General features: G+C 48.7%; 3 protein-coding genes and 1 non-coding gene across 4 annotated transcripts; 1 reads left to right on the top strand and 3 right to left on the bottom strand.

Annotated features, from left to right (window-relative positions):
* Positions 1-158,358: 158,358 nt before the first annotated feature.
* MAFA (MAF bZIP transcription factor A) lies at positions 158,359-161,814 on the bottom strand. The gene has a single exon (XM_054018989.1). The coding sequence runs from the start codon at positions 161,219-161,221 to the stop codon at positions 160,334-160,336; it is 888 nt and encodes a 295-aa protein (XP_053874964.1). The 5' UTR covers positions 161,222-161,814; the 3' UTR covers positions 158,359-160,333.
* Positions 161,815-198,055: 36,241 nt separating this feature from the next.
* ZC3H3 (zinc finger CCCH-type containing 3) lies at positions 198,056-539,159 on the bottom strand. The gene is made up of 12 exons (XM_054018877.1): positions 539,086-539,159; positions 535,463-536,882; positions 532,331-532,524; positions 411,296-411,452; positions 332,530-332,723; positions 311,297-311,381; positions 307,079-307,234; positions 300,864-300,933; positions 288,057-288,188; positions 246,438-246,622; positions 239,886-240,088; positions 198,056-203,957 (listed from the first exon to the last, which is right to left on the bottom strand). Exons 1-12 carry the CDS (start codon positions 539,129-539,131, stop codon positions 203,926-203,928), a joined length of 2,874 nt encoding a protein of 957 aa, XP_053874852.1. The 5' UTR covers positions 539,132-539,159; the 3' UTR covers positions 198,056-203,925.
* On the top strand, positions 249,832-249,925 carry TRNAI-UAU (transfer RNA isoleucine (anticodon UAU)). The gene is made up of 2 exons: positions 249,832-249,869; positions 249,890-249,925. It is a non-coding gene; the product is annotated as a tRNA-Ile (tRNA).
* Positions 539,160-552,316: 13,157 nt separating the features above from the next.
* On the bottom strand, positions 552,317-576,118 carry MROH6 (maestro heat like repeat family member 6; the record flags this gene model as incomplete). The annotated part of the gene is made up of 14 exons (XM_054020626.1): positions 552,317-552,804; positions 553,102-553,167; positions 554,345-554,447; positions 555,583-555,702; positions 556,296-556,451; positions 557,831-558,010; positions 558,636-558,779; positions 559,502-559,616; positions 559,944-560,081; positions 565,160-565,347; positions 572,310-572,460; positions 573,431-573,585; positions 574,396-574,545; positions 575,345-576,118. Coding segments are annotated over 14 exons (2,670 nt in total), but the record flags the coding sequence as incomplete, so codon positions are not given.
* Positions 576,119-576,716: the final 598 nt, after the last annotated feature.

Here is a 576,716-nt window from a genome sequence, read left to right as displayed (position 1 = left end):
ATCTAGACGCGATAAATCGACCCCTGAGCGCTCTCCCGTTGACTCCTGTACGCCGCAAGAGGCACGCGGGAACTGAGACCGAATGAGGGAACAGCAGATTCACAGCTAAAAAAAAATTAAATTAAATTAATGGAGATATCCCATCTCCTAGAACTGGAAGGGAGCCTGAAAGGTCATCAAGTCCAGCCCCCTGCCTTCACTAGCAGAACCAAATACTGATTTTGCCTCAGATCCCTAAGTGGGCCCCTCAAGGATTGAACTCACAACCCTGGGCTTAGCAGGCCAATGCTCAAACCACTGAGCTATCCCTCCCATCTCCCAGCTCATACTCACTCCGTGAGTATTGTGTCCAGTTCTGGCCACCACGCTTTGGGAAAGATGTGGACAAATTTGAGAAAGTCCAGAGGAGAGCAACAAAAATGACTGAAGGTCTAAAAAACATGACGTATGAGGAAAGGTTGAAAAAAAACCTGGGTTTGTTTAGTCTGGAAAAGAAAAGACTGAGAGGGGACATGATAACAGTTTTCAAGTACGTAGAAGGTTGTTATAAAGAGGAATGTGATACACCAGGGGTAGGCAACCTATGGCACGTGTGCCGAAGCCGGCACGCGAGCTCATTATCAGTGGCACTCACACTGCCCGGGTCCTGGCCACCGGTCCGGGGAGCTCTGCATTTTAATTTAATTTTAAATGAAGTTTCTTAAACATTTCAAAATCTTATTTACTTTACATACAACAACAGTTTAGTTCTATATTATAGACTTATAGAAAGAGAGCTTCTAAAAAGGTTAGCATGTATGACTGGCACTCGAAACCTTAAATTAGAGTGAATAAATGAAGACTCAGCACACCACTTCTGAAAGGTTGCCGACCCCTGTGATACACTATTCTCCTTATCCACTGAGGACAAGATAAGAAGTAATGGCCTTAAATTGCAGCAAGGGAGATGTAGGTTAGACATTAGGAAACACTTCCTAACTATATGGGTAGTTAAAAAATGGAACAAATTATCAAGGGAGGTTGTGGAATCTCCATCACTGTTGGTTTTTAAGAACAGGTTAGAGAAACATCTGTCAGGGATGGTCTAGATAATACTTAATCCTGCCTCTGTGCAGGACACTAGACTAGATGACCTATCGAGGTCCCTTCCAGTCATACATTTCTATCATTCTATAATTCTATTCCAGGGTGGCCCACAGACAATGGAGACAATTTTAAATACATATGGAGATGGGTGCCTCAAAGGAAAGCTGCAACTGGAAGAAGACCCCACAGTGGAAGTTGTGTGCTTACCGTGAAGGAAAATTCCAGTGGCACTATGTAATCCAGTATGCCAGAAACTCAAAAGTCTGCAGAGCAGGGATATCACAGCATCTGAAGAGACCAGTACAACCTGGGCAAGCATCATCTTGATGGTAAAGAACCTTTAGGCAAATGATGCATCTGCACAGACCCAAAGTAACTGACAAAGGCATTTAAAAGATGCCACTATCCACTGCCTACAATTGATGACATCGTGCCAGAACTTTCCAAAGCCAGAATCGTTATGGTCTGTGATGTGAGGAATAGGTTTTGGCGCATAAGCCTGGATAAAGAGTCCAGCATGCTGACAACCTTTGCAACAGCATTTGGTGGCTACAGATGGCTGTGCATGCAGTGGGCATAAGACCAGCACCAGAGCTGTTCCAGAGAAAACTCACCCAAGCACTAGGAGGACTGCCTGGGTCAGGGATCAGGGCCTGCAGCGGAGCTAGTCTCCAGATAGCCTCATCACGGCAGCAGCTGCCCGATTAGCCATGCAACCTGAGTAGCTGCCAAGGCCAGCAGGCTGGCTCTTAAGCCAGTAGCAGCAGCATCTTGCTGGCTTCTCAACCTTCACTGTGCTTGCTCCAGCGCTACCTTGTTCCTGTTGCACCTGCCTTGCACCCAGCCTTGCCTCTGTCCTGCCCCTGCCTTGAGCCCCTCCTTGCCTGCTGCCCTGCTCGGTCTAGTTCCTGACCTCCGGCTTTGACCCCTGGCTCTGGCTTCTGACCGTGGCTTGACCCTCTGGTTCTGGTATTCAGTTCCTGATCCCTGGTTTTGACCCCTGGCTCTGGTGACTGTCCACAGCTCTGACTCTCACCACTAGGCCTGCTGCCCTCATCCCTGTCGGCTGGCAGCCTGGGATGAAAATAACAGCAGATGATATCCTCACTGTAGCTGAAGGGAGCAATGATACAGATGCTGAATGAGACTATGACAGAAAACTACATGCTGTTCTACAGTGATGTAGGGAAACGAACATAAAACTCAACCCAGAAAAAAAATACGACTCAAAGAGTGCGAATTGACAGACATTGGACAGCTGCTTGCAATAGAGGGACAGAAAGCAGATCCCAACAAGACCAAGGCAATCAGAGACATGCCTGCTCCAGGGGATGTGAAAGGGGTACAGCGATACATTGTCTGTCCACACCTGGCTGCAGTTGGGGAACCCATATGGCAGCTCACAAGGTAGGACGTTGGGTGGAACTGGCCAGGTTCCCAACAGCAACCATTGGACACACTGACACAAATCATAATGGATGCCCCTGTCCTGGAGCACCAACAGCCAGCAGAACCAGTGTGATGCAGCGGAGAGACAATTGGGCAGCTAGTGGCTTCTGCCAGGAGAGCCCTGTCAGAGACTGAACGAGGTCGCCCAAACAGAAAAGGACCTTTGGCTGTGGTATTTGGAGTGGGGGGATTCATCAGTGAAACTAGGCTTACCCACTAAGGTCTGGTCTATGCTACAGACCTAAATCGGTATCTCTACATCATTCAGGGGTGTGAAAAATCCACACTCCTGAGCGACGTAGTTATATTGACTAACCCCCCGTGTAGACAGCGCTGTGTCAACAGGAGAGCTTCTCCTGTCAACATAGCTCCACCTCTCAGGAAGCTGGATTAACTACACCGATGGGGGAGCTCTCTCCCATCAGCTTAGAGCGTCTTCATTAAAGCGCCGTGGCATCGCAGCTCCATGCCAAAGCAGCGTTTTAAGTGTTGACCTGCCCACAGTCATGGCAAAGCCCCTTCGTAAGCACTGTCTACACAAACATTTAGCTCGCAGCTGGGTTGTGAAACTACCCTGCTGTCCCTGTCCACCTGCTGACACCTATTAACGTTCCGTTAATGTGCTTTGATCTAGTCTTCTCAGAACTTCTTCTGTTTCCTTGTCACACCCCAGCTTGGCATGAACCAATTGTTTGGGTAGACAAGCCTGTAGTTCTCCAAAGATTGCAGGGCATGTTGATCCCCCTAAGCACTACCAGACAGAGATCAGATATTCTCCTGGATGATTGCTAGTGTTAGCTGACACCTAAGCTGGACATATATATCCAGCATCAGCAAGTTGGGGGAAGAAGATCAGGACACGGAATCCATTAACATGTTGCACTGTCTCCTAGTTTCAACAGCGAAGCTGATGGATATCAAAGAGGCTGGGGGAAAGTACATCCAGCTCTAGGCTGTCAAGAGATCAATCTTACCAGGGTGGCCAGAAGACAAAAGCCAAGGACGGGTAGGAGCAGAGCCATATGTTCAAATTAAAGATGAACTGAGCGTGCAAGAATGGAATCATATTTCCAGGCCAGGGAGCTGTTGTCCCCACCTCGTTACGTAAGAATGTCATGCCAAAAAGACATGCCTCACACCTGGGCATTGACAGCTATCTGACACCTGCCAGCCGTGTGAAAACCACCAGCAAAAAGAGACACTGTTTTCACATGAGCTGCCTACCCGACCATACAACAAGGTGGGAGTGGACTTATTTACCTTCAAGGAAAAGCAGTACTTGACCACAGTGGACGACTATTCACATTTTTGGGAGGTTTATGCCCTGCGCGTATCAAGAAGCAAGTGAGTGATTGGCAAACTGAAGGCCATTTTGCAAGATACAGCATTCCAGGCACTGTATTCATTGATAAGGCTACGCTTTAGTCACAGGTATTTTTAATAAATGTCATGGACAGTCCACGGGCAGTAAACAAAAATTCATGGCCCGTGACCTGTCCATGACCTGTACTATAAACCCCTGACTGAATCTTGTGCAGGAGGCAGCCCAGGGATGCTGTGGGTGCTCTCGGGGGAGCAGGTGGTGGCACACGGACCGGAACCCCCCTGGTGCTGGGGGCAGGGGGTTGGTGGGGCTGGCAGGCTCCCTACCCACTCCTAGAAGCGGTGACATGTCCATCCCTCAGCTCCTAGACGGAGGCACGTCCAGACGGCTTTGCGGGCTGCCTCTGCCCCAAGCGCCAGCTCTGCAGCTCCCATTGGCCAGGAACCAGGTTTTTGTATATTGCCATTCCTGATATCTGACTTGTGTCCATTTATCCTCTTGAATGATTCACCTGCATGTCCACCAATGTAATATATGCCATCATGTGCCAGCAATGCCCCTCTGCTATGTACATTGGCCAAACTGGACAGTCTCTACGCAAGAGGATAAATGGACACAAGTCAGATATCAGGAATGGCAATATACAAAAACCTGTAGGAGAACACTTCAACCTCCCTGGCCACACAATAGCAGATGTCAAGGTAGCCATCTTACAGCAAAAAAACTTCAGGACCAGACTCCAAAGAGAAACTGCTGAGCTTCAGTTCATTTGCAAATTTGACACCATCAGATCAGGATTAAACAAAGACTGTGAATGGCTAGCCAACTACAGAAGCAGTTTCTCCTCCCTTGGTGTTCACACCTCAACTGCTAGCAGAGCTCCTCACCCTCCCTGATTGAACTAACCTCGTTATCGCCACACTGATTTATACCTGCCTCTGGAAATTTCCATTACTTGCATCTGAAGAAGTGAGGTTCTTACCCACGAAAGCTTATGCTCCCAATACTTCTGTTAGTCTCAAAGGTGCCACAGGACCCTCTGTTGCTTCTTGAAGCAGCTGAGGATCACGTGCTCTGTTCTGTTTCCTCCTGCCACTAGAACGTCTTACTCCTCCCTCCTACGTTGGTGGGGAGAAATGTGTGGCAGGGGACAGGCTACACCAGCTTGCGGGGGAGTCTAACGCAACCCCTCTTGGGCAGCTTTCCAGCCCCTGAAGCAGCTCCAAGTGGCCGGCATCAGGGCTCACCCAAGTTAGCGCTGGTGTTGCCAGGGGTAAAATTTGGCCGGTGGGTTTGGAAGCCAGTTAGCAATGCTGTTAGTGATGCGTGGGCCAGAATGAACCTCAGCTCCCTTCCCCAGAGCTCCTGGAGAGCAGTAAAAGCCAGGTGACACCGAACAGGTCCCCGAAGAGAGACGCACCCCCTCTGAATAGCAGGGCCACTGAGCGAGAAGCAGCCACAACATGCCCAAAACCATCGAAAGGGGCGAGGTTTGGTTCTGCCTTTTCCCTGCAAAACTAGCAGAAAAGTGGCTTTTTGGTCAGGTCCGTGCAATCCAGGAGCGCCTCGAGGCCGCAGCTGAGATCAAGGCCCCCAGGTGCTAGGCCCTGTACATCACATGCTAAGAGACCCGCTCCTTAAAGAGCTTATGCCCTAAATAGGAGAACCAGAGGTGACTTGACCCAGGGTGCCCGGAAGGGCTGAGAAGGAACCCAAGGAGTCCCCTGCCTCCCCATAGCTCAGCGACTGCACCCCACTTTCCTCACCCCTTCCTTCCGTGTCTGCTTCCTCTCTCTAGTGCCCGGTCTCAATCCCGCCTTTTCTCTGGTTATTTAAACAAAATGAGGAGTTTCCCAACCTCGGGGTTTTGTCTGGGACAGTCAAAAATTGAATCCCTCCCCACCAAAGGCATCCCCGAGGAGCTCAGCCCGGCACCCATAGGGGGTGGGGGGGGGGTGAATTCTCATTGTTTGCTTTCCTGTGTCTCTCTCCTGCAAAAACAAGCAGAGGGGAGGGTGAGAGAAGCCAACGAATAGAGACAAGGGAGATGTTTAAATTCCTCCCCTAGCTTCATTTGACAACCCGGGGCCCAGATCCTCCAGACCAGTGGTTCTCAACCTGTGGTCCATGGGCCACTCGCAGCCCAATCAGCACACAGCTGCGGCCCGTGTGAGATCCTCAGGGTCATACACGTAGTATTGGATGCGGCCCACATAACACCTTGTGGGCTGCAACAGTAAATAGGTTGAGAACCACTGCTCCAGACACTCAACACATGCCCAGTGTTAATGGCAAGACTAGCCCCTTAAAATCGGTGGCACTGCGCACGTGCTAAAGGTCATAGATGCAGACTTTTACTTTTCCCCAGGGGTGCTGCACCCCGAGTCCCTGCCCTAGCTCTGCCCTCCTCCCCGAGGTCCTGCCCCCTGCTCCACCCCACCCACGAGGCCCCACCCCCACAAGGCCCCCTCCCACAAGGCCCTGCCCTCGCTCCGCCTCTTCCTGCCCCCACTCCGCCCCCCTCCCCGAGCACCCAGCCCCAGAGCACCCACGGAGTCGGCGCCTATGCTGAAGGCTCCGCACAGGTGCGCTGGCATGAGTCTGAAGCAGCCACAGGTGCGACAGCATTAGCCACCCACCCAGCTGCCGTCTTACTTCTTTCTTTCAGGCTATTGCTGCTAGAAGGAATAAAGCCCAGCTCCGGAGAGAGGCTGGGGAAAGGCAGGGGAGAAACACAGAGGAAGGGAGAGGGCCCTATTTCGGAACGCCCACTGAAGCCAGTGGGTGCTCTGCACGCCCCGCAGGCTAGTCCTCAATGCCCGCCGGTAAGCACGATTCCAGACAGCTGCGCGAGCTCAGGCACCTGCTTATTGCGAGGTCATTTGCTTGCTTTGCTGTTCTCTCATCTCCCTCGCCACGTGTCTCGTCGGCTCCTGGAGCGTGAGTCTCCATCGCCTCGTGCACTTGCTTACGTTGCTGCCGCACGGGGGTTAAAGCGCCACTGCTGGGTAGCAGTTTGCACCCGGTTTGATGCAGCGCGGCGAGTGGTTGCAATGAATTATTGGGCCCATTGTGTTTTATCACAACCCAGATTATGAGCCGTCGAGGGCAGGGAGTGGAATTCTCCCGCATGACTGTACAGCGTCCGGTGCCCCGATTGGTGCCCCGGGGGGCTATTGTCGTACAAACAATACAAGAGCAATCATAATTCTGCCGCTTGTCGGCACGCAGCTCTCACCGAATTCAATGGGCTGGCTGCTCCATGGGCCTGCCCCTTTCACCATCGCAAAGGGAGGCTCAACTGTTCCCTTGCTGGGGGTTAGACTATCTGACTTTGTGGTCCCTTCTAACCCAGTTTGCACCGGGTTTGCACTAGTGTAAATGACAGTGCAGGACAATGGAGCCTTGTGCCCAGTAAGGAATCGTTTGCACGTCCAGGAGGGCAGAATTTGGCCGTGTGTAAGACAGAGAGGAGGCTCCGGGGAGGGGGGCGTTAGATGGGTAGGGTAGAACGAACAGGCTTAGAGAGGAAGAGACATTGAGCCAAATTCCGCCGAGGCCTGGGAGCTGCGTAAGTGGGAGAAGAAAGAATTTGATCTACTGAATGTTGGAGAGGGGAGAGGGAGCTGGGACATTGTTTCACTGTCTGTCTCTCTCTTTGTCACACTTCCTCTCGCTCGCCGGCTCCCGCGGCCCCCCTCTCAGACAATGGAGCGCATTACGTTGGCAGAGTTGCGACGGCGGCATTGGGTGTCCGATACAATTACTCACCCGCTGCATCATAATTACAGCAAATGGCCCATTAAAGGAAAATTATCATCACTATGATATTATCAGACAGCGGGTAAATGAATAAAGGAAAGTGCTTAGTCTTCCATTGTCCTGTTAATAGAGACGTCTGAGATTGATAAAGTGAAGCGCGCCACTATCGCCGGGGTCAGCGCTGACATGCAGGGCAGCTGGGGTGATGACACCTAAGGGGGCTCTTCTGAGGAAGGGAGGAGGGGCTATGTGCACAGTCGTCCATCTGACAGAGGGTGCAAAGGTGCACCCTATGCACCCAATGCACCCTCGCTCTGCCCTGCAGCCCTGCTTCCATTCCACTCCCTCCCCCAAGGCCCCGCCCTCGCTCCGCCTCTTCCCGCCCCTGCTCTGCCCCCTCCCCCAAGGCCCCGCCCTCACTCCGCCTCTTCCCACCCCTGCTCTGCCCCCTCCCCCAAGGCCCCGCCCTCACTCCGTCTCTTCCCACCCCTGCTCTGCCCCCTTCCCCAAGGCCCCATCCTCACTCCGCCTCTTCCCACCCCTGCTCTGCCCCCTCCCCCAAGGCCCCGCCCTCACTCCGTCTCTTCCCACCCCTGCTCTGCCCCCTTCCCCAAGGCCCCGCCCTCACTCCGCCTCTTCCCACCCCTGCTCTGCCCCCTCCCCCAAGGCCCCGCCCTCACTCCGTCTCTTCCCGCCCCTGCTCTGCCCCCTCCCCCAAGGCCCCGCCCTCACTCCGCCTCTTCCCACCCCTGCTCTGCCCCCTCCCCCAAGGCCCCGCCCTCACTCCGTCTCTTCCCACCCCTGCTCTGCCCCCTTCCCCAAGGCCCCATCCTCACTCCGCCTCTTCCCACCCCTGCTCTGCCCCCTCCCCCAAGGCCCCGCCCTCGCTCCGCCTCTTCCCGCCCCTGCTCTGCCCCCTCCCCCAAGGCCCCGCCCTCACTCCGCCTCTTCCCACCCCTGCTCTGCCCCCTCCCCCAAGGCCCCGCCCTCGCTCCGCCTCTTCCCGCCCCTGCTCTGCCCCCTCCCCCAAGGCCCCGCCCTCACTCCGTCTCTTCCCACCCCTGCTCTGCCCCCTTCCCCAAGGCCCCATCCTCACTCCGCCTCTTCCCACCCCTGCTCTGCCCCCTCCCCCAAGGCCCTGCCCCCTCCCCGAGGCCCCCCCCCTGCGTGTTGCTCTCCACCCTCCCCCAAACCCCTCAGTCCCAGCTGCCAAATAGCTGTTTGGCGGCGCCTCTAACTAGCTAATGGGGGTGCCGCCAAACAGCTGCGGCTGGTGGGTGCTGAGCACTCACTATTTTTTTTTCCCATGGGTGCTTCAGCCCCAGAGCATTCTGGGAGTCGGCGCCTGTGAACCGAAGCCTTGCGCATCACGCCAACCTCCCGTTTCTGCAGCGCGCTGGGCTCTCACACCGTGACGCACTCACCCGGCGCAGGGGTGACTCTTTCATCATGCCTGGTTCTCGCCTAGCTGCGGACGTGGCTTCGCATGTCAAGCAAGCCTGACGCCGAATGGCCGCAAGGTCAGCAGCTATCTGTGCAAACCTGGGCTCCGATTCAACCCAACCCGCTTGTGGCACAATTTGGCTTAAGCTGGAGGGTAGCTACCAAGGTGTTCAAATATTAAGATGAGGACAGGAGGACCATATGAAAGCCTAGGTAGATACGGATGGGTGCATTGGGGATAGATGGATGGAGAGAGAGAGAGAGAATGAAAGTGGGTGAGTAAAGGGCTGTTACATCCACCAAGTAGGGACAGGATGGGGAGCAGAGAAAGTTTCCTCCACCATTCCCAGCCTTTGTGCCTCAAACCCTGAGCTGGAAGGGATGCAACTTGCAGGTCCAGCCTCAATGGCTCCCGTCCTTGAGGCACCGGACTGAGATACAACCACTCTCTGAAGGCAACAATGCTACAGACCTGGGCTAGGCCAGTCCTGTATAAGGGAGGGGGTGTGACAACCTCATGTGCATTCGTTGCCATACCTCCTGCACGGGTTCCCAGAGGGGTGACGCTGCTTTCACTGAGATGCTACACGCGTGCAAGGGGGAATGAGCCGACGAAACCGAGCCAAGGCAAAGGGAATCCCCAGGCGCAACTTCCTCTTGGCGTGATCAGTTCTATGGTGGCCCAGTCTCTTGAAGAGAGGTGGTGGAAGCCCCATGGCAAAGAGGACCTCCAGTAATAGCTCTTTCTCTGACCTGTAGGTGGCCAGATGCCGTGGTGATGGGCACCCATGTAAGATTGCAACGAGATTGCCCAGTTCCAATGGGACCCAGCATTCCTCTCCAGATCCCGGGTCTCCTCTGAGAGCCTCGTTTCTTCGGGAGGCCTGGGACAGGAAGTCTTCTGCGAGGAACGAGCTTCGGAATTCAGGAGGAATAAGCCCCGGTGGGCCAGGTCTGGCATCGGTCTCAAGTGTAAAATAGGCAGTTAGGGGAGTAAAGAGGATCTGCTGCTATTCATTTCACAGCTGTAGTGGGATTAGTGGAGCGAGCGCGCGGGGGTAAGCTGCCCCTTTTATCTCATTCAAACATGCTGCTAATTCAGCAGAGCACCGCGGCCAGAGCGGCTCCCAGCCTAATGGCTGTGTCATTCTCACCCAGCGTGAAGAAACGAGAATTTTAATCCGCTCTCCCCCCCTCCCCCCGCCGCCCGCCCAATCAGCTACTCCAGCAGGGCTCCTCCTGGCCTAACCATGCCGAGGGACCCTGGCGCACCGGGCACTGCCTCGCCCGGTCCCTCCGTTTGCGGGACCTTCAGTAGCCAGGAGAGGAAAAGACCAACTCCTCCTGTCCCTGCCCAGTGTCTCGAATGGGTCTTTGCTTTGTCCCATCTGATCCCTGGCTACTTGGCCGTCAGCACGAGGCTCAACTGGCGAAAGCTTTACTGTTGGCAATAAAGTTTTGCTGATTTACAGCAGCGGGGAATCTGGCCCAGCCTGAGATCGGTGGGGCTCTTCAGTGATTTTAAACGGGACGGGACAAAGCAGTGGGGAACCGTCCTGCCGTGGTGACCACAGCAGGGACCAAATAGGACCTAACTCCTCTGGGTAGATATATGAGCCATTAAAGGAAGCAGATAAGAAAGGGGAGGAGAATTTGAAAGGGGCATCTCGGAGTCGCTGTGATACCCTGCAGGTCTCATGGCTCCCTGTGGATGTGTTCTAGCTACACTTTGATACTAAGGTTAAGAAGCCTGACTCAGGGCTTAATTGGTGCCACCTCTAGACTTGGCAGTTCCTAGCCCCGGCATCTCTGGGCCTGGCAGTTCCTAGCCCCGGCATCTCTGGGCCTGGCAGTTCAGAGCCCCGGCATCTCTAGGCCTGGCAGTTACTAGCCCCGGCACCTCCGGGCCTGGCAGTTCAGAGCCCCGGCACCTCCGGGCCTGGCAGTTCAGAGCCCCGGCACCTCCGGGCCTGGCAGTTCAGAGCCCCGGCACCTCCGGGCCTGGCAGTTCAGAGCCCCCGCACCTCCGGGCCTGGCAGTTCAGAGCCCCGGCACCTCCGGGCCTGGCAGTTCAGAGCCTTGGCACCTCCGGGCCTGGCAGTTCAGAGCCCGGCGCCTCCGGGCTTGGCAGTTCAGAGCCCCGGCGCCTCCGGGCTTGGCAGTTCAGAGCCCCGGCGCCTCCGGGCTTGGCAGTTCAGAGCCCCGGCGCCTCCGGGCTTGGCAGTTCAGAGCCCCCGCACCTCCGGGCCTGGCAGTTCAGAGCCCCCGCACCTCCGGGCCTGGCAGTTCAGAGCCCCCGCACCTCCGGGCCTGGCAGTTCAGAGCCCCCGCACCTCCGGGCCTGGCAGTTCAGAGCCCCCGCACCTCCGGGCCTGGCAGTTCAGAGCCCCCGCACCTCCGGGCCTGGCAGTTCAGAGCCCCCGCACCTCCGGGCCTGGCAGTTCAGAGCCCCGGCGCCTCTGGGCTTGGCAGTTCAGAGCCCCGGCGCCTCTGGGCTTGGCAGTTCAGAGCCCCGGCGCCTCTGGGCTTGGCAGTTCAGAGCCCCGGCGCCTCTGGGCTTGGCAGTTCAGAGCCCCGGCGCCTCTGGGCTTGGCAGTTCAGAGCCCCGGCGCCTCTGGGCTTGGTAGTTCAGAGCCCCGGCGCCTCTGGGCTTGGCAGTTCCTAGCTCTGGCATCTCTGGGCTTGGCAGTTCCTAGCTCTGGCATCTCCGGGCCTGGCAGTTCCTAGCCCCGGCACCTCTGGGTTTGCTGCATCAGTTATGAATGTAAAAAGACTGCTTGAGTCCCAGCACCTAATTGCTTGAGCCCTGGCATCTCCTTCATTACAAATTAAGCACTGGCCTGACTTATCCTCTAGCAAGGATTGCACAACGCGCAGTTAGCCCCTGATTTTCAGAAGGTCCCGAGCGCATCCTTCGACCTGGCACGCACTTCTGTGTGCCCCAGGGCACAGGGGGAGGGATAGCCCAGTGGTTTGAGCATTAGCCTGCTATAAACCCGAGGTTGTGAATTCAATCCTTGAGGGGGCCACTTAGGGATCTGGGGCAAAAATCAGTACTTGGTCCTGCTAGTGAAGGCAGGGGGCTGGACTTGATGACCTTTCAGGGTCCCTTCCAATTCTAGGAGATAGGATATTTCCATTAATTTAAAAAAAATTAAATTTATTCAAAAATTTATATTCAGACACTAACAGGATCACCGTGTCCATTGTAACCTGACCTCTAACTCAGAGCAAGGGCTCGTCCCTGCCGTGCCCAGCCTGGACTCGCAGCAGACAATACACCAGACACAAACGTACGTACGTACCTGTGCGTACACACGGCACACCCAGTCAGATGACTGGCTGCCCAAGTACTGCAAAATGGACCCTCGATGATTTGCAATCACAATTTTTTGTGGGTGCAAAAATGAGGGTGGAAACTCAGAGGTTGCCTCTGAAAACGAGGTCTTTAAAGGTGTGTGGAACACCGTACAAAAGAAGATTAAGTATCCCCATTTTACAGATGAGTAAACTGAGGCACAAAGCAGGGCCAGGACTTGCCCAAGGTCACAGAGTTGAGCCCCTGGCAGAGCTGGGAGTGGTATAAAACCCTAGGAGAAGATAGAACCCAGGAATCCTGATTCTCAATCCTATGGCGAACGTCTACTCAAACGTGATTAGCAAATTCTACTGTAGACCCTACGCAAACATTTGCTCCAGGACACAAATGTTTGTTCCTACTTGTGTTTAACCCTAAACAGCAGGAATTCAGCTAGAAGCAAATGTGTCTTTGCTACACTGGCGTGGGCATGTATTAATTAACCTGTGATTAAACCATGGCTCCAATCTACAATATAGACATAGCCACATTCTTGCAATGACTGCTTCCCTAGGTGTGGCGCTCCCCCCAAGTGAGAGCTGTACACGCAGCTCAATAAAACTGAGTCCAGCTGGGGCTAGTGATGTGGGAATAACATCATAAGAAGGACCCTTTGCTGCTATCAGTCAGAAACAGGACTGAAGGGAAGCTGCTGCAAGTCTAAGGGTCAGATTTTTTAAAGGTATGCCAGGGTCTAACTCCCATTGACTTCAGTGGGTGTTGGCAGGGACGGATTAGCCATTGGGCCAATGGGGCCCATGCCCAGGGACCCTGGCCAATTGGGGGACACCTGGAAAGATGGGTGTCCCCGTGCCCCAACCCGCTCCACCCACCAAGCGCTCCTGCCAGGGAGCGGAGGAAGCCGCTGTACTCCGACCCTGCTCCTCGGCAGGAATGCCGGGTGAGGGGGTGGGCCAAGCCCCAGTGCCCTGACCCCATTTCCCTGGCAGGAGCACCTGAGGGGGGGGGTACGGGAGGCTGCAGACGGAAAGAGTTGGGGGCGGCCCTCACTTGCTGTGGCCCAGGGCCTCACAAACCCCTAATCCGTCTGTGGGTGTTGGGTGCCTAAATACCTTTAAAAAATCTGACCGTAAATAAGTTAGATTAGGTGCCACCCACCTACCAATGGGTGACCTGCACAACATGCTCCACTAATCCCCATGGCCCAATTCAGAGGTAACAGTAAATGTAAACACACTGCCAACCCCGAGCATCCAAACGTCACAGGTCAGACCCACAAAGGATGGCTTGAAAATCACGGGACTTTTTTTAACATCGTATAGTTGGAGATCTTTTATTTACCTTTCAGTTTTGGAGCCTTCAGAGTGCGATCGCGTCACGTTTTCTATGCCAGCAGGAAGGCTGGAAACATACTTTTCATTTTCTTAATGAACGCTGAGATTCTTATGTAATCAGAGGATTCTGAGAGCTGGGGCTTTAAGCGGAAACCAGGATTCTGGTTCTGCCATAGGCCTGCTGGGTGACCTTGGGCAAGTCACCTTTCCATGTGCTTCTGCTTCTCCATCTGTGAAATGGGTATATTTGCCTCCTTTGTGAATTTCTTAGAGAGCTACTGATAAAAATTACTAGATAACAGGTTTTTTATTATCATCTTCTCTAAGATTTAACAGAAAATGATCACTTTGTATAGATTTTATGGACCATTCCTTATTGAGCAATAGAAAATTCTCTCCCCATTACAAAATTATATGGTTGTTTCTAGAAACCTATGGAAAGGATCCTTGTTCTCTGTTAAAGTCTATAGGCTTCTAAAGCAAGGTTGGTACAGTTTTATTAAACATCTATAGAATGCTATTGGTTTAATCCAGTAATTCTACAGGGCTTTTCCATATGAGCTTCCAAGATGGGCAGATTAATTCATCTTCATTATTCACCTCACTTTCCTGACACACAACAGGACCAAGTTTCACTGTAAAGTCACTGGTTCGTTTCTAGGGTAAGTTTACATCAGTCACTTCCAGCCTCTCCCTTGGGAAAAGCGTTGGGTGAGTGTGTTGTCACTTCTCCCAAGGTCGCCTGCTCAGTGGCTTGTGACGCTGCCCTTCCCCAGGATTGCGGTTTCACATCAAGACCTTATTGCACGTCCTCCAGTGGGCGGCTCTCACCCGACAGCGCCCACGCCTAATCCAGTGCTGAGGCAGCAAAGCCTCTCGCCGCGTGCCCGTGAGTTAATTCGTTCAGACAGATGTGGGAAATTATGTCAGATCTTCTGAGCGTTAAAGTTTGGACTGGATTATTGCCTCTTCGGGAGAGATGGGAGCTACTGTGAAATGGGCACAACATACAGTGGCCTGGGGCTTGTCTAGACTAGGGAAATTTGACCTGATGTTAAGTGCATCCATATAACCCAAGGCCAAATGTAGACACATTGCGCCCGTACAAAACGGGAACCATGCCATTTACCAGAGCAGGCCCTGTCTCCCGCTACCCACACCTCCACCCTGGAGGCCTGCACTACACCAATGCAGGAAACACCAGTGTGGACAGGACCCTGATCCACATTTTCATGCAGCATGTTCCTGTAGGATCAATCACGGAGCGGGACGTGTGACACACACGGACCAGCAGGTCGCCTCCATCTTGAACACAGGTGCTAGGTGGCAACATCTTGCGTGTGGCACAGATGCAGTGTGATTCCTGGAGCTGTGCATTCCAGCTGCCAGCCGTACTGCTCCGTTCACCGTTGTTCCCCAGCACGGTCCCACCTGCTGAGAGACGCGGTGTGTTTCACCTCCCACGTTGTGCCCGCAGCGGGGAGTTCTGCCTGGCTCTCCAAGCGAAAGCCTGCTGTGCGTCTCCGGGATCCTCTGCAGCACCACAAAGCCGTCTCCATAGGGCGCCATGCAGGCTTGCTTGAGCACGCACACTCCGAAGCGAACCAATAGCCTCGGACGAGCCCGGGCCCTTATGTTACTCAATCAAGAAGGGGAGTGGGAGGCAGCTGGACCCTCCCTGCTCCCAAGTGAGCCCCCATCTCAGGACACTCCCCACTGCAAGCCAGTGGGGCAGGGGTTGGAGAGAGGTCGGGAGTTCCAGTCCCAGTCTCCAGCCCCCGTCGGCGTCACACTCCAGTCCCAGTCTCCACCCTTGGCTCCCTATCCCAGTCCCCCCAGCCCTAAACACACACTCCCTTTGGTTACTCATCCCACTTCCCTGCACCCCGGCTCTTCACCCCAGTCTCCGGTCCACTCTCTTTGTCCCTGTCTCTCCCCCCAGGCCCAGCTCCTCACCCTTCTGCAGGAGAAGTCCACCTCAGGCCCTGCATCCCTGGGACACAGCATGCTCAGTGTGAGTAGACCCTGCTGGGACTTTAGCAGCCAAACTCTAACAACTCTCTACTGAGAGAGTGCAAACTACGATTTTCAGAGGCTCCTAACTTGGATACATTTGGGCGATTTTTTCCGGGAACAGCCAAATGCACCTGCCTGCCACTAAGGCACCCGCCTGCCACATTTCAGTTCCCCGCTTCCAAGCACGGCGGCACCAGAGCGTCTCACCAAAACGGTTGTAAGAGTTTTTAACAGGGGCAGAACAATCTCTTTTTTCCCTGCCCTCGTTCTGAACCGCTTTTGAGGAAACTTTCCAGAGCAATTCAGCGTGCGGCAGACACCCAGCAGGGGAAATTTCAGTCTCAGTGGTTTAAGCTTGGCAAAGTTATACACAAAGGAAAAGAAGGTCTTATAAATGGAAAGTTTCACGAAACCTTAACTAGGACATTGCTACCTGGGCTGCCTGGCATGAGAGCCAAGAGGTAACTCTTGGTGCTGGGGGATCAGCAGTAGACACATAACCAGTTAACCTGTGGAATTCCTTGCCAGAGGATGTTGTGAAGGCCAAGACTATAACAGGGCTCAAAAAAAGAACTAGATAAGTTCTTAGAGGATAGCTCCATCCAGCTGATTGCCGGGCCAGAGGTGTGAGGCGGGAGGGGGAGGCATTGATCAGCGGGGCCTGCAGGCAGCCGGCAAACACTGAGGGCAGGGGAGGAGCTGATGGGGGGCTGCCGGTGGGTGCTCAGCACCCACCATTTTTCCCCTGTGGGTGCTTCAGCCCCGGAGCACCCACAGAGTCGGCGCCTGTGCACTCAGCCGTCTCACACACAAGGCCAAGTGGAATTTTATTGCACTTCTCTCCTCCCCCTAAAAAAACTTTATAAACGCTTCAGGACAGGGGCTAAGGAGGAAATGCTTCCTCCTTGGCCATGACAGCACCATCAACTGCTATCATACCCAAGGGCCTGCTCTAGTGTGTACCTACGCCGAGGGAAAGACTCCCCGGACATTAATGGGGGTTGGAGCTGGCCTATAGGGAGGACATACTGATGGGGTGGTGGGTGATGGACCTGTTGCATAGCTGGCCCAGGTGGAAGGGTGTGGACAACATCCCATGCAGCTAGAATCTGGAGCTTAGTTGAGGCACAGCGCGGTCACTCCGGAGAGCGCAGGTCTCTTCCCCTCTCCGCCACCATCTCACTGTGTGAGCTGGGCAAGTCAACGCCCCTCCTCCCTGTGCCTCACTCTCACCTACCTGTGTCCTGTCGTGTGGGTGCAGCCGATCAAAACACTTATGGGCGCCGATGCGTTTTCCTCTCACCTTGGGCTGAAACTTCCCCAGCGTGGCTTCTTTCAAGAGGGTCCAGCTGCGTCTGAGCCAAATGGAGGAGCAGGCCCGGGTCCCGTTCAGATCCGAGCACCTCCCTGGCCCAAAAACGTCAATTGACCAACTCCTAACCACATAGAAGTCAGCAGAGAAACCTGCCCCTGGGCTGGGGGTAAGTTACAGAAAGCACCAACACCTCCAGGGCCTGTAACTTCCTACCTGACAGACGGGCATTGATAATACAGTAACGGGGACATGCTCGCAACTCTAGTGCCCAATCTAGGCGCTTATCAGAGAGAAGGCCCTGGGCTGGGACTCAGGAGATCTGGGTTCAGTTCCCAGCTCAGCACAACCTCCCTGTGTGACCCTGGGCAAGTCACTTAGTTCCTCCGTGCCTCAGTTTCCCCATCTGTCAAATGGGGATAATGATACTTCCTTTGTCATGGTGAGTAATGTGGGCTATAAGCAATTCCCAGCTGGGCTTTTGTTGTTATCCATCCTTGTTAAATGATTCGTATTGTCGTAGCACCTAGGGGTCCTAGTCATGGGCAGGACCCTGCCGCGCTAGGTGACATACAAACACAGAACAAAAGGACAGTGTGTACAGCGCAATGGAGCCCCAATCTTGGCCGGGGCCTGCTGGCATTTCTGCAGTAGAAATCAACACTAACCATCATATCTCGAGCCTCAGCGAGATGCACCACTCAGGCAGTAAATCCGGATCTTCCATCTCATTCACTAGCTCTGCTGCAGGGAAGATTCCCAGCATAAAGCAGCATTTGCCCAGCAGCTCCATAGATACAGTCTGGGTCCTTCAGTGTCACCGGATGGCATGCAAGGAGCAATAGGCCATGTTCAGTTCTGTTGGGTCTCCACTGACTTCCATCAGGGATGAATTTGGCCCAACCCACAGGAGCCTCTATTGGATTCAGAAGTCACAAGCCATCTTTCCAGAGAAAGCATCCGTGGCCCCAGATGTGCTCAGCAGATAGGCCAGTGCCCCCCGTGGGGAAGTTGTCAAAGCCCCGAGGAACTCGCTGGAAGAGTTTTTGGCTCCATTGCCTGCCAGCACCAGGCCAGATCCTCACGTGCACGGAGCCACACCGAGTTACTCCAGCTGCAGATCTGGTCCAGCAGGACTGAGCTGCAAGGAGGATGCTTCCATCTGATTGCAACACCCCAGTGCAGCCCGGAGCCTTAGAATCATAGACTATCAGGGTTGGGGGAAGGGACCTCAGGAGGTCATCTAGTCCCACCCCCTGCTCAAAGCAGGACCAATCCCCAGACAGATTTTTACCCTAGTTCCCTAAATGGTCCCCTCCAGGATTGATCTCACAAGCCTGGGATTAGAAGGCCAATGCTCAAACCACTGAGCTATCCCTCCCCCCTTCTCAGGTGGATTGCTGGGATGCAACAGGGTGAGTGCAGGGCCACCCGACGCCCGTTCCCCCCCCCACGTCCCCCCCAGCGCGGCAGGGGAGGGCGCCGAGCCCGGCCGCGGGCCCGCAATCCCTGACCGGCCGGAGTGCCGGGGGGAGGGCGGCGAGCCCGCCGCAGCTCCGCTCTCCTCGGCGGCCAGAGTGCCAGGAGGAGGGCGGCGAGCCCGGCCAAGACTCTCCGCTCTCCCTGGCGGCGAGCCCGCCGCGGCCCCGCTCTCCCCGACCGGCCAGAGCGCCAGGGGGAGGGTGATGAGCCCGGCCAGGGCCCCGCTCTCCCCGACTGGCCGGAGCGCCCGGGGGAGGGCGGCGAGCCCGCCGCAGCCCCGCTCTCCCCAACCGGCTGGAGCACCGGGGGGAGGGCGACAAGCCCGGCTGGGACCCCGTTCTCCCCGACCGGCTGGAGCACCGGGGGGAGGGCGGCAAGTCCGGCCGGGGCCCCACTCTCCCCGACCGGAGCACCACGGGGAGGGCGGCGAGCCCAGTCGCGGCCCCGCTCTCGGGCCAGAGCGCCCCGCCGCACCACCCCCCTCCAGGCGCCGCCCCAAGCACATGCTTGGTGGGCTGGTGCTTGGAGCCGGCCCTGGGTGAGTGCCAACCAGCCAGAGAGAGGCACGGCTCTCAACCCCAGGCAGGGGGGAAGCACCTGGCAGATTTATACTCGGATGGATTTATCTGTCTCAGGGAGGCAGAGGCGGATTAAGATTTCCTGGGGCCTTGAGCCAGAGCAAGGGGTGGGGCCCTCCCCACACCTTCTGCCTGCGGTCCTGCCACCGTTCCACCCCTTCCGCATGCAGTCCCGCTCGCAACCCCACCCACGGCCCCACCCCTGTTCCACCCAAGGTCCCGCCCCATTCCACCCCCACAAGGAGGGCTCGCAACCCATTTGCCTCTTTTCTCCCCCCAAGCCTGGAGAAGATCTGTCCCCCCTGCCAGGGCCCCAGGGCTGCAGTGGGGAGTGGGACATCCCCCAGTCCCGGGACCACAGCAGGTGTCTGGGTGCTGGGGCTTCCCCGGTCCACCCTGCCCGGCGCTTCTGCCAGGGACTGGGGTCGGGGCATGGGGACTCCCCCTGCCACCCCACTTCTTCTGACAGGGACAGGGAACCGGGGCTTCCCCCACCCCTGACTTCTGCCAGGGTCCAGGCTTCCACCACCCAGCAGCGGATTTCCGCTGGGATGCCCATTTTTCCGGGGGGCCCCAATTGGCTGGGGAGCCCTGGGCACGGGCCCGTTATATAATCCGCCACTGCTTGGAGGCATGGCTTGTACTGCAGTGCCCAGCCGGCCAGCCCCACCGAGCTGAGAAACATTCTTCTTCTCCCAATCTGCCCAATGATCCTTTGCTTGCAGACCCCCATCCCCACCCCACACTGGATGGGATCAAGCTCTCTCTGGCATTGATAAACACACACCCAGCATGCAGCCCAAACAAACCCATGCAGACATTGCCCTTACACACACACACACACACACACACACACACACACACAGAGTACCCCCGCCTCATGCAAACAACACTGACCTGGTGACCTGTCCCACCCAGTCTAACGCATGCCCGCTGTCTCTGTCTATTCCCAACGGGCGCCTCCCCTCCCCCTGGAGCCCGCAGCTTTGGCATCGAGAACATTATGGGCTGGGGCCGGGGTGCCTGGCACCCCGGGGGCCTGGTCGAAGCCCGTTTCCGGCGGTGTTTTCCTTCCCTCAAATCCCCTGAAACTACTTCAATTGCACACCAATAAAAAGTGCATTATTAATACCCCTCTGTCTCCCGCTCCCTCGCGCTCTCTGATGGGCAATGAAATCTCTCTGAATTATGCCACTCGGCACTCTTACAATTTAATTACATTTAAAGTCAATCAGGAGCTCCTGGAGCTGAGAGATGCTATTAAGGGGGTGGGCGGTGGAGGGGTTGGAAAAGGCCCTATTAGCTGCCTTGCTGGGTTCACTAAACCAGTCCCTGGCCTTTGTCTCCTACCTGCCTGGGACGTGGGGAGAGGAAGGAGAAGGGACAATGGGGTCTGCCCTGATGATAAATCCACAGCATGACCGCCCCCCATCCATTCAGCAGCCCCACCCCCACATCCATTTCCCTCCCATGGTGCCCCCTGCAGCATCACCACCACATTGGCACGAGGCTATTCCGCAAACCGCCCCCCACCCTCCAGCCTGCCCCTTTGGGTGGCGGCATCCCCCTAATCAAACCATGGCAAGGGAGAATCCTCCAGCAAGAACTGGGGGGGCTGCTGCTTGCAGGGCGGGGGAGCCCTGATGGTGGGGCCGGGCAGCCAGCGAACCTTCCCTCCCCCCTTGTCATTGAGGGATGGCGCGCGTCTCGGTTTTAATTAGATGGAGGTAATTGCCTCGGTGGAGAATAACATTGTTCATGCCAGTGGGAACCAACGGGGCGTCAGGCTTGGCTGCCCCGCGGAGCCGGAGGAGGGCTGGGCCCTGCTCCCGGGGGAGTACGGCCTTCACTGAGCGATCATATTCATTCATTACTCCAGGAGGGCAAGGGCAACCTGGCGAGCGCTTAACCCTTTCACCCCCAGCCCACACAGAGCCCGCTCATCTCACTGCAGAGAGGGACGGAGCCCAAGGGAACTGGGTGAGGGAGGTTTGCAGCCTCAGTAGCCAGCGAGTAGAGTCTCTGGGGTCCCTCTTTAAGAGCAGAGGACGTGCCTCACCGGATCAGCACGATGCCCCTAGAGTCCTCATGTTCTACCCTTACCTGCAGCTTTAGAGGATGGGTGTGGGAGGGCCCCATTCGGTGAGCCAGCCCCCGATGGCCTAGGCACCGTCCAGACAAATAACACAGAGTCCCTGCCACAGAGAGACCTAGCTAAGCCAACTGTTTGCATCCCCATGGTATAAAGGGGGAATGGGGATACAGAGTGGGCATGGAACTTACCTAAATTCATGTAGGGAACCGGTGGCTGCAGTGAGACTAGAAGCCAGATGTCCCGAGTGCCTTAACCTCCAGGCCAGCCTTCCTCTCTTCCTGTACATGGGGGTACATTCCTTCCTGACCCCTGCAGGGAAGCAGGGTGTGCCCTGAAGCCTCATATTCGATGACCCTTGTCTTTGTCTGTGTAACAGCAAGAACACCTAGGGCTAAATTCTGCTCTCACTTACACCCAGGTAACAGCATGAAAGCCAAGAGCATTAGTCCAGATTTACACTGCTGTAACCAAGAGTAGAGTCTGGCCCTTGTACAGCAGCACTTGATGTAGCTTCAGTGAGCAGTGCTGTCATTAATGAATCAACCCTCACAGCGTTTCATGGGGTCGGCTTATTAGCCCCATTTTGCAGGCAGGGAAACCGGTGCACAGAGAGACAGACCCAGAGCCGTCCGCTGGGTCGGTGGCAGAACCCCAAGCGTGACTTGCCGGCTCAGGTTCCCATGTGCATTGCCACTCCCGAATGACCTGAAATGGGGGATGTTATAGTGACAGATTTTAGAACTGATAAAAGAGAAACGCTTGTCTACAATGTATGGTTAGCCTGGGAGACTCACTGCCACTAGATATCACTGAGGCCAAGAGTTTAGTGGGATGGCAATAAAAATATCGTCGGCAGCTCCACTAGCTGGATAAATATTTATAAGGAATCTCAGCCCTTCTGCTTCAGGATACAAGCCAAGCACTAACCTTCTGGGGTTGGGAAGAAACAGACCCTCCCTCCCCCCGGCATGTTATCGGCTAAGTGTCCATTACAGGGTTTTTATACTACTCTCAGAGACAAGATATTGGACAAGATGCCGTTGGTCTGAGACACTGGGGTGATTCCTGTGGTCCTGTATCATTGCTCATAAAATTATCCATCCCTTTGAAAAAAATCCATCGACTGTATTTAACTCTATCCTGCCCTGCTGTGCTGGTGCATTTCTCAGGCAGCGTCACTGGCTGGCAGTAACTGGTTCTGATCATGGTTTTCTTGTTGCTACACTGCACTCTCTCCAGCAGTGCAGCCTAGGGACAGAGCACTAGACTGGGACTCCAAAGATGTGGGTTCTGCTCCCGGTCCTCCCATTGGCCTCCTAGGTGACCTTGGGCAAGTCATGTCCCCTCCTGGTGCTTCAATTTCCCCAACTGTAAAGTTGGGATAATGAAACTGAGCTCCTTTGTAAAGTGGTTGGCGAGCCACTGGTAAGAGCTAGCCAGGGTGGGTATTGTCTCATGTCTTGCACTGTAAGCGCTTTGAAGCAGGGATCAGTTTTTCATCCCGTATTTGTACAGCCCCTAGCACAACAGGCCAGGGGGTTTCTAGGCACTGATCCAATACAAATAACAATGCAAGACATGAGACAATACACACGAATATTAAGAACAACATGAAGATTCTCAGATGAACTGGCTAATTTCACCTGTCATATCTGATCAGTTTCATGGTCCAGCTGCCTATGGTGCAGGTGTGTTGCGGTCACATTTCTAACAGGGCAGCAAATGTTTTATGTCCAGAGGAATGCTTTCAGTGGGGGCTCGGCCCACAAGAACAAGGGGACGGTCATTGAAATCGAACAGCGGCAAATTCAACAGTGATCAAAAGAAATGTTTTTTTCACAGCACAATAAGCCCGTGGAACTCATTGCCACTGGATATCTCCCAGGCTAAGAACTGCATGGGATCCATAAAAAGGTCTTTTTACACCTTCCTCTGAAGTAGACAGTACAGGCTGCTGTCAGAGACAGGACACTGGCATAGCTGGACCCTTGGTCCGATCAGCTTGGCAATAACTTCTATTCATACTACGTTTTGGAACAGCTCATCTTGTACCCGGTCATTTGCTTCAGGCTCCAAGGCTGGCACTAGCCTGACGGGCTCATCGTTAAAGTGATGGTCTAGGAGTCAAATTATCCAGGGCCAGTCCCAGGCTCCATCACTAACCTGCTGTGTGTCCTGGAGCCACGCGCTCTGGAACTCAGTTCCTTCACCTGTAAAGCTGAAGCTGGCAATGCCCACTTCCAAAGCGGGGGAGGAAGAGGCTCATGTCATTAAGGTGTGTGATGGTGCCACAGGACAAAAGCCAGATATTAGGAGGGGGATTAGTCTCTCTCCAGCTGCTCCCCTGGCGACGAAGGTGACCGAAGCCAAAAGCCGTTCTCTGATTTATCTCACGCACTCGCTGAGCAAGGGAGAAAGTTTGCAAGTACTTGCAAACCTTGTTCTGTGCCAGTGCCCAGGGCCAGCCATCTGGGATACATACCGGATTGGGTGACCGGGGACGGGGGCATCGCTGCAGACATGAGGGAACTTGTAATAATCACCTCCTGGCTATTCCCAGCTGTTGGTAATAAATGGGGGCAGAGGGACACAGTTAAACCTGCATGAGAATTTCACTACCTTCCAGCCCAGGTTCTGGGTGCATCTTCCATCTCAAAGCGCTTTAATGGCCATAAGAAGGGGTCATTTTCCCATTGTACAGAGGGGGAAACTGAGGCACGGAGTGGGCGAGTGACTGGGCCAAAGCTACAAGGGACTCAGCCGCAGAGCTCTGACTGCACCCTCTTCCCCCACCCAGGCCGGGGAGAGCTAAGAAGCGGGGCAGGTGCACAGTCAGGGGGCACGCGGCGGAAGGGGAGCGGCTGTGTTTAAACAAGAGTCAGAAAACAGGATCCGAGGCAGGAGCCTCCCTGAGCCCAGGATTAAAACAGACGCAGCTAAACTTACTTGCTCTTTCATCCTCCCCCTGCCAGGGGAGGGGGCAAAATGTCCCCTCCGATGGCATCCAACGGGGCTCCGCCCACGAGCGGCCCCCTGCCACCCGATGCCTACCGTCCCCTGCCTCCTGGCTGCTGGCAGAGTCGTGCCGCTGAAGGCTTGCAGGTGTTAAAGATCCGAGTGCTGCTGTGGCCTGTTTACCCCAGAGGCGGCTGCATTCCCACTGGACTCCCATACACACACTTGGCAAAGCCTTTGTGATCCCTTTAGGGTGAAAAGTGCAAAGAGGGGAGTGTGGCCTACTGGTTACAACAGGGAACTGGCTGTCAGGACTCCTGGGTTCTATGTCTGCTTTGCCACGGCTGTAATCGCAAATAGTAATACCTGTTGTAATACGTGATCATGTCACCCTCCAGTGGTCAGACCCAGAGAGGCTAAGATCCTGTTACTTACCAACAGCCTACTGCTGCCAGCTACGGGAGGGGTTCCTTTATCTCAACTATGAAATCAGAAATCACCTACTACAGGACAGGCCCAACAAGGAAAATAACAGAACACCACAGCCCTCAGCTAAAACCTCTCCAGCACATTATCAACGACCTACAACCTATCCTGGAAAACGATCCCTCACTCTCACAGACCTTGGGAGACAGGCCAGTCCTCGTTTACAGACAACCCCCCAACCTGAAGCAAATACTCACCAGCAACTACACACCAAACCACAGAAACACCAACCCAGGAACCAATCTCTGTAGCAAACCTTGTTGCGTACTCTGTCCCCATACCTACTCTGGCGACACCATCAGAGGACCCAACCACATCAGCCACACCATCAAGGGCTCATTCATCTGCACGTCTACTAACGTGATATATGCCATCATGTGCCAGCAATGCCCCTCTGCCTTGTACATTGGCCAAACCAGACAGTCCTTACGTAAAAGAGTAAATGGACACAAATCGGACATCAGGAATGGTAACATACATAAGCCAGTAAGTGAACACTTCAATCTCCCTGGTCATTCTATAACAGATTTAAAAGTCACTATCATTGAACAAAAAAACTTCAGAAACAGACTTCAAAGAGAAACAGCAGAACTAAAATTCATTTGCAAATGTAACACCATTAATCTGGGCTTGAATAGGGACTGGGAGTGGCTGGCTCACTACAGAAGCAGCTTTGCCTCTCCTGGAATTGACACCTCCTCATCTATTATTGGGAGTGGACTACATCCACCCTGATTGAATTGGCTCTGTCAACACTGGTTCTCCACTTGCGAAGTAACTCCCTGCTCTCCATGTGTCAGTATATAATGCCTGCATCTGTAACTTTCACTCCATGCATCTGAAGAAGTGGGTTTTTACCCACAAAAGCTTATGCCCAAATAAATCTGTTGGTCTTTAAGGTGCCATCAGACTCCTTGTTGTTTTTGTGGATACAGACTAACACGGCTACCCCCTGATACTATGAAGGGCTTGTAATTTTGGTGCTGAAGGTTCAATCTCCACTAACAACTATGGTGTCTGTCTGGATGTGACCCCCAGTTAATTACACAGGCATTTGAGACAGAGCGATAGCACGGCCTGGATGGTGCAAAACTTACCCCAAACCTCCCTGGTATTCAGAATAAGGTCAGGTCGCTCGTACTGTAGTGCTTGGAGCATGAAACTGTTTCAGAGGGGTTAAGATGGGGGAGTTTTACATAGAACGGTTAACTAAAATTTAACATTAACTAACGTCCCTTTGTCCTGCCGGGATGGACAGCTGGCCATAAATGATGGATCTAGCCAGCAGGCTTTGAAGTCTGTGTGTAACAACACCCCTTATGGATTGACACCAGGTTGTGCATCCAGGCTCCCAAAACCTAGCTTTCTACCACTTGAGCTAAAGAAGTAACTCCAGTCGTAGTAGACTATTAACCTCTATATCAGTGGTCCCCAAACTGTGGGATGTGCTGCCTTGGGGGGGGGGGGGGCACGGAGGAATGTTCAGGGGCATGTGGCAGGGCCTGGACCAGTTTCCACAGGGGGTAGGGAGGGAACGCCACCCATCCCCACTGTCCTCAGCTCTGCTCCAGCCCTACCCCCAGCCACGGCCCCAGTTCCTGGCCGCAGCTCTGCTCCCGGCTCCACCCCCAGCTCTGGCCCTGGCCTTGGCCCCTGGTTTCTGGCTGCAGCCCTGGCTACCAGCCCTAACCCTGGCCCAGCCATGATCCCCAGCCACAGCTCCGCTCCCGGCCCCAGACCCACCCCCAGCTGCGGCCACTGGCTCCCAGCCTAGCCGCAGCTCCGGCTCCAGCCTCAGCCCAGGGTTGCCAGGCGTCTGGTTTTCGACCAGAATACCCAGTTGAAAAGGGACCCGGGAGGCTCTGGTCGGCACCGCCCACCGGGCTGTTAAAAGTCCAGTTGGCGGCACAGCAGGGACCCGGGGCTAAGGCAGGCTCCCGGCCTGCCCTAGCTCCACACAGCTCCCGGAAACAGCAGCTGGGTCCTTGGTGGCCAGGGACTGGGAGGCTCTGCGCACTGCCCCTGCCCCAAGTACCGGCTCTGCAGCTCCCATTGGCCAAGAACCTTAGTCCCCTCCTGCACCCCAAATCCCTCATCCCCTGCCCCACCCCAGAGCCCACACCCCCAGCCAGAGCCCCCACCCCCTCCCGCACCCCAAACTCCTCATCCATATCCCCACACCCATCCAGAGCCCTCACCCCCCCACACGCCCCAACCCCCTGGCCCAGCCTGGAGCCCCCTTCTGCACACCCAACCCCTCATCCCCAGTCCCACCCCAGAGCCTGCACCCCCAGCCCAAAGCCCATACCCCCTCCTGCACCCCAACCCCCCGCCCCAGCCGAGTGAAAGTGAGTGAGGGTGGGGAAGAGTGAGTGACAGAAGGAGGGGGGGGATGAAGCCAGTGGGGGCGTGGCCTCAGAGAAGGGGCAGGGCAGGGGTGTTCGGTTTTGTATGATTAGGAAGTTGGCAACCCTACCTCAGCCTCTGGTCCTGACTGCCGCTCTGCTTCCAGCGTGGCCCCACTCCTGGCCCCGGCTCCCAACCGCGGCTCCGGGGGGCGGGGGCGGACCGGGGTAAGGGAAGACAGCGACGTCAAAAGTTTGGGGACCGCTGCTCAAGATGGACTAGCCCCCCGAAGGGACATGATACAAGCTTCACAAGAGCATTACGTGTGCAGGCAGTCATGTGTGTGCCTGGTATCTTGCAGACATATTATGGTGCCTCCCTCAAGGCATTTGCAGTCTAAAAATGCCCAGAGAGCTACCTTATGATGGTGGATGGGTGGGGGGGCGGAAAGTGGGGGGAGGTGGGGAGATGCCAGAAGACTCAGGGTGGAAGTGCTGTCCTCAGGAGATGAGGTGAAGGTGTAGGGAGCAGATAACTTTAGGGAAAGCTTTGGTTTGTATGTGTCGGGCTTGTTATGATTTTAATAGTCTTGAGGGGCTTACGGGGCCGTTCCCTGTCACTGATTGCAGGGCCGGCTCTAGGCACCAGCAAAACAAGCTGGTGCTTGGGACGGCACATTTTTAGGGGCGGCATGGCCGGCGCCAGAATGCCGCCCCTGACGCCCCGAAAAATGTGCCCCGGCCGCCCTAGCTCACCTCCACTGCTGCTACCGCTCGTGCACCATGGCGCGAGAAACAGCTGATTCGCTCGCCACTGCTCGTCCTCCCTCCCAGGCTCTCAAACCCGGGAGGGAGGGGGAGATCCCGAGTGGCTGCGGCGCGCGAAACAGCTGATTCGCGCGCTGCTGCTCCCCCTCCCTCCCAGGTTGGAGAGCCTGGGAGGGAGGGGGAGACTCTGAGCGGCCGCGGCACGCACGCCGCTTCTCCCCGTCCCTCCCTCCTAGGCTTGAGAGCCTGCGGGAAGGAGGCAGGGTTGGAGATTCGGGGAAGGGGTGGAGTTGAGGCGGGGCCGGGGGTGGGGTAAGAAAAAAACAGGGGGTGGGGGGCACGGCCAAAATTGTTTTTGCTTGGGGCGGCAAAAATCCTAGAGCCGGCCCTGACTGATTGAAATGTCTTCCCTTAGCGGATTGTCAGCAGCGGCTCATAGATATACAACCAGCGATTCATTGATAATGATACAAAATTGTGCAACTTGGCTGCTCCAGCCATCCCTGTAGCAGCAGAGAGGCATCAATTGGCACTCCAGAAATGGATGGCTGGCAGGGCCGGTGCAAGGAAGTTTTGCACCCTAGGCAAAACTTCCACCTTGCGCGCCCCCCCTCAGCCCTGCGGCAGCTCTCCGCCCTGAGGCGCGCCCCCCCTCAGCCTAGGGAGTCGTGCAGCAGCTCCCCACCCCAGCTCACCTCTGCTCCACCTCCTCCCCGAGCACGCCGCCCCCGCTGATTGGGGCCGCAAGCCTGGGAGGCAGGAGAAGTGGAGCGGCGACTGCGTGCTCGGGGAGGGGGCGTAGAAACGCTGTAAAAAAAATTGGGGGCACCGCTTTTTGGCGCCCCCAAATCTTGGCGCCCTAGGCAACCGCCTCGTTTGCCTAAACGGTAGCACCGGCCCTGATGGCTGGATAAATGGAGAGAGAGACTGGGTCCAGTGCTACCTGCCTGCCCTCTACCTGTCCAGCTTACTGGCTGGGAACTACACCTAGGCTGCCTTCGAACCGGAACTCTAGTGGCTCCCATAAGATGATGTCAGATGCCTCTAAAGGACATAACTCCTCCAGTTCTCCTTGGGGACCCACGTGTAGCCAGCATTGTAAGGAACCATTAAGATACATTAGTGCTGTGCCTTAAGCAGCAACTGCCTAAGTGAAGCGTCAGTCAAGAGCTCTGATCGCTGAGCGGAGCAGACACGCGCAGCACTTACAGACATCCACTCACTGTCTAGTTAGATTGCAAACTCTCGGAGACAGGGACTGGCTCCTGCGCTGGGTCTATGCGGCACCTGGCACAACGGAGCCTGGTCCTGCCCGGGTCCCCGCCATACAAGGAATAAGGAGCAGTGGTTATTAAATAAAGGATTTCTCGGCTGTAAAGAGCCTGAACTGTCCGTTTCACTCATCCGCTGTCAATCAGGGGAAGCCGCGCAGCTGGGATCAGACTTAGCTATTCGTCCCCTTGCAGTACAGCTCACCTGGGCATCAACTGAAGCTAGGAACAAGCTTGTACATCTTCCATGGAGATGTCATCTTACACTTACAATGCAGCTCATCCCAAAGCACTTTACATGCGATGCGATACAGGAATCACTTTCCCGCCCTCTGAAATGCAGCCATCTCTGGGGTAGATCGCAGCAGCTGTTTAACAGCACACAGTAATGCCACCCAGCACCTAAGAACAGGATGCAAACACTGTATCCTGTAGGGGAGCCACAGGAAACTGGCATTTGGAGGAAAATACTGGCATTTACAGCCCTGTGCTCTAGGAATTATTTGGGGGAAGTTTGATGGGCTGTGTTATATAGGAGGTTAGGTTGATCACAATGGTCCCATATGGCCTTGGAATCTCTGAAGCTATTCTTGAGATATTTAACTTGCCTAAGAGAAAGAAGGATCTAGTGATTTGATCAGTGTCTGGAGACTAAGTTCATTTCCTGTCACTGACTCGCTGGGTGACCTTGGGCAAGTCACTTAATTATTGTGTGACTTAGTTTCCCCATTGTAAAATGAAGATAAATGTGATCTATGTACTATGCAGAGGGCTAGAGTAGAAGCATGGTCTTGTGGGTAAGGCACTAAAGTGAGATGCTGGGGCTCTGGATTCAGACATCCCTGCATGACCTTGGGAGAATCACATCCTCTCAGTTCCCCATCTGTACAATGGGGCTAATAACATGTTCTTTGTCGGCCTTGCCTATTGCGATCGAAAGCTCTTTGGGACATGTCTGTGCAGCGCCCGGCCCAATGGAGTCTGATGTCAGTCGGAACCTCTAGGTGCTGCTGCAACACAAGTCACAAACAGCTGGGAAGCGCTTTGAGATCCCCAGGAGGAAGGTGCTATCAGCTTTCGCATCCCGTGTACCTGGACAGCACTGCCGAGCAGCTGGCGCTGGGCTCCGTCCCCTGCATCCGCCCGCGGCTGTAATATCGTAAGTGCTGTTTCATGTTGTGTTTCTCCGGCTTTCCGGGATCCGAGGGGGGACTCTGACACGCAGCATTTATCTCAAACGGTTATTGATCCCCAGCTCTATAAAAATGATTACACTTGACCCCGGCCTGCACTCCCTTCACTGTCTCTCCGACTGATAGAGAGCAGCACACAGTCCGTGTGCGGGTGTGAGCCGTGGGGGAGGGCATGAGAGCCAACAAGACACTGGGTGATTTATCCACAGATGAAAGGCTAAACGCTGCTGGATTCCCCTCCCTTCTCCTCCTCCCCCAGGCCATATGCTCACCTGATAGAGCCCATCTCCTCTGAAGCTCCAGGAGCCTGTGGATTTGCCCTGACGGCTCATATTCGACTACATCCAAAGAGCTATGTGGAAAGAACCTTCGGGTTTCTAAGTCAGGAATGCACCCGTAAGAAAATGCCAGGATTCAGGTGGCCCAGGCAGCCCCTGATACACTATGATCCAGTCGTTAATTCCATGCTCACAGCCTATATTTTCTTTCCTGCAGGACTCTTGCCTTATTCAGCAGACGGGTTCAATACTTCTCCTCCTCCTCATTCGACATGAAGCCGTGGCTTCGTTTACCCCACACTGGGCAAACCTTGCACTGACTCCAGAATTCTTCATTTCCTCCCAATAGGGGCAATGGAGAATTCCGAATAGTGGGGGGAGGGGAACGATGCCCCACCTCCTCTGTGGCCCCGCCCTGCCCCACCTCATCCCCGAGGCCCCGCCCCCTGGAAGCTAGAGCCGAGTGGGGTAAGAGCCATGCGGGCAGCTGTGGGGAGCCACAGACCCTTCACCTACCGTGGGCACCTGCCCAGGGACATGAGCCGGGGGCTGCTCTCAAGTCCCCCCACCCCGGGCAGGTGGAGTGTCTGCAGCTCCCCACAGCTGCCTGGGATCCCCGCACTAGACTCCAGCTTCCAGCCTGGCCAGGGGGTGGGGTTTGGCGGGAAGAGGAGGGGCAGGGGACCGGGCCCATGGTGAAAAGTGGATGGGCCAGGCCCATCCACTTTCAAAAGTAGGAGGGCCGTGGCCCCCTTGCCCTCCCCTGTTCCAGCGCCCCTGCCTCCTGGGCATTTCTATGGTGCTCTCCTCCTCGGATCGGAGGGTTTCCTGACCATTAATGAATTTAGCCTCACAACAGACCTGCAGCATCTTTAGCGCAAGGCATCCGTTCAACGCACAGCTCCCCCTGTCTTCTGCTGTCCCCGGGAGTGCTCAGCCCGTCTGCAAATCTGGCAACAGGTGTCTCCCGGTGGTTACCAAAGAAAATGAGGAACTAGGAGCTGCAGAAGTGCCCTAAAAGTTGGGGGGCTACTAGCACCCAAACCACGGCTCCATCCCTTCTCCATGCCACGCTGCCCCCCACAAAGCCTCAACCTCGCACCACTCAATCCCCCCAACACGCCAACCCCTGCTCGCTCCTCTCCCCCCCCCTCCCAGTGCTCACCCTGACCCCCCCCATTCCAACATCCCTGCAAGGAACACCCCTGCCCCAGGTCAGAACCCCCTCCTGCACCCAAACTCCCTCCCAGAACCTGCACCCCACACCCCCTCTTACACCCCAACCCCCTGCCCCAGCTCTGAGCCCCCTCCTGCACCCCAAACCCTTCATCCCCGGTCCCATCCCAGAGCCCGCACCCCCAGCCAGAGCCCTCATCCCCTCCTGCACCTCAGCCCCGCCTCATCCCAGTGAAAGTAAGTGAGGGTGGGGGAGAGTGTGTGATAGAGGGAGAAGGATTGGAGCGAGTGGGGGCGGGGCCTTGGGGAAGGGGTGGGGCTTCAGGGAAAGGGCAAGGGTGTTCAGTTTTGTGCGATTGGAAAGTTGGCAACCCTGCACCCCAGTGTTCTTTTAACATAGGAATTTTTATGTAATTTCCTAATTTTTTAAAACACAAACTGGAAAACAGAAATTCCATCATGTGGAAACATATTGACCCCCAGCCTGGGTCATTAGCAGCGTCTGGACCTTTAGATCCATCGCACAGACCTTTACCGCTTGAGCTAGTAGCAGTAGAAGGCTATTACAGTGTGGATCAGCTATGGGAGGAGGATGAGACATGGAGTGTTCTCTAGTGGTTATAGACTCTCCTGCACCTGTGTCCCCAGGCTCTTCCTGTCCCCCTCTGCTCCTATCCACCCACTATCCTGTCCTAGCCCTCCAGCTCCTATCCACCTCCTTCCATCCACACCCGCCCGCCCCACACCTATCAGCCCCCTCAATCCCTGGCTTTTCCCCCTGCCCCCAACATTCTTGGAATTTCTCAATATTAGCGAAGACAATTTCCTAACTCACAAACTGTTGCATCCAACATGGGGGAATTTGATATCAGACTTTCTCTTCACAGATAAAGAGGAACTGATCACAGAACCAACAATTAATGGTAGCTTAGGCACAAGTGATCACGACTTGGTCGCATTTATAATGTGAAAACAGAATAAAGTCCAGACCAGTAATATATATAGCTGGTGCTTTAAAAGAGCCAGTGACACAAAGCTGAAAACAATTATGAGCCAGATTTGCTGGGAAGAAGAATTTAATCAGAAAAAGGGGAATGATAATTGGGAATTGTTTAAGAACACTTTACTAGATGCCCAAAAAGCCACAATCCAACAATTGAATAAGAAAGCCATATAGGTTAAAAAACCAACCTGATTTAGAAATGAAGCGAAGACAGCTATAAAAAAATAAAAATATATAAGAAATGGAAGAAAGGGGAAGTTGACCGTAATGAATGTAAATCAGAAGCTAGGAATTGTAGAAAATTGATAAGGGAAGTAAAGGTACACAAAGACAAATCTATGGCTAGCAGAATTTAGGGCAATGAGGAGGAGTTCTTTAGGTATATTAATTAAAAACGGAATCCTAACAATGGTATTGGTCCATTACTAGATGGAAATGGTAGAATTATCAATAATAATGCAGAAAAGGCAAAAGTGTTCAATAAATATTTCTGTTCTGTATTTGGAGAAAAAACAGATGAGGTAGTCTTATCATAACAAGACTCTTTCCATTCCGTTAGTATTGCAAGAGGATGTTAAACAGCAGCTTCTAAAGTTAGACATTTTTAAATCAGCAGGTCCAGATAATTTATATCCAAGAGTTTTAGAAGAGCTGACTGAGGAGTTCGCTGGACTGTTAACGTTGATTTTCAATAAGTCTTGGAACACTAGGAAAGTTCTAGAAGACTGGAAGAAAGCGAATGTTGTGCCAATATTTAAAAGGGCTAAATGGGGTGACCTGGGTAATTTTAGACCTGTCAGCCTGGCATTGATCCGGGGCAAGACAATGGACCGGCTGATATGGGACTCGATTAATAAAGAATGAAAGGAGGGTAATATAATTAATTCCACTCAACATGGGTTTATGGAAAATAGATCCTATCAAACTAACTTAATATCTTTTTTGATGAGATTACAAATTTGGTTGATAAAGGTTATAGTGTTGATATAGTAAGACTTTCGATTTACAAGCATTTGACAACATTTTGATTAGAAAACTAGAATGATATAAAATTAACATGGCTCATGTTGATAAACTGGAGAAGGTTCAAAGAAGAGCTATGAGAATAATTAAAGGATTAGAAAACCTGCCTTATAGATAGACTCAAGGAGTTCAATTTATTTTGCTTAACAAAGGGAAGATTAAGGGGTGACTTGATTACACTCTAGAAGTATCTACACAAGGAACACAATTTTAATAATGGCCTTTTCAGTCTAGCAGAGGAAGGTCTAACATGATCCAATGGCCAGAAGTTGAAGCTAAATACATTCAGACTGGAAATAAGGTGTAAATTGTTATCAGTGAGTAGTTAACTATTGGAACAATTTACCAAAGATCATGGTGGATTCTCCATCACTGGCAACTTTTAAATCCAGATTGGATGTTTTTCTAAAAGGAATTATTGGGGGGCAGTTCTCTGGCCTATGCCACACAGGAGGTCAGACTGGATGATCACAATGGTCCCTTCTGGCCTTGGAATCTCTGAAAAGCCCCACAGAACCGGCAAAGCCACCAGCTCCACACTGAAAGTGAGTGATATGGAGTTTCCACTTTTCAGAAGAAGCAGGAGGCGCTGAGAGAGCCCAAGGAACCAACTCCAACATCTCTGTCAAAGCCCCACCTCCAGGTAGCTCCATAGTGACGTCTGCAGCCTTTCCATTCCTGTATGCCAAGCAGAGAGGGAGACAGTGACTCCTCATGGCAGCTCATGCTCACTGACCTGGCCCAGTCAAGGCGCAGCACAGGTTTCCCCAGGGCATTGCAGGCCGTATCTCCCAACCTGCCCGTGAGAGTCGGGGTTGGGGTGGCTACAAATAGTGCCATGCCCCGGGTCCCTGAGCCATGGAACCGGCAAGCTGTGCTTTAGAAACAGGAGCCATTTCTGCCTCACTAACTCCCGGTGAGCTGAATAACTGTTATCACCCACATTTCACAAAGGGGGAAACTGAGGCTCGGAAAGGGGGGAGGGACTGGCCTGAGAGCAACACAATTAGCTCCGCCCCCTCCGGCCCTGACCCAAGCCTCTCGTCTGCACTCCCAGGCACCAGGCAGGGATGATCAGGAATTGAACGGTACCTGCAGAGAAGAGACGTGCAGACCAGCCGCCTGGGGTTCTGGGGCCGGCAGGCGTCCGCTCCGCAGCCCCTCAGCAGGAAGCTCCCTCTGAACCAAAACTATCCCAGAGCTTTTAGGAAAACATCCCATCTGGATTTAAAAATCGCTGCCGATCCCAGTGGTCCCTGCTGGCTTTATAATCATTGAACCTATAACCTACGTTGTGGACCAGAGGGCGTCCAATTGAATGGGAAGCAGAGAGCACGGGCTGGATCTGGGAAGCTGGATCAGGTGTGAAACAGTGACCTAGACCAAGACCAAGTCTGCCAATATACCCAGCCCCTCTCATGTTAACGGGCCCCATCCAGTAAGGTAGGGTTACCATATTTTGAGTGTCCAAAAGGAGGACACTCCACGGGGCCCCGGCCCCGCCCCCAGCCCCACCCATGCCCCCGCCCCAACTCCACCCCTCCCCCAAGTCCCCGCCCCAACTCATCCCCCTCCCCTGCTTCCCGCGAACATTTGATTCGCGGGCTGCCTGAAGCAGGCAGCAGGTAAGCTGGGGGGCGTGGGGGGAGGAGGCGCGGCCCAGTCTGGCCCCCCCAACCGAGCGGCTCCCTCCGGCGGCCGGCCCCGGCGTCTCCAGCCTGGCTCGGCTCCTGGGGTGCCGGCCCCGGGCCAGCCCCCAGCCGAGCACCCCCGGCCCAGCACTGCCGGCCCCGGCCTGGCCCTGGCCCCCAGCCCAGCACCCCCAGCCGAGCACCCCCGGCGCTCGGCCCAGCACCCCCGGCCCCCGGCCCAGCACCGCTGGCCCCGCACGCCCGGGCCAGCCCCCAGCCAAGCACCCCCGGCCTGGGCCCCGGCCCAGCACCCCCAGCCCCGGCCCAGCACTGCCAGCCCCCGGCCCAGCACCCCCGGGCCAGCCCCTGGCCGAGCACCCCCGGCGCAGCACTGCCAGCCCAGGCCCGGCCCCCGGCCCAGCACCCAGCGGCGCCGGCCCCTCCCTATTTTCCCGGACATGTTCGGCTTTTTGGGATTTCCCCCCGGACGGGGATTTGAGGCCCAAAAAGCCAGACATGTCCGGGAAAATCCGGACGTATGGTAACCCTAAGTAAGGTGCTGAGCCCTGTCAACGCCCCCTGACTGCACTGGGAGCTGAGAGCACTCAGCATCCCACAGAATCAGGCCCACTGTCTGGTACGGGCCTAGGGAACCTCATTTCCCCATCGCTCGGCTGCTTCTCGGCAAGGCAGAGACCAACCCCCTCGGGGCTCCGGGCTGGAGAGGCCACGGCCAGGCTTGAGGCGGGGTGGGGGACGAGGAGGTGTCACTCCAGGGGACAGGCCTGTCTCTGTCTGGGACACCCCGGCTTCCCTCACAGGGAGAAGCTCCCTGCACCCCCCCCAGGCTGGGTGAAAAAGGATCTTGTCCTTGGTGGCTCTTTGACATTTCTCAGCGCTAGGCCACCTGCTCCGGTTCCCCAGGGCAGCGACCCTCCCCGTCCCCCGCACACCCGCTGGTCATGGAGCACTAGGCTCGGCCCTGCGTAGGGTTACCACACGGCCGGATTATCCCGGACACGTCTGGATTTGGGGGGGTGGGGGGGGGTTAAATAGCCGTGGGGGAGGACACTGTAAAAATCTCAAAAGGGCCAGGATTTCCCTCCCAATGCAGAGCGCAGCGCGGCTGACAGAGCGGCCGGGTCGGATTGAGCCGCTCACATCAGGGCCTCCAGCAGCCAGAGCCCCTCCCCTGTTTCCCCTCCCCCGCAGCCAGAGCCCCTCCCCTGTTTCCCCTCCCCCGCAGCCAGAGCCCCGCCCCTGCTCCCCCTCCCCTGCAGCCAGAGCCCCGCCCCTGCTCCCCCTCCCCTGCAGCCAGAGCCCCGCCCCTGCTTCCCCCTCCCCCGCAGCCAGAGCCCCGCCCCTGCTTCCCCCTCCCCTGCAGCCAGAGCCCCGCCCCTGCTTCCCCTCCCCAGCAGCCAGAGCCCCTCCCCTGCTCCCCCCTCCCCCGCAGCCAGAGCCCTGCCCCTGCTTCCCCCTCCCCCGCAGCCAGAGCCACGCCCCTGCTTCCCCCTCCCCCGCAGCCAGAGCCACGCCCCTGCTTCCCCCTCCCCCGCAGCCAGAGCCACGCCCCTGCTTCCCCCTCCCCCGCAGCCAGAGCCACATCCCTGCTCCCCCCTCCCCCGCAGCCAGTGCCCCGCCCCTGCTCCCCACTCCCCCGCAGTCAGAGCCCCGCCCCTGCTTCCCCCTCCACTGCAGCCAGAGCCACGCCCCTGCCCCCCCTTCCCCGCAGCCTCAGCGCGCTGCGCTGGCAGCACTCTGGGGGGGCAGGGCTGTGTGCTCCATGGGGGGGGGGGGCGCGGCACTGTGTCGGGCTCCATGTGGAACCTGACACGCTGGTCTGAGCGGCACGGTAAGGGGCTGGGGAGTCCTGGGGGCAGTCAGGGGACAGGGAGCGGGGGGGGTTGGATGGGTTGGGGGTTCTGGGGGGGCTGTCAGGGGGCGAGGGTGTGGAGAGGGGTCAGGGCAGTCAGGGGACAGGTAGGGTGTGGGATCCAAGGGGGGCAGTTAGGGTGGGGGGGGTCTCAGGAGGGGGCAGTCAGAGACAAGGAGAAGGGAGGCTTAGATAGGGGGTGGGGTTCCAGGGGGTGGTTAGGGGCAGTGGTCCCGGAGGGGGCGATCAGGGGACAAGGAGCAGGGGGGGTTGGATGGGTTAGGTGTTCTGTGGGGGGCAGTCAGGGGGCGGGAAGTGGGAGGGAGTGGATAGGGGGCAGGGCTTACCCCCCCCCCCCATGGAGTGTCCTCTTTTTTGAAAGTTCAAATATGCTAACCCTAGCCCTGCGGCTACAGGCCTCCAGCACATGCTCATGTGCGCACACACACCCACACACACACCCCACAGGTACACACCGAGTGCACACACACGTACACCACAGATACACAATGCGCACACACATACATCATAAACACCAGACACAACACCTCACACACCAGACACACACACAACATTTGCACAGAGCGCAGACACACACCATAGACCCCACACACAAACATAACATGCAGCCCCATAAATACAGACACAAACGCCACAGGCTGACACACAGACAGCCCCCTGGCATGCACACATGCACACTACTCTCAGGCACAGAGACCCACACAAGTAGTTCCTATGCACACCCTCATCATACAGACACACCCATACAGCTAAAATACACACGGTCTCACACCCAAAGAGTCCCCACTGTGCACACAATAGGATGCAGCCAATCACACCCCACAAACAATACAAATGTGGTGACATATACACACCCACAAGCACCTCCATCTACAAACACAACCAGTCACATACACAGAAACATCACACCCAGTAACACACACAAACACTTCCCACCCATAACATCCACTACTCTCACAGACATATCCGTGTCCCCGAATACACACGAAATCACACTCGATTTCAAACAGCCCTCTGCACACCGCACATGCCCAAACACACACCCTTGCACAGACAGACCCATGAATATCAATAGGCCCCCCACACACACAACCCCCCCCCCACACACACACACAGACAGAGCCTCCTAGCAGATAACTTGTGAGACTTTTACGTTCTCTCCCTTAGAAAACTTGCTCTCCCAGACCAACGTTCAGCCATGTCCCCTTTAGTTCGTGTGGATGTTTGACCCCATCATGCATTTCTCCTTTGCTCTGTCGCTTTAAGGGAGTCCCCTCTGCTCTGGAATTGAAATCACAGGGGAAAGTGTCACCACCTCAAACCACTTTTGCGAAGGCAAGACTTCATCTGGAAGGTTGCCAGACTTTGGCAAGTTTCCCTAACCCTGCATTAGAGTATTTGCAGCCCAGGGCAAAGCATGCTCATTCTAGGAACAAAGGGGCTAATTTTGCAAACCTTACTCATGCAAGTAAATCTCCCTATTCCTGGGAATAGCCCCTTCAGAATCAATGGGACCCGTCCTAGGAGGCAGGACTGCTTGTGAGCAAGCAAAGGGCAGGATTGGGCCCCGCATAAGCAGCTAGAATAATAGAAAGGCAGTGTGGTTTACTGGTTAGAGCAGCCAACTGGGAGTTGAGAGACCTGGGTTCTATTCTGGACACTGACACTAGCTCACTTTAGGATCTTTGGGCAAGTCACTTCCTGGCTCTGTGCCTCGGTTTCCCCATCTCTGCAAGAGGGATAAGCACCTTCGCAAAGCCCTGAGGATGCTCAGGGAAAGGTTGTGTTGGAGAAGTGCCCAGTAGGGGGCAGGAGAAGAAAGATGCTCTGCCAACCCAGTGCGGGACAGCTGGGGGGAAGAGGGCACGTCTTACCCCTAACATCATGGCTCTGTGCAGTTAGTGCTGGCGAAAGGTGCCAGGTTGCCATACGCGGGGGGCCGGTGGCACCATTTGGGCAAGCTCACAGCCTTTAACAAAGGGCTAGCCAGCGCCAAACGGCGTCACCTGAATGCTTGGGGCAGCCGGAGGCAGTGAGAAGCTGCTGTCCACCAGCCCTGCAAGGGCACTGGTCATATACGTCCAGCTCTGCTTGGCTTTATATCCCCTTCGTGTCACTGCAGCCAAGCCAGGAAATCACAGGCTGGTGAGAGCCAGCGCTAGGGGCCCTGAGCTGCCAGGGTGGTTTGGGGGTGTCCGTTAGCACCAGGGCCGGCTCCAGGGTTTTTGCCGCCCCAAGCGGCGGAAAAAAAAAAAAAGAGCCACGATCGCGATCTGCAGCGGCAATTCGGTGGGAGGTCCTTCGCTCCGAGCGGGAGTGAGGGACCGTCCGCCGAATTGCCGCCCCTCTCCGGAGTGGCCGCCCCAAGCACCTGCTTGGCAAGCTAGTGCCTGGAGCCGGGCCTGATTAGCACACAGTGTCCAAGAGAAGAGGGGTATGCACAGTACAGACACACAATACACAGTAGGGTGACCAGATGTCCCGATTTTATAGGGCCAGTCCCGATTTTTGGGTCTTTTTCTTATATAGGCTCCTATTACCCCCCACCCCCGTCCCGATTTTTCACACTTGCTGTCTGGTCACCCTAATACACAGCCCCGGCCGCTCTCTTCTCAATCTCCACAGGGGGCATGTGACTCCCCCCCCCCCGCCCATCACAACTGGACTCAATATGGTTCTGCTCCTCACTTCTGTTTCTTTGGCAATGGTGGGCAAGTCCTTTATTCCTCAAAAACAACCACTTTGGTGCGGGTCAGAAAACAAGTCTCGCACCTGTGAGCGACCCTGCCACAACCACCCAACTGGTTCTCAGAGCAACCCTCCCCCAACAAACCTCCTTCCCCCTATAACACCCTCCCACAGCAAAGCAGCCGGCACTGGGAGCCTGCCACCTGGCCAACACAAAGCCCCCAGCATCCAGGCCAGAACAACCCAGACGATGCTCAAGCGCAGCCTTCAGCAACAAGCGCCTAGGGGGAGCCCGACTCTCACAAGCCAGCCCCGCAGTCATAAATCAGGGCATACAGCTCAGCGTTCATGGACGACCTGACAAGCGTGTGCTGCCCAGGCCTCTGGAGCAGCCCTGCAATAACAAACCGGTGTCTTCTGTGCACGCCGCAGGCAGGAAAAACATTCCAGTGTCGCCTCTCCACAGGGCTTTTGCTGTAGGTTTTATCGGCTGAGTGCTACGTAAAACGCCTTGGCCGCGTCCTGTCTGTCTGAACCGGCTTCTATACAATATACAGGGGAAACACCGATCTTTTTGCTCCCGAGAGCTCCCCCCCACCCCGATGGGCTGTCTCCATCTCCAAATTCCTGGAGGTACAGGGTGCCCAGCACGCACGGTGCTAGGAAAGGTCAAAAGCAACAGGGAGCAGAGATCCATTTACACTGCCCGGAGTGGGACACTCATGGCAGGGAGCTGGGGACAGCTGCAGCAGGTACCGGTTCATTAGGGGACAAAGGGTATCAGACTCCAACTTGGTATGAACGGGCCTGCCCCACCAGAGGGGGAGCATGTGCCAAAGTAACAGGTGGATCAGGTGCTGGAGTGTCCGCTAGCCCAGTCATCGTGGGAGGGAGATCAGTAATATACGGACAACTGAGGAGCAGTCCCATGGGCTGTCCTTTGGGAATCGGGAGGTGGATCGATCTATGCTCCACTGCAACACTGTATGTCCCCACTGCAAGGTGCTGTTCCTTTACCCTGCCCCAGTGAGACGTCGCACAGGCCAGTTGCAGTGCACGCCGCGCTGCGTGGCCCTGCCGTGACGTGATGGCGCAAGGTTGTGGTGTATGGGCTCCCTGGAATGCAGCATCCCTGGGCCTGCTGCAATGCGGATTCACGTCGAGAGCAGGGCTGGTGTAACCACTAGGCAAACTAGGCGGCCGCCTAGGGCGCCAAGATTTGGGGGCGCCAAAAAGCGGTGTCCGGCGTCACGGGAGTCAACTGAGCGGGGCAAGGCGGGGAGCAAGGCCTCCATAACAAACCTGCCCCCGCAGCGAGGGGCGCCGCGCAGGACGGTCAGTGGGAGCCTGCGGCGGAGCAAGGAGGAGACAGCCGGCCGGGTGCAGCGACCAGCGCGGCTGAGGGACGGAGCCGTTGGGGGAGGTAGGACGCGGTCCTGAGCTCAGGTGAGCTTCGCCCTCCAACGCGCCACGCCTGGGCCGGGCCCAGCCCTCTCCTGGAGCGAGGGAAAGTGAAACTAAACCCCACAGCATGACGAAGGGGAAAGCACTGGCACAGGTGCCGCTTCCAAACACCGACCCTCCCCGTGGCACTGTGCCAATGTGGGGAGCCGGCCCTGATCCCCAGGGAGATCCTCACCTGCTCCCTGGGAGAGCCTGGCTCTGCCCTCCTTGCCTCTGGGTCCCGCCCGGAGGGCGAAGTACTGTACTCAGAGCCTGGGAACGTTTAGAGACCCTGCAAGCTGGGGGCATTCTCAGCCTCCTCGTTGCTCATTGGTTCCCCCGGGGCCAGAAGGGACCGTTGTGATCATCTCCTCTGACCCCCTTGTATTAATTCTAATGAACAATGCCACATTACGCAGTATTAATTTATAATAAGCGATGCTCCGGAGTGGGGGAGGGTGCGCAAGGTGGAAGTTTCGCCTAGGGCGCAAAATATCCTTGCACCGGCCCTGGTCGCGAGCCATGGCAATGCACTGCACTGCAGCACGGTCCCATCGCGCTGCACTGTCCCATCTGCACTGCAGTGTTAAAAAAAAAAAAAAAAAAAAAAAAAAAATAATGGAGATATCCCATCTCCTAGAACTGGAAGGGACCTTGAAAGGTCATCAAGTCCAGCCCCCTGCCTTCACTAGCAGGACCAAGTACTGATTTTGCCCCAGATTCCCAAGTGGCCCCCTCAAGGATTGAACTCACAACCCTGGGTTTAGCAGGCCAATGCTCACACCACTGAGCTATCCCTCCCCCCCAGCTGTGACGTGACGCTCCACCCTCACGCCGGGACATGGAGCGGCCTTGCCGGAATCAGGACTGGCCCGTGAAAGCAGGGGGCAACCCCACAGCTGGGACCGAATGTCCTGGAACTACCCCCTCCCCAGCTCGGTTTTCCCCGCAGCTGCAAACGGAGGCAGGGAGGTGGCTACCGTTAATGTGCTCAGATCCACCGCCGGCTCTGCCACTTAATGGAGTCCAATTGTCTATTTTTCATTATTGAACAATTTCCTTTATTGGGCTTTTTGGCTCGTCCAGGAAATTAAATCAATAGAGTTCTCAGAGGGAAGTGAGCGAGAGAGAGAGAGGCGTGCGGCTCGTAATGGGCTCCTGAGACAAAGGCTTGTATTATCATTCCTGTCCCCACTAACGTAATGACTCAAGTGCCTTTTCTGCCCCCCGTATGACACAGGCTGGGTGCTGCCCGGCAGACCAGGCCTTCCCCAGAACCAGCCGCAGCTCCAGCAAGGAGGGGAAGTGTCCGGCTTGCACTGGCTGGAGGGCAGCATTGAGATGCAGTGGGTGGGAAGAGCTGGGCTAGATCTCCTGACTCCAGCTGGGACAACCCCTGCTGTCCCATCCCGCTGCATCCGAGATTCGCCCTCACTCAGTGGCGTAGGCTTAGACCACCTCTACCCTGGGCATGAGGCTCTGCCGCCCACATCCCCCACCACACCCTGCTGGTGACACTCCCTGGCCTAGCTGACCTCTGGCGATGGGAGGGCGGGCCCCAAAATGGCTTTCCCCCCCCAGGAACGACAATGGCCGCCCTCACAAAAAAGAAACCAAGGTCAGCCAAATGTGGGGGACAAACGGATGGGGCCACAGGTGGAATGGGGACATTGAGCAGAGAACCCCTGTCAGTGCCCACCGCTCTGAGAAGGGGGGAGGGCTCATCGGCCGACCCCCCACAGACCTGGATGCGTGAGTGAGGGCAAAGGGACCAGCCCTGTGGTCACAGTGACAGTTGCTGGTGACAGGACCACGGTGCGTTGTGGGAGAGCTAGCTGAACGGTCTTGGCTAGTCCGCACGGAAAGGCCTGAGGCTGGGACAACTGAGACGCCATCACAGTTAGCCCATGCTGTGGGGAGACGTGAAGAGGGCCCAGCTGGTCACAAAGGGGACACAGGCTATGGGGCATAGTACATTTTTCCAGTGTGGACAAGGACAGGATGGGAAGTAGTGTTAAGAAAGGACTAGAGCAGTGGTCCCCAAACTTTTCAGGGTCACGCCCCCCGTTAACTCTGTCTGCACCCCCCTCCTTCTGGAGCCAGGAATACAGACAGAGGTAAGGGGGCCAAGGCTGGGGCCACAGATGGGGGCAGATCTGGGACCAGGAGCAGGTCCAGGACTGGGTGCAGAGCTGCAGCTGGACCACAGTCAGGAGCCGAGGCTGGGAACGGGGCCAGAGCACAGCTGGGAGCAGAGTTTGTAGATGATACTAAACCGCAAACCAAACTCAACTAAACTGCAAACCAAAGTTTGCAGATGATACTAAACTGCTCACGATAGTTAAGACCAAAGCAGACTGTGAAGAACTTCTAAAAGATCTCACAAAACTAAGTGATTGGGCAACAAAACGGCAAATGAAATTTAATGTGGATAAATGCAAAATAATGCACATTGGAAAAAATTACCGCAACTATACATACAATATGATGGGGACTAATTTAGCTACAACTAATCAGGAAAGAGATCTTGGAGTCATCGTGGATAGTTCTCTGAAGATGTCCAGGCAATGTGCAGCGGCAGTCAAAAAAGCAAACAGGATGTTAGGAATCATTCAAAAAGAGATAGAGAATAAGATGGAGAATATCTTGTTGCCCTTACATAAATCCATGAAACACCCACATCTTGAATACTGCCTACAGATGTGGTTTCCTCGTCTCAAAAAAGATATACTGGCATTAGAAAAGGTTCAGAGAAGGGCAACCAAAATGATTAGGGGTTTGGAACGGATCCCATATGAGTAGAGATTAAAGAAGCTAGGAGTTTTCAGCTTGGAAAGAGGAGACTAAGGGGGGATATGATAGAGGTATATAAAAGAACGAGTGGTGTGGAGAAAGTGAATAAGGAAAAGTTATTTACTTGTTCCCATAATATAAGAACTAGGGGTCACCAAATGAAATTAATGGCCAGCAGGTTTAAAACAAATAAAAGGAAGTTCTTCTTCACAAAGCGCACAGTCAACCTGTGGAACTCCTTGCCTGAGGAGGTTGTGAAGGCTAGGACTATAACAAGGTTTAAAAGAGAACTGGATAAATTCATGGAGGTTAAGTCCATTAATGGCTATTAGCCAGGATGGGTAAGGAATGGTGTCCCTAGCCTCTGTTTGTCAGAGGGTGGAGATGGATGGCAGGAGAGAGATCACTTGATAATTACCTCTTAGGTTCACTCTCTCTGGGGCACCTGGCATTGGCCACTGTTAGTAGACAGGATACTGGGTTGGATGGACCTTTGGTCTGACCAGTATGACCGTTCTTATGTTCTTATAGCAGGACTGGGTGGTGCTCCCTCCCCGCACCTCCGTGGGAGCCAGGCCCCGCCACGCCCCCTCAAACGTTCTTCCGTACCCCCTAAGAGGGCGCATCTCACAGTTTGGGGACCTCTGGACTAGAGGTTAATATTGAATAGCTGACACCACCATTATAGACACAGACGATACTCCCTGCCCCATACTGTATTTGGGTGTCTGTATGCTGGGAGCGTGTGTGCGTCCTGTCCAGTTCTGGCCAATGGAGAGGCAGAAAGAGGTGGCAAAATTTGCAGATGATACAAAATTACTCAAGATACTTAAGTCCCAGGCAGACTGCAAAGAGCTACAAAAGGATCTCACAAAACTGGGTGACTGGGCAACAAAATGGCAGATGAAATTGAATGTTGATAAATGCAAAGTAATGCACATTGGAAAACATAATCCCAACTATACATATAAAATGATGCGGTCTAAATTAGCTGTTACCACTCAAGAGAGAGATCTTGGAGTCATTGTAGATAGTTCTCTGAAAACATCCACTCAATGTGCAGCGGCAGTCAAAAAAAGTGAACAGAATGTTGGGAATCATTAAGAAAGGGATAGAGAATAAGACAGAAAATATCCTATTGCCTCTATACAAATCCATGGTACGCCCACATCTTGAATACTGTGTGCAGATGTGGTCTCCTCATCTCAAAAAAGATTTATTGGAATTGGAAAAGGTTCAGAAAAGAGCAACAAAAATTATTAGGGGTATGGAACAGCTTCCGTATGAGGAGAGATTAATAAGATTGGGACTTTTCAGTTCAGAAAAGAGACAACTAAGGGGGATATATATGATAGAGGTGTGGAGAAAGTAAATAAGGAAATGTTATTTACTCTCTCTCATAACACAAGAACTAGGGGTCACTAAATGAAATTAATAGGCAGCAGGTTTAAAACAAACAAAAGGAAGTATTTCTTCACACAACGCACAGTCAACCTGTGGAACTCTCTATCAAAGGACTTTGTGAAGGCCAAGACTATAACAGGGTTCAAAAAAGAACTAGATAAGTTCATGGAGGATAGGTCCATCAATGGCTATGAGCCAGGATGGGCAGGGATGGTGTCCCTAGCTTATGTTTGCTGGGGGAAGGATAGCTCAGTGGTTTGAGCATTGGCCTGCTAAACTCAGGGTTGTGAGTTCAATCCTTGAGGGGGGCCACTTAGGGATCTAGGGCAAAATCAGTACTTGGTCCTGCTAGTGAAGGCAGGGGGCTGGACTCGATGACCTTTCAAGGTCCCTTCCAGTTCTAGGAGAGAGGATATCTCCATTTAAAGAAAAGAAGCTGGGAATGAGCGAGAGGGGATGGATCACTCGATGATTACCTGTTCCGTTCATTCCCTCTGAGGCACCTGGCATTGGCCACTGTTGGAAGACAGGATACTGGGCTAGATGGACCTTTGGTCTGACCCAGTATGGCCCTTCTCATGTTCTTCAATGGTCAGCAGCTTGGAAATACTTTTGGATTGGAAAGATCATTAGGACCCGGTTGTTAGGGTACTGTACATTATTAGGACCTCATGTGGCGCTCACTGGGGATTTTATCACAAGTCTCCTGATTGTGGGTGGTTTTCTTAAAGCCCCCATGCCAGGAGTCAGGTGATGACACGAGAACTGAAGCCGATGATGTGCCATGATTTTGACGCCATTCATAATTTTTCAGCGCCCGACTCGTGATTTTTGAATGCTTGCGGGTGGCGACGCTGGCACGCTTTAATGTCCATCCGAGTTCAGAATGTGCCCACGTGAGCGAAGCATATGCCTCTCTGAGTTTGTGTGTGTGTTTGGGGATGGGGTGATACCATCCCGCATACGGGGGTAGTGGTGAGTGAGAGGTGCAGGTACACACCTGTCAGAGGCTGGGGGTCAGTGTGCATGTCCTGGAGAGTGTCTGGCTGGTTGTTGTGAGACTGCGTATACACTGAGCATTTGCCTGTGCGGGGAGGCTTCCGCTGGTTTGGGAAACAGGCGTGTGTGTGTGTGTGTGTGTGTGTGTGTGTGTGTGTGTGTGTGTGTGTGTGTGTGCTGTACAGTGCTTGTGGGGGTTGAGGTGAGTGGACATACTGCACAGGAGTTGGGTGGGTGTACACTATAGCACTGTACAATGGGGGTGTTTGGACTGTATAACATGGGGGGGTACTGCACGGTGTTTGGGGGGGGTGTTGAGCACAGCACTAGAATGTGGGGGTGTATACTGTACAATATCTGAATAGGGGCTTTGGGGGATTTACAGTGTTTGCAGGGAGGGTGTGTACTGTACCATGTCTGGATGGGAGTGTACTTTACAATGCCTGAAAGGAGGCATTGAGGGATGTTCAGTGTTTGCGTGAGGGGGTGTATGCTGTGCAGTGTCTGGATGGGAGTGTATTGTACGATGTCTGGATGGGATGTTGGGGTGTACCGTACAGTGTGTGGGTGTGAGGGTGTTTACTGTACAACGTCCAGCTGAGGATTGTACTGTGCAGTGTCTGGATGGGAGTGTATTGTACGATGTCTGGATGGGGATGTTGGGGTGTACCGTACAGTGTGTGGGTGCGGGGGTGTATACAGTACGATGTCTGGATGGGGATGTTGGGGTGTACCGTACAGTGTGTGGGTGCGGGGGTGTATACAGTACGATGTCTGGATGGGGATGTTGGGGTGTACCGTACAGTGTGTGGGTGCGGGGGTGTATACAGTACAATGTCTGGATGGGGATGTTGGGGTGTACCGTACAGTGTGTGGGTGCGGGGGTGTATACAGTACAATGTCTGGATGGGGATGTTGGGGTGTACCGTACAGTGTGTGGGTGCGGGGGTGTATACAGTACAATGTCTGGATGGGGATGTTGGGGTGTACCGTACAGGGTTTGGGTGCGGGGGTGTATACAGTACGATGTCTGGATGGGATGTTGGGGTGTACCGTACAGGGTGTGGGTGCGGGGGTGTATACAGTACAATGTCTGGATGGGGATGTTGGGGTGTACCGTACAGGGTGTGGGTGCGGGGGTGTATACAGTACGATGTCTGGATGGGGATGTTGGGGTGTACCGTACAGGGTGTGGGTGCGGGGGTGTATACAGTACAATGTCTGGATGGGATGTTGGGGTGTACCGTACAGGGTGTGGGTGCGGGGGTGTATACAGTACAATGTCTGGATGGGGATGTTGGGGTGTACCGTACAGGGTGTGGGTGCGGGGGTGTATACAGTACAATGTCTGGATGGGGATGTTGGGGTGTACCGTACAGGGTGTGGGTGCGGGGGTGTATACAGTACGATGTCTGGATGGGGATGTTGGGGTGTACCGTACAGGGTGTGGGTGCGGGGGTGTATACAGTACGATGTCTGGATGGGATGTTGGGGTGTACCGTACAGGGTGTGGGTGCGGGGGTGTATACAGTACAATGTCTGGATGGGGATGTTGGGGTGTACCGTACAGGGTTTGGGTGCGGGGGTGTATACAGTACAATGTCTGGATGGGGATGTTGGGGTGTACCGTACAGTGTGTGGGTGCGGGGGTGTATACAGTACAATGTCTGGATGGGGATGTTGGGGTGTACCGTACAGTGTGTGGGTGCGGGGGTGTATACAGTACAATGTCTGGATGGGATGTTGGGGTGTACCGTACAGTGTGTGGGTGCGGGGGTGTATACAGTACAATGTCTGGATGGGGATGTTGGGGTGTACCGTACAGGGTGTGGGTGCGGGGGTGTATACAGTACAATGTCTGGATGGGGATGTTGGGGTGTACCGTACAGTGTGTGGGTGCGAGGGTGTATACAGTACAATGTCTGGATGGGATGTTGGGGTGTACCGTACAGGGTGTGGGTGCGGGGGTGTATACAGTACGATGTCTGGATGGGGATGTTGGGGTGTACCGTACAGTGTGTGGGTGCGAGGGTGTATACAGTACAATGTCTGGATGGGGATGTTGGGGTGTACCGTACAGGGTTTGGGTGCGGGGGTGTATACAGTACAATGTCTGGATGGGGATGTTGGGGTGTACCGTACAGGGTTTGGGTGCGGGGGTGTATACAGTACGATGTCTGGATGGGATGTTGGGGTGTACCGTACAGGGTTTGGGTGCGGGGGTGTATACAGTACGATGTCTGGATGGGATGTTGGGGTGTACCGTACAGTGTGTGGGTGCGGGGGTGTATACAGTACGATGTCTGGATGGGGATGTTGGGGTGTACCGTACAGTGTGTGGGTGCGGGGGTGTATACAGTACGATGTCTGGATGGGGATGTTGGGGTGTACCGTACAGGGTTTGGGTGCGGGGGTGTATACAGTACGATGTCTGGATGGGATGTTGGGGTGTACCGTACAGTGTGTGGGTGCGGGGGTGTATACAGTACAATGTCTGGATGGGGATGTTGGGGTGTACCGTACAGTGTGTGGGTGTGGGGGTGTATACAGTACAATGTCTGGATGGGGATGTTGGGGTGTACCGTACAGTGTGTGGGTGCGGGGGTGTATACAGTACGATGTCTGGATGGGGATGTTGGGGTGTACCGTACAGTGTGTGGGTGCGGGGGTGTATACAGTACGATGTCTGGATGGGATGCTGGGGTGTACCGTACAGTGTGTGGGTGCGGGGGTGTATACAGTACAATGTCTGGATGGGGATGTTGGGGTGTACCGTACAGGGTGTGGGTGCGGGGGTGTATACAGTACAATGTCTGGATGGGGATGTTGGGGTGTACCGTACAGGGTGTGGGTGCGGGGGTGTATACAGTACAATGTCTGGATGGGGATGTTGGGGTGTACCGTACAGGGTGTGGGTGCGGGGGTGTATACAGTACAATGTCTGGATGGGATGCTGGGGTGTACCGTACAGGGTGTGGGTGCGGGGGTGTATACAGTACAATGTCTGGATGGGGATGTTGGGGTGTACCGTACAGTGTGTGGGTGCGGGGGTGTATACAGTACGATGTCTGGATGGGGATGTTGGGGTGTACCGTACAGTGTGTGGGTGCGGGGGTGTATACAGTACGATGTCTGGATGGGGATGTTGGGGTGTACCGTACAGTGTGTGGGTGCGGGGGTGTATACAGTACGATGTCTGGATGGGGATGCTGGGGTGTACCGTACAGTGTGTGGGTGCGGGGGTGTATACAGTACAATGTCTGGATGGGGATGTTGGGGTGTACCGTACAGGGTGTGGGTGCGGGGGTGTATACAGTACAATGTCTGGATGGGGATGTTGGGGTGTACCGTACAGTGTGTGGGTGCGGGGGTGTATACAGTACAATGTCTGGATGGGATGTTGGGGTGTACCGTACAGTGTGTGGGTGCGGGGGTGTATACAGTACAATGTCTGGATGGGGATGTTGGGGTGTACCGTACAGGGTATGGGTGCGGGGGTGTATACAGTACAATGTCTGGATGGGGATGTTGGGGTGTACCGTACAGGGTGTGGGTGCGGGGGTGTATACAGTACAATGTCTGGATGGGATGTTGGGGTGTACCGTACAGTGTGTGGGTGCGGGGGTGTATACAGTACAATGTCTGGATGGGGATTCATAGATTCATAGATTCATAGATTCTAGGACTGGAAGGGACCTCGAGAGGTCATCGAGTCCAGTCCCCTGCCCGCATGGCAGGACCAAATACTGCCTAGACCATCCCTAGTAGACATTTATCTAACCTACCCTTAAATATCTCCAGAGACGGAGATTCCACAACCTCCCTAGGCAATTTGTTCCAGTGTTTAACCACCCTGACAGTTAGGAACTTTTTCCTAATGTCCAATCTAGACCTCCCTTGCTGCAGTTTAAACCCATTGTTTCTGGTTCTATCCTTAGAGGCTAAGGTGAACAAGTTCTCTCCCTCCTCCTTATGACACCCTTTTATATACCTGAAAACTGCTATCATGTCCCCTCTCAGTCTTCTCTTTTCCAAACTAAACAAACCCAATTCTTTCAGCCTTCCTTCATAGGTCATGTTCTCAAGACCTTTAATCATTCTTGTTGCTCTTCTTTGGACCCTTTCCAGTTTCTCCACATCTTTTTTAAAATGCGGCGCCCAGAACTGGACACAATACTCCAGCTGAGGCCTAACCAGAGCAGAGTAGAGCGGAAGAATGACTTCTCGTGTCTTGCTCACAACACACCTGTTAATGCATCCCAGAATCATGTTTGCTTTTTTTGCAACAGCATCACACTGTTGACTCATATTTAGCTTGTGGTCCACTATAACCCCTAGATCCCTTTCTGCCGTACTCCTTCCTAGACAGTCTTTTCCCATTCTGTATGTGTGAAATTGATTTTTCCTTCCTAAGTGGAGCACTTTGCATTTATCTTTGTTAAACTTCATCCTGTTTAACTCAGACCATTTCTCCAATTTGTCCAGATCATTTTGAATTATGACCCTGTCCTCCAAAGTAGTTGCAATCCCTCCCAGTTTGGTATCATCCGCAAACTTAATAAGCGTACTTTCTATGCCAATATCTAAGTCGTTGATGAAGATATTGAACAGAGCCGGTCCCAAAACAGACCCCTGCGGTACCCCACTCGTTACGCCTTTCCAGCAGGATTGGGAACCATTAATAACAACTCTCTGAGTACGATTATCCAGCCAGTTATGCACCCACCTTATAGTAGCCCCATCTAATTTGTATTTGCCTAGTTTATCGATAAGAATATCATGCGAGACCGTATCAAATGCCTTACTAAAGTCTAGGTATACCACATCCACAGCTTCACCCTTATCCACAAGGCTCGTTATCCTATCAAAGAAAGCTATCAGATTGGTTTGACATGATTTGTTCTTCACAAATCCATGCTGGCTATTCCCTATCACCTTACCACCTTCCAAGTGTTGGCAGATGATTTCCTTAATTACTTGCTCCATTATCTTCCCTGGCACAGAAGTTAAACTAACTGGTCTGTAGTTACCTGGGTTGTTTTTAGTTCCCTTTTTATAGATGGGCACTATATTTGCCCTTTTCCAGTCTTCTGGAATCTCTCCCGTCTCCCATGACTTTCCAAAGATAATAGCTAGAGGCTCAGATACCTCCTCTATTAGCTCCTTGAGTATTCTAGGATGCATTTCATCAGGCCCGGGTGACTTGCAGGCATCTAACTTTTCTAAGTGATTTTTAACTTGTTCTTTTTTTATTTTATCCGCTAAACCTACCCCCTTCCCATTAGCATTCACTATGTTAGGCATTCCTTCAGACTTCTCGGTGAAGACCGAAACAAAGAAGTCATTAAGCATCTCTGCCATTTCCAAGTTTCCTGTTACTGTTTCTCCCTCTTCACTAAGCAGTGGGCCTACCCTGTCTTTGGTCTTCCTCTTGCTTCTAATGTATTGATAAAAAGTCTTCTTGTTTCCTTTTATTCCCGTAGCTAGTTTGAGCTCATTTTGTGCCTTTGCCTTTCTAATCTTGCCCCTGCATTCCTGTGTTGTTTGCCTATATATCATCCTTTGTAATCTGTCCTAGTTTCCATTTTTTATATGACTCCTTTTTATTTTTTAGATCGTGCAAGATCTCGTGGTTAAGCCAAGGTGGTCTTTTGCCACATTTTCTATCTTTCCTAACCAGCGGAATAGCTTGCTTTTGGGCCCTTAATAGTGTCCCTTTGAAAAACTGCCAACTCTCCTCAGTTGTTTTTCCCCTCAGTCTTGATTCCCATGGGACCTTACCTATCAGCTCTCTGAGCTTCCCAAAATCTGCCTTCCTGAAATCCATTGTCTCTATTTTGCTGTTCTCCCTTCTACCCTTCCTTAGAATTGCAAAGTCTATGATTTCATGATCACTTTCACCCAGGCTGCCTTCTACTTTCACATTCTCAACGAGTTCCTCCCTATTTGTTAAAATCAAGTCTAGAACAGCTTCCCCCCTAGTAGCTTTTTCAACCTTCTGAAATAAAAAGTTGTCTCCAATGCAGTCCAAGAATTTGTTGGATAGTCTGTTCCCCGCTGTGTTATTTTCCCAACATATGTTGGGGTGTACCGTACAGTGTGTGGGTGCGGGGGTGTATACAGTACGATGTCTGGATGGGGATGCTGGGGTGTACCGTACAGTGTGTGGGTGCGGGGGTGTATACAGTACAATGTCTGGATGGGGATGCTGGGGTGTACCGTACAGGGTGTGGGTGCGGGGGTGTATACAGTACGATGTCTGGATGGGGGTGGAATGTACAGTCTCTGGGTGATGTATACTGTACCTGGGTGGGTGTTCAGGGGCTGTGTATACGCTGTGCTTTGCCTGTGCACGGCGGCTGGCGCCAGTCCCCCCCGCCCGTTGCTGAACGGGAGTCTTCTGCCTAATGAGTTGTGCGTGTGTTTTGTTTTGCAGGCAGCATGGCAGAAGCGTGTGACGCTGCGAAGCTGCCACATAACGAGGTCCCTGTCACCGGCTCACTCCTGACAGGGCTTCGTAATTACCGTACAGGCCTCTGCGCTGTGCTGGCAAACGTGTGTCGAGCTGTCAGCCTCCCCCGTCGCCCTCTCTCTGCCTTGGCTTCCCCTCCCATTGCTTCCCCGCTGCCCAGACCCACCACCCAGCGTTGCCTGGGGGAGCAGGGCAGGGGAAGGGAGCCAACCCTGCCTGGGTCTCCGCTGCTTCTCCCCCTGCACACCCCTTTGGCAAAAGGCATTTCCCCATGCACAGGGCGCAGCATTCACAGCCGGCACTGGTCACAAACAACGGCACTTCAACGAGACGTGGTGTTGTCATCATCAAACACCCTGACTTCCAGCACCTTCCGCAGAGACCGCCCTCCCACCTGGGTTTGGGATACACACGCACACACGCACGCACACACACACAGCAGCTCAAGTTCTCACACAAATATCTGCACACACACACAGAGCAGCGCACGTTCTCACACAAACATCTGCACACACACACACACACACGTTCTCACACAAACATCTACACACACACACACACACAGAGCAGCGCACGTTCTCACACAAACATCTGCACACACACAGAGCAGCGCACGTTCTCACACAAACATCTGCACACACACAGCAGCGCACGTTCTCACACAAACATCTACACACACACACAGAGCAGCGCACGTTCTCACACAAACATCTACACACACACACAGAGCAGCGCACGTTCTCACACAAACATCTACACACACACACAGAGCAGCGCACGTTCTCACACAAACATCTACACACACACACAGCAGCGCACGTTCTCACACAAACATCTACACACACACACAGCAGCGCACGTTCTCACACAAACATCTACACACACACCCCTCGCAAACACTCTCCCACGCAGCCTGACACAACCAAACACAGCATCACCCCAAATCCACCCCACCGCCTCCCACCCAAAAATACAAACGCACCATCTCACAAACTCCCTCACCCACAGTCTCACACCCACAGATGAGGTGAAAGGCAGTAGCTACCGTACATAAATGTAAGCTATTAGCGCTGCGTGCTGCTCCGAGCGACACCAATGCAACACCGTCGATACCGAGGGGACTGGATTAGGGGAGCAAGAGCAAAATTTGGCCGTGTGTTGAAAATGCTCTAACATGAAGTGCTAAAGCAGAGAGTGATTATTTACCAGCCACACACGGTTTCACCCCAGCTGGCAGGCAATGATATCACAGCATCCATGCTACTCCTATCGCAGGGAGCCATTCCATGTAGAACACCCCCCCCACACACACAGAGGCACCCTATTCAAATGTTAATACTTTTCCATCTGAGACTATCAAAGCACTTTACAAACACTAACGAATTAAGCCTCACCACTTCCTTTCAGGTATCACTATCCCCATTTTAATGAGGGGAAACTGAGTCACGGAACGAGGGTAGTGACTTGGCCAAAGTCACACAGCAAGTCAGTGGCAGAGCTGGGAATAGAAACCCCACCACCACCCCCACCCATCTGCCAGGCCTCTACCCCCAGAGCGCAGCTGTCTCTCGCAAGAATTCACCACTCAAAATGGGTTTGTCAGCTTTGTTTGGACTCCTAGGGCATACGGGACTTTTTCAGTTCCATGATTGGATGAATATAACTCTTAGAATCAAGATTTCCCAATGCAAATACATGAATTTCTGACCACAAAAATTCTTGCAAAACTTTCTAATGCCCTTGCATTTAGAGCATTTAACCGTTTAAAAAGGATACAGAAAACAGAGGGGAAATGGAATAAAAGAAAAAGGACAAACAAGCAGGGAGGTGGCTTACATTTGTGGACCAAAATGATGCTCTTACCGATATGTTCTAGGTTCCTAAACACCCTGGTGATGGGCGTATTGTAAATGCCTTGTGTTAGCAGTTGCCTTCCCCCCCTGCCCTGAACAGAATCAGCACACGCTGTCTTTAGTTCCAATTCACCCCCTTTCCCACGGGTTGGTTAGTGGTAACTCAATTAAAATACTAACCTCAAACTAAGCATGGCTATCCCTGCAGAGACCTCCCTGTGCCAAACCCTGCTTCCGAGTGACCAAAGAGCCAGGCCCAACTCCCTTATATACATGGTGGAGTTAACAGGCCCCGCCCAATGCCTACCACAGCCAATCAGCAGGAGTCAGTTCCCCCTCTGTAAGACTCCAGCAAAGGGGGGAGAGTCAACACAAGAGCTTTATAGCCAGGTTCCCCTTGAGTGGGTCTGACACAGGAGGTTGCCTGGGGTCTCTCTCTTTCTTCTCCAGACCTGGCTTGATCAGCCTCTGTCACCCTCGGCCCTCTATTTCCTTCCCTTCCAGAAGAGAGTCCTTGTCTGAACAGCACGGTCACGTTCTCCTCACCTCCCCAAATGAACGCTGTCACGAGGCACTGAGGGGATGAAGCAGGCCGTGCAGTAGCCCTGAGAAAGGGCATTGTGGGGACACACACCACAGGTCAGCAGAGGCCCGCCATGAGTGTCAGCAAGACAGCCCTGTCCGGTGTCCTCCCTTTGCATGGAATTTCCTCCCAGCTGGTTCTCGACTCCGAAGGAGGTGGCATTTCTGCTGCTGCTTGTCTGGGTGCTAAGGCATCCAAGTCTGCTCTGGCTGGGGACGCGGCTGATAAACCCTGTGGGAAAGCAGAGCAAAAAACCAGACACCTACAACCTTCTGGCTAGAACCAACACATAGCCCAATAAACCCAGTCTGAGCTGTAGCCTTGGAACTGAGGAAAAGATGACAGCCCATGGTAGTCACAGCTTGGCCTGCCTTCATGTTCTGGGACTGACAACAGAGTCTTTCCTGTTTAGGGGCTTAGTGCCATCTTTTCCCAATCAGTTCCGGGTGCCTCAGGGTTTGGAGGCCCACCTTTAAGACCCCTGGAGCCCCACAATCTGAAGTGCTGAGAACCCACACCTCCCATTAACTGTCACTACAGTTATAGACGTGCAAGGCCCCTGAGGATCAGGCCCAAAGTGTCTCCCAACTGGACACCTGAAAACACAAGGCACCTCACACTGGAGGCTGCATTTGACAAGTCACTCTTTGTCCTTAACTGGGCCCTTTATGGCCCATTCGCCAGAGCGGACTGGGATTTTGCATCTGACCTCTTCAAAGACTAGTGCTGCTGGCCCCACGGCCAGGATCCCGGCTGTCAGCCCTGCACCCAGAGCTCCACTCTCGGCCACAGCTGCTGACTCCCCACCCAGGGTCCTGGCTGCTGGCCTTGGCCCCCAGCTTCCGCTGTGCTCCTACCTCCACCCCCAGCTCTGGCCCCAGCCTCGGCCCCCTTACCTCTGTCCCTGTCCTCCCCCTCCCGGAGCCACAGCCCCACTCCAAGTCTGGGGGGGGGGGTGAGGAGCACGGACAGGGGTAAGAGGGGGCGTGAGGTAAAAAGTTTGGGGACGACTGGGTGTACTGCCACAAAATGCTCCATCCCACCTGCCCAGTGAGTCTCGTGAGGATACCCCAGGATTTCCTTTCCTTTCCACCATCACCAGCAGACTCCCGATCGGCCTGTCAAATTCTCCTCCTTCAGGAGGAGACGACAGCTCTAGTAGCAACAAGGAGACCCGTGCCAACATCTCTGCTGCTCAGCGCTTCCACCAACCCTGACACCTGTCAGACACACCTTTGGAGGCCAGCAGAGAGGAGGAAGAGAGGGTAACAAGTCAGGAGAAGGGTGGTTTCATTGCAGAGCTGTTCTGAGTCCCAGCCAGACACTCCAAGTGAAAAATTGCAGTGGGTTTCAGTCAGCCAGCTAGATTCTAGACAGCAGAGGTCCACCGGTTTGGGCAGAGCAATGGTGCAGTCATCTATCGGTTCCTGAGCGTTCTGGACCGCCAGTGACATCAGAGCTGCTATGGACATGACGGGCCTGCCAAACGATTCCAATGGAGTCGACTGGGGTTTCCACTAGGGAGGCATTAGTGCATCTTAGACCTTCCATCCTGTGCTTGACACTTACCCTGATCTAGAGGCGCCCAAACAGTGACCAGTGTGGTTGCTAGGAGCCTAAGTGTCATGCTAATTTGCATTTTTTTAAAAAGCACAAATTGCAGCCACTCTCCTTTTGAATAAGAACATAAGAACGGCCCTACTGGGTCAGACCAAAGGTCCATCTAGCCCAGTATCCTGTCTGCCGACAGTGGCCAGTGCCAGGTGCCCCAGAGGGAATGAACAGAACAGGTAACATCCAGTGATCCATCCCCTGTCGCCCATTCCCAGCTTCTGGCAAACAGAGCCTAGGGACACCAAACCTGCTCATCCTGGCTAATAGCCATTGATGGACCTATCTTCCATGAATTTATCTAGTTCTTTTTTGAACTCTGTTAGTCTTGGCCTTCACAACATCCTCTGGCAATGAGTTCCACAGGTCGACTGTGCGTTGTGTGAAGAAATACTTCCTTTTGTTTGTTTTAAACCTGATGCCTATTCATTTCATTGGGTGACCCCTAGTTCTTGTGTGATGAAAAGTAGTAAGCAACACTTCCTTATCTACTTTCTCTACACCAGTCATGATTTTATAGACCTCCTCATATCATATCATAATAAGAAGGTGCAGTCCTCTGGGACTACAGCTCCCAGCAAGCAATGCTCCACCTTGATCTGACATGGAGTGACCTGCAAACAGAACTGGCTGGAGCATTGCATGCTGGGACCTGTAGTCTCTGCAGACACCGCCTCCTCCATATCGAACCTCGTGATAGTGGCTGTGCCAGAGGAGCCGATGGAAGCATTTTAACCATCCCTCTTGTAACGAGTTGCTGTGGTTTTCAGGCCACGTTGCCATTCCAGGTAATTATGCTGTTTATTCGTAGACAACCTACCCTGCTGGATTGCCTGGGTTAGATGCGCTGTGCCAGTGAACTGCAACAATTTTTCCCAACAACCAACCTGGGGGGAAAATCCCCCAGGAAATTAACGGTCCCCATAGAAAAGATGCGACGCACAGGTGGGCTGGGACTGTTACGTTAGGGGACGGCAGCACCAGCTCTGGAGAAGAAACCTCTTGCACCAACAGGGCGAGATCCCGGGAAGGAACAAAGCGGAAGCTGAACAGGACAGACCCTTCCCTCTGGAGCTACCCTTCGCTGGAGCATCAATAGGGCCGGACACAATTCAGCAGCCCCCCCAGGCCCTGCTCACATCTGCCCCCACTCCTCCACACGCAGGGCCGCCCAGAGGATTCAGGGGGCCTGGGGCAAAGCGGGGGACCTGCGGCACTTGTACTCACCGGCGGCGGTCCGGGTCTTCGGCGGCATTTCGGCGGCGAAATGCCTTCAGTCGCTCCGCGTCTTTGGCAGCACTGAAGGGCCCCCGCCGCCGAAATGCCGCCGAAGACCCGGACCGCCGCTGGGCCAGGGCTCACGGGGCCCCTGCGGGGTCCAGGGCCTGGGGCAAATTGCCCCACTTGCCCCCCCCCCCCCGGGCGGCCCTGCCCACACACACACACACACACACACACACACACACTCTCTCCCCCTCCCCAGGAGATGGGAAGGCCCCGCAGTTCAATCTATTTATTTGTGTCTCTGAAAGGAATTGCTACTTACGGCTGATGCACGGCTTGTGTCTGAGCCAGGGGCTGGCAGGAGAAGGGCCCAGGCACTTTGAGGATTAAATACACTCAGGTTTATTGCATGGAGGAGGGGAAGGAGAGGCAGGGAGAGGGCCACTGACTTCCTGCATATCAGCGCTGTCTATAGGTGGTGTTTCTGCCCCTGCGCCTTGGGAATGGGGGTGGCCCTACTGTAACACGTCTCTTGCCTCTTGACGCTTCACTTTCCGGTCACGTGCCAGAATGGGTCCTGGCCTCCGGGTGTCTGGAAATGGGCAGCATTTCCTACAGGGACAGGAAGCCCCTGGAGGGTTAGACTTCGTTGAATGTGGTATTATTCACAGGGGGAATGGGAGCAGCTTTCCCAACCCCAAGCGGTCAAAAAACCCTCAAACCACGGCCACAAAAATCACGGGACTGGCTTAGCAATCCTGAGGGGTTTTTCTTTAAAAATGTGTTTGTCCAGCACTTAGAGCCACAGGGCCCTGGTCCATGACTGGGCTCCCAGGTGTGACTGCAATACCCATGATAATAAATAATGATCCATCTTGGGTTCTTTTTATTTTTCTTCTAGTTTCGGAGCCTTTTTGGGGCCACTCGGGTCCCATTTTCAAGCTTCTCTCTGCAGCATATCTCACTTACTCAGTTCCCGGTCACTGCAGGGGCCTCATGCATCGGTGCACCTTGTGCTCTGCCAGCAGCACACAATAGGTCAGTCTCCCGAGGGTGTAATACTTTGGTCTAATTCTGGTCATTGGGTTTGGTGAGTGGGTGCCGGGTGGGGTTGGTGGCCTGTGATATACAGGAGGTCAAGCTAGATGACTTGGCCTAAAAATCCAGGGATCTAACCAGGAATGCTAGAAAGTTGCTCTGTTTAAATTACATTCTCCCCATATGACATGACTCCAGCTACTGGGGCTTCTAGAAAGACACCAAACTTTACGAGGCTGGTGCAAAAACCTGCGCGGTGGCAACACGAACCAGATTGCATTAGCTAGCTTGAGTGAGCGGACGCTTTCCAGAATGCTAGATAAGGTAATTTGTACTTCAGCACCTGCTAAGCTGAGCCGTTTGAAAGCATAGGGGTACCCACTAACTCAACCAGCGTTGCACCTGGTACAACTTTCCTTGTCTAGAACATGGGACAGCGTTAGATCAAGCTAGCTAATGCAATCCCCAAAGGCACCTTTAAATCCTAGTCTAGACAATGCCTTTGGGAGGACATTTTCCCTGCGATGCCTTTAAAATGATCAGAACATAGAGAGCTAGTTTAGAAACAAGGCAACAATAAACATCCTACTCCACCTGCCGGAAAATATAAACTCTCAGCAACAAGGGCAACTGTTTATTTACGACTTACACAGAAACACTGGGCTAGTTCTCCTCTCTCTCATGCCTGTGTCAAGCGGGGGCTAAATGCTACTAGCCCACAATTCACCATTCACACCACTTGTGCCATTTACTGACTCCCAGTTCCCTCCTCTAACCATTAGACCACACTCCTAACCGGGCAGCTGCTGCATTCAATATCAGTCCCCCTGGGCAGGCAGCAATTTTAGGGACACGTGTTCAAAGGTAGGTGCTCCAAGCTGTGGATGTACAACCCACATTTGCACACACACACACACACACACACACACACACACACACTGAGAGGGTTAGGGCATGGCAAGGAGGTGTTTCTAACCTGTCCTAATTCATTTTAAATGTGGCTCTAAGGTGGGGGCTCTCAAACTTCACTGCACTGCGATCCCCTTCTGATAACAAAAATTACTACCCCAGGAGGGGGGACCAAGGCCTGAGCCTGCCCAAATGCTGCCACCCCGGGTGGGGGTCCAAAACTGAAGCCCAAGGGCTTCATCCCTGGGCGTGGGGCCTGTAACCTGAGCCCTACCGCCCCCGTCTGAAACCAAAGCCTGAGCCCCAAGTGGTGGGGGTCGGGCTTGGGCTTTGGCCTTGGCCCCGGGCTCTAGCCAGTCTAAGGCCTGGTCTACACTACGAGTTGAGGTCGATTTTAGCAGCGTTAAATCGAATTAAGCCTGGACACGTTCACACGACGAAGCCCTTTCTTTCGACGTAAAGGACCCTTTAAACTGGTTTCTTTACTCCACCTCCGACAAGGGGATTAGCGCTAAAATCGGCCTTTGCGGGTCGGATTTGGGGTAGTGTGGCTGGAATTCGACGTTATTGGCCTCCGGGAGCTATCCCACAGTGCTTCATTGTGACCGCTCTGGACAGCGCTCTCAACTCAGATGCACTGACCAGGTAGACAGGAAAAGCCCCACGAACTTTTGAATTTCATTTTCTGTTTGCCCAGCGTGGAGAGCACAGGTGACCACGCAGAGCTCATCAGCACAGGTAAACATGATGGAATTCCAGGATCGCAAAAGAGCTCCAGCATGGACTGAACGGGAGGTACGGGATCTGCCCACCATATGGGGAGACGAATCAGTGCTAGCTGAACTCCATAGCAGTAAACGAAATGGCAAAATATTAGAAAAAGTCTCAAAAGCCATGAAGGACAGAGGCCATAACAGGGACGCACAGCAGTGCCGCATGAAAATTAAGGAGCTAAGGCAAGCCTACCACAAAGCCAGAGAGGCAAACGGAAGGTCTGGGGCAGAGCTGCAAACATGCCGCTTCTACACGGAGCTGCATGCCATGCTAGGGGGTGCAGCCACCACTACCCCAACCGTGTGCTTTGACTCCATCAATGGAGAATCACGCAACAGGGAAGCGGGTTCAGGGTACGCGGAAGATGATGATGATGATGAAGACAACGAAGATAGCTCACAGCAAGGAAGCGAAGAAACTGGTTTCCCCAACAGCCAAGATATGTTTATCACCCTGGATCTGGAACCAGTAACCCCCGAACTCACCCAAGGCGTGCTCCCAGACCTTGAGGGCACACAGGAGACCTCTGGTGAGTGTACCTTTGTAAATATTACACATGGTTTAAAAGCAAGCGTGTTTAATGATTAATAATTAATTTGCCCTGGCAATCGCGGCCAGTATAGCTACTGGAAAAGTCTGTTAACGTGTAGGGGGATGGAGCGGAAATCCTCCAGGGACATCTCCAGAAAGCTCTCCTTCATGTACTCCCAAAACCTTTGCAAAAGGTTTCTGGGGAGGGCTGCCTTATCCCGTCCGCCATGGTAGGACACTTTACCATGCCAGGCCAGTAGCACGTAGTCTGGAATCATTGCATAACAAAGCATGGCAGCCAGGGCCGGCTTTAGGCCGATTCGGCTGAATTGGGCCCCGCGCCAAGAGGGCCCCGCGCCGCAGCTCTCCACCCAGCCCCGCCCCCAGCTCACTTCCCCGGCCCCTCCTCCCCTCCCCTGAACGCCCCGCCCCCTCCCCTGCGTCTGAGACGAAGCAGGGGCGGGCCGGCCGGCAGCACGAGGTAAGCTGGGGTGGGGGCAAGCTGGGGTGGGGGCGGGAGAAGGGCTCCGGGGAGGCGCGGCCCGTTCCCTCTGGCCCGGCTTGGCTCCAGCCCGGCCCCCAGGGCCCGGCTCCGGCCCGGTCCCCGCGGCTCGGATTCCCCCCCCCCGCGCAGCCCCCACGGCGCGGCTCCCCCTCCCCCGGCCCCGCGGCGCGGCTCGGCTCCCCCCCCGCCCCCCCGGCCCCGCGGCGCGGCTCCCCCCCGGCCCCGTCCTCCTCGCGGCGCGGCTCGGCTCCCCCGTCCCCCTCGTGGCGCGGCGGGGCTCGGGTCGTCCCCGTCCCGTCCCCCCCCCGCGGCGCGGTGGGGCTCGGGTCCCCCCCGTCCCCCCCCCCCGCGGCGTGGCTCGGGTTCCCCCGTCCCGCCCCCCCCGGCGCGGCTCGGGTCCTGGGGGCGGGGCTTGCAGCAAGCCCCGCCCCCAGGAATCGGGCCCCGCTCTTGGTAAAGCCGACCCTGATGGCAGCGTATGGTCCCGGTGTTTGCTGGCATGCAGACAACATCCATTCCTTATCTCTCTTTGTTATCCTCAGGAGAGTGATATCATTCACGGTCACCTGGTTGAAATGAGGTGATTTTATTAAGGGGACATTCAGAGGTGCCCGTTCCTGCTCGGCTGAACAGAAATGTTCCCCGCTGTTAGCCACGCGGTGGGGGGAGGGGTGAAGTGATCATCCCAGAGAATTGGGTGGGGTGGAGGGTAGTTGGGTTTGTGCTGCATGTTAACCCGGAAACCGCAGCCCCTCCTTTTACATTGCAAACCCATTTTAAATGGCCAACCCAACGGGTCCTTGGTATGGGAAATGAGGGAGCTGCTGTTTGAAACCATTCCCACATGTTAAGAAGGTGAAAAAAGCCAAAAGACTGTGGCTTACCATGGCTGCCTGCAAGCCGAATTCTGTTGCCTGGCACTGTGTGAGTGATCTCTCACACCAAACCAGCAGGCCCTCAATATAAGAGGAAAAATGCGACCTTGTAACGAAAGCACATGTGCTGTGTAATGTGAACAGCAAAATTTAACATGAAAGAGTGTACCCATTGTTCTCTAAAATGTGTCTTTTTTAACCACCTCTCCCTTCTCCTCCACCAGCTGCAAATGTTTCTCCTTCACAGAGGCTAGTGAAGATTAGAAGGAGAAAATGGTGGACTCGGGATTATATGTTCTCGGAGCTCCAGATGTCCTCCCACACTGACAGAGCACAGCAGAATGCATGGAGGCAGTCAATGTCAGAGTGCAAAAAAGCACAATATGAACGAGAGGAGAGGTGGCGGGCTGAATCGCGGGATAAACAGAGCAAGTGGCGGGCTGAAGATGATAGGTGGCGCCAGCTTGCAGACAGAAGGCAAGAGTCAATGCTCCGGCTGCTGGAGCATCAAACTGATATGCTCCAGCGTATGGTTGAGCTGCAGGAAAGGCAACAGGAGCAGAGACTGCCGCTACAGCCCCTGTGTAACCAACAGCCCTCCTTCCCAAGTTCCATAGCCTCCTCACCCAGACGCCCAAGAACATGCGGGGGGGGGCCTCCAGCCACCCAGCCACTCCACCCCAGATGATTGCCCAAGCATCAGAAGGGTGGCCTTCTATAAGAGTTAAAGTTTTAAAGTTTAACTGCAGTGTGTCCTTGTCCTTCCTCCTCCCCCACCCCACCCAGCGCTTCCCTCCTCCCCCACCCCTCCCGGGCTACCTTGGCAGTTATCCCCCTAGTTGTGTGATGAATTAATAAAGAATGCATGAATGTGAAGTAACAATGACTTTATTGCCTCTGCAAGCGGTGCTCGAAGGGGGGAGGGGAGGGTGGTTAGCTTACAGGGAAGTAGAGTGAACGGGGTGGGGGAGTGGGAGGGTTCATCAAGGAGAAACAAACAGAAGTTTCACACCGTAGCCTGGCCAGTCACAAAACTCGTTTTCAAAGCTTCTCTGATGCGCACTGCACCCTGCTGTACTCTTCTAACTGCCCTGGTTTCTGGCTTTGCGTAATCAGCAGCCAGGCGATTTACCTCAACCTCCCACCCCACCATAAATGTCTCCCCCTTACTCTCACAGATATTGTGGATCGCACAGCAAGCAGCAATAACAATTGGAATATTGGCTTCGCTGAGGTCTATCCGAGTCAGTAAACTGCATCAGCGCGCTTTTAAACGTCCAAATGCACATTCCACCACCATTCGGCACTTGCTCAGCCTGTAGTTGAACAGATCCTGACTCCTGTCCAGGCTGCCTGTGTACGGCTTCATGAGCCATGGCATTAAGGGGTAGGCTGGGTCCCCAAGGATCACGATAGGCATTTCAACATCCCCAACGGTTACTTTCTGGTCCGGGAAGAAAGTCCCTTCCTCCAGCTTTTGAAACAGACCAGAGTTCCTGAAGACGCGAGCATCATATACCTTTCCCGGCCATCCCACGTTGATGTTAGTGAAACGTCCCTTGTGATTCACCAGGGCTTGCAGCAGCATTGAAAAGTACCCCTTGCGGTTTATGTACTCGGTGGCTTGGTGCTCCGGTGACAAGATAGGGATATGGGTTCTGTCTATCGTCCCACCACAGTTTGGGAATCCCATTGCAGCAAAGCCATCCACTATGACCTGCACGTTTCTCAGAGTCACTACCCTTGATATCAGCAGGTCTTTGATTGCGTTGGCTACTTGGATCACAGCAGCCCCCACAGTAGATTTGCCCACTCCAAATTGATTCCTGACTGACCGGTAGCTGTCTGGCGTTGCAAGCTTCCACAGGGCTATCGCCACTCGCTTCTCAACTGTGAGGGCTGCTCTCATCTTGGTATTCTGGCGCTTCAGGGCAGGGGAAAGCAAGTCACAAAGTTCCATGAAAGTGCCCTTACGCATGCAAAAGTTTTGCAGCCACTGGGAATCATCCCACACCTGCAACACGATGAGGTCCCACCAGTCTGTGCTTGTTTCCCGGGCCCAGAATCGGTGTTCCACACCATGAACCTGCCCCGGTAACACCATGATTTGCACATTGCTGGGGCCTGTACTTTGTGAGAGGTCTATGTCCATGTCAATTTCCTCATCACTCTCGTCGCCGCGCTGCAATCGCTGCAATCGCCTCCTTGCCTGGTTTTGTTTTGGCAAGTTCTGGCTCTGCATATACTCCAGGACAATGCACATGGTGTTCATAGTGCTCATAATTGCCGCGGTGATCTGAGCGGGCTCCATGATCCCAGTGCTATGGCGTCTGGGCTGAAAAAAGGCGCGAAACTATTGTCTGACGGAGGGACGGGTGAGTGACGACATGGCTTACAGGTACAGGGAATTAAAATCAACAAAGGTGGCTGTGCATCAGGGAGAAACACAAACAACTGTCACACAGAATGGCCCCCACAAAGATTGAACTCAAAACCCTGGGTTTAGCAGGCCGTTGATTTCACGGAGGGAGGGGGAAGCAAATGAATACAAAACAAATCTGGTCCATCTATTTTTTACATCTTAAGCTGGCAGCAGACAGTGCAGCATGACTGATCGCCATCGGCATCTCCTGGGTGCTTGGCAGAAAATGATGCACTATGACTGCTAGCCATCATCGTCAAGACGGTTCAACAGGCCAGGAGACAAAACATGTCTGCCCTGGTGCCTCTGATTGAACTCACTGAGTACGACGATGACGGATACCAGTCGTAATACACCATCCACTGCCAAAAGGCAAGGAGCTGCTGCTGTGTAGCAATGCAGTACCACGTCTGCCGGCACCCAGATCGCCGATGACGGCTACCAGTCATACTGCACCGTCTACCGCCAAAAGGCAATTCGCTGCTGCTGTGTAGCAATGCAGTACCACGTCTGCCGGCACCCAGATGACATATGGTGATGGTGAGCTGAGCTGAGCAGGCTCCATGCTTGCCGTGGTATGTTGTCTGCACAGGTAACCCAGGTAAAAAGGCGCAAATCGATTGTCTGCCGTTGCTCCGACGGAGGGGGAGGGGCCTGACGACATGTACCCAGAACCCCCCGCGACACTGTTTTTGCATCATCAAGCATTGGGATCTCAACCCAGAATTCCAATGGGCGGCGGAGACTGCGGGAACTGTGGGATAGCTACCCACAGTGCAACGCTCCGGAAGTCGACGCTAGCCTCGGCACTGTGGACGCGGTCCGCCGACTTAATGCACTTAGAGCATTTTATGTGGGGACACACACAATCGACTGTATAAAACCGATTTCTATAAAACCGGCTTCTATAAATTCGACCTAATTTCGTAGTGTAGACATACCCTAACACCAGCCCTGGCGACTCCATTAAAACGGGGTCGCGACCCACTTTGGGGTCCCAAACCTCAGTTTGAGAACCGCTGCTCTAAGGCAAACACCAGCTCCTGGGAACTCAATGCCTTATGGGGCAGGATACGGCGCTCGAGCTGTTTAACTTAACAAAGAGACGGTTAAGGGGTGATTTGATCACAGTCTATAAGCACCTGCATGGAGTCATTCAATAAAAGGGCTCCTCAGTCTTTTAGACAAAGGCTTAACAAGCTCCAACGGCTGGAAGTTGAAGCTAGACCAATTCAGACTAGAAATAAGGCAAACATTTTTAACAGTGAGGGTCATTAACCATTGGAACAAGGTCATGGTGGATTCTCCATCACTGGTAGTGTGACCAGACAGCAAATGTGAAAAATTGGGACAGGGGTGGAGGGTAATAGGAGCCTATATAAGAAAAAGACCCAAAAATCAGGACTGTCCCTGTAAAATCAGGACATCTGGTCACCGTAATCACTGGCCATGTTTAAATCAAGGTGGGATGTTTTTCTGAACGCTCTGCTCTACTGCATGCAGGAATGAATTCAGAGACATCCGGTGGCCTGCTTTGGGAAGGAGATCAGATGAGACAATCACAATGGACCTTCTGGCTTTAGAATCTCTGAATAGATCTGTCCCCGGTGTTTACTTAGGGCGAAACTGACTTGGACTACGTGACTCCCCATTCCCTACATGCCCCTAGGCCGACCACATGGGATCCAGGCACATAAAAAGCAGAGCTGTGACCCCTAGCCCACATCCTCAAAAGTATTTCTACCTTTGAAGATCCAAGAAGGATCTGAGCCCCTTCCTCAGGTGAACCGACCACTCACCAGTCACCCGGTGGAGCCCTGTACAGACTGACAGACTCGTGGGTGGGCAAACGGACTGAAAAACAGAAGGTCAGGCAGACAGACGAGGCGGTAGACAGAAGCGTGGGCTGGGAGATAGGTCGGGAGATAGCAAGAAGGCTGAGCAAATATAAGATAGATACCATCGTTGGATGATTGATAGCTAGCTACATACAGCCGGCAAATGGATGCAACAGAGAGATAGTGTACAGCAAAAGAAACGTGTCAGATGAACAGGCAAATAGATACATGTTGTAGGTGGATAGAGGAGTGATAGATACATGTTGTAGGTGGATAGAGGAGTGATAGATACATGCTGTAGACAGGCGAATGATAGATCCTGTAGGTAGAGGGATACTGTACATAGATGGAAATGTGTGTCAACCGCAGGAGTGGTGTATAATCGCCTTTCCTGTGTGCACTTCACTTTCAGATTCACTTGCCTGCAGTACCCTAGGGTCCTCTTTAAAAGAGCACTTCCAGAAGCTGCTTCATAAACAGAACTGAGGGGGTTCATTCCCAACGTGCCAGGTTGTCTTCAACAGAAAATGATCCTTAAACAAATCAAGTGCAGTTTATCTGGGCTTCAAACGCATACGACAAAAAAAAAAAAAAAAAAAATCCTAAAAACAAAAAATCAAAAGTAAAAAGAAGAAGGGGGGAAAAAAGCCCCACATTTCAGAGTCAGCTGAGAAGTGACAAAGTAATTTGCTCTTGGCAGTCTATCACGGCTGTCTAATTCCCAGTGACACCATTCAGCTGCTGACTGCACTAACTGTCAGAGTCAATTAGCCGGGAGCCAGCAGCGCAAACTGTTTACGGGTGCTAAAATTCACTCCACACGCTGTGCGGAAGTGAGAAAAAATTACTTTGAGGGAAGGGGGGAAATTCAAGCGGCTGGTTTAATGGTACAGCTGCCTCTGCCGAGCCCGGAGAAAACAACGGGGACGCGAGGAAACAATGAAAGCAACTCAGAAGCGCCCCAGCCATGGCGAAGAAGAAGGGGTAAGAGCTGGGGGGGGGGGGGGGAAGTTTGGTTGGTTTCATTAATGCAATGTATAAATTAACCTGCAGAACTCACCGCCACTGCATAGGAAAAGACCTCAGGCCCGGCTGAGCCCCCTGAGATCAAGTATGGGGGGACAGCCTGTCTGAAGAAGGGAGTGGTCTTATGGCCCTGTGGCAACTCTGCTCCCTTTCTTAGACTGTGTGAACATGGCGTAAGCAGGTGGGCGCCAGGTAGACCATAAGAGAAACAGGTATCACCCCACAGCGGCCCTCAGAGATGTCCTACCCCTAGAGCTCTCCTCTCTGTGGTGAGGAAGGACCTGCCCTTCTGGTCTCTGCCTGTGACACACAACAGCTCGGTCTCCTGAGGACCGTGATACTTTGGTCTAATTCTGGTAGTTGGGCTTGGTGTGCGGGCACTGAGTGGTGTTGATGGCCTGTGATCTACAGGGAACAGACTAGATCTGGTGGTTCCTTCCGACCTTAAACGCTGACTCTTTAAGGGCGGGGCACGTGGCAGCTACTGGCCGCAGGAGCCCCGATCGGTACAGATCCGCCACGGCGGTGCCAGCCAGGGAATGGGTGTCAGACACAGAGCTGGCACGGGGGTAGGTGCTGGGCGCAGGTGCAGGCAGGGGAGGCAACTGGGCAGCCTGTTCCTTGGGAGGGGGAGAAGTCTGAGATTTCTCCTCCATCGCTGCTTTTCCTTGGGGTGGGGCAGGCAATCATGGCGCCACAGAAACCACCAGATTGGTCATACATGCAGTTCCAAGGGCACTTGTATGAATGAGAGGAGCATCTGCTGTGACTCCAGAGAAAAAGGCCCGTCAACCTGTAGGCTCCAGGGCACTGATGAGAAACTGGGGTCAGGAAGATCCTCCATGACATAACCCAGCACAACAAGGAACCCTTGGCAGCAGGAGACGGGATGGGTACCCCACTCTCTGACGCACCCAGCACTGGCCACCGTTGGAGACGGAAGCCCAAACTCACGGACCATTGGTCTTTCCGCAGTTCCTACATTCTTAAAAGGAAAAGTCAGTTATGGCCGGGGGCAGAGGGGTGGCGGGGCTGAGGTGGGGCTGCACTGGGTCAGTGAGGAGAGCCACAGTGCAGTATGGTACATCGGGCTGGCACAAAACTGGAATTTCACTAAGGAGACTGGAGTCAGTTCCGGCAATAGGACCCAGCCCTGTCACTTGGCAGCTCTGCATACAGCATCACCATGCAGGCAGGAGCTGATACGGTCCCAGGGCAGATCACTGCAGCCCTAGCTGGGGCAGTGAGGAGACCATGGGCTCATGCCCTACAGAGGGGATGGCTCAGGCCAGAGCCACAAGACTACAAGCAGAAGAGATATGGGAGCTCCCCTGAACTTTCCCTTCCTTCTTCCACCCACCCCCGCAATAAAACAACATTGAAACAATACAGTGACCATTACCCTGTCAATCTTAAAGCTGAGGTCCCTCCCACCTGTGTGTGGCCATTAAAGAGATCGCAAGCCTATCCCAACAGCCCCAGTGTCTTGACACCATTACATTGGAGGCACAGTACGTATATTCCACCATCTTAAACTGCCCACTGCAGGTTTGGCTGGATACCGGGTTCTTCCTCACTCCCCATCCTAAACTGCGACATGGTGTTGCTGTGTGCCGTTCGACAGCTGCTGCCTTCCACCCCAGAGGCAGCTGCCTTTGGGTGATTGGTGGAGCTGAATATTAGAGCTGAGCAGGCAATGGTTTTCTAAGCTGAAAATGTGAAATGTGAACGCACACAGGAAAATGATGAAAGACAAAAACACCACATGACATCACCTGTCGGGGAGCACTTTTTCCAAAGCGATCCCCCTATATCTGACCTATCCGTCCTCATCCTCAAAGGAAACCTGCACAACACTTTCAAAAGATGAGCCCAGGAGCTTAAATTCATAACTTTGCTAGACACTAAAAATCATGGACTGAACAGAGACACTGGATTTATGGCTCTATAACCCACTCGTAGCCACCCCCAGCCACCTCCTTTTTCCCCTCTCTCCTTCTTTTCCTCCCTTCCTTCCTTTTCTTCCCCTTCCTTTCCTCCCTATGACTGGAGGGGTGTTAATGGGCCATTTCACCCTTGAAATATGTTAACCCTTATGCTAAAGAATCTGTTCCATCTTGTATTTAGCAGTGACGCTCTGAGTACGTTTCCCAGATCTGACGAGCTCTGTGCGGCTCGGAATCTTGTCTCTCTCACCACTAGATAAGGATCTGACCTCACCCACCTTGTCTCTCTAATATCCTGGGACCCACACGGCTACCCCAACACTACAAACAACTTATTTCGGTTTTGACCTTTTAAAACTGTTTTAAATTTTTTTTCTAAAAATGACTTCCATTTCGAAATAAAACTCTATTTTGAACAAAATACCCCTGAATTTTTTTCATTTTGAAAATGTCAAACTGGGACATTGCAGCCATTTCAAAACGAGAAATGCATCAGAACTGACCTTTTGCCACAAAAAGTTTCCATTTAAAAAAATCTGCCTTTTTTTGAGAGAGAAAGAGAGAAAAACATGTTGTCAAAAAAACGCTGACCAGCTCTGCTGTATATATATTTGGCGGCCCCACAGAAAAATAGTGTTATTAATCCTCGACCTTCCCCCTTTGAGCGGAGGATCTCAAATCAAGACTGGCTGTTTTTTCTATAAGATATGGGCTAAGAATGATTTGGGGGCTGTTCTCTGGGCTGTGTTATGCAGGAGGTCTGACTAGTTGACCACAGTGGTCCCTTCTGGCCTTGGGATCTAAGAAATCACCTGCAGCTATTAAGGAATCTAAACCAGAAAACTAGGTCAGAGCAAATCATTGCTTCTCCAGTTTCACCCGTTTGTCACGCTGAGAATCACCCGCTAACAGTTTGCAACGTTCTGAAATATTCCGAATGGGGCCAGAAAGCATGAGGACGGTTAAGATTTTGTCATGGTTATTTTTAGTAAAAGTCACAGACAGGTCACGGGCAATAAACAAAAATTCATGGAAGCTCATGATCTGTCCCGGACTTTTACTAAAAATAACCCTGACAAAAATGAAGAGGGGAGGTTCCAGCACGGATCCCATGTCCCCCCACTGCTCACCATGGCTGAGAGTGCCGGGGTGCCCCCCACCACCCATGGCAGCTCAGAGCTGTAGGGGCCCCCTGCCACGGCTTGGAGTTCTGGGGCCAACAGCTGGGAGCTGCGGGGTCCCCCCATCAGCCGTGATGGCTGAGAGCTCTGGGGCCTTGCCAGCTGACAGTTCCAGCCCCATCGCCCCGGGGACTGAAGTGGAAAATGTCACAGAGGTCTCTGGAAGTCACTGAATCTGTGACTTCTGTGACATAATCTTAGCCTTAAGCCTGAGTGAGCCCCGAGCTGATGGGTAATACAAAGAAACTTTCCCAGGGCAGGTTATCCCCTAACTGCAGGGTTTAATGTGCTTTCCTCTGATGTCTCTGGTGCCGGTCACTGCCAGAGACAGGACACTCGACTACATGGACCCGGGGTTTGATCCAGTCTGGCAGTTCCTATGTTCCTAACTTCTGCAAATGAATGTTGGCCTGGGGCTTGCTGAGTGCCCTATTCAAAATTAGAGAACAGTTTGTTCTGCCTGGATGTGGAGCTCACGTGAGTATTTGCCCTGCTCTGCTCATAAAACCCCTGTGTCATAGGAAAGTATAAACCAGGGTAGGCAACCTATGGCACTGGTGCCAAAGGCGGCACGCAAGCTGATTTTCAGTGGCACTCACACTGCCCGGGTCCTGGCCGCCAGTCCGGGGGGCTCTGCATTTTAATTGAATTTTAAATGAAGCTTCTTAAACATTTTAAAAACCTTGTTTACTTTGTGACAAACTGGGACTGTTCTTACTGTGGTCTTTGAATGCTGACAGGGGAGTGTGGCTAGGATAGTCTGCATTGGGGGATGGGAGACTGACCCACGGAGAATACCTGAGCAGGTAACATGAGAACCCAGGAAGGGGTTAGAGGCCAGGTGACACCTTTGCCCGGGAAACTGAACAAAGGCTGTGGGAGGGGTCGCTGAAGAGAGGGTTTTCAGGAGCTGCCTGGAGAGATGGCTGGGAGGCAGACAGGGCTCTGACCTCCCAAGAGGGCTGGGGTGCCCAGGGACCCCAAGATGGACCTAACTGAGGGGGATCCTGTTGTCTGTGCCTGCAAGACCTGTCTTGGACTGTGTCCCTGTCATCTAAATAAACCTTCTGCTTTACTGGCTGGCTGAGAGTCATGGTTAGGGTTACCATATCTAATAAATAAAAAAAGAGGATCCTCCATGGGCCCTGGCCCCGCCCATTTCCCCACCCCTAGTCCCGCCCCAACTCCACCCCTTCCCCGCCCTAACTCCGCCCTCTCCTCCCTCCCACTCCCAGCCAGGGGGAAAGGGCTGCCCCAGCACTACCGGCTTCAGGGTTTGCCGGGCAGCCCCCAGACCCTGCGCCCCCGGCCGGCGCTTCCCCAGCACAGCTGGAGCCCGGGAGGGGAAGCGTCCAGCTGGGGGCACAGGGTCTGGAGGCTGCCCGGCAAACCGTGAAGCCGGTAGCGCTCGGGCTTCGGGCAGCCCCTATGCCTCCGGACCCTGCGCCGCCGGAGCCCGGGAGGGGAAGTGCCCGGCTGGGGGTGCAGGGTCCGGAGGCACAGGGGCTGCCCAAAGCCGATAGCGCTCGGGCAGCTCGGCTCTTAAACAGAACCAAAGAGACGGGGAGGAGCAGAGCCGCCATTTTCCCGGACATGTTCGGCTTTTTGGCAATTCCCCCCGGACGGGGGTTTGACTGCCGAAAAGCCGGACATGTCCGGGAAAAGGAGGACGTATGGTAACCCTAATCATGGTGAATCGCAGGAAGCCGGGGGTACAGGGCCCTGAGTCCCCCACACTCCGTGACATACTTTTCATACAACCATAGTTTAGTTATATATTATAGACTTATAGAAAGAGACCTTCTAAAAATGTTAACATGTATTACTGGCACGCGAAACCTTCAGTTACAGTGAATAAATGAAGACTCGGCACACCGCTTCTGAAAGGTTGCCGACCCCTGGAATAAACCATCCCCGGGATCCACAAAGTAGCCAATTTACCACCCCCCTGCCGGAGCTGATCAGGTGTAGACGAGCCATTCCACAGGTCCAGCCCACAGACCTGGCCCTGTAAAACTGCACCTTTCCTATGGGCAGTTTCCGGGTCCAGCTGGGTGAATTGCATTGAACAGTGCTGAGTTCCTAGAATAAAAGAGAGATTTCCCCCTTCCCGCAGGAGGCATTTTAACAAGCCAGGACTGCAGTACCACTTTGTAATGTACACGGCACTGTTCACCCCAAGATCGTAAATCACCTTACTACTGCTGCTTTAGTAGGCTTCCCAGCCCACCTGGGAATATCCCCATTTTACAGATGGGCAAAGTGCAGCGCGGGGAAGGGAAATGACCTGACACAAGGAGTTGAGCAGCAAGGCAGGGCTAGAATCCCAGCTTCCAGTCCAGTCCCCTGCTGCAATGCCCGCTCGGGAACAAAGCCGTGCATTGTACCAACTCAACCCTGCTCTACATCTAGGGGACGAGGTGTCCTGATTTTAGGGACAGTCCTGATATTTGGGGCTTTTTCCTATATAGGCTCCTATTACCCCCCCCCCACCCGCTGTCCTGATTTTTCACACTTGCTGTCTGGTCACCCTATCTACGTCACAGACGGGAGACTGGCAACAAGGGAGCACATGCCGAGCAGACTCGGGTGTTTGGGGGGAAAATCTGAATGTTTATAGATTCATAGAGTTTAAGACCAGAAGGGGGAATTAGCTCTAGGCCAACCTCCAGTGTATCACAGGCTGTTTTTAAAAGCTCAGGTTCCCATTTGTTCCCATTCCTCTCGTTAAACCTTTATTTTATCTTTTTATTCATTTCAGAAAGCAAAGAGCAAATGCTCCCCACAGACAAGGGCAGTCAAATACCAACTCACCAAAGATCCTTATCTGGCCCCCTCATCATCACCCCGGAGCCCCTCACCATCTTGAACAGAGAGCTGGTACCAAGTTTGTTTGTTTTCCTCGGCAGAAATTTTTTGAATGAAAACCAAAAGTTTTTGTCCAAAAAGCAATATATTTCAGTTACCGACGTTCTGTGTTCAGCCAGATTGACAAAAAACCTGACATTTTTCACAAAGAGCAGACACTTTTCACCAAAAAAACACGTTGATTTGAAAACCCAATTTTCCATCGAAGAAGAGTTTTGACAGAGTTTCTTCAACCAGCCCTACTTTGATGTCTGTCTCCTCACAACCGCCCGGTCAGGTACGGTATTGTACAGATGGGGAGCTGAGGTAGAGAGGCAAAGTGACTTGCCCATGTTCAAACAGGATGTCTGTGGCAGAGCAGCAACTCCAAGTCCTAGGACAATGCCCTGTCCATGGGCCCATCCTCCTCTCTTACCCATACGCACAACATACCAAGAACCAGAGCCAAGTGAATAATTTCGAGTCAATAATCCACCTGGCAAAGCATGTCCTGGTTCTGCTCATAGAACCTCTACCAGCCGATTGACCCCCATGGCCTCAAATTTATTCCTTTGGTTATTTAATGATTTGGGACGGGAAGAGGACTTTGCAGTTGACATTATTTAAGCGGCCTTGGTTAGCAGTGATTGGTCAGTTATGCGGCACAGTCCTGTTTCTGTTCCCTGATTGGGCAAGCCTGCAGCATTTGTAGTCATGTATACCAATCGAACGCTTGGTCCGGGTGAATCCTCACACATGGGCCTGTGGAATTCACTTTCCACCAGCCTCCAGGCCAGGGCAACTCAGCCGCGGGGAGATGGGAGGGGACAGAATTTGTATCAGCATAGCACTGCAAAGCCCCGGCTGAGATCAGGGCCTCATTGTGCGGGGCGCTGCGCGCATGCATCGTGCGAGACAGCCCCGGCATGAACAGCTCATGACTGATGTTCACAAAGAGCCACCGCCGACGTGGCTCACTGCCAGCACCCATCCATGTAAAGCCCCAGGGCAGCAAGGAGTGGAGTTCTGGCCCCATTGACATCAGTGGCCAATTGGATTGGGATTTCACCTGTCGCTTTTACAGCCACATCCCCCTGCTCTGTCAATAAATGGGCCAGTAAACACCACCTAACCTGCAGCAGTGACGCACTGAGACCCCCAGTTAGGGGGACTAGAGAGCAGGTGTGAAAATTCAGGACAGGGGTGGGGGGAAATAGACATCTGTATAAGACAAAGCCCTGAATATTGAGACTGTCCCTATCAAATCGGGACATCTGGTCACCCTACCCCCAGTGAACAGCAGGCAGGGAGGAAGGGAATTGGAACAGCCAGCAAACCCCACCGCTCCACAGACCCAGTGACAATGGTGTCATCCAGACCTTGGTGCACATCAGAAGGAAAACTCAGACCCAGGCGCTGCTTGCCTGGAGCAGATCCCCTCCTCCTGTTGTTTTCTGCTGTCTCGGTGCCCTCCATCTGTTTATGATTCGCTGTCTTGCTAGCTAGGAAGTTAGTGTACTTAGATTTCCAGAAAGCTTTTGACAAGATCCCTCACCAAAGGCTCTTCCATAAATTAAGCTGTCATGGGATAAAAGGGAAGGTCCTTTCATGGATTGAGAACTGGTTAAAAGACAGGGAACAAAGGATAGGAATAAATGGTAAATTTTCAAAATGGAGAGGGGTAACTAGTGGTGTTCCCCAAGGGTCAGTCCTTGGACCGATCCTATTCAATTTATTCATAAATGATCTGGAGAAAGGGGTAAACAGTGAAGTGGCAAAGTTTGCAGACAATACTAAACCGCTCAAGACAGTTAAAACCAAAGCAGACTGTGAAGAACTTCAAAAAGATCTCACAAAACTAAGTGATTGGGCAACAAAATGGCAAATTTAATTTAATGTGGATAAATGTAAAGTAATGCACATTGGAAAAAATAACCCCAACTATACATACAATATGATGGGGGCTAATTTAGCTACAACTAATCAGGAAAGAAATCTTGGAGTCATCATGGATAGTTCTCTGAAGACGTCCAGGCAATGTGCAGCGGCAGTCAAAAAAGCAAACAGGATGTTAGGAATCATTAAAAAGGGGATAGAGAATAAGACGGAGAATATCTTATTGCCCTTATATAAATCCCTGGTACGCCCACATCTCGAATACTGCGTACAGATGTGGTCTCATCTCAAAAAAGCTATACTGGCATTAGAAAAGGTTCAGAGAAGGGCAACTAAAATGATTAGGGGTTTGGAACGGGTCCCATATGAGGAGAGATTAAAGAGGCTAGGACTCTTCAGCTTGGAAAAGAGGAGACTAAGGGGGGATATGATAGAAGTATATAAAATCATGAGTGATGTGGAGAAAGTGAATAAGGAAAAGTTATTTACTTGTTCCCATAATATAAGAACTGGGGTCACCAAATGAAATCAATGGGCAGCATGTTTAAAACAAATAAAAGGAAGTTCTAAATCACATAGCGCACAGTCAACCTGTGGAACTCCTTGCCTGAGGAGGTTGTGAAGGCTAGGACTATAACAAGGTTTAAAAGAGAACTGAATAAATTCATGGAGGTTAAGTCCATTAATGGCTATTAGCCAGGATGGGTAAGGAATGGTGTCCCTAGCCTCTGTTTGTCAGAGGGTGGAGATGGATGGCAGAAGAGAGATCACTTGATCATTGCCTGTTAGGTTCACTCCCTCTGGGGCACCTGGCATTGGCCACTGTCGGTAGACAGGATACTGGGCTGGATGGATCTTTGGTCTGACCCAGTATGGCCATTCTTATGTTCTTATGAAGTTCCTTGGGGCAGGGCCCTGTTCTCTGTATTGTACCACGCTCACCGACGGTGCTATCTAAATAATACATCATAACCACAGCACCACGTCACATCTGAGCCAGATGGAAACCGTCCTCTTGGAGAACAACGTTTCCGCTGCTTTATTCGGCACGGAGGTGCTGGGTTCCAAACGAACAGGCGGGTGTTCGCCAGGGACACTTTCCCTGTCTGCCTATGAATGCACCTCGAGCTACATCTGCAGCCCTCCCTCACCTGCGGTCCCAGCCCGAGGCTCACCATACAGTCCCAACGCACAGGCCTGGGCTTCCCATACACACAGCTCTGCTGATGCCCCTCAATCCTGACCCGCAGTCCCCTCTGCTACTCTGACCCCGGCTTTCTAAGCAATGCTCTGCCCACGCGCAGCACTCTTAACCTGCTACAGCCACGCACCGTCTCAGCTTCCATGCAGCTGCCCCTCACAGCTGACTTTCAATCCCCCCCTCCCCGCCCCCATTTCCAGTCCTGCCTTCCCACCCCACAATTTTCCCAGCCACCACAAGCTCTAACCTGCCCTTCCCTTTCCAGACCTCCTCTGGCTCCAGGTCTCGGGTGGTGTTATAAAACAGGTCCACGAGAACAGGGGTCAGCCCCTTGTCTTCACACTGAGCCCAGATTTAAACTCAGGTGTAGACAGGAGACTGGACACCCACATCGCCGCTCCCGCCCCGTGCATTCAACCCCACCAGCTGTACACCCCTGGCATTGCCCAGCCCCATCCCGGTGACATCCTCCGACCGCACGGGAGCCTCATCCAGCCCCTGGCCCCCCTCAGGCAGCATGGCCATGACTGCGTGGCAGGGACAGGAAAGCGACGCATCCTGGGGGGGGGAAACCAGTGAGGACAGGTGGGCAGAGAGAACAGAGTCGCCGGTCGCCCCCTGCGTGATCCTGGACCCTTCACCGCTGGCTGGGTCTTTGGGGCACCAAGTATTTATTGCACTTGGGTGATTTCTCCTCCTGAGGACATCGGCCTGCTGGGTCCACCTCCCTTTTCGGGGCTCTGGGCCACGTTTTGGGGGTCCCCGGGCCATGGGGGTATTAGGCTGCTGGGTAGATACACTTTTGGATCCCCTCCCCTTAGATAACTGCATCCTTCCCTGGCTTTGGGGTGAACGGGGGCTGGTACCAAGACCCCTGCGGCGGGCATGTGCAAAGGGGGCTGGGGCAGTGCAGGCAGGGGCATCCTGCCCCCCAGGAGAGCTGCAGCATAGGGCTCTGTGCCAGGTCCTAAAGGCACATGCAGGAGGGAGTCAGAAGGGACGAACTACAGGGTCACAGATCCAGCGGCTCAAAATCCCCACATGGGGGGCCATGGCGGGACAGCAGCAGCTATCTCCGCCCCTAAGCTGTAATCGTGTCTGTGGATAGGATGGATTGCAATCCCTGGCTTGCCCACAGGCTGGGGAGTAGATTCCATCCCCCCCACTCCCTCCGAATTTCCTATGCAATGTTCTGGAAGGTAGCATAGGTATAGCGCACGGGGCTGGGATTCAGGAGACTTGCGTTCTATTTCTGACTGCCACTGACCTGGTGTGTGACCTTGGGCAAGTGACTTTGCCTCTCTGTGCCTCAGTTTCCCCTCCCAGCCTTTGCCTGTCTTGTTTCCCTGGACTGCGAGTTCTTCAGGGCAGGGACAGTCTCTTACTATGTCTATGTACCGCACCTAGCACAATAGGGCAGTGATCTTCAAAATGCTACCATAATAAAAACAAGAGTATTGTGATGCAGTTTGGTGTGTGTTACACAACCCCCTCTAGTGCCTGGTCCACAGAATATAAGCGCCCCCAACCCAGCTTTTGAAAACAGCATTAAAGGGCAGTACTCTGTTAGGCCTATGATATTATAATGATCTGCCTGATCTAGCCATCCTTGCATGTCTGTCTCCATTGCTGGGTGCAGGTCCACAATTCTGATTTTTATTATTCATTTTGTAGGAGTGTTTAGAAGCACCAACCAAGCTCTGGGCCCCATTGTGCCAGGCTCTGCTCAAACACATGGCGAGAGACAGCGCCTGCCCTGAAGAGCGTCCAATTTAATAGACAAGACAAAGGAAGGATCATTATCCCCATTTTACAGATGGGGAAACTGAGGCATCGAGAGACTATGTGATCAAGGTCACACAGACAGTGTGTGATAGAGCTGGGACTTGAACCCAGATCTCCTGAATCCCTGCCCGGTGCCGTCACATAGGGCTATGGCCACATGGCACCGTCTCATATAAAGGACATTTAAAAGTCCTCAAACATGTTCAGATTGGCTAAGAATCAACATGAGACATAAACAAATGTGATAAATTATTGTACTGGACCCGAAAGGGACCTTCCCCAGGGACTGCACTTGACATGGGCGGCCGTCTTGCCTGTTCCCATGAGCCCGAGGGCTATGCTGGCAGCAGTATAAGTGATAGGGCCACCCGTGCCAGACAGCTCGAAGGGTAAGAGTCAGATTAAAGGCAATCCACTGGTCTTCCTCATACGGGGTTAGGAGGGTGCCAACAACCCGCTCCTTTAAAAAACAAAGTGGTTATGGAAACCTACCGTACTGCTCAGAGGAACACACTGAGCTCAGCGCGGTTGGCCGTCGAAGAGAGATGATGACATGACGTGGCCGAACTCGCAAAGAAGCTGTTCCCCTGAAGAATTTGCTCTCTCCTCAACGCTGTAACTAAACCCGGCACACGGATGGTGCAGACACAAGTCTGGTACAATGGTCCCAGTAACACCAACGTGCACTAGGCAACTCACAGGACAGCTAAACCGCACATGGGCCTTGCCTTGTGGAGCTCACAGGCTGGGATCTCTCAGAGAGGAATGAGTAATGACAGCTTTTCACAACCATGCTGGGTCCCACAGGCAAGCCAACAGCACCATAACCTCATGGCTGCCCACCGACCCCAGCAATACCAGCAAGGATGACTAACCCTTTTCCATAGCCCTGTGGAGATCATCCATCGGCTCAACTATTCACATTTCTGCACCTTATCCAGGTCTGAGCCAGGGTCTAAGATGCTGAATCGTAGAGTTAAAAGAGACCACAAGGGTCATCTCGTCTAACCCCCTGCCAAGATGCAGGATTTGTTGCATCTAAACCAACAGACAGGTTGGCCTAACGTCACCTTCTTAAGAAGGAGACATTTCAGACAGGGCAGTAGTTGGAAAAGCCATTGCTCGGTGGCATTGGCCAGTACTTTCCTGAGTGCCGACCAGATGCGGAGAGTATCTGACGACACAGACTTTCAGGAGCTCTTCCAGCAAGAATGGCCCAAATTCCACCCACGTGGAAGTTTATTTATTAACTTTTTTGGACACAAAACCCTTTTTGAACCATACAAAAATGTTCACGTTGTTCAAGGTTTTTTAATTTCTGCCATAGCAACATTTTTCATTTCGATTCAGTGCGAAAATTTTCATTTCAAATCAGTATGAAATGAACAAATTAATTTCTATTGGAATTAAAATGAACATTTTGTTGTTTAGAGATTGGAGGGTGAAGTTCCCCTTTACCATTTCTTGTTCCTTTCCCACCCCAACTCCTTTTCTGATGGAAAAAGAGGGTAAAAAGGGAGAGCAGGATGGGGAGGAGAAACAAACCAAACAAGAAAGATTCATGTTGACAATATATATAGGCTTGGAAAGATTCAAGTTTTATTGGTAAACAGCGGTAAACGTAGACTTCACCGGACACACACGAATCAATGAAAAAATATTTACATCGATAATAAAAATTTACAGATGGGCGACATAAGAAAAATGCTGCTTGAGAACTTGTTAGAGTTTGATGTAAGGACATTTACTTTGTATATTTTGACATGGGTTGTTGACAGTTTGTGTTTTAATGGTTATAAAGCTTTAACTTTCTGAATCTCCGCTTCTCCCGTCATTAGATAATGATTGTCTGGTCCCCCCATTAGCTGGTCCCCCCATAATTTCCTGCAGTTGTGAAAATGTAGATCAATAAAAAAATTAAAATGCTTAAAAATAAACATTGATATTTTCCATCGAAATTATAAAAAAAAATAAAAATTGAGCTCTGCCAAGCCTAGATATGAATAAATCAGTAGAAAGTTTCAAATGAAAGAAAATTTCTCTCTCTTTTTCCCGCTCCAAACATACTTCTTTTTTTTAACCCAAGCCCATCCTCATAGAGTTTGGGTTGGCTTCTTGCTTCAATCCCGCCTCTGAATCCTTCGCTCTGGACAGAACGCCCTGGATTCAACTGCCCTTTTCCACAAAGTCAAATGCTACCTGCTTAGAACAGGAGGCAATCAGGGGGCATTGACTGGCCCCACTATCCCAAAATAGGCCTTTTGGACTAGACTTCACAGAGGTGGTGGCAGGAGAGAAGGACCCCTTGGTACATTGCACTCGGGTAGCATAGCATTGCCACCTGCTTGGTTCTCATGCCCTCCTGTTTAAGTTGTCAGAGCTCACCAGTGAACCTGTGGGCAAGAGGGCATCCATGTCTACAGACATAAGAACCGGTGCATTCTCACCAGCCCCGGAGGGGTCAGCAGACGATCACGAAGGTGACTTGACCCTCCAAATCCCACAGCTCCAAATATCACCAAGCTATTGCCTGGTGGGGAAGGATGACCTGACCACCACGGGAAGGGGGGTGGGCACCAGAGGGAATTATAAAAGGGGTGTAGCAGTGTTCAGTTTATCAACACCCCACGTTTTTATTCCCTTTTCCCTGTAAACTCTCTGATCTCTCAGACAAGTCTACGGATCATCCCCAACCAGGGCTGGCTCCAGGCACCAGCTTACTAAGCAGGTGCTTGGGGCGGCCACTCCAGAGAGGGGCGGCACGTCCAGCTGTTCGGCGGATGGTCCCGCACTCCTGCTCGGAGCGAAGGACCTTCCACCGAATTGCCGCCGCAGATCGCGATCGCGGGTTTTTTGTTTGTTTGTTTGTTTGTTTGGCTGCTTGGGGCAGCCAAAACCCTGGAGCCGGCCCTGCCCCCAACTCTGCCCAAACTCGGAACCTTTCCCCCCAAGGTGATTGTCTCTCCTTCTGCCCGTTTCTGGAACTGGTTTTCCCCTTGGCACTCCTTCAGCATGCAGTTTTCTTGGGTCTGAGTATTGCTCCCGTTTAGGGTGACCAGATGTCCCGATTTTATAGGGACAGTCCCGATATTTGGAGCTTTTTCTTACAATAGGCACCTATTACCCCCCCCACACACACACACACACACACCCCACACCCGTCCCGATTTTTCACAGTTGCTATCTGGTCACCCTACTCCTGTTCCTCCCTGGAATGAGCTGGGTCTGGTGTATATAGACCCCAGTCCCGTTCCACTCCCAGCAGCCTCTGAGAGGATTGGTTACTTGGAGTCAGCTGCTGCTTGGGATTCTTTCCCCCCATGCGACAGTTCACATTGTCACAGCTCAGTATCTCGTTGTATAGTCCGACAATCTACTACCAGCCCGGTCCAGGGCATGGCAGAGAATTTTGGGGAACCAATAGGATTTATTCATCTCATCTGGCCAATTAGCAAGGGAACATTTAACTACTAATTGGGATCTTTGACATGCTAGCATTTGCAAGCATAGGCAACATAAGGGCGGTTTTCTCTTTTTAAAAAAACAAGGAAATGAAATGCAAAAAACCGATGTCAATGCAGCATTAAGAGTAGACAGTTAAAAGAAGTCAGAAATGCAAAATTTAAAGTTCCTACAGGAACGTGGCTATGTTGCACATGCTGTATATTTTATGGTGTTCATTTTATAGACGACAAAGTCCTAACAAGAGCCATGTCTGGAAGCTGAAGCTGGACGAATTCAAACCAGGAATAAGGAGCAAAATGTTAACAGCAAGGACAATTAATCACTGGGATGACGTGCCTAGGGATGTGGCACTTGGAGGCTTTACATCAAGGCTATATCCCTTTCTAAACCATGCATCCTAGCTCAGCTAGCACATATAGGCTTGATGCAGGAATCACTGGGTGAGGTTTTTCTGCCTGCGTTATGCAGGTCAGATTAGATTATCATAATGGCCCCTTCTTGGCCTTAAGAATGATGCATAATATATTGAACAACAAGAAAAATAGGAAAAGGAAAAACTGCATAAAGTAGACGCGTGAAATTCACCCCAGTGCAGGGGGCAGCGCAAGGCCCAGGAAGCACTGAATTCTCCCAGGGTGTAAGTGGGGCCCACGCTTGGTGCCTGCCCTCGGCACTGGGGTGAGGTTCACGAAAAGCCATCAGCTGAGTTCTGGGAGCACAAATTATTCATCAAACAGTGACAGACAAACGTGTCAAAGTCACCGACTGTTCCCAGGTGATTTGTAAGCTGAAATAAAGGGGCAGGGTCCTGAGATAAATTAGCTGCAACTAATAACTCAGTCAGCTCTGCCCAAGGGAAATACTTTAGCCACAAATGGAAATCGTTTCATTATTACACATGCTTGAGTTCTCTTGTGATGGGGAGGGAGCAGGCGACTGGATTCTATTCCCTGCTTTGCGACCTTGGGCGAGTCACTTGACCACTTTGTGCCTCAGTTTCCCCGCTGTGAAATGGCAGTGATAATGCCTCACCGGGGACTGTGAGGATTGGTCAGCAAATGCTTGGGATTGTTACATGTATGGTGCCGTACAGTGCAAAGAATCCACAGCGCCGTAGGGCCTCACAGCCGTCACTGTGTTGCTTGCCACAGCTACTCACAACTTCGTGGTGGCAGGGGGATTAGAACTCAGACCCTCATGATGCAAAATGCTCTTACCACTTCAGGTAAAGGAGAATCTCTGTTAGCAGTACGGGGCTTATGAGGCCCAACTGAGCAGTTCTAATTGCATCCAGTAGAGGGCAGTGGAGACAAGTTACATACCAGCCAGCTCATTAGGGTGGAGCGGGAAGCGACATACTATTCTCAGATACCAAAGTGGTGGGCCTGGGAGAGGATGGACGGAGAGATGGATGGGCGGACGGATGGACAAATGGGTGGATGGATGGCCAGACAACTTGATCCTGCAAGATCATACTCACATGGATAGTCTCATTGAAGCCAGAGAGTAAATGACCCAGGTGAAAGGGCAGGAGGGAGCAATGTTTTGGAACAAGAAGTAGCTTGTCCCATGGAGGAAACCCGCTCACATCCACCCTCCCAGGAAAACAAAGAGCAAAGCATTTGGTGGGCTGCCTAGCCAGCCACACCCAGCTGCTTCCGTGTACCTCATCCATCTCCAGTTTGCGCTGCTGATGGCCACCTGTGCATCTAAACGAGGAGACCCCCCCAGAACGTTGTGCCGCGTGAGTCCTGGTCTCCTGCCCGCCGTAGGGAGCTGGGGAGGAAAGCCTCCCCTGCCACTGCCGACAGCAACAGGGGACGAGATTCAAACAGCAGCTCTTCATGGCTGCCTGAACTGTCCAGCAACAGTGCCCAGAGAGCTGAGTCCCTGGGGTCTGGCGGCCACGGGCCCTCGGCTGATGCATTAACTTCCACTGAAATGATGGAGTCTGCCAGGTGGAAAATGAACATGACGCTGACCCGGCTGCTGATCTGACATGGGCTGCCCCCTCCACACACACACACACAAGCCTAGTTAAACATGGTGGCCCCTCCGACATGGGATGGGAATGAGGTGGTGAAGATCAGGGGCTGTCCCGAGGGGGCCCTGTTGGTACATTGCCAGGTTCCTGATTTGTGTCAAATGGAGCAGATTGCAGACATCCTCGCTATTAATAGAGAGGTGAGGCCCAGGGAGATGACCACTCCCAGCATGCAACACTCCATCTCGATCCCGGCAGCTAAGGATGTAACATGCCATCTGGATCCGCTCAGCTCCCATGGCGGCACCGCTGGACACACTGGAAAGTTATCCAGGTGCCCGAGTGGCAGCTGAGCCCTGAAGAAAACCTGGCCGCGCTGGCAGGTGAGGAGTTGTTTTCAACATCTGGCCCCACCTGCACAGGAATAGGAGAATTGCACGTTCCGAAAAACACACCAGCAGGTATCACGTCTGCATTCTCACAGAAGAGTTTCACAACTTGCACGTTCCCCAGAGCCGCAGCCCCAATCAACGTCATCCTCGCTGCTGTTTTACAGTCACACGGTTTCCTTTGCCATCCCAAGTTGGAACAGGTCTGGCTTGGCTGAAAGCCCCAGCTCCCACAGAACAGGTCATGATGCCACCCCAGAGAAGGCTTCACAACCCTCCCCGGGAACACTGATCAAGTGGTTGGAGCACAGGCAGGAGGCGAGTTGCCAGTGGTCTGTCACCGACTCACTGTTCAACCTTGGGCAAGTCACTGCCCCATTCTGTGTCTCGGTTTCCCTTTCTGTGAATGGGGATAATGATGCAGATTCACCGTGCAGGTGTCCCGTCATCCGTCAGCTAGAGCGGGTATGTCTACCTGAGCTGGCAGTTACACTTCCAGCTCCAGTGTGTAGCCATACCCTAAACGACATGCCCAAGATCACGCAGAGGAATCCACAGCAGAACAAGAAGCGGGACCCAGAGCTGCCCAGTCCCGCTCCCGTGCCCTGACTATGCACCCGCCCGTCTGCTCTTTAATGCTAATAAGACAAGAGACGGTGGCAGAACCAGCCCGGGTGACAGCGGGCGAGAACGCTCCCAGAATGATTCCCGACTAGGCCCGTGACGGGGGTTAAGAGGAGGAGGGGGAGGTAAGGCGAGAAAACACACACGACAAGCTTGTCAGTTGACTTCTTAAGTAAAAGCCAGCAAGCCAGGCAGGCAGACGCCGAGTCGGGTTTCTCCCAATTAAATTTAACAAGAGACGCCCCTGAATCTTTCATGAGCGTTCAGAAATTTTAGTCCATCTGGCTTCCTCTCCCCCCTCACTCTTCTAAACGGCACAACACTTTGTCTATCAGCCGTGGCTTTTTGTAGCAGCATAAATAATTTCCGAGGGATTTTAAGCCTCTAGAAGACAAGAGGAGGTGGGCCCGGAGGTAGGAATATGATGGGCTCTGGTCCTCTCACTCCACCCAGCAGCCTGGACAGGCAGCCCCCTTCTGGGCTGTTTTGACTTCATCATCAGCGTTACCGTCATCTTCATCCTCCTCTTCCTCCTCCTCTTTTCCCCCCTCGGTTCCTGCCTGATCGATTGTCACTTTAATTATCTATCGGCCCCTCAACGTGCCGGCAGGTAACCCAGCCCTAGTCAAGCTTCAAAGTGGCTCCTGGGTCTCTGTGTGTTTGTGTGCAGTTTACGCACAGCATCAGTTGCTTTCAATTAGGCTCTGAGCAAACCTGAAAGAGAATACGGGGCTGCTGCCAGAGACAAGCAGAGCCGGTGGGGGAGCGGGAGGAAGGGAGGAGCATGTCATTGGGTTAACATTTTAGGACTACAGCAGAGAGTGGTTGGCTTAAAGAGGGTGAAAGAGCTGATGGAGGCATCCTACCCACACAGGGCAGACGCCTCCAGGTGGTGCGGTGTGTTACATCCACGTCATACACACAGAGACGTTAGATAAAAACATCAAATACACTTGCTGGAAGGTTGCAACATGACACTATTTGATTTGTTAGAATTCAGAGAGACCCCAAAACAGAGAGAGACAAAGCAGGCTGCTCCTTGAAACAGAGTGGCACAACCCACCACCCATCTTACTCTAGACGGTTTCTCTGCAGACTGATTGCTGAAAGACCCAGATTGCATGTTGGCCTACAGAGCCCCCTAGCCTACAGGCAGGGCCAGGAACCTCTGAGGTTTTGAAGTGGCAACCCTGCAAATCCATCACACCACATCATACACTTGGACAGGTGGCCCCCTTCCGGACTTTAGAAAAAAAGGTGCATCCTGCGATTCTTCTAGCGCTGCCTTCCAAGGTGCTAAGAGTGGACAGGCGGTCACTCACATGCTCAGCCTGAACATACCCTCTTGGGGGCATCAATCACCATCAGTAAGGCTAGCTGCCTTGCTCTCAGTGGGTGAAAGAGAACCAGCACGTGGCTAAGTACCACCTCAGCCCTTTGGCTGATACTGTGAGGGATTTTACAGTGAGGCTGCTGCCACAATGCAAGCCACTAATGTCAACATGCTGCACTCAGGTAGCAAAGCCGGGCACGTTGTACACGTCTAGGGGTTTGCACACTGGTGTAACTACCCTGATGCGAAGATCCCCAGCGGAAAGAAGCCCTTGATCCCTCAATCTGTCACCTCAGTGGGTTATGAGCCATCAGCTGCTAGAGTTAGGTGAGAATGGACGTAAGGTGGTAATCAGAATGACGTGATTTTTTAAGGTCTTCTGTCTTGTGACCTGCCAGGACTAGGGTAACTTTGATGGATCAGTAAACTCTTCCAACCACTGGTCCTGGATCAGTGATCAGAGCTAAAAATGCTGATTTCCCTGAGGGATGGATGAGAAAATCAGTTTGGAAGTGTGATACAGGAGGGCCAGGGAGCAGTGAGAAGTGTTAGAAGGGAAGTAGATAAACCTGAGGTTAATTAAGGCGTGGTTCCCTGTAGACTAGGGAGGGTTGCTACAGGTTAATTGGAGCACCTGTAATTAAGGCCCTGTTAGAAACCTAATAAAACCCCCGGCTTCAGGCAGTCAGGGGGAAGGAGAGAGGACTGGAGCTTGGAGGTGTGCTGTGAGACTTGGAGGAACAGAAAACCGGAGTAAGGGAGACCCTGCCCCAGCAGGGGAGGGACATTCCCTCCCCCAGCGTTTAAGGACTGAAGGTACCCCACCCAAGGGGGAAGAACCTGCAAGGGTTGAGAGAGTGAGGAGCAAACCCAGACCCCTCCCCCGCTTCCCTCCTTTACCACTTCCTGGGCTGCTAGTGGGGACCTCGGTGCCCCAAGAGCAGGGGTAAGGGGTGATATTTTAGCCCCCCCCCCAAGAAAAGCGCAGGACCCACCATACTATATCAACCATCTTATCACAGAAGAAATAACAAGTCTACCCAGAGCTAAAACAGAACCTTATTTCTCGTGGAAGAAGTTTGTCGCTCTTGCCTTTAGTTTGTTTATTTCTTGCTGCAATGCAGGCACCCCTCTGCATTTCATGTTCCACCAGGAACAGGAGCCGAAGCACTGAAAGATTTTGAGCAAGGCCATTGTAGCTGCTTTCCTGCCCCAAACAAGACCTGTCTAGGAATTACCAGGAAAATTGGACCCTATGAGGCTCCCGGACAAATGAAGCTCAGAAAAACTGGAGATGAATTCCTGACGCTTTGCCCGTCGCTCTGGACAGCAAAGTACGCTGACTCAGCCTTTTCCTTCCTTCCTAACCACACCCCCACGCACTCGAAGGAGGCTGGAATCACCAACATTAGGGATAGAAAACCGCTATCTACTGCGTCGTTTAGTCCATCCCTTGCGATCATCTGCAACATGCTTTGCAATCATGATGCTAGATGTCAGCCACTCCTGGGAGCCACTGCTAGATCCGTTGCCACCGTTCTTTGGACAGTCTAGTTGCAAAGGTCTCTTTCCTAAGCCGCCCGCTCCACAGTCCAGGAGATCTTCCCCGCAGGAAGTTTTTCCCAGTATCGGGTCCGCTCCTCAGATCAGCATTAGCTGCATGGAAGTTAATGGAGAGACACTGATACCAGCAGAGAGTCTGCTTCATTCAGACAAAATGTCCCTTTTCTTAATTCCATCCCACTCGCCCTAGTAGCAGCCTGTCCTACTAGCCTAAACCATCCCTCTCGGAAGCGAGGACAATCCAGATCTCTCGGGTTGTACTTTCACAGCTCTGCTGCTGTCTTGGGCAAGTCACGTCCACTCCTTGGGCGTCTGCTCTGCCCCGTGGGTCCGTCAAAGTGATCGCAATTCGCAGCGGCTCCATTGTCGGGTGGCAAATTTCACTTATTTTTCTGCTGGAGAACAGACCATAAAATTCGCAACTCTTCTTTACAAGCATTCAAGTAGCACTGGGAGGCCTTCACTGCAATCCAGGCCCCACTGTGCTGGGTGCGGTACAAACAGGGCCGGCTCCAGGCACCAGCCTGGCAAGCAGGTGCTTGGGGCAGCCCCTTCAGAGAGGGGCGGCACGTCCAGCTATTCGGCGGCAATTCGGCGGACGGTCCCTCACTCCCGCTCGGAGCGAAGGACCTCCCGCCGAATTGCCACCACAGATAGCGATTGCAGCTTTTTTTTTTTTTTTTTTTTTTGGCTGCTTGGGGCGGCCAAAACCCTGGAGCCGGCCCTGGGTACAAATGCATAGTAAGAAACAGTCCCTGCCCCTGGCGCTTACAATCTAAGTAGAAATCTACAGGCTTTACAATCCAAATAGACCTAAGGCTCTTCCCTCCTTACTCATAATGAATGGCTCACAAACTCTTCAGAGCTCGGAGACTGAAATCTACACTGCGCTGGCTAGCTGGATGAATCACATGGCTTTATTTCCATTCTCCGATTGGGCAGCTTATGTGACTAATCAAAATAGGGAAAATTGCAAATGTTGAATATTGCAGGCAAGTGCACAGTGCGGCTAATTTTTGAGCATTTGAATTCAAGCCTTCCCTGTCGCCCTTGAGGCAGGTCAGTATTATCCCCATTTCATAGATGAGGAAACTGGGACACAGGGATTTCATAAACATCGATAACAGAGCTTGGATCAGAACCCAGATGGCTTGTCTCTGTATGATCTAACCACCAGTGAAACTGCCCCCACCTCAACATACCACTTGAAACAAGTTGCAACCCAGGAGGAAACGTCCATTTTGCATACCAGAAAACAGACACAAAATTGAACATACCCATAGAGAAAACAGAAAGGATAGGGCAAGATTTCTTCATTAATACCTATGCTAAGTAGTCTTAGCAGCGAATTAGCCAACGATTCATAAGAAGCCAAGAGAAATTTGGAGCTGAATATCGGGAATAACTTTTCAATAGCAAGATCTACTGACATTAGACATTTTTAAATCAGAAAGTCCAGATAACTGGCATCCAAGAGTTTTAAAAGAGCTGCCCAAGGAGCTGACTGGACTGTTAATGTTGGTTTTCAATAAATCTTGGAACACTGGGGAAGTTCCAGAAGAATGGAAGAAAACCTAATGCTATGCCAACATTTTAAAAGGATAAACAGGAATACCTGGATAATTATAGGCTTGTCAGTTTCACATCGATCCCGGGCAAGATAATGGAGCATCTGACACAGGACTAGATTAATAAAGAATTAAATTAAGATAATCCAATTAATGCCAATAACCATGGGTTCACGGAAAATAGATCCTGACAAACTAACAACATATTTTTTGCTGAGATTGCAATTTGATTGATAAAGGTAATAACAGCGACATAATAAACTAAAATTTCTGTAAGGTGTTCAGCTTGGCACTGCATGCCATTGTGATTAAAAAACTAGAAAGATATAAGGTCAACATGGCACCCAATTAATGGATTAAAAACTGGCTAACTGATAGATCTCAAAATGTAATTGTAAACAGGGAATGATCATTGAGTGCATGTTTCTCTAGTGGAGTCCTGCAGGGATCAGTGCCTGGCCCTGTACTATTCAATTTTTTTTATCAATGTCCTTGAAGAAACCATAAAACCATGACTGATAAAGATTGAAGATGACACAAAAATTGGGAGAGTGGTAAACGAGGAGGAGGACAGGTCACTGATATGGAGCAATCTGGATCGCGTGGTAAGCTTGGCAAAAACAAACAATATGCGTTTTAATACAGCTCACTGGAAATATATACAGCTAGGAACAAAGAATGGAGGCTGTACTCACAGCACGGGGGGCTCCACCCTGGGAAGCAGCGACTGAAAAAGCTTTGCGGGTTGGGGTGGATAATCAGCTGAACATGATCTCCCACTGCAACGCTCTGCCCCAAAGAGCTAATGCCATCCTGGGACGCAAAAACAGGAATCTCGAGTATAGCAGAGAGGCTTTTTACCTCTGTTTCTGGCACTGGTGCGACGGTGGCTGGAATCCTGTTCCGGTGTCCACAATTAAGGAAGGAGGTTGATACATTGCAGAGGGTTCTCAGAAGAGCCACAAGAATGATTAAAGGATTAAAAAACCTGCCTTATAGTCATAGGCACCAACTTGCTCCAGCGCCGGTGGGTGCTCGCGCCCCCCCACGCCTGGCCCCGCCCCAACTCCACCCTTTCCCCGCCACTGGCCCCTCCCCCATTCCAACCCCTTCCCCAAAGTCCCTGCCCCAACTCCGCCCCCTCCCTGCCCCTATTGGATCCCTTCCCCAAATCCCCGCCCCAGCCCTGCCTCTTCCCCCAGCACGCCGCGTTCCCCCTCCTCCCACGCCCTCCCTGCCCTGAGAAACAGCTGTTTCGCGGCGCAAGCGCTGGGAGGGAGGCGGAAGAAGCAGGACGTGGCGGCGCGCTCGTGGAGGAGGCGGAGGCGAGCTGGAACAGGGGGGCGGGGCCACAGGGAGCTGCTGGTGGGTGCTCAGCACCCACTAATGTTTCTCCGTGGGTGCTCCAGCCCGTCGGCGCCTATGCTTATAGGGACAGACTCAGGGAGCACAATCTATTTAGCTCAGCAAAGAGAAGGCTTAAGGGGTGACTTGATTGCAGTCTATTGGTACAAACATTTGAAAATGGGCTCTTCAATCTAGCAGAGAAAGGTAAAGTACGAGCCAATGGCTGGAAGTTGACGCCAAACAGATTCAGACTGGAAAGAAGGTGTAACACTTTACCAGGGAGGCTCATTAACCACTGGTCCTGGTGGAGTCTCCATCACTGGCAATGTCTAAATCAAAACTGGCTGGTTTTTCTAAGAGCGCTGCCCGAGGAATGACTCGGGGGCAGATCTCTGGGGTGTGCTATCCAGGAGGTCAGTCCAGATAACAACAGCGCTCCCTTCCGGCCCTGGAATCTCTGACCTAGCCGGCTGTGGAATAGTTTCCCTAGCAAAGAGGTAGAAGCCCCATCTCTTGGGCCCTTTGAAAAATGATGAGAGTCCAACTTATTGCACGGTTCACCGAGCTGGAGGCATTTGGTAATGGGGGGGTGGTTCTTCCACGGTGAATCGTAGGCTTGGCTCCAAAGCCTATGGAAGCCAATGGAAAGATTCTCATTGACTCCACCAAGCTTTGGATGGGGCCCTTAGTGAATGTATTCAAAGCACTAAGGAGCCTAGGACATAGAGCGGGCTAATTAATACAGCTCCACCATGATAAGGTCAGTGGACTAATTGGATGAGGCCATGCAACAGAAAATTGTAGTGTAGATAATTCTGCTTCTCTTCACTCTTCCGGTTCTGCTCGGCTGCCAAAGCCCTGCCCTTCAGCGCAGAGCAGCACCTACCACACAGCCAAGGGCGTCCCTGACCTGGGGCCTCACCCCAGTCTGCTTGGTTCTTCTGGGTTAGTGCACGAGTAATTCGGCTTCCTCTTTTCTCCCATGTATCCCCTTTTCCTTTGTGCCCTCAAATGCCAAATCCACGGTCCAGTTAACAGAGACTGTCACCGGTTTGTCACGGGTGACCGTTCGCTACCACCTCCGCCTCGCCCACAGTCAGGTCCTCGTTTCCTAGAAGCAACGCCAAGGCATTTTTCAAAACTAAAGGCCCCAAAGATCCCAACGGGGAGAGGAAGGGAGTAAGAGTTTAGCCTGGTCCTAGCCTGCTGCAAATCCCAACAGGAGCTGATCTCTCAGTAGTGGAAAAAGGAAACTGCATGATACATTTCCAGCATGGGAATTCCTCAGCTCTGCAAAGCTGCTGTGGGTGCCAATTCCTCCCTCTCTCTCTTTCTAACCACCCTCCCCTCTCTACCTGTTCTCCCTCCCCTCCCATCATCCGGGGCCGGAGGGACTAATTTCTGGTGAGAAAGACACAACCTACCTTGGCTAAGCAATAGCTGAGTGTGGCCAGTCACTTCTGTGAGAACGGATGGACTGACAGACCAAAAGGAAGGAAGAGCAGCCTACAAGCATCTCCGGGGTGTAAATGTCAAGGAATTATTGAGCGTGTGCCGAGCTGTTGGAACTCGGAACTTTAGGATGATATTAAAAAGGTTAAATACAGAGGAAATCTTCCCACCAGGGAGCTGTGTCGAGTCACGGGACAGTCCTCCCAAGGGATGCAATGCACGGACCGCATTTCAAACTCAGCCGCCGTGGGCTTGCCTTAACAGAATGGGTTCTTTAATAAGGTCGCCATCTCCGTTTTCACTTTGCATCCGAGAGAATGTAACTTCAGCCGTAAGGTGCCCCCTGGTGCCACGCCTTAGAATTGGCTCCAGACCGTCCCCTAAGGAGATACTGGCCCCACTTTCAGACTGAAATGCGTTACTTGTGTACTGTGCTGGAGGGGGTGGACTTAAACACTTGCTTGAAGTGAACCTTGCGCTTTGGTGTTTGGCTGAATCAGCGGCGCCTAGATCATTAATGTTTGTAAAGAAGTGCAAGGCCCTATTATGAATTCACTCCTTCCTCCCCATCATTCACAAATACACCGAGTGGCAGCTGCCCTCCAGCAGATCTCGGGCGCATCCCACTCGTCCCACAGTGAGTACCGGTTGTTTGGTCTGCCTCGGCTGCTTCTCTCTTCACCAGCTTTTAACCCAGGAATGTACATCTACACTCCAGAGCTACCACGTTTCCTTCACCGCCCCTTGGGAGGGACTCGATCCAAACCCTTTTGAAAGGCTACAGGAACGGCACCCGCTTTTTCTCTTCTAGCCTCTAATTCCTTGGAATTCCTGGCCTTGGCATGCAAATGGCCTCTCTAAAGAAATCTCTCCCCAAACATTTCAGGGGGTCAGAGGTCCAAGGCTGGGGCTGCAGCTGGGGACGAGTCTGGGTCAGGAACAGAGCTGCAGCCAGGGGCTGAGGTTGCGGGCCGGACCAGGAGCAAAACCCCGGTCGGGGCTCAAGGCAGGGCTGGGAGCTGGGCCTGGAGCGGGGGCCACGGCTGGACCAGAGCTGGGGGCGTAGCGGGGCAGGGTGGCGTTCCCTCCCTACTGCCCGGGGGTGCTGGCACAGGTGCACTGCACTCCCCCCCAGAGGTTCCTCCACTCCCTCCTCAGGGTGCATGCCCCACAGTTTGGGGACCACTGCTGTTGAGAGATGATATTCAAACATGGCCTATTGGCTTCCTTTCAAGCATTTGACCTTGACATAAGCAAAGCCTGAAGGGTCAGCAGCTACTGATACACTCATGAGGATAGACAAGAGGTCAGAAAAATGGACCAGAGTGCAAGAGCAGTCTCAAGAGAACATGTGAAAGGACGGACGGGAGACCAGACAGGTCAAGGAATTGTCAAGAGAAGGCAGAAGCTCTTGCCACTGGTTCAAGTCCAGCCCCAGTTTGGTGCTAGGGAGTGTGACGAACTGGGCCTGTTCTCACGGTGGTCTGTGAATGCTGACAGGGGAGTGTGCTGGGATAGTCTGCATTGCAGGATGGGATCTGCCCGAGGGCGCATACCTGAGTGTGTAACATGAGAACCCAGGAAGGGGTTGAAGGCGAGGCGACTCCTTAGCCCGGGAAACTGAACAAAGGCTGTGGGAGGGGTCGCAAAAGGAGAGTGCTGGAAGCAGGGAGGGAGAGAGGGCTGGGGGGCAGAGATGGCTCTGACCTCCCAAGGGGGGCTGGGCTGGGATGCCCGGGGACCCCAAGATGGACCTAACTGAGGGGGTCCCTGTTGTCTGTGCCTGCAAGACCTGTCTTGGACTGTATTCCTGTCATCCAAATAAACCTTCTGCTTTACTGGCTGGCTGAGAGTCATGGTGAATCGCAGGAAGCCGGGGGTGCAGGGCCCTGAGTCCCCCAATACTCCGTGACAGGGAGCAAAGGCCAATATCAGCGGGTGCGCAGTGACCACGTGGGACGAATTGGCAGGGTCTCCATTCAGTTCCGAGGCAAAGCGCGTGGGAGTCTTTCCATCCATGTTTGGCTCAGGCCATGGAGCAAACATCAGCATCTCAAAACCAACTGCCAGCGGAGCGGCCAGGGGCTGGATGAGAACAGAGTTGGACCTAGTCCCCTCTTGGCCCTACATATGCTCCCTCCAAGCCCTCAGCATGTTTGTGGGGAAGCTCGCACCTCCCAGTGCCTGGGCTGTATCTCCTGCGTGAATGGCTAGAGAGGTCCTGCCTCCACCGACTGTCAATCTGGCACCTTTCACCCACGCTCCGTTCACTTACATTCCCTCCCGGCTGCCTCTGCAAACCCAGCGCTGGCTTGAAACAAAATAATAAAGAATTAATCAAGACAAAGCTCTTAGCAGCGTCCCTGCTTCCCAGCTCCGTAGCCACCCTGCGGAAGCATTTTGAATGCCTGCTCGTTTGCATCGCCTGATGAAATAATCAGGATGGAGCGGCAGCTCGCATGGACGCCTCATCCTCGCACGCTGCAGCGGTCGTGCCTTTGAGTGTGCTCCTGCACGGGGCTTTCAAAGACATCACTCCATCATTTCATCAGCAAACAGCTCATGGTGCTCCCCCGACCCTCCCAAATCTTCCTTTCCCCCTCCTCCATGTCACGGCTGGTAAGACGCCATCTGGGAATGGCCCATTCTTTACCTGCCTTAGCACATGACCTTGACGTCCTCGCCTGCCGAAAGCCTGATCACCCCCAGACCAGGCTCCAGCTACATGACACTAGTTATTCTGGTGTTCTCCTCGTGTAGATTATATGTCACCCAGCAGGACAGACTGCAGCTGTCTTGCTGACTGTCACTTTATGTCCCCAGGAAGCGTGCTGGAGAGCACGAAATCTTGTCTCTTGCACCTTGCAATAAAAGATATTACACCTCCCCCATCTTGTCCATGTAGTCCCAGACATTGTGACATTTCCATAATGTCACAGCTGAAGAACTGCTAACAGTGATCAACCACAGGGCAATACGACCTGCAGGCAGACCCCAAGTGTCATTAACATCGATGGAGCATCAAACAACCTATCGTCAAAATGGCAACCATGGAACTTTAGCCTCAGAAGTCGCCCGTGGAGATCTCAGCTGGCCTGTTCTGCACATCTATCTGACCAAAGAACATCTACAGCAGAGGTTAACTCTCTATCCAGCCATCCATCCTAGCATTTATATGGCCCCATTGCCACAGTATCAGAGAATCTCCCCATCTTTAATGAATCCCTGGAGGAGTGCAACTCAGAGGAAAACATGCCTGATTTAACAAGCTGGGCCATAGATGTACCATAGTACGCTACAAAATTCAGAACTGATAAAAAAAAATCTTTTTCATACAACATGTAACGGGGGGAGGGATAGCTCAGTGGTTTGAGCATTGGCCTGCTAAACCCAGGGTTGTGAGTTCAATCCTTGAGGGGGCCACTTGGGAATCTGGGGCAAAATCAGTACTTGGTCCTGCTAGTGAAGGCAGGGGGCTGGACTTGATGACCTTTCAAGGTCCCTTCCAGTTCTAGGAGATGGGATATCTCCATTATTTTTTTTTTTTTTTTTTAGACTGTGGAACTCACTGCCAGAGGATGTTGTTGAGGCCAAGAATTTAGCAGGATTCAAACGGGAACTGGACATTTCTATGGATAACAAGGATACCTGGAGTTATCAGAGTCAATGCTAACACACATTTTGGAAAGGATTAAACCTCCTGTTTCAGGGTTTAAGCCAATCTCTACCTCTTAGAGACCAGATGGAGACCCAGCACTGGGGGCATCAGCTACTGCGGGATTCTGACACCTTCCTCTGAAGCATTTGGTGCCGATCACTGACAGGGACAGGATACTGGATTAGCTGGACCTGAGTTGTGATCCAGTCTGGCAACTCCTATGTGGACACACATGGGTGTCCACCATATGGACAAACACAGTGATCTACATATATGACCGAGGCACAGGGCAATGTATATTACCACCCTATGGACATGTAGCCTGGGCTTTGCAAGGGAATACAAAGGATCTTAGATATGCAGATCTCACTGAGAGTCCATGGGAGTTGGGCACCTCCATCGCCCCAGACAGCATATAAGGCTATTACGTCTTTTGGGGGTTGAAACACACGGGCTACACAGGAAGTTGTTGTATCCAATGAGGCTCTTCACAGTCCAGCTAGACAGAGCTACGTCATCAGAAACTAGCCCATGCAGAAGGGAAGTATATTCTGATTGGGACCAACCCCCTGTATAGGGGGAGGGATAGCTCAGTGGTTTGAGCATTGGCCTGCTAAACCCAGGGTTGTGAGTTCAATCCTTGAGGGGGCCACTTAGGACTCTGGGGCAAAATCAATACTTGGTCCTGCTAGTGAAGGCAAGGGGCTGGACTTGCTGACCTTTCGGGGTCCCTTCTAGCTCTATGAGATAGATAGGGCCAGTTTCTGATTCGACCCCTCCAGGCTCAGGAAGGAAAGAGGGCAAATCCATGGGAGATTTTATTTCTCACTTTAAAAAAAAAAAAGGAGCAAATATTCTTCCCCTAAAAGAGGCTCCGACCGGCTCTGCCTACGAGATGTTCAGTGATCATAAACACTCCGCTTCCAGAGAGAGAACTCTAAGTAGACAGCTGACCAGACAGGACTGGGAAAACCTCCATTTGGATAAGCTTTCCTAAGAGGACACTGATGAGGGATCTTCCATAAGGTTTACAGTCACTTTGTCCTCTCTGGGTACATCTGCACTGCGAAAAACAAAAAAAACCCCACATAACCCTTCTGGCAGGTGGAGCCGGCAACAACCAAGGGATTCCATCGATACAACACAGAACCGGCTCGATCCCCCACCCAGCACCCCTGGGCGCCTCGGAGAGGCAATACTTCCCCCTCACAAGCACAGAGTCTGAGTGTAGAAAAGAAACTTTTAATAGAAGGAGGGAAGTAACTGGGCGTTAATTCGGGAACACACCGCAAACAGGGCTCATAAACATAAACCGTGAGTAAAAGACCCACCCACAAGTAAGCTGGGCAGTGCCCTTTTCCACTCAGGGTCTTAAGTCCATGAACCCACAAGTCTCTTTCATGTGCCCATCCCTTCTCTGCACCCCACTCTCAGTTGCTGCCCTTGGTCAGCACAGCCCCAGAGTTCAGAAGTGCATCTGAAGAGTTCACCTCTCCCCTGGGTGGGATAAAGACCTACCTTACTTGCTCCGCTGCTCGGGCACTTGCTCACACCCCGCTCTGCCGGCCACCCTGCTGGCCGCTTACCGGCAGCCTGCTCACCGCTCGCGCCACACCTCTCCACCAGCCGCCCTGCTGGCCACTCATCACGCCTCTCCGCCCCACAGCCACTCGTTCACCAGCTGATTGTCAGTCGCCTTGGGATCTCCGCACCTCAGTCTCTTAGTAAATTTCAGCTCTTTGCAGGTTGGGCTGAAACACTGCCCCATCTCAGGTGACTGCAGCTCTCAGTGACTTTTAGCTCTTAGCAGGCAGGGCAGAAGCACAGTCCTACCACAACTGATTTCAGCTTTGATTGGGCATTTACATAACAAAGAGGTTCCTAATAAAGCCTAGTTAGCTTTATTCTTTGAACAGCAGAGAAGAACAGGTTACACTCATCTAGAGAGAACCCTGAAATCTCCAGGCTGAGGCTATCACTCCCCACGCCTTTTATTTTCACAGGCCTCTGACATTCGAGCCCCTACTTAACATTACCACTACAAACAGTTCTTTTTCTCTCCTGCTGATAATAGTTCACCTTAACTGATCACTCTCCTTATAGTGTGTATGGTAACACCCATTGTTTCACGTTCTCCATGTATATATATATCTTCCTACTGTATTTTCCACTACATGCATCCGATGAAGTGGGCTGTAGCCCACGAAAGCTTATGCTCTAATAAATTTGTTAGTCTCTAAGGTGCCACAAGTACTCCTGTTCTTTTTGCGGATACAGACTAACACGGCTGCTACTCTGATACTTAACAAGGTTCTTTCAACTGAGGGTGGCCCCCCTCATTTGGGCCAGGTTAAGCACAGTCCTGCTTTCCTGTATTCCTACAATAATTACAACATTGGGAACCATATTTCACGACCCCTGCATTCAGTACTAAGGTCATTTGTACCCAACACCAGCCAAAGTTGATCCTTGGCCACAGCTGTATCTGATGAATATGTAAACAGAGCAGGAACAAACTGTATTTACATAAACACACCCCTAGTCTCTTCCCCTCCTGGCTAGCTGTCAGGGAACCTGCTTACAAACAAAAAAACCTGCAGCAATGAATCTCAGAGCCAAGGTCTACAGACTCGGGTTCCCACTACAGCCACGTAGACGACCCTGCTCAGGCTCTGAGACGCATCGCTCTCACCGGGTACCAGCACCCAAGAGCTCCAGCCCGAGAGGGAATGTCAACGCTGCTCTTTTGAGTGCCGTAGCATGAGCGCCCTCTGAGGCCGGGCTCTGAGATTGGCTGCCCCGGGTCTGTTTTTGCAATGTCGACGTACCCTCTGTTCCTTATCGGTTCCCTTGGAATACTTGAAATTAAGGTGTGTTCACTTGCTGAAATTTGTTTCCCTTCATTGCACACTGCTTTCTTACTGCTGCGTGGAACACGCGGGTCTGTTCATGAAGGCTAGGCCTGCACGCGCCAGATTGTTACTGTAGGGTTGCGGAGGCTTCTATTCTGCTGACTGGGACAACTTTCAAGTGCATCAGAGAATTACATTCTCTTTAAAAAGAACCTGCAAAAACATTGCACGGACTTTGCAATGGGATCTAAGGAGCAGGGAAAAGGCAGGTTAGAGTCCGGGGCCTTCGCTTCCGGCAGCTCAGCGTTTATTGTCCCTTGAAAGCAAGCTGGGTTTGGAAAGGCAAGAAAGTTTGGCTCGTCAGGCTCCTCCATTTAATTTCTGTTTGGTTTGGTTTGTTTGCCTCCAGATTGTCAGCCGGTGTGTGCGTGTCACTGGAAATAAGAGAAAGACCCCTGAAGCCTTCTGGAGACGATAATGCAGACAGATTGTTTTCAAGTCTCGCTCCCTCTCTATAGGAGATACCGTCTCTGTCGCCTGCTTCATGAAATAACCTGTATGAAGATGCAACCCTGTTACAATAAGCAGCTTCCCGATGGATTTTAATAGAGCTCACTGACTAGGGCTCTTTCATTTCTAAACGCCTCACTCTTAACAGCTGGTGAGAGCCTTGACAGGGCTTCATTTGGGCGAGGGAAGGGGGAGGCTGTGAAGCGGCAGATAAGGGGGCTTGGAGAAAACATCAAGAACAATGTTAATTATTTGATGGAGGCGGGCGAGGAACAATACTGCAGCCGGAGATTGACATGCTGCTGCGCTGTCGCACCTACCCCCAGAGACACTCCTTGGAAACCTCCTTCCAAGAGTCCTGCAGGAGCTGGGGGCTATGCGGTGCGCTGCTGGGGGCCAATCAAGCACTCTCGAGTTAAGCCTTGTCTACACACACACACACACACTTGCACCCTCCAGGCAGAAGATCCTTTTCTGGGAATGAGGGGTGCTGGGCTTCCAGAAGGAGTCACTCAGTCCCACCCAGGATCGGGCCCATGGTTTTGCCACAGGAACGCTCCACTAGCCACTCCCAAAGCGGCTCCGGTATCACCCAGCAGCCGAGATCTGATGCCGAAAGCAGGCGCCAGAAACGGACCCCAGCCAGGCAGTTTTGATCTGGATCCAAGTCCAATCATCCCCGAGGTTTGCGTGCATTCGATCCAGGGCTTCGGCTCAGCCTTGCGTGGATCTAATAGAGGACCCTGCCACGTAGCTGGGTGAGGGGGGCCAAAACCCACCAAACTTTGCCCCCAAAATCCACCCAGTAGCATCCACTGCACATGAACCAGACTCTGCATTTCCCGGACGTCAGTTTCCTCAGCTGTTAAGTGGCAATTAGGAGGGGGACAGAAAACAACAGGGAAACTTGCTACGTAAGTCATTTTCTACACCAGCGCAGCATCTGTCTAGCTTAGGTACTTGTCTGGCCTCCATTAGCACAGAACCATGAGCACGTCACAATCTTTAACGTATTCATCCTCACAACGCCCCTGCGAGGCAGGACAGTGCTTTTAGCCCCACCATCCAGGCACAGAGAGACTAAAGGACTGGCCCAAGTTCACGCAGGAAGTCTCTGGCAGAGCAGAGAATTGTATCTGCATCTCCCAACACCATGCTAATGCCCCCACCACTGGACCATCCTTCCTCTCCATGCCTACAGTTGGGGGTTGTTCCCATGCAGCTCCATCAGTGCAAAAAACAATTACAAATGGCTAAATTTGGGTAAACCCCGAGCTGAAGCACTGTATATCCCCCAGCGGAGCGCTATTACGAAATGTTCACCGTGACGTGAAATTGGCCTGATTTGAGTTTCCAAAACGGGCTCCACAAAAGAGGGGCATGTAACAAAACTAGACCTACTCCTGGACGCTGGGCATGGTACACGAATAGGAGTTGCATCAAGTTCATTTCAAAGAAATCTTGACAGGCAACAGATTTGACCTCCCTTGACAGTTGCCCCATTTGCTTAGCTCTTCGCTTTATGGACCCAGGCCAATTTTTGCTTTGTTTGCTTAAATAGCTCTTTTCTTAAAGTGAATTTAGAGCTGGCGAAAGATGCCTGATTGACAGTCCTGGAGACACTTTAGCCACATATAAGCAGATGCTTCATGGACAGGATGGGGTGACCCTAGCGCTGAAATAGAAGGCTGTGTTTGAAAACACAGGCTGCGATGGGTCGTAAGAACCGGTCTCCGCCTTTAGTTGCGTCTTTATTATGTATAAAATAGCCTGAAAGATTTGCTGTTGTTGTTGCTGATGGGTTTTTTTTCAAACGATTATTTCTTCTGTTTGTTTATTACATCAAATGTTCAGGCCTTCTCTACACAGATCTTCCTGGACGATTCTATGGTTGACTGGAGAACTGGCCCGGTAATAGCATCTGAGTTGCTAAGCCATGGAAACCTTATTGAAAGGGGCAATGATTTTTATTCACTCCATTTCAGAGTCTTTTTTGTTGTTGTTTTTGGTCAACCCCTATTTAACACAAACACCCAACAGACAGCTGGGAGAAAAAATCTCACAGTTAAAGATTCAAAACGCTCACCCCTTCCGTTCAGAGTCAATTCACTTTTCTGGGACCTTCAATGAGTTCTCCAGAAAAATCAGGAAGGGCCAGATTTGACACTCCTGACAGTCATGCAGCCACCTAGAGCTAGCTAGTGCTGAGAGCCTGGATCTCATTGTCATCGGGGGAGTGAGTGCATCAGCGGAGGAAGCTCTTGTGGCGCGAAGATCTGTTTGTGGACATGGCAAAGCAGATGTCCACGAGGGGTCATGACCCAGAGGGCGAGCAGAGTCAAAGACCAAGCAGGATCTATAATAAAATGAGGGATGCAAGGGAAACAGCCAGCAGGGGACATGTGACCTGTCCATTTTTTGAGGAACTGCACAGCATTTTGCACAAGTACATAACCCAGAAAGCTTGTGTAATCTGCTGTCCGCTCTCTTCCCTCACCGCCCCCTAAAATATCTGGCAAGACCCATCAGAGGATGAGCAGGACAAAGCCGGAGAAGAACTGTCCCCTGACAACCAGGATCTCTTTGGGTCTCAGGACCTAGAACTGGCCAGGATGAAATCCAGCCCGATTCCTGGCCTGCAACTATGGTGCCCGATTCCTGCCCTGCATCAGCCAAGCCCAAGTCCCAGCCATCAACCCCTGCTGGGACCAAAAGGGCAGATCCTCTGATGGATGTAAGTACCTGTCTCCATTCCTCCCTTGGCCCACACTGTCTGCTCGGCCCACACTGTCCATTCCCAAGATGGCCCACACCCTGGAGAGCTCATGCCCATCCACGTATTTTCCTTTCCCCTTCCCTAATCTGTCCTACCCAGTAAACAACCCTCCCTCCATCCCAGCACCCGTTTGCCAGCTCCAATTGGTGGCCAGCAGCCCAGCTCTTGCGGCAGATTTGACTGATGAAAACATCCATTTGTGCAAAATTCAGCAGTTTATCGAGACAGCGGTTGCAGGCAAAAGAGTTTGGTTAGCAGCATGGCATGTCCATAGAGGTACAACCACTACTGCTCCCCACTGGGGTGAAAATGCCCCGTAACACACAGTCTTACAGGAAAAGAGCTGACAATCACCGCAGAAGCCGACAATCACTCTGCCTTTTCACCGCGTCTGCAGGGGAGATAAGGCAGAACTGAAGACCAAGAAATGGCTCGATTTTGCTTCACACATTACAGGACATGACGGTGTGGTCATTGCCCCTGGAACGGCTCGCACTCCTGCAGCACTCCGAGGAGACCACCCTGGAAATTGATTCACAGAGTATCTCTGTCCTTTGCCTTTTTGAATAAGGCCGTTCTCTGCCTCCTGGGCACACCGAGAGTCAGGACAGCCAGAAGGGGGTGGAGATGGGATTACTAACCAGCTCCCCCCCACCTCCCCGATATCCCCCTTACTCCTCCAACTGACAGCACAGAAGTGCCTCAGGGAATACCAGGAACATAATTCCACCTCCCACGGCACAGCAGGAAGACCGGTCTCCTCCCTGCTCTAACAGTGCTCCCTGATACTATCCCCTTGCAGAGCCAACCTCGGGGCACAAACAAAATTTGCACCAGGAGCCCAGCTCTTTTTGTGCCCACCGTGATCCTAAGGGCAGAAAGTCCCTTCTCCATTAATGCAAATACAACTGAGCTCTGAAAAATCTTAGCGTCGTGAACCCTGCCAGAGCGCCCTGCAGTGAACTGATCCCGGTGGTTAGCCAGCCCTTGGAGCACCATGGAGAAATACCCCTTTGTGTTTTCAAATCCTGCATCTTACTGGGGTGGGAGCCGATGATAGGCACATGGGTTCCAGCAGGTGGCCCAGTACAGTCTAAGAACCCCCCCAGTGTGCAAAGACATTTGAGCCCTGATACATTCAAGCCGCGCCACTCAGCCCCAGAAGCCCCGCAAACAAAAAGAGACAGAGCCAAGCTGTATCCTGGCCCCCCACCCAACACCCTGCACGCTTGCACTGTAAGTAAAACATCAGTGAAGCCAAAACGGAAAGGTTTCTTTTACAGCTCTTACTTAATAGGCTTTTTTTCCCCAATGTATTTCCCAATAAACTATTCTTGGTTTAGCGTTGGCTCACATAAACCTTTATTTTTGGTTTGTTACTTAAGTGATGGCTGTTTCCTAATAAAACCCCCCCCGGCGAGGCCTCAAACCGGCATTTCATGCAGAAAAAATCCGTCGGGCTAGTCTAGGCGACTGGGTTGCCTCGGCACTGCTGCCCCAGTGAAGACTGCGCTATGCCCACGGGAGAGCGTCTCCTGCCGACATAACGCAGTGTGGACACCACTTCAAGTCGATGTAACTTGTGTTGCTCGGGGGAGGGGGGCTTTTTCACACCCTTGAGCGACGTGCGTTGCATCGACGTAAGCAGTAGCGTAGACAAGCCCTCTAATCCCAAGGAAATAACTCATGGGGTTTTAGCGTCCCATCGCCACGGCCCTCCCAGCCCCTTCTCCATGCACATTCGCAGGCAGGAGACACCCTCAGAACAGGAAGCAGCCCTGAGACTCCTCCCTCAGCTGTTTCCGTTTCCTTTGCGACACCTTCCCAGCTGCTCAAACCACTGAGCAAGTCTACACCTCAGCCTTCCGCCCAGCGGCGCGGTTTTCTCCCTTACCCACACAAGGAGAATGGTTGAAGTTTCCTCCTGCTGCTGCCAACCTAGTCCGCAAACAGCACCGCCTTCCTTTGAAATGGCCCAACGCACATGCCACTGCCGCTCTGCCCCAGCCGAGGCGGGAGTTAAAGAATTCCTGTCTTCTGTCCAAGTGGCCTGTGAATGGCTGCATTAGCCAGGGAAGCAGGGCACAAGCCGGGTCCTCCCAGAATAACCAGAGCAATCTTCACACACCATTAGTGTCCACCCCATCCCGGGGACAGAAAGTCCCTTCTCCAGTAATGCAACTACAACTGAGCTCTGAAAGATCATAGCACTGTGAACTCTTCCAGAGCATTCTCCAGTGAACTGATCCCGGTAGTCAGTCTGCCCTCGGAGCACCATGGAGAAATACCCCTTTGTTTTTATAAATCCTGCATCTGGCACTCTGGGGTTGGGGGCACTGGGATCACCTGGGGCTGGGGGGGTGGTGTGGCAACCATGGAGGGGGGTGCTCTGGTCTCCGGCGGTGGCGGGAGGACAGAAGGGGAGGGAGAGGAAAGGGGCCTCGAGCAGAAGGGGAGGGGCTGGGGCTAGCCTCCTTCAATGACCGGTTCACCCACCGCCCATGCCAGTAAGATAGTGTCTGCTCCATGGCATCACACACCAGTATGGCAATGACCCCAACAGTTGGCCTCCCGCTGCTGAATCAGTTGTCTGTGGACCGGTAGCTTGCCGGGGTGGCCAGTGTGGGGACCTGCTTCTCCAATGGGCATGGGGCACCACACGTTGGTACGTTGCCGCTGCAGCTCCAGGGTCAGTTCAGCACATATCTCCAAAAAGGCAGCCCCCTGTGCTAAATTTCTCTCCGCTGGCCCAGGTCCAGAGAATGACCCTTTCCCGTCAGTCCATGCTGCTCTGCCGAACCCAGAAACGGCGCTGCACCTTGGAAGTTGCTCCCGGAACCGGCCCTCTAAAACCAACTGGTCAGTGCCCTCCTCTTCTTCATTGTCCTCGTTCTGCTTCCATCACCGCTGAATCTCTGCCGGCTGCTGATGCCGCACCATCTGCTCGGTGATGTGACAGGCAAAGTCGAAAGCCGAATTTGTCCGGATCTGAGTGCTGAAATACAGCCTAAGCAGCCTTTGTGTCTTGGTGGGTATGGAGCGGAGCATTGCTGGTAGGGTGACCAGACAGCAAATGTGAAAAATCAGGACGGGGGTGGGGGGGTAATAGAAACCTATATAAGAAAAAGACGCAAAAATCGGGACTGGCCCTATAAAATCGGGACATCTGGTCACTCTAATTGCTGGCCAATAGCAATTCGAAAATAGCACTGTCTCCACCCACAAATGAAGCGTGGGGCGGAGCGAGAGGGAACATGGGATTTTTTTTTTTTAAGCTTGAACCTGACTGGTTTCTGCTTTGCATCCCACAACTCCTAGTAAAAAAAAAAAATCCCAGGATGCACCCTGCTCAGCACGGAAGCAAAGGACCATGGGACACCCTCCAAGAACGCCGCATGCCTAGCACGCAGCAAGGCACTGCTATATATACACACAGCGCACACTGAAAGACAGAACAGGCGCGGCGTGTGCACGCTATGGGTGCGGTTCGCGTGCTGCACATTACCCGATGCATGTCAAAAAGCTTCGCAATAAATCCCCCATGTAGACAAGCCCTAAAGTGAAAAATAAGGGGGGAGGGACCTTAAACATTATTGGAAGAACATTCAGACTTTCTTTAGTGTCATTACATTTCTTTTCTTTTGCAAGGCCACCTCAATATCCCACTGGAGTTCTATACATTCAAGCGGTTTCACAACGGCCTAGCCCTTATTAATATTACTATTTGATTCCCAGTCCAGTGCCCTGCCCACTCGCTCACACTGCCTCTCCGCTTAACTGGGCAGGGGCTCTTCTAACAGGTCTAGCCTGGTCTGCCACTCTGCATTTCTTAGAGGGGCCCAAGTCCCCCGGATAGCAGGTTGAGAGCTCTCCCCGATTCCTTTCTCCTCTCCCCTTCAGCTTTATCCCGCCTGCTGTCTCTCACCACGCAGCATCCCGCTGCCTCTTCACTGTTAATACCAGGGAGCTGGAGCTGAATAATCGCAGGGGGGTGAGAGAAATCAACACAGTGCTGCCAACACTTGCAACGTTGTTGTGATTTCAGGTGGCTCTCGCAAGCCAACAGGCATCTTGGGACTACTGCTTCAACCCCCTGCAGTTTTCCCCTCTGGCCCCAGAGACAGGCAGCGGGCAGGAGACCAGAGACAGCCCCCTCCCCTGCACGCTGGGGACAGCTGCAGGAGCCTTAAATACCAGGGGACTGGAGGCTGGGGGAGCCTGCTAGGAAGAGTGGAGAGCTGGGGAGCGCTCTGGGCAGCGCGAGGGAGCAGCCGCCGAGGAGGCTGGGGCCCATCGGTGTGTGCACATCTTGTGTTTATTTTGGTTGTAATTTACACACACACAGAGGGGGTGCCGGGGAAGTTCATAAACCAGAAGACAAACCCAAACCACCTGATTCCTTTCCCCCCCCATAGCTCACCATTTTTTAGCCAGTCTCGTGATTACTGGGGTCCCGGCCCAGGGTTTGTGGAGGAGGACAGAGGAATGTGCCTGCTGAGATCTGGAATACGAGGGAGGCTCCATGCGGCCAGGAAAAGCTGATCCAGACAGCGGGAGCTGCAGAGGAGAAGGCTCCCGCACCAACCCCTGGTGTAGAGGGGCAGAGAGGGGACGGGGGCTAGAAGAGCAGAGGGAGTGGGGATGACAACAGAGGGAAAAGAGGACAGGCTTTTCTCGCTCCACATTCTGGTCATATCCCCACTGACTCCAGGGGCGGAGTGTCAGTATTCGGGATGAACGCCTGGCCCCATTGAGGTCAATGGCAACACTCTGGAGGCCTGATCCAAAGCCCCATTGATTGAAAGGCCCCATATGCCCTGTACAAGTCAAAGAAAGCACAGTGCGAACCCAGCCTCTGCAATGGCCTATAGCTGCATTTGATTAAATGACCAGCAATTCCGTACACCCCCACCCACTCTGCCTGAGCGACTACAGCCCGACACTGGGAGCCAGGACTCCTGGGTTCTCTTCTAGACTCTGCCAGTGTCTTGGTCACTTAGGCCCACTGAGCCAGTCACTTAGGCCCAGTTCCTCAAAGAGGTTAGGTGCCTAACTCCTGTTGGGCCTAACCCAAGGTCTCCTCTCTAAAATGAGGACAATAAAAATCCTCTGCCTCATAGTGGGGAATTAATGCACTAAGGCTTGTGAAACTCTCTCCTAGGGCGACCAGATAGCAAGTGTAAAAAATCGGAATGAGGGTGGGGGGTAATAGGTGCCTATATAAGAAAAAGCCCCCAAAATCGGGACTGTCCCTATAAAATGGGGACATCTGGTCACCCTACCCTCTCCCCAAGATGACTGGATTGGAAGGTGCCACAGAAATGGAATGGGTCGTCATTGGGAGACTGGTCAGAAAAGCTAAGTGCTGACCTGTCAAAAAGATGAAGCTGCCACGAGCCGGTATCCCATTTCCAGAGGGGACAGACGGCTGCTTCTCTCATCTAGCTGTACAAACACTGGAACAAGAGCAGAAGATGTAGCAGGACCCATCCCTCCGGCGCACCACCCTGTGCACTATCAGGAGATGGCACAACACAGGTTTTACACTTTATAGTAACAAGGCTGGGCAAGGGCACAACTAGAGTCTGTGCTAGACATGATCCCCAGCAGAAGGGAAAACAGTAGTATTCCCCTCAGGAATGCCGCCAGCTTTTCTGTTGCCCTAGACGGCGGAAGGTCCCGCCCCGAAATGACGCCCCCCACAGAGGCGGCGGAAGGTCCCGCCGCCGAAATACCGCCACGGCCCCGCCCTCCCAAATTGTAGCGCTCGAGGCAACCGCCTAGGTTGCCTAATTGGTTGCGCCGGCCCTGCACCCACTGCAGTGATAGAACCAAGATGGAGATTTCCCCCAAACCTCCTCCCAGAATGCCACAGTGCTCGGAATTCTGCCCCCAACCCACTCCCAGAATGCCGCAGTGCTCAGAATTCTATCCCCAACTTCCTCCCAGAATGCCGCAGTGCTCAGAATTCTATCCCCAACTTCCTTCCAGAATGCCGCAGTGCTCCGAATTCTGCCCCAACCCACTTCCAGAATACCGCAGTGCTCAGAATTCTGCCCCCAACCCACTCCCAGAATGCCACAGTGCTCAGAATTCTATCCCCAACTTCCTTCCAGAATGCCACAGTGCTCCAAATTCTGCCCCCAACCCACTCCCAGAATGCCACAGTGCTCCGAATTCTGCCCCCAACCCACTCCCAGAATGCCACAGTGCTCCAAATTACACACACCGCCTGCCTCAGAAATGCCAGAATTCCCTTAGTCCCTTGCCTGCCATTTAGAAGCAAGCCCCAGGCCCCCAGAGGTTGGTTGTCCATCCTTTGCCTTTACGCGGAGGGATTTAAAAATAATGAATTTACAAAAGCAAGGGGGCAGCGCAGGGGGGAGAGGGGGGGGTTATACGTTGTTCAGAATGGAGCCCAGGAACGTCCCAAGCCCATTGCTAGCAAGGCCAGTGTGTGTGTGTGTGTTGAGGGGTCGCTGCGGGAAGAGGGGACAGTTAATAACTCTGCGTTAGTCTCTGGAGGATGCCACAGAGCAGGCGGCTGGAGGGAACGACCCACCAAAGGTCCTTTGCAACCCAAACGATTCCTGGTTTCAGGTTGCTATTGTAACGCAAGGGGAGGGGGGGGGCATGAGAAAACTGCCGACACTGGGGAAACATGAAAAATAGCAACAACAAAAAAAGCAAAATCAAAGAGAATAAGTGAGTGCTGCTTACTCCACAACACAGCGCGGGCCTGGGAGCGAGCGGCAGCCTGCTCCGAGGAACCGCTCCCCCCGCCCTCACCTCGTCCTCGGCCCCCCTGCACGAGCCAGTGTCCACAGGGAAAGGCACAACACAAAACCAAAACACCACAGTCCTGCCGGGCCACAATAGCACAGGGATTAGAACAACAGAGAGGTCTAGACAGCCTTATGAGGCAATGCCAGGCCTCAGGCAGGATACCTCCCTCCTACTATCGCCCCATGCTGTATCAGCCACGCCTGCCCCTGACCCAATACCAGAGCCATTCCTCCTGTGCATCACCCTGCACTGTATCAGTCACCCCCACCCCCTGGCAGGCTCCATCCTTCCTGCGCATCTTCGCTGCGTGTTGTATCCTGACCCATTTTCAGTGACCCACACACCGAGGCGTGCGCTATTTCACTCAGGAGACTATTCCGCGGCCCCACAGATCCCACTACTGGGATGCTCGTTTGCGGATAGGAGGCCGGAGGTCTGGGTTATGACTGTTATTGCTGTAAACCCCCTAGGAGACTCAAACAGGGACAGGGGGCCTCCTTGTGCTAGCTCCCCCTCACACACACACACACACAGTGGTTCCTGCCCCCAACAAGCCCTTTAGTAAGATTCAGCTGTCAAGACATTGCGGGGGGGGGGAGGGGGGTTACCCCATGGCTCTCAAAGCACTTTACAGAGGTTGGGCTGTGCTATCATCCTCATATTACAGCTAGGGAAACTGAGGCACAGAGCGGGGAAATATCTTATGCAGAATCCCATGCTGAGCCAGTGACAGAGCTGGGACTAGAAACCAGATCTCCCATGCACGGGTCCTGGCCCTGGCCCCCCGCTGCCTCTGCCAGGAATACTGCCTCCCCCTGCAGGGCTCTTGTGAGGCGAACTACTTCAGTGCTTGTAAAGAGCGCGGTGATGGTGCTGTCTTAGCACAGTGGGTTATTGTAATTATTTACTCTGTGCACTGGCCACATCCAGCTTCCAACTAATTCCTTCACTCGCCTGCTGCAGCCTTGGCCGAGGGTGGCGGCCACCCTAAGGATGAACAATAAATCAGCATCAACCAGAGACCCCCCAGGGCCACGTGTGAGCCCCACACCCACTTAATGAGGGCAGCAGCCAGAGGACAGACTCGTGCAGTGACCGGTGCTCGCCTGGTTCAGCAGCACGTCCTGCGCCGCCCGCTTGCTTGGCGCCCAATTTCCTGCTCCTGCTAATACAGGTTGGGGAAGGGCTTTGTGCCCCTGGCTCTGCCAACCACTCAGTCAGCTCATGCAATAACAGGGAATCTCTCCTGGCATCATTCAGTGAATCCCCAAAGCAGAGGACGCCATCTCCATCAGTGTCGGGGTCTGGGCCCCCCTGAACCTCAGATTCAACAGAGTCCAGCTCCGCTGAGATTTCTCCGCACCCACCAGGAGCTGGGTCAACAGAAGCCCCTGAATGGGGAATTCACTGAGGCACACCTGTACCCCACATCCCCCCCGCTGGCGCACTGAAGCTGGGGGCTCCCCGGGATAGGACACAGCAGCCTGACCACTGGAGAGGGTACTGCTTAGCCCAGTGGGGCTGCACTCAGTCTCCCGGCTTAGCAAGGCTCTCCCAGAGCTGCAGCCGTGGCAATGGGCGACCCTAGGGGTCTTGCCACTGGGGATTAAGCTAGTTTAAGCCACTGGATCAGTTTCAGGGTAGAGCCACCAATGACCTCCGGAGTGGCGATCAATGCCAGGAGGTGCTAGAGTGGATGGAAAGCAGGGCACGGGGGAGAGACACAACAAGCAAAGTTCTTCTCTACAGATTCAGCCTGCTTGCAAATCGGGGGTGCTGGGAACAGCTGGGAGTCTGCAATGCGCCTGCAGTTTTTTTTGGGGGGGGGGAGGTGTAGAGATTAGGGACGGAGGGGGTGGAGTTTGCTGACTGCACTGCTGGAGTTTATTTCCCAGGATGCAGTCACAGCTGCGAGCATCGGGAGCCTGCCAAAGTCGGATAGAAAAACACTGATTAATATCATCGTACCATGGATCCTTCGCTGCAGATGTGCGGGCTGCTGACTCTGCAACTCCCGGCCTCTCCTCGCAACAAGGCGACCTCGAGCCAACAATGCCTCTGTGTGTGTGTGTCAGAGAGGTGCCTGGACCAGAACCCCACACCCCAACACCACCCAGAGTTGGAGGGATGTGAAATCTAACTGTAACTCTGAGTCCACAGCCTTTCTCTAGCATGTGTGTCTGTGTATGGCGGGGGGGGCAGGGCCAGTGTAACCACTAGGCAAACTAGGCGGCCGCCTAGGGCGCCAAGATTTGGAGGCACCAAAAAGCGGTGTCTGGTGTCACGGGAGTCAGCTGAGCGGGGCAGGGCAGGGAGCAAGGCCTCCATAACAAACCTGCCCCCGCAGCGAGGGGTGCCCGCAGGATGGTCAGTGGGAGCCTGCGGCGGAGCAAGGAGGAGACGGCCGGGCGCGGCGACCAGCGCGGCCAAGGGACGGAGCCGTTGGGGGAGGTAGGACGCGGTCCTGAGCTCAGGTGAGCTTCGCCCTCTAACGCGCCGCGCCTGGGGCCGGGCGCAGCCACCTCCTGGGGCGAGGGAAAGTGAAACTAAACCCCGTAGCGCGACAGAGGGGAAAGGGCTGGCGCGGGTGCCACTTCCAAACATCGACACCCCCCTCCTGGTGGCACTGAACCAATGCAGGGAGCCGGCCCTGAATCCCCAGGGAGATCCTCACCTGCTCCCTGGGAGAGCCCGGCTCTGCCCTCCTTGCCCCTCGGTCCCCCCCGGAGGGCGAAGTACTCAGAGCCTGGGAACGTTTAGAGACCCTGCGAGCTGGGGGCATTCTCAGCCTCCTCCTTGCTCATAGGTTCCCCCAGGCCAGAAGGGACCGTTGTGATCATCTCCTCTGACCCCCTTGTATTAATTCTAATGAACAATGCCACATTATTCAGTATTCATTTTTGAAAGTTTATAATAAGCGATGCTCCGGAAGGAGGGGAGGGGGGAGGGGGTGCAAGGTGGAAGTTTCGCCTAGGGCACAAAATATCCTTGTACCGGCCCGGGGGCGGGGGCAGTATGCCCACGTGTGTTTGGGTTTGTAAGCATGCATCCATGTCTACAGGCTGTGTGCATGCAGAAATACCTGTCCATAAGGCTGACACGTGTGTGTGCACCCACATGGCTATCGCATGTGCGTGCATGTGTTTTGTGCATATGTGCACACTTGCATTCTTGTGTCTATAACATGTGAGTGCAGGTATATACGAATCCATGACTATGGTGGGTGCAGCCATGTATGTCCATCGTGTGTGTTCATGTCCGTGTATGTACCCGTGCTGTGTGGGCGTGTGCATGGATGCATGTCTTTAGTGTGTGCGTCAGCATGCGTGTGCATGTATACAGCGTATACGGTTGTTTACACTAGCTTGTCCTGCCCATTGTTTCACTGGATTTGTGTTTGCGTTGCATTTCTATGGCTGCAAGTATGTCATATGCATTTGCGTTTGTGCATGCCGCTCTGTAATGTGCGGGGGGCACGAGCAAAGTCCCTCGGGTGCCACGAGCAAGCTGGAGGTGCATCAAACTTCAAAGGCGAAGCAGATGCCGCCACAAGTTGGCTAGGCAGCTGGCCTGTCGCAACTGGTGCGTATTACACTAGTCGGCTCACGTCTACTGTGGGCTCCCTGCTTCTGTTTGCCGCAGACCCCTGGTTGTTGTGTACAGCACTAGTGGAACGAGGGGCCTCGGTCTGGGATCAGGGCCCAAGTGCTACTGTCACACAAACAAAAAAGAAGAGCAACATCGTAGAATAGGGCAAAGGACTGGCTTAAAATCAGCAACACATTCTGCTTTCCACTGTCCCCAGAGACGTGGGCTCAGCCTAGCGAATCATCCACATGATAGCGACGGTTCTTTCGCAAAAGTCAGAGCACCACGCGGCTTAGCAAAGTGTGACTTGATCACAGGCTACGAGTACCTACGTGGGGAACAAAAGCATGATACCAGACGGTTCTTCAGTCTAGCACACCAAGTATAATGCGAACCAATGGCTAAACACATTCAGACGGGAAGTAAGGTGCACTTCTTTAACAGTAAGGGTACCTGACCACTGGAACAATGTACCAAGGGTCGTGGTGGAGGCGCCATCACTGGAAAGTTTTAAATCAAGCTTGGCTGTTTTTCTAAAAGATCTGCTGTAGGTCAAACAGGAATTAATTCATGGAAATCCCACGGCCTGTGTTATACAGGAGGTCGGACTAGATGACCACAATGGCCCCGTCTTGCCTTATACTATATTCAAGTGTAGTCATTATGATTCAGAGTTAACATCGCATTGAGCTGGATGGGGCTATCAGAGAGGGCGGCAGGCTCAGGCACGTGACACTTTTCATTCAGTTCACGTTTTGGCGGCACTATTTGTAACCACAAAGACTGGAGACTTCTTTTTTTAAAGGAAAGCCGGGATCCCAGAGCACTATTCTGAGACAATTTAAAAATAATCCACCATTGTGCATCCTTATAATAACAAGCATCATTATTATTATTCCATTCTAATTAAATCAGAGAGACACCCCTCTCCTCCCCACCCCCAACGAAATAACCAACTGGAAATTCATCAGCTGTGAACAACACCAGAATGAAAATGAGAGAAAAAAGTTTCCATCCGCTGAACCCTGGTCCGATTAGCCCTGAAAATAAAGTTGCCTGGCAAAGAAAAAATTGCCTCCCTTCCTTTTGACCTAGAGTAAATTGATTTCGGAATGATAATTAGCTCATACACAAGACGAAGGGAAATCATTTGCATAGGAAAATACAAGGAGCTGTCCTCATCAGCTCATTATCTTGATGAAGAGCTGGTTTTTAATATACACCATCTGTGAAAGCCCGTCACTAAGGAGGTCTTCTCCTCTTCGTCGTCCCTGGGGAAGGAGGGATTCCCATCAACCAGGAAGGACACACACAACCCAGTTCCTTCCACCCAGGGGATTTGAACACAGCTAGCAAAGATCTGAGCTCACCCAGCCCACTTCCACGACCACAGCGGGACTGGTCCTAGCTGTACGTTCTCCAGTGTGCCAGAACACCCTCTGGGGAAACCACTGTACATCCTAACACATCTCTCTGGCAGAAAGCTTGCCCCGGTTGCCTTACATTTCCTCCTTTCCGAATCCTCTCCCCAGAGCTGTAACGAAGTATTTTAGTGCCCCGGGGCGAGCAATCCTCTTTGCACCCCCTAGAGGCAATGAATGGAAGGGACGCACTGGGTCACGTGTCCCCCCAGATTTCTGCCTCCCATTCAACACAGAGCTTTTCAAACTGTGAGGCACGCCTCCCTAGGGCACGGTGAGAGCCAGGGTGCTGCTTGGCTGCCTGGCAGCCCCCCCGCCCTGCTCCCCGAGCCACCTGCCTCTGCATGGCCAGGCGCTCCCCACGCAGGGCAGGCAGTTCAGCTCCAAGCTGTGCCTCGATGCGCTCTTGCCTGTGCTCCAAAGGAGCTCAGTGCCAGCCGGCGACACCCCCGCCCCCCGGGAGCCAGCACCTGCCCATGGAGCCTGGCTGCCATGAGATGCTCCCCGAGGTGCTCCCTGGGCTCCTGCCTCTCAGGGGACCTGCTATTGCAGCGGGGTCGCTCTCCCCACCCTCAGAGGGGAACCGCCCCTTGCTCCGCTTGCCTGCCCTGCTCCAGCCCCGTGGCTGCCGGGCTTGCGGTCACACAGCCCGAGCTCTAAGCTCGGCGCCCAGCCCAGGCACTGGGGGCAGGAGGCTGCTGGCAGGGCGGACTCGCTCCCGCCAGCTCCAGAAACCAAGGCTGTCAGAACGGAGCAAAGCCCTAGGGTTACCGTATTTCAAGCTCCCAAATAGAGGACACTGCCGGGGGGATGGGAAAGGGGAGCTGAACGGTTTGCTGGATGGGGTGTCTGGGTACTGGGAGTGATATTTGGGGGGCGCTGGAGGGGGTGTCTGTGTACTGGGAGTGATATTTGGGGGGCGCTGGAGGGGGTATTAGGAGTGCACTGGAGGGGGTACCTGTGTCAGGGTCAGGGGTAGCCACTGGAGGTGGGCTGCCAGTGCTGGCAGGGAATGGGCCAGCTTAATGGGACAGCCCCAGCTGCTGCTGCCAAGGGGATGCTGCATGTGGGGCTCCCACTTCCCCCGTCCCATTCCCTTCTCTTCCCCATCGTCCCCTCCCCCTCTTCCTTCCCCACCATCTCTTCCCCCCACCTCATCCCCCTTCCCCCATAACCCACCCCAGCCCCTACCCCCCGACCAGCACTCACCGTTGTACAGACAACAGGATGCTGACCAGGCACAACCCTAATCAACTTCACTGGATAACTTTGCCCAAAATGTGCACAACACATAACGGCTTTCCATCAATGGGCCAAATTCCCCAGAAGTCAGCCAGGAGCTCCGACTGACTGTTTCTCATGGAGCTAAAGCTAGAGAACCCCTGGTGAAATTTGAGGACAGCACCATTCAAGATAAATGAAGAAAATCCATCGTTGTTTTTTTAAACCCAAACATCATTGGCCTGTGGAACTCTCTGCCACATGATATTGTCAAGGCCAAGAGCTTAGCAGAATTCCGAAAAAGAGCAGACATTTATATGCATGATGAGATCATCAAGGGTTACCTTTAGACAGGATACCAATGGAGAAGGGATTTAAATTCTCATGCTTCAGGGCAAAAGACAAGCACTAACGGATGGGGTTTAGGCAGAAAGCTCCCCCGTGAGTTGGTGACTCCATTATTGTCCATGATGGGGCTGCCTGCAGCTTCCATTGAAGCACCTGGCACTAGAGTTAGGTGGACAAAGGTCATTTGGATTCCTGGAGGATTTTGATATTTCCAAATTTGGTTTTGCTCCAAGTCAGAATGAAAAACCAAACATTTCAAAATTCTCGGTGAAAGGGAATGGAGCCCCAGCTCTGGCACAGTCTGCCTAGTGGGCTGACCTGATGCCATGGACCCAGGGGTCCGCCGTGACCCCAGGGCAGTCCTCGTGGCAGACTGCCAAGGAGGCGGGGCGGGGGGTGGGGACTGTGAACTGGCAGGAAACCTGCCTGTCTTCTATGGGAACTTTGTCACGATCATCTCTGCAAAACACGCCCATTTCAATTAATCGCCAGAGTCAGACAAAAACGTGTTTCATTGGGATGCTCCCAACCAGCCCCTCTCACCTGGAGGAGGTCGTACCCGCGAGCTGGACCACCGGCCGTTCCCCTCATCCTGTCAGTCACACCCATCAAACCCGTTGACTTCGATGGAGGAGGTCACACGAGGGGGGATTCGGTCACAGCTGAGCAGTGGCATCTCTGCAAGCTACGAAACGTCCCCCCAGCTCCCCTGCAGGTTTCGACGGGGAGAGAGATGCGGCGACAGATGGATCTGGGTGTTACAAAAATAGGATCATGCATCTTTAACTACAGCCCCAACTTTGTCAGCCTGTGCATTTTTGATGGCCGGGGGAGCTCGAGTGCTGTGCCGGGGAGGTGCTGGCTCACCAGGGCCCCCACACTTGCCTTCCAGAGCGGCAGCAGCATGACGGGGATGAATATTTCATGCCTGCCCTTGTGTTTTTGGCAGCCTTTGGCTTGTTTATTGTAGCAGCTTTCGCTCTTTCCCCTCTGCTGCCTGTCCAGTGCTACTTCAGCCTGAGCTAATGCCCCGTCCCCCAGAGACGAGCCACTTCAACTCCTGAAATATTGATGGGGCAAGCAGGCAACACAGGCACTGGCCTGGTGGGCTTCGGGAAGAATGTGACACAGGGTGGTCCCGCTGGAGGTGCATGCCCACACCCGACTCTGCCGGGGGGGCTCATGTGGAGGGGAGAGGGAAATAGGGCAGGAAGGGAAGCAGAGAGGTAAGGTAAGGAGGGTATGAGAAAAGGTAAATGGAGGAATAGCCTGGAAGGAAGGAAGGAAGGAAGGAAGAAAGAGCTCAGTGATTTGAGCATTGGCCTGCTAAACCCAGGGTTGTGAGTTCAATCCTTGAGAGGGCCACTGCAGACTTCTCCTCCTCCTCCGCTGCTCAGAAGCCAGGGAGAAAGGAGAGCTCTTGCTACAGAGCAGGGCACCATGTACCAGGCAAAGGAGGACCTTGTGGCCCCGCAGCTGGCCAGGCCCCTCGCTCTCATGAGAGGTTGTTGCTTCACCTCAGCGCAAGGCCAGCTTCAGGTCTCGTACTTCTCCCGAGTCGGAGGCATGCTGTGGGTCACAGTGCTGAGAGCTTGCTCTGGCACCCTTTAAAGGGGCTATCTCGGATTTTATATGGCCGCTCACCACCGTGGTAGCTGGGCACCTAGATCCCACTTTTTGAATGGATAACAGGAAGCGCGCCACACAGCTAACCCGTGGAACTCACTGCTGCAGGAAAACAGCTCAGCAAGTTTCCAACAAAAGACTAGCTATTTCTGTGACAAACAACAACATCTACAATAATACCAGCTAGGGTAATAAAATACCATCCTCCTCCGCCGCCTCCTTTGTCATTCACTGGCAACCTGTATGCAGGGAGCTCAAGGCATGTCACATACAACAACAAAAATCAAGACTTGAGCCTCACAACAGCCTTGGGAGGCAAGGAGATGTTCCCCATGTGGGGAAACCGAGGCACAGAGCGAGGAGGTGACTTGCCCAAGACAGCATCGGGGGCAAGAATAGAATCCAGGAGTCCTGGCTCCCAGTCTTGTGAATTAGGACAGAAAGGATGAGCTTGTGCACAAGACTGGGTGCAATTTAGGGACAAGTCCTGTTCCCCATCTCTTCCCCTGGGGCATTCCCAATTGGCTTGTTCCAGCCCCTGGGCTGAATGTGGCGACCCCTGCTGGCAGGAAGCAGGCTTTGCAAAGTGTCAATCCCAGTTTCCCAAAGGAGCTCCGTGGGGCCCAGCCATGTCCCTTCTTCAATTGCCTGACTAGCCACAGGCCACGTTGCAGGCAGCAGCCTACTCCCTAGCATCACTTAATATGCCCCTTACTCCACACCACACAAGGCCCCTTCCTTCCAGGCCTCACCCCTTCCCCGCCCCCTTCCCTGAGGCCCCACCCCTGCCCCACCTCTTCTCCTGAGAACACGCCCCTTCCCTCCAGGCCTCGCCCCTTCCCTGAGGCCCAGCCCCTGTTCCACCCCTTCTCCTGAGAACACACCCCTTCCCCCAGGCCTCACCCCTTCCCCGCCCCCTCCCCCTCCCCTGAGTCCCCACCCCTGCCCTGCCCCTTCTCCTGAGAATACGCCCCTTTCCCCAGGCCTCACCCCTTCCCCTCCCTTTCCCCGAGACCCCAGCCCCTGTCCCGCCCCTTCTCCTGAGAACACACCCCTTCCCCCAGGCCTCACCCCTTTCCCGCCTCTTCCCCCGAGGCCCCGCTCCTGCCCCGCCCCTTCCCCTGGAGGCCCTGACCTCCTTTCGCTCCTCTACCCCTTCCCCCCATAGCTCGCTGCTCTTTCCCTGCGTAGGTTGGGAGGGACTTGCCTGCGGCGCTGGGGCTGGGCGCTGCAGCCCCCCGATGCAGGGAGGAGGCGGCCCCAGCTGATTAGGGGCTGCCGCGGGTGATGACTCAGCACCTCCCGGCCTGCCCCACCTGCAGTAATCAGACTTCGGGGGTCCGGTCAGTAGTTCTGTCAGGTCCCCGTTTTGACCGGAAAGTCCAGTTGAAAACCGGGCAGCTGGTCACCCTGGAGGCGAGGGAGTGCCCGACCAGCCAGGAGCTCAGTACCTCGCCGGATCGGGGCCATAGGCCACCGGGGTTTTTAATTGTCATGGAGACCACCACCCTCACCTGTGACTGAGCTACTGCGGCATGCCTGACCTCCGGAGCAGCACTGTGAAAGGACCAGCCGCTCTGCCACGCTACCATCTGGCCTCTTAACTCCAGCCCAGGCACTCGGTAAAACCCCGGGCTATGGATCTCAACTGCCTGCTGTCCCTGCTGAAACTTTTCCCCTGGACCGTCCTTTCCTTCCTGCTCTGAGCAGCGAGACTTGCAAACCCCCACGACTCCCCCAGGGTCAGATCCCCGCCGGTTCAGAGGCACAGGCCACTCTCATCCCGCGGTGTGATGCTCTCTCCAAGGGGAACGGCAGCCTTGCCCCTTCTGCATGGACCATGGCAAGCCAGTGGCACTTTTGGTAAGAAGCGGGGCATTCACCCCCACTTTGGAGCACGTCTTTGTATAAGCCCTTCGCACAACGGGGCTTCGCTCCTGCGTGGGGCCGCTGGGCGCTATCGCCCTCTCAATATTAAATCATAATAATCGCACTGATATTAGGAAGACAGACAGTGCTGCAAGAAGCAATAAGAGCTCCTTAATCGCTCATTTGCTGCATTGCAGGGCAGTGGGCTGGGTCTTTTCCTCACTGATGCAAAGATCAATCCCAGGCTGCCAGGCAAAGAGGAAATGTTTCAAAAGTGCCCTAAGTCCCACTTGAGGTGCTTGTCACTGGGACCCGGGCCAGTGGTCTTTAGGTGCCTAATGACTATTGAAAGCAAATCAGTCATTGGCTGTGGAGGCCTACGGAGCTCTGAGAATGCGGCCCTGGGGCACTTTTGAAAATTGTGTGACTTTTATTCTATACTGAACAAGACTTGTGATGGGAAAAAGAACCGAGGTTGGGTCATTTTTGGACTGTGTGGTGGGTGAATTAAAGGGTTGCAAGGTAGGGTTGTCAGTTTTGGTTGGACGTATTCCTGGAGGTTTCATCACATGACAGAATCGTTAATTCAAGATTAACTTTAATTCCGGGAGACTGCAGGACAATCCTGGAGAGTTGGCAACCCTATTGGGGGGGCTTTCACGCTGCTTGTTTTTTCACATCAGCAATTCAGGTCTTGTCTACCCTCCTCCTGAGAAACTCTCTGGAGCACGGGAGATCGGCTGAGATAGAGGCCTAGCGTTTAAGGCCTGAAGATCCCCAATTATCTGGTCTGACCTCCTGTGTAGCACAGGCCACTAACTTACACCCAGCCCAACAACCAGAATTAGACCAACGTATTACAGTGCTCACGAGGCAGAATTGTTGGGTGTCGCAGGCAGAGCACATCACCGGCACCCGAGCGAGTGACCCACGGCAGCGTGACAGGGCTGGCGATCGTTAGTCAGATTGTTTGAGGGGGTTTTGTCCCATTAACCCCTATTTCACGTAAATGCCTGAGCAGCACTTGCCAGTAAAGCTTTCTCGTTTCAGGCTTCAGCACCCTCCTCTCCTTGCTGAGCCACCAGCGAGTCCGCCCCAAAACCAGAGCTGACCACAATCGACCTTCCCCATAGGGCCAAGATCGCAAACCACCAACTGCAAAACCAGGCTCTCTCTACGCACCAGGACAGAGCTAGAGAGGCGGGGCACAGGCCCGTGTTCCCATCCTCAGCGTCTCACCTGCGAGAGTGCCCGGTGGCAGAGCCAGAAACAGCCCTGCGCCCAGTCCCTTCCCTCCGCTCGCTCGCTCCCCTGGCAGGCTGTGACCCCGGCTGGCGGAATTAGCAGCCAGGGTCAGGCCATGGCTTGGTGGTAGCAGAAGCTGCCTGGAGACATGCCAGAGTGTTTGTTCCCGACAATCTAAGCAGGTCGAGGAGGGACGGATGGAAACACCCCCTCAACCAGCACGGAGATGGGACTCGAGTCTATAAACTTGAGGGTGCAGCAGCCTACCCAATATCCCCTGCATTGGACTCCAGGGGGGCTTACAGCAGAAGGGGAGGTGGGGGGGTCAGACGTGACGGGGAGAGACTCCATGTGCCATCTCTTCCCTAGCAGCTGGAGCCCAGCAGCACACCTGGATGGCTGGACCCTTACTTAAAACTTAATCAGCAGCCAATGAATATTTCACAAAGACAAACAGGCCAGGTACATAAGGCGAATCTTTTATTTATGACCCTCCGGCGGGAGGGCGAGAGACACACACAGAGGGCACCAGACGAACACAGGCTCCACAGGCCCGAGCGTGCTTCACTACCAGAGCTGGCAAAGCCAACTGACTGGGACTAACGGGCCCGACTCCCCCCTCGCTTACGCTGGTTTCACACTGGCCTCAGGGGAGCGATTCCTGATCAACATCAGCGGGAGCCAGCGAAGAATCGCACCGAGGGTCTGTTAGAAGCACCCATCCACTGGAGCTCACCCTTGGCTTTAGGAACAGAGACCCTGACTCAATGTAATAAACAGCAGGGGCTGCACCACAGTTCTTAGGGAGATTCCCAGTCCCCGCAGCCCATGGGACGTACGTACACATACACACATGTGTCGTATTTGGGAATTGCTGCTTATGAGGTGTGGCTCCTTTAAGAAACCAGGAAGTGGAGCCAGGAGGGGGGGCCCCGGTGGCAGTCATAAGAACAGAAGAACGGCCATACTGGGTCAGACAATGGTCCATCTACCTGGTATCCTGTCTTCCGAATGTGGTCAGTGCCAGGTGCCCCAGAGGGAATGAACAGAACAGGCCATCGTGAGTGATGCGTGTCATCCACTCCCAGCGTCTGGCAATCAGGGGTTGCATCTCTGAGCATCCTGGCTAATAGCCATTGATGGATCTATCCTCCATGAACTTAGCTAGTTCTTTTTTGAACCCTGCATTAGTCTTGGCCTTCACAACTTCCTCTGGCAATGAGTTCCACAGGCCGATTGTGTTTTGCGTGAAGAAATACTCCCTTGTGTTTGTTTTAAACCTGCTGCCTATTCATTTAATTAAGTGACCCCTAGTTCTTGTGTTATGTGAAGGGGTAAATAACACTTCCTTGGTCAATTTTTCCAGCAGCATTCATGATTTTACAGACCTCTGTCATATCCCCCCTTACATCCCTGGAATAAAGTTTGTTCTTCTTTGCATGTAAACCTAAGCGGTCTTCAAGTTATTGGGATACCACAGTGGCGAGAGGATGTCGGACCCACGTGTGCCACTGCCTGCCGTGCAATTCCCAGCTTCTGTGCCTGCATCTGCCCCATTCCTGATGCTACCACAGGACCCACCCTTGCCATGGACCGGATGGATCGCAGCATTCGATGTGTCCTTGATGGCAGCTGGTCTGGAAGTGGCACCTGAAGCGTGCCGACGCACGCCACATGCTAGGTACCAAAGGCATTTGCATCTTCTCCACTCTGGAGACAGGCGCAGCATACCAGGGGCGGTAAGGGCACTAGCAGGACACTTTCACCCCACACCCAAGGCTGCACTCAAACATCTTACGTTTCGGTGGCAAGTGCAACTCCCTGGGGAATCAGTTGGTCAGTTTGTAGCCAGCCTCTGGGAACTGGCAGTTATGTGAAAATTTGCAACCCTGACTGATGAGATGACTCAGGATCAGTTTCTGGAGTGGATTTCGTCCCCTTTCCCTCCCACCCCACCCCGCCCCCGCTTGCAGGAGCGCCTCCTGCTGGAACCAGATTCCCAGATGCTCCACAGGGCGGTGGAGATGGGCTGTCAATTTGAACATGTGTAACCCTTCTGCCAGGCCAAGTTGATAGCAGCAAGGGCCGGGTTCAATACATAGGGATCCCCTCCCAACAATGTAACGCAAAACCAGCTCGAGCCCCCACCCAGTGACCTGGGAAAATCTTACACACAACGCTGGGCGCCTCGAAGAGGCAATACTTCCCCTCTCGCAAGCACGGAGTCTCAGTGTAGCAGAAAATGTTTAACATGAGGTAAACGACATAACATTAAATTGGGAAAACGCCACTACTAGAGTTTATAGACCAAACCATGAGCGAAGACCCACCCCAGCAAATTGGGCCGTGTCCTTTCCCTTTGGTTCTGGAATCCAGCAACCCAAAAATCACCCAAAGTCCAACAACCCAAAAGTCTCTGTCCCTGGTCAGTGCAGCCCCAGAGTTCAAAAGTTTATCTACAGGGTTTTACCCCCCAGCCTGGGTGGAAATGGAGGGGGAAAGAGGGGCACACAGAGTGTTAAGGGGCACCTTATGTGGTCCGAGGCCGACTGCCCGCTCTCTCCGTGGGGTTCTGCTGCAGCCTTCACCACGAGCCATTCCACTCCACCAGCCGTCCCACAAACCACTCCACTCTACTAGCCGCTCCACTCCACTCTACTCCTCCAGCCGTCCCCGCAACGCTCTCCGCTCACCATTCCATGGGCCCCTCCAACTGTCCCACAAACTGCTCCGCTCTGCCAGCCGCCCCGCAAACTGCTCCACTCTGCTCCGCCAGCCACTTAGCAATAGAGCTTCAGGCTCCCCCACTAGTTAATACAGCCTCAGTGATCTCAGCTCTTAGTAACCTTAGCTCTTTAGTGATTTCAGCTTGTAGTAGGGGAGCCCCAGTGCTGGTGCACCATTGGCCCAAAGTGAATTCAACTCAGCAGCCTATAACTAGTCTCCTAATGGAATCAAAATTAGCTCTGACATTCAACAGTGGAGAGAGGCAGAGGTACAATTGGTGTTGCAGGCTCACAAAGGGGCAGGGGAAGCAAACCACCAGATACAAATACCTGCCCCCAGCCTCTCTCTCAATTCACTGGGTTTTGGAACCCATGTCCCTTGTCTAGCGAGTGCTACTTAGTTGATGGTGAGACCCTCTGTCATAGAACAGTTTCATTGTCCTTGATTCACACAATCAGGGTAACAACACTTTATTCCTCCTGTCCCAATAACAGAGAAACTGGGGATCCCACAGCAGCCAAAGTGACCATTTTGGGCTGCTCTGGGTTCATGGTAGGCAGGGTGGGTGTGCCTAAGTAAACATGACCACCCCCTGAAGTTCTTTTCCACACTCGCCACAACTCACCACCAGAGGTCAGGGTAGAGCTCATCCTGACTCTGCTTACACATGCAACCTAAGAGCCAGACCCCCACAGGTTCTTCTTCTTCAGGGGCGTCCATCCACTACCGCAGCCACTCCAGTTCAGCATAGTGACTGAGTTCAGATACCCAAGTGGGTGACAGAGGGGATCGTCCCAATCAGCAGCTGCGGCAACTCTGGCTGAGCCCCTCACCATCAGGGGCTCCAGGAGTGTCCAGTCCAGGGACAAATGCACCAGCAATGTGGAAAACTTCACCATTTTGCCAGACAGTGGATAGAAAGCTGGCTAGATCATCAGGCTCAATGGGTAGTGATCAACGGCTCGATGTCTAGTTGGCAGCCGGTATCAAGCGGAGTGCCCCAGGGGTCGGTTCTGGAGCTGGTTTTGTTCAACATCTTTATTAATGATCAGGATGATGGGATGGATTGCACCCTCAGCAAGTTCGCAGATGACTCTAAGCTGGGGAGAGAGGTAGAAATGCTGGAGGGTAGGGGTAGGGTCCAGAGTGACCTAGACAAATTGGAGGATTGGGCCAAAAGAAATCTGATGAGGTTCAAGAAGGACAAGTGCAGAATCCTGCACTTAGGACCGAAGAATCCCATGCACCGCTACAGGCTGGGGACCGACTGGCTAAGCAGCAGTTTTGCAGAAAAGGATCTGGGGATTACAATGGATGAGAAGCTGGATATGAGTCAACAGTGTGCCCGTGTTGCCAAGAAGGCTAATGGCATATTGGGCTGCATTAGTAGGAGCATTGCCAGCAGATCGAGGGAAGTGATTATTCCCCTCTATTTGGCACTGGTGAGGCCACATCTGGAGTATTGCATCCAGTTTTGGGCCCCGCACTACAGAAAGGATGTGGACAAATTGGAAAGAGTCCAGCGGAGGACAACGAAAATGATCAGGGGGTGGGGCACATGACTTATGAGGAGAGGCTGAGGGAACTGGGCTTGTTTAGTCTGCAGAAGAGAAGAGTGAGGGGAGGATTTGATAGCAGCCTTCAACTACCTGAATGGGGCTTCCAAAGAGGATGGAGCTCGGCTGTTCTCAGTGGTGGCAGATGACAGAACAAGGAGCAAAGGTCTCAAGTTGCAGTGGGGGAGATCTAGGTTGGATATTAGGAAACACTATTTCACTAGGAGGGTGGTGAAGCACTGGAATGGGTTACCTAGGGAGATGGTGGAATCTCCATCCATAGAGGTTTTTAAGGCCCGCCTTGACAAAGCCCTGGCTGGGATGTTTTAGCTGGTGTTGGTCCTGCTTTGAGCAGGGGGTTGGACTAGTTGACCTCCTGAGGTCTCTTCCAACCCTAATCTTCTATGATTCTATGGTGCCACTCTGCCCCAGCCGTCACCTACCCGAAAGACCAGGGGATGGAGGAAGATTCCATGCCTGAGGGGATCAACTCGGTGACACGGCACCAGGAGAGTTTTAAAATCTGCCCATGCCATATAGCAGGTGTGGAGATACCACTGCTGGTGGACACTGGAGCACAAGTCTCACTCATAAACTAGACCGAATACCATAGATATTTTGCCTATTTCACCTTGCGGCCAGTGCAGTCCAACCGATCCAGATATGGCAATGCCAACTTCGCTTTGCTGGGGATGGTGGATCTCCCCATGACGTATCATCAACAAGACGTGGGAGCGTTCCCATTTTACGTGGCCCATTCTGGGGCCAACCTTCTTGGGCAGGATCTGTTCCAGGCACTGGGCTTTAAAGTATTAGGCTCACAGAATACAGAAATCCACCTTGTGGGGAATGATTGGAGAGACATACTCCCCGAGGACTCCTCTGGACTCAACTGTTGCCGTCGCTATAAGCATCATCCATGGGTGGATTCACTGGCCAGCCCAATTATACAGCCATTCTGCAGCCCTGCCCTGGCATTCAAGTATGCCATAGTCTCACAGAGATTTCTTGCTTGCTCAAGGAGGACATGATAGAAACGACTGACTCCCCACCATGGGTGGCAAACCTTGTTGTTGCAAAAAAGATAGAAGGGGAACTACGCTTTTGTGTGGGCTTGCGCCAAGTGAACAAGGCCATCAGATCCGACTTCTATCCTCTACCGATTGTGGAAGAACCGGCAGCACAATGTCTTGGTTCAGCTGTGTTCACTAAATTGGGTCTACACCAGGGATATCTCCAGATATCGTTAGTCCCTTACTCATAGAACCTCATGACTTTTCTCAGCCACATGGGCTCTTTCAGTTTCAAAGGATGCCTTTTGGTTTATCTTTGGCCCCTGGCTGTTTCCAAAAAGTCTTCACTTCACTGTTAGCAGGCATTCCTGGGGTGGCCATCTAGCCAGATGACATTTGGTTCACAGGTCATCTTCTTCTGACCACGATGCTTCCCCCCATGCAGGACTAACCCGATTTAAGGACCATCATCTCAGCTGAACATGGAGACGTATGTTTTTCATCTGGATTTTGTGGGTCATCATTGATTGATGTTTCCTTCCTGACCCTTTACTGATGAGCACATTACACCTTGATGCATGCGATCTGGTTGCGGTCATGGTCTTAGCAGGGTGGCAGCAGCTGCCTAAGGGGCTAAACAAAAATAAAGAAATGAATCATTTCCAAGGATTGCTGTTTGGGTTCTGCAGGAAGCCGGAACACACCTGGACACCTCAGTGTTTGAACCTGCGTTTCGATTTATGCCATGGGAGGCTATTTCTGGGCCTGAAATAATCTCTAAACTAACGGTGTGGTGAGGCCAGAGAGGTCAGAAACACGGGCAAGGAAGAGACGCGCCTGGGGGAAGCACAGCTATGGGATGGGGAGGGGAAAGCTGGGGCACAGTCATGGTGAAAGATTAAACAAACTAAGGTCCTGCTCCAATGCCCATCCAAGTAAGTGAGTCTTTCCATTGGCTTCCAGGGGGTCTGGTTCAGGCCCTAAGCTGCACAGTGCAGCTAACACAACGACTAGCTGTGCGACATGAGAGCCCATCTCCAAACAGCGGGATGGTCCAGAGACAGAGGGATCATTTAGGCAGGAGGAACGGGATGAATAACGGGGGCGTCCTTTGGCTGTCAGACCTCTGCCTGGGAAGGGAAGTGATGGAATCCCAGCTCTGGGAGCACTGGGAACAAGACACACTCTAGGTCATATACTGGCAGTCCTGTGTGCGCTGGCCGTGGCAGGATGGGCCAGCCAGGGGCCACACAGGGACTTTGCCTGAGGCCGGAGAAGAGGATTGAGATGGGGATTTGTCCTGCCTCTAATTCCTGTGGGGCTGATCCTGAGAGGTGCTGAACCCCACAGCTCCCAGTCAAATTCGTTTCTACGCATCGCTATTAATGTGACAAAACCGAATTAACTTAAACAAATCATTTGAATAGTCAGAAAAGATGATGTTGTGGTTAAAGCGCGGACTGGGTTTCAGGTCTGTGTTCTAGTCCCAGACTTCCTGGGCGAGACTCTTAATCTACCCCTTGTCCCAGGGCAGGTCTACACTTAAAACACTGCACAGCTGTTTCAGTGAAGATGCTACTACATCAGCATCGTTAATCCACCTCCGCGAAAGGGGGGCGCTACGTGGACGGGAGACGCCCTCCTTGTCATCCAGGATTGGCCTGGAGTCTCCAGGAATTAAAGCTTTATCTTTAATTCCTGATTATGTCATGAGCAGAAACCTCCAGGAATACGTCCGACCAAAATCGGTAACGCTACCTACGACCAGGGGTTAGGTCGGCATAACTGCATCACTCAGGGCTGTGGATTTTCACACCCCTGAGCAACGGAGTTATACCGCTGGAGGTCTGTGGTGTAGACCTGCCCCATCTGTAAAATAGGGATAATAAATCTGGATTGCCTGTTTAGATTGTAAACTCTTCAGGGTGCCAGCTGCCTCGTCGGTCTGATCTACATGACAGACCTCTATCGGAATAACTACGTCGCTCAGCGGTGTGAAAAGTCCACACCCCTGAGCGATGCAGTTGCACCGACCAAACCCCGCATGTAGACAGCTTCTCCCACCGACATAGCTACTGCCTCTCGGGGAAGTGACTTAACTACGCCAACAGGAGAGCTCTCCCATCGGCATAGAGCGTCTTCATTAAGAGCTTTGTAGCAGTGCAGCTACGCCGATGCCGCGATTTCAGTGCTAGCATGCCCTTAGTATGCGTAAGTACAATGCCTAGCACAATGGCGCCCTGGCTGTAGCAGGGCATCTAGGCATTCTTAAATAATACCCTGGATGCTTTTATTACACCAAAACCTACGCAGAACATATATCGAGGCTTATTTACCTGCTGCTGAAATGCAGCCCCCTGTAAGAGGGCTTTTATTACACCAAAACCTATGCAGAACATATATCGAGGCTTATTCACCTGCTGCTGAAATGCAGCCCCCTGTGAGAGGAAACATGGCAACTGTTTCTAAAGAGATCATGCACCTAGCACTGAAATGCAGCCACCTCTGAGATGGAGCATGGCAGCTGTTTATACAGGGATCACTCAGGTATGACAAGCCTGTGAATGTAGTTATCATGTAACAAACAAATCCATCTGTAATACACATGTAATTAAAGCCAGCATGGACCCAAAGACAGGGCCGACATTTAACTGGCATCAGGGAAGATGCTAACTAGAAAGACGTTAATTACCCAGCTTATCAGATGTCCGCATTGTTAACATAACCCTGACGTAATTAACCTGATACAAACTAGCCCACAAATATTAATTGCCTAAAACTTCCTTGTAACTCGACTGTATTAATAAGACCGTCATTATGTATGGATTGCATAGCTGGGGCAATTTGATTTGTCTCGCAGAAACACGATAAACCCAAGGAAGTGTTCTCCGAACAATCAATTGATATTTAATGAACGGACACAACCTGTCGGAGTAAATCTAAATTAAACGCCCGCAACATCTCATTTAAAGTGTTATGACAAAGGCTTCCGAGCGCGTGGCATGCGGCGCCCAGACCTGGGCGATGGGAGGCTGCAGAGAGAGACAGCAGGGGAGGAGGCACAACAATTGCTGCTCGCTCTTCAGTGATCACAGGAAAAATCCGTTCAGTGACCTCCCGAGGCAGCGCCAAGAAGATTCCACTTTTTCCAGGGGTGAAAGGCAAAGGCTAAGGGAAGCTAAGAAATCCAAGTTCCCCGCTGTGCAAACTCACCTGCTCCCATCACCTCTTCCCCCCACCCCACACTTCCGCTTCTCATGTTCATTCATCAGCCCACTGTACCTCAAATTTTAGGCCCCATTGCAGGACCGAGACCTTTGCTCGTAGGGATCTGTCTCAAAGTGAGCTATATGTACAGCTCCTAGCACCCCGGGGCACTGATCGCAGCGGGGGCCTTGGGGAGCTACAGCCAAAGTTACAGTAGTAATACGCTTCCTTCTGGTGCGATGGTCCAGTCCCCTCCCCCATCACCGATGCTGATGAATGGCACCAAACGGCCCTATTAGTACTTGGCAGCCTGGGCTCCTGGAGCAATGGCCATTGGCTCCAGCTCCGCATTAGGCTGAGCTCCAAAGCCTTCTGCAAATCCACTAATACGCTTGCTGGCCGGTAGCTGGCTGGGGAGTGGGGGAGCGATGGCTGCGGAGAGGGGGAGGGGGCCGGCGAGGTGAGGACGGGACAAGCTTCGGAGGGGATTTTCCTTCAACAGGCCCAGGGAATCAGTCTCGCCCTGAGGTGCTGGGCTCGGCCCCAGCCTCACAGCTGAGGGATGCTACGCCAGCGGCCGTGGGGGGCAGGAATACAGCATGGCCTCGCCCCGAAGCACAGAGCGGGGCGGGAAGTGCGTCCCCCTGGCGAGCTCTCCCAGTGTCCTGCGAGCTATCATGAGTGGGTAGGTGCCCCTGGCAGCGAGGCCATGGGCAAGGAAGGGGTTCCCGGGCATAGGAGCCCTGGAGATACCAGAGGCCAGCAGGGGGCGCCCTGCCTCCCTCATTGTGGCTGGTGCCGCTGCCGCCGGGTGTCTGTAGGCAGTTGTTTCGGGGCCCATCTTGCCAAGGGGGCCCTGAGCAGCCCCAGGGACCCTGAGCAGCCCCTTTCCAAGAAGGAGGGAGGAATTGTAGAGGCCCCAGAGCAAGTCACTGGAGAGCGGAAAAAGGGCTAGCCACCCTTTAGACACCCCAGCACCCCTCCTCCTGCCACTTCCCCATGGCCGGCCCAGCCCCCCCAGCCCCGCCAGGAGCATGATCCCAGAGCACCCTTGGTGCCCATTCTGCATCCCCCTGCCCTCCCACCCACTCCCACTGCAGAGTCTGCCCCCGCCTGCCTCAGGCTCGCACCCCTACTTCACCTTCTGACGTTCCTGTCGGTGAATCCTGCCACTCGGTCCCAGCCCCAGCGGGGCTGGAGAGACGCTGCCCATCCACTGCCAGCAGCAGGCCAATAAATGGCCATGAATAGACTGACGCAGCCTGCCCAGTGTCCGGGGCGTAGGGATCCAGGGAGGTTGGTCAGCGCCGGATCCCGGTTTGACAGGTCGGTGCTCACCAGCGACGCAGTCAATCGACAAGAATGTCCATGGCTGGCTGTGCCCTTCGCCAAGCTGCCATTGCAGGCCTCAGGCACCGAGGAAAGTCGCAGATCACTGGGCCAGACTGTCCATTGTTATGGCCCCATCACCAGGCACCTCCCAAGCAATTAAAACAAGAAACAACCATGACAATTTCCCTCTGTCTTGTCCAAAAAACATTGGCTTGGTTAATGGCGTGCAAGAGGGTGGGCATGTGTCTACAGGGGGGCGGGTGAGAGGTGGACGTGGATAGCACGTCTACGGGGAGGAGGGCAGCACATGTCTCTGGATGGGCATCAGGGCCGGCTTTAGGCTGATTTGCCGGATTCCCCGAAATTGGGCCCCGCGCCTAAGAGGGCCCCGCACCTTAGGCGCCTTTTTAATGTTTTTTTTTTACTTACCCGGCAGCGATCCACTCTGGGGCTTCAGCAGCATTTCAGCAGCGGGGGGGTGGGGGAGTTCCACTCCGGGGCTTCAGCAGCATTTCGGCAGCTGGGGGGGGGGGGTTCCACTCCGGGGCTTTGGCAGCATTTCGGCAACTGGGGGGGGGGGTTCCACTCCGGGGCTTTGGCAGCATTTCGGCAGCTGGGGAGGGTTCCACTCCGGGGCTTCAGCAGCATTTCGGCAGCTGGGGGGGGGTTCCACTCCGGGGCTTTGGCAGCATTTCGGCAGCGGGGGGGGGGTCCTTCAGTGCCTCAGAAGTCCCGGGGCGGACCCCCCACCACTGAAGTGCCACCGAAGCCCTGGACGGCCACCGGGTATTCGAATCGGGCCCCGCAGTTAATAAAGCCGGCCCTGATGGCATGCAAGAGGGTGAACATACAGAGCGCAAAGCAGGAGTGCAAGACAGTGAGCACGTAGCATGAAGAACTCAGAGCTGGGTTTTGCATTTGGTCCTGACTGCAGCGAGGCCCGTGGTCTCTTGTGCCCATGAGTTCCTCAGTCTCCTTGGAAAGTTCTTTCTCCTGCACTCAGCCCCTCCCCATGGGCCGATGGTTCCACTGTCCCAGGGGAGTGTAGCTGTACAGGGAACTCATGGTCATGAAGGGAAGGAGACAGGGTCACTAGGACCAGTCCACAGAGGGCTTTGAATGCAGTACTGAGACCTGGAACTGTTCTCTGTCCAGTGGGGATCCAAAGGGCAGAGCCCTGGGTGACGGATTCATGGGCCCCTGTATGCCTGAGCTTTGCACCACTTGGAGTTGTGATTTGCATCAGGGCCTGTGGCTTCGTTCCTAACTCTGATGTGAGCTGCAGCCTGGAGGCCACGGACACGTGGTGCGCCGTGGCCAGGTCTGAGGCGGATAGGACGGGTTCAGCTGTCTCACAGACAGACAGGGAACAGCATTGCAGCGCTGTGGGGCAAAGAACATTGGGATCCCATGGAGGAAAGAGGCCGTGTAAATCCTCAACTAACTTGGGGCCTTCTACGGCCCCCATCAGGCATTTGGGGCACAGAGCCACTAAGTGACTTGCCCAAGGAGTCTTTGATGAAGCTGAGAATTGAATCGGGGTCTCTTAAGTGCTAGGCTAGCCACCAAACGACTGGGCCGATCTGTCTCTTGCTGAGCTAAACGCCGTTCTCCTGCTACCAGTGGATTTAAACCGGCTTGCAGAGAACCGAACAGGGTATTCGGTATCTGCTCATAGCCAGGAGCTTTCGATAGTAACTATTTGCTACCGTCGCTGTGACACCCGGCTGGCTTCCTGCTCCACACAGCTCTGCCAATCTCTGGGCCAGATCCTCCCATCTGAACGCTGTCTGGGCCGGGCTCCCGTGCCTTGATTTCTGTTTGGGTTTGCTTGGATTCAGTGCGGGTCCGAAGCTGCTCCTCACACAGCAGTTGGAACACAAGGGAATCTCTCAAACCCATCTCCGGTAGGCAAGCTGGGCCTGGCTTTGCTCTATGATGTCATTATTGATGTCTTCTTTGGGGGGGGGGGGGGGGGAGATCTGTCCATTTGATTCTGTCGAATGCATGGCGGATGGCTAGCTATCCACCAGCCACTGGATTCAACAGCCGGAAATATATTTTAAAGGCAGGTGGGGGGATCAAAATACAAATCTATTCCGGCTTTTCCTCCCCAATTCCTTATTTCCTGATGCGAGCTGACGGGATTTGCTGGGGTTGGGTTTCCCCCCGCCCTCCACATCTCATTTCTTTTCCATTAAAGGTTTTTTGCCTCAATTTGAATCCCTATCAATAACATTTAATTGTTGGCCACAATTAAATCTATCAATACGGAATAAGCCAAAAAGCTGACGTGCTGCTTCCTGCCTTCGTTCGCTGGGAATAAAGAGTTGGGGGGGTTAAGTGAAATGCTAATAAAAGGACTGATCCGATTCTTTGTCAAAGCGTATTGAACTGCTAGCACAAACAGAGCCCTGAGACGATAGACAGACGCCCCCCGCCCGGCCGGCTTACGTCAGTCTTAATGTACCCGGAGTATCAGATTGGTAATTGCTTCTGCTGTTGTCCCCTTCCCTGGCGGATCTCAAAGCACTTCACAGACATTGGGTCAGACTCCCAGCGTGACAAGGCAGTGTAGCGTTTTAGGGGGTGGGACTGGCCCTCAGAGACCCAGGTTCCTGGATTCCTAGGGATCATTCTGATCAGCTAGTCTGGCCGCCGGCATAAACACGGGTCCCAGCGTTCTGTTTCTGGCTCTGCCACTGACCTGCTGTGTGACCCTGGGAAAGTCTTACGTCTGCGTCCCCTCTCATCCTGCACCTGCCTGGCCTACTTAGACTGTAAGCTCCCCGGGGTCGGGGGTGTCTCTCACTCCGTGTCTGTACAGCACCTAGAACAATGGGGACCTGGTCTTCAGATGCTACTGGAACACCAATAAAACAGCAGCCGCATCCCTGGGAAGGGGCTCAGTGCTGTTATCCCCATTATCTAGACAGGGAAACTGAGGTATGGAACAAAGCCAGGAAGAGAACCCAGGAGTCTTGGCTCCTACTCCCCTAAATGTGGGAGGCCTTCTCTACAAATTCTCACAGCTCTCTGCTTAGCATGTGGGAAGATGAAGTTGAATGTAAACCTTATTATTCATTCAGCACCATGTGCTCACAGTGCCTCAGTATGTGAGCCCCTCTCTCCGCCCCAGGGAGGTGCTGTTATCCCCATATTACAGATGAGGAAACTGAGAATATGTGATTCACCCAAGCCCATGCAGCAAACCTGTGGCAGAGCCAGGAACCAAGCCCAGATCTTCTGAGCCAGTGCTCCCACCACAAAGCCTTCCTTCCTCCCTCCACCCTGTAGAAGACCCTGTAGGCCTTGTCTACATGAGACAGTTTTACCAGTTACACTGCTTTAACTGTACTGGTTAACACCTGGGTGGGCACTTTTATTCCAGTATAAGAGTGTCCACACTGGGGCAATACCAGTGTACCTACGCTGGTTTAAATTCCTAGCCAGGCTTCCGCACAAGATATGGTCCCCATGTGACCTAGAGACCGGTTGGTGCCAACTGGCAGAGGGCACAGGGCGTGCACAGGGATTTACAGGGCTCTCCTGGTTTGGACGCATGCATGATAGTTCACCAAAAGGTGGCATGTGAGGTCTCTACTGAGACAGGTAGTCTCTACCATGGGTCGATATAATCATTGCCAAATGTACATGTGGATACTATATAAGGAGTCCTGTGTCTATACCAAAAATTATGTTCTTAAGGTCTTGGAATTAAAGCCGGTCACCAGGAGGGGACATACCTGGGAACTGTTCCTTTCAGGTGGGAGGCAGCCACCACCCAGCCCCCGGCCTGGCAGCTGATTGCACGCTGAGGCAGCTACCGATTAAGAGATTGCCAAATTGAGGGCGAGCAAATCTACTGGAAGCAAGTCAGCAGGGTGGTGCCCTGCGCATGAATAAAGACAGAGGATTGTTCTGGGAGAACAAAGTGACACACTAGATCTTTCATCTAGCAGCATGTGTGTCTCATGAAAGGAGGATCGCAGCCCCGGCTGGCTGTAAACCGCTGCAGGGATCTTGGGTGAGCGATACGTTATTAGACATGAGAGCATCTTGTTAAGCAAGTCTAGGCTCTAGCATGCAGGTTATGATTTTATTTTATATGGAACCGTTTGTTTCCAACACTTGCACTTGCTACTGCTTGAATCTCTTGTGCTTTGTTAAATAAACGTATGTGTGATTTCACTATAAACATACCTAAGTGCTGCGTGGTAAGAAGCGCGAGGAGCTGAGCTGGAACTGGTAGGCTGGGCAGCCCCGTTTCTTTGGAAGCAGCAGAGCTGTGAATGCCCAGTGCACCGGAGCCAGACACTCCAGGCCGACGTTCAGAGGGGCCGAGGGTGGGAGCGTGCCTATCGCTGACCTGCGAAGTAACAGCACGGCCTGTGAGTGCTTGTATTGCCCGTGGCCAGAGGAGTCAGGGAGCTGTGCGGCAGGAAGAGAGCAGGCCAAAGCTGCCCTGGTGGAAAGGGAGAAGATGGGGGAAGGGATTGCACTGCTACAGACTAGGGACCGAATGGCTAGGCAGCAGTTCTGCAGAAAAGGACCTAGGGGTTACAGTGGACTTGAAGCTGGATATGAGTCAACAGTGTGCCCTTGTTGCCAAGAAGGCTAACGGTATATTGGGCTGTATAAGTAGGGGCATTGCCAGCAGATCGAGGGACATGATCATTCCCCTCTATTCGACATTGGTGAGGCCTCATCTGGAGTACTGTGTCCAGTTTTGGGCCCCATGCTACAAGGATGTGGCAAAATTGGAAAGAGTCCAGTGGAGGGCAACGAAAATGATTAAGGGGCTGGAGCACATGACTTATGAGGAGAGGCTGAGGGAACTGGGATTGTTTAGTCTGCAGAAGAGAAGAATGAGGGGGGATTTGATAGCTGCTTTCAACTACCTGAAAGGGGGTTCCAAAGAGGATGGATCTAGACTGTTCTCAGTGGTACCAGGTGACAGAACAAGGAGTAATGGTCTCAAGTTGCAGTGAGGGAGGTTTAGGTTGGATATTAGGAAACACTATTTCAGTTGGAGGGTGGTGAAGCACTGGAATGGGTTACCTAGGGAGGTGGTGGGCTCTCCATCCTTAGAGGTTTTTAAGGTCAGGCTTGACAAAGCCCTGGCTGGGATGATTTAGTTGGGGATTGGTCCTGCTTTGAGCAGTGGGTTGGACTAGATGACCTCCTGAGGTCCCTTCCAACCCTGAGATTCTATGATTCTATGATTGGGGCAGGAGAAGGTGGATCTCAGGCTGCATTGGTTGGGATCCAGATCAATGGAGTGGGGCCTGCGGTGATAGGGGAGCAGGAGGGCAAAGCTCAGAGAGGCTGCAGGGGACTCCGAGCTCCCAGGAGGACACCCTATGGGATCTAGACTGACCAGCGCTCTAATGGCCAAACCAGTCGCTAACTGTGACCCTCTGAACACAGAGGGGATTGCTGTGGATGTGAGCACACGCTAGCTGTGAGCCCCCCAGTTGCAGCGGCAGGGAAGAGAAGCAGCAAACCTCTCCTCTGCCCCGTGGTACATGCCAACACCCGCGCAGGCACGCCTGACTTTGCAAAGCTAGGACCCAGCGAGCTAATTCCCTGATCTGCTGTTTCTGGACGCTAGGGCTGTGAAATGAGTTTTCAGGTCTCAGCCTAGTCCCTATGAGATGTTGGCTCCCATCCCAGAAGTCTGCGCCCAGTGCAATATGCTGAGCTGTCTCTGTTCACCAGAAGCCCCAGGCTGGAGAAGCCCAGTGCTGGAAGGGCAGGGGGATTGTGAGTCAGGGCTGAGGTGCATCAGCAGAACTATCTATGGGAGGAGAGAGGAGGAGAGAAGATTACAGAGGGCCTGCCTGACGCTAGCCTGCACCATCCACCCCCTTCCAACCTTTCGTGAGCACTCAGTCCAGGTTGGAAGCCAAACCCTTGGTCCTTGGACAGGAAGCCACCACTCCCAAAGCATCTGTCAGAAAGGAGGCACCATTGTCTAGTGGTTACAGCAAGAGATGTAGCTTCTAACCCTGGTTCTATAAGTGACACCCCTCCGTGCCTCAGTTTCCCCCTCTGCAAAAGAGGGAGTGAGTTTATCTCCCTCCAGCTGGGGGAGGCTGTGAAGTGCTCAGAGCTGCGTATTAACGCCAGGATCTCGCTAGGCACACGCCACCGGTTTGTTAACAGTCTATTAAACAGGGCTTGTGCATTAAAACTCCGCCCTTAACCCCTCATGCTGTTCAGTCTATTGCATATTGTCTCGGGGCGGGGGAGAAGGGTAGCCAGGCCATTAGCACTGGGGAGGGCGGGAGGAGCAGGTGGTGCTCAGGGTGGGTTTATTTATATTATTCGCCTCTCAAGGACTGACAGCCATGCTGGGCTTTTTTTCTTTTATGTAAATTGAACATGACAATTAGTTTATTTTTGTTTGTGTAAATTACAACTGGCTGCTACTGAATATGCTACTTCTCGCTGAATAAACCGGGGGGAGGGGAAATGCGACAGACCCCCCCCCTTTTCCCAACTCCCTCCCCCTTGGGGATCAACAACAGCGCACAGCTCCTGCTGGGAGCAGTGACCACCGGGCACGGAGGGCATCCGAGGTGCTCAGATACCTCGGTAATGGACAGTACAACAAACCCCAAGAGATTCAGAGATTTTTAAGGCCAGGAGAGAGCATTCCATCCTCTGCTCTGACCTCCTGTATCACACCGGCCCCTACACTCCACCCAGCTGCCCCTGTATGGAGGCCAATACAAACCAGTTATGTGATGCTCAGGTCCATTCCAAGGACAGCCGCCGGAAGGTTTTTCCCCTAGCGGTCCCCGTCAGGCCAATCCAGGCACCCCCTGGGGTCGTGCCTTTATGGCGGTGCTTATAGGACCCTGCCAATCCACCACCTCTTCAGTTCCTTCTTACCGGCTTTGTTGTGACAGAGGGGGAGGTGGGTGGGTCTTGGAATGGACATGAGCAACACATCTCGAAGAACCACAGTTACGAGAGGTAGGTAACCGGTTTTTCTTCTTCGAGTGATTGCTCGTGTCCATTCCAAGTAAGTGACTCCCAAGCAGTTCCCAAGAAGAGGGGTCAGAGCGCCCGGATTCGTGGATTGACGCACCGCTCTGCCGAATGCATCCTCCTGGAGTATGCTGTCAGCGCGGGGGCTGGCACCTTTACCAAGTCAGAGCAAGTTTGGATGCAAGACGTGATCCACAAAGAAATTCTTTAGGTGACACCGGAGGTCCCTTCAGTCTGGTTTGTTGGGTTTTTAATAGATTTCTGGCAAACCCCACCCAGCTTAAACCCTTGAGACCGAGGCATGCCCCGGTCTCAGGGAAAAGAAGGGGAACGGGGTAGGGAACCCCGGGATGGGGACTGTAATTAAGAACTAGACTACCATTTAAAAACTACTGACAACCGTTTGAACTATTTACAGATTAAAACTAAGAGTTCACTAGGGGATCGCTCGAGAGAGAGAGAGCGCCAACGATCGTCATGGGCAGTAAGAAGGAACTGAAGAGGCAGGGGGTCGGCAGAGCCCTATATGCAGCGCCATGAAGGTGCAACCCCAGGGGACGCCTGGACTGACCCAAATGGTACCACTAAGGGAAAACTTTCAGCAACTGTGCACGCAGGGTACACACGCCTCCTTGGAATGGACCTGAGCAAGCACCCAAAGAAGAACTTGTGTTTGGCTAACGCATCACTTCCAGAAAGGCAGCCATTGGGGTCTGAAGACACCAAGAGAAAGACAATCCACCACTGCCCTCGGGGGTTTGTTCCAACAGTGAATCACCTGCATTGGTAAAACACTGGGCCTTATTTCTAATGGGATTTGCCTGGCTGCCACTCATGGTTCTCGTTATGCCTTTCTCCACTAGACTGAAGAGTGCTTTGGTACCCAGTTTTTTCTGCCCAAGAAGGGACTCATACGCCATAATCGAGGCACTTCTCTAGCCTTTCGATAAGTTCAACATCTTTAAGTCTCTCACTGTCACTCGTTTTCTCCAGCCCTCAAATCATTTTTGTGGCTCTTCTCTGCACCCTCTCCAATTGCCCGTCCTCCTTTTTCAGAGGCAGACATGATGATAAGGTTGCGAGGAGCTAGCTAGGGTGCATCACTGCCCTCTCCTGGATGGAATCAGAACTGCTCAACTGTGTGTCATAGGCCCTACAGTGCTAGTGCCAAATGGAGATGGTTCCTCTAGCTCCGGGAGAAGGGAGCTGTTCTTTTGACTCAGGGGAGTTGAGTTCTAGTCCTGCTGATGCCATGTAGGGGAAGGTGAGGGGTTTAGGTGACTAAGGGCAGGCTAGTGTAGTACACAAAAGGTCCCGTTTATGTAAGGGGAGCACCCGGTATGTACCTTTCTATAGTGTCTTGCATCCGGAAAGATCCTGCCTGGGCTTTGTTATCTATCCATATATGTCATATCGTCCATCCTTAGGGTGGGATGGGGCAGCTGCTTATCCGGGCTACCCAGCCCTTTAGGACAGGAAGTGAAGGTCAGGTGATCCAATGGAGGACAGTCACCAGAGCTAACACTGAACACTTGCCAAAGGCCCATGGGATCCTTACTACTCACCACCGGTCTAGACCTGGCCTTTCCATCTTACCTCAACCCCTCCAGCACCGCAGCCCCCCTTGTGCCATGCCTGGGCAATGGGTCCAGGCCTGGATGCGAGCAGAGCAGAGGAAACACCTGGAGCTGCAGCAGGGGTCACTCCAGAGCCGGCCCTAGCGGGGAAATGCCATTAGCTTTCAAACCACCTCACCCCAAGAACCGGCTGAGGAACACTCCGCTCATTTACCGCTCCCCTACAGAGACCCCGATTTCTGTCATTCCCAGAACTGTCCGAATGGAGCTGGGGCTGACGGGAGGGAATGAGCAACGGGAAACATGGGCTGAATGGTAGGGGAAAGCTCTTGCCGGGAAGACGTTGATGCTCCCAGATTCTCGTGGTGAGCGAGGTTGCCCGAGACCCAACCTAAATTCCCCTTTGTTCATTCTCACCCCCTTGCTCCTGGTCCTGCCTTCTCCCCTTGCCGATGCTGGGCCCAGCCAGCCCAACCGCGCTCTCTCTCTCTCCCCTGCAGCCAGGCCCTCCGGCCCCTGCATCGGCGTGGATCATCTTCCCCCCGTTCCCGCTGGATCTCTGGCCCCCGGGCAGGTGGAGGCTCTTCCACAGATGGCACTGCAGGGAGGCAACATCATGGGTCAGCAGTATCAGCAGCAAACCCCCAGAGATTGAGAGAGACACCCCCCCATCCCTGCCCTGCCCTCACCCGACCAGCAGCTCCTCCTCTGTTTTGCAAAGCACAGACCTCACATGCCTTTTCCTGCAGCCACCATCAGCACCTTGAGGCAGGTGCAACCTTCCCCGCTGCTGCCCGTGAACCTGGCTCCCCTCTCAGGGTCTGCAGGGACGGGGGCCCTGGATCTGAGCAGGCACGTGCGTGGGGGAGGATCATGTGACCAAGCCTGGGCAGGGGGTGAGCCTTGTGATGCCCATGACCTCAGCCAGCTGGTGGGAGTTTCAGCACCTCAGCTGGGTGGAGGCTACTTGGGGGGGGTGTCTCTGAGAATGGGCAGTTGAACACCACCCCCAACCCCCTTAGCAGGAGCCACTGGCATGGGGCAGCTGAACGCCAGCAATGTACCTGGCATTCCACCCCGCTCCCCTGGCCCCACGGTGGAAATCACAGAAAATAAAGCTCCCCCATGGGGAATGCGCCAGGAGAGCGACACAGCCGCTGGAATCCAAGCCCCAGTTCTTTTGACTTGTGCTCTAGTCATCCTGGATCCAGGCCTGGAACAAGCTGCTGCGTAATAGGCAGACTGGGCATAGGAGAGAAATCGGTTTGCCTATAAAACCACCAGCAAAGTATTGCCTGGTTTGTAGGAAAGCCTCAGGGAACCATTGGCGCCTGGCTGGCGTGTTCCAATTCTCCCCTCCCAGCTCACCCCAGCAGCAGTCGCACCTTGCAGCAGCTGCAGCTTGCGTGTGTGCAGCACTCACCCCCCGGCACTAAGAACCTTTTAGCCTTTGTAACGTGCATCATCCCAGGAGTCAAACACAGACCGTGATCAGCAGGAGGGAGGCCCAGGCCCCTCCCCTGAGCTGGCACAAATACAGGTGGTTTGCGGTTACCTTCAGCCCTTCCAGAGACTCACCTTCCCAGAGCAGTGGGGCAGGTTCTGTCCAAAGTTACGCTGGTGTAAATCGGGCAGATCCTACTAAAGTCGACCTGGTTCCTGTGGATTTACACCAGTGCACCAAGATTGGGCTCCGGGGTCAGCATCTCAGCCTTTTCCGTCACTGGAGATCCTGGTGCAGCTCCCTCCCTCCCCTAATCGCCCAGACGCAAAGCCACACCTATCTTGCGGCCAAGGTGCCACATGAGAAACAGACACCAGAGGAGAATGGATGTGGGGCAGCAGCCTCGTTAAGTCCCTCCCATCAGTGTCTGGGCTGTTGATTTCCTCTTAGTGGAGTGGAGGGTTTTACATGTCTAGGTACTGAGTTTCCCCTTGCTGATCTCAGCTCTCCAGGTCACTTTGATCCCCTTGGAGGAGAGGCTGGAAATCCTAAGAGAGAGTACGGGGCAGGGCTACAACAACCACGTTACCAACCCCATACATTCAGAAATCATGAGACAGGCCCCCAAAATTGTGAGATTGGCTTCAAAATCATGAGATTTGTAAAAGAATAATAAATGTCGGGGTCTTTTTTTGGACCTTCCAGGGGCACCGGTGTCACAGTTTCAAGCTCTCCTCTGCAACAATGGCTTGAAACAGACTTCGTTTTTTCCCCAGTGAAAGCCCAGATTCTCATTCCTCCAGGAGCTGGGGCTTTAAGAAAGACACCGGATCTCATGAGAGAAACGATAAAGTCGCGAGAGCTGGTGACGCTGCAGTGACATGCCAGTGGGATAGGCGCCAGGTTGGATTAGATCACGTGGGTCTTGCACCCAGCATCAGACAGATGCTGCCCTGTGGAGTGCCAGGACTTGGGTGCTTAGGGGAGCTGTAACAATAGATGCCTCCTAGCAAGCTGCTGTTGCCCCTGGAGAGTACAAAGCCCCATGGCAGAGCATCCACATCAGCAGCCTGTCCTGTTCCACTCTGCCTCAGCCACACTGCCCGGGGAACCTTGCATCTCCCGAGATCACATGCAGGTTTCTTGGGTCCCCTTGACCCACCAGCTCAGTAGAGATTCAAGCAAGGTTCTGCCACAGGGACACTTGTTGGTTTGGAGCTCAGCAAATCCCACGGCCGTAGTCAGGGGGAACGTAGGGCAGGAAACAGCCGCGAGCTTTTAAAGCAGTTGGTGGGAATGTGAAAAACGGCCCCTTACCCATGGCAAGATAAACTGAGCCCAGAAAGCAGGCTGAAAACTACGCCAAAAGGAAGAGACGAATCCTTTGTCTGGATGTTTGTTTAGACTTTCAGCTGGGCTTTTATTACCCCGGAAAGGGATCATCCATTTTAGTCTCTGTGACATGGCCGGAGGACTGAGCCACTGAAGACCCATCTAGTAAGGTCAAGAACCTACCGGGGGTGCGTGAGGCAGGACAGACTGCAGCACCACACCCAGACTCCAGGAGGCACTCACAAGAGGCGAGTGTCCCGTCACACGTAATTTACATTTTTTCCTCTGACATGCATTACTTTGCCTTTCCCAACATTGAATTTCCTTTGCCGGCATGTTGCTAAGGTCTCTCTGCAGTTCTCTCAGGTCCTGACCTAAATAACTTTGTATCATCTCCAGATTTTGCTACCTCGCCACAGACGCCCCCTTTCCAGATCATTACTAAATACATTAACCAACACCGGACCACCTGGAGGCCTCTGCTGTTAACCTTTTGCCATGATAAAAACTGACCATTTAATCCTACTCTTTATTTTCTGTCTCTTAACCAGTTCTTCATCCAGGACAATACTTTGCCTCTCACCCCATGACTACTTAGGATACTTCTTTAGTAGTCTCTTCCCTGGGACCTTCTCAAAGGTGTTTTGGAGGGCTAAATAAATTACTTCATCCAGTTTGCCTTTATCCACCATTTTATTGAGATGTTCAAGGAATTCTAAGAAATCAGTGAGACATGATTCTCTTCGCAGAAACTATCCTGGTTAGGCCCTATCATTCCATGATCTTCCAGGTGTTTTGTTATTCTGAATTTTATTATAGTTTCAACCAGTTTGCCAGGTATAGCTGTAATGCTTACTGGTCTAGAATTCCCTAGCCTTTTTTCCCCCAATATGGGTACAACAGACACTACTCTCCAGAAGAGAAGAGTGAGGTGGGATTTGATAGCTGCTTTCAATTACCTGAAGGGGGGATCCAAAGAGGATGGAGCTTGGCTGTTCTCAGTGGTGGCAGATGACAGAACAAGGAGCAATGGTCTCAAGTTGCGGTGGGGAAGGTCTAGATTGGATATTAGGAAACACTATTTCACGAGGAGGGTGGTGAAGCACTGGAATGGGTTCCCTAGGGAGGTGGTGGAATCTCCTTCCTTGGAGGTTTTTAAGGTCCGGCTTGACAAAGCCCTGGCTGGGATGATTTAGTTGGGAATTGGCCCTGCTTTGAGCAGGGGGTTGGACTAGATGACCTCCTGAGGTCCCTTCCCACCCTGAGATTCTCTGATTCTCTGACTCTCCACGCTTCAGGAACAGTGGCTGTTTTTAAGGCGTGGGTGCATATTTTTGTTAGCAGCTCAGCGGCTTCATATTTAAGCTCCCTCAGAACTCTTGAGCAGACCATGTGGGCCTGGTGACTTACTGGTTTTTAAATTATAAATTTGCTCCAGCAAATTCTTTTGCTTCTGATACCTCCATCTCTGAGAGGCTCTCATGTTTCTTATCAGGAAAGAGCAAATCTGGGTAGATATCTCCCGCACATCCTCTGCAGTGAAGCCTGATGCAAAGAAATCATTGACTTTCTCAGCTATGTCCCTATTTTTCTTAATTGGTCCCTTTGACCCCAATGATGTAATGGACCCACGGATTCTTTCACAGGCTTCCTGGTTTTGATATACCTAAAGCATTGCTTGTTTGTTTTTACATCTTTAGCTATTAGCTCTTCGAAATCCATTTTCAACCCTTCTAATTTCCCTCTAATACACCGGCTTATTGACTTCGACAGGGTCACATGTAGTTGAGCAGTTGTGATTCCATCCAGGAGTGGGCGGTAGCATGCACATACACAAGATCATTCAATAAAGCATTTTTATTTTTTTACATTAGCTGGGATGGGGCCAGAGAGATCATTTTAAATGACTGGTGTGATAATATTCTGCTCGTGTAGGATTTGGGAAGTTTTTCTTTGTTTTCTAAGGAAAGGGAGAGCCCTTAAAGTTTGCTACTAAAAAGTAACCAGTTTTATTCCTCTCAGCTGCAAATATACACCCCCTCCCCGGATCTTTCCACCATGGATTCCAGATAAATAAGTTATAAAAGGCCATTTCCTATACCGAGAAATGTATAATTAATATTACCACTAGAGGGCATTCAAAACACCATGTGCATGTGTCGCATACTGGAGTCACGCAGGACAAACGCAAACTCGGATTCCCTCTGTTAAAAATACCAGATTACTTTTCAAGAGCTGCCTAGCAAGATTTTATACTATTTAAAGACAAACCCCTACCTACATTGGGGCATTTTAGGAAACAGAAAATAGACTTGCAAGGCCTTCAGGGCAGGGACCTTGTATTCATGGTCAGTAAAGCATCTCACTTGCTTTGGGCGATATATTAATAGCAGCTCTGAACACACAGTTATCAAATGTAGATGGCTAACGTTAGGCACGGAAATTCGTCCTCAGGCACATTAGTCATGATTTGTATCGCAGCCGTGCCTAGAAGCCACGACCCAGAGCGCGACCCCGTTACACTGAGCACTGCACACATAGAGGAAGACTACGTCTACCCCACACACCACTTCCAGTGGCGTGTAGGATACGTGTAGCTACACACGGCAGTGAAAAGCAGGCTGCATCCACGCTGCGGTGTGTTCTAACGTGTCAGCGACAGGCTCTTCCCCATTGCTGAAGCCTGTCCTTGCTGCCGGAGGCTTTTTCTGCAGCAGGACACCAACCAGCTAAAAACAGCAGTGTAGATGGGAAGTGGGCTGGTAGAGCCTGTTCTCTACTCAGCCAGGCCTCACCATCCACAGAGCTACTTAAACCTCTACTGGGGGGGCCACCCGAGCACGTACTCTTCTGCCCGCTGCCGAAAGAGCCAGTCCTTGCAATCTAAACAGAGGAAGGAAGTCATTCCAGGCACTTACCTTTGAAAATTTTGGTCTCCACATTTATCTTCCATTTTCATGTGTGGCCTCTTCTTCCTTGTTCAGGATCACCCAACTGGACAAGATGCTGAAATATTGTACCACGACAATGGGTGCAGAATAGATTGGACAGATAGATTATTATAAACAAATGGAACCATTACAGTGCTGCAAGCCCCAGCTGCTGGAGTCATGGGAATATATGGGAGTTTCATTTTTTAAGGAAGGGAAAATGTGACTCAAGTGCTTCCTAAGGGTTTCAAAACAAGAAGGTAAATGAAAACAACTCAGAATGTGAGCTTTTTAATTTCATGCTTTTTTAGCCAATGCCGTGATTTTGCAGGGCCAGGCGCATGATTGTTTAGTGTCTGGGGTTGGAAACAGTGCACTTATTTGTGTTTATTGTGTGCATAAAGCAACAATAAAATAAAAAGGCTTTCCAGGAAAATTCCCTATTGGTTACTAAACTCAGCTGAGATTATTAAAACAGAAAGAATCTTACAAAAAAGCCCATCAGAGTTGTATTTTGTTCGCCCTTTGTTCTTCACTCAGTATGGACAGAAAAGCTAGCCTGGCCAACTTCATGGTCAGTTTCTGGTCAGTTTCACGTTCTGATTCACATGACACCTGGGTCCAAGGGATGATCCAGGTTACAGGACAGCTAAAGAAGGCTCAGTTCTTGCCCCATCTACAAATAACTTCACTTACTCTCAAACAACCATTTTTTTTAAAAAGTCAAGAGGTTTTTTATTCTTTAAAAACTGTTTAGGTGTCAAACTTTTGTTTTCATTTAGGCTCCTTAAGAGTTTCCCTCGAAAGCTGATGAAAAAAAAAAAAAAAAAAAAAAAAAAAAAAACTTTGGACCAAATATCTTCTACCATTTGCATTTACTTTATGGTCCCTTTTCTCCATAAATAGCTTTCTTGAAGGGGGGTTGCCTGTTTGTGGATTTACAACTTATTGGGTTAGTCCAGCAGAACTGGTCCTAACTGCAAGTCTGCTTGATGCCCTCCTCCTTGGACACACAGTGGTGCGCTTTGCTAAACATTGATTTGCACATAATGAGAGAGAAAGAGACACACAGACCGACCTGCAGACTGCCACAGGTCCATTTGAAAACTGATGAAACGAACACCTCTCAAACCCACGATCAATCAAAATCAAATTAACTCTGTTTCTTGACAGGCCACAAAGCAACATGTCTCACGTGTCAGACAGTTTGTTTTTTTTAGGGATAAATAATGGGGGCGGAGGGTAGGAGGCAGGCATGCGGGAGGTGTAAAAACAATATCTAAACAAAAACAGAATGCAAAGAACTGGAGAAAATTAAAAAAGTGTGTAGGGCAAAATACGTAATCAAAACAGCATCTCAGGGTTATATACACAAATACATACTCTCTCATTGGCCAGCTCCTGGTCTCAGTTATGCTGGTTTAAATCCAGAGTAACTCCACTGAAGCCAATGGAGTTATACTCCAGATTTACATCAGTATAACTCAGTTCGTAAACAACCCCATCACCGTTAGCAGTTAAAATAATTTTATACTATACGATCAAACTTCATTCAGTCTTCTCGAGTTCACAAGTTCCATAATCCACGTATCCCAAACAGCCTCCTCACCCTGCTTCTCGGCAACAATTTAATAGCCGAGTGTCGTAGGATGCTCTCATTTTACTAAGACGTCATGACTTCTGCAAAATACACTGCAGTACATTCAGTCGTATAACTAGGGAATATTAGTATCAATAATTAAAACTGAAGCTACGCTTGGCAAATGAACGAGCAAAGTGTATTTTGTGGTGCATCATCGATTGTTTTATCTTGGTTGTCCGCTTATTTGCAAAATCTGGGTATCTACAATGATTTGTCTAATCATGCGTGCAAGATGACGTGTTTTGCACACAGAGAACAATATATTTAGCGCACACTCACGATGCACCGGCTAAGAGCATCACGGACATTTGAGATGGGAAAGCTCAGTTAGGTCATTTAGTCAGATCCAATAGGCAAGGCTGGGTTGGTCTTGTGGTTAAAGTACGGGAGTGGGAATCATAAGAGCTGGGTCTACTCCTCGCTCTATCACTGACCTACCTACAGCCTGACCTTGGAGACGTCACTTCACCTCTCCAAGTCGCAGTTCCTCCATGTGCAACAATTTAATTTTGTACTACAATCTAAGACCAGCCCAAAGATTTCCACACCTCAGCACAGATCTGAAAGCAGTTGTTTAAACCAATAAACTGCAGGACTCCCAACCAGAACGTGAAACTGATCGTAAACCAGCGTGAAACTGACGTCACTGCTCTCCCTTGTCCAAAGGCGGAGACGTGCAAAGGGCAGACACAGTGAAAAATAAAACTGAACGTTTAGAGTCTTTTCCACTTCAGTAATACAAGGTGATGCCCGTTACGCAGGGGAAACAATCCATTTATTCACAGTCTGGGGGGCCAGATCCGTAGCTGGCGTGAGGGAGCATCACTGGATTGACTTTGGTAGAGCTATGTCCCTTTACGCCAGCTGGGAATCTGGCCTGTGATTTTAAGCTGACAGTGGCCCTTTAAAATTGCTCTCCACACCTCTGGTGAGGCTTAATGAAAGCTTGGAAAGCCCTAGAAAAGCCTCCCATGGAAGAAGCCACATTCGTCATCAGTCATCTGCAGGGGAGTTCCCTACGGCACTTTCTCCGGTGCTTCGTCCATCCTAGTTTGAAATGACCCAGCCGCTGGGCTGAGTCTCTAAGGCCTGATCTCGCTCCCATTGACGCCAGGTGTTCAAAGCCCTAAGGAGCAACCTTCAGAGTTGCAGCCCGAGGGAGGATGAAAACAGGCCCGGCCTACACAACAGCCTGATGCAAACATACAGAGAAAGCTGGAGAGCGCTCCTGTCAGCTGTAAGACGTCTTAATCCTCCACGCTGACTCCAACATGCGGAGGGGCTAATGTCCTAGCCTCAGGCCACTCGAGTCCTCAGCTCAACGAGGGAGCGTGGCTGCCAGTGGGAATGACTTATGGGGCCACCCCATCTGGGCCCCAGGGGATTTTTGGCCAGCCCCTAAGAGACACCATCAAGTCACCGTGCCTGGCAGGCTCTCTCCAACAAAGCCTCCAGGACTGGAGGAGCAGGGGGTGGGCTGCAGAGTTGGGGGAGCCCTGGGCTGGTATAGCAGGGGATGGTGCAGGGTAGGTTCAGGAAGTATTGGCAGAGTAGGGAGGGGAGCCCGGGACTGGAAGGGCAGGCTGGCTACGCTGGAAGAATTTGCACAGGCCCCGTCTGCGTGTGGCCCTCTAGTTCACCAGTTTCAGGGTGCCTTGTCCACTGTGCACATTTTACTCTTCAACTGAGGTACCCGGGTTGAGGGGCCTGAGGCCCTGAGAGTTTCCTGTGCTGTGTTCAATGCCCAATAAACCCTCCTGTTTTACACTGGCTGAGAGTCACTCCGGGCTAGAGAACAGGGTTGCATCAACCCCTTTGGGGTGTGGAGGCCCTGGGGGTCCAGAGCACGTGGACTCCCTGAGGGGGCCCACGGCGAGAGAGAGACGTGCTACGGCTCAGAGAGGTGCAGCTCCAGGAGGTGGAGGGGCCTGATCCTGAGAGAGAGTGGACCCCCTCACTGAAAAGGGCACCCCCCCACGGACCGCACGGGGCCAAGAGTGGGCATGATCTGTGAGTCCGTGACAGGTGTCTCCTGCATTATCATCACAGCCACGGTGTGCTCACTCCACTCTCTCCGCAACAAGACAGAGCCACATTCACAGGGTCCAGGTCAGAGAGATGCCCCCAACTCATTGCTCCACCAACACCACTCACCCCGTGCTCCGCCTGCGCCCCGGCAGACGGACGTGCAACGCACAAGAACGCTGCAAACTCCAAAGTCCCCTAGGGCTCTTCCAAAGCGAAGCACGAGATGAAGGGAAACCCTGAGGGGCTACCGCCCCTTCCGCATGACGGCTTCGCTCGGGGGAAACTGAGGCCCCCTTTGGCAGGGTTGACATTGCAGGTGATGCTGTTCCTGCAGCACTACCCCTGTGCGGACAGTGGCGGGGGCTAGTGATTAGCTAGGGAGGGCGAGGGAAGAGCTGGGGAAGAAGACACTGCCCAAGGCGGGGTTAGGTGGCAGGAGGCACGTGATTCAGGGCAATGAGGAAGGTCACAGCTCCTCTTAGCCCTGCCAAAAGCATGGACACGACAGGCTAATATCCAGCGAGAGGGTTCCCGAGGGAACTTACAAGCCAGCAGCAAGGAGTCCTTGGGAACCGAGCTCTGAAGGGCGACTGCTGCTCGCAGCCCCTCGCTCAGACCCAGCCTGGGGAGAGCGACCTGATGGGAACCTCACACGCCGGCCTGGAATTGGGCTCAAACTCAGGGCATTGTCATTCACCCGCCCCATCCCCGCCCGAAGCGGATAAAGGCCCCGGGAGCATCCTAAACGTTTGCCTTCCCGCCGGCGCTCAGAGCCAGGGATCAACGTGGCCTCTGTGAATCGCGCCCACTCTGGCCGTCGCTTCTACAGTGCCTTTCCGCCTGCAGCCATGGGCTGGGAAACGCAGCCACCCCGCGTGCGGCATGGAGCAGCCAGGGGGCCAGCATTCTGAGCGGGAGAGGAAATCCAGGCCAGGACACAGGGGAAAGCCCTCGAACGCCCACACTCAGAGCCATAGATCCCCAGGACGCTGGTTTTGAAGGTCTCGTCTGACCGATCCAGACAGTGGCGCACCAAGGGTTAAACGGAGTGCTTCCCCTCCCCACCCCCAACGGGGCCCAGAATCTGCTCTCTGCGTGGGGCGAGTGCACGGAGAGCAGGATCCCAGCCTCGCTTGTTCAGGCCAGAAGAATTCCCCCGGCCCGTCAGGACTCCAGCAGCTGCCAAAGGCTGTGTGGCCTGCCAAGGAGGCTGCAAATCTCACCCAGCCTGTCCCCCTCCACGGAGGGGGCGGGGGACACAGACAGCAGGAGAATTCTCTGCAAACTGGAGCGCAGCCTGCCCTGTATTGGGGCTGAGCCAGGCCAGGATCTTGGCTGGCCCCTGTCGACAGCCAGGAGAGCTTAAAATAATATTGTTCCATTCCAAGGGCCGGACTCAGGGCTGGATTATTAAGGGGGCTATTTTCAACGGGGAGGCTGGCCAAACCCCCAGGAGCTGACTCGGGCAGGATTTCGAGGGGGAAGAAGGAAGCGAAGCCGGGTGCACGGCCAGAGGAAGGGAGGGGCTGGTAACTCGCTGCAGCCTGTTCCACGACTGGACCACATCAGGGTAGTTCCACACAATCTATAGGGGAGGATAAATCACACTCCGCGCGCGGCCTGCACCACACTCCCAGGCAGCGGCACTCTGGGGAACCAGCGGCTGTTGGTGGATTAAGCAGGAGGCGCTCAAACCAATTCCCCTCTGCTCCGGGTGGACAGATGTGTGCGCACCAGCTCGCTAGCCGCTCTCGAGCTTGTGGGCATGTGTGCTCGGGGAGGGCGGGACACCCAGGCCTAGGGGAGCAAGCTGAGAATGCACATACCGTTGTTTGCCTGGAAAAATCGCTCACATAGTTGGGGTGTTTTCCAAGGACAATTTGCACAAGCAGTTTTGTGCATTGAACACAAGGCTCTTTTTACACATGGAAAACTTGGCGATAGCTTGGGGGGGGAGGGGGGAGAAGAGAAGAAAGCCTAATGACCCAAGAGACTTCTTCCAGCATATTGTCTGTGTGCAGGTGTATACAATACTGTACAATAGTCATAATATTGTAGCTAGGGAGAAAATGCTGAAGGGGGATGATCTTACAGGCAAAATACACAACTAATAGCGGGGGTGGGGGGGGGGGGAAGCTCAGCAGATTTCAGCAAGGGAGGGGGAGAACTAGCACAGTGCCTTTAGTTGCGGGGGGAGAGAATTGGAGAAGGCAGCGGAAACCCCTGCATTTTTCTAACCCCCAAATGAGATTTACATCCCTTAAGAGAGGCATCCAGTGTGGTTTGGGACTTTCTAGCTTGTCTTGAGAGGGAGGGGGACACACACTTTATAGATGTGATTTCACCCTCACCTCCATTTATTATTGGCATTACACAGCGGAGGAAAGAGGAATCTGTTGTCTACGAAGGAGAGAGAAACTGAAGAGGTGGATCCGAATCTGCCACCTGTAATACACTGACCCAACTCAGGCAAAAAGAATTTTTAGCTGAACTGTTCCACTCCCGGGGGTTAGGGTGGGGGAAGTGGTGGCTATTCATTCTACTGGGTCATTTGTTAGCGTCGCTCCACGCATTGGGAGATTCAAACCTGTCAAACTGTTGTTCGCAATTTCAAATAAAAGACATTAAATAGTCTTGGGCCAGCCCCAAACCACCTCCCTGTGGTTAAAATCAACAAAACTGTACGGACAGCGGAGGGGTTTGAATTTTGGAAGCACCATGTTTCAGACACAACCACTCGCCCCTGTGCCAAAGCATATCGGCACTAGGTTCATTAAACAGGGCTTAATTTGTGCCAGGTCATGCCTGGGCTGAGCCCCGGCACCTCTAGGCTTGGAAGTTCATAGCCCCGGCACCTCTAGGCTTGCCGTCAGTTATGAAAGTCAATAAATTGCTTTATCCCCGGCACCTTTCATTACAAATTAAGCCCTGTCCTTAAGCCATTAGCATGGAAGCCCCTCTATTTCTATGGGAAAAAGTCTCAGTTCCCGGCCTCACCCTAAGACTCCTAAGGAAACCGGCGACCCGAGAGACTGGCCCATGCGCCAGCCTGCTGAAGTGTAACGGGGGGGAAAAAGTGGCGTAATTTTTCTTTATGCTGTATGCAAAGGCATCACATTAACCCAGGACCGAAACAGGCAGGTCTAAAGCTGCGGCAGCATTGAGGGGTGACGCTCGTCTACGCACAACCAGGCAGTTGTTTGTGATTGTGCTGACGCTTGTGACTGGTTTTGAATTGCAGCCTGGAGGGTGCTTTCTAATGCGAGGCCAGGGGACAGCCTGGTAGCGAGAGAGGGGTAGGGCTGGGCAAAATGGGTTGGAGAAAACGTAGCCGGGGTGTTGTCTTGTTTTCAGCGACTCAAGCGAGACTACAGCGTAGGGCCCCATCCCGGACTGCTAGGGAAGGTGGTGGTGACGAGCAGGCTTCCTTCCATCTCCGTAGGAGCGGCGTCTGGTTAGGCCTGGCCGGAACCTTTGCCTCAAACTCCCTTTGAATCCGTCTGAGGCAGCTATTGCCGGCAAGGCAACTCCGAACCAGCCCGGCGCGAACAACGCGACTCCTGCTACAAGGTCATGCTTGGGATGCAAGGCCAGAGAGGAATCCACAGGGCACCCGCCCTGCCCCACACATGGGCACACCACACAGTCACAGCCCTTTCCTTTTTTGGAGGCAAGTTTCAGGGACAACATTGGGAAAAAAATAAACCAGAGACCGAAAAGGCACAGCTGCTGCTGCCAGGGGACTGGGCATCTCCCCTAACGCCTCCTCTCCCCTCCCCTCCCCCCGCTCCAGGCCTGCCCCTGGAACCTGCCCGGAACTCAGTCGTGGGGGTCTTGGATACATGGACAAGCCTCCCAGCCTCTCGCCCGCCAGCCAAAAAAGGAGTGTGACTTAAAGAGCAGCTTAGACGCCGTTGGGAAAGGGGGTTCCTGGGTAGGTGAAAACCAAGGGCTGTTTCTAGCAGAGAGTGGGGTTATTCGCCACTGGAGCACGGTGGATTGCTTGGCTGTTTTCCTAGAAGACCTGCTCTAGGAATGACTGGGAGCCGTTCTCGGGCCTGTGGTACACAGGGGGTCAGACAACACCATCACCTTTGGCCATGGAAGCTAGGATTCACTTTTGTCAACACGTTCTCGGCAGTCGGGTGGGTCGGCAAAGTGGGGGGCAAGCCCCAGGGACCTGGCGTACCACGGCACCCCCTCTAGGGCCACCGAGAGAACGTCACGGTAAAGCAGCCGAAAGGCCGATTGCACTGGGTGGGAGCGGATACGTTCCCGTTCCATTTCCGCAGGGAGTCAGGAGGCCTTGCTTCTATTCCTGGCTTGGCCACCGACTTGCCGCGTTGCCTTAGGCAACTCACTTCATCTTCTCTTCCCTGTTTCACCATCTGTAAAATGGGACAGCGGTGGGTACCCGCCCCTGTGAAGTGGTCTGAGATCTAGGGGTGGAAATTGCTAAAAATTATTAGACACATTCCCCCCTCCCCACCCAGCGGAGCTGCAAGAATCAGACCCCCACAAAAGGCTCCTGCGTTCGTTAGTTGGGTGCTGGTGAATAAACAGGCATCAACATAGGGGCAGAAACATTTCAGCCCTGACGCCGTGGTTCCCAGCGTCTGAAGCAGGAGGCCGGTGCCCATTCCCCAGCACTGAGAGCTCAGGCCATGCACAGAGAAGGCCCAGAAAGGAGAAATCACTGGGTATTTCTCCAATCTCTTGGGCTGCTCAGGAAATGCACCTGGGCTCCGCTCCGATCAGAATCAATGGCAAAACGCCCATTGATTTCAACAGGAGCAGAATCGGGCCCACTCCCACGGGATATTTTGTCAGTGTGCTGAGAAAAGCAGCAACAATCGCGCAGGCCAAGTGACGATGGGAGCACTTAGAGCCAGGAAGCCTAACCATGAGCTAAAACCCAGAAGTTTCTGCCCTGCGAATGAATGCATTGCGCATTGCACGGGGCTGTCCTGTACCCCGGGGTGACCGGCGAGCTGGGTTTCTGACCTGACTCGACGCAGTTCCTATTTCACGGGGCCGTGTCCCGATTTGCTCCATTCCCTCGAGCTTTATTCCTGTTACTTCCTCACAGCGGGTTTGGCCACAAATTACCCAGTTCAAAAACAAAGCAAGTGAACGGGGGCACTCCAGAGGAGAGCTAAAGATTCAAAGAGAGAGGGAGAGGGACCACAACTCTCAAGGACGGGGGGGGGGGCAAGGTTTGCCCCTTACTAATAAGAAATAAATAGAGCGCACGAATATACACAGAGAGACGGGATGGAAAATGCCACTGTTTATGTAACTGCCTCTCTTTTGTGTGCCAGTAACGAGGCAGGAACTGTTCGACATACTCCCCGTGCCCTGTGCCAGGCAGAGCTGGACTCTGAAAATTAAACCGGAAGATTTCGGTAATTGACTAGCGTACCAGTCCGCTTGGCGTGTGTCTATAAATATATGGGGCATATACACACATATATAGGCAAGTTGTGTCGCTACCGTGCCCTGCGTAGGCATGACCCACGCTGACGCTGTGTCTGGATCAGACCTCGATTTTCGGAACGTCTTTTCTCTGAAACCCCATTCTCTGAAATGAGGCCAATCGCCTTACACAAATCATTTACATTCCCCCCCCCCCCCCCCCCACACACACACTCCGCTGAGATCAATTAACTTCATGTCCCGCAGTTCCTTGGATAGCATATTATGGTAAGCTGAGGGCTAAGACCAACCGCCATTGTCACAGAGAACGCACTACAGCAGGGAGACCGCCACCAATGTCCATTGGACTTGGGGGCACGGAAAAGGGAGTTGTCACACTTTAACCCAGAAGGTATAATGGAGTCACTGTGTAAGTCAAGATTTCCGCTCACTCAGAAGCTCTAAAGGGCTTGTGGCTTCATTGGGTGATCTGGGAAGCATGCTCCCAGCTCAGCCCAGAGACGAAGCGCAAGCAAGTCCGGATTGAATCCTATTAAATTGTATTTGGTCTTTTATTCTGCTCCTGTGGGCCATGCACTTGAGCAGGGGTATGATGGGGGAGTGAAGACAGTCATGTTAATACTAAATCGCATGTAATAGAAGGGAGAAATATTCACCGATAGATTTCAAGCTAAAAAACAGCCAAAAAGCAACTCAACTATTCCTTCTGCGGAAGAAGTAGTCACAGTTCCTGGGCCTATCCGAGCACAAGATATTCTCACTCAATAGGCAACTAGACTAACTCCTGACTGGTCTATAGACAGCTGAATGACCGGTACTCTACTTAAAAAAGACTTGATTGTAATGGGGAATCCATGGAGTTAATTAATGCTTGAATATCATATGCGCACACGCACCCACAGTAAAATTGCCAAATGTGAAGTTAACTGTTCTCAGTGGAGTGCAAGGGGGTAAGTGTACGTGATTCACGGAGGACCATACACACACACACACACACACACAGAGAAAGCAGATAGATCACATGGGACACAATCCAAACAGAGAGTCGGATCCACAATGGAGCCAACCTAATTTTCACCAGAAGACGATCTAGCCCAGAGACGGGCATTACAAAACCCTTCTTTGTGGGTGTGAAAACTTTCCTAGCCTTTGTTTTCAGAGACACACTTTTAAAGTCCTAACAACTCCAATCGGGCTGTCACGCAGCTTCATTTTCAGTCGCTCACCTAAAGAGTTATTGCTTCGGAGCTAATGAGTCTCAAGTCATTATGGTGGGGGAGGGGGAAGCCCCTCTCCTAGAGGGGAACCCCTTTCCCTCACCAACTTTTCTGCTCTCCTTATTTAGTAACACCCACGGGCTTGGGCCGGGACTGCTGGCTGAAAACGCAGAGGTGGGGGTTAAGGGTGGAAAGATGCAGGGGAATTACGAGGGTCTTCTACTGCAGGGGCTTGGGACCCAGCCTAGACTAAGAAAACATTGGGGATCGGACAACCCACAGTCACCGTCTCACAATGAAATGGGGAAATTAAACTAGAATTGAATAAAAACTAAAAAAAAAAAAAAAAGGCTTCAGGTCACCACCACCAGGGAAGGGCCCTGAAATAAAACAAAACAAAAAAAAAAATAGGCAGAACAGCAAGTGGTGCAATTTACAAGACGAAATTCGCTGATCAAAGATGGTATCCGTCCCCTTGCTTTAAAAGAAACAGCGCCAGTTTCCTTCCCAAAAGGCTTCCTCCTTGTTAACACTTACGGCCGTTCATCAAATCCGAACGACTGACCCAAGTCCAGCACAAATTACACCTACCCAGGCCCTGCCCTGTCCATTTGAGAGAAATCATGCCATTAACACTGTCCGAATCCCCGTGGGGTGTGTGTGGGGGGGGGGGGGGGGAACTTCCATATGGCAAAAAGACACCAAGAAGATAGAAAACAATTCTGGGATGGACGGACTGATGCGTTTCCCCCCCATCTTTGCCAGGAACACTCGCGAGCTCAACCTGCACAGGCAGGTTTTGCAGGAATCTTACATTTTTACTTTCCTAGAGAGCGTCTTTCTATATGTTCAGGGCCCAATCCTGCTCCCACTGAAGTCAGTAGCAAAATTCACCAGGATGTCGGAACAGAATCAGGATCAGGCCCTTATCTATACAGCATAGGGATCTCTCTCTCTCTCTGTGGATATTAAACCTCTGGATTTCGAGATTCCAATCTAGTCTGTAGCGGACACACAACAATCTCTCTCTCTCTCTCACACACACACACACAGCCTGCAAATCCACAAAAAAGTGGACTTTGTCAGGAATCTCGCTGTCCATATCATGAGGCAACAAATATTTGCCTAAAAAGGAGCTGAACGATTCGGGGAGAGAAATGCCAACAATATTTAGGACGGTGGGAGGGGATCGAACTCGAAGGGAAATTAACAAGGGGAGAAATTTAGGCTGAGTATTCAGGGTGGATGCCGCCTCGCTTGGGTTAGATAAACTAGGCTGGATAAAGCACTAGGGAAAAGAACAATACAGACCAAGCCTGTCCTGGCCAAGAGAACAAACTGGATGAGCTAATCAGTCTTTCCCATCTTTAACTTCTGTGACTGATCTATAAAAGGTGCCAGACAGGCAGTTGCACCAGCAGCATTGCCACGCTCCCATTCACCCTCCATCCTCAGTCCCAACGTCACATTTATTGCCATTTTCCCCTCCCATTAAATAAAACTGGTGCGATGCTGAACAGATGCCAAGCGTCCATTTCAGCTTCCCTCAAGCAAAAAAACCCTTCTTCCTCCAGGCCAAGGAGACTCTCCTCGGGGAACGGCTTTCCAACTCTGCACCCTGAAATGGAACCAAAGCCTCCAGCCAGCGATCCACTTCGCATCTGCAAAGTGAGAGCAGCACAAAGTCTAAAGCAAGCCCGTCAGACTCAGAGAAACTGGGGAACAATTCAAAATCAGACTCTGAAAAAGGGACCGGGGAAGGACGGGGGAGAGGAGTTTGGGCCAAAGCAGAAGCCTTCTGGTTTATTTTTTAAAATATTTAAAACACTCAGATTTTTTCCCATTTGTTTAGCACAAAAAAAAAAAAAAAAAATCAATTAGTACTGGGGATTTTAATTGGCACCCAAAAGATTCCCTCCCGTGAGGATCGCCACTACAGGCATGTTTAACAAACAAATTAAATCCACTATATTTCTGGTCATTTTATAGTAATTTAAAGCCATTCACTGCTAGTTCTTCTATTTTTAAAGTGCAGTTTAAAATATTAGTTCGGGGAGGATTTTTATTTTTTTAATTAAAAATTCTTAAGCAATATCCAAAAGGGGAAATTAAACCATTTATTGCCATTTAAAATAAAAGTCAGTCAATGGACTGATTTGGGTATGAGAGAGACAGACAGCATTAAACACTATTGAGAGCATTCGTTTGGTGTGGAAATAATTCTTTGTTTCAAAAGAAAATGATTTCACTGGTAAGTGCGGAAAAAATGCTCCGATTTCTGATCAAATCCTTTATCATTCTAAATCTCAGGACTCTGAAAATTAAAATGGAGATGTAAAACATGCACTTAAAAAATGTTCAATTTAATAGTCCTTTTTAAAAACAAACTTTTTAAATAAAGCATATCCCATCTATTGAATGATTCAGATAAAGTGTTTCTGATTTTTTTTTCTTTCAAAGTGTAAAACCACCACTTAATTCCAACGAATCTCTCTCAAAATTTAAATTTTCAGCATTTAAACAAAAAATAAATCAGGCTAATAAACTGTGAGGTTTTAAAATGATTTCACACCAAATCTTTGGAAATGAAAAAGTACCAGAAATAGCACTAAAATGTTTTCAACATTTTTCCCTCAGAGGAAAACTTGGGAAGAAAAATTATGAGCCTAAACGTATTTTTTTTACTATTAATATCTTGCTTCTCCAAATACACCAACTGTATTTTTAAAGTGCTGCCCTTTAAACTAAACTAGAAAGCTAAACATCACGCAGAAGAATAAGAAAGTGCATCTTTAAAAATGGACAAAATATTGATGCATTTGTTAAAAAAAAGTGTCAATTTTTACCATGCTTTCCAAATATATCAATTTCTTTGGTTAATTTTTTAAACTGGAAAACGAATTTTTAATGTGGGAGTTTACACTGTTTCATCTATAGCCACCAAAACAAAGTTAAAATAATTTCCTAACTATTCATTCAGTCCAAGGTTTGCAGTTGCAAATATTTCCCTGCCTTTGTATTTAAACTCAAACTCACATTTGGATTAATCCATCACATTTCATTCTGGTACACAAAACAAAGAAACGAGTGTGCTTTCATTTCCCCCAAACATCTAATCCGAAAAAGACAAATCACCACTGTCACCAGTGCAAAAATTTCAAATGATGTCCCCTCCCTACAAAAACTAGGAAGGCAAAAAAAGATAGGTATGTCTAAAGAGATTTATTTTTCGTTCGTCCGTAGCAAATGAAAGCTAAAATGAATTTTTGCATTGATGCCTGAACACAAAGGAAACAATTCAAAGAACAAACAAAAAAAAGATATAGGTGTTTTTGAGGTTGCAATAGCCCACAAGGCTCAACAGCAGTTTATATAAAAAGACTTAACTGAAGCTCTAGATGAATACAAGTTCTATCTTGATGCAACACAGTTAAAACCATCAGAAATCGAAACAAACTGGTTATTTAAAATGCTTTGCACAAGCAGCACCTAAAATGCACCAGTTGCCAAAGTTCACACGTGGTTTGTTTGTTTTTAAGACTTTTACAGTTTTCCCTAAGAGTTCCTTTTTTAAAATAAGTAACTTGTTAAAAACCCTAACGGCTACGCATTTTTCTTTTTTTACTTTCACACAAAGCGTAATTGCAAGATTATTTCTTGCAAAAAAAGAAAAGCCATGTGCATTTTCTTTTCTTTTTTAAAATCATCAAGGTTAAAATAATATTGTTTCCCAGGGGTTAATAAATAAATCTGGTGCATAGTGATATAGCAGCCAACTGATTGCAGTCCATATATTACTATATTGCCTTTCAGGTCATCTTAGAATGTTAACTTTTTTCCAATATTTTTAACAGCATAGATAATTTTAAATCTCTATAAAACAGCATTATTTAATCCAATTGATTCCTGTATATAGTGCATTCGGCTTTTTCAACATAATTAAATTAATTAATTAATTCTTATATTATTTGCATGCTATTACATACAAACTTTCATTAAGACTTGTGATTTTTTTTAAGCTTTTTTTTTTTTCTTAAATCACCAAGCAAAATATAGGCTCAGAAAAAAAAAGGGCAAAAAACTAACTAAATTCTACATATGTACAAGTGGACACCTTTAAATAAGTTACGTCTGGCTCAGGTTTCCTTTTTAAAACAACAACAAGAATTATTAGTAAGAAAAGGAAGGAGATAAAAAGCAGGTAAACTCAACTCTTTTTTGGAGTCTGAAGTCCCAAGATATATATTCCAGTCCCTTTTGTGAGTGTTTTGCTGCACTGTTCCACTGAGAGAGAAAACATCACTTTGCAAACATGTTAAGACTATTTGTTATTTAAGATGCACCCAAAAAAGAGTGCTGCAAACTAAAAACTGACCGTTGGGAAAAAAACAAACAAAAATATTACCAAGAAAAAAAAAAACTGGATCATGCGTTTTCTTCATCTGTTCTAGTAGAAAAGAAGGGGAGATTATTGAAATACCATACATGTCCTGCATGCAGGATTGCTTAAAAAGTCTTCTAAGAACCACAGCTAAGTTGCAGAGTTCCTTGGATGCTGCTTTATGAATGAGTACGATTATTAAGAAGAGGATATAGGAGGATTTCATTATGATGCACTTTTTCTCCCCAAACGATTTTGGTTGGTTACCCAGTTTTCCAGGAGAAAAAAAAAATTTCAGAGGTTTGCTCATTTTTCCCCTATTGCTTCAAGTCTTTGAAAGTTCAGTTTGTCTTTCCCACCAGCCAAAGCTTTGTCTGGTCTGGGGGAGGGGGTTGTTTTTTTTTTTAAGTTTTCGGGATCACAATGTTTTAAGACTCAGGAGTGAGCGTGTGACGGTGTTTGGAGGCGGCTCGCACCTTGCTGGGGTCCAAGTCCCAGCTCGGGCTCGCTCTTTACCTAGAGACGCACAACTGCCGGAGGATGCGCTGGGGGAAGTCGCGGGGCTCTTGCAAGGGGCAGGACCCCGGGGCTCCGGCTGGCACGGAGGCGTTGGTGGGCAGCCCCGGCGGGGAGGGAAGGAGACGCAAGCGGGGGGGGGGACCTGGCCCTGCACGGGGTGCGCGCCTGCTTGGGGAGTTTGTGGGCAGCCCGGAGACACACACACAAACACGAGTCTATGTACAGCAGCCAGCCCCTCTATGTACACGGCGGGCGAGTCCCGGGGGGAGCTGGGGAGGGCGAGGACCCCCCCGTTCCCCGTTCACATGAAGAACTCGGCCGAGGCTTTGGGGGCGGCCTGGGGGGGCGGCTCCCGGGGGAAGCCGCGGCCGGCCAGCTTCTCGTACTTCTCTTTGTACAGGTCCCGCTCCTTGGCCAGCCGGGACACCTCCTGCTTGAGCTGCTCCACCTGGCCCTGCAGCTGGCACTTCTCGTTCTCCAGGATGTGCCGCTGCTGGACCCGCTTGTAGCGGCAGGACTGGGCGTAGCCCCGGTTCTTCAGCGTGCGCCGCTTCTGCTTGAGGCGGATCACCTCCTCCTTGCTGAAGCCCCGCAGCTGGCGGTTCAGCTCCCGCACCGACATGCTGACCAGCTGCTCGTCCGAGAAGCGCTCCTCCAGCCGCAGGTGGTGGTGCGGGTGCGCCGCGTGCGGGTGGTGCGGGTGCGCCGCGTGGTGGTGGTGGTGGTGCGGGTGGTGGTGGTGCCCGGCCGGGGCCGCCTCCTCGCCGGGGAAGCCCTGGCCGCGGAAGCCCTCGTAGCCGTGCAGCGGGTGCGGGTTGCCGATCAGCGCCTCCACCGCGTCCTCCGGGGTGAGGTTCAGCGCCTCCGGGTTGAGCGGGTGCTGGTAGCCCGACATCCAGTAGAGATCCTCCAGCGGCGCCTTGCCGGCGCTGCCCGGGTGCGGGGCGGCTCCGGGGCCCGGCTGCCCGCCGGGGCTGGGCGCGCAGAAGCTGGGCGAGGAAGGCACCGAGGAGCAGGGGGTGCTGAGCGGGGTGGAGGAGAGCGAGCCCGCGGGCAGGCGGTGGCAGAAGCGCTCGGCCTCGGGCGGCTCCTTCTTCACCTCGAACTTCATCAGGTCGAAGTCGTTGACGTACTCGATGGCCAGCGGGCTGGTGGGCAGCTCGCCGCTCATGGCCAGCTCCGAGGCCATCTCAGTCCATGCACCGGCGGCGCGGGGCTGGCCCTGCCCGGCGGGGGCTCGGCTGCGCCCGCCCGAGGGGCCCGGGATCTCCCCGGCGCAGCCCGCCTGCAAAGCGGGGAGCCGCTCGCTCGCCTCCGGCGGGAGCTGGGACGGGGCCGGGTTACTAAAGAGATCGAGTTGGTTGTGCCCTTCAAAGGCTCAGCGGGGAAAGTTGCACCCGGCGCATGGGGGGAGCCGCAGGCAGAAAGCGACAGACCCGAGCTCGGGGGGCGGCTTCGGAGAAAAGTTGCGCTGCCGGGGAATCCGGATCGGAGCGGGGCCGCGCCTGGTCCCCGCACCGTGGGCAACTGCTCTTGCACCGGGGGCTTTCTGGTGCCCGCCTCGCTCTTCTCGCCTCCGGCTTGGCTTTGCAGACAGGAGCCCCCCGCTCTGTGCCTTGCCACCCCCCGCTCCCCCGGCTCTGCAGGCAAGGGGCAGCAGCCCTCTTCCCCCCGAGGCTGACTGCTCAGTGCAATGCCCCCCCGCCAGGACACAACGCTGGGCAATCGCCACCGAGGGGGGTCTCTGCCTGTGGCCCCCGTCCCCTGCGCCCCACGCTCAGCTGCGGCACCGCCCACGGGCGCCGCTCCCGCTTTGCCAGTACTGAAGTGCTGAATGGAGCACTCTGCCTTTTATAGGGAGCAATGCCTGGCCCCGCCTCCCCGGGCGGGGGCAGCCGCCTCCCCACCTATAACAGCCAGTGCAATTTGCCTATCCCTATAGCAACCCTGGGGCCAGCTGTCAGTCTCCTGCGGGAACAGCTGTAAGGGAGGGGAAAGGGAGGGCAGGGAAAAGGTCCCTCCAGTGGCCATGCACAGGAATAGCCTAAATGGAGCTAGGGCTCTACTCTAGTGCAAGGGGCTGCTTCCCAGCCCCCCCACTTCCCACAGCAAATCCAGAGCCCAGGGCTCCTGGCACACGGAGATTCTCTGAACAATTAGTTTAGCCTTAAATGCGTGCCACAAGCCCAGGCATTTTTATGTTACTGTATGCAAAGTCTCCCTTTGAATTCATCAGCCCCAGGGGCAACGGGAAGAAATAAGTTTGACAATAAAGACAGATTTTGGGCCCTTCAGAGCCAGCTCTGCTCCTTTACCAGGACAGTAAAACTGGGTTTTCACTTTTTAACCTTGCTGTGCACCCGCAGGAAAGGTCAATGCAACTCTTCCTCCCACCCCCCCACAAACCCATCCTCACACCACTCCCCCCTCCCGCCCCCCAACACAAATCCATAAGCAGGCAGGCACACCCCAAGTGTGTCCACGTTTGTGATGCTGTTACCCATAATAATTATAACCCAAAAGACACCTGCTCCGATACGCCCCACAGTTCTCCCAACGCATCTATGGGGATGTAAAAATGACTTGCAAACCACACACCACAACACAGGTGCACATGGCAGGGCAATGCATCCTCCCCCCACACACACACACACTGTCTCTCTCTCTCTCTCACACACACACACACACACACACACACACACACACACACACACACACACACACACACACACACACACACACACACACACACACACACACACACCCCCCTCTGCATTCCTGGAGCTCTGTACAATAAAAACACAAACTTCAATACACATATTGCATCTAGCTCCATAGGTGTACTGGGAGATATCACATACATCTTAATACCCACAAATTGCACACATCCAAGACACATTTCAATACACACTAGGTGTCACACCAATTGACACACACCCCGACACGGTATTTTTTCCCAGTACCCCAAAGGACAGCAAGCAGCCCAGGGATACATATAGGCCCTGCCTACACACACACACACAGGTCCAGTCCACCTGCCTCAAATCCCACAACCAGTACATACAGGCTGACAAACTGCAATAACCAAAGGCTTCCCCCTCTGAGGGTAGGCAGTTCCCATGTCATACGTGTTGGCAGGGGGGTTCATTGGGGTTGTCGTAAGATGGTTAAAATGCCCTGCCTTTGCTCTCAGCAAATTGTAACTTTCCTACCAGGCCTCGGCCAAGCAAAAGGAAAAACCCTCCCTCAAAAAAGAAGGGAAAAACCCAGAACGTGGCTTATTGATTTCAAATATCTGCAGTGTCAGATTTCGCATGAATTAGAGTCTAACAACCCAGCCCGCTGCAGGGCTCGTTGTCTCTCCATCAATCCCACGTTCCCTGGGCCAGGACCAAACCCGCTCCCCTGGTGCGGCTGGCTGGCACGCCCCCCAAATCCCGTGCCAAAAATCCTCTAGCCACTGGCCAAAATCCCACAGCCCCAGATTTAGCCAGGGGGGAAAATAACACAGCCACGCAGTTCCCATTCCCCTCACCAGTGTCAGTTCACAGAGATAACGGCAGGATTTCCAAGTGGGGCGATTCACTGTTCGTTTCACACTGCTGCCCCGGCGAGGTCGGGATTCATCTCTTTTTGCCCACACCACACAGCTGAGTCAGGATCAGGGGCCGAACCCCAGCGTGAAGGCCCAGAGACCTTGTCCGTTGCTGCTCCAGGAAGAGTGCCCGTTCGTTCCATGCATGTGCCCAGTCCACACTGCAGGCTGGGCAGAACAAGCAACGGGGTGGGGTCCTGGTGTCAGAAAGGCCAATCAGGAGCGTACCTGGACTCTGCTCCCAGCAACCATGCTTGGGGAGGGAGCCCTTGGCCTGCACTGAGGGTTTGGGGCTGGAAGCGCGTCCATGGGAAGATGACCAGAAGCTCCCAGGTCTGACCTTACTATAGAGTTTCTCCACAATTTAGGGAAAGGATCCCACCCTGAGGGAGGAAAATTATCCCAGCACAGTGTGTCCCAAGCCAGGTTATAGTCATGGCATGAACACTGCAGATGGCATGATTTAGTTGGGGATTAGTCCTGCTTTGAGCAGGGGGTTGGACTAGATGACCTCCTGAGGTCCCTTCCAACCCTGATATTCTATGATTCTATGATCACTACTCGAAGGTGCAGGGTCCTCTGGACTGTTTATGTAGCTTATCTATTCTCCAGCCATGATCCATGCTGCACAGGTGAGCTTCAGAGCTCACCATGGTGGTCCATGAACAAAACATATTGAAAACCATAGAGCAGGGGATTGTGGGAGGGGGGGCTGATGGTCCCTTGAGGGCTCTTAAACTTGCAAAGTTGTCCACACGGTGAAAGAGCTGGGTAGTTTCTGCTCTGCCATATACTGCGGTGCACTGAGGAGAACCAGGGGGACAGAATGACTGGCAAGGAGAGGAGAACTGGGAGTCAGGAGAACTGGCTGCTACATCCAGTTCTGCTGCCCAATGGCTGTGTGACCCTGTGAGAGTCACTGCACTGCTGTGCCTCGGTTTCCCCTCCTATGCAATGGGAATAATGAGATACCCACTTTTATAAAGTGCTTTGAGATCTACAGATGGAAGAACACTAAAGTATTAATAGATTAAAGGAATTGAAGATTAAAAGGGATTGAAAAAATGGGGACAGATTAGTTTAGAGGGAGACAAATAAGAAGGGGCACAATGGAGGTTTGGAAAACAAAGAATGAGAGAAAAGTGGTGAATTGGGCGCGCCTCCTGTTTAGTCTCTCGTATGCAAGAGCAAGGGGATGTCCAATGACACTGAAGACAGAAAATTTAAAATGGCTAAAAGGAAACACTTTCATTCAGTTCCTGGTTAACCAATGGAACTCACTGCACCATGATATCACCAAGGTCAGGAGCCAAACAGGATCCAAAAAAGGACTGGAGAGTAGTCACATGAGGTCAGATTAAACATAAAGGAATGATATCTGCAAGCTTTAGGATATAACACCAATCACTAACTGATGAGAATCAGGAGGGAAATTCCTTTAGGTTAGAATCACAGGGTTAGAAGGGACCACAAGGATCACCTAGTCTAACCCCTGCCAAGCTGCAGGATTTGTTGTCTCTAAACCACCCAGACAGACAGCTCTCCAGCCTCCTTTTGAAAACCTCCAGTGAAGGAGTTTCCACGACCTCCCTGTTCCACTGTCCATAGCTGTCCACTGTGGCATTTCTAGTACATCCCTCTGATGCATCTAGTGCTGGGCAGTGTCAGAGACAAGATACTGGACTAGATGAACTACGTTCCTAAGGCTCACTGGGATATGAAAGCCCAGCCACAGTCCGTCCGATCCGTGCAGAGTCTAACGATGCAGCCACTCCAGTAACCTTGCAAGATCCCAGCTCAGCAGTATTCCTTTAAAACAATACTCCGCTATCCTACCTTAGCGGCCCCAAGACAGCCCGACAGTAGCGCTGCTGCAGGCTGCGTTGTTTAGAAGCGTTCCTGAAGAACACTCAAATGGCTTTTAAAAATGGCTCTCTGTCCTAAGCCCACCCGACGGGCTGGCCTGGATTCAGAGAGGAAGAAGCGCCCCCGCCTCGCGGTCGTCACTCGCCCCTTGATACGGAGTGAGATATCTGCAAAGCAAAGGCCTGCAGCTCAGACAGGCTCTGCACGGCTCCTGCTGGCTCAGCAAAGGAGGACGCAGCGCTTGGTTGGCTCCGTGAGCCAGAGCTGCGATCCTGCAAGAAGCCTCTTTGTTCTCTCTTCTCCTCGGATTCCTGGGATTTGTTCCAAAAAACCCAACCTCTCCTTGTCTTTAGCAACTGCAATGGAGGGTGGGCGCAGGGATGGGTTTTCTTCAATTAATGCTACAAGCTGCTGTATTATGGGGATGTATTATTTGTTTAACCATAGCAGCTAGGAGCCCCAGTCATGGAGCAGGACCCCATTATGCTAGGCGCTGTACAAACACAGAACAAAAAGACAAGCCCTAGTTTACAAAGTACAAGATCTTCTGGCAGATGGGCAGGGCCGGTGCAAGGAAGTTTGTCGCAAAACTTCCACCTTGCGCCCCCCCCCTGCAACCCTGTGGCAGCTCCCCACCCCCCCCTCCGCCCTGAGGCGCCCCCCCCACGGCAGCTCCCCCCCGTCTGCCCTGAGGCACCCCCTGCGGCAGCTCTACCCCCCACCGGGGAGCCATGCAGCAGCTCCCCACCCCAGCTCACCTCTGCTCCGCCTCCTCCCCGAGCACGCCGCCCCCGCTCTAATTCTCCTCCCTTCCCAGGCTTGCGGCCCAAACAGCTGATTGACACTGCAAGCCTGGGAGGCGGGAGAAGTGGAGCGCCGATCGTGCGCTCGGGGAGGAGGCGGCATAGGAACGCTGTAAAAAACAAATTGGGGGCACCGCTTTTTGGCGCCCCCAAATCTTGGCGCCCTAGGCAACCGCCTAGTTTGCCTAAATGATAGCACCGGCCCTGCAGCTGGGGTGCAGCAAAGTCCCAGAAAGGCCTGCCTCCTTCCCCAGAAATCCACTCTCCGGAGCTGCCCAGTCTGTGCCGTTCCGCCCACACAAATTACAAATCAGAACAGCTCTCAAAAGCCATTTCAAATGGACAATTCTAGGGTAGTTCGGCACAACACTGAGCACGCCCTGCTCCAATTGAAGCATTATTCATTGGAGCTTTGGAACATTAGCTACAGTATTTGGGCACGTAAAGAGACAGCAGGAGAAATCAGAATCAAGAGTACCGCATAAGCTATTAATCCCTTCATTAAATGGATTAAAAGCTGACTAACTGATAGGTCTCAAAATGTAATTTTACGTGGTTCATCATCATCGGCTCTTGGCCCTCTGCTATTTAACATTTTTGTTAATGACCTGAAAGAAACCACAAAATCATCCCCGATAAAGTTTGCAGATGACACAAAAATTGAGGGAGAGGTAAATAATGAAGAGCTCAGGTCACTGACGCTTGGTAAGCTGGGGCCAAGCAAACAATATGCACTTTAATCTGGGTAAATGTAAATATATATGTCTAGGAACAAAGAACATAGGCCATGGTTTCAGGATGGAGGACTTTATCTTGGGAAGCAGGGACTCTAAAAAAAGATTTGGGGATTGTGGTGAATAATCAGGTGAACATGAGCTCCCAGTGTGACGCTGTGGCCAACGAAGCTAATGCGATCCTTGGATGTGGAAACGGGAATCTTGAGTAGGAGCAGAGAGGTTATTTTACCTCTTTATTTGGTATTGGAGTGACCGCTGCTGGAATCCCGTGTCCAGTTCTGGTGCCCACAATTGACGGAGGAGATTGATAAATTGGAATGGGTTCAGAGAAGAGCCACGAAAAGGATTCCAGGATTAAAAATCTGCCTTATAGTGATAGACCCAACAAGGAGCTCAATCTATGTACTTTAACAAAGAGAAGGTTAAGGGGTGACTTGATCACAGTCTGTAAGTACCTACGCAGGGAACAGATATTTGATAATGGGCTGTTCAATCTAGCAGAGAAAAGGTCTATCATGATCCAACGTCTGGAAGATGAAGCGAGACAACTTGAGACTGGAAATAAGATGTACATTTTTAACAGTGAGGGTAATTAAGCATTGGAACAATGTACCAAGCGTGATGGTGGATTCTCCATCACTGACCATTTTAAAATCCAGACTGGCTGTTTTTCTAAAAGACCTGCCATAGGAATGACTTGGGGGCAGTTCTCTGGGCTGTCACACAGGGGGTCAGACGAGCTGATCACAATGGTCCCTTCTGGCCTGGTAATCTACGAAGTCCAGAGAAACTGGCAGTGCTCAGCACGTCTGAAAATTCATTCCACAGAAAGTGTCACTTTCATCTAGCACTGAACAAGGAACTTTATTAGAACAAGGAAAACTGTGTCATTCCTTCAGCCCCCCGACGCCACTTCCCTGTAGTGCTTCTGCCTAGGGCTCACCCCACAGCCCTTCCTGCCCAGCCCCGCTGGCACAGATTTAAAGAAACAGCGCATGCATCCTCCCACCCATCGCTGGAGCCTCTAAGCACTGAACCCAGCCAGTGGATCGGCAAGACTAGAAGCTCTAGTGAAAGCGATCATTGCTACAGGACGTGTGAAAGGCAAAGAAAGAAATAAAATAAAGCACAGGTGGCAAAAAAGGGAATTTGATTTTTAAAGTGCCTTCAAGTTTAAATAAGTCTGAGGCCTAAGGAAATTTGTTTTGTTTCGAAGGGAATGGGCTAGATTTTCGTACCCACACACACCATTACGAATACCCAGCCCCACGTTTTTAATGTGCCGGTGATCTATAAGAGCATAGGCCATGCCACAAGTAAATCGCTGTTTTCAACAGCCCTGCGCTGGAGAGGCAATGCTCTTCCAGGATACAGCTGTAAAACACCAGCTGTGAGAGTAAACTGTATGAACCCCTCTAAGGCACTGCTTCCGTTGCAGAGCAGCAATGCGTGTTCTAGGTCTCTGCAACAGCCCGAGAAGTGACCGCCCCAGAGAATCCCTCCTGGCGTTTTCCGGAGCCCAGTGCATCCTGGGACATGACTTTGGGAGTTGAGCGAGCGCTGTGTGAATACCCAGGCAGTGCAGGGACAACTGGCACATATCTCACCAGCGAGGAGCTGCCGGTAACTTGAGACATAACAGGGTGGACAGGGCCTTCCAGAATGAAGGGTAGAGAGGGTCAGTTTTGCTCTGAGCTGCACCGTCAATGCAACTTCAGCGGACTGGCGATTTCCACTGGCATAATGAGAGCAGCATTTGGCCCCCCGAGTTCGGATCCAAGCTTAGCTGTCTCACCCAGCCACCTGAAGCAAGTGGCCCTGCAGACCCCCCAGCCGCTCTGCCCTACAGCTCGCTTTGGCCCGAGCAGATCTGCAGAGGCCTTTGAAAGGAGTCATGCTGGCCCCACTAACGGGGAGCCAGTCTGCTGGTCACCTGAAGCAGCCCGTGGCCAAGGTCTAATTAGTTCCCAGCTACGCCAGGGGAAGCCTCACCAAAAACCAATCTCCCCACGTCAACGGTTCCACCCGGAAATCGGAGACTCCTTTCTACACTGCCTGGAGACCCAGAGCCCAAGAGAGATGTCCATAGCCCCCCTCCACCTCAGAGACTGCCCATACTACTTCATTCCCAGCTAAACCTCTGGCTATTAAATTAACCCTTCGCGAGCTGCAGTCCAAGGACAAGTGCCAGCTTCAAGGGGGAGAAGGGAACAAAGGATTGTGGGAAATGTGGGAGAGAGTCTCCGCCGAATCGAAGTCAATGGGACTGAAGAGCATTCAGCACCGTGTAGGATTGGCCTTTGACGTGGCCGGAGCGGCTGGAGCACTGCCATCTTGTGACTGTTTAGAGATGTAGCATTCTGCCAGGATGGACCCTGCTTTGCCTCCGGCAGCCCCAAAACTGCTGCTTCGGTGAAGCTCCTGGAACAGCAGCAGGTAGCCAGGTGCCTGCACCAAAGTCCATATAACCCTTCTGCCAGGTGGAGCCAGCAGCAACCAGGGCCGGGTTCAATTCCTAGGGGTTCCTTTCCATCAATACAACACAGAACTGGCTCAAGCCCCCACCTGGGACAATTACACACCAGTCCTGGGCGCCTCTGAGGGGCAATACTTCCCCTCTCGCAAGCACAGAGTCTGAGTGTAGAAAGGAAACGTTTAATGAAAGGAGGGAAGTCACCCAACACTAATTAGGGAAAATGCCACAAGCAGGATTCATAAACCTAAAACTGTGAGCAGGACGCCCGCCGCAGAGTGCGTGGGGCAGAGCCTTCTGCCTCGTGTTCTTGAGTTCTACAACCAACAGTTCCTTTTCTGTGCCCCGTCTGCTCCCTCACCACACCCCACTCACAGGGGTTGTCCTGGGTCAGTGAGGACCCAGGGTTCAGAGGTGCATCTGGGTGAGTTCCCCTCCCACCCAGGCAGGGCCGGCCTTAGCAAGAGCGGGGCCCAATTCCTGGGGGCGGGGCTTGCCGGCAGCAAGCCCCGCCCCCAGGAATCGGGCCCCGCTTGGGCTGGGGTTGCGGGGCCCGAGTCCGAGCTGCCCGAGCCGCCAGGGCCTGAGCAGGGCTGGCTTTAGAAAGTGCGGGGCCCGATTCAAATAGTTTCGACGGGGCCCCAGCAGGGTTGACTTAAAAAAAACAAACACAAAAAACATAAAAAAACCACATGGGGCTTGTACTCACTGGGCCGCGCTCCTAGTCTTTGGCGGCGGGTCCTTCACTCGCTACGGGTCTTCGGTGGCACTGAAGGACCTGCTGCCAAAGATACAGAGCGCCGTCGGGTGAGTAAAAATTAAAAAGGCGCCTCTAGCCAGGGAAGGGATTCTCTGCCACTTGCCTCCCACTCAGCGCGGGGCCCTCTTAGGCGCGGGGCCCGATTCGGGGGAATTGGTGGAATTGGCCTAAAGCCGGCCCTGCACCCAGGGAAGAAGGCACCTTGCTCGCTCTGTCCTCTGAGTACTTGATCTGGCTGGTCACCCCGCCAGCCACGATTCCTCGCCACCCGGCCACCCCGCCAGCCACGATTCCTCGCCGCCTGACCGCCCCGCCAGCCGCTGTTCCTCACTGCCTGGCATCCCCGCCAGCCGCGGGTCCTCACTGCCTGGCATCCCCGCCAGCCGGGGGTCCTCTCCACTGACTGCCCCGCCAGCCGCTCATTCTGCTCGCGCCTTCTGCCACCCGCCTCCCTGCTGTGAAGTCCGCAGGTCAGTTTCTTGAGAGTCCACCCAACTCTTAGTGACTGTCAGCTCTTAGTGATGCAGGCTGGGCAGAAACACTGTTTTCAGCCCTAGTGAGCACTTTACATAACAAAAGACTCCTAATGGAGCCTCTTTAGCTCCATCTTGGAACAGTGGGGGAAAAACAGGTTAAACCAGACCAGGAACCCTTATGGAGAGTCCACACGGCCTAGCTGGGACACCTGTCCCCACCCCTCTTCCCTTCACAGGGGTCTGGCATTCGAGCCCCTGGCTTAGCGAGTCCCTTTCACCTGAGGGTGACCCCTCAATTGAGACAGGCTCAGCACAGTTCTGCTCCCCTTTACTCATACAATAAAGATAACAATACTGATAACGTTTCACTGCCCCTGCATTCCACACTACCGTGATTTGTAACCCAACACCAGAGTCGGTGTGTTCATGTAAATACAGTTTGCTCCTGAGGTCTCTTCCCCTCCCCAACTAGCTGTCAGGGGACAGTTCATTCAGACCCTGCTTACACCCGCATATTTGCACAGGAACACGGGGCCTTCCCATGCAGAACCCTCGTGCACACCAATCCCATGTACACAAACGTTTGTGGACAAGAGGGGTGAACACAGGCAAGTGCAACAACGATCCAGAATACAAGGAAACCATCGTGAGGAAGGGTTCCTGGGCCAGCAGTAGCTCTTGATCTCCAAGTGTGTTCGGCTTCATCGGCGCACACGCCAGTTCCGCTCTCTAAGGGTACGTCTACACTGCACACTAAGCACGGGCTGTAACTCAGCTTGGAGCACAAGCCCCTGTTCCATCCACACACCAATCAGTCTGACTCTGGTCAGCAAGCGCTAGGACCCTGCTGCGGGGGGGCCACTGGGGCAGAGCCCGAATCCTGCTGTGACTCGGGTCCAAGCCCCGCCACTTTGCAGGGTGGACGCAGGCCAAGATGCAGCCCCGAGTCAGAAGGGCTGCGTGGCGCAGTATGAACATGATGGCACAGCTGTGGGACCCAGGTCCAGCAACTGTAACCCCAGGTCTCTAATGCAGTGTTGGTGCAGACATATCCATAGGGCTCAGCCCTCGTGAGTTGTGAAGCAGCTTTCAGGGTCTGGCTTGTACAGCTCCGGCTCCTCGGGACAGCCTTCGAGTGTCAGCAATGCAGACTGACCACAATGGTCAGGACTCTGAGGGGACACCCGACTACCACACTGCCCCAGCCCCCCTTAGCAAGGATCGGCTTGGGCCCCAAAGCTCGTTGCCAGGGATCTCCTCCCATCAAATCTCCAGGGTCTTTTGGGGCCCTCCTCACTGCAGCCTCGGAGCATCTCACAAGCATGAATGAATTTATCCGCCCTGGTCCCCTGTGAGGGAGGGATGGATTTTACAATGAGGCACAGAAAGATGAAGCAACTTGCCCAAGGTCACAGAGGAAGCCAGTGGCAGGGCCAGGAATCCAACCCAGATCTCTCAAGCCTCAGTCCCAGGCCTTAAACCGAAGACCAGACTTGTTTCTGAGTAAATAAAACAACCCTAGTGAGTCAGGGTCTCTCCCTCCTTTGCCTAAATCCCGTTTGCTTTGGGCCTTGCACTCATCCGAAGGATGAATTGGAAGAAGATTTCAGTCACTTCGCACCTGGGGCAATTTGTAACAAAAACTGGCATTTCTTCCTCATTTAAAGGAGAAAACCAGCCAGTTATTGACATGCCAAATGCTGTGTATCAGAATTCATCGGGGGTCGTCCATACAGAGGGAGGATCTGAGATGGCTTTTGGGGGTTAGGAAATTAGTACCAGTTTATAGAAATTCACTGATCCTCATTAGATCTGAGGGTAATTTCTTGTCTCTATCCCCTGTTCTTATTTTTAGTGCTACAAAGCTCTCAGCTGGCTACCTGCTGCCTGTGTCACTTCCAGGCACAACGCTTCGGGGCGGCCTGTCAACACCAGTCTGGATGAGTGGACTACGCACAGGATGGATTAAGCAACAGCTGGGTTCTAATCCTAGCTCTGACACTGACTCCCTATCGTGACCTTATTCAAGTCACTCAGCCTTTCTGCCTCAGTTTACCCATCTGGAAGGTGGGTGTTAAAGCACTGAGCTTTCGCCCAGGATGACTGAGTTTGAGGGAAGGGATACCATTCATCAGAAGGTGCCCCAAACTCTACCAGCCCCAAGACCCTAATTCATTTGGGGCATCAGCAGAGCCAGGGATGGGAGAATAGGATGGCAGCTGCTGGGAGAATTGGGTGCAGACAGACCCCAAACCTTGCTGCTGTAGTGACAGACAGCCCTGAGAGTAATGCCCAGTCCAGAGCACCCCCAATCTGCTCCACTTTTCTTTCCACCAGCAACATGATCCGAAGGGCTCGGATCCCTGCCGCAGATGCAGCATCACCACCCATCTCCAGGCTTCCCTGGGCGTCTCCAGCCAACAGCGCAGGTTCCCTCTCCTGGCCATGGAGAACGAGAGGCTGATGAGACACCGAAGGCAGCCAGAACCAGGAAATGTTTCTAACAGAGGAGAGGAAAGGCGAAGGACCCCAGCCCGGCTCTGGCACGTGAGTATGGCCACACACCCACGTGCAATCTGCAGCACTTGGCGTGCACACCCATGTGCGATGGAGACAGCCACCATCTGGGCCGACTCACTGGGGACTTCATAGGGATAAAAGCGGGCACCTCCAGAGACCACGCTGCAGAGTCAGGCTCTGTAGCTGAGGGTTTTAACAGACCCACGTCCTCTATGGATTCAGTGGCAGCACGTAACGCACGCTGGCCAGTGGGTTGCACAACTTCCCTCATGCTTATACAGACCCGTGTGTGTGTGTGCACATCCCCCACATCCCCCTACCTCTGCACACCCAAGCAGGCCCACAATCGGAACGCAGCCCTGTGGGGCAGAGATGCACCTGCGCACATCCACCCCCCCGCACGCCCCCACGCAGGGGACACGCTACCCGGCCTGCAGCACTCTCCAATGCTCAGGAAATCGCATGACAGATCCTGTGACACTTCTCAGTAACAGAGTGGGCACCCAGCCCAAACCCCAGGAGTCCTGCTGCCTTCCCCAGGAGCTGGGGGGCTGGAGCATTACCTGACAGTCACTCAGGGGCTTTCTCCTTGGAGAACATTAACCCTCTACAGCCCAGCCACCACCTCTCTCCCTCCTCTTCTCCCCTTTCTCCTGGGAGCCTTTTACCTTCGACTGCCTGTGTCAGCTGCCGGAGAGCTCAGCCCTTAGAGCGTGTAATGACTGTGCTGCCAGCAGAGACCAGGGCAGTCCCGCTGAGCGCGGCTCTTTGATAAAGGCACCGGCCCTCCGCTGGGAAGGTCACGGGGGGCCAGGTCGTTACCTGGCTAGCGGGCTGCATAGAGGTACAGCGGGACAATAGTAGGAGGGTTCTCAGCGTCACCGCTCCTTTGCGCTCCTGGCGGGTGACTGAGCAGGGCCTACTTTCCAAAGACACTCAGCGGTGACCGAATAAAGCAGCCCCCTGGAGCTTTGAGATCAAGCCGGTTTTGTAAGACGACTTTACACACACACACACACACACACACACCTCTGCAAGCTAGGAAAACATTACAGAAACCGAGCAGCTCCGATTTTTCAAGGGTTAACCCCATACCCAGCTGCCCCCAAAACTCCCAGTCAACAAAAGACCAGGCACAGAAGGCCTGGTCCTGCTGAGCTCCCACTGATATCAGGGGAGTTTTGCCCAATTAAAGACTCAGAATCAGGGCCACGACCTATCACCGTCCTTGGTCCTGTTGGAAAAGTCTCATTCTGTGGTTATTCCAGCAATGGCTTTGCAGACTCACCCAGGAAAAGCCAGAAAGGATCACCAAGGTCAGCAGAACGTACCAGGCCCTTGATCAAATTTCCCAGTTTGGCCCCATGATTCTCCTCCACTTCTTGTCCCAACCTGTGCCGACGCCGGGCTCTTCGAAAATGGCTATCACGTTCCACCCCCGAGGTGGCTGCACTTGGGTGGTGGGGAAGGCGATTACTCTACGTGTAAAGGTGAGCAAGCGATTAGGGATTCTTTGGGCTGAGGAGAAGCCACGTAAATGAAAGTTATTATAGACCGGTAACGTGGCTATTAGGGTTTATGTTCTCCTCCGCCACTGGAGGGCGACAAGTCACGTACATGTGCACGGAGCAGGCAATGGAGACACCTGGACGTGTTGACAGATTGTTACGTCGCCACCGACATTCTCACTCTGCAGTGTCACACCCACTACTGATGATTCTACCAGTGCAACAGCGGGGAAAGCTGGCAAGTAGAAAACATCAGCCAGGAGTACCCCAGATACACCACAGCGTCAGGAGCTCAAAGACTCCCAGCCAATTTGCTCCTCAGAAGGAATGCGGAGCTGGAATCCATCCAGCCTCACTTCACTTCACCCATGCACCAAGTACACAGAAGGGTCTTTGCTAAGGATGTCTGGACCTCAGAGCACTAGCTAGAGGTAGGCATGGTGCAGGCTGGTGCGGAGCAAAGTTCTCCCCACGGTTCTGCTGATGCCCCTCGACCCTGAGCCAGACCCACCTGCTATTCCAGTGCTGAGCTCCCCATACCCCGCTGCGCTGACGCCTCTCGACCCTGATCCCACGTGCACCCCCGTTATTGCGGTCCTAACCACCCCGCACCCCACACGCAGCTCTACTGAGGCACCTCAGTCCCGATGTCCCAACCCCCTGCTTCTGCAGCCCGAACCCACCGGCCCACAGCTCTGCCAATGCACCTCAGTCCTGCCTGCAACACCCCATGTCTAGGGTGACGAATCACAAGAGTCCTTCGGCACCTTATAGACTAACAGACGTATTGGAGCATGAGCTTTCGTGGGTGAATGCCCACTTCGTCGGACGCGTGCAGGAGAAACTGTCTATCTCTAAATCTATAGCTGGAATCTGGGCAGGCGGTTGGCTGGAGAAGGTTCTAGGTAGACGTTGTACAGAGACGTAGTTTTACTTAGTCTAATGAAGTTCCTTGGCTAAAGAAACAGGTCACATATCCTCATGGAACCGTAGGGTTAGAAGGGACCGCCAGGGTCACCTAGTCTAACCCCTGCCAAGATGCAGGATTCTGTGTGTCTAAACCATCCCAGACAGACGGCTCTCCAGCCTCCACACCCTCCCTAGGCGTCTGTTCCACTTTCCTACTGGTCTTTCAGTTAGGAGATTTTTCCTGAGATTTACTCTAAATCTGCTCTGCTGTAGTTTGAACCCATGGCCTCTTGTCCTGCTCTTTTCAAGAGAGAACAACTTTTCTCCATCTTTTTTATGGCAGCCTTTCAAGTATTTGAAAACCACTATCATGTCCCCCCGCAATCTCCTCTCTTCCAAACTAAACATACCCAGTTCCTTCAGGCTTTGCTCATCTGGCCGGCATTCCATCCCTTTGATCATCTTTGTTGCTCACCTCTGGAGCCTCTCCAGTTTCTCTACATCCTTTCTATAAATTAGTGACCACAATTGGACACAGTTCTCCAGCTAAGGCCGAGTAGAGCGGTACTGTCACCTCCCATGATGTGCATGCTATGCCTCTGTTAATGCAACCCAGAATTTCATTTGCTTTTTTTTGCAACAGCATCTCATTGCTGACTCATGTTGCGGTTGTGATCTACCACCACTCCCAGATCCTTCCCAGCAGTGCTGCTGCCACGTTATCCCCCATTCTGTATTTGTGCATTTGGTTTTTCTTCCATGAGTGTAGCACCTTACATTTGTCTTTGTTGAATTTCATTTTGTTGTCTATAGCCCAGTTCTCCACTTTATCAAGATCCGTTTGAATTTTAGCTCCGTCCTCCAAAGTGTTTGCAACCCTGCCCCTGCCAGCTTTGTGTCATCTGCTCTCTGTTCCTACATCCAGGTCATTAATAAAGATGTTCAACAGCACCAGACCCAGAACAGATCCCTGTGGAACCCCACGAGATGACCTTACAATCCGACATTATTCCATTCATAGTTACTCTATGTGGTTGTTTAACCAGTTTAACTTAATGGTAGTTCGGCCAAGCCGGCATTTCTCCCCCTAGGTGTTCCAGTATCAGCCTCTAAAAACCACCACAAACCTCATCACCTTTCGTTCCAAGTACCAAGCAGACCTGTTCCACCTGCCTTTGCTAATGACAACACAGAGCAGAGTTTACATGTCATTTTAAATCTCATGCAATTTCCCCCAGAGAAAGGAAGGAAGGACAGACGACAAACCACACGTGACAGAGGCTAGTCACATCACTTAATGTGCTTCTGGAAGGTGCTCAGACAGGAGGGGATGAGGGTTGTATAAGGGATGGGACGGGATATAGGACGAGATGGGGTTGGATAGTTTTAGGATAAGATGGGACTGGCCAGTCCTGCCGCACTGTGCGAGTGTTTTGTGACGCAGACAAATGGGAACGTGTCAAAGACTCGCCAGGCTCATTGCACGATTTGAGTCCACGTCTAACGTCCACACTCAGAAGTGAGCAGCTGGGGGATGAACCCAGTGCACCAGCTTCCCTCCTCCCTCACACACAACCCCCAAGGCCTCGTCCGCGGACCTTCTGAATGGGGGAACTCTGCCGTGGAGACTCGGAGGGAGGCAGATGGCGTGAGGAGGAGGAGATGGCTGGGAAGAGCTGTGCAGTGAACACCCAGCCTGGGGATAAGGGCACATGAGGGGTGGCTTTATCCCTACACCCTAAACACGTGGCTTGAAGTTGCTCCAGCATGGTGGCCTAGGGGCCTCAGATGTTTTAGCATCCTCCCCCCTCTCCCCCCGTCTGAAAGCCTCTGACTTAATGCACCTCGTCCACCCACCACCATGTGCTAGAACCAATAGTCGCTCCCTTGAGTATTACATAAACACGAGATCAGCCCTTCCCGGGAGACACGTCAGGGGCTCGGAGGAGCTGGTTTCCACGCTCAGACCTTCAGCTGAGGACAGAAAGAGCAACACTGACTGGAGCCAGGCAGTGACCTGGGACCAAACCCCTCACACTGGTCCCTGAGTCCCCACAGACTGTGTGCGCGTCACCCTCTATCCCAACACGTTTACTGCCCGTCTCACACCCACTCTGCAGGGTGCTCTGATGGACGGTCCCCGCATGCCCACCCGAAACGTGGAGCGCCCCAGCTGAGGTCAGAGGCACTTCCTCTCCGGGGGGCGCTCCAGCAGCCTGGCACGCTCTCTGCGGGCACAGGCAGGGGCAGGGGGCGGGTTCCTTGACAGACGTAGATCTGAGAACCTTGGCAGGGCACAGGGCTCAATGGGGGAAGAAAATCTGGGCACCTCCACAGGTTACAAAGGTGGATGGGATCTCAAGATGGGTAGAAGGCGGCTCAAGGCTTGTCCTGATCCCCCTTCCCCAGCCTGCCCCAGCCCCAAGGAGCCGCCAGCCCAACCCAGCCTGTCCCCGCTTCCCTCCCGGTCTGCCTGAGCCAGCCTGCAGCTGGCAACCCACGCCTCCATCCCTGCCTGGCCCCGTAGTGGCCGGGGAACCTCAGCCCCATCCCAGCCCACTGCAGGATGGGTGCGAGCGATGGGGGGCAGGCTCACAGATGGTCCCAGGAAGCCAGTCACGTGGGCTCATTTTCAGCTGCCCTTCCCGCCCCCCCGTCGGCTCCTGCCCCAGCCCCCCAGGCAGAGTCCCCGCCCCAGGCACTGATGGCATCTGGGTGCCCACGCTGCCCCGGCCAGGGAAGTCCTAGCAGCGCCAGGGCAATGGGGGCTGCTCTAGAGTTAAACTCCCAAGTTCCTCCCACAGCTCTGCCACTGCCTCTTCTGTGGCCTTGGGTGCACCCCGAGGGAGCGTGCACGCCGGGGAGGGGAGCGCTTACAACCCTTTCAGTTCTGCAGTGAATACCATGGTCACTCAAGGCCTAATGTGCCCTCAGGCAAAACGCTACCCCAGCCCCCCATTGGGGGGCATGCTGCACCCACTGCCCCCCCAAGAGAGGGGACCGATGCAAGGCCCAACAGCCAAAGAGCCCCTAGGGCCAGAGACCCTCCACCAGGATGGCTCCATTGTCATGGCAACCCCTCTCCAACAGCAAGGTGGGCGGCCCCTGGTTTGCATTACTCACGCCCTGCACCCCACAAGCATCCACCTCTTCCGCTCGCTGACCGCCCCTTGGAACAGAGCGTCGGCAAGACGTCCCCTCCAGGCCTGCGACTGGCCCACGCACACGACCCATCAATCCCGGAGCACTGTGCCAGGGCGGGACACGGACACCGTCCTCCAGGGAATACAGCCCCAAACCGTTTCCCCTCAGCGCATCACCCTGCCAGAGCCCAGGACGCAACACGACGTCCGGCAGAGGCAGTGGGCACCTCGAGGAACAACGCCTGACATGGCTGCCCCGTATTCCTCACAGGCTGGGATCTCTCCACATGGGAGTGAGCTCACAACGCCAAGCAAACGACGCGCCGTGCAGCTGGAAAGCACTCGTCAGCCCTGGGCTTTCACTTCACTGGCCTCCTGTTGGAAGGGGGCACGGGGCACGGAGGCAGAGCTCACCGAATGACACTGCGGAAAGAAACCGGCTTCTCCTATTGCGAGAGAGGCCAACAAACGCTTCCAACCTGGCAAAAAAGCTAGCGCCCGGCCAACCCCCACATCGACTCTTGCCCAGGCTGAGTCACGGTTTGCATGGGAGACTTCCAGGGAAACCCAGGGACTGAAGGACAGGGAACTCTTCTCCGAGTCAGCCGTTAGCTCAGGCCCTGGCCTGTGATCAGAGGACACTGAGGTGCTGGATGAGATATGAAACCAGATGGTCATTAGAGACCCCTAGATTCACGGACTCCATGGACGGAGTCGCCTACACGGCTCTTCACACTGTGACCATGCGGCCTTCAAGGCAAACGGCAGAGAGAGAAATCAGAGCCTTCCGTTCCCCACACACAGGCCCTCACCCCTGGAACTGAGGGAGAAACTCATCCCGGGTTAGTTCCCCTGGAGGACAACCCAGTAATTCTTTGCCCTTCACTAGAGCTGCCCAGCAAACAGATCTCAAAGGGCTTTGCAAACCATAATGAATTCGTCCCTCCCAAATGCCCCCCTGCTCCCGGGAGGTGGATATTGTTAATCCCATTATAAAGATGAGGAGACTGAGGCCCTGAGTGACTTGTCCAGGGTCACGAATTGAGTCAGCATCAGAGCCAGGGCTAGAAGCCAGGTGTCTTGGAGAGAGAGCGCGAGCATTGTCTGGGGAACGAAAACGAAGACATAGGACCTCTGGACCCCAAACCTGAGGTCTTGCTATTACCCTGAGATAGCCACGCCTGCCCAAGCAGGTCTGCCATTCTATCCAGCAGAGGGCAGCGGTGCCACACACACACCCCCCATGTGGCACAGCACAGCCCGTTTCTCAGGAGTTGGGGTGTGAGCTCTGGTGACTTGGGCAAACGCGCAGGCTGGGTATCAGTTTGCCACGCTTTGCTCTCTCCATTACAGGGAGGAGAGAAAGGTGGGGGAGATTTCTAAGCATGCAGGATCAGCTGGCAGGGCGTCTCCGGGCACTCCTTAACTAGCTCACACAGCTAGAGCCCTTAGTGCTCTTTGACCAGCTTAAACCAATCAAAGGCTTCATTCGATCAGATTCAAGAGGCTTCCTTAAGCTGCTTTCAGCCTTTAGATCGTTGTAAATTTCAATTAAAAAAAATTTCCATCACACTCAGCGGCTCCAACCTCTTGTAATTTGGCCGTTTGTCTCCTAACTCCATCTTTCTGGTACCGATGAGCGCAGGGCTTCGGCATTCAAGGTGGGCCTGGGAAAGAGAGAAGCTCTCCTGTCCGTGTGGCAGCAGCTGCAATCCGAGCGCACCTGTTGCAGGGCTGAGGTCAGCAGGCCCTGTTTGGCTGACTCACAGAAGCATCCAAGTTTTGGGGGACTGATGACCCCAAATAACCCAAGCAGGAGACACCAGAATCTAGTTAAGAAAAACCCAAGCTTCAGATTCCAGCAGCGATTCACGCAGAGGCTTCCTGGAGGGAGGGAAACTCGGAGAAGCTAACGGGCAACCCAGAAGCGTGCTAGTGGCAGCTACAGGAAGAGATCTAAACAGGGGCTAGAGGAGAAACGGCAGGCAGTAGGAGTAGCCAGCCTGGTGACTGGCCCATCAGCCAGGGGGAGGGCTAGCTCAGTGGTTTGAGCATTGGCCTGCTAAACCCAGGGTTGTGAGTTCAATACTTGAGGGGGCCACTTAGGGAGTTGGGACAAAAAATCAGTACTTGGTCCTGCTAGTGAAGGCAGGGGGCTGGACTCAATGACCTTCCAAGATCCCTTCCAGTTCTAGGAAATAGGATATCTCCATTAATTTAATTTAAGACTCGTGAACTCAGGCCTTTCGGAGCCAAACTAAGGTGACCAGATGTCCCGATTTTATAGGGACAGTCCCGATTTTGGGGTCTTTTTCTTATATAGGCTCCTATTACCCCCACCCTCTGTTCCGATTTTTCACCTTTGCTGTCTGGTCCCCCTAATCCAAACACACACAGGTGTGCGAGCTAAAGGAGCAGCTCGGCCACCAGAGGGCGCCACGGCACAGGATGGGGACGATCCTGAGCCGGTTGAAAATGCTTCGAACAATAACTGGCTTGTCAAAGGAAACGAACATTCCCTGTGAAAATCAAGATTGGGGGCGCGGGGTTGCCAACAGAATGAAATGAAAAATGGAGGGGGTTTCGAAACTAAAACATTTTTAGTTACGTTTTCCCCTCCACCCCCCTCCGCCAGGGGAAAATGAGCACAAAACTTTGTTTTTAAATTTGAGCTGAACATTTCCAGGGACTCTTTGAAAGGGAACAAAACTGCCTCCCCTGCCCAGTCTGCTCCCTGGCGCACGGCGATTTGCTCTCAGGTCTGCTTCCTCTGCTGGGGATGGAGATCAGGCCAGCCCAGGAATGACATGGATATGCAGCCCCCCACTGTGCCGTCTCTCAGTCCTGGCCCTGAGCAGTGTCATGCCCAGAGACTCCCTGCCAGGCAGAGGCAGCAAGCCATGTGCTTCATGTGAGGAGCTGGCAGGGTTAGCCTCGGGCCTGCTCCTCTGTCTTCCCAAGCAGGGAGCATGGGGCCAGGCCAGGATGCTGCACCTGACCTGGTCACGTAGCTGCCTGTTTCCATCAGCAGCCAATGCTCCCGGGCTGCATCAGTGTCCATCACACGCAAGGCTGGGGGAGCTGAGCGAGACATGAGTGGGCCGGTGGGGCTCAAACTCAGCAGCTACCTTTTGGGAGGGGGAGAGGGATGCAATGGGGGCGGCAGGGGGAACAGCTGGATGTCAACGGGAGTTGTTGCCAAGAAGGCTAAGGGCATTTTGGGCTGTATAAGTAGGGGCATTGCCAGCAAATCGAGGGACGTGATCATTCCCTTCTATTCGACATTGGTGAGGCCTCATCTGGAATACTGTGTCCAGTTTTGGGCCGCACACTACAAGAAGGATGTGGAAAAATTGGAAAAAGTCCAGTGGAGGGCAACAAAAATGATTAGGGGGCTGGAGCACATGACTTATGAGGAGAGGCTGAGGGAACTGGGATTGTTTAGTCTGCAGAAGAGAAGAATGAGGGGGGATTTGATAGCTGCTTTCAACTACCTGAAAGGGGGTTCCAAAGAGGATGGATCTAGACTGTTCTCAGTGGTAGCAGATGACAGAACAAGAAGCAATGGTCTCAAGTTGCAGTGGGGGAGGTCTAGATTGGATATTAGGAAACAGTATTTCACTAGGAGGGTGGTGAAGCACTGGAATGGGTTCCCTAGGGAGGTGGTGGAATCTCCATCCTTAGAGGTTTTTAAGGCCTGGCTTGACAAAGCCCTGGCTGGGATGATTTAGTTGGGAATTGGTCCTGCTTTGAGCAGGGGGTGGGACTAGATGATCTCCTGAGGTCCCTTCCAACCCTGATATTCTATGATTCTATGGGTGTGGGGGGAGGGCTGGCTGCTCAGGCTAGAAATAGGTTTAGCTGGACCATGTCAATGGGGCTAGAGCAGGGAAAAATAACGGGTCCACACTGATCACTGGGCCCCTCCAATGGAGCTGTTTGAAACCACTTCACGGGACACGGTTCAGTCCACGGGCAGACAGGGCATCCGCCCTCTGGATTGCAATGATCCATCACCCCAAAGTGCAGCTCATCTGGCAGGCCAGGGCAAGACTGCAACAGAGATCTGCAAGGAAGGATGCTCCAGAGATTACGGTGCTGGCCTGGGACTTGGTAAACCTGGGTTCAAGCACCTGCTCCTCTACAGACTTCCTGTGTGACCTTGGGCAAATCATTTAGCTGCTCTGTGCCTCAGTTTCCCCTTCTAAAATGCAGCTGATGGAGCAGTGCTACCACACAAGGGTGTTATGAGGATAAGCACATTAAAGAATATGAGGTGCTCGGACACTACAGCAGGGGGGGCCAGAGACGTATCTAAGATAGATCGGTTTGCACCAATCGAACTACATTGACCTTATATTGGTGCAAGCTTCCCTGGTCTACACAAGCCCAAAGTCATCCAATTCCTTGAACCCGGAAACACTGTGGGCCGAGGGCTGGCTCCTGACCACTCATTTCCTCCCAGCACATTATGCAACGATGGCTCCCGAATGTCTTCCCAGCTGGGCCAATGCCACTGGCCGACGCACATGCCCGGCCAAAGCCTGGTGAATCCTGTCTGTGCTGGAAACAGCAACTCCCATGGGACACCGGCAACGAAGCTGTCTTCCCGGGGATGAGCTGGAAGACACCTGGTGTCACGGCTGGACCTCCGCCTGCAGCCCCCACTGGGCAGGCTTGGATGGGAGACTGCCAAGGTGCTGCACGTCTTGGCACTGGTGATTCCGTAGATCGGGGAGCTCTTTTCACAGAGGTCAGGCAGAAACAACACCTCCACGTGGTACTCGGTTGTGGTGCTTTTGGACAAGATCTAGCTAGGCAGTCCTATGGCCCCGCTACCACCAGAGCACCTGAGATGCAACACCAACAACATAGGCCTTACGGTGCTTAAACAGAGGGTGTCCTTCCGAGCAAGTAACATCTCACTCCACCCAAAGTCCTCCTGCTGTTTCAAGTGGCTACACTTTTCGTCTTCGCATTGTGTGCTGTTGAACAGCTGCTGCATCCCCCCCCAGAGGTGGCTGCATTCCAGTAGCGATCAAAAGTGCCTCGTGTGCCAGTGCCAGTTTAAATGCCTCAGGCTGTTTGGGATCCTTTGCAGGGCCGGCTCCAGGCACCAGCCTGGCAAGCAGGTGCTTGGGGCGGCCGCTCCGGAAAGGGGCATCAGGTCCAGCTATTCGGCGGATGGTCCCTCACTCCCGCTCGGAGCGAAGGACCTCCTGCCGAATTGCCGCCGCAGATCGCGGCTTTTTTTTTTTTTTTTTTTGGCTGCTTGGGGCGGCCAAAACCCTGGAGCCGGCCCCGATCCTTTGGCACGAAAGGCTCTAATGGAAGGTGAGCTCCCCTGGGTGGAATATCGTAGACGGGGGCTGGATTCTGATTTGCACTTTGCCTTCCCTGTGGTGGCCAGGCCCCAGAGGGGTTGAGAGAAGAGGCTCCCGGGGATGGGTTAATTCTCTTTCCCTGGGATGTGGGGTCCAGGGATAAGGAAGGACCGGCAGGGAGGGAAGGGGAATCGAGTCAGAGTAACACCTCCCTCCACTCCTCCCCAAGTGTCCAGGATGTTGGGACTCTTGGCCTGGAATCCCCTTCCTTGTGCTGCAGTAACACAAGGAGATTAGCAGCTCCTTTCCCTGGGACAGGAACACACGTCAGCACCTTCCCCAGAGCTGTATTAACAGCTGCCTCCCTGGATGGAAATGAGACATTAAAGGATTAGGGCTGGGCCGGGCTCCAAGGAGCTCTGTCACTCTAGGCCCAGGGAGTGGGAGTGTATTTATAGGCGCTTTGCTGCGGAGCCAGTGGCATCTCCCCTCTTCCCCCGCCCCGGACCAGGAGCCAAGCGGTTATCTAAGTTTGCGCACAGGAGGGAGAGTGACATAACCAGTTGGAGGCCCGGAGATGGCAGAGCGCTTGCATCATCCCCTCGCTTTTAGAGGGGCGAACAAGTGCGCGGATTTAACTCTTGGAGCCCTTCTGCGCTGAGGACCCGCTGTGTGCCAGGATGCCTGGGTTCTTTTGTTGGCTGTGCCACTGACTCGCTCGGTCTCCCCAGGCAAAATGCACCGTGCCTCAGTTTCCCCATCTGGGATTGTAACACAACAAGTCCAGACCCTCACAACTATCACTACACCCACTCAGACCTTCCCAGCAGTGCAGAAGTCAGAGCCTTCTGCTTCAAAAGCGCCAGCAGGTGCCACCCTAGGCTCTGTGTTTGGGGTAACCTGACCATGGCACTACCATCAGATTAAATACAATAAAGGACTTTCCTCGAGCAGTATGGGGCTTATGACACACAGCTGAGCAGTTCAGCGGCCAGGCGCTAGCCGGCAGCAGTACTGACATGCTAACTCATGGGCGGTGGTATTTGCTATCCAGTGGCAAGAGCATGTTCTGTCCTGTGTTGACATGAACAGAGCGTGTGTCCCGGCCCGAGAGCTCAAGCGCAGCTCAGACACACGTGGTCCATCCGACGCGGAGGGGGCTATTTCTTCTTCCCACCCATCCCCTGGGAAATCACAAGCTGTCCAGCCTGGCACGCCCACCTTAACCTCTTACCTGGGTTTTCCAGCCCCAGTGACATCCACGGGACATTGCTACGAGTGAGTCTCTCTCCACTCATCCCCCAGGCCCACGCCCTTCGTCCGCCCACCGGGTCTGTCCCGGCTTATTCAGCTCATGAGATCACGACGTCCCCAGTCATGAGATGATCAGTCAGGGGCTTTCATCACTGCGTTGGAATACAATTAATAACCATCAGAATGAATGGCAGCCGAAGAACTATGACTCCATACCCTGGCCTAACTGGAAGGAGGGGCTAGGTTCCCAAGCCTGAACCCTCCGCCCCAGCTCCCAGCCCAGCCCCCACTCTTCTGCCCCCGTGTGAACCAGTGCTCCCCCCAGATTTACAGATGTCTCCCTCCAGGAAACCCAGCGCTGAAGTCAAACAGCTGGGGGATTTTTTCTTTAACTGTTTCCCCCACAATTTCTCTCCAAAGCTCCCCAGGCAACATGGGGGAACTTCAGCCAAACAATGAGCGCCTTTCAATCTCTGGCCAGCTGCCTTAACATCTGGAACAGGTCACCAGTGACACGAGTTTGGGAGGCTGCGTGTAATTCTCCCCACCTCCGAAGATATTCCCCCAGCTCACGAACCCACCACACAATTTGGCTCGCTGGACCGTGGCTGCCCAAGAGAGAGGTGTCCGGATTTGGAAGAGCTGGAGGAGCTGCTGTTCTCTCACACACACACACCGGTGCCAGCTGGATAGGGGTCCATGCACAGTAGGGAATAACCCACGTGTCTCAAACCCAGGGATAAAATTCCAGCCTGCACCTCCTGCTGCATCTGCGAGGGTCCCACAAGTGCCCCTTTCCACAGCAGCCTATCCGCAGGTTAACAGCAGGACAGTCATCACCCCCCTCCTGGAGTTGGCTCGATCTGGGTCACACCTGGGATTTCCATCTGCCCCTTTCATCAAAGTGCTCTACGGGCCATAACGCAACGCGCTCAGGACATGGGCAAGTGTTACCCTCATTCTACAGCGGAGGAAACTGAGGCACGGAGAAGGGATAGAACTTGTCCCGCGTCACTCACATCCCACGTTGGCAGCAGGAGCTGGGCACAGACTCCAGAAGTATCGACTATCCTAGCCCCACCCCTTATGGCCCCGGGCAGGAGGGATGGCTCACCCCCCTCCCCCAGGCACATCGAGAGCAGACTGGCAGATGGGAGAAAAGTGACCCAGGTACTTACAGGATTCCTCAGCGCCTCCCATGCCAAGAAATGGAGCCAGCCAAAAGAAGGGGGAACGATGGGATGGCGTCTCGTTACATCGGTCTTCAACGAAGTCAGCCCCGGCACCTCACTCACCACGATACCTGCCGTGGGCAGCCCAGCCAGCTTCTCTGGAGCATGGGGATGCGCCAGCCACGCCCTGCATCACTGAGACCGGGCGGGAGCTGGGTCAGGCCCAGCCCACTTTGGGCTGCGGTTCCCATCCCAGCTCACAAGGCTGGGGTCAGTGTTTGGATGGGAGACCCAGTGGGGTGCCAGGGAGCGGTAACGGGGTACAGCAGGTGGCGCTCTTTTCTCCAAGTCTGTGCCTATGAAACTAATACTTAGCCTTTCCAGAACCTTCTCCACGTGCCTCCCAGATACTAATGAGTTTAGCCTCAGAACCGTCCTTCAGACTAGGGTAGCGAGTGTGAAAAATCGGGACGGGGTGGGGGGTAATAGGCCTCTATAAGAAAAAGCCCCAAATATCAGGACTGTCCCTATCAAATCAGAACATTTGGTCACCCTACTTCAGACGGGCCCGTTCCCCATGACGCAGCTGGTGAAACTGAGGCCCAGAGAAATTCAGAGACCTGCTTAGCAGATGGGTGGAAAACTTTTTCACTAGGAGGGTGGTGAAGCACTGGAATGGGTTCCCTAGGGAGGTGGTGGAATCTCCATCCTTAGAGGTTTTTAAGGCCCGGCTTGACGAAGTCCTGGCTGGGATGATTTAGTTGGGGTTGGTCCTGCTTTGAGCAGGGGGTTGGACTAGAACCTAGATACCTCCTGAGGTCTCTTCCAACCCTGATATTCTATGATCTGTGGTAGAGCTGGGACTGAAAGCCAGGAATTCATCACAAGTTTTGCTTCCCTGCAGAGCCACTGTCTCGGCCTGGTGCTTGAGGGCCCCGTGTTCCGGAGCCGAGACCCTCACCCCTCAGACACTCACTGTCCCATGGAACTTTCGGCAAAAGCGAGACCCCCGGTTTCCTGGCTACATCCCACCTACCTAACTCCCAACCTGAAGTTCCCGCTGGATGCAGGGCTCTCCTTCACTTCCTGTCCTGAATGCTCGTGCAGAGACGCTGCAAGCCCGCTGCTCGCTTCCACCCCAGCAGCAGCTGCATCATACTGCGACCGCTAGAAAAAGCAGAGAAACGGTTTCCATTCTAATTCCCTCCACAGTCAATTCCTTTGGGCCTGAAAATGCCCACCCAGGGCCGTATCTCAAAGGGAAATTGCTCAGGCCTGCGCTAAAACAGCCGAGGAGCTTGGGAGTTCTGCTGTCTTATTTGCCAAGTGCCTGGGGATGCTGTAGAAAGCTGGAGAATGCTGCAGGGGGCGGTAGTGTGCTCCACCCCATAAACACCACGGTCCTACAAAAAAACACCCAGGCCCTTGCCTTTCAGTTCATGCTAACCCCAGGAACTAGGTCTCCTCTCTAGCGGAGATGCATTAAGCTCCCTCCATGCTCACCTCACGGCCAGGTCTCCCAGTCATCGTTAGCCAAACTGGCTGGTCTTCAGCATATTTGAGGCATTTTGCCGGCTGCAGGCTGAGCTGGCGTCGGGCTTAGTGCCGGGACCGTGGGAATGCCAGCGCTGCTACAGGGCAGCCAGCCCCCAGCCCACTGCTGTGCCTCACCTCTAAGAGCAAGATCCCAGCTGACACTAAACCCCCAAATTGCCCTTGCCACAGCACGGGTGGGCGGGTGTGCACATCCGAGTGGTCTGGGGTGCGGCTTGGAACGAAACCCAGGGTTGTGAGTTCAATCCTTAAGGGGGCCACTTAGGGATCAGGGGCAAAATCAGTACTTGGTCCTGCTAGTGAAGGCAGGGGGCTGGACTCAATGACCTTTTGGGGTCTCTTCCAGCTCTATGAGATATATCTATTTTAGCAGGTGTTTCCCCTGCCAGGATGTCCCGGAAAGGGGGAATCTCAGTGTAACTAGTCCAGGGCTCGGCAGCTCCTCGAATTGTCTGGAAAAGCCCAGGCAGGCCTCATCTCTACCCAGGTTCGTGCACTCCACCCAGCGCCAGGAACAAGGCTCCCCGAAGAAGTTAACTGGTTGGGAACAGAAATGAGTCAGTTGTCGTTTCTCCGCCTGCGAGGGGAGACTGGAGGGAGGGTGCAGGGGTGTGCGCATGAGGGCTCGCCCTGCATCTTCCAGGCTCACTGCAACCTCCTGGGGTCCATCACTCCCCCATCTCCCCGCCCTGGGAAGCTCCCCCTACTTATCCGATCTCGTCTCACCACAGCGTGACCCGCCCCCTGCTCGGCAGCTTCTCCCTCTATGTAAACGGGCTCCCCAATCCCAGATCCACTGGATCAGCCACCACCCTGCCCCCCTTCCGATCTTCAGAGCCACCTCGCCCCTGTGCTGGGCCTAAGGCGGATGGGGGCCCCAAACTGTGAAGCTTCTAAATGGGGCCCTTGGCTGAGAATCGCTGCAGCCACAGGTCCCCAGCAGTCACCTTCATCTTCCCCCTCTCTGTTTACACCTCCTGTTGCGTCTTGACCCTGTTTCAGTTGTACGTTCTTTGGTGCGAGGACTGTCTTTGGGTATGTCTGTCCAGCACTCTGGGGTGTCCCAAACGGGCCTCTAGGCCCCCCTCTAATGCAAACAATAAATAAGGATGATGTGAGGGACCTGGAGACCCTTGACCCCGGCACAATCCCCCAACACCAGGCAACCAGAGGCTGCGGAAGTATGTAAAGTAGCAGCCAGGGCAACTGGAGAAGACAATTATAACCAGAGAAAGGATGTGACCCCAAAGGCCCGAGAAACCTCCCTGGAGCTTGGGGGGAGGGGGGGAGAGAGGTGCTGGATTTCACAGCTTCAAGATCCTGCCTGCTGGCGTCACAGATAGCTCAGATGCTCAAAGCAAGGTGGAGAGGCCTCTCCTGGGCTCCCTGGACACAAAGGCCTTCTGATTCGGGCTGTAGCCCCAGAGCTGGGTGAAGAAACACCCCAGAACTGCCCTGGGACCCCACCCCAGAGCCAGCTGCAAGCAGCTAACTCCTGCCCAGGGCTGGCAAGGACACCACAAGAGCATCAGCAACTCTCAGTCTCTTCCCAGACTCCCAGAGAGGCAGCCCAACGCCGGACGGGTAAGCGATGTCCTGTAAGTCATAGAGCCATCCCTGCCACGCTGGCCGGGGATGGGCCTGGGGCACAGGCTCCGCTGGGCAACTGGTGCAAGACGACTGCACCAACGCGACCCTCAGGACACAGCGTTAGATCCGCAGGACCTGAACTCACAGCGGCCCCGCTGGGCACATCCCAGCACAGACTGTCCCAGCCTTTATTCCTCGCTCTAAACAGCTTGGAGACACTCTGGAGATTCAGTAGGTGGCGCCCTTCCAGCTGACGTCCTGTTCTGTGACTGAGGGGACCCCGTGCAGCGGTGTGGGTGGGTGACTGGATAAGGGAAGTTCTCTGAACCATGGAATATCAGGTTTGGAAGGGACCTCAGGAGGTCATCTAGTCCAACCCCCTGCTCAAAGCCCCAGATTTTTTTGCCCCAGATCCCTAAATGGCCCCCTCAAGGATTGAACTCACAACCCTGGGTTTAGCAGGCCAATGCTCAAACCACTGAGCTATCCTTCCTCCCAGGACTGGCCCAACACCTCTGCATCACACTAGGGGACGCTGTGCTGCAGGTGTGGCCGCACCGGGCTTCAAGCCAAGGTCCTGACTGCTAAGTGTCGTTAATGAACTCCTAGCTCCCCCCCTTTTTTTTTTAATATGTGGAGGGTTATTGTCCCTCATGTCCTAGCCCAGTTCTGGGTGATTCCGTTCTGCCTCCCTAAAACCTCCTCCCCACAGCCCAGTTTCAACTGGTTACAAAATCCTTTGTTTGCATCCCAAACTGTTGTGCAGCGTTGCTGTGGGGTACCAAAGAACGGTTGTGTTCCACCCCAGAGATGGCTGCACTCCATTGGTAGAGAATTCCTGTTCACAGATGCTGACAGGCGAGGACATGAATATGAACAATCATGACTGGTACGAAGAGGAGGAAACCTAAGATCCACCTACCCATAATACTGACCCAACTCCCAGGCACTGTCGTATCAGAACTTCTCCCAATCTTTAATGCATTTATCTTCTCTACTCCTCTGTGATGCAGGGCAGTGCTGCAATCTCTATTTCACAGGTGGGGAACTGAGGCACAGAGAGGCTAAGTGACCCGCCCACAGGGACATTAGCAGGATTGACACACAGATGGGAGGGAAGAGGGGGCCTGACGACCAGGGCCGGCTGCCTATTGCCTTTGCTTCTCCACCCAGGCCTGCCTGAGGGGCGTGGGATCACTCGCCTCCTCCCAGCAATGGCCTGCCACTGCCAGCTTGTAAGGCTGCTGAGAGCACCAGCGCCTCCTTCAGCCTGCGCCACGCCTCTCCTTTCGCCTGGTGGGGAGAGCTTGCTGTGCAGGGAACGTGTCCAACAGCTGCAGCTAGTACTTTGGCTGGCAAGCCCATGCGCCCAAACTTGTTTATATGCCTGAAATCCATCTCCCAGCCCGAGGGGCGGCATCGGGTTACCACGGGGCCTCTAGGAAGGTGGGATCCATCCCAAGGCAGCATTGCCCACAGGGCATCTCTAGATGACTGCAAGGTGTCAGGAAGCTCCCGAAATGTCATCCTGGCTTGTGCCGGACACCTAACACCCTCCCTGGAAAGCAGCTCTCCCGAACCTCATCTCTTGCACCAGCAGAGGTTGGGCCAATGAAAAGTCTGACCTCACCCGCCATCGGCTGGAGCCTGGGGAACCTGCCTGCACTGCGCGGGCTGCATGAGAGCAGGGGCGGGGATCTGGCTCGCTGATCGAGAGGTGGCAGGGATCTCCTAAGATGACCTTTCACTTCTAGGAAAGGGAGGAGGGGGCTGGTGGGTTTCCCTGGATGGCTTCAAGAGCCAGGAATGTTCTTACCCTGACTTCAGCACTGGGTGAAGGGGCTGGCTTGACAGGCAGGAGATTGACGGCCTCCACCTCTCCCGGGCAGGTTCTCATCCTGCCCGCGTCACCATGGCATCTGAGCACCTTCCAGTCATGCGGTAACAGTAGTGACTGAGATCTGTCACATGTGGTTCGTTCTCTCTCCTCCTCTCCCTGGGACATGTCCTAGAGCAGCCCCGACTGGAGCGCCCCCTTGCTGCAGCACGACAAGGGCATCTGCCTCAGTTTGCTTCCTTCAGAGTCCCCCAGTAACTCCCCGCTAGCTTTCCTGACTCATGCCCTCCTTGGGACTGGCTTATTACCAAAACATAGTTGAAAAACTCCATATCAAAAGTCCTAAACAATTCATTTCTCACCCAGCGAACACAGTCCTTAAAATCCTCTAATCCATTGACGTGGCCCGTACCCTGCTCCAGCATCTTCCACCACACCTGGGCTCCTCTCCAGTCCTCTCCTGGCCTTTCATTAGGACAGCCCTTCCAGCTTGGATACAAACCCGCTCTTCCCCCTGGAAACCCCCACAGCTTCTCTGCTGGGAGTTCCTCCTCACCAGGTGAGCATCCTCCCTCTCCGGCCCTCTGGCTGCAGCTCTCCTGTGTGAACGCACCAGAGGGTAGCTCTCTTCCAGGCCCTCCGCCCACTCCAGTTCTCCAAGTCAGCGGGCAGCTCCCTCTGCCGCTCCCTGGTCTTCATCCCTCCGGCCCTGGCTCTCGGAGGTGTGATGGGGGGGTTCACCCCCGCCCCACCAGAGGGAAGGAAGCGCCAAGGGGGCCAATTAGTGAGATAGGCCCCACGTGAGGGATTTAGGCTGGAGAAGCAACTCGACTGGAAGATGGGGCTCTGGTGCGCAGGCAAAGCCAGGAAATGGACAACAGAAATGGCAGCGGAAAGTCTGTGCATTGGAGAGGGAAGGAGGGAACCCAGGGCAAGACTAAGACCCTGGTCCTGAGGGAAGGGCATACCCAGAAGAGAAGAGGGAGGAGAGGAAAGCCTGGGGGAGACTCTGTACCCCCCAGCAAAGCCATGACGGGGTACGTCAGGAAGAGGAAGCTGCAACTCCCGGAGTCCAAGAGGGGCTGCAGCGTGAGAGAGAGGACGTGAGAGGGGAGATGTGGCGCCTGGAAGAGAGCTAATCCCTAGAGCAGCCAGGAGGCCACCTGTAGCAAGCAGAGCAACCGGTGATGGTGGTCGGCCGGCAAATCCGTCTTGTTGCTTTCTTGCCTTCAGCTTTTCCCCAGGAACATCCTGCAGCTCTCACCTGCCGACCTGTCACCCCCAGACAGAGCTCACCTTCCCCTTCCCTGGCTGAGTCCTTTACAGGGCCATGGGGCCTTCTCTTCAAACCCAGCTGGCGAGTCACGGGTGCGCTGGCCTCTTCCTTCTCCAAGGCCACTGCCACCCCGTGATGGGGGAAGAGTGGGTGCAGCGGAGAGTTTTGTTTGGGGAGGGTTTTTACATGGCCAGACAGAGCACGGGCCAGAGAAATGCACCGTGCGCTTGGAGTGGAAGGGAGGGGAAGGGGAGGTTTTTGTGAGGAGCCTGGTTCCTGGGGAAGTTCATTCCAGTGTCTCGGACCAGCTTCCCGCAAAGACCAGTTTTACCCGTATGGCAGAAAGTCCCAGTGGGCCTGAGGAGCAGAGCTGCCCAGCATGGTCTTCGTCCTGGAACTTTAGATATGCTGGGCCCAGTGCCTTGAAGAGAAGGATGGAGGCTCGTTAGTCCATGGGAAGCCAGTGTAGAGAGGGCAGGACGGGTGTGATCTGCTCACAGTAGCCCTTGGTTGCTGTGGAATACTCTGCAGAGCTCAGTACCAGCTGCATTGTCCTAAGAGCTGATGGCTTCATGCCAGCTGCACTGCACTGAGGCAGGCCAGATGCGACGCACAAAGGCATCTCGCTGAGGCCAGGCGTTTGTCCACCAGGATGGGGTGGAGTCTCCCAATCAACCAGACGGGGTAGGAAGTGTTATTTGTGGATGCTGCTAGGTGAGTGACGATGGCCACGTTGTTAGGATTGGTCGCCCCCCATTCTGGGGGTGGGGGTGGGGGGTTAATGGAGGACGTCAGGCTCTCGATAGGTCCCTGTTTACCCAACCTCTAATTCATTGTGCTGCTAGAAGCTGCTGTGTGAGAGCTCAGCGTCAGCGAGGAATCCAGTGCTACGTGACTACGGACGGAATTGACCAATTTCTGGGTGTGTCCCTTCAACCCCAAGAGACCATGGCTGCAAACGCCTCCGAGTGCTTTCCTCTGCCCACCAGCATCACCTCGGTCTCGCTCGGGGTCAGTGTCAGCCAGTAGTTCTTCATCCACAGGCTGATCTCATCCAAGCACTGGGCCATCTTGCTGGCAGGGGTGTGGCTGTCGGCGGTGAAGGACAGGTGGAGCGGTGTCTCATCTGCAGATCGGTGGCACTGGAGCCCAGGTCATCTCACCAGGTCACCTGGGGGCTGCATGCAGATGCTGACTAGGACTGAGGAGGCATTGATCTTTGTGGGACTCCACAGTAGGGGGGGTCTAATTGTGGAGGTGCCGTTTCCCATCACTACTCATTGGGGGCGTCTCTCCAGGAAGGACTCAGGCCAATTTAGTGCATTACCCTAGATCCCAGCCACCTCTCTTAGGCAAGACAACCATGTCTCATGCTGAATGGTGCTGAATACCGCTGAGGTGCCCAGGAGGAGGAGAACGGGGGTCTGCCCTCCATCCATCAACAGCAGCTCATGCATCCATGCTGTTTTGTGTATTCCTAGAGCAGAGGTAGCTGCAATGCAAACTTCCCAGGCACACCTCCTCCAGCCAACGGGCTCCCTGCCTGCACTTAAGGACCGCCTCCCCACCACCAGCCAGGGGTGTACAGTCCCCATGGTCCACCCATCCTGGTGGGCAGCAGCAGTACAGATGTCCCCACAAGGGCAGGGTAATCACACACCTTACCTTAGCAAAGAGCAGTTCCTCCGGAAGGGAAGTTCTAGGAGTCCTGGCCATGGTCGCTAATGAGAAGCTCCTGGATGGTATTTTCCCAGTAACACACACACGCACTTTGCTCTGTAACACACTAGGTGAACATCCTGCAGACAGGCTCGGGGTTAAGGCCCAGCACTGTAGCTGGGAGACATTCCCAGCTCTGCCACAGAACTTTGGTTGGCCTTGGACACATCACTTACTCTTGAGTTTCACCCATCCATGTTTGTGAAGCGCTTGCATGCTACGGCGGGGAGTACCACAGAAATGCCTCTATAGAAGAGATGATTGTGCAGCGACTGCTGCTTGGACCTTGTCTTTCCACATCCCCCTCCCCCATCTTTGATGGAGTCTCTTGTGGTCTCGTCAAGAACGTTAACTCCTTGCGGGAGGGACCTTCTTTTTGTTACATGAGTGTACAGCGTCTTGCACCATGGGGCTCTGACCGAGGCCTCTCGAGGCTACCTTGATAACAGCGATCCTTATTACAGTAGATCCCTGAATTAGTTCGGTTCCTTGTGCCTCTATTTCCTCATCTTTAAAATGGGGACAGGGATACCAGCCGTATAGGGGGGTGCAAGGCTTAAATGTGTGAAGTGCTTTGGGATCCTTGGAGGCAAGGTGCTGTGGAAACGTTAAGCATTATGGTTAATAGAAGCGCACTCATACTACCTACCTTTCCCTGTGATGACTGGTTCAGTTGCAGTGAGATATCTGTATTTTGGGGGGGGTCCACACAACCATTCCCATTGCAACCACCTCCTCTGGCTCTGCGTCAGCATCTCCATCATAAACACCAATTTCAACGGCGTGGGACACATCACCGCCACCACCCCAGGACAAGCTCCCGTGGAAATATCACAACAGAAACCTTCTTCGCAGCTTCTGCTGCTCTCTCGGCCTCATGAACTTCACCTCTGTCCAAACCTGGGTCTCCCTGGCCAGTTCAGTTCTGGGTCGCCCGGCTACCTCGGTGATGGGCTTGGTCTAACCTGAATAGATAGACACTGAATCTTTAACCTGGTCGCTGTGTTTAGCTCCACTAAGGGCTCTGAAGTAGTTTATAAGCCACCCAAAATAAAAGCTCCTTGCACTAGACAAGGGCTGTAGGCCACAGGGTCATCTCCACATGCGGACACCTAGCAAGTGGGGCTGTATCCATTTGGAACGGGACAAGGATTTTCAGTGGGGGAAACGTGGGAAGAAACATCCAGTAACTGGTATCCTCTGGGCCCAGCCACAGCCCGAAGGAGGACTTCGCCTGCTCTCGCACTGAAATTAATCACCTCCAAGCATCTCTTTAATGGCAGCCGGCAATAAATTACACCGGTCCTTGGGAAAGGAGTGGAGGCACTGGGGGCGGTAGAACGGCAGCACTAAATGAGTGAGTAATTTCCTAGCTTAATTATTTCAGCATGATTCTTAATCCCCATTACTCTGCTCCTTAAGGAGCCTTCACTGCTGCTCCCAGCGGTGCCTTCTGCTCACGCTGCCTCTGAGCTGTGTTTATAGATCCAGCCGGGCCAATCCAAGCCTCCCAGCTGCACTCCGCAGGGTGACACAGAGGTAGGAATCTCCGCTCACGAGCCATCCATGACACAATACCGCAAAATTCCCCGGGGCCTTACAGAATCCGTCCATGAAAGGCCCAGTCCTAGAGGGTGCCGAGCAGCTAATTTAACATCCAAAGGAATTGGAAGGGTCTCAGCTCCACACAGGATCCAACCCAAGAGATGACGACTTTGCCCTTAGCGTGAACGAGGGCAGTTGTGTTTAAAAACGTTGAAGCTGGTGGTGGCGCTGAGACGTAGGGTCAAATGTGGTAGCTGGTAGGTTAACCATGACCTGCTAATTATGTTTTTAACACAACTGTTGTCCCCTAAAAGGACAAATCGTGATGTGATCTGGCAGACAGACATAACACGGCCCGAGGGCGGGAAGCAGAAGCTAGACACATCCAGACTAGAAAGGAGGTACACATTTGTAAAAGTTTGGGTGATTAACTTATCCAGGGGGGTGGTGGATTTGTGGATTCCCCCCCCCCCCCCCCCCCCCGCCCACGTGGGAGCCTTTAACCCAGACTTGACATCTTTCTAAAAGATCTGCTCCAGCTTAAACAGAAATGACGGGCTTGATGCAGGAGTCACTGGGCAAGAGATGATCCCAATGGTCTCTTCTGGCCCTGACATCTGTGAATCCAAGAACCATTGAAAACTGGCTTTTATGCTGTGCTGATTCCGATGGTTTAATTAATGTTTCCTAACCCAGGATTTCCCCCAATACAAAATAATGCCTAAATCAGAGCGGTAAGTAGAACTAAGGCGTTCTAGACTCTCAGTCCTGTGTTTGGACCACATCACCATGCTGCCATTTAACAATTCCCTCGCAATTTTGCAGGAGACAAAACTAAACCAGAATCAGTCGGGAAGTGGAGAGGAGGCGGCAGAGAGGGAGCCCAATGAAATATAAATGGTGTCAGTAAGTTCAGAACAACAAAATGTAAAGGGCAACAGAGGGTCCTGTGGCACCTTTGAGACTAACAGAAGTATTGGGAGCATAAGCTTTCGTGGGTAAGAACCTCACTTCTTCAGATGCAAGTCTTGCATCTGAAGAAGTGAGGTTCTTACCCAGGAAAGCTTATGCTCCCAATACTTCTGTTAGTCTCAAAGGTGCCACAGGACCCTCTGTTGCTTTTTACAGATTCAGACTAACACGGCTACCCCTCTGAAAATGTAAAGGGAATCTTTTTGGAGGGAGAAGGATTTACTTACCATGTACACATCATCTCCCCAGGAAAATGCCTTCTGTGTGTTGGGTAATTTCAAGACATTTCTATAATCTCTACATACAGCATGTGTACATTACTTCTCCTAGACAAATGTACAATCCAGTCCTCTGCACTCTGCGCATGCATTCCTTTCCTAAACACTCATGGACATTAAAGAATCTGGTGGCACCTTAAAGACTAACAGATTTATTTGGGCATAAGCTTTCGTGAGTAAAAACCTCACTTCTTCGGATGCATCCGAAGAAGTGAGGTTTTTACTCACGAAAGCTTATGCCCAAATAAATCTGTTAGTCTTTAAGGTGCCACCAGATTCTTTGTTGTTTTTGTAGATACAGACTAACACGGCTACCCCCTGATACTTGACTCATGGACATTAATATTTAGACACCATTAACTAGAGCTGTGCAAGTGACTATATTTTATTTTCTGCTAAAAATGTACAAAACTGAAATGTTTGTCAAACAATGTTCACGGAACGCTGGTTTTTATCAAAAACTCCCCCAAAACTGAACATTTTGGGATTTCAGTTGTCAAAAGCCACACGTTTTTCAGGTTTTTGGTCAGTCAATAAAAACCTGACAAATTTCAACAATGGAATGGTTTTGACAAAAATGTCTGCTTCATCCCCTGCCCAAAAATAGGGTTTTGATGAAAAATTTTCAGCCAGGCACTACCTTGGTAACGCTGGGAATAAGGAGAAACTTTTGATCATACATCAGAGAAAGAACAAAGCCACAAAGCAGCAATTTGTTGCACAAACTGTTCATTCACTTTTATTTAAATATCAAAAAGCATCAATTAACAAAAGCCATTTAGTATCAACAGTGACTACAGAATTCTTTATTCAAAATAGCTTCCTTTAAAACACAGCTAAGAGTTTCACAGCAAACGAAGCCCAGCACAAGCATAGAGACCACAAAGTGAAAGGTAGTTTTGAACAGACTCCGTTTCATGGCTCTTCCAAGGAACGTCACCCCAGTGGGGATGGACACTGATTCTCAGGCTTCAGAAGCCTGTTCCTACTGCCTTAAACCCTATGCTGCCCAAGTCAGTGCTGTGGGTCCTGTCCTCTTGATTTTGCAAGCGGGTAGGACAGCATATTGACATCAAGGGCAAACCCTTCCCACTGAGTGGCACTACGTTCCCATGCCTGCTAGTTCAGTTAGACGTAATTGCTTCTCTAGTAGGGGCCTGGCCTAACTTCCTCCACTCCCTTGAAACAAGGCAGTACGATAAGGCTGGGCTGCTTAAAACACACTAAGAGCAAAATTAACACTGGATCCCCAGCTGGCGTCCACACGTCGAGCTGTGGCAGGGAGTTGACTGCGGCCTTCAGAGCTTACATCTGAGGTTTGCTCCCATTCATTTACCCACGCACCAGGGAGCAGCCCTCCCCCTCCCCACAACCAGACTGGGTGGAAGGGGAGAGCGGGCAGCCTCAAAGTCAGTTTGGCTGTAATTTAGCCTTTTTAAGGTGCCTTCGCCCCTCCGAAATCCACCAGCTCTCCCCTGTTTGCTAAAGATCTTCCGGACTAGCCCTCCCCCCAACCTTGGCGCTCCTTAGCAATTCACAAAGGTGTGTAACACCACAATGAGGCAACTGAGGTGTCACGTGCCCAAGTTGGAAGTGGGAATAGAACCCAGGTCTCTGGACTCCCAGTCACCTGCCCTAACCACTGGACCATGCTCCCTTCCCTGCCGCTACAGAGCACAGAGCGAGCCCACAAAGCTAGCAGCGATATGTGCCAAAGCGTTCAGGTTTGGAAATTAGTTACATGGCAGCTTTGGTTGTACTTTGTGCCAGTGAATGTACACAACCCGAGAGCTGATACGCTGGGCAGTTGAGCGACACACTATCTGTCAGTCCCTCCTGGAACAAATCCTGCGATGTAACTCACACCCTATAAACAACCAGCCTCAGCCCCCTTAAAGAGACGCTTCTTCCTGGAAGTTTCAGAGTGGCAGCTGGTACTTGGAAAAGTCAGAAGCTCTCTGGGCTACTACAGTTTTCCAAGCCTCTGCATATTTCACTTCCCCCCTCCAGGAATCTCAGTCCTGCCCCGGCAGTAAATACAGTGACGTTAACATCAAGTGCCAAATCAGAACGATACGCTTACAGCATAGCAACTCCATCCCAAGCCAGTCCCCACCCCAACACCTGAACTGAATTGATCCCCAAAGAATCTAACAGGCCCACAATTCCCACTGCCGTGGATGAGGGCAGGGAGCTAGAGCAGAACATGGGCCTGGTGCGGAAGGTGGGGAGCACCACATGTGAAGGCCATCACCAGGAGTCGAGGGTGCCCAGAACGTGGCAGGATCAAGCCCATTGTCTCTAAAGAGCATCGTTAAACGTACATCATCCTACCCTGGAGCAGAGCAAATGAATGGATGAGATAGCCAGGGGCCCTGAGTGTTCACTCAGCCTCGACGGTGCACCAGCGGGGTCAAACCTTTCTAGACACACGTCTCAGCGACGCTGACTCACGGGTAACGTGTGGCGTGGCTGTAACACAGGCAGGCATGGACAGACCAGGACAGCCATGATCTCTACCTGATAGTCAAGGAAGGAGAACACCACAGAGCAGAGTCCAGGCAGGGGCCTGTAACACAAGGAGAGCCAAGGAAATCTCTGCGGTACAGAACACACAACAGCTTGGCTATAAAATATACATCAAGGCAAGAAACTTCCCTGGATCTAACCTCAACCAGCTACTGACTTACTACGTGCCCTCAGTTTCACTCGGCCTCCTAGCATCTCTGTCGCCCCTGCAAGAAAATGGGGTAAAAAGCAGTTGAAACCTTAGTGGCAAGACACATAGACATTACAGACCCCTCTGCAACCACTGCAAACCTGCGGGCGACGCATCTGGCGGCTGCCTGTCCCCAAGAGAATACATTACAGGCCCTTCTCCCGTCACTGTGACCCTGAAGATGCTGCACCTGAGAGCTCGCCTCCCCCAGGGAAATATGTTGCCAAAAGACCTTGAAAATAAAAAGTGCCTGGCTATTGGATTTCAGAGTTCACACGCTACCTCGGATTTCTTCCCTTTCGCTGAGAAACACGCAGACCTCGCAATCCAGGGGCTTCGACGGGGGGCATGCTGGCAATGCCGGGGCAGCCCAGTTTGCTCCCTGGATATGAGGTAAGTTAGGCAGCACTCGGCCGGCACGTATGCGCATCTGTATTTTACTGACACACAGCAGTCCATAGGCTTTAGGCAGGCGCAAGGGTGAGAGATTTCGCTAACCTCCCATTGCGGGTGTCACTGGCTGCTGCCCGTCTGAGGAATGAGAACCGAACCAGCTACGTGATGCGAAACCATCATCACCACCTGCCCCAGACTTCCATTTAATGATACCAGGCTACTAACTATGCCATGCTACTAGAAGAGGGAGGAGTTTGGAAGGAGACAGGGCCTCGTGGTGCTTTCCTGGGACCTCTCAGTTCAAGATTTTTCTTTGCCCTGGACCCTCTGTATCTCCCCACATCAGGAAGGTCTAATGGGGAAACTGAGGCTGGTTCCTGGCCATAAGGTGAATTAGCCTTGATAATATTTACTTCTCCAGCCTCTATCTCCCGAGCAACAATGATGGCCAAAGTTTGCCTTCAGATACTCCCATTCAGCCCCCATTGTCTTGCATAGGAGTGACCAAGAGACAAATCCGGCCCTAAGGTTCACTATCACCGAATGCTTAGACTATCCTCTGACCTAACTCCAGGGAACCTCACCGAAGCAACGTTCTCACAGACCATTCCCTGCATCTGACGTCTTACTGGGGATCTCCCTGGCTGCTGTAGATGCTTTTGATCTTGAGGTCCTAGCGCTCCCATGATGTGACGTGTCCTGTATGGACCTCCTTGGCTTCACTGCAGAGTACATTATGTCACCGGGATTCCTTATGGGGTTCTCCGTGGTTTTTGCAAGCTGGATCTGATGGGAATTGCTGGATCTGATGGGAATGTCTGGATCTGATGGGAATGTCTGGAGCTATCCTTGGAAACTTAGTGACACCCATTAAAAATCACCTCCACCCCCTAAAGTTTAAAATGATGGAGACAAAAAAAGAGAAAACCTTCCCCTGCAGTTCTCCACGTGCAGCGCCCTCGGGAAGTTGCCCGGCCAGCACTCCTCAGCTCAGTGGGAACACGCAGCGACAGGATGCTAAATCACAGAGATAAAGAAACGGAGTGGGGGAAATAAAAACAGCCCAATCAACTGGGTGTTTGCTAACGACCCCCCTCATGCTCCCTCCGTCCCTCAGTGCAGCGAGGAGCCGGGGAGGAAATGCCAACCTCGGCAGATTGCAATTATAGTTACAATCAATCTTTTATTAGCTTGTTGCTCTGTGGTGAAGGGAGGAGATGAGCCAGGCAGATTCACAGAAGGGGGGAAATTTCACCGCTCACCGCAAAAATTTCAATCAAACTCTACGGCAGCTGACTTGATATGCAAAGTGACCGAGAGATGCTACTGTGGTGAGTAACTAACACCCTCCACGAGGGTGCTGCTGGAGCAACTTTGGACGATCAGACCTCGTGAGAGAGAAAGGCATCGACATGTGATAACCGTGCCCTTATCCCAGCTCCAGGGCATCTCCTTGGGGGCGGGAGGGATACGTGACATAAAATGTGTCAGCGTCAAGCGATTTAGTTCCCACATGCTGAGAAATTGCGAACTGGTTTAGCAAATGTGTCTGGTTTTAACTAGAGACGGGTGGAGGCTGCTAAGTCTGGATCCTGATTCTGAATGCTCCAAAGCTGGGCGTAAAGAGAGGGAAAGTCAGACCCAGATCACGCTCTGGGTTTGGAATGTTCCCAAGTTTGGGGTATCTGGATCCAGGGGTCCTGGTTCGGGCCAATATCAGAATAGGAGCCGTATGTAAAAGGCAGAGCTGGTGCAAAGGTGTTCAGCTCTGGGGGTTTGGTTTGGGTCAGCTCTAGATTTAAACCAAACGCTTGTTGTGTTTATATCATCACTGGGGCTCCATTTCAGTAGTGTCTGACCCACAGTAAACACACCAGTTAAAAATAAGGAAACCCAGGAATTGTGAATATGACAAGCTCCTCTCGGGGGTGCAGGTGGATTGATCCAGGTGGGCATTTGGCCTGTACATTTGGGAACTAAGCAGACAGTATCTCTGATGCACTAAACAATCATGGTATGAACCTGTCAGATCACTAGAGAACGCTGGCTTCTAAACCAAGAAAACAGGTGATTTTCCCTGGCCCTGAACTGAACGAGCTGGAATTCAGCCCACGCTGAGAAGGGCACTACATCCTAGGTGGGAGCCGACATTCCATATAGACGTGTCTCCTTGCACCCTGCTATCACCACAGTGGAGAAATCACCATTAACAAAGGTCTAATTCGGAGTCCTCGGATCCTCTCTCTTTCTTGACTCTGTCATCCTTGGCTTTTACAAGCCTAGTGGTTTTCCCTGGAATACTGAACCAGACTGCTTTCCTCGGCTCTTTGCATGAACCAGATACAGACGGGAAAAGCAGCGGGATCACAAGGCACTGCTCAGCATGGAACCCACTGCGCTGACTACAGACTTCACCTTCTGTCCTCGGTCTCACTGCAGCTCCTTGTGGTCTCCTCTCCTCTCGGAGGGGAAGATGATCACCCTGCAAAGCCCCACCGCACACTGCGGGATCACAAGATCTTCTTAGCCCCCTCAGCTGCAGACAAATCACTAGCAAACAGATTCCTCTGCGTGCATTAGATATTAGGGAGCTTGCTTTTCAATTCAGAAATGCTTCCTTCCCCACTCCCCCCCCCGCCCCCACAATTTCCTGGCACAAGGGCATAACTGTTTCTCTGAAATGGCTTCAGAGCTCACCTCATGTGGCTGTTCTGTTTGGGTCACGCATTTCCCTTAAGCACCTGGCTACCGAAAGCCACAGCCCCCTTGCACACCACTCACCCCCAAAACAAATTCCTATCCTGATGCTTGTAAGAAGCTCACATCCTCATTTCTAGGCAATTGCTGCACTTCTTGGCTGGCTGAAGTTCTCCAGCCTCTCATCATGCGGTATAATTTCCCACTCACAGACAGTGCTGTTGAAATATACCCAACTGGGCAATGCGGCTTCCCGGCACTGAAGAGAAACAGAGTTAGGTTTCTTTAACTCCTGTCCCTTCCTCAAATCTCTGTGAGGAGTCCAAAGACGGCACCAAGAACCCGGGTGCAAAGGGCTGCAGGTCTGATCAATGGGCCCCGTTTAGCCTAATCTGATCACAACAGTTCATTCTTGCTAACTCAAGAACGACCGGGGAAGCTGAAGTTAAACAGGGGCTTCGGAAGGGGTTTGTTTTAAATAAACCAGATTAAAAGATCATTTATTCCAAAATTAAAACGCTTACAAAGCTGCCTCTCTGCACGACGGGGCTGGGGGAACCTGAGTAATTTACTGTTACCAGATTCCAGGCCAAATGAACGTATCGAAACGGAACACAAATCAGGAGGAGGCCTCTTCCCGTCTTGCTGTCCTGAGGTAGGTGCCGGGCCCGGCCTGGCCGCTGTGTTTCCTGAGGCGTTCGGCTGCTGGACTGTTGAATGGACCAGTGCATGAGGCGGGCGGGAGAGATGCTGAATCCAGGGAGCTGACCTCACAGCCTGGGCTTGATCTGCAGCGGCTTCCCTGGAAAGAGAAGGAGAAAGCGGAAGGTGAGGAGTGTGGTGACGGTAGTAGCTGGCAGTTGGGGAATATAAATCTATGGCAGAGGAAGTGGTTAGAGATGAGCCCCAGATGCATTGTGGGAAGGGCAGAGGGGCCACAGCGCTGGAGAAGATAGCTATGCACATGCTAGATTTATAATTTGGGTTTAGAGGGGCAAACTCTGCTCCCTTTTCTATGGCCAGGCCAGGGCCCTGCCTGCACAGGGGAATAGGATTCGGAGATCACCACCTGGACACCGTGCGGGAGCACAGCCACTGGCCATGATCTCCACACCCCCCCCCCCCCAATGGAGCTGTGATAAGAACAGAGGTTAGCCTAGATCTAAGGACAGCGAGAGCTCCCTGTCCTCATCTTCAAATCCTCCGCTGGGCCAGGAAGCTGCTAGCTCAGGGGCCATCTCCCCTTCCGAGCACACTGCAATGTGCACCTGGCTGAACAAGCCACCTCGCAGCGACGCCCAGCACAGAAGGAAGCGGCCACCAGACCCCCACCACTAGCCAACCCTACAATTTGTTTGCCAGGGAACCGAACCACAGCTTCCAAAACAGGGGTGGGGGGGTCTAATGTGAGCTATGAAGAGTGCCTACGGATCCTCTGGGCAGAGCAGAGCATAAAAGTATGTAAGTGGGAAGCTAAACTCTGAGCAAACTGCGTCCACGTGGGCTGTGCCAATGCAGGGTGCATTTTAGACAGTCTAGTGGGTAAGACGAGGGGTAACAGCTCAGGGGTCTGTTGTTGGCTCTGCTACTCATTGGCCGTATGAGCTTGGGCACGTCACTTAACACAATACCATTCTTTCCTCAGAGCCTCAGTTTTCTCATCAATACACTGGAAATGCTCTTTCCATCCCTTGCCAGCGTTAGTGATTGCAAAGCGCTTTGCGATCCTTAAATGGAAGGTCGCCTAGATGAGCATGAGTTACAGCTCTGACTAGGGATTGTGTATGTATTTCTCTCTCTCTCACACACACACCACTAGCCCATATTTCTTGGCAGCTGTGAACCACTGGAGAATTCCAACCCTTGGGCAGATGCCATCCGGTTGACTCCCAAAACAAATTAGTGGCATTTAGTGGGGCAGCAGCTGCTGCTAAGCCAGTGTGACTAACCCTCTTTCACTGAGCTGGAGGTGGGGGTAGGCAGGCAGTGTTACTGGGGAAGGGGCACGGAGGGAGAGTTCACATCCATTCGCACTCTCGGCCCAGCCCCCAGGGTCCCGCTCAGTCCCACCTGGGCCTAGAGCTCATCTTTTGGGCTCCCCTTGCTCTGCTGCTCATACCCCTTGGTTTCCTTCTACTCCCATCGTCATGCCTTCCTCCACGCTGTCTCCATCCATGAGCCACCTCCCAAACCGGGCCCGCTGGGTTCCCAGCCTCTCCTCATGCAAACCTTCCCTAAAGGCTCGCTTCTAACACCATCCCCTGGCAAACCTCTTCCCCACCCAGCTTCAAATCACAGGAGAAAGGGAGATTGGAAAACCGAAATAACCCTAAACGTGGCTCTCCCAATGTGTCTAGTCTTACCCGGCAGGGCCTTAACCTGTAAGCAGCTAGGGGCAGGGATTGGCTTGGCAGTGCCAAGCTCACGATCATTAAATGAGATTCTCCATAATAGGGAGCCTCTGCTAACGAGGCTAGTGAGAGAACAGGGCTTGGGCCAGTGGTGTGAACACAGGGGTTCTAATCCTGCTTCGGTCCCTGGAACAGACACCTGGAAGGGACCTGCTGGGTCGCTGAATCCAGTCCCCTGCTATTGCAGGCAACCCTGTCAGATCATCCTGGTCAGAAATTTGCCAAGCTCCATCTTACAACCAGTTCAGTTATTTGCCCCCCGCTGCTTGTGTTGGGAGACTGCTCCACACCCTCACTCTGAGGGGTAGACGCTTCCTTCTAATTTCCAGCCTCAACGTATTGATGCTCAGTTTATTTGCATTTGCTCTTGTGCGGGGGTGGGACTAGATGACCTCCTGAGGTCCCTTCCAACCCTGATATTCTATGATTGATTCTATGACATTGTCCTTCATCTTAACTAGCTCTTCTTCCTCCTCAGAACCCCTCCCCCCCAATGTATTTATAGAGAGCAATCAGGTCTCCTCTCAGCCTCCCTTTTGCTACATTTCAGCCAAGCTCTTTAAGTCTCCTCTCATTGGATATGTTCTCTGTTCCCCGGAGCATCCTCGCAACCCTCCTTCTCTGCAACTCCCCTGTGCCCTTGGGCTAGCTGCACAAGCTACGCGGGTGCTGCAAAAATCCAACAAACGCAGGAATGTTTTGTGGGGGGTATTTCCCCATTTCAGTTTGAAAACAATATTTGCTCTCACTGCTAGGAAGCTAACCTAACTAGAAAGCAAGTTATCATACTTCTTAATGGGGAGGCAGTGTTGCCCAGGGGATAGAGCACTTGATGGGGACTCAGGACACCTGGATTCTATTCCTATCTCTGCCACCGACCTGCAAAGTGACCTCCCCCTCTCTGTGCCTCAATTTCCCCTCCCATCTTTTGTCTCCCTCGTCTATTTAGACGAAAACATCGTCCTTCCCAAACTGCCCTGGATTTACACACCTCCTGGTAACAGGATCCTTCACGGGAGGGCTAAGCTGCAGGAAACAGCACAGCTGAGAAATGCTGGTTTCTGGTTCTTTCCCAATGGGCTGGAAGATACTGTTCTTCTTATGTGGCATCTCCATTTCTGGAAGTTTGCAATAATGGTAACCCATTCTGTACAGTTCTCTGCTAATCTCTTTGTGGATGAATAATCCTTTTGATCCACTTGGGACATCCCGCCCCCCACATCCATGGTCTTCTTTTTCTGCCTGGTGTTGTTCTGCCACCAACTTTCCCTTCCAGTGCCCAGAAACATGCATCGTCCGGGGACCTCTTAAAAGTATCCTGAAAATCAAATCTTTCTTTACGTAAGATTGCTCACTACTGTTTGCCTAGTTCCAGTCATCTCCAAAACCTTGTCACTGGTTCCATGGTGTATCCAAGATATTTTCAGAATTCTTCTGTAACACCATAATTTGAAGGATTGTAGTTAGTGTATTATGGGTTTGAATGTCTACGTTTCACAGCCGTAATTTAACGCCAGCCACATGTAAGTTTTTAAGAGTTGGAATTTAGTCTTCAGATTTATGACACTTCTCATCAGATGTTTATTCTTCAATGATGTCTCTTCCAGCCTTGCTATTCCGGTGCTAACTTCAGGATCTGATCTTCCATCTTCTGGAAGATACCGTTCCCAAACCCCGCTTTGGCTGGCTCCACAGAGAAGATGTGATGTTTACAGAAACCAGGCTTGGATGATTCATTTTCATTACAGTGATGATTCTGCCTTAGTTCCTTACCTGCTTATACCAATGAGCCAATCTATGTATATAGGTACCTCTGACCTTCACAGCTCTGTGATACTCAGAGTCCCCGAGCGGCTACGTTAACAGCTGTGGTTTCCTGATGCAGCGAATTTATCAATTAAGGGTTCAAAAAGTTGCAGCTAGTTTGCTAGGCCTGCTCTATTGTGAAAGTACAGGATGAAAAGAGTTGCTCCTTGCGCCGAAACTACGAATTGCCTGCGGGGATAGAGCATGTGTCTAAAACTGAGAGCTCCCTGCTCTCAGCCACACAGGGACTTCCCCAGGACTTCAATCACTACTTTAATATCATTGGAGATTAAACATTCCCATATTCAAGAGTTAACTTTATCCAGCTGCAAACACCAGCCGTGGAGAGGGACGGAAAGTGGCAATAGCACTTTGTGCTGCTATCACCCCTTTCACGTGAGGATCTCAGAGTGCTTTAGAGACCTGCATTCACCTGCGCGGCACACAGGACGAGACAGGCCATTTCGGAGAGTTCAAAGCCCTTCTCGGACTCCGGGGGAGACAAGTTCTCTGCTTTCGAGAGCCCATTTCACCGAGAAGCCATCACATGGATACTGATTGTAGCTAGTCCCACTTCTTCCATGCCCTCCTCCCCTTCCAGCTCTTCACCATATCATCACTGCACAGGGCCAGTATACCCAGACTTTAGGTACAAGACAATCAACCTCATCAGACGGCACCACCTCATCTCAAATCATCTGCTGCTACATCAAACAACTGACGCTCACCTTTGCCAAGAGGCAGGCTGACATGACACGGCCAAGTATCTATTAACAACTCAATAAGGACATTATAAGAGTGACTTCATGGGGCCCTCATTCAGTGTGTAAATCCTCCAGCTTCCAAGAAGCAACTGCCGTCAGTTCTGTGCTATTACTGCTGGGGAGGGGGAAGATGGAACAGCTTGAATGCAAATGACAGCACTTGCTAGCCCCAGGACTAAGCCTGCTAGCCCAGGTGAAAGAACAGGTCCCCACCTTTGCAATGTTGAACGGTGCATTACCAGTCCACTTGCCGGTTCATACACTTGGCAAACAGAGATGGGCTTTTCTTTCTGTTTTTCTCCACATTGTCACGCCCGTGTCATTTTCTGCAGTGTCTGAACATGTGTTCTTCCCTCTTTTCCTTATCTACCGCGCCTGCTTCCCGCCTTTCTGCTCTTTATATACAGGTTAGGTGAAGTCCTGGGCTTAGGGGACAGACACCCTCCCTAAGTACTCCAGCATGCAGGGAGCTAACAATGGTTTCTTTATTTGCTCTGCTGTATTTCCTGTCCCTCCTGCTTTCCCCCCCGCAAAGATCCCTCTCTCTGCACTCTGAACTACTTATTAAATGTGTCCTCCCTCACCCCCAGTCAAATACCTATCTATGTCCTCTCACATGTACGAACCCCCCCACACCTCTCTACACCCACTCACATGTATGCAGACCCCCACACCTCTCTGCACTCACTCACACCCGCCCACACCTCTCTGCACCACTCACATGTATGCACACCCCACACCTCTCTGCACCCACTCACACCTCTCTGCACCCACACCTCTCTGCACCCACTCACATGTAGGCACACCCCCACACCTCTCTGCACCCACTCACATGTACGCACCCCCCCACCTCGCTGCACCCACTCACATGTATGCACACACCCACAGCTCTCTGCACCCACTCACACCCCGCCACACCTCTCTGCGTCCACTCACACCCCGCCACACCTCCCTGGCCCTACTCAGCCCGGACAAGAGGGTCAATGGGTTCGCCAAGCCCTGACAAGCAGGCAGCAAAGCATTTGCCAGTTCCAGCTCCCCCAGGGATCTGTGTCCCCAAGAAGTTGCCATGGGCAGTAGGTCGGGGACACGCCCAGTCCCCAGCAGGGGAGAAATGCTCCAAAGAGGAATTAAAGGGGGGGACTAACATTGTCTGAGTGCTCTGAGAATGCTGTAGTGGCAGGGGCTGGAAGCTGCATGTGAGCACCAGCGAGCAAAGAGTTAACGCCGGTGTTCTGGGTGGTGTAAAAAGGAGGCTTGGGGCAGGGACAGTTCTCCCCCCGGCTGCAGTGAACTCGCAATGCAGTGCAGACAACCGGGCCTTAGCGGGACAGAGACCTGGGGAAAATCCTGCTGCTCTGCTCCCAGCCACGCACTGCCACCGAAAGCCAGCGCCCTGGTGAAGGAGGGAACCCCAGAAACACCCAGCAGGAAGCCGATCCCTTAAACGCACACCACGGCTGCGCAGCAAAGGGGAGCACAGCTCAGCACACAAGAGCGCACTGTAGAAAGAGCTGGAGGAGGCGGCGCTTCAGGGATTTTGGGGCCATGCATCTGATCTATTTTACTGCCTAGCAATGACAGCTCAGCGATAAAACCCCAACGCCCCTAGAACATCGGGCTGACGCTTCGGATGCAATACAGGGGCTGGGGATTTTGTTTGTGCACATCAGGCAGTGCTATTACGTATCTAGATCGGTGGTTCTCCAACTGTGGGTCGGGACTCCGTTCTAATGAGATCACCAGGGCTGGAGTTAAACTTGCTGGGGCCCAGGGCCGAAGCCCAAACCCCACCGCCTGGGGCCGAAGCCCAAGCTCGAGGGCTTCAGCCCTGGGTGGTGAGGCTCAGGTTACAGGCCCCCTGCCTGGGGCTGAAGCCCTTGGTCTCTGGTCTCCCCTGCCCGGGGTAGAGGGTCTCGGGCTTGGGCGGGCTCAGGCTTCGGTTCCCCTCCTGGGGTCGTGGAGTAATTTTTGTTGTCAGAAGGGGGTCACGATGAAGTTTGAGAAACCCCGATCTAGATTGATTCCTTCCAATTGATCCATATGATGTGTCCTGCTCCATCCAGAACCGTGTCTCTCAATGACCGGTCCATGGACTGGCGCCGGTCCCTTTGATCTCCCTGACGCAGTTTAGGAAGGCAGCCAGCCAGTCCCTGGTATCCGGTTGAGAACCACTGGGTTAGAAGACATGAATCAACCACTGCCCTGGGCTGTGAGAGATGAGTTTGGTCCCGAGGCATCACAGGTGCTGGACCCTTTGCTCTTCATCAGCTCTGCTGGGTATTCACAGATTGTAAGGCCAGTAAGGACCATTAGATCAGCTCATCTGATCTCCTGGATAACACAGGCCCAGAACTTCACCCCATACTGAGCCCATTAACTTGTATTTGGCTAAAGCATCTCTTCCAGAAAGGCAGCCAGTCCTGCCTTAAAAGACACCAGGAGATTATTTATCATCATTTGTACTGTCATAGCACCTAGGAGTCACGGTCTTGACCCAGGACATCATTGTGCCAGGCACTGTACAAACACAGAACAAAAGGACAGCCCCTGCTCCACAGAGCTGACAATCTAAGTATGAGACAAGAGACAACAGATGGAGACAGACAGAGGAGTACAAGGAAACCATGACCCAATATTGGCCAGCATGCGAGACAGTGGGCTCTGGACGCCGGCAGCCTAATTGTTGTCCTGATTCTTGGTGGCATCACAGCAAAGGAGAGTTTTAAGGAGGGATGTGAACAGTGAAGGGGCTTTGCAGAAGTTTACGGAAGTTCCTCACAGGTGTCAGGGACAACATGGGAGAAAGGTCTAGGGGCTTGTTTGCCAAGTTAGCAATTGGGAAATAGATGCGGGTGTGCTACTGACTGAGATGGTAGGTATGGTGGGCACAGGCCAAGAAGTGAAAGTGAGGACAAGCCACTTATGTTTCAAGCGCTAGAGAAGGGGGGAGTCACCAGTGGAGGGAGGCAAAGAGAAGGCTCAAGGATGGTCCAAGCGATGGGCTAGGAGAATGGATATTCTCAATCGATAGGAGTGGGGCAAGGTTGTCTTCATCAAAGCCAGAGAAGAGGATGTTGCAGTAACTGAGACTCAAGACAATGAGAGCTTGGACAAGAACTTTCTCTGTGTGGATGGATAGGAAAGGCAGGACCTTACAGATGTTATGCAGAAGGAATCTGCAAGGCTTAGACACAGAGTGGATGTTTGGACCTACACAGGGGTCGGAATCAAAGATGATGCCCAGGTTCCGGGCCTGAGTGACAGGCAAGATGGTGCTGTTGACCACAGTGGTCAAGAAAGGAGGTAGCAGGAAGGATGTAGGCAGGGGACGGGGGACAGACACAGATTAGGAGCTCTGCTTTAGCCACATTGAGCTTCAACTCAGGTCTCGACATCTACAAGATGGACAAAGACAGGCTGAGACTAGTTTGTACAGAAGGTGGCAGGCCTGGAGCAGAGAAGTAGATCTGAGTCATCCGCATCGAGAGAGTAGTTGAATTTGTGTTTGCAGATGAAATTACCCAGAGACAAGGTATAGAGGGAGAAGGGGACTAAGGACAGAGCCCAGAGATAGAAAATCCACCGCTTCCCTTGGTGGTTCGTTCCAATGGTTAATCACCCTTGCTGTTCAAATTTGTGTTTTATTTCCAACTTAATCTGTCTGGCTTCACCTTCCAGCTGCTGGTTCTCTCTCTCAAAGATTAAAGAGCCCTTTAGTACCTGGTATTTTCTCCCCGTGTAATCAGATCACCTCTTGATCTTCTTTTTGATCAGCTGAACAGATTATTCTCCAAGTCTCCCACTGTAAAGCATTTTTCCAACCCTTGAGTCCTTTTTGTGGCTCTTCCCTGCACCCTTTCCAATTTTTCATCACCCTTCTTAAAATGTGGACACCAGAACTGGATGCAGTCTCCAGCATCAGTCTTCCCAGTGCTGGTCACAAACTCCTGCTCCCTGGTCCATACATCCCAGGATCGCATTAGCTCTCTCTGCCACAGCATTGCATTGGGAGCTCGTGGTCAGTTCTTTGTCCACCATGACCCTTCAAATCCTCTCCAGAGTCACTGCTGGCCAGGATATAGGCCGCAATTCGCAGGCACCCCTACAAGAGGCCATTTCCCTGCTCTGGGGCCTCTTCTTGGTCTGGTGCCAGCACCCCTGGCGAGGCAGCCAGATGCGAGAGACCACAGCTGTTGAGCTGGGAGAGATCAGGGACAGGAATGGAGAATGATATTCTGTGCTGGGCCAAATTTCCAGCTTCCGGATGTCAGGGGCTGGGCACAGTCCTCTGCATTTTGTACGGAGTCTATTACCCTGCATCTGTGCACTGGGGATAGTTCGGCTCTGCCACTCAACACTTCCTGGACCGCTTGGGAAGTGACAGAAGAGCCAAATGTCTGATGCCTGGAGTGAGTTACTGCCTAAAAGCATTTGGCCGCCCCTCCTGATCAGCTGAAATCTTCCAAAGTACCTCTCAGCGCCTGCATTAGCAATGGAAACAAGACTGCCGTGTGGCCCTAGTGCATCACTCTACAGCAGAGAACTTTTCCATGGGGGGACAGAGCCTCTCAGCCAGCTAGCCCAGGAAACGCTTAGACAGCTGCAAAGCGTACTAGGTAACAGACCCGCCCCCCAGGGAGAAGGAGGGCCAGTCCCATTGGTGGCTCCTGCTGGAAAGTCCCCTCTTCACCCTGCCCTTGGAACCAGAGAGATGGGACCATTTGAGACCAAACTGGATATCGGCCATCCCCAGAGACAGGGAGTATTAGATCAAAGCCAACGCCCAGGCAAGCGCTGCACCTAATGGGCACATAATGGAGTAGGCTGCAGCTGTCCTGCCTTCCATGTGTGGGTGCAGCTCAGAGAAACCACAGTCCTGCTGGGCAACGCTCCATCCGGAGCTGAACCCTGTTTATTAAAGAGAAGGGCAGGGGCAGGCTGCATTTAGGTTGCAGGCCACGCTCCTGGAGTCCCTGCTTTAGTGCTAAGCTTAACCTGTCGCAGCAGCGTTTCCACAGCGAAGGACTCCCAGGCCCCCCTGACCTCATTTTCCTTGTAGCCCTCCCCACTCCCTTCCCGGCCCCCAAGAGCTCTTCAGATGGGACACGAAGTTGCAACGCTTCAGCTCTGCACACACCAGCTCCAGCCTGCTGGCTGGAATTCCGCAGTCCTAGGAATCCCGAGGAATGCGGCTCCTCTCACCGGCCTCTCTGCTGGAAGCCAGTAGGATTCAGTTACCCTGTTCCCAAGCACGATGGGTGCTGGGCTGTACGGCTGGCCATTCCTGCTGACGGCGTCCGCATATGGCACGAGGCCTAGACCCAGAGGCCACAGGCGAGCGCTCAGGACGCCGATTAAAAACGCATTACAGCTTGCACGCCAGCGAGCCGAGGGGCAAATGAGAGAACTAAAAGGTTTTGAAAGTGTAGAAACTAATGATTCTCCCGCAGGAACACAGTCAGGGATGGACGTTGTCAAGGGAGTCTCTGGGGCGATCAGGAATTTGCTGCTTCGTTAGACAAATGCACAGTTGGAAAGGGCTGGTTGGGTTTGTGTGGGCCTGCAGGTTGCACCGGTTCAGACTGCAGGAGACTGGCGAGCCAGGAACCCCATAGGCAAGGGGAGCAGATGGCTCCAGGTCCTGGAGCGCATCCCCTGGAAGGTTCTTGGCCTGCCGATGCTACAGGGGTTCAGGTCTCCATGCCCCAAGGGCAGGAGACCCCGGACTATTTACACAACCTGAGCCCAGGTTGTCACGGCCCCTGGAGGAACGTCCACTAAAACGTTGCCTTGCATTCGGGGGGTTCCTCCCTCGGACTCTGCTGGGATTTCGTGTGATGGGGGGAGATGATTACCGGTCACGTCAGGTGCCTCAGCCCACTTGGCCCTCCAGTGACTCATGTGGCCAGGGCTGAGGAAGTCTTATTTGTCTTCCCTGTTAAACTTGGAAACCAAACGTCCTCACTGTCAGTGGCATTGATTCATGACTTTTGAGCTAATTTATGTAAAACAAAGAGGGCTCATTAGGCACCTTTCCACCCTTAACATAACACCCATACATCAGAGGGACGCACGGCCGTCACTGGGGACTCAGCAATTAGTCACCTGTGACATGGACTAAGAGCTTTAAAGGCACAGTGGCAGAGAAACAACCAACCCCACGGGCCTCCCCCCACAAAGGGCAGTATCATATACCGGGGCATTTACCTGTCTGCGTAGGGGCACCTTTTCCAGTCTATCCCTTCTGCAGAAAGGCCCTAGAAGCACTTGACTAAAATGATAATACTTGGGTGCTTATGTAGCGTCTTCCATCTAAGGATCTCAGTGTGGTTCTCTCTGGGAGACAGACGATTATCCCTGCTTCACGGGTACAGGGAGGGGAAGTGACTTGCCCGAGGTCACACACGGAGTCATCGATAGCGCTGCGAATAGAACCCAGAAGTCCTGATTCCAGGAGTTTGATTTACCAGATCAAACTTCTTGCCCACACTTTATTGGGCTCTTCACCATCCGTTCCTGAGCTATGAACATCCACACCACGAAGTCTGCTCTCTCCTGGCTGGAAGACAAGCCACCAGAAGCCTCCTTGCCAATACTTTAGAGAACCCAAATAAAACTGGACTGGTCAGGGCACGGAGACAAAAGGATGGTCGGGGAGGGAGGGAGCGAAGAGGAGAATGGCATGTAGGTTGCACAGTCCGCATTTCCAATGCTTGAATAAGAAAGAACAATTAACATACAGCGTTGATTGAATGGAAACCCATCTGTGAAACTCACAAGCACTGCACTTACTGGGGGGAAGAAAGGTGGAGGCAAGCAACATCCGATGGCAAAAGCAGAGTCTGCAAGAACTCAACGAATCTGCACCACTAAGGACTAAAATCGGGAGCCTCCAACTAGAACTGCAGTCAAGCCATCCGACTCAATCCACTTCAGATGGACTAATTAGTGGTGGAGAGGGAACTGGGGAGGGGGGATGGAGGGGAAAAGAGCAGAGGCAACCCGCCCTCCCCCCCCCCAATCCAAGGCTTGACATTATATATATATATATATATATATATATATATATATATATATATATATATATATATATATAAGTAAATAAATAAACAAACAAAGATTTATTGCTGCAAAACTAGCCTGGCAATATTTCTGAACGATGGTATTGGCAGGTTAGTTTATGCCGGAAGATGGTGTAGAATAAAATAAACTGAGTGAAGACCACATGATTCGAGAGAGTCCGTCCATAGAGGATAGTTACCTTAAGAGAATGTATTTACCATTCTTGTCAGCTGTGTTTTCTTAGCCATCAGCGGGGGGATATTTAATCATGCTGTATGTTTCCTTCCTCCGCTGAAGGACAGCACCCAGCGTCAGACCCCCAGCCACAAATTCACGCGCGGGGGGAAGGGGGGTATTTATTTATTTTTTATGAGGAGCTATGAAATTCTTAGAGGCATTTGTAAAATCGCCTGTCACTTCCCCCCAAGAGGCTCTGATGGGATGTTAATCGCTAAAATTCTTATCTACGTGCGGCTTGATCTTAATTATGAATCTCAGACAGAGGAGAGGTAATTGAAAACCAAAAAACCACCAGGAAAAACCATTTGTCATCTTGGAGGGACAAAAACATTCATAAGATTTGTAGTGATCTGCTATCCTATCTTCCCCAAGAGAGGCTCTGTGTCGTCCCCTTGAACACACTTTTCACACTTTCAAAAGCACTGCAGGAACCATCCAAGAGTCAGGGAAGCTTTGACCTCGGACAAACTTTTTTGTTTGTTTGTTTTAAACTAAGGACACAGTTGAGAATGTAAATAGCTCCCACTAGCCCAGCATGGGCAGGTACCAGGTGATCCCAACAAAGAGCAGGTGGCTTCCAGTCTTAACACTTCAGATGATTGCTAAATCACGATTACACCGCTGCACTTAGTAGTAGTCGGATCAGAGAAACCACTGCGACGAGAGAAATTATTTCCTCGTCTCCCCAGGCAGCAGGGGGACTGAAGAGGAACATGGTGAGGGAAGTGATCTTTACTGCTACTGAAATTCCAAAAGTCAAAGGGGTGAAAGCTTTAATCCAGTCTCTGGCTCCACTTGCCCTGCAATCCAGTGGCCCGTCTCTTCCCGATGCGTCACGGAACGCCCTGGCAGTTATAAAGCACCTGATTATCCCAACAGCGCCTTGGTGACAGCAAACCAATGGCTCTGGAGAGAGTAGTGGTAACGTGTGCTCTGCCCAACGCTAACCCAGCAAGGAACTTTGCCCCAGTACTGTCTGAACCCACTCTAGGAGGCAGAGGGGAGTTCAGTCTCCATGACCCATTCAGCCTTTGAACGAAGGACCAGCAAGGCCACTCCAAATGTGCATCGTAATGGTGGTTTCCGTCACGTGGATGCCGATCCGCCAGAAATTGCGCGCAGTCCTGGCAATCGATTTTGGTCAGAACTGACCACAGCTGGATTTGAACCTACAACCTCGAGGTTAAAGGCTTAATTCCCAATCCCCCGCAGGTAGGGTCTCCTGTCTCATACAGTGGTGAGTTTCGTTCACTGTATTTTTGAGCCAATCATGGCATTTTTTACATACTGCACACAAGGCACGGAGAGTAAAGGTTGTTTTCCTGAATGAGCAACCTGGGACCTAAAGGAGGAAGACATGAGACCAGGGTATCCAGTACTACGCATCATCCCACCAACATGTCTGCAAGCCTTCCATGGATTTCCTAATACCCTCTTTGTTGGCTTTTATTTGTCTAATTCACTCTTCCTTTCTTCTTCTCTTCTCCATCCCTTTCCCCACCTGTTTAGGGCTCTTTTCCAATCTTCACCTTCATTTCTTAGATTCATAGATTCTAGGACTGGAAGGGACCTCGAGAGGTCATCGAGTCCAGTCCCCTGCCCGCATGGCAGGACCAAATACTGTCTAGACCATCCCTGATAGACATTTATCTAACCTACTCTTAAATATCTCCAGAGATGGAGATTCCACAACCTCCCTAGGCAATTTATTCCAGTGTTTAACCACCCTGACAGTTAGGAACTTTTTCCTAATGTCCAACCTAGACCTCCCTTGCTGCAGTTTAAACCCATTGCTTCTTGTTCTATCCTTAGAGGCTAAGGTGAACAAGTTTTCTCCCTCCTCCTCATGACACCCTTTTAAATACCTGAAAACTGCTATCATGTCCCCTCTCAGTCTTCTCTTTTCCAAACTAAACAAACCCAATTCTTTCAGTCTTCCTTCATAGGTCATGTTCTCAAGACCTTTAATCATTCTTGCTGCTCTTCTCTGGACCCTTTCCAATTTCTCCACATCTTTTTTAAAATGCGGTGCCCAGAACTGGACACAATACTCCAGCTGAGGCCTAACCAGAGCAGAGTAGAGCGGAAGAATGACTTCTCGTGTCTTGCTCACAACACACCTGTTAATACATCCCAGAATCATGTTTGCTTTTTTTGCAACAGCATCACACTGTTGACTCAGATTTAGCTTGTGATCCACTATCATCATCTTCTTCATTTCTTCTTCTGTTGTATTTTCCTCAGCACCCATTTGAATGGAACATGACTTTAATATCTTGTGGCAGTGAGTGCTACTAGTTAACAATGTGCTGTGCATACAAGTTTTTCCTTTTATCGGTTTCAAAGGAAAACAGGGATAATATCAAACAGCCCAGTTACCTCAGAGCAGGGCTGTGAGACGTTGTTAGCTACTAGCAGTACGGTACTTTGAACTTGCAAAGAGCTATCTAAATGATACATATAATGGACGGAGAAATTGAGAGATTTTTTTTTAAAACATCTTTACGAAACTTTTGTTGACTACATTTAGCTTCCAGATCTTTGTGCACATTTTTAAATAGTTTGGTTGGATTGATTGTCGGTTCTATATTGTATACACTTGGTTTTAAAGATTACTTGGTGCTTTCCTGTGTGAATTTTATTATAGAATTAACTTAGCATCCACAAGTGCCTCAACTAGTGCTTCAAAATACACAAAATTCAGAACAAGTGAGAAGCTGTTTTTATGTTTAAACCAGTTTCTCAATTCTTACACTGACTCCAGCCATTGCCTTGAGAAAAAACCCGCAATCTCTCTGCCTCAGTTTACCCAGCTACAAGAAGCAGGAGGGGAGATAATATTTGCTTCCCTCAAAGGGGCTCGGTGAGGGTTCAATCGCGGCACGATGCTTTGAAGAAGACGCCCACTGACTTTAGCGTGACTTGGACCAGGCACCGTAGGTCCACGACTGCTGAGTGAATGGCAAGTCCAGTCATTTCTAGCATATCCCCATTCGGCTAAACTAGCTGCATCGCCTCCATCCTCAGGTGTTGAGTTAGCATCGGAACGGGCAATCTACCACTTTTCAAACACACTGTCAGGCCCTGAGGGGTGTACTTTGGTGGCTCACTTCACCGCAGCATCTGAGCATCTTGCAGTCATGAATGGATTTGACCCTCACAACAGCGCTATTATCCCCATTATACAGATGGGGAACTGAGGCATAGAGAAGTTCCGGAACTTGCCCAACGTCACCCAGCAAATCTGTGGCAGAGCAGAAAACTGATCCCCAGTCTTTTGAGTCCCCAGCTAGTGCCCTAACTACTGGGCCATCCTTCCTACCCCCCGATCCTGCAATCCAATCCATGCAGGTGGACCTGTAACACCTCCATGGCGTCCCACTGAAACCTACAGGCAAGTTCCCCTTAGGACACAGGTGCTCTCTTTAGAGCTTCTGGGGTATCTGCGCTCCTTTGCCCCATTCATTGCTTAGGTCGGTCCTTGCACTAATACATTTCAGACCTCCCCAGGACCATAGGGGAGAGGGTTTTCTCTTACATGTACCAGCCCTGGCCTCCCCTCAAGCCTGTATGTGAATCAGTGTCAGACAGGCTTAAAATCTGTCAGGGGATAAATTACACAATAATCCCTCCCTCTTCTATGGAGCTTTTCACCAGCAGATCTCAAAGCAATTCATAATCTTTCATGTTTTTCCCCTCCGTACGCCCCTGGGAGACAGGGCAGTGCTGTTATCCCTAGTGTGCACATGGGAAGCTGATTGGAAGTTCAGCGTCCAAACACCAGTCTTCCCCATGGTCACACAGACAGTCTGTGGCACAGCAGGGACTTGGACCCGGGTCTCCCAGTTCCTCCCCAGGAGACACATGGGGCCATTGAAAAAGTTTTGCTTCCACCTTGAGAAACCCCAAGTATATTAATTATCTCCAAAGCAATAAAAAGTTTTTAAAAACCCTAACCCATCTAAATGAACAATTGCTTTTAAATACAATGTAATCTAATGCACACGGGGAATTCAGCCAAATGAGGGAACATCCAGAGGATGGAAAGCCTGCACTGACTGGAACAACAGGCTCCACAGTCATTCTTTTAATAAACAGTTGACAGGGTTGGAATTAATTTCTGTGTGATCCTACAACACATTGGTCAAAACTTGACAAAGGGGGCTGAATTTTACCTCTGCCCTCTCCCATATCTTTGCCCAGAGACAGAGAGGCCCGACAACTGCAAACAAAAATATATTCTCTTTTTTTGTGCATGGTAGATTCTGCAAATTGTGTGATCAATCTTGTGCCGCATTGTGCGTGCCTTCACTCTATACCACCCTCTGTATTTCGGGAGCAATGCAATCTATCTTCCGGGAACCAGGTATATAATTTCTAGTTAGCGAAACCTAGGATAAGAAGCCCCTTTTTCATTATGATGATTGAACTGCTTCCAAAGAGAAGAGCGGGGCTGGATCGCCAGCCCTTTGTGGAAACCTGAGCAGCTTTTGCTGAGCTTGTCAGCATCACTGGAGAATTAGTACTTCCAATGCTCTTACTTTTGATGAAAATCAACATTTATTTTGCCTAAGCCTAAGAAGGTGTCAGGCAGACAGAGAAACTTGCCACTCTTAAAGGGAAAGAGAGCAAAAGAAAGAAATCGAATAGAAATATATTATCCAGTCCGAGAAGTGGGCCCTGCAGTAAATCACACTTCAGGTGGCACCGTTATATTTTTCAATAAAAAAGTACTTTCTTCAGACACATCCACAAGGGCTTCTTCATCTGCAGCCAAAGGGAAAGTTAAACAAAATTTGCTTCAAACAGACACTGCGAGATGGGGGGGGAGGGGACGGGACACAGATTTACAGGGACACTGCCAACGGGAAAGCTAGTCAATTTATAAATAAAAATAAACCCAAGTGGGCAGCAGCTTTGGATCCCACACCTGCTACTGAATCCCCTGGCCAATTTCTGTAAGTGCATCGTCCTGGGTTTTCAAACACTAGTCTCTCCCCTCCTGCTCTGTGAAAGACTCAGACTCTCAGTCTTTAAGGCCAGAAGGGACCATCCTGATCATCGTCTGACCTCCTGCACATCGCAGGCCACGGACCCTCACCCACCCACTCCTGCAATAGATCCCTAACTTCTGGCTGAGCTACCGACGCCCTCAATGCTAGACTTAAAGACCCTGATGAGCAGGGACACCTGACAGACCGAAGTGCTGCCATAGGCCACCCAACAGGGAGAAGCACCAAAGCCTCCATGAAGTCCACTAGGGACTTCATTGTTGCTAATGATTTTACGTGGAAGGTGCCCAGAGGCTAAGGTGATGGGAGGCAGCATAAAACAGAGAGAGAGAAAGAGAGAGAGAGAGAGAGAGAGACGCAGTGAAAAAGAAGCCCTCCTGCTAATCTCTTTCAGTCCCTGCAACGTTCCAGACAGAAACACGGCTTCTCCATTGATGCATCATTCCCTTTAGGCCTTCCTGGTCAATCTTGAGCCAGAGAGAAGATCTTTGCAATCTTCTTAACAACTCCCCCTCCCTGAAGGAGAAGTTGGCTAATGAGATGGCTTTAATTAACAGTCAGAGCTGAGAGTAAGACAAACAAGGCTCACATTATGATTGTAGTGAGAGCAGCACTGAACTCGGTAAGGTAGCAGAAGGTGACATACTTGATCCTCTATTCGCAGTCACTCAGCACTTCTTGAAAGTTTCCAGGATCGGGCTCTGCCTTAAAAGGGGCATTTCCTGTGTGCGTGTGAAGTGTGAATGAAAACCATTTTTGAATGTGAGGAAAATAATCCCTTCCCCCCACATTTTTCCCATTATAGAAACATCTTTTTCAAACCACCCTGTGGGCTAACTTGCAGGAAGTTGCAAGGTGAAATTTGGCAAGGCACGAACCTTTACTTTCTCAGGGGAATCACACAGCCAAATCAGCTGAGGAAAAGTTTCCATCAGAGAGGGCTTGGGGCCCTTTTAAAAGGAAGAGCAAAGAGAGGCGGAAGGGTGAAAATTAAGAGTTTTCTGCACAATCTTTTCCATAAAAGCATACGAACGGCCATATTGGGTCAGACTAAAGGTCCATCTAGCCCAGTATCCTGTCTGCCGACAGTGGCCAATGCCAGGTGCCCCAGAGGGAATGAACAGAACAGGGAATCATCAAGAGATCCATCCCGTTGCCCATTCCCAGCTTCTGGCAAACAGAGGCTAAGGACACCATCCCTGCCCACCCTGGCTAATAGCCATTGATGGATCTATCCTCTATGAATGTTACGGTTTTTCTTACTGGTGTTGTCGTACTTTCTCTCCTATTTCCCCTTCCCCCTCAATTTTTCTTTTTGCCACTGGAAAAGGGGGTGCGGGAAGAAGGGGAACTCCCTCCCCCCCATACTCATAACCCCAATGTAGAAAAGTAAATGATTTTACACTGAATGATGAGACAGAGTTGCATCAAAGCGCTAGAAGGCGTCAGGAGCAATTTCACATGCTGTTGTATATAGTTAAGGCAGGCAGAGGATTATAAATCATCGCACACAAACAGGAACGGACTCAATACCCCGAACGTGGAGATAATAAATACACAGGTGGCAGTCCCAGCGTTCGCGGGGAGCAAACGATATTATTGACAGAGTTCTGCGTTCCGATCTCACTTGCCATTTTCAGTTGCTTTTAAAACTCTCTCATACAAATTGCTTTTGGGTCAAATGCTTCCATCCCTGGGGTCAGCGCAAAGGTGGACTTTGTTCTGGAAGATCTGAGCTAAATCAATTCAGCCATTTCTGAATTACACACTTGTTAAATACCATAAAGTAAAATACCCTGTTAGGATTAAAACTTCTGCTCCTCTGTAATTCCAACATCTCATGCCAGAAACGTCAAAGCTGGCTTGTTTCAGAATCCTCATTCAGGAAGGGAAAAAGCTCAAATGTGAAGAAAACCTGTTCAATATTTTAAAAGTTAGGGAGGTTTAAAATTGGTTTATTTGTTAGAATATTTTCTACTAGCTTTTATGCTACTGTCGTTCAGAGGTGGGTGTGTGCAGGACATCTGCACTTTATGTGTCGGCCACTTTTCCGCTGATCTTTAATCCTCCTTTCGTTTCTTTGTCAAAAGTAGGTAGATTAAATGACAATAAAACCCACTGTTAATGCAACACTGCGAAGTCAGAAATTATAAGTTTGATTTTCCTAAGGCAACCCCAATTTAGCCACACGGCACGTGGGAAGAGTTTCCTTTTGATGGTTTCATTGTTAAATATAAACAGTGTATTATTTTGTGACATTAAACATCTGCCACAAAAACCAAGTCAGCACAATAGACATCTGTCTGACTTGTGCACTTGATTTCTCAACTTTAATGTGCCATTCACTTCAGATTTTTGCATTTGATCCCCAAGCAGGGGAGTAAATACCATGGAAAGTGAAGAGCTATTTAAGGTAAAGGACAAAGTCGGCACAAAAACAAATGGGGATAAACTGGCCATGAACAAAATCAGGCTTGAAATTAGAAGGTGGTTTCTAACCATCAGAGGAGGGAGGTTCTGGAGCAGGCCCCCAATAGGAGTTATGGGGGCAAACAACTTATTTAGTGTTAAGAGAAAGCTGGACAAATTTATGAGTGTGATTGTATGACGGGTTTGCTTGGCAGCTTTGTGGCTCACTTCCAGTTTATGTCTTCTGTTCCCAAAAGCTCATGCTTCAGGGTTTCAGCTGGCCAATTTATGGGGGTCAGGAAGGGATGCCCTCACCCCTTTGTATTCTGTTGGGTTTTATATAATCTCCTCCCACTGAAGCATCAGGGATGGCCACAGCTGAAGACAGGACACTGAGTGGAGTTCGGTCAGTGCTCTGAGGTGGCACTGAACATGCACTTTCTCAGGTGCTTGGCTGGCTGATTTTCGCTCATATGCTCAGGGTTCTAGCTAATTACCATAGCTGGGGGGGGGGGTGTTCGCCATCCTCTGCAGCATGTGGGTGGGGGTCACTCGCCAGGATTATCTGGGTATATCTCACTTAATCATTGCCCTGCCATTGTGGGGACCTTGAGCACTGGTGCACCTCGGTCCCTCCTGTAGGACAGAGAAGTCCAGTCTCCTGGGGGCTGGGATACGTTGGTTTGATATTGGTTGTTGGGTTTAGTGTGGGTGTGCTGGGTGCTATCGGTGGCCTGTGAGATACAAGAGGTCAGACTGGATGACCTGGTGGGCCCTTCTGGCCTTATACTCTAGGGCTCTATAAACAGAGTGTAACATCTAACGCACAAGAGAAACAATTTGTTTAAGTTGCAGTTTTTTAAAAACATCCCCCACAGATTAAGCTGGAGCCCCGAACTCGGGGCACTCCAACCCGAGATGGGACCACTCTGCTGGGTCAGGATTCATTGTCACGAACACAGCTTTCTTCGCATGGCAGTCACACCAAGCACAGAGGGTAATCCCTAGCAGAATGACTGTATCCTAAAAATATTTCCTGGGTGGGGAGGGAGAGGAGCACGTCTGCTGCAGAACTGGCTGAATGCTTCACAGCCTCTCAATTCTAGTTGTCAACTCTTTCACAAACACAATGGTTCCGTTTTGCGACTCAGTGACCAGAAAAGCTGGCAGATGAGCACCCTGTCTTATCTCCCTGTTATCTGACAAAAAGCATCCACAGAGCAAACACCCAGGAGCGATCGATTACTTGGGAAGGTAGTCTATTTCACTCAACCTCCTGCGCCATATGAAGCGGAGACCTGTCTGTCCAGTTCCAGAGCTTTGCTTCCCCAACCCCACGCACTAAACTGATTTCGCCAACAATTTGATTCAGATTCACGCAAGAGGCTTTAATCCAGAGCAAATGAGTTTTGAGCCTGTCTACAAATACAGTTTTGTGGGTTATGGTAGCACAAAAGTACACTGATCATCCGTCTGTTCAAATAAGTTCTCAAAAGCTGCAGTGTTGCACCAGATTTATCAGTGATGAAATATGACGCTTACAAGCTACAGGTGAGACTTCCTTGTACCACATCTAAGGCCTGGTCTACACTGGGGGGAAGGGAGGGGAAAATCGATTTAAGTTACGCAGCGTACTTAGACCGCCTCACCGCGGTGTCTTCACTGCAATGAGTCAACTGCTGCCGCTCCCCCGTAGACTCTGCTTGCGCATCTCGCGGCGATGGAGTACAGGAGTCGACGGGAGAGCGCTCGGGGGTCGATTTATCGCGTCTAAGATAAATCAACCCCCGCTGGATCGATCGCTGCCCGCTGATCCAGCGGGTAATGTAGACATACCCTAAGAAAGAACACAATACTGGGGGTATTTTTATGTTCTGTTTGACACAGTACACAGCAAGTCACTTTAATTCTTCTTGTCTAGGATCGAGCATAGTATTAATTTCATATCAGACATACATATCATATCTACCAGGGGGTGATAGTTTATCCTAACAGGGGAGTGGATTTGATGATCTCAGAGATCCTTTCCATCTCTAATTACTAGGAGACTAAATAACTCAGGTGGGGAAATCGCAGGGCTGTCAAGCTGTAAGAATCCGAGCGAGAGCGATTTCCAAAGCGCCCAGGTAAGTTTTTCAAAGGTCTCATCGCCAGGCCCTCCACCACAAGAGAAAATGGCTTTTAAACACATGTGGAAGATTAATCCGGAAGGAGTGAGTCTCAATCCCAGCAAATAAGCGAGACTTGGCAGGTCTGAAACTTGTCTGCAAATCAATAAGGCCAGAGGACTGGAAAACTGCAGACAATTAGATCCCTGCAAAAAAATAAATCAGCAAGCGTATTTGCAAATGTCTTGCTGTGGGATAAGAAATGAAGGCTCTGGTTCAGACCAGTACGGAATCAAAATGCCCTTCACATTTAGTTTATGACTGGAAGTTTCATTTAAAGTGAGCGACTCAGTGCCCCTTGCAACAACAAAATCAAATGTGAGCGCAGTTGTTTGCTTCTGGACTTTCCCAGAACTGCAAAGGTGCAGTGAGTGTACGACAGTAGCCCAGTCGAGATCCGGGCCTATCAGCACTGCGCACTGCACAGACAGTCCCTTGGGTTGGGGAGCTCACCATCTAAAAGGCAAGACAAATGCTGGGAGAAATGCCATATTGCTCTTCTCACTTCACAGCTGGGGGACGCAGGCACGGGTCGAGGAAGTGACTTGTCCAAGGTCACAAGGAGTCCGTAGCAGAACCGGGAATCCCGCTCTCCTGAGTCCTAGCCCAGTGTGCTAGCCATCCGGCCTTATACGTCTCTCTCCAACAGAGGGGAGCCCCCATTACCCAGCTCTTTTCACAAAGTTAGCATCCAGAACCAAAGGAACCAAGAAAATCACTCAGAGCAGCTAAACCCCTAAAGCTTTGGGGAACACTGGCAGGCACCCCCAAAACCACTTCATCCACCTGCCGATGACAGGACTAAAGGCTGCAATCACTAATGACCTGAACAAACCCAGCGTGCCGAACAGAAACCAATTAGACTGACACGCAGTGCCCGGCCGTAGGAAGGAGCGTGTGCGCACTACCTGCAACCCGATAGGTTTTGCATTAGAAAAGCAATTATATTAGAGGTTTGTTAATTCAATTATGAAAGGAGTTTTGATGCTTTCCAATTAGCTTGTTCTGAATGCTTGATGGAACACGTATTTCCTGGGTTCCCTGGGACTTGCCTGCAGAAGCCAGATGAGACATCCGATGGGAGTTCATTCCCTAGAGTGCAATTGGGGTAAGCAAAACCGGGGGGCACCCACGAGCATCCCACCATCACCTCGTGGGCAGTTAACTGGATAGACTTGTTCAATTGCAAGAGAAATCTGCTATGGTCAACTAACCACCGCTGGCTCAGCTAAGGCCTTTGCAAAGGTGGCTGTCCAGAAGTGCACACGCTAAGGGGGACAGCGAGATCAGCGACTACTCAAGGGTCCTCCGCAGTGGAATTTGCTTGTAACCAGAAAGATACTGAAGAAGGTTCTCAGGTGGGGATAGTGGGCCCCAAGATTGGGGTGGTTCCCTTGATAAGCTCAGTCCCTGCCTCTGGATGCCGCTAAACCATCCTGGCCAGTCAGGCGACCTCTGGAGAAGGCAGGAAATCAGCTGGCTGTAATACTTTGGTTGTTGGTTTAATGGATGGGCGCTGGTGGTGCTGGTGGCCGGTGATGTACAGGAGGTCGGACCAGATGATTGACGGTCCCTTCTGGCCTTAAGCTTTGTGACTCCGTGACCCCAGTGGAGACTCCAGATGAAGCAGTGATGCACCTAACTCCCTTTTCTGAAAGCAGAAAAGACCATCCCCAGGGGCCCACACTGGTCCCTAGAGATGCTAGAGTGCAGTTACACCCTGGGCCACCATTGCCCTCAATGACCCCTTTGCTCTGCCCTCTCTGGACTCCCTCCCCAGCACCATGCTCGCTTCCCCTCCTTACAGAACAGCTGCACGGTAGGCAGAGCCCCCGACTTCTCCAGGAAGTGAAGCAGCTGTCTGGGTCCAAAGTGCACACCGAGCTCTCAGCACTTGGAGCTTCCCCTTGCCGGGGAAGAAACAAACTGGTCCAATCTGCTGCCACTTTGACCAGCTGTTTTAGTCTCTGACTCAAACTTTCTACTCAGGAGCAAACTTGGCAAATGTTACTGCGTTGCCATTGAAATTCCCTGTGCAGCAGGCCAGCCTGGCACTGTCTGGCCCAGTGACTTGTGATGCTAATGGGGAGACCTCAATTTCTGATGGTCTGGGTACTTATAGGGCCCTCCGTTACCACAGTACCTCACAATTGGATGCATTTATCCAGTGTCTCCTCATTAGAGACGGGCTCTTGAGGGCACAGACCACCTGTGTTCTGGGTTTGTACAGTGCCTTCACGGTCTTGGTCCGTAACTCAGGGTCTCAGGCTCTATTGAAATAAGAAATAACCAGTTCCCTCAGAACATCTTGCAGGTGCAGAGCACATTCTATGCAAAAACCTTATTGTGCTTTGCAGAAAGCCTCACAACCGCCCCACGAGGTAGGGGAGTATTAGCCCAATTTTACAGGTGGGGAAACAGAGGCAGGGAGGGTGAGTGACAACAGCAAGTGAGCGGCCATGCTGGGAATAGAACCCAGGTTTATGCAAAGGGTTGAGGCACCAGACTGTCCGTCCTTCCTTCCTTCCAACGGGGGGGAGTGACTGGAAGTGTCACAGCTGCTAAAGAGGGGAGTCGGCTGGGTCCAAAGCCGGCCACGCCCATATCCTCTGCACTGATGGGAAGAGATGGCTACAGTACTGGAGTGGCGGATGTGAGTACAGACAATAAGCTCTCAGACCACACAGGGACAGGCCCTTACCCTAGCTTTCCTCCGCCCAGCGTGGCGTCTTCTCAGCAGGTTGTGCCCCTCTGGGCGCTGGGCTGCAGATGTTGTTCAGCCCGCCAGAGGAGAATGAACGTCCCTGCGTCCCTGCGGGGGTAGGGGCTGGCATGGCACAGCAACTCGCCCACCTGGTTGCAGAGCAGTGCTGAGCTGCAGACAGAGCTGCCCCTCAGCAAGTGCAAGGGTGGGGAACTAGAGGCGGTTCATTGTACGCACATCTGCCGGCGTGACTGAGGGCTTACGGCAGGGGCCACGAATGGACGTCGCATTTTTTCCCATCCCTTTACACTCGGGATCTGATCCTGTTCAACTTCACGTCAGCAGCAAGATTCCTATTGCCTTCAATGGGTGGAGGACAGGGTCCCTAAGGGATGCTGGGTGGTTTTTTTCCCTTTCCCCCTTCTCTATTTTATGGCCCTTCGCAGCATCTGCTGCAGCAGATCTGTCGTGGGAGCCCCCGGGGCACCAGCTTGCTCCTCTGCCAGCACCTACGCTGCTCCAGGAGGCAGATGGCACAAGGGATGCAACAGCGTTAGTGTGGTGAGTAAACGCAGGGCGCTGGCAGCCTGCCCAGTGGCTCTCGCTGCCAGAGACCCCAGACAACTCCTGAAGTGGGACACACTCCTGCTAGGGCCTGGAAGGCTCCCGGCAAAGTTAGATCCCACTGCAAACTGGGGATCGGGAGACACCTAACGAAAGCCACGTACTTAGAATGAGGTAAGAGAAATAGGTTTCTGTGCAAAGACTCCAGCCCTGCCAGTGAGCTCAGAAGCCCAGACTCGGGGGGAAGGCACAAGTCAAGGGCAGCAGCAGCCCCCTGCAAGGAGGGGACATGCCCAAGGGCACGTGGTGACTGGCAAGCAGCAAATTAATGCGCCTACCTGAGATACAGACAACAACATGTGCTCCTCTAACCAAGGTCTCTAAGCACACTGCACCCACAGAATTAAGCCTTAATATTTCTGCCACGTAGGCAAGTACTCCTTCCACTTTACAAAGGGGAAACTGAGTCACAGAGCGGCTACAGAGTCACTTATGTTAAAAGCCACCCTTCCATCTGAACATTGGCACTTGTTACTGTTGACGGCACTGGCAGAGGTGAGGGCAGCTATCGCTCTGACCTGGTAGTGTGATTATTCAGTAAATGTGACTGCACTCTACGTACAGTCAGGGTCGCTCTTCCCCCGGCATAGTCAGTTCATCTCACGCATCCGCCCGCCCCAATTTGTGTGGGTTTCACGCAGCAACAGGCAAAAACCCGCTCTTCTTAACAACAACAACAGAAGGGTCACAAAATGCAAAAAGTGGCAAAGTGATTCAGGGACAGGCGCTCAGGTGCCAGTGATGGGTAGTGGGACAAAGCCCCAAGTTAGGACTCAAAACCACTCTGAGCTCATTTTTTTTAAACGAATTAGATTTGAAGTCCATGGTATCCCTGTGGCGTGTCCGAGGTCGCAAGAGAAGCTCGCAATAGCGTGGAGAGAGCTCAGATCTTGGACTCTCAGGCCTGGTCTGCACTACACAGGTCGCCAGCTTACATCAACCTAATTATGTCAGCGCACACACGACAGCCTTGTCCCGCTGATGTAAGTGCCCTACTACGCCGACATAACTACTCCGCTCCCACGAGAGGTGCAGGGCTTATGCTGGTGTAGTTAGGACGACGCAGTGTCTGTGTAGACGCTGCATTAGGTACATCGGCTGTCAGCTGTCTTAGCAATTTCATGGCTCCACGGTGGAGCTGTGAAATTGACAAGAAAGCGGGACAGGTCGACTTAGGGCTGTAGTGTAGACATGCCCTGAGTCATGTGCTTTACCCATTGGCCAATGCTTCCTTGCTGCTGACATTCGAAAACTACGATATAACTACCTTGGTTTAGAAACTGATTGTGTTACACTGGGGCCACTCCTCGAGTGTGAACACTTTTGTTCTGGTTCAAGGGAGTCGTATCAGTTTAGCTTAAGCCTGTTGTTATTTATTCCTTGTATTACTGTAGTGCCTAGGAACTGCCGTCACGGACCAGGACCCATTGCGCTTAGCGCTGTAAGCAAATTGGGGTAACTCTTACCTGCCTCCCGGGGCTGCTGGGAAGTTAGAAGTGCTTGGGAGATGAGAAGCGCTAAATGCCACATTCTTGGGAGGTAAAGATATTCCAAAGTGGCATTAGAGAGACTCCCAAATGCTATTTCCTACCTTGGCCTGGGAGGGTCATTAGAGGAGAACACAGGTGAGATCCTTCCCCAGGGTGTAAGCACTGGCTCCACAATGTGCCCAGGCCTTGTCTAGCAGAAAACAGGAGACCGAGGCCCGGGTCTCAATGCTGATCCTCTGCTACCACGGCCTCACCCAGCCGGCCTGTCCCACCCAGTGCCGAGCAAACTGCGAGAGCACCAGACGTCCAAGCCCAGCTGAGAGGAGAGTCACTGCGGGCTATGGCATTCAGGAACGCCGGCAGGCAGAGGGAATCCTGATTAACATTTCTACATGACCAACGAGAGGGCGCCAGGAGCACCCAGACTAATGGCGATTTGCTTGCCTGGAGCTGTACGTGCAGCATGGCCTTAGGGTTAGGAGGTGTGTGGTCTTTTAAATAATCACATTATTTCTTGTGCAAGATGAGGGGGGGGGAGAGAGAGAGATAGTGTGAAGGAAGAAATAAAAAATAGCCACTGAACTGAACAATAGATAGTGGCTTTGAGAGAAAAAGATTTTTGCGGTCTTAAAATTTTATACTCCATCATGATGTGGGGCTTGATGAATACAATGAGAGATGGGCATAGTCCCCTCCTATACCCTGCTTGATTCAGGGCTACTGATCTCTGGCAGGTCTAGAAAGTTTTGGGGAGAGACTGCACTTGCTACTGCCTGGCTGCTCGTGCTTTCACCACTGCAACCCCTCACCTGTGGCAGCAGGTGAAGGGAACACGGGGCTGGTCCAGTGAGAAATGGGAACATTTAACCCAGGAAGGCAGCGCCCGTGTGTGTAATCCTGGGAGCCGGGGGAGCCAGGAACGATGAACTGGGTTTGGAAATATGAACATGGCAGGGAGGTGTGCGCGTGGAGGGGATTCAAAGTTATTCCTCCAGAAGTGAAAGCTGTAAACAAAAACAGAAGCACTGCACCTCAATGAATTTTCCAAAGCAAAAGTGTTTGAGCGTGCTCAGCGGAGCCATTAAAAAAGACTGTAGCGAGCATCTTCCATTAACGTTACGACCGTGAAATATGACAATAAAATGATAGCCGTATGGTCGCAAATTTGCAGCCCGCCGAGTTGCTAGGGGTTTATCGTCACTCAAACGTGCAGAGAGCTGTAAAATGTTTACAGAAAGGGTCGTTTGCAGCTATAAAATCCTCTTTTCTCTCCTAAACAAGGCTGAGTGGAGCCATTTACAAACCCCTGAATGTTCATCGGGGGAAAGGGGAACATCTGTTCTCTCCAGGAGTTTTCAGTGATCTTCTCGAACAAATTAACTAAAATGGGTGCTTTCTAATTAAATTAGCACTCGATTGGAATGGTTTGCATTGGTGCGCTTGGTTACAATTATCGCAGGGAGGACAGTTAGCTCCAGTGCAGGCTATTTAACTGGAAGGTGAAATATGGAAAAGCACATTACCTGGAAACACTTCCAGGAGGGTAGGGTGGCTAAGTGTATCCCCCCTCCGGAAACACTTCCAGGAGGGGAGGGTGGAATAGATTTACACCCCCCAACCCCACACAGATGCTTCCCCAGTTTTGTAAGAACAAAACAAGGTGAAGGACACGAATGTTGCAGCTAATTCCAGGGGGCAGCTGCTCTCCCTGTGTCCCCTGCGCCTGCTGGAAAGGAGCTTTCTCCCTGCCGCACACAGGAAGGGAAGGCTGCCCAATGAGCAGAGCTAGTCACACAAAGGCGGCGCTGAGGAAGCGCTGCCCCGCTCTAATCTGCTGCCGCGTCGGCACAGCCGGGGGAGGAAGGAGTGCTGTGCCTGTACGTAACGCTACACGATGCCCCATAACTGGGCACAGCTTACAGCCAGCGTCCAGGGCAGCGGAGCAGGAGGCCCGCTTCCTGGAGTCACAGAGCCCTGAAGGTCTAATCATGGGAACTTCACGCCGCTGAAGATGGGAAGCTATAAATTGGCCTTTAACACGTTTAGGCTCAAAATTAGGCAAAGGTTTCCAACCATCAGAGAAGTGAAATTCTGGAACAGCCTCCAAGAGGAGCAGTGGGGGGCAAAAAAAATCTAAATGGCTTCAAGATTGAGCTTGATAAATGTCTGGAGGGGATGGTCTGATTGGACTGCCTACAATGGCGTGTAGCCGATCTGTGACTGCCGTAGCAAAAATCCCTAACTGCTGGACCCGGGACACTAGATGGGGAGGGCTCTGAGTTACTACAGAGAATTCTTTCCTAGGTATCTGCCTGGCGGGTCGTGCCCACAAGCTCAGGGTCTAACTAATCGCCATATTTGGGGTTGGGAAGGAATTTCCCCCCGGGTTAGATTGGCAGAGACCCTGGGTTTTTTTTGTCTTTCTGTGCAGCATGGGGCATGGGTCACTTGCTGGTTTAAACTACTGTAACTGTTGGATTCTCTGTAACTTGAAGTCTTTAAACCAGGATTTGAAGACGTCAGTAACTCAGCCACAGGTTCTGGGCCTATTACAGGAGTGGGTGGGTGAGGTTCTGTGACCTGCAATGTACAAGGAGGTCAGACTGGATGATCATGATGGTCCCTTCTGATCTTAAAGTCTCTGAGATTCTCAGCTGTCCAGTGGGATACTCAGCTCTTGCTTGTGGCCCTTGCAGGTCCCCAGAGATAAAGCCAGGACATTTTTGTGTACAGGAAATTATTTCAGGCCATTTGTAAAGGAGCTTTAACCTTGTTAGTTTCTATCTTCCTGGTGACTTACCAGTAGAGGGCTATAAGAAAAAGAGAGAGAGAGAGAGAGAGAGAGAGAGAGAGAGTGTGTGTGTGTGTGTGTGTGTGTGTGTGTGTGTGTGTGTGTGTGTGTGTGTGTGTGTGTGTGTGTGTGTGTGTGTGTGTGTGTGTGTGTGTGTGTGTGTGTGTGTGTGTGTGTGTGTGTGTGTGTGTGTGTGTGTGTGTGTGTGTGTGTGTGTGTGTGTAATAGCTGGCCTGTGTGGCATACATGGGGTGAGGAGACTCAGACAGATGTGATTGGTATGAATTCGGGATGGCTGCTCATTTGTAATGCAACGGTCTCGAACATGGGCTGATAAGATCTTTATCACACCACACAATCAGAGGTTCTCTATTAAATGTGTGTGCATATATATGTGTGTGCGCGCATCATTTGGTGCACGCGCTTTAAAAACTCTTCCAGCTGGAAAGATCGTAATGGAATTCCCCATTTTAAAGATTTTGAAGCTGCCACAGGAAACATTTCTGAAACCAGCATCATTTTTCAAACTAGGAGAACTGCTTAAGCACATCCCCTGTGTGTGGAAGATCTGTCGGCCTAAGCAGTGTACAAGAAAATTAAAGCATTTGTGCCTCTGCAGAAGCGAGTAGAGTTGGGAACACGTATACCACTCTACGTTCAGCCCAGCTGGCCTCTGTTGTGAGCATGCAGTTAACTTCCCAGCAGACGCTGAACACCCAGATAAGTCATGTGTGTATTGGGCGTTTTAAGAGAGAGGACTGAAGGCTCATGTGGTTTATGACCTGAGCCCCAATCAATTTAATAGGACGTGCATGCTCCAGGGTGGACAATATTATGCTTGTACTAAAAATCAGGACTGTAAGAAAAATGTTATCGTATTTATTTTCAGTGCAGGGCCTTGGGCCATCAGATTGCAGGCTCTCTTCTCCTCTGTCTCAGTTTTGCAGCTTAGGCTGGTAATGACCCTTTGCACTTCTATACAGACCTCCAATCAAGAATTTGGAAGTGCTTTACAAACGTCCATTCGGGCACGTGCTCCCCTGTTCTGAGGCAGGTCAGCTTTGCTGTCCCTATCTCCCGATCCCTAGCTGGGAAGCCTAGGCACTGAGAGTTATCAAGCTCAATCTTGAAGCCATTTAGATTTTTTTTTGCCCCTCACTGCTCCCCTTGGAGGCTGTTCCAGAATTTCACTTCTCTGATGGTTGGAAACCTTTGCCTAATTTTGAGCCTAAACGTGTTAAAGGCCAATTTATAGCTTCCCGTCTTCAGCGGCGTGAAGTTCCCATGATTAGACCTTCAGGGCTGAGAGATACTGGACCTTTAATCAGTAACTACTGCCATTCCTGCCTCCCAGACCAGTCGAACCGGGGGGCTGTTGGTGTCGGATGGCTGTCTGCAGTTCCTCAAGGCTGTAGGGATGTTAGAACAAGGCTCAGGGAATCATAGAATATCAGGGTTGGAAGGGACCTCAGGAGGTCATCTAGTCCAACCCCCTGCTCAAAGCAGGACCAATTCCCAACTAAATCATCCCAGCCAGGGCTTTGTCAAGCTGGGCCTTCAAAACCTCTAAGGAAGGAGATTCCACCACCTCCCTAGGTAACGCATTCCAGTGCTTCACCACCCTCCTAATGAAAAAGCTTTTCCTAATATAGTGAGTAAAGAGAAGGGAAGGTGGCCAAAACGGCATGACAAATGCAGTTCACCGCTTATCTACCCGTGGAATTGACCACCCTACTGGGCAACTTCTTATCTTCAGGGATAAGCTGAGGTGGTTTCATAAGTGTGGACAGAGCACAGGTCTGCTCCCCCGTGACAAGACAACCATCCACCATGAAACATGGGAGTTTTTGGTCTCTTGAGTGGTTGCTGAGGACACACCCACCGTGAATGAACAGAAGCAATGACAAAAGTTGCGATTCTCCATTGTAACTGGCTGAGGACCCTTACTGTGCCCAGATCGCCTTTGAAATGCGGTTCTCACTGCAGGATGCATGCTCCGGCAGCGCAGGGATAGGGCAGCAAATATGGAGGGGAGTCCCCCCCGCCAAGTCCCTTGGTGACAACCACAACCAGAGGACAGCCCCACCCCACCTCCCCCAGCCCATATGCCAAGCAAGGCCTGTGTGTTTTATGGATCAACGGCCTGGCAATCACTTCATCTCTGGCAGGAGAACACACTCCCCCTCAAAATGGTTTCTATACAGCTGCAATTCCGTTCGCCCCAACACCCACACTTTCTCCGAGGAGTCTCCAGCCGCCCCACTTCCAGCAAGGGACTGCCCCCCTGAAACCGGAGGAGGGGTGGATGTCTGCCTCAGAAGGAAGGGAGAGGGAAAGGAATGCAGAGAGGGGACTACCAGTCACATCCTATTGCACTTGGATCTCCGCCCCTCGCATCCTGTCTCCACCAGCTCTGGCAACTCCCCCCGTCTGGCTCTCTAGCACAGCCCCATCTCCGAACGCAGGCGATGCTGATTTCCCACCGTGCTACGAAAGCCGTTCCCTCGTCTCCAGAGAAGGTGAGCAGGAGACGATCCCTAAGGCACTCTGTGGCGCATCACAGCCAGTGCTTTCGCTAACGTAGGGGGAAGACAGGGAAAGAGGAGGAAGGAGCCAGGTGCTTCCATTAGACAAGACAAGACAAGCTATAGCACCAACTACTTTCTCTGCATGCGCTTCTCCTCCTACGATGACCAAAAACAGGAGTTAGAAAAAAATGCTTCTTTCCCCTCCCAGATGTCCATTCTGCTCCTGCATCTTTATCCTCCATCTGACACCCATTCCCTTGACCCATTAGAGGCTGAGTTACTCCAGGCTGACAAGTGCAATTCATGGCATTTCAACAGCTTTCTTTCTGCGGATTAATTGCTCCATCTTCACGGCAGAGATAAAAAAGCCAGATTAACTCACTGGTTCAAGAACACTTCCCACAGCAGACAGCAGCCGCCCTGCCACTGAGATCAAAAGGAGTTGAAACGGGGCCAAGAGGAGGAAGGAGGGGGAAGAAATCACTGTGATTCAAAAGGGAAGCCAAGCGCTCCTCTCCATGTTGCGTCAAAAAGCCTTTATAGCAGCACTGATCCTTGCTGAAAGGGCACCGGCTGCCCTGCGCGCCCATTGCTTAGCGTTCACTCGCATGCAGCCAAGCAGCCATTCTTCCGAACACACATGCTCACCAGTGACCTAAGGAATATGTTGCTAATCCCGGGAATTCTTTTCCCCCAGACATCAAGATGCCTTGAAACTTTCCAGCCTTGAAGTGGTTTTACACTTCACTGCCAGGCTGATCACAGCTCCAAAGTTCCATTAAGCAGAAGAGATGTTTCTCTCCAGCACGAGAGGCTGGACGGGGGCTCACGTGCGCTTTCAGCTGGCCCTCATTGCAGGGTGATCTCACCGCCATTAGACAGGAGATATAGAAGGCACTGCAGAAACAAGACATGGAGCTGAGAGGAAAAGTTAAAGAAATGGATTTGTGCTCCTGGCAAGGCTTGTTTCCCTGTGTCCCTTCTCTTTGTACAGACCCAAGCCATGGGCCATCCAGTCCAGCAGCCGCATTTGGCATGACTGGCTCCATAAATCCTTCCGGCTGTGTCTTGTTTTAGGCAGGTCTGATTGGGTGACCTCCAGAGGGCTTTCTCCATCAGCAGCTGACGGGTGGAGTTCTCCAGCATTCTCGGGAGGCAACTCAATACTCAGTTCCCTTGTGGGTGTTTGACTGAACTGGGTGAGTTCGCTGCGTGTCGCTGGGACTTCTCAGGCTGTCCCCACTCTGGGATCTAACTGGGGCATGTGGCCAGTTTGTTATAACCGACTGACTTAACGGGAGACTGCGGGGCTCAGCGCCTCTGAACATCAGGATACCGCTGTATGGGGACTTGGATACCTAATTTTAAGCACCCGCTTTGGAAAATGTTAGTTTCATTCCCTAGATCAGATACTACAGAAAAGGGTGCAAGGTGCAAGAGCGAGGGACAGAAGCAGCCAACGTGGCAGAACACTATTTACACCCGTGCCTCCTCCTAGATCAAAGGACGTCTGAGTTAGGTATGTCCCACCCACCCCCCCAGACGGCATGCCAAAGGGGGCCCTCAGCACCCTGACACAGCGGCCAAGTAATTCTAGGCAGGCTGAATTGGTATTGGCATTGCACGAGCACCCAGAGCCCCATTGCGCTAGGGGCTGTACAAACACACACCGTCTCAAAGAACTTGCAATCTAAGTAGATTAAAAGGTGCCTCCTGGGTTTTGTCCTATGCTGCATTCTGGGCCCCTTCTCATTATCCTCCCCCCACCCCCTCCACACACACACACACACACACACACACACACAACATGTGCTAGGGACCCTCACAGAGCTCTAGAAAACCGAGGGACCTTCTTGGAGACAATGTCCATAGCCCTGGAGTTAGCAATGTCATCCCTGGCTGTTTTCAAACCTGGGCGCTTACAGGTAAGTGCCATCGTTAGGCAGCCCATTCCCATTTTGGGTAGAGATGGTCAAAAAAATTCCATTTTATTACCACCAGAAAGTTTATCTCCAGATTTTTCTTGAGAAAACTTTTAATTTTTGAGGAAAATGTTCAAAATTAAAACAAAAATCGTGTTTTCGATTTTAGTTCAACATGAATATTTTTACTTGATTTTTTTTTCTCAAAAAAACCCCCAAACATTTCACTGAAATCAGCCTGTCTTTGCAAAACAGTTTGATGTTGACGAAACGACATTTTTCATCGAAAAAAATTTTCAGTTAAAAACTGTTTGGACGAGCTCTAATTTTAGGGTCCTAAATGGACATTTGAATATTTGGCCCCCGTGCCCTCCCCAACACCTCTCTTCTTCTAAAGTACTGCACTGTAACACACCGAAAGAAGAAGAATTAGTTCCTCTCTCTAGAGGAGCTGGGCGCTAAGTAGGAGTAAGGAATCGCTACAAATCTCCAAATGACTTACTGGAGACAAAATGAGAATTAAAAAAAACAAACAAAGGCAAAATCCCCTGCCTGACTTGGGGAGATTTTGCCAGTCCCGGGGAGCTGGCTGCTCTGCTGTTTCCAAGACATCACACCCCAGCCAGGGGAACGGGCTGAACACATTCGGAATGGAGGGATCCCACACAGATGGCTTTCTGTGCATTTAATGGGGATCTCGTTCAACCTAGCGTTCTCCCCATCATCTTTCACTCCGAGGAAAGTCTGATTCTCTTTTGAGTCTCTCCGCCTCCCTTAACCTGCCACGTACCTGATCTCACAGCACAACAGACCAGTTGTGGCAACAGGGGCCGGAACTACCAGTGCTGTTGCTCTCCCCGGCTTGAAATGGTTTCCATTATATACAGCAGGGGCCGGCAACCTTTGGCACATGGCCCATCACGGTAATCCGCTCGCAGGCCGCGAGACGTTTTGTTTACGTCGACCGTCCGCAGGCATGGCCCCCTGCAGCTCACAGCACATCCCTGCGGCCCGCGCCACTTCCCGCAGCTCCCATTGGCCGGGAACGGCGAACCTCGGCCACTGGGACCTGCAGTCGATCAACGTAAACAAAACGTCTCGCCGCCAGTGGATTACTGTGATGGGCCATGTGCCAAAGGCTGCCGACCCTGATATCCGGGGTTAACAGTTTGGTCAATGACTCTCAGCACCCCCACTATAAAAATTGTTCCAGCCCCCCATGTCTAAATAAAGAAGCTTTCAGTGAAGAGGTTCAGACTATGTAGAAATTAGTCCAAGAGAAATGTGTGTGTTCCTCCCTTTTCCAGGGAAAATACTGTAACCCCACTGCCAACCTTGAATCTCCATGCCATGACAGCCGGGCTTCTAGCAGAGGAGAAATGGACAGGATTCACTGCGGAGCAAGCCAAACATTGCTCCCATATCAGCAGCTGGGTGACCCTTAACTCTCACTCCCCTTCGCCTCGGGGCTGCCTCGTCTTAGTCAGCAAGTTGATTTTGGCATTTGAACCAATTGCTGCTGAAAGCCCCACCCATCACCATGTTTATTCTCAAGTGTCTTCGTCAATTTCACACTGCTGAAAGGTGCATGATGGACAGCCCCAGAGCCTGGAGTCGTGTGTTTATCTAAAGGTGAGGGACAGCATGGGGCAGCCGTATAGCACTCTGCCCTGTCCTCACCTCTGAAAGTGCCCCTCAAACCCTCATGGGTAGTCCCCATGATCCATTCAGTCCTTGACCGAGAAGGGGGGAGGTGAGGGCAGCAAGAGGTGGTGCTAGTCTTTGTGCTATGCATGCTGTTCCACATGGAACTGGACTGAGACCCTGGTCATTTCATACAGGCCTAGGAACACCAGAAGAGACTCCGTTTGTTCACCTCCTGTTTTACTGCTTGGCTTCACACCGAACAAGTGGCTGTTTCTCTTTCACAAAGCAGGCACTGGCCCCAATAGTAAATGCTGAGAGATTTGTAAAGGACAGCGAAGGGCTAAGTAACTTTCTGAACTACCGGATCTCTAATCCTAATTCTGGAGAGAATATACCCTGGTCTCTCCTTCTCACACACACTGGAAGCTGATGAGTTATAAACAGAAGGGTGCTTGATTGGAGTTTATTATGGTGTGACCACAGATGGGACTGCAGTTTGGAGATGTTCTTCAAGGTAACCTACGGGACTAGATTTTGGGAGGGAGGGGCCTAAGAAAAGCAGTCATGCTGCAAACGCAGCTGTAAGCTCAGTGCATGCCGTTCGAGGGAATGTGGTGGTAGAATGGGTTACAGGTGTCTTTCATCTCTGGACACATGGGTTCTAACCCCAGCTCAGGCTTCAAGTGAAATTTATTTGTTGGTGCCCAATGGACTCTTGGTCCCATCAAAACACTAGCACGCAATTCTCCAGCTGATAGTATCTTCTCCCCAAGGCCTGGGTTTAGAATAGCATGGGTGTTGCTGCAGGTCAGGACTGCAGCGCACTGGCAGAGCTGTGTGTGTCCCAGGAGTGGACAAGCAGGAGGTGCCAAAGCCGGGATTAAGGTGCACTGACAGAGCTGGAGAATACCAGCAGAGCTGTGTAGGGATGCATGGCTGCACCATCCCAATTCTACTCCAGTTCTCCCCTTTGTGGAGCCCAGAATTCACACAGCCGGGCTGTCCCTTGTCCTGAAGGGCGTACTGCGCCCAGGGCAGGCGCAGCTAGAGAAGTGACAACCGGGACATGGCTCTCACTCGGCTTTGGCTGATGAACCACAGGGAGCCCCAGAGCTTGTGAGAATGCAACACAAAACAACAGCCTTGTACCTGTATCCTCCCCTGTCTTGTCTCTGTCAGCTGTGCATGCCACCTCGCTTGGAGAGGTAGGTGACTGGAGAGAGATGAAAGACGGGAGCTTCTGAAGTCTGCTGCATGCTGGGGTGTCTGTGTCACTCCAAAACTTTACCCCCTGCTCTGCGCTGGAGGGTCCAGGAATCTCCCCATCATCCTGGAGGTGGGCGGCATCCCTCCTAAAAAACACATCCATATAAGTATGAAAACAACAGCAAATCCCATGTGAATTAGCAAGCGACGTCAGCACAGAATATTAAAATAGGTTATAAGACTCAGAGGATAGAGACGAAGAGACTCATTAGCTCTTCTAGCTACCAGGCAAGGATTGTTCCCGATGGTCTACTTCCCAAGGCTTTGCCTTCTCCGGTTTGAAATGCCCCGAGCGATGCCATGCCTGCCCCGTCACCTGGAGGATGATCCCACAGCCCGATCCATCCCACTGCTAGTTTCGCTCTGGCTGGCCAGATCCCCTTACTCCTATCTACATCCCAGAAAATCCCCATTCTCCCCTGAAGGAAGTTTCTGCCCTTCAGATACGCGCTGCTGAGCTTGTGGCCAGAATCACCTACGTTTGTTTGGGTCACAGATCCGAGCCAAACCAGAAGGGAGTGGGGAGTGGGTTTAAGGTAGCAGGGCTGGAGCATTAGGCATGGGGGTCAGCCAGGTGCGTAAGGGACTGAGCCGTCTCCAGTTCCAGGTCTGGCTGCGTCAGTGTTCTTGGCTCACTCCTCAGTGCACAGATGGCTAATGGGACATTTTATCTAGCTTGACATCTACATTGATGACGCTAATAAAGGGAAAAAAGCTGGAGCAGTTTAAAGCTTCTCTGAACCCAGCGTCTTCTCTCTCTCGGGCAGAGGCTGCTGCCAGCCTTTCCAGGAAAAGGGGATGGAAAGAGCCGTGCATAGCTCTCCTCCCCGCTGGCCAGCTCTGCACTTCACATTCCCACCTAAAAGGAGCAAGGAAATATTTTACACCTCACTCATCCAGGGGCCAGGAGCTGGATGTCATTCCAAGCTTACTGTGTCACCCTAGATAGCTTCGCAGAACCCGCTGCACATTCACTCCCCGGTGCTACCATACAAGGGCGGGCCTTGGACTGCTGGGACGTGTCTTGGGGCCGGATACAGAGAGAGCTGGTGCTTCAGCTCTGCCCGTCTCCAGCCAGGTGACGAGGACTGATTTGGGGGGGGGGGGGGAGAATGAGCATGGCATAAAAACCTGTATAGAACAGAGATGGCTGAATTCCGGCTCTCACGGAACGACAGGGGCAAACAACCAAATACATCTAGTCCCTTCCCCAGGATTCAGCGCGGGGTTGTGCCGTATGGTTCACTTCCTAGTGCGTTCCCCATCTAGCGTTCGTGTCCGTAAGCAGTGAGCTTCCGTCACCTGCAGAGCAGACTAGTCAGTGACCTGCGGCCGAGAACCACTACGGAGGAGGCCGCACTGCCTAGGCCCAGGATACCGATGAGGGGAGTGCAGGGGAAATGCTGCTGGAGGGACAGGAGGAGGGAGGCAGGGTTCCCTGCCCAGGCTCTGCGTGTTGGGCTGATCCTCATTTGTCTCTTTCCCTGCTTAGCTACCTCGTGGGGTTTGTGCGTATGAAGATTCCCCCCACCGGCTCCCAGGTACCCACTGGAGGGTGTTAACAAAACAGTCCAGAGAAGTGACGCAATCGGCAATAGACAAATACAAACGGAGATGGAGCCAGGAAGTGTTTGGAGCCACTGCAATGCTGGAGCCAGATGACAGGCTGCTGACAGTGATGGATAAAGCGAGTCCTGCCAACAGGGCTGTAGCCGTCTCCTTCTATTCTAGTCAGGTCTATTAGCTCTGCTTTAAAACGATGATTTATGCAGGGCTAGGCAGCCCCGGGGTCGAGTCCTTTATCCTAAGCCCCGGATGCAATCGCAGACTCAGTAGTGGCCTATGGAGACAGATATTCCTAATACAAAAGGCACCATTCAGTTTGGGTATGGAAGGGCACCATTGCAGGCAGTGCTAGCCGAGAGACTAAGGCCTGACTGAGTCTGAACACTGCCCGGTCCCCACTAGAAGCTGGACTCTCCAGACAGCTACACAGAGAAGCCTGCAAGGCTACTACCCCTTCTGTCCTGAGGGGTCAGCATCCTGGGTCGGCATCTTCACCAGCGCTACCTTCATTGATAAAAAGCCGCCGCCCAGGGCTGTTTCTGGAATCACTCTTCAGCTTCCTCGCTCCCTAGAATTCACCGCAAACACTACAGGCAAGAACAACCCTCTCTGATCACTTGCCTGGCACTGGCTGGGCACGCTTTGCGGCCAGGGCTTGTGCCGGCACCTTCCCAGAAACACTGGGAGAATGAGTAAGGCCATCCCATGGCTGAGACGATGATGGGGGGAGGCCAAAAATATAACTGGGTTCAAAAAAGAACTAGATAAGTTCAGGGAGGTTAGATTCATCAATGACTATTGGCCAAGATGGTCAGGGACGCAACCCCACGTTCAGGGTGTCCTTAAACATCTGACTGCCAGAAGCTGAGACTGGACGATGGGATGGATCACTTGATAAACTGGCCTGTTCTGTTCATTCCCTCTGTACCATCTGGCACCGGACACTGTGGGAAGACAGGACACTGGGCTAGATGGACCTTTGGTGTGACCCAGTGTGGCCGTTCTTATACGAGTCACACACACGTCTGCCCGTACACAGCCTGACTGAACCAGCCTCCCCTTTGCCCCACACTGCAGATGCAGCTAGGCAGCTGTAACACATTGTGTAGATATTGTGGTATCTAAGTGTAACCCACAGACCTCCTGGATGTGGTGTTCTGTCCCATCTATGGGCACTGAGATCACTTGGAGAGAGAGAGAAAATGAGTCTGCTCTACACCCTTAGCTAACCGCCAGTTGACTTTTAGCTGATGCTGTAGAGGCTCGTGCACTAAGCTCCAGAAGTCCCCGGTTCGATCCTGCCTGCCGACGACCGGGGTCTGTCAGTGTTATAGAAGCACCTCGTAGCAATTAATCAGCGCTGAGTTTGCCTTAGAGGCAATATTCTCATAGCTTCCTTTGTTCCTGGCATGACTGGTTTCTTGTGTTTGCTTCTTGCCCTGCCCTCTACTTTCCTGGCCCAGGTCCCTAAGTGTGTGTCAGTCCTAGGAAGATGCCATTGCTTCGGGAAGAGGGGCAGCTCCTGCACTTAGCCCTGAACACGATCAGGGACGGCTCCATCTGGGAAGGTATTCCACTGCTGGGGTCCCACTGCCGATCATCCTCCGACCTAGATGACCTCCTGAGGTCCCTTCCAACCCTGATATTCTATGATTCTATGATTCCTTCTTTGTATTACCACAGCGCCGAGGAGCCCACCGTGCCAGGCGCTGTGCAGACACAGACTAGAAAGACTGACCCTCTTACAGTCTAAACATGACACCAGAGATCAATACAGACGGCTCGAAGAAGGAGCGCAAGGAAACAATATTGTCCCTTGCACCATAGGCCCATATAAGCTTCCTCAGACTGGCCTACAGCTGACCTCAGTTCTGGTCCGACGAGACCATTTCCCATAGAGGTAGGAAGCTCATTCTTCACATTGTGTCAATCTCTTGAGCGGAGGCTGCTAACCCGTGCCCAACTGTGGGATGGGTATTGTGATGTGGATTCATGTCCAATGATGGTGCAGAGACAAGCCCCCCCCAAACTCATATGCCCTCAATCTCAACACAAACCTTTTCCCCTGAAAGGAAAGGAAAGTTCTTTAGCCACCACACCTGCCTACTAGCCAGCCAACTCCCGGCATCTGAGCAATTCAAAAACAAGGCCAGCTTCCTGGCTGTGACCGATACTGGAGCTCCTGCATTGGGGTGGAGGTGTTCAGCATCGTACCGATTGCCCAGTCCCCGGCTGACAAAGTGTTAACAATTCTCCTCTCTATTACAATGCAGGGAGTTAATAACACTGGAGATACCTCTGGGTGCCAGGCTTGGTGGATTGCCCAGTTAGGTAGCTTGCAGCCACACAGCATTATTAAAATTGAATAATCAATAGACCCCCAAGGGCACATAGGACAATGACCTCTACAAGAATCAGATAGTCATTTTATGCTGATAGTTGCTGATGTGATTAACAAAGTACCCAGCACAACAGCAAAGACATTCTGCACACCTATTATATTTCCACGTCCTTCTCCACCTCGGCCTCCCCTAACGGCTGCCTCTGCATGGGTGGGAGGAAGGCAGGCAGTTGCCCCAGATCTCTGATTGTTCTCTTTTCCTTGCCTTAACTTAGAACGTGGAGTGATCAGGATCTAGCACTCATGTTCTGCACTCGCACGCAGGAGAGCTGGCTACGAGACACAGTCCTACCACTTCCCAAGCAGGCAGGAGTGCCAAACGAGCCTCGGAGAGGAAGGATAATCTTGTAGTTATGAGAACTGAGAGTTCTGAGGTCAGTTCCCAGCTCTGCCACAGATTTCCTGCATGACCCTAGGTAAGTCACTTCCCCTTTCTGCGACTCAGTTTCTCCATCTGTATAATAATACTTCCCTGCCTCCCAGGAGGAAGTCAATACATCTATTCATTTTTGGGAGGTGCTCAAGTACTAATGTGGCGAGAACCAAAGAAAGGCCTGAGATCCCACAAACCTTCGGCTCCTATGGCAGGGGATGGGGTGCTGCCTGTCACTCCAGATCCCCACTTGTAGACTACGGAGATAGCTGATGAGCTCCAGCAGGGACACATCAACTCGTTCCCACTCCAGATCAGAGAGGTCAAACTGCTCTTCTTTTGGCAAGTTCTTTCATCCAGGCCCAGGCGGTGGGGTGCTGTCATTTTTTATTTTTTTTACATGGCGTGAATTAAGTGCATTTGAAACCAGGGGACTACAAGCACCGGACAGAGCCAGACGGCGCATGGCTCCAGCCCATACAGCCCTGCAGCTGCATTTCAGCCCTGGCCTACAATAACCCGCTGGAACGCCCCGGAGCGGGGCCTGCCAACGCTGCCAAACTTGGACAGCTCTGTGATAGGACCAACGTGTCCGAGGGACAGGGAACAGGCTGTGGGGGTCGTTGGTGGCAGTGGGTTTGGTCTGACAGCGTGAGATTTCCCACAGGGAGAGAAGAGGCCTCCAAACACTGGTGCAAATGAGCCCAGATGTGAGAACGCACCAGAGCTAGATTCAGAGGGCACAGCTGTCCTGCTGCCCCCAAGACAGGGGATCTTGCTTGACAGGGGAGAGATGCCATCAGCACCGAGTTGGCGTTTGACACCTTCACAGCAGGAGCAGGGATTTCTGGACACCCACGTGCATTGGACACACTGGCGACAAGAGGAAAGTGAAGCGGAGTTGGTCACCCTGCCCCGTCAGGAAGAAGTGGGCTGCAATGGGTGTGTGGTAAAAGGGGTGGCCTGGGGGGTGGATTGGGTTAACACACAGAACTTCCACTTCAGCACAAACTTAGCCTGGGTCCTAAACCAGGGACAGTTTTGAACTTCAGGAGTCCAGAGACTCTGATGCACATGAAGAAAGTACTGGACAGGTGGGCCGGACTCGCCATCTCTGCTCAGGGCCGGAACATCTCTAGAGCCCCTTCCAGGCGAAGACGCCAATGTGCCCAAACTGCAGAATATAAACTACACAGACACACAAGGAGCACTTCACCCATCGATGAAACAAAGCCTCACTCCAGGGAAGAAGCCAGTAACAACTCAACAGCTCACAGAGGTTCTACATATTGACGACAGGAGAGCAAAGAATACAGCCTCCACCTGGAACTCCAAGAGCCACCAAGAGTACAGGTGGACAGAAAACAACTCCAAGCGTACAGGTGGACAGAAAACAATTAGCCAGGACATCAGAGCGAATACTCCTGAACCCTGGTCAGAAATGCCAGAGGTGTTTCCTAACTACAGGTGGCGGAGGGCCAGTTTTACATCTCTCCTGAAAGACAAAGTCTAGCAGCACAATGCCTGTTAGGGTCAGTGCTAACTCAGAGAGAAGAGTGACCCCTACTAATCAGTAGCTGTTTCTTGGCTGTCTCCCACCCAAGCACTGACTCGACTTGACTGATAGGATCTGTTGAGGTTGCCAACGCAGCAGCCCCAATCTGTTACACACCTTGTATAAGGCACTTTCAGCACGGTTAGACATGCAATCACTAGCCCAGCACCAAAACCAAAGCTTTTTCTTATCAGCCCTGCAGAGTTACAGAGCAAGTGGCAGTCTCTGAAGTCTTGTGGGACCTTTGACAAAATGGCTAGGGGTGTCCTGACACTGGAATCTGTAGTTTGGGCTGTTATGGTTGGAACTCAAAAGGCGCAGCTTGAATTTCAGGTACTAGAGCAAATTTGAATTGACGACACTCAGGAAATTGGTTTAGCCAAAAAACCCAAAGAAATAGGATACAGCCAGATTCCTGAAACTGCAGGGTAAATGCATCACACCATGCGCAGATGAAGAGGAGCCCACATGGTGTCCCCGAATCACAGACTAAAGGGATTTACGCAAAAGAAAGAATAGGAGTGTTTTAACTCCGCTTACCTCACTGCCTCCTCTCCCAGCCTCTTCCACTTCGGTGATGACCTGCCCTGGTTGGAGTCACCTGCGGTACTGGGCTGTCTGAGGTGATGCTTTCTCTGGGGATGCTGGAGTTTGCACTGGGCGCCCTTTGGACAGATGCCGGATTTGGAAAAGTCTGGGCACACCAGTGTGTGTTTCTTCTTGCACTGAAAAGGAAATTACACAAATCTGTGAAAAACATCCTGGCACTGCAGCTACATACAGAGATGTGAACAAACATAATGCCACTACTCGCGCTGCAAAATATCTGCAAGGAATGTTAATTAACAGAGGCTGTTTCCTTCAGGTGGCACCAACAGATCACTGAAGAAAATGGAAAATGAGTTACCTGATGATTTCCTTTCTTCAGGCCAATACATAGGGCTATCCCTCTTTCCCTGCAAATCTGGTGGGCAGTTCAGATTTGTCCACTGGGTTCCAAATGCTTAGTCATTGAAATCCTTAACTTTATCTGTAGCTAATGGTAAACTCTTGACCGTAAAGAAGTTAACTTGGTTGGGGTGAGCTGGGGAAGAGGTCAGTCCCAGAAAGAAAATCAGGAAACAAATTTTCCATTCTGGGATCGTGACCTCTCCTCTCAGGCGGACATCTGGGATTCAGTGAGCAGCGAGGAAAAGTGACCAGGGAAGGAGTGATCAGCAGGAAAGAATAAGCGTCCCCCTCCTTAAAATTCACCTAGTTTGGGACCGCTGCTTGGTGCACCTTCCTGCCAAAGAAGGCTGCTGGCGAGGTTCTGATCTGTTATGGAGGGTCCTCACAGGGGGTGGTGGTGTCAAAACTGCCTCGCCCTTCCCACACTGCTAAATGGCAGGGAAATCCAAGCTAGATGGAAGGTGGGTCTCAGGGTAGTCTGGAGGCGGGGTGGGGGACGGGACTCAAGATATGGAAAAAGGGGTGCCAGAATAGCCATGGTTGAGAAGCATTGTGTAATGAAATCAGTGTCTGTAGCTACAGAGGCTTTAGAGATACAGCACTTGATTCTTCTAGCTACTGACGTTTCAGGTGCTTTCAAGCCCAGGCATTTGGGGATGAAAGAAAACAAATAAAGACGATGAGTTACTGGACAGTTCTACTAGGGTGAATCTTAACAGTTCTTCTCACCTCTAGCACATACAACCCCTTTTCATTTGGGTGCTGAAGCTCTGGGGGAAACGAAGGTAGAGTGATTTACTGGAAGGCAGTGAAGAGTTAACCTGCTGAGGGATTACTTGGGAATACGCATCTTGTCCTTGCAGGAAGGCTTCTAAGAGCAACTATTTCAGACACTTCTGGCCAAGGAGACTGCGGCCCGGAAGCATGTTTTTATGGAGAGGAAAATACAGGGAATGGTTCAAAGGGATGGGCAGTGAGAGTTTGAGGCAATGTGGGTAGATCAAAGATCAGGATTACAGTCTGAAATGAGGGCCTGGATAGACATGCTGCTGTAGGAACCTTGATACCATCAGGAAATCGAGCAGGAAGTTGAACAAAGCTGGGTTTGTGGCCCCATTTAGAGCTGAGATGCTAGAAGTGGGGAGGGATAGCTCAGTGGTTTGAGCATTGGCCTGGTAAAGCCAGGGTTGTGAGTTCAATCCTTGAGGGGGTCATTTAGGGATCTGGGGCAAAAATCTGTCTGGGGATTGGTTCTGCTTTGAGCAGGGGGTTGGACTAGATGACCTCCTGAGGTCCCTTCCAACCCTGAGATTCTATGATGTTCTATGAAGTGGAAAGTCTCAGGCCAAATCTAGGCTGTTCAGAAGAGCTGGCACATCAGGTTTCCTGGAGCTGACTGATTTCCATGGCAGATTTTCTGCAGCTCCTGAGAGGCTAGCCTCATTTTGGAGACAGAACTCCAGAGATTAATCCTCTAGGGGTGTGGAGAAGGAGGTTTGGCTCACTCCTGCCCCAAATACGCTTTACAAGCAGGGATGCTAGTGGATAAGGTGGGGACTGCTGAGTAGTGGTGCTTTCTGTGCCATTCGAGGTAGAGATTCTGATGCAAGGGGCCTGGCTAAGCCCCATGGACAATGTGAACTATCTCCAGTATTTGCAGGAATAGAGATGCAGTCCATGTGTCTCATATAAGAATGGCCATACTGGGTCAGACCAATGGTCCATCTTGCCCAGTATCCTCCCTCTGACAGTGGCCAATGCCAGAGCTTTGAGGGGAGCATACACAACAGGGTAATTTGGAGAGATCCAACTCCTGTCTTTCCCCGCTGGCAATCTGAGTTTTAGGGTCGCCCCGGAGCATGGAGTTACCTCCCTGACTATCTTGGCTAATAGCCATTGATGGATCTCTCCACCATGAGCTTAGCTAATTATTTTTGGAACGCAGTTACACTTTTGGCCATCACAACATCCCCTGGCAATGAGTTCCACAGGTTAATTGTATTTCCTCTTGTTTGTATTAAATCTGCTGCTCTGGTGCCTGTTAATTTCATCAGGTGACTGGAGGTTACTTACTGTAACTGGAAGTTCTTTGAGATGTGTGGTCCCTATCTGTATTGCACACATGGGGTACACATGCGCATCATGTGCCCAAGCCTGGAGATTTTAAACAAGCAGCGTCCGTTGGCCTGCACATGCACAGTACGTCTCGTGCTCCCGAGCAAGCGTATAAGAGGCAGTGCAGGTTCCTCTCAGTTCTTCTTACTGCGAATCCAGCCAGATCAAAGCAGAGGGGGTGGAGAGCAGGTAGAGGAATACAGACAGGGACCACAGTAACCTCCATTTCTTCTTCAAGTGCTGGTCTCTAAGCGTATTCCACATGTGGGTGATTAGCAAGCAGTACTCAGACTGGAAGTGGGTGCCAGGAGGCCGGCAGCAAAGATGTTTGCAGTTGCAGTTCCCACCATTGCATCCGCAGCAGAGACCTGGACCAGTGCATAGTGTCTAGCAAGCATGTATGGAGCTCCAGGTGGCTGCACTGCATACGTCCTACAGCAGGACCTTGTGCAGGGAGTCCGTGCTCTTGTGGAGTGGGCTGTTATACTACCAGGAAGCGGGATGTGACCTAGCCTGTAGCACTCAATAATACAGCCTGAAACCCACTTATAAATCCTTTGAGAAGCGATAGCTTGGCCATGGGATCTATTTGCGATGAAGGGGAGCTTCTGATGGGTTTACCAGTAAAAGGCTGGTCCACGCCTGGTGTCGAGGGAGTGAAGTCCCTTCTCTTTGGGAGAAGCACGGGGATTGGGAAAAAAGACAAGTAACTAAATACACTGGTTAAGGGGGAATCCGGACACAACCTTGGGTAGAAATTTAGGGTGATGGCAAAGGGATACTTAAATAAAAAATAAAAATAAAATAAATATTTTATTTATATATAAATAAAAGGCCTAGGGGCCTGGGAGAATAGCTATTAATAGCTGCTCCAGTGGCGCAATTGGTTAGCGCACAGTACTTATAGGGCAGTGCTGAAAGGAGCTATGCTGAGGTTCTGAGTTCAAGTCTCACCTGGAGCATTGGTTTTTGTGGGGGAAGGATAGCTTAGTGGTTTGAGCATTGACCTGCTAAACCCAGGGTTGTGAGTTCAATCCTTGAGGGGGCCACTTAGGGTCTGGGGCAAAATCAGTACTTGGTCCTGCTAGTGAAGGCAGGGGGCTGGACTCGATGACCTTTCAAGGTCCCTTCCAGAGATAGGATATCTCCATTAATTTAGGCCTAGTAAGTTTTGACCGCACAAGATGAAGATCCCATAGTGGTGTGGATTTAATGACTGTCAGGAAGGCTTTGGTGAGGTCATTAATGAACTGAGTCATAGTTGAGTGGGTGAAGACAGAGTGCCTGTTTACTGGAGGGAGGAAGGCACGAGTGTCTATGAGGTGGACTCGTAACACACTGATTGAGAGACTGGACTTGTTTAGAGACAGGAGGTAGTCTAAAACAATCAAGATGCTTGGAGGGACTGGCTAAGGCTGACTGTGCTGTAGTCAGCAGAGCAGTGTTTTCATTTAGCTGAACAACAGGTTCTGGTCAATTCTTTCCTACTCTGGGTAAGTACAGCCTGGACAGAGGAGAACAAGAGCAATCAACTTCCAATACCCACCAAACACCAGGGCACAAGAGCTCCGACTGGGGTGTTTGATCCTGCCCTTGTCCCGCATGAGGAGATCTGGGAAGGCGTGTATCCTGACTGGAAGGTGGGCTGACACCAACAGAAGTTCTGGGAACCAAAACTGCCTAGGCCAACAAGGAGCTTGAAGAATGACACTGGCCCTGTCACAACGTGATTTTCTCAGCACCTGTGGGAGCTGGGGGATGGGAGGAAAGGCATATCCAAAACCGCTTGTCCATGAGACTAGGAAAGTGCCGCCTTGGGAGTCGTGGTCTATGGCTCCCCTGGAATGTAGGGGGAGGTTTTTGTTCGTTTGCGATGCAAAGGGGTCCCGTAGAGGTGTGCTCCACCACGTGAAGATGTTGGTCAGAACGGAGTCATGGATTTCCCCACTCATGGTCCGCTAAGATATGGTGGCTGAGATCACCTGCTAAGTACACCTCTACCTCGATATAACGCGACCCGATATCACACGAATTCGGATATAACGCGGTAAAGCAGTGCTCCGGGGGGGGGGGGGGGGGCGGGGCTGCGCACTCCGGTGGATCAAAGCAAGTTCAATATAATGTGGTTTCACCTATAACGCGGTAAGATTTTTTGGCTCCTGAGGACAGCGTTATATCGAGGTAGAGGTGTAATTGTGAATACCCATGCTGTATGCTGCCTGGATGGCAGTGATGTGCCCGATGCACCAGTTCAAAAGCCCGACTGCCTCCAGACAAAGGAGAACTCGCTCCTCTGTTTGTTTGTGTAGACCACGGCAGTGATATTGTCTGACATCACTTGGATGTGAAGGGAGAAAAGGAGCGGGAGGAAGGCCTTGCATTCAAAGGAGATTGCCTGCAGCTCCAGGATGTTGATATGTAGCCTGCCTCCTGCATAGTCCACGTGCCCTGCGCTGTATGACTGTTCAGATGGGTGCCCCACCCCAGAAGGGACACCTCCATTACCATGGTGGCACTGGGAGTGGAGTGGAGAAGGGAACTCCCACTTGTACCTTGTTGGGGTTTGACCACCAAGCCAAGGAGACAATGATCACCTTGGAGTTGGTGTGGTGTTTGTTGAGTGAGCAGACTGAATTGAGCCAGGCCTGCAGGTAACATAGATGAAGCCTGGCAAAGGGTCTCACATAAGTACATGCTGCCATCTGACCTAGAAGCGATAGGCACAGAGAGGGTAAGTCAGTTCATCAGCATGAAGAGATGGTTTCTTTTGCACATTCCTAGTTGTGCTTCATGTCATTAGGGCTACATTTTTACATATGTGCATACAAAAACGCACAGGCCTAATCTGTTCAATTATTGCAATTACACACACAGAGACAATAACCTAGCATGGAAATGAATAATTAGACATCCAGCTGGTCATTTGCACATGCAGTTGCAATAACTATGTGAGCAAACCATGCAGACAGTCACAAAGAAACCTCATATTCCAAAGCATGAACTAGGGAAGCCCTAAGGCTGCAAACCTGATGGCTGCACATGACCATAATACTGTAGAGCAACGTAACGCAATTTTAATTTCAGCATTTGCACTGAGGATTTGCATTATTACAACTAATTATATACGGATAAACCATTAAAAGAACCACTTTAAAAAGTATGTTACCTGTCCAAAATGGCTACAGATCATAAGAGGAAAAATATACCATTGTGAAAACCTGTCCTCCAGTACTGGCTTGGCCCTGTATCCAGACCGGAGTTCACCAACAATAACTTGCAGCTGACCCGACTAGGAGGAAAAGGGCAGTCACAGGGTCGTTCATTTGAGGACTTGGTGGGCTCAGCTTTGGGTGCACTTGGGGAGAAAAGAATGCATGTCCAAAAGCCCTGGCCAAGTGGAAAGGCTACAATCCGCTGATGTTCACTGGTCTGACTACAGCTGTATCACATAGGACAAAAACCACCTTCTCCTATTGAGCCCAGGGACATTGCCCCTTCCCAAGCCCTGTGTCCCACAGTGATAATACTCCAGCATTTTACAGCATCTTTCACACAGGCTGTTCCCCTCAGTTTCCAGAGTTAAACAACAAGCTGCAGCAGAGGGAGAGAGAAATTCGCAGGCCCCAGGAAGGCAGAAGAGAGCATTTCAGAGATTTTCAGAATAGGTGGCTGGGCGAGTCAGTCAGGTGGATGAACATCTTCCTAATTACATCTCTCCATGCAAACGCCCCTCCCTTTGAGCGTAACTAGGGTGACCAGATGAGAGGTAGAAAATATCGGGACACATGGGGGAAGGGGGGCGAGGGTCGCCGACAGAGCAAAACAAAAAACAAAAAACCAAGTGCCGCGAAATATCGGGACAAATTGCGTCCCCACCAAACATCGGTAGGAACGCGGGACAAACACCTAAATATCAGGACAGTCCCCATTTTATTGGGACGTCTGGTCACCCTAAGCGTAACTCTGTGCTGACACACTCACTCACTTCTTCAAAGAGTCAACAGAAAAGTTGGCCAGGGCTAATCGAAAAAGCCTTCTAATGCTGCCAACAGGAAAGCAAAGCGTGAACGTCTCCCTGAGCCATCCAAGCCTTGTTCATGCCCACCATGCGGAAACCCTGACTGTGTGTGGCCACTTACACCCATCTGATGTTACGTTCCGCCTTTGGGTTCCAAACATGTTTTATTACCTTCTCTTTTGCTGTCATTTTGAATAGCCAGGTGCACTCAGGAGTCACAAACACACACTAAACAACAATACACACTAGCAACCTGAGCTAGATAATACACAACACAGCAGCATTTCAAATATCTTTAAACAGCCTCTTCTCTTATAGCGAAGTCCTATATATCTTTTTATAGTGAAGTCATCCCCTTGCTCCCCCAGAACACCTTCTGTCCACACCATGGTTGACAACACATTAGCAACAACAGCAAAATATGATCTCACTTCTGATGGGGGCAGATCCAGAGAGTAGCAAAAGGTTTCCCCACGACTAGGATTACAGTCTGCACATCGCACACAATTGCACTCTGGCCCATTTCCCTTCTCCGTGAATGGAGCTGCATTTGAGCTCTCTCTAAAGAGGTCCTTCCATGTTAGCGTGTGAACATGCCCCTCAGTAGGATATAACAAAGCTTCTGCCCTTTTTCTCCAAGAGACGTTGGGGTATTAGGCCACACTGCTGACCACTGGAATTACTCACCAGTCCATTTGACAGGTACAAGCAGTGACAGATCAAGGGTGTCTCTCTTTGAAAGGGAAGAGGGGCTTTGTGTTTCTACAACCCAGCAGGGACTGCTGCCGTTGACAAGCAACCAAAGAGGTGGTCAACTAGAGGCAGAGGGTATTGTTAACCAGCAGGAGAGCTGGGGATCTGGGATGAAACAGACCTCAGCTACAGCTGAGAGATGGCCAGAAATTAAAAACATGAAAACCAGGGGAACACCCTGCAGGAACAACATAAGGCAGAGCAGCAGCAGAACCACTTTACAAGCCACAGAAACAGCTCCAGCGGTTTTTCACTCTACCTCAGAGTGATTCTCTGACAAAGGAAAAAATAACCCTGGTGGTTCACTGAAAGTGCAGCAGGCTCCCTCCAAAATGGAGCGCGGGGTTACACTGGTCCAAGATCCAGGACTTGCTGCACTCAAGGACTGGACCAGTGCGGGAAAAGTATCACTAGAGCAGTGAAACTCAGACCTCAGTGGTTCAGCAGCCACATCAGTGATCAACATTACCCAAAAGGGCCACAGTCGTGTGAATTCCGGGTTTCATTTACTAGAGTTCTATAGAATCACGGCAGGGGAAATACTCAGTTTTTATACATACATATATTATTCTCACAGCAAAATGACTAAGTATTGTTAGTAACCTAGTAAAAGCCTCCTGATTGGTTAATAATGAACTCACCCAGGGTTTTAATATCACGTGCTGCAAAGAGCTGCAGGAGGCACATTAAACTAGAGTCATTTGTGGCTCACAACCCTCAGTCTCACTGCACTCGAGAGCCCACCGCTGGGCTGACAGCGCTGTCAGGGCTAGACACCAGGTGAAAGCTGGCAACAACACTAGTCATGGTATGAGGCAGGATACTGGACATATAAAATCCACGCCCACCTTTGGAATTCACACAGGGACCAGCCCTCGAAGAGGAACCTCCCATTCAGTTTCTAAAACGTCTTCAATTCCAACATTTTAGCAGCTGCTACCTCCTGAACCCCTGGAGCTAGAAATCAAAGGGTTAAAACCAGCTCGGAGTTGGAAGCCCAGCTTTCGAATGACCCAGGACGTTGCTTTCTAACGGGTGCCGTTCCTGAGACTTTGGCTGCTGGAAATCCAGGGAAAAGGCTAATACGAAAAGTGCTTTGGGAAGGCTGGGACACTACAGCCAACCATGGATCAGTGAAAAGAAAGAAAAGGAAAGTCAATCCTTGTAATGCTTTAAAAGAAAGTGAAGCAAAATTAGCCATGAACCTGCATCCCGGGAGAAATCTAAGCACTAAGTAAAGTAAGGCAAGGGGGTTACTAACTACTGGGGTCAGGAATGAAAAAATACAGAGCTATTTACTAAGACGAGTAACCAACAGGCTCCCAAGCCTTTGCTCCAGTCTGTCTTGCTGAAGGTGGACTGTCTGTATGAATGGGTAACAGGCTCCCTGGGTGCTGAATCCTGCTGTCCCTTCCCACCCGTTACGCTCTGTTCATCAGCAGTCTCCTTGCAGTTCTGCAAAGCGGTTTAGTCTCTCTCTCGTCACGTACTTTGAACCACTCGGTCTGGGGGCAATGGCTTTTGCTTGATAGATCTCAGTGGAGGGTGCTGCCCAGCCACAAATTATAGGGTTCTCATGGTCTATTGACTAGAGCAGGGGTCTGAAAACCAGGAACTCATATTTCAATCCCAGCTCTGACAGCAGACTCCCTGTGTGGCTGTCGGCAAATCCCCTAGTCTCTCTGTGCCCCAGGTTCCCTGGCTTCAAAATGGGGGATAAAAACCCTGCCTGTCCAGAAGTGTTATGAGGATCCAGCTCGTTTTCACGCAGCGTCCTGAAATGCTGGAGCATCTGGGGCTGCCTGCAGATTTTGCTCTATTTGCTTGGAATATAAAGTTTCACTAAAAACGTCTCTCTTTTGGTTGCCAAAAGCCGCAGTGACACCCTGGTAAAATGCTGAGCCTGCAGCCAAACCGACTGAAACAGCAGCACTGAGAGGGCATGAACTTCACGCAGATTAGAGCTGGGAAAAACCCCTTAGGCCTTACTCATCTAGTCCGTAGCCAGGGAACCAGTGCAGGATTGCTCCCTGCAGTGCATCCTCCAGGCTTGTACTAATTGTCCCAAGGTGGGGCTTCCTTTACTCCCGCTGGGAGACTTTCCCACCGTTTAATTCCTCCCATTCCCCATTCATCTCATTAGGGTGTTGACTTGGAAGCCATTTAAATACCAGGGCTTGACCATGTCAGTACCAGAAGTACCCAGGCACAGTGCTTATCCAGCAGGGCTGGATGGTCCACACTCTGACCTCCCATCCCCGGAAAGGATGTTGCTAGGAATAAAGCTATGGATTATATTGAGGATGACAGAGTTGGAAAATCAAGGTGAGCAGGGCTGGGTGCCTGAAGGACCAGGCCATCCTCTGTAGCTGCTGGCAGTGCCCTCCAGCCAATGCTATAGAAGATAAATTCCTTTCTTCTGCAACCCCTTTCAAGGTACGTCTACACTGCAGACTTCTTTGGGGGGCACACTGAGTACATACACACATGCGCCGCTAGCACAGGTCTGAAGAGCTCTGTGGCCAGTGAGACAGCTTAGGCAAGTAAAGACATGCCATAAGGGTGTGGGTAGGTACGTGACTACACACCCTACACGGCTCTCTGCTCACCCTAATTTTTAGCAGTGCCGTGTCCTGCTCTGCAGCCTCTCTCCCTGCCAGAGCATTTCCTCCCTGCAGTGAAAGGCTCTGGCAGCAAGGAACTGCTGAAGCTTTTCCGCACTGCCTCCACCAGAGCCTTTCACTGACACAGGTAACTCTACACCGGAGCGTGGACGCAGCTTGCTTTTCACTGCGGCGAGTTGCTACACATCCCTTGGTGCTGCTGCCCGTGGTGTGTGGTATAAACAATCTCAGAAGATGATTTTGAAGAGCTTTACAAAACTAACATTCAACCTCATAACATTACTAGGAGGTAAGTAAAATAAATGCTACACACAGGCCATTTTGCCCCCCAGTGAAATGCAACCAGTTCTTGGGAGGAACACAGCCACTGTTTAAACATCCTCATATCAGACTATGCCAGGAAGCGAAGAATATTGTATCAAAATGAAACTGCAGTGGCAATGGATGTCGAGCGAATGAGATTGCTGGAGTTGGCATTAGGCCGAACTCCGGAGCTAACGTTCCTACTCCTACACAAAACACTGTAGGATCTTCAACAACGGCAAAGGATCAGGACTTGGGTTTTATGTCTCAACCAAAAGAGAGAGAAAGGGAACTCTCAGGACGATCAAAACTGGGGCTAAGGAGTGAACACTTTTGACTCTGATGATAATGGGAAATTATTTCCTTTATTTTAATTCACACGTGGACATAGCATTTCCTGGCTGGTTGGCACGCTCTTACATAAGGGAATACTCCAAAGTTTACTAGCAGAGAGCTCTCTCTAATATTTACCATCCGTTTGCTCTCCATATGTTTTGGGGACGATGCCACCGTGAAAACCATGCTTTGCTTTCAAGCCAGTGCGTTACTTGCCATTGGCCACTATCACATCTTTGCTCTGGGAGATCCGCATTCTGCCAACACGCAGACCTTGGACTGGAATAGCCAGAGGGCATAAGAAAGCAAGACCTCTACTCCCCATCTCACCACTTTAAAAGATGCAGTATGTTTTCCAAGAAGTGCATGTGGAGAGTTAGCCAGGAGATTCCTTTGGCTAAATTCCCATGTAGTGCTTTATACATATGTTCTTGCTTGTCCATTCACTCTCTGTAGGATCACCACAGGGATTTTCACACCCAGAAACCATGTTATGCCATTACCATGAATAACGGCCTTTCAGCTCTTTTGCAGCAGGCGAAAAACACTGTGCCCGGCTGAGCTGAGACGCATTCGCTCTCTCTTACATTTATACAGTGCATTCCATTCCCCAGGATCCCACACGGCTTCATAACAAACAGAGCAGAATCCATTCACTTCACACATCACTGCCGCTCATTGGCCATTATTTGTTCCATTTATTCAGTCAATTTCATATACTGTTCAAATTATTCAGTGTTTCCCCATTTACAAATATATTCATAAATGATTAGTTATAATCACTCGTATTACAGTAGCACCGAGACTGCGGCCCCATTGTGCGGGGTGCTGTACAGACACACAGTGCAGGACTGTCTCTACCTCAAAGCGTGTTCAGTCACAAAGACAAGGCAGTCAGAGGTGGAAGATGAAACGGAAGCACGGACAAGTGAGATGACTTATATAAGGTGTCACAGCTGGTTAGCAGCAGAGCTCAGAACAGACCCCAGGCCCCCAGTCCAGTATCCTACCCACTGGACCATGTGGTCATCCCAAATCAAAGTAGCAATCTGATGAACTTCATTATTTTTTTCAAAATTAAACCCTGCTGTACTCCCCCCCTCCCCTTATTTGCCCATCTCTACCTATCACTGAAGGGCAGCCACCTCTGAGGTGGGATGTGGTGGCCAGCGTAGCAGCACAGAACAGTTTGGGAGGGAATGTGAAAAACAACAGGACCCAATTGAAATGGCAGCGTCAATGACCGAAGCTGGAATGTGCCCGTGATAGCAGGGTTCAAACCCCCAGTGCTTGTGAAGTTTGCCGTAGGATCTTTAAGGATGGGACCACGTTCAATGTCTTGCCAGTACAGTGCCCCCTAGTGCTATGCCAGGGCACTTGTTCAGTGGTGATGGAGGGAAGAGCACCACCTACTGAATTCCTTCCTGCCACACCTCGGTTCTCCTGGGCGGTCTCTCGGCTAAGTATGGACCAGGTCCAGTCTCTTGGAGGCCATGAGAGCTGGAAAGCTCAGAGCCCTACAGGGCAGATCAAAATCTGCATTAGTGTATAGGTCATTTTAGCATGCTGCTCGATGGCTTAGGGGCCCACTATTTGCTGGGAATCAAGAACAATGAGCTCTTCTTAACAGCCTCTAAACGTGGACATTTCTTCCCAGCACACCAGCGCACTGTTCAAAATACCTCCAGGGGACAGCGTTCTGCGCTGGCATATTCACAAGGCTCTCACCCCTAAACGTGGACATTTCTTCCCAGCACGCCAGCGCACTGTTCAAAATACCTCCAGGGGACAGCGTTCTGCGCTGGCATATTCACAAGGCTCTCACCCCTAAACGTGGACATTTCTTCCCAGCACGCCAGCGCACTGTTCAAAATACCTCCAGGGGACGGCGCTCTGCGCTGACATATTCGCAAGGCTCTCACCCCTGCTCTTCTGCTTCCCATCTGCGAATGACACTCATGTCTTTTGTCACCTACTGGGGTAACCCCAATGGAAGGTGACCTTTGTGGCCAAGGAACTGCCTATGTTTACTTTAGCAAGTTAAGTCCCCACTGCCCCAAATAACCCTCCACCTCTCCAGTTATAAATCTCGACGCTAATAATTGCATTAAGGTATGCTGATTGGCGCCTTTTCCAGTATACACTTTATAAAGAAAACAAACCGCATGTCACCAATTCCAAGGTTGGGTCCCGGGCTCAGGTTTCTAATGATTTTTCCAAGCCATTCTTAGCTTGGCTGTGCTAGGCTATGACACCACGCTTGGCCACCTTTCCACAGCACTGCAGACCTGCCCTGGCCCTCTGTCCGTGCACCTGTCAATCCACTTAGCCTGGGACCACAGGGCAGGGAGAAGGCCAGGGAAGTGGGGCCAGTTCTGAAGTTCTGTGCACTCTGATCTGCAGAGCAAAGCCCTGCTCGCTTTCCAGCTGAGGACGGTGGGGTATGGAGAAGCCCCTTTGGGAGGGGAAGAGCGATGTGAGATGTTCTGCTCTTGCCCGGGGTATTAAAGCCAGATAAAATGTAAGGATTGGGTTACAGTAAACCTGCTTGCTGCCCCGCACATGTCAGTTGAGGTGAAGAGGAGGACTGGGTTTAGGATGGCAAGGGAACAACGTCATTCCGTAGGTCATCTGATCCCTTCCACCTGTCAGTGCGACTAATTATACGCACAGCGTATAAAGAGAAGACGATCTGGTCATTCTCAGAAGAGTTACGTGGAGATTCCAAAAAACCAGAGACCTCCCCAAAAAGTTGCTGGGAAGTGGGGGAAGAGACACAAATACAAAGGGGCTAAAACACCCACTCGGGTCTCGGAGGGGACGAGGATGCATCTGGTACCAATCCGGGGGGGCTCCGGCAGTATAATCACCAGGGACTGCATGTGGAGGTACGACCTGAACCAAAACCTTGCCTCTAAAGCAGGGGCGAGCAAACTTTTTGGCCTGAGGACCAAATCTGGGTGGGGAAATTGCATGCAGGGCCATGAATGTAGGGCTGGGGCAGGGGGTTGGGGTACGGAAGGGAGTGCGGGATGTGTGGGAAGGGGCTCAGGGCAGGGGGTTGGGGTGCAGCAGGGGGCTCAGGGCAGGGGGTTGGGGTGTGGGCTGCAGGAGAGGTTTAGGGTGCGGGCTCCGGCTTGGCACCACTTACCTGGAGCGGTTCTGGGGTGGCAGCGACATGCACCAGGACCAGGGCAGGCTCCCTGCCTACCTGCCCTGGCCCCACGCTGCTCCCAGAAGTGGTCGGCACCGCGTCCCTGCGGCCCCTGGGGGAGGGGGGAGCAGAGCGCTCCGTGCGCTGCCCTCACCTGTGGGTACCTCCCCCGAAGTTCCCATTGGCTGCAGTTCCCCGTTCCTGGCCAATGGGAGGTGCGGGGGGCAGTGCTGGCAGGCGAGGGCAGTGCGCAGAGCCCTCTGCCCCCCCACCCCCCAGGGGCTGCAGGGATGTGATGCCAGCCACTTAGGATGACCAGACAGCAAATGTGAAAAATCGGGACAGGGGGTCTGTGGGGGGTAATAGGAGCCTATATAAGAAAAAGACCCCAAAATCGGGACTGCCCCTATAAAATCAGGACATCTGGTCACCCTACGGCCGCTTCTGGGAGCGGTGCGGGGCCCGCGGCGCTACAGGGGTGGCAATTCTGCAGGCTGGATCCAAAGCCCTGATGGGCCGAATCGAGCCCACGGGCCGTAGTTCGCCCACCCCTGCTCTAAAGACTTCCACAGGCTGGGGGGTATCAGCTCAGACCCAGCTCAAGTTGTAGGTTAGAATTTTCCCTAGTACATTTCATGCCCAGTCTGCTGAGGCCAACTAGATACAGCTCCCTGCGGAGCTGGTCGGGAAGGTCATTGGTCAGCCACATGGAGCTCCCTCGCCCTTCGAGAGGGCGCCTTCTGCTTCTGTCGCATCCCCACCCTGGGCCCACAGTGCGGCACAGCTGGGACACCGCCTCCACACTGGAGACCAGTGAACTCTGGGCGAAATGCAAGGTCTTGCTCACTATGCACAAAGCCTTAAATGGTCTAGAGCACAGCTGTCTCAGAGACCGTCTGCTCCTTCCTCTGCCCTGCACCGGAGCATTGAAACAAACCCTCCCAAGGAAGAACCTGGAGGGGGCCAGCTGCTCTTGATGGCCAGTTCTTATTTATCCTGGGAACCCCCTTCTACCTGGAATTTGTTGAAGTTCAAGACCTCTACACCAAATCCTCACATAGCCACTGGCTTAGTTTCCCCCATCACCTCTGGCCACATCCTTCTTGATTTGTCCATTTTAGACTCCTTGTGCCAATGGGGTGGGGGTGAGGGGTTTACATGTTATTAGCTCCTTATGTATGGGAATGATTGATGCCTTAATATAACCCATGTACAATGTGCCCAGAGGCAGTGGTGATGGTCGCCATTCAAATGGCTGAAACAAATAAATACAATACTGATAAAATAGCTGAGTTGACCCTGCCACTATGTACTCACAGTGTATCTGGCATTTGTAGTGGGCTCAGAACGGCACTATGGCCCAGCATAAGCGTGTGGGGAGGTGTCAGACAGAGATAAGGGCAGCACGGTTTGTAATAGTTTTGGTTATTCCTTCCTCAACCCCCCCAAAACCGGATCTGGCTGAAATACACAGTGCCCCCAAGTTCACGGGGTCCCAGCTGGTCTGTCCCCCAGGACTGAGATGTATTAGTCGCATTGATTTTGTGCACCCTGTATTAAGCCTTGGGTTTCCCTGTGCATATTCCCCAAAAGGGGCCACAACAGAACCAGGTGTTTCGAGACAGTACGGATCTGAGCGCCCTGGCCAGCTGTCCTGCCCTTTAACAGCAGGGAGAGCGTGTGGGAAGCAGAACAAGGTATGTTTGGTTTCAGTGAGCGTTTGCTCCTCGCTTTAGTTTAAGCAGGAAATTTGGGGCCTCCCAGCTTGTCATTTCCCCAGGGGCTACCCGCTCCCGGGACCCTCCCAGAACAGTGATTCCACCCACAGAAACCAGGGGAGCCTTCCCAGGTGCCTGACATGATTCCCCCACCTCTGCAATGTGGACTCTAGATTTGCTTTCCTTGTTGACTGTGGTATCACCAGCTTCTTCCCACCCTCTACAGCCCCTTCAGCTGCCCAACCCCACCCTCCTCCTCCCCCCCCATTTCCCTCTTCACCTTCCTCCAACTCAGTGTCCCGCTCCCTTCTCTTCCTCCCACAATCCTTTCCTTGTCCCAACTCCATAGTAAGATGTCTGGGGTAAATGTGTCTAAAATGTGTTACACAAGCCATGGAGTACCAAGCCCTGATTATTAAGTCACTTTGCTCGTAGGTTATGTCCTGTTCCCCCATCCTGCATCTGTCTCTAGACCATATGCTCTTGGGGGGCGGGGGGGGATCACGTCGTCCTGTATGTTTGCACAATGCGCCTGGCACAACAGGACCCCAATCCTGAGTGGAGACACTGAGTGCTACCATAATAAAAGTTCCCTGTGTCTTTAAATCGAAAACTGGGTGCCTCGAGTGCTTTTAAAAGCCACACCAAACATCCCCGAAGCTTTTCTGAGCTGTTACAGGTAGAACCATCTCCAAGTTACAGGATTAACTGGCTGGATTGATGTCAGGCGGTTTTAATGTACCTCTTACCCACAACTTCCTAGCGCTAAGTGGCTGTTGGGAAGCGATCATTGGAGGTGGAGGGGCTGCTTTCTGAAGTCGTTCTGAATTGACAGCTAGTAAATAGCTTTTTTCATGGCTTTTTTATAATTGGGTGCAGATGGAAGCAGCCTTAAAAATTCCAGCTCCCTGTCGTTAAAACCTGGAAGACAATACATCTGAACATCGTACAGTCTGTGGAATAATAATGGAGAAATTTATCCAACACATGGAGCATTGTTTGTGCCTTTTCATCTTCAGCTGCAAAGAGCAAAAACCTAGTTTTTTACTTTCTATTTTATACTTTCTTCCTGACACGGCGCTGAAAAACCAACCCCTGGGAGATGTTAAAGGCTCCCTGTTAGAGCCCCCAGCCAGCTCTATCCTTGGTGCCCAGCTACAACAGACTGCGTTAATTACCTTCATTATTTATAACCACCCCTCTTTACAGCACCGGGAGTGCTCAACTCCCGAGGATGTAGGAGTAATAAGGTGCGATGCATGCTTTAATATTTCCATTTTACAGTGCAACCCCCAGTTGCCTTTTTTTGAAAGCAACTAATTAGTTACCACTGGGACCCACGTAATCACCTAATACAGGGCAGTGGAGCTGGGTTTGTGCTGGGAAAAGTAACAAGCAGGGCTCCATTTTACCCAGTACGAAGCAAGTGAAACTGAAACTCACTCCGTTGAGCCTGGGGGGTGTTGCAAGACTAGGGCACAACAGGATTACATTTCTGAGGGCATTTCAACATCAACACAACTCTTCGGCTTTGTTGAAATCTAACCCTTATATGAAGGGTACCTTTGGGGCTTACTTGTCTTTTTTAAGTTGGTACAAAAACAAGGAACCAAAGAAAAATGTGAAACCCAAGAAGATCTTTGGGGAAGGGTCTGTCTTTTTAGAGTGTATGTGTGTGTGCGCGCACACGTGTGTATCCACACACACGGTGTCTGTACAGCTCCGAGCACAACAGGACCCTGATCCCTGCTTGGGGCCTTTTGGTGCCACCTTAATACAAATAAGTAATAATACAGATGCTGTTCATCTCTCTGTCGTACGCCTGTGCTTTAACCTGTGACAGAGTCCTGTTCCATAGCCGTGGCCTAGGTGATTGCCTGGATTCCAGTAGTAACCAAATAGGTCTGTTGTTCTGAAGTAACTGAGTTTCCAGAGATGTTGAGCTTCAACCAGAGTTAATGGCAGCTGCATTGCACAGCATCTCTGTACAATCAGGTCAGATATCAACTATGGCTGTCAAGCAATTAAAAAAATGAATCGCAATTCATCGCGCTGTTAATCAATAATAGAATGCCATTTATTTCAGTATTTTTGGATGTTCTTTACATTTTCAGATATATTGATTTCAATTACAACAAAGTGTACAGTGCTCACTTTACATTTATTTTTGATTACAAATAATTGCACTGTAAAAAAATCCAAAAGAAATAGTATTTTTCAATTCACCTCATCCAAGCACTGTAGTGCAATCTCTTTATCCTGAAAGTTGAACTTACAAATGTAGAATTATGTACAAAAAACCTGCATTCAAAAATAAAACAATGTAAAATTTTAGAGCCTACAAGACCACTCCGTCCTACTTCAGCCAATCGCTCAGACAAGCAAGTTTGGTTACATTCGCAGGAGATAATGCTGCCTGCTTCTTGTTTACCATGTCACCTGAAAGCGAGAACAGGCATTCTCCTGGCACTGTTGTAGCCGGTGTCGCAAGATATTTACGTGCCAGATACGCTAAAGATTCATATGTCCCTTCATGCTTCAACCACCAATCCAGAGGACATGCATCCACGTTGATGACGGGTTCTGCTCAATAACGATCCAAAGCAGTGCGGACCGATGCATGATCATTTTCATCATCCGAGTCAGATCCCACCAGTAGAAAGTTGATTTTCTTTTTTGGTGGTTCAAATTAGTGGAGATATTCTATCTCCTAGAACTGGAAGGGACCTTGGAAAGATCATCGAGTCCAGCCCCCTGCCTTCACTAGCAGGACCAAGTACTGATTTTTGCCCCAGATCCCTAAGTGGCCCCCTCAAGGATTGAACTCACAACCCTGAGTTTAGCAGGCCAATGCTCAAACCACTGAGCTAACCCTCCCCAAGGTTCTGGTAGCAGCAGAATTCAGGTTCTGTAGCACCAGAGTGTTGCTCTTTTAAGACTTCTGAAAACTCCACACCTCATCCCTCAGATTTTGGAAGGCACTTCAGATTCTTAAACCTTGGGTCAAGTGCTGTAGCTATCTTTAAAAATCTCACATTGATTCCTTCTTTGCGTTTTGTCAAATCTGCAGTGATGGTGTTCTTAAAATGAACAGTCATCATCCAAGACTGCTATAACATGAAATATATGGCAGAATGCAGGTAAAACAGAACAGGAGACATACAATTCTCCCCCAGGAGTTCAGTCACAAATTTATTAACACATGATTTTTTTTAGCAAGCGTCATCAGCATGGAAGCGTGTCCTCTGGAATGGTGGCCGAAGCATATGAATGTTTAGCATATCTGGCATGGAAATACCTTGCAATGCCGGCTACAAAGTGCCATACAAACGCCTGTTCTCACTTTCAGGTGACATTGTAAATAAGAAGCAGTCAGCATTAGCTCCTGTAAATATAAACAAACTTGTTTGTTTTAGTGATTGGCTGAACAGAAAGTAGGACTGAGTGGACTTGTAGACTCTAAAGTTTTACATTGTTTTGTTTTTGAGTGCAGTTATGTAACAAAAAATTACACTTATAAATTGCACTTTCACAAAAAAGAGATTGCACTAAAATACTTGTATGAGGTGAATAAAAAATACTATTTCTTTTGTTTATCATTTTTACAGCGCAAATATTTGAAATAAAAAATAATATACACTCTGTATTCTGTGTTGTAACTGAACATAAGAACGGCCATACTGCGTCAGACCAAAGGTTCATCTAGCCCAGTATCCTGTCTTCCGACAGCGACCAATGCCAGGTACCCCAGGGGGATTGAACAGAACAGGGAATCATCAGGTGATCCATTTCCTGAGGCTAGGGACACCATCCCTGCCCATCCTGGCTAATAGCCATTGATGCACCTATCCACCATGAAGGTATCTAGTTCTTTTTTGAACCATGTTATAAATCTTGGCCTTCACAACATCCTCTGGCAAAGAGTTCCACAGGTTGACTGTGCGCTGTGTGAAGAAATACTTCCTTTTGTTGACTAAGTACTTTAGCATTCTGTTTACCACAGGGAATCTTTTGCTCGTTGGATTAGATGGTTCCCTTGATGTTGTACACATCAAACGTATGTTGGCAAAGCACTAAGCGTCCTGAGTTAAATTGACAAAGGCAAATACACTCCAGTCAAGCTGCCACTCATCCTCCAGCTCCCCTGGGCTCCGCGTAGGTATCTTCTGGTGATAAAACAGCATATGATATTAAAGACCTCCTGAGCTGCAATAGGCACAGGGAAGTTGCCTCATCCTCCCTGTTATCTTTTGGTGCTATTTTAAAACTCCCAAAGAGCAACGGAAGTTGGAGATGGAAGACACCTAGCAGCTTTCCCTGGGGAATGGAGCAGGACTTCTCCTCACAGTATGATCTCCAGGGCTTTGTCCAGTCTAGATGTAGGTGGCCCAAGCAATGGAGCTTTCATCTGTTTTGTTATTCTAGTGTCTCCCTGGTAACAAATCTTTCCTGATGTTCAGTACTTGTATGACTATTTCCTCCCGTTGCCCCTTGTATTGCTCTGCGTCCCTCTTGCTTAAGCCTCTTTGGCATCTGTGTTTTGCTGACTCTTACGTACGATATTTGTGCTAATAGAGCATCTGCAGGGCACAGTGTCCCCTAGCCCGGTCTCACTGCTGAAGAACACACTGTACAGCTTGGTGCATGGGCATCGGGTTGCTGCTATTGATCTAGGATGGCTTTTCCTCTAGTATTGCTTTTCATCTCCATGGCTTGTCTGCCAGGGACACTTCCCAGAAAACGATGCCTATTCCCGGCCAGATCTCAGCCAGACAAGGCCCCAAAGTGAGAAGCAATGAGTGAGAGAGACCCAAAACAAGGGACACCCAAATAATTATTTACACAGGAAATAAAGTGCCGGGGAATCCCTCTCCTCTAGCGTCAACAACTCTTTCTGTAACATCAGCTTCATGATTCTAAATAAAGTTCAACGGTAAGTGTGGAAATAGCAAATCTGTGTGGCACATGGATGACTCTGAGGCTAAATTGCATGATGTCCCTTGAACAACCGGATACTTGGGAGTCACTCTATCCATTCCCAAGCAAACATGAATCTTTGGAAGTGGGGAGGGAAAAAATGATTTCTTCAAGATTTTGGAAACAAACTGATCAGTGACATGGAAGTTCAATAAAACTCACAGGGGGTGGGGGGTGGGGAGAGGAAGAGGGAGAATGATAACAGCCTTTGGATGAACTGCCCAACTACGACTATTTCAACCTGGATCAGCCGATTTTATACTATGTCCCTTAAATTCCTCTGTAGCTGGAATGTTCCATATAGTAAAACTGTGTCCAAGATGATTATTCATTTAACCTCTTCTGCGTATGCACATGACACATACAGGATATGTTAAGAGCAAGAGCCAAAACGTCATCATATAGCGTTTACATCATACCTTCTTGGCTGGGAATACTTTCCAGGCTAATTCTACGGCTTCGATCCAAATCCCCGGCAGGTTTCAACTGCTTTGTTTCTAATGGGCAAGGGTCACAATCTGGATCTTTCTTTGCTTGGTTTTGGTCAGATTAATATTTCTCTGTCAGTCCAGGCGGCTGTCTAGATACCCCTTTCCAAGGGTCCCGCTATACTTTAAGCAGCACATCCACAAACACAAAAAAGGACAGAGGCACACCAACGACAACATCCACTCCTAATTCTAAAGCACTCTGCACACGTTAGATATTGTACAACGAATGCTAAGGATGTAAGACGGAAAGGAGAAACCAGTCAGAATGAACCCCCACTCTGGTGGGATGTAACTGATGACATTCAGCAAGAAACCCAGTGCAGGAATGATTGCATGAACTGGTTTGTTGCCTCCCTTTATTCAGCACACATCTCTTCAGCAACACTGTTTCTGCGGGAGCAATTCTGGTACGTTCGCCCAACATGCCGTACAATTGTGGTGGTACCAGTGCACTCTGGAATCCCTGAAGTACCCATTGGTAACACTCAGCACCCATGTTGGGAACAGGGACTCATTTCTATGCACGTGGCTTGGGATAGAGTCGGGAGGATCAGCTGAACAGCTGCTGCTACATCACTTACAGTTTCCTCCTCACAATGGGAAGAAACCATCCCAGACTGCACTGGTTGAGCCAAATACCTTTTCCCAGGTGGTACAAGGAACTGCTCAAGCAATGCTCGTGAAATAGCTGGGATGGTGGTTTTGACGCGTCACGCAGCCAATGTTTTCTGCAATGTCTTTTCGTTTAGTTCGACAGGGCTGATGGGACACAAAAGTTGAAGAATGGGAAGGAGGCTGAACTGAGTGATAACAACCTCTTTTGCAAAGCGTTTTGAAATCTATTGCCCAGAAGTGCTATAGCAATATTATTATTAACCTCAGACCTAATGCCACAAAATTCATGGGTCAACCATATTAGTGTCCGTCTCTCCACAGATACTAAGTAGTTAAGGTAGATATCAAGAACCTTTTGTCACACTAGCACATCCCTGGGTACTAAGCAGCTGTGATTCAGAGACTACCCTTACTCTGAAAAGTATTTGTAGACAGTCAGAACTTTTACATTTTAGTGTTTCTATCAGTGTGTGTGAAGCACCATTTCCTAGAGGGATACTACAATGCTGGAAGAGAAAAAAATAATAATCACAGACTGCTGTTTTTATCAAACTAGCCCAAGCTATTAAGTGGTTCAAGTTTGCCCTGATAGGCAACATCTTTAATGTAAGCAGCTGAATGTTGTAGAAGATACTACAGTTAAATTAGAGTAGCAATAGGAACACTCATTATACCATTACAACATATGGAAAATAAGATGCAACTGAAACCCACAAAGACTTCTGCAGAGATACAAAGATAAGATTGGATGTACAAGAAATCTGATTAGTCTTTAAAACTCTTATATAGTTTACTAAGCATTTTAAATGAAAAGCTTTCATTGCCAATACTGAGGTTTCTCTGTTACTATCAGTAATACAATTGTTGTGGTTGTTTTAATTTTGTACAGTTGAGAATCAGTCTGGTGCTCAAAAGGGAATGACTGGCACAGTTTACAAGAGCTAAGCATAGTGCAAGCAGGGACTGTGTACGCCCTTCCACACAATTCTATCGGTGTCCCACAATCCTGCCCACCACAGCCTCTGCTAGTTCCGTTCTGTGACAGTTCTCCTAGCGCACCTCTGTTCTGAGCTGCAATACGTTCCGTCTCTCATGAGCGAAGACAGCCAGTCAGTCTAAATTATGCCCAATACTGTAGCCGTAAGGCTAAGAGGTGGACAAACTCCCAGTAGGATGAAACCCTAAGCTCTTTCTGAGTGTTGTGTCCTAAACCAGTATTTTAACCCACCCAGAGGTGACAGTCTGTGCATTTCCCTCTGATGTTCCCAGGACAACACAGAATCATTCACTCTCTATAGCAAGCCAACAGGTGCACAAGTGGACACGTCAAACCTAGCATCATTAACATTCTTGATCTTGAGAGCTGACATTTGTAAGCACTAAGCAGCCTACTCCTTTTAAAAAAAACATATAGAATTTACTTACGAATCAGTTCGTTGACTGAAGATATCTGCTACACATTGTAGGAAAAACAAATTAAGCTGGCTACTATAGTACCCAGAAAACATCTGTTAACCAAAGCCAAAATTAAAGATAAACAAAATTAAGTTGCCTTTGTAATTGATTTTCATACAGCTGCACTGGACTATAAAAGAGCTATCAAAGGCAGCGCTATCCATCAGTTACTTCTGAACAACTTGCAAATGCAGGGCCTCAGCCTCCAATGGTATCCCTAGGAAAGTACTGCTAATCTTCAGAAATTGTTGGTAAGAACAGCATAACTTGTCATCAGTCCAACTCCTCTACTCTGCAACTTTCAGGGGAAGTGCTTCCTACCTAAGATCAAAGGGAAATGATTTAAAGGCACATCTTCATGGGGAGCTTTTACAATATTTCTAACGATTGGATGGCCAAGAGGAGTAATAATAATAATAGGATTCAGAGCCTCTTGGATCCTGGCCACTGGCTATAATCCAACCCAGGCCCCTAATCACCAAAAATCATTATTCCCTCTGACAGCTGCTCGGTGGCCTACGAGTTAGTGGGACTTACTCCAGTTCCTAGTGGACTAGAGCATTAATTTGTCCCTTTGGTGGCAATCTCGGCAAACAGGCCAAGGACTAAATTATTCTTTTATAGCCACTCAATATGCTGATGGATTGACTGCTAGGAGAGAGAGACACAAGGATATGGCCTACAAGTGCATCTGGGGCATCACGGGAAACATACAGGAAACAGGAACATGCTACAGAGATCTTACAATCTCAGCGATGGACATGAAGGGAACAGCACATAGTAGGAAAGAGAATGGCCAGGAAGGGTTACACAGATACAGTGACCTAGTTGCTCACCAGGCATGCACGTTTCAGTGGGTTCATTTTTTTTTAAAGCGATCACTATAGGTGATGCTGCAGAAGTGGGTTGTTAGGTGTGCTAGGAAGAGGTGAGAGAGGAAGGGTGGGCCATACATAAGGACCAGCATGGAATCAAAAGAACTGAATTCTCCTCTCCCCCGTCAAGGTGGACCGTCGCAGTCAGGGTGACTGTTTGTAGTGGGGTATTGCTTGCACAGCTTTTGTCTGGGGTGTGCCTGTACTATGGATAAGTGAAGGATGTCAGATCCCACAGCTGACAATCTGGCAGCTTCACTGTACTGATTTTAAAAAAGTTTAGGCTTAATGAAGAACAGGCACAGTGACCTGCTACAAATCTCTCTCAGTAAATTCATTATTCACCCTCACCCCAGGCACAAGTACCAAGCTTCTAGAGACGGTCCCAGTATGACAAAGCATTCCCAGATCATGTTTAGTAAAGTTTCTGAGCAGTCTTACTGGCTGTATCACAAACTAACGTCCAGCCCCCCCAAGACCCAAAGTGTGTAACAAAGCCCTACAGAAATAACAAGGGGAAGAAAATAATGCAGAGAGTTTACAATGATGAGCAATTCTTTTCGTGTGTGTAAGTAACATCTCTATAGCCACGTTCAACACTTTTGACGACAGTCCTCAACTTGAGGCAACGTCACCCGGTATAAGTGGGAAAGAGATTATTTTGAATCTTAAATGGCTCTTCACCCCTCGCCCGGGGGTCAGTCATCCACGACACTTTGGGTATGTCCACACTGCAATAAAAGGCCCGCGGCACAGCCACACCTGGCCGGAGTCAGCTGACTTGGGCTCACGTTGAGGGGCTATAAATTGCAGCGTAGACATTGGGGCTCAGGCTCGAACCCTCTGAAATGACGTTTTAGGGCCGGGTCTCAGAGCTTAATGTCTAGACTCCTATTTTAGCCTGCAGCCTGAGCTCCAAGAGCCTGACTCAAATGACCTGGGCTCTGAGACTCGGAGCCACAGATTTTTTATTGGCGTGCAGGTGTATCCTTTAAGGCGACAGTTCTAATCACTCTTGTGGAAGTGTAACACAGAGATTACCTCCATAGACGAGGCAACTCACAGAGATATGGATCCCAGAATGCCTAGCCGCCAAGGCTCAAAAGAGGCAGACAGTTCGACTGTTTGTTTTTTAATTCTTACAGGAGCATAGTGGATTTGAGCCCAATTTCCGGATCCATTGGGTGACAGCCAGCTAGGGAATGGCCAGATTAGTGCATCAGAGTGGTACGAGCCCCTTGCAATCCTGATTATCCTGAAAGATTTTTGCCAGGAAAGGAGAGAGAAGGAATGTGTAACTGAGCAGTGGAATAAGTAGCACAAGGCCTACTCCTCCTCCTCACCCCTTGACAAGGGCACCCACTAAATTGATTTACAACATCAATGAATACCATTCCAAGCTATCTTGCTTCCAGACTGTTGTAATGTCAGGAGGTCTATGGATTCACTTTACAAGAGAAATGCTTCTGTGACCCTCCTTTGCTACTGCTACACAACCCTCCCAGACCTCCCAAACACTAGCTTCCAGAAGATAACAGCTCTTAGCTGGTGAAAGACGCAAGCACACCCTATCCTGCCGTGGCTTTTTCTGCACCAAAGAAGGGCAGAACTAGGAAGCCACTATGATGGGCATCATAGAAAACAAGCAAACTTGGAAATGGTCAAGAAATACGAAATCCAGGTGAAGCTCCGCACTTAATCCCCTCTGCGCACACACTTTGCTCAGACTTGCTGCATGAACAACGATAGCACTTCAGACGCCCCCTGTAACACACAAGCACCGAGGGACTTATTTTCAATTGAATTTGGCATCATTCCGCATCCCAGCTGTAAAGAGCTCTGAAATACCTGCTAGCAGGAAGTCTGGGCTACAGCACAGAGCTCTCTACACATTTCTTGGAGAAAGCAGCAACAAGATCCTACAGGAAAACTATTCTCCTCACTGATCCTCAGTTACACCTTGATCCACAGACGTTGCAGAGCAGGCGAGGGATGTGCCAAATGATTCACTAGAGCAGGCGAGGGATGTGCCAAATGATTCACTAGAGCAGGCGAGGGATGTGCTGGCCGCGGTTTCTCACCACCCCCATTGGCCCGGGATGGCGAACCGCGGCCAGTGGGGGCCGCGATCGGCCGAACCTGCCGCGTCAGCAGGTAAATAAACTGGCCCGGCCCGGCAGGGTGCTTACCCTAGCGAGCCGAACGTTGCCGACCCCTGCACTAGATAGTTATAGGTTTCAGAGTAGCAGCCGTGTTAGTCTGTATCCACCAAAAGCAAAGGAGTACTCGTGGCACTTTAGAGACTAACAAATGTATTTGAGCATAGGCTCTCGTGGGCTACAGCCCACTTCATCGGATGCATAGAATGGAACATACAGTCAGAAGATATATATACATACAGAGAACATGAAAAGGTGGAAGTTGCCAGACCAACTCTAAGAGGTAATTAATTAAGATGAGCTATTGTCAGCAGGAGAAAAAAAGCTTTTGTAGTGACATTCAAGAGGGCCCATTTCAGACAGTTGACAAGAAGGTGTGAGGATACTTAACATGGGGAAATAGAGTCAATGACCCAGCCAGTTAAGCGTTTTATGGTCTCATCAAATATCCCAAGTGCCACAGGGAAAGGAACATGACCGCCATCCCCACACCAGCAGGAAGTCAAGAAATCCCACATATACAGCACAAACTCTTCCCTAAGGGAAGCACATTTGCAGGAACATTAATGCTCGCTGTGCAGTCTCTCTCTCTCTCACACACACCCCCGCCCCCCAATTGTTTTCTTTGTAACTCTAAGCCCCAGCCTGTCAAAATGCTAGCACTAGCCGTTAACCTGGAGCAAGACACCAGAGAGCGGTGTGCACTTTCCTTCCCACTTTACCAACACCTCCAAACCCTGGAGCCTCAGGCAGAGCCCTCTGAAATAACTACAACTTCCGGGAAATCAAACGGTTCCTGGGAAGAGCTCTGGCTTCTGCTGCTAGGGAGCATGGGAGGAGGGAAAGAGCTCTTGCTTTCCCATTAACCAAAAGGGCAGAGGCAGAGATCTTCGGGCTGGCATAGCCTTCTGGGGGTGGGGATGATCAGGAATGGTGCACACCACCACAAGGGTCATCAGAGTTGGTGGTAAAAGAGAACAGCAAGAAACAGCAGCAACTAATTATTTAAAACAGATTTCTAATTAGCATCTTATTAATTAATAGCAATTTGTTGTTATTCATTATACCTGCGGCGTTTCTATCATCCAAACATCTCAAAGTGCTTTACCAACAATAATTAGACAGGTCTCCTGATGCTCTTGGAATAAGATGGGGATGACTTCACCCATCTCCAAGATGGAATATGACAGATGTGTAACAGAGCCCAACAATAACAATACTTTAGGACAGGAAGTGAAAAATAATGTATCCAAACGAAACTGCAGGAGGAAATTAGGGATGGAGAATGTAATTACAGAGCTGGAATTTGGCCAGGAACTCCTCTGTTCTTGCAAAAAAGTACCATGGGAACTTAAATGAGCCCACATGCTCAGGGCCTTGGCTTTATGTCTCAAGAAAAAGATGTCTCTGCCAGTAGCAAAGAGCATGCTAGCAGCAGGCTGAGGAATTAACTCCGAACCGATGCAGAGGAAAGAGAGCCACCTATTGAAAAAGGAACACAACTTCCCTGCAGAACATTGGTGTTCCTTGGTGATCTCCCATCGAAGATGGTGATAAAGCACAGCACTGCTTAGCTTGTGGAATCTCAAGAAATTATAGGACAGAGTGGAATACCTGTAAGCCACAGAAATGAGTGAATACAAAGGAAATTTATACTAATGGAGCGCTATCCGACAATGTTGTTGGCCGACTGTTATAACACAAAGACCAAAGAGGCACAATGCTTCCAGTTAGCTGACAGCAGAGGACATCAAAATGGGGTGGGACAATGTAACCCACAACCATCTTCATCCTGCCACCCAAAGAGACTGGGGTTCCCAGAATGCAGTGCTCCATCTTGAGCCAAACAGTGGTTATTTGTTTAAAAATTCACCGTTCAGGCATATTACTGGTAGCTGCGGCTAATTAAGCTAGGGCTGATTTTCCTGGAAGCGGAGTGATTTTAAATTTAGTGTGTTAGACGCATCTGATAAATGTTATTAAGAGTCTGTGAAATTTCCAATCAAACAGGAAAACTGTGCTAAGACTTGATGGAACTAGATGGATACAAAAGAGAATGAGGTTTGAGCCCCAACGAAAGTCACCTATTGAAATTGTTTGCAGAGAATAAAGCAGTTTGCTGCTAAACCATAAAACATTGCATCTGGGGATGTGGATGGTTCTCTTTAGAAGTGGTAGTTCCCAGAACAGACTAATTAGGAAGCACTGGTTAACTAAACTTTATTGGCCAATGGTGATCTGTTATAGTTTTATGTAAATAAAATCCTGTATAGGAATGTGAGACCCATCCCTTGGGTGACTCCTTTCAGAACCCAAAGTTTCTAAATTTAAATGCAAACATCTATCGCTGGCCTCTGATATAAACTCAAACTAGACCTTTTTTAAAAGGTGATTGTGGACGTTGCTGGTGTGGCAGGTTTCCTCTCGGAACAAGACCTAAAATCACCTGACTGGGTAAAAAGCTTTAAAGAGCTGCATTTGTAGATCAACCTGCTCCACCTCAATCCAGACCTGCAGAGCGAAGGCTACGTTTGTCCTGGACACTCCACACAGCGCTGCCAAGGCATTTCAATACCGACTTGCAGTAGCTTTGCTATTCCGCTGCCCTCTGGCTATCTCAGGGTCTCACCACTACACTTCCAGTCTCTGCTGGTCACAATGGGACTCAAACCTGTGCTTAGTGTGACAGCACAGAGCTACTAGACAGGCCAGGTGCAAGAACGAACGAGCTTGGAGATTTTCATCAAACTCCAGCATGGTTTGCCAGTTAGCATCTTCTACCACTGTAGAATTTGCCTCAGGGTTAGGCTCTGCCAACAGTATCGGATGAGCAGTGGCAATCTGTTTTAAATAGTGTTCTTGTTCTGGACAGGAAGATCTCCACTTCACCATGCTGTATTCCAATGCACTTCCCCATGTGTTTTCACAGGAGCCTGGTTGTTTAATCTCACCATGTCTCAGCGTTTAACAGTTCCGGAGGGGGAACAATGTACCCACAGGCTTCAAAGCAGCTGATGGAAACAATATGAAGATAGGTATTTAATGCACCACACTTGCTAACCTACACCACGGGGGAGTGGGGGGAGAGCTTATTTAATAAAAACAGCTTTACAAATGCAGCAGTTGAGGGAGGCAAAATTTAACCCACTTGTCTTTGCTCTGATGTGCTGTGGGGGGGTGGGGTGACTGACCACAGAAAAGCACATCAACAACCCAGGATCCAAACTCCCAGCCCTATAGATTTTCCCCCAATCACTGTGTGTTTTGGATGTGTTGCATTTAGATCAGTGGTTCTCAACCTGCGGCCCAATTAGCACCCAGCTGCGGCCCAGCTCAGCTACGTGCTAAAGCATGGCCCGCATGCTGGGGTCCGCCAGGGTCCCGGCTGCCCAGTGTGGAGGGGTCTGGGGCAGCCGGCCGGCAGCGCACAGCGGGGGTCCAGTCTGCCGCTGCCCTGCCCAGGTAACGCATTGTGGGCTGCACGTATAATAAGTTGAGAACCACTGGCTTAGATTGTAAACTTCTCTGATACTGGGTCTTATTTCAGGGGTCCACAAATATGTTGCTGTCCATTCAGCACAGAGGTTGTCTCACAGGTCCCTCCCTACCGCTTCACAAGGGTGAAGATCCCCCTCCCGACACACACCCACAGCAGCCCATTCACCACTGCGTAATAGCTCCTTTGCACCTGCAGCCCCACCTGGAAAGTTCATTTCAGGCAAATACTTAGTGCATGTGAGACAGCTTTTAATGCGATACAATGGGGGGCACAACGAGGAGAGTCAGCGCCATCCGACTCGCACGCTCTCTGGACCACCGGCAAGTCATCCTTGGAGCACAGTTTGAGAACTGCTGTCTTCTTCTAGTCCAGCCATGGCACAGCTCTATTTAAACCACATCTAGGGGTGAAAGTGAGGCGGTACGGGTCAGCCGGCAAGGACCCGCACCGGCCCGTATCCAGTCCACATTAAAGTTCTGCCGAGGCAGCTCTTTAATGTCCCTGCCCCCTTTGCCTCCCCCGTTGGCGGCCCTGCTGGTAGGGTCCGTACTGGCAGGGCCGCCAATGTATGTGTGCGTGTGGGGGAGAGGGGTGTGGGGGCAGGCGGAGCAAAGGGAGCAGCTGCCCCGGGGGCAGCGATTTAAAAGGGCCCGGGGCTCCAGACGCCGCTACCGCAGCAGTGGTGTCCAGAGCCCCGGGCCCTTTAAATCACCACAGGAGCCCTGGGCAGCGTGGACCAGGTGGCCTGGAAGGACTGGCTAGGGGTGCTGACCCCCAGCCCCACCCCTTCCACCTGAAGCCCCGCGCCCCTTCTGGGGGCCGGAACCGCCCCAGTCCCATACCAGTAAGTGTCCTGAGTTACTTTCACCCCTGACCACATTCGTCCATAGACACACACATTTATAAACATATCACTTAAGATTAGTCATCCAAGGCCAGACCCTCAGTGTGGGTAAGTAAATATAGTTCCATCCAGACTGATTTACACCACCGGAGGATATGGGTCTCAGTATATGTAGCACACAATCCAGCATCTAACTACTACAGTGACTAGCGTTCCATAAACACCTACGACCGATCTGCTGGAACAGCGCCGTCTGGTTCTAGTTTAGACTGCACGTTCCTCTGATCAAGGCTGGAGTCTCTCTCTATGGCTGCACAGCGCCAGGCATACAGAGCAATGCTAGGCTAGAATAATAATGGTGCCTGCTGGAGTGGCAGCAGTGGATACGGACGTCCTGACTAGCCTGCCATAACCGGACATGTAAGACTCGAGCTGGAGGCCAGGAAGACGTTCATGTCCAGGGCTCGGATAATGGGACAGCCCGTGTGTGGATCAGCTCCATTCACACGTCTGTCAGAACAGCTGCCGAGGGAAGGCTTTCAGCCCTATCAATGGAAATGTTCAGAAAGAGATTAGGTGGCGCCCAGAGGGGGTGGGTGAAGAGCAGGGCCTTTCATACACATTCATCACTGGCGAATATTCTCACGAGAGAGGTCTTCTTGTGGCAACCTCGCCACCCAACCCCTAAGCCTACATGTAGGCAACAAGAGTGCTTGGTTATGACGTAATGAAGGGGCAGCATTAAGCAGCGACTATTCTGGGTTTTTAGCTATGCCTCGTTTCTTATTTATCTTTAACAGCATGTCAGCTGTTTACTCTCTCGGGTACCTTTATTAATCCATATATTAGCCTTGTGGTCTGCAGCCCTCCTGCGCTCAGATCTCCAGGTCACTGAGCTGTTCCCCATGTGTCTCCTGCCCTCTCTCATCTGGGTCTCATCTCAGTGCCCAGGTTGAGCATGGCTGAACTGACATGCAACAACCCACAAAACCAGGCAGGGAAGGGCTTTTGGCTTCTTTGGTTAAAATAGTCTCTGGAAACTCTAAAGAAAGCCCGGGACCAGGCTGTATCTAGCAAAAAGCATCTCTGCCTGCAGAGCGATGGACTCTTCCCCACTGAGCCAGAAGCAGTTTCACAGTGAAGTTCAGACTGAATGACATATGGACTATAGCTTGAAAATCTCTAAGGAATGACACGCTATGGATTGGACATGCCCTGCGAGGTCTTTTCCAGCCCTGTGCGTGTAAAGGGGTCATGGAACAATTGTTTCCTGCTCCCCTGTCATTCTTCTCTGAAGCACTGGGTAGAAGCAACTGTCAGAGAGACAAGATATGACTGGATGGATCAACCCTGGTGCTATGTAGCAATTCCTATGTTCCTGAGAGCCAGCGAAAGCCAGCACGTTCCTGATGATGGGAGAGAATGTGAACCATGGCAGAGAGTTTACCATGGAATGTGAACCATGGCAGAGAGTTTACCATGGAACATTATCACATCATAAAAAGTTCCCGTCCAGATGTGGATTCACATGGTGCTAATTGCCAGGAGCAGCTCACTGGGAATCCTCAAATCCTGGAGCAAGGGAGTCGGTGAGTGTTACATTCTTTTTCTCGTATGCAGACTTCGGGGCTCGATGGCCAGGTTCCGTAAGCAGAGGACAGCCTCTCTATCAAGGGAGGCTAGGTGTTGTAAGCTGCTCTACAGATGTCGAGTTGGGCACTCTTCCACCGTGTGAGTTATTGCCTGCAAAGCTGGACCATAGTAGCAGCATGGAGAGGAAACTGGGCCAATCCAGTGCGTAGTTGTGGCAACTTCGGAGAAGCCAGAGCCTCATGAGCCTAATCAAAGGTGGACAATCACGTGGACAAGGAGGCAGTGCAGTGATGGACTCCTGAATGTACTTAGTGTGTTAGACTCTTTCCCAGCGATGCTTCCAATCTATACAAAGGTTGTTTTCAGCCCCTTGGAGCTGCTGAGCGTCCATGCAGGGGAAAGGGCCAGAAGCGGCACTTGTCCAGGACTACGTGAGCTGCTGTAGCAAAAGGGTGGAGAGCGCAGCCGTGATGTCCCACCCCTGTCCGCACGAGTGGGATTCCTCCTTTGGATACGAGCAGACCTACGAACTGGCACTGCATGTTTCCTGTCCAAGAACGGGGCATTGGTCAACAGGAAATGTGACAGTTTGGTTCCATCTGTCACAGCTCTCCAGGCAGATGGAACAGTAATGGCATCTCCTCAAAGGTCTGGTGGAGTTCTGGGAGCTAGCGCGTACAAACTGGAGGTTGGTGTAGAATTCAAGGAGCCACTAATAATACAGGTTGCCAAATCCAGCTGTGACGACACACTGAGTGTGGCAACTGAGCCCCAAACCACAGAGCAGCCACAGCTGGAGCAAACAGCGGGGCCAATACAGATTTGTGAAAGACCGAAGGGTCTGCTCGCTGGGCGGTTCCTGCTAGTTTTCGTATCAAGGCAGTACGGAAAGAGATCTTCATTTTCAAGTATTCCAGGGGAGGCTGATATGTCAGGCTACAGTTGAGGTTTACTCCCAAGTATACGACAGCTGTTTGGAACTGCAGTAACTGTCCTTGTACATGTACCAAGAGGGGACGACTGGCAAGAGCGTTACATGAGGACTGGAGTTATGCAATCATGAACGGGCTGGGAGACATGTGTGCGTGAGCTGCACAACAGTGAATGGTGGAGATTTGCAGAGGTGAGTGGGCAGGAAGGATCCACAAGACAATCTCTCCACTAAGCTGCTGTGCAGACTCTGACCTTTCTGCACTTTATCAGCAAACTGTCGGTGACAGATGAGAGGCAGAGATGGAAGGGAAGACCACACAGTACCGGCCTCGTATTTCATTTATTTTTCACGTGGCGGGGGCAGCCCAGGGAAGGAAATGAGTACTGACCCTGGTATAGTGGCAGTTTAAAGTAGGATTGCAGAAACCTACTAGAAACCCGCTGGAACTGGTACAAGACCCCCAGCAGGAGCCAGCAATCTGCATACTCTTGCCCACCCCCCGTAAAGTTTACCCAGGCAGCAAATTAGCTTTTGAAGGGATTGGGGGTGGGAAGGGAGTCAAACGTTGAGAAAGGGTGGTCACGTTACAGACTGATTCTGGCAGGGGTGGAAACAGAGAAAGGAAGAGCTGGTGTCTCCACGGTCTAGCCATACAACTGTGCTTGGCACCAAGCTTGATAGCGTACACAAAGATAGCTCAGGAAGGGTGCATACAGAGTGAACGAACATGCACCTGAAGGGATGGAATCAATCAGATGCCATATTGCCAACCTTAACCATTCAAAAATCATAAGATGGACCCACAAAATCATGAGATTGATTTATGAGATTTTTTTTTAAATAATCTGGGTTCTTTGTATTTGCCTTCTAGTTTTTGAGCCTGTAGGGTTCATGTTTTCAAACTTTTCTGTACAATTACGAAGACTAGAAACTTACGTTTTTTTAAAAAAGGGAACCTGAGATTCTCACATATTCACAGGACTCCAGGAGTTGGGGCTTTAAGTAAAACACAACATATTGCAATATTTGCAATAAAATCATGAGAGCTGGCAACATGTTTTACAAATTCATTTCTGCTCTTATGAAGCCAACGAACACATCAGTATTCACACAGTGAACCGTGCACGTAGGTACTTACCCATGGCACATATACAGATCAGTTTTAGCTATAACTGCCTTCAGCCACCAGAATGGGAGGGTTTGTCTTAATATTATATGGACCTGTTCTCAGGTGCCAACGTTTCTAAGGGTAGAAGAATGCTTTACAAAACTTTATATGACTAGACATTTTTTCATGACTTCAAAAATCCAATTAATACTATTTGTATTTTTAAATTTCAACATTCCCTTGCCTCATGCTAGTATATGGGATCCAGGAAGGAAGATGGACTGGAAACAGGAAGTGAAAGTTATCAATCTAGCTTCATTCCCCAAGCCTAGTAAAGGGTAAGAAAAGTGAACAGGAGGGTGTGGTGCTTAATGATTAGAGCAGAGAACTTGGAATTAAGATTCACGAGTTTTAGTCCCAGCCCTGACAGACTCACCATTTGCCCAAAGGTTACCTGGGCGAATAAAGACTCCCCTTCAGGCTGACCCATGGAAAGCCATGTTGAGTCCATCGTTCCTGGAAGCTGCTCTTTGTATGCATGTCAGTTTTAATGTCTAGCCTTTTCTATTTGGTTTTGCAACTGCGCACAACTCAGAAGCAACCTCAGAAGCTTCCATGATGTTCTGTTAACATCATGACCCTCATTAGGTCCTGATCCTTCAACCTGATTTACGCCCATGTAGAGTCCCACTGAAGTCAACTGGGCTTAGCATGGGTGTTGGAGGCTGTCTATGAAGATTTGATTTAACACCTCAAACACCCATGTGCAATATTTTTTTATTTCAGTCACCAGACCCTTTCTCCAGAGTCCATTCTGCAATACACGGACAGACTTGCATTCTGCTTTGAATGGCATTTCACTCTCTCAGGACTCAGCAAAAACTTCACTGTAGTCCATTATTTTCAGGCATCCAGCACTCTGGCATCTGGCTTCTTGCTTTGGTGTTTAATTTAATTGTTCCCAATAGAGAGAAATAGCACTCAACCTCCAACCCCCTGCTCCACAGAAACCTGTCATGGGAAAACCCTCCTGAAGCTATGACCCATAGTCAAACAAATAGCTGACCGAAAAGATATGCCTTTTGCCATGCTGAGAAGGCCGGTAAATACAGACTCTGATCTCCAGTCCTCCAGAGCACACCTCTAAGAATCACTCAGCTAATGCCAGCTATCATGATGGGGCATGCAGAGAGAGGCAGTCTAGTTTCTAAGGTAGGACAGCGTGTAATATGGAGAAGGTCTCAATAATATCACAAAGCGTAGAGTTAAGATACATGCAGCATAGTATTTATAGCTGATTGTACTATCAGATAGAAGAGCTCCTATCACCAAAGGTGCTGGAACTAGGGGTTCTGAGGAGGTGGCAGCACCCCCGACTTGGTTTCCATCATATACAGGTGTCACAGTTTGGTTCAATGACTCTCAGCACCCCCACTATGCATATTGTTCCAGCACCATGAAATCAGAAGAGAAAAGTATGTACAATTATACTTTCACTGACTGCTTAGCCACCATGATATTTGTTTCTGTGCTCCCCTTTACTAAGTTACACCTACGCCCTAGCATGGGTCTTTCCACCACCACGACTTAATGCCTTTGCTTTGTTAACTCAAGGATAGAGAAATTGGCTAGGAACCCTGAGATCCAGGTTCTAGACTCCCTACTAATTCCATCCTGTATATTATTAATGGTGTGTATAATGCTGCCTTATTAAAGACTTGTGTGTCCATTTGTATAAGAATTGTTCCATCTTTAACAGATCAGATGACTTCTAATCTCTACGATTTACACGACTACAAATGGGAAAACATGTTGGCAATTTGGGAAAGAAAGATTAGGGCTCCCTCATCCCATCTCATTTCTTAGCAGTTACTGTTTAAGTCATAGGGCACAGATACTGTAAAACAACTGGCATAATTTTCATTAAAAGCTCATACGTGTATGTACCGTGTGCAGCCCAAAGCTAACCTGGGAGATGAGCAAAGGTTGAGCTTATCATCCTGAGTGTTCTGGAAGAAATTCTGAAAAGTACTTACGACGAGACACTGGAAACAGCGTGCAATAAATTATAAATAATAATGGATATTTTTATGGGCATCTAATAAAAATCAGAAGTGGAACTTCTTCAGTGAAACACTGTGAGGTACACATGAGGGCAGGGAAGAGCAGGAGAAGCAGCTTAGAACCTCGGTACCCAAACAGCTAATTTTCTAATCACTGAACATCCTTTTTTACCTTTATTTTTACATGATGCTACATCGACCCCAACCCCACTTCCTTGCCTTGTCCTTTTACAGGTAAAATTGCAGACGGTTGGGCTATGCTGCAGCTCGGACACAGAACGAGAAGCGATTTACTCTCAGCCTAAATTATTCAAAAGAAAAGGGACTGCGCATCTTTAACAAGCCATCATTTTATGAAGCAAGGTTAACATTTTTACTTGATTCAGTAGAATATTATAAACTCTCTCAGGTCCATTTGAGGACGTTCTTCTTGGAGCAAAAGAAACAGACTCAGCACTTTTTATATTATTTAGAGAATAAAATTAACCCTCAATGGCCCAAGCTGGTATTACTCCTCCCCAGTTAAATATGGCACGCTCAGCAATTTCCCCCCCATATATAATTACAGGCTGCTATCCATCATCTGTAGGAGAATGCTTTTCTGACACTCCAAAAGTGACGCGGTAAGCACTTTTACTAATAGAATAAATATTCTAAATATCTCTTTTATATTTTCATTTAAATTGGAATATTTTAAAATAATTGTACACATAGTGCCTGGATGGCTAGTACTGCGTTTAGAGGGAGATTGCCAGATTACTTTATTTCACCTGGGAGGGAACGTTTACTCTTCACCCAGTCCCCTCCCTGTACTGCTACAAAATGTAATTAGGCCAAAAGGTTAATTTATTAGCATTTTTCTCCTCTGCTGCTGCTATTCCACTCACCTTAGAGCTCTTCCTTTTCGCTTTTCTTCCTCCCTTTTGATGGTTCTGCTTTGCAGTTCTCTCTCCTAGGGAATCTGTATATTTCATGCTGCTTTAGCAAATCCATCAGGCACAATCCTATGTCACAGCAGAACCGCCACATGGTCTGTGACAGTGCATGTGCCTGCTCCATTCATGGGGAAACAGTAGCTCCCTCCCCTCACTGCAGAATCTGAGGACTTGTTGCTCCAACTCTGCCTCTTTACTCCCCACAACAAAATGTATCTCTACCCACCCTCAAGAGAAAAGCCCACAGCCGCAATTATGGGGTTATGCCCTGGGAGCAAATTTACTGGAGCCTTCGTCCCTATGGGGCTGGACTCCACTGCTGCAGAAACAATCCCAGAGCAGAGCAGCACATTTCTGGATTGTAGCCTTGTTTGCAAGAATTGTAACCTCGACCAAAGGCCTCCTCAGGCTCCATTTCAGAGCAGCGCATGCCCAGATATACAATGGTTAAGTCCCCAATGGATGGTAGCCTAAAATGTAAGGGGGGAAAACTTCTAAGACCAACAAGTGTGCAAAACTGTGCCTAGGCAAACACTTATTCACGTGTATCTATGAAATGCAATAAAATAAGGTCATCCTGCTGGGATGGCACCCTGAGGTTTGGCAGACCCAATATCAACAAATTATTACTTCATTAGTAGTTTGTTTTTCAGCCGAAGAGCCAGTGCAAAGCACTGTTTGCAAAGTTCCTGTCAGGTTTAAATATGGTGTCCAGGTTCTCTAACTAGGAGAGGTTGGCTTTTCCCTGAACTTCATACTTGATAGCATATACACCTCCTTTTTCATGAACGAAAGCAGCTGTGGCAAGAGAAAAAGCCCTTTTGGAGGCACTTATCGGACATCTTTTCTCTATCAAAGGCTTCCAAAACATGTCCTATTATGGGAAATTTCATGGACAGGAGTAGACGACTTTTCTTGGCAGCCTAGGTGAACAGAAGCTAACTGAATACGTGTAGGATTCTGCAGGACAGAATGACATAGTGCAGACAGTGGTGAAATGGCCTGTCAGAAAACCCACCGCAGTAGCCTACGCTACAACCGAACAGGCAAACGGTTCAGATTCATAGTGAAAGGGCATAACGAAGCGGGGGCTGGATGTTTTTCAGAATCTTTGCCGTTTTCAGACAAAGACATTGTTTATTCTGTTTGAAAATTAACTGCCCAATTCTTTATGAACTATGACTTCCTGCTTCCAGAGCAGGGAGGGTTCTCACATGACAACATCCTTGGAAAGCATTGTCTTGCCTAAAAGGGTTTGAGATGAGAACAAGAGGACAAGAAATGTCGGTTCATATCCTCGCTCACCACAGCGGTAAGAGATGGGAGATGAAAGGGAAACTGTTATATTAAAAGGTGAAGCAAAGCCCGCAGAATTAATGTGAGCAGATTGAAGGGAACCTTAAACAAAGAAAGGAGATCTCTAGCAGATACATCTAGCTCTCGAGTTAGAAAGCCATAAGGGTTCAGTACTGCAGGAGACACCCTGCAACGTTCTACAAGGCTGGAGCTTGTGAAAATGTCTCCAATCCCACAAAGCGTGGGTTTGAAAAGCAATATGACTGAATGGATGGGAAAGGAATCACCACCAACCTGCCTTTCCCATCCAACAAACCTGCAACAGCTACAGGCAACGTTCTAAATGAGAGGGCTCTCTCTGAAAGACACATTTGTTTTCTGTCTAATGAACGTTGAACCTCAAACAGTGGCAAATCTAGGGTCTAGAAATGCAGCTGGAAATTTCACAAGATCAGGCTCTCACCAGAATTTCAAGGACAGAAATATCATAGAAACGACCTCTTCTCTTAGCATGTCATATTTCTATTTCTTGCCCCAGCTGAAGCTAGCAAGTGCAAACACAAGCATACCAAATTCTAAACAGAAGATGTTCCCTGAATAATTCTGAACTTCAAAAATAGTTTGGGGCAAGTTCTGGACAAATGATCAGGTCTGGTCTTACTTGAGTCAAAGTGTTCATCCTTGTTTGTCTGCCCCCTCCAGGCCAAAGTGCTAAATACCCAATGGGAAAGCCGTGAGCCATGTTAAAAGTGAAAACACGAATCTCTTGATCACACAGATATGATGTTACCTCATTGTGGCATCAGTTTGAAGTCTATAACCTTTTAACAAATTAATACCTTATAGTTACTGAATGTGTGAGAGAATGTTGGTCTATTTCAGTACTTCCCAAGCCACGGTCCATGGACCACGAGTTATTCAGAGTTCTAGCTGGTCACATGGTACTGGCTCTCCTTATTTTCATTTGCTGTATCACTTTAAGACCATCTATAGACATATTCAATACTTCCCTGATATTAAATTTGCCGCAATTGCAGAAGTTGCCTTAGGAATGTTATAGGATCAGAGGGGAGGCAGTCTCCTAAAAATTATGTGATGACAATGGGAAGGGGGCACTGGCCTGTGAGATGTTGGATGGGAGGAGCTGGAGTCCATGAGAGATGCTCTCTATTACAGCATGGATTAGACCACGAAAATGGTTGGGATCCCCTAGACTATAACAGCCATTATCTGGCAGGAGACTTTAGACTTCTAGAGGATTGAGTACTGAGCTCATTGGTTTTATCACAGCTCATTCAGAAAGCTTTGATCACCCTGTTTAAAATTCATACATTCAGTTGTGACACTTCTATCACAACCATTTGATTTTCTACAGCTTCCTCTGATTGATTTTTAATTTCTATTTCCATTAATCAAAATGTATCAAAGTTCAGAGTGTTCAGACCTTTAGGTAAGACTGAAGATCACATGCATTTGTGAATGATCTTATAATTATTACTTTGTTAACAATAATTAGTTAGTTTTACACTGTCACTCTCATACTAGAAACCTGACTTAAATTCCTTTCTATTTTTGCATCTGTAAATAGCTGCTGGTAAATTTTGCAGGTGCAAATTCATTTGCAAATAACATAAGTTAAAAGTATTCGTGTCCGCATCTGTGCCTGCAATTAACACAGTAAATACAGTGTCGCTTCACAAGCACCTGCGAAATTGGACTCGGTTATTTGCTAGCACAAAGTGGAGGCCAAGGTAAGATGCCTTTTAAAAAGTTATTTGTGTAACTGAGCCATGTAATTGCAAAGACCCCATTGAAAATCACTGCAGCTTTTAGCCAAAGCAGCAGTAGAATGAACAGAACTACGTAGTAGTATGTAAAGCCACGTGTCTTGGCACAGTGGGGAAAGGGAAATACTGCGTTCAACCAAGCCACGTAACGGCCGCACAGAAAAGAAAGCTCTATAAAGCTGTGAAGCAGACAAAGTTCCTGGTGACTAGTCTAACCAACAGCACAATTTGGGTGAAGAGGAGCTATGCAGGCACAGAATCTGAAGAACAGAGCTCTCCCGTGCATTCCTGCGAGCACAGGTTTCCCTGTAGACCAGGCGGGGCATCTCAGTGACTCACACTGTCTCCAGTCCAGCCCTTTGAGCAGGTTTTGGGAGGTGGAGGGAGAGGCATTTCTGCTAAGCTCTGGCTTTACCAAGTGAATCTTCGCAGCCTTGCCAAGGACAGCATGTGGGGAACAGAGGCGACGCAGGCTCTAAGTAACTGAGAAATTAAGCAGACTTTGGACCTCTGGGTAGCATACTCCTTAAGCAGCAGAGAGAGACCATGGAAGGTCTCAGCGTGAAAAGATGTCAGACCAAGCTCAACTTTTATTTCTATTGCATGCTGCCCAAATCACTCCTTTTTAGACGGAAGTTTCTGAGACTTCTCCATGTCTCTCTCCAGGATGACCATGTTCCTTTATGCTGCTGCTCTTCCTACGCATAGGGTCATCAGCTGAAGTGTCAGGAGCTTGGGGACAGCTTTGCACATCCACTCTAGATATCTATGAAGCCCACTAGGGACCTCACTATGTCAATCTGATTAACATAGGAGGCATCCGGACAGGATGGTTATGGCCACCAGGACAAAACTGGCAGACAGATGGCTAGAAATGCAAGTTAAATTTCCCAAGTCCTATGATGTTTCACAACACTGAGTTTTCAACGAGGAAGGGTGGCCTCAAAGAGACAGGGCTTCAGGTCTCACCTCTGCCACAGACCTCCTGTGTGTGCCCTAGGCATAGAGGTTCTCTCTCTGTCACAGAGAAGGAATAAAACCTCCCTTTTCCCACCCCTTGTCTGTGTTATCTACTTAGATTGTCAGCTCTTCAGGGCAGGGACTGTCTCTTACTATACATACAGCACCTTGCACAGCGTGACACCGATCTCAGCTGGGCCTTTAGGTGCAACGGTAATACTATACAACCGACAACAAACAGCACTAAGTGTTGGAAGTTTTGCAGAACCTCTGAAGAATTCCACCCTGGTGGCTCTGATAGGAGAATACACTGATGGCACCATACTGCAGCCCCTTTGCTTCTTTTCTCTGTGTGTGAGGAAACAGCCCTTTTGCCCATAAACCTTTGGAAATGCACAGGGCTGCTGTTCATCATGTCCAGGTGTTCCACAGCTTTCAGCTCTACTACTCCCCTCGGTGTCATAACCAGCATGAAAAACAGCTTCTGGGTTACCAATACACCTACCTTCCCTCCTGCAGGGACTCAGCACCGCCTAGCAATCACAGCAGTCAACTGAAACCGAGAAAGATGCACTGAGAGCCAGTCACCTCTTTACCTTTTCGCCCAGGGGGCAGTAGCCTTTGAGGAAATCCTGGCACACTTCAGCTTTCCTGGACACGTAGACATGGCTGTAGGGGCAGTCGCTGTTGTTGCAGATTCCTTTCAGGAAGTATAAGCACACTGGCATCTGCAAGGGTAGAAGACGATCAAACGGTTACCCCTCCCGCGTAGATTAGGAGCCGTTCCAACACCCAGAACTGAAATAAAACCATGACATGCATAAAATTAAGATATGCCTTTTGCCAGCCACTGATCCCGGGGGTATTTTTAGATCCTCTATCGGTCTCTTGCAACAGAGCTCTCTGACATTACATGGTCCCAGTGTATAAAGGCGGGGGCACACACACTGCTTTAGCATCCTTCAGGCTAGCTCCGAATGGGGTGGAATTAATGAAATTGCAATCGTGGTGAAAAGTGCCCCTTTACAACATAGTGAAGTGATGGGGGAGTCGCTAATAACTCAAACGTCACTGGCAGGGCCTTACGGGCACAAGCTCCGTGTCAGACTGAACTTCCTTTGCCTCCATAAAGCTGCCAACACTCCTGAGTAACCTTGAATTGGAGAGAAGCAGGTTGCTGCTCTCCAAATTCTTGCAATGTTTTTAAGCAGAAGTCTCACTGTCCGGGGCTTACACTTCATTTTCAGGGAACACAGAGTCCGGCATTCCCTGGAGATGGAACTTCAGGAATCTCAGACAGCGTGGTCCTAAAACAGAGGTTCTCAACCCAAGGGTCATGACTCCCCGAGGGTTGAAACAGAGGCGTCTCACCTTGATCTTTCCCGTTGCTAATCAGGAATGAGGGGGTGGGCTAGAAGGGAAAGGGCCCCATCAAGGGGTCCCGGGATGGAGAAGGTTGAGAATCACTAACACATTTTAAATTTTTCTTTCACCAGCAACTGTCTTGCTTCAAACCCAGATTTCAGAACCGTTTTCCCTAGGTGTGTGACCTGTGGTGACCTAGGCCACGGGAAGTCTTTGTCTTGGCTAGAAAAGGAAGAGGATACACACTATCATCATAGGACCTAATCACATCAGCCATACCATCAGGGGCTCGTTCACCTGCACATCTACCAATGTGATCTATGCCATCATGTGCCAGCAATGCCCCTCTGCCATGTACATTGGCCAAACCGGACAGTCTCTACGCAAAAGAATTAATGGACACAAATCTGACATCAGGAATCAAAATACTCAAAAACCAGTGGGAGAACACTTTAACCTGTCTGGTCATTCAGTGACAGACCTGCGGGTGGCTATATTACAACAGAAAAACTTCAAAAACAGACTCCAAAGAGAGACTGCAGAGCTAGAATTGATATGCAAACTAGACACAATCAACTCCGGTTTGAATAAGGACTGGGAATGGCTGAGCCATTACAAACGTTGACTCTATCTCCCCTTGTAAGTACTCTCACACTTCTTATCACACTGTCTGTACTCGGCTAGCTTGATTATCACTTCAAAAGTTTTTTTTCTCTTAATTAATTGGCCTCTCAGAGTTGGTAAGACAACTCCCACCTGTTTATGCTCTCTGTATGTGTATATATAGATCTCCTCATTATATGTTCCATTCTATATGCATCCGAAGAAGTGGGCTGTAGTCCACGAAAGCTTATGCTCTAATAAATTTGTTAGTCTCTAAGGTGCCACAAGTACTCCTGTTCTTCTTTTTACACTATAGTGTATGTTTCTTTACTTTAAAAGGCGACCATGGAGCAGAATGCCATGGGGAACACTGAAAGGAAAAGGACCGGTCTGATTCTTTCCCCAGGGCTCTCTCATTCTGCAGTGACATACAAGTGTGTTAGACAACCGGTGCCTCAGATCTGCAGGCAGCTCTCAACAGAATGCACATTCCGGAAGTCATTCTTTACAGTCGTTTTGCGATACTACAAGCAAAGTGAAACAGTGAGAAATCAAGGATCCTTATGGTTATGCCTCAAACCACAAACTTTCCCTTCACACAGCTGTTATAATTAAAAACAAATTACCAGCCTGCTGTGATATTTCAGATTTTTCAGTCAGCGGCTACTGCATTCAACTTCCAAAATTGACTAGCCAGTTACAAATCTGTACGTTAGCCCATAAGAGAATGTAGCCCTTTGGATCTGTGCCGAGCCCCTATTCGCAGATGGCAACGTGCAGTTTCCGAAGCTGCTGTTCTGGTCCATTTGTCCTCCTCTCTTCGTGCTTTGCTCTTCATTCCTGATCCCCCTCGCCCCACAGACACACACTGCTCACCTAAATTCAAAATTTACTTACTGCACGGCAGCATATCAAGCCCCCAGTTCATGGCTATCATCTTATTCCTGCAGGTTCAAATATCCCCAACCCAATATTTACAATTCTGCAATAACTGCAGCTGATGTTCTATGGAAAAGTCCATTTCCCTGAAGGACAGATTAGGGTTTTCACTAAATGGGCTCACTTGAGTGAGACACACAGAGAGGGGTGGGGGTTGGGGAAGCAGAAAGGAAAGAAAACAAAAGGGAAGAGTTTATTTTTAATTGTCTTTTAACTGCAGACATTAACATAAAGGACAAGGCTCTAGGGCTGTCTTTTTTGTTGGTGGTGGTGGTGACCGTAAATGATTCCTTTAATGTAGTTTTTGATATAGAACCCAAATTAGCTCTAATAAAAAGGGATAATAAAGCCGGCTCTTATACAAAAATAAACTCCTCCTAGCTGTCAAGCCTGAACCATTATCAAGAGGAAGCCACATTCTCATTTCAATTAACCTTGTTTGCACCCCACTACGTCCACGCAAATAACAATAACATTAATTCAAGGCACTGGTGCGGGGCCTCCATATTAGACAGCTTTGAATATGTACATGCTTTGGAGCTGGCAGCTAATGAACCCGAAACTCAACGTGAATTTCCAAATTGCTCACAACAGAGTTTTGAAGCTCTATTAGGGAGAAAAATGCTGATTCTTTTCAAGTTCCTCAAGGGGAAAAGCTGTTGTAACAGCAGCATGCCTCTGCCCAAGTCCTAGCCTCTCGCTAACCTTCATTCGCAAACCCATTCATTCACACTTACTGTTCTCCCTAAATCATCAGGAAGAGGCAGGGCCTGCTTCTCCACACAGCCCCACCCCACAACCCAACAGCAATTTCAGATCCACTCTTGGCCAAGCTGGCTTTGTTCTGGATGCCTGCTCCTCAAAGGGGCTGCGGCCGAACCGGCATCCCGCACCTTTACCTGCCCTCCTGTCAATACCTGCCTCGCTTTCTCTGCCATTGATACGGTAACAGCAGCTTTGCTTTTCAGACTGTACGCAGGGTACCAGTGCAAATGAAACTGATCTCCCTCAAGGTCTACTTAATCCTGCCTCAACACCGGGGATGGACTAGGTGCCTCAACGCAGGGGATGGACTAGGTGCCTCAACACCGGGGATGGACTAGGTGCTTCAACGCAGGGGATGGACCTCTGGAGGTCCCTTCCAGCCCTACATTTCTAGGATTCTCCCCTTACCAGGACAGCAAAATACCAAACTCGTCCTAATCTCTGCTTTGGACAGCCCCATGTCGTGCCTGCCATGTGATCTAGGCTAGAGGGAGTATAGCTTATGACCGGGGAGAAGAATCTGCTATAACCCAGGGACCAATTGGTGCCAACTGGCAGAGGGCATGGAGGGTTTTACAGGGATATATACATAATAGTTCACCAAAGAGTGGCACGAAAGGTCTCTACCGAGAGCCAGTAGCCCATTATACTCATTACAAAACGTACATATGGATATGATTTCTAAAGTTATGTATCTATCATGAAAATTATGTTCTTAAGATCATGGAGTCAAGGCCCGTCACCAGGAGGTGACATATCTCAGACAGGTTCCTTTCCAGCAGGAGATGCCAGACACTGATCTCCCTGTCCGATCATATGTGTATTATCTGCCTCCCAGTGGAGGCCTATTTGCATACTGAGCCAGGTGCCTGTCAAAAAGCTGTGAAATCTAGAAGAGAAAATCTATAGGAAGAAACAAAACAGTGGGGGAGGGAAGTGCCCTGTTTACAAATGAAGACAAAGGATGGGACTTGTATATCTTGGAACGCAAAGGAACACACTGGGTCCTTCGCCTAGGAGGTAAGCTGTCCGTGTGTCTGTCTCATAGAAGGATCCATACCAAGCCTGGCTGTAAAAGGCTCCAAGGACTTAGGGTGAGCACTATTCTATAAGACATGAGTCTAGCTTATAGAATGTGTGTTATGATTTTATTTCATATGTAGCCATTTGTTTCCAATACATCTCCTTGGTATTACTTGAATTTATTTCATATGTAGCCATTTGTTTCCAATACATCTCCTTGGTATTACTTGAATCTCTGCTTTGCTAAATAAACGTATTCCTGTTTTCACCATAAACATTGTGACGTTACACTCCATAATATTCATGGAAAGATTGTTATGATATGAATATGGCATAACTAAGATATGTTTTGTGCAAGATGGGTCATGTGAGATATCACTGGAAAGGTTATGATTTACTGAATGTGATTATCCAGTTTGTATGCATGCATCATTTCTGTATCTAAAGGTAGGAATATTGACTATGTAACAATTACAACTGTGTGTGTACTTGGGAAACACCCACCAGACAACAGGCATCAGCCTTGATGGGCTATTAAGGAAGAAACCATAAGACTTTGAAGATACTAATATCTCTCCTTCCTGAGAAGCTGGTACATTGCTTTGACACTACAAGGTCAGGTGGTCATGTCACCTGGTACTAATCACCATCTTGGACTTCTAGGGATTTTCCACTAAAAGGGGGGGAGAGTTGAGTCCAGGCTGGAGAAGGGATCTGGTCTGTGAATACGGTGTCTGAAGATTTAAGCTGCAAGCAGGGTAGCTAACCTTCACAAATTTCTGCATCCCGCTCAGAAGCAACATTTAGGGTGAGAAATTACTTCCTGAAACCAGTCTCTAAGATCTTAAGCTTAGTATGCATGTTTTGTTTTATTTGCTTAGTAATCTGCTTTGTTCTGTCTGCTATCCCTTATAGGCACTTAAGATCTGCCTTTTGTAGTTAATATCTATCATGAACGTTAATTTCTTGAGATCAAGGCATCAAGGCCTGGCTTTGTTTATTATAAAACCCAGTTTGTGCAATTTATAACTGGGGGGGGGGGGGGGGGGGCAAGAAGTTGTGCATATCTTCCTCCATATTGAGGGAGGGGGCAAATTTATGAGCTTACGTTGTATAGATTTCTCTACAGCGCAGGACATTATTATTTTGGGTACTTTCCAGAGGGGAGCTGCACTTGAGTGCTGGGTGATTTCCTAGCTGAGTCTTCTCATAGAGAGCTGCCTGCAGTCAGTCAGTCAGTGAGTGCGTGCGCTGCCAGAGGCCGGAGAGCCTGATTCAGCAAAACAGGGAGAGGGAGCCCAAGCTAGTGGAGCAGGCAGGCTCAGTGAAACCCCAGTACATCAGGTGGCATCCCAGATTGGGGGTCCAACCAGTCACAAACATATCTAAGTGCTGCATGTTAAGCGCAGTGGTGATCTGAGGCAGAACTAGTAAGCTGGGGTGCACTGTTTCTTTCGAAGCGGCGAATCTGTGAACGCTGTGAGCGTCTAGCACACCAGGGGCTGGATGCTCCAGGGAGATGCTCGGAGCGCTCAGGGGTTGGAGTGTGCCAATTGCTAACCGGTAGAGAGAGCAGGGCTGGTAAGGCCTAGAGGGGAGTGCTTGTATTGCCCGTGGCTAGTGGAGCTGGGGAGTTGACCGCTGACAGGCAAGCACAGACAAGGCTTCCTCGTACCCAGGGCAGGTGGTAGTGAGGTGCTTCCCAGCCCTGGATGTCCCTGAAGCGTCACACCTGCCCACCATGAGGCACAAAGGGCTGGACAAATTTTGAGCAGAAGGTTAATAAAAATGGTCCTGGTTATTTGTTCTGTAGAGGCCAGTCACTGTGCACCACATGACGTGTCAGAAGAGAGGGTCTAATTACCTATCTAGGAACTTCCACGGCCGTATTATCAGAGCATCTCACAATAATTAATGGAGCAACTTTTGCTACACCCCTGTGTGGTACAGAAGGTCGTCCCCCTTTTACAGATGGGGAACAGAGGCACAAAGCAGATGAAGTGATTTGCCCCAGGTCACACAGGAAGTCTGTGCCACAGCCACAAACTGAACCCAGGTATCCTGAATCCCAGCCCCATGGCCTAACCACTAGCCCATTCTTCCACCACTGGGTAAGGCCCCCAAGGAGATTTCACGTTACCTCAGACCAATACGGAACAACGGCTCACATGTGAAAATGAGCAGGGCTATTCTGGTGGGGCCCTGAGCGTCTCGCTCCCACACAGAAAAACAAAAGGTAAATCAGAGTAAAATAAAGGGACCGGCTGCAAAATCCCATGCACCATTCACAGCCATTAGACTGCTTATTATCTAGTAACCAACCAACAATGCACTAAGGTGCTTTCAACAGAACAGCTTCTCCCACATAAAGGCTACAAGCAGAGCAACCGCTCCATTGTCCCGAGAATATCGTGCCCATGTGCACGTTCCACTAGGGGCTTCCACAGCTGCAGTAACTTTTCCACTGACTAGCCCGTCAGCTGCAGCAAAGGACCAACGGGCGCTTCCTTACAACGCGCCGCAGCATCCACCGATCACGCTGACCTAGAGCTGCCACGGAGACGTCAGCAGGCGAAGGAATGCTCCGCTCACCTTGCCAAACTGGGGGATTTTCAAGGGCGGAAGCAGCCTGGATTTGTGTGCCTGTTTTCCTGCAAAGCTACATGAGCTTTACGCACATAGAGCTCTAACAAGCTATAAAATCCATGTGCTCAAACACCAGAGTACTGGGCATGTTAGAAAAACCTACTGTGCCCAGACAATGCCTGGGCATGCTCCCTCTACGCACGCACGCTCCTGCGTAGCAATATTAATGACAGATATTTTGGAGCATTGACAAGCCTGAGTTACAGTAAACCACATTAACTGCCCTCATCCTTGTGCTCTTTTTACACTCACTCGTGCTAAGGGGAACCATCACAGGAGACGTACTGCTCCCATGTGAGCTGGTGGGAAAGGTGCATGTGGGAGCATCAGTGGCTGAGAGTGGTGGGTTAGTGATTTCTGGATCACTACCAGTAACAGCCGCAAACTAGGTGGCGCAACAGGGAGGAGGTGAGGCTTTAACACGTGAAGGTGCAAAATGGACATAGTGGCACCGCGAACAGCTGATTTAAGCAGCACAATCTAAACTGGGTATTTCCCAGCCTGTCTGAGGCACTGTACATTTCTGTAAGGGTGCGGGAGGACCACCAACCCCGCAGGAGAGGGCAAGATGGACAGCTGTAAACGCTGGAACCGCTGGCTAAAGCACGATAGGACTATGAAGCTTACCAAGCAGAGGGTACCAGCAAGTGTTGTGTATGTTCAGAGCACAGATATTTAGGGGTGGACTGATGGGGGCGGGGGCAGCGAGAGGGAAAGAATCTTATTACCCTACAATTTAGGAAGATTTACACTGATTTCCTGGCAATTTACTCTACAAGAATCTACCCAGTGATCAACCCCAGATCTGATATGGATGGAGACTGGTACCTCTTCACCCACACTCTGCTTTGAAGTTAACAATGCCAAGAGAAAGTCACAAAAGCTCAGCTCGAATAGTTAAAACAATAAATAACCACCCAAAACTGCTCATTTGAAGAGCAAGTGGAATTTGCCCTGCCTGGCAAATTCCAAGCAGCAGAAAACCACTTTCCTTCCTTTGCTGAATGAATTCACCTGTCTCTCTCTTTGGATTGGTGTGTGATAAATGAGGCTAACATCACCTTTGCTAGTAATCACACAGGTTAACAGGAAGCTACAGAAGTGAATGCCGGAGTCGCCTCTTGCTTTGGGGAGCCTGCTCCCTGAAGCCATAAATCACAGTGAATGGGCTCTGCACTCAGCAAAGAAGGCTGTTTCTCTTCCAGCCCACACTGACTACAAGATGGCAACCGGGGACCTTTGAACCGTTTAAGGGAGACTAATGCTGGGGACAGTCACTTTCCCCCTTTGGTAGCACAATGGACATTTTGGGAAATGCACTTACAATATTGGTTTTTCAGATGTACAGGAAACCCTGCATGCTCTTCTATGTCCAAGGCTCACTGCTATGACAGTTACTGCTTCTGGGTGGAGAGACGGCTTTGCTGACAAAACTATCCCTGGTAAAGGAAACCTACAGGTGGACAGAGTCCAACAGAAGCCTACAATCCTGTTCTTCTATCAGGGCACTGTTTTGTGGGAATGATCTTGCCACCTTTCCTCACACAAACGCCCTTTGAAGTCATTCTGCTCTCTAACACCTGAATACGATTTATCTCTAAATCAAAAAATGCCAGCTACCCAGCACACGGGGAGGGGTGTGAAATCCCAAATGTATGTAATAAAAACCGCTTGTGATACCCTGCATGACACACAGGGACAGGACTCTTGCCAGGGGCATATTAAGGCTCTGAATCAGGAAAGCGTCATCATTCAGGACAGCACTTAGGTACATTCTTAACTTTAAGCATCATTATTATGCTTTAAATTGTGGTGGCCCCACTCAGGATCAGGGCCCGTCGTGCTGGGAGCTGTACGAACACAGGACACAGTCCCTTCCCTGGAGTCAGAGAGAATAAGCCTGTGCTCCAGTGCTGTCTGGAACAGGGATGGCTAAGGCAGGCCTCTAGAGGAAACAGAGGGGTGCTGGGAAAGGTGAGGAAGTGGTCAGGAAGCCAGGAGGAAGAGACTGGGTAAGGTAAGGACTGTGGACTTTCCCAGCTGACACAGCTTAAGCTTTATGCTTGCTTGGGGAGGGGAGTTTGGGCCGGGCTGCAGACAGCCCCAGGTCCTGAGTCTCAGTAGGCCAGGATAGCGAAAATGCCCTGCACAGGATTGTGTGCACCTTAAAGTGACCATGCAGTATTTTCTCTCTTTTCCGGTGTCACCCCCATCCCATTCCCGCGGCCTATAGCCCATGTGGCATTGTCCCGAGCTATTTTCACATCTCCACCCAGAAAGGTCCAATAATTTTAACCTGTGTTTAGAAATAAAATCTGGCCTGCTCCTGACTGAAGGCATGGATTGGGGGTGAGTGGGCAGGACAGAGCGGGACATGTGGGGGAGGCAGGGATGGTGAAGTGGGCTGCGGATGAGAGGCACACAGACTGGAGGTGAGGGACTGCATGGCATGGTTCTATGCTATCTACTCTAGGAATGGGAGATTCTCACCCTTGCCCTTTAATAAGTGCAAACAGGCAGCAAAAGGTCAAGCTGTTATTTTAGGGGCACCCTTAAGATTGGGTGGAGGGAACGGGGTAGCTCTGGGGAACTGGCTGATCATTTCCAGCCATTTCACTCTAAGGGGTTTCTCTGAGGTTGGACACGTTCAGTAATGCTGCCTGGGGTGTTCACAGGACTCCACTGAAACACTTGCAACAGTCACTTAAAAAAAAAAGAATAATAAGGCTGCTTGTTTTAACCCTCACTGTCCCAGTGTTCCTGAGAGCCCAGAGACAAGCGCTCGGTCAGGGCGGGCATGTAGTAGAAGGGGGAAAATGCTAAGGAAATGTTACAGCTTCAGGCTTACAATGTAGCAGAGATTTTAGGTGTGATTAGATACGAGAAATGCCTTCACAACATGCCTCTAAGCACTGCAGGATATAGACACCCACACAAGCATGACTACAGATCTGGATAGTTCTACTCAATACACTAGTGCTAATACACTGCCTGACTGGATCAACCCCAGGTCCCTCTAGTCCACTGTCCGGTCTCTCAGCCATCGGCACCAGATACTTCAAATGAAGCTGTCAGGAACCCGCAATAGCAAATGTGGGATAAACGGCCCCTCACATTCGGGCTCTTTCTGATCTCTAATAGTTGGAGACTGGGTCAGGCTCTGAAGCATGAAGTGTAATTTCCTTCCAAAACGGTTGTTAGCTTTAACTGTAACAACGGATATTATTGATCTCCACATAAGCATCCAATCCCTTTCTGAATCTTGCTAAGTTCTTGGTCTCAACAACGACTTCCACAGTCCAGTTACACAGTGTATAAAAAAAAAATCACTTTTTATCATTTCTGAATTCCCCATCTTTTGAAGTCATCAAATCTCTCCTTGATCTTGTGTTCTGAGACAGGGAGGACAGACGTTCCTGATCTGCACTCTCTAGACCAGAGATGGGCAAACTGCGGCCCGCGGGCTGGACCCTCCTGCCCAGCCCTTGAGCTCCCGGCCAGGGAGGCTAGCCCCTGGCCCCTCCCTTGCTGTCCGCCCTCCCCCACAGCCTCAGCTTCTTGTGCCACCAGTGCTCTGGGCGGCGGGGCTGCGAGCTCCCGCCGGGCAGCATGGCTGAAGAACCACCAGCCTGCTCCGGTGCTTTAGACTGTGTGGTGGCGTGGCTGGCTCCAGCCGGGCAGCGCAGCTGCCAGCCCTGGTGCTCTGAGTGGCATGATAAGGGGACGGGGAGAGGGGGGTTGGATAAGGGGCAGGGGACCCTGGGGGGCAGTCAGGGGACAGGGAGAATGGGGCGGTTGGATGGGGTGGAGATTCTGGTGGGGGTGGTCAGGGGATGGAGAACAGGGGGGTTGGATAGACATGGGAGTCCCGGGGGGCATGTCGAGGGTAGGGATGTGGATAGGGGTCGGGACAGTCAGGAGACAGGGAGCAGGGGGGTTGGATGGGGCAGGGGGTCCCGGGAGGGGGCAGTCTGGGGACAAGGAGGGCAGGGGATGGATGGGTCAGAGGTTCTGAGGGGGGCAGTCAGGGGGCAGAAAGTGGGAGGGAGCAGGGGCCAGGCTGTTTGGGGAGGCACAGCCTTCCCTACCGGGCCCTCCATACAGTTTCGGAACCCCGATGTGGCCCTCAGGCCAAAAAGTTTGCCCACCCCTGCTCTAGACAGTACACAGTTTTACATACTGATGATTAAATGACTGCTCTACAAGTGCTGTGTGCACAAAAAGCCCCACATGGCACTTTGGCAAATAATTCAGAATACGAGTCAGATGGCCTTCAGGATAACTTCGGAGCTACCCATCAACCACAGCCAGAGAGAAAGAGAAACAAGTAAACTGCACCCAGAGATGAGAGCTGTTGAAAATGGTTCTGTTTCGAACACTGGTTAGACATGAGGGGCTGATGGTTAAATCCTCTGGCGGTATCGCTGGGTTAGTTAAAGCTCTATGTAATACATTGTGATTACATAAATGGCATAGAATCATAGAATATCAGAGTTGGAAGGGACCTCAAGAGGTCATCTAGTCCAACCCCCTGCTCAAAGCAGGACCAATCCCCAACTAAATCATCCCAGCCAGGGCTTTGTCAAGCCGGGCCTTAAAAACCTCCAAGGAAGGAGACTCCACCACCTCCCTAGGTAACGCATTCCAGTGTTTCACCACCCTCCTAGTGAAATAGTTTTTCCTGATATCCAACCTGGACCTCCCCCACTGCAACTTGAGACCATTGCTCCTTGTTCTGTCGAACATGATGGACTATGAATGAAACAGAGAGACATTCAACCAACAGGGAATGGACAAAGGAGAGACCAGAAGGTGGCATCTCCAGGGTGAGTTATGATGGTATCTTTGGATGATCTGTGGGACAAGCAACAAAAGCAATGCTTCCTGATCTGACAGCTCTCAGGTGCTTTGATTCCTGTAGTTAAAGTTGCACTAAAGCTGCTTTAGGCAAAACACATGCCAGAATTATACCCAGTGGGGCTGGAACAATTACTGAGTGACATGATGGAGGGGGGAGGCATAGTGTTTTGGATTTTTGGGGAGGGATCTTTTCCCTTTCACACCCCAGCCTCTTGCACCTCCACCACTAGAGCGGAACATGAAAACCAAACTGCTTCTGATACCGTGATCCCTGCTGCGGTGGGACCATGGGTTCCTAGGGGAATAAACCCTTCTGGCTCGGACATTAGCACCTCTAGTTTTTGTTCTGACTCTCTGTCAAGGGCTTGAGAACTTCTCTCTCATTCATACAGGCCCTGACTCAGCAAACCACTTAAGTGTGTGCTTAACAGGGGCAAAGTCCATCACGCCTCAGCAAAGAACCCAAGCATGTAAGTTAAGCACATTCTTAAGTCCCAGGGTTTCATTTAGGCATGTGCTTACGTGCTTTGCTGGATTGGGACCTCAGAAGTTACTTCCAATTTGAAGTCCTATCCAGCGAATGAAGATTAACCTGCTAAATTATCAGCCAATAATCGCTAAAAGAAAATCTAATTATCTCTCAACCTTAGTCTGTGTAATAAAACGAAAGAGCTCCGAACACTTCCAAGCAGAGTGAAAATGATGAAATTAAAAATCATTCTGCCAGACAGTTTCATTGTCTAGCTTTTCTTTAAAAAAGTTAATTTATGTCTCCAAACTACAGTACGTTCCAACATTCTCTCGGTCTGACCCCAGCTGTGGAGTGATTTAGAATGAAGCAGAGTCTTAAAGAGATGGCAAATGCTCCGACTCCGTGTGCTTGCGTTCTGATCTCAAGAGCTTAAATACCCCTTAACCAGACACGTAACCAGCACTGCAAACAGCCGCAGGTGCTCTAGTCTCAAATTCGCTGCTTAATGCACTAATATACTGATTCACCAAGTTGGTTTAAGAGGCACACTCTTCTCTCATTATAAGCTGGGACCCCGTAATGAGCCTGAACAGCTTGGCAAGCAAACTGCAAATGAACTCAATTTGAAACACTCTATAGCATAGACTTCCCTACATCCAGCAGAAGTGTTGCTTCCTTAGGTCAACTCTCTCATAAAGCTGGAATGTGCTCATTAGAAAACCATACAGACCTTATCTTTAGAAACTTTGTGTGAAAATGAACATGTCCCATCAGTCTTCTTGCATGTGCCACGGAGAAATCTGCCAAAGAACCGGAAAGGGGTTTAGAGACAGATCCGGAGTATTACAAATAGTTCACAGAAACACGCTATTTTAAACACAGAGACTATCCCCGGACTCACCATTTCATACTTGTACTAGCCTGAGGCACAGTTCAAGTGAACATTACATAACTGCTCCATACATTTCCTATTAAAGCCCATTTCACACATTAAACCGGTACTTATCTTTCCCCCTAAAAGAGCAAGTGATGGCTCACGAAAGATTTCTAGACAACTAAGTTACAGATCAGTAACCAGAGGGACAGGAGGTACAGACTACAGATGGAGTGTTTGAAACCCTGCGGTTATCAGGAGGATTATTTATACCTTGGCAGTGCCCAAAGGATCCAGTCACACTGGGGCGTCATTTTGCCAGGTACTGAACAGAAACAAAGGAAGGCCTGGTCCCCCGTCAGGGGTGTTTAAGGTCTGGATTCAAAGACGGGGAGGGGGGTGAGAGGGGGGATCAGATATGAACTCGGATGAAGATCAGAGCTCAAGATTCTGAAAACAAGCCCCTAAAATATGTGTAGGCATTTAGAGCCAGAGTCTTCCGATGAATCAGTATTTAGATACCACAGCGATAGCGGATTTTTAAATTCAGATAGACACATTCAGACCCAACTCTGTCAGTTACTGGAATCCTCCAAATACAGTCTCCAGATGCGATGCCCCTCAGAGTTACAGAGCACTGCTTGTGACACTATGACTGAAACGACATTTATTGCAGCAGGGAGCGTGCCTTCATCTCGGTAAAGCACGGTGTAAGTTTATGGATGTGCTCCAAATGATTTCTAGCAGCAGGAGTGGGGATCTGAAGAGGCATTTTCTTAAAGGAGAAATGATTTAAGATGACTTTTTAAAAGAATAATATCATAACATTAACAGTTGGGTAAGAAATGATGCTAGCAAAATTGTTCATTTTTCAAACATTTTACAGCAATAGGGCAAGTAAGATGAGCTGGGAACAGTCTTCAGTGCTTCTCTGTAATAAAGTAATATCCCTTCCCGGCTACACAGCATCTCAACCTGTAACATCCCACCGAACATTCCAGATTGCAACCGACACACACAATTCAGTTCAATTCAATGAGGTTTTATTGGCATGACAAGCTCCACAAGTGTTGCCACAGAGAATGACTCCTCAGGTCAGTGGTAAGTCAGATCCACACAGGTCTGATCCCCTGCATCCATTGGCTATTACTCTCCACTCCTGGCATGTTGCTACAAAAGGATATGTAAGGAGACGGCATCCTCTGGAGAGGAACATCACAGTGTGCAGCAGCGTTCAAAATTACACAGTTTAAATAATCTGCCATATGCTACTGGAGACTGCCGCCTGTCTTTGGAGGAAAAAATAATGGATTTACTGGAGGTTTTACATGAAGTCAGACTAACCCTGGGGAAGACGCTGCCCGGACCATGGCTTAAATGTTCAACAAGCACAGTACAGACACTCCCCGGGTTACGCAAGACCCGACATACGCAAATTCGACCTTATGCAAAAAGTTCCATAAGGCATAAATAAAATTTTCGAGTTGCGGAAAATAGTGTACGGGAAGGCACAGTAACTGTAGTGCGGTGTGCGGAGGAATACAGCGGTAGCATCTCCTACAAGGGAAGGCTTTGCGCTCTCACAGCCTCTCAGTCTCATGTTATTTCAGTGGTACTGTATTTCTGTTATTTCACCCCATCATTCAAATCACGCCCGTCTCCTCCTCTCCTTCCTCATCTACCAATTAAACCCATTGTCATCCACCACCAAAATGCAGCCTTAAGCGTGTCAGGGTAACAATAGGATTAAGGTAAATGCAATCTTTTTGTTGTCATGGTTTGTTTTTTATACTTGCACAATATACGTTTCCGACTTACGTCAAATTCGGGTTATGCAAGGCTTTCGGGAACGGAACGATGGTGTAAGTTGGGGAGCGTCTGTACTGGCATAGGTGGGAAGTGGAGTATAAAATAGGTGCACCACAGACCCCTGGTTAAAAAAATGTTTCATGTCTTTATTTCAGACCTGCTACCCCAGCATCTAACGCCACATGGCTCATTTGCTGGCACCCAGAATCGTAGGGCTCAATCCTGCAAGGCGCTGAGTGCCTTAATAATGTCACAGGATTGGGCCCCAGGAGGAGGCATGGGGACCGCCGGTCTGCAATACGTTACTTGTCTAATCAGTCATTTGTAAAATCGTTTTTTTCGGTGGAGCGTGTAGGACAATAAGCAAGGCTGGAGTCAACACAACCACCGTGTGACAGAAAGCAAACCACTAACGCCAAACCTTCACTCTAACCTTAGCAGCAGAAATCTGTAGCAGCTTTGGATGTGTGAGCACACAGCTGCAACGAGGTCTGTTGGTGCTGTGTGATGAGCAGGGGAGGTCAGAGTTGGAAGCAGAAGCGATGTCTGCATGTGGATCACTGACAGAGATGTCCAGGTGGCCTGGAATGCTGGGAACTTTTCCCTTAGCTTGGCATTCCCCTGTTCTGAAAGGCCTGGGCCAGTGGATGGGTCCTGAAGCAACTTTAACTGTTTGTTACCTGGGATTAGCTATAAAACAATGTCCGACTGCAGCACAGTCTCTTTCCCATCTCAGAGGCATTTTCAAAACTTCCCCCCTCAAGACTCAGAGTCATGTAGTGGTTTGTTCAGAGGGCCTAGCCCACAGTGAGGGGTGCTAGGAAATGTGTTTGCTCAGTTCCAGGAAAACAGACTGGGCTGAAAGCAGGAAGGTGGTTGCAACAGAGTCCAAATATCTTACGTCTTCACATGCTCCATCAAAGGGAAAACCTAACCTGAGAGGCAGAGAAGCTCACGCCTGTTACATGTCAAACCAGAAGCTCTTCCTCCTTTACTGAATTCTAGATACGCTCCCCAGGAGAGGTGTTTTATAATCGATCTTCTTAAAGCCATTCATATAGAATAAACAAGGGAAGGGAGGAAGAAGAGGATAGACTTTTGTAAAGTGCAGGCTAACAAGTCCTGCAGTTAAAACCCCACACTGCTCTGACGTCTATGTCACCAGCCCAGTTCGCCTAGCGGTGGCATGGACATGTTGAACAGGATTGGTGAAAGAACTTACCCTTCTGGAACTACTCCCCGCTGTGGCCTTGCGTAAACCATTTACTCTCTGCCTCACTTTCCCCAGCCACCAAACAGAGACAATATTTGGCCTCATAGAGGTGAGAAGAATCAGTGCTTGTCAGTAAGTTCTAAGCTTTACTATTAAATTTAAGGGATGTAGAACTTCACACTAGCCAGCATACATGTTGATTTAACATTAATGCTGATTCTTAGACAGGCTACACGAGTTACTACCTTTGATCTTTTGCCATAGAAAAACAACGTAATTATTATGGAAATATGATCTAGATGAAATTACAAAAGGTGGGTGCACAACTCGTTGAAAGACTGTACTCAAAGAGTAGTTATCAATGGCTCAATGTCAAACTGGGGTTGGGGAGGGTAATATCTAGTGGGGTCCTGCAGGGGTTTGTCCTGGGTCTGGTATTATTCAATATTTTTCTCTAATAACCTGGATAATGGAGTGGAGAGTACACTTATAAAATGTGTGGATGACATCAATCTGGGAGAGGTTTCAAACACTTTGGAGTATAGGGTTAGAATTCAAAACAACCTTGATAAATTATAAAAGTGGTTTGAAATCAACCAGATGAAATTAACTAAAGACAAGTGCAAAGTACTTTTCACTTAGGAAGGAAAAATCAAATACACAATTACAAAATGGGGAATGACTGGCTAGGCACTGGTACTAATGAAATAGACCTGGGGGTTATAACGGATCACAAATGGAACGTGAGTCAGCAATGTTAAGCAGTTGTGGAAAAGGTAGTACCATTCTGGGGGGTTGTGACTCTATGCACCCGCGTATTCACACCCTACGCACTATGGTAATAATCTTTGTACAAAATATGCCATGTGAGGCATCATTTGAAAACTAATATGTCACCGACCATTAATATTGATTAACCATTGATACGGTCTCCCACAGTATACTTGCCAGCAAGTTAAAGTAGTATGGATTGGATGAATGGACTATAAGGTGGATAGAAAGCTGGCTAAATCATCGGGCTCAACGGGTAGTGATCAATGGCTCCATGTCTAGTTGGCAGCCAGAATCAAGCGGAGTGCCCCAAAGGTCGGTTTTGTTCAATATCTTCATTAATGATCTGGAGGATGGCATGGACTGCATTCTCAGCAAGTTTGCAGATGACACTAAACTGGGAGGAGTGGTAGATACACTGGAGGATAGGGATAGGATACAGAGGGACCTAGACAAATTAGAGGATTGGGCCAAAAGAAATCTGATGAGGTTCAACAAGGACAAGTGCAGAGTCCTGCACTTAGGACAGAAGAATCTCATGCACTGCTACAGACTAGGGACCGAGTGGCTAGGCAGCAGTTCTGCAGAAAAGGACCTGGGGTTACAGTGGACGAGAAGCTGGATATGAGTCAACAGTGTGCCCTTGTTGCCAAGAAGGCTAACGGCATTTTGGGCTGTATAAGTAGGGGCATTGCCAGCAGATTGAGGGATGTGATCGTTCCCCTCTATTCGGCTTTGGTGAGGCCTCATCTGGAGAACTGTGTCCAGTTTTGGGCCCCATATTATAAGGATGTGGAAAAATTGGAAAGAGTCCAGCGGAGGGCAACAAAAATGATTAAGGGGCTGGAGCACATGACTTATGAGGAGAGGCTGAGGGAACTGGGATTATTTAGTCTGCAGAAGAGAAGAATGAGGGGGGATTTGATAGCTGCTTTCAACTACCTGAAAGGGGTTCCAAAGAGGAAGGATTTAGACTGCTCTCAGTGGTACCAGATGACAGAACAAGGAGTAATGGTCTCAAGTTGCAGTGGGGGTGGTTTAGGTTGGATATTAGGAAAAACTTTTTCACTAGGAGGGCGGTGAAGCACTGGAATGGGTTACCTAGGGAGGTGGTGGAATCTCCTTCCTTAGAGGTTTTTAAGGTCAGGCTTGACAAAGCCCTGGCTGGGATGATTTAGTTGGGGATTGGTCCTGCTTTGAGCAGGGGATTGGACTAGGTGACTTCCTGAGGTCCCTTCCAACTCTGATAGTCTATGATTCTATGATATTCTTGTGTGATGTATGTACTTGGTGTGTATCAAGACTTATGGATATATGCTGGAATTATTACTAGTGTGTGTTTAAACCAGGCACGTCAGTGTGGATGGTAATCGTCCTGCTCTACTTTGCCCTGGTGAGGCTTCAGCAGGAGTACTGTGTCCAGTTCTGGAAAACACACTTCAAGAAAGATGTGCACAAATCAGAGAGAATCCAGAGGAGAGCAACAAGAATGCAAAAAAAGTTTAGAAAACCTGACCTAAGGAGGAAAAGTTAAAAACCTGAGCACATTTAATTTTAACAAAGAAGACTGAGGCAGGGTCCTGATAACAGTCATCAAATATGTTAAGGACTGTTATAAAAAGGAAGGTGATCAGTTGCTCTCCATGTCCACTGAAGGTAGAACAAGAAGTAATCGGTTTAATCTGCAGCAAGGGAGATTTAAGTTAGATATTAGGAAAAACTTTCTAACTATAAGGATAATTAAGCTCTGGGGCTGGCTTCCATGGGAGGTTGTGGAATCACCATCACTGGAGGTTTTTAAGAACAGGTTGGACAAGCACCTGTCCGGGATGGTCTAAGTTTACTTGGTCCTGCCTCAGCACAGGGGGCTGGACTTGATGACTTCTTGAGGTCCCTTCCAACCCAACGTTGCTATGATTCTCAGAAATCTGTGTGTTTGTGGTTCCTGTTAAAAACTTACCAAAGACTGTTCTGGCATCCTTTGGGATGAAAAGCAATCTCCGGATTTAAGGCCATCATTACATTTAGTAAAGCAAATCTCTCTCCCTCTCTCTCACTCACACGCGCCCCGGTTCAAATAATGTTTTACTGGCATGACACGCACTTTGAAGATGTAAAATGCTATGCTAGTTCAAAGTATTGCTACTGTTTGGTCTGTTTCACTAAAATGTGTGACAGAGGCAAGGACAGACTGCAGGTGAGTTCTGTGTCCAACCATATTGAGATGAAGCACAAGTATGCGCTTGTGACGAGAAAAGTTACGTGTTCATGTGCCCACCTGGTGCAGACAGCTACTTTTTCCGGATCATGGATGTAGGGACAGCTCTCCCCACGGTTACATTTGCCAAAGCGGTTGTAGTACATACAATACTCCTTCTTCACTTTCTTCTGCTTGGCCTGACGAATGATGGCTAAACTCCGCTGAACAGCTCGGCTAAATGGAGGAAGAAAGAGATATTTAGATAACATTCCTAACTTCAAGGTAGCATCCTTACAACATACTGGGAAGTTTTCTTTCCATCAAACACAAGAGTCTAGGGTAAATGTTTCAAAAGCACCTATGTGACTCAGAAGCCCAATCCAACTTTCAAAAGTGATTTAAACACGTAGGGGCCCCAGTCTCATTGAATTTCAATGCACTTCAGGTTCCTAAGTCACTTAGGTGCTTTGAAAATTTTACCCAGTATTTCTAAAAAATTGCACTATGAAGTCTATGTTGCAGGATGCATCTGGGATAGGGGAAGAGTTGACTGCAGCTTTGAAGAACTACAACATATTTTTACAAACACTACATAGCACAGATCACAGCTAGTCTTGCTCTTTGCGTATACAACACAGCATGTGAATAATAATTAAGGTCCCGATTTAGAGGGCATTTCAGCACATGCCTAACTTTAAGCATGAGAGATGTTCCACCAAGTTCTCATGTGCTTAAAAGTAGGCACGTATTTAAGGGCCTCAATGAATTGGGACCTACATGTTCCTTGTAGGAGCACACGGTAACACCAAATATCAAATACCCACTACCTGCAGATACCAGAGGAAACTACCAAGTATTTCAAAGGTTGCTTAGCCCACATTTTGTGACAGTTGAAGCCCGTGATAAACTTCCAGCTGAGGAGACAGAAATATCCATGTACCGGAAAAGCTTTGTTATCCGGCATGTTGGGAGAATGGGGGGTTCCAGTTAGTCAAAAATTCCAGTTAACTAAGAGTTATATTTACCAATGGAGGGAGGGAGTTTGGGTGCGGGGTTCAGGCTCGAGGCAGGGGATTGGGGAGCAGGAAGGGGCTCGGGGTGCCGGATCTGGGCAGTGCTCACCTCGGGCAGCTCCTCACAAGCTGCGACATGTCCCTGCTGCTCCTAGGCAGAGGCACAGCCAGACGGCTCTGCACGCTGCCTCCACCCACAGGCACTGCCCCTGCAGCTCCCACTGGCTGTGGTTCCCAGCCAATGGGAGCTGTGGAGCCGGCGCTCAGGGCGGGATAGGGGCAGCGCACAGAGCCCCCATGACTGTTACTCCACCTAGGAGCAGCAGGGACATGTCGCCGCTTCCGGGGAGCCACGCGGAGCCAGGGAGGGAGACTGCCGTCTCTGAGCCGACCGGACTTTTAATGGAGATATCAGAAATGCTGATTTCTAGAGCTTTATGGTTGGTAAAGTGCCGGATAACACAGCTTTACTGTAGTTACCCGGTGACTACAGAGTTCCCATGTTCCAGGAGATCAGTAGGTCCAGGGGATGCATCGAGATCTGTCTCTGGTAAAATAGAGTGAGAGGGCTGATGTTTGATTCCTCTGCGTGCAGCTAATTACGTGGAAGAAAAGAGCTGAAGAAAGCTTTTAGAGGGCACAATACGTCTGATGGGTGCACACAAAACTAAACTCCTCCAATTCTCTTCCCATTTTGCATGTGTTGCTTCTTCAGCGATCAGGGATAACCATATCCCTCCCAAGTCTTGACTTCCCAGTCCCACTGGGTGCCAGAGTATGTACTAGGCTGATGACACTGATATCCCCCAGGATCAGCATTGACATAAGGAGTCTACTTGGGGAAAATACATTTTTAGTCAATATTTACTTGCTGTCTAGCGTTCTCTGAAGTTAAACTCTCCCCCACCCCCACCCACTCCCTGTTGCAGCAGAAGAGGAGCAGTCAACTTTTCAGCTGCAAATGGCTGTCCTCAAAACGCGTCTTGGAAAAACATGTGTCAAGGCAGACTAGCAGTTGTAGATTTGTTGCACTGTTCGCCAAGGAAGGCAAGTGACGGTTTGGCTTTAGGAGCATCCAAAAAGAGAGAATTCTTTAGTGAGACTCTGGTCGGAAAGTGATTATTTAAAAACAGCTCTTTCTTGCTCAATAGATCTCCATAATGTGTATCTAGCCAGAGCTGCTGAATTTACTGACCTAAATAAGTGACTGTTTCCTTTTCTTCCAATGAGACCTGCCCAGTCACAGCGCAGTTGGTGAGCTGGATTCTATTGTTGGCTAAATTCTGATGGCAGATTTTTTTTTCATAGTAGTGACGCACAATCAAGAAAAGAACCCAGCTTGACTCTCCGATCCCAGGGGAAGCTTTTTAGGCGGACTAAAAAGCCACTCTTTAATTTTCACACTGAGGAAATTTATTCCGGACTCATCAAGACACAAGTAAGGAATCCCACAATGCCTTTTTCCAGAGTAATTTTTCAGAGGATAATCTCTCTTACGCAGCATATACCTAACAGTCAGACACCTGATGGACTATCCAACAGAGTGCTGAAAACTACTGGTGCATCACTCGCCTTCTAGAAAGGTCACAACAAGATGCAGCCAGGAATTATGCAAGGAATTATACAACGGAAATCAACACAACTCTAGAGCAATTTTAATCTATTATAAGCAAAAAGAGCATTGCCTGTAGTTAAAAATGCTTAAATAATCTATGAAAGACTGCGTGTCTGTTGCACAAAGGAAAGGACAGGCACAACCAAGGTCATCAGGACATTACATGGCTGGAATAGGCAATCTCGTTCCCTTTACACTTTGCTTTCTGATTGCCAAGGCTGATGACCTGCAGTTCACTGGTAGCAACAGCACACGTATTGGCACCCTGATCAACAGGTTCCACCAACACAAGCAACATGGCTTGGAAAAGCCACCCAACTCCTTCATTAGGGAGCTGGAGAGAAAGGGGGGAGCATAGACATTGACAATGCTAAAGCAAACTAGGCTGCATTCAATAGCCACCCAGGACATAAGAACGGCCAACGACTGGGTCAGACCAAAGGTCCATCTAGCCCAGTATCCTGTCTGCCGACAGTGGCCAGTGCCAGGTGCCCTAGAAGGAATGAACAGAACAGACTCAGAAGTGATCCATCCCGTTGCCCATTCCCAGCTTCTGGAAAACAGAGGTTAGGGACACCATCCCTGCCCATCCTGGCTAATAGCTTATGCTCCTTTCTATTTTCCTCACTAGGATTTAACGTCCACTTTTTAAAGGATGCCTTTTTGCCTCTCACTACTACTTTTACTTTGTTGTTTAGCCACAGTGGCTCTTTTTTGGTTCTCTTATGATGTTTTTTAATTTGGGGTCTACGTTTAAGGTGAGCCTCTATTATGGTGTCTTTCAAAAGTTTCCATGCAGCTTGCAGGGATTTCACTTTTGGCACTGTACCCTTTAATTTCTGTTTAACTAACTTCATTTTTGTGTAGTTCCCCTTTCTGAAATGAAATGCTACAGTGTTGGGCCGCTGTGGTGTTTTCCCTGCCACAGGGATGTTAAATTTAATTATATTATGGTCACTATTACCAAGCAGTCCAGCTATATTCACCTCTTGGACCTGATCCTGTGCTCCACTTAGGACTAAATCAAGAATTGCCTCTCCCCTTGTGGGTTCCAGGACCAGCTGCTCCAAGAACAGTCATTTAAGGTGTCAAGAAACCTTATCTCTTCATCCCGTCCTGAGGTGTCATATATCCAGTCAATATGGGGAGAACTGAAATCCCCCATTATTATTGAGCTTTTTATTTTAAATAGCCTCTCTAATCTCCCTGAGCATTTCACAGTGACTATCACCATCCTGGTCAGGTGGTCAGTAATAGAGCCCGACTGCTACAGTCTGACTATATGATGACTATTGAAATATTCAAGACAGATACAGCTGTCCCATGAGAACACCCAACCTGGACCTCAAGGAAAGTCATTGTGAAAGGGGTTATTCAGAAGGGGCAGACGTGTAACTTTGCATTCTGTGCCCAGGAGTTGGGTCTCAGCACAGGACACTGCCACTAGGAAACATGCAAGCTTCCAAAATAGAAACCACGTCATTTTGTCTCATTTATTGCAACCTCATAGCAGACGGCAGGAGAAAACCAGCAGCTTAGCAACCAGAAGCCCCATCCACTAAAGGGCCAGTGAAACAGCTGGATATCAGGCTTCTTGCACCAATATGTGCGTACATCACGGGCACCCTGCGAAAGGGGATCTTGCCATTCGTTCTTGGGAGTACAGACCTTGCAATGTATCGGCTCGTAGCTGATCTGTGCAGACAGCTGGGAGGAGAATAACCGAGGCTGCTGGCTGTACAATCCAACCGTGCTGTTCAGAGAGAGAAAGAAACACAGACACACTCATTACAATTCATTCAGAGCCAAGAATTTAGCTGGAATTCACGAGACACTCAATCTCTTATTGATTAACATACAGGAGGTGGCATGCAAAGTTCACACAGGGGTGAATACGCTCTTTGTGGGCTTGGATGCTGCTGGTGCCTCAGGAGATTCCACAGCAAGAGAGAAGGAAACTGGGAGAGGGCTGGGTTGGCACTGGAACAAAAATGCTTTGGACCTTCAGCTTGGTGTGAAGGAGCATCGCCAAATCCTCCTCTGAGGAGCAGGTAGGGTATCAAATCGACTCAAAGGACACACAGTCCTGATCAGGTAAGCCCCTCCCTGCCTGTGTAAGGGGCACCAGTGCCTGAGGGCCCCACTATTGCAGCTCAATGATTAAGTACCCAGGTAAATCACAGCAAGTGACCTGTGCTACCAAGGAAGGCAAAACCCCCACAAGGTCCCTGCCAATCTGACCTCGGGCAAAATTCCTTCCTAACCCCACACAGGGCCTTGAGCATGTAAGCAAGAACCAGGCAGCCACGTGCCTGAGAGTCAGAATGCCTGGTGCCGCTTCAGAGCCCTCTAAATCCCTGTTGTAGCAGCTGTGGGGATGCCCCACGCTCCCTCACGTTCAGACTGACTGACTTGTGTACATGTACACACATAATTAAATTGCCCTTGACTGGCATATGAAAGAGGGAATTAAAATCAAATAAAAAAAGGCCTGTATCTTGGAGTTCCAGGTGGTAAGAGTGCAGCGCAGTCACTCACCTGCCAGCCCGAGTGTGTTACCGAGTGAGCGAGTGGAATTTGATAGCGTGTCAATGAGCTCTCCCATTGCTCGAGCTGTCACTCGGCCCGCCGGTGACGGCACAGCCCCATCTGTTCCGTGTGCAAATAAAACGCTGGCGCAGTCGCAATCCAGGAGTGGGTGTCACATGCCTGTCTATCAGAGGCATCAAACATCCCAGCCACAGGGCGAAAATGAAAGCAGTCAGTCACTGCGAACATCTGGCCGGCTAACAGACTGATACAATTTGCCGACAACTGGATTTGGTTTTGCCGCAATCTAACAGAATAGGAACCGGACGCTTAAGTTGCAGCTGCATTTATTTTGCATCTTTTTTTTTTTTTTTAAACTTTACTTTCTGTTCGTTTCCCCCTTCCCCCTTCTGCAGAGCCTGCCTCGCTGTGGGAGTTTTGACAAGAACAGCCAGGCACCTTTTCAAATAGTTTTCAGTGTTAAAAAATGCACATAAACTAGCTTGCTTGAAAAGAGGCACTAAAACCAAAACATGTCGGAGTGGAAAGGTGCTAAAAAGTTCAAGCAAATCTGTACTGAACCTAAAGAGCAGAAGGTGTTTAGCATTTTGCAGAACTTTCACTTCTTGGGGAATTAAAAAAAGAAATCCATGTTTAACTAAACGAATAAATAAATAAAACGCCTCCTGACTTTCTAGTTTAATCGGGATCCCTGCGCGAGGCTCCTGAATGTGTGTACATGGCACAAACCCTAGCATGAAGCTGAGCCTACATAATGAACTGTATTTTATTCCCTGCCACAGCAATGCAGTCCCCGGAGAAGGGACACTTAGAGCAGAACAAATACAGCTCACACGCTCCTTTTGAAGTTACTTGTACATTTCAATGAGAGCAGTACTTGGAATCTGCCATGGGTATGTCTACACTGCAATTAAAAACCCACGGCGGGTGTGTGCCAGCTGACTCCAGCTTGGGGGCTGTTTAACTGTGGTAGACGTTCAGGCAAGCTCTAGGAGCCTCCCACCTCACTGGGTCCTAGAGCCTGTGCTCCAGCCCAAGCCCGGACGTCTGCCCCGCTATTTAACAGCCCCTTAGCCCGAGCCTTGTGACCCTGAGTCAGCTGGCACAGGCCGGCCGTAGGTGTCTAACTGCAGCGTTACGTAGCTATATCCTAAGATTAGGGCCATGAATTCAGCAAAGCCCTTAAACAACTACTTACTTTTACACTGACGTTTAGATGCTTTGCTGAAGAAGGGTGGGCTTTCAGAGCATGCTTGAGTGCTTTGCTGAATGGGTGGCTAGAGCTTGTGCTGTATCTTAGGGTACTCCTACACTGCAACTGAAGGTGTAACTGGAGTGAGAGTGTGTTACCCATGTTAGATTAAATCTAGCTAGCATGAAGACATGGACCCCAGGGAGGGCTAGCTGCCCAACTATGTATCCAGAGTCCCTGGCACTTGTACTAATGCTGTCACCTCCGCCAGCTAGATTAAAGCTATATTTTAAAGCCAGTATCATTACACCTTCAACTGCAGTGTAGGCCTACCCTGGGTTCCAAATGCAGTAGGAGACACCACAGTTTTTAGAGGAACAGTCTCTTGATTTCATGAGCCCTGTTTGCAGAAAGGATCTTTACCAATGACTGTGGTTTTGGTGATAGTTTCATAGAATGGCAGAAGTCAGAGGTGGAAAAGATTAACCGGGTGCATCTATCTGCTCAGACACCAGCTGTCCGTGCAGACGAGTCCCTATCACATGCGCCAGTGTTTTATATTATGGTTGGTTGTCTCTCCTCTCCAAGAGAGGTGGGAAGCCCACTTACAGCTTTCATTTTTCTTTCCCCTTTCCTCACCTGCATAATACTATCTGCTAATGCAGTGTTATTGCTCTGCACTTCTATAGCACCTTGGATCCAGTCATCGCAAGGGGTTTTACAAACACCACAGAAGCGTCAAACTAAGAAACTTTATCATCCCTATTTTACAGAAAAGGAAAACTGAGGTACAAAGAGGGGTTAAATATCTTGCCTCAAGGTTAGACAGTGAGTTAACAGGAGAGCCAGGAATAAAACTCGGGAATCCTGGCTTCCAGACCCTGACTCTAACCACCAGAGGCAGGTCTGTCCAGTTGGTCTGATTCCACCAAGGCCGCATGCTGAGCCCAGCCCCAGGTTGGGAAAGGCAGATCATCTGCAACCAGCGAACATCTTGTGAGGCCTCCAGCATTTGACTCGACAAACCTGATGCTGGGGGAAAGACAGTGGCCAGCTCTGAAGGGACAGTCCAGTGCTGACACATAGCAGCTGCGGATGCAAGCGTCTCTTAGCAGGGAGACAGTTTACATTGTAAGAACTGACTTTACGGAGACAAATGGGATTCCACCAGACAAAGCACTGGGCCTGGTGGTGCAGCGCCATAGACTGAGCTGCTAAGTGACAAGCCGAGGATGTGGAACGAACTTGTGCCCTGGGCCATGGAGTGATCTAGAAGGGGAGGTCAGGCTGCCAGGCTCTTCATCGCCTGCTGTCAGCCAATCTGCGGAGCCACTCTCCTCTTGGCTCTCTCAATCTCCCCCCTTACCTCTCTCAGGCTCAGCTTAATACGAGTGCGAAGGAGGCGATTGTGTAGGGACCTTCAGCTAGGCAGAGGCAAAACCGATCTCAGCTCAGCCGCTGGGCTCTTAAGTAAAATCACGTTTATCAAACAGGAGGACAAATCCAACTTATGCTGAGTTTTACCAGCCAGGCCCAAGGAATTGGGGGGGTTCTCTTATTTGGGGAATTAAGGCCCATTCGTGGGACGAATAATGGTAAATTTGAGCACTTCCCTTTGCGCACAACCACATAAGCCTACTGGAAGCTTGCACACATAGAATAGCCACTTGAATGTTCCTCATCAATAATAAAGAATACAGGGCACTTACAGAATGTCTTTCATCCAAGAACCTCCAAACACCCTCAGAGTGGGTATTGATTGATGATCTCATTTTATGGGTGGGGATACTGAGGTACACTGAGATGAGGCGAATGGCAAATAAGTGGCTCAGTTGGGACTAGAACCTAAGTTTCCTGATCTAACATTAGAGTCAGACATTTTAAAGCCAGACGGGACCATCAAGATCATCTAGTCCATTGGTTCTCAACCCGCAGCCCGCGGTCCACTTGCGGCCCAATCAGTGCATGTCTGCGGCCCATGTGACCTCCTCATGGCCATACAGGTAGTATATATATTGTGTGGATGTGGCCTACATAATACACAGAGAGCTGCATACGCGGCCCACAATGGGAAATAGGTTGAAAACCACTGATTTAGTCTGACCTTCTGCATAGCACAGACAAAGAACGTCACCCAGGGCCGGCTCCAGGCACCAGCCCAGCAAGCAGGTGCTTGGGGCAGCCAAGGGGAAGGGGCGGCACGTCGGGCTGTTCGGCGCAATTCGGAGGCGGGTCCCTCTAGGAGGGAAGCACCTGCCGCCGAATTCCCGTCGAAGAAGAAAGCAGCGCGGTGGAGCTGCCACCGGAGTGCCGCCAATCGCAATTGCGGCTTTTTTTGTTTGGTTTTCCCCGCTGCTTGGGGCAACAAAAACCTTGGAGCCGGTCCTGACATCACCCAGTGATTCCTGCATCCAGCCGAATAAGTTATGGTTGAGCTGAAGCAGATATTTTCAAAGGACACCCAGTAGCTGGATTTAAAGTCAGTAAGTCATGGAAAATCTACCCCTTTCTTTGAGAAGCTGCACCAGTGGTTCATGACCTAGACTGTTAAATCACTTCCCGTTTAAATCTGTCTACATTAATCTTCCAGCGACGTGCTCTCGTGATGTCTGGTAGATATCAGCTCCCTCTTCCCTGCATAGGTGCTCACAACCTGGGATCAAGAATCACCTAGTAACTTTCTCTTCGATCAGCTAAGCAGATCGTGCTCCTGAGAGTCTCACTGCAAGGCCTGCTCTTCAGAGCTTGAAGGATTTTTTGTAGCTCTTCCCTGAGCTCTCTCCGGTTTTTCAACATCCTTTTTAAAGTGTGGACACCAGAACTGGCCAAAGTGATCTCACCAATGCTGCATAAAACGCCTCCATTTGATTCTCATCTGTAATCGCATGCAAATGTAGACTGTTAGTTGCATATGCATTTCTGTGCTTGCAAACCTGCTTGCTGTTTGAAGTAATTTGACCCACCAAGTCTTTGCCAAGAGTCACTATGAAAAGATAGAGCTAACAAGTTCCATGTAGCTGATTTTAAATGTCTATATGCAAAAAAATCCATCTATGGACTAATGCTATTTACACAACTTTTGTATTCTTCGAACATGCGGTCTGGCAAGGAGCCACGCCATTATATGGACATTTAAAACTGTCAAGAGATTAAGGATTAAAAACGTGCTACGATGCATGAACAATGCATATTTCCCCTTAAGGGATTTTACTACAAATAACTAACATCCGAAACACAGAGTTACAACAACCCAGAGTCATTCTTGTCTATTGCAAAAGTTAGAAAAATGTGTGGCTGGAATTTTTAACTGATAGAACAAAAACCAATAGACCGATAGCTGGAACAGAAATCGCTTCATAGTGCTACTTGCATTTCAGAAACCTGCCTAATTATTTACTCAAACTGAACCTGCTCTGAAAACTATTTAAAAACTGCCTAAATATTTACACAGTTGGAAACAGTCCATTGCTTACTTAATGCTCTTGGTTAAAAAAACTGATTCATTATGTATTAGCCTTTTAACATTTAACAGTCTGGAAGTGGGTTTAATACACTGGGCATTTACCCAGGACAAATGTTTTCAATCTCAATTTTTTGAAGTGTTTCCCTTGTGCAAAAAGAATTTTAAAACACATGCAACATATTTTGCAAATCTTAAAAAAAAAAAAAAAAAAAGGACAGGTCAGGGATACAATCTGTGGCCACAATCCTGCAAGTGGATCCATCTACCTAACAACCGAATCTCAAATCTGATTACTGTCTTTAGAGCCGTTTATCACAGAATCACTGAAACGTTGGGTTGGAAGCAAGGAATTGGAGAAATCAAATTTTTAAATTGCTCCGCTCCAGGCAAAAATCTACTGGTCAACGCTCCGCTCCAAAGCCCTGTCTGGAAGGGACCTCAAGACGTCATCTAGTCCAGTGGTTCTCAACCAAGGGTCTGGGGGCCGCAAACAGGTTTCAGGTGGTCCGCCAAGCAGGACCAACGTTAGACTCACTGGGGCCCAGGGCAGAAAGCCAAAGTCCAACTGCATGGGGCTGAAGCCTGGGGCACTGAGCCCTGAGCCACCTGGGGCTGTAGCAGAAGCCTGAACAACTTAGCCTCATGGGGCCCCTGTGGCGTGGTGGCCCCGGCAATTGCCCTGCTTGCTACCCCCTAACCCCGGCCCTGGCTTTTATCTGCAGAAAGCCAGTTGTTGTGGCACAGGTGGGCCGTGGAGTTTTGAGGCATGTCTTGGGGGGTTTCAGAAAGAAAAGGGTTGAAAACCCCTGATCTAGTCCACCTCCTCATGCCGAGGCAGGATTAAGCATACCTAGGTCACCCCTGGCAGGTGTTTGTCTAGGCAACTGTAAAGGGGTCTGACAAATCCTGAGCACCTGCCCCCTGGAAATTAAGCCCTTTAAAAGTATCTCAAGTCAGTCAATCAAAAAGTGAGGCAGTTAAAAAAAAATCACAAAGTTTGGGCTGCTAATATTTAGTATTTACAAGCCACTTTTCATCTTCAAAGCACTTCAATTATTAATGGACACTACCAACACCGCTGCAAGGGATAGATTATGCCTATTTCGCAGATGGGAAAACTGAGGGAGAAAGGTTAAGAACCTTGTCTAAGGCCATAGCGGGAGTCAGTGCAAGACCAAATATTACAACTCAGCAGTTCCTGGTTCCCAAAGCTCTGCTCAGAAAGGGTGCCCCAGGTAAGCCATCGTCACGGCAGAGTATACACAGCGCGGCACGATCCAGCCGCTTCAGTGGCATCAACACAGCAGGTGCAGGGAGCAGGGGCCGGGTTAATTTAGTAAACAGTGGTAATGACTCAAGTCGTTACTTTCTTGATTCTTCTCACTACTCCTGCTAAAAGAACCTGCTAATGCTGGTGATCACGGTGCAAACACTTACACAGAGCTCGCCCTCACCTACTCAGATGTTTCTGAAAGATTCTGAAGTCATAAACCCTCCTCAATTTGGGGGGGAGAGGGGGAAGGGGGAGAAACCCAAAGGTGGCTCAGTGCTGATGGTCAGAGTGTGACAGAAACAGGGTGGAGACTGGACTAGCCCTGACATGTCTCCTTCCCATCCAACGCATTGTGTGAGTGATGAAATCAGAGCTGGCCTTGCAACATTTCTGCCTATTGAGCTGTATTAGAACCAGAGATGGGAAACAGGTTCCTTCAAGTTTTAGGAACACAAAGCTGTAGTGATGGGTTTAGATCCAGGGAAAAGACTCGGGCTCCCAGGTGTAATTATTTATACAAATAAATAATAAGAAGATCAGATTCCGATTTGGGCCTCTCTCTAAATGACATGCGCCTCTCAGAGAGTTGGGAGCCACGAGCTGATTCAACAATTGGTCTAACTTCAAATCCAGGAGTAAATACCGCTCTTGGATTCATAGATTCTAGGACTGGAAGGGACCTCGAGAGGTCATCGAGTCCAGTTCCCTGCCCGCATGGCAGGACCAAATACTGTCTAGACCATCCCTGATAGACATTTATCTAACCTACATGGTTACCATGATCTGCATGGTAAGTCACGCATGCCAGATTCTGCTTTCCCCCATAACCTGGAACGCTCCTGATGTACCGATGGAAACAGATGCATATAAACACGCCTTCCCAGGCGTACGTTCAGAAGGCAGCAGTGAGCACAAGGGGAAAAAAAAAAAGCCTGCTGCAGATTGCATCGAGGAACTGCACGTTAAGGAGTTCTGAACGGATTACACGCAGCACAGCCGCAGTGGGCTTGGTATTTGATATCTTGCATAAGGGGCTACTGTTTCTCTTTTTTCTAAATTAACGATTTTGTCCATCTGAGGCACATCATCTGTAAGAAAATACACAGCCCATGTAAAGGGACTGTTCCTCTTAATACATCATCTGTCCCTGACACTGCCTGCTCTGGCAGTTCTCAGCGTTAGCAAGCAAGTGCGCTGAAAAGTGATTGTTGTACCTAACTCAGCTGCGAGACTCCGCGCGTCTCTCCGGAGGGAACAGGAGCTGTCATGTTCATTAAATGCATGATTACAGCTATGATTAATAGTGGGGTCAAGAGCCTAACGACTTTTCTTTCAATCCTTTGAATGAATCATCAGCCAAACTGCACAGTAGCCTTGTCCTATCAATCCAGCCACTCGAGGCTTTTCTACGGGGTCTATCACAAAACATCTGAACTTTTGGGTAATTTTTTTTAAAAGGACAAAGAAGTCTGGATTTATCTCTGCTTAAGCTGTTCTGCAACCACAAAACGTATTTACAACCAGTGGGCTCCAAGGCAGTGTTTCTCCTCCAACACCATCACATCAATGCCGACCTTTGCTCTTAAGGTCATCCCAGCAACTGTGTCACAAATAAAGCTGACCAACAATCAAGAGATCCTTCATCTATTACCCTCATCTCCATAGCCCCTGGGGAGGGGCACTGGATAATTTCACAGACAGCCTCATGGTAAGTCACGCATGCCAGATTCAGCCTCATGGGGGCTGTCTGGGAGAAAATGTTCAGTGTCTTACAAAATGTGTTGGCTAGAGAGCTGTATGCAGAACCTTCTTAGGGGCTGATCTGAGACTGTGGAATGAACTTCCCCAGGAACTAAAGGCCCATCACAAACCTCACCACACCAAGTCCCAAAATAAGACACTCCACTGCACATGCTGCTTCTCCTGGGGCAAGACTAAGAGAACAAAAAACATGTGACATATGCAGTCACATTGCTTAACACACTACTGGAAGGCACTCAGATACTACGGTGATGAGCGCAGTATAGGAACTGATATTGAATAGATCGGAATAGACGGAAGGTCAATTAACACGTCGCTTCAGGAGTCTGTGGCAATCAGATTAAAAATGGGGGAGGTATTTCAATGTCATCTTAATGTTTTTATGATTCATATATAATCTTTGAAAGTGATTCATATATATATATATACACACACACTGGATGTACATTGAATATTTTCCTTTGCACCAATATTAGCTGTAATTATTGTATGGTGTTAGCTTGGTTAATTATCAGTCCAATTATTTAGGAAGGAAAGAATGCCAGCATCCAAGCTGTGAAGGACACTTTGTATACGCTAATGCTATATATATAGGGAAATCAGATTTTCCATAGAAAAAGCGTGAGAGGAGCCGATGGAGGACTGACTGAGTCAGGGATGCCTAGCACTGGAGAAGGGTACCATACAAAGTTAACATTCCCATTTACCAAAAAAGATTGGGAGAGTCCCTCGATAGGAGCACTTCAAGAAAGCACAGCTGGTCACCACATGTAGTTGCAGCAGAGATCAAGGAGCGAATGGGCCACAGACGGAACTTGGCAGAATGCTCCAGGCCAGAGTGGAGGCCGAGTGGCCGGAGTAAAGGCCCCACCCTGCCAGTTCTGTGGAGAGAGGAATTTGGTGCCCAGGGCTGTCGTTTTCTACAATGTTTCACCAGCAGAAAAGCTATTTTATTTGTATAAATCACCACAAAGACAGTGAAATTAACGTCCGCACAGGTGATCACAGCTGACGGATGCTCCCTCGGATGGGCTTCTCCTTGGATTACCTTAATGGGTTTTTCCAAGGCTTCCATCATTTTGCCCACTTCTAAAGGGAAAGGGCTTTTGATGCAGCTCCCACCAAACAGCACTGCTTTCATCCGTTCCCCGTACGGTACTTCTGCACCATTAAACGCAATTTGTTCTGCTAAACCTGTTTAATGCAGGACCTTGGCACCCAGGAAGAATATTCTTTTAACCACAATGATTCCTTTAATAGGTCACATGATCATTGTTCCTTTCTCTTCTGCCGCACAGGCAGCCCTACTCCTCGTGCAGCGAACGAGTCAGTGCAGAGGGCTCTGGCTTTATTGCTGAACAAAAAGTTTTGAGGTTGGTGCCGAGGAAATTTATTTCTTTAATTATTATTCATTTAAGTGGGTTCCACCGTTTCAGATGATCAGCACTAGCGGCTGCTGAGGGTGATTTATTTTACTCACCAGACAGCGAGAGGCCTCATTCCCTACAAGGTAATGACAAAACAAGGTAGAAGGTACCATTAAAGCCAAGCAGCCACACTTTCCTCCTTGCTGACCTAAGTGAGCTGCATACAGAGTCCTAAGAGGAGCACGAATGTCCTTGATACAAACTACATCCCGGAGCATTTTGTTATTACGGAAACACGCCTGAGATTAAGTTAATAAAAAAACCACTTGTTTGTTTCCAGGTTATTAATAATATGGCTCTGGAAATCTCTGCAAGGAACCCCCAAACCACCCAAAATGCTCAGGATTTCAGGGCAAACTCCAAATTGGGCCGCATGCAGCCAGAAGATTATTATTTATGATGCACTACAAAACTGCAGGTGCTTTCTAGACAATTAGGTGACCAGGTCTCTGCCCGCAAGAGCTTGCAATAAGGGTTCTGTCTCTAGTACATCTCATCACATTGGAATAAGATGGTGAGACGTCAAGTTGGCTGGCAGGATGCTTAGCACAGTGTACCACTCAGCATAGACCAGAGCAAGTCGGGTTCAGCCCTGAGTCAGCAAACCCTGATTAAACCCTTCTGGGATCAATTCAAAGCACAACTGCAGGCTTGGGAGGCAAGGCTGAGCCCAGCAGAAGCGGTGCCAAAGATGTCTGCATGAGGCTCTGCAGAGCGAAATCGCTGAAGGGCGAACGGGTCTCACTATTTTCAGCTCTTCCTAGTGTATTTAGGAGCTTGTAACAAAGCCTCTTTCCTCACTCCGACACCAGCACAATTCATCAGGCTTCTCCCCGAAACTGAAATGTATAAGAAATTAAAGGGTTTTCTTGCTTTCTGCCCGGTACCCAGCCTCCTGCAGGTATGAGAGAGCCTATGCAGTACGTACAATGGCTGTGGCTAGGAAGAGATGCAGACACCTGTTTATATTACCAGCTCAAGGGCAGAGCTGGAAAGGCCTCCATGCACAGAGTTCCCATTGACTTCAACTGGGGATCTGCTAGCAGTACCGCACCCTTACAAGTTAGCCATTTCTTGCAGCCTTCAGGGTGGCTGGACGCCTACCTTGTGGTACTAGAGACAGATGAGCACTGAAAGGCAAATCATATTGGACTACAATTCTTTTGTGAGATGGCTCAGAGTTAACAACAAAAACATTCTGCCTTTACATAGCACTCTACATCCATTTAGCCCTCCCATAATACCCCCATCCCCGGAGGTATTATCCCCATTTTACAGAAAGAGAGGCAGAGAAGTTAGTAAATTGCCCCAAACTAGAGGTAGTCAGCATCTGAGATGGGATTAGAACAAGGAATCGTGAGCTCACTGATCAACTGTGCTGTCTCTGTGACTGAGGGGCTGGCATCGTTCCTGGGCTCAGAAAATCAGTAAGAGCAAAAATTCAGGTATCACACTAAAAGGCACAATCGGGGCTAGGGCAATATTTAACAGGAGCAGACATGGAGCCCACAATTCATTTGCGGAAAGTGTCTCTGCATGTCAGAGCAGCAACTAATGGAGCTTAAGAAGAAGAAAGGAAAGGGGGCAAGTTGTGGCGAAAGCACTTCAGCTTTTTAAACCTTTTTTTCTTTTTCTTTTTTTTTTTTTAAAACAAATTAAACTCGAAGGGCTGGCCTGAAGCCAAGGAGCGAACTAGAGAATGGATTGTTCACACAAGCCCTCGGTGACATCATCAGCTTGGTTGTGGTGCTGAGCACTTTATCATCTGCGCAAATGTGGCAAGTGCATTTCTGTGGCACTCAGCACTTCTAAAATGAGTTGGTAAACAACCAGCAGATAGTGCACTTTCTTCAAGTGCATTCTTCCCTGCTACGGAAGCTGACAGCTTGGCTCAGAATTTTTTCTCTTCCCCTTCCTTTCACCCGAGTATGGAGTTCCCCTGCTGGGTTTAAAATCATGTTTATTATTATTAGTCGTCCTCCTCTGGCACCATCCAGCTGAGGATCTCAAAGTGCTCTGCAAATGGTAATGAGTCTTGACTCGTTAATGCTACTGGGGGGGGAGGGAAGTATCGTCATCCTCCTTTCCTGTATGGGGAAACTGAGGCCCACAGAGGGGAAGTGGCAGGCCCAGTGTGATGCAGCGAACCCGTGGAAGGGCTGGGAATCTATCTAGGTATTTACCCAGCACTTGTGTACTATCAGAACATATCCAAGAATTTATAAATAATACATTTTCCCTCTCTCCTCTTTCCCAAAGTGTGGGAGAAATCGCCTTGTTGCCAAATTCTCGTGATTTTACTCTGAGTCTCGTGATATTTTCTGTTTTTCTTAAAACTCCAGCTCTTGGAATCCTCTCATGATGGTAGAATCTCAGCCTTCATTAAAATGAAAAAGATAACTTTCTAGCCTTCGTGATTACAGAGAAAAGCTTGACATTCAAAAGGCAAATAAAAAGAACAAATTAAAAACAAAAACCAAGAACTCATGACTTTTCTAGTCCTGACTCTGGATTTTGGACTATTTAGGGTGGGCTGTACTGAAACAGCCTGGGGGAAGATGCTGAAGGACTAGAAACCATATCTTCTGACTCCCAGGCTTGGAAATCTATGCCAAATGTTCACCTTTAGAAAACTCTGCGAGACATCTATAGAGGAGATAAGAAAGGTTTTAAATCTTGCACGGTTGGCCAAGAGGAGGTTCTGGCATGGCCCAGAGGCCAAATCCAGACAATTGACTTCTGTGTCTTTAGTACACAGGTCAGGCCCACGGACTAAACATCCCAGCCTGCAAATCTGCATCCTGAGCAACATGGAAATGGAACACTGCATGCTGGGACTGCAATCCCCATCCTCTGCCCTTCGGTATTGCAGACAAAAAGGGCTGCAATCTGTTCCCAGACAGGTCAATTAGGTGCGGCCCTCAAGCTGCTATATCTACTACATGCTCCACTGGGTATAGTCCGAGTGCTCCAAAACCATCACAACTCTACCATCTTGTTTTGCTCTGACTCCTTCCTTTCGCTAAGCTCCCTCTAGTGTTCTCGTGTATGTACTGCGTATATTCCCTCTGGCTCTATTCAATTAGCATTAACTACAACAAAAGGGGCCATTTCTCATTAACCACATTCTGCCTCTAATTGCTCTTTAAACAAAACTGCAAGCACTGGCCATTGCTTCAGTTCGCCTCCTGAATTTGTAGTAGGGTTGGGTGGGGACTCACTCAATCGTATCTAACAAAGGGCATCAAGTGGGTAAATATGGACAGGGGGACTTTACAAGGATGAGACCCAGAAACTAAACAGTGCATGGAGGAGAGCCTGAAATCAGCTTTCCTGCCACAGATGCCTCTGTGCACCTTCAATTCCATCATGTTACCAATAGCTTTAACTGTAACCAGGAGCAGTTCTTTAATAGATTGGGGTCAGGGCTGCTTTCCGGACAAAGTCAAACCTTAATTTTGTTTCTGCTGCTTTCAATCTTGTACCGGGGTTGTTCTTTTTTCCTTTAGAATTTATGAAAAAAACAAAGGGTACTTTTCCAGGACCTCTTCCCCATTTCCACAATGGGACATGGAAATTCCTTAAGTGCCTCAATTTTGTTTTGTAAGATGTGGAAAGAGCAGAGGCAAGGTTCTTTGTGAGCAAATACAACTTATCAGTCTGTCCAATTAGAGACTAGCTACATCTAGCTGCAAAATATGTGGGTGTAGATTATTTTAACCTGCTGCCCAGTTCATACTCCTTGATTTCAATTCTGTTTCTGAAACAATCTCTGTACCCACCACTTTGAGGTGAGAATGCTACTTATCTCATAGAACTGGAAGGGACCCTGAAAGGTCATCAAGTCCAGCCCCCTGCCTTCACTAGCAGGACCAAGTACTGCTACTAATGAAATGAAATTTAATTGTCAAGAGGACCCCAAGGTTAGAGGTTCGTTCGTTTCTGACTGGCATGCCTCCAACACGCACTGGGTGCCACAGAGTGACCCTGTAACCAGGTCAGCATTTTTATTTGCTTGTTTTCCCCCCTGAACCGTTTAACTCAATGGTCTAACCATGCTACATCCATGTTCTGATCTGTGCTGGCAGATGGATCTTGTAAGAGAATTTTGCTAAGCAAACAAAAAAGAAAGCTGAGAGTGATGTGTGTGGTAAGTGCATACACACACACTGAGCGTGGTCATTGAATCCACTCCCTTTATAGGCATATCCTATCTTAGTTCAAAGGAAAATCACATTTGTTGAGAAAGAACATTAAAATGCCACTACAGTCAGATGAGGGTCTATCATAAAAATTGCACTTTCCATACAGCCTGGAGATCAGATCTGTTGACTAACAGACTTGATCTGATCACTTTCCCACACATTCTTTTTGATAAGTTTTCACTTCACCTAGGCCTGCTGAACCACCACCACTATGGGATAAGACGGTCTAGTCTGGTTTGTATATTAGCAAAAAAAATGGTTATGGATGTTCCAATTACAGATATTTTGACTAACAGCAATAATGCATGAGCCAGAAAGAACCCAGCTTGGCTTTCAGATCCCAGGCTGAATTTGCAGTTGGTAATGGAGCCAACAGTGCATTAAAGTTTATCATGATTCTGTTCATAATAGTTCCAAAATGCTTCCTAAACTGCTCAACTCTTCCACTGATTCCAGGACAGGAAATCTGGAATAACTTACCAAACCAGACAAAGGAAAGAAACTTTCAAGATATATCCTAGGCTGTAGGTGAGTCTATTAAGATTTCAGGACAAATGCAAAGATAACTATACTATCTTCATATGGTATTTCTGTGACAATCAGAACCACAGTACTGTATCTGAGGGTTATCACTACTTTGCATGGTCAGAACTCTGCACCAGTGGATTTTGAGAATGGGAAATTATGAAAGTTGAATGGAAAGTTAGAAGGGTGAGAAATGATGGCCTGATGGTTAAGATACAGGACTGGGAGGCACAACTCTGCCACCAACTTCCTCTATGACCTTACTCACACTTTGGCTAAAGTTTTCAAATGTGGGCACTTAATGTGAGGCTTCCAAATTCATAGATATGTCAGCACCTACATCAATGGCCTGATTTTCAAGGGTGCTGAGTGCTTGCCGACTTGAAAGGGAGAGCGTGGAGAAGGGTAGTTAATTAGGGTTACCATATCTCATAAATAAAAAAAGAGGACCCTTCACGGGCCCTGGCCCCGCCCATTTCCCCACCCCTAGCCCTGCCCCAACTCCGCCCCCTCCTCCCTCCCACTCCCAGCCAGGGGGAAAGGGCTGCCCCAGCGCTACCGGCTTCAGGGTTTGCCGGGCAGCCCCCAGACCCTGCGCCCCCGGCCGGCCCCTCCCCAGCGCAGCTGGAGCCCGGGAGGGGAAGCGCCCAGCCGGGGGCGCAGGGTCTGGAGGCTGCCCGGCAAACCGTGAAGCCGGTAGCGCTCGGGCTTTGGGCAGCCCCTATGCCTCCGGACCCTGCGCCCCCAGCCGGGCACTTCCCCTCCCGGGCTCCGGCGGCGCAGGGTCTGGAGGCACGGGGGCTGCCCGAAGCCGGTAGCGCTCGGGCAGCCCGGCTCTTAAACAGAGCCGAAGAGTCGGGGAGGAGCAGAGCCCCCGTGGCTGGAGGGGCTGAAGTCAGCGGGACTGTATGGATGTAAGAGCAAAATCTGGCCCTGGTTCAGCGGTAGTGGAAGGGTGCGATCTAATGGCCATTTTTAGCTGTGCAGACCAGTCCTTTTCTTGCCTGTGTGCATTCAGTTCAGGTTTCAGCATAAAGAAACCTACATACCCACCCCTCCTCCGCTCTCCTGCCCAAAAAGTGCATGGCACAAAGTTTACCACTTCATGGGAATGAGGTGGATTGCAGACAAGCAGCAGTAAAACTCCTGGTTTCCCTCTCACTTAGGGAGACAGATGACTTGCTTTATCACTTCTGGCAGCCTTGTGATTGGCCACTGAGATTGTATAGGGCTGGAATAGACGCACCCCAAGACCAAATTCTAACCTGCTACAGCGGTTAAAGTAGGCATTTGGCCTGGACGGCAGAAGCGAATTGGAATGGTCCAGCTGCCTGGGGGGAAAAGGTTGGCAGAGCACATAACGAGATAGTCTGAACAAAGCGGACTAAATAATACTCAGTAACTCTTGTCTGTTGCTGTCATACAGTGGTGGCAGACGACAAGATGGAATGAAAGGATCACAGTGTGGCAACAGCGCATACAAAGGGAGGGACTCCTGGATAAAGCAGTAGCCTGCCTGGTTTGTTTAGCATTAACTAGCTACTGAAATTCAATATTTGGCTTCTTGTCTGAGGCGAACATTGAGAGAACACGGCCTTGAACGCGAGACCTGTGGCACCCGCTCCCAGAGCATATCGCACAAAGTAACTCCTTCTCCCTTCTGCTCTTTAGATTTCAGCGTCTGCTCGTTAGAAGCTACTCTGGCGCATAGCACAAGATTAGTGGCCCATCTGATTTGCAAATAGGGACATGTCAGGATTTTATCATAACTCTAATTGTTGCCATGACTGGAGGAGACGAAAAACTGACCCAATACATTCGGACGAAGAGCAGAATCACAAGGCAAAATTATAACCCACCTTAAGTAAATTCCAAGCTATTAAATTGTCACGAGTGTTTCCCATCTCCTTGCTAGCCCAAAATACACTGTTTTGCACTGAAGGGGAACTGAAAAGCTCTCTTTTAAATATACCTTTTAAAGTGCTTAAATAAATACGATTTTGCAGCCTGACAGCCCCACCTGTCCCGAAGGAAGGAATTCTGATATTCTATTCAATGGAATTCACCCTTTCCAAGCAGGAGATAATGTGGCTACATTCCAAAGGAGGGCTGAAAAGTCACACAAAGAGACCGAGCTATAGGGGTATAAACTGAATGGTTCAAATGGCAGGGGTAAAAAGGGCCATTCAGAACAGAAGGGATTCAAAACGAAGGGACCTTTACTAGTACTGAATTCCCCCAAATCAGAGATCACCCAGTCACCACAGCACTCACTGTACAGTAACTCCTCACTTAAAGTCGTCCCAGTTAACATTGTTTCTTTGTTTCGGTGCTGATCAATTAGGGAACATCTCATTTAAAGTTGTGCAATGCTCCCTGATAACGTTGTTTGGCAGCCGCCTGCTTTGTCCACTGCGTGCAGGAAGAGCAGCCCGCTGCGGGGGCTTGGAACCAGGGGGGACCGGTAGCCCCCCATCAGCTCCCCGCTCCCCTCAGTTCCCTGTGCAGCAGCCACCCAGCAGGCTACCAATTGCCAGCAGTTCAGCTGTCCCTCCCTCCACTGCCATGTACTGCTCCTGCCCTCTGCCTTGGAGCTGCTCCAGGGAGCCTCCTGCTTGCCGGGTAGGGGAGGAGGGGAAGATGAGGACTAATGTCAGGGTGCCTCCCTCCCCCGTACTCCTGCCCCCCTCTTACCCCTTCTCCACATAGAGCAGGGGGGGGGACACGACAGGGGGCAGGACAGAGAGCTTGCTGGCCGCAGCTGCTGTCTCAACTTCCTGATCTTTTTAAAGGCAATGTACTTAGAGTGGGGTCAGCGTACTTAAAGGGGCAATGCGCGTCTCTCTCTCTCCCCCACACACAGGGTGTGTGTGTCTCTCTCTGCCATGCTGTCTCCCCTCCCTCCATTCCTGATGCCTTGTAGAGTGAGAGGCTACATTAACAACCAGGTGTTAACCCTTGAGGGCTCAGCTAGTTCAACGTTTAACAGTAAGGCATTCCCTGGAAATATCCCACCCTCTTCCACCCTCTGACTTCACCACCTCAACCAAGCTTCACAATCAGCATTGCTGTGTACAGTATTAAACTGTCTGTTTAAAACTTATACTGTGTGTGTATATGTACACACACACACACACACACACACACACACACACACACACACACTACTGTGTAATTTTTTGTCTGGTGACAAAGATTTCCCTTTGGTCTGTGGTTTGGTCCACCTGCTTCCCCGTTCACAAAGTTCCCCCGTACCTTTTCCCACACACAAAGGGAAGCAAAGTGATGGGTCAACAGCTTACAGGTGGGATCAAGTGCTTTTAAAACAAACAAGAACCTGGGTGTGTGGGTGCAGAGACAGCAGCAGGGAGGACACTGTACAGTACCTGCCTGCGTAGCCAGCCACGGGGCGGGTCTCTGTCCTGAACAGGCCTAAGTTGTGAAAATGCCAGCGACAGCTTCCTTCCCAAACTGCTGGCCAGACTTCTTTTAATGCTCTCAGAAGGCAGATTACCTGGAAACGATGCTTCATCAACTTTCCACCCCTCTGACCTCCTCAGCAGCAGCATCTCTGGCATTATCTGCACACTTCATTTCCCATCGGCAGGGCCTGGGAAGCTAATCCCTGGTTTAAGCTAAATCTCCGCCCTCTTCACCTACGGAGATGATGTGCCGTAAGCATTTCTCATCGCCGCGGTTACTTCTCCAGCCTAGCCCTAATTTCCCACTCTCAATTTCCTCTCGCTCACATTTACCGCCTGCATGTAAGCTGGGGGAGAGGGGGAGGTGTTTACGCTTTGTTGCGATGTTGCCATTTGCTCTTAATTTCGGCCCATTTTTAAAAACTTTCCGAGGCTGCTCAGTTCTTCTGCTGACAGGATTTTTGTGCCTATTCAAGGCTCTCTCACTCGCTCCCTCTCTAATCCTGTTCTTTATGGGTTTGTTTAACTGCACTGCCTGCCAGCGTCCCTTTTAAATATTTCATTTGCCTTGGGCTTTTGCTCTCTTTTGGGTTGTTTTCAAGGGGGGAAAGAGGGAAATTAGATGTAGATTGATTTTTTCCTGAGTTAATTTGGACAATAATCGATTCCAAAGATTTTCCTTCACCTCATCCTGCACTTCTGTGAAGTCAGGGGTTGTGGGCGCGCTGCCGAAATGCCACTTTCCGATACGGTGAGAGAAGCATTTCAGTTCTGTTTACACTGTAATCAGCAGGCCCCAGGTGCTCACCAACTTCTTGTTTATCATACCTCAGGTATTTCCGTTGACCAAGAGAAGGGAGAGGAAAAACCCTCCTAAAATGATGGGATGTTCCCCCAACTATGCCAGGCAACAGAGCTGTATGAGATCCTCTGGGAACGTCTCCCCTTTAACTGATTCCACTCTAGTTATCCCAATCAGTGTCTGGACAGTTGAGAGGTCCTCCCCCTCAGTAGCCTAGGCCTTTCAAATAAGCTTACTGTATCCACGTTCACATGTGCTGAGCTTTCTTTTTAACCTGTCAATCTCCCAGTGTTTTAAATTATATTTAAAATTAAATCCTCATCTTTGTATCAAATCATAAAATCATAGAATATTAGGGTTGGAAGAGACCTCAGGAGGTCATCTAGTCCAATCCCCTGCTCAAAGCAGTACCAACACCAACTAAATCATCCCAGCCAGGGCTTTGTCAAACCTGACCTTAAAAACCTTTAAGGATGGAGATTCCACCACCTCCCTAGGTAACCCATATCCAACCTAAACCTCCCCCCACTGCAACTTGAGACCATTGCTCCTTGTTCTGTCATCTGCCACCACCGAGAACAGCCGAGCTCCATCCTCTTTGGAATCCCCCTTCAGGTAGTTGAAGGCTGCTATCAAATCTCCCCTCATTCTTCTCTTCTGTAAACTAAATAATCCCAGTTCCCTCAGCCTCTCCTCGTAAATCATGTGCCCCAGCCCCCTAATAATTTTCGTTGCCCTCCGCTGGACTCTCTCCAATTTGTCCACATCCCTTCTGTAGTGGGGGGACCAAGTCAGATCCAAGTATAGTAACATTAATTTATACATCCACCCTCCATCTCTCCAAAACTCAACCCTCTCCCACCAAAAACTCTACATACTAACCATTTGACTTATTTATTATAGTTAGCACGGCAGAATGGTTCAGCGGTTAGGGCACTAGCTTTAGACTTGGCTGCGCCGCTGTAAGGTCTCCCGTGTAGCTGCTCTCCCGTCGGCATAATTCAACCACCTCCAATGAGAGGCAGTAACTATGTCAGCAGGAGAGCGTCTCCCGCCAACATAGCGCTGTCGTTCAGGGGTGTTTTTTCACACCCCTGGCAGACAAAAGCGCCAGTGTAGACATAGGCTTAGTGTCTCTGTGCCTCAGTTCCACGCCTGTACAATGAGAAGGGAACTTCACAACACCTCAGTGAGGTTGTGAAGATAAATACATTACAGGCTGTGAGCGGCTCCGGTATTACAGTGATGGGGCCACATAAATACTTGAGAGAGACAACCAGATTATCCTGTTTTTCCTTTACGACAGTGGTTACAGAATAAACACCTGCCGAGCACAGACAGAAATGGAGGAAAATGCACAACAGGACCTGGATTGCTTAAGAGAAGTACATAAGACTAGCTGTCAAATACAACTGGGATAGGAACACAGGCCATTCTAGACTAGGATACTGGTCAATCTAGGTTTGTCATTTTACCTCCAGCAGTAACCAGCAGCTGACACTTCTATAACAAAAGCGATGAAGACGTGACACCAATGTTATTGGGACAAATATCTCTAGAAGCAATTAACAGCCACGGCTGATCTACTTAGATCAGTATTAAGTTTAATTTGGTGAACCCAACAGATGTCTTTGGGCTGGATGAGCCATTTACAGGAAGCACTATCTTAGGTAGCTATAGGGTGCCCATCAGAGTAGTATCTCGGCACCTCTGAGTTCAGGCAGTCTTCCCTTTGTCTGGTAAAGCGGCTATGGGTAGGGCTGTCGAGCAGGCTATGGGAGGGTGGCAACCAAATGATAGGTCAGGCACACACTCCTGCAGGATTCTGATGCGTTTGGGAAGAGTTAAAATAGTCACACCGAGTAGCAGAAAGAGTGTCCGGGGAGAAGCAGCAGTTGTGGGAACACTGCCAGGCTGGCGAGCTTTAATACAAAGTGGTGATACATTTCTGTAAGCCTCACCTTGCTCTTACCATCTCATAGCCCCGTTCAGGAACATCTGTATTTCTCATTCAATCAGACTAAAGGACACAGTATCCGTGGCCTGCGTGGCTGCATTAGTTCGCTTCTCTCCCACTTCGATTTCGGGTTTTTACTGGCCCCTTGGTGGCTGGGACCCTTCACGAGCAAGCGGGGGACACAAGCGCAGTGGAATGTGCCACACAATGGAGTTGGAGAGATGCGACTGCGGACACATGTTGCTCAGTTTGTCTCACCGGGAATTCACACACACAGATATGCAAACTCTCAGCACAGAACACAGAGGCTTTATCATCACCTACCTGTTCTACCGTGGAGCTTGTGACTCGGGTCGCCACCCCTGACTGGGGAGCTGGAGGTTTTGGAGAGCTTATTGGCTGACACCCTGTACATCACGCCTCCTATACAGCAAAAGCCTTTGTTCCTCCATCTCGGCTGCAGCTGCTGGGATTTGCCGCCTAGGGGTGACTGGCGCATTGGGTTTAATACCAGAGATCTGCAAAGACAAAGAAAGGCCACAAATGGGAGAAGAGGTGAGCTTTGTATCCAGAAAGCTGTCCAATGAAGCTTCACTTTGCTTCAGATTTCATGGACAAACCTACAGATGGAGGGAGTCTCCTGGGGATGGGATCCAGCCCCACCTAGGGCCACTTGCTGTGCTAGCTGGATCCTTCCTGCTCATGCTCCGTACTACCAGAATAATGGAGAGCTCTAAATAACGAGAGGAATTTTTTTGTATTTTTATTTTTTATATGGAGATATACGTCTCTCATAGAACTGGAAGGGACCCCGAAAGATCATTGAGTCCAGCCCCCTGCCTTCACTAGCAGGACCAAGTACTGATTTTTGCCCCAGATCCCTAAGTGGCCCCCTCAAGGATTGAACTCACAACCCAGGGTTTAGCAGGCCAATGCTCAAACCACTGAGCTATCCCTCCCCAGGGGCTCTCTTCTCCTGCAGCCCGGAGGAGAATCATAGGTTCCCCCATGCCTCTTGTTTAACATCTATTGACTACTCCCTTTAAGGCCCTTCCGCTCCTCAGCTCATGACACAGTACATCTTCATTCCCCCTTCCCTACAGGGCTGAGCGGCCCCATCCTCCCCAAGCCGGAACAGAAGTTTGGGGGAAGTGCTGCTGGGAAGAGAACTCTGGGTCTTGAAGCTGGCTGAGGGGCACTAGGGAACATCAAATGGTTTCTCAGGGCACCCTGGCTTTGGTTGACCCAGCCCTGTTCATTGGCCCTAAATATTGCTGACTGATACCGTGGACCTCCAACGCTGAACCCAAAGTACAGCTAAAACCTGGGCTGTGTCCGTGTCTATTAGTGCATGACAGCATATCGCACAGCAAGGTTTCTGTGCGCCTTCTAAATACAGAGCCGACTTTACTGCTCCCAAAATACATGCATGTGGGCACAGCCATCCCAGTGAAACTGGAGCACTCAGCTGCCCAGTGGTTGTCCCTAGCCCTGGCTCATGGAAGAGCCATAGCTGCAGGAAAACCAAGCTCAATGGTTCATTTAAAGCCAGAAGTTGGCTCTCTCTGAGAAGCCCCCTTTTCCAGGTTGTCCCTGTTTTGCACCAGTGCCAGAGAAGATGCCCTCTCTGCAGAATCTCCCCGAGAAAGGACGCCCTTCCTAGCCAGATGGAAGTGTTGGGGCAGCCCAGATGGGGCCGGCAGCCCAAGACCCATCTGCAATCATAAGTAGCTGGCAACAGATGTAGGCCTGGAACTCCACGGACAGGTGGGACAAACAGTGACTGGATTGTGCCCCACTACTGCAGCTGAACAGAGTCTAACCAAACTTACTGGAGCCCTAAAGCTGTAGGAAAGTGATCCATAAACAGTGGCCCTTCAGCACCTCCTTAGGGCCTTACAAGTGGTTCTTGCAGGGCCTGCAAGTCTAATCAGTGCTCTGCCTAACACCAGGCACAGACACTGACCTGCCTAGGGCCTACGTGGCAGAGAGCGGAGACTGGGAACCCAATGACATGGTAGCACGGACAGCTACTGGGATCAACTTCCCAACCCCTTTCCCCTCTGCTGTAAGAGCAGATCTTGCAGCCAGTGAGAGGGATGAGAATGGAGTGACACCCCTTACTTCCCAGCACTCAGAGGGAGAAAGGTTAGCACAATCACATGGCCCTGGTGCTTTTAGGACACTGGGATACGATTAATCTAGGGCCTGTAGACAGCTGCATGAGATGAACAGCAGCTGATAAAGGCTGTGAACTAACACCTTAGTACCAACTCTACCCTCCCTGTGCTCATTCACTGCAGGAAACCCTTCCAGTTGACAGACTGACTTTTCCTATGTAATGCCAGCTTGCATTCAATCTGTGTAAAGCCGTGCACCTCATTTTTGTACAGATGCTGTTATGCACACAGAGCTGTTGCGGCCAAATCAAATCCACTCAAATATCAAGTCCTCTTAACCATTTACCACTAATCCAAACAGTAATTTGTTTATGCAAATTACAGCTCTAATTTTGTATTAGTACAATTTATGCTCCTAATGCTATTAACAGAACGTATATAAACCGCGCATTACTGAAGACTATCTGTAAATTAAGGCCTGGCATCCTATCAGCAGAACGCAAGCCCTGGGAGCATTACCTTTAAATGAAGATGTGCTGCAAAGAAAGAGAGAAGTGTAAAATGTAATCGTTACATTTATTAGTGCTTAGTTTGACAGTCTATTCATTTAATATGGCTGTTGCCATTGGCTACCAACCTTACATATCTGCTTGCGAGTTTCCACAGACGCAGGGCGGGAGAAACCTTAGAATGAACGGTTATGCTGCGGCAATCTGCAATCGGATTCTTTGGCAAGCCCTTCAATGTGCCTTTGGGACGTACTCGCCTTATTAAAGGTCTAAAAATCTGTGTTTATAGCAAGGGACTCACATGAAATGGAGAAAGGAACTTCCCTATCATCCTTGTACAGTGAAGTTAGCATTTCTAATGGGGCTACAAAGAGCATAAGCCCAACGGTGGGATCTCTGACTGAACAGACAGGTGTGTGTGGATTGGATCGTGATGCAGAATGAAAGAGAGCGGCACCTGATTTCCTCCTGGATTCTCTCCATGGAGCTTCTCACCTCTGCCATCTGTGATACAGTGAGAAGGAGGACAGCCCAATGGTTAGAGCAGTAGCCTGGGAACTGGTTCAAGACCCTGCTCCACCACAGACTTGCTGTGTGACCTTGGAGAAGTCACGATCATTCTTTGCCTCGGTTCCCTGTGTGTAAAATGGGGATAAATGCGCTTCCCCCCCTACAGTGGTGGTGTGAAGATAAATGCATTAAGATTATGAGGCACTCCATTACTATGGAAAAGGAGGCAATTTAAGTACCCCCGATAATAAGCCTGACTATGGTAGGTCACAGCCTAGTGATCAGCCTGCAGATGGGAAACAACCCCTATCTTTTGCATTTCAGAAGTTTGTCAGCTTGGTTCCAATCTGTTTTCTCGGCTCATCCATCCCAAAAATCAACGTGAAAGTAATTTTCTCTCTAGAGAGATCTAGCTCCACTGGTCTGTGGGGAACAGGATTCTTTAGAGATTAGAGGTGCTTGGTTTGCATGACGTTTGGTTCTTAAGAAACCTCTCTAGTGTCACTAGGAGATCAATGCAGAGCCTGAAATTCACAAGGCCTGGCAGGAGTGAACCTCATCTCCTCACCTCGGAGCCGCACTACACTGCAACGTGTGCTATGTGGCATGCCCCTGGTGGGGCATTTGGAAGCGTCAGCTAGTGCAGGATGGAGCTACTCTCCTTTTAGGCAGGGGAGATAGGACACAGCATAATAATCGCATGTTAATCCCATGCTCTTCCTGGTGCAATTCAAGACTTTGATCAGCCTCTAAAAGGCACATAGTGCCTGTCTCAGGAACCACCTCTCCTTCCCCTGAATCCCATCATGGCAGGGGTAAACAGCCAAGGCTTGCTTTGTTGGTTCCCAGATTGGAATCCCAAGGACCTGCGGTAAAGGCCTCTCAGTGGCAGGGCTTCAACTGTCAAATTCGCCCACAGCACAGACATATCAGAGCCAGAGATTTATCTTCAAGGTGCAGCTACTTTGTGTGGGCCCTAGCAAAATTATGAGTATCAGCACCCCCTGGAAATTAGTCTCCCAGCTGGTTAGCTCCTCATAAGAACGGCCATACTGGGTCAGACCAAAGGTCCATCTAGCCCGGTATCTTGTCTGCCGACAGTGGCCAATGCCAGGTGCCCCAGAGGGAGTGAACCTAACAGGTAATGATCAAGTGATCTCTCTCCTGCCATCCATCTCCACCCTCTGACAAACAGAGGCTAGGGACACCATTCCTTACCCATCCTGGCTAATAGCCATTAATGGACTTACCCTCCATGAATTTATCCAGTTCCCTTTAAATGCTGTTCTACACTGTTAAACACTCGGTCTGGTCTAAGGGAACCAAACTAGATGTTTTGAGAGGATGCACAGCGTTCTAGTGTATATACATTAAGAATGGATCCTGATACCTTAGTGATGGACACCTTATTACGTTAACACACAAATAATACATGTTAAACAAATAATAAAGTTTTCATAATCATAAAGCAATATCAACACTCCCTGGGCAAGAGAGACCACCTGAACTACACACCTCCACTTCCTTCACTCTAACAGCTCCATATTTTAATCTGGAGAGACGCGCTGTCAAGTGGGCCTATATGCTGATCATTCTTACATTCCCATTTTGCATTAGTCTTGAGCTGTGGACCACAGCCACTGACAGATCTGTATTCATGCAGGGGCTCAGAATACAAAAACAACACCACACATTTTGAGTCATGGCATCTACATAACACCTCCACTTACGCTGCCTACTTTCCCCATCCAGGAAATATTAAAGATAACCATGTTGCACAAAATGAAATGAGTCCAGAGCTAGATGCTTTTTATACGGCATTTGTAGCTGGTAGACTAACTTCCTCACTGCAAAACCACAGGTTCTTTGAAGTCACACACCTTTTGCATGGGGCACTGGACACTCAAAGCTAAAGTGAAGGTTTGAATTTACAGGAGAAGGGTGATTTGGGGGCTTAAGAATTGAAAGGGGTATGTGGGGTCTATTCCCAGTCCTGCCCCAAACTATGTGACCTTGCAGGCATCGTTTAAACTCCGTGCCTCAGTTTCCCTCATCTGTACCAACAAGAAGGCTGAGTGGCTTAAATGTTGTAATGCTTGTAAAGCGCTTTGAGATCCTTCTATGAAAAGCACAATAGATGCTCAAAGCATCTCTCTCATGTACCTATAAAAACACACACCTTCAAAGAGCACAAACCTCTTTCAGAGCTACACAATGGCTTGCATAGACAGGCTTGTACCTAAGGTATCAATTAGTTTGTTGTACTTTGAGGGCTCTTTGCTTCGATTTGCATTAGATTGCAGGGTTTTACTAGGAAGATCCTTAATACAGACACCTGCATTCAGTATTGTTCTAAATAGAGACTCAGTAAACCTCTCTCTGGAAAACATGCCCAGAAAAGGCCTCATTAAAGCTATCCATCCTAAAGTGGTTGGTGCAGTTAGTTTCCTTTAAATAAAGTATGCTCGCTAAAAGGTAAATGCTGCCTGGTTTCACTAGCTGTGATAGTTGTAATTTGCTACAGCTGTGATTAAAACGAACCACCACAGACAAACAGCTTTTTAACAGAACGTGGAGTTACTTCCTCCTGAGCTAAAACCAAACCCAAGTGTAAAAACTAATCAAATATCGGAACCTTCAAGTTAGCAAATATTGTTTGAAGGTACTTAAGCTGCTTTCCCACAACTTAATTGGAAGTCGTGTATAATAGCAAAGATCCTTACAAGAAAATTCCACCCAAGAGATCTGCCTACAAGAAACTAAGAACTACACACTTGACACTAGAAAAGGAATTTTGTGACTGTATGTTGTTAGAAACAGAGTATTTGCTTGCTCAGAGAGCTAGGGATGTATCCATAATCCCTATACACAAGCAGCATGGTGGGAATGGTTAGCGATATGGGATGTATTTACTTCGATTTCTACATATAAAACATCAAAGAATGCCTATAAAACATCATTGATCGAGACACAAGGCCCGGCTATTACAAAATTTCTTTTAGTCTCTGATAGGAGAAAAAACCCACATGCTCATTTAAATTTCCATCTCCGGCTTGCCAGCAGAGATGCACGGAATTCAGTGAAGCTGATGCAGTGCTCAGGGCATACAGACACTGCTGTGTTAATACCTTACATCTATCATGTTGCAAAGCACACTAAGAGAAGCTTACTGAAAGTTACGCTTATTTTTCTCCCCGTGTTAGCAGCCAATTGTGTGTATGCAAACTGCTGAAGTGAAAGCTGTCCCTGTCAAGATACTAGGTAATGTATATACGCCAAGCCACTTCCTGCCAGTTGGAACTGAATGCTGAAAGCATATTCATCTCGGTGGAATCACTTGTGGCCCCTGTCTTTGCTTTTCTGACAAGTAACTTGGTTAATTTAGCAGCTCAACGATCACTGAACTGTGTTGTACACTGCTTGGTGTCTGAAAAGCTAACATCCACTTACACACAATACAACATGGGTGTGTGAGAGAGAACTACAGGGGAACAGAGTCCTGGCTACACTGGGAGTAAAATCCTTTTACCTCCAAAACGTTCATTCAGCTCACGAAAAAAAAGTGTTTGTACCTCATCTGTATTTGGAAGATCAACATCCTGAATACAAAGCCAAGAGCTGCCGCACTTCCGTCCGCATGGTTATGTGCGCACAGCGATCGGGTTGGGTTTAAAGCACTTTTAGCCCATCAGTTCAATTCTCTAGAATAAATGCAGCGTCAGTGACAGGAGCACGATTTCTGTCTCCTACTTGGCCTTATTCACACAGGCTGGCTAAGCTACGTTTAAGTGGAGCTCATTTAAAACTGGGTTAAGTGACAGTTTTAGGGGCTTGCGCTCAATGCAGTTCAAACCATGCTACCAACAACCAGCCTAAGCCCAGTTGTTGCTCCCAGAGTTCCAGCAGTTTCCCTGACTATTCTGGACAATGATTTTCTCTTCATCACACTTACAAGCTATTAAATGTTTACAAATTACAGTGGTCCCTGTTCAAAAGACACCATTTGCCCAATAGTTACCACTCCATGAAAAACACCACAGGTTTCCCTTTTATCTGAGCAGAGAATAACTGTACAGTACCTGCTGGCAAATACTAACTTCTTCATAGCAACCACTGCAGTTTATAAATATTTAATTCTTTATAAAGAGAAAGCAGTAGTCAGCGCCCAGAACATCCGAGGGAACCAGGCTAGCATCTTGGGAGCAACAACCCTACTTAAATGCTATGGATAGTGTCATAGTTTGGAGAGTTCCTCAGTGTGCTTTGCCTTTCTTAACTAGCAGGCAGAGTTTGGAATGTAAGCGTCAGAACCACCGACGGGCCATCTAAGCTTCAGAACCACCGACGGGCCATCTAAGTTGACTTCCCCCAGTTGGAGATGTTCCACCACAGTGACATCTGGAGGGCTTCTGAAGAGAACACCAGGCCAAAGACAATCACACATCACATGAGAGATCCCAGAACAGGATAACAGCCCTGTTCCTCATTCTGCCTTCCGAACCACTAGCCAGACTGCTGGAATCTTGGCAAAAAATTGAACTAACTTGAAAGGATGAAGGCGCGGTATGTTTAAGTGGAACTTCACAGGCAGACCATGCACTTGCATTGTTCCCCTTGTGGGACTGAAGCCTAAGTGTGGGGCCCATTCAAATTCAGCTAGGAGAAAATCTCTGGGACTGGTAGCTGAGCGTGTCAGATTCTGCTGGGGTTGAGAGATCCTGGAATTGACTAAGCTTCATAGCCAATTGACCAAATAATATTTCAAATGCTACAGGAATCTTTATCTTTCTTCTGAGATTAGAGACTCAGAGCTGCACTTAAGAGTGTGGTGGGAGTGGCATAATAACAGATAGGCCAGACAGAGAGGCCTTTATACTACATTCTTAGCTCCTCCATTTCGGAATATAACATGGGTTCTCCCAAGTCCCTAGCAGTGAAATCTCAGCAGCACTCCAAACACACACACACACACACACACACACACACACACACACACGTTAGCGTACATGCTGTGTTTGCATACCCACAGATTGTGCTAACAATGTGGGTGAAACACATCTGAAGACACTATGGGGACAAGATACATACAGTCGAAGTCTAACCTGAGGGCATGACAGTGTTGTTGGCCGAGGGAAGCTTTGTGCCACAGCAGTGACTGTTGGAATCATCTCTGCCTTTGTTCCCATTCTCTCTGTGCCAGGAAGACTCTGAATAGTGACTTCTCTGAACACGGCTTCCACTTGTGCCCTATGCCCACAGCCCCAGGACCCTAGGAAGACCGGGTCACCTACCAGCTAGGGCTTATGACCTGAAACATGTTTATTTCTAGAAAAGTCAAAGTTAATGGGGGAAAAAACTCCCAAATGGAGTTGTAATCCGCTCCAATAACCTTTAGAGCTGTTTCCCCCGCTGGAGACAGAAAGACTGAGGGAAAGGCGCCAGGAAGTTACATTACTGCTTCAGCAGTTTTATTATCTGTCTTCACCCTGCTTGCAAAAGATACAGACCAGACTGGTGCAGGGAATGCTACAGAATACCTACGGTACATGGAGGTGGGGGGTGGGAGAGCAGAAGACTGAATACATTCTCTGCCTGAATTCACCTTACCGCACGTAGAGCACTAGGCATTGGAACCCTGATAACCTATGGTTACACAAACGTGGGGGAGTTATTTTTAATTTCTGCATTTCACGCTGCACCAGGAGGTTAATTCCTTCGCCTTTCACCCTCAGGAATCCTAGGTTTCTATTTGGCTTGGGTTACCAGTCAAATGAGTCTGGAGGATTCAATCTAGGCTCCAGTGGACACGTGTCTGCAACAGAATTTTACACAATCAGGTCTTTTCTTAGGTAGAGGGCTGTCTAAGATCACAGGTTTGTGTGCAAGGAGGCCTGAATCTCGCTGTGAGAGATTGGAACGGGAAGCTCAGACACTGCCTACCTCTGCTCAGCTCTGGCCCCAACTAGCTTATTTTCGGGTGGCATAAGATATCCAGAAATTGACTGGGAAAGATCCATTATGCGCCATGTACCAGAGGAAAAAAGACAATAATTATGTGAATTTGCTGAGCACATATAAGCCATTCCCATACAGAAGGGAGAGGGTGTTGCCTAGAACTTAATTGTCCCAATCATGCCTTTATAAAAGCCGCCTTCCATTCCTACAGCAGGCTCTACAGATTTAAGCTGGATTCATTGGTCTTCCAAATGGGTATTTAGCTCTGGCAGTAATGTTCGGCTTGTCTCTCCTACACCTGCTTAAAGTGACATTCGCCTCACCCGGCTAAAAGTCTGAGCAAAAGGCAGAGACAGGGGCAGCATGGGGTGAGTGGGGGCGTGAAGGAAGGAAGACACATCTAAAGAAGGGCAGGGTGCCTCTAAAAACAGCGTGTAGCTTTTAATTCGCAGCAGCGTCACAGCACTCTACTCAATTGTTACCCTAATGGAAAGGATGGCCTTTGGAAACTAACTGTATTGAGAAGAGAGGATAAAATTAATGAGATAATAGCTGGGCCAAGGACCTGAAGAATACGCCGGCCCTCAACATGAGGGGCTTGTAATTCCTTTTCTACAACACAAGCTCTCAGATCTAAAGACTTTTCCCATCCGTCCAGCAGGCCTGCTCCGGCAGGAAATTTCATTAACTCTGGAAAATAGGAAAGGTATTAAGCGTGGATAATGAAGGCCAGAGAGGGAACAGTGCCTTAAGATAGTCTTCTTTCTAGCCTTTGTAATGGGAGGCATGAACTTTCCCTTCAAATCCATTTCTAATCCATTTGAAATACTACAGCAAATTATCTTCCCTTCAGCCCGAAAGCGGCCAGCCAATTTACTCCGAATAGAAGTGACAATGCAACAGAATTTATCGCCATAACCTTGACTACACAAGGTTGAGGGTTGTCTTTCCCCCACTCCTGCGTAGGGGAGGATGGGGGAGGGGAGAATACAATTTTAAATGAAAACAGGGGGAAGAGGGACACTACAAAAATATATGTTTAAAAACAGTGTAGCAGCTGTCAAAGATCAGCTGCCAATAGCAGTGAGAGCTTCAAAAGCAGAATCCCATGGTCTGTGTTAACAATGGTCAGAGCCCAAGTCTTGCTCTAGGAAAAGGTTTGATTCCTTGAGAGTTCGGCAATGATTGTGTCTGGGCTTTCCCCTTTAAATCCACTGACTACTCAACAGTAATAACTTCACTAGTGACCTGAGATTTTAGTCGGTCCCATCATAAATCACACACTTGGCCAAGTTTGATTTTCTTTCTTCCATTTTCTCTACTTAAAACACTTAAGTGTCTGTATTTTTCCTCGCTTGTTTTCTGTAAGATTGAATTCTTGCAAATATACTTTCTCTTCCAACAGACCAGAAAGATTCAGGTGTCAGTCCAGGCTAGCGGGAAAGCAAAGGACTCAGCAAGACAATGTAGCGTTAAGCCCCACTAAAGGCTGGTCAGCTAATCGGATTGCTTGGCCCAATGAACCGTCCAAACTATTTACTTGTAAACAAAACAAACTTGGTTGAAAAGAGCTAAGACTGGACCCAAAAACAATGTTAAACTTTCATTGCAAAAATACTCCTTCATAAAAAACATTATTCCAAATATCCGATCAAACAAGGGATACAGCCTTTTCCTCACTGCCAAACTTCACTGCCCACTATTACTACCTATTTAAAAAACAGTTTTTGGTTTGGGAAATTCCTGGGTTTTCTGAATGAACATCACCAATTAAATTAGGTTGGTGTGTAAGTTGCATATGAAAGGAATCCTGCTCCAAGAAACCTTACAAGGCCCATTCAAAGCAGAGCTCCCCTGCTACAGACTCCTCCCCATAAGGCCCTCCCATCTATGCTCTATATATAATCCCACAATTGAGGAAGACAGCTGTGCTGGTTAACAAAATGACCTGGTTTATAGAGGGAGTGAAGGCAGCTATTAAAAAAATAAATAAAAATAACAAATGGAAAATAGGGGAAGTTGATATATCGGAATACAAATCAAAAGCTAGGAATTGTAGAAAATTGATAAGGGAGGCCAAGGAACCCAAGGAGAAATCTATGGCCAGCAGGGTTAAGGACAATAAGGAGTTTTTAAAAACATATTAGGAACAAAAAGAATCCGGACAATAGTATTGGTCCATTACTAGATGGAAATGGTAGAATTATCAATAATAATGCAGAAAAGGCAGAAGTGTTCAATAAATATTTTTGTTCTGTATTTGAAAGGAAAAACAGATGATATAGTCTCACTATATGGTGATGACAACACTCGTTCCATTCTACTAGTATCTCCGGAGAATGTTAAACAGAAGCTACTAAAGTCAGACATTTTAAAATCAGCATGTCGAGATAGCCAGCTCTTTTAAAACGCTTAGATGCAAGCTGAGGATCTAATTGGACCATTAATGTTGATTTTCAATAAGTCTTGGAGCACTGTGGCAGTTCTAGAAGACTGGAAGAAAGCTAATGATGTGTTAATTTTTAAAAAGGGTAAATGGGATGACCCAGGCAATTATAGGCCTGTCTGCCTGACATCCATCCCAGGCAAGATAATGGAACAGTTGATACAGGACTTGATTAATAAAGAATTAAAGGAAAGTAATATAACTAATGCACATCAACATGGGTTTATGGAAAATAGATCCTGTCAAACTAACTTGGTATCTTTTTTTGATGAGATTAAAAGTTTGGTTGGTAAAGCTAACAGTATTGATGCAACGTACTTAGACTTCTATAAGACATTTGACTTGGTACCACACATTTTGATTAAAAAAATGAAAATGATATAAAATGACACTGCACACATTAAATTGATTAAAAACTGGCTAACTGATCGGTCTCAAAATGTCATTTCAAATGGGGAATCATCATCATCAAGCAGGTGTGTTTTCACAGGGATCCCACAGGGATCGATTCTTGGTCCTATGCTATTTAACATTGTTATGAATGACCAGGAAGAAAACATAAAATCATCACTGATAAGGTTTGAAGATGACACCAAGTGGGGGAGTGATAAATAATGAAGAGAATAAGTCACTGATACAGAGCTCTGGGTCGCTTGGCAAACTGGGTGCAAGCAAACAGTAAGCATTTTAATACAGTTAAATGTACAGGTATACATCTAGGAATGTCGGCCATATTTACAGGATGGGAGACTCTATCCTGGGAAGCAGTGACTCTGGAAAAGATTTGGAGGTCACGGTTGATTATGAGATGAACATGAGCTCCCAATGTGATGCTGTAGCCAAAAGAGCTAAGGCATAAACAGAGGAATCGCAAGTAAGAGCAGAGAGGTTATTTCACTTCAGAATTTGGCACTGGTGTGACTGCTGCTATAATACTGTATTCAGTTCTGGTGCCCACAATGCAAGACGCATGCTGATAAATTGGAGTGTTCAGAGAAGAGACACGAGAGTGATGAAAGGATTAGAAAACCTGCCTTATAGTGATAGACTCAAGGAGCTCAATCTATTTAGCTTCACAAAGAAACAATTAAGAGGTGACTTGATCACAGTCTGTTAGTATCTATATGGGGAACAAATATTTAATAACGGGATCTTCGATCTAGCAGAGGAGGGTCTAACATGATCTAATAGCTGGAAGCTGAAGCTAGAGAAATTCGGATGGGAAATAAGGCACAAGTAATGAACCATTGGAACAGTTTACCAAGGGTCGTGGTAGATCCTCCATCACTGGCAATGTTTAAGTCAAGCGTGGATGTTTTCTGAAAGATCTACTTTAGGAATGATTTGGGGCAGTGCTATGGCTGGTGTTATTCAAGAGGTGTGATTAAGTGACTATAATGGTCCCTCTTCTGGCCTTCGAATCTCTGAATTTCCTCCCCAACCAATCAACACTGAGTTCAGCTCTTCCTCTAGCCCAGGGGTGGGCAAACTATGGCCCGCGGGCCAGATCTGGCCCCTCAGGGCTTTGGATCCAGCCTGTGGTGCCACCGGCACCACGTCCCTGCTGCCCCTGGGCAGGGGCGCACAGGGCTCCGTGCGTTGCCCTTGCCTCCAGACACCGCCCCCGGCAGCTCCCATTGGCCAGGAATGGGGAACCACGGCCAATGGGAACTTTGGGGGAGGTACCTGGAGGCGTGGCAAGGGCAGTGCACACAGAGCCCTCCGCCCCACCTCCCCTAGGGGCCACAGTGCTTCCTGGAGCGGCGTGGGGCCGGGGCCAGGGACAGGGCAGGGAGCCTGCCCTGGCCCCAGTGTGTGCCGCTGCCACCCCCTGAGCTGCCTGAGGTAAGCGGGGGGTCGGAGCCCGAACCCCGCCTGCACCCCACCCCTCAATTACCTTCCCTAAGCCCCCTGCCTGCACCTCACACCCCAACTCCCTGCCTTGAGCCCCCTTGTACACCCCACCCAGTACACCCTCCCTGCACCCCAACCCCCTGCCGAGCCCCCTCCCGCAGCCTGCACCCCAACACCTCCTGCCCTGAGCTCCCTCCTGCACTTCGCACCCCTCCTGCACACCAACGCCCTTCCCTGAACCCCCTCATGTGCCCCGCACCCCTCCTCTGTGCCAATCCCTTGCCCTGAGCCCCTTCCTGCACACCGCACCCACACCCCACACCCCCTCCTGCACCCCAACCCCCTGCCCTGAGCCCCCTGCTGCACCCTGCACCCCTCCTGCACCCCAACCTCCTGCCCTGAGCCCCCTCCTGCACTCCGCACCCCTCCTACACCCCAACCCCCTTCCCTGAGCCCCCTCATATACCCTGCACCCTTCCTCTGCCCCAATCCCTTGCCCTGAGCCCCTTCCTGCACACCGCACCCCCTTCCACACCCCCTCCTGCACCCCAACCTCCTGCCCTGAGCCCCCTCCTGCACTCCGCACCCCTCCTACACCCCAACCCCCTTCCCTGAGCCCCCTCATATACCCTGCACCCCTCCTCTGCGCCAATCCCTTGCCCTGAGCCCCTTCCTGCACACCACACCCACTCCCCCTCCCGAACCCCAACCCCCTGCCCCGGCCATGCATACTATGTCCCCACCCAGATGTGGCCCTCGGCCCAGAAAGTTTGCCCACCCCTGCTCTAGCCCCTCTACTGCTTCAGGCTGCATGTACACAAAGGCCTCATGACATCGCCAGAAGCAGACATCCGCACTCTGACGCCTATGGGTCCCCTCTTGGGGTACTGAGGAGTACGAGCACCAAGGAGGAAGAGGAATTATTTAGGGATGATCCTTGGAGTCTCACTAGGGGTACTGGATTAAATTAAGACGGGGGGAAATTAGAATAAACAACAGGGAAAACTTCCTCAGAGTGAGAGTGATCAGATCAGACTATGCAACAGTCTCCCAAGGGAAAGGGTGGACGCTGCAGTACCTGAGGCACCCAAAACTCGAGTGGAAAATGCATCTGGAGATGTACAGTAGAGAACAAACCTGCAGCAGCCCCTGGAGACGGGCTAGCTGCCACCTGGCTAGTTTCCTTCCACCTCTCACATCTACAAGCACGGTAAGGCGACGGATATGAAGCAGTGGAGGCGTCCCAGACAGGGCTTGGTCTCCAGGAGGGACCTTGCAGGGAGAACGTGGTAGGCCTGCAATGCCAAGTTCCCTGTGCAGGGAGGAGAGGAAAGTCTGAAAGTAGGAGAGGAGGAGACTGGGGAGCACAGTAAAGGGATGGAGAGATGGGGGCTTGGAGAGGAAGAATGCTTCTAGGCTCTGAGAGCAAGAGATTTTGGGGCAGGGACACTGACATTTTGGTGGGGACCCCTGACTAGCAGCCCTCAGTGTTTGGGGGGCACCCTTACTGGCAGCGTCAGTATGGAGGCCAAGGATGAACGGGCCACACTTCCCGAACTCCCTTCTCACCCGGAGGGTTAGTTCCCCCAACGGAGGCTCATGATACAGCATGTGGGGAGCCGGCACCGCTGCTGCTAAGGCTGAGTCCACTCTGGAGGCGTTAGCCTTCATGGCTGTCGATCTGGCACCGATCACCAGCACACAATTCACTTTGGAAAAGAGAAGAGCAGAGCTGCTGGGGAGGGTGGTCCCTAAAAGCCCTCCCAGAGCAGCACCGGCAGCTTTCTTGTTAACCACACGTAGCCTCACAGGGATTGGAAAGGGAGCTCTTTTTAGAGAGTAAACGGCTCAGACGGCTCACAGCCCCTCACCCTGTTATGCAGCAGCCAAGGGGATTTGGTAAGTCTATTCAGCAGTTGTGTGTGGAGCAAACCAGCATTTCAGCAGAAAGTTTTCCCTCGGTGGCCATTTGACTAACGACTGGTTTTTTTCCTGAAGACTCTGCAACAGACGCTTTGCTCTCCCAAGTTACCAAAGTAGGTTTGTACCCTTTTCTGTAAGGCCCTCAGCTGCAAATTTACTCTCTCTGGCAGAGACTAGAAAAGTGGGTCCCCCATTTCAATGGAATCTGTTCCAAGCACCCCCTTTAAGGCACGTACAACCCCCAGCTGCTAGCAGTAGAGCGGTTTAACACTAACCGGGAACTCCAGCCGCAAGAGCAGAACCACTGGGATCAATTGTAAATAATACAAATTGCCTTTGAAGCATCTAATATTTTCTTCATATTTTTAAAACCTTTCATAGATTTCCTGTGTTCTCCTTGCCAATATTTATAATTGAAGCTATCTAAAGAGTTTTCTCCTTCGCAGCTCAACCTATTACTTAATCTTGCAATCAAAACTATCGTAGTCATTTTTATGGCTGACTGTTATATAACAAACACTTGATTATACCTGCAATGCAGATTTGGGGGGAGGAGTGGGTTGGGCAGCGGGATGGTGGTTCCACATTATCCACATGAAATATGACATCTCCTCCTTTTTCTACATGCTGGGGAAGTTCCCTTCTCAAACAGGTACAACTGGAAACAGCCAGGTAATAAAACAACAACTCTCCCCATATTGACTGGGTACGTGTCACCTCAGGACGGGATGAAGAGATAAAGTTTCTTGACACCTTAAATGACTGTTCTTGGAGCAGCTGGTCCTGGAACCCACAAGGGGAGAGGCAATTCTTGATTTAGTCCTAAGTGCAGCACAGGATCAGGTCCAAGAGGTGAATATAGCTGGACTGCTTGGTAATAGTGACCGTAATATAATTAAATTTAACATCCCTGTGGCAGGGAAAACATCACAGCAGCCCAACACTGTTGCCTTTAATTTCAGAAGGGGAGACGACACAAAAATGAAGAAGGATGCAAAAATGTTGCATCTGAAGAAGTGAGGTTCTTACTCACGAAAGCTTATGCTCCCAGTACTTCTGTCAGTCTCAAAGGTGCCACAGGACCCTCTGTTGCTTTTTAAAAATGAAGAAGTTAGGTAAAGAGAAATTAAAAGGCACAGCAGTGTACCACTGTGCAAACTGCATGGAAACTTTTTAAATACACCATAATAGAGGCTCAATTAAAATGTATACCCCAAATTAAAAAACATAGTAAGAGAATCACAAAAGTGCCACTATGGCTAAACAAAGTAAAAGAAGCAGTGAGAGACAAAAAGGCATCCTTTAAAAAATGGAAGTTAAATCCTAGTGAGGAAAATAAAAAGGAGTATGAACTCTGGCAAATGAAGTGTAAAAATATAATTGGAAAGGCCAAAAAAGAATTTGAAGTACAGTTAGCCAAAGACTCAAAAAGTAATATCAATTTATTTTTTAAATATATCAGAAGTAGGAAGCCTGCTAAACAACCAGTGGGGCCGCTGGATGATCAAGATGCTAAAGGCGCACTCAAGGACGATAAGGCCACTGAAAAGAAACTAAATGAATTCTTTGCATCGATCTTCATGGCTGAGGATGTGAGGGAAATTCCCAAACCTGAGCCATTCTTTTTAGGTGACAAATCTGAGGAACTGTCCCAGATTGAGGTGTCATTAGAGGAGGTTTTGGAACAAATTGATAAACTAAACTATAAGTCACTGGGACCAGATGGTATTCACCCAAGAGTTCTGAAGGAACTCAAATGTGAAATTGCAGAACTACTAACTGGAGGATAGCTAATGTGATGCCAGTTTTTAAAAAGGGCTCCAGAAGTGATCCCAGCAATTACAGGCTGGTAAGTCTAATTTCAATACCGGGCAAACTGGCTGAAACTATAGTAAAGAACAAAATTGTCAGACACATAGATTAACATAATTTGTTGGGGAATAGTCAAGATGTTTTTTGTAAAGGGAAATCATGCCTCACCAATCTACTATCATTTAAACCAGTTTATGTACCAGATGACAGGAGGATAGTTAATGTGAGGCCAATTTTTACAAGAGGTTCCAGAGGAGATCCCAGCAATTACAGGCTGGTAAGCCTAACTTCAGTACCAGCCATGAAACCATAATAAAGAACAAAATTGTCAGACAGATGGATTAACATGATTTGTTGGGGAACAGTCAACATGGTTTTTGTAAAGGGAAAATCATGCCCCACCAATCTACTAGAATTCTTTCAGGGGGGTCAACAAGCATGTGGACAAGGAGGATCCAGTGGATATAGTGTACTTAGATTTTCAGAAAGCCTTTGACAAGGTCCCTCATCAAAGGCTATTAAGCAAAGTAAGCTGTTATGGGATAAGAGGGAAGATCCCCTCATGGATTGGTAACTAGTTAAAACAAAGGGTAGGAATAAAAGGTCAGTTTTCAGAATGGAGAGTGGTAAATAGTGGTGTCCTGCAGGGGTCTGTACTGGGACCAGACCTAGTCAACATATTCATAAATGATCTGGGAAAAGGGGTAAACAGTGAGGTGGCAAAATTTGCAGATAACTATCTTGAGTAGTTTGGTAAGTTCCAAAGTAGACTGAGAAGAGCTACAAAATGGATCTCACAAAACTGGGTGACTGGGCAACAAAATGGCAGATGAAATTCAATGTTGATAAATGCAAAGTAATGCACATTGGAAAACCATACATATAAAATGATGGGGTCTAAATTAGCTGTTACCATTCAAGAAAGAGATCTTGCAGTCATTGTGGGTAGTTCTCTGAAAACATCCACTCGCTGTGCAGCGGCCGTCAAAAAGGCGGACAGAATGTTGGGAATCATTAAGAAAGGGAGAGATAATAGGACAGAAAATATCATGTTGCCTCTAGAATCATAGAAGATTAGGGTTGGAAGAGACCTCAGGAGGTCATCTAGTCAAACCCCCTGCTCAAAGCAGGACCAACACCAACTAAATCATCCCAGCCAGGGCTTTGTCAAGCCGGGCCTTAAAAACCTCTAAGGTTGGAGATTCCACCACCTCCCCTAGGTAACCCATTCCAGTGCTTCACCACCCTCCTAGTGAAACAATGTTTCATAATACAAATATATAAATATAAATATATAAATCCATGGTATGTCCACATCTTGAATACTGTGTGCAGATGTGGTCACCTCATCTCTAAAAAGATATATTGGAATTGGAAAAGGTTCAGAAAAGGGCAACAAAAATGATTAGGGGTATAGAACGGCTGCCATGTGAGGAGAGATTAATAAAACTGGGACTTTTCAGCTTGGAAAAGAGATAGAATCATAGAATATCAGGGTTGGAAGGGACCTCAGGAGGTCATCTAGTCCAACCCACTGCTCAAAGCAGGACCAATCTCCAGACAGATTTTTGCCCCAGAACCCTAAATGGTCCCCTCAAGGATTGAACTCACAACCCTGGGTTTAGCAGGCCAATGCTCAAACCAACGAGCTATCCCTCCACTCAAATGACTAAGGGGGGATATGATAGAGGTTTATAAAAACATGACTAGTGTGGAGAAAGTAAATAAAGAAGTATTATTTACTCCTTCTCATAACACAAGAACCAGGGGTCACTAAATGAAATTAATAGGCAGCAGGTTTAACACAAACAAAAGGAAGTATTCTTCCACACAACATACAGTCAACCTGTGGAATTCTTTGCCAGAGGCTGTTGTGAAGGCCAAGACTATAACAAAGTTAAAAAAAACAAAAAACAAACAAAAACTAGATAAATTCATGGAGGATAGGTCCATCAATGGCTATTACCCAGGATGGGCAGGGATGGTGTCCCTAGCCTCTGTTTACCAGAAGCTGGGAATGGGCGACAGGGGATGGATCACTTGATGATTACCTGTTCTGTTCATTCCCTCTGGGGCACCTGGCATTGGCCACTGTCGGCAGACAGGATACTGGGCTAAACGGACCTTTGGTCTGACCCAATATGGCCGTTCTTAAGTTCTCTGCACTTTGCACTATTTTTACAGTGCCTTCCATCTGAAGACCTCAAAGTTCCTCACACAAAATAGTTAAGTCACAACACCACTCCAAGGTAGGTTGATGTCATTAGACATATTTTACAGACAGCGTAGAGAGGTTACATAAATTGCACTAGGTCACAAACAGCTGCGGAGATTAAATTAGAACGCAGGAATCCCAACTCTCCTGCTCAACGGGCCATTGGACCACACTTCATCCCAATAAAAAGAGAGGCCAATAAATCCATTCATATACAGGCATTTACACAGAGTATTCCTAGGTGGATCGAGCAACCCGGCCCCCCATGGAAGGAACAAGGTCACTAGGTGGGCCTTGGAACATCTCTGCTGACTTTCACTACATTCAGATATTTGATATGTCATGCAGGGTTAGAAACTCCAAAGTCACATTAAAATTACTGTGATGTTAAACTGACTGGGAAGATTTGTATTTTAAAAGCCCAGATTGAAAAAAAATCTCTGAATCTTTCCAAGTATTTCCTAGTTTAAAAGTTGTTTGCACATAAACAAAATGGTTATCCCAAACAGCTTCCCTCTTTCTTACTTATTTACCCAAAATGAAGTTACAAACCCCCGACCAAGGCATCAATATTCCATTGCCCCATCAGCACTTAGATTATGGCAACAACTGAATCCAAGGCCCTCGGTCTAAAAAATGAAATAAAAATACAGCACAACTATGGGCTACGATGACGAAACGTGACCCTCAATCCAGTGTCCCCTCTGTATGGCAGGGTCTGACTGTGGGGGGAAGCAGGGACGTCACATTCAGCTCCACCCCCCACTAACGCTCTTCCTTTCCCCCTGGGTTGCTGGCCGTGAGCTATAATCCAGCTGCTCTGTTCCCACCGGATTAATTTCAAGTTCTCTCTTGAATGCGTTTCAGCGCCACAACCGCTTTTCCCTTTAATTCCTCTATTGCTCCTGAGAAAAATCACAGCGCAGAGTTTAAACCGCAGTTGGCAGCGTCGCTGTGTGCGGAGATCTCAAAAGCACACTCCAGCTGGAGAGCGTGCCTGTCGCCTCTACCGTTTTCTGGTGGAGATGCTACATGCCATAGCACTGACACGGTGCTTAAAGCACGCGAAGCACTTTAGAAAGCAGAGATAAGACATGGCCCCTTCCCCAAAGAGCTCACTGTGCAACTGTGGACACACCCCAAATCACTCTGATCGAGGCCTTGGGGTCAATTCCCTTTGTTTGCTTGCAACTCCACTGATCATTAGGAATACAAATACCTTCTTATACAAGACTGCATAGAGCCTGGCTGCACAAACAGCATTGTGTACAAAATGCTGTGCAGGGAAGCCAGGTGAAATAGTTTTCAATTACTACACAGTGTCCCACTGCGCCTGAGACCCTCCACAGTCACTGGGGGAGGGACAGAATGTGCCCCTCGATGAGCAGCTAGTCACATTTCAATAGCATTTGAAAATACCAGGGTGGGACTGTTAAGAAGCTGGTGGGGTTCCTGAAGTCTCCATCTGGGGGGTGCCAGGGAGGGCTAGTACAGCAAGTTGAGTTTACATGGTTTAGTCCAAGTAAGGGAGAATTTACAAAGTATTGATCATAACTAGCCCCACCCAGCGAATTGCTGACTTCAACTTGACGCTGCCCTAGATACTCATCATGTGAATCTTGTCCATATTACTCTGTTCCATCTCACACACCCTCCCTCCCTGCATAGCGATATCTCTTGGTGCTCAGAGTCCTTTGTGCCTGGTTAAGGAGAAGCACTGAGATTCCCCAAAGTGAGGCTCTTCCCATCATTCTCCACCAGCAGGATGGAGGTTGCAGCATCAGCTGTATATGTGTGGGGAGTGCTAAGCATTCCGGGTGGGGGCAGAGCTCCAAAAAGAGACATGAGGATCCACAGGGGGGAACTTTATGCTTTTTAAGCCCCTCTAAAAAACGAACTATGACAGGCTCCGGAACAAAGTCTAGGCTAAGAGAAGTGGCTTCCAGCAAGCTCAGTATAGGTAAGCACTGTGCCAACCTTCCCCACAGCGCTCTAATCAATGGACCCCAAACCCATAAGCAAACCTAGGTTGCTTTGAAAGAAAGCAGGCAATTGCATCGAATTGTATGAGTCTGTGCAAGGGTTCCATGAGGCGAGAGTACAGGGATTACAGCAAAACCAAATTCACTCTGATTTCTGCTCCCAGCCAGGACTTCACCCCCTTGTCTGCTGAGGTGTGGTGCATCAGCTCATTACATTCCCAAGCTTCCGGACAATGGGAACAGAAGTGCCAAGAACCTTTGCCAGGTGATTAGGTAACAAACTCTTTATGTGAACTACTGTTGCCCTATTACAAATAAGTCACTCAGAGCTTGTCTAAACACAAGTTTGCACCAGTTTTAATTAAACCTCTTTAGCTTGCCTACATCAATTTTACAGCTCCCTCTATGTAAGCCAGGTGTAAACTGATTTAATAGTGTCCATACACAAAGCTGCTCGGAATTAACAATCAATCAGTTTAAAAAATCACGTCTTCAGTTCAACCTGCGCAATGATGTGTGTAGATCAGGCCTGAGATTACTAATTTAGCATGGTGAACAATATTTTACCACATGCAAGACCTGTCATCCTATGTTACACTCCCTTTTCCTTCTCCACTGTAGGAAAAGAATGTCAGACATGCTCCGGAAAGATTTTAACCTGAGGCTGCGTGTCTGTTCGCAGTATCATTTATTGGTCAATAATAGCCAAAGAGTATAAGGGAGCTTAATAGCTTGAGCAGCAAAATAAATTGAAAGGAGCTGATAACCTTTAATGTCCCATGTCATGTTCAACCTCCTCACTACCATGGTTCTTTTACATCCCCTGTAACCGCGACCTGACATAACATGAATTTGGATATAACGCAGTAAAGCAGTGCTCCGGTGGAGGGGGGGGGGGGGGGCTGCACGCTCCAGCGGATCAAAGCAAGTTCGATATAACGCGGTTTCACCTATAACGCGGTAAGATTTTTTGGCTCCAGAGGACAGCGTTATATTGGGGTAGTGGAGTATTTCCAACTGTTATGCCAGACAGCTGTGTGTCAACAGGCCTTTGACAATCCCTGCAATTTTCCTGTGCCCCCAGCTGCATCCCATGCAGATTGAACTGTATGTTTGGGGAATTTACAGGAATGCTCCAGATTGCCTTAAAGATCAAAACAAAGGCCCCTCTCTGATTTACAGATGTATTAAATCTGTTGGAAGCTGCTTTCTAAAAAAAAACTCTACATGCTGTCTACTGGATAAAATTCTGGACTGGGAGTCAGGACTCCCAAGTTCTTTTCTCAGCTCTGCCATTCACTTTGTGACCTTGGCAAGTCACCTTACCCCTTCTCTGCCTCAGTTTCCCCTTATGTAAAGTGGGGATATAATGCTCACACAAATGCCACAGGATGCTGGATCTATTGCCGTCTATGGTATTTGTACAGCCCCTATTACCACAGTATCTGAACATGTCACAATCTCATGTAAAAGACGGTCTTTGTCTCACAGTGCTTACAATCTAAGAGACAACAGGTAGCTACAGACACACACAGGGGAGAACAAGGAAACAATGAGACAATACTGGTCAGCATGATAAACCGTGGTCTCAGAACACCAGTTACCTAACTATTGCCAATGAGTGGGAGAGGAGAGACGAAGGCAAGATGGGTAATGGAAGACACTTGGGGGGGGGGGGGGGGGAGAGACTGCTGCTTATCTAGTCAAACCCATGAAGGCAGGTGAGAGGTCGACAGGCAAGCAAACCCAACAGAGGGCTGTACAGTTCTGGTTGTGAATTCTGTGTACTTGATACACTAATCTCAGACATCACCTGCCAGCTGACCCAGAACTACCCTCTCTGAACTCCTCCATCAGGGAGGACTTTGCAAGTCAAAATAACAAACCTGTATGTCAGCAGTGATACCCTGTCCTGAGGCGATCTTAAATCCCAATCTTTGCAAGAGGCTGCAGCAAAGGGAAATGAAAGAACCAAGCATCATAGAGTTAATATTTCTGCGATGGAATACTGCTCCACAGTAAGTTTTCAGGCAAACAGAAACCACTGTTAGAGTCAAAGCAGAGTATTTTAGAAGGATATTGACACAGGGGTTTAATAACAAGGGAGTTTTCTCCTCTTAATTTGAAAGCATTGTGAATATCAGTTATTTAATTGCAATGATCTTGTCGAATACAACCTGAATTGGGCAACCAAACTCCAGTGCCAGGCACAATTTACTGATTGTCAGTTGTTAAAGTCATGGAGCTAGCTTAAGATCATTCTTTGCACCAAATAGAACAGGGCCTATGTACCTCCCTAAGCCTTTCAAACAAGGACGGAGTGGGATTTCAATGATGCTCAGGGCTTGTGCTGGCCCCTCAGCACAGAGGCAAATTTCACCCCCAAGCGAGTCGCTTTAAACGTCTCAGATACATGATCATTTTTCCCTCAACATGCGCTGCAGCATTAGCAGATTTACCTGTGCTGAGGCTCCCCTCTGAGCTAGAACAAGGAAAAATGAGAGAAAATGTTCTACAAAGCCTACTGAATTTCTCTGAGGATTTCTTGTCTCTCTCTCTCACTCTCTCTTCTAGCAAGATTGACGGATACCCTGGTGAAATCACAGTCCCATGGGCAGTCCCCAGTTGTCCTTAGCTTTCTTAGCTTAGGGTAGAAACCCTTTAATACTTTATGAGCCCTCTAGCGGCCCTTGTTGTCTTCTGTGTTTCAGAGGCCACCAGCAGAACCCTGCCAGAGCACCCCGCCCCTCGCCGCAGTTGTGTGGTTCCTTCAAATTACATATGCTGTGTAAAGAGAAAATGACAACAGATATCATCACCTTCCTCTCCAGACTGAATAGTTCTTCCAGTTCTTCAGTTGCCCTTTCTAGACATCGGTGGCAAAGCCTCAGGACTATTTTGTCGCTCAGTGTTTTCTATAGAACCCATCACCACGGTATCTCAGTGCTTCTTCTATTCCTTCTCACTTTAATGGACTAAAAAAAAAAAAAGTCCTTCCTCTGAGCCTCCCCTGCAATGGGAGGGAGCCTGCAATACCCTGCCAAATGTATCCGTAGAACACCATTGCTCTCTGCAGGATGCCATTTCTACCTGTAATTAATATTTCATCATTGCTCTTGAAAGCAAACAGCTGCTGTGATCTCAATCACGCATCTTCTTGTGGCTCTTGCTTTCCTCAGGGGTAACGGGGATCATGTCAACCCTCTTATTTTCAGCTTTCCTCTGTGATCTTGCACAACTTGGTTTATTCGACACCCCGTGACCAGAGCGTCTCAGACCCAAGATGCTTTATGTTCACGCTTTACTTGCCTTCTTAGCATACAGCTTGCTTGCTGCAACTTTAGCTTCACACGCGTCCCCTTCATGGAGCCTCTCACCAAGAGCTTATTCTCATGTCCCCCTCACCCAGAGTTTGGAAGCTATTGTATGTCTAGCGACTAAACCGCAGAGATTTAGTGTTGCATCCGCTATTTGCGCCTGCTTAATCTCATCTTCCATGTGGGCAACGCTGGCTGGGTATGCCATGGCCTTTTGATTAAGTTCTCCTCTATGCCTTCATCTCCTCTTGCTTTGACTATAGTGATTCCCTTCTCTGGAGCTTCCCAAAGTCCCATGTGCAGAACCCAGCTGCTCCATCATGTCACACATACAAAAATGTATGATCACATCCCAGCCTCAAACCACTGTGTGAACTCCCCATTCATTTCAGGATCCAATTCAAAATTATACCCCTTGTCTTTAAAATACCCTGGGATCCCCACTCTCTGCTGTCCATGAACACTCTGACCCCACTGTTTGGAGTCAGGGAAATGTTTTTTTAAAATGGTTCACAGTTTACTTAAGTCTTCTAATCAATTGTAAGTCTTAACACTTTAAAAAGCTTCCCCGCCATTGCAATAGTGGTTGAGAGAAAAAGATGGAAAGACTCCAGCAGCTATGACTGGCTAGACTAAATCATTTTCAAGGTAGGTCAACTTCTAGCCTAAAACCCATGACAATGTCCCATTCAACTGCTTAAGCCAAGATTTAGAATGGAAATGATGACAGCTCCCAAATATGTAGCTTTGCAAAGGCCAAGTTCTAATACTACAGCAGATCAGTTATTATGCTAGGAAGGCCAGGGGAGTAACATCCCCTTTAATTAGCTTTCTTTTACCCCCATTAGCTCAGCTCAGAAGTTGATTATGGTTTATTTCAGGTTTCATTAAATGGATCTTTTCCGACCCATGCTGCAGTCAGGTGCTATTGGCTTCGGAGCATTTCTGAAATACACTCTGCTCCATGTGAGTGTCTGCTCTGAGAACCACAAGAAACCGCCTCTTTGGATCGATCTGCTACTTGGGAATAGAAGTTTGTTTCTTTTTAAGCAGCACGTTCACTCACTCAGGTTAGTAATACAGAGTCAGAAGAAAAGTGAAAGCAAAGAAATGTCTACGTTCTTCCACAATGACACATAAATGACATTTATCCACCAACCAATGCCAGAGGCTAGCAAACTATGGGTATGTCTACACTGGCAGAGTTACAGCACCAGCAGTTACAGCGCTGCTCAGAGAGCGCTGAAGGGAAACCGCTGTTGTGTGTTCACACTGTCACCTGCCTGCACAATAGCGTGTTCACTCTTGCGGCACTTGCAGTGGTATTCAGAGCAGTGCACTCTGGGCAGCTATCCAACAGAGCATTTCTCACTCTCCTGCCGCTAAGAGTTGTGGGAAGGCGGAGGGGGTCGCGTGCCATCCTGGGTCCTGTCCCAATGCCCCATGATGCATTGCTTCACATCCCAGCAATCCCTGTGCTTCTGTCCACATTTGGCGCCATCTTTCAATGGTTTGTGTACTGCACGCTCTGCCTCTTCCGTCTGACCACTGCACACATCGCTGAGCAAACAGGAAGGGGACTGTCAAAATTCCCAAGGAATTTAAGGGGTGGAGGCTCACGGTTGCTCACCTGAGGGCAGGGCAGTAGAGTTCAAACCTATGACCAGAGAGGCGAGAACAGGCATTGTGGGACACCTCCTGGAGGCCAACCGCAGCACTGTAATTGACCAGGGTGACACTGGCACTGCAACGCTGTAGCAGAAGCTGTACGTCTCTTGTTGGTGTGGTGTTCTACAGCGCTGTAACTGCGAGTTTCTGCGCACTAGGTGGCTTGGCAGTGTGTACACCTCGGGAGTTACAGCGCGGAAAACTGCTTTACTGCGCAGAAACTTGCCAGTGTAGACAAGGCCTATATTTCAGTCCTCTGGATGTGTTCCAACTGGGGTAGCTCATGAAACAGAATTTGTATTTTGCTGCTTCCCTTCTAATCTACTGATATGTAAAATGAGCCGGGGATTTTGACAGGTGTAAGTCTCCTTTTGTAAAGTGCTATGTCAGTGCTAAGTGTTATTACCACCTTGATGGAGTACGCATCCAAACCAGCTCGACAATACATTGTGGGAAAACAGATGCTCATGTGATTTTGCATCAATGCGTATTGTGATGTTCAAGCTACACTCACCACTTTGCAAAGCCTAATTGAAAACTACCTTTTAAAATCCTAAACAGCAAGATAAATCCAATAAACTAGAGTGCTATGACAGAACCTATTTTGACACTGTATCCATGGCAGTTGCGTAACCCTGGAAATGATTACAAGTATCGGTTATGATGTCTGAAGTAACCAATCCAAATGATTTGCATGTAACCCCATCTTTGAGAAACAACTGCAAATGGTCTCCGAAATAATCAGCCAAAGACAAAGGGATACCCTAAATCAATGTTTTCCCCTCTTCTCCAGTTTCCTAACATGACTCAGCATGTTCATTTTCTCCACAAGTGAATTCTTTTTGAATGCCATTCTCCCCATAACCTAAAAAATATGTAACTTAAATGTATTCATTAAGAGAAATAAATAATATTTTAACAGGCCAGCAGTTTTTGCCTATAACCCACACCCTACTGTGGTAGGTGTTGATCCTGCTATGAAAGGGTTAAGAGCGTTCTGGGAACTCATGTAAAAAGGGACTCATTACCACACTCAGATAGGAGGTAGTTGAAAGTGGCTGCCTGATGAGAGAGGATCCAGTGTGTGGGCTGAGCAGTCCTTAGGGATGGACCTAGGAATCACCAAGCCTGGGAATAAGGTTTGAGGCTGAACTGTAATAACAAGGAAATTAACACAGTCAAACCCCAGTAAGCAGTAAGTTTTTAATTCTTCTAATCAGTGTGAGGACTTTGCTTTAGAGGAGGCTGGCAAAGATACCTGTTCACAAACACTTTGGTTTCCTATAGCACCTTCCATCTAATGATGGCAAAGCAATTTATAAACATTAATTAATTAAACCTCATCCCCTCTGTGAGGCAGGGTAAGTACTATTCCTATTCTACAGACACGAAACAAACAGAAAGGTTAAGGTCAACATTTTCAAATCGTCTATTAAACATTGGTGCCCAAATTCTGACTTCTTGGGTCCTTGTTGAGAATGGTGACCAGCCCTCTGTGGAGAAAGAAGTGGTTCGGAACTATTTAGAAAAAACTGGACGAGCACAAGTCCATGGGGCCGGATGCGCTGCATCCGAGGGTGCTAAAGGAGTTGGCGGATGTGATTGCAGAGCCATTGGCCATTATCTTTGAAAACTCATGGCGATCAGGGGAGGTCCCGGATGACTGGAAAAAAGCTAATGTAGTGCCCATCTTTAAAAAAAGGGAAGGAGGAGGATCCGGGGAACTACAGGCCAGTCAGCCTCACCTCAGTCCCTGGAAAAATCAAGGAGCAGGTCCTCAAGGAATCAATTCTGAAGCACTTAGAGGAGAGGAAAGTGATCAGGAATAGTCAGCATGGATTGACCAAGGGCAAGTCATGCCTGACTAACCTAATTGCCTTCTATGAGGTGATAACTGGGTCTGTGGATGAGGGGAAAGCAGTGGATGTGTTATTCCTTGACTTTAGCAAAGCTTTTGATACGGTCTCCCACAGTAGTCTTGCCATCAAGTTAAAGAAGTATGGGCTGGATGAATGGACTATAAGGTGGATAGAAAGCTGGCTAGATTGTCGGGCTCAACGGGTAGTGATCAACGGATCCATGTCTAGTTGGCAGCCGGTTTCAAGCAGAGTGCCCCTAAGGGTCGGTCCTGGGGCCGGTTTTGTTCAATATCTTCATTAATGATCTGGAGGATGGCATGGACTACACTCTCAGCAAGTTTGTAGATGACACTAAACTGGGAGGAGTGGTAGATATGCTGGAGGGTAGGGATAGGATACAGAGGGACCTAGACAAATTAGGGGATTGGGCCAAAAGAAACCTGATGAGGTTCAACAAGGACAAGTGCAGAGTCCTGCACTTAGGACGGAAGAATCCCATTCACTGTTACGGACTAGGGACCGAGTGGCTAGGCAGCAGTTCTGCAGAAAAGGACCGAGGGGTTACAGTGGACGAGAAGCTGGATATGAGTCAACAGTGTGCCCTTGCTGCCAAGAAGGCTAACGGCATTTTGGGCTGTATAAGTAGGGGCACTGCCAGCAGATCAAGGAACGTGATCGTTCCCCTCCATTCGACATTGGTGAGACCTCACCTGGAGTACTGTGTCCAGTTTTGGGCCCCACACTACAAGAAGGATGTGGAAAAATGGGTCCATAAAGACATAAAGAGTCCAGTGGAGGGCAACAAAAATGATTAAGGGGCTGGAGCACATGAGTTATGAGGAGAGGCTGAGGGAACTGGGATTGTTTAGACTGCAGAAGAGAAGAATGAGGGGGGATTTGATAGCTGCTTTCAACTACCTGAAAGGGGGTTCCAAAGAGGATGGATCTAGACTGTTCTCAGTGGTACCAGATGACAGAACAAGGAGTAATGGTCTCAAGTTGCAGTTAGGGAGGTTTAGGTTAGATATTAGGAAACACTATTTCACTAGGAGGGTGGTGAAGCACTGGAATGGGTTACCCTAGGGAGGTGGTGGAATCTCCTTCCTTAGAGGTTTTTAAGGTCAGGCTTGACAAAGCCCTGGCTGGGATTAGGTCCTGCTTTGAGCAGGGGGTTGGACTAGATGACCTCCTGAGGTCCCTTCCAACCCTGATATTCTATGATTCTATGTTATCAGAGGTGCTTAGCACCTGCAGTTCCCAGTTACTTAGAGTAAGATCCAATATGTCTCAAGTTGGGCACCCAAAAACGGAGGCACTCAAAATACATGCCGTAGCAATTTGCCCAAGGTCACATAAGGCAAATCCAGAAACAGAACCTGTATCTCCTGACTCCTTGTCCTGTGCTTTAACCACTTACACATACACTTTGGTTAGAGAAAAATAGATCCTGCCACTTGTGTAGCTTATCTTTTTACCGCTTGCAACCTTCAGTTATTCTTTCACTGTCTCACGTGTCAGAAAACTGTAACTATCTCTGCTTTATCAGCCTGGCTCTCCTAGGTCTTCACATAAACTTTGCTTTTTTCTCTGTAAATCACATCCGTTTTGGTGTTGACATCAGGCAGTAATATACAATTTTTAATTAAAGTTTGATGACTACTTTGGATATGCAAAGTGCTCTATAAACACTAATATGATTCCCCAAGAAAGCTGGGACAATTGCTCTATGTCTTAAATTCCTAGGAATCTCACGCTTCTGTCCCAGATTTAGTTCTCCAAATTCACACGTGGTCAGTCCTTATACCAAATCCATCACTGCACTATCTGAGCATCTGATACAAGGAAGCCTAAAGTTGAAACTGTATCAACAGAGCTGGGTTGGGGAAAGCTTGTGCAATGCTGTCTTGCCCTGTTCCTGGCTCCTTACCCTATATACTGACAGGTTTCAGAGTAGCAGCCATGTTAGTCTGTATCTGCAAAAAGAAGAACAGGAGTACTTGTGGCACCTTAGAGACTAACACATTTATTAGCGCATAAGCTTTTGTGGGCTACAGCATCTGAAGAAGTGGGCTGTAGCCCACGAAAGCTTATGCTCTAATAAATTTGTTAGTCTCTAAGGTGCCACAAGTACTCCTTTTCTTTCTACCCTATACGGTTACCTTTACATTAACCAAGATCTAAAAAAAATAGAGAGAGTTTAGGCTCCACTTCAGAAGGAAAGAAAGAGAAAGAAAGATATAGTATCCTCGAAAGAGAATTGCACGCTTCTGAGGGCTTCATTCCTCGTTGGCTAGATACTTAAAGCAAGTTAGTCTGCTTGGTTTCTCTATACGCTGTAATGTATAAAAATGATTCAAAGGCACCCATCAAGGGGTAGTGTATTGGTTGGCAATACTAATTGCACTGCCTACATTACAAATGATATTGCTCCATTATTAAAGGGTCGGGACAATTTTATGTGCTCGCATCTATTCAATTGGTATTTCGATCAATGGATGCATTACAAGCTTTCCCTTTAAGAGCCTAATAAACAACAAGACGGAAAGTAAAATTCTCCATAATATGACACTTTTAAAAATCCATTTCAGCTGGAGCTATTGGTACTTTGCAACGCAGGCTGCAAACCAACCAACCACAAAGAGATAGGGGTTGCTCTTAAAGTTAGAGAGTTCAGAATGTAACTCTGCAGAGCTGCTTCCAAGGGTTACGCTGAATATTCCCCTATGAGGGAACAAAACTCAATTAACAGAACACAGCAATAAGGGAAATGTTTGCCACCCCAAAGAGAATGAAGTGAAGATTCCCACTGACTTCAGCGGAAAGAGGAATGGGGTCTCAATTCAAATATTATTTGTATTATGGGAGCGCCTAGGAGCCGCCGCCATGGATCATCTCCCATTGTGCCAGGCGCTGTACAAACGAGGAACAAGACAGGCCCTGCCTCAAAGAACTCACAATCTAAGATAACTCCTAAATTTGAAAATGCAGACAAGCATCATATAGTTAACAAACTGCATCACTCCCGTAAAATTGGCTGGCACAATTACTACAGAACACATCTCAAATCCGACTAGTGCTCTGAAGTGAACGCAGCAATCAGTGCCAAGTCAATATGCCACAGGGCAGAGGTATTTCCTGGAATGCACTCATCTTGGCACTGCTTGGATCACACTGTTTTGGGTTTTTTCAGGGAGCGGGGTTTGTATTTTTACAGAATCGCTTTTTTTAAAAGTCTGAACTTAATTAAGCAACACAATAGATGAGCTGCGACAACCACTGTCTAATGAAGTTTGTTTATGCACATACAATCCATTTCACTGAGGTCAGGAGAATAGTTCAGCTGATCCCAACCAGCATGAAAATAGCGGACTTGGATTTTCGGATCAGGACTCAAGCTTTTTTTTGACTGCATCAACGCAAGCAAACCAACAGTTAGTCTTTAGGGGACACTTTCCAATTCCCCAGTGCTTCTACCACCTCCAAGAACCATTAAAAAAATTAGAGCACTCACAAAAGCAAGAACCTGCAGAGAAGAAGTGGCCAATAGGCATGTTGCAGCTGAATCAGTCATTTACTGGCTGTATTGGGAACCTTTCTGCATAATTTCTGCCAGTGGGGTTGCTCTTTAAGGGAAGACTTCACGGGTGCCTGCAACTTCTACATCAACTAGCAGGATGTTTCCTTGTACCTCTCGCTACTGGAACTCTAAACTCTGAGGCCTGCTTATCGGGGCCCTTGAAAAGCACCCGCTGCAGTGGTACAGGCTGTTCAGAACATTCCCAAGGTCTTTAGATGACGCTTTGTTAAAGCCACCGCTCACACATTACTAATATGTAGAGCCCTGGTAGAAACAAAGAGAAGCAACGTCATCCTTCTGAATGATTTAGGGATGTATTTTATCAGGGGCTTTCTGGCGACAACAGAAACTACAAGAGCAAAGTGATGTAGTGACTGTGACGTTCCCTGTGAAATAGAAGTCTGCAAAAGCCTGCTGTGTTAGGGCTACATCAGGTACTCATGCAATTTAAGGGAAATACACCACTTCCCCAATATAACGCTGTCCTCGGGAGCCAAAAAATCTTACCACGTTATAGGTGAAACCATGTTATATCAAACTTGCTTTGATCCGCCAGAGCGCACAGCCCCGCCCCCCTGGAGCGCTGCTTTACTGCATTATATCCGAATTTGTCTTATATTGGGTCACGTTATATTGAGGTAGAGGTGTAGTTCTAATGAGGCCAACTGATCATACAAGCATTCTGCTTAGCACGCCCAAGACGAAACCCCCCCTACACCCCACTTCCAGCATCTCAGGGCTGCTAAGCTATTGTGTGTTTTAACACACACACAAAAATCCTAAATAAACCTGAAATCCACAGGTATTCTGTGATTCAAATTAAATTAATTCTTCAGCCTTCCCTGAGGATGACTCATATAGAGCTGTCTCCCCCTGCTGGAAGAGAATGAGAGCAACTCGATTAAAAAACAAAGGACACAGCAAAGCTTTACAAACTAAAGGAATTCACGATTGTGGTGTCCGGCCCAGTGCACGGATACGATGGATGGTGGAAAGATTCGGTCTTGGTAACGTAGGCTTTAATTTGCAGTTACAGCCATATCTATAGCATAATTAAACCACATCTCAGGTTATAAAATTCCACATAATGGCAGATGTGCAAGGAAGAAAGTGATAAGTATTTTAGCTAAAGAGGATCCCGAAGCAAAACTCCACATCCCGACACCCCTGAAATCATGGATCCAAATCTACACTTTACTTCTTAGATCAACCCTAAACTCATAACTCTTCCTGCAGGGACCTTGCTAGCTCCAAACAAACACACACTCGACCTCATACAGCACGACGAGTAGTGGCTGAGCAATCCTTAAACGTTTACTGGTAAAAAGCACTTTGATACTACACTGAAAACCTTAAGGTAGATAGGAAAAGACCCAAGCAACTCTTCAGAAAGGGAAGTGCACAACCAAAGCAGAAGTGTGCAGATTTCTTACCTTCCCCTCCTTGTACGTTGAAACTTTGTTGGGCATGTCAGAGAGGGCTCGACCGTGCAACTGCTTTTATGGGGTCTCTGAGGAATCTGAATTAGCAGCACCATCAGATCTGCCAGAAGCCAACCTTCAGTGCCACATCTGAGAGACCATTAGTCAGTCAGCTGGCAGTCAGTGGTGCATGGGGCACTGAAATTGGGGCGGCACGAGAAGCACCATGGGGAATGCAGAAAAACAAACCCACATGGACAAGAGCTGAGACTGGAGGATGAACAATTGAGTGAAGGGAGAAAGGGGCTGCGCGTCAGTCACGGCTGCCTCCAGAGAGAAATCCCTCAGAGAGAGTTAACAATCGCCGCATCATTTGTGGTAATGCTTAATAGATTGCAGGGCTGTGTCACACTACAGACAGCACTGAATCTAATTAGCATGAGGTCTTCTCCAGAAGGCCCCTTGTGTTTGCTTTCTCTCAGCCTGCAGTGGAAAGGAAGGACAGTATTTAATGCTTGCCTAACGAAACAGGTGCAACACTTCAATCCAGCTCCAAGGGAAGAGAAACAGCTGTCACACGGCAAGCGTGCCTTGTGCGCACCACAGTGACGGGGAGCATGCAGTCACACTGACATGAAATTCACATGGGCACCACTGCCTTCTGTGCCACTATCCAAGGGAGAAAGGAAATGCTTGTCTGGTATAAAGATTCCAGATTAGCCGAGCCTGTTCCAAGAAAAGCCCAAGATTCCAAGCTGAGGGCATTTAGGAGCCTTTTATACCGAGTCAGTGAGTTGCAAAAGTCCACGGTTGTCATAACCCCTGGAGCCGAACCGGCTCTGCGGCAGCCACGCTCCAACCGGCAGCCTGCTGATGCTTGCTTATCTGGGACCCAGGAAGCCCAGCCCCAGTTTGAGGCTCTACCCCGGCAGTCCTATTGGCAGAGTCCCAGAACAGCTGACTGGCCTGCTGATCCTACATAAGCCAGCAGCAGGAACAGAAAGCTGGCCAACCAAGTGGGCTCCACCCTGTTCTGGACCGTGTGCCTTGCGCTTCCTGCCCCTGCTCCCCCGGCTGGATTTCCAGGTATCCTGACCCAGCGACGCTACCTGTGTTCCTCACTAGGATTCCTCTTTTGGGTGAGGTCCTGACTGCTAGCTGTCATTAGAAATCCTGTGACACTTTGCCCAAGAGTAGGGGTGTTAAATCGGGTGGTCCTGGCCCAGTTGCTAGACGAATACTTGGCGTTTATCTAGCTTTCGATATGTTCACAGCACCGTAGAAACATTAATCCTCACAAGAGCCCTTATGGGTACAAGCCGCAATTTTTCAGATAGGAAACTGAGGCACAAAGGTTACAATGCTTCTGTTTTTTTCAAACCTCATCAGATTAAATAACTTTTTCTCCCTTGCCCAGATCTCTTGATTTCTCCATCCCGCTGCTATTTTTCTTGTTTGTTTATAGGTTTTCATAGGGCGTTTTTTTAATGTGGTGTATGGGCACATCATAAACACTAATGAATTTTATTCTCATACCACTGTGAAGTAAGGGAGTGTTATGCCCATTTTACAGGATTGCAAGTTTAGATCCAGAGAGATTAAATGACTTGCCCAGGGACACAAAGGAAGCTGGTGGTAGAACTGGGCCCCAGTCCCTTGCCTCAACTACAAGACCATGGTTTTGTCCCCTTTCAATGCTATAAGCATTATGGGATGCAGTTTGCATGCAAGAAGCTGTATAAAGAAAGTCGTACAGTGCTGTATATAAATAGGCCAAGACTGCATATAAGGAAACACACACATTCCTTTTACACTACAACCCAACTTCTCTGGGTTCAGTTCTAAGTGCTCCCAAAAAAGGAGGTTATGAAGCAATTGCAAGACACAATTTAATTAAGCTCCATCAAGGTGTAATTCAATTAGTTTCCTTTACCTTCCTAGACTCAAGCATCTATCTTAATTTAGTCCATCAAGCAAAACTAAATCACTTCCCATTGGGGGAATAAAAACCACACTTCCCCACATGTGACCAGTTGCATGCATGCAAGCCAGGGTTCCAGTGAAGATTTCCCTTTGTGCCATTAGAAAGCATCTTGCAAACAGCAGTGCACTTCTCCCCTCTTCCATCTCCCCACCCCCAAACAATCGTGTTCAAGATGTATGCGATCGGAGAGTCATAAAAGAGCACAGCCTCCACCAGCCCAGGGAGGGGAAAAAATGAAATGCATTATTGCAACAGCAGAGCAATTACCTTCCTTTCTGTATCCTTTTGAAATCAATATTTAGCCACTAAAACTGATTAGGCCAAGTCTGGTGGTGCCCCAGAACAGATGACACAAGTTGGTAAAGGTGCAGTTCAGAAGATCGCTCCTCTCTATGCAGATCAGCTTGGGTCCTTCATCATAAAACAGGGCTGGTAAAGGCACAACCCCATGTGAATGGGTGGGCTGAGGTGAGGGAGGGGCTGAAGGAGGAGGGAGAATGGAGACTGAGGAGACAGTGAGATGGTTATAATTTATACTCTCCTGCCTATACTTTATGGCTTTCTTAATTCAGCTCCTGCTACTATTAATGTAGTTAATGTTGAGATTATATCTATTTTCTAGCGTCAGGCGGTGATTTATTCAAGCCATTTTTCCGGTACTGGCTCCCACGCTGTTAAATCAAGCGACTTGCCAATTAAGTGCTGACTGGGGAAGTGGATGCAATCTTAACAGATATCTAACCACAAATTAAACTGGGGGTTTCTTACCCTTTGTGGTGTGCGGGGCCAGACCGCTGAACCCTGCTGAGTTGGAAGAAAAAAAATAAAACGAAGCGAAGAACTAACAACAACAAAAAGAGTCTGCTTCCTCCAAAGGCCCAGCGGTAGAGCATCCTACCCCAAACCGGCCCAGGTGGGCTTTCCCCATTCAGATGGAGGAGATCACTACAGACCCAGCTGCATACTGGTGGTCATTAAAGGTTCGATGCAATCTGGACGGTAAAGCCTCCAAGCTAGGCTGAGCAGTGATGTCCCCTCATTGTCATGCAATCTGTAGCATTCCTATAGATGCTTGGGCCTCTTCCAGGCTCCTGTCAGCAAATCACTAACTCATCTCCTCAGCAGCAGGTGATGCTTGCTCTGAAAATGTTAGTCATACAAGCCTCGACTGCCCGGTGCCTTTTGGTGAGCCCACTGCTGGCAACTGACAGATTAAAAAGAGCCAACGCTCAGCAACACAAGCTCAGGGAAGACGTTTTTAAAAAATACAAAGACTATTTTGGAGAGGCCCCCTGTCCAGCACCATACTGAGCCCTTAGGAGCAGAGATCCTTCCTCGCTGCTTCTGGAGCGCTCTGGTCGGCACAAAACTTCCAGATCGTTCTCAGCAGACATACTCTACGCGTTCACAAATGAGAAAACCATTACGAGGTTTTCAATGAGCATTGAAGAAGCTGGACTGCTTGCCCAGGGATTTATTTTTTACAACAAAATTTAAAATATCCCTTGAATGTCCTAATGTCCTAAATGATTATATGAAGTTAGGAGTAACCAGAGTGTCTACAGATGTAGTAGATAGCTCAACATATTACCTGGCTAGGGTTGATGACACTACAATGGAACTGCAGGGGCCATTGCACTGTCTCAGGGCTCATCTACCCTCAGAAATTTACCAGAATGGTTATTCTGGAATAGTTATACAGGTATAAGTTCCTGTGTGGACACTCTTATTCTGGAATAGCTATTTTGGTAAATTTCCAAGGGTAGATGAGCCCTGAGCTACTGCCCTTACGAGGAGATGTTTGTAACTGGAAGATGGGAATTCTAGGGCACTTTTCAAAAAAGTAGGAGATACCCCCCTGCTGTCCTAGCTGGCCTGGATATTAATGATATTTACCCACTTGTGTAATGTGCTTTGAGACCCATGGATGAACGTTACAATAATTATTACTAATAATTCAGAATAGCTGACTGGGATAGAAGGAATTCAGGATAGAATAGGTAAAGGTTTTCATGTTCTTACAGCCCTAAGTGGGGCATGGTTTTTAAAAAGTCAAAGAAACAAAGTTAGAAGAGAATGCCATGTCATACAGGTCACCAACAGAAACCTCTCAGAACCACCCACAGTGATAGTATCTATCCCAAAAGGCTTAATCAGATGGCAAGACTTCGGTGTCTGCACCAGGGATTTTCAAGAGGATCTAAAGAAGTTAAGTGTCCAAATCCCACTGATTTCTAATAGCCCCTTTGAAAAACCCAACCCACAGTGGTTATGAAGAGAACGTTGATGAGAAAAAAGCACATTTAGGAAGGCAGTACACTTAAAATAAGTTTGTGAGTTAGCTGTGGTGGCATCAGTGTTAGTGTGTTTTATATGCCATATGTAAAGATCTATTCAATTTCATCCTCATTGTATGCAGAACTTGAACATTACTCAGCTGAGTACCTGTGTTATCATGACCCCTGAAACCATGTCTAATTAACTTACATTGCCACAATCTTCACATCACCACCACTTAATCCATTCTGGGTCTCCACCCTCCATCCTGTCCCTGAATAAATTAATCAATCAATTCTGGGATCCTCCCCACTGAATTCATAGTCTGGCCCCCTGCCTCACTGCAAGTCTCTTCTGCTGCTGCTAATCACAGGGCTGCTGTCCTGGACACACAAGAGGTCCTAGTCCTCTAGTCACTCTGTCCTCCCACCTTAATATCCTGTCACTTTGTTCCTTCCTCCTCCTCCTCTCCTGTCCTCCTTACAAAAGGAGCTAACTCTCCAGCCATTCTGTTAGAATTATAGAATATTAGGGTTGGAAGAGACCTCAGGAGGTATCTAGTCCAACACCCTGCTCAAAGCAGGACCAACACCAACTAAATCATCTCAGCCAGGGCTTTGTTAAGCCGGACCTTAAAAACTTCTAAGGATGGAGATTCCACCACCTCCTTAGGGAACCCATTCCAGTGCTTCACCACCCTCCTAGTGAAATAGTGTTTCCTAATATCCAACCTAGACCTCCCCCACTGCAACTTGAGACCATTGCTCCTTATTCTGTCATATGCCACCACTGAGAACAGCCGAGCTCCATCCTCTTTGGAACCCTCCCTTCAGGTAGTTGAAGGCTGCTATCAAATCTCCCCTCACTCTTCTCTTCTGCAGACTAAACAATCCCAGTTCCCTCAGCCTCTCCTCATAAGTCATGTGCTCCAGCCCCCTAATCATTGCCGTTGCCTTTCTGTAGTGGGGGGACCAAAACTGGACACAATACTCCAGGTGTGGTCTCACCAGTGCCGATGCATCCCTCCCCCTCATCACTTCAACCTTGTCCACTCCCTGCCTTCCCATTCTCTCCACAGAAGGAGGCAGCACACGCTCTGGCCTCTCACCCGACCAAAATTCCCACGTACCCTGAGCAAACAGGCGAGGGTGTTCTCAAGCCTTAAGAATGTGGAGCATGGTGATGGTTTGTAGGAGACCCCAGGCATTTATGTGGCAATGTCTGATTAGAGAACCCAGAGTCAAATCCTGGCTATTTCGAAAGTATGAGAAGAAACGATGAGGTGGGCTGGGGTGTGGGAGCAGTAACAGGTCACAGAGCCTTTCACCTCTAGATTACTAGTTTTGATCCAAGCCAGCCCTTGCTACTAGTGACCAAAAGGAGAAACCACCAAGTGGTTGTCCACTGGCCTATGGCACATGAGCTGGTGATTTCAACGCACTCCCTTGTGGGCTGCACCCAATCAACATACACCACCCAACAATCAGAGGCAGCCTCAGCAGTGGGCACAAGGACTGAATCTATCCTCCCACTAGAGGAGGGCTGAAATACAGTGATGAGCATGAAGCAAGCTTAAATTATCACTAGAGTTATCTATGGGAAAGATCTATTAAGGTGTCTCGCTCATATTCCATGGCCATTGCCTGTGATATGTCCGTTCTGTGGGTCGAGGGGTCCTTAATACAGTGCCTTTCACCAGAACCATTCCCCACCCCCCCACACACACTCTCCCCTGACAGCACCTCAAGTTCCTCAATATTTTGAGCTAATCTTTCCCAGAATGCTGTTATCCAAATTCCATTTATCCCAAAATGCTACTTCTCCGAATCCAGAATGCGTGACCCCTCTGCAAACACTTTGGATTCAGATAACTACGAGAGCAATTTACAGCAACGTGTCTAATTTGTGCTACACCAGTGCAATGTACCCACTCCAAATGTGGTGTTCTGTGGCTTCTGCATCATGTCCAGGGCAAACGGCAACCCGTGTAACGAGCTGTATCCACAGCTGCCCCTCTAGTGAGCTCTGCTCTCCCATCACCGAGCCCTGTCGCTCAGCTCAAAACAAATGCCTGGCCTCCCGAAAGTTTCAGCTGTCCCCAGGGCCATTTGGATGAATAGGAATGGGCTGTATTTAAGAGGAAGGTCGTAAAAAGGCTTCTTAAAATGACCTTCAAATAATTTTTTAAAAGATTCACTCCACTTCAGCAATATTCATCAAGCAGCCTGCTTTGGGGCAGAGGCATATTTAGCAAAGTCTTAGTTAAAAATTAAGAAGTGAAAATCAATTGCAAGACATATGCTCTGATTTCACCGCACCTATCTCCCACTGCTAACACCAAAGGAATTTGGGGAAAGTGATTTGTATGTCACTTTTAATGCAATGGTCTCTACTGCTTTCCAATGAATTGATAAGCAGGGCCACGAAAAGTGAATCGTATTTTGGTCAAGATTAGGTCAGCAAGCTTGAAATACGCAAGTAGTCTAACATTCTATTGATTACCTTAAACATGGTTTACTACTATCCTTAAAACTAGAGTAAAATGGTATTTAAAACAGTGTTTAATTATGTAAGCTGGCTAGATAGCAGTGTGTATAACAAGTTCTGTTCTATCTTTTAGCAGGATTTTTTTGGTAAAGTCTCTTCTGGGTTCTTTTCAGCTATGTCATTACTTATTTTTGGTTAAATGCCAACAGTGTGTTCACTGCTGTGCAAAACACAAAGTGAAGAAAGTCCTTGCCTCAAAGAATCTGAAACATAATAATTCATGTGTCACTCTGGACTCTTAGCCAAACACTCTATTCCAATTGACAACATATTTTAAATCACATATTAATATTGATTCAATTAATGCAGCTCTGGCTAAATCCAATTGATCATCCCTAAGCCTTGTGGTCATAAAAATATTCCTAGTTGCATGTAAAAGAAACAGAGAATGGGAAACCAATTTGAATTCCCCCCTGCCCTCATATTTGTCAAAATATTTTGCCCCAGACAGATGGTTTCTTCCTCAATTAACACTTTCTGTGTTCGCTATCAAACTGATTAGATCAAAAGGCTGACAAATCTCAACTGCTATATTATAGGGATAATTGTCCAGGTCAAATCCATCAGTGTCACCAATAAATTTAAGTATCAGGGGGTGCATCTGAAGAAGTGAGGTTTTTTACCCACGAAAGCTTATGCTCAAATAAATCTGTTAGTCTTTAAGGTGCCACCAGACTCCTTGTTGTTTTCAAGAAATTTAAATGGTTTTTAAAACGCATATCTGCTCCTTCTGAAATTCTTTCAAAAAACCAAGCACAAATTAAGGGGGACAAAGGATAATCAAGATGATCTAACAGCCACTAGAAACCTACGTACCTAGAAACTGCTATGTACATTGGCCAAACTGGACAGTCACTACGCAAGAGGATAAATGGACACAAGTCAGATATCAGGAATGGCAATATACAAAAACCTGTAGGAGAACACTTCAACCTCCCTGGCCACACAATAGCAGATGTAAAGGTAGCCATCTTACAGCAAAAAAAATTCAGGACCAGACTCCAAAGAGAAACTGCTGAGGTCCAGTTCATTTGCAAATTTGACACCATCAGATCAGGATTAAACAAAGACTGTGAATGGCTAGCCAACTACAGAAGCAGTTTCTCCTCCCTTGGTGTTCAGACCTCAACTGCTAGCAGAGCACCTCACCCTCCCTGATTGAACTAACCTCGTTATCTCCAGACTGATTTATACCTGCCTCTGGAAATTTCCATTACTTGCATCTGAAGAAGTGAGGGGGGTTCTTACCCACGAAAGCTTATGCTCCCAATACATCTGTTAGTCTTAAAGGTGCCACAGGACCCTCTGTGCTTTTTACAGATTCAGACTAACACGGCTACCCCTCTGATACTAGAAACCTTTGCTATCCAAAGGAGCCTCTAACATTACCCATATTGTGCCAATGGCATTTAAAATGTAATGCAAAGACATCCAATGAGTGACACAATGGAAAATAGAGAAGGGAGCTTAAAATACTGTAGAATTAATTCCTTTGACATGTATAAAGTTTTCAAGAACCCTCAGTTCCATGATTCAGCACTTCTGATTGGTAATTCACAATAATGAACAGTGAGTACAACAGGTCTGTGGATGAGAAACAGAAATCTGGATCTCAAATGAACACCCACTGGCACTTCATCATCAAGCACAGTGGAGACGTACATAAGCCCCACCTGAAGCATTTGGAACGGTGATTAAGAATCCCCTAGGCACCAATTTAAAAGGGGCCTGGCTCCCTAGATTTTCACATTCATAACACAAGATTTTATATACACTATAAAATGTAAATATCTGACAAGGAAGTTAGAAACAAGACTTTAGTTAGCAGGTCAGTGGAAAAAAGGAACATAAGGGGCACATACACACATCATCATCATAATTCATAATTAAAATCATAATTCTGAATCCAGATTGGCTTAACAAGGGCTCACATGATCACAGTTTTGCCATATCCCAGGTGGCTCAATTGTCATTCAGGAAGTATTGACATTTCTCCAACAGGTTTAGAGATGACCACATAGTAAAGAAATGAAGTGCTATAAACTCAAAGAGCAGGTCACTTTTCCCATTGCCGAACTCCACACAAACCCTGGTCCTTGCAGGCATTCCTATGAAGAAAGTTCCTCCCATCCAGCTTCCCCACGCTAAGAAAAATATTCAGAAAGCTTCATGTCATGCCTCAGCCCTGACTTTAGGCACCCAAGTTTGAAAGTGTTGGCCTAAATCTCCTCGTCACTGATCCGAACAACCCCTGAACCTTGATCGCCTCTCCAGCACTACACAGCCAAGCACGGTCAGAAGGCTCCAGAAGACTTTAAAAGGAACAAGTGCTTTGGAAACATTCCATTAAAAATGGCTAATGTCTCTACCTTGAGGAAATTAGCATACAGCTGGAATGAACAGAATCAGTCCTTCACAATGCTCTGCAGACGACTCTGGTTCAATTTTTTTTTGAGTACTAGCTCACTGGGTCGACTAGGGACAGGAGAGCTGGGGAAGCAGCATGAGACCAGACGGGGTGTGAATGCAAGGGCCTCATGTGGTTTAACAGTTGAGTGATACTGAGAGGCATTGAAGAGGGTCTTGCTCTTCCAGGAGGGTGCACCAGGATACCTGGAGGATGGATGGGGTGTGAAACAGGTGGAAATGCTAGGTCCCATAGGACTCCAAGGAACCCCTCCACCACACAGGAAATGGCATTCACACACTCTTTGACTACACACCAGCCCCTGGTGTCATCTCAGAAATATTCTGAATGCTTATTTAACTCCATTTCCCAGCTAGATACACTTCTACAGCCTCAGCACAATGTTGAAGCAGCACTTCAGGAGTTGATTGAACTGGTTTCACGTAGTGATTTGTCATGAAAATTTTGATCGCCGGTATGTGGCCTGCAGCAAACAAGAACTCCACTGCTAAAGATGCCGTTATACGATTTCTAATTATGCCGGTCAGATTTCTCTCTCTCTTTTTGTGCCTCCTCTCTTGTTCCCCTTGACACCTGTAAACAGGACCCTTTAGTTCATGCAAAATCCTGGGACTCAACGGAGGGAGAAGCCTACGTTATCTCCCTTCTAACTGTGCCATGGCAAGCCAGCTCTATTTATCCTGCCTGTCATTCACATGCTCCACCGCGGCTGAAGAATCGAAAGAAGAGACCTACATGTCTCAGACCGAAAAATAAAAAATCCTTTGAAAGTGGTTCCAAATTAAGAGCTGCATCCATGCTGTCAAGCCCCTGCTAGCTAAGTCTACAGCACCTTCCGTGCAAAACTGTAGCTCAGCCCATTTATTAGAATGATGAAAGCAAAGGGATCTAAAAATTGCACTCCTTCCTTAATGAGCAGCCAAAGAGATCGGTAAGCATAATTTCAGAGGCTAGTAATATTTTATATAATCGCCGAGTGGTTTAAATTGAAAACCCCCAACTGAATCAATATTTACTGCATTGAAACGAAATGAATAGTAATAAGTCACTAAGCTCCCTGTCCTGTTTCATAAAATAAAAAATTATAAAAATGAGCACAGGCGCAAAGAGACTATCACATTAACTTTTACAGCACTTGGGGAGTCGTAACCGACTATTCTCATCAAATAAAATTTTAAAAAACCTGCCGGAGGAAGCCTGGCTTCAGCACTGCCAACAGAGACGCAAAGTAGGGAGCTAAGAGTTTAAAAATACAGGCAGAGATTTCTCCCGCCAGCCCACACTCCACTCTCTCAGCATGGCTACCTCTGTCCCCAGCCACCCAGAACAAGAAAGGGCACAGCTAGACAGGCTTCCTGCCCACGCCTGCACTCCTTTGGCTCCCCACTCCACAGACACACACTCTGGGCTGGTCTACACGGGAAAGGCGACAGCGGCACCACTGTAGCGCGTCAGTGTAGACATTACCTATGCTGAGGGGAGGGTTTCTCCCATTGGAGTAGGTAAAAATCAACTCCCAGAGAGGCGGTAGCTCAATCGATGGAAGATTTCTGCCGCTGACCTAGCGCGGTCTACACCAGAGATTCGGTCGGCTTAATTACGCCATGCAGGGGTGTGGATTCACATCCCTGAGCTACACAGTTAAGACGACTTAATTTTCTAGTGGAGACCAGGCCAGACAGACACACATCCTAGGCTTCCTGGGTTCTCTGCTGTTTCACAGGATATAGTTCAACACAGTATAGGTTCACTATTATTTTCATGGCGTGAGTTTTGTACTTCCAGTGTCCAATCAGGGTAAATTGATTCCTACCTAGTTGCGTGCAGATGCTAGCATTCCGCAGATGGAGACACTGGCTATTCAAAGCATTTCTCTCAGATCCAAACTTCTGGAACATTCTGGACATTATTATATCTGCAATGTCTATTACAGTCAAGGAAAAGGCCCAGCTCCTGCTTCCAACTGCAGATCAAACTTTCCAGAGAGGGAACGATACACTCATTGGGCTGAAGTTTCTCAATCCAGAATTTTTTTTTTCTGGATGGTTTGGTAAGCGTCTGTTCAAGCCTTTCGGTTACCCCGGAATGTTGGTTTTCTACAGTTTGAAAAAACTCATTCATAAGCTTGTCCGAATACCCCACCCCTTTACAGTGCAATGGTAGGGAATGCAGCCAGGACATGGCTGGAGTGCTGCACCCTGAAAGAAATACTTAGATTGAGAGAGCTTAGTGGCGGGACAATAACGTCGTGTGTGTCTGGGCAGCAACCAGTATATGGAGGGACTGCCGGGATACAAAAACAAAGGTGTGCTGATGTTCAGTGACTGCATGTTCAATATAGACATTCAGCGGGCTCTAATAATCACGTTTCCCATGGTGTGAGCATTTTATTTATTTTTTTAAGTTTGGAGCCTTTATTTTGAACACTCTGGAAATTAAATGCAGTGCCAGAGTCAAGGTTATTATAAAACACATTTCTACAGCACCTTTGATTCATGAAACTCAAAGCAATTTACAAACACCTCCATGGAGTAGGAAAGTGTTCACCCCACTTTACCAGCACAGAGAAGTTAAGTGATTTACTGAAGGACACCCAGGTTAGTGGCTGGGCACAGCTGGTAATGGAATCCAGGAGGCCCAGCTCCAAGTCCCCTGATTACATTTCCCCTTTTTAAATGCACAAACCCCCTAGGAAATTCAAAAAAAGAAGAACAGGAGTACTTGTGGCACCTTAGAGACTAACAAATTTATTAGAGCATAAGCTTTCGTGGACTACAGCCCACTTCTTCAGATGCATCCGAAGAAGTGGGCTGTAGTCCACGAAAGCTTATGCTCTAATAAATTTGTTAGTCTCTAAGGTGCCACAAGTACTCCTGTTCTTCTTTTTGCGGATACAGACTAACACGGCTGCTACTCTGAAACCTAGGAAATTCAGTTATGGATCCCACAGCAACTCTAACATAGTCTCTTTGACAAAGACAACAACATACACAGTTCTCCATACATCTGAGGAAGTGGGTCACAGCCCACGAAAGCTTATGTTCTAATAAATTTGTTAGTCTTTAAGGTGCCACAAGACTCCTCGTTAGTTCTACAAAATACTCCCTCTCTTTCCAGAAGGGTCTGAGATACTAGTGATTGAAGGACAGAGTGGTTTGTGTGCACTGAAAAATCGCCATGTTGTACTGTGACTTTTTCCAGGACGTCTTGTTTCTTCTGGTCATTTATTCTCCTTCCCTCAAAACATCTTCAGCTGCTTTCCTGACTTCTCATTCTTCTTGTCCACTTTTACGGCAAAGCTTCAAACCCATCCAATCTCACCAACAACAATGGAAAGGGCTTTTAAAAAAAAAAATGAAACATTCCACAGAAGTTGCTGTTTGTTCTGTGAGCAGTTCCAACTGGGTGGAAACAAACCCCTGTAACCTTGTGTGAGGACAGCAGTTAACTTTGAATGTTGTGCTTGGGCAAATCACCGTGCATATCAGCTGTTTCTGTGGGTAAGCGTAGTTCTGTTTGAAATGTAATTGGTTGGCTGATTTATGGGCAGAAGGGGTCTAGGATTTGTTGAGTGGTTTCCTCATTGAAATCAATAGGGAAGTGTTCCTGACTGTGATCCCAAGAGCCGCTCAGTGCCAACTGGCAGAGAGCCCACACTTTTCTGTAACACCTAGCAGGCCTGACATACTCACTACACCTAACGCATTGCTGTCATGGTATTTCTTTGTAAAGTGTCATGTGAAATATCAAATGAAAGCTGGTGACACTCTAGTCATGAATATCATTGTGTGATGTATATACAGATGGTATGTCAAGATTTACATATGTGTGCTGAAAATATGTTCTTAAAATATGTTTTGGGGACAGAGTTGATAAACATGTTTGTCCTAGAGACACAAAGTGGGTGAGGTAATATCTGTTATTGCACCAGCTTCTGTTGGTGAAAGAGACATGCTTTTGGGCTTATATTGAGCTCTTCCTCGGGTCTGCAAAAGATACTCAGCATGTCACAGCTAAATACAAGGTGGAAAAGATAAGGAGTTAACACATATTGCAAGAGATTATTTAAGGTGAAATTGGCAGTTATCACCCCTAAATCATAGGGTTCGTGGATTACAGATTGTTGGAATGAGTCATAATTCCAGTGACTTTATTAAGTCTGATTTTGTGTGTCTAGCAGAAGTATGAAATTCAAGTTCCCAGGGTCATCTTTTGAAGGTGTTATGTAAACTTCCTTTGAGGACAAGGACTGAGAGGTCAGATATGGAGTGATAGTTTTGTGAAAAGTGTTCACCCACGGGTGATATGCTGTTTTTGTCTTATTTTTCCATGCAAGTTCATTTGATAGCACAGTGATTGTCTGGTTTCACCCGCACAGTTGTTACTGGAGTATTTAGTGCACTGGATGAGATACACCACATGTTGCAATAGGCACATGTAGGAACCATGGATCTTGAAAAGTGTATTGTGGGGGGTGTTGATACTCTCAGCAATGGAGATATATCTACAGGTTTTGTATCTGTTGTTCTGGCAGGCTCTGATGTTGCTTTGAGTTGGTGGGTCCTGGTCTGTGGAGAGCTTGCTTCTGATGATGAGGTTGGCTAGGTTGGGGGCTTGTTATAAGGCCAGAAGAGGGAGGGCTGGGAAAGATTTTTTTCAGGAGGAGATCCCCATGGAGCATAAGTTGTAATTGCTTAATGAGACCTTGTACGGGTTCTAGTGTGGGGTAGTAGGTGACAACTAGGGGGTGTGTTGTTGGAGGGTTTTTCCCCCTTGTATTGAAGCAGGTTCTCTCAAAATATTTGGGTAGCCCTTTCCATGATGCAATCTACGTCTCTGGTGGAGTGTCCTTGTTTGGGAAAGGCAGTTTTAACTGTGTTAAAGAGTGTATCCTGGACTTTCTCGCCAGAGCATATTCTGTGGTATCCAAGGGTTTAGCTATAGATAACAGATTTCTTGGTGTGTTTGGGGTGGTTACTGGATCTGTGAAGGTAAGGATGGTGATCTGTGGGTTTCTTGTATGTAGTTGTCTGTAGGGTTCCATTACTGAAGCGGACTGTGGTGTCCAGGAAGTTGATGCTGGTGTGGGAGCGCTCTAGAGAGAGTTTGATGGATGGGTAGTGGTTGTTGAAGTTGTGATGGAACTCTACAAGGGAGTTTAAGTCATCTGCCCAGAGGATGAAAATATCATCAATGAATCTCAGGTATTTCATTGGTTTCGTGGTGCACTTGTCCAGAAATTCTTCCTCGATGTGGCCCATGAAGAGGTTGGCATATTGGGGAGCCATCCTAATACCCATGTCTGTTCCCATGGTTTTTACAAAGTGTTTGTTGTTGAATGTAAAATTGTTATAGGAGAGGATTAAATGGATCCATTTAGCAATGTGTTTGTCTCTTGCAACTTGCGTTAACTCCATATCAGTTCCACCTTGCATTTAATGGTGATACTCTGAGTACATTTCTCAGACACAAAGAAGAGCTCTGTGTAAACTCAAAAGCTTGTCTCATTCACCAACAAAAGGTGGTTCAGTAAAAAATATTACACCTCACCCATCTTGTCTCTAATATCCTAGGACCCACATGGTTACTACACTGCTAACAAGTTTGTCCTAGACAAAGGAATGTTGATTTGCCTGTTTGTCTGGGTCTCTAATGTAAATTGAGCATGGTGATGCCAGAGGCAATGGGCAGTTCATTTGCAACTGAGTTAAATACCAGTTATCAGGAGGATAAGGAAAAAGCATGGCATCATCACACCAGAGGACACATCACAATGTGAACCCCAGGCGGCCATCTTGACTTGAGACAAAGATAATGAACTCTGGGGAATATATGGAGAAGCAAAAGGATATCTTGTTATCCATCACTGAGGGAACAAAGAAGTTAGAGCTCTTTGCATCTGAGAAGCAGCTGTAGGTAAGAAAACTGCTTTAGACAAAGCTTGGAGCCTGCTCTGGTTAGAAGTAGTCTCTCAGAAGCGTATTATACTTATATTTTATTTGTGACCATTTTCTGTTTCTATTATTTCTGCTTGGTGTCACTCTAATCTCTGTTCTTTATCCATAAAGGTATTCATGCTTTATTACCAATTAATTGCAGGGCTGTGATAGGAAAGTGAGGTGAGCATCCTCAGCTGAGCCAACAAGCTGGTGTATATTCTGTCTCTCTGGAGACAGCGGACTTGGTATATCTGTGGGCATCAGTGACGGGCTGGATGATGCAGGGAGATGCTTCTGGGGAGTTTGGGAACTGAAGTTCAGCCATGGTTAGACCGGCAGAGTCCTAAGGGATTTGTCTGGCTGGCTAACAGACTGGGGCAGCGGGGAGCTGCCACACAGTATAGCACCAATAAATCCCTCTTGATAAGGCAGAAGGATAACAGGATGGTTTACAATCCTGCATGTCCTCAGAAAACAACACACTGTCCATCTCAGTTAAGAATGCAGCCTCCACAGAGCAAATGTCAAGCCATGCAAAGCCATAGAACTGCTGCCATTTCCACATTTCCTCCTCAAATTATTAATATAGTCTTTTAAAAATAGGTTTAAAATGAATATTTAAGATCTCTTTAGATTATAAGATGATTTAAAATTTCAAGTAGGGACTATCTTCTTTTATGTCCTGTACAGCCCTGAGCGCACTGTTCATGCTTAACAGAGAATAAAATATTTACCCATACAAATTTTGATGAAAAAAATATTGGCGTTTCCTTTAGGGTCCCCCACTTGAAGATTCCCTCCCCTCTCTGTTTCCGGTCTAGAGAATGAGAGCCTCTTTCAGTTACTTATATTTGAATTCACTGGGTTTTAATTTGATAAATGATTATGAAGTTCAGGTGTTGTTCCACAGCAAGTGAAATTATTTGTTCTCAAAATGGTCTGCAGCTTGGAAACTGCCAGCGCTTTTGGACAAGCAGCTACTGCACTTGTGCCAAGTTCAACCCTTGTGCTCTTTTTTCACTTTCCCATATTTAACAGCTGTGACCTTTAAGACCTTCCTATGTCTATCTGTAAATCCCTTCTTCACACAAGCCTGGTGGACAGTGCAAGACACAGATGCTGCAGGGGTCAGCTAGCACTCCGGGGGCCCCAGTCAGATATCAGGAGTACAAAGGGAGCAGAGAAGATGCTGACCACAGATGTTCTTCCAATACACGGCAGTCCCACGGTAACTTACTTCACGGAGGCCTCTCACCAGCTCACTGAAGTTCGGCTATTAGCCAAATGGAAATGAAACAGCGTGCCAAGTTTAGCCTGGATTCTGTAAATCTCGTGCAAATCAACCTACCAGTACTGAGGAATCACTGATTAACGACAGACCACCACCCCATCCGTGACATCCCACTCAGCACATTTCAAAGCCATGCTGGGGATCCTGCCTCAAGGGAATGCCATTTACCAACCCAGTGGAGACCATGTGCATTGTGGAATCTGTGTGGGTGGCAACAGTTCCGGCCTCCTCCCCTCTAGGAGCACCACATACCGGCTGGTTAAAGAAGAGATCTGGATGTTAGTCCTAGGACAAGTCCCATTGTTAACATGGGTAGTCAGGGTGGGAACAGAAGACTATAGCTATATAGAGGTAAATCAGTTGCCGCCTGCACACACGCACACACGCACACACGCGCACACGCGCACACCGCAAGTTTGTTTGATAAGTGACTAAGAAAAGGACTACTCCTTATGCAAGACAATTGTTACCAGTTTAGAGGTTCGTGGTATCTGAGGTTAGCAGCACATACAATATGTTGTACAAGTTTCTTTTTTGGCTTTCTTTGATGTAACACAATCAAACATAAAAGCCAGAGAGATTTCCTCTAGTAGGAAAGAAGGCCTATAAGTCATACCACAAATTGCAAAGCTTCACCACACTGCTCTAGAGGGCAAGAACTTCCATAGTGGCAGGCAGAGAATTTGCATCTAAAAAAAATAAAATACTTTACCAAGGCAAGGATTAAAAACCACAGAGGAGTGCAGCCATAAGGAGTGGATACAGATACCTCCTGAAACGACTGAGCCAGACATCTTTATGATACCTCAAGGTGGTACTTATTCAATACTAAACAAGTAAATTCTGATCATCTCAAAAGCAGCTGAAGTAAATAAATTCACAGTGACTGAGGAAGCCGATTACATTGTTCCTCAAAAAAAAAAAATCGAGGAGGGGGGAAAAGGCAAGCCAGAGGCTGATTAGCACACACAAGACTCCAGCCAGGCTATGGAGGTACAGTGTACTGAGCGATACAAGGTTCCTCTTGATTATTGGGACTCTGGTATTAAGCAGATATTAAGAGGCAAATATAGCCCACCACAAATCCAAAAGGTCTACTGTGTTTCCCAGTTGACTCACCTTACTGCCAATTCCTCTCTTTTTCATAATACAGAAATGTACGAGTCATTACTTGGAAAAAATATTCCACATTGAAAAGCCCAACATTTGTTAAAATCCAACTTAAAGCGTTTGTTCCTGGTCCAAAGGGCATAAACGGTTTGCCCTAAAACATAGGATCAAATGCTAAATCCTGATCTTCTGCCCTGAGGCCGCTGTGCCTGATGTAAAGAACCTCCTATGATTCATTTACAGTAGCATTCACTCTGTTACAGCTACTTTCCAAACACTGAAGAAAGCATGCCTGGCCAGAGGTGCTCACAATCTAAGAACAGACGAGGAGACAGGTGAAAGAAAAGGAAATGGGAACAACATCCCATTTATATACAAATCTACTTTCCTATCTCCTAGAACTGGAAGGGACCTTGAAAGGTCATCGAGTCCAGCCTCCTGCCTTCACTAGCAGGACCAAGTACTTATTTTGCCCCAGATCCCTAAGTGGCCCCCTCAAGGATTGAACTCACAACCCTGGGTTTAGCAGACCAATGCTCAAACCTACTTGATTCATTATAGTTGGTTTTGGAGCGGGACTTAACTGTGAACCAGGCAGGGCCTTGTGGATAAGATGCGGGAAGTTGCACCATCCATAGGGGGTTACATGGAAGGAGTTATGGAAGTGACCATGTGAGAAGCCAACAGACAGACAGACAGACAAACAACTGGGAGCAACTGAACAGCAAAATTTTAACCCTCATCATTTTGGTCCAAGCAGAGATACCATAATACAGAGGAAGAGATTTCCCCTGATGCGTTAATCAACGTATTTCAGTCTGAACACAAGACTGATCAGCATAAAACAAGCGACTGTCACATGTGCCTACGAAGAAGGGAGGACATCACCCTTCTCTTGTCAAGAAGAGTTTATACTAGGAATAACTTTGACATTAGCTAACCAGCATTTGCAACAGATAAGAGGTCTTATTTATGAGGGTGATAAGTCATGCTGCTGCGTCTCCTGGAAGACACCAGCAAGCTGGGGGGCTTCTTCACCTGTGAGTTGCACCTGCCTTCCTCCAAGCCATATTGGTGCACAGATTTCAACCCTTAATGCATTCATGCCAAAGTCAACGATGAATGTCGGCTTGTTACAGTGCAACATTTCAAATCCCTCTGTGGATGGCAATTAGCTACTCAGAGCATGGGTAGACCAATGGTCTAAAGCTTGGGTCATTATTAGGGCCATATTGGTCCAATGCATAGGACATGGGGGCTGGGACTCAAAGACCCGAGTTCTGGTCCTGGCTCACTTTGGGCAAGTCACTTCCACTCCCACCCTTTCGTCCATCTTGTCTACTTAGACCGTAAGCTCTTTGGGGAAGGATCTGTCTCCTACAGCACAGTGCCCAGTGAAAGGGAGTCCCAATCCTGGTTGGGGTCTCTAGATACTACTACAATACAAATAATGATACTGGAATAACCTACTGCACTGTCAAAAGTTATTATAGACACACATGTGATTTCAGTCTTCTCCAAGCTCCTACTAGAATTGTGCCAGCGCATCCTTCGGAAAGTTGCTTTGTCGTGTCTTTATTGACAGAGATCTGTGGATGGAAACTAAGATCCTAGTCTGCAATGCATTAGTCATCCCCACTCTTCTTTGTGGGTGTGAGACATGGGTGGCCCTAAGTGTCTGGAGTGGTACCAACAGAGCGGCCTATCAGATTGCAAGATCGTTGCACCAACACCAGCATTCTTTCTGCAGTTAACATCACCAGTGTTGAGGTGAAGATTATGAAACATCAACTTTGTTGGGCTGGTCATTGTGTGTGGATGGCTGATACGCATCTTTCGAAGCAAGTCCTCTTTTCTCAACTTAGTCATGGTAAGACCACCTGCGGAAGACAGAGGAAACGTACGAGGATGCCCTGAAAGTACATCTTAAGAAGGGAGGCATTGACCTCATGAATTGGGAAGAGCTGGCTGGCAACAGTCTGCAATGGTGTCACACCATGCGTCATACACCCAGCCTCAGCCCATTTTGAAGGGAATCAGCTCGCTCAAGAGGCTGAGAAACAGCAGAGGAAGGAACGTGTCCAGCATCCTGGCCAGCAGTTGTGCTCTCTCCAAGCAACCACCTGTCACATATGCAGAAAAACCTGTAGAGCACGGATGGGACTCCTCGGCAATCTCAAGTCTCATCAATGACTTTTCCCCCGGCAGACATCAGCCTCGTATGGAGGGACAGCGAACTACGATGACTAGATTTCTACCCTAAAGAAAGCTACTCCCTCACCACTCATTGTTATCGATCAGTTAAGCTGTCTGTGATTCCTTCATGCTGAAATGCCCGAATGAATGTTAACTATCAGTTACAGAATGTTATAAGCCTTGTGTCTTTAAAAGAAAACTGAGCTCTGAACAGGGTGACCTCCCCAGGCAAAACAATGAACATGCCAAAGCATGGTCAGTAAGGCCAGCACCACAGCTAGACAGCCTTGGAGAAGAGAGGAGGCTTACTTGGGGATATAAGAGGCAAATCAGAATGGGACAGCAGTAACTGATATCATGCTGACATCCGCAGCGCTAGCACAATTATGAGTTAATCTGGCGACAGACTACCCCAGGAAACACCACTTCTTTTTGGCAGAACGCGTTCTATGAGAATAAGCCAGACGCAATGAAATCTGAAATGTGCACTAGGGCTGAGAGAGGTAAGTAAAGCCAGGGGACCACAGATGCCACCAAGGATGGGTCTCTGACAAACTGCTCTGCAGGAAGGGTCAGAGGAGAAAAGGCATTCTCCACAAACGCAAGGTATTCTTTGTTCACTGGAGCTAACCCTAAACTAGGCCTAACAAGATGGGCTTTTGCAGAGTGTCTGGTCAGACATGCTATGCAAACCATTTCGGTTTTAACTTGATCTTTTCTCTCTAGTCTTAATTAATTTCAATATTAATTAGGCCACTTGGGTCTTAGCTCGTTTGGGAATTTCACACCTACTCGGATTCTCAGTCAAAAGGGCATTAACCAGAGACCTCACTCATAAGGTGTGTTGCTATCAGGTCCAATGGATGCGCAGGAAACACCATCATGGATGAGAACCCAGATTAAAAGGCACAAGCTCCTCCAAGAGCAAGTTAGTACTGCTAGAGCTGTCCGCATCCTGTGGCTCAGTCTGAACCCTGACTGCAAAGCGTCTGGGATGGTGGTGGGGAGCAGGCGCTATTGGTGTATAACCATTGCCACAGTTCCAGTGAGTTTCCTCAAGAAAAAGGGCCGATTACCTGCCGTTCTTCCCAGAACTACTCGCCATCCCTCAAAGCATCAGTCACGCAGTTTTTCCGACCAAAAGGTTTTTTATCCAGATTCTTCTCTTTCTTAATAGCCTCTGAAATAACTCTGCTTTCATTTGTCTCCTGATTAATCAAACTGGGAAGAAATGCTCCACCAGCTTTCATCTTCTACATTCAATTTGTTTTCAATGTAATTTAGAAGCCTTTGGTTTGCACCGACCCAAGCTACCGGTCAGAAGCAGCACAGTACCCCTATGACGAGAGACATTCCTTTTTGTTTCCAGGCCTAGGCCATTTCAGAATCGCTCTTTTACATCCGCAAATCCAGGAGTATTTCCAGGGGTTTTATAACATTTTTCTCATGCCAGGAAGAAACAGATGGATCCATCTTTCAGCCTGAAAGAGGACTAAATGTTTGTCTAGCCTGGAAAGAATTAATCCGTTGAAAATTAAGCCCAAGTACTTGCCAAGTGGTCCGACCTTACTGCCCCCAGAAACTGGTTAGCTCTTTTTCGAGGCCCGAGACTTCCCCTGTCACTCATCTGTAACATGTTGGCAACGCAGCGAGGTACAGCCCAGATGCTAGCAACAGTTGGATATGGCTCAGTGCAACAGACCATGGTGGGGCTTAGAGGAAGGTACCACTATTTAGCTGCATTTGGTAGCTAATACAAACTGATTAGGGTCACTGCTGGAGGGCATTGATCTGCCATTCAGCTGTGTTCGTTTTATTGCAGTATGTTAGGACTTTTTACCAACTTCCACACCAGCAATTGGTGCCAAACTTCTGGAACTGATCAATTGAAAGCCAGAGAAATTACTGCATTGTAGCAAAAACCACTTGAAAAAAACTTGCCATTGTTAATTTCCCAGTCTGGAGTAGAAATTAAATACATCACTCATTCCACTGTCATTGTCAGGTTAAAAATCAGGTTTAAAATAAAATGTCCCTTAACTTTGTAAATATCCAGGATTGAAACAAAATATTCTCAAGCTTCTTATACTGTTAGGTAGGATTATTATATTTATATAACTGCTTCCAGAGGTTAAAAACACCTTTTCAAAAGCGTTTAATACACAAAAACAATATGTGCAATTTTGCAATCTCTATTCCCATTTAGGTCACATCATCTAAAAATGCTCAATTGCACTGGGAGTCTGGCTTTCAGAGGGTGGATGCTGTCACCATATTAGAAGTATATTTCCAAAGGCATAGATGCCATCTGGGTGATTGGGAGGGGACAGAAGCCTAGGAGGAAGCGTCTGCCTTGACAAAGTCCATTTCATCTCTGATTTCCTGTACAGGGAAAAATAAATAAGGCTATAGATTCATAGATTCATAGATTCTAGGACTGGAAGGGACCTCGAGAGGTCATCAAGTCCAGTCCACTGCCCGCATGGCAGGACCAAATACTGTCTAGACCATCCCTGATAGACATTTATCTAACCTACTCTTAAATATCTCCAGAGCTACTCTTAAATATCTCCAGCTATGTTTTAGTCACGGGTATTTTTAGTAAAACTCATGGACAGGTCACAGGCAGTAAACAAAAATTCACAGTTCATGACCTGACCATGACTTGTACTATATGTACCCAGACTAAATCAGGGTGGGATGGGTGGCCCGGGGGTGCCACAGGTGCTGGGGGAGTGGACGGCCCAGGTGCGGCCTGGGACCCCTGATGGTGCTGGGGGCAGCTGACAGGCTGCCCACCTGGCTCTGTGCCTCCCCGGAAGCAGCAACATCCCCATCCCACTGTTCCTAGGCGGAGGCGTGGCCAGGCAGCTCTGCATGCTCCCTCCACCCGAGCACCAGCTCCACAGCTCCCATTGCCTGGGAACCGCGGCCAATGGGAGCTGTGGGGGCGTTGCCTGCGACCAGAGGCAGCACACAGAGCCAGGAGCTGAGGGAGAGACAGACATATCCCCACTTCCAGGGAGCGCCCCCGAGGGAAGTGCTGCCCAAAGCCCGTGCCCCAGCCCTGAGCCCCCCACACAAACTCCTACTGCCGGTGACTTCTGTGACCTCTGTGACAAACTCGCAGCATTAAAAATAAAACACCCCGGGACTGGATGTGGACCGAAAAGAGGAAGGATGGTCTTGTCACGAAGGCAGTGGATTAGGATTCGGGAACTCTGGGTGCAATTCCTGGCTCAGCCACAGATCCTGTGTGACCCCGAGCAAGCCACTTGAACTTTGTGCCTCAGTTTCTCATCTGTAAAATGGGGATAACAATATTTCCTTTCTCCTGCACTTTGTTGGCCTTGTCTACTTTGAGTGTGAACTCTCCAGGGTATAGCCCATTGCTTTGTGTGTGTGTCTGTATGGCATCCAGTACAATGGGGCCCCTTTCTCAGGTGAGATCTCTAGGCAATACTGCAACACAAATTCCCGTCTATCACAGATACAGATGGCTACAGAAAACTGCATGTGTGATGGAGAACTCAGAACAAGGACAGAAAGTAGCCTAGGGACCTGGGAAGCTGAGGTGGGAAATCTTGTTCTCAGTTTTTTCCTTCTATAAAATAGAATTCTAGCCTACGTCTACAGGGACTTGCCATTATCAGGGAGGGAGGAAGGAACATTTATTCAAATTAAAAAAAGGAAATCTACAAGGGGAGAACAGAGATGGAACATGAGGCAACATCGTGGCAGTTTGGTAAAAATGAGCTATCACCATATGATTGACAGGCTGCAGCTATTGTAAGTGACCGGGGAACATAAAATAAAGAAACAACGGTCTTTTCAACTGCCTTATTTTTCTACCCTTGGATGGCTACAGTGGCATCACAAGCTAATGAGAGGGTGCAGAAGTATAGACTGCTACAGGTATATTACATCCCACCATGAAATATTAAGGTGTATGAAAAATTTTATCTGTATGGCACTATGGCCTCTTAGAAAACACCCTGGGTGTGGGGAGAGTGTTGGAGCTTCCATCATCTCCCACAGAGATCTGGAAATCTACAAATCTCACCTGCCTATTACTGGAGATAGGAATTTAATGATTTAAATTAATCAGTTTTACTTGTGGGCTAGCCTTTGCACAGTATTTCCACATGAGACTCTCTAATGAATAAGGACAAGGACCAGCTCCATGTCACCCACACACTGCACAGAGAAAGTCAGTAGAGGTTCTTCAGGGCAGAACCCCTGCACTTAAAACACTGCACCAGTGCATCTGCACCAGTGTAGCGCTTCTGTGAAGACACAACCTACACCGATAGGAGGGCTTCTCCCATCAGCATAGTTAATCCACCTCCCCGAGAAGCTACGTCAAGGGAGAATTCTCCTATCGACTCACCGCTGTGTACACAGAGTGGGTCAGTATAACTAATTTTTCATATCTCTGAGTGACATACTCATACCAACCTGATTTCTTAGGGGAGACCTGGCCTCAGACCTATTCCAAAGGGCACGAGCAGCCACTTTCACTGCTAAAAACAAGGCCCCAACTTTTCAAAACTCCCTCACTAATTATGGGTGCCTCTCTTTTGGGGTACCCAATGAGCCTGATTTTCAGAGGTGCAGAGTATCCCTTTACTCCAGTTGCCAGAAGCTGGGAATGGGTAACTAGGGATGGATCACTTGATGGTTACCTGTTCTGTTCGTTCCCTCTGGGGCACCTGGCATTGGTCACTGTCGGCAGACAGGATACTGGGCTGCATGGACCATTGATCTGACCCAGCGTGGACGTTCTTATGTTCTTAAGTCAATGGAAGCTGCAGAAGCTCTGCACTTCTGAAAACAGAACCTTTGGAATTTGACGTTGGTTGCCCAAAACCAGAGGCCGATTTCAAAAGTTCAGGCCAGGATGACTAGGACACTCTCCTGGGTGAGCTCACGCATGAGGGCTGCATAGGCAGGAATTTGGAGAGGCAGGTTCACACCTCAGCCACATCAATTTTTAAATCCTACGGAAGTCTCCTTGTTTAAGAAGATTCTATCGATTGTCTTCTATGTTTGGTGGTGATTTCCCTGGAATCTGCCTGTTAGTTGTCTTGTTAAACATATTCTGTGTAGGTATTTCCAATGCCTCAGTGGAGTATCTTCGGCACAGAATCACGTTCAACCTATAAAACTAGAATACTTATTTGAGGGGGTATTTTCACAAAGACCTGCCGCAATAGAGATACCGCTGTCATATCCTGACCCTGGGGAAAGAGGAGACACAGCGGAGATGGCACTGTGCTTCGTAGCAATTGGCCACTGGATCAGGAATGTACAATAATGAATAAAGGATACCACCACCACCCCGTCCCAGACACCTGCCCAGTCTGGCTTTTCCTTACTCTTCGGGAACACTCGTATAGTTTGCCACACCAATAATGTTCCACTGGACTGACCTGCATTGCATTGAGAGAGATTTTCCTGCCTCTTTTTTTAAACTTTCGGGTTATTGTTTTTCTTTGTTCCTTTTCTCTGTTAGACTGGTATCAGAGGGGTAGCCGTGTTAGTCTGGATCTGTAAAAAGCAACAGAGGGTCCTGTGGCACCTTTCAGGACTCTCTGTTTCTGTTAGTCTGGTCGGTCAAGTGGCCCATACGCTAACATGTAAGATCCACTGCCACCAAGAATTAAACTTAGAAAGCGTCATCTATATGTGCAGAACTCCATAACACTCCATTGACAAGCCTGCTCGACTACATAATCATTAACAGGCTGGTGAAAGGTTTTCACCTGAAGTCGTTTGATAGATGAATCAGTCCAACAGGCAATTAGTTACCTTCTCTTCTCCACTTCACCATACACTGCTGTATACTCCAATTTCCTCTCACATGCAATGAATCAGCAATGGGACTGTATTAGACATGAGGCTGCTTTTCTTGTCCACCACAGAAGAGGGTCAATCAGAAAGTTTAACTAGCATGCCTCTGATCCTTCAGTAGTGCCGATTTCTTCTGTCCAATGTGAGAGGTTTGCATAATTCCTTGTACCTATGCATCATGTGATTACTGGGTACTTAATACACTTTACGTAATGAGTTCACCTCATTAGACGTGTCCTATAAAAATCTAACACAAATATTGAAGGAGAAATGTCTATTCTAGACGGGCAGTAAACCTTTGTCTGAAAAAAGACAAGAAAAGGTTTTACCCAGTAACTCTCTCTCTTATTGTTGGACCAAAGCCTGGGCTCAGCCTCTGCTGCCTATCTGCCCCCCCTCCGCCCAGAACTCCTGCCCCATCCAACCCCCCCTGTCCCCTGACGGCCGCCGGAACTCCTGCCCCATCCAACCCCCGCGTTCCCTGACGGCCGCCGGAACTCCTGCCCCATCCAACCCCCCCTGTTCCCTGACGGCCGCCGGAACTCCTGCCCCATCCAACCCCCCCTGTCCCCTGACCGCCGCCGGAACCCCTGCCCCATCCAACCCCCCCTGTCCCCTGACGGCCGCCGGAACTCCTGCCCCATCCACACACCCCTGTTCTCTGACGGCCGCCGGAACTCCTGCCCCATCCAACCCCCCCTGTTCCCTGACGGCCGCCGGAACCCCTGCCCCATCCAACCCCCCCTGTTCCCTGACGGCCGCCGGAACTCCTGCCCCATCCACACACCCCCGTTCCCTGACGGCCGCCGGAACCCCTGCCCCATCCAACCCCCCCGTTCCCTGACGGCCGCCGGAACCCCTGCCCCATCCAACCCCCCCTGTTCCCTGACGGCCGCCGGAACCCCTGCCCCATCCAACCCCCCCTGTTCCCTGACGGCCGCCGGAACTCCTGCCCCATCCACACACCCCTGCTCCCTGTCCCCTGACGGCCGCCGGAACTCCTGCCCCATCCAACCCCCCCGTTCCCTGACGGCCGCCGGAACTCCTGCCCCATCCAACCCCCCCTGTCCCCTGACGGCCGCCGGAACCCCTGCCCCATCCAACCCCCCCTGTCCCCTGACGGCCGCCGGAACCCCTGCCCCATCCAACCCCCCCTGTTCCCTGACGGCCGCCGGAACCCCTGCCCCATCCAACCCCCCCTGTTCCCTGACGGCCGCCGGAACCCCTGCCCCATCCAACCCCCCCTGTTCCCTGACGGCCGCCGGAACCCCTGCCCCATCCAACCCCCCCTGTTCCCTGACGGCCGCCGGAACCCCTGCCCCATCCAACCCCCCCTGTTCCCTGACGGCCGCCGGAACCCCTGCCCCATCCAACCCCCCTGTCCCCTGACGGCCGCCGGAACCCCTGCCCCATCCAACCCCCCCTGTCCCCTGACGGCCGCCGGAACCCCTGCCCCATCCAACCCCCCTGTCCCCTGACGGCCGCCGGAACCCCTGCCCCATCCAACCCCCCCTGTTCCCTGACGGCCGCCGGAACCTCTGCCCGACTGCCCCATCCAACCCCGTCTCCTTCCTCACTGCCACCCCCGGGCCCCCTGCCCCTGACTGCCCCCCTTCGCCCCATCCAACCCCCTCCTTTCTGACTGCCCCCCCAGGACCCTTACCCCCATTCAACCACCCCTTCTCCCTGTCCCCTGCCCCCGGGCCCCCTGCCCGACTGCCCCCTGTTGCCCCATCCAACCCCCTCTCTCCTTCCTGACTGCCCCCCCCGGGACCTCTGCCCCCATTCAATCCCCCTGTTCCCTGCCCTCTGACCGCCCCAACCCCTATCCACACCCTCGCCCCCTGACCAGCCCCCGGACTCCCCTGCCCTCTATCCAACCACCCCCTGCTCCCTGCCCCCTTACTGCACTGCCTGGAGCTCCGGTGGCTGGCAGCGCTACAGCCGCACTGCCCAACTGGAACCAGCCACGACGACGCCACCACGCACCTCAGAGCACCGGGTCAGGCCAGGCTCTGCAGCTGCACTGCCCCAGGAGCTCACAGCCCCACCGCCTGGTTCGAGCGAGCTGAGGCTGCGGGGGTGGGGGGACAGCAGGGGAGGGGCCGGGGGCTAGCCTCCCGGGCCAGGAGCTTGGGGACTGGGCAGGAAGGTCCCGCAGGCTGGATGTGGCCTGTGGGCCATAGTTTGCCCACTTCTGTACTAGATGCTGTAGATACACATAGTAAAAGACTACATAGTAAAATGCCTACACTCTGAACAGACAATACAGATGTAGAGAGGGAAGGAGGGGAAACTGAGGCAGAGAGCAGGGAAGTGAGTTGCCAGAGGTCACCCAGTAGGGCAGTGGCAGAGCAAAGACTAGAATCCAGATCTCCCATCTCCAAATCTGGTGCTCTGTCTTCTGGGTCACGCCTAGGGTTGCCAACTCTGACTGAAGCTATTCCAGGAGATTATTTTTCCCAACATGATGTAATGTCATTTTCTTAAAATATCCTATTAAAATCTCCTGAATTGCTTTCAATAGTCACCGGGAGATGGATGCCGATTCCGGGAGACTGCAGGCCAATCCTGGAGGGTTGGCAACCCTAGTCACTTTGCCCACTCTGCTTCCCCCGCCATCCTTGTACCTTCAGAACACTCCACCCCACAAACACACACGTGTTTGTAGTGGATGTTTACAGTAACAAACATTCACACAAGAAACTGAAACAGCTGACATAGCAGAGGGTTCTGCATTAACCAGATTACAGACTGGTTGGGTCTCTCCATTCATTTCCATCCGCCCTGCTACCTAGAGAGTGAAGGTCAGTGTCGCGGCAGAAGAAAGCCAGAGCTAGACTGGGATTTTGCATGGAGGGATGGTCTCAATGGAAGCTCGGCCAGTTGGAGAAGAGCCTAGTGGAGGACACTGCCTCTTACGTACCTTTCATTGATGAGACAACTGTGTTTTGCTGGGGTTTAAGTGTCTCCGTTTAAAGTCTGCCCAACCAGTACCAAACAAAAAGGCACTATTTTGATTTCAAAGGTGTGCTATGCTCTCCATTTTTATAATCGTGCAACTCAGCCAAAAACTTACTACTCAGCTGGGTAGTAAGTTTTGTCTAGCTCTCTACAAACAGGCCAAAACATTTTCATGGGTGCCTCATGTTAGGAATCTGAATGAATATTTAAGCAGCACAATATGCCTGATTTTCAGAGGAGCTGCAAACCTGCAGGTCCTATCGGCTAGCATGGAAAAAGTCAGGCAGCTTATTTAGGTGCACACTTAAGCACCCACAACATTTTAAAATCAGGCCCATATAAACACATTACATAATGGGAGGCCTTGGGATATTAGTTTTATCCTCATTAAATTAAGAGAAAACTGTGAATCCTCCCTGTGCTGAGGCCAAGGCAGTTGAAGTAGGTCCATCTTCTTCCTCATTAACAGAAACATACAGATACGACACAGTATGTGATGCACACACAAGATGTCCATTTCCTTAAACCTGAAGCGAATTCTTTCTTGGAAGCTTTACAAACCAGGACCTGGTCCTTTAGCACCTCCACCAACCACTCTCCCCTGCATGGAACGCTCTAGAGAAGGACGTACATGGAAGGAATGAGCCAAGATTAACACAATACCTTGTCAACTAAATAACCCATAATTGCCTCCCCAGATTTGAAACTGACAGTTTTATTTTTAATAGAATCAATTCAAAAATCTACTACTCCATTAACCAAAATTAAAAAAAGAAAATCCCATTATTCTTAAGTATTTTCATATGCATTTAAAGCTGGCAGTTAACCTCTGAATCCCATTTTTATTTTGTTTTCATTAGTTCCTCCAAAGTAGAGCTCAATTAGTATGACTGTCTCTTAAAGGAGGAGGAAATTGGGAGGGGGAGGTTCTTCTCACCCCAGGCAGACCAGAATTAGTGCATACCAGCAGCCTGGAGGCCAAGGACAAAGCATCATCACAAACCAGTGTTAAAGAGAGAGCAAGAAGGCATTTTATGCAAGGCCTGGGGGTACATGTGGGAAATTAGGATTTCAACCAGCACGGATAACCATGTTTCCCCTCACTTCTTTCTTGGATAGAAACAATCCAAAATACGTAAATGCAGGGGAAAGATGCACATTCCTTTCTTCTCTCAGTCCCCCCTATTTGCTCTGTGAAAAGGTGGGTAATGCTCACAGCTGATTGTTTCAGGAACTGGGGTGGGAGTGGGTCAAGGAGAACGTCACCAGAGACTGGATATTTGTGGCCTGAAAGATCCCATGCTGCCATTTTTCAACATCCCACACTGCACAGTAAACGTGCAGGAGTCCAACACTTGGCAGCATTATTATAAAGTGTCTCATTCTCGGGGAGGGGGAGCACTGAGCATATGAAAGATTAATGCACAGCTTTGCCAAAAAGAGTCTACATTGTTTTTTAAAGCCTCTAACTAGTAGCTAACAGAAAATGGATTATGTTAGGCCGGATGTCAGGACTTCTCAGAAACAATAAGGGGTTGTGTATCTCATACCATCCTCATTAAAAAGATTAAAAAGTACTTCCTATAGAAAAAAATCATATTTTTAAACTGGAGCCATAGTTTCCCCCGGCCTATAATGTCTCCAATCTCAGCAGATGAATTTTACTGTAATGAGATGTCATTTTTGAGAATGGTTTAACATCCCTTCAAAAAAATCTTATCCCTAAACCTCATAAAACCACGTAGAGATTATTAAAAGAAAATTTACCACCCAGACAAAAAAAAATAAAACAAAATAGAACCCGCCAATTCGCAGAATCCATGACACGGCCATTTTTAAATGTGATGGAAAAGGCTTTCCAAGTTATCTGCTTAAACACAGGGTTTCTGTTTACTTCTCACTTTCATGTCAAATGAATTTGGGAAGAAAAAATTGACAGGAACTTTAAGGACATTAGTCACATTTCAAGTCCCTTTCAGATTAATACACTGAAAGCTTGTGGGTTGGGGGGATGGGGGAGAACGAGAGGAGGGGATAAGAACTGGGGTAATAACTGCATATCTTGATAAAATAAAATTAACTCCTAATCCTCCAACTTTTGATCGCACAGTTCTGCGGTCCAAATACAGACCAAAGTCAGGAGGGGAGTCACAGTAAGAAAGGTAAAGGCCAGCACAAGTTTCCAAAAGGAGAGAACCATACGCATCTCTCTCAATTGATAAGCACATTAAATTAACCAAATTCACTCTAATTCTTCCAAGTCAAATGCTTTGTAGACGACTGATCATCATAAAATGCCAGCGCTGCTGCTGCTGTTTCTGGTGGACACAGGAATTCAGGTATGCAATTGGCTCTGTCCCACTGAAATTATATGGGGATCTCAGATTAGCCAAGGCGAGGGTGTGCTTCATGGCTGGCAAGGATTTAACCAAGTAGAACAAAAATAATATTCCAAGTGATCCACCACTCAGCCTCTCGATAACGTCCCTGGAAGCAGCTTCTGATCATTCAGACAGACAGTCTATAAAAACCTACATGAAAGACATTATTAATCTTGTTCAAAACTGACAAAACCCAGGAGAATCCAGAGAAAAGAAGCTTCAACTTGCTCATCTCATTGTCGCCGAGTAAACACTACACATGCACACTTTAAAAAAAAATACACCACATGTTAGCCACAGGGCGGGCTGATTATCACTGTGGACTGGCACATGGGAGTCCAGTGGCAGATTTGCTGGTCTGGGCTTTCACTTCCCGCTCAAGCAAAGACTTGCATCCTGCAGAGAGCTGTCAAGGACCAAGGGGAAGAGACAGACCTCTACTGAGGACAAATACGAAGAAATCGCCTCACAATATATGCAACTTCATTCGAGGCTTCCTGCCCACCAGCACACTCCATGATTATCAATGTTAACCCCTGTTAACACTTCGCTACCTTTCCTCTGCCACTGTGGAAACGGCACATTGGACTCTGCTGTACCAGAGCAATACGGATCCCATCTATCCGTGGTGCATTATGGTCCAGAATCACAACTCTCAACAGTTGCAATCCAGGACCCTGAGAATCGCCCCCCCAGACTTGTAAATTCAGCGTGATTTAACGCGCCCGTCCCTTATCAACGTGTTTCACTGCATCAGGATTAAAGTTCCTCTCTAAAGTGACAAAGTGGGAGTAATATAGAGCAGTGCTTGAAACTCCCCCCCCAAGAATTCAGGAGGAAACATGTTCTCAGCTTTCTCTTTTCCTTTCCTGTCATGCAGTGTCTAAACATGCATCTTTGTGCAGCTGAGATGGTGTGGACAAGAGATGCCAGATGTATTTACGTAGCAGAGAGCATCAGTTTAAACAAACAGCAAGTTTTAAAAACTGAGAAGGATCTCTTTTCCATGCTGTGCTCTGTATAACTCACAGAAACGTTTGCAGACAAGGGGCCACTTTAACTAGCTTCTCCAGAAGGTGCATTTGAGAAAATACTCAAGAGCAGAAACTAGCTAGCAACAGAAAGAAATAATTACTTGTAATTGATCTGCCTCTAGCTGATTCTTCTCCTTGATATTTCTTGAGCCATTCTGGTTGTGAATGGAGAGAAAAAATGATACTGCACCTGGAGCGCGCTTAACGCATAATTGTCAGTAATGGCAGCTCAGAGCCCTTATCACCCACATTGATCCAAATCAGAACGCCACACACACGAGCTGAAACGCCCCATCACGCCGCTTCCAACGCATTACACAAAAAGCACAGAAAATGAACTTGGGAACATGCTTCCACCTAATTCCATTCGCTAAGCTTATCACAAATTAGAATTCTCAGCCTGTGCTACCAAGTCAGTTTACAAGCCAACCGCATGGTACACATCCCAGGGTAACAACGCAGATGAAGGATGGGGATTCAGCCATGACAGAGAAGAACAGGATTAAACCATGTTCTCAGTAAGCTAGGGCTATGGAACAGCTTCCATATGAGGACTTTTCAGCTTGGACAAGAGACGACTAACGGGGGATATGATTGAGGTCTATAAAATCATGACTGGTGTGGAGAAAGTGAATAAGGAAGCATTATTTACTCCTTCTCATAACACAAGAACTAGGGGTCACCCAATGAAATTAATAGGCAGCAGAATTAAAACAAAGAAAAGGGAGTATTTCTTCACACAACGCACAGTGGACCTGTGGAACTCATTGCCAGAGGATGTTGTGAAGGCCAAGACTATAAAGGGCTCAAAAAAGAACTAGATAAGTTAATGGAGGATAGATCCATCAATAGCTATTAGCCAAGATGGGCAGGGATGGTGTCCCTAGCCTCTGTTTGCCAGAAGCTGGGAATGGGCGACAGGGGATGGATCACTTGATGATTCCCTGTTCTGTTCATTCCCTCTGGGGCACCTGGCACTGGCCACTGTCAGAGACAGGATACTGGGCTAGATGGACCTTTGGTCTGACCCAGTATGGCTGTGTTTATGTTCTTATGTACTAACATCCCCTACGGCATTCATTTGGAAATATGTTTTTCCCCTGTGGAGCCAGCCAGTTCATCACAGAGAGGTTACACATGGAGACATCCACTGCAGTGCAGGATGATCTACCTCCCAGCCAACACAGCATGCTCTGCTAGACAGCGTATCTGTTGCTGGTCTGTTAAGTCTAGTTTTAAAACATGTCCCAAGTGATGAGGCTTCCACCACTTCCCTGAGGCAGACTATTCCCCAGCCTCACAGATCTCATTTTAAGAAATTTAGGCTGATATTCAGCATACATTTAAATGTAATCTCATTGCTCCTGTTAAACCTGTGGTACCTCACCCACCTGACACCCATCCCAACTAGCACATTGTAGTTTATCCCCCTTTGTTTATGGTCCTTCTGCCAGTTTTCAAGTCAAACGATAATGCTGGTAGCTAAGCCAATTTTAGTTAATACTGAGAATATTATTTTCTGAGTCTCAATAACAAAGGCTTTCCTAAAATCTGAATATATTACCACCCACTGCTTTCCCTTCCTTTATTAAGTTTTGTCATTCTACCAAAAGAGCAACAAAGTTTACCTGTAAAGATCTATTCTTTATAAACTAATGCTGCTTATTTGTTCCAATTCCATTCTCTTCCAATCATGTAATGGTTCTCACACTCGACATCCATACACTTATTTTAGGAACACAGCAATTTCCAGTCTGGATCAAACCAATGGTGCATAGATTATTATTGTTTATGACAACAGCCAGTACCAAATCCTTCTGACGAAGGGGGTAAGAATCCCTATAATCGACTATTCCAAAATAAGCTGCTAATGGGGGAGGTTTCTTCTTAACCCCCTATCACTTTAGTGGTTACTTAGGCTCTGAAGCAGGAGGATGTATATTGCTCATAAACATACATTTAAGATAACTGTGGGTGTTCTCAAAATCCATATGTTTAATCCTCTTTAAGATCTTACAGGATTTGAAACTCAATCTCGTGTCAATGAGTTCCACAGGTTAAGTATGTATTGTGCTAAAAAGCATTACTTTTGATAGTTTTAAATGTACAGCCCTTCATTTCACTGGATGTCCCAATTTTATTGCAGAGAGAATTTAGATTTATGGGACATTAGCTGACAGGATTACTTTTCTTTTCCGTTTTCAGGACCAAATTTGCTTTTCTTTTGCTACCTCTGCAGTTTTGCCTGAGTTCTCAAAAATAATTGTCAATGTGTGGTAAATTCAGATGTGAATTCCCATAATACTCTAGAAGCCTTAACAGATGCACTGACTTGTGTTTAAAATTCGTATTCCTTTAGCACAGTGGTGCGTAAACTTTTCCAGTCACACCCCCGCTACCATTAACGGAATCTGTCTGCGCGCCCCCACCCTCCATTACTGCACAGCCAAGGCCCCCTCAGCATCAGAGCTTGGGCTGAAAGTGGAGCTGGGGCTGGAACCAGGGATGGGGGCAGAGAGGGAATGAGGGCAGAGTTGGGCTGGGGGCAGAGTGGAGCAGGAACAGAGCTGGAAGCTCCCTCCCTACCCCTGTGAGAGCTGGCCTGGGACCCACCGCATGCCCCCCCCCAACATGTTTTATAAGGTTCTCCCCACTTCCTAGCAGCCCTAACTACTTTTCTTTATTTTATTTTTTTTGCAGAAGACATTTTTAAAAGTACATTGTCTCAGCCATTTGCGTCTTGATAAATAGTTCATTATACTTCATCCCATCCACCAGTGGTCTCCTAAGAGTGCCAAGACTAATTCACCAGTAATTCCAGGCTACTCTGGGGATCAGAGCGTAACCCAATGCTGGCAGTGCACATCAAGGAAAATCTTACCTTTAATGACAAAAAGTAGGATAGGGCCTAAAGTATGTCCAATGCGGTGCCACTGGAGCTGCCCTTTCTCTGTAATTGTGCGGTTACACAAAACTAACCAACTGTGGGTTTTTATGGCAAATTAACTCAGCCAACAAGCAGTTAGAAATCTAGAATAGTCTTACGTGCTTTTCAGACTTTTACCCAAGTGACTCAGGTGCTTACGTTCCACTGACTTTTAATGATATTTAGGCTCCTAAGTCACTTAGGTGCTTTTGAAAATGTTACCTCTTGCAGCTAAATCACAGGATTGGTAGTTGGGAAAGTTGAGCTCTTCTCCTAAACTCCGTCACAGATGCACTGTATGATCTTGGGCTTAACTTAAGTTAACTTAACTTAACCCCTCTGTGCCTCAGTTTCCTCATCAATAAAATCTGGCTAATCCTGAGCTTTCTTGCAGAAAGGTTGGAAGGACAAATTCATTAATGTTTGCTATGCAAAGCAAGTTCCTCAGATAGAAGGCATTATAGAAGACACAGTGTATTACCTATCAAGGAAGACAAGTAAAAGCACATAACAGGGATGTGAGGATTGAGTTTTAGGTTTTAAAATGTTCATAAATTAACATGCAATTTAGGTGTGGCCTTTGTGTTCAAAGCAAGACAGCACCACCACCCACGCTCTTATCTAGCACCTTTCATCGGTAGATCTCAAAGCACTTTAAAAGGAGGTTGGTGTCATCCCCATTCTATGGCTGAAAAAACTGAGGCAGAGAGGGGAAGTGACATGCCCAAGGTCACCCTGCAGGCCAGTGGCAGAGCCAAGAATAGAACCCAGGTCTCCTGAGAGCCAGTCCAGTGCTCTACCCAGTAGGCAACACTGACCCCTAGTGGTTCTCCATTCTGCAAAAGTTAGAAAGAGCTATCAGCATGAGAAAGCAGTGTAGACACGCAGCAACAGAACGCACGAGTCCCAGTGTCTTGAAACACAAGAATTCAACTCACCTGAGTCTCAGTTGCTTGAGGGTTGAGCTAGCAACTAATATTCCAAGAGCTAACATGCATGTCCCAGCTGACAGAGGGGGAAAAAATACAACTTGCCCAACAAAACAATGACTTTGTTACCATTTAATCTCCAGTGTCTTGTGAGTGTTCCGCTCACCCCTCTCTGGAAGTGTGAAATAGCCCTTTACTTCCATTACAGCAAAGGATAAACTGACCTTTTAAATAGGGCGGTAACAACAATTTCAAGAAGCCAAACTACTATTTCACTCCTCTGAAGAAGCTCGTAACAGGACTGGAGAAACGTCAGCAAAAAGTAGATCAAGTGGTGAGGAAAATCTCAAAAGACAAACACCACGCTGCCAAGATCCAAACGAGCACAGGGGTAATGCTGGAAATATGGGAGCCTTTCAGACTGCTACCCTGGGGGCATTGCAAGAAGTTAGCTGGAGTAAGATCACCACCGTTTTCTAGCAAAGCACAGCAGTGGTGTCGCTGGGGAAGCCGCACAGCCGCAGAACTGCCCGGCCCCATAACCGCCAGGCGGCCTACATTAGAATTATTATTTTGCATTACTGAGGCTCCGCTCCTGCCCTGCCCCTTCCCACCGTTCGCTCCTCTTACCCCCTCCCCCATAGCTCGCTGCTCTTTCCCTCTCCCGCCCTCCCTGCATGGGTCAGGAGGGACTCGCCTGCGGAGCTGGGAGCTGCAGCCGCCGGATGCAGGGAGGAGGCGGCCCTGACTGAGTAGAGGCTGCCGCGGGCGAGGACTCAGCACCTCCCCTCCTCCAGTAACCAGACTTTGGGTGTCCAGTCAGTAAAGCTAACCGGACGCTGTCAGGTCCCCTCTTCAACCAGACTTTCCGGTCGAAAACTGGGCACTGGTCGCCCTACAGACACCAGAAGGGGAGGACATACATTATAAAGATGACACGGTTACTCAGTTTAAGACAGGATAGGACTAGGTGGAAACATGCATTTTTTGTAGGCACAGCTGCACATGTGGGACCTGAACGGAGCGAGGGAGGCAGCTGGCTGACTAGATTTCGGAAGGGCATCCCAAGCACGGTGGAATAAAAAAAGCACAGTGACACGAGAGAGAGAGAGCTAAACAAGCTAGGGAGGATGGTATCATTTGCAGATCTAAAGCTTCGAGCGCCAGCCCCCTGGGATTGCAAGGGCTACCAGAGCTAGAGAGGCAGTGCCTTATCGCTCAAGCACATCTCTGACTTCATTAGTCACAGTCACAATGAATTATGATGTCACAAACCCTGGATAAATCACACAGGAGAAGGCAGCTGGGTACTAGGAGAAATCTACCAACAAATATACTGACAGGCAGCAATGAAATGATAATGATACCCAGGACATTAAGAGCACGTTACACTCATGAACCACTGTGGGGGGAAAACTAATCAATCCTCAACACTCCGTAAGGTAGCTCCGTATCAATCATCAACCCCATTTCATAGATAGGTAAACTGAAGCACTGAGGTGAAGGCTTGTTATAGGCTAAAGGGAGTCCCTGTGCGAAGGCAGGACTAGAAATCAGAGCAGTGCTCAGTCCACTGGACCACACTGCTTTTCTTCAGAGAATGGAATGGCAGAGGGAAAAAATACAATTTAATCCTATGGTGACAAATAGTCTCTCTCCCTAGCTATATTTGTTTGCATGCAGCACTGGTTCTTTAACACTGGTCTCCAAGGTGAACTTCAAAGCTTTCCAAAGCAAACTGCTTGAGCGCCCTAATAAGTGACCAGGTATCTATGCAGACAAATTATACACATGTGTAAAGAACAGAGTTGCAAAGCAGGTGCCCCTTCCCTTACCTGCCAAGTCCTGAGTTCTAAGCTCTGCCTGTCGCCTACAAGGTAGTACCAGCTGATAATGGCAAGGCAGGCTGCAAGCCATGACTAACACTCAGGCTACGTCTACACTACGGAGAGGAATCGATATCAGATATGCAAATTCAGCTACGGGAATAGCGTAGCTGAATTCGACGTATATGATCCGACTTACCCCGCTGTGAGGACGGCAGTAAATCGATTGCCGCAGCTCCCCTGTCGACGGCGTTTACTCCTACCAGGGCTGGTGGAGTACGCGCGCCGATCCAGGCGGGTAGTGAAGACAAGCCCTTAGTGTGCTAAGATAAGCTTGTTTTATAGCTACCTCATTTCTCCACCTCCCTCCCCAATTCCCATTTGCTTGTTTCACCCACGTGTTGTGTTCTGTTGTAGCCTAGTCTGAAAGCTCTTTGGGACAAGTTCTACTTTTCCTTAAGTGTGTGGACAGCAAATAGCAAAAACAGTTATAGAATCATAGAAATGTTGGGCTGGAAGGGACCTCGAGAGGTCACCAAGTCCATCCCTCAGCACTGTGGCAGGACCATGTAAACCTAGATCATCCCTGACAGGTGTTTGTCTAACCTGTTCTTAAACCCTCCGATGACAGGAATTGTACATAGCTCTATAGAACCACAACTGTATTATATTATAACACCTAAGTTTAAGGACTCCTAAAAACTTTCTTTGACACGATGCCTACAAAAAAATTGACAACAGACAATCAGACTGATCAATAGCATGTGTCTGTTTTCTTGTACTCCCTGTCTGTATCCACCTGTTGTCTCGTCTTATAAGGTACAATGTAAGCTCTTTGGGGCAGGAGTTGTCTTTTTGTTCGGTGTCTGTACAGAGCATGGGAACCCTGCTCCTTGACTGGCTCCGGAGCACTCCTGCAATACAAATGAATGTCAGCAGCAGAATGGAGCACTCCAATAATAATTATGGCTCCACATTTCATCAATTGCTGTGCCTAGCACAAGCAGCCACTACAGCCCAAGTATGCAGAAAAACGTTTTGCCTGTGGGTTAGGGTTAAGATTATAGATTCATAGCTTCCAAGGCCAGGAGGGACAACTGTGATCAGCAAGTCTGACCTCCCATACAACACTGGCCTTAGAACATCTCCAAAACAATTCCTGTTTGAAATAGAGCAGATCTTTTTTTAAAAATCCAGTCTTGACTGAAAAGCCACCAATGATGGAGAATCCAGCACAGCCCTTAGTAAATTGTTCCAGCGGTTAGTTGCCCTCACTGTTCAAAACTGACAGCTTATTTCCAGGCTCAATTTGTCTCGCTTCAACTTCCAGCCATTGGAGTGTGTTAGACCTTCCTCTGCTAGACGGAAGAGCCCATTGTCAGATAGTTAGAAAGTTTTTCCTAATATCTAACCTAAATCCTCCTGGCTGCAGATTAACAATCCTTGGTATATTTGAAGATCTCTCAGATCCCCCTCAGTCTTCTTTTCTCCAGACAGGCACAAAAGATTTCAGGGAAGGAGGGGGGTAGACAAGGGAAAGAGATCCTGTTTTTAATGACAAGGAGCATTTCCACATTGTTATCTCTACCCACCAGACAGTCGCAAGCAAGGTGCACTCCTGCCTGACACTCCACTGGCCCCCTCTCCAGTAAGGAAATCTGTGTCCTCTCTGGTAGGTTCCACAATACTGCTGCATCCTCAAATGAGGAGAAAGGCTCCCTCCTCCTCCGAACAAGTATGGAAAAGCTGAAAGGTCTCCTGTTATTCTCAGGGCAGAATCAGAGACGTCCCCAGCAAGTCACCTAATATCAATCAGGCTATGAACCAGAGTGAAAGCAGGACCTCCCTGAAAGCAGAGCAGCTGGCAAACAAATAACCCCAAAGAACGAGTTACCTCAAGTATCTGTTAATATGGACTTATGAGTTTAGAGCATCCCTGACATCACCACAGTTCTTCAAGCTCATCTATGGTCAGAGGAGGACCTGGACAGAGTTACTATGTCCCTGCATGATTCACACAACCACCACATGTGATGGGAAAAATGAAATTTAAGACAGAAACCACAGCCTTTCCAAAACTCACCCTGCAGAGCAGGAAGAGATTAGTGGGAGGAGTGAAAGGAGAATCAATAAATCTTAATCTCATTCACAATGATCTGGAGCTCTTATTAAGTAAATTAATTTAAGTTAATTTAACTCGATCATGACTCCTGATCACAGTGATTTAGTGAGGGGGAAATTGCATTAGGAAAGGCCATGCTCACTAGATAGAAGAACGGAAGAAAATTAGATCCACTTAGCAATGTGAATTAATATGGAAATAGCAGGTGTAAATTTAACCTTATCGAGAGAGTGAAAATTATCTTCATAAATTTGTAGAAATAGCCCCCAAGTTGCTTATAAATCTATTTAAAACAAAAATATTACAAAAAGTGCAGTAAAATTAATTTAAAATATACTCCCATCTATCGCCTGCAGAAAAGTCAGCGGCAGGGCAAAGTTTAATGCAATCTAGCAATGAGGGGAGAAAGCAACCAATCACTGAGGAATTAGCAGTGGGTGCCTGTGGCCGGGCAACAGCAGCACCCCCCGCCCCCTGCCCACGATCCTGAGAGACACATTTGTCTTCTGTCTCTGGCCAACCGCTTCATGGGATTTGCCTGCATTGGAGCGAACGCCAGAGACCCCACCCCGTGCTGCAAACCGCAGGGTGGTTTCCCCTGAAGATGCACAGCAATACTCTTTGCAGAGTCAAGCTTTACAGAGCGTTCGGTGAGTCAGACATGTGGCCCCACCAGAAGTCCATTAAAGTGCCATATAAATCAAAGGGATTACGGCAGAACTGAAGGGCCGTTCCCATCCCATGCAGGCCCTGAACGATCTGAATTTTGATAGCTGGGACTTCCCCGTCCCTACGTGCTGCAAGTGCAGCGGCCGCGTGCACCCAGTGCTGCATTTAGAGCTATACTTTACAGCACCGTGGCTCAGGGCCAAACAGACATTAAAGAAATGTTTACAGTTCTCGGTACCATATCAAAGGGTAAAACTAAAAGGTTAATAAATCACCGCTGCTTAGCCACTCGACAAACAAGCTGCAACTTCATCTGAAGGAGGGCAGTGCGTGCATGTGCTAAATCTAACCACTGTCACCAACACAAAAAGTTGGCCATTATCCTAGCACAAGTACCCCCTGGCCTCCACTTACTGCTATGCAGCAGCAGTCAGACACACCTGAGATCCCTTTGCCTCAAGCTGGGCTTATCCCCAGCATCATTGCGCTCATATTCGGCTGTATTATTGAGTATTCAACTGTTATTTAATATTTACAGTAGCACCTCATGGTCCAAGTCAGTCTCGGGGCCCCATTGACCTAGGAGCTTTACAAACACATGGTCCGGGCCCCATAGAGCTTACAATTCACTAAACCAAGTAACACACAATGGGGGGCATGGAGGGGGCAGAGAGAGTATATTCCACGCAGAGAAAAACAATGCCAGTCATCATCACTTGCATCATCACTAGCAAACAGGGCAGCAGCGGGGAGATTTTTCAGTGGTTCTGAATTAGACCTCCTTCAAAATGAGCCACTTTTTAAGAGTGGGGAAAGATTAAATGTGACTGAAAAGAGGTCGTTGGACCATCGAAACTAGAGATAGATGAGATCCACTCACTTAATCCAGATCTCAATCTTCCTCCAAATAGTGAAGGATGACTCCCGGCTGGAGACGTCTCCAGTGCTTCATCCAGTCCACTTTTTAACAACCCGAACGTCAGATCTTCCCTCCTCCTTCCCCTGAGACAGTAGCTCACAGTCTAATAGATCATTTTTTTGTTCCACATCCAGGAGAATGTAATGGACATTGGAGTATAAGACAAATGTCAGAACTACAGAAAAAGCGTTTGCCATGTCCTGACCAGACGGTCCGTATGATGGATCGCACACAACGAAGGTAATAGCAAGACTGAATCAGAGATTTATCACTTCTTTAAAATATAATTGTTTTAATTTGCTGATGGCACTTTATTGAGATCTGTATGAAACAGCCATAAGATCTAAGCCACACAATTTAATGAAGTCCAAGATTAATAAGTATAAGATGATTCTACAAGTGGAAGCTCTCATCCAATCAAACCAGAACGATCAGATTACTTCTCTATAAAATGACGGCTCTGTTGAGTAAGACCGATGGTGTGACTCTGTGATCTCTGGTCTTAATCACTGTCTCTAGCCCCGCTCCTCCCCCATTTTAAACCACAAGTCCCCTCCTCTCAGTCAGATGCTCAATCAATTAGATGTTCAGATTGCATGGTAATGAGGAGTGTATGAGAACCTGAACAGAATCAAATCAAGGAGGGACTTGTCTCTCCATCATTATGGTTGAAGCTAGCTTCCCATTCTAAGCCTCGTTTTGTCCCATCTCAATAACATCACTGATATTAAACTTACCCATTTCAAATTTGACAGGGCTCATCTTACCAAAGAGCAGAAGCTTTTTTTTTTTTCCCCCTGCAAAATTTGGTACAAATACAAGTAACCTTCCTCTTTCTTTAGGGTTGCGTCTCCTAATCCTGAATTGGTCTCGTGAGTCAGATTCGCATATCAAGCTTTGTGCAACACGACAATGCTCCATACAAACAGTGCTGGACCACCACACAACACCCCCAAGTTGCACTGACTCAAAGTGATTTCAGAACCCTGATTAACCAACAAGTAGCGCTTACAGGATGCAAATCCCCCCCACCTCCGTTGATAAAATTGGGACAATTATGAAATCTAATGGTGCCACCCTCTTTCCAGGCCCCAGTTAGAGAAACATTAAGTGCAGAGACACTGAAGTGGCAGTTTTGTCCAGACCCTTCACAGAATATTTATGGTCACAAAAAAAGTAGAAACAAAAATCAATCTTTGCTCGGGCTTTCAGATAACTGGGCAGTAACAGGGAGAATGGTCATTTTAACAAGACTGGCTGTACCACATAAAGAAGGAAGCAACTGTTTCAACCAAAGTAGGTTCCCCTTAATGGATTTAAATAAAAGAGCAAGATTCACTCAATACTGCTTGTTCAGGATGAAAAGATACACTCTCCAGATATACCTAACTCGAGATAGGAGGGAGGCAACTTCCAGGCTGATGGGGATGTAATTGCTTTGGTTGGGGCAAGTTTCCTGGCTTATCACCATTCACTCTAGGGCAGTGGTTCCCAAACTTTAACAACCTGTGAACCCCTTTCACTAAAAGGTCAAGTCTCGCGAACCCCCTCCTAAAAATGAATATTTCCAGGGATTTTCTCCTTTACCCGAGTATAAATTACACTGGTCTACAATTTTTGAGAAGTCGTCTGCTTCAGAGATAAAATGTGCTATTTACTATGTATTTTGATGTGCTGAATTCAAATATGACAATTAAAACAGGGGCCCACCTCTTGTCCTGATCTCCAGTTTTGCAGCCAAAATAAAGGTGATAGCCTTTCTTAACCATAGTGGTTATACTGCGCTTTTGTGATGCAAAAGTCACTTCACCACAAACATAGCAGAAGTTATCTGCACTGTTCACACAAGTATGAGGCATCTCTGCTCACTTTGGCTAAACAGAAATGTGTCCCTTTGCAAAATCAAACACTGACAAATAAGAGAGCATGACACTGTATGATTTCTAGAGCTGATATAGGGCAATTTGTTCAGCAGAGTGATGTAAGCTTCGTTATGATTGCATCATCCATGACTTCTAGGAATAACATGATGCAATTCATATCATGTATGACGCAATACCAGCTTCAGATTGCATCATTCATTGTTTTGCCTAAAAAGCAAGTACTGTCCAAACCCAGTCACAGATTTATTCATAGATCCAGCCAAAGATGTATGTAGTCATTTCTGGTTTAAATTGAGATCCCTTCCCTTTATAACTTACTTATCCTCCGCCATTCCCAAGTCAAGGATCGTATATACTGACCCAATAGCATATCTTGAAAACTAGAGCCAATCAACAATTTTAAGCATCATTTTCGTTCTCAGTGACCCAGAATTAGTAAAGTTTGACTACTTTTATTTCAGAAGCATTTTGGCTGTAGAGCAGGGTTATAAAAGCAGTGATCTTGGAAATATAAAATTTGTTTTTATGACATGCTTATTACAAACTATTTATTATTCTTATTTGTCATTACAGTATTTTTATTACATTATGAAAACAGCAACACTCTTCCAAGATCTCACTTCCGTAGCTTGTATCATTTTGAATAAGCCTGTTATAAGACAAGGGTCCTATGCTTCATCAAGGAGTATCAGATGGGAAACAGTGCGAAGGTATTTAAGAAGCCAACTCAAAGCATTCCTCCTACACAAGCATTCAGGTCTTGAGCAGTCCAGGCAAACAAAATAGGCAAACAACGCATGTTACAACAAAGCTTAAACTTGTTCTTCATAATAATTTTAAAAACAATACTAGCTGCCTATTTAATTTTAAAAACAGCAACAAATATCCACCTCCCTTTCCATTTCTTATAAGGAGTCTTGAAGTTTAAATCTCCTCAGTGTGATAGATATGCTTGCTTTGATCTGCTTAGCTCTTGGAAGTCCAGGGGCTCCGGGCTGCTGGCCCGCAGCTGCCCAGGGTCCCTAGGGACAGCTCTGTCCGCCACTAGGGAATTTTTTCCTAGAACCCCCTGTAACATTTCGTGAACCCCACCTTGGGAACCACTGCTCTAGGGTCATGTAGCCATTGCAAACAAACCCCTGCAGATGCACAGAATGATCTGACAAATTGCAGTGTGAATAACAGTTATAGTGGACAACACAGTAAAGAACTCCTTGCTAGTGGCGACAGCTCCAGACAGAAGCGATCAGTTTAATCCCAAAACAATGAAGCATCTGGACTTAATTTAGTAAGCAATTTACATTTAACACTGGAAAAAACCTGAAAATAATTTATCCTGAACAGTTTGCTTGGCCACTATTTCCCTGTCCTCTCGGTTATGATTAAATGGCATTTTATTACTCTGCTCCTCCCTCTCTGTGAAGCTACTGCCAGAACCAGTGTCTGCAGCCATGACACTGATGAGAACTTGACAGATTTGATATTATGATTTCAGGGCAGAATCAAACCGAAGATGAGCTATCAGGACTAAACCTTCACTTACATGCAAATATCTACCATTGTAACTACCAACAACAAATTATGAACCTGTGAAATGCAAAGAAATTTAAGGCCTGCTTTACACTACAGAGTTGGGTTGGCTCAACTACGAAAGTTTCACGCCCTTTGTGATGTAGTTAAACCTACCTAAGCCCTGGTGTAGACACTGCTAGGTTGGTGTAACAATTCTTCCATCGAACTAGCTATCACCTCTCAGAAAGGTGGATTTCGTACAGTAAAGGAAAAATCCTTTCCGTCGCTGCAATAAGTGTCTACACTACTCCAGGTGTGCACTGCAGAGTTTCTAGTACAGACATACATTAGGCTAAAAATCTCAGGGTATTTGCAAGTTCGCAGTATACAAGCCCCTCTTCAAAACACCAATAAGAGATGTTCTAATTGGGCCAACCTAGAAGTAGCACAAGGATTGATTTGACTGTGTGATTTACTATCGCGGAATGACAGTCATGGGTATTTGTGGATTCTATATAGAAGATAAAATATGAACATATGATGATATCTTGATGGAAAAGCAATGGGGGCGGGAGGGGGGGGGGGGAGAAAGAGCAGGAAGAACCAGTATTTGGTCTGTTTGTGAACACAGAAAGTTGGTACATCTGGTTCATAAAAGGAAGGTGAATTGGAGGAGGGTCCATGGCTCAGTAGATACCTTCCATGAAGTGCAAGAGTAATTTGTAGACTAGTATGGACAATAGGGCATGTTCCCTGGGGGAGAGTGTGACCTCAGGACCTCTTGATGCCAACTGACAGAGGACACCAAGGTGCATGGTGTACAGGGATCCCATGGGTTCACCAAAAGGGGTCATTGTAAGGGTCTCTACTGAAAGCCTGTGTCACACTGGTTATTTAATCACCGAGAGATGTATGTACGGAAAATGTGTGAGGAGTTGTGTATGTATGCTGAAAATTATGTTTTCTAGGCCTTGTAGTTAAAGGCAGGTCACTCCAAGGTAGCGTGTCATGAGACAAACTTCTCCAGACAGGAGACGGGAGAAGCATCTCCCTGGTGAACCACTATATATTGTGAATCTCATAACAGAAGTCTATTAGCATTCTAATAGATTAGCATAGGCAGAAATGTTACCTGGATGTCACAAGTCGCCTTGTCTTCCAGCTGGGAACAGGAATGCTGAAGGATGACGACGAACTTGAAGGTGAAGCCACATTCTTCTTCACTATCCTATAGCGAGTCTGTACTACTTTATTAGCCACAGGGCTCCTTACAAGGTGCAAGCTGGACCCTGGAAGAAAGTAAGCAAAAGAACAACCTGAAAAGTTCTCATCCTTAGGATGCATGTGATTAAGGGTGGGAAGGAGGCAAGCCACCTACATAACCAGTTCATACTATGCAGAGAAGAGTGGCTTCTAGCTAAGACTAAGGAGAGCTTGTTAGCACTTCAACTACTTATGATCCCCAATTTGGTCAGAAAGTAATGCCCCCCCAAGTGTGCCCATACACACACGTGCACATGTACGGCACAAGCAATCAGATGTATTATGGGGGTGTTCATGTTTTTCTGTCCAAGGTAGGAACTGGACAAAATGGAACATTGTCTGTTGTAATTACTACATACTGACTGTGTCAACCCTCATTAAGCTCACATAGTCCATAAGCAGGAGCTAGACTAAGAGGTTCTAAGTTTCAGTAGGTCATTAATACACAAGTCTGAAGGATACGACTAGATAGCCAGATCTGTTTGAGAGAGGAGAAGTGATCGGTCCAGTTTGACAGGCAGAAGATATTTTCATCTTTGGTTATATCATTGCAGACTATTGACTGAAGCAGGCATTTCCCCACTGCATCTTAAAGAGTACAAATATTCCAGCCTTCCTACTGCACAATGGTCTTTTGAGACATTTCAAACACATTTAGAAAACACACCTTATCCCTGACATCTACATTCTGAATAGATTTATGTATTTAATCATTTCCATTTTCATAATATTTTGCAAGATGATCTATACGTCAGTTTTTAATGCAGAATGCTTCATGCAATTAACAGTTATATGTTTGACTCTGTTTTTCCTCTCCTTGATAGTTAGCAATTTTTTTTTTCACAGCTTTAAGGAATGCGTCTAATTGCCTGACTTTTATAACATACAGCTATAACTGCTCAGATAATTAAAGCTGACACTACATGCTGAGACTAAATCCTCTGGTTTTATAACTGATTTAAAGGGCTGGCTGTTTTTTTTTTTTTTGGAGATCTTCTAATTAAAATTATTGCAAGATGGAGAGGGGAAAACCAGACCCCACTTTTGTGTTTGCCCAATGTGTCCCTTGTTGGGAGAGGTGGGACTAGTGCTGCCCACAAGCTAAAATTTAGCATGTGGTAATAACAAGGGTGCTAGGGGCACAGAGCTACCACTGCAAGTGTACAACCACATTCCAGCAGTCGCATCAGTGCTAAGTACTACCATAGGCAGAACAGGTTTTGAGAATGTGATGGCAATAACTCCTGTGCCCTCTTGCACCAGAGCTAAAATACAGGTACTCATATTTCTAGTTCATTCAGAAGCTGGGTCCAAGAGCTAATTCAAATTCAGCAACTCGGTACCTCTGTTAGGATCTGGAGGGTAGAATAGCAGCATGAATCTCCCATCCCAAATTCAGACAGCAGTAAAAAATCTTTAACACATGGGATACGCAAGAGAAGGCTCGATAGTGCAAAATGTCACTGGAGATCTTAATAATAAAAATGAAGATAGCAACTTTCCCCCTGAATTATAATGGAAAAAAGATGATCACAACCGAAGAGAGCAATATTTAGGAATACCGAGATCGTCAACTCTGCCTGTTAAACGTTGTGCACACTCACGGCGCTACACAAATACTGTCGTCATTCTATACAATTGTGACAATCTGACAAGGGCTCAGTGTAAATAAATCAAGGCAAATCTGGCAGCACATTTCCCATACTGAAGCATATACAATTAGGACAATAATTTTAATCTACCATTTTCCCTTCCACTACCTGCAGCTTTTACAGTTATATTGTAGGTTTTACATTAAAAAATATTCAAATTAGGGCTGTCAATTAATCACAGTTAACTCATGCGATTAATTCAAAAAAATTAATCGCAATCAATCGCTGTTTTATTCGCGCTGCTAAGCAATAGAATGCCAATTGAAATTTATTAAATATTTTGGATGTTTTTCTACATTTTCAGATATATTGTATTCTGTATTGTAATTGAAATCAAAGTGTATATTATTTATTATTACAAATATCTGGCACCTTAAAAAATGATAAATAGTATTTTTCAATTCACCTCATACAAGTACTGTAGAGCAATCTCTTTGTTGTGACAGTGCAATTTATAAATGTAGATTTTTTTTTGTTACATAACTGCACTCAAAAACAAAATGTAAAACTTCAGAGCCTACAAGTCCACTCAGTCCTGCTTCTTGTTCAGCCAATTGCTAAAACAAACAAGTTAGTTTACAATTACAGGAGATATTGTAAATAAGAGGGTAGCGTTATCACTAGAAAGTGAGAAAAGGTATTTGCATGGCACTTTTGTAGCCGGCATTGCAAGGCATTTACATGCCAGATATGCTAAACATTTGTATGCCCCTTCATGCTTCGGCCACAATTCCAGAGGACATGCTTGCATGCTGATGACGCTCGTTAAAAAAATAATGTGTAAATTAAATTTGTGACTGAACTCCTTGGGGGAGAATTGTATGTCTCCTGTTGTGTTTCACCGAGGTTCTGCCATGTATTTCATGTTATAGCTGTCTCGGATGATGATCCAGAACATGTTCGTTTTAAGAACACTTTCACAGCAGATTTGACAAAATGCAAACAAGGGTACCAATGTGAGATTTCTAAGGATAGATACAGCTGAAAATACAGTCCACCTTGAGAGAATGCTTAAAGAACTGAATGCGAAAAGTAGTCAAGTCGGATTAATAAATGAACCAGTCGAAAACGAGATATATGAGATCAGATGTTCTGCCAAGAACCCAAATAACTCTTGGAGGAGAGCAGATCCAAGAGGTCGACAAATACGTTTATTTGGGCCAGGAAGTCAACATGCGCCACGATCAGAAAGGCGAACTGTCGCGCAGAAAAAAAGCTGGATGGTGCGCATTCAACGACATCAGGGACATCCTCCAAGGAAAGATCAGCAAAACAACTCGTGCAAATCTTTTTAACTCGTCCGTGCTTCCAGCAATGCTATATGGCAGTGAAACATGGTCGCGGACGAAGACTGAAGAACATCAACTGTCTGTCACACAGAGGGCGATGGAACGAACATTTTTGGGCATTTCGCTCCGCGATCGCATCCCCAATGAAATAATTAGGCAGCAGTCTGGAGTCCGAGATGATGTTGTCGAAAGCAGGCTCAGCAAAATGCGGTGGGCGAGACACGTGGCCCGACTCAGTGACAACAGATGGACTGCAGCTATATCGGAGTGGTATCCGCGAGAACTGAAATGGCCACGCGGTCGGCCTCCAAAGAGGTGGGGTGATTTCTTAACAAGGAGATATGGACAAACATGGCGAAGGATGGCCAGAGCGAGAGAAGACAATATATGGAGATATACTGGAAGGGACCTCGAAAGGTCATCGAGTCCAGCCCCCTGCCTTCACTAGCAGGACCAAGTACTGATTTTTGCCCCAGATCCCTAAGTGGCCCCCTCAAGGATTGAACTCACAACCCTGGGTTTAGCAGGCCAATGCTCAAACCACTGAGCTATCCCTCCCCCTGAAGATTGGAAGACGTGTTGTGATCAGTCTTAACTGATGAAGGACCGACAGTCTACGCAGTCTACGCAGATACAGCACTCAACCCAAGGTTTAAGAATCTGAAGTGCCTTCCAAAATCTGAGAGAGATGACGTGTGGAGCATGCTTTCAGATGTCTTAAAAGACCAACAGTCCGATGCAGAAACTACAAAACCCAAACCACTAAAAAAGAAAATCAACCTTCTGCTGGTGGCATCTGACTGAGATGATGAAATGAACATGCGTTCGTCCGCACTGCTTTGGATCGTTATCGAGCAGAACCCGTCATCAGCATGGACACGTCTTCTGGAATGGTGGTTGAAGCATGAAGGGACATATGAATCTTTAGCGCATCTGGCACATAAACATCTTGTGATGCCGGCTACAACAGTGCCATGCGAACACCTGTTCTCACTTTCAGGTGACATTGTAAACAAGATGTGGGCAGTATTATCTCCTGCAAATTGTAACCACACTTGTTTGTCTGAGTGATTGGCTGAAGAAGGACTGAATGGACTTGTAGGTTCTAAAGTTATACATGGTTTTATTTTTGAATGCAATTATTTTTTGTACAAAATTCTACATTTGTAAGTTCAACTTTCATGATAAAGGAATTGCACTACAGTACTTGGATGAGGTGAACTGAAAAATACTATTTCTTTTGTTTTTTACAGTGCAAATACTTGTAATCAAAATAACTATAAAGTGACCACTGTATGCTGTATATTCTCTGTTGTAACTGAAATCACTATATTTGAAAATGTAGAAAACATCTAAAAATATGTAAATACATGGTATTCTATTACTGATTAATCGCGCGATTAATTCTTTTAATCGCTTGACAGCCCAAATTCAAATGGTTAAAATCAGACCAAACAATACTTCTCAAATACAGCAAATGCAGTGGTTCAAGCATGCAAGTAGGAAGTCCTTTGAGAGGACTGCATGATTGAGCTTCTGATGCAAACCAGCTCATTTTGGCAAGGACATGGATATTGGGTCCAAAGACTACGGGTTTTGGTATATGTTTGTACAGTGCTGAGCACAAAGGGGCCTTGATTCCTTACTGAGGCCCTTACTTGCTACCACAATGTAAATAATTAATAATAAATGCACTGAAATAATCTTATGTACTGTTATGTCAATAAATAGCCTCAGCACAAAACACATTATAATGCTTTTTAGGGTGGCGGGATTCTGCTGTAGGGAGATCTACAGATCTAATGCAGTCTGCAATTATCAGCAAGCATTAATAAAAATAGCAGTGCTATACAGTATATTAAATACCAAACAGGGTACATTAAGTTAATGTTAAGTATTAAATACCCACAAAAGCCAGGAAGTTAAAGCCAGCAGCTTAAAGAGCTACTGGTGCCTTTTAGTAAAAAATTCTGCTTAAACAAACTCCCCACAGATCTATAAATCAAATCAAATATTCCCAATACTTTTCTTCCTTCTCTCTTAATTAACAATTATTTACATTAAAAAATGTTCTTTGTTTCCGAGATATTCCAGCCCCTTGTTCCCCACATAGAAGTCTATGGTTTTGACAAGCATTTCCAAATCAACCAGTTCTAAAAGATAACCAGTAGGGAATAGGAAGTAACAGGCTGCAGGCAGTGGGGAAATCTAAGGCCCTGTCTACACTTGGGACATTTAAAAAAAAATTTCCCATCGCTGCAGACACCAGTTCAGTTCTACCAAATTAGCTATCTTGGGAGTGCCAGTGGAAACAGTTCCCATCGGTGTTTTCAGCACTCTCTCATCTCACCTTGATCACAGTGGGTCTAATTGACATGATGTAGCTAAATTAGTGTTAGCAAAGTCCTGCAGTTACAAAATTTCCCTAATGTAGACAAGACCTATGAAAGAAAGATCCTGTTGTGTTGCAAATCTTCCTAGCACTAAAGGCTTTGAAAGGGGATCGACTGAAAATGTAGAACAGAAACGGGACAGTTTCTCATCTAAACAGAATGTTTATCAAAGTTTCCCCACACTGAACTTGTTAAAAACGATTGTAAGCTCCCCAGAGTAGTGACTGCATCATCCTGTGTGTCTGTAAAGCTGGTTTGAGACCTATTATAATATAATTTCTAATATTATTGAGCCATGGCCAAGTTAGATTGTTTTGTTCATGGACATCTATTTAATTTAGTTATTTTGATTTAAATAACTAAAAAACACCTATCCAAGACTTTGGATGCGCTAATGGACCATTAACAATATCTCAGCAACATTAACATGATCAATTCAACAGGCGCTCAAGCCAGCCACCTACAAAAACTCTTTTCCACCCCTTCATTATCTAAGACGTATACCCTCAATCTTTTCCAAAGCCCTATCTAACAGATCTAAACTATCCCCTGATCTGGCCTATTTCAGACCAAGTGCGGGGGAGCAAACTCCAGATTCCTCACAGAGAGCTTTAGTGATGCCAGGCCTTCATATGTTTTGCTATCCTCTAGCAGAAAGTCCAGAGTTGGAACTAAAAACTAAATGACTCCACTTCTCTGAATGGCCTCAAACAAAGCCATTCACAATTCATATGAGGACATGTTTCTGGCCAAGCATCTATAATATCACAGAGGTTCACACTGGAAAGCAGTTCTGCCTCTCCCCCTTTAGAAGGGGAATATAATGGTAGGGCTGACCCACTCCACACATTTCATATCCATAGATTTAATAGGACTACACTTAACATTTCAGTAAAGCTTTTTATGGATCTTAAAAGTCACGAAGCTATTTTACACAGAAGTCATGCAGAAAAGCAGTGGCAAAAATGTGAAGAGAGCCCAGGAGTCCCTGGCTCCCTGTTTCTCCTTGCCAAACATTAGACTACATCTTATTTCTAAACTTTCACACGTGTTTCCTTGCATGTAGAATCACAGAATCATAGGGTTGGACGAGACCTCGGGAGGTCATCTAGTCCAACCCCCTGCTCAAAGCAGGACCAATCCCCAACTAAATCATCCCAGCCAGGGCTTTGTCAAGCCGGGCCTTAAAAACCTCTAAGGATGGAGATTCCACCACCTCCCTAGGTAACCCATTCCAGTGCTTCACCACCCTCCTAGTGAAATAGTGTTTCCTAATACACAACCTAGACCTCCCCCACTGCAACTTGAGACCATTGCTTCTTGTTCTGTCATCTGCCACCACTGAGAACAGCCGAGCTCCATCCTCTTTGGAACCCCCCTTCAGATAGTTGAAGGCTGCTATCAAATCCCCCCTCATTCTTCTCTTCTGCAGACTAAACAAGTGCAGTTCCCTCAGCTTCTCCTCGTAAGTCATGTGCCCCAGCTCCCTAATCATTTTCGTTGCCCTCTGCTGGACTATCTCCAATTTGTCCACATCCTTTCTGTAGTGGCGAGCCCAAAACTGGACGCAATACTCCAGATGTGTGGCCTCACCAGTGCCAAATAGAGGGGAATAATCACTTCCCTCGATCTGCTGGCAATGCTCCTACTAATACAGCCCAATATGCTGTTAGCCTTCTTGGCAACAAGGGCACACCATTGACTCATATGCAGCTTCTCATCCACTGTAATCCCCAGGTCCTTCTCTGCAGAACTGCTGCTTAGCCAGTCGGTCCCCAGCCTGTAGCGGTGCATGGGATTCTTCCTTCCTAAGTGCAGAACTCTGCACTTGTCCTCGTTGAACCTCATCAGATTTCTTTTGGCCCAATCCTCCAATTTGTCTAGGTCACTCTGGACCCTATACCTACCCTCCAGATTATCTAGCTCCCCCCAGCTTAGTGTTATCTCTGAACTTGCTGAGGGCGCAATCTATCCCATCGTCCAGATCATTAATAAAGATGTTGAACAAAACCGGCCCCAGGTCCGACCCCTGGGGCACTCCGTTTGATACCGGCTGCCAACTAGACATCGAGCTGTTGATCACTTGCCATCGAGCCCGACAATCTAGCCAGCTTTCTATCCACCTTATAGTCCATTCATCCAATCCATACTTTTTTAATTTGCTGGCAAGAATACTGTGTATTACTGTGTAATATGTACAGATCCCTGTAGGAATTTGCCTAAGCATGCTACTTGCATATTTGAAATATTAGCTGACTCTTTACCTATGTTCTGACCTTATACAATTATTTAAGTTGGGAATTTGTCAAATACATTAAAGTTATTTTTTTTTTCGTTTTGGCACCTTTACAAGCTCTCGTAGCTGCTAATCAATCAGACAACCAATCAAACTCTTGCCTGACATCCCTCACTGCCTTGCACTTACAAGTGAGGTAAGAAATAGAAGTCCCAAATTGTGGTGGCTTTCAGTTCCCCCTCCCCACCATTCCCAAAACACAGACAGACCGGCGCCTGGCAAACTCTATTCCACAGCGGTAATTGGATGTTGCATTCATACAGTAGCTGCTCTTCTGATACTGGTGTGCGCGAGTCTCTGGCATTAACCACGTTCTGAAAGAGACTCTCCGAAGCAGCTCAGTTTTCTATTATTACTTGCTAGCTGAGGGGTTTTGTGTAGATAATCATGTTATTTAGATAGGATGTTGGTTTAATTCCCTTCATTACAGGCTCCCAGGGTTGTAATTTTTTTTCGCCGCATGATGTATTCCCTGTGGCACATTTCACTCAAATCAAACACTTTACGCTTTTATTACAAACAATACCCCAGCGCCTCCCGTTATCAGCCCAGCACACACACGCACGCTCCTTGCAGAGATCCAGAGGTCAGTTCTAATGACTAATCGATCTCATTAGCTTTCCTAATTAAAAACTTTACTACCGCAATGGAAGACAAACTACAAAAAAACTGCTTGCATCATATTTGAATGGGATATGAGCACCATTTATCAGCCAGGGCTCACAGCTCATGCACACCAGAGTGCTCCGTGCATTGCTGAGATGGTGGTTTTACTCCGAGACATGCCTCCCCCGTGAACAATTCACACCAACCACACCCAAGGAGAAGAGGAAAGGAGGAAGGAAAAAACCTGGTTTGGAAACTTAGACACCTTATGGCTGACCTTCACAATGGCACCTTATTGCCATAAAAGTCTTAAAGCGATACTTATGTATGCATCCTTCCCAAGGTTCCTTATGAGCTGATGGAGTCAAAGAACCAAAGCGTGCCTCTCTTTCGACTCAGCCTTTTAGGAAGACGTTTGAACACTGTAACATCAAGGTGGCAAACCTCTCTGGTTAAGCTTCACAATAATATACTTTGCACTTACACAGCACATTCTAAGTGTGTCTGTGCATTCACTCAGACACACAACACTCATGAGAGCTAGGGAAGCATGATCCCCATTTTACAGATGGGAAATCTGAGGTGGGGGGGAGAGAGAATAAACATCCTTTCCTAGCATCACATAGGGAGTCTGTGGTAGAGCCAGGAACAGAACTCAAACTCCTAGTTCTTTGCCTTAACAATGGGATCATTCTCAAGGCTAGTGTTCATCTTCCATCGGCTTCAACCATCAGTGATTTTCATTTGTTTTCATTTTTCCTCCCCCCAAATTAATGAATAGCTAAAATGAACGTTCAAAGTGAGGGGAGAGGCTAAGTTTTTTATACAAAGTGACAAAATAGGATTGTTTCCCTAAAACCAGAATTCCTTAGAATGGATTTGTATGTCCACATGTTCACATGTACATGCGTTCATCTTGAGATCTTACATCCCCTCCAAATCGGGTGAACATGGAAAAAGACTACCTCCTTCTTATTTATATAGCACCCTTTATCTCAAAGGCTCCAACCACTTACATTTTACTTCTCCATAGCTACCATAGAAATCAGAAGCGGGAAAGACATTAACCAGTCTAGTCTGTCTCCCAGCCAAAGCAGGATTCTCCTCTACATTTTTCAGCAATTTCTCCAACACAATTTTCAATGAACCAAAAAATGAGACTTCCATCTCTTCCTTGGGGAGAATGTGCCCTCGTCTGCTGGATCTCGCTGTTGGGCTGAGGAGCCAGGAAAACTTCCTAAATTCTCTGCTGCATAATTTCTTATGCCTACAATCACACAGGAGCTGTACTGACAGAAAGGCAGCACGTATAACCAGATGATGATAACTCACCACCCTTTGTTTATTTCTGCAGATCTTTGTTCAGTTTACTACGTTATTTCTCTAGAGATAGAATATCGTTGGCACATGCCCAGAGTACCAATAATCAAGCATGGTAAGTAGAGAAAGACAGTAAACTAGCAGCCATTGTTGGGATAGATTAGCTAATCATCTAAACTGGTAGGGTAAATCCTATGTTCCTAAAAGTGAGAGGAATAAAGTACCCGAATGATCAAGGTACAGTGCAAGGATAAAGTCTGGGAGCTGGGATTCCCAGAGACAACAGATTTCAATTCCTTTGTAAAGGAAAAATGCAAGGACCAAGAAGTGGGCCAGTCGGGCTCTGTAAGATGCTCCAACATCTGAGGGTCACGAGGATCCACACTGGAAACAGAGAGGGACTGTGGACCCCTTGTGGGGTCACAAGGGGCCATTAAGACTTGCAGCGAGAGAGCCACAGGAGCTGCCATCAAGACAGTCAGGAAGGGTAGGCACCAAACTGAACCCCGAAGTCAGTGGAAAATGGGCAACAGCAGAAGTGATGTGTTTATTTTCCGTTACTTGGAACTCAGTTCAGGGTAGGGGAGCCCTCGAGGGCAATGAATGCCAGGGTTAGAAAATGAACAGCAAAGGTGGTACGGCTACAGCCATTCAGGGCTTTAGGGGAATCGCTGGAAAGAAGGATGAGTTAGCATTAGCCTAACAGGCTTCTACAAATCTATCAGGGAAGACAGGCGGGTGAAAAAGCAGGAGGCAGATGAAACCAACAATAATTCTAGTGTGGCTGAGCCCCAGAGCCGCCTGTTTCAAAGGCAGCCTGTTAACAAGAAAGCTAAAGGGGGGCAAGTATAATATACCATAGATACCGATCCTGGCTCTGATTCTGCTTCCACTGAATTCCTTAGTGCAGGATCAGGGCCACAAATCAAATAAGGGAATAATTGAAAATCTTTACTGAATGTGTATTGTAGAGGTCACCTGGGGGGGTAACCACGAGAGCGAAGTTTACATTGAGACTGTGATGGTAAAAAACACACAGAATCACAGCCATAAACAGCACAGGAACGCTCGTGTCCGTTTTTAGTAAAACAACAAAGAGTCTGGTGGCACCTTAAAGACTAACAGATTTATTTGGGCATAAGCTTTCGTGAGTAAAAACCTCACTTCTTCGGATGCATAGAGTGAAAGCTACAGATGCAGGCATTATATACAGACACATGGAGAGCAGGGAGTTACTTCACAAGTGGCGAACCAGTGTTGACAAGGCCAATTCAATCAGGGTGGATGTAGTCCACTCCCAATAATAGATGAGGAGGTGTCAATTCCAGGAGAGGAAAAGCTGCTTCTGTAGTGAGCCAGCCACTCCCAATCCCTATTCAAGCCCAGATTAATGGTGTTGAATTTGCAAATGAATTTTAGTTCTGCTGTTTCTCTTTGAAGTCTGTTTCTGAAGTTTTTTTGTTCAATGACAGTGACTTTTAAATCTGTGATAGAATGACCAGGGAGATTGAAGTGTTCACTTACTGGCTTGTGTATGTTACCATTCCTGATGTCCGATTTGTGTCCATTTATTCTTTTGCGGAGGGACTGTCCGGTTTGGCCAATGTACATGGCAGAGGGGCATTGCTGGCACATGATGGCATATATGACATTAGTGGATGTGCAGGTGAATGAGCCCCTGATGGTGTGGCTGATGTGGTTGGGTCCTCTGATGCTGTTGCCAGAGTAGATATGGGGACAGAGTAGGCAACGAGGTTTGCTACAGGGATAGGTTCCTGGGTTGGTGTTTCTGTGGTGTGGTGTGTAGTTGCTGGTGAGTATTTGCTTCAGGTTGGGAGGTTGTCTGTAAGCAAGGACTGGCCTGCCTCCCAAGGTCTGTGAGAGTGAGGGATCATTTTCCAGGATAGGTTGTAGGTCGTGGATAATGCGCTGGAGAGGTTTTAGCTGGGGGCTGTATGTGATGGCCAGTGGTGTTCTGTTATTGTCCTTGTTGGGCCTGTCCTGTAGTAGGTGATTTCTGGGTACCCGTCTTGCTCTGTCAATCTGTTTCCTCACTTCCCCAGGTGGGTATTGTAGTTTTACGAATGCTCCGTTTTTAGTGTGGAGCAGGCCTCAATGTGTGATATAAACCCAATTTAGTTAAATCAGTGCAGCTGTGTGTGCGAACCTTCCTCCAACAGGCATAAGCAGAGTTACACCAGTATAACTGCACCCACACTAGGGCTTTTTCCAGCGTAGCTACATTGGTAAAAATCACCCCCTTAAATGACAGAACTAGGTAGGCCAGGCTTTGTACCAATTTCAGAGTATCCACACTAGGAAGGTTCACTGATTGAGTTAAATTTGTGCACAAATTGTGTGTAGATAAGACCTTGGTCTATTTCTCTAGCTGTAGGGACACACTGTACTCCTCCTTCATTTCAATAAGAACATAACGGCCATACTCGGTCAGACCAAAGGTCCATCCAGCCCAGTAGCCTGTCTGCAGACAGTGGCCAATGTCAGGAGTGAACCTAACAGGTAATGATCAAGTGATCTACGAACTATCCACTTCAAAATCCTAATTAGGGCTGCTGAAATGTTAACATTGTTATGCATGTCTAACACATCTCAGGACTTGTCTATATGGTGCGGTTAAGTGCTCTCTGGGGGTGTGATTTCTAAAGCCCTCTAATGTGCTTTGCATGAACTGGTCCACGCAGACCAGGCTGGTGCACTTTAATGTAGTATTGTTTCAAACAGCACTAAATTAAAGTGCACTGTTTGAGGCAGAGACTGCTACAGCGAGATTCAAACCTGCGACCCCCTGCATTCTGAAACCACTGCTTTAACCTGTTGAGCTACGAAGTTAGACCCCAGTTCCCCTCAGCAGAGGGAGGAGGTTGTTTAAGGCTGAGGAGTGCCACATGACCAAGGAAGGAGCGACGAGCCACCAGTGAGGAGAGATTGAACCAGGGACTGCTTTTCAGACCCTAGCGAGATTCAAACCTACGACCCTGGTATTGCGAGACCACTGTTCTAACCCCCTGAGCTATGGAACCCAGCTGCAGATCACCTCACCACAGGGAGGAGGTTGGTTTAGGCTGAGGAGCGTTGAGCCAACGAGGAAGGAGAGTGTTAAACAGAGACTGCTACCCACGCCCCAGCAAGATTGGAACCTACGACCCCTAAACCAGTGAGCACAGGCGGGACTTACACGGACCAATTAATGCACCACACATTAGGGCGCTTTAGAAATCAACCCCCTGTAGAATGTATTACCCTACCGTGCAGACGAGCCCTCAAATTCATTGTGTTTGTTCCCCCAGTGCTGCTCCCAGGCTGAGTTCTCTGCTCCCCTGGTACCCAAAATAGACCTTTCTTATCATGCTCCTCCTAGTGAAGGCAATTGGGGTTTCTTTCCATGCTGGACATTTTTTCTCCTTACTATAGTTATTTAATATTATTATTGTAGCACTCATTGTGCTAGCCACTGTACAAATACATCTGGAGATACTTTCTCTGTACCAAACAGACCACAACATAAGACAATAAATGATTAATAAAATGTGGGGGAGAGGAATACAATCAGATATAATTGTAATGTTTCAAATCCTTACCCCCCGCCACCAATAATAATCAATATATAAAGTACCAACTCTGCCCCTAACCCCATTAGTGACTGGCTGATTTCCTAAGTGGCACAGGTGGGTCTTGGGCACACATTTCCCAGGTTACCCTGCTTTACAGCAATCACAATTGTGGTGTCTTAGGTGGAGCCCAAAGTGGGCACACACAGTTCCTTTCTTTAGCTGCTGTCCATATCATCTGGCACAGGATTGTGGGGGAGAAGGGGACCTTTGGCAAGACTAAGTTTACTCCCAGGTATCAAGCATGAGGAGTGGGCACCCAAGTCCAGGTTTTACCTAGAAACTCCCACTTGACTGTCTGCTGTTACATAATCATTTCAGCAGAACCTGCTTGCCTGGCATTCTCAACGGCTCCATAGATCACATATATTCTCATTTGCAAGCACACCTGCAAAACAGGTTAAGAAGTTGTCCCACACTGTACAGCTGGTAAATGCAATGTTAATGATCTGCAGAACTCTGCATTATTGAGGCAGAAGACTCAGCAGGATTTTCCACAATTTGGCAGCAAAAGGAGCTAATGAAAGTTCAGGCTGCATGCAAAAGGCATCAAGCCACAGAACAAGCAACCGATAGTCCCTTTTTATAAGGTCCCACTGAGGCCATGCCTAGAATCCTACGTTCAGCTCTGGGCAACTCAATACCAGAAAGAGGTACATAAACGGAAAGGAATTCAGAGAACAGCAGCAAAAATATTATATAAAGGGCTTAAAAGTTTGCTATATTAGAGGAAAGCAAATGAATAACCAGTAGATACCACTCGGCTAAGCAACAATTAAACAGAGATAAGGTAACTGTCTAACCACAAGAAGAGGAATTATTTACGGTTGTGCAAGTGGTTACAACTACGAGGAATGGGATGAAACTGAGCAAAGGCAACTTTATGGCTGAATACAAGGAACAATTTCTTACCTGAAGAATAGTCCCATGGGGAAGCAGTGGACGCCTTATTGCTTGGGTCACAAGAGATTAGACGGGACAAAGCAGCAGACAACATATTATAGGGAACAATCCTGGGTTGGTCAAAGGGCTGTTAACTTAATGTGTGTCCACACTTCTCAGACGCACTGCTGCAGGGTTTGTTTGCAGTGTAGACACACCTGGATTGACTCTACAGTCTGTCTCTCTGATCTCTATAACCTGAAATTACCTGAAGAATTCTATTGGCTTTGCAACCAGACAGCCTTGAAAGAAAACGATTCACAAAGGCGAGTGTGCTGAACATTGTTCAGTATGTGAGGTACAAAATGAAGAACAGGGAAGGATCTTTCACAATTTTAACCAGTTTTCCTCCTTTCCGTTTTCCAGCACCCATGGACATCGGCATTGGGGGCAGAAATGAACTGTCCAACATGAGCATTACAGGGCAGAGGGAAATGTACTCATCAGAGCTGCAAGCTGGAGACTTGCTAAATATTGAAGAGCCTGGTACTAACGCTCAGACTGCCAGGGACTCTCCCTCTGCATCTTCAAAACAGGCACTTAGCTCTTCAGGCTTAGACGCCTCCAGAATTTGCTATCTAGTCAAGAATTGCCTCATAAGGGATCTCAAACAATTTCCCCAGATGTGCCACAAATTGAATAAGAGACTGTTCTGCACAGTGAATACTACGATGGAAAATTGTTATTTATACTGATTTTTGCATAATATATGAGGGACCCCGCAGAGAGGCACACATGTGATACTGATCCTTTGAATTGCATAATGTAAGATTATGTCAGAGAGCTGATGTTTAAATGATCTGCGATGCTGAGCTGTACTCCTGGAAAAATGGTGACAAATGTTTCCCTAGGAGGCACAGGCCTGCTTTCTGAGAAGGTTGGAAATGCAGACTGAGACAGCTAATATCTGGTACTTTAAAAGCCAGAACTCTTATAGCCACTCAGTCAACTTTTTTATTAGCCTACCATACTTAGAAATATTCGTTCCAGATGAAAATCTGCCTGACAAAACCTCAGGCCAGGAGCCACCTTTACCTTTACTACCAGCTTTCCAAAACCTCCCAAATACTAATGACAACTTCTCCATTGCCAAATGAGTTTTTTGCTCATCTCACACTGGTAGGGGCAGGAACGATCAGTGGCATAGTTCTATCAGCGTGTGCCAAGAGCTTACCTTCGGAGGCTACTTTCAGTTTGGGGAGGTCTGGCAACTCACCAACTACAGTTGAAGCTGATATCATCCGATGCCTGACAGGATGGGCCAGTGGTAAGGGTGGTAGCCTGGGACCAAGAAAGCCAGATTCAGTTCTCTGCTCCACCACAGATTCTTTTTGACCTTCAGCAAGTCACTTAGTCTCTCTCTGCCTCGGTTCCTCCTGTAAATTGGGGGGATAACAGGACTTTCCTACCTCACTGGGGCAATTGAAAGCAAGAGTGAGATTTAAGCTCCCATGCTGTTCCCTGTGTGGAAGGCAGAGCGTACAAAGGAAGGTCATAAGGAGCTTCAGAACAACCTGGGCTGCTGCTCTAAATGTCTGCGCTTCCATCACTGGCTCGTGCGTGATCGAACACCGAATAAGTGAAAACCCACAGAGGTAGAGACAGACACGGCATACTCAGAGAAAAGATAATGATCTTCTGCAGCTATCTGGAGTATTTACCAGTGATACCAAGGGTTTCTCTCTATTAAATGTAACTTCCTCCTTAACCAACTGGTATTCAGTTCCCCAAAGGTCTAAACTACTGACCTGGGTTGGCAACAACATGGCAAAGTGCAGAAATCAGCCTAAAATCCCCACTCGGTGAGGATACAACACAGCTACCGTCTAGAAATTAACCTGGATACTGTCTGTTACAGGAGCATGGGCTCTTCTGAAGAGACGTGCTCTAGCGGTATCAGCGCAGGTCTGGGAACTAGGAACTCTGGAGTTCTAATCCCAGCTCTGATGTGGATTTCCACTCTCTCTACCTTCACAGACTTAGTTTTCCCAACTGTAAAATGGGGCTGAACCTCAACTCCCTCCTTGCTATCAGTTCCATGATGATTAGTGTTGGTGAAGCACTTTAATGATGGAAAGAGTGAAGTATTTGTCTTTAAAATATCCATTAAAGCTTTTTATACAATTGCTTTATTTCAAAATGTTAAACTATTTATAGAAATTGAGAGTCTAAGGACTTTTAAGAAGAAACAACATTTCTATATGTTCTCATTTAGAACTCTCTCTCCCTCTCAAGTGTAAACAACGTAGATTTTAGGACCTGCTGGTTTATAGGAGTATATGAAAAACATCATTCTGCTCTCCATTAACAGCCGCAGCTGAAATTGATGAGAGAGGACTACACCACCACTCATAGCTGCTAGCTGTTCCTGGCTCTTGTTTTCGTGGCAACGGGCAGGCACTGCATTATCAGACACCACTGACACTGGGTTAGTTTTGTTTTTAAGCCATGCTTGGGAACAGGTTTGGCACTCAGAAATTACAGCTGAGAGCTGAAAAGGGGTAGGAGCTACAAACAGCACCTGGGAACTGCTGAGTAACTCCATTGTGTGGGCGCCCTCATTCTCCCCAGATAGGTGGGTGTACCACAGCTGTGTTGTGTGTGTATGGTCTGCAAGAGCCCTTATAAAGATCACCATCTATTACTTTTTGAGCAGCCAAGTATCTGCTCAATAAAATAATCTGATCCTGCCGTTTTGTGAAGTAAAGTGGGATTGTGTCTTGGCTATCAAAGTTATAGGTGGATGGAACTAAAGGGGCACACTGTCTCCTATAGAATGCTCCTTTCTCAGAAGTGCAATGCATCTGGCTGTGAATAGGCACAGACAGCAGACACCAGCACAAGTTTTCTGGACTCTGTTTCCACAGTGATCAACGCAGCTCCAAGACCACATGTAAGGTCACATCACAAAGCCACACAGGAGATCACATGCCCAGGAACATGTGGCCCTCTGGGGTGTGAAGTAACAGGACAGGGAAGCAACCGGGGAGAAAAGAACTAGAAGAACAATACAAAAATGAGAAGGGGGGGAAGAGGGACAAGGGGGAGAGGGAAAAAGACAAAAGGAGAGAGCAGAAACTGAGCCTGGGAAGCTCAAAAGAGAAGAGAGGTGTATGTGAGGGTGCCCATCCTCAAATCCATTGCAAACGGGGTTTTGACAATTAAAAAGCCAAACATCATCGGTACACACAATAATGGGACTACGTCTTATGGCATTAGGAGTGTCCTTGCATTTCCAGACTTGGTGTCAGATCCACAAAATTCCTCGTTGGACCATTCAAGGGTTGTTGATCATATGTAACCTAACAACAGGGACTAATTTACACATTAACTTGATTCAAGGTTATCAGAGCTCCTATCCCAACCAACTACAAATTCTCTTGGTGATTCACTTTTACCCAAAAAACACCTGCAAAACATAAGCGCTGTGCTGCAGAGCTCAAATGTCTTTTGTTCTGGTTACCAAGTTGGCCACGTCCCTGGAGTTAACAAAAGGATTTGGGATTACTGTAATACTGTTACGGATTCAGTGTGAAAGCAGATACCCAGTATTATGGGATGATTATCACGGAGTATGTTCAATATGTTCACACAGAATGGCACAGCAAGAGGTTAATTATATTGCTACTGGAATCTGCTTCTAAAAGGACCATCTTTCGGTTTAAGAGGGGAATTTAATTTTCACACTCATTCAGTTCTGAGCTCTTTCAAGAGAGACTGCTACTTATGCCAGAGTGTAATCGATAGTTTAAGATCACAAACTGCTGTTTAATGGGAAATAAATCCAAATGATTAAACGTACTTTACCTGTGACTCGGAAGCAGGATTGCTGTTCAGACTCTAGATCCACAAAGAACAATACTGGCATTGGCTTTGCAACTCACACGTCTTATTGGGCTTCACAGACCCTCCAACGTTTGCCTAGCAAGGCAATCCATTTCAGAGGGAGACATTTGGGGAATTAGTACCAGAATCTGCTTCACTAATTCCTTACGTTGAATGGACCCAGGCAGATGAAGCTAGCATAACTTATTAGGAATGACAATGCAGTGGCAAGACAGCACTGGGGTCTAGCAAGCTCCAAGAGAAATACCCATTTTTGTAGCGAAGATATTAAATCCACGTAAATTGTTAACAGGAAGTGCATCTAGCTGTTAAGTAGCAAATATAAGTTAAGTTTTGCAAATGGATTTCCTGAGCTTCTAAAGAAAGGAAACAGGATTTCTGTCTCCAGGACACCTTGTGGCAAGGAAACCTTTTCCCGAAGTTCAGGGGCAAACCAAGCTATCAACGGCTCATCAAGCAATAATTTATTAAAAGCTGAGAATGCCGGAGCTGGTAGCACCTTCTAACTCACCGGAAAACTATTGGAGGAGGAGGAGACCACAATAAAAACAATAATATATGGAGATATACCTATCTCATAGAACTGGAAGGGACCTCGAAAGGTCATCGAGTCCAGCCCCCTGCCTTCACTAGCAGGACCAAGTACTGATTTTTGCCCCAGATCCCTAAGTGGCCCGCTCAAGGATTGAACTTACAACCCTGGGTTTACCAGGCCAATGCTCAAACCACTGAGCTATCCCTCCCCACAATGGAGAACTACACGACACTATCTCTAGGCAGAGAGTGGCAACTGTGATGGCTCTTCAGACAACCACGTACAATAGCTAACTCATCTCTCATATTCCACCAAAGCGAAACAAAACTATATTGCTCACTACCAACTCTGGCTGGACATGAACCAGTGAGCAAGAGGTGAAAATCTCAGGATAAGTGCTAATAGATTCAGCCAAGGCAGGGACAGAAGGGCACATTTTATTCTTTCAGAAGCTTTTTAAAATACAGATCTGTTGCAAGATAATCAAAGCAAAGTCCTGGCCCCAAATAAGGATGTGCAAAGTCTGTCCTATAACAAGTGTTACCATCACACACATAAGACTATGGTCTCACACCTTGCAAGGCCCATCTCCCCTTGCTTTGGGGATGGTAGAGAGAAAAATTAACTTTCAGGACTTGCTGAGCTGTTTAAGAAAAGTCTATTATCTTAATTTTAGGACACTGCATTTTTTTTATACTAGTAATATTGCCTGCCTTTTCCTCCTCAAGTTCAAAGCATACTGGTAATGATGTCCATCTTCCTGAAATAAGTGCAACATGCTTAAAAGTATTTATCGCCGAGTTTAAACAAACTGGAGAACAAATAATCACATTTTCCTAGCTGCAGGGCACAGACTAAGCAATAACACTTCTCAAAAACAGCTTCAATTAGGGGCTTTTCATTTAGATGTTTTTGGCAACAAATTGGTTTGAAGCCTGGAATTAAAACAGGACAGTGGTGGTGGAGTAAAATCCCAATATAAAAGGGCATTAGAATGAAATTTCATTGCAATTCTTACCAGATAACTGTGAGGATTCTAATCTTCCCAGATGACATCACTCACTTCCCCCGACTCTCTGCTCATTTCAGGATCCATCTGAAAACCGGCCTTAGTTTAAAAAGCCTGTTAGCTTTCTTAGTTTGCCACATCGTTCTTCTCCTCTCTTGACTACATGCCTAACTCTGGCCTGTTGTTTCTCCAGCTCCTCTCCACTCACTGTTGGTGCAAATACCCTCCACAGAATTCTCCTGCCATCTTACTGTAGTCATTTCATCAGCCCTCCGCCCCATTTCAATTCCCAGCTGAAAAAGAAAGTCTCCTCTCCTTGTCAAGGGCAGCATGTTTGCATAATTTTTGGTGGTGCCCAGAACAGGTCCCAGTCCTGCCCCCCTGCCCCTGCCTTGTAAGCCAATATATATTTTTTAAAAATAAATATAAAAATGTGAGGGCTCTGGGGTGCGACTGGTGATGAGGGATGTGGGAGGGGCTCAGGCAGAGGGTTGGGGTGCAGGGGTGAGGGTTGTGAATGAGAGGTTTGGGGTGTTGAAGGGGGCTCAGGGCTAGAGCAGAGGGTTGGGGTGAGGGGTTCATGAGGCAAGAGGGGGCTCAGGGCTGAGGCAGAGGGTTAGGATGCAGGAGGATGAGGGCTCTGGCTGGGGATGAGGGGTTCACGGTGCAGGAGGGGGCTTAGGGCTAGGGCATAGGGTTGGGGTGCAGGGGGTGAGGGCTCTGGCTGGGGGTGCGGGCTCTGAGGTGGGGCAGGGCCAGGGATGAGGAGTTTGGGGTGCAGGCAGGCTGCCCCGGGGCTGGGGCCAGAGAGGAGGACTCCCCGCAGCCCTCTATCCGCCGGCAGCAGCAAGCTCTGGGGGAGGGGTCCCTTCTGCCCCCCCGGCAGCACACTCACCTCGCACCACTGTCACTGCATGTGCTCTTAGGGCCCTGCTCAGGTCCAGGAACTCCCTCGCCTCCCCTGTGGTGAGTGTCGAGGGGGGGAGAGGGGCTGCCATCACATGTGCACCTCCTCCCCTGCTGCTGCCCCTCACCATAGCCTCACTGGGGGTGGGGGATGGGGATGCCCCTTGCCCAGCGTGGGACAGGAGCAGTGACTGCAGGCGTGGGGGGTCCCCCCGTGCTGGTGGGGGGTCCCACGAGAAAAGGGTCCCGCCGAGGAGGAAGGGCAGGGGCAGGGTCAGCCTGCCCTCGCTCTAGCTGATGGGGAGCACTAGGACCCTGCGGTGGCAGTTGATGGCAGCAGAGCAAAGCACAGCGTGGAGCTGCAGAGGGCAGCCACTGGCTTGAGGCAGGGATGCTCTGGGGCCAGGGGGAGGCATGCGGAGGCAGCAAGTGGGGGCTGGGGGAAACTTGGGGGCAGCGTGCAGGGGCGGCAGGCTGGGCCGGGGGAGAGACCCGGCCCAAACATTGGTGGAGCCGGGCCTTCAGGCCCTGAATATTGCCGGAGCCCAGGCACCACAGGCCCATATAACTCACCGCCCCTGCTCCTTGTCTCTCTACTTCTCTCTCACTAGCATCAACGGTGGGGGGGAGGGGTGTCAAATTTCTGTCTGAAACTCTTACACCCACTATAGATACTAGTAACACCTGAGTTCACTAGAAATGAAAGTCGTTAGTAAAAATATGTTCAATTTGTTCAGTGTTCTCTTTGTGCATTTGACAGCTCTGTGTCAGTTTCACTATTCTGTATGGCCAGTTAGTCAGTTACTCGCTTGCTTTAAAAAAAAAACCGTAAACATAAGCATTGAATCCTATTGTATGATTTGTAGTACTGCAGTGCATAGGGAGTCTCAGTCACAGACCAGACCCCTATTTGCTGCATGAACGCAGAACAAAAAGTCTAACTAGCTTACAAACTAAATAGAAGACAAGACAACATATGGGTACAGAGAGATGGGGAGTACAAATAAACAATGAGATAATATTGGTCAGCGGTGATCTCTGCGCACCAGCAGCCTAATCGTTGTCAAGTTTTTTGAACCTTATATTATTTTAAAGAGTTTGGGGTTTTTTTAAGTCAGAGTAACTAGACAGTTCTGTAGAGTGATCTGGACATAAGCAAAAGTGGTATCAACCAAATGCTCTGACAAACTTTGGGAGACAGTTTGCATAAGAACAGCCAAACTGGGTCAGACCAATGGTCCATCTAGCCCAGTATCCTGTCTTCTGACAGTCGCCAATGCCAGGTGCCCCAGAGGGAATGAACAGAACAGGGAATCATCAAGTGATCCATCCCCTGTCGCCCATTCCCAGCTTCTGGCAAACAGAGGCTAGGGACACCATTCCTGCCCATTCTGGCTAATAGCCATTGATGGACCAATCCTCCATGAATTTATCTAGTTGGTTTTTTTTAACCCTGTTATAGTTTCGGCCTTCACAACATCCTCTGGCAAACAGTTCCACAGGTTGATTGTGCATTGCATGAATAAATACTTCCTTTTGTTTGTTTTAAACCTGCTGCCTATTGGGTGACCCCTACTTGTGTTGTTATGTAAATAACACTTCCCTATGTACTTTCTCCATGCCAGGCATGATTTTATAGCCTTCTATCATATCCCCCCTTCATTGTCTCTTTTCCAAGTTGAAAAGTCTCAGTTTTATTAATCTCTCCTCATACAGAAGCTGTTCCAGACACCTAATAATTTTTGTTGCCTTTTTCTGTAACTTTTCCAATTCCAACATATCTTTTTTGAGATGGGGCAACCAGATCTGCATGCAGTATTCAAGGTGTGGGCATACCACGGATTTATATAGAGGCAATATGATATTTTCTGTCTTATCTATCCATTTCTTAATGATTCCCAACATTGTTAGCTTTTTTGACTGCCTCTGCACATTGAGTGGGATGTTTTCAGAGAACTATCCACAATAACTCTAAGATCTCTTTCTTGAGTGGTAACAGCTAATTTAGACGATTATGTTTGCATGAAGGAAACTATACAAAAAAAGCAGTGATATATAAATAAGGGTACTTTGGAGTATATCCTGCTCACAAGAGCTAACAACTCCACATCTACTGTACCTCAAATATTCACTGCAGAATGCAGCCATATCGGAAACATCTCTAGCCATCAATATAAGGAATCACAGTGCTAATGCAGGCTAATAGAATAATGCTCGGGAGCAGAATAAAAAGAATGTCATTACAATGCCTGCATTTGGACTATTAAAAACCAAGACAGCGTGTTAGACAGTAACAAAGCTCTTGGTACAGTGTAAAGCAAGCAATAGTCTCTCTCTCCTTACTACTATTCAAACTCAAAACCAAAGGCTTGGAGCAGCCTCCCCAAGAACTGGACAGGTACATTGGAACCAGGCAGCTCCATGACTATTAGGAATGGATGAATGGATGGCTGGAACGGATCTAGAGAAGCGGAGTGACAGCACTTTGAGGAAGAGAGAAGAGTCTGTGAAGAAAAGTTGACAGGAAGCAGTGTAAAGTATGGGAAAAGGAAAGGGAATGTGGTTTGAATGAGGGAAATAATAGACATCAATGGAGCCAGAACAGTAAGAAACTTACCTGAAAGAATAATACAGCAAGTACAACCTGAGCAACCAGCAGTCTCTAGCAAGTGTTTGAACAGCAATGCTGGCAGGTTTGTCCTTGGTGAAGGATAAACCCACAAGCTATTTTCCCCCTTGTTGTCTCTGAAGGCTAATAGTTCAGGAGAAGGCGATTCAAAGGTATCTATGAAGGGCTGCTAATGCCTTAACAGGAAACTGTGGGGAGTACAGGTCTTCCTAAAATGAGCAGGATTGCATATTCCCTTTGTATAAAATTCAGGAGGGACACACTACCATCTCCCCTCAGTCTGGTTCCCCCCTTCTCTGCACCATAAAATTCCCTGAAAGAAAGGAGTAAAGTACTTTCAATGCATCTCCCATTTATTCTGTGGGGAGAAGGAGAGTTTAAGGGTGGCTTTTTAATGTGCTTGCCCACTCTAATTGGGACATTTCAACAGCATTCAGCACATCAAATGTATATAGTATCACCATGTCTGGTCAAACGTACCCCTACCTTGCACACACCACTAGGGATGGCACACTCGAGAACTACCTCAACAAACTAGTGTTCAGAAGATGCAACTCAAAGTAGATCAAAGCAAAAACAAGACAAGGGTTTCCCAGAAAGAACTAGTCCTGCGCCACTTGCTAGATCAGCATACTACATTGTTTAACCCAGCTACTCAATAGCATTCTTCTGCTAGCTACAGACCATCTCCGTGAAAGAACCTGTATGTACATTTTCACTATGAGGAAGTTAGTAAGAGATTTAATTAATCTGTCTTTCAGATCTACCTATCTATCTTTCTGATTAATCCACCCATCTGTTTAATGTACCCAGCCTCCTCTGCAATCAACTTTCCCCATCTGCCTGTGTTCTGTCTACATGTATAGTACAATATAGACATCTGCCTGTGGAATCTACCATTTCAAGTTTGTCTGCCACTGGAGAGCTACCAGTTCTGGTATTTCAGCAAACTAACTGTGTAATAGCCCATGTGCTCCTATGGACATGGTATCTCAGAAAGGGGAAAGAGGGAACATATGAAGAAAGTTTCCAACACACAGAGAGAATAGCACCCATCTTACATTAGTTCACAGTGCATGTTTACTTCCTTTCTGACCTGAAAAACTGTAGCTCGGTATGACGGGTTGGGTCACAGAAACCCCCTTGCGACTGCCACCTGATGTGCTGAGACTACCTCTGAGCCCATTTTCCCTGGCAGCTTGGGACTTCAATACCCTGTCTTGTTGATCCAGACATGCTAGCCTGCTACAAACACAGACCCGGGTCTGAACCATGCCCCCCAAAAGCTGCAGGCTTAACTGAAAACAGCTTAAGAAGTACTCCTGTCTCCAGCACCCAGATACCCAGTTCCCAATGGGGTCCAAACCCCAAATAAATCTGTTTTACTCTGTATAAAGCTTATACAGGGTAAACACAAACTGTCCGCCCTCTATAACACTGAGAGAGCGAGAGATGCAAAGCTATATGCTTCCCCAGGAATTAATTACTTACTCTGGGTCAATTAATAAGCAAAAGGTGATTTTATTAAGTATAAAAAGTAGGCTTTAAGTTGTTCCAAGTAATAACAGACAAAATAACAGACAAAACAAAAGCACGCAAGTCTAAGCCTAATACAGTAGGAAACTAAATACAGATGAAATCTCACTCTCAAAGATGTTTCAATAAGCTTCTTTCACAGACTAGACTTCCTTCTAGTCTGGGCCCAATCCTTTCCCCTGGTACAGTCCTTGTTCCAGCTCAGGTGGTAGCTAGGGGATTTCTCATGACTGCAGCCCTCTGTGTTCTGTTCAACCCCCTTATATAGCTTTGGAATAAGGCGGGAATCTTTTGTCTCTCTGGGTCCCCACCCCTCCTCCTAAATGGAAAAGCACCAGGTTTAAGATGGATTCCAGTACCAGATGACATGGTCATATGTCCCGGGAGACCCCAAGCCTTCATTCCTCCCAGCCTGACTCACAGGAAGGCTTTCAAGTAAACAGAGTCATCTCTATTCAGTAGCCCTAGTTCAGGAGTAGGCAACCTTTCCGAAGCGGTGTGCCGAGTCTTCATTTATTCACTCTAATTTAAGGTTTCGCGTGCCAGTAATACATTTTAATGTTTTTAGAAGGTCTCTTTCTATAAGTCTATAATATATAACTAAACTATTGTTGTATGTAAAGTAAATAAGGTTTTAAAAATGTTTAAGAAGCTTCATTTAAAATTAAATTAAAATGCAGACCCCCCCGGACCAGTGACCAGAACCCAGGCAGTGTGAGTGCCACTGAAAATCAGCTCGTGTGCTGCCTTCGGCACGCGTGCCATAGGTTGCCTACCCCTGTCCTAGTTGATGGGAGCCATCAAGATTCCAAACCACCATTAATGGCCCACACTTTGCATAATTACAATAGGACCTCAGAATTATATTTTATATTCCTAGTTTCAGATACAAGAATGATACATTCATACAAATCGGATGATCACACTCCATAGATTATAAGCTTTGTAATGATACCTTACAAGAGACCTTTTGCATGAAGCATATTCCAGTAACATTATGTTCACACTCATTAGCATATTTTCATAAAATCATATGGAGTGCAACATCACATCGGGCATCTCAGTCCTTCCTATTCTCTGGTTGTGGCACATGACAGTCTAGACTCCTGAGGACTGTAATACTTTGGTCCAATTTCAGCTGTTGGGTTGTGTGTGTGGGTGCTGGTGGCCTCTGATACCCAGGAGGTCAGACTAGATGATCTGGCGGTCTCTTCTGACTTAAACTATGACTCACAGTGCCAAATCCTCAGCTGGTGTAAGTCAGTGTAGCTCCCTGACTTGGGTGGAGCTGCACCAATATATACCAGCCAAGGATCTGGCCCATAAAGCAGGTTTCAGAATGAAAAAGTTGGAGACCTGCTGCTTTAGCATAATAATCAATATTCCTCTAGTCATCTGAGCACCATGTCACTGGACTGCACCATTGGGGAATTTTTTCATCATACTCAATTAGGCATGTAAATCTTGCACATATTTCTGAAGATTCGTGATGTATGTCTTTTGGTCCTCGAAGGGCTAACACTGATTTAATACACACAGATCTTTACAGATGATTGGTGGCCCATTACACACCAATCGTCAGCACATTATACATCACACATTGCACTACCGTGCATGTTTCTTTGCTTATTATCACTTCTAGTCATCCATTCCCACTGCTCTTCTGGTTCATACAGCCTAGATGAGTTTCCTTCTCTAGTCACAGTGGCAGTTATTCTGGAAATATTCCTGTCACTCACCTACAGGTAAACTCAAATATTGCAGCAGCAGTAAGGCAAGCTATCCTCAGAAAGGCCCTGTTAACAGCACACTGTTACCAGGAATGCACTTTTCTTGCAATAACAGTTTAACTTTAGTGCAGAAGGAACCCACAGTGCTTTAAAACTGATTTACAAACAAATAAAGTCACTTGAATGCAGAAGCACACAACAGCACTACACAGCAGTTTAGGTCAAGCAGCAAAGACTTTTATCCAATTAAACTAGAGCGAAGAGAATGTGATTGTCTGAATTCCAACTGCAGCAGGATTCCTAACCCTTCCCAAAAGTGCCATGGAATCTTTAATGATTGCAAGTGATCAGGAACTCTGATTGCTTTTCTCATTAAAAAAAGCATTTCCACCAGAAGAACGTCCTCTAGCTCCATGCCAAGTACCTGATCAAAAGGGACTCAGAGAGGAGTCCCACCTTCTGAATCATCTATGTTATTTCCTGCCATACCGAGCTTTTCTAGCGAAAGCTCCAATGTAGGCATAACTTTAGTGCCAATACCTAAAATCCAGCTGATTCAAAAATGCAACAGAAACCAAGGGTATGTCTTCACTGCCAAGTGAAGGGGTGATTGTGACACACCAAGAGCGCATCTGCACTAGCTTTAATCTAGCTAGCATGGGTAACAATAGGAATGAAGATGCAGCACAAGCTTGTACCCACAAGGAACCCTGGTACAGACTCAGGTTGCTAGCTCATGCAGAAGCCCGCACGGTCACATCTTCACTACTTCTGTTACCTGTGCTAGCTAAATTAAAGCTAATCCCGGTAAGCTACCGTCAATTGCAGCGAAGACCTACCCTAAAACAGAGGCTCTCAACCTTTCCAGACTACTGTCCCCTTTTCAGGAGTCAGATTTGTCTTGCATACCCCAAGTTTCACCTCACTTAAAAAACTACTTGCTGACAAACCAGACCTAAAAATACAAAAAGTGTCATATCACACTAGTACTAAAAAATGGCTTTACTTTCTCCTTTTTACCATACAATTATAAAATAAATGAATCGGAACATAAATATTGTACTTCCATTTCAGTGTATAGTATATAGAGCAGTATAAACAATTTGCTGTCTGAATGAAATTTTAGTTTGTACTGACGTCGCCAGTGCTTTTTATATAGCCTGTTGTAAAACTAGGCAAATCTCTAGATGAGTTGATGGACCCCCTGGAAGACCTCGGAGTACCCCCAAGGGTACATGTCCCCCTGGTTGAGAATCACTTCCCTAAGAGACAAAATGGCCCTTTCAAGCACTAAAAAACATCATTACTGAGTCACAGATTCCAAGGCCAGAAGGGACCATTGTGATCTAGTCTGACCTCCTGTACATCACAGGCCACAGAACTGCTCCCAAATCATTCCTAGAGCAGAGCTTGTAGAAAAAACATCCAATCTTGATTTAAAAATGGCCAGTGATAGAGAATCCACCACCACCCATGGGAAATTGATCCAATGGTTAATTATCTTCACTGTTTAAAATGTACGCTTTATTTACAGTCTGAATTGGTCTCGCTTCAACTTCCAACCATTGGATTATGTTAGACCTTCCTCAGCTAGACTGAAGAGACCACTATCAAATATTTGTTCCCCAGGTAGGTACTTACAGACTGATCTAGTCACCCTTTAACCTTCCCTTTGTTAAGAGACATAGATTGAGCTCCTTGACTCGATTGCTATAAAGCAGGTTTTCAAATCATTTAATCGTTCTGGGGGCTCTTCTCTGAACCCTCTCCAATTTATCAGCATCCTTCTTGAGGTGTGGACCCCAGAACTGGACACAGGATTCCAGCCCTACCAGTGCCAAATAGAGCAGTAAAATAACTCTACTCCTATTGAAGATTTCACACTTTATGCATCCAAAGATCACATGAGCCCTTTTGGCTCAACATCACACGGGGAGCTCATGTTCAGTTGATTAGCCACCCCCCCAAAATCTTTATTCAGAGTCACTCTTTCCCGGGATAGACTCTTCCATCCTGTAAGTACGGCCTACGTTCTCTGTTCCTAGATGTATACATTTTCATTTTAATACACATTTTGCTTGTTTGCACCCAGCTTAAAACTCCCTCACTGCCTCTCTCTGCAAACAAGGGAGAAGATCACACATACTCCCACTCGGGGGGGGGGGGGGGGGACACTGAGGACCCATAATCCCAACTCCACTGGTAGCAGCTGTAACATGACAGGATGCATGTTTTACCACCCGTTTAGATGGCATGGTGTGACATTAGACAACATGGTGATAAAAATGGCTGAGTCCTGCCTACACTGCAGCTTCCATTTATGCTTCTGCCAGTGGAGAACTACAGGTCCCAAGTCTCCTGGATACGCTGGACCAACACAACAGGAAGGATCAGATAAACTAGTGTCTCATGGATGGATAAGGAGAGATTGTGTGTTTTCCACTCCTTTGCTGCGATTACTAGGAGGTGGTCACAGTTAATACACAGAACACGCATTTCTCTAATAAAGCCCCCATTAAAGAGAGTGAATGGGTCTCTGGAGCATTGGGCCTTGTTCAAACACAACCCTTATTATTATAACAAGGGGGGGGTCCCCCCCTTCCTTCAGTGAATGATTATTAATGTGTTTCCAGGAATCCAGTCCATTTCTCTAAATGAGAACAGCGATGGCAGCCGAGGCAGAATGAAGCTTGATAAATGCCCCCCTTCCCCCACTCACCCGGCAGGAGCTGCCAGGGTTCTCGTTCTAACAAGCGTCAGATGTAAGATGACTGGAATAACAAAGTATGAATTTTTATGAGTCTAATAAATCACTCCACTTTTCCTGCTCTTGATCGTTTTCACCAATTCAAACACTTGAAAAACCCTGGCTATAATCAAATGGGTTCATGGATCTTGCATTAGAGATTGGCCATGAGTGGGGGCGTGGGGAGAGGTCTTCCCTCCGCCCCCCCGCCGCTCTCCAATTGCCGCCTTTGGAAACAAAAAATACACCTGTCAGATGCAAAATTAATCTGCATTTATACTTTGTTTTTTTTTTTCTTTTTTTATATAATGATCAAAAATTTGAATCCATTAGGGATTCCCCACCCCCAAAACCGCATATCAAATTGAAGGCCAGACTATTTTTTCCCCAGCCTTTAACTTTCCTAGCTATCCATTTAAAAGACCCTGCACAGACTCATGCATCAGCAGAAAAACTTGTATAAACTCCTACAAATGGAAGAAAACTTTGCAGCCACTGTTCGAGCCACATCACAAGAGGGCAGGTTTGCAAAGTTCTTTTCATTCTCCCCTTCCCCCCCTCCGAATTCCTGAATAAAAACATTGATGCTATGAACTGGCTATGACAGTATCTAGAAAGAGTAACAAAAAGGGGTCTAATTTTGCCCCAAATTTGCTGGGAGTGTACACATGCAAACACACTTGGCAGAGAAAAATACTCAAAAGGAACACAGAGTCCAAACCTTGACTGGTATGGTGTAAACTGAAAGAAATCAGGACTCTGCTCCGTGCCAAAGAATTTTTAAAATATCCACTGCACACAGTGGAAGAATGGGAGGGCACCAAAATAGAGAGACAATGCTGTAATGCATCTTAAGCATGAGAGAATGCATCCCTCTAGCTGTCAAGTGGCCTTTGGTACCTCAAGATCAAATATGGGTTAGAACTGTAACATGCAACTCCAGGAAGCTTTGAAACAAATCAAACGGCATCCTCTGAACAGGTGCAATTCCCCCAGCACACCAGACAGAGTGAGTGTGTGTGTGGGGGGAGGGGGGGTATGGCCCAGTCCTGTTGTGAATAGGGAGAAGCAGAAGTCCTGCAGTTTGGTAGCTTTATGTCCCAAAGAAAGTTGGTCAAATTGGCTGGGAAACCTGTTTTTTGTCGTCATCATCTGCCTGCACTTTAATCCACCCAATCTGTTTTCCTGCACACTGCTTTTCATTTGCTTTTCCAGCACAGCACTGAATCAGGAAGGGAATTCATCTTTGACAAACATTTACCGATTATCAAATCACAACTGCAGCCACAGACAGGGGCAATAAGTCACTTTAAGCAGCCGTCCGTATTGCAGTCTGAAGAGTTTGGGCAGCTTCGTGATGACAAATAACTCCTGTCAAAACCGCATGTTCCCTTGCGCTCAGAATCTTTGTTCTCTGTTGTTCCACACTACCTGGTGTTTAATGACAACACTGTCAGACTAAGACGAAGCCTCTGCACTGCGGACTGTCAAAGCCCTATTAGAGGAAAGATTGAGACCCTACTCTTCTTAAACTCACTCAAGCAACACAACCCGCTAGTTTTTATAATTATTGTACGAGAGCCATCGATCGCATGCTGACACCTAACCTAGCTGGATGAAATGGGAGTAGTTTGCTGGGTGACAGTTGCTATAGATTATTGTGGGTGGCTTTTTTGTGGGTTTTTTCTTCCCCCCTTTTATCCATTGCTCTACAAAGCCGAAAATGGATAGGAAGGAAGACAAAAATGTGCACAGCTTCCCCCAAAGACATTTTTCCATCCCAGCCCTCTGCGCCCAAGTTGCCTTCATAGACTTTCAAAGTTGGGACTCCTAAGAACAAAGTAAGAGGGAGCTGAGTTCTGCCCTCCCCCCCCAGTCAATTAACTCCATGGCATCAAGGCAATGGCAGGATCGTCACGAGTGCTTAACATACCGTTAACATCCTCATATTGGAGCTCCCTAGTTAGATACATTAGGGAGCTCTGAATTTGCAGGCAACGTGGAGCTAAGCCATATGGTCACCATAAAGAACCCCTGGGTAAATTTCAGCACCAGGTATTCCTGGCCTGCATAAAAAGGGACAACGTCTATTTGCAGGGTTCTGTATTGCACAGAAGATGCTGGCTCAGGGCACTTTTATCAGCTATGTGCTCCTTCCACTTTCCCCAAGTGATCACTGGAATGGATGCTCCACTGGAGTGATGTTCTAACCTGAACGTTGAGCCAAACGCGGTCATCAAGAGGAGGAGGAACTGAATGTCTCAGCTGCTCCATTGTGAAGGAAGGAGGAATTAAATACCCGCCCAATGTATGCTGTAAAGCTAGGAACAGAGCGCGCGGATATCAAACGTTCACACAGAGCACAGAGAAAGAGAAAACAGTGCTGGGAGAGTTCAAGTGTGGAAAGCCCGAAAAGTAACGCTCCAGAAACAAAAAGGTAGAAGGAAGGTGGGCTGGTGGAGAAGGGGATAAAGGAATCGAACCCTCATTGTGCATCTGCTGATGTAGCCCCAGAGGAAGTCCAGGGTTGTTACTTTCAACTAGTTTGAACCCTGCTTTATACAGTATGCAGCAAAAATTAAAGCCACTGCCACACCATCTCTACTGGTCATGCTGTAACACAGGGGTTCTCAACCTTTTTCTTTCCGAGGCCCCCCCAACATGCTATAGAAACTCCATGGCCCACTTGTGCCACAATCACTGGTTCTCTGCATATAAAAGCCAGGGCCTGCATTAGAGCTTAGCAAGCAGGACAATTGCATGGGGCCCCCACGAAGCTACATCGCTCAGGCTTCGGCTTCAGCCCCATGCGGTGGGGCTCAAGGCCCCGGGCTTCAGCCCCATGCGGTGGGGCTTTGGCTTTCTGCCCTGGGCCATAGCAAGTCTAACACTGGCCCTGCTTGGCTGACCCCCTGAAACCTGCTTGCAGCCCCCCAGGGGGCCCCGGACCCCTGGTTGAGAACCACTGCTGTAACAGTCACGTCTTCCTGCCACCACAGTGACTGTGTCTGCATTAGCAGCCTTCTGGAAACCCTCCCACTGATGCACCCCCATTGATGGTAGTCAGTGTACACAGGCACCCACATTTCAATCTCTGTTCTCTCTGGGGGGAGGGACAGCTCAGTGGTTTGAGCATTGGCCTGCTAAACCCAGGGGTGTGAGTTCAATCCTTGAGGGGGCCACTTAGGGATCTGGGGCAAAATCAGTACCTGGTCCTGCTAGTGAAGGCAGGGGGCTGGACTCGATGACCATTCAAGGTCCCTTCCAGTTCTAGGAGATAGGATATCTCCATTTATTATTTATAATTAAACCCGCTCAGAACATATCTAGATGACTTGGTGGCCAATGTGCCAGTGCCTGCTTGAGCCATTACCTCAGCGCTCACCACTGCTTCCATCCAGGGAGCTGCGCTGGGGGAGGTTGCTCAGGAAAGGGGAGCATAAGCAAGGCTAAGGTGAACATAAGAATGACCCGCACTGGGTCAGACCAATGGTCCATTTAGCCCAGTAGCCTGTCTGCCGACAGTGGCCAATGCCAGGTGCTTCAAAAGGGAATGAATGGAAGAGGGCAGAATGTAGCCCTAGATATGAGAGAAGGAGACCTGAGAAGATTTAACTTTAAACTCAAACCTTTAGACTTTCCTCATTCAGACACAAAGGCTCCCCCCACTGATTTTAGCAATGAGCTCTGCTGGAGCCAAAAAGGCACTGCTAGAGCGGGCATTGACAAGGCTCTGTCTAATCTCTACTCCACTTAAAGGGCTACTTTATGCACTCCGCTTTCCCATCTAAAAATACAGGCAACGGCTAGGATCCAGATACTCCTGAGGGCTGGGAGGTTTAATTTCATTTTAAATGCTTGTTAACCTTGTCTGCTTCCATTTAACATGGGCTCTACAGTCGTCATTTCAAAGTCTTTTCATTTTACTTGCAGAGAACTAAATTTTGGTTTGGCAGCACATAGAAACAAATCCTTCCACCAGAATGAAAAGGTCTAGTCCAATACGAACTCTCCACTTCGGTTTGTGGATGATACGCTGAATTCTCAGTTGTATAAAGGAAATCTGAACCATGGGGGGGGAGGAGAGCTACTCTGAAACAATGAAAATAGAGGTAAGGAAGGAATTCCAATACGGAAAGCGGCACGTTTCAGAGCATGAAGCAGACTACGCAGCTTATATCCCCTCCGCTAAAAGCGCAGACCAAGATGGAACATTTGTCAAAATAATTGTGCTCTCCTACAGCACTGTGTAAGGTGATGAGTCATTGCCGTGCTAGGCTCCAGCCAATCCACGAGCCAGGAACGGGTCTGGTGACTCTCAACGAAGGTACATAAGCCTCACAGGCGGAACAGCAGCTCAGTCTGTTCCATGTCACTCCAGTGCTTGGAACTCTCTCCTGTCTGATCGTGGCAACGGATTCCCCAAGCCTTAGCCCGCTCCAGCCCTGCTCTTGCTCCCTCCCTGTTCCTGCTCTCACTCTGGCCTCACCCCAACCCTGCATTGGACTGCTGATTCCAGCTCTGACCCCTGGCTCCAACCACTAGACCCAACCATCCCTATAACGGTTTCTGACACAACGGGAGCAAGGACTTAACTCTTCTTTGGAGCTCAGCAGCCCACTGTATAGAACTCCTAATAACTCCCATACTGGGAGTTGTGTGACAGGTCAAGCTGTCTCTTGGGGACAAGGAAAAGACCTTGGGAGACAACCAGCCAATGCTTTGTGACTAAACTTGTCTAGTTTGCCCAGTGTGCGTTTTGATAGGGCCCTCAGAGCAGAGCTCTGGAAGAAGGATGGATAAGAGCTGTCCTCCACTACAGCATGAGGAGGACGAAGGGTTCCCAGTTTCGAGGGAGTTGACCAGAGAACTGGTCCCAGTGTAAGTGTAACCTTTTACCTGAAAATGGGAGGGCTGAGTTTGTGGGACAGAGTGAGTTAGCTCTGGAAGACTGAGAGTGGAGGAGTAAGCCACTTAGGGCTCCGAGAGAGGAAAGCCCTGGCTTTGTCACACCTTACAAACTCCTGAACATGCTGCAAACAAGGTGATCAAATACCATCCACTTGGTTCCAGGTGGAGAAAAGAATACAGCTGAGTAGGTGCTGACTCACAGGGAAGTCAAAGGGAAAGCAGGTAGAGACCCTGAAGAGTTCGTTCCCCTCAGTAACGGCTTTGAAACTCCAACAAAGCCCCTGTATGGGGAACAAAGGAAGAAACCCCTCCATATTGTGTCTCTGTCTTTGGGGTACATTGTCCAAAGTGCTACACTTCGCCCTTGGGATCGCTGGTCTCTACAGGCTGTTTTTTCTTCTGAAGTTTTAATAAACACCTTGGTTTTCAAAAAAAATCCTCCCATCTCTTGGCCTTACTCTATTCCACCACTGCACTGGTGGGCAAAGTGATCCCGGCACTTTGCTTCAGCAGGGTGACACCTTGAGCATCTACACAGTGAGGGATTGAAAAACATGAAGCTTTTATTCAACCAAAGAAAAATGATTCATAGACGCCAGCAGGCACTCTGCTGTTTCAAGGCGGCCTCAAGTTGGAAAAGAATCCAGTACCACAAAGCCTAGAATGTAATGTAATATGTCACCCCTTGGTGCTCAGTACAGCTCGCCTCAGATTTCTGCATCTCTCCCCCATAGTTGGATGCAGTGTTGTTGTAGCCGGGTTGGTCCCAGGATATCAGAGAGACAAGGTGGGTGAGGTAATATCTTTTATTGGACCAACTTCTGTTGGTGAGAGTGCTTAGTCTACATGGAGCTAAAGAAGAGCTCTGTAAGCACGAAAGCTTCTCTCTCTCACCAACAGAAGCGGTCCAATAAAATATATCACCTCACCCACCTTTATCTCTCTCTCCCATAGTCTGTTAATTTTACTTGACAATTTATACCTCCTCCACACCGGAGATGTTCCCAGATTGACTTAACTGGATTAAATCCAGGATTTGAGGGCTCTAGTTTCACGGCAGTGTTCCATGTACCTACTCGCTGCAATATTGAGTGGTTCACACAAACAATACACTCTGGTTGTATTTACTTCTCTTCAGCTCCATAAAAATCATGGATATCATCAGGTTAAACTTATTTTTAAAATAAAATTTCCTTACTTCTCTATACTGAATGATGACTACTTCAGGTTACTAAGAGTGAAAAATGTCTCCATCTAAATTAACAGCCCAGGATCAGTGCATGTGGCTTACTTCTTGTATTTCACTGTTTGGACAGTACAGACCAGTCAGTTTCATGCCAGTATCATAGTGATTTCCTCACCCAGGAGGGCCTTCTCTACCCTAAGAAAATAAGGACCCAGAATTCCACAACCATTGCAGCTCCAAGTTCACCACAGACTAGAGGACACAGAGGCAGAAACACTTGAGTCCTGCCCATGCTACCACCTCCACAGGACAATTACAAGTCCTAAGCGTGCTAGCGTAGACAAAGCCTGGCATAATGCTGTGGGGTTGAGTTGGAAACACTGCAGGGCAAGGTTTGAATGCAAACGAACAGTTCTCTTTGGAAAAAAAATTAAATCATGAGAACACTGTTATTGAGCCTCGGTGCTGTCAAATTCTGCGTTTGCAACACTTACATTAGGGGCCTATTAGTTCTGTAATTGTGCTATGTTGAAAAGAAGACCAGAGGACTGCAGCCATACAAGGCGGCAAATCTTCACTGACTACCGAGACTGCTCACCTGAGCTGTCCCTTATTTAAAAAAAACAAAAAAACCCCACCCAAAATAAGCACCATGCAACTAGTATACAAGACTCCTTATGCACAGAATTTTGACCCCAACCTCTTCAGGGTACAGCATGCTAGCATAACACTACAAAGAGGACACACACCTGGTCAAACTATCTACTTGATGGCTTCTAACTATGGAAGCCAATGGTAAGTTAGAGAAGCAGCAAGAAGGCAAGATCAAGCCAAAAAGTCTGCTGGTACCCAATTAGCATCCTAGCTGCTTGAGTCTGATAACAAAGAGAAGCGTGAGCTAGCAGAATGAAGGGAAAAGTTTCCATCTCCAACCGACAGTGAATGTTGTTTTATCCGAGGAGTCAATAATCCAATCTTTACAATACAATTGAGAGCACTTTGTGTTTAGATTTAAATCCACACAGTCCAATCCAGTGGCTCTTTTCCGTCCTTCCTGACAGCACACTCTGAAGGGAGCGATTCTTGTTCTACAACTGAAACACCATGCTGGTTCTGCCGCCAATAAACACCTAATTTTCTAAACCATGAGTGACAGGAGAGCAGAATGCTCCCCTTGTACCTTTCTCAGGATTACCAAATGAAGTCAGTGTGGGAAAGGAGGAGAGGAGCGAGAAATCTCACTTATCTTGCCTCCAAGTTTGACAAGCAATTCTAGACAGTGGTGGTAATATTTGATAAATTCTCATTTTCCCTTCTAGGCTGTCAGGTAATCTTTTTATTGACAGTGCTACAGGAGTTTTTCTGTAGTCTCAGGGAAAGGGCTTACACTCCTGCTTGTTATTAAATCAAATACACATTTCTAATGGAGAAACAACCACCATCCACCCACCCAGAAAATAAAAACCCATGGATATCAGCTTCCAACTACGCACTTGAAAATTATACACTGCACAAACTTTATAGAGAGAATACTTACCACCGTGGTACCTTGGTGTATGGTTGGGGCTCCAGGCTACATTTGGGGCCCCTAGGTGCTACCACAGTACAAATAATAAATTATGGGAATAGCCTCTGTTTCTTATTCTCAGTCTGTTTTTCCATTACCTAAGCAATTGGGCTTCTACCACTTCCTTGGGGAGATGATTCCACAGTTAACAAATCTCAATGTCAGGAAAATTTTCTGTGACTTAATGTTGCCCTATTATTCTTAAATACACCCACTTGAGGACTCCAGGGGCGCTGTGCAACATGATGGAGCAGATCCCTGGAGCGCCAGAGCCATCCACTAATGTCCCATTTCCATCTCTAATCCAGGGCCCTGACCAACTCCTCTCCTTCCTGCCAATAAAGGCACAGTTACCTCAAAACTCTGGAATATCAGCAGACAAAAGTTTCCGTCTACGGAGAGCTCTACAAGTAGCCAAAAATCAAGGAGAACGGAGGCCTCTCCGCCGCCTGCATAAGATGGCTGTTGATGAGGACACCATCTATAATGGCCCGGCTGGAGAAAATTGCTGTAGACACAGTAGATCTCAAAGCCACAGTAAACTGACTGTTACATCAATTAACTCTGCCCAGGTATAGTGAAGACTCAAGACTTTTCTTCTCTTAAACCTAAAGTGGCAGACCTCGAGGGAAGGTTTTGCCTCAATAATCTGAGAAGTATAGGATTTCCAGAAGGAGTAGAGAAAGGCAACCCCCTAGCATTTGTTCCCCAGCTCCTTTCAGAAGTGCTCAGCCTGCCAGATGATTTTCAATTTGAGTTTGAGAGAGCACATCGGTCCCTGGCTCCTAAACTAGCCTCAAATGCCAAACCTTGCACCCTGATTATCAAATGTCTCAGATTTACTTTAAAATAAAATATTATGCAGCTAATCTGTGAAAAAAAAGAAATGTTTTGGGGATGCCCCAGAAAGGTAATGATTTTTCAAATGTTTGCAAAAAATATGGTTGAACAGAGATCAGCCCTTAGAAGAACAAGGGAATTGTCAAACAGCGAGGGCTCAAATATTTTATAGACGTATCCAGCTCAGTTTCATGTCAAGACTGGTAAGGAAGTGGATCTGTTCCAAAAGCCACAAGAAGCCGAACTCTTTTTTATGTAGCCTGCAGTGACTTGAGAACCTGTTCTGTTTTAGACTAAGTTTACTTCTCATTTGTTTAGGTCTCCCTTACTCGCACTCATGAACTTATCCAGTTATCAGGACTTGCTTGGGTTCGCTCTTCTGCTCCAAGGTGATACTTTATTAACTTTTGGGACATGTATATCAATTCTCATCACATGGCTGCATGTGAAGTACCCCAGCAGAGAAGTCAAGGGAACACCTCATCCCAAACCGATCACATGGGAGAGAACTGACTTGGGAAAGGATTTATTTAAATTGCGCATTAGCAATATCAGGTGTCTTTACTCCTATTTGTGTTGGGAAACTAATGAAACATTTGACAATATCCCTAACTGGACAGATCAACAGGAACTATTTATGATTGTAAAAGGCCTTCGTGTTAGCTCAGCACCCATGCACACTGAAGAGACCGCCTGGAGGTGGTGCCGCTCTTTGTTTCTCTGTAGAAATTTGAGAGCTCCAATACCACTGTTTTAAAATTGGTGCCAGTGGGAGACCTGGCTGTGTCACCACGTCTAACTGCTGGGGATCTTCAACACCCGGCCGCTTGACATCCCATGTGCTGGAAGCACGAGAGGTGGCTCTCCTCCCTGCAAGTGGTCATGGAAACGACCAAGGTATTTGTATCCCTATGGCCACCAACAGAGCAGAGAAGGCCAACGCATGTTGCTGAACTACGTGGACAATGATTTCTGCCCTCCCCATCACCTCCTACTTCTTCCTTGTCACCCTGTCTCTGCTTGTCCCTCTCCAATATCCCCAGCCTTCCTCTCCTGCTATGTCTACCCTCCGTCCCACTTCCCCAATCTCTTTCCCTGGCTGTCCCATCCCCCTTTGCCCTAAATCTCTCCCCCACACACAACTTCTTCAGCCCCTTCCCCCACCCTAACACCTTCTATAAGCTCAAATGCCGAGTACATGAACATAACGTACAACATTCTCTGGGGCAGTGATTTACAATTTGTGAGAGCAGTTTGATTTCTCCCATTGGCCACGTTTAGTTAATATGAGGAAGGGAAACGGAACATTTGGTGGCAAACTAAAAGTGTGAGGGGCCATTCTTCACTTTTATTAGATCCCAATTCCAAAATTTTTATTGAAAAAAAAAAAAAATGGCTGTTCCTGGAGACAAACAAATCCTTAGTAGATGCCCCAAAAGCCACAATCCCACAGCTGAGGAAGAAGGATGTGCTGGTTAAAAAAAAAACAAAAAAAAAAACCACACCTGGGTTTAAAGGGAAAGTGAAGGCAGCTGTAAAAAAAAAATTAAAATAATATACAAACAGAAGAAAGGGGAAATTTATAGTAATGAATATAAATCAGACATTAGGAATTGTAGACAACTGATAAAGGAAGCTGAGAAGCACATGGAGAAATTTATGGACAGCAGAGTTAAGGTCAATAAGGAGGGTTTTTTTTAATACATTAGGAACAAGAAGAATCCTGACAATGTTAATGGTCCATTACTAGATGGAAATGGTAGAATTATCAATAATAATGCAGAAAAGGTAGAATTGGTCAATAAATATTTTTGTTATATATTTGGGCAGGCAGGGAAAACAGATGATACAGTCTCATCAGATGGTGATAACACACTTTCCAGTCCACTGGTAACTCTGGAGGAGGTTAAACAGAAGCTACTAAAGCTAGAAATTTTAAGGTCAGCAGATCCAGATAACTTGCATCAAAGAGTTTTTAAAGAGCTGGCTAAGGAGCTTGCTGGACAGTTAATCTTGATATTAAAAAGTCTTGATGCACAGGGCACTGGAAGAAAGCTAATGTTCCAATTTTTAAAAATGGTAAATGGTATGACCTGAGTAATTATAGGCCTGTCGGCCTGAAAACTGAAATAAGACATAAATTTTTAACTGGGAAGATAATTAAACATTGGAACAATTTACCAAGCATCATAGTGGTTTCTCCATCACTATTGATTTTTAAATCAAGATTGTAGTTTTTCTAAAAGTTCTGTTCTAGGAATTATTTTGGGGAAGTTTTGTGGCCTGTGTTATACAGGAAGTCATACGACTTGCTAATGGGGGGGGGGGAGCTATAATTTGGAACAACTGGCTAAGCAAGGGCGTCAAAGGGATGTCCAAGTTAGCAAGGGAACGAGCACCTTGTCTCATTTCTAACACTAAGCAACTACATGACCTGACAGCATCAGTGGAGTGGCGGTACTCACAACTGAAATATTTGCTAGTGATCATCAAGTCTGACCTCCCGCATAACACGAACAAAAAAACTCCCCAAACTCTTCCTAGAGCAAATCTTTTAGAAAAACAGCCAATCTGGATTTTAAATGGACTATGAAGGAGAATCCTCCATGACCCTTGGTAAATTGTTCCAATGGTTAATTACCCTCACTGTTAAAAATGTACATCTTATTTCCAGTCTGAATTTGTCTACCTTCAACCTCCAGCCACTGGACCATGTTACAGAGGTCACACACAGAAGCACAAGGTGTCATGAACTCTCAAAACCAAGGAAAGACATTAAAGTGCAGAAATGCTACCAAGAAAGCCAGTAACAAGGACAAGCAGCTTGGATTCTACATAAAACTCCTACTACTCTACTTCATATTCAAATAAGGTTTTGGAGCCTCTTGTCCTTGAGAATCCATTTAAACACAGAAGGATTCCGCACCAAGGTTTGGCTGGCTGGTTTTTGGCTGTCAGCTGTAATTTTTGCAAGTCTAAGCTCCAATCTAAAAGAACAAAAGCGGAAGGGAATCACTGATAGCTGTAATGACAACCCCATCAGTGATTAAGGCTGGGATTTTCTAAAGCATTTAAGGGAATTAGGTGCCTAAAGCCCACTGAAAAGTGCTCTTAGGCACTTCAAAACATCCCACCCTTAGAGTTTAAGCACCAACAGTCCATTTGAAAAGCTAGAAGAGAAACATGGCTGCAGATGTAGATCACTCTATGAACTTCATACCCTCATATCTCTATGTCTGTACTTTGTCCCATCAACCTTTTACCCTCAATTGGGGATATTGCAGATTATGTATTCCTCATGCCACCTGATCTTAAACCAAACTTTGCACCCTCGATAATCTGTATGTTATTCCCTGATAACCAGAAACTTCTATGCTCAAACTCTGTTCACAATTTTTTTTTTTAACATCTTAATAAAATTTTAAAATCCAAACACGCTGACACCCTGGATGAGCAGAACTCCACAGCAGCTCCAAGAGTGACACTTTACACAGTCAAACCAACCTGCTACTGTTACCAATCCTCCTCTCCTGCAACTGTGCACAGCACAGTTTGTTTGGGGTGAATCTGGCCTCTCTGCCTTCAGAGCCTCTTGCAAAAATCAGCTCCTTTCTCCTGTACATGCCGGTATGGTGGTGGTATTGTCAACCTTACCCTCCTGCCCTCTTACTGCTTGTTATGCTCCCTCCCTCCATCTTGTATAAGCTCTTCAGGGCAGGGACCATATATCTACCAACAAGTTTGCACTAGGTCCTATATAATGAGGCACTATTGATTACTTTATTAGTCCAGCCCTGCTTGAGAGAGTGCGTACACACATCAGATTTACCCATGCTCTGCAAAAACTCTGCTAAAAGCTCAGTCACCACATGAAGGCTTCCCCTTCCAGACAGGGAATGTAATGGAAAATCCCATATAGAAAGACCATGCAAGTTCCCCAAACATCTGCTAATCTTCCTTCTCTTTCACCCCATCCCCCACAAATCTTTTCACATCAAGCTGCTGTCCTTCAAAGGATGTAGAACAATACCGTTACAACCAGCATGCCATTTTACATAGGGCCCACATCACTCCCTGGTGGGTCTGTCAAATGGTATCGCTCACGTCAATGTTACTCCTGGGTTTTATGGTCATATAGGAAAAAATGTTAAAGCCATGACACCAATCACCACCTTCAAGTCACAATTCTGTTATAAATACTGTCCTTCCACCCCCACAGGACAAATTCTCCAGGTTCCCATTTCCTTCCCCCAGGCAATATAGCCTCATGATTCTCAATGGAGCCCCTTCTTTATTTTTGCTTCCTCCATCCCCTCTTAGCGCTCAGTAGTTCACCTGGCCTTAATTATCCCTACATAGCCACCATTCCGAGCCACACCTTACTTTCCACCCTCTCCAGTGGTGTCAGCTTTCAGTGCTTGGCTGATGCCTCGTCATGGGTTACTTTAGTTGAATACAGCTATGTAGGGCCCTACCAAATTGACAGCCATGAAAAACACATCACGGACTGTGAAATCTGGTCTTCTCCCCGTGCAATCTGCTGTTGTGTGTGCTTGTACCCTATAGGACTCAGATTTCACAGGGGAGACCAGCATTTCTCAAATTGGGGGTCCTTACCCCCAAAAGGGAGTTGCAGAGGAGGTCACAAGGTTATTTTAGGGGGGTCATAGTATTGCCACCCTTACTTCTGTGCTGCCTTCAGAGCTGGGCAACCAGAGAGCAGCAGCTGCAGACTGAGGGCCCACTTCTGCAGGCAGCTGCACAGAAGGGTGGCAATACCAGACCATGCCACCCTTACTTCTGTGCTGCTGCCGGCGGTGGCTCTGCCTTCAGAGCTGGGCTCCTGGTCCGCAGCCGCCGCTCTCCAGCTGCCCCGCTCTGGGCAGCAGCAGCACAGAAGTAAGGGTAGCAGTACCGCAGGCCCCCACCCCCCACAATAACCTTGTGACCCTCTCACAACTCCTTTTTGGGTCAAGACCCCTACAATTACAACATTGTGAAATTTCCGATTTCAATAGCTAAAATCATGAAATGTATTAATTTGAAAATCCTATGACTGTGAAAATTGACCAAAATGGACTGTGAATTTGATAGGGCCCTACAGATATGCCAGAGATTTAAGATGGCTGGCTTGAGCGGTCAGCTCTCCTCCCCGAGGGGTACCAAGTTATTAAAGCAAGTTTGTCGCATCTGCATCCTGTTCTGGTTGGGAGTGCGGATGCTTTTGATTAAAGCTCTGTAATTTTGTTTTCTAATCATACTAGGATGCCAATGAAATCGTGCTCTGAACAATTTATATAAAATTCATAAATATCGGCATGCAGAAGCCAAGTTTCTGGTTAAAGCTATAGTCCTCTCACAGTAGGTTCACTGTGGCAGTTTTTTAGCTGGCCTGTTCTGCTCATCCACAACATCGCTAGCATCTATCAAAAATACAGCTGCATATTTAATATTTTTCCTGCATCGTGTAATTCTTATTCTAGCCCTCTATTTAGGGAATTACACTCGTTAGCACCACAGGATAAGATCTTCTGCAGCATGTTTCGTTGGACTCAGCATAGGACCCCCAAACTCTAATCCTATCTCTGACGTTGACTCAGGGTGTAGCATTGGGAAAAATCACTTTGGTGTTGATTCAGCAAGGTACTTAAGCACATGCCTAACTTTAAGCCTGGGATCAGTCTGACTGAAGTCAACAGAACTACTCAACATGTGATAAGTTAGGTACAAACTTAAGCACCTTGCTGAATTGGGGCCTTAACTGTGTGTGTCTGGTGTTCTCGCCAGTAAAAATGGATTACTACTACTCGTCCTCCTCACAGGTTGTGGCAGGATTAATTAAAGCTTGGGCAGCCTTTTGAAGATAATGGAGTATTTTGTAATCTAATAATACTCAGCACTAATTGCTTCAATTCTCTCTTCCTTGCATAATCTACTCTGCGATTATTTTCCACCTCGTGCTCTTTCATCTATTTCTGATTAATTGCCAGTTATTCCATCAGCGGAGTAGCCAAATATACCGCTGCCGAGTACGTGGTCCATAGCTGGCGAAACTCTTCTGTACAATATTCATATCTATTTTTAAGCTAGTCTGAAAGAGTCTCTCTTTGCAAGCTACTTATCAAACAATCTGCTGTTGGTTTTAGTATTTCAGCACCTTTTCGGACAGTACCAGGATACAAGGGAAATGTACTTCGCAAATTACTTTCTAATATACATCTCAACATAGCACCAAATACTGCAATAAAGGTCACCTAATTGATCAATGTTCCAAAACAGAAAATAGGCGGGATATTAACAGAAAACATCGGGTAAGATAAGCATAAAGTGAGGAGATCTGAGACACTTTTTTGTTTCCTCTGATGTTCCATGATTCAGTGGGCTCTTGTTTAAAAGGTTAAAACAGTCTCAGGAAAACCCTGAGAAGATTAGCTCCAAAAAGAACTAGATGTTTACAGCAAACTCCCTGCACCCGCCATAACAGTAATCCTCAATGCTAGAGAGATTCCATACATGACAAGTAGAGGAGTGGGAATAGCTGAAGTCTGTGTCTGACTCCCTCAATGTTGTTAATTCCTGCATAAATGTAATGTTAATTATCATAAGAATTATCCATTGGTTCCTGCTAGGATAAGATGCCTGATAGGTCTATGGTCTGATCTGGGGTGGCAAATTCTGTGCTCCTTTGTGGGGGTTCCAGACTAGGAAAACACATTCCAGGTGAAGCTCGAATTGGCTGAACGTTGTAGGAAAGCTTGCAGAGCATTACTGTCATTGCTATTACAATACCACAACGGGGCCCAGTCCTCTGAGCGCTAGGTGCTGTACTAGAACGTTCCCCACTCTGAAATCTCATTTGTGTCAAGATGCAGTAAGTGGATGAAATGAACAAACTAAAGGAATGGGGGAAGGAAGATAATGTTAACGAGGATAGGAAATGTAGTTAATGTTTTTAATACAAGTTATATGATCCATACTTTCCCTTTTCCTCTGTAGGATTCATACTTGCTTCGGGGGCAGGGGGGATTCACAGCAAATACCACCAGACAACTAGCCTCATTTCTCTCTCATTGTGTTATATCTAAAACTTAGATTATAAACTCCTTGGAGAAGAGACCATTTTTTTTAGGTCTTCTATGAAGCATCTATCAGAATTTTAGGCACTATAAAATAATAGTAGGTGACTGCATTAATGGATGTTAGAACTGGGATCTGACCCAGGATTCCAACCAAGGCTGTATTATCTATCAAACACTGAGAACTCAAGTCACTTTACAACTATGCCATTACAGGGAGAAGGGGGAGAAAACTAAGGGAAAGGAACTATGAACTTAAAAGACTACCCAGGTGAGCTTTCTAATCAATCATTCTCACTACAAACTATTACATTTCAAGTCAATGTTGGTGCCTGGGCTAGCTGAGCAGAAATCTTTCTAGATCAAACTGCACATGCACACGTAAGAACAACACGTCTGAAAATCCAACTTAGATTAAATGATTTCACTAACCACCCTTCTCCTTTTCCCCATAGGTTAACTAATGTTATTTATGAGTTATGTCTATGGACAACCAGAGAGAAAGGAACGGGGAGAAGTTGTGTTATGGAAAGCTGTGGACCGAGGTCCCTTCCAGCCCTACATTTCTAGGATTCCAGTGTCTACTCAGCACTTTGGAGCAAGCCTCCCAGCCCAGGTCGACAGATAGAGGTAGCAGGGCTCGCGCTAGTGCTTGAAAAATAACTATCATCAGCGCTCTGAAACTGCGGCTCAGGCGCTGACGCCCACCCCCTCCCTCAGCTTCAGAGCCACAACTTCAAAGTGCTGTTTATACGGCTAATTTTAGAGCGCCAGCATGAGCCCTGCTACCCACGTCTGTCAACCCAAGCTGGGAGGCTTGCCCCAAAATGCCATGTAGACTTACTCTAAGACAGTGGCTCTCAAACGTTAGCAACCCAAGGACCCCCATTTTCATTAAAAAAATTTTGTGGACCCCCCCCCAGGCCCAGGCCCCTCTCCACCTCTTCTCCCCCAAGGCCACACCCCACCTCTTCCCGCCCCCTCTCCATCCCTGCCTCTCTTGTTCCCCGCCTCTTTCCGCCCCCCACTCCCGCTCCTCCCCCTCCCTCCTGCGTGCCGGGGAACAGCTGTTCTGCAGTGTGCCGGGAGCACTGGGAGGGAGATGGAGAAGTTGATCAGCAGGGCCAGCAGCCCTAGACACGATTCTGCCATCTCCCTCTGAGCGCGCCCCATCCCCGCTCCTCTCCCTCCCTTCCACACCTCCTGCACACCACTGAACAGCTGTTCCCCAGTGTGCAGAAGGCGCTAGGAGGGAGGGGGAGAAGTTGATCAGCAGGGCCAGCGGATCCCCTGCAGTACCCTCAGGGACCCCCAGAGGTCCGCGGACCCCAGTTTGAGAAACACTGCTCTAACATTCTATAGCAACACGGCCTAGAAGAATAAAACATACGAGAAAGCCCGCATGCAAACCGGACGTCAAAAGGACAGCAGACATGGAGTTCAACAGCTTCAAAGCATGCCCAGTGGGATACGCAAGGCAGATACATGACTTTAGCTGTAAAATAAAGTGACGAATTAGAAACTACTCTGTTCACCTACGCAGCTCTAGTACTCCACACACGTCTCGCAGCTCCTCTCTGAATCTCACCAGTATCTTCCACCGCTGCTATAAAAGCACCTATAGAGTCCTCTTCCTTCAAGAATCTCAGCGCACTTTACAAAGATTTAGCCTCAACTCCCTTGTAGGCCCAATCCACGGGTAGGGAAACAAATATTGTGATTCGACCCAAGTCACTGAGGAATTCAATCGCAGAGCCAGCAACAGAACCCAGGAGTCCAACTCTATGGGAAGCCCCGCTTTTTCCCTTTACGCGACCTAGCAGCACAGCGGTGAAGCTGCAACTGGTAAATCCCTCTTCAGTTTGTTCTATAGACTGAGGCCGATAGTGGCAGCGGCAGTCAGTCGTGTGGAGGGAAAGTATGTCATTTACCAAAAGAGAAAAAATAAAGGCAATTCGGACACGCTTGTTTTATCTTCTTTAAAAAGGTGGATACTGGAGATGACCAAATACAATGTGAAATCTGATCTTCTCCAGACAGCAGAGCAACATGACAAAATAACGCAATGTTCTGTGCTGAGCTAGGATCTCCTTGCTAGGCACTTGGCTGGCATCCATGTTTACGACACAGGGCAAACGAAACAGGCAGCCTCTTGTTTTGGGGGGTACTATTATTCTTTCCTATTAGTTACACTAGCTAATGGTCTATTAATATCGAAAACCAGGGGCAGCCACAGGGCCACCTTACACGCCTTGTTGCGGGCACAGCAGCGGCAGCTTCAAAGCAAACGGCGCATAATAGCCTCGTCCCACTCCAGCACCCTCCGATATGCCAGTGCCAGTCCCTCCCGAAGCAGCTCTTTGGGGCATAGTGGCTGTACACGAGGCAGCATGAAACAGATTTCCTAATGTTTCACACTCTAGGAGCTCCTTCAGCATGTGCTCGCTATGTAATCCTCATAAACTGCTTCCAAAAACAGCTGCAACTCTCCTTAATTAGTCTCTGTGGGCAACAGGCATTAATGACTTCAGCCTGATGCCTAACTATTTTGGTTTAGGTTCCCCACCCCCCCAAGCTCCTCTACACACACTTAACGATAGCCTGGTTGGGTAACATAACCTTTTGTCAATGTCACTGCTCGAGAAGTTAAGTTAAAAAGCATTTAACCAGCTGTACCCTTCAGCCACGGGCCCAGCAGAGCAAGGCGTGGAAGCTGCAGTTACTTGCAGGTCTTGGCTGAGCTTATGAAATTACCCCAGCAATGTGATTCCTACGGTCCCACTTCTACCTGTGAGAGAGAAGGTGTTAAGAAAAGTTACTACAGCACTGGAAACTGACACACGCTTTCCAAGGTAAACCCCATTCCCTGCCCTATAAAGTGATTTCCATTTGAGTCAAGCACACACAGACAAACTACGGCACAAGCAGGATCCACCTGTTTGACAGATTTTTAAACAGCAGTAAGCTACCATGGTGGGTCTAGATTTGACTGAGTCTTAGAACAACCCTGTTTTCAAAGGTTTCAGAGTAACAGCCGTGTTAGTCTGTATCCGCACTATCAGAGGCTCGTTCACCCGCACATCTACCAATGTGATATATGCCATCATGTGCCAGCAATGCCCCTTTGCCGTGGACATTGGCCAAACCGGACAGTCTCTACGCAAAAGAATAAATGGACACAAATCAGATGTCAAGAATTATAACATTCAAAAACCAGTTGGAGAACACTTCAATCTCCCTGGCCACTCGATTACAGACGTAAAAGTTGCAATATTACAACAAAAAACCTTCAAAAACAGACTCCAACGAGAGACTGCTGAATTGGAATTAATTTGCAAATTGGACACCATTAAATTAGGCTTGAATAAAGACTGGGAGTGGATGGGCCATTACACAAAGTAAAACTATTTCCCCATGCTTATCCCACCCCCCCTCCCCCCTACAGTTCCTCACATCTTCTTGTCAATTGCTGGAAATGGGCCATTTTCATTACCACTACAAACAGTTCTTTTTCTCTTCTGCTGATAAAAGCTCACCTTAACTGATCACTCTCCTTATAGTTTGTGTGGTAACACCCATTGTTTCATGGGGTGTGTGTGTGTGTGTGTCTACTGTATTTTCCACTGCATGCATCCAATGAAGTGGGCTGTAGTCCACGAAAGCTTATGCTCAAATACATTTGTTAGTCTCTAAGGTGCCACAAGCACTCCTGTTCTTTTTAATGTTTTCAAAGACAACTTTAACATAGTGCGGCATGGAGAGAAGAGAGGTCTTTTAGCCTGAAAGCAGTTCAAGCAGCATTAAAACTGCCCCAGAGACCTAAAATACTCTCCATCTCCCCCTGCAAGGGTCCTGTGTCTTTGCCTGAAGGCTCCTTTCAACTACATTCCTTTCCAAGAATCACAGCTCCTTCCCATGTGTGAATGGGGCTCAAGGGTCTGAACAGTAGGTAATGGAGGAGATGTTAGCCCATCAAACCATTTTCGTGACTCAGCAGTTTGGGGGAAGCTTTCAGCAAGAACAGTTTGGAATAGTGGATTGTATATTAAAAACCAGAGCAGCATCCCCATCCTTGTACATTCCCCAGGCCTCATACCAGGAGCCAACTTTTGACACAAAGGAACCAATCATAACAAATCTATCAAGTCGACACAGAGCTCTGGGGAACAACTGCTCTGCCACTAGGAAAAGAAGCTCAGGGTCTGTGCAGCAGTTGCAGGGACTGTAGCATGCAGGAGATAGGAAGCAGCAGTAATTCACTGTAAAATCCAGATTCCCTACACAGCCTGAGAACTGAAAAACTAGTGCTAATTTTAAGTCCTTCACCAGCATTATTTCATTCAAGGCAGAAGGCAACAAAGCACCACATGAAAACCCTTCCCTGGCAAGTGGAGACCCTACATTAATGCCAGCTTGCAGATAGACAAAGCTCAGTTTGGCTCCCATGGCAATGTTATCAGACTCCATTAGTGTAGTTTCTCTCCACTACGACCCTATTGTAGAGAAATGGCCTGCAGCCATACAGCTCTGACTTTTGATCCAATCAGATTTTGTAAGGTAAGTCATGTCAAGGCCTGGTCAGTATTTGGATAGGAGACCTAAAAGGGATTTCACGTTTCTGCAGGAAGTGGTGTTGCTACATTAGGTGGCGTGCTTCCGAGTCTGTACCAAAGCAATGCCACAGAGTGGTTCTGAAGGTGTTGTGTTTCTGAAGGTGCCACCTTCTGGAGGTGTAAAACTTGAGGTCCCGACCACTTGTGGGCATTCAGGATCCAAGAGACCTTTTTGCCAAAGTTAATGGCCAACTCAGGTAGCTAGTCTGGCCATCTAAATTCCCCAGAAAGTACTATATGCCTGTAAGAATATCAGAGAAAATACAATCAAGTTGTTTTTTCTTACAAACTCAGCAAAAACTTTTAGAAATTCTTCCAGGGGTCTCTCCTCCTTTTGATATATGTGCACAACTCCCAGAAGCACCTGTGAGCGTTCCCTAGATATCTACCAGCCCTTGCGGGAGAGAAATGAATCTGGTATTATTGCTACTGAGAATTGACAGAGCCATGTCACTTCTTGATGTGACGGAGGGAGGGGGGAGGGAAGGATAACTGATCATGAGACAAACTCCACTTCTAACCCTCTCTCTATCCCCCATCCTTTCCATACCTACAGCAATCAGATGCCACCCATACATTCTCACCACCCCTTCCAGCAACAGCGGGATCACATTGCTGCAAGGCACACAAGACAATGGGGAGGAGAAACAGAGGAGCAGGGTGGGGGAGGGCTGCCCAACTCCAGATGGAGCACTGCACCATGGGACCCATCATCTCCACTGGCTGCACCAACATATTAAAGACAAGGGCCAACACATGATCTGTTATGCAGAGCCCTCAGGCTCCTGACAGTTGTCAAAGCAGCCCTCAGGTGGACAAACCATGGGTGACCTTGTTATTACTAGATTACTTATTACTTAATTTACAACCCTGCTTCCTGATACAAGTCTGATTCCCTCTCGGCTCCCATCACCTATCTCAAGAGTACCACGCTAGCTTGCCTTCCTTAAAGTGTGTTAATGACATACATACACTGAAAAGCTGGCGGTTAGCAGACACATATAACTCAGCCCTTCCCCACTGATTTTGAAATTAAATTAAATGAATAGGCATCAGGTTTAAAACAAAGAAAAGGAAGTATTTCTTCACACAATGCACAGTCAACCTGTGGAACTCCTTGCCCGAGGATGTTGTGAAGGCCAAGACTAACAGGGTTCAAAAAAGTACTAGATAAATTCATGGAGGATAGGTCCATCAGTGGCTATTATCCAGGATGGGCAGGGATGCAAAACCATGCTCTGAAGCGTCCCTAGCCTCTGTTTGCCAGAAGCTGGGAGTGGATGACAGGGGATAGATCACTTGAAGATTACTTGTTCTGTTCATTCCCTCTAAAGCAGTGGTTCTCAAATAGGGCCGCCGCTTGTTCAGGGAAAGCCCCTGGCGGGCCGGTTTGTTTACCTGCCGCGTCCTCAGGTTCAGCCGATCGCAGCTCCCAGTGGCCGCGGTTTGCCGCTCCAGACCAATGGGAGCTGCAGGAAGCGGCGCAGGCCGAGGGACGTTCTGGCTGCCACCCCCATTGGCCTGGAGCAGCGAACCATGGCCATTGGGAGCTGCGATCGGCCGAACCTGCGGACGCGGCAGGTAAACAGGGAAAGCCCCTGGCAGGCCGGGCCGGTTTGAACAAGTGGTGGCCCTAGTTTGAGGACCACTGCTCTAAAGCACCTGTTGGAAGACAGGATACTAGGCTGGATGGACCATTGGTCTGACCCAGTGTGGCCATTCTTATGTTCTTATGATGAACACAGATGATTTTGGATGTACAATACAACTAAACTGGGCGGCTATTTATAATAATACCCCATCTTTGATTTTTCATATCTATAAAATGTGGAAAAACATGGCAGCCTAAGAGAACGCAGACCAATAAAGCTGAAGCAGATTATCAATATTTAGCTACATGGAAATTTATAACAACCTAGGAAGCAATTTCTAATGCAACGTTCAGTAATTTGCATTACATATGATATTAAACAATAGAAATATTTACCACTGACAAAAGCTCTCTCTCCTCTCCAGTGTATTTCTCTCTCTAAAAAGGCATTAAGAGTACAAACCAACACAAAGCAGGTAGCAACAATTTCCTGAAAGTTCAGCCCCAACTGAGACATTTTGTAAATTTTAATATTTCATATTGCAAATATTAAAAAGTATATTCTTTTAAGAGGTACCCTATGGAAAAGCTTTAGTCTAGCAGCATTTATTACTGTAGAATGTAAATAGTATACACTGCACACACACTAACCCAATCTTCCTTTGGTTGGAAGGGACTCCTTTCGAGGTTATCGATTCTTCTAAGAGCCACTGTGATCTACTTGTCTAAGCACGGGCCCAGGAATTAGGGACTCGTGTTCCAATCCCAGTTCTAGCAGCAACTCCCAGTGTGACCTGGGTGAGTCACAATCTCTCTCCCATCTGTAAAACTGGGGTAACAGTTCCCTCCCTGTAGGATTACTTATTTGCATAGTACTTTGAAGAGGACTAGCAGGACATAACCGTATTATTATGGTCAAGGCAGCTGGCATAGCTTGCATCAAGAACCCTGCTACGCTCAGCATTTGCAAGACTGTGTCCTATCTGAATTCACACCACTAAATTCTGCATTCTCTTGTCCTTTGAAAGAGGATTTTTTCATGATCGCGGGTTTTGTTGATCACTTACAATGGTGAACACTGGGGCAACCACACCAACACAGCCCTTAAAAGCGAAACAGCTGCTAGAGCAGGGGTAGTCAATAGGCGGACGGGAGCCAAATCCGGACTGCCAGATGCTTTTAACCAGACCCTGAAATATTTTTATTGACTTATTATTATCATCATTTTTTATTATTTTCTCTGGAGTCTGGACCTTGACTATACCTTCACCAAAAATTTGCTCCTTGACCCAAAAAAATGGATTACCACTATGCTAGAGAGTCTACTGTCATCATAAGGCCAACTAAAATGCTCCAAAGGCATCTCAATAAAAGAATTGAGGCTCTCGGAGCCTCCCCAACTTCGTTTCCTGACAGCCTGCACAAAGGGGTCTCCAAAACTGTTTGGTGCACAGGGAGGATGAATGTGGAGACAGTATATTTAGAGAACTCCTATTGTAGGCAAATAACCTTGTATCCATAAATCTGTGCCCACGAGTGCCTTCTCCTGGAGACCAGTGAATGGCAATTACCGCAGATGTGGGCTGAGTACTCCAAGATAATGAGATGGAATGACCATACAACTATGGGGGGAGGGATAGCTCAGTGGTTTGAGCATTGGCCTGCTAAACCCAGGGTTATGAGTTCAATCCTTGAGGGGGCCATTTAGGGGTCTGGGGATTAAAGGCACAAAATGAGCTCAAACTAGCTACGGGAATAAAAGGAAACAAGAAGACTTTTTATCAATACATTAGAAGCAAGAGGAAGACCAAAGACAGGGTAGGCCCACTGCTTAGTGAAGAGGGAGAAACAGTAACAGGAAACTTGGAAATGGCAGAGATGCTTAATGACTTCTTTGTTTCGGTCTTCACCGAGAAGTCTGAAGGAATGCCTAACATAGTGAATACTAATGGGAAGGGGGTAGGTTTAGCGGATAAAATAAAAAAAGAACAAGTTAAAAATCACTTAGAAAAGTTAGATGCCTGCAAGTCACCCGGGCCTGATGAAATGCATCCTAGAATACTCAAGGAGCTAATAGAGGAGGTATCTGAGCCTCTAGCTATTATCTTTGGAAAGTCATGGGAGACGGGAGAGATTCCAGAAGACTGGAAAAGGGCAAATATAGTGCCCATCTATAAAAAGGGAAATAAAAACAACCCAGGTAACTACAGACCAGTTAGTTTAACTTCTGTGCCAGGGAAGATAATGGAGCAAGTAATTAAGGAAATCATCTGCCAACACTTGGAAGGTGGTAAGGTGATAGGGAATAGCCAGCATGGATTTGTGAAGAACAAATCATGTCAAACCAATCTGATAGCTTTCTTTGATAGGATAACGAGCCTTGTGGATAAGGGTGAAGCGGTGGATGTGGTATACCTAGACTTTAGTAAGGCATTTGATACGGTCTCGCATGATATTCTTATCGATAAACTAGGCAAATACAATTTAGATGGGGCTACTATAAGGTGGGTGCATAACTGGCTGGATAACCGTACTCAGAGAGTTGTTATTAATGGTTCCCAATCCTGCTGGAAAGGCGTAACGAGTGGGGTACCGCAGGGGTCTGTTTTGGGACCGGCTCTGTTCAATATCTTCATCAACGACTTAGATATTGGCATAGAAAGTACGCTTATTAAGTTTGCGGATGATACCAAACTGGGAGGGATTGCAACTACTTTGGAGGACAGGGTCATAATTCAAAATGATCTGGACAAATTGGAGAAATGGTCTGAGTTAAACAGGATGAAGTTTAACAAAGACAAATGCAAAGTGCTCCACTTAGGAAGGAAAAATCAATTTCACACATACAGAATGGGAAAAGACTGTCTAGGAAGGAGTACGGCAGAAAGGGATCTAGGGGTTATAGTGGACCACAAGCTAAATATGAGTCAACAGTGTGATGCTGTTGCAAAAAAAGCAAACCTGATTCTGGGATGCATTAACAGGTGTGTTGTGAGCAAGACACGAGAAGTCATTCTTCCGCTCTACTCTGCTCTGGTTAGGCCTCAGCTGGAGTATTGTGTCCAGTTCTGGGCGCCACATTTTAAAAAAGATGTGGAGAAATTGGAAAGGGTCCAGAGAAGAGCAACAAGAATGATTAAAGGTCTTGAGAACATGACCTATGAAGGAAGGCTGAAAGAACTGGGTTTGTTTAGTTTGGAAAAGAGAAGACTGAGAGGGGACATGATAGCAGTTTTCAGGTATCTAAAAGGGTGTCATAAGGAGGAGGGAGAGAACTTGTTCACCTTAGCCTCTAAGGATAGAACCAGAAACAATGGGTTTAAACTGCAGCAAGGGAGGTCTAGGTTGGACATTAGGAAAAAGTTCCTAACTGTCAGGGTGGTTAAACACTGGAACAAATTGCCTAGGGAGGTTGTGGAATCTCCGTCTCTGGAGATATTTAAGAGTAGGTTAGATAAATGTCTATTAGGGATGGTCTAGGCAGTATTTGGTCCTGCCATGCGGGCAGGGGACTGGACTCGATGACCTCTCGAGGTCCCTTCCAGTCCTAGAATCTATGAATCAGCCCATTTCCCATCCTGAAAGAACACTGCAGCAATCTGTTATGCGTAAGAGAGATGCTGCTCAGAGGTGACTCTCCAGCATGGCCCTCTTCCCCAACACTCAAAAGCAAGGATCTCTGCAGAATCCTCGGAGAAAACAGAGCATTCTTCCAATCTATGCACAATAATACCCAGTCTACGCACTGTGTCAAGAAGGAAATGTTAAAAGAGGGGATCAGAAATAAGGGCCTGAAGCTTCCTCACCCATCTGGCAGAGGTAAGCCACCAAAAGGCAGCACTGAGGGACAGTTACTTAAGGATCTGAAGTTTCAAAGGGAGGAAACTTTGGATTCAAAGGGCAGGCCGAGGAAATGAAAACAGAGGGGGTTCGAATGACACCAGAGCCCCCTGCTGGCTACAAGGAAAGACTGGCCCCGAAGTACCCTACTGCTTTCCAACGCTCCCGGGTCTGCACAGCACAATGCCTGATGGACAGCAGGGATTCATGGAAGCAGTTCTGAAGGAAGGAGTCCAGTCTTTGCTATGCCGGGATATTTTCTCCAATTCCTGAATTCAACAAGTTCAGTCATCTGCCTTATTGCAGTGTCCAATTTTTTTCCCTATTGTTTCAAGCTTTAAACAAAGGCAGAGGGATGAGAGAACCATGTAGATAAAGGATCTGTGGTTTTAACTCGGCAGCGTGGCTCCTAGCCCTAGAAACAGACATGTATTTTGTAGCTTACAGTGACTCTCTGAAATAATTCTGTCCATCTGCAGGGCAACATGTGTGAAAGTAGTTGGCATTAGGTTTCAGTACAGCCATGTAAGTTCACAAACCGTACGGCTATTAATACTCCAAGGCATCCTCTCCTGCTGGGAGGGGTTAAACACTAGAGCATTAACATGTCATGCCACTTGTGCTTCCAGATTTGTAGCAACTGTGCAAGCAGCCTGTACTAGGGACTGCAGTGTCCCTTTTTTAAGGGACAATGGCCACATCTCAGTTCTCCTGCTCCTTTTCTGCCAGCAGCTAGCTAGGTACTACCCTGCCCTCAATAACTTGGAGAGCGCCCCTCAGTCCAAACCTCCTTGTCACTAGCAGTGTACAATATCCATTAACGTGTAACCGAGGCATTATAATCCAATAAACCCTGGCACGAAGAACCTGTGTATGCTTGGTTAGGAGCGGTTATTCTCGACTGTCCAAATGGGACACTTGACTTTTGTGGCCAATTTTTAAAATGTCCTGGTTTTGGAATCTTTATCACTAGGTTCAAATACATTTAAAACTCACAGGAACACACACACACACACACACACACACACACACACACACACACACACACCCCCACCCCCACCACCACCGCAAATCAGAAACTTATCATACTATAAGTATCATATGCATCCGAAGAAGTGGGCTGTAGTCCACGAAAGCTTATGCTCTAATAAATTTGTTAGTCTCTAAGGTGCCACAAGTACTCCTGTTCTTCTTTTTGCGGATACAGACTAACACGGCTGTTACTCTGAAACTTATCATACTAGTTCTCCCCAGCCATTCGCAAATATGCATCTAGCCAAGAAAACAAGAGACATTGGCCATCTGGAGACAGCCAAGTCAATTTGACTGGCATTTTCTCTCCTCATGTGGCTCTCAGGGAAAAGCGGCCTGGTCTACACTTAAGCATTGGGTCAACATACCTACAGCGCTCAGGGATGTGAAAAATTCACACCCTGTAGCACCGTTACTATGCCAGCCTAAACACCGGCATAGATGCAGCTAGTTCAACAGAAGAATGCTTCCATCAACCCAGCTACTGGAGCTCTGGGAAGCGGAGATCCTACAGCGATGGAAAAAACCCTTCCGTCACTGTAGGAAGCGTCTCTGTGGCATCATTACTGTGCCAATGTAGCACCCATAGCATAGACATGGCCTAATACTATGTCCCTCCATAATACTTTTCATAAGAGTGTCTCAAAATGATTTCTGTACATTATTTTTCGATACCCTCTAAGAGGTTTCTATAAAGGTGAAGAGATTTGCCCAAGACCATACACGGAGTCTGTGGCAGAGCCAGGAATAGGCCCTAGGGATCCTGGAACTATTTAACTACCTTTCTTCTGTAGAGACTACTTCCGACCTTTCTTCTAATGGTCTACATGGAGGACAGCAGACCGGATGTTTCAAAAGACTGCCTGTAGGGACTCACCAGCACAGTGATTTAACGCACTGCCTCTCACTTATGTTGGCCCTGTTTCATAACCCAAACGCAGTCACCAGTAAAAAGGAGGGTTTTCTTTTGTTTCAGTTGTTTTGGTTTTGTTTCATTTTGGTGGGGCCTCATCTCAATCTCTTCCACAGCACAAAACTATGAAACTACTTGCAACCGTCAATCAAGAGTAACAGTCACCACTCATAAGGTTCATGACAAGTATACGAGATTGGGCTCCCGCTCAGGAGGGCGGGGCTTGGACAAAACTGCCTGCAAGCCTGCAGCTGGAACCATACTGTAGGTCAGGGCTGAGATGCATTGGCAGAGCTGTAGAGAAATGCCTATGCACTATACACACCGCAGAGCTGTTGATCCTTCCCTGTCATGACCACTAAACCACTTTCTCCAGATTAAATACACGTTTTTCAATCAATAACTGCACTAGCGTCCTACACAGCACCAAGGCTGCAGCAAGCACATGGCGGAATGTGATCACAGGTCAGGCACGTTGCCTCCATATATTTGAATTCAGCGATTACAAGGGGCACATCATTATGCTGGGTGAATCAGTAGTAAGAACAACATTAGCCATGCAGACACACGGACAGTGACAAACAGGATAGTAAATAGTTGAGAATGTGTCTCCTTATCCATCCCACTCAATGGTTGCACTTGCGGAAAAAGGTCAGGAATAAAAACCTAGCATTTTACCCTTTAAACTCCGATTCAGCAAAGCACTTAAGCACATTCTAAAAATCTCACTGAAGACAGTAAGTGCTTTGCTGACTAGGAATGAAAAAGCAGACGCTCAGGTGGCTTCCTGAATCAGGGCCTTAACACAAAAAGTGTGATGAAACCACAGGCGCAATCTAGAATCCTGCCATCCCAGTGTATAGCTAGGAAAGGATGTTCTAACGTGTTCAAACACCAACTCTTCCTCAGCTGCGTAAGCCAAGAGGAAGAGGGAGGGAGTGGGAGGGGGGGAAAAAACACCGTGCAAAGCCCTTCTCAAACCACCCCAACAATTTCCCGGCTCTGGTGAGACTCCCGCCACCTATTAGGGAGTGTGAGAGGATGACAGATTACTGAATCTTTAGATTAATTGCTCTGCAAAGTGAGATGGTCGTGTTTGGCGCCCGACGTCAGCACATCCCATCAATCTCCGCAGCGGAGTGCTACTGTCGGGAGGTTAATCCCCTCCCCTCTCTCTTCTCCAGGCAGGGAGTTCATTTCCACTTCATTACTTCACAATGTAGTGAACCGATGAGTGTCTTACTTACCAGCTATGCTACACAGACACACTGCATTATTTACTACACAGACAGCAGTACCATACACAGACACAGTGCTCTCACGGGGTGCCCACACTTTGCTGAACCGAGAGCTGAACCAGCAGTCTGATGGGGGCTCAAAGGCTGCACATAATCTGCATAGAGCACAGCAAATTATGCCCATCCTTTTCTCTTTAATGCAGAGGGGGCCTGAAGGGAGGAGAGGCCCCACCCCAGCATGCAATGCTCCATCTTGTTCAATCCTTGAGGGGGCCATTTAGGGATCTGGGGCAAAAATCCATCTGGGGATTGTTCCTGCGTTGAGCAGGGGGTTGGACTAGATGACCTCCTGAGGTCCCTTCCAACTCTGACAGAATCATAGACTATCTACCCATATTTAAAAACGGGCCCAAATAAAGCTCCTGGGCAACATACTGAACAGTCCTGCGCTGGCAGGATGATGCACAAGATGACCCAAAGAGGTCTAATTTCTGAACTCCCTCACTCTCCTTCTTGATTAAGGGACCTTCCCCATTTTAGGTTCTCAACTTTCCACCTAAAGTAAGCGTCACTGATTGCAGAAATACCGAATGATTTAACTAATGTTGCAGAATACATTTTACTGTCACCGATTTGATAACCACATTCACCTGTGAACTTCTGGTACCACCCACTGCTACAAGTTATCCCTAAAATCTTTTCCCCAGTTTATTTACTCTGTGCCTTTGAAAGGACTTTGCCTATAGTCAGTTTCATTGCTCTGTTGAAAGTCAGGGGAATTGCTGTGTGGTTCACTAACATGAGACATTGCTCTCAGGACCCTGTATGGAGATGTTACTATTAAGAACAGGAGCAAAGCTGAAACCAAAGAGGCCCCAGGCGGGCATGTGTACACAGAAAGCTGTGACCGGGGAAAACGGCCGGGCCAACCACGTTTAGGATGGTTTTCTCAAGCCTACCCACTCTCTTCTGTAGGAAAGACACTTATAAATATCAGCAGAGGAGAAAAAACATTAACGTGTTTTAGAATCATAGAAATGTAGAACTGGAAGGGACCTCGAGCGGCCATCAAATACAACCCCCAGCACTGAGACAGGATCATGTAAACCAAGACCATCCCTGCCAGATGTTTGTCTAACCTGTTCTTAAAACCCTCCAATGACAGGATTTGTACATAGTTATACAGAATCACAGTGGAAGTGATTTTTTAAAATTGAGGGCATTTGATTCTATCAGAATTTAATCCCATGCTTTTAAAGTCACAGTATCCTTCAGAGAGAGCTTTACTCCAGATGTGTGTCCTTGAGGGGAAGGGACTGTGCCTCCCATTCCCATGTTGTTCTTCCCTTACATTTCATCATTGCTCTGCAGTCCCCCTTCAGCACAAGGTGTAGAAGGGTAACAAAGAACAGGGCTCTTTCCAGCAGCATCATTACTGCTGTGTAATTACAGAAACCGAAAGCAAGATGTCTGTGCATCCAGGTTTATCTACACTATCCCTGTATGCCATTGATTGGCGTGTGGGAATTGCAGCATGAAACTGTATTTGTTTGGCTAAGAGACAAATTTAGATAGAAGCCGGAACAATGCCAGCCCTTCACTAGCCAGCTAACTTGGTAAAAGCCACTAAATATCCCAGCATACAGATAGCAGCTTGCCATCTGAATGCAAGGCTCTGTAGCTGTGAGGAGACACAGCAATGAAGTACCCGACTGACTAGCATGTGTACACTTAAACAGTAGATCCTTTTCCTGAGTTTGTTCTTCAACCACTGAAGATACCTATTTCAGATTCTGGCAGGGGTTTTCTGGCTCCTTCTCTTCTGCCTGATCTAGTGATCAAACCAGAAATACCTAAACCCAGAGACAACAGAAAGAAGGGAGTGAAAAATTTAAATGTCACCTTTTGGACTGTGGAGATTCAGAACGTTGGGCTTGCTTTAAGAAAGTCATAAAATAAGAATTATGAGTGACCCCCATTGGACTATTAGGAATCAGTTCAGCAGAATTCAGTGTATTATGCAAAATGTAACAAACCCCAAAATAAACAGTCTAATTTTAATACAAAGATCAGATATACCAGGGCAGAAGCTAATTATGGGAGCACTGTAAACAGGGTTTACTCAGAAAGGTTTTCAACACATCTGCAGCAGCTTTGGAGGCATGTGGCTCACACAACTACTACCACGCATAGTAGCTTTATGCAACAAGCCGCGTTAACCGTAAAAGCAATAAAACTATGTTTAAAATAAAACCCCACTCCACCACACTGCCCAAATCTGTCAGTGTGACCTTACAGCTATTTAAACACCAACAAAGGGTCAGACAGGCACTGGCCAACCCAGGAACATGTTCTCAGCTTACCAGAAGCAGAAGGTTGCACCTGATTTGCATTGAAAGGAAGACAGACTACGAGTACCAACATGCCGTGCTCCACTTTGACTTCCAAGTACACTGCTCAAATCAAGGTGGAGTGTTACTTGCTGGGACCTTTATGTTAGAGATGGGGGCAGCCACACACATTTCAAAGTCATGGGTTAAAGTGGCATACACAATATTGTTTGTTATTACTGCTGTTAAACCCCTTGCACACAGGCTCACAACATTTGGGATGGTTATAGCCACTATTTCTTGTCTGCATACATAAGTCTAAGTTTTAAAACACTGACCTTTCTCCACCTCATCCCATTTAAACAACTGTAATAGTTCCAGAAAATAAGCTTGTTTTGGTGAGGGCAGGGGAGGAAGAGGGAGCAAGTTACTTACAGCAACTGATTTCATTGCTGCTTTCCATCTCCATTTCCTCATGAGTCCCAGATCTTAAAGCACAAGTAAAAATAATGTCGGTTAGAACAGTTTCAGAGTAACAGCCGTGTTAGTCTGTATCCGCAAAAAGAAGAACAGGAGTACTTGTGGCACCTTAGAGACTAACAAATTTATTAGAGCATAAGCTTTCGTGGACTACAGCCCACTTCTTCGGATGCATATAGAATGGAACATATATTGAGGATATATATATACACACATACAGAGAGCATGAACAGGTGGGAGTTGTCTTACCAACTCTGAGAGGCCAATTAATTAAGAGAAAAAAAACTTTTGAAGTGATAATCAAGCTAGCCGAGTACAGACAGTGTCTCCCCTTGTAAGTACTCTCACACTTCTTATCACACTGTGTATATATATCTCCTCATTATATGTTCCATTCTATATGCATCCGAAGAAGTGGGCTGTAGTCCACGAAAGCTTATGCTCTAATAAATTTGTTAGTCTCTAAGGTGCCACAAGTACTTCTGTTCTTCTTTTTGGTTAGAACAGTGGTTCTCAACCAGGGATACGTGTACCCCTGGGAGTACTCAGAGAGTCTCCATGGGGTACATCAGCTCATCAAGATATCTGCCTCGTTTTACAACAAGCTACATAAAAAGCACTAGTGAAGTCAGTACAAACTAACATTTCATACAATGACTGGTTTATACGGCTCTATATACTACACACTGAAATGTAAGTACAATATTTATATTCCAATTGATTTATTTTAGAATTCGATGGTAAAAATAAGAAGTATTTTTATATCTGGTTTTGTAAGCAAGCAGTTTTTAAGTGAGCTGAAACTGGGGGTACAGAAGAGAAATCAGACTTCTGAAAGAGGTACAGTAGTCTGGAAAGACTGAGAGCCACTGGGTTAGAACATCTCAAAAGAAAAAGTGAAACCGGTTAGTCGCAATGTCCTAAAACGTACTGCTGATGGGCAAAAGGCCATGGGTTTTTGGCTAGGCCATTATTCCTTGCTAAACATGTTTATATTTTGCTGTTTCTTTTAGTCCTCGTTTAATTTACCTACAGCCCTTTTCTGAGGAACCTCCTCTCTGTGGCCGCAAGCATGTTTTACAAGGCATACACCAGGCCCTAGCAAAAATACAGGCATGTTATGCCCCCTAGAGGGCATTTTAGGGGATTGACTGAAGCTGCTGTTACACACTGATCAGGGAACATCTATACCAGAGGAAGGCACAATACAGCTTCAATGCCAGAGGAACTGCTCCACGCTTGAACTCCAGTATTTAATCATTTCACTGCTGAAGTGGAGATGGCAAGACAGAGGAGAAAAGTGCCACGTGCCATTCACTGCCACAGACTGCAGACTCCTCCCCACCCCCGGAATACATTTAAAAGGTAAAAAAGAAATAGGGAATTTGCAACAACAACAAAAAATACTATTCAGCTTAATAAAGAATTGAGTTTCCTGCCTGGAACAGGCTGTGTGAAAATATCATGCAGTTGGTACATGTTTCCACAGCTTAACTACATTCCCAGTCAGGAGATATAATTAGTCAATTAAGGCCTGATCCAGAGCTAACTGAAATCACTGGAAGGACTTGTGACAGGTTGGATCACAGAAACCCCTTGGGAGCTGCCACCCTATGTGCAAAGACTACCCCTGCTTCTGTTTTTCCTGCCAGCTCAGGACTCCAGCACCCTGTCTTGTTGAGCCAGACACTCCCGTCTGCTTCAACACAGACCCAGGGTCTGAATGACTTGTCCCAAAGCTGCAGGTTTACCTGAAAACAGCTCACAGAAGTGTGCTTGTCTTTAGCACTCAGATGCCCAACTCCCAATGGGGTCTAAACCCAAATAAATCCGTTTTACCCTGCATAAAGCTTATGCAGGGCAAACCCAGAAATTGTTCGCCCTCTATAACACGAATAGAGAGATATGCACAGTTGTTTGCTCCCCCAGGTATTAATACATACTCTGAGTAAATTACTAAATAAAAAGTGATTTTATTAAATACAGAAAATAGGATTTAAGTGGTTCCAAGTAGTAACAGACAGAACAAAGTAAGTCACCAAGCAAAATAAAATAAAATGTGCAAATCTATGTCTAATCAAACTAAATACAGATACGTTCCTCACCAGTTCCAGAATGCTCCCTTTTACAGGCTAATCTCCTTTTAGCCTGGGTCCAGCAATCACTCACACCCCCTGTAGTTACTGTCCTTTGTTTCAGTTTCCTTCCAGTATCCTGGGGGGGTGTGTGTGTGGAGAGGCTCCTTCTTTAGCCAGCTGAAGACAAAAATGGAGGGGTCTCCCACGGGTTTAAATAGACTCTCTCTCGTGGGTGGAGACCCCCTTCCTTCCTCCTATGCAAAGTCCAGCTCCAAGATGGAGTTCTGGAGTCACCTGGGCAAGTCACATGTCCCTGCATGACTCAGTCTTTACAGGCTGAAGCCATTGTCCACATGGTATCTTGCATGTCTCCAGGAAGACTTCTTACGTGGATTGGTATCAGAGGGGTAGCCATGTTAGTCTGAATCTGTAAAAAGCAACAGAGGGTCCTGTGGCACCTTTAAGACTAACAGAAGTATTGGGAGAAAAGCTTTCGTGGGTAAGAACCTCACTTCTTGCATCTGAAGAAGTGAGGTTCTTACCCACGAAAGCTTATGCTCCCAATACATCTGTTAGTCTTAAAGGTGCCACAGGACCTTCTGTTGCTTTTTATGTGGATTGGAGCATTCCAAGACGCATTGTTCTCTAAGTGTTTCCTGATCAGGTACTTAACCTGGCGAATTCCTTCCTAAAGAAGAACAGGAGTACTTGTGGCACCTTAGAGACTAACATGGCTGCTACTCTGAAACCTTCCTAAAGAAGCTGACCAAATGCCTCCCAAAGCTTACTTAGAAACCAAGCCAGCATACAGCCCATATTCTTAACCTCAAGTAGAAAATGATCTATATGTACAAATAGGATGAATAGATATAGTAGACCATAACCTTTACGGAGATATGTTACATGGCACAGGCAGCACAGAACATATTCCAGTTATGTCCTACATACATTTATAAGCACCCCCTCCCCATAAAGCCTTATGGAGTACACTGTCACAGGACTCCCATTGATTTCAAGAGGCTTTGATCCAGGGCCTTGATGAAGTTACTGGGACATTTCTTGTGATCAATTCGGATACCAGCACACTGTTTTTGCACCAACCCAATCCCAAAATGCTTTGAGTTAAAGAAGAAAGCTACATTTAAAAGGAAAAACTGATGAGGAGGGAAAGAGAAATTAAGAGCCAAAGGAGAAGAGATTCTTGCAGCTGAGACCTGAAAACAGATGGAAAATCAATGAGGCAGAGACGTAACATACACAGAGGCTTCTCCTGACTGAAGGAGCTGCCAAGGTGAAGGCTCTTGTCCCCATAGTGAGAAGGAATAGAGCACCAGTTAATGCTAAACGGCCGAGAGAGAAGGGGTGTGAGGCAGACTGGAGCAGGTCCATGGAGGGCTATGAAAAACAAGGATGGTAATTTCGGATCCTGCAAAGGATAGGAGTCAGCGAGAGTGCTGGAGGACTGGGGTGATATGGTGGCTTCTCTTTGGGCATGTCAGCCTGTAAGGGGCAGCACTCTGCACAGACAGTCTGAAGAGACAAAGAAGTTGCAATAATTACCTTTCCCTTCTGACTGTCTCAAACACACCCACTTACAATGGCACTTGGGGAAGGTTAGGAATACTCCGCTTCCCAAATGACTGGATGGACTGAGGGCATCTTAGTGCATTTAGTCCTACACACAAAGCTGCATGTGTCCTTTGTGCTTAGCTCGGGGAGGCTAGGGGGAGGTACATACAGATAAGATTGGCTTTAGTTAATCACAGGCTTACTAGAATACTGGTTTCTTAACCAAGTGTGGCTGATCGGACACCTGGATTTTTGCAGCCCTTTTGCATTCCCTGGAGTAGAAAGAAAAACATTTGTTTGCTTCCCCACAAGCTGCAGCCTGTCACAAGCTGCCATGCTAAGCAGCGAGATCACTTACAGATGGACTGTCACGCTAGCAGAGCACCCACCTCAATCCCAAACCATACAGAGCATTTCCTGGAGCCACAGGCTGGGAAAAAGCAGCAAAAGGGACACAAAAAGAGATGTCATGTTTTTAAATCCCCTTTGCTTTGCTAAAACCAAGGTAATCCAGAGCGGTTATAAATTATGACAAGAAACATTGTGGGAGGGATATTCAATGTCATGTTTCAGGGCTTCAAACCTATCGAACTACTGGAGACCAGAAAAAAACCGAATGTTGGGGAGTAGATTACCCCACATCTGCCTATTGGAGTTTCTTACACATTCCTCTCAAGCATGTGGTGCTGGCCACTGTCAGAGACAGGATCCTGCAGAGATGAAACGGAGGTCTGATCTAGTCTGGCAGTTCCTATGTTCCACAGATGAAGGATCAAAAGGAAACAGAGCTACAGGCCAGGCCGACAGTCTAGCAGCACCTCTGGACAAAATCCAAATTCTGGTCCCAAGCTCTCCAGGCTAGAAGTGTTCTAGAGAGAGCATGTTTAAGCCAAGCAGATGCGCCTGTTCACCAGGATTACTCCGACCCCCCTCCTCTTTGGTTAAGTAACCTATCCAAGTCCTTAGGCCCCCCGCCACTTTCCTTCATCACCTCAATGCGATTCAGGTCCCTTTGAGCCTGGACGCATGTACTACATCGAAGCACAGAGAAATCCTATGTTTTGGAGGAAAGATACTTCAAACCCCAAATGCTGATGGAAATCACACTGTTGAACACGTCAGAATCATCTCCGCCTGTGTCAGTAATGATGGTACTGCTCTTCTGCAATATGGCCACTATAGTTTCCATGTAGGAAACTACAGACCGCTGCAGCCAGAGGGCCTCATTCAACGTCCACTGAAGTCAATGGAAAGTCCCTCATTAATTGCAAAGTGCTCTGGATCAGGCCCACGGAGAAGTTGAAACTTACAGGTATTAGTGGTATTTGGATATCTGTCCTTTTAATATTAGATAAATATACATTTAGGAAACGTCTACACCGTCTACATTGCAAAGACAGTGGTAAGTAAGAACTGTATGTCCTGCGGCAGACAAACCCTGGCAGAGAGTTGTCAAGTAGGCCCTTGCATTGGGCGTGTAGAAGGAAAAGGCATCTGTTTGGTGCATTTCTTCCAGCCCTAAGTGTAAGTGACTGATTGAAAAGTGGTGCTGAGGAAAATGTGAGGGGAGTGAATCTAGTGGCAAGAGTCAGAGACTGGGAAACAAGATGCCTGGATTCTATTCCCAGTTCTGTCACCAGCTATTGATCTAGGTGTTTATATTGCACTCATCAGCCTGATATCATAGAATCATAGAAGATCAGGGTTGGAAGGGACCTCAAGAGGTCATCTAGTCCAACCCCCTGCTCAAAGCAGGACCAATTCCCAACTAAATCATCCCAGCCAGGGCTTTGTCAAGCCGGGCCTTAAAAACCTCCAAGGAAGGAGACTCCACCACCTCCCTAGGTAACCCATTCCAGTGCTTCACCACCCTCCTAGTGAAATAGTTTTTCCTAATATCCAACCTGGACCTCCCCCACTGCAACTTGAGACCATTGCTCCTTGTTCTGTCATCTGCCACCGCTGAGAACAGCCGAGCTCCATCCTCTTTGGAACCCCCCTTCAGGTAGTTGAAGGCTGCTATCAAATCCCCCCTCATTCTTCTCTTCTGGAGACTAAACAATCCCAGTTCCCTCAGCCTCTCCTCATAAGTCATGTGCTCCAGACCCCTAATCATTTTTGTTGCCCTCCGTTGGACTCTTTCCAATTTTTCCACATCCTTCTTGTAGTGTGGGGCCCAAAACTGGACACAGTATTCCAGATGAGGCCTCACCAATGTCGAATAATGTCGATATCTGAGTGCCTTGCACATTATGACTTACTGGGTGATGTAAGGCAAGTCATTTAGTTTTTCTTTATGGTGCCTCAGTTTCTACATCTATACAATGGAGGAAGTACTTGCCTGACTCAAAAGGAAGGCTTAACGTGGGTCTCTAGATGCTACCTGTCAGCCATGAAGTGGCTGCAAAGAAGCGAGCAGTGACCCTTAACCTAATCCCCCAAACAAATCCACCACACCACAAAAAAAGGCTGCTTTAACACTAAGGGCTGGTCTACACTTTGGGGGGGGGGGGGGGGGGGGAGTGTCGATGTAAGATACGCAACTTCAGCTACGGGAATAGTGTAGCTGAAGTCGACGTATCTTATTTCGACTTACCTCGGGTCCTCACGGCACAGGATTGACGGCCGCGGCTCCCCCGTCAATTCCGCTACCACCGCTCGCCCTGGTGGAGTTCCGGAATTGACGGTGAGCACGTTCGGGGATCGATATATCGCTTCTAGATGAGACACGATATATCGATCCCCGATAGATCGATTACTACCTGCCAATTCGGCGGGTAGTCTGGACATACCCTAACTGGCAGCTAACTCCCTCAAAGGAGACATTCCATTATCTGTTTATTAGAATGAACTCACACAGAAAAATGATAAAAGACAAACACCTTATCACTCATGAGCGAACACCTGTCACAGAACAATCACTCTATATCTGACCACTCAGGAAACCTGCACAACACCTTCAGAAGATGAGCCTGGGGACGCAAACTCCTAATTCTGCTAGACACCAAACATTATGTACTTAATAAAGACACTAGATTTATGGCTCATTATAACAATCTGTAATCCACTAATCCTCCTTTGTCCTATGATCCTAGCTAAATATGTTAACAATCCACTTCACCTTGAATGGTCTCTTGCAGCATGTTAATTCCTTATCTGTTCCACCTTGCCTTCAGCTGAGGGCTCATCTACACTTCAAATGTTGCAGCTGTAGTACTTCAGTGAAGACACTACCCCTGCCCAGGAGGGCTTTGCCTTTCAGCGTAGGTACTCCACTTCCCCAAGACGCAGTAGCGACACTGATGGGAGAATTCTCAACCTAGCGCAGTTCTGCATGAGGGATTAGGTCGGTCTAGCTGCATCTCTCGGGGGGGTGGATTTTTCACACCCCGAAGCGATGCAGCTATACCAAAGTAAATTCCTAGTGTACATCAGGCCTGAGTATCTTTTCCAGAGCTGAAGAGCTCTGTGTAAGCTCAAAAGCTTGTGTCTCTCACCAACAGAAGCTGGTCCAATAGAAGATATTACCTCACCCACCTTGTCTCTCTCTTAGGAGTTTGAAAAGTTCCTGCGCTAAGGACAGAAGTTAAGCACTTGCACGGCCTGAACCTCAGGGAAAGCTGTGCGACGTGGAGATCTGTTACAGTGGGCACAGCAGAGAACAGCCCTGCACCGGTAACGAGCATGGGCTGAATGGGACATTAGAGGACTTTCTCCATCTCGGATTCCTATGAATCCATGAAGAAAAGTGAGCCACAGTACGAGCCCAGCTGAGACAGGATTGTACCCATCCATGTTTCATGGAGGTTACAGTGAAAGGAAAAGAAAGGCACTGCAGAACACTTTCATATTTCTCACGACACAGCCACTCAGTTACTTCTATGGCTAAGTGTCCTTCAAACCATATAATAGGATTGATACGCAGGACAGTTCGTGACAGTAGGGTACACACAGAGGGACTAGTCAATAATAAAGTGGACATGCAGCTATTAAAACAAAACAAAATTACCAAGTGAAGCTGGCAGACAAACTCATTTTTAAGGCAACATGATTCCCTGCTGTTCTCAAGAGCCCCAAACCCGAAGACACAAAACAGCAACCCTGTATGCGATTGGGTGCTTTCTAATTTATGGTAATTGCATCTGACGAGACATTTTCATGTGCAAATTCCATCAATTCTATGCACTCAAACCAAATCTTAAAATTGGAAAGGCACCTGTGTACAGAGGGAGAATCTCACGGAGGCTAAGGCAAGGAGGCCAAGCCAGGGCCAGCATGCCTGTCATGAATGGGATGCCACGCCGGATGCTTCTGAAGGGGCTTTGGCTCTCTTGAGCCAAAAGGGGTAAAGATAGCTCTTGCACACCAGAATAAACCTGCAGCTAAGGTTTCTCTTTCAACGCTGTGCTTTCTCCCCTCTCTTTTCCCCAGATAAACCCACCTTGGGTTTTTGGCTTGTAGCACAGAAATGGAAAGTTTGAAAAGCAAATTGCAAAGGGGATAGGGTTACTCAGAGATCGGGGAGGGAGCAATGGCCTGCTCACAGCTGCCATTCTCTAGCTTTCTCACAGGCAGTTAATTGGTAATTTTCATCACTCTTGCTGTAAACATTTGCTGTTTTATATGGACACAAGAAATGGGAAAAGGAAGAGACAGAAAAGTAGACAGCCTGCGCAGATGCTTTTACTTAGGGTTTTAGCTCAAATGTTTTTAAGATTCAGAGAAGTCACCTTCCCAGAAGTAACATCTAACAGCCCATCATCATCCAAAACACCTCCCTAAGAACCAGGAGTTCTGGACATTCCTCAGTTATTTTCCACTAGCCCATTCAACAAACTAATTCATTGATCACAGCTGGACAGGCTTGAATATTTCCCAACAAACTGAGCCGGTGCTTGATACACACCTTACCAGCTAAGTACTTGCAATTACACACAACAATCCACACTCTGTTCTATCATACTGGCTAAGTCAAGTGGGTCAAACCGCAGTATTTGGACTTCGCTTCAGGAAGTGGCTGGAGTCACTTCCAGGAGGAAAAGCAAAGAAACTTTCAGTGGTTTCTCTGATGACTGTGAATTAAAGGCTGAATAAGACCCAAGTTAGCAGTAACCAGAGAGAATGGTGCTTTCAAAGGACAATGAAGTCACTGAGGGGCAAAGCAATGCTAGGTTTGGTTCTGAATTTCTTGTGAACCCAAAACTCCCAACAAAATCAACAGCCCGCTCAGTGGGAAACAGGCTCTTTACTCCACTATGGAGAGTAGTTTTTTGTTTGACTGGATGGTTGGTTTTCTATAGACAGTTGTTCTACCACATAATAAAACTGACAAAGAGAGTCCACAATATCTATCCTCTGTAGAAAGCGCCCGACTCTTTGAATACAACCTGCAAATACACACAAGTCAGTGTTCATTATCTACGCGGTTGCACATTTTTTTGGTTTGAGCATTTAAGAAACTAACCTCACCCTAAACAAAAGGTGAAATTAAAGCCAGAGAGAGCAGAGTTTTAAAGCCCAGGATTGCAAGCCAGGAATTCAAGTTCTAATTCTGGCTCTACCCTGACTCCATGCTTGACCGCAAGTAACCTCTCTGCCTCGGTTCCCCCCACCTGTAAAATGAGGATGAAAACACTCACCTATTTGGTAAAATATACCTCTTGATTAAAGGCTTAATAAAGTAGCAGTGCCTTAACACAAATGTAGCTTCTTAATTGATACATGTATATGAAAAACTATATTAAGGTTATCTATGTGATTGTATCCTTCACCCCCTACCCTTCGGATCTCACTTGCCACGTTAGATTGTCAACTCTTCACAGCAAGGACTGTATCCTACTTTGTGTTCATACAGCACCAACACAATGGGGGTCCAACCCTAACTGCAGGTACTTAATGTTAAGCTTCTAAAAATCCATACTTAGGCACCTAATAAGTGATCTGATTTTCTCAAGTACCCAGAAGTTTACACGCAAGTCAGTCAATGTAGATTTTACGAAAACCCCACTGGAAGTGTCATCTGTTATTTCTATATGCGCTTTATCTTTGCTGAACAACATGACGGTTGTGTGCAACAGATTCTGTCTCCTTCACACCCATCCTGCTGCTGTTGCTTGGTTCATTCAGAGATTTCAAGATCGAGCATAGGACTCATTACAATTCAGCCCCATGGAAGAGACCGCAAGTGACAAGACATTTATAAGAATAGTGGCCAGAGACCCTGACCAGAACTGGGACCCCATAGTACTAAACACTGAACCCATAATAAGAGAGATTTCCTGTTCTGAAAAGCTTACAATCAAAACAGAGAAAAAAGACGGGGGAGCAGAGAGGGGGGGAAGGGAAGGGATCAGACATATCAGCAGAGTGAATCTACAAATGTTCTTTTAGTTCAACAAGTTTTTTTTTCCTGTTTATTCTAATTTGGGGGTGAGTTTTTGTTGTTGTTTATATTATACATATGTGCTTTAGTGCATGATAGGGCAGGGGTGGGATGCATGGAACCGTGGCCTCATTGGTTAGGTCTTCACTGCAGCTGGGAGCAAGCTTCCCGGCGTGGGTAACAGACCCATGCTATCAGGGCTTCAACGGGCATGCCTAAAACAGCTGCATGGGTGCTGCTGCTCGGGCAGGTGCAGGAACGACACGACAGCGGCAGTTCCCCCAATACCGCAGGTGTGTAGATGATACCTGGAGAGATTCAGTGTGAAAGTGCTTTTTACCCCAAAGGATCCCTGAACGCTTTGTAAACGACCGAGGGGGGAAAGCAGCAGCTATTCAACAGCACCAATTGCATGGGACAACAGTTAGTAGGCCCGTTTGTTCTGAGGAGACATTCTGTGAGTTTGCCACAGATTTTTGGAACTAACCAACCAAACGCTGGAACACTTCACAGAACAAGTTAGCTGAGGCACTTACAGGGTTGCCACCTACAAGGCCCAGAAAACCCGGTCACTGGCCGACACCACCACCCCAAAAAAATAGGCACTGGCCACCCCCCGCCCAGCAAAAGTGGTTCCAGTACCAACTCTAACTGCTACAATATTTTAGAGAACCATGTTACACCAAAATAACAGTGCAATGTGTTATTGTGTTATTTTTCTTTCCTTACCTGGACAGCAGAGGTGTGAATTTAGAGCGTTCTAATGTGTACCAAGTGAAAAAACAAACAGCACATTAAGTCTTTTAACCAGCAAGATAATACAAAACCCAGCCGGGCCAGTTAAAAACCAGGCAGGCAGCAACCCTACGGTGAGGAAAGCTTCTATCTCTAGAACTTGTATGGCCCTTATTACAATTGTACCTGAGCGCCTCATAATTAATGTCTTTATCCTCCTCACACTGCTATGAACTCTGCAAGAGCTGTTATCCCCATGTTAGAGATGGAGAACTGAGGTGCCTAGTAGGATTTATGAAAGCGCCTAGGTGCCTAACTCCCACTGATTTCAACCTTTCAAAATCTGGCCCCACGTGACTTGCCCATGGTCACACAGACTTCTGTGGCTGAGCAAGGAATTAAATCTGGCTCTCCCAAATGCCAGGCTGGCATCCTAATCACTGGAACATCCATCCTTTCCCTGCGGTGGCTGCCAGTCTCCCCCTTGTTCTGTGGATAAGCAGACTACTTTAATCTCCGGTGCTGCTACCCCCGCACCTTTTGGCAGCACGACATCATTTGGTCTACTTAATAAGTAAATAGCAATAACAACTCAGAGAAGATCTCCGAGAGCATAACAAAGGCGGGTGCTCGTTATCTCCACATTTAGATGGAGTTCTTCTGGGCAGGAACCATGGCCACATGTAGTTTTGTGAAGCTCCTAGCACCGTTGAAGCAATACTGCCTATATCATTTACAGTTGAGGCTTCAAGGGGCAATGTGACACACAAAGTTACACACTGAGCAAGTGGCAGAACTGGATTAACAACCCACTTCTCCTGACTCCTAGCCCCGTGTTCAGTGCAAAGCAAACTGTAACCTTAATAGTGTTTCTGACACAGTCCCCAATGAGGCACCAAACAAATGCAGAAGTAGGTACGGGCCCTGGCCCAAGAAGTAGACACTCTACAGCGCCAGGAGTTACACATTACTAACCAGCAGCTCATTACACCGCACACGAGAGAAGATACTTTTTCCACTCTGCAGTACCTGCAGGGCCTCGTTCATGTCAATGTCACTTGAAGTCAAGGCAGAAATAAGACCCTTGAAAGTTACGTTTATTACTTTCCTTTTTAGGCACAAAATAGTAACAGTTTTACAAGAGAGTGGTTGTTTTACAGACCCCCTAACAACTATGGTATAACAGCCAGTTCCATTTGTTTCAAGGGGCAAATGTTTCCAGGGAGGAGTTAAAAGGTGGACAGAATGGTGAATGAGGGCAAAAAGCATCCTAGAACAAATGAAGACAATGACCTCCACTAAAAAGGGGTAAATACTCCTGTCACAAAACATGACACTCTGTCCCATAATGCCGCTTAGCAGCAAATCCCACAAGCAGAATTTGGGGAAAAGCAGAAGGACCTAATCCACAGGAAGGAAATGCTCATATAAGGAACAGAAGGGAAGATATTACATGAACACAATTCTATGTTCACTAAGCTTTCAATGCGGCATACTTAGGCATTCTATATTAAAAGGACCCTGAGCTGCTTGGCTATTCAGTGGGACAAAGGCAGGAAAAACCCAAGTGTGAACAACTGTCACTCTGGAAGTGGAGCCCAACTACTGTAATCAGAGTTAGATCTGAACCAAAATCCTGGCTGTAAACACCCTCCAACTCTGAAGAAGACTGAAGAGATCTGGATCCAAACTTTGCAGGTTGGAAACAACTCTCGTGCCTTGAGGGGGGTGAGGAAGGTAAGAGGAATGAGCGGTGATGGTCTTCTGTGTGGATACATCTCCCCACATTTACTAATAAGTTATCAGGTCCAGCATGGAACCTTGTTCCTCCATAAACCAAAAATTCTCACGATCCAAATATGAACAAAAAGATACTGGATCTCCAAGTGAACAAAACTCCAAGCCTTAAACACAGTGCGAAAGTCCAACAAGTGAAATCTCATATTGGTTCTGTCCCTCAGCTCTCGATATATTTTATAACAGAAGAACTCGAATGGAGAACCTAGCCAGTTCCTGGGATGAAGTGCCCTGCTCCTTGGAAGAAGCAGCTCTTCAGAAATCTCAGCTATCTTAGCTCATTTGTTACAATTTGCATTTCGTTCTTTAGAAATATTATGTATTATTTGTATTACTGTAGCGCCGGGGTCTGGAGCCTCAGTCACAGACCAGGACATGATTATGCTAGGCACTGTCCATAGAACAAAAAGACTGTAACTAGGTAATCTCCTCACTTCCTTAATAATGCAACAACTGCAAGGATAATGGTGGACTAGTTAATTCAGAGTTTTGTCTAGATCAGTGCTGTGGGGGCCTTACACAAAAGCATATTCTGAAAGTCTGGCACTCCACTGTTACGCCACAACTGATGCAACTCGACTAATGACAGCAAAGGCAGGAGTGCTAGTTTGGAGACACTACTGATGTTTCAAACACTGTGTTGTCTAGACCCGTTTGAAGCAGTGTTCAGCAACATGGGCTGCAAAGCCAGTGGATAGTTGACATGAGAGCTACAGCTGTTGCTAACAGCGGTGCACAGATTTTAAGGGAAACACTTGTGATACAGACTAACACGGCTACCACTCTGAAACCCATCTCTGGAAAGAGCGCCGCTTTGTCCCTTGAAACAAAGAGCAGGGAGGCCTGGAAAAGAGACATTTTTAACTACCAAAAAACTCTGAATTCACCATGGCAGAACTACTGCTTCCCAATTCCAAATTTAGGAATTAAAAAGCTTGGGTCTGCTTCCGATGATGGCATCCCCTGTGCCCAATGCTTCTTCATACTAACCGTACTTGGCCCTTCTGTATTATCTCTCATGGGAGGATCCTAGAGCACTTAAACTCACACCAACAATCAGGGTAATTATCCCCATTTTTCAGAGGAATGAACTGAGGCACAAAGAAGTAACTTGCTCTAGATGACAGAGCAAGTCAGTGGCAGAGAGAAGAGGGCAATGGACCCGCTGAGTCTCGGCCCCCATTCCCTTCTCTCACTAGCAGACCATACACTCTGACTAGAGGACCTGGTCCATCATTGGAACTCTGAGTAGTTTGAACTTTGGGGCCCAAGCTAACTATAGTCAATTTCAATTAAACTAGTCTCTGCCAACCTTCCCTTCCCAGCATCTGCTATAAACAGCCCTTGTGTGCGCACATCCGGATACATTTGTAAATCACCCAATAACCTAGCGTAATTCCAACTGGGGCATTTGGGGTTCCCTTTCTATCTGTTCTGCTCTTTTTCATGGGATACGGTTCCTGATCGCTGATCAAACCCGAGGTACTGGTAACCTGACCAGCTCTAGAACACAATTCATCTGCCCCCTTCAGTGTGCAAGGTTCAGCTCTCAGGGCTGGTCTTGTATAAAGAATATATTCATAATTATGGAGGTAGGCTTGATAGCTCAGATATACATGGGAAGCCATTCTGAGGTGCTGAATGATTTAAAACATAATTTACCCCCGTCCATTCCCCTCGGTGAAGGGTGCCACCTGTTAGTGTTTAGAGCATGAGAAAATACCAAGGAATGAGCAGAATCCAAAGACATGCAGCTCCACTCCACCAACTGCAGTAAGAAAGAACCTGCTAATGACTCCTCACTTGCTACAGGGATTATGTCATAGCTCAAATTGTATTCTCAAGGAATGGAGTTACCACATTCCCACATTCCTGAGAAATGTGCTTGGTTCAGAGGGAGCTTCCCAGCAAGGAAGACAAGCTCAACAACCACAGCATCACAACAGCACTGGGCCACATGGCACACAGAACCCCTCGGTATGTGAGGTTTGCAATAAATGGTTGTCACGTGGCACCAATGGCGGCTGACAGCATTAAGGAACCCTTGGCCTTTCCTCTGCTTTCATCACCCCTTCGATAAGGTGTATTTGATACACTCGGGCAGGACAATGCCAGACCCAGAATATCAATGCAATCTGAACTGTGCTCATCAACTGCGTCAGCTGGGTGCCTAGGGCTGTGGCATAGCTTCCCCCCCCTCCCTTGGCACATCATCCCATTATGTCAACTGTCTCATTTAGCTTCCAATCCCATTGACCTCAGGGGGCACTGCAGGTGCTCAACAGCTATGAAAACCAGAAGCTCCTCAGAGCAGGAACCGTTATCTAAGGCTACAAAGCAAAAAGCTCAAACTTAAACAACAACAATATGCATCTGACGAAGTGGGGATTCACCCACGAAAGCTCATGCTCCAATACGTCTGTTAGTCTATAAGGTGCCACAGGACTCTTTGCTGCTTTTACAGATCCAGACTAACATGGCTACCCCTCTGATACTTAACAATAATATAGTTTTCAGACAGGAAATAAAGGTGTGATTTTTTGACAGTTAGGGTAATTAACCACTGGGACAATTTACAGAGGGTTGTGGTGGATTCTCCATCACTGACAATTTTTAAATCAAGATCGGCTGTCTTTCTAAAAGATCTGCTCTAGGAATTATGTTGGGGAAGCTCTAAGACCTCAGACTAGATGATCACAATGTTCCCTTCTGGCCCTGGAATCTATGAATCCATGAACAATTAACATGAGGCAGAGACCAAGCATGAATCATTAAAGTTATCCGCAGAAAGAGTTGTAATGGAAAGCATAAGGCAGCCTCAGTATAACTATTGCAACTTCTCCACCTATAATTATGGGATCTTAGCAATTTTCTTCTTAGCAATAACCTCCTAATAGACAGTCAACCACAATGTAGCAGCACGGCTATTCATTTCTTTTATCACATTCTTTAAACGGTTCCAATTTCTAGGGAGCAGGGCTGTGACTTAATTCTTATTAAGCAAGCATGGACAACATTCAGCCATGACAAGGGTTCACCACTTTGGGAATTTAACAGCCGCCCCTCAGTTCTTCTTAGCTGTTTGAAAGTGTTGGCATATGGATATGCATCAAGTGCATGCTACTGCATAGAAATGCTTGCAAAGCATTGCCCTCTTGTATTTAGGTAGAGATTGGAAATAATCCCTTATTATTATACTCAGCTGATTAATAAATAATACTTTCCTGTGTAACAGGGCAGCTTGCCACTTACAAGTCTGGAGGGTCCGGGGCTGGCCAACCCTGATTACTGGCTAGGCACACCTGGGTTGGATTAGGCGATTCCACTATACAAGCAGCAGGAAGCTGCAATGGAGGGGGGTTGTTTTGAGAGAAAGAGAAAAGGAGCTGCTGAGACTGTCAGGGAGAGGAAACCCAGCAGTAAGTTTTAGAAAAGACTCCCTGGGGGCACAGCCTAAGACCCGGCAGGGTAATGGCTCTGGTGTTATTTTCAGTTTTTGGTTTGCTACATGGAAAACAGAGAACTAAAAAAAACCTGGACAGAAGGGCCTGAGAGCCTGTTTTGGTGTGAAAGTCACTGAAAAGCCCTGAGGAAGGGGGCGGGGGGGTGGGGGCTTGTTAGCAGGACATTTAAGAGTAGGTTAGATAATGTCTATCAGGGATGGTCTAGACAGTATTTGGTCCTGCCATGCGGGCAGGGGACTGGACTTGATGACCTCTCGAGGTCCCTTCCAGTCCTAGAATCTATGAATCTCAGGGGGTCCTGAAGAGGGGAAACAGAGGCAGGGTGCTGCAAAACCACTTTTGGCCACAAGGGGGCACTCAGGAAACAGCTGGCTCTGTTACACCCTACCTTATGGGGGTATGCGTATTACCATTTGTGACCCCCATAGATATTGCGGTGATGAGAGCCACAAAAAACTCCATAAACAAAGAACGAGGCGTGGTTGTTTCCCCTTTCTTTTTCTACAAGGGAATGGGACTGACCAAGTTCCTCGAATCAGTCGACATTATGATCAGGGAGCAAACTGGGAGGAGAGTTTTGAAGGGTTTTGTTAAGATATTACTTCCCATTTTATGGTAAATAAAGTACTCAAATGAAAAAAATGTATAAAACTGAAATAAATTGTACTGTCCAAATTAAATATTTCTACGAAGTTTGCAAGAAAATAGGACTGAAAATATGATTTAGGCTTTTTTTTTTTTTTTTTTTAAAAACAACAACAAAACTTAGCACATAAGAACGGCCATACTGGGTCAGACCAAAGGTCCATCCAGCCCAGTATCCTGTCTACCGACAGTGGCCAATGCCAGGTGCCCCAGAGGGAGTGAACCTAACAGGTAATGATCAAGTGATCTCTCTCCTGCCATCCATCTCCACCCTCTGACAAACAGAGGCTAGGGACACCATTCCTTACCCATCCTGGCCAATAGCCATTAATGGACTTAACCACCATGAATTTATCCAGTTCCCTTTTAAATGCTGTAATAGTCCTAACCTTCCCAACCTCCTCAGGCAAGGAGTTCTACAGGTTGACTGTGCGCTTTGTGAAGAAGAACTTCCTTGTATTTATTTTAAACCTGCTGCCCGTTAATTTCTAGCACTTCTAAAATAGACGCATGGTTGCACTGCCAGGACTCTTGGCTGCTCAAGAATATCTCCTGTCAACGCCTGCATCCCAGGCATGCGTATAGGGTGAAATAATCATCCTAGAGGAACACAAATATGCTCCGATCCAGTAAGTATTTCAAGCCATAACCCACAAGCAATGGAAGCACCCTAAAAGTGGGGGGTACACACTACAGGCACCTGAACCATGCCCCCCATACCATACTGCCCCCTAAGGTCACATACCGCCCCTTCCCCCTGAATCCCCGTCCTTGAACCGGCCCTTCCCAAGACCCTGCCCCCCCCAGTCGCTCATCTCCACCCCCTCCATCACTTGCCCTTATGGCCAGTAAAAAGTGGAAGGGCATAGTCTTCCCACTTTTAAAAGTGATGGGATCATGGCCCTCTGGCCCCCTGCCATAACCAGTGAACACGGAGTAGAGTTAGGACTGCTCCAGTATGCCAGGTAAGCAAGTTTCCCCAAACTTAGAGAAAGGAAAAAGAAAAGAAAGCAGAGAGATTTGAAAGGGTGACTAAGAAAGCCACTACAAAATCATCCAGCCCCGAGCAAAACTCAAGGTCTTCATTGACCTGGCAGAGAATCAACAATGCACAAGCACAGGAAAATAACCTGTGAGGTTCAGGGACTTTTGGGGCTCCCCACCTTTCCTGCTGTATATTCTGAAATCTAAATCACTCCATAGTACCAATTTAAACCGTGTTGAGGAATCAAGCAGTACAGGTTGCTTCCAGGTGGCAATTTTGAAAACAGGCGACAGCTACGTTGGCTGGTGGCCTCAGACGTGGCTGTGATTTAATAGCTCAGAACGAGCTGCATCAGATGCACGGTAACAGTTCCCAGAGGCACAGCATGCATGTGCTCCTGTGCTAGCAAAACATGCTTACTTATTCAGGGGCATGGACGAACTGGACAGTTTTCTTACAAATAATCCCAAAAATATTTGTAGAATTCTCAAAGTACGCCATCTTTGGGAAAGAGTTTCAGGCGGGCGTGTTTAAACATTGTAGAAAATTAGCCCCAGAGAAAAAAGACTTCCTGGGTATAGCGAATTGCTTATATACGCAGAGGTAAGCAGCCAAACATTGGGAGAAAGGGACAAAAGGACACTGGCAACAAAGCTGGGGATTGCTCTGGGGAAAACACATGTGGATTGAATGGTGGAGGGAGGATGAGGAGATGAATTTTAGTGCTTTTTTTTTAAAAGAATGTGTAACCTAGATGACATCGCTAGGTTATCATCAGGATGATTTAGTTGGGGATTGGTCCTGTTTTGAGCTGGGAGTTGGACTAGATGACCTCCTGAGGTCCATTCCAACCCTGATATTCTATCTCCCAATCACCATCTTGATCACTCAGCTTGTCTATTGTATTCTTCTCCCCACCCCATCTCACCCTTCAGCTTCTTTTCTGTTTGGAAAGTTCCTGTCACAATCTGAGCACTACTACAGTGCAATTAAACACAGGCAGAGAAAACCAGAAAGCTTGTAGCTGAAGGTCTTGGGAGATAGTTTTCATCAAATACAGGGCTAATTACATTTTAAACAACCAGAGGCATTTTTCCCTCTAAGCAAGTGGTTCTCAGACTGTGGGTCAGGACTCCAAAGCGGGTCGCTACCCCTTTTTAATGGGGTCGCCATGGTTGACATTAGGCTTGCTAGGGCCCGGGGCTTTGGCTTTGCTTGGGGGGCAGGGCTTCGGTGGACTAAGGCTTCGGTCCCCACTCCTGGGGTTGTGTAGTAATTTTTGTTGTCAGAAAGGGAGTGCAGTGCAATGAACCCCTGCTCTAAGCTCTATGGTCTTATCTACAAGGGAAAGTTTTACCAGTCATCCTGATACAGTTACACAGGTCTAAGCCCATTGTGGGAGGGCTCAGTCCAATATAAGAGTGGCTTTTGGGGTTTTGCTTAAACCCTTTCCCAAGTGATTTAAGCTAAACCACTTATGAGTGTGCACTATGTGGGGGGAGGAGATAATACAGTAGAATTATATTGGTTAAGGCCCACCTTAGGTTATACCCAGAAAGTTTTCCTATGTAGGCAAAACCTACACCAGTGGTCCCCAACCTTTTTTTATCTGGCAGGCGCCAGACGACGAGCCACGGAGGACCACGGCGGCGGACAAGCATCCGCCAAAATGCTGCCGACAAGTGGCAACGTCAATAGGAGTCGCCGATGAAATGCCACCGACAAGCAGCGTCATCCAGAGGCATCGTTGCCGAAATGCCACCAAAAATCGGCGGCGACGCCTCTGGATGACGCTGCTTCTTGGTGGCATTTTGGCTGATGCTCATCCGCCGGCCAGTATGCGGGCGCACTTATGCATGGCACCCACAGGCACCGCGTTGGGGACCCCTGACCTACACCTAGGTCTGGTCTACACACAGCTTTTGTACCAGTATAACTACTTCAATTAGAAGTGTAGTGCCTTTTTTAATACTGGAAGTGATATCAGCTCACTTCCTAACGTGGACGCAGTTAGATTGGTGCAATACACCAGTAGAGTTTATTCCCCCTCCAATACAGGACTAGCTCAGCTGGTATATAGCACCTTTATAAGGCTATATCTAAGTCCACCTGGGGGATAATTGCTTTGACTATCCGCAAATAGTTTAAGCAGTACAACAATTTATACTTGTTTTTAAACTTTTGGTTAGGCCCTTGAACTTCCATTTTAAATTTTCCTCCTTTCTTTCAAAGGAATTATTTTGCTTGGTTGTGAAAAGTTTCAACAATTTAATCAGCACCCTATTCTCCAGAATGCTTTAACATTAAGAGGTGTGAACTGCTCCCACTTATCTTAATGGAAGCTAACTTTACAGCCCAATTATAACTACACCTCTACCTCGATATAATGCTGTCCTCCGGAGCCAAAAAAACCTTACCGTGTTATAGGTGAAACCGCGTTATATTGAACTTGATTTGATCCGCCAGAGCGCACAGCCCCTCCCTGCCGGAGCGGTGCTTTACCGCGTTATATCTGAATTCGTGTTATATTGGGTGGCGTTATATCGGGGTAGAGGTGTACTTACATACCAGCACTGATAACCAGATCAACTGGTGGTCACCATACCATACCAGAAATCCAATCCAAGCATTTTTCCAGCATAGTAGTCACACCCCAACATCCCACTAATTTGAAATGTAAGACTGCAAAAGCTTTGAATATGCAAATAGCTACATATGCAACAATTCTTTCCATTATTTAGATAACAGACTTGCTATTGTACTTAAAAATTAGGTGAATACTAACAGAAGCTGTTGACATATGCTTTTTCATCCACAGATCTCAGAGCACTTTATTCTTCTCCTTTTACAGATGGGGAAACTGAGTCACCGAGTGGTTAAACTGACTTGCCCCAATATCATACACTGAATCAGTGCCAGAGTTGGGAATGTTAATAATCAGGTCTCCTGACTCCCAGCCCACTGCTCCATACGCAAGTATTTTTTCTATTATTCAAGTAACTGAAATGCTTGTTACCATCCTTTAAAATTAGCTTTAGCTGTAACTGCATCAGTCAGAATGTGCTAGATTCCTCTGATGTGATTCACAGGATTTTCTACAAAACTTGGTCCAGCGGGAGTTATGGCTGTTTGGTTTTAATCAACTAGAGACGTATTTGAATGACAATCCTTGCGTCTTCCAGGCATACTGGGTATTAAAATTGAAGAGTACTGCCAAGTGAAACAGAGGATCTCTCCAAGCCATCAGAAATCCCAGATTTGGGAGTGCACGGTGGGAGTGGAATGCTTGCATTTCTCTATTGTCCCGGAGCATGGCTCATCCAAGGGCTTGTATGAATCCCCACTTGACCCCGTTCTATTTTACTAGAAAAGTTTTTAAAACTTCCTGTGTCTGAGTGCACTGAAAATAAAAATTGCATCCGGCATTTTTCACTCAGCCGCCACATCAAATTATGCTCTCCAGGCCATGTGTCGGGTGCTATCTACTGTCTATTTTAATAGCAGGAGAGTCAGACTTCCGACCCCCATCCCACCAGTGACCTGAATGCAGGGGAGCAGATTTATTTATTGTTTATTTCTTGCAGGGTTGCCATTCTCTCCAATGTTGTTACATTCCTTCGGTATGTTAATTAATACACTGCAATTCTATAGCACCTTGCAGCTGAGATTTCAAAGCAGTTGGCAACGATCAAGACACGCCCTCTTCAAGAGCAAAGCACTGAGCAACCTTAATTCCCACCGTCTTCAGCAGAAAGCACCTCATAGAAGTGCCCAGCGCCATGCAGGACTGAATCTAAAGTGAAGCAGGGGATTGTTATTTGTACTCCAGTAGCACCCAGGAAGCCCCATCAAGGGTCCGAGCGCCACTGGGCTAGGCACTGCACAGACAAACAATGGAGTGAGAACCGCACAACACTGAGCTCTCCTCAACGCTTAGATGGATGGCTGGAAGGATGGATACCCTCTGAAGAAACAAAGTGGATGAATTATTTTTATCCAGGGAGTTTACTATACAAGATATAATAGCATACAGCTCATTCATCTCATCTTCCAAGGGGTAGTTTACATCACATCTAACCCCCCCAGAGATCCAGAATACCAACTTGTTCATTTTTCCTCTCTTCCTCTGAGACACTCTCTCTTTCTTTTTATTACTCTTATTTAAGCTTCAGGTACACACTTAAGTAACCCATCAAAAAGCACTAAGGAACACATGAAGTAAGCAGTATTGTGTGAACATCACTTATCTTTCATGTATGAAGAGCATTCTTTATCCTACCAGTATGGTAAGAGCGAACTTTTGTTTGCAACTGATGTCTGTTACTGCACATGGATTCACTTCAATTTCTTAACGTTTAAAAAGGGGGGACAATCTGTCAATATTAGAGGCCACTGACTGGGTTAATGAGAAGTTTTATACAAGGTATTGGCAAGTCCACTTTTGCTTTGGACTCGGAAGTCCGTGCGGCTTCATTAAGTCACCAAGCCACTCTGCTCACATGAATATTTAAAACAACAAAAAGGGACAGCATTAGGCATCCAAACAGCCCAGGATGCACACTGAGCTCTTTAAGGAGATGGGACAGGAGTATGCAGGAAGTATCAGCATGCTGCCTTTGGGATAAGAGGCACAGCCCTCTCCTACACCATCTCATTTTAGCACAGAACGAAGTAGCAGTCTCACTGAGCAGGGCTGTTCAATGCGTGGGGCTACTCATGCAGTGGGAAGGCAATAGCCGTATTGAATCACAATTAAGGGAGATATAATTTTCAAGTATTTAAGGAACATAAACACAAATGAGAAAGAGGGAGGCATGCAGGGGTGCAAGATCAGGAATAATGGGATTAAACATTTCCCCAACTGTGAGGTCTATTATGCCACAGAAAAATCTCTAAGGGAAATGTGGAAAGTCAAATCTCTCCAGGCATCTAATTATTAGATTGGACAAATCACTGGAGGGTAAAATCTTGCGTTTGACAGAGGAAAGAACTGGATGACCTAATGGGCCGTTCCCATTCCTATGTGAGAGAAATGTGGCCCAGAATATCCAGAAGAATAACTGTCCTCATCCATTCATGCATACGCACAGATTTAAGATTTAGCTGGGGTCAGAAAAGAGACTACAGGAAAAAACGGCCCCTTCTTCCTTTACTAGCCTGGCCCATCAGTATCAGAGTGACAACTTCAGTCTTCTTTTAAACCTCGTTTTACTCCTCTTTGGCTCAGCAGAGACAACACTACCGGAGAGCGAACTGAAGTTTATTCTGGTCCACATATCAAAAGAAATATTAGCCAAGTTCTAAGTGCAGGTTCATATTTTCCCTTAATTACATTTGCGCAACCCACTTGAAGGCAACAGGGTTGTACAGTCATAAACAAGCACAGAATTTGATCTGTAGACTCTCTGGCTAAGATCTTTTTTTTTTTTAACGGATGCTTAAATTTAGACTCCTAAATAAGTGGTCTGATTTTCAGAAGAACTGCACACTCAGCAGCTCCCATTGATTTCACTGGGAGCTGTCAATGCTCAGCATGTTTGAAAAATCAGGTTATCATCGGCCTGATCCAAACCCCACTGATGCCTACAGCAAGACTCATTCCCTTCAATGGGCTTTGGATCAGGCCCAAATTTAGGGAGATGTTTAAATATGGCCTTGAGAGCCTAATTTTTGGCACCCATTTTTAAAAATCTTGGCCTTTATTACTAGTGATGCATGAGCCAGAAAGAACCCAGCTTGACTTTCTGATCCCAGAGGGAGCCTGCAAAGCTGGTAGCTAAGGGGAGAGGAAAACAGTTTTACTTGTAAGCTGAAAAAAAGTGACCTGGAGTCCTCAAGATGCAATAAATATATACAGTTAAAAAAAAAAAAAAAAACCTTTAAGACCAGCTTCCCCAGCAAACACTACCACAATACCTGAAAAATCTGTTGTCACATACACATGTAACCACCGCAGTGCACTTCTCAAAGGAACAATGTTGTGTGCTACATGTTCCTGAACACAGCCTGCTCCTTAGCATATTGCTAGTGAGACTTTGAGTTCATACTCAGTAACACAGATGGACTGTGCTTTGCACAGGCCATACTGTTCAAAGAATCATAGAATATTAGGGTTGGAAGAGACCTCAGGAGGTATCTAGTCTGACCCCCGGCTCAAAGCAGGACCAACATCAACTGTTGCCTATAAGCAGCCGGACAAAAGTCTTATAAGTTTTTCTAATACACGTGTGTCTGTCTCCAAGAGATGGATATTACTAAAGTCAAGGATCGACACCTGCAGCTGCCCATCCCGAACAGGGATGGACATCTTTTCAAGGATCTCTGGGAATGTGAAATCTGCACAACTGAAGACAGAACAAGGAGGCAAGAAATCACCACTGAAGTGGTAAGGTACAATTTTTAAAAGCATCTAAGTCCCACTGAAAATCAGTGAGGTTTAGGGTTCCTACATCTCTTAGGTACTCTTGAAAAAATTACAGGTAACTTCTCTCTGGCAGGTTTCAGAGTAGCAGCCATGTTAGTCTGTATCCGTAAAAAGAACAGGAGTACTTGTGGCACCTTAGAGACTAACAAATTTATTAGAGCATAAGCTTTCGTGGACTACAGCCCACTTCTTCGGTATGCATCCGAAGAAGTGGGCTGTAGTCCACGAAAGCTTATGCTCTAGTAAATTTGTTAGTCTCTAAGGTGCCACAAGTACTCCTGTTCTTTTCTCTCTGGCAGGATACCAACAGCCTCCTGAACAGATGCAAGTTTGCCCACAATGCTCGCTGTTCTGAAAAGAAAACATTGCAACTTGCTTGGATGGAATGGCAAGAAAGGGCATGTGCTTAGGACCCTCCACCCAGAAGTCTTTAAGACAAAAAGTAGGAGCCTAGAATCAGCAGTTCTGGAAGCCAGAAGTAGCTATAACTGGGAACAACTGACGTCATAAGGAGGCACAATGTTGTGATAAAACAGAAATTGACCCTTTCACCTTGTACTGAGATAACCACCTTCTATAACAGGAGTAGCAAAACTTACTGACCCTCCGAGCCGCATACAATAAACTTCAGAAGTTCAAAAGCCGCAAGACGTGCGCAACCTGCCCCGCGGAACAGTGCCTTCTGCCCTGACACCCCTCTGCAGGGCTAAAGCCCTTAAACTTCCCTCCCTGCAGTGCAGAAGCCCCTTGTCCCAACACTCTGCCGCAGGGCAGAAGCCCTGAGCTCCCCCCGCCCAGTCCGGTAGGCAGAGAATGGGGAGGTACGTGGGGGGCTCTGCAAGCCGCACTTTAACTGAAAACGAGCCACAGTTTGGCCACCCCCGTTCTATAAGAGCCCACGAGAAGAGATGACATAAAACAAGCTGCCCGCCTTAATATGTGTTTAAAACAAAAGAACACGTCAGGCTTCAGATTTACTGCTTGTCACTAGTGGGGGTTTAACATCTTGATTTCATATTGAAATTCTTCATTGTATTTTATTACTGGGTTTTGCCTATTTATGTTGCCACTTACAATGTTCAGGAGAGAATTAGAGGGATCCATTCAAAAAGGTCTTGAAGTACAGGCATTAAACGACCCTACAGCTGGACACTGCCAAGTCTGATGACTGTTAACACTGGCATCAAGACAAGGAAATCTCTGGCCTGAGACAAGGCAAGAAAGCACCACAGTCTGCTTACTGGAGAGGCAAAGCAAGATTCCAGCAAGATCGTGGAGACTGGAAAGAGTATCATCCCAGAAGCCTGTGGATTCCATAAACAGAGCCAGAAGGGTACCCAGAAGTTACCTGCTACAGGACAGGCCCAACAAAGAAAGTAACAGAACGCCACTAGCCGTCACCTACAGCCCCCAACTAAAACCTTTCTAGCGCATCGTCAAGGATCTACAAACTATCCTGAAGGATGATCCCTCACTCTCACAGACCTTGGGAGACAGGCCAGTCATCACTTACAGACAGCCCCCCAACCTGAAACAAATACTCACCAGCAACTACACACCACACAACAAAAACACTAACCCAGGAACCATTCCCTGCAACAAACCCCGCTGCCAACTCTGTCCACATATTTATTCTAGGGACACCATCATAGAACCTAACCACATCAGGGGCTCGTTCACCTGCACATCTACCAATGTGATATATGCCATCATGTGCCAGCAATGCCCCTCTGCCATGTACATTGGCCAAACCGGAGAGTCTCTACGCAAAAGAATAAATGGGCACAAATCAGACATCAAGAATTGTAACATTCAAAAACCAGTCAGAGAACACTTCAATCTCCCTGGCCACTCAACAACAGATTCTTCAACAACAAAAACTTCAAAAACAGACTTCAATGAGAAACTGCAGAACTGGAATTAATTTGCAGACTGGACACCATCAAATTAGGCCTGAATAAAGACTGGGAGTGGATGGGTCACTACAAAAAGTAATTTTCCCTCTCTTGATATTCACCCCTTCTTGTCAACTGTTGAGAATAGGCCACTTCCACCTTAATTGAATTGGCCTCATTAGCACTGACCCCCCACTTGGTAAGGCAACTCCCATCTTTTCACGTGCTGTGCTATATATACTGCTCACTGAATTTTTCACTCCATGCATCTGGTGAGGTGGATTTTAGCCCACGAAAGCTTATGCCCAAATAAATTTGTTAGTCTCCAAGGTGCCACAAAGACTCCTCATTTCTGCTGATACAGACTAACACGGCTACCCCTTTGAAACCAATAAACTCCTATCTCGCCCCTTCACCTTAGGTACCACACGGTTCTTTATATAGCCTGGTTTTCATCTCAAGTTCTCCCCAAAGGGCATTTTACAAATTAAGCACAATGATCAGCCTAAGGGCTTGTCTAAGTGAACAATTAGACTGTGGCAAGCTGGGGTGTGAATTGACCCCACACTAGCCTGCCACAGATTAATTGTCCATGTGCACCCTGCTGACACACATTACCAGTTCATTATAGTGCTTTGAGCTAGTCCTGTTTCAAAAAGGACTAGCTCAAAGCACCCGAAGGAACTATTAAGGCACACCAGCAGGGTGCACACGGACAGGTAAAGGATGGCAGGCTAGTGCGGGATGGATTCACACCCCAGTTTGCCATGGTCTAGTTGCTCCTGTAGACAAACCCCACATCACCTTTGAAATATTTACCTAGGATATTTAGCAGTTCAAACATAACTCCAACAGCTAAGGTCTCTAAGGTACCACAAGGACTCCTCGTTCTTTTTGCTGATACAGACTAACATGGCTACCACCCTGAAACCTAAATATCTTAAGAATATATTCAGGCTTTGTCTACACTAGCACTTTTGTCAGCCTGTCCCAGTGCCCTGCCTATTGGAGAGGCTACGAGGCTGGAAGATAGGCTGGCTAATGCAGCACACATGGGTATGGCTCATGAGGAGGGACTGTTCCTATACGCCAGAATAATCTTTGCTTTTTCAAGATAACAGAAAAGTCAGGAATGCCATTTGACATATACCTGGCGGCCTGTGCGTGAAATAAAGCCCAGCATCCAAAGCAGAAGAGACAGCACAATTTTGACAAATTAAGCACAGAGACAACCAAGACCTGAGTGAGCCAGGAGAACAATCCCCCTGACCACTAGAAATGGCCCCTCTAGCATAGAGCTGAGACACATTAGCAGAGGGAAGCCTTCACGGTCCCTGCCTATGTTGTACCTCTTGTATCTTTGGGGCTGTCAATCAAGCATCATTCAGCAGCACTAAAGACACAGAGAACAGGAAAGTGAGCTTCCGGCCATATATACGAGATGAGATTTTAGCCCTATTACAAAACTATGAGAGACTGACACACTGGCTCCCTTAGCTGCGACAGGCCGAACAGCCTGCGACTCGTCACTGCAAGATTAAGTGCTACACAAAATTCTTCCACTGTTCATCTTGCCACAACAAACAGCAGTGAAGGCAGACACAAACTCAAGGCAAGTGCTCTGAACTTTCAGCTTTTGACTTCCTTCCCCTTTGCTTGTCTGTTCCTAATCTATATGCGGACACCGTTATTCCAGAATGAGCGTGTCCACACATGGAGTTAGTCAGGAATAGCTCCATGTGTAGACAAGCTTTACTCTCCACGTTATCTATGCAGAAAAGGACTGCTGGGAACTGTATACATTGACAGCTGTTTGTCTAGGACAGCCAGGCACAGGCTGTAAAGTGATAAACAAGGATATCTAGTTTAAGCCACTTTTCAACAAAGCTTCTTCACCAGTGTGATGCACAAGTGATGGCATGTCACACACGCCCTCCTCTGCCCTGAAATAAAAGTGGTGACAGAGGGCAGAGTCACTGCCCCCCGCCCTCAAAATCTGGAGACAGAGCGGGGGAGGAATTATTCAAACACAGATCACTTTACTAATACTGTACGTGTTGACCGCAACTACTCCCTGTCCCTCTATGCCTCAGCCAAATGTTACTGTAGGGCAACTGCTGCACAGTACAGCTATCCCCGCCTCCTCTCTATTAGCCGTCTCTTTCCAGCACTCCCCCTACTGGGCCATGCGGTTCACTTGGGAGGAGGTGGGTTTTCTAAACAAAGAAGTTAAATCCATAGCACTGTTGCTTCCTGAGCGCCGACAATATGTAGTAAGTCTGTGCTGTTCACACTGAGCAGTACTTGGACTCGCTAATCGCAGCAGCACCCAAAGACCTGATCAGGAAGGTGACCCAACTGTGCTGGATGTTATACGAACACACACAAAGAGACAATCCCTGCCCTCCAGAGACCCAAAGGCAGATTCCAGCCCTTGCAGAGTAAATGATTAAGGTGAGGGGGATGAGTAAAGGAAGAGGCAAAAGGAAGTAAGTGCAAGGGGGACATTGAGGAGATGGAGAGATACATGGGGAAGATAAGAAGGATTAATAATTACCTCCCAATACTAATTCATGCCCATGTCACTTCCACCAGCCTTGTTGGAACGAGTAATATCAGGAGCTACCAATCAGCGCGAGTCCTTCAATCACACATGAGTTTTCCACATTCTCCGTGGGGCTCTACAATGGTCCTTATCCTCTGGTCCCACACAGACTATGAAACCACACTGGTGGCAGTGCAGTGTTACTAGCAGGCACTGGCCTGTTTTACTACCCTCCCTGACACCAGGAACCAGGCAAAACTCAACTTCTCCAGCCAAAGGAGGAACAAAACTGATGGATTCCAAAAGCTTCAATCCCATCCAGTTATCTCCACCCAGAAGGAAAGCTGCCACAAGGAGAAACTCTGTGCATGTGAAATGGAAAGCGATAGGCAGATTTTCAGTGCTCCTACAGGGATTCAGGAAGAAAACCAACTTCCAGGGCATGGAAAGGATTTATCCATTTAAACTCAGACTCATAGACTTTAAGGTCAGAAGGGACCATTATGATCATCTAGTCTGACCTCCCGCATGATGCAGGCCACAAAAGCTGACACACCCACTCCTGGAATAATTCTCTCCCTTGACTCAACTGTTGAAGTCCCCAAATCATGATTTAAAGACTTCAAGTCGCAGAGAATCCTCCAGCAAGCGACCCCTGCCCCATGCTGCGGAGGAAGGCGAAAAACCTCCAGGGCCTCTGCCAATCTACCCTGGAGGAAAATTCCTTCCCGACCCCAAATATGGCGATCAGCTGAACCCCGAGCATGCGGGCAAGATTCTCCAGCCAGACCCTCCGGAAAAAGTTCTCTGTAGTAACTTTTAATATCCCATCATTGACCATTGTTACTAATTACCAGCGATGGCACGTTATTGACCTATTGACTAAAATCACGTTATCCCATCAAACCATCCCCTCCATAAACTTATCGAGCTTAATCTTAAAGCCAGAGAGGTATTTCGCCCCCACTGTTTCCCTCGGAAGGCTGTTCCAGAACTTCACCCCTCTGATGGTTAGAAACCTTCGTCTAATTTCAAGCCTAAACTTCCCGACAGCCAGTTTATATCTATTTGTTCTCGTGTCCACATTAGTACTGAGCTGAAATAATTCCTCTCCCTCTCTGGTATTTATCCCTCTGATATATTTAAAGAGAGCAATCATATCCCCCCTCAGCCTTTTTTTGGTTAAAAGAGTCTCCTTTCATACGACAGGTTTTCCATTCCTCGGATCATCCTAGTGGCCCTTCTCTGTACCCGTTCCAGTTTGAATTCATCCTTTTTAAACATGGGAGACCAGAACTGCACACAGTACTCCAAATGAGGTCTCACCAGTGCCTTGTATAACGGAACCAGCACCTCCTTATCCCTACTAGAAATACCTGGACCTGAAGAAAATGTGGCTCCCCACTTGGACCGTCAAGGAAGGGGAAAAAAAAAAAAAAAATTCAGGGCACACTACACGCCTCCCATCTCATTTGGTTTTCCTAGGAGGGGTGATTTGAGGGAGTAAGAGTGGCCAATGGTAAATCATTTTAATATTTATAAGGCAATCCTGAATCATGACTGAGCTGTTTGTATTACTGATATATCACCAAGTGGTTCTGGACAGTGAAGTCTGTTTGGATGAAGGATGTTTCCCCTTACTGCAACTTCTAATATCTGTGTAAACAGAGAAGTGCTCTTTATAAATCAAAATAAGTAGAGATTACACTAAGATGTGCTATCAAGTGCAAATCGGTTTTTTGGGGGGGTTTTTTTGCAAATATTTGCATGTGTTGCACAAACAGTGTGGCTACTCAGGTGCTTTAACACCAGCTGGGTTTGCACGAAAACACCAAAAGCAAAAGCTTCAAGAGAGAAATGATGTGAACTCCTTACATTTAAAAGCTTCAGTTTCCTCTGAATTAAGGTTCTTTGGAATCTTATCTTTACATCTCAAAGCTAAACCAAAACACACACACCACACAAAATCATCTCTGTTCAAACTACCACTCTCGTTGTTGGCCACCCATATTTGTTCCACATCATCCCTGCACTGGACTCTTTAGATTGTCAACTCTTCAAGACAAGGATTTTGTTAACTGCCTGGCACATTCTACTGACTGTAACGTGCAATTTACATTTATGGCGCTGCATGAGTAATGCCACAGAATGACAAATCATCCGAAAGAGCAAAACCTAACCATAGTGGTCCTACCAACAGGCAACTGTGCTAAGTGAAACGCAGAGAGAGATACTGATCTGTTAAGCAAAATTTGGGATATCAGGAACTGGGCTCCTGAATCAATAACGTCCCTGAAGATGCAAGAACACTCTTGTTCACAGTGATTGTGGAAATGTGTGGTGAGCCTGGGCCAGCAAATTGGACCCAAGCCACCCTCAAGGCTAGTAAAATTTTGCAGGTGGATTTGCGTCCACTGTGCTTTTGGGCCAGGTCTACTGTAGCCATTTTTACCAGTATAGCAATATCGGTGAGTGGTGTGATTATTTTTAAGCATACTTCTATATCAGCAACAGCTCCTGTGGTGATGCAGTTATAGCAGAATGAAATTGTTTTTGCCATCACAGCTTATTTTTCTTTGGGAACTGGTATAAGCTATATCAGCAAAAGCACTCTTTTGTAAGTATACACTGCATCCACACTAGGAGCGTTATTGCTATACTGACAAACCTTTTCTAGTGTAGACTAGGCCTTAGACAGTCATCTCTGGGTATGTCTACAGTGTAAATCCAGGGCTTGAACTCAGGCTCAAGCCTAATCCCCTTCCATCTACACACAAATCACACTAAGCCAGGGTTTGGAAGCAGGGTCCCCAGGACCCCATGGGAGTGGAGGGGCCGAGCCCGAGTCAAGAGGGAACCCAGGGTTCAAGCCTTACTGCTCTGCAGCATAGTTGCAGCCCCACTGCACTTGTTCTCTGGGTGTCTGCCAAAAGTATCCCACAAGTCAACTTTCTTTGTCCTCTGGACAGTCCAGTTTTCCCACATTGCACCATGAACAAAGGGCTAGAGCGGCCACAGTTTGGGAGGGTGCTAGGAAGTCTGGGATAAGGGTGGTTGGACTCAGGTGTGCATAATGCAGTGTAGACGCTAGAGTCGCAGGTTGGGACCCAGGGTTCAACAATTCCTAACCTGGGGCTACAGATAAATGTAGATACTCAAGCCCTCGGTTAACAAACCCAGGGTCTATAAACCCAAGTTCTACTAACCCTGGGCTTACAATGCAGTGTAGACACACCCTCTGAGGGCAAACTGCCATCATCCTTCAAGTGAGCAATTGTTCTGACACTGCTCAAGAAACCATCTCTAGCTACTGAGAATCTTTGTAATTATTGCCTTCTCATTCTTTGGAAAAGATTATTGAAGGGGTTTTGGTGAAGCATTTCTGGTGTTTTCAGACTGCCTTGACCCCTTTTGGAGATGGTTCAGAACTGGGTATGGTACAGAGTCTGCACTTATCCTGTTGGTCAGTGACCTTTTCACAGCGATGGACACAAGTTGGATATCCATGTTAGTTGGCTTGGATACCAACCAGCCATGTGGTACTGCTGACTTGCCTGCAGAACCTAGTGAAGTTCATCCCAGAGAAGATGGAGGGATCCTGGGGTTGAAAGGGAAACACTCAAGAACATGGCAGAGGAAGTATGTGCTCTCTCTCCTGAGTATAGTTAGCTGTCTTGGGCTCTTGTGGGATCCTCACCTCCTTTTGGATTTTCAGGTAATAGCAACCAGCAGGAGAGCTTTTTATCTCCATCTGCATTTGGCTACATGGTCAAGACATTTCCATCACTGTCTGCCAAATTGTTTGAATGCAGTGGGATCCTTATAGGGATACCCTTGAAGGCCACACAAACTACAGCAGTGCAAGATGCAGCTGCCTGCTTACAAACAGAGTACCACATAAGGTGCACATTACACTCATGGTTTGCAGATTGTATTGGCTTCCAATTTGTATCGTTTCCCCCAGGATTCAGTTTCAGTATGTTGAGGGGGGGATTTAATCTAGAATCCTTTGCGATTATGGACTGGATGGTCATGTCTCCCTTAGTAAGGCTGAAGCGTGAACAAATGTATAGCAGAGCCTAGTTCCATGGGCCATTAGAAGACGGTTTTTGGAGCTCAAATATTTGATATAAAGAGTATTTTTTACAGAACTCAGTGCCAAGCTTGTCGCAACTTTTCCACTTTGGAACATTCTACCAGACTGAGCTGCAGGGTCCTTGCACTGTGGTGCACCAAATTATTCACTCCTTTTCACACATCTCTCTGGAGCAGTGGTTCCCAAACTGGGGTTCGCAGAATGTTACAGGGGGTTCACCAGAAAAATTTCACTAATGGCGGACAGAGGACCCCGGGCACTGGAGACAGCAGGTGGGACCCGGTTGCAGGGCAGACATCCTGAGTCTCAGAGAGAGCGGGGCCGGGCAGTTGGGGCAAGGCAGCCCGAGCCCTGCCCCTGTCAGTGGGGGAGCCGGCAGCCCGAACCCCAGCGCTCTGCGCGGGGCTGGCAGCCCGAGCCCCAGGGAGAGCGGGGCCGGGCAGTAGGGGCTGGCAGCCCGAGCCTCGCCCCCGTCAGCGGGGGAGCCGACAGCCCGAGCCCCAGGAATTTGCCAAATCTCATCTAAAGCCAGAACCACGGCCCTCCTTGTTACCACCAGCCACAACCTCACCCGAAACTAGAGGTGTGTGAAAAATACCAAGCATTTTTCACAGAAAGTTTTGAATTTTTTTCCACATTTTTCAAAATTTCCCAAGAAAAATTTACAAAAATCTGAAATGGAAAAATGGTCAATTTTCAAAAAAACTGTTTTCATGAAACATTTTCTGATTTTTGAAAACCAAAAATGAATTTATTTTTATTCGAAACCATTTTTTTTTAAACAAAAGCCAAAAAAACATTTTACAGAAACATTTTTGGTTTCTGGTTTTTCTATGTTCATTTAAAAAAAGTTTCAATTAAAAATATTTTTCAGAGGTTCATAGATTCCGGGGCCCGGCCGTTGGGGCATCCATCACACTGAGGAAATTTAAACTTAAATCCCTGAAAATATTCATTTTTACGAGGGGGTTCACGAGATTCCACAATTTAGTGAAAGGGGTTCGCAGGCTGTTAAAGTTTGGGAACCACTGCTCTGGAGAGAAGATCTTGACTTTATCACTATTAGGTTAGCTTTAGCCATTATGTATATAGCACTGTGTGTGTACATGACACTTGAGCCATAACAACCCTGATCATTTTTGTTTCTCCTCTCCATCCCTGGATTGCCTCATATGCTTGTCCTTCTTGGCAAGGATGACCAGACAAGACAGCGTTCTGAATCAATCAACAGCACTCTTGAATGACCTGGAGTGGTCACTGTGGAACAAAGCATTCCATCCCCAAACACCAAATTCCCATTTAAGCACACAAAAAAGCACGCTAAAAATATCAACATTTTATTTGCTGGCAGACATCTCTTCTGTCTTGTGATTGTCTATTTATTATTTACATTGTGGGATGTTAATAAAAACCATCTATGACTGTCCAGAAGTTATTTACATACCAATAAGTCCTTCTGTCCCATTTTAGAGAGATTTATATTCCAATTTTCCACAGGTGTAATATGTCCTTTGTGCTTCTTTCTTTGCTGAAAATGAGAGTTAGTTTGACAATTTTTTTCAGGTTAACAGTAATGACAAAATACAGACGGGGGCTCTGCAAGCTGCCTCTTGCACAGCGTTTCCAGTACACCTCAGTCTGACCTGCAAAACCTCTGGTTACTCCAGTCCTGGGGCTCTCTGTTGGCATGAGTGCCAGACTGAGTAGTGGGGTTTGAAACCATGAATGAATATCCTCTTGAGAGAAGGGGTGAAATCCCAGCCCCACTAGGTCAATGATAAGACACACATTGATTTAAATAAGGTTGGGATTTCACCCTCTGTTTTAAAAATACCACATTTCTTTCATTTTTAACCCAGGTCAGATTTGAACCAAGGTCTTCAGAAAGCACAGAAATGAGAGTGACAGAAAGAAAATCTATTAAATTGACATTTTTGGCTACGTTTCCCTAGTCAATGCAGGATTATTCCCTAAAGTACTTATTCCAGAGCTTTGCCCCACCTAGTGAAGATACCCCACCTAGATGGGATTTCTATCATTTCCTTTGGACGACTATTCTCAGATCTCACGGTCATGCCAGATATTCTTCCTGATTATCTTAATTTTACCCCATTACTCATATCCTCTTGCAACACCCTAAACAATTCCCCTCCATCTTTGGAATTTTCTATCCTTCAAATGTGTGTGGTCGAGAACAACTAAATACCCCTGAACTTCAGGAAAGTTTATCTCCAGACCAAACACAGTGACTCCAGGCCATCTCTAATCTGTGAGCTACTATGTCCCCTCTCGTTTATCACTTTCGACTATACACAGAACCTCAGCGTTATGGACACCTCGGGAATGGAGGTTGTTCGTAACTCTGGAAAAAAATGGTTATTAACCTTTCCATAACTGTGATTCTTCAAGATGTGTTGCTCATGTCCATACCAATATAGATGTGCATGCAGGGTGGATAAAAATCAATTTTTTTTAATCAAAAATATTGTTTTTTTTTAAATAGGTTTTTTCCTCAAAAAGCATTTTATAAAAAAAATCCGACTTAGAGATAGTTTTAATTAAGATACATTATAGCTCAAAGATATCTCATCATGGAATAGGAATTATAAATTCTAATTCTATAGTATGAGACAATATATTCATTAAGAAAAGTTTTGTAAATGAGTTCCAATAGCTCATGGATTAGGGACCCAATTATATGGGGTTCCAGGGGCTTCTGTATAGATTATTTAGGTTAATCTTTCTATCTACCCAATGGGACTCAGTGCTCAGTCTAGAAGATACCATCAGAGATGCTTAGTTTTGCAGTTCTCAAACTGTGGATGTGTGTCTCCAGAGAGAACATGCTTGTTAACAGCAAAAATGTTTTTAAATAAACAACATATACAGGTGGGAAATAACAGACCTCAACCCTACTGTCAATCCCTTACCTCTCTCTAAAAGTGCAAAGTTTCAAAAAGTTCAATGAATAGAAGATTATTGGGGGAGGAATAGATCTGGACAAGGAGACAAATTCTGGAGATAAATGTGAGAACGGAGGGACAGGCAGTAGAAACGAAAGTGAAACTGTCTGAGCAGCATATTACAGAAGTGTTCAGGTCTTTCTCAGTGTGGCCTTCATTGATTTGAGATCTACCATACCATTCTCTCACTAGAAGGTAGGGTTACCATACGTCCGGATTTTCCCGGACATGTCCGGCTTTTGGGGGCTCAAATCCCCGTCCGGGGGGAAATCCCCCAAAGCCGGGCATGTCCGGGAAAATCGGGAGGCTCGGCCGGGGCCTCTTTGTGCGGGGCCGGGGGCATGGTGCCCGGCCGGGAGCCGGGCCGGGGGCCAGGCCGGGCCAGGGTCGCAGTGCCGGGCCGGTCCGGGCCCGTGGAGCCGGGCCGGGGTCGGGGAGCCGGGAGCCGGGCCGGGGTCGGGGAGCCGGGAGCCGGGCCGCGGGGTCGGGGAGCGGGGTCGGGGAGCGGGGAGCCGGGAGCCGGGCCGGGGTCGGGGAGCCGGGCCGCGGGGCTGGGAGCCGGGGGGTGCGCCGGGGGTGGTCGGCCAGGGCCCGAGCCGACCCAGGCTGGAGCCGCCGGGGGCCAGCCTGGGCCGCGCCTCCTTCTCCCTCCCCCCCCCCTTCCCTTCCCTTACCTGCTTCAGGCTTCAAGCAGGGGAGGGGGCGGAGACTTTGGGAGGGGGCGGAGTTGGGGCGGGGGCGTGGGCGGGGCTGGGGCCGGGCCCCCCGGGAGTGTCCTCCATTAGGAGGCACAAAATATGGTAACCCTACTAGAAGGGAAAACCTATAATGGCAGCAGGCTGTAAAAGCAGGGCTGGCTCCAGGGTGTTTGAGGCCCCAAGGGGGTGGGGGGGGGAGAGCCGCTATCGCCATCAGCGGCACTTCAGCAGCAGCTCCACCGCGCTGCTTTCTCGTTCGGCGGCACTTCGGCAGCAGGTCCTTCCCTCCAAGGGACTGAGGGACCCGCCGCTGAAAAGCTGACAAAGAGCCGGACATGCCGCCCCTTCCCCTTGGCCGCCCCAAGCACCTGCTTGTTGCGCTGGTGCCTGGAGCGGGCCCTGCGTAAAAGAGACCCAGCCTGGGAATATTTTAATGAAGTTCCTCTACCTGTGGGTAAGAAAGGCAAGCGTGCAAAATGAAAACAGTGCAACAAAGAAATGCAAGGCCTGGTTGCCCAAATGAAACAACATCATGAGAAGTGTTTCTTCTCAGGAGGAAGCTGCGTTGAAATTGATGAAAGGAACATGTCTGAACATGCAGGATCTTCAGGTTGGTAAACTTTTTTATTTCATACTTCTTTCTTAAGGACTGCCTGTCTTCCTTCTGGACTCTTCTTGAATTCTCATGTTTGAGCAAAAAATATAGTAGTTACTTTATGGTACTATCATTTTAGATGCAGTTGTGATAAAAAATAAATAGCTGAAATAGGCAGATCTTCCTTTTACAATTTCACCTTTAAAGTAGTTCTGAGTGTCAGTGAATGCAATGAGTAATACTAAATGAGCAGTATGGAAATAATAATAACTGCATTGACTTATTTTGTTTAGGAGAATCCATTCTCAACGTACAGAATTCTTTTCAGAGTAACAGCCGTGTTAGTCTGTATCCGCAAAAAGAAGAACAGGAGTACTTGTGGCACCTTAGAGACTAACAAATTTATTAGAGCATAAGCTTTCGTGGACTACAGCCCACTTCTTCGGATGCATATAGAATGGAACATATAATGAGGAGATATATATACACACATACAGAGAGCATAAACAGGTGGGAGTTGTCTTACTAACTCTGAGAGGCCAATTAATTAAGAGAAAAAAAAAAAAAAAAACTTTTGAAGTGATAATCAAGCTAGCCGAGTACAGACAGTGTGATAAGAAGTGTGAGAGTACTTACAAGGGGAGATAGTCAACGTTTGTAATGGCTCAGCCATTCCCAGTCCTTATTCAAACCGGAGTTAATTGTGTCTAGTTTGCATATCAATTCTAGCTCTGCAGTCTCTCTTTGGAGTCTGTTTTTGAAGTTTTTCTGTTGTAATATAGCCACCCGCAGGTCTGTCACTGAATGACCAGACAGGTTAAAGTGTTCTCCCACTGGTTTTTGAGTATTTTGATTCCTGATGTCAGATTTGTGTCCATTAATTCTTTTGCGTAGAGACTGTCCGGTTTGGCCAATGTACATGGCAGAGGGGCATTGCTGGCACATGATGGCATAGATCACATTGGTAGATGTGCAGGTGAACGAGCCCCTGATGGTATGGCTGATGTGATTAGGTCCTATGATGATGTCACTTGAATAGATATGTGGACAGAGTTGGCATCGGGGTTTGTTACAAGGATAGGTTCCTGGGTTAGTGGTTTTGTTCAGTGATGTGTGGTTGCTGGTGAGTATTTGCTTTAGGTTGGGGGGTTGTCTGTAAGCGAGGACAGGTCTGTCTCCCAAGATCTGTGAGAGTAAAGGATCATCTTTCAGGATAGGTTGTAGATCTCTGATGATGCGCTGGAGAGGTTTTAGTTGGGGGCTGAAGGTGACAGCTAGTGGTGTTCTGTTATTTTCTTTGTTGGGCCTGTCTTGTAAGAGGTGACTTCTGGGTACTCGTCTGGCTCTGTCAATCTGTTTTTTCACTTCAGCAGGTGGGTATTGTAGTTTTAAGAATGCTTGATAGAGATCTTGTAGGTGCTTGTCTCTATCCGAGGGATTGGAGCAAATGCGGTTATATCTTAGAGCTTGGCTGTAGACAATGGATCGTGTGGTGTGTCCTGGATGGAAGCTGGAGGCATGTAGGTAAGTGTAGCGGTCAGTAGGTTTCCGGTATAGGGTGGTATTGATGTGACCATCGCTTATTAGCACAGTAGTGTCCAGGAAATGGACCGCTTGTGTGGATTGATCTAGGCTGAGGTTGATGGTGGGATGGAAATTATTGAAATCATGGTGAAATTCCTCAAGGGCTTCTTTTCCATGGGTCCAGATGATGAAGATGTCATCAATGTAGCGCAAGTAGAGTAGGGGCGTTAGGGGACGAGAGCTAAGGAAGCGTTGTTCTAAGTCAGCCATAAAAATGTTGGCATATTGTGGGGCCATGCGGGTACCCATAGCAGTGCCGCTGACTTGAAGGTATATATTGTCCCCAAATGTGAAATAGTTGTGGGTGACAGACCTGCGGGTGGCTATATTACAACAGAAAAACTTCAAAAACAGACTCCAAAGAGAGACTGCAGAGCTAGAATTGATATGCAAACTAGACACAATTAACTCCGGTTTGAATAAGGACTGGGAATGGCTGAGCCATTACAAACGTTGACTATCTCCCCTTGTAAGTACTCTCACACTTCTTATCACACTGTCTGTACTCGGCTAGCTTGATTATCACTTCAAACGTTTTTTTTTTTTTTTTCTCTTAATTAATTGGCCTCTCAGAGTTAGTAAGACAACTCCCACCTGTTTATGCTCTCTGTATGTGTGTATATATATCTCCTCATTATATGTTCCATTCTATATGCATCCGAAGAAGTGGGCTGTAGTCCACGAAAGCTTATGCTCTAATAAATTTGTTAGTCTCTAAGGTGCCACAAGTACTCCTGTTCTTCTTTGTACAGAATTCTGAAGACTATCCACCTTCAAGATCACCATCATTTTCTATAGGTTTCAGAGTAGTGGCCGTGTTTGTCTGTATCCGCAAAAAGAACAGGAGTACTTGTGGCACAGAGTTATCTGCCAATGATAGTGTTTCAGTCACATCACCACAGTATATCACCTCTAGCAAAAAGGAAAAAAATATCCCCATCATCCAGAAACAATCACAGATAAGTCTGTGATAAGAACCAGCAGATTACAAAGAGGTAATGGATGAAAAAATTGCCCAGTTTGTTTATGCAACAAACTCTCCTTTCCATATGATTGAGAACCCACACTTCATTAACATGGTTTAGTCATTAAGACCAGGATACAGTCCACCCAACAGAGCAGATGTCGCAGGCAAATTGTTGGATAAAGTGTATGAAAGAGAAATTAAGCAGTGTGCAAAAGGTCTAGAGGGTGAAATTGTTAACCTGAGTCTTGATGGGTGGAACAATGTCCACAATGATCCTGTTGTATGTGCTTGTGTGACAACAGAAGAAGGGAATGTCTTCCTTATCGAAACAACTGATACATCAGGAAATGCACACACAGCAGAATACTTACAAGAAGTAGCAGTAAAAGCTATAACAAACTGTGGAAAAAAATTCAAATGTCTAGTATGCAACTTGGTCACAGACAATGCTGCAAATGTATCCAAGATGAAAAGAAATTATTTAGAAGAGAGTGAAGAGATTCATAGCAGAGATGGTGAGCTTTGTAGTTGCAAAGAGTTCTTTCAGAAATTGTTCACAGGTTATAGTCCAATGTCCAAATCACATATTCAGGTCATACCAGCATAACTGGGACCTCAGTCTTGCGACTCAGACTTCCCCCAATGAAGCCTAAGCAGATCTGAGATGACAGAATCAGGACCCAAGGATCTCTTATACAATTTCATGTCCCCTTTGACAAGTTGGGATTTTCTCGGGGAACAAAAGGTCATTAGGATAACTTTGAAGGAGGTCCATTACCAGTACTTAGCTATATGAATTAACATAAGGCCATTTGCTTGTTCCTCCACCATTCACAGTACATTTCAAACAGAGATGGAGCAAAGAGTCCTGCGGCACCTTATAGACTAAGGGTATGTCTTCACTACCCGCCGTATCGGCAGATAGCAATCGATTTATCCGGGATCGATATATCGCGTCTCGTTAAGACGCGATATATCGATCCCCGAACGCGCTCAGCGTCGACTCCGGAACTCCACCAGAGCAAGCGGCGGTAGCGCAGTCGACGGGGGAGCCACGGCCATCGATCCCGCGCCATCTGGACCCCAGGCAATTCGATCCAAGATGCTTCGACTTCAGCTACGCTATTTGCGTAGCTGAAGTTGCGTATCTTGGATCGATCCCCCCCAGTGTAGACCAGCCCAAACAGACGTATTGGAGCATGGCTACCCCTTTGATACTTTCAAACAGAGATGAATACTGAGATATCCCATGTTTACAATTCATTTAAATGGTAGGATGTTAGTTCAGAGATCAAAAGATCAGAATACAGCATAGACAGGAACTGTTGATTACATCGTTGACCCTACTCATACATACCCTGTTTCCCCGAAAATAAGACAGTGTCTTATATTAATTTTTGCTCCCAAAGATGCGCTATTTTCAGGGGATGTCTTATTTTTCAGAAATGAAAAATGCCTTATTATCGGTGGATGCCTTATTATCGGGGAGGTCTTATTATCGGGGGGATGCCTTATATTACAACGAGAGGCAAAACTGTAAGTAGGCCTTATTTTCGGAGGATGTCTTATTTTCGGGGAAACAGGGTATGTAAATACACAAAAACACAAACATTATCTCCCCACGTGTCTTTTGAGGGTTATTTATTTTGCAGGATGTTTAACCCTTTCTAGCTTCTAGAGTCACAATGACCCTCTTCCAAGCACTTTAAACAGCTCTCGTGACGGTCACTGACTGGCATGTGCTTGCAGCACATCTGCACATACTGTTTGAAACCCTGGGACCGAGGCATGCCCCGGGGCCCGGGTGGGAGAGCCCCGCAAGATGGGTGCTTACCGACTTATCACAATACTTATGCAAACAAATTATTTACACTTATCTACAATTTATTTACAGGAAGACCTCTACGGGAATCACTTGCTGAGCAAGAGATTGGAGCGTTCCAGCGACCGCCACGGATGGAAAGAAGGAACTGAGGAAGGGGCAGGCCGGCAGGTGCCTATATACCGCGCCATGGAGGCACCACTCCAGGGATCAGAGCTGACCCGACGGGTACCACTTGGGGAAAAAAGTCCTCCAGCGACTGTGCACGCAATGCATGCACACCTATACTGGAATGGACATGAGTAAGCACTCGAAGAAAATGTTCGTAACTCAACAAAACATTACGGTTGTTCTTTCAAAAGTTTATAACTGAACACTGACTTAATACAACTTTGAAACTTTACTATTGTAAGGACCGAGACATTTTTCTGCAGCCATATTAGGAGAGCAACAGCCATGAGCCAAGAAGCAGAAAGTCACATCCTATCTGAGGCTTTGTCTCCACCACGCAGTTTTTAGCAACACATCTGTGCTGCTACAGCCATGCCGCTAAAAGGCGCACAGTGTAGCTTGTGTTTGTCAGCGGGAGACAGCTCTCCCGCCGACAAAAAACTTCCACCCCCAACAAGCGGCAGTAGCAGAGCGCGCTCCTGCCGACAAAGCACTGTTCACACCGGTGCTTTTCATCGGCAAAACTTTTGTTATTCAGGGAGGAGGGGTGTTTTTCACACCCCTGAATGACAAAAGTTTTGTCCTTCAGTTTCCAGTGTAGATAAAGTCTAAATTACATAAAACAATGCAATATTGGGCTGTTAAGGAGATTCTGTCCTAATAGCACCCAGCATCACCAGATAAAGAAACAGATCTTAAGACGTTTAAAGAAAACTTTGTTTGACAGCATTCTGTCTGGCAAGGAATCACTTAACAGTTGTGGGTGTGAAATATCTACTTCGTTGCTGTTTTGCTTTTATGGTGCCCACTTCTCCATTGTTTATCTGTATGGTTTCTGTCTGATTCTTTGTTTCTGTTTGTTGCATAATTAATTTTACAAGATTTAATCAACTAAGGTGGTGGGACAGGACTGGATAAGGAATTATTTCGCAATATGTTAGGATTGGTCAAAGAATTATTTTGTAATATTTTTAGTAAAATGATTGGTTAAGGTAAAGCTAAGCAGGACTCAAGTTTCATGATATAAACTGAGGTCCAAGAAGGAGACCAGCTGGGAAGGAAAAAGAAAAAGAATAAGAAGGAAAGACCTGAAAGAAGAACTCACCCCCAAAGACAGCCTAAAGTCAGAACAGGAGTACTTGTGGCAACCTAACACGGCTGCTACTCCGAAACCTAAAGTCAGAGCTGCTAAGAATCCTCTCCACCACTGTGACGTGCAGCAACCAGAACCCAGACGAGACTGATCTTGCCTGATCAACAGGGAAAGTCCACCTGCATGATCAGGATTGGTAAGTACAGCTTTGTATGCTTAGCGCAAGGGAGGCCAACCCGTGGCTCCGGAGCCACATGCAACTCTTCAGAAGTTAACATGCGGCTCCTTGTATAGGCACCAACTCCGGGCTGGAGCTACAGGGGCCAACTTTCCAGTGTGCCGGGGGGTGCTCAACTCCTGGCTCTGCCACAAGCCCTGCCCCCACTCCACCCCTTCCCAACCCCTCCCCATAGCCTGCAGAGCCCTCGCTCCTCCCCACAGAGCCTCCTGCACGCCACAAAACGGCTGGTCGGGAGGTGTGGGGGGAGAGAGGGAGGCGCTGATCGGTGGGCAGGAGGTGCTGGGAGCGGGGTCGGGGGGAGAAAGCTGATGGGGGTCTGCTGACATATTACTGTGGCTCTTTGGCAATGTATACTGATAAATTCTGACCCCTTCTCAGGCTCAGGTTGGCCACCCTGGCTTAGCGTGTGTATTCTGCTTGGCGATTGTTAATAAATAGAGGAGAAGGATCCTGCAACCCCATAGAAGAGTACGCCCTGAGCCCTAGGAACGGGGTAAGGGTAGCGGTGCCTAAATCAACGGGTTACGCCTTGAGCCCTAGGAGCAGGATAAAGGTGGGAGCCCCCGGAGTGTGCGGGTAACACTGTGCAGAAGAAAAAAGCTGCCTTTAACCATCTTAATTTAAATGAAACAAGGACAGAAAGAGTTTCCTTACCTTGTCAAATCTGTTTTTAACTCCCCTCCCCCCTCTTTTTTTTTTTTGAGTAGTTTACATTTAAACACAGCACCGTACTGTATTTGCTTTGCTTTGCTTTTTTTTGTCTCTGCTGTTGCCTAATTGCGTACTTCCAAATGAGGTGTGTGGTTGACCGATCAGTTCATAACTCTGGTGTTCTATTGTACTTTAGTTCGAAAAGCGAGTGCATTAATCTCAACTTTATGTAGGATAAAATTAAAATACAGTCATGTCAGGAAAGAAACAGCTGCCATTTTGGAAGTAAATAGTATACGCCATTCATACAAAAAAACCCAAAACTTTGTTTTTTTCCCCCACATTGATTGTTCTAAAAAAAATTAATTAGGACAGCTCTAACAATACATAAAATTGCTAGCCTCTCTTTTCATAATTTATGCAAGATTAAAGTATCGCTGTGGTTGCCTTTTCCACTGTCTAATTCAGCATTTTCTTTTTTCCTTATGAAAGCAAGACTCTAGATTTAACTGCTCTAATGCCCTTTTACAGTGTTTGGTGTAGTAAAATGTAACAGCCAGTACAGTACAGCAGCAAAGAAATGATGGATCGCAGCAGCCTAAAGGAGGGGGCTGGTAAAACGCCCCTGTTAATGTTCAGATGATGGTGTAAATCCCATTTCACCTATTTCACACACACGGATATTCCTGATGGAACTATCCTTGCCATGTCAAATACCCTTTTGGTTTTTCTCATTGATAACACAGATGCTGGTACACAAAGCACAATTCTTTTCTAACAGTTCAGCAAACAGCTGCAGGGCAATGAAAACATTTCAAAGTCATTGTCACTAGATTAAGCTCACCAGTCGGTGGGGAGACCCAGCCAAGAGAAACATCATTTGGGGAGAGGTTGACTTTTGGAGTTGTTCAGTTCTTGGGGTGGGGGGGATAGTCAAAATTATCCCATAGTGCAGTGGTCCCCAAACTTTTTACCTCAGGCCCCCACCTTACCTCTGACTGCACCTCCTTCCCCGGAATCAGGGCCGCAGCTCCAAGAGGTGGGGACACGGACGGGGTAAGAGGGCCGTCGCTGGGGGTGGGAGTGGAGCCTCGGCTGGGGCTAGGGCTACCAACGGTCTAATCACACAAACCCAAACATCCTTGCCCTGCCCCCTTCCCCAAGGCCCCGCTCCTTCTCCGAGACCCCCACCCTCCTCACTCAATCCCCTCTCCCTCAATCTCTCTCCCCCACCCTCACTCACTTTCACCAGGCTGGGGCAGGGGATTGGGGTGAAGGGGGGGTGCATGCTCTGGGCTGGGGCCGAGGGCTTCGGAGTGTGGAAGGGGGCTCCAGGATGAGCCTGGGGCAGGAGGGAGTACGAGGTGCAAATTCTGGGAGGGAGTTTGGGTGCAGGAGGGGGCTCCAGGCAGGGGTGCAGGAGAGGGAAGCGGGGTGCAGGTTCTGGACAGGAAGCACTTACCTCAGGCAGCTCCCAGTCCACGGCGCAGCAGGGATAAACCAGGCTCCTTGCCTTCCCTGGCTCCGTGCCACTCCCGAAAGCGGCTGGCACGTCCCTGCAGCCCCTGGGGGAGTGTGGGGAGAGGGGGCTCTGTGCGCTGCCCACACCCACAAGCGCCACCCCTGCAGTTCCCATTGGCCGCAGTTCCTGGCCAATGGGACTGTGGAGTCAGCGCTTGTGGCGGAGGTAGTGCACGGAGACTCCCTCTCTTCCCCCCCACCCTCCCTCTGGTGCCACAGGGATGTTATGTGCACGCCACTTTTGGGAGCGGCGTGCAGCCAGGGCAGGCAGGGAGCCTGCCTTAGCCCCGCTGCACCTCCAGACTTTCAGTGCCTAAAATCTCCCGGTTTGGCTTCAGTAGCCTCTGGGAGATAGGGCCCGATTCCAGGAGACTCCCGGTGAAACCGGGATGGTTGGCAACCCAAGCCGGGGCCCCGGGCACAGGGCCAGGAACAGAACTTGGTGGTGCTCCCTCCCAACCCCCTGTAGGGACTGGCCTGGACCCCAGCTGCAGCCCCCCGAACTTCCCTCCACATCCCCCTAAGGGGGTGCGCCCCACAGTTTGGGGACCTCGGCCATAAAGTATTTGGGCCCTTTGATCTGAGGGCCTCACTTTCAGCCTGACAACCAAACTGGAAAACTCAGAGGTGAAGATAGCAAGCGATTGTCTGATGCATATTGTACAATATATTCAGATAACCCAGGTGAGATAGCCATCAAGAAATAGCAGCCCAATTGCTGAGAGGGCTATTGCCACAGTTTTTGCTGGCTATTGGTTGCACATTCTTGACCTGGTTCCTAACTCAGATGCTTCCCTGCCACTCCACAAAACATGAGCATATTCTCCTACAAACAGCAGCAGCTTTTAAATCCAAGGATGGCAGTATGCTGGTCGCCCCTTTGAATCGTCTAATAACTATCTACACTTCTGTCTTTTGTACGGACTTCCACAAATACTACACATGGGTCCTGACTAGTTTGAGTTATCTGTTCACTAAGGTAGCCTCACAAGACAGCTCCATTTTCAGGAGGGACCCAAGAGCACAGAGACAATAGAGTCTTACAACAGCACACTTCAACACGATTCAACACTATATAATGTTGTAGGACAAAACTGACACATGCAAACTTGAAGGTCTGTTTGTACTAACTGGCATAAGAAGTCCCTTAAAACCAGACTTTTCACAGGTAGCAGCACCATTCATAAGGACAACTGAAATACACTTATTTCTCTATCACCGCAAATAAAACAGAGCCTCAAAACAACAAAATAGGTGGGATAACATGGTGCATGAGGTTGCATGCAATAACTACTGTATTTAGGAAGCACATACTAGGTGCATTTGTGCATCTGTTACATATTCAAGGAATTTTACTACTGATTTAGATAGCACTATAGATTCTACACAGCCCTGTACAAGTCAATGAAGGGCTCAGTTACAATACACTGCTCCAATGATTCATATGCAAGAAACTCCAGTGAGCTCAGGTCACTGAGGAAATCGACACAGGAGGGGAGTTTACAAAAGAAACAGATTTTAGGAAACGTTTTGGAGAACAAGAGGAAGGAGGAGGGCACAGAGCACACAGTGGTTGCCCCGTGGAAAACTTTCCAGGTTTTACAAGCCCACTGTCGGTTGGGATGGGACTGGGGGAATTCTGCAAGTGCTGTGAAGAATATCCATGAAGTATACACATTACCCGTAAAGTGCAGTCATGCACCTCATTACAGAGGCTGCCAGTAACCGGGGACCCAGCTGCAACATCACCGGTTCCCTTGCCTGTTACACGAACATACATGTTGGTTTTCAATCGGCAGGAAACAGGAAGATGAAACAAAAAGGAGAGGGGAAAGAAAATAGTAAAGGAAACACAAGAAGGGGAGAAATTAGTTTGCAAACTCCAGGAGCGGTGTGATTTTTTGTTATTGGTTTTTTAAACATACCCAGCTATAAAACATTTGAAAAGGCAACTAGACCAGTGTTCTTTTAAAGACAACTGCACAAACTGAAGAGACTATATAAGGGGTCTAACAGACAGTGAGGCTCAGACACTCTGCACAATGTAGAGCCGGAGGAATTAATCAGCATGAACAATTCAGCCACGGTTCAGGTTTGTGAACAGTTCCCGAGGTCTGCAAATGTATTTGTTAAACATAATTATATACTGGATGCTGCAGATGAGCAAATTTCACCTTCCAGGGTGTTTGTAAAAGTTATTTTAATAACAGCTTCACTAGAAGTCGTCGTAGCCTTCTCTCGCTATCAGCGCAAGCTATAATGTACATTAATTTGATTAGTACTTTGCCGGTCAGGATTACATTCGCAAAACTTCATTTTAAAACAGAACTGCAAGACCCCCTGTTTGTCTGGCTGCCACTGCTGACCAGAATTACACTGTGCAATTCCAACACGTGGCTATGCTATGCAGAGTTACAAGTTACAGGCGTTAGCTAAGAAGTGGTGAAATGCAAGCCCCCGCAGGACAAATGAGACGCACACATTGATGTGATAAGGGCTTGTGCTCGGTTTTGATTTGGGGGGAGGGTTTCTATTTTGGTTCCACACTGGGCAGTGCCTGCAAGGTTCAAAATCTTAGTAAAGCTTCCCCCTACCCCACCCCCACCCCAGGGGCTTCAAAATATCAAAGGTCACAGCCAACAAAAGGACGTCATACATCTCCAAAGCCAAATATTTTTCCCATTAACCTATAAATACATATTTACCAAAGACCTGCTTACTACTAATAGAATATAAACTCATCCCAATCATACAGTTCTGTGGCTGGCAAAGGGGGCAGGGGATTCTTTGACACCAGGAAGAGGAGCAATCCCACATTGAAATAGTGGTGGAAGAAAGTCACTGAGCTAGAAAACAAAGGGAAGGAAAAATATACATGGGGATTAAGGATGAACTGGAGTAATGCTCCATAAAGGGCAAGTTATCTTTTTACACTTCCTCTTTCTCTCCCCCAACCCCCATTCACATGAAGTCCATCCCCACTCATTCACCCCAACCTCATGTGAATTTTTCTGCTCAAAGGGTTTAGGCTGGGATTTTCCAGGAAACCCAAGGGAATCAGATGCCTAAATTCCAATAAATTCAATGGGAATTGGGCACCTAACTCCCTGAAGTTATTGAACCACTGGTGAAAATGCAGCTGACTCAGTGATGCTCACCCATTTAGGAACACAGGCTTCCAGTAATAGAAAACCAAAAGCCTGTTTCAGAGAGTTATCAGAAAACAGCATCCCGGCTGCTGGCTGTTTGTAGTTTAGGAATAGCCACCTGTAAATGCCAGGGAAACCCAAAACCGTTACTAATACTGACATAACTGATGCTGGGGATACAGCCAAGTATGTGAACTTTAACCAGTTACTGCAAGGGACAAACACTTAGCCAGCTCCTCCCCTCTCATCAGGTCCCAGAGCCTGGGCTCCAACCCGAGCTAGAACGTCTACATTGCTATTTTTAGCCCCATAGCATGAGCCCCACAAGTCAACCCAAGTCAGCTGACCCAGGCTCTGAGACTCGCTGGCGTTGCAGGGGGAGGGGTTGCACTGTAGACATACCCAAGGACAAGCCAGTGAAAGTCAGAGGAGAGATTTGAGAACATAATGATTTATGAGTAAGGTCAATCCACATAGTATCTGACGGCATGGTTGGTAATGATATTAACCCTGCTGGCTTCAAACAGCAAACCTGTTCACTCTTCAGAGCAGCTCCAGGAAGCATCTAGTCACTCAGGCAAGACTAATGATGGAGCACACCAAATAAAGACATCAGGAACTCACAGGGGTCCCAGCTAGTTTTACACATGTTGCCAGGGTCTCGTTTGAGGACAAAGATCATAACCTTGGACTTAACTGGTAACATTTTACTGAGACAGGGCACCGGCCTCACTCATTGGTAACTTGATCAGGGATGTCACTTCACCAAAAAAAAAAAAAAAACACACACACACACACAAAAATTTGTACAATAAATTGATGGGGAGAAAAATTAGAGCAAGCAACAACAAAAAAGGTGTTCTATAAAGAAATATAAAGTGTTAAAGGGACAGGGGTTAGAAATCCTGTTAGAGCTACTTGTTACTAATTCCACCTTCCAGTACAGTGTGAAGATTTTAAAAACCTTTTCAAAGCTGCCAAAGAGAAATGTATACCTAATTCCCAATATAATGAATGGCAATTGAGTGCATGTCCAAATCCCACCCTTAAACGGACCAGTCACTCCTCACACCTGGTTGACATTTTGCACTTCACTGTGCTTGGATAATGAATATTCGTCAGTTTCCCTTTTGTCCACAGTCAGTTTCTAGGAGTCCCACTCCCTTGTTCTAATGCACTAGCTCAGTGCTACATTGTTTGGGTTGATAAAGAGTGCAGAGGAATTTGTTTTCCTAATACATTTAAGTTCCATTAAAATTAAATAGGTGTAGAACCACTCTGATGGATATCAGGTCAAAACAAAACTTTTTTTCCTCTTTCTTTCTTTTTTTTTTTTAAACAAAAAACTTGGCAGTGTCCCTTTAAAGAACAGATGTTTTCTCTTTTGGTTAATGACTCTTAGAGAGCTCAGTTTTAATTTTTGTAATAGCTGACAGAGCATTGAGAACAAGCTGGTAACAGGAATGGTTTGGTTCGCACAGACAGCCAAGCTAGTTCTGTAGTTTGTGAAATTTAGAGAGCTATACGCAGGAAGCAGAGCATTTTTAGAATGGGAGAGGCCTGAAATCCTGGAATCTTGGCAGTACAACGAGGCAGTGCAGCTAGTGGACTGAGCATATATGGGATATTCCCATATTCTAACCCCAGGTTTGCCACTGACTTCTTTGCCTTGGGCAGGTCGCTGTTTTAGTCCTCCATCTATCTTAGATATGTTTAAGGCTCCCATTATCTTGACACTTGCAAAACAGGAATGTTAAATAAATAAATTAAATTAATGGAGATATCCTATCTCCTAGAACTGGAAGGGACCTTGAAAGGTCATCGAGTCCAGCCCCCTGCCTTCACTAGCAGGACCAAGTACAGATTTTGCCCTAGATCCCTAAGTGGCCCCCTCAAGGATTGAACTCACAACCCTGGGTTTAGCAGGCCAATGCTCAAACCACTGAGCTATCCCTCCCCCCACTATAATTAATATTTCCCCCTACTATATCATCTCAAAGGAATCTTGTAAGGATTAGACTCATAGACTTGTAAGGTCAGAAGGGACCATTATGATCTTCTAGTCTGACCTCCTGCACAACGCAGGCCACAGAATCTCACCCACCCACTCCTGTAATAAACACCTAACCTATGTCTGAGCTATTGAAGTCCTCAAATCGTGGTTTAAAGACTTCAAGGTGCAAGAATCCTCCAGCAAGTGACCCATGCCGCACGCTGCAGAGGAAGGTGAAAAACGCCCAGGGCCTCTGCCAATCTCCCCTGGAGGAAAATTCCTTCCTGACCCCAAATATGGCGATCAGCTAAACCCTGAGCATGTGGGCAAGACTCACCAGCCAGACACCCAGGAAAGAATTCTCTGTAGTAACTCAGATCCCACCCCATCTAACATCCCATCACAGGCCATTGGGCATATTTACCGCTAATAGTAAAAGATCAATTAATTGCCAAAATTAGGCTATCCCATCATACCATCCTTTAGTTTATGTCTGTAAAGTGCTCTGAACATGTGAAGTGCTGAGTAACAGTATTATTCACACACCAGTACAATTCCATGCTGCTCTCCAAATTAAAGGAACACAGTGAAGTAAAAGATGATTCTCCTAGACACAGCTGAAGAGACACCTTTCACAGTACAGGCTTTTGTGTAGCAATCACAAGGACCTGCAATCTAGCTGGAAAAAAAACATTAATAGCCCCTTTAAACAAAATTATCTCCTCAACATCCATATTTGCTACACTTTCCCATGTGTCACCCATAAACTGCTAAATAAAAACTAGTTTAATATGTAGGTTGGATTGTCATTCACTATGGGCAGAGGAGGTACATTAGCCGTTGAGTTCAGGAGATTTGGATTAGGTCACTACCAAAATGAGCTTGATTATCTCAGCCTCGTCCCTTTGAGGATATTTCTCTCCATCTGCAAATCCCTTAATGCTTTGCCATAACTGATCCTCTATGCTCAGAGGCCAGGACTAGAAGAGCAGGAGGTGCTGCAGGTCAGCACCAAGCAGCACTTGCAGAGCTGAATGGGGAGAACCAGTCCCGGGGAAAGTGAATTGGTCTGACTCCTGAGTAATAGACTTAACTCAAATTTCGCAAAACAAACCCATGACCACAGATCACTGTCTGTAAAGAATGAAATTCTGCAATGCTCCTGCTAATTGTGAGGGGATCAAACTAAGCAATAAAGTCACCATTGTAAATGTACATAAATTAGATTACATAGATAGATAGATTCTCAATCGGGTGCTTCTTTTCCAAGGTATAAATATTTGTCTTAACCATGGAGATTTGGGATCATAAGCATTTGGTGCCGAAGGAAGGGAAGAGATGAACCATTTTGAAGCAAGGTGCATATGCTGGCTGTAAAGTACAATGGGAAGAGATAGGTGTAAGTCACACGCACACCCCACCTAAGCAGACAGCAAGTACAGTGACAGCCATACAAGCAACATCCAAACAAACAACTCAGTTCAGCCCGTTGCTCCTTGACACAAAACCTGCTAAGAGGATAGGGGTACACTGTGTTGAAGCGATGGGCTACTTTTTTTATATGCTGAGTTTGCATGAAGTTATCCATCATGGCAAAAGACAGACACATTATTATTTAAAAACTCGCTCACAATGCTACCTAAGCAGTGTTCCCAAGGGGGATTTTCTCACAGCTTTTAGACATTACACCTCCAAGTAGCTGTGGCCATGTGTGAACGAACCCAGGCACCGAGGAATCCTGCATAGGAGGGGACGTTATAAAGGGGAAAGAGACACAGAAGAGCCTCTCACTGGAATCTCTGTAATATTCTGTAATCCCCACAGGCAAGAGAGGCAGACTGCACTGCTGCTGAACAATGCAGTTTTGAATTCAATTAAAGTGATTATCTATTGTGCCAAATAAATTGTGTACAGCATATATCCTCCAGCATTTTACACCTTCAGGCTCATTATTTTCTCACTGTTTCCTCCTGTTTATGCACTTTCAAATTAAATTGCTGATAATATGCGCCAAAATAAAAAATGAGCGCACCTTGTCTGAAGAAAATTGATTCTCCTTTTTCCTGAACCAGGCGATTGCCAGGTTTTATATACTCTGTTCCTGGCGATCATTAGTAATTCAATTTTCTTTTTATTAGCCCCCTTATCTGCTGAGCAATATAGTGGCAGAGCTGACCTCTTTCACACGGGTAAATGTTTAAAATCTTTTCCCTGATTAATTTTGCCAGTTAAGGAAAAGAGGAGAAATGGCCCGGCTCTTAGCCATCACAATGAATAAAGCTTAATGTTGATTGTGATGGAATTTCTAATGCCAAGGAAATTGATTGAACGCAGCAATTACACTGCAATAGTAACTCAAGGGAAATGGGATAGTTTTCTCCTGGCCATAGCCTTTTGGTTATTTAAAACAATCCAATTTGCAAGGATAATTATATATTAGTGTTTTATCTGCCACTTGAAATGAACATGGGAGTTTTGATACTGGCCCAGCATTAGCAGGTTATTGCTGCAAATTACTTGATATCTGCTTTCTTTCACATAAAGAGGAAATTAGGCAATCAATTACCAGAAAAAGGTGGACTACGGAGAATACAAGGGGCAAGACTGCCCTCTGCAGGTCAGAGGGGGGAGACATCACGTGAGCCTTTGCCAAAAAAGAGGCAGAGCTACCTTGCTTTCCAGCAAGTCCTGTAATTTATAATCCTGTTTTGATGTGTATATACACACACACTACATGTGGGTCTGCCAGGAAGTGTTCAGAGTCGTGGCTGATAAACACATGGGAGCCCGCTTTGACATTTACATGGCTGCCACTTCTCCAGCAGAAAAGAAATGTTAATTTGACAAGATTAATTCTATTTATTAATAGAAAATAAACCACAGAAACAAGATGACTGCGCAATTGCACTGCATGCCTGAGCAGAGCTGAATGCCAGTGGGAAAGGAGCATTACCCAAAGGTAGAAGAGCTGGAGCGACCAATGAAAGCAGCAGCATTGATTTTACAGGGGTGAGAAAAGGTTCACAACTCAAACCACTTGACTGGTTTTACCCTCCTTTCATTAAAGGACAGAGCTCATGAAGGACCTGATCCTGCAAGATGCTGAGCACCCTCAAATGCCACTGATGCCAACTAGAGTTGGGACTGCTCAACACCTGGCAGGACTGGCCCTGTAATTAAGACTACCTGGTAGAAGGGCATTAGCTTGTCCTAGGGGGGTCTGAACACTTCGGGAACTGCACTGTACAACTGACAACCCTTTGTACAGTAGTAGCGGGGATGTATTATGCGTCTGTCAGTCAGATGTTACCAAAAAGTTTTGTTTAAAAAAAAAAAAAATGAAGACTGTCTGAAAACAGCATAGTTATAAAACTACAATCCGCACCATCTTGTCCTCTTCAGAATAAACAGATTTCCAGTTTGCTGAAGACCAAACACGTCTTATCTACGCCCATCAGAATACAGCTTGTCAACAGCACTCCAAGGAGCTGCAGGTATCAGACTGCACCAACCTACAGTTTGCTACTTTATTATTTTAACTGTTTGTTGTAAAAAGTCACTGCAATGGAACAATGATGCAGGATAAACATCTGCAGCTGAGACAGTAATAGCTACGAAGTGTCCTAAATGGCAGAAAATTTACTTTTAAAAAACAGCGTGGGAGTCCCCTGCCCATCATGCTGACAGGTATTGCCTCATTGTTGCCTTGTGCTCCCATCTGTCTGTATCCACCTGTTGTCTCATGCTTAGACTGTAAACTCTTTGGGGCAGGGACAGTCATTTTGTTCGATGTTTCTACAGCCTTTAGCACAATGGGGTTCTGGTCCATGACCAGAGCTCCTAGACAATATGTTAATACAAATAATTATTATGATTTTCTCTCTGTGGTGTCTACATGCAATGAGTTTAGCTCAGATGACAAAAGATGCTGCTTTTCAATTTATAACTGGTGGAAACTCCACACAGGATGCAGAAAGCAAGTTGGGCTTCCTCTGCTTTGTACAAAAATTCTGCACCTAAATTAAAATAAATAAATATAAATTAATGGAGATATCCTATCTCCTAGAACTGGAAGGGACCTTGAAAGGTCATCGAGTCCAGCTCCCTGCCTTCACTAGCAGGACCAAGTACTGATTTTGCCCCAGATCCCTAACTGGCCCCCTCAAGGACTGAACTCACAACCCTTGATTTAGCAGGCCAATGCTCAAACCACTGAGCTATCCCTCCCCCCTAAGAGTTTGCTTAGTGATTCACCTGCCAGAATTGAATCAAGATCATTCTCCCATAGTTATTCACAGACAAATAATGTTGGGAACTTATAGCGCAAATTAAAAGCGCATTTCAAATCAAGGCAAACCATATATACACAATTTTAAAAACTTGTATTAAAAAATACAGAAGTGACAGCATTAACAATATTTTTGCACTTGTACAGCCCTTTTCATCTATAGAAAACAGCTGTAGAGTTAAACAGATACGCTCCCAGTCAAGGTCCAACACAAGACCCAATGAACTCAGTAGGAGTCTTTCCATTAACTTCATCAAGCTTCCAATCAGGTCAAAAGCAAGCATTTACAAGGCCCATAAAAGCTTGTAATCAGGGCATGCCAATTATCTACAGATTCTCTTTTTTCACCCCTCATCCTAAAATAAATATATAAATAAAATGATCGATCCTAGGAAATTAAATGTAAAAAACCACACTCACATTAATGGAACAAGTGCAAGATTAAGCACTGAAGGGTCAAAAAAATCCAGAAAATTAAGACTGCTCTAGAAACATTAATTCTGCCACACTTCATAAATGGAATAGTCTCTCTTCCTATTTCCCTTGGTAGGTATGTTTTACCCTTTGTTATGAACACAATCCAATGGCTGAAAATTAAAACTAGACAAATTTAGACTAAAAATAAGGCATACATTTTTAACAGTGATTAATTAACCATTGGAACAATTTACCAAGGGTTGTGAAGAATTCTCCTTCGCTGGCAATTTTCAAATCAAGACTGGATGTTTTTCCAAAAGATCGGCGCTAGGAATTATTTTGGGGAAGTTCTATGGCCTGTGCCATACAGGAGGGCAGACTAAATGATCACAGTGGTCTTTTCTGGCCTTGGAATCTAGGACTACATACCGCCACAGGGATGAGTGTGGTATTATAAAACCTCGATAAACAGGCCATAAACTATACCACAGAGGCATCATGGCTGTATTAACCTTGTCAGAGCAACTTAAATTTGGGGAATTTTCTTAATTACTGAGCACTTGTTAAATGTTCCATTCAGAGTAATATATTACAGTTAATTTATAACAGATGTGGAATTTATGCTAAAGTCTAGTTTGGATAATCTAATGGCCAGACGCCATCATTCTGTGACAATGTTCCATTTTCTCCCTTGCATCGTCATTAGCTCGTAAATTGAAAATGCTGGATGCAAGGCAATTACTGCTTCGTCCCACAGAAGCATCATTATTATTTATTTTACTATAGAGCCTAGGAGCCCTAATCAAGGACCAGGACCCCATTGCGCTAGGCACTGTACCAGCGTCCCACTGAGTCAACGCTTAGAGGAAACACCAATCCAGGACCAAATTTTAACCTCTGCATCCCACAATCCATCACACAACCTCTCAAATGAGATTTCTGTCTGTATAGAACTGTGTGTGTAAGAGTCTATTGTGTCCATGCGTCCAATTGCACTACACTATTACAGCCCCCTCCCTGCAACACATGAGGCTGGGGGTACGCTCCACAGAGCATTGCTGTTTAGGGACCAGATCCACCTCCCAGTAAGCACAAAAGACCTCTGATAAATTCAATGAGAGCTGGATCATGCCCTAGACATGACATGTGATACTAATATTAACGCAAAGGAACGTTTACACTTCAATTTTGTAATCCTATAATTTTATCAGTTGCTGAAGGAATCAGGTATCAGGGTTTCATTGTGGACTTTCCAGATGCTATAAAATGTGCTGACTTTCCTGTCTAACACGTGTGCCCCTGCTCACCCACACTCACCACCTGCTCTCAGTGGCAGAGGGCTAGGCGGAATTAGTTCCCCCATCCCTAGACCTGTGCATGACAGAAGTTCTGGTTGAATTGGGGTCCCATTGGGTGAGATTGGTAGTAGTCCCATTTAGGAAGAGGGAGAATTAGGGGGTCAAATGGGGATAACAGCTGTGTAACTTGTTTGGGATAGGAGTGACCTGATAGGTTTCATTGAGGAACTTGCATCTGGAGGTGGGAGAGGATAGCGGTTGCTTTTTGACCCTGTCATGGGATCTGCTACTCAAGCCCCACGAGGAGGCACCCACTCTTCCTTGTGTAACAGAGCTGGCAGGAGAATTCCATGGGCCAAATTCTAACACTGCTCTGTCCATCAGGGTCTCTGTGAATCTGAGAAAGGAGAAGTGGGGACAGGCCATGCTTTCAGCCTCTGAACCCAAGTGCATGAACCACCCCACCTGAAAGATCTGCATCTGAGCTTGTGCTCCTAATGGGAATTTAGAAATCCTGATGGTATATGGACAACACCATTCTTCCCAGAACTCCTGACCAAGCTTTCCAACCCAGCCCAAGACATATTGTTCCACAAAATGTCAACACCCTTGCAGTCCATGTCTCCAATGCTTGACACTGGATTTCATGGTTTCCATGAAAATCATGCAAGCATCCTGGGAGGTTTCTGGCTCAACTCACGTGTGCGCAAGCTCTGGAACGGACCTTCATGTCGGAGCCCAAATGGTCTCCCAGCCTGGCCTTCAATCAGGGTTTCACACTGCAGTTCAGAGGCTGCGTATCAGCCTCACGAGAAAGGAAGTCGGAGGAAAGGAATTGCCTAAGGTCACTACACAGCAATCGCACCTAGGTGGTCCAGGATCATCACGGACAGCTCCACAGAGAGCCAAGTCTGGTTCTCCTGATCAAAAGAGTCATCAACGCCCAGCGGCCTGAGAATATTGGGACGAAAGTGGAATGATTTAGCACTTCTCACCCAATAATCTCTTAGAACTTCATAAAACTCTGCATGGCAAGTATCATCCCTATGTCGCTAACGCACAAGAGAGGTGAAATAACTTGCCCGAAGTCACTAAGTCTATGGCACAGTCAGGTACAGAACCCAGGAGCCCTCACTCCCAGTCTCCTGCTGTATAACCAAAAGAAGTGGGCAGTAGCCCACGAAAGCTTATGTTCTAATAAATTTGTTAGTCTCTAAGGTGCCACAAGTACTCCTGTTCTTTTTGCGGATACAGACTAACACGGCTGCTACTCTGAAACCTGCTGTATAATCATTAGATCACAGAAAAACTAGAAGATACCGACAATTATACATTTACTTTTTAATATATATTCTGGCAATATACTTTGGACAATATCTGCGCCTGAGTTGCTCTAGTCAAGTTAGAGACTGTTTTGATAGCAGTAGTAGTACCGTATTTTCTTTACTCTCATTTCAAGATGTGGGATTGTGCCCTGGCTGTACACAAACCCAGTCAGACAGAACACAACCCTTGTTGCTGGAACAGCATGGCATCCGCTGTCCCACTAGGGAAACACGAATGGTGCTATCTGCATTAGATGTCCACATTAGTGCTTGTTCGTCTGATGCCAATTACCAGAATTAGAAGCCAAAAAAGCTTAATAAAGGTGTGATGGCTAACACCTGCAACCACCGCATCTCAGGCTGTTATCTCACAAACGAATCAATCACACTTGGTACTTGATGGGAGATCTTCCTACTCCAGCCCAATAAAGAATGCAAGAACAGCCATACTGGGTCAGACCAATGGACCATCTAGTTCCATATCCTGTCTTCCAACAGTGGCCAGTGCCAGGTGCTCCAGAGGGAATGAACAGAACAGGGCAATTTCAAGCAATCCATCCTCTGTCATCCAGTCCCATGTGGTTGGAGGCTGAGACACACCTGGAGCATGGGCTTGCGTCCCTGACCATCCTAGCTAATAGTCACTGACGGACCTATTCTCCATGAACTTTTTGGACCCAGTTATACTTATAAAAGAAATTCTACAGTGCTGAAGGAAGTGCTGGTGTAGTCTCATTTTTGGTTGATTTTTTAAGAACAAGTACAAAAAGGTGAAACACTTACAGCTTGTATATGTTTCTGAACACTGCGCGCTTCACAGGGTCTCCAATAGAATTAGGCAATTATGCAGTTCCACAACTCATCAAAGCTGCACGACTAGACAATACAAAACCAGACACTCAGAGGGGGGACCTGATAATCTTCAAATATGTTACGGGCTGTTGAAAAGAGGACGGGGATCAATTGTTCTCCATGTCCACTGAAGATTGGACAAGTAGTAATGGGCTTAATCTGCAGCAAGGAAGATTTAGCTTAGATACTAGGAAAAAACTAAAAAAGTAGTTAAGCTCTGGAATATGCTTCCAAGGGAAGCTGTAGAATCCCCATCACAGTCCAGCCTGTTTTTACAAAACTCCAAACACTTGCCAAGGATGGTTGCGGTTCATTTGGTCCTGCCACAGGAGGACCAAATGAACTGGACTTGATCACTTCTCGAGTTCCCTTCCAGCCCTACATTTCTATAATTAAATTTCTATGCTACACAGACATAACACATTAAATTCATTTCCAAGATATCCCAGCAGAGTACGAGGGGGCAGTGTGTCACCGGAGACATCAATTTTCAAATGAGATGAAATCAGAGCCCTAATTGCTTGTGAACATTAAAGATCTCATGTCACTTTTAATAAGAATAGGGGTGTTGCTCCTAGGGTCCTAGCCAAATTTCAAATAAGGTGACTACATTCTACCAATAGTTAACTTGAAATTTCACCTGGCTACAGGATTCTTCCTCGCTTCCTGTGCTACACAGGTAGGTCAAGTTACTGCATCTTGACACAGAGCGCCTGCCCCACTAACTGCCAAATCTCACCATACACAGCAGGTGATCAAACCAGAGACACACCAACTTACAAAACAGAGATCTGCACAACGTCCATGTGCATGAGGTCAAATCCTCTAGCAGCTAGATCTAGCGTAAGAGGTGCTTTACAGCTAAATGCTGCTCTACCTAGGGGGCAGTACTCCATTCCACAAACAAACATTAATTCTTTTAACAACCCTTTGAGAATGTTTAAATTAACCTATTAATTTCAACCAACTCACACATACATGCTTTACCCCTGCAGAGATGCAGCTGTTATGCTCACAGTTCCTAACCACGATGCAGTTATCAGGTAGATTTTTCCTTGCTGAGATGAGCATCTCATGAGAGACACACCGTTTTTTCCCTAGTGGAAAAACCGCGATTATACAATCTTACAGCTGTACCTTACAAACAACGCTTCTGCCACCTCCTCCTTTGAGTCCTTCTTCAAACATACTTTCTCTGTGAAACCTATAAACTCTAGCCCACTCAAAGACACAATTGGTTTAACCTTTAAACAATGATTTTTTAACTCTCCTGACCATTCAGCGAGTTCTCTGTGTTCTGAGTGTCTGTTTAGATTGCAAGATCTTCCACGGAACAGTCCTTGCCCTTTCCTGATCTAGAGAGTGACAAGGTGACGGTGGTGGAGGAGAAAGAAGGACACAACCGAAATAAACAGACATTGACCAGTCACCATTCAGGTTCTTTTCACACCAATAAGGTTTCTTAACCATGGGGAATGTGGGCCCATCAACAGTTCATATACGTTCAGAGACAGGGAATTGATCCTACACGTGCAGAAGATGACTCAGTGCTGCACACAGATCTATACACAGTGGAAGTTACTTTACACCACCACCCACAACACGATTGAAAACAATCATTTGCCCAGTAAAAGCTGGTCTTTAACTGAGGGTACAGCAAACCCATCTTAGAAGCAAAGGGAAGCTTTAGAGTGGTTGTCAATTAGAGGTGATCCTGAGGGGAGGTTTCACGGTGCACGTGGGGGCAAGATGGGGGAATGCAAGGCTCTAGAGAAATGGGACCCAGTGAGGAAGTCCTGAGATGGAGTGAAGGCCCCATCCCACGCTGTCTTTTCTTCTCAACACTAACCCTACAACAGTGATCAGCAGGTTTACTCCAGAGGAATGAGCAACTCATTTCCTACTTCCAAAAACCTACTCCTAAAACTGTCCGCCCTCATGCAATATTCCAGCTCTATCCTCACACGTCCAAGCTCTTACCTTCTTTGGCTGGGATGTGCATTCTCGAGGCTGGCAGTCGGCATAGCCGGTGATTGGTGATCTGCACCAGCTCCTTGGGCAGGGTTCTCTTCAGTGGTGCAGGTCTTCCCCGCAGGGAGTTTCTTTTCCTGAGAGAGTAGTGGCTTTTCGGGGGCATTGTGGGGAAGGAGTTGCTCTTCTTATCCGTTGGGGAACTGCACAGAATGCAACACAGGGAGTTTAAAAAGGGATCACAAAGGTATCAAACAGCAACTCCCCGCCCCCAGCTATCTGTGCTCTCCTTTCTCCACTAACGCAGCGAGACAGTAGCACAGCTGGGATTGGACTCCCGGTCCGATACCTAATCCATTGAACTATGGTGCTTCTCTAGGTAAGAGCAATGGAAATATGCTGATGGATAATGCCAGGTGAAAGGGCAAATTTAACCAATTGCTGGGAAAGCATGAAGAGAGACGGCGCTCTTTGACATCTCAACTCACATCTAGGTATCCCCCATCACTCCCAGTCTCTCCCCTACTATAGCTGTTGGAGGAGGAGGATGTTCTTAAGAGGGCTGAGAAGATCAGGCCAAGCCAGGCAAAAGAAATAAGCAAGCAGATCCCAAACTCTCCTCATCTCATCCCACGGACCCCATCTCCTCAGCACCACTCATGTGGAGACATCCTCACCTCTCGCCAGGAGACAATGCCAAGGCACGGTGGGGAGATTAGTAGAAGATGGACGAAAAGAGCGTCTTGGACATGGGAGTAAGGGCCAGATGCCCGCAGATTCTAACCTAAGCTCTGTCACTGGCATGTTATTGCGTGGCCCTGGACAAATCAGTGAAACCAAAATTTTCAAGTTCATTCTGGGCATCTCTAGTTTATTGATGCAGTTCCTGCTACACAGCAACACAAAGCACACCCTTCCCATGACAATGCCTGCACAGTGCTTTCACAGTCACTAGCTTAAGAAGTGAGATACAGCTTGGTCCTGATCTCAAGTCTGTTGCCATTAGACCAGTGCGTCTCAAAGCTGGTCCGCTGCTTGTTCACGGAAAGCCCCCGGCAGTCTGGGCCGGTTTGTTTACCTGCCGCGTCTGCAGGTTCGGCCCATCGCAGCTCCCACTGGCCGCGGTTCGCCGCTCCAGGCCAATGGGGGTTGCGGAAAGCAGCGCGGGCCGAGCAAGGGATGTGCTGACCGCTGCTTCCCGCAGCCCCCATTGGCTGGAGCAGCGAACCGCGGCCAGTGGGAGCTACGATCAGCCGAACTTGCGGACGTGGCAGGTAAACAAACCGGCACAAACCGCCGGGGGCTTTCCCTGAACAATTTCAATCTATGGGAAATTATAAAAGCACCTGCAAAAATTCTTAAAAAGAGAGACAAGGCAAGCCCAGGCCCAAGGGATGGTATCATGCTAGACATGTTATGGGATTAACAACAATCCCATGGTACTTTTTGTACAAATAGACTTTTGCCCTGGTATCCCTTCTCCCCACTGTAATGCGGAGTGTTGTACACAGATCAGCTGCTGCCTGCTTCTCCAGAGGCATCGGCATATAAAACGTGTAAACACTTTGGGGTGAGAGGCATGATAAAACAATTAATTAAAATCATTCCTTCTCCCCTCCTCATCCCCTACATCTAATTAAGTCATAGCCTGACACTGAAACCTCTTTCCTTACTAAAACGAGGAGTCCTTGTGGCACCTTAGAGACTAACAAATTTATTTGGGCATAAGCTTTCGTGGGCTAGAACCCACTTCGTCAGATGCATGGAGTGGAAAATACAGTAGACAGGTATATATACACAGTACATGAAAAGATGGGAGTTGCCTTACCAAGTGGGGGGGTCAGTGCTAACAAGGCCAATTCAATTAGTGTGGATGTGGCCCATTCCCAACAGTTGACAAGAAGGTGCGAGTACAAAAAATAATCCTCTGTTGATACTCGCACCTTCTTATCAATGGTTGCGAATGGGCCACATCCACCCTGATTGAATTGGCCTCATTAGCACTGACCCCCGACTTGGTAAGGTACCTCTGGGTATGGAAATTGTATGGGGCAGGCCATGAATGCTCATGAAATTGGGGGTTGGGGTGTGGGAGGGGGTGAGGGCTCCAGCTGGGGGTTCAGGCTCTGGGGTGGGGCTGGGGATGAGGGGTTGGGGATGCAGGAGGTTGCTCCGGGCTGGGACAGAGGGGTTTGGAGGCAGGAGGGGAATCAGGGCTGGGGCAGGGGGTTGGGGCACAGGAGGGGGTCGGGATGCAGGTTCCAGGCAGCGCTTACCTCAAGCAGCTCCCAGAAGCAGCAGCATGTCCTCCCTCCGGCTCCTATGCGGAGGCGTAGCCAGGCAGCTCTGCATGCTGCCCCGTCCGCAGGCACCGCCCCTGTAGCTCCCATTGACCGTGGTTCCCGGCCAATGGAAGCTGCGGGGGCGGTGCTTGGGGTAGGGGCAGCATGTGGAGCCCCAGGCTGACCCTATGCATAGGAGCCAGAGGGGGGACATGCTGCTGCTTCCAGGAGCCACGCGGAGTGGGGCAAGCCCCGGAGCCCGCTCCCCAGCAAGAGCTCAGGGGCCGGATTAAAACGTCTGAAGGCCAGGATGTGGCCCCTGGGCCGTAGTTTGCCCACCCCTGGACTAACACGGCTACCCCTCCGAAACTTGTTTCCTTACTGACTTCTTTTCCCCCACTGAATACTAGCTTATTATTGTAGGTCTCTAATAAGAGCTGTGGGCAATATATATATTTGGAGGGGGATACAGCTGGGGAAAAAGGAAAGGAACCAGCAGTTGTTTGTGGGAAATAAAGCAGTTAAAGTTTAAGGACTCTCACCTCTCAAAAGCAGAATATTTCATGCTGATCTGAAAGTCCCGTGTTTGGAAAGGAAGCAGCAAGTATTTCTTTGTACTGCGATAGCACCTAGCAAGCCCAGTCCTGGACCAGGACCCCACTGGGCTACACACTGTACACAGAACACAAAGAGGGTCCCTGTTCCACAGAGTTTACAATGTAAATAATTGAGTATTTGCTCCCATTGAAGTCCATGGCAAGACTCCTATGGACTTCAATGAAAGTAGGAACTGGCCCCGGGGGGAGTGCAAAGAAGGCTAGTACCAGCTACAGAACTTCAGACACAACTAGTAACTTACCAGCAACTCCCCTTTCTCCTGATGATTTTGGTCCGGCTCTTCACTTTATAAGTGGAAAGTGCAGCATCATTGAAAGATGACTTCAACCCACCATGACCGATGGATGCGTTGCTTAGAGTCTGAAGGCCAAGGTCGGCTCTGGAAACCTGGGAGACTCCAGCCTCCTTTCGTCCCTCAGACTGCCACCTGAACACTGACTTAGAAGGTGGCTGTAGGCTGGATGCTTTCCATTTGTATTTACTAGGAGAGGCATCCAGCTTCAAATGCACTCCGGATTTCTTCTGCTTTGCTCCCAAGTCCCCCTTTGGCAGTGGCTTAACAGTTCTCTCTGCTCCCACAGAAAGCTTCCTAGTGCTTTCAGAAGCTCTAGGGCTGGTCCATCTCTTTACAGCACGAGGGCATTTACTAGGATTTGCTACCCACGTATAGTTGGTTTTCCTGAACTTAGAAGCTTTACTGGAGACTGGCGTTGAGGCAGCTCTTTGGAAACTGGGTAGCTTGTGTGGTATTGCAAACTGGCTCTTCACTGGGTTTATCCCAACCTCTGGAGTCACAGAGCTTGTGTGTGCCTCAGATTTTCCAAGGGTCTTTGGCTCCTTCAAAGTATCTCTTCCTGCCGTGACTTGCTCTGAACTACAGTGAGCTGGAACGTGTGCTACTGGCTTCTTCCAGGCTACCAGCCAGCCTGATTCTCGATCAGGAAGAGCTGAAGGCTGTTGAGGCTTGGATTTTAATGCTATGGCACTTTCACTGATAACGTCACGTAACTCAGGGGCACTTTTAGCCAGTTTCGCAGTCCGAAGTTTGCCCAGTTCCTTCGCATAAGCTGGGCTTGCGTCATCTCTGCCTCCAGCAACAGCAGGCTGGTGCAACAAACTCTGGGAGACAGAGAGAGACGTTTCTTTGTCCTCTTTTTGAGCAACACTTTGAAAGCTAGAACTTTCATGAACCTTTTCATTTCCTTTTGGAGCAGCTACGGCTGCTTTCATCCCAGAGGAACTCTGCTGGGATCCCAACTCACTAACGTTTCTATTGTCCAAGGCTGAGCTAGTCCTCTGTGGCACTTTGACTCCTATGACTATACCACCTGTTGCTAAGCCCACTTGCCTTTCCGAGCCTGTTCCCTGTGGCCCAGGAGGCTGGCTATTCCTTTGACTCACAAAAGCCTGAAGTGCGTTAGCAGATGCACTGCTTCCAGGATGATGTGTTGGTGCAGGCGGTCTGTTTACAAGGGAGTATTTTTTCCTCCAGGAGTTACCTTGAGGTGATTGGAAATCCCTTGGAGCTTGCTGAGAATATCTTGCGGAGAATGCTCCCTGACTATTGAAGGCAGTCTGCCTGGGATTCCTCCACCTTGGAGTCCTGGAGGGCGGGGGCACTGGAGCATTTCCATGGATGTTTTTATGGTCATTTATGAGACCTGAAGAAAGCAAAACCACCTCTGTTAGTTGCATCTTTCACAACAGTCTTGCAACAGCAAGTTATGCAAATTGATTGTCTTCACATTGCACTGAAAACACCTGTTCTACATGAGCTCTCATGCTCGGTAGGTTTCAGACATCATCACGAATGCTGGAAGAAAAGCTGAGCTATGTAATGATTACAGATTTCTTATTGTGGATCTTTACATAGCAATCGAATACTGCATCATCCCACTTTCTGGCCACGTTTAGTTCCTCTTATATGCACCAGTCTTGAATCTACTACTCTGATCATTGTTCCTGTAGATCACTCATGGTGAGGGTGGCAGTAGGAGGGAGGACAGACAAGAAGGGGAGAAAACTTACTGCTTATTTCTTTTATAGGTATCTTTTTAGCTCTCACCATTGCATCTCTGAGCCCCTTTATAGTTGAGATTGCCTAGCAACCCTAACCTGATCCTGCTCATATACAGCACAATATAGTCCCCTATCGAGGTAATTATTTTTTGGTCTAGGAAAGGAAGGGTAGACTTATTATTAAAGCAAGAGACTAAGAGTCAGGAGCCTTGGGATCTAATCCCATCTCCACCACTGATTAACAACGCAAGTGAGTCACTTGGGCAAATCACGTCATGTCTCTGTGCCTCAATTTCCCTATTAACAATAATATGGATGAATATGCTTCCAGGGGTAGAGGGATTGCGAGACTTGTAAAATATCAATATTTATAAAGCACTTTGGGATCTTCAGATGAAAGGGGTTAACAAAGGACTATATCTGAGCCCCGCATCATTACGAGGGATCTCTGTGTGCTTTAGTGAAGAAAACAAGCTTTTCCTGCTGCCAAAAACTAGACCACATAGCTGCAGAAAGGCAACATAAGCTGACCTGCCAGCTAAACTCCCTGCCCACAAACTGCTCCATTGATGTTGAAATGTATTTCAAAATCCAGCAGCAACAAGACACACATCAAAACAGAAATAAAATCTCATGACTTTTTCTGCTGCTCTTCATTCCACCCCCCAGAACCACACTTGGTCTGTATTACATCTAATAAAATTATGAGATCCCCAGAGCAAGGACCGAGTCATCTTACTTGTGTGTACAGCTCCATGCATGCCTGTGGTGGTGTAAAATTACTCATATGAGACCAGGTGTATCTGGTTGTGTCCAACTCAGACAGTATTGGTATGTCTACACTGCAAAGAAAAATGTGTGTTGCAGTGTCTCAGAGCCTGGGACTAACAACAACAGTGTATATGTTCAGGCTTGGGCTGGAGCCCAGGCCCTGAGATCCACCCTCCTCACTGGGTTTCAGAGCCCAGGTGGGACCATTGACACTGCTATTTTTAGTCCTGTAGTACGTGCCCAAGCTGGCCTGGGCTCTAAGACTCACTGCCACGGGGTTTGGGTTTTTTTGTTGTCTAGAGATACCCTCGGTCAAAGATAAGAGCCCTGACAGAGGGGAGATTTGCAAGTGGATTTGCAGGACCCAAGGTGGGGTTTCTAGCACTGCAAATCAGAAAAATCAACCTTGCAACCCACAAAGCAGGGCATCCCTCAGCGCAGGCACAGGATCTCAGCTGGCGTCTTTCCCCAGGAACTAGACAAGGTCACACAAACAGGTCCCAGCCTCTCTGCAAAGGACCTGAGAGACTGGGGGAGCCTTTTAGGGATCCCAGGGGAGGCAAGGAAGGTGCCCAGTCTTGGCCCCACAGCTCAGACTAAGGGGCCACACGACCCAATCCCAGCAGCCGGGACAAGGCGCTCGGGGGAAAGGAGTGTCGAGGCAGGTCAGCTCCCTCCCGTTCCTGCAGCTATCGGGGGTAGCTGGGCCCCCCGCACCGCCGCGGGGGAGGGGAGGGGAGGGGGACAGGACTGAGGTGCGGCGGGGTAGTAGACTGGGGAGGTAGTAAGAGGACCGGGGGGGGGGGGTAACCGGACCGGGGGGCGGCGCGACAGCAGCAGAGAAGGTAACGAAGCCGGGGGGGCGGGGGGAGGTGGCGTAGCGGCGGTAACGGGCCCCGGGGGCGGCCCTACCGGGAGTGAATAACGGGCCCACGGGGGGGTGGGGGGGGTAACGGGCCCGCGAAGGGGGGGCGCGGCGGGGGGTTAAAGGGCCGCCCTCAGGCCCACCAGCCCGGGGAAGGACGCTGGACCCAGCGATTCGGACCCGTCCCCGCGCGGCCGAGCGCCCCTCACCCTGCAGCAGGCGGATCTGACGCCGCAGTTGCTCCTTCTCCTCCATCCCCGCCGCTGAGCCGCCCCCGGCTACGTCATCGCCCTGCGCCCCGGCACCGGACAGCCTCCCTCTGGAAACGTCACCAGCCCGCGACGCCCGTTCACCGGTCACGTGAGGGAGCCTGATCACGTGACGCCGGAGACTGCGGCATGCCGTTCCCTTGGCAACTGGGAGGGGGAGGAGAGGTTACCCCGCCCACGGCCCCGGGAGCGGGACCAGGCGGATCTCCTGGAGTCGGACCGCGCTGCTCCACCTGGCACCTGCCCCCTCCGCGCCAGCCCCAACGGGCCCAACCCAGCTCCCCGTCCCCGAGAGACAGGAAAACCGGCCCCCGCCCCGCATCGTTGTCACCCCCCCGGCGTCCCCTCAGCCCCAGCGGCATGAGCCTCCCCGCACCGCCACTGCCCTGACCCTCCTAGGCTCCCCGCTCCACCCTGACGCTCCCCTTCTAGGCACCTCCCAGGTGTCCCCACCACCACCCTGACTCTCCCACAGCCCTGCCCCTCCTCTCCTTCCCCCCACCCGCCCGCAGGCAACCCAGGCCCGCAGCCCTGCCTGACCCTCCTCTTCCCCTCCCAGGCAACCCAGCCCCACTGCCCTGACCATCCTCTTCCCCTCCCAGACAACCCAACCCCGCGGCCCTGACCATCCTCTTCCCCTCCCAGACAACCCAACCCCGCGGCCCTGCCCCTCCTCTCCCTCCCCCCACCCCCCCCCCGCAGCCCTGATCCTCCTCTTCCCCTCCCCCCACCCCCCCCCACTGCCCTGACCCTCCTCTTCCCCTCCCAGACAACCCATCCCCACTGCCCTGACCCTCCTGCCCCCCCCCCCGGCAACCCATCCCCACAGCCCTGACCCTCCTCTCCCTCCCCCCACCCGCCCGCAGGCAACCCAGCCCCGCAGCCCTGACCGACCCTCCTCTTCCCCTCCCAGGCAACCCAACCCCGCGGCCCTGACCCTCCTCTTCCCCTCCCAGGCAACCCAGCCCCGCGGCCCTGACCACCCTCTTCCCCTCCCAGACAACCCAACCCCGCGGCCCTGACCATCCTCTTCCCCTCCCAGACAACCCAGCCCCGCGGCCCTGACCCTCCTCTTCCCCTCCCAGGCAACCCAGCCCCACTGCCCTGACCCTCCTCTTCCCCTCCCAGACAACCCAACCCCGCGGCCCTGACCATCCTCTTCCCCTCCCAGACAACCCAGCCCCGCGGCCCTGACCATCCTCTTCCCCTACCAGGCAACCCAACCCCGCGGCCCTGACCATCCTCTTCCCCTCCCAGACAACCCAGCCCCACTGCCCTGACCCTCCTCTTCCCCTCCCAGACAACCCAACCCCACTGCCCTGACCCTCCTCTTCCCCTCCCAGGCAACCCAACCCGCGGCCCTGACCATCCTCTTCCCCTCCCAGACAACCCAGCCCCGCGGCCCTGACCATCCTCTTCCCCTCCCAGACAACCCAGCCCCGCGACCCTGACCCTCCTCTTCCCCTCCCAGGCAACCCAACCCCGCGGCCCTGACCCTCCTCTTCCCCTACCAGGCAACCCAGCCCCGCGACCCTGACCATCCTCTTCCCCTACCAGGCAACCCAGCCCCGCGGCCCTGACCCTCCTCTTCCCCTCCCAGACAACCCAGCCCCACTGCCCTGACCATCCTCTTCCCCTCCCAGGCAACCCAGCCCCGCGGCCCTGACCCTCCTCTTCCCCTCCCAGACAACCCAACCCCGCGGCCCTGACCCTCCTCTTCCCCTCCCAGACAACCCAGCCCCACTGCCCTGACCATCCTCTTCCCCTCCCAGACAACCCAACCCCGCGGCCCTGCCTGACCCTCCTGTTCCCCTCCCAGGCAACCCAGCCCCACTGCCCTGACCATCCTCTTCCCCTCCCAGACAACCCAGCCCCGCGGCCCTGACCATCCTCTTCCCCTCCCAGACAACCCAGCCCCACTGCCCTGACCATCCTCTTCCCCTCCCAGACAACCCAACCCCGCGGCCCTGACCATCCTCTTCCCCTCCCAGACAACCCAGCCCCGCAGCCCTGACCCTCCTCTTGTCCTCCCAGGCACCCTCACCAGCCTGCACCTCCCAGGTGTCCCCACCACCACCCTGACTCTCCCACGGCCTTGACCCTCCTCTTGTCCTCCCAGGCACCCTCACCAGCCTGCACCTCCCAGGTGTCCCCACCACCACCCTGACTCTCCCACGGCCTTGACCCTCCTCTTCCCTTCCCAGGTGCCCTCACCAGCCTGCACCTCCCAGGTGTCCCCACCACCAGGCTGACTCTCCTTTTCTCTTCCCAGGTATCCTCCCACCCCCATGACCCTGGCCCTCCTTCTCCTCCCAGGCCGTCCACCCCCACAGCCCTGACTCTCCTCTTCCCTTTCCAACTGTCTTCATACCCCCTGACCCTCTCCCACTCATCCCGGGCATCCCACCACCCTGGCTCTACTTGCCCTACCAGGCATCCCTCCACCTCCTCTTCTCCTCTCCGGCACCCACAACCATCACCACCATCTGCTGTGCCAGCAGCGCTTCCAGCCATGTGACATGCACCTGCTTCTGGCGGTTAGAAGATTGGCACACTTAAAGTGAAAACAACCCAGCACGCTGCAATAAAAAAGCTAAGGCAGTAGAAAAACTGGCCAAGTGGCAATTGCTAACATGGAAAAGTAATATAGGATAATATCTATGTATTTGTAGCTGTCTTTTAATGCAAATGATCATTGCAGCTGCGCCCTGAATGGCTATGAGTGAGGCAAGGGTGCATTTGTCAAGGCCAAAAAGAAGGAATGGGTAAGGAATGGTGTTCCTAGCCTCTGTTTGTCAGAGGGTGGAGATGGATAGCAGGAGAGAAATTGCTTGATCATTACCTGGCATTGGCCACTCTTGGCAGATAGGATACTGGGCTGGATGGACCTTTGGTCTGACCCAGTATGGCCGTTCTTATGTTCTTAAGGATGTTTCAGTAATGAAGGTACAAGATGATGAGAGTTTTAGCTGTGTGGATGGCTGGGAAAGGCCTCGTCTTAGAGATGTTATGAAAGAAGAATCAGCAAGTATTAGACATAGCCTGGATATGAAAACCTGGAGAGATGTTCAGGTTGAAGATAATGCCCAGGTTACAGGCCTGAGTGACCGGCAGGATGGTAGTGGTGTTCACAGTGATCAAGAAGGGAAGTAGTGGGGTGAGCTGGGAATAAGAGCTTTTTTTTTAACCATGTTAAACATGAGGTGATGGCTAGACATTCACGAGGAGATGCCAGAGAGACCGGCTGACATTTTAGTTTGGACAGAAGAAGGCAGGTCTGATGAAGAGCGGTAGATCTGGGAGTCATCAGCATAAAGATGGTAGTTTAATTTCTGTTTATGAATGAGACTACCCAGAGATGAGGTGTAGAGGGAGAAGAGAGAGGGACCGAGGACAGAGCCCTGTGGGATTCCCCTACAGAAAGTTTGAGGGCAGAATGTGGAGGATCCTCTGAAGGACACACTGAAGGAGCTGAAGCTATGGCTGAAGTTGTCCTGCTTTGAGCAAGGTTGCGTAACATGGCAGTTGAACTACAGGAAGCCAATCTATACAAGAGCTCCTTATGTTGCTACCACTGATGGTAGCGACAGTGGAAAATGTTTACCTTTTAATTGTAATGCATTCAAAAATGTCACTACATAAAGACATTCTGCAGCTTAACAAATGGGGCAAGTGGGAAGATTTTTAGAGCCCTCCCCTGAAAGGTAGGAACAGTGTATAGGATAGGCTTTGTCAACTAGGTTAAAAAAAAAACCTGACTTGAAGAGGTAGAAGAGCCTGTGGTATGTGAACATACCGCTCAGTGTTGGTGTGTTGTTGAATGTGGATTTTCTCCAAAGAAAATGTTGTCTGCTGTTAATAACCCATCAGTTTTGAAAAAGCCTCTTATTGGCACTTGAGTAACTTTATTCACTGTGCTGTGAGCCCAAAGCGTTAGTGAGTTGGCTGGGTTTGCACTGGTTGCGCTGTCTGGACGGGGGGCCCTGGCGCGGCACAGGAGCCTGGAGCTCGGGGCAGGGGGGACAGGACTCTGCGGGTGGGGCCGTGCGGCACAGCCTGGCGGGGGACATCTGCAGAGCAGGCTCGGCAGGAGAGACTCTCCTGGGACTGCGGGGGGACAGGGGTATCCACACCCCCGGGAAGCCCACAGGAGTCCTGAACCGGGCCCTGGGGTTAATCTGGGGGGGAAACGAGAGGAGCCAAGGGGGGCGTGGCCAGAGGAGGAGCCAAGGGGGGTGCCTTTTTTATGTTTGCTCCCCCTACGCTTAGAACCTGGCTATGCCACTGACAAGGTACTGAGCTCAGTACAGGAGTAATTGGATGAAATTCTCTAGCCTGTGTCATACAGGAGGTCAGACTAGATCAGTGCTTCCCAAGGTGGGGTTTGTGGAATGTTACTGGGGGTTCTCGGAAAAAAATCCCTAATGGCGGACAGAGCTGTCCCTAGGGACCCCGGACAGCACAGGGCCAGCAGCCTGAAGCCCCTGGACTTCCAACTTCAACCAATTTGCCTGGCTTACCGCCCTGTAATTGCCAGGATCATCTCCGGAGCCTTTTTAAAAAATTGGCATCACATTAGCCATCCTCCAGTCATTTGATATGGAAGCTGATTTAAGTGAGAGTTTACATATCACAGTTAGTAGTTCTGCAATTTCATCCTTCACAACTCCTGGATGACTGACCTAGGGGTTACCAAATGAAATTAATAGGCAGCAGGATTAAAACAAACAAAAGGAAGTATTTCTTCACACAATGCACAGTCAACCTGTGGAACTGTTTGCTAGAGGATGTTGTGAAGGCCAAGAATATAACAGGGTTAAAAAAAGAACTAGATAAATTCATGGAGGATAGGTCCATCCATGGCTATTAGCCAGGATGGGCAGGGATTGTTACCCGAGATTCTTTCAACCCAAAGCTCTTGGTAACTTTACTCTGTGTGAGGAGGTGTCAGGAAATAAATCGGGGAGACACGGCCGTCCGACCTGTAGATGGCTGGCACAAACAGGACAACACAAGTGTGTTTTCACTTAAAGCTAAACTTTACTAGTCTCAAGCACTTATACATGTCCGCAACAAGATTAGTAAAACACCCCCAATACTTGATAATTACCAAAGCTGAGTGTAGCTCTTGAGTGACACAGCGGCAGCCCGTCTGCCGCTGGGGAACACGAGATGTATCCAGAGGGAGAGACCAGTCCCCAAACAAGTCCCACCTATCTCAAGCTTTTCCCCCCTTATTTATACATTAGTAATACAATGACATGTCCCTTAAAGAAAACTTGTCAAGTAAGCAGTTTCAAGCAAGAGGCTCCTTCTGATTATTGATTAACCAGGTGTGGGTTTTTCCAGAGTCTGCAGCTCTGAGACCCCAATAGACATTTCCTGCTCTTTTAAAATGCATGTATCAGCAACTTCAACACAATTCTTACTAGGAAGGATGCAGAGTCAAGCTGCCCCTTCCGTGGCACCCCAAAACCCCCTCCTGCCTTGGTCAAGCTGAGTTTGCTGATTGGCCAATTTACAGCTTGCTGACTAGGTTGCTTTTTAACAATAAGCCATAGTGGTTTTAGGCACTTTACTGGTTTGCCAAAGTCTCCCCGTACAGGATGGTGTCTCTAGCCTCTGTTTGCCCGAAGCTGGGAATGGCAATAGAGGATGGATCACTCAATGATTACCTGTTCTGTTCATTCCTTCTGGGGCACCTGGCATTGGCCACTGTCGGAAGACAGAACACTGGGCTAGATGGAACTTTGGTCTGACCCAGTATGGCCATTCTTATGTTCTTATGAATACCATCTGGTCCTGGTGACTTATTATGGTTTAATTTATCTGTTGTTTCAAAACCTCCTCTAATGACACTTCAATCTGGAACAGTTCCTCCAATTTGTCACCTAAAAAGAATGGCTCAGGTGTGGGAATCTCCCTCTCATCCTCTGCAGTGAAGAGCGATGCAAAGAATTCCTTTAGCTTTTCCATAAAGGCCTAGTTTTCCTTGAATGCTCTTTCAGCCCCTCAATTGCCCAGTGACCCCACTGATTGATTGGTAGGCTTCCTGCTTCTGATGTAATTAAAAAAAAATTGCTGGTAGAATGTTTGTCTTTTGCTAGTTACTTTTCAGATTTTTTTGCCTGCCTGATTATACTTTTACACTTGACTTGCCAGAATTTATGTTCCTTTCTATTTTCCCCAGCAGGATTTGACTTCCAATTTTTAAAAGATGTCTTTTTGTCTCTAACTACCTCCTTTACTCTGTTGCTTAGCCATGGTGCCATTTTTTTGGTCTTCTCACTGGTTTTCATTATTTGGAGTATATGTTTAGTTTGAGCCTCTATTCTGGTATTTTTAAAAAAGTTTCCATGAAGTGTGCAGGTATTTCACTCTTGTGATTGTTCCTTTTCATTTCTGTTTAACTAGACTACTAATTTTTGGGTAGTTCCCCTTTTTGAAGTTGAAAGGGACAATTTCTTGGTTAGGACAACTGGGACCCCAAAACGGGTGGGCTAAAGACAGTGAACCAGCTGATGGACCCAATAACCAGGCAGAGAAACCTCCACAGTGCCAGGGGCATTAGCCCAGCAAGAGAGGTGTGATGCCACACGTGGTCATGAGGGAGTGCCTAGCAGTGAGTGAACTAAGTAATGAATCTAAGATAGATAGCGTATACCTAACAGATGTCTCCTATTGTTGGGGGCAAATTACAGACCCAAGGGATGCTGCACCATTAAAATAAACTCCTTTTTCCCTTTGCTGGGTTAATGCCAATTGCCAAACATTCAGCAGTCTTGCTAGATGTGTGTTAAAAAAACACATTTGGAAAACCACAAAGTATTCCTGACACTTGTTCTTTGATAATTACACTGCAGTTGCATGACACTTGTTTGTGAGTCTAATTTAATTAAAGAAACAGTAAAAAGCAAATACAAGCTTTTGATGCTGGGTTGGCAGGGCGTCTGTACGTGAGAACATGCCCCAGGGAGGATGGCACGCTTAAGAGAAATTAAATTGTCTCATTCTGCCTAGAACAAACCTTGTGCTAATCCCTCTAATGGGTTTAAACGTCACTAGAACTATGTATTTTGTGACAAGCATGCAATAGGACCCAATTAAATTACTCACACATTTGAAATCATAGCTTTATCAGCTTTGGTTTAGTCAGGAGTCTCTTGGTGGCTTACGGGAAACTTGCTGAGAAGAGCTAAAATGTTCAACTTAGTTAAGCGCTGAACCAGCAGATTGCAGAGAACTGATGATAGCGTGAGTGGGAGTAGCTAGCATTTCCTGCTGGCTACTCACCGAATTTGGCTTCCAAAGGAGAATGCACAGGGATCTTCTAGGAACCTTTTACCTTTCAGTATTACCTATAATAAGCATCACCCTCACAGTTGTTTTGCACCAACCTAGAGCCCTACTATTAATAGCAATAAGAGCATAATTGTTTCACTACATAGCAAATACCAATTAATGACCAGATTTATCTAGGTATTTATACCAGGTGCATCACTATAGTGTCTGTGCACCATATATATTTGCAAAATCCAGCAGGTGTCTAAGTCTTTAGTTGTGGCACTTCTTTTTGCAGTTGGAAAGGTAGAAAGGTTTTCTTTATGTCATGGGAAAGCCTTGCTTAAGAGAAGTGTTTTGCATTGGGATTGAAGGGAGTCGTGGAATCTGTGGTCATTCTCATTTCCTGTAAAAGGAAGATCTATGGACACTAAGCAGGCTCTGCCTCCCACTCTGACCAGTCTCAATTGTCATTCATAGCTCCACAGTCTGTGAAGAACGCAGCTATGGGGAACGGTCCTGGTCATGGAGAGAAAGGCAGTTCCCTGCACGATGTGGGCCCAATCTACTGAGTGTTTTGAATTTGATCTGCAATCCAGTGGGAGCCAGGGTAGCTACTGGAGCAATGCGGGGCTAATGGAGCTCATGTTGACCTGTATTGACTAGGAAATGAACTGCAGCATGCAGAATGAGACAGAGGTTTTTCAAGGCCTGTGTTTTCATTCCCAGGTACAGTGTGTTGCAGTAACCTAGCCTGGAAGATAGGAATACATGAGTCACTGCGGCCAAACCTGCACTTATCTGGATGAGATGCAGTCTCCTGGCCAGCTAGAGATGGAAGAAGGTATTTATAATAGCTGTTGCTAGTAATGATCCAACCAGAAGATAAAATTTGGAGATGAATCCTGGTCACATGCCACCTGAGGCACGTCGCGCATACGCTAAGAAGAAGTAGGATAAGAACATATTTTAAATACTCAGAGTGCTCAGAACTACAATGGCTGGCTCAATATAAAACACTAGTAAGATAAGGAAGGTGGCGAGGATGGATTTGAAGGCGGAGAGTGAGGCTGCATGGTACATGGGATGAGGAAGGAGCTTCCAAGGAAAAGAACCAGTGTCACTGTTGGCAGAGAGCTGTCTGGGGGAGGAAATGAAGGGAGGGCCGAACTGCAACATGTTGGCAGAACATTGAGTGCAATGTGGGAATGGTACTGTAAGAGATGAGACAAGATGTAGGCTGGGCTGGGGTGGAGTTGTGCAAGATCATGAAAGTGAGGATGAGGCATCAGGGTATGATAAGGAAAGAGACAGAAGCCAATTCAAAGCTTCAGGAGGAGGTGAGATATGGCTGGGCCAACCAACGGGAAAGGAAGATAGCAACATGCTAGATATGGGGATATGATGTGAGATATGATTTGAGATATAGGGATATGATGTGAGAACTGGGGAGGGCAGCGAAAAGGAGGAAGTTGAAGTAGGCAAGGCAAGAAGTGTTCGGGTACATAAGAACGGCCGTACTGGGTCAGACCAAAGGTCCATCTAGCCCAGTATCCTGTCTACCGACAGTGGCCAATGCCAGGTGCCCCAGAGGGAGTGGACCTAACAGGCAATGATCAAGTGATCTCTCTCCTGCCATCCATCTCCATCCTCTGACAAACAGAGGCTAGGGACATCATTCCTTACCCATCCTAGCTAATAGCCATTAATGGACTTAACCACCATGAATTTATCCAGTTCTCTTTTAAATGCTGTTATAGTCCTAGCCTTCACAACCTCGTCAGGTAGGGTATGGATGGAGACATACACAGGTGAAGTGACTTGCTTATGGTCATGCAGCAAGTCAGTGGTAGATCCCGGAATAGAACCCAGCTCTGAGGTCTCCTAGTGCTGGATCTCAAACAGCCTTCCTCCCTGTAGGAACAAATCAATACTAGTTAGAGGTGTCTAACCCTGACAGTGCTATCAGGCCATGCAGCAAGCTCTTGGGAGGCAGCATGTTCCAGTGAATAGGGCACTAGAGTGGGAATCAGGAGACTAGAATTCTAGTTCCAATTCTACCACTAACTTGCTTCGTGTCATTTGGCAAGTCACTTCATGTTTCAGTTCTCATGTTCCTCCTTTGTCTCTGTCTATATACTGGGACTGTCTTTGCCGTGTACCACAATGGGGCCCTGATCTCGGCTGGGGATGCTCATGTTACTGTTATTTATTAGCATCGCAGTAACTCAATAATATACTTGGTCCCCAGACTGAGAAAGGAGCCCTGAAGAGCCTGACATTTATTTACTACTAAAAAAAAGTTGCATCTGTTCTGAAAACTTTTGCTATTCTTACTTTTAAAAAATATTACTCCCAAGGGCAACTGAACTTTAGAATTGTATTTTTGCTGATAACAGCAAGACTCAGGAGTACCTGCCTGAGGGAGGGAGATGTCTCTTGGGTTATATAGAAAATGGAGAGAAAAATGTCAGTTACAGGAAAAGAAGCTGCAGCGTAATCCTAAAGGAAGAGCCACTTTCATTTATCAAATGAGCATCACTTTTCTATTATAATTCCTGCTGCTTGGCCTCATTCTTGCCTGGGTTTAGTGCCATCACTCTTCTGGGAACAGCATTGTACACAGACCTATACAAATGAGTTTGGGAGGGAAACACTAGGAGGAAATGGGAGAACTACTTCAAAACCATTTTGGTGACCTTCCTGTAATTCACAGGGACAATGATTATTTTTAGAAGTTTTTAAAGGAGAAAGGGATCTAAAAGACAACGCCTTTGAGAGCTCTTCAGTTCTCATCAGCTAAGCGAGGTTGGTCTAAGTCAGTACTGAGATGGCAGCTATCCAAAGAGGGACTTCAGGAAATAGTGGGAACATAAAGTCATAACTCTGCTAGACAACAAAAAACATGGACTTCACAGGGACACTGATTTTATGGCTCATTGCACCAATTTGTAACACGCCATATTGCCTGCTGCCCTTAATGGCTCACTTCAAACTCTTTATACATAAAAGCCTAACCCCACATGGTCCACTTCATTTCAAGTGACCACCGCGCACGTTACCCCTTCTGCTTAACAATCTGTCCCAACCTGTGTTTAGCTCAGACACTCTGCTTCCTTCTCCACACAGAAGGAAGAGCTGTGTGTAGCTTGAAAGCTTGTACTGTCCACTTTGTCTGTCGCATAGTAACTCACTGACATAAGTGCTAATGAATGTAAGAGGAACAAAGGAGTTAGCCTATGTAAAACATGACACCCTGAAATTAGTGGGGTTTGGATGTACAGATAAGGAAAAGGGGCTGAAACCATTATGCATAAGCATAAAGTACGGGGATGTCAGAGTAATATACTAGAAAAGTTGAGTCCTAGTCTATGCATCTTGTGGGAAAGAGAAGCCAGGATGACAGCCACTGGTGGTGATGATGACAATGATTGACACCTCAGGGTCATAGAATCATAGAATATTAGGGTTGGAAGAGACCTCAGGAGGTCATCTAGTCCAACCCCCTGCTCAGAGCAGGACCAACACCAACTAAATCATCCCAGCCAAGGCTTTGTCAAGCCGGGCCTTAAAAACCTCTAAGAATGGAGATTCCACCACCTCCCTAGGTAACCCATTCCAGTGCCTCACCACCCTCCTAGTGAAATAGTGTTTCCTAATATACAACCTAGACCTCCCCCACTGCAACTTGAGACCATTGCTCCTTGTTCTGTCATCCGCCACCACTGAGAACAGCCGAGCTCCATCCTCTTTGGAACCCCCCTTCAGGTAGTTGAAGGCTGCTATCAAATCCCCCCTCACTCTTCTCTTCTGTAGACAAAATAACCCCATTTCCCTCAGCTTCTCCTCGTAAGACATGTGCCCCAGCCCCCTAATAATTTTCATTGCCCTCTGCTGGACTCTCTCCAATTTGTCCACATCCCTTCTGTAGTGGGGGCCCCAAAACTGGATACAATACTCCAGATATGGCCTCACCAGTGCCGAATAGAGGGGAATAATCACTTTCCTTGATCTGCTGGCAATGCTCCTACTAATACAGCCCAATATGCCGTTGGCCTTCTTGGCAACGAGGGCACACTGCTGACTCATATCCAGCTTCTCGTCCACTGTAATCCCCAGGTCCTTTTCTGCAAGACTGCTGCTTAGCCAGTTGGTCCCCAGCCTGTAGCAGTGCATGGGATTCTTCCTTCCTAAGTGCAGGACTCTGCACTTGTCCTTGTTGAACCTCATCAGGTTTCTTTTGGCCCAATCCTCCAATTTGTCCAGATCACTCTGGACCCTGTCCCCACCCTCCAGCGTATCTACCTCTCCCCTCAGCTTAGTGTCATCCACGAACTTGCTGAGGGTGAAATTCATCCCATCATCCAGATCATTGATAAAGATGTTGAACAAACCTGGCCCCAGGACCGACCCCTGGGGCACTCCGCTTGATACCAGCTGCCAACTAGACATTGAGCCGTTGATCACTATAAGTGTAAGTGATGCCAGGATTAGGACTACACATGCTGTGTTACCCCTTTCTTTCCTGCTGTGTTATAGTATTTGTGATATAGTTTATCTGTTCAGTAACATTGTTAATAAAAGGACACTCAAGAACTTGTAAGTACATCAGTTGTAGTCATGGTCCCTCATGTGCTTCTGGAGTCTCTGAAGCTGGTGATGCTCATGCAACTAATCCTGCTACTGTAGTTGTGTGATGTTCCGGATCTTGAACCCAGGCTTGGGAGTCCCTAGACAGCTGCTGCATCCTGGCCTCCACCCAATGTCTACCGAAACTTGATGGGCTGAGACGCTACTAGGGCTATTACCCCAGCCAAGGCACCACCCACATGAACTCTGATTGGAAGATCACCCGGCTCCACCGATTGGTCCAACTATGCTATTTAAACAAGAAAGAGGAACCGGAATTTTGTCTGAGCAACAAGGTGGTTTTCTGCTGTGGCTGCACTGGACCCTGTGTGTGCCTGTATTCTGCACCCAACTCTGTTCATGATTCCTGCTTGCCTCCTGCCTCACCCCTGCCTGCGCTCCTGTTCCCACCATCCTCCTGCTTTATGCCTCATTTTTGTCTATCCTCCTGCCCTTGCACCTCGCTTCCAATCCTCAGTGACCAGTCCTGACTCCGGCCTCCAACTTCTGACTCTGGTTTGACCCTTGTCTTTGGCATTTGGTATCTGATCTCGGCTCTGACCAACAGCTTCAATTCCTGGTTCTGACTCTGGCTTGACCCCTGGCTCTGGTAACTGGCAGTTGACTCTGGTGCTGACCCTCGGCTTTGTTCCGCAGCTGGGATGCTGCTCCACCCACTAGACCTGACTGCTGCTCTGACTATTAGGCAAGGCCACCTACATCCCGGTCCATAACAAGTTGTGTCGGAAGCTGAATTTTTAACCCAGGTGACTGTGATCTAATATAAAAACCAATCTATCAATAATCAATATATTCATCCAGAAATTAATAGACTACAGTGGTCTGCTAAGGGGAAAAAGCCTCCAGGAATCTTTCTTTAAAGAATATGTCTGCAAGTGGGAATGCTTATGGGAATGCCTCTGTAGCCAAAACCTCTCTCCTTGAGCTTGTGAAGCAAATGAGACCCAAACAGCCCAGAGCTGGACTAAGCCTTCCTATTAGTCTAGGCCCAACAAGATCCTTTTTAAAACTGAACCAAGCTACTTCCTTGTTTATGCTGTACACGGCCTCACTCCATTTCACAGGGCTCCTTTAAACAAAGATGATTCCAAGCTGAGCAAAACCAAGAGCTTGTATATGCAGTAACATCTGAACTCCAGCTAAAACACCCCCTGGTTGAAGAGCAAATTGGCACAGTCTCCTTCCCACCCTCTCCCCATAGTATTTCTCACTGACCTACCGGGGCAGAGAATTCCACAGGTTAATGACACACTGCATCAAAATTTATTTTTCTTTGTTGAGAGAGAAGCTATAAGTCCAATTTTCTGCCTGGAGGTAAGATCTGTGTTCACCTCTCAGGAGCTCTGCCAGTTTTTTCTAATGCTGGGGGAACAAGTTCTTCTACAGAGAGCGTGGGATTTTTTTTTCCTCTTTGTGTGCTTTCCAATGCAGGCCCAGAGGCATGGAAGCCTCCAGTAAGGAGTCTCTTGTTTTATTCTTACTCTTTTTGAATTAATTCTCACGCAATCTTTGAATCTTGGAGTTCCAGCCATCTCTTTCTTTTAAAGGGGCTGTCCTCGTACAAAGGTTTCTCTCTGTTCTGGTTGGTCACGCAGCAGAATAGCCTCCTCAGTGAGATCAGGACACTTGTCACAGCCAGATTCTCAGAGACTTGCTTCACTTGCTGGATAGAGACAGAAGCAACACTGCAGACTGAGGGCTCAGGGTCACGCAGCGAATCACTGAGAGCTGAAACAAGGAGCAGGTCAGGCACTGACCCGTGATCACCCACAGAGATATGCAAATACGCAGTCAGAGACCGTGAACTTAGATACACAAATATGCTACCCATGTGATCAGAAACAGCTGTGCCTAGAGGAATACCTTAAATGTGCAAATTTGTTACCCAAACATCCAGAAACAGACAGGCACACACTCGGGTTAAACACATACCCTGAAACAGTCGTGCACAGACACATGACCAGTTAGATGCACACACCCAGGTATATTAATTTGCTTGATTCAAAGGGCAGGATCCTCACTTACCACTGAGCAGGGAGGACATATCTCCTACACTCATGCAGCTAGCATCCATGTGATGGACAATGAACCCTAGAGAGATGGTTAAAATAATTAGCCTCTCACTTCTCCCAACCTCCAGTGGGAGCTTCTACTGCTTAGGCCTATCCCCAAATTGAGGTGTTTTCACAACATCTTATCAAGTCATCGGAGGAGTTCACAAGCTCCTAGGAGGCCCAAATCTGGAGCATGCCTGAAGGGCTATTTTGCAAAGGAGGGGATAGCTCCTAAAAGTGGGCAAATGGGACACCCGGGCAAATATTTGGTCAAATGCAAAAATTAATTTTCTTTCAGTTGCATTGGTGAATGTCAGAGGATCTGTGATCACTCAAGCTTAGCTAGGGCAAATACTAGCAGAAAGCAAATTGTATCTCAAATAATGGCCACAAACTATTTTCCAATTAAAAAGAACAGGAGTACTTGTGGCACCTTAGAGACTAACAAATTTATTAGAGCATAAGCTTTCGTGGACTACAGCCCACTTCTTCGGAAGCTGTAGTCCACGAAAGCTTATGCTCTAATAAATTTGTTAGCCTCTAAGGTGCCACAAGTACTCCTGTTCTTTTTGCGGATACAGACTAACACAGCTGCTACTCTGAAACCTATTTTCCAATTGTATGCTTGATTATAACTTCTTGAATTCTTCCGTTGACCTCCCGGGCAGATGGGTTAACTATGCCAATGGGAAATCCCTCCCATCAGCACAGGCAGTGTCTACACTGAAGCGCTACAGCGAGGTAGCTTCACTCCTGTAGCATTTTAAGTGTAGACAAGCCCAAAGTTCCAGTTACATTAGTTTGGTGAGTTACAGCTGAACAAGTATATCTATTCAATTGTAACACTTGCAGTTTGCACAATCAGCTCCCCAAGAATTAGTCCGTTGAAGCTATTTCCAAATCCTTTTGAATCCTAAATACACTGGAGAATTTCACAATGTGGTCAAAGATCAAAAAAGCAAAATGTGCCTAATAAATAATTATCTGTGAATGATTAACTCAGCTCTGTTATTTGCACTGTTCTATAGCAGTCATTCCAGGAATAGCATAGTGGCGGGGTTAGAGAAATTCTGATGAGAGCATGGCGCATGAAAGGGCTGTAACTTGCTTCCTATAGTTCTGCATAAACCCCAAGAGAGAGGAAGGGAAGCTCAGAAAAAGGCTTTGATAGATGTTGCTTACAAAGATCAAATGTGTGGTTTGGTTTGGTTTACCTGTGAACATACTGGCTACCCTCCTCACAGGAGCCTGGCCGCTCTTCAGATAGTGCTGGCTCTGGGACAGGAATTCATGGACTCTCCCTGAGTATCGCTGGACCTAGGGAGGAATGAAGAGACCGCTCTGAATATTCGAGAAAGCTTGGCTGGGGAGTAGAAGAAAGGGAAATACTGTATCTAGGTCAACAAGGGGAGGAGGGTCTAAGTGAGGACAGGTATAAGAGGAGACACAGGCTGAATCCTAGCGGGCTAACAGACTGGTCAAACTTTGGTGCCAGCAGCTAATTCTTTCAAATCCAGAGCTTTCACCTTCTGAGCAAGCTCCTCTCAGGCCTGGTCTGCGCTAAAAAGTTGGGTCGACCCAGCCACATTGCTCAAGAATCTGAAAAATCCACACCCATGAACGACATAGGTAAACCAACCTAATCCCCGGTGTGGACAATGCTAGGTTGATGGAAGAATTCTTCCCACCTAGCTACTGCCTCTCAGGGAGGTGGATTACTTATTCCAACAGGAGAACCCCTCCCGTCGGCATAGGTATTGTCTACATGAAAGTGCTACAGCATCATGGCTGTGCCACTGTAGTGTTTCAAGTATAGACAAGCCCTTGGAATGGTGCTGGGGTCACCAGAGAACAGCATTAGGGGGAGGGAAAAGAGGTCCTATGGGACCTCAGTGAAGATGGGAGCCAGTTGGTAGTAGACAACTCTCCCGAAGGCAGCAGTGGAAGACCCATCACCTGAAATATTTAAAACTAGACTGGATGGAGCACAGACATTCCTCCATTGTCAGGAGAAGGGGCTGGGTCACCTAATACCGCCTTTCCGTTTCTCATGTCTGTGATTCCGCTGCAGACAATTCCTGCCAGTGAGCTTTTGAACAGGAAAAAGCATCACTACCATCCTCTGAGTGCTCCATGGCCTCGTCCCCAGCACTGATGCCACCTACCTATTCCCACTGCATTGTCCCCAAGTGCCCTTCCCACTGCCTGTGCCTATGTGCATTGCTCAAGGTATCGCTTTTAGACAAACACCAAGGATTTTAAAGCTTTCCAGTTCACCAACGTGATCTAAGACAGCAGCAGCTGGGTGTGGACAGGAGGGTCACTAAGCCTGCAAAGCGAGATCTTGGGGGAGATGCAAGTCATTTTAAATATGGTGCCATTTATTAGATAACTCGTGTCCCCACCACCACCAAATCATCCCATTCCAAAGAGAAGCCCACTGTTCCCTTACCAGATGCTTGCAGACTTTGCACAAGGCCTGCTGATTGTCATAATGGGCCATGGTGAATATCTCCTCCAGCAATTTCCATCCCATGAAGTCATTACATCGTGCTAAAGTCCACTCACAACTCTGCATGGCAAAGGGGGGAGAGGGAGGTCAGAAGGACAGATGCTGTTGATCCTGTCCAATAGCCACTGCAAGCCAACAAAGAAAACTTACACTAAGTAGGAGAGGGAAGGAAAGGGTTAATGGCCTCCTCCTTGGCCCTTGTAGTCTCTGTGTTCCTATCCCACAGAGAGAGCCAGGGCCCTGGGGTCCTACGGTCTCCCCCCACATTTTTGGTGGGCAGATGTTTGCAGCTGCATTCATGCAAATGAGGTGCTTAGGCTGCAATGACCTGATTTATAGCGTTTTGCACTTGCAGACAGATGAGCATGCAAGTTTTGAGAGGTGCATTTGTAGATGCCACCTAGCAATGTGGGCTTAACGTCCCTGCCTTCCCGTTAATGGCATCTGGCGTTGATTCTTCGCGTGGGCTAAAAGGGTACGGGAAGTGTCCGTGAGGAGCAATGTTTTTACCTTTGGGTACCTGTGTCTAGGAAACGCGTTAGGGGAAAAAGCAGAAAAGATTGTGCCTTGGGAAATGGATCTAGAGAGGAATCCGGCAGAAGAGCCTGACAATTGTCATTCCTTGGGGCTGGAGAAATGACGCTAAGCCTTACCTCAACCACCTCCCAGTCCTGGTCGTGCAGATGGAGGAGCAGCGGCACCAAGCTGCTGAGGACTTGCTCCTGCATGATGGATTTAGACTTTAGGTTCAAACCACTTAAGAGGTTCCCAAACAGGCCAATGGCAGAAGAGCGCACCTTGTCTCTGGGCTGTGAGCAATACACAAAGAGGGAGCTCTCACTGAACGCTGTTTCAGCACAGAGCAGCGGCTGTGTAATGGAAACTACAGACTCAGACTGCGGCTTTATAACTGTGGCTAGCCTGCCTATGGAGAAAGAATGGCTCTTTATCCAAAGAGGTGGACTGAGGAAATGGCAGTTCCTTCCCACTACAGTTTCATATGTAGGTGTTGGAAGTTCTCTGCTCTAAGTTTCAGGCATCTCTATACAAGAGGTGCACACCCTGCTAACACCATGTCATTGTACCATAATGGCAGAGTCTGTGCCATGTCCTTCTCTAGTGGTTGGGCCACTAGAGGATAACAACCCACTACTGCTACCAGCTAGTTAAATTACTCCATTTGCTCAAGTGGTAGAGACTTGTGCTGTGGCACAGAAGGTCCTGGGGCCAAACTTAGTTGACAATTCATTGTGGGGAGGGTGTTGTTAAATCAGCAGCACATCCTGCTGCATAACACATAGAACATCATAATCCTGCATCTTCCAGTGGATTACATCTTCCATATTCGGCAGCATACTGCTTGAGTATCAGATAAAATTTGAACCTCCAGATAATGTTGCCATATTATCTTTCTGGTCCCAGGGTCCATTCTTTCACCAAAGATTGCTAGGGGGAAATCAAGCTGCCCTTCTAGATCAGAATCAATAGAGATATTCACTCTCAGTCACCCAATCAACCATCGACAGAAGTCCCTATTCTCATGGGAGACCCTGTATGGGGAGCCATATGCCTGATGGAGAATGCAGTCTATAGACTGGTTGAGTTACAAATGTTTGGGTTTGCTGTACCCCGAGCATTCATTTCCTCCTGTAATGAGGAAGGCCAATGTCGATTCTGTAGTATTGTGAGCTGCAGATCATGGCTATAGCAGAGAGTATACCTCTGACTAGTAGAGGACATCAGAATCTTCTCTACTGATCACTTATTTACAGGCTTTTCTATGGTGTTCGTCACTAGTTTTTGAGCACCTCACAAGCAATATAGAATATGACCTCACAGTACCCTGGGAGGTGAGGAAATATCAGTAACCCCATTTTGCAGATGGGTAACAGACTAGATATTGCCCTATTGAGCTTGACTGCGATAGGACACGAACTTTACTTCTGACAGAGCATCCCAAAGCCGACCCTAATAAGCATGGCTATAAGTGGATCTGTATTGCTGCTTAATAAAGGCCCAGCAGGATCCACTGAATGAAAACTTAGCTCAGGATCGGGGAAAGCAGAAGGAACCAAGAATCGAAGGGATTAAAAAAGGAGGTTCTCACAAAGGTTACTGCTTTTCCCTGGCAGCAGTAACCAGCTCCTCCTCCATGCACATAGGAACCTCCCTCTTCCTGTTGCCTTACGTCATCCAGGAAGGGCCGAAGCGGCTTCACAATCCGAACACAGATGGAGCTGATGTTCACCCTGTCCCTGTGGTGTCTGAGAATACTTCCCAGAGTGGTGATGGCCTCCCTAACAAACCTCTCGTGTGTCTCGTTCAAACCCACCAGGATGGCGGGAAGGAGAGCCTGGAGCTGTTTCACCTGCGGAAAAGAAACTCATCAGAAGAGATGGAATACTGACTCATGCTCTCCAGTCACTGCACAATGTAACCAGCAGACTGAAGATAGAGGATGCTCAGAGCATGGTCCCTCCCAGGATTCAGAGACTCGCTTTCTTTTAGCTGGATGCAGGGTATTGACAGCTCTTTGTCACCTTCCTGGAACATTATTGACCCCTGGTGAAGTACTCCCAGATGTCACTCACTCAGCCATGAACCATCCAGAAGTTCTGGTTCTACTTCCACAGACCTAGGATTTGTGTCAGTGCCCTCAACACCAGCTACACAGTTCGGTTGTGCTCACTACAGGCTTGTTTTGGTATTACTGGGGTTGGTTTTATAACTGAAAATAATGATCATTCACCATTCAGTGACAGTTGTCACTGCTATACCTAATGCAGCATGATCTAGAAATGGGCCTGGAACAAGTCAGGACTCCTGGATTCTACTCTTAGCTGCACAACTGACTTGCTTGGGCAAGTCACTTACACACATGCTTTCAAAAATAGCCTCTAATTTTGGGGGCCTAGTTGCAGACATGTAAGGCCTGGTATTCAGAGGAGCTGAGTATCTGCAGCTCCCACGGAAGTCCCTCTTATTGCTATTACCTTCTGCCGGTGAAGTGCCATGTTTCCAAGCCCGTGCCGACTTAGCCAGCGGACAGTGGGTCTCGGATCTATCCGCCACTCTTCCAGCCTACCCAGAATAGTTCGTTTTGGCAATAGCTTGGTCACAGATTTGCTACGAAGAAGCTAAAATCAAAACAGTGAGTCCATTACAAGCGGAAAACAGAGAATTCTCTCTCCAGGTGTGTTCTTTGGATGGATATCCGAGGCAAATTTCCCTGCATTCTGCTATAAAATCTCCTAGTCATAGAGTTTAAGGCCAGAAGGGACCACCAGATCATCTAATTTGACATGTATATCACAAACCACCGGCACTCACACACTAAAACACTAGACCAAAGTATTACAGCTCACAGCCCACTCCTGTGTGAGTGCAGTTCACTCCTCACCCACATTTCATGAGGTGTGAATAGGCTTTTCTCACAGCTGTCCCCAGGCAAGGGACTCAGAAGTGGGAGTGGTCTGTAAATTAAAAATAAAAGTCCAGGAGAGTGAGTATCTCTAGATCTCATGGCTTTAGATGAAGGACCATTCTGCACAGACAGCCCCAAAGAACTGGGAAAAGACAAGCCATCTAATTAGTGACGAAACCTGGAGAGTAATATCTTTGGTGATCTCTCATTCTTTCCCTGTATCACCTGATGGTTTAGCCCATCCAAAACTAGTGCTTTTGCAACCGAAGATAGGCTCTCTCATCATGCCTCTCCCACCAGAATCAGTGACAAGGAACAGATAAGAGGATGACCAAGTTGCTGATGCAAATTCCCCATTCAACACTGAGCTACTGAAGTCTGGAGCTAAACTGCTCCCTAGAAGCCTAGCCACGCATGTCAACTAACCCATCTTACCCCAGCGAAGAAGGCCATGGCTGTCAAAGTTTTCTCTTCATCCTCAGTGCGGAGATTTGGGATGGTATTGGCAAGAAGCCCAGAGAGATGGTGGCTTGCATGTGTAATCATGGCTCTGTGATATAAATCATATACTCATAATTATTGGAGGAATATACAGTAACAAAGGAATTTGCAACAGATGGCAGCCTGAGCATGAATCAGGGCTGTCCAGGGTAGCCAGAGGAACTTCATAGAATCATAGAATATCAGGGTTGGAAGGGACCTCAGGAGGTCATCTAGTCCTACCCCTTGCTCAAAGCAGGACCAATCCCCAGACAGATTTTTGCCCCAGATCCCTATAAAGGCCCCGTTGAGGATTGAACTCACACCCCTGGGTTTAGCCGGCCAATGCTCAAGCCACTGAGCTATCCCTCCCCCCCTTGAAGCTTTCATTGCCTACCTAGCCAGCAGAAGGACCCCTTCCAGGTAACCCTCAGCACTTGAGAGAAGGTCCCAGCCTCCCACTTTCTCCATCCATGGCAACACAATTTCTTTTCTATCTCGGATCAGCAGGGCCTTCAGAGCTTCCACTGCACAGCTACATTGAAAAAAAGACCAGAATTATGGAATTAAAACAACCCCTCTCAGTTCTTGTTTATAAGCACCAAGATACATAGGGCCAACTTCTATAGAGTTACACGAGGGATTATTTTGACCCATTCAGCATACTGGGATATAACTGAAACCCCAATCCCACCTTCACCCCACTGCACAGACACTCCCATCTCCTCATGGGCAGTCTGACAGGATAGACCTGAGACATCAACACCCTGCAGGCATGGTGTGTATAGCAAAGAAAAGGCACTGATTTCCCTGGAAAGGGAGATCACAGAATAAGTTTGAAACAGATGTCACAGGGGCACACTGGGGAATGTGGGATTGCTTCCTAGTTTGAGATATTTAAAATTAGCCTGCAGAACCAACTGCAGGGAATAATCCTGCACTGACCCACAGTGGGTAGATTAGATGTGACACGGTAGCTCCTATCCATCTAATTTCTATTCATATGGGTGGGTGGGTGGATGGAACATATGGCTATTAAATGCCTCCTCTCTGTCTGAGTCCCTCCCTATAATCCCTGGGAACTTTCCGTGACATGATTATTATCTTATTAATCGTCTCTGAGCTGGTTTCACTGGGCTCTCTGCTCCTGTACTTGGTTCTGATCTCCACTAGGGCCTGACTATCAAATATAGTGATGGGATGGGAAATCAGAAGGTAGCTAATAACACAGATGGTAACTGGCTATAAAACAAGAGGGTGTAGATGAGAGCTGAAAGAAGAGTAACAGTGGTGTGGGATTGCAGGACAAATTTCTCTGTGCAGAGAGAGATTAATGTCTCCCATAAGTAGTTAGGGAACCTGCACTGGGAAGATCTCAGGAACTATCTGGAAGAAAGAAGGATATTACAATGCTCAGGGGACAAATACTATAGACAGAAAGGTGTTTGGCCCTGAATGGGGCCCAGTGGCCTCTTTCCATCTAGCTACAATGTGTAGATGTTGGAGTATTTAGGAGCTTTGGTAAGGTCAGGAAATGGAAAAGGAGCCCCGCAGTGGATAACTGATCTAAGTTATCAACATTCCCTTTGCATAGCTGGGTAACAGACTCATCTGACTGCTACGCCTTTATTGAGTGTGGTTTCCAAGAGTTTTGAGGGAGTTAGGAACTTTTCAGTGACTTGGGCACCACACACTGGAAGGGGCCTTGGTAGATCATCTAGTCCAGTTCCCTGCACTTAGGCAAGTGTTTGCTAGACCACCCCTCACAGGTGTTTGTCTAACCTGTTCTTAAAAACGTCCAATGATGGAGATTCCACAACCTCCCTAGGTATCTTGTTCCAGTGCTTAACCACCCTGACAGTTAAGAAGATTTTCCTAATGTCTAACCTAAACCGCCCTTGCTGCAATTTAAGACCATAACTTCTTTTCCTGTCCTCTGTGGATAAGGAAAACAATTACTCTCCTCTTTATAACAACTTTACATACTTGAAGACTGTTATCATGTCCCCCTCGTCTTCTCTTTTTCCAGATTAAACAAACCAATCTTTCTGCATAGGTCATGTTTTCTAGAGCTTTAATAATTTTGGTTGCTCTCTTCTGGTCTTTCTCCAGTGTGTCCATATCTTTCCCAAAGTGTGGTGGCCAGAACTGGACACAATATTCCAGCTGAGGCCTTATCAGTGCTGAGTGGAAGAATTACTTCTCCTGTCTTGCTTACAACACTCCTGCTAATACATCCCAGCATAATGCTTGCTTTTTTGCAAGAGTATTACATTATTGAGTTATATCTGGTTTGTGATCAGCTACAACCCACAGATCCTTTTCTGTAGTACTCCTTCCTAGGCAGTCATTTCCCATTTTGTATGTGTGCAATTGATTATTTCTTCCTAAGAATAATACTTCACATTTGTCCTTATTGAATTCCATCCTATTTCTCCAGTTTGTCAAAATAATTTTGAATACATGTCCTGTCCTCCAAAGTGCTTGCAACCTCTCCCAGCTTGGTATCGTTCACAAACTTTAAAGTGTACACTCTCTACCATTATCCAAATCATTTATGAAGATATTGAATAGAATTGAACCCAGGACAAATGCCTGTGGGATCCCACTCAATATACCCTTCCAGTTTGACAGTGAACCATTAATAACTACTCTGAGTATGTTTTTCCAACCATTTGTACACCCACCTTATAGTAAGTTTGTCTAGGCTATATTTCCCTAGTTTGCTTATGAGAAGGTCATGTGAGTATCAAAAGCCTTACTAAAGTCGAGACAAGTCACATCTATTGCTTTCCCCTTATACACAAGACTTGTTACCTTGTCAAAGAAGAATATTAGATCAGTTTGACATGATTTGTCCTTGACGAATCCATGTTGACTGTTACTTATCACCTTATTATCTTCTAGGTGCTTACAAACTGATTGCTTTATTATTTGCTCCATTATCTTTCTGGTACTGAAGTTAAGATGAATGGTCTATAATTCCCTGAGTTGTCTTTATTCCCCTTTTCATAGAGAAGTACTATATTTGCCCTTTTCCAGTCCTCTGAGATCTCTCCCATCCTCCATAGTTTCTCAAAAACAATCGCTAATTGCTCAGTGATCTCTCAGTCAGTTCCTGAAGTAGTCTAGGATGTATTTCATTAGGCCCTGCCAACTTGAAGACATCTAACTTGTCTAGGTAATTCTTAACTTGTTCTTTCCCTATTTTAGCCGCAGATCCTACCCCATTTACACTTATGTTCACTATGTTAGTATTCCAATCTCTGCAGTTTTTGGTGAAAACTGAAGCAAAAAAGGCATTTAATGCTCTGACCATTGCTTCGTTTTCTGTTGTTGTCTGTCCCGGTCTTCCTCTTGCTTCTAACTTATTTGTAAAATGTTTTCTTGTTACCCTTTATCTCCCTAGCTAGTTTAATCTCATTTTGTGCCTTGGCCTTTCTGATTTTGTCCCTACATGCTTTTGTTTGTTTTTTACATTCATCCTTTGTACTTCGACTTAGTTTCCACTTTTTGTATGACTCTTTTTTGAGTTTCAGGTCACTGAAGATTTCCTGGGTAAGCCAGGGTTGTCTCTTACCATACTTACTATTTTTCCTGTGCATTGGGAGAGTTCTCTCTTGTGCCCTTAATAATGTTTCTTTAAAAAACTGCCAACTCTCCTGAACTCCTTTTTCCCCTTAGGGCTGGTCTCGGAGATTGGCACTGCTGCAATCAATGCAGCAGGGATCAATTTAGTGGCTCTAGTGAAGACCCGCTAAAACAATGGCAGAGCACTCTCCTGTCGACCCCGGTACTCCAGCTCTCCAAGAAGAGTAAGGGAAGTCGACTGGAAAGCATCTCCCGTCGACTCAGTGCAGTGAAGACACCGGGGCAAGTCGACCTAAGTTACGTCAACTTCAGCTACATTATTCACACAGCTGGAGTAGCGTAACTTAGGTCGACTTACCCCCGTAGTGAAGACAAGCTCTTAGACATGCTTCCCACAGGATCTTACCTGCCAGTTCTCTGAGTTTGCTAAAGTCTACCTTTTTGAAGTCCATTGTCTTTATTCTACTGTTTTTCCTCCTACCAGTCCTTAGAATCATGAACTCTGTCATGATCACTTTCACCCAAGCTGCCTTCCACCTTCAAATTCTCAACCAGTTCCTCTCTGTTTGTCCAAATCAAATCTAGAACAGCCTCTCCCCTAGTAGCTTTATCCACCTTCTGTACAAAAAAGTTATCTCCAATGCATTCCAAGAACTTGTTGGATAATTTGTGCCCTGCTGTGTTATTTTCCCCATAGATGTCTGGGTAGTTGAAGTCCTGGCTTTGGATGATTTTGTTAGTTGTTTAAAAAAAGCCTCATCTGTCTCTTCTTCCTGGTGAGGTGGTCAATAATGGACATTACCCTTGTTTTTACCCCTTTTATCCTTACTTAGAGACTTTCAACAGGTCTGCCTCCCACTTCTAGCTCATCCTCAGTACAAGGGTATACATCTTTAATGTACAAGGCAACACTGCCTCTTTATTTTCCTATAGTGTTGTGCATTGTTATGAGGGTAGAAACACAGCCACTCCCTTCGTAACTGGGCCCCACCTGGTGTGTGGAGAGGAACAGTGTACAGTGATATAACCCCTATAGGGTGTCAGAAACTGAGACCTGGATGGTCAGACCTAGTGGTTGGAGTAGTGGCAGTTGGGTCTAGTGATCAGCATGGTGGCAGTTGGGCCAGGAGCTGGAGCCAGAGCTGAAATCAAGAGTCAAGAGCACAGTCCGGACAAGGCAAGCGTAGGACTGGGAGCTAGGCCACAGCAAGGACAGGGCTGGAGCAGAAGCGGGAACAAGCCTGGAATTGGCGCAGGGCTGGAGCAGGCTAAGGCCTGAGGAGCCTGTCACAACTAGTAGGCCGGGGAGAGTTCCAAGCCATGAAGTGACATTGAGCAGACTGAGGTGCCGTCTCTCCCATGAGGCTTATATACCTGCCCTGAGACTCATCAGCCCAGCTCCTGGCTTGTGGATTGGCTGGAGCCTCGCATGGGAATGACTCATCACCGCATGGGGCTTAGTCGGGCTCTGGTTCAGGGATGACTCCACCTCACATCAGGCTTATGGGTCTATTGGTGCCACCCTGTAGGGGATCCAAAAGCCCTGCCATAGCCATCCCAGTGGTGTCCATCAGATGAGGCCCTGCTAAGCCAGAGATTGACATGGGGCTTGGGGGGGTTAATCCCAGCCAGGGTTCAGAGGCAGCTCAGGGAAGCGTGACAAGCTGGGAGCCATTCAGGTGCAGCTGAGGCTGTTTAAGCGCCTCATCTTTAAAAACGGGTTTGTTATTGATCAGAAGCCAAGAAAGGACGCTTGGAGGAAGCCTAGGAGCTACCCTGCATGGTTTGTTGAATTCTGGAGTTTACTGCTTGTAAGCCCACATGGAGGGGAAGCAGCTAGAGACTTTTACTAGGTTTGTGTCCATCTGAGTTAAGCCAGAGCCCCTTCAACAGGACCCCCCTCCTCCAGAGAGTGATTTGTGTTCACATGCGAGCCTTCAGTAGGTTCTGCCCAAGCCCTGCCACAAGGAACCACCCATGTGGTTACTTGCCTCATTAGCATCTGCTTTTTTCCATAATTACCTCACATGGTTGGCTGTCGTGAGCCTGTTCTGCTGGCCGCACTCCCTTCTGGTGACCTCACTGTAGCCCGGCAGGTTCACCAGGTAGTGAACTTGAGTCAGCAGGGCTAGGAATAGCTGGGGGTAGAAGCCCCGCATTGCTCCAATGCATACATAGATACTAAGCATCTCAGACAGGGCTCTGGTTGCCTGAAGAAGGGAAAAGAAACAAATCTAACTCTAAAAGCCTCTGTCTCCCCTACATAGAATCATAGAAATTTTGGGCTGGAAGGCAACTGGAGAGGCAACTTCATGGCCATCAAGTCCAGTCCCCCTTGCTGAGGCAGGACCAAGTAAACCTAGCTCATCTCTGATAGGTGCTTGTCCAACCTGGTCTTAAAAACCTCCAGTGATGGGTGTTCCACAGTCTCCCTGGGAACCCTATTCCAGAGCTTAGAGTTAGAAAGCTAATAGCTCACCTTGCTGCAGATTAAGCCCATTACTTCTTGTCCTACCTTCCGTGGACACGGAGAACCGTTCATCCCCGTGTGACGTGTTCTTCCATATTCTTTATGAAAATACGCTTATGATATGAGTATGACATAACTGAAATATACTTTATGCAAGATGGCTCATGTGAGATATCATTGGAAAGGTTATGATTTACTCAATGTGATTATCCAATTTGTATGCCTGTATCATTTCTGTATCTGAAGTTAGGAATATTGACTATGTATCTGTATTTCAACTATGGTACTTTGGGTGACGCCCACTGCTAACACTTCAGGTACAACAATGGAAAAGCCAGACAGGGCGGATGGCCCATCAGCGAGGACAATAGACTGTGAAAGGCTTGGCCTTCCTGTGGACACTGCATACTGCTGCTGACTCATGGATGCTGTGATCCTACACAGTCAAGTGGTCTTGTCACCTGATACTAAAACATTACCTAGGGGGCCCATAAAAGCGGCCGCCCAGCCAGGCAGCGGCACAGCTGCGAGCAGCGGCACCGGAGGCAGCAAACAGGGCGGCTAACAGGGGAGTTTGAGAGGGAGTTTGCAGGGGGAGGTAAGGGGGGAGGCAGGAGGGCAAGGTGTGGTGTGTGCTCTGAGTCCACAGGCGCCGTGGGCAGGGAGCCCAGCAGGCATGAGCCAAGCAGCAGCAGCAGACAGAATGCAGATGGCTGCATGTGGAAGCTGTGGTATGTATATGGTCCTAGCAGGGGAGCCGGAACACAGGTATGTGTGTATGAAGTGTCGCCTGATAGTGTTACTGGAGGAAAAGATTAAGGGGCTAGAGATGCAGGTAGATACCCTGGTGGAGTTTAGGCGGGGGTTTGAGCAGCTGATGGAGGACAGGCAAGGAGGGGCTGAAGGAGAACGCCCTGCGGCGCAGGTAGAGGCAGAGGAGGGTGATAGGGGAATGGAAGGGGGAGAGCATGGGAGGTGGAACCATGTGACTGTCAGAAGCAGGCCAAGGAAAAGAAGGGCCAGTGAGGGGGGAATAGAACTCAGGAATAGGTTCGAGTGTTTGGATAGCGAGGTGGAGGGGCAGCAGGTGGCGGCTGAAGGTGGGAGAGTGAGGAAGAAGAGAAGAGCGGCTAGTCCGAGAGAGAGAGGGGAGGAGTTGATGGAGACAGCACCAATTCTGGGCCCCGGGAGGATTCAGGAAGGCATAAGGGGGAGCATTAGGGAAGATAGGAACAGGCTCAGGTCAGGACTAGAGGGATTAGAGACTAGATTACTAGATGGCACTGTTGCCAGGCGAAGGCAGGTGTATGTAATTGGAGACTCATTACTGAGGAGATTGGACAGGCCTGTGACCAGGGCGGACCCGGAGAACAGAAGGGTGTGCTGTCTCCCGGGCGCAAAGATACGCGATGTGGACCTGCGGTTGAAAAGGATCCTAAAAGGAGCAGGTAAGAACCCCTTGATAATCCTTCATGTAGGAACGAATGACACGGCTAGGTTCTCGTTAGAGAGAATCAAGGGAGATTATGCCAGGCTGGGGAAGACGCTCAAGGAGATAGAGGCTCAGATTATCTTTAGTGGGATTCTGCCCGTTCCGAGGGAAGGGCAGCAAAGGGCTGATAGGATTGTGAGAATAAATACTTGGCTAAGGGAGTGGTGCTATAAGGAGGGCTTTGGGATGTATGGCCACTGGGAGGCTTTTGGGGACAGACACCTGTTCTCGCGGGATGGGCTTCACCTGAGTAGGGAAGGAAATAGACTTCTGGGAGGGAGGCTGGCTCATCTTATCAAAAGAGCTTTAAACTAGGAAGTTTGGGGAGAAGGTTGGGAGATGCACAGTTAATCTCCACGCCAGATTCCAGTATGGAAAAGGTGAGTAAAATGAGAGGAGACATAGCCGGGGAGACGAGATTGGACATAGGAAGGACAGGGGGGACGGGCGCAAGGAGGCCCGCAACATATAGTGCTACTAATGGGAGACAGGCTAAACGACATACATTAGGGTGTTTATACACCAATGCGAGAAGCCTAGGTAATAAAATGGAGGAATTGGAGCTCTTGGTCCAAGAGCTGAAACCGGATATCGTAGGAATAACAGAAACGTGGTGGAATGACGGTCACGACTGGAACACAGGTATGGAGGGGTATACGCTGTTTAGGAAAGACCGGAACAAAGGTAAAGGTGGGGGGGTGGCATTGTATGTCAACAGTGAAATAAGCTGTAAAGAAATAATAGTGGATGGATTAGATAACACAGAGTCCGTCTGGGCAATACTCACACTGGGTAATAGGACTACTAGAGCCTCTCCGGGGATAGTGCTTGGAGTGTGCTATAGACCGCCAGGATCGACCCAGGATATGGATAAGGAACTATTTAATGTGTTTAGAGAAGTAATTACTAATAGAAACTGTGTAATTATGGGGGACTTTAACTTCCCGGATATAGATTGGGGCACAAACGCTAGTAGTAATAATAGGGCTCAGATGTTCCTAGATGTGCTTGCTGATCAATTCCTTCATCAAGTGGTAGCTGAACCGACGAGGGGGGAGGCCACTTTAGATTTGATTCTGGTAAGCAGTGAGGACCTCGTTGAGGAAGTGCTAGTGGGGGACAATTTGGGCTCCAGTGATCATGAGCTAATTCGGTTTAAAATACATGGGAGGAGTAACAGAATTAAGTCAAAGACTAGGGTTTATAATTTTAAAAAGGCCAATTTTAACAAATTAAGGGGACTGGTAAGGGAAGTGGATTGGGCAAACGTATTAAGGGATCTAAAGGCAGAAGAAGCCTGGGATTACTTCAAGTTAAAGATGCATGAGCTGTCGGAGGCCTGCATTCCAAAAAAGGGAAAAAGATTACAAAGCAGGAGATTTAGACCGAGCTGGATGAGCGACCGACTCAAAGGGGTGATTAGGAAAAAACAGAAAGCGTACAAAGAGTGGAAGAGGGGAGGGATTAGTAAAGAAACTTACCTTAGTGAAGTCCGAGAATGTAGAGATAGAGTGAGAAAGGCCAAAGGCCGTGTAGAGTTGGACCTAGCGAGGGGAATTAAAAGCAATAGTAAGAGGTTTTACAGCCACATAAATAGGAAGAAAGCAAAGAAAGAAGAAGTGGGACCGCTGAAGACTATTGCCGGAGAGGAGATTAAAGACAATCTAGGCATGGCGCAATATCTCAATGAATATTTTGCATCGGTGTTTAATGAGGCCAATGAAGGTATTAGGGATACTAGCACCACTACAGAGGGGCATTCGGGATGGGGGATTACCGTATTCGAGGTAGAAACAAAACTTGATTGCCTTAATGGGGCTAAGTCGGGAGGACCGGACGATCTTCATCCGAGAATATTGAAGGAATTGGCGCGGGAAATAGCAGGCCCGTTAGCGATAATATTTAATGAATCTGTAAACTCGGGGGTGGTCCCGTTAGACTGGAGAATAGCTAATGTGGTTCCTATTTTCAAGAAAGGGAAAAAAAGTGATCCGGGTAACTACAGGCCTGTTAGTTTAACATCTGTAGTGTGCAAGGTGTTAGAGAAAATTCTGAAAGAGAAACTAGTTGAGGACCTGGAGGTTAGTGGCAATTGCGATAAATTACAACATGGTTTTACGAAGGGCAGATCGTGCCTTCTTTGAGAAAGTAACGGATTTATTAGATAAGGGAAATGCGGTGGACCTAATATACCTGGATTTCAGTAAAGCGTTTGATACTGTACCCCATGAGGAATTATTGGTTAAACTGAAAAACATGGGGATCGATATGAAAATCCAGAGGTGGATAAGGAATTGGTTAATGGGGAGAATGCAGCGGGTCGTATTAAAGGGTGAACTGTCGGGTTGGAGGGAGGTTACTAGTGGAGTGCCTCAAGGTTCGGTTTTGGGACCCATTTTATTTAATCTATTTATAACTGACCTCGGGACCGATTGCAGGAGTGGGCTGATAAAGTTTGCGGATGATACGAAGGTGGGAGGCGTTGTAAATTCGGAGGAGGATAGGGATATCCTGCAGGGAGACTTGAATGAGCTTGTGAATTGGAGTATCAGAAATAGGATGAAATTTAATAGTAAAAAGTGTAAGGTAATGCATTTGGGGGTGACTAATAACAATTTTAGTTACAAGATGGGGACGCATTGGTTAGAAGTAACGGAAGAGGAGAAGGACCTAGGGGTCCTCGTAGACCGCAGGATGACTATGAGTCGACAATGCGACGTGGCGGTGAAAAAAGCCAATGCTGTCTTGGGATGCATTAGGCGAGGTATATCTAGTAGGGATAAGGAGGTCCTGCTCCCGTTGTACAAGGCGCTGGTGAGACCTCACTTGGAGTACTGTGTGCAGTTCTGGTCTCCCATGTTTAAAAAAGATGAACTCAAACTGGAACGGGTGCAGAGAAGGGCCACTAGGATGATCAGAGGAATGGAAAACCTGTCGTATGAAAAGAGACTAGAGGAGCTTGGGTTGTTTAGTCTGACAAAGCGAAGGCTGAGGGGGGATATGATTGCTATCTTTAAATATATTAGAGGGATTAATACAAGGGAGGGAGAAGAATTATTCCAGCTTAGTACTAATGTGGATACGAGAACGAATGGATATAAACTGGCCGTGGGGAAGTTCAGGCTTGAAATTAGACGAAGGTTTTTGACCGTCAGAGGGGTGAAATATTGGAACGGCCTTCCGAGGGAAACGGTGGGGGCGACGGACCTGTCTGGTTTTAAGATTAAGTTAGATAAATTTATGGAGGGAATGGTTTAATGGTAAAACATAGTAGTCAAGGAAAACCAAACAATGGTAGGTAAATCGTATAATGGCTGACAGGGGTCAGGCTGGTGACTCTTGCCTATATGCTCGGGGTCTGACTGATCGCCATTTTTGGGGTCGGGAAGGAATTTTCCTCCAGGGCAGATTGGCCGAGCCTCTGGAGGTTTTTCGCCTTCCTCCGCAGCATGGGGCAGGGATCTCTAGCAGGAGGGTCTCTGCCGATTGAAGTCACCTAAAACAGGATTGGGGACTTCAACAGCAGAGTCCAGGGAAGGGGTAGGGACGGTTTTATGGCCTGCAGCATGCAGGGGGTCAGACTAGATGATCATAATGGTCCCTTCTGACCTTAAAGTCTATGAGTCTATGAGACTTCTTGTAACTTTCCACTGTAAGGGAAGGGGAGTCTAGTTTGGGAAACAAAGGATTCCCACCTTATGTAAATCCTATTTAAGATGGAGAGGAAGACAAACAGGACTCCTCCTCTTCATGGCCTGTCTGCCCAAGAAGAAAGACTCAAAAGGGAAGGCAAAAACCGTGTGCTCTGCAATGCCCAGCCCCATCCTGGACAGTCCAGACATGAAAAGGTTACTTTGTTCTTCTAAAGACACAATATCACGTCACAGCTTATTAACTTGACAGAGGTAAATACACTCTTCCCTGTAAACACAGCACTGAGTTGGTTTATAGTAAAAAATAAAACAAATGTATTAACAAGAGGACAGAGGTTAAGTGATGCCAGGTAAAAGGAATAAACTTAGAAGCAAATCAAAGTGAAAACACGTATCTAAAAGTCTAAAACTTAATCTAGCAAGGTGCAGGCTTTGTTCAAGATGGTTTCTCGCTTTTATTCAGTTTTTAGAGATTTCAACCACCTCTGGATTGACAGACCCATCTTTCTCAGCTTGCAAGAGCTCTGTTCCCTTGTGTCTGTTTAGTGATGGATGCCAAAGATGGCTTCTGTCTTTGCTCATATCTTCCAAAGTTCGGTGACTTTGTTTGCAGAGGCAGGATACCCTCATGCTGTTTTTCCCTTCCTGTGGGCTTCCCATTCCTCTGATGTAAATGGGGCTTCCATTGATTTGATTCCACCATGCTTAATTTATATAGATAGCTACCTTCTCTTCTTTCTCGGAGGGAACCCATTTCTCCCTGTTTGGCCTCAGACTTTACTTCATAATATCATTGAGTATCCATATTTCTTCATACAGCGTAATACAGACATTTCACAGTGATATTAATCACTCATGTGTCATTAAGTTCCAGAAAATACCTCACTCTATATTATAATACAGTAATATTGTAGAACATCAGTTGATTCAATTACTTATCATTTTAGGTTCAGCCCCTGTCTTTATAGACCAATAAACCTTTGCAATGTATTCTTTGAAAACTAAAACCCAAACCACGCTTCTCTTTCTGGCTGAGTGTAGATGCCATACTGTCTCCTCCCCCTCTTCTTTGTTTGATAGTCTTGTTTACCTGATATGTAAAAATGACCTTCATTCTCTCAGTCAGATGACCAGGCTGGTCAGAGAAGCATTAAGCCCACCTAGATACGTGTTCAACCGGGAAATTTAGCCTACCATAGAAGGGGCTGTGAGGAGGCAGAGTACTTCGCCCTGGGAAACAGACGATGCTGCATGTTGCTCTGCCATTGACCCCTCTGGTGGGTTAAGAACTTGCTTTTCCTCTAAATGTGTCTCATCCAGGCTTCTGTCAGAAGGGGTGGTCATGGTAAAAAGTCATGGTGGAAGGTAACGTACAAAAGACAGGGAGACTTTCAGAGTGTCATCAGGCACATATGGAACCCATACACACTATTCCCCCCCAGGTGTGACACCAGCATCATCCTTCAGTACTCTGACATGCTGCTGGTCAACATGAAGGAGGATACAGAGCTGCTCCCTTTCTCTGGAATGGGAAGTCCTGTTGGTTTGATTACTCACAGCCAGTGGAGTGAGGGAGGTTCCATCACCAGAGCTGCTGCTGCCCTCCTGGAGTCGGGGTCTCTGTTTCAACTCTCTGAGCAGCTGCCACATAACTTTGGCGTTGATTTCTAGGTTTCTGCACAGGCCCTTCCACAGCTCAGCAGCGTTGCTGAAAATTCAGAAATGTGGGCACGCCGATCAGACCTTCACCGCTCTCCTCGATTTAGGTTCTTATATAGCCCCCATCACCATGGTATCTGTGCTCCATTGTGTTCATTAATCACCCTCTGCATGGAGAAGTTTCTCCTGAACTCGCTTTCCAGAGTCTGACTGCACTTGTGAGGCCTAACATGAAGCCAGGCCCCTAAACATGGTCCCAGGGGAGGTCCACAGCACAGAGAGAATCTGCTCGGAATGTGTCCCATCAGGAAACAGGAAGAAATGCAGGGATGAGACAAAAACAGAACCATCGCTCCCCATTCGGAGTGATGGGAGCTGGATCTGAACCAGGCTGGGTTTGGTTCTGTAAAATCAAAACCCAGCAGAAGTTTTGCACCATCAAACTGAGACAGAACTCTGATCAGATCTACCAGGTTCATCAGAGCCATGTGTAGGGCCCCAAAGACCAACATGTGCCCTTAGAGCCATGGGAGGAGGGATAGCTTAGTGGTTTGAGCATCAGCCTACTAAACCCAGGTTTGTAAATTCAATCCTTGAGGGGGCCAGTTAGGGATCTGGGGCAAAATCAGTACTTGGTCCTGCTAGTGAAGGCAGAGGGCTGGACTCAACTCAATGACTTTCCAGTTCTATGAGATAGGTATATCTCCACACAGTTTATGTCTTGTTGACCCAGGGTTCAACTATAAAATGAAAGGAGCTTCCTTCCTTCTTCTCTGGCACCAGCACAAACAAGCACCCACGCAGACTGGGAATGATAGTCAGGATTCCTAGGTATTATTCCCAGTGCCTGACCTTAGACAAGTCACTTCACCGCCTTCAATTTCCCAGTCTGTAAAATGGGGACAGTACTGACCTATCTCACAGAGGGGTTGTGATGCTCAAGTCATTGCAATTTATAGAGTGCTTTGAGATCCTCACGTGAAAGGGGCTAGAAAGGGGCTATGCATTAATGCAATTACCTGTCGCATGGGAGCGAGTGTCTCAGAAGGCTTGAGACCACTTCCTCTGGGTACTCCTCAGCCAATGAACACACCACCCTGAGAGCTGCCCGCCTGGCACTGCCCTCTGGGACGTTGTTTATCTGGAGATAGATGCCATCTACAATGTCTGACACCTGGAGCAAAAGAAAAGACACTCAAAGATTCACTTCTTCTTGGTGGTGGGAACTGAATTCTCATTAAACATATCTGTAGTTATTTATAGGGCATGTGTATTTGGGCCTTTAGGAAATACATAGCGAGACATGGTGCCTGCTCTGTGGAGCTGATACTGTAACTCAGACAGATGTGATACACAGGGCAAAAAGGTACAGAGACCATAATAACAAATTTGACAGAATTAGAACCCATGGAGTGAGCATGAAGCCCCGGAGAAGAGTAAGAAGGACAAGATGGGTATGAAGGAGCCCTGGATTGGGAGGAACTGTGACAGAGAGCATCTTTCCTGAAGAAGACTTGATTCACAAGTTCATACTGGCAGCTCATTAATACAGCAGCACATAGCCCACTATTGCAATGAAGACACAGATGATTAGTTTAATGCCTAGTAGAGGGATACTGCAATAATACAGATGTGGGTACGATTAAGAACATGAGCAGTTTTGGTACACCTGTTACATTATGGCAAAGTCACTATACAAACCCACAAAGAAGGTCCATTCACTACCCCCAGTATAGAGAAGGGATAGCTCAGTGGTTTGAGCATTGGCTTACTAAACCCAGGGGTTGTGAGTTCAGTCCTTGAGGGGGCCACTTAGGGTTCTGGGGCAAAAATCAGGACTTGGTCCTGCTAGTGAAGGCAGGGGGCTGGACTTGATGACCTTTTGGAGTCCCTTCCAGTTCTAGGAGATAGGTATATCTCCTTATATTATATTATATTATTATAGAACTCCAATTTCCACCACTCACAGCTCCTACCCTCTTACCTTCTCCTTCATCTCAACCCTATGGTCCTCCAGAATTGCAGCCAGTGTTGTTGTGGCTGCTTCATTGGCGTTGTCAGAGTCCTTCAGACTGGCTACAGTTGTCAGCACCAGGTCGGTAAGTGAGACCAGACTAATATGCTCTTTGCCACTCTGAAATAAACAGGATAAAGCCTTTCGTTGATGGCACAGTTCTAGATGCCACGCGTACTGGGGAGACTAAAAGCAAAAGGAATCTGGCCAAAGACCAGTCCCTCACTAGCGCTCCTTAGAGGTTAAGTCGCTTGAATCACCCAGCAGATTGCAAGGTTTCCTCAGGACAAAATTTTCAAACGTGGATTCCTTAGATGGTAGGAGCTCTTTGATGGCAGGGCTTGTCTTTATTCTGTTTATACTGCGCCTAGCACAGTGGGGTCCATGACTAGGGCTCCTAGGTGCTACAGTAATACACATACTAGTAATAATAAAGTTAGGCATGTCAGATCGTATTTAAACACCTAATTGGTTTGGTTTTCAGAGATGCACAGAACCCTCTATTGAGTTCAGTGAGGACTGTTGGGTTTTCAGCATGTCTGAGATTATGGCCTTTTAAGTGTCCACATATGGATTTACGGGCCTAGCATTAGGTGTCAACATTTGAAAGCATTGGCCTAAGCCTTTGCTAGATTGTTTCATATGGCATAGGTCAAGTGGGATAAGTCTGCCCAGAGGCCTGGTCTGGGTGGGGTGGTGGTTCAGAGAAGCCCAGATCAGGTAGAAAAAATATGTGGAGAAAGCCAGAATGTGTAGGATAAGTGTACAACGAAGCCCAGATTCTGTAGGTTAAATATGCAGAGACCTGGATTGGGTGGCATAAATAGACAGAGAGACCTGGTTGCTTGGGATTAGCTTGTGGTATGGCCCAGATGGTGTAAGTGGGAAGGAAGCTGTAATAAATGGAGAACATTCATACGTGACCATTGCCTTCCTCCTGCGGTAGTGGGGCGGAGTTCTGTTGAGTTTGCAAGCTTGTCCAGTCTCCTGTTATCAGGGGCCCTGCTGTTTCAGGTTTCGTCTTCCCTTGCCAAAGAGCGAGGTCCCATTGATTCTGGACACCGTGTTGCTCCACCACTTCTCCTGCAGCTGCACCGGACTCCTGCGTTACAGATCTCTGCTGCTCCTGCTGTAGGGTGAGGTCCTGTTTGTCTGCAAGACAGAGCTGTGTCTTCATATCTGGAGAGCTGGCCTCCAGTTTAGTGACTTGAATCTTTACTTGGTCTCCAACTTGGCTGATTCCTGATTCATTTTTCTCCATCAACATGTTGATCTGTGAGATTTCACTGTGTACTTTGGAGAGCTTGGCTTTAATTTCCATTGATGAGTCTGAAAGTACCTGCAACGTCCCTTTGATAACCTGGATTTCTTCAAGCACAGTTGAGAGATCTCTCCCTGAGAGAGGGACAGTGGCTATTTCAGGAGAAGAGAGAGAGGATTTTAGCCTTTTCACATCCTGAAACTTCTCGTGAACCCACAAGGAGCTTAGTTCTCTCTTCAGACCAGGCTGTGTTCCCTTCCTGGCAGCAACCGGGTGGACTGTTTGAGATTTCTCCTGCTGCAAGGTTAGGTTCTTCTCAACCTTTGGAGAGGAACTTATGCCCTCACAAGCAATAATTATCTCAGAGACACTACCAGACTTCTGTTTGCTCTTCTTTTGAGGGTCTTGCCATGCAACTGAAGTCATGCTGTAATTAAATCAGGAAGAGCAATTAATTATTTTCCATTCGTGCTTAGGAATTGCAGAACAAATGGCAGAGACCCATACATCTCAACTTGCCACGGTTGAATTGTGAGACACAATGTGTGACCAAGACCCAAAATGAAGGACACTAAAAATGGTTCATGCAGGAAATTGAAAATGCTGGTCGATCCCTTCCTTTAGTCAGTAAATAACTGACTGTAAACTGCATCTTAATGGTTCTTTGTTTCTTAGGTAAATAATTTTCAACAGTATAAGGGAGGGGGTTGCAAATTTGTAGGGAAAGTGGGTAGCTTTGGGACTAAAATGAGTAACACACCTCCTATGAGGGGCATTTGAGAAGTATGATGAGACATTCTCCTCTTCTCAAGATGTGACAATTGGGCACCGTGGAGAGGAGAGAGTTAAAGGCAGGAACTAGATTAAACTCTCCATTTTTGCAGTCACTTTTCAGAGTAAAATCACACTCTAAATAAAAAAAACCCAGAGCAGGATCCTATCACTTCCAGGTGGGCAAGTACCATTTTCACTTGGGATTCATAACAGAATCCCTATGAACAATCACAGTTTCTACCACTGGACCATCCAA

The sequence above is a fragment of the Malaclemys terrapin genome, chromosome 2 (assembly GCF_027887155.1).
Source record: "Malaclemys terrapin pileata isolate rMalTer1 chromosome 2, rMalTer1.hap1, whole genome shotgun sequence".
In the NCBI taxonomy this organism is placed as follows: Eukaryota; Metazoa; Chordata; order Testudines; family Emydidae; genus Malaclemys; species Malaclemys terrapin.
Note: the sequence above shows the minus strand (reverse complement) of the source record. Positions and strands in the feature narration are given on the sequence as shown.

Bases quoted from the DNA above. Each gene is read 5' to 3' on its own strand.
- MAFA (XM_054018989.1), bottom strand. From the start codon at position 161,221: ATGGCCTCGGAGCTGGCCATGAGCGGCGAGCTGCCCACCAGCCCGCTG.
- ZC3H3 (XM_054018877.1), bottom strand. From the start codon at position 539,131: ATGGAGGAGAAGGAGCAACTGCGGCGTCAGATCCGCCTGCTGCAGG. The intron at 532,525-535,462 runs GTAAGTTACTAG...CATTCTGTGCAG, and splicing joins AGGAGAAAGGGGAGTTGCTG to TTCCCCAACGGATAAGAAGA. The intron at 411,453-532,330 runs GTAAGAGCTTGG...ACTTTCTTCCAG, and splicing joins GCACATCCCAGCCAAAGAAG to GGTCCAGCTTGCACCTTGTA.